This window comes from Eulemur rufifrons, chromosome 8, assembly GCF_041146395.1.
Source record: "Eulemur rufifrons isolate Redbay chromosome 8, OSU_ERuf_1, whole genome shotgun sequence".
Classification (NCBI taxonomy): Eukaryota; Metazoa; Chordata; class Mammalia; order Primates; family Lemuridae; genus Eulemur; species Eulemur rufifrons.
In genome coordinates, this window is record NC_090990.1 from 8,760,744 (window position 1) to 9,266,901 (window position 506,158).

The 506,158-nt window shown below is 51.3% G+C and overlaps 3 protein-coding genes and 1 long non-coding RNA gene across 9 annotated transcripts; 3 read left to right on the top strand and 1 right to left on the bottom strand.

The window, feature by feature from the left end:
* The first annotated feature begins 6,125 nt into the window (after positions 1-6,125).
* On the top strand, positions 6,126-372,782 carry KAZN (kazrin, periplakin interacting protein). 5 transcript variants are annotated; one of them, XM_069479370.1, is made up of 8 exons: positions 6,126-6,663; positions 303,940-304,131; positions 356,661-356,797; positions 359,373-359,543; positions 364,787-364,976; positions 365,703-365,833; positions 368,765-368,815; positions 370,236-372,782. In XM_069479370.1, exons 1-8 carry the CDS (start codon positions 6,438-6,440, stop codon positions 370,401-370,403), a joined length of 1,266 nt encoding a protein of 421 aa, XP_069335471.1. In that variant the 5' UTR covers positions 6,126-6,437; the 3' UTR covers positions 370,404-372,782. The 5 variants fall into 5 exon arrangements, with proteins under 5 accessions (XP_069335471.1, XP_069335475.1, XP_069335474.1 ...); XM_069479374.1 differs by having other exon boundaries at positions 6,126-6,503; positions 303,975-304,131; positions 365,703-365,828; XM_069479373.1 differs by lacking the exon at positions 6,126-6,663 and adding an exon at positions 271,320-271,911.
* On the bottom strand, positions 371,085-388,577 carry LOC138390462 (uncharacterized). Its single transcript, XR_011234543.1, has 3 exons — positions 388,502-388,577; positions 373,568-373,703; positions 371,085-371,143 (listed from the first exon to the last, which is right to left on the bottom strand). It is a non-coding gene; the product is annotated as an uncharacterized lncRNA (long non-coding RNA).
* A 9,962-nt stretch (positions 388,578-398,539) lies between these two features.
* On the top strand, positions 398,540-406,460 carry LOC138390461 (kazrin-like). Its single transcript, XM_069479375.1, has 5 exons — positions 398,540-398,605; positions 400,479-400,580; positions 400,746-400,912; positions 404,536-404,650; positions 406,296-406,460. The coding sequence occupies exons 1-5, from the start codon at positions 398,540-398,542 to the stop codon at positions 406,458-406,460; spliced, it is 615 nt and encodes a 204-aa protein (XP_069335476.1).
* A 78,401-nt stretch (positions 406,461-484,861) lies between these two features.
* On the top strand, positions 484,862-489,676 carry TMEM51 (transmembrane protein 51). Of its 2 annotated transcripts, XM_069477352.1 has the most exons (3): positions 484,862-485,356; positions 487,780-487,788; positions 488,619-488,725. In XM_069477352.1, exons 1-3 carry the CDS (start codon positions 485,010-485,012, stop codon positions 488,671-488,673), a joined length of 411 nt encoding a protein of 136 aa, XP_069333453.1. In that variant the 5' UTR covers positions 484,862-485,009; the 3' UTR covers positions 488,674-488,725. The 2 variants fall into 2 exon arrangements, with proteins under 2 accessions (XP_069333453.1, XP_069333452.1); XM_069477351.1 differs by lacking the exon at positions 487,780-487,788 and having other exon boundaries at positions 488,612-489,676.
* The last annotated feature ends 16,482 nt before the right edge of the window (positions 489,677-506,158 follow it).

Genomic DNA, 506,158 nt, shown 5'->3' on the forward strand with positions numbered 1-506,158 from the left:
AGTGCCACTGCCTGCCCGCTCTTCTCCATGGCTCTGTCCCCTTCTTAGCCCTTTCACCCACACCCCGAGCCCTGGCCACTCCTGTCTGGAGATGCACTGCCCTTTCCCCCAGAGCACATGTTCAAACCCACTTAGCCAAAGTCAACCGTGTAAATGGACAAGAGATAGATCTCCTAGATTGGCCAGGATTCACATGTGACAATTAGAACAAACAGAGCATCCATCTGCAGAGAGGGAGGGTAATTCCCCAAGGACTCTTGGGTGGAGGGGGGTGGGGCAGACACACGACAGAGCAAACAACATCCAGAAGTCATTCGTGAGGCTCCGAAGGCCCCGAACACTTCCATATTTCACACTGTGCTCAGTGCTTTCTCCACGAGCATCCGCCCTGGGTGCCTAGAGCGGTGAGTCTCAAACTTCACCATCCACCAGACTCTCCTGGGCAGCCTGGGCAAGTGCAGATATCAGGCACCAGCCCAGAGATTCTGCTGGTCAGGAGTGGGGCCTGGGCTTCTGCATTTTAACAAGCATCTTCTGGGGATTCCATATCAGGTGGTCTCCATCTTCGCTTTGAGAATCACTGGAACCAGCCTAAAGCCCAGAGGCATGCCTTGCATGCAGAGCCTGGGAGGGGACACTGTTTGTAGAAAGTGGCCTTTTAAGTTAGAGTGCAGGAGGCAAGACCGCATCCACAGGTGTCTCTCCAGCTCCTGCGGGCAGCCATGTGCTGACCCAAAGAAGCCTCAGGGTTTCTCAGGGTACTGACTCCTGGGCCAAGAAGTCCGTCACTTACTGGCTTCTCTTTCAGATTTCCCTTTTCCTACCCTGTTCCGTGTATGGATTCTGGAGGTTATTGGTTTATCACCAAACCTTGCAGGGAGGAGCGCATGAATGTTGCTTCCAGTTTCTGAGACAGACAGAAACTATGTCTGACTGAGTTGCAGAGAAAAGTGGGTAGCATGTGGGGGCATCTGAGTCCTGGCCCCCAGCTCATCCCTTCAACAAGTGTGTATTGAGCACTGGGGCATAAGAAGTGGAAGGATGTGCAGTCCGTTTCATGATCTTGGAATCTCAGTTCTCAATCTGCCAAATGCAGATTCCTGTACCCACTCTGCACAATGGAGTTGTTGCAAGAACAAAATAAGAAGAGAACTGTGAAAGTACTTTGCAAAATTAAGATGTGACTATAATACCTGGGGAAGACTGAGTATTAGAAGGGTTCTAATGAGAGAAGCAAGAATATCTGTGGCTATGAATTTGTGTGGGATGAGAAAGAAGGATTTGTTCAACGAACCACAAACTCTTTGGAGAAGCATGTATTAAGCGCTGGGCAGTGGAAGCAAACGGAAGAATGGAACCCAAACCCTGCCTCCCTGAGGCTCCCAGTCTGGCTCGTGGGTGCGTGCGGCAGGGGGGATGGATGGTGCCATTTGAGCCAGGGCATTTTGTTGCATGAAATAGAAATAATCAAATTCTCTCAAGAAAAGGGCATTTAATCTTGGGAATTCCATGGAATCCAGGACACAGCAGAATAAGCAGGATTGCTTTGGAAACCTCAGTATCAGGAGTTTACAGACCTTTGCCCCCGTGAGCCCACCTCATGGTGACTCATCTCTCAAATCCTTCAGTCTGTATTTCAAATTAGCAAATAAATTAACAAACAGAACAATGATCCATGGTGATATATGCTAAGAAATAAGTAAATGTTGAATGTTAAATCTAAGGGATGCAAAGGAATCAGATGCAGAGAGCCAGGGGATAATATTCCAGGCAGAGGCAAGAGAAAAGGCAAAGGCCCTGGGGTTGGGAAGAATTAAGCGGCAGGAGAGTAGTGACAAGGGGGCATGGTACAAGAAGTCAGTGGCCAGATGACACAAGGCTGTGGGCTCACCCTTCACTTATTATCTAGGAAGTGCCACATGATACACATCAGATGGGCTGTTTTCTAAAGACTCTGGTTTCATTCCTCCCAGCTCCTTTACCAACACGGCTGCAGGGTCCATTCCAGAACCTGGGTCTTTGTTTCTCCGGAGGCGAGGAGGGTGCTAGAGGAGTTGATCCTGTTTGCTGTCTAGGACCAAAAAGCATAATTCATTTTCGAGTAGGACAACCGTATACACTGGGTTTCCTGGGACAGTTTCAATTTATGCCACTTGTCCCTGTCCCGGCTCAATTATTCATAGCGCCCTCTTGCACTCTTAGAAGTGGCCCAGTTTGGACGTTAAGTTCTAAGGTCATTCTATTTATGAGAGAAGGGAGGTGCATATGGCTGTGCTGTCAGCAATGGGTTAGGCTTTTCGCCTTGATTCTTGTTAGAAATTTCCTTCCTCTGAGCTAGATGGAGGTTGGTTTTGTAGACTTTCCAAAATGCCCGAGCAAGCTTTGATGGGCACCAAATGCGCATGGCACAGTTTGCTCATCGTACTCAAGAAGATAGGACACTCGGCAAATACGGGCAGAAGCTGCTGACTGCCTGTGGGCCAATGCCTGAGCCTTAGATAGGGTTTGGCTGGGTGTGTGTGATTTGCTATCTATGAAATGGACTTACTGGTTTGGTTTTTGACACCAGCTTACTGGGGTGTAAGGTGGGGGTTACTTTGGGAACATGCAGAAGGGAGGACCCCCAAACAGAACCCACAGTGCTATCAAATTCTCATGGCTGTGGACCCCAGAGAGAGCGAGCTGTGGATGACAGATGGCTCTGGAATCCTTCCCGCAATGGTTTATATGTGTCTCCCAAGAAATGGGTGGTAAATGCATATCAGGCCCCCAGACAGGCAAGTAGGCTTGTGGTAGGATGTTAGGCAAGTGGGAAGGGACACGGACTCCGTGACTTGAGGTCACCTAGGGAGGAGCAGCAGCGGTGGCGGAGGTTGAGGGTAAGAAAGGTAGACTTTTTTGGTTTCAATCAAGTGGATCCTCAGAGGGTAATTGATCTCAGACTTTCTATCGAACATCCAGCTCTTTTGTGTGTGGGTGAACATAAGGAAACACAGCTGGGAAAAGCCCTCTTTTTCATGTTAAGAAAAAAAAATCTCAAAAAATAAAATACCTTAAAATCCTGGGAGGCAACCTAGGAGTTTCTAAAGAAAGTTTCTTGAAACCTCAGAGGGTGATGAGAAGAGAAGGGGCCCAAGGAATAATCTTCACTTTCTTTTCTCCTTGTTAGACTCTTTGTCTGTTTTGTTTTGTTTTGATTTTAAGATTCTGGTGTGCGGGAACGATCTCACAGAAGAGAAAATGAGTAACACTCCATCAGTTTGTTTACCGCACAGACAAGCTCACATGCATTCATTTATAGAGCGCTTACTACGGGCGAGGTGGCAAGGATGCAAAACTGAATAACTTAAACAACCTGACCATCTTCCTCCCACCCCGAAGTTCACAGTGAAGTGCGAGAGAGGCATGTAAACAGATATAAAGTACTGTTCCTCCTGAGGAGTGCTAGGCCAGAGGTTTGAGCACACATGCTCACACACACCCTGCTCTTTAAATAGAGCTGTTCTTGTTTATATAGAAGGTTTGTTCCCAAAACACCAGAACACCTCCAACCCCATTTTTTGCATTTGCATATAAAATGCCTTTTTTTTTTTTTTTGAGACAAGGTCTCCCTCTGCCACCTGGCGTAGAGTGCAGTGGCATCATCATAGCTCACTGCAACCCCAAACTCCTGGGTTCAGCCTCCTAAGTAGCTGGGACTACAGGCGTGCGCCACTACGCCCAGCTAATTTTTCTATTTTTAGTAGAGACAGGGTCTTGCTTTTACTCAGCTGGTCTCAAACTCCTGACCTCAAGCGATCCTCCCACCTCGGTCTCCCAGAGTGCTAGGATTACAGGCGTGAGCAACCTTGCCTGGCCTAAAATGACTTTTTTTTATTGAGGTTAAATTCACGTAACATAAACTTAACCACTTCAAAGTGAACAATTCAATAGCACTTAGTACATCCATGATGTTGTGCAACCACCACCTCTATCTAGTTCTAAAACATTTGCATCACCCCAAAATAAAACTCTGTACCTATTTATATTAAGCAGTTACTCCCCATTCTTCTCTCCCCCTAGCAAACACCAATCTGCTTTCTGTCTCTATGGATTTACCTAGTCTGGATATTTCGTATGAATGGAGTCATACAACCTATTACCTTTTGTGTCTGGCTTCTTTCACTTAACGTAGTGTTTTCAGGTTTCATCCATGCAGTAGCCTGTGCCAGTGCTTCATTCCTTTCTATGGCTGAGTAATATTCCATTGTGTGAACACACCGTAATTTGTTTATCCATCATCTGCTGATGGCCATTGGGCTTCTGTCAACCTTCTGACTGTTGTGAATAATGCTGCTGTGAACATTCGTGTGTAGATTTTTGTTTGGGCACCTGTTTTGGACAGACTCTTTAGGACATAGATGTAGGAGTGGATTTTGTGAGTCATATGGTAATACTATGTTTAGATTTTGAGGAATTGCTAAACGGGTTTCCACAGTGGCTACACCATGACTTCCCCTTTCTGAAGACCCACAGAGTTCTGTAGTTTTGATGCTCCTCCATGACTTAACTGACAAATTTCAGAAAACTGAATCCTGGTTTACAAATGCACCAAGCAGTTCTCAGTGCCTTGGTTGGTCCAGGTGGTCAGAACTTGTGCTGATGAAGCTGAGGTCAGGGTTTGATCCCCACACTGACCAATTAGCCAAGCCGAGTAGACAGAGCAAAGAACTGTGTCTGCTGCCACAGGCTCCACCATCGAATTCTGCCCTCTTGCAAAAGCTTGTTAGTTAGTCCCAGGGGAATGGGGCAACAGTGTTTTTATGGTTCCACATAAAGGGAGGCAAAAATCTATCATCCAAGGTCTATTGAAGGCACAGCAAGACCAGCCTGGATTCAGATGATTACTTACATCCAGTCCTGGTGTCATCTGATTTCCGTGGGACCCTTGGGTAAATTGCTTAATCCTGCCCAGAGCCTCAGTTTCCTCATCTCTGAAATGGGAATAATAATCCTTACTCCAAAGAGAGAACAACACACACACAAAAGCACTTCGCCTGCATTTTCTGGCTTGGCTGTTACAGGCTTCTAATAAATGCTGTTGGGGCTGAAGGGCAGGCAACCTCATCGCAGGCAGGAGCACCCCATTGGCTTCCGCAGCGTGCTCTGAGCTGCTCTCCCAAGGTTGACTGAGCTGGAACGGTGGCGTGCTGTTGTCCAGGGGGTTACATTGGCTGTTTTAAATTGTCCTATTTGCATGGAATGAAGCTTGCTATGGTAACAAGGTCTGGTGGCTGGAATCCAGGGCCCCATTTCACTGAGCAAAGCCAGTGCTCTGGCAGAGAAAGAGGAGCTGTAAGGGGCTTATCAACGTTAAGTTACCTCAGTTCTCCTGTGAAGAGGAATGGGTAAACTGAGGCAGGAGACAGGGAGGAAGCCCCATGGATGCCTTCAGTCTTCTCTCCTAATCTCATCTCCCACCCCGCCGAGATTCAGCCCAGCTAAGAAGCTTAGGACCCGGCTAAGGCTGCGTGCCTCTCCACCTGGGGTGCACACACCGGGGCTGCGTCTGTGGGAAGGCCGGGGCGCGAGCGGCCCACGCGGGGAGAGACAGTGCTCCCTCCGGGGGTGGCCCGCGCAGGTCGCGGCGGCGGGTGCGGGTGCAGAGAGAGAGGCTTTAGGGCAGCAGCTCGGCTCCCCGCTGGGCATTTCCTACGCGCGGTTTAAGGAACCGGGAAGCAAGAACTCCAATCCCGAGCTCGCGCCAACTGCCCCCTCCCCAGGAGCTCCACCCTTGCTCCGCTCCGGGGCCCCTCGGCCGAGCACCCCTCTCTCCCGAGCACCCAGCGCCTCCCCAACCCCAGCGCGGCGCGGGGCACTAGTCCGGCGGGCGGGGGCTGCCCCACCGCTCCAGCGAGGGGACAGAGGGCCCGCCTGGGCCCAGGCGTCCCCCACCCCTTGCCAGGGGCGCCACCTTGGCCCCCTCCCGGCCGCCGCCTGCCGCCCCCGCCCCCCGGGGGGGTGTGTCCCCGAAGTGGGGGGCGCTGGAGGCCGAGGGTGTCCCCCAGCCCCCGGCACGGGCCCCCTCCCGAGCGGGCGGCGAATGGTAGGCTCCATTTAAAGAGTGCCTGGCGGCGCGCGGTGTCCTTCTCCGAGCCGCTCTCGGCGCCCGCCCGCCGGGGTCTCGGCGATCGCTGCTCCTCCTCCTCCTCCTTCTCCTCCTCTTTCTCCTCCTCCTCCTCCCCCCGCCGCCTCGCCACCGCCGCGGCTCGGGCTGGAGGTGCCGCTGTCATTCCTGCGCCCGAGGAGCCGGCGCTGCCGGTGCCTGGGGGTCGGGGCGCGGGCGAGCCGGGCCGCGGGGGACCCAACAGGTAGAGCCGGGGGTGCCCGGCCGCGCGCCCCCCGCTCATCATGCAGCTCTTTGTCACCTCTCTCGCCCCCAGGCCAAAATCCTGAGCATGATGGAAGACAATAAGCAGCTCGCGCTCCGCATCGATGGGGCGGTCCAGTCGGCCAGCCAGGAGGTGACCAACCTGCGAGCCGAACTCACGGCCACCAACCGGAGGCTGGCGGAACTGAGCGGCGGCGGCGGCCCCGGCCCGGGCCCGGGAGCCGCGGCCAGCGCCTCGGCGGCGGCGGACTCGGCGGCGGCGAACATGGAGAACCACCAGCTCGGCGCGCAAGGTAGGGATCGCCCCGCGCCCAGGGCGGAGGGGAGGCGCCGGCACGCCCGGCCCCCACGCCCGGGAGGAATCGCTCCGCATCGTGGCTCGTAACCCTTTCCGCCCGCCGTGGCCACCGCCGCTCCCTGGCTGGGAGTTGCAGGCTGCTGTCATTAAGGAAAACCCGGGCGCAGTGTGCACGGGGTCACACGGTCACACTGGCCCCGGCCAGCGGGAGCCAGGCGCGGCCGGTGGGTCCCTTCCGGCAGCAGAAAGTGCCCTTTCGATGGCACGCAGCCCCCAGCTCCGTGGCAAACTTTTCATGCCCGGGCCTTTGCCCCCACCCCCGGCGGGGGTGAATGCCACAGTTCCCCCCAGTTCCCAAGGTTCTTTCCTTTAGAACGACTCTTTCCCAGAGAGAGCTCTGGGACGGTGGCCGGGGTAGAGATGGAACTGGTGCGCTTTCTCCCCAAGCCAAATCCCTCGCTCGGCTCGGTTGCATCTGGACTGTATTCTCTCCCCATTTGAGATCGCGCAGGCAGTGGAATACAGGGATGCAACAGTATGTGCTCTGTTCAGCAGGGAGTTTCAATTTCCAGCAAATATAAACACCAAGAACACTTTCCAGGGGAACATTGTGGACTTCAAAAGTGGAGCGGTGGGCTCCTGGCAAGAAGGCTGAGGTGGTGGATCGCAGGAAGCCCCTGTCTGAAGGGAGGCTTTGCAATTTAGAGGAGGAAGGAGAAAAAGACAGTGGTCTGTGCTGACATTGACAACGATTAGCTCTGAACCCCGCTGCGAGCACTTAAAGGTGGCTGAGGTATCCCCTAAAATGCACTGTTTTGGTTTCTGTGGATTAGAAAGTAAAAGGGCAAGCAGGCTTTTCTGGATTTTTTCCCCTTTTTGCCTAATTGCCCTTTAAGAAACACTGGTTATTAAAATCATTTGAATTGTAAACTAAACTGCTGAAATCCGGAACAGGATAGAAAAAAAATCTCCAGTCTATGAGGGCCACTTGTGTAAATATGTCACTTGATGAATACGAGGTACCAATTGCTCAGTGGCTCAAAATGATTTTCTGGTTTTTTGTCGTTTCAAGAGCCTGTCGTAAGTGTTGAGAGAGTCTGTTTTCACACGAATGCCTTCTCTCCAGCAGTCCCGCGTCTGCCCTGCCTGCCTCGGGAAGGTGTGCTTTCTTGATGTGAGAGGTGAAGCCTGAACATGAGCAGTTTTATGTCGAATTCCAAGTCAGATCATAACTTGGTACTTGAGGGGCCTGTCAGAAGTCCTAGGAATTGAGGGAGCACTTCGGTAAGGAGGTAGCCATGACGTAATGGTGGGAAGGTGTTGTGGTCCTCGCTCATGCTGCACAGTGCTCAAGCTTGACATCTGGTTATTCTTGTCATTTATCCCTTGCTATGTCACTGTGTGTGGAAAAAAACATTCTCCACTGGAACCTGGGGCGGGGGAGAAAAAAGGGAAAGGCAGGTTGCAAGGTAATGCTTTACTTTTTATAGGCAGAAACTCTTCTAACATTAAAGAAATAGCTAAGAACTGGCATTTTGCTAAGACTCGAAAGCCATAGTAAGGGACACTGAACAATGCCCATTTATTTGCCACCGTCTGCTCGTTTCTCAGCCAAAGAAAAGTTAAGTGGCTTTTTATCTGAGTTCTAGGTCTAGCTGCAGATCGGGCATGCTAAGGAAGCCAGTGCGGCGCTGATGTGCACACACTCAACTTGGAAATGGAGATACTAGTTGATGGTTAAATTGTTGTCGTGGAGCGGCGGGGAGCTGTTTCCTTTTTCTTTTTTCCAACAAAAATGCACGGGGCTGTGGAAATGGAAATGGCTTTTGGATCTCTGATATCCTTAAAAACACACGAAACCAGCAGCTCCCTCGTGCTCTTAGGAGCGTGCCTGTCCATCTCAGCGGCTGTCTGTGGGTGGTAGGATAAAGGATGCTCTTGATTTTTCCCCTTTGTACCATTGGTATTTCTCAAAACCTCTGCTAGGGGCACTTAGTGATTTTATAATCAGAAAGTAAAATGTTAAAGGTTTGAACTCCACTTGTTTATTGGCCGCATATCCATCAAAATTGATGAGATTTTAAACTGATGTGATGGTTGAAAGAAAACAAGCCCCCCATATAAAGCCAGTGGGGCATTGTTGACTTATCTATGGCAACAGTACCTCTTTCCTGGACTTTTAATGTACTTTTAATAATGTACTTTTTACATTATTTAGAGTCTGTGAGTTTTTTTTGTTTATTTGGGTTTTCTTTTTTCCCCTTTTTTGTGGCCGTGGCAGCATTTTGTCTTCTGCAGAGGTGGTGGTCTGGTAGTTTCTTTTGCTATTGCTTTCATTTTCCGAGAGGGAAACATTGAGTTCTCACAAGTTAATTTTAAAGTGTGGTTGGTTGGTTTCCTCTTGCTTCTTCATAACACACCTCCAGGGAAGTTCACAGAGGCTCTGCTCCTCGAAGTTTCTGACTGTTCTTCCGAACTAGTCCTGTGTTTTCATTCTGTCTGTGTTGGTGCGATTCCATGGGCCCAGACCCTCGGAGTATTTAGTGCGAGTGAGTTATCACTCCTCAGATCAAGCTTTTGAATGAATTGAGTATCTTACAAAATGTAACCTGCAGAAGTCATCTTTTAACTAAAGGGCATTATGCACATATTAAATGCGTGATAATATACCTTTAATAATATTGGCACAAGTGGTTGTGGGTAAGTGTCACCTTTTGCTCCCTCTGTCAAGAGTTTGTGAGCTCCACTTTCAAATGTTTTTGTTTAAATTTTTTTTTTAATTTAAGTAAGCAAACTCATCAATCCATCATTGGATCTTTCACTGCAGGAATGACAACTGGCAGTAGGTAGGTTGGTATCGACTTCTGATGAAGAACACTTGGGTTTTCCTAGAGTGTTAATGCAGTGTGTCATTTAAACAAAATATTAACTTGGTTAGTACCCTGTGAGCTGGCATGGTTGCTATGTAACAGAATCTAGAAAGTGAACTGAAAATCTGGGCTTTCGGCACTTCTCAGGATCTTCTTTCGGAATCTGTGTTGAAGGAACACTTGGCAGCGGGCCCATCTTGTCTCTCCCTGCTGCAGGCGAGTTGGATAATCCCTAATGAAGATGCTGGCATACAGTGCAGAGGGCAGCCGTGCAGGGCGGCACATTTCACAGCTCTGGAGGCTGCCTCTTGGGTTGCTGGGGTCACAACAGCCTTTGACAGGTGGACAGGAGGAGGCTTGGAAAGAACAGGGCCAAGGATTTGTTCCAATTCGTCTTGTTGTTGGTAGCCAGAGAAGGGATTTGTTTAAAGTAACATTTCTAAGCTGTTTTCCTCAGCGTAACATCTCTGGGAAAATGTGTTTAAAATGCTCACTGTTCTTTGAGGGGAAAATATAGCAGTTTGTTTCTCTGAAAATGTTTTATCTGATGAATGACTAATATTAGATTCAATTGCTTGCTTTGCTATGCATTAGAATAAAACAATTAAACATTATTGTACCCAATTCCAATAGGTATTAACTGTACATAACATAAAATACTTATGCCCAGTGGGATGTGTGCCTACTGCCTTTAGTTTGTTGTTGTGGTTTTAAAGGAAATAATTGTATTTCTACCCCATGCATGTGAAAGTGTTGATTAGCATCTTCCTTTGGTGTTGAGGGCTTCCTGCCCAATGTACTGGTTAGAATGGAGTGGAGGAAAGGGTCATCTTCCTACACCTTTGTAAATTTCCATAAAAACGTGCAAGTTGTATTTTTCCCCCCAGGTGTTAAAATAGGCTGTTACTTAAGGTCTGACAGCTCTTATCTACCATTCGACAACAGTGGAAACTCTTTGGTGAAGTATAAATTACCTTTGGAGTGAATTGAATGTGTTAGTAGTCTGCGAGACGCTAGACACTGTTGCTCTGCGAAATAAGTTCTGTCTTTTGGCATCCCCTTCCCAATTCATTCTGCCTCTGCTCTTGTTTTCCTAAGTAGACTTTTATCTTTTTTCAGAAAAAGAATTTTCAAATGGCAGACAGGGTGGAACAAAATGTAGTGTAATCCCTGGAGTCCTCTGTTAGTTTGCTGCTAGGTTACAGAACTCATCAAGTAGCTTGTGCCTTGGTTTTCCAGCCATATCAGTGGGCTGAAATAATGTGTCTTTTCCTAATCTGGTAGGCTGTCATGAGATGGGGCTTCAAAATCTTCCTGAAAATTATCATGCATGGTCACCAAGAGATTACGTACAGATCAGTACAGTGTGGTTGAAGTTACTTACTGATTGGCAATTATTTACTATCTTTCCATTGTCTTTGGAAAATGCCTTCAGAGGACCCCATGAGTCAAGCTTCTGGTTCTGGTTAATTTCATACTTCCAGTGTTTGTTGCATGATTTTTTGTGGTTTCCCGAAACTTCTTTGATGTACCCCAGAAGTCTTAGCCAATCTGATTTTTACAATAGGAGCCTCGTCATGTATCTTCCCAGGTAAGGCAAAGTAGGTAGGCTCTCCCCATTCCTTTACCCCTTACTCCCCAAGACTGTTGGCACTTTTTAGGAATCCTGTAGGGTTATAATTTGTGACTTCCTGGCTGCCAGTGAGTTTGTAGCAGATGGGCTTGGCAGGTGGCAAGAGCTCATTGGAACTCTGCCGGCTCACCATGCGAGTTGTATGGGGCCCAGGTCAAGCTTGGGGTTTTGACCACATTCATTGCATATTTTACTTCTGTATCTATGTACCCATATATTCATTCCTGGGTTTTATAGCTAAAGGGAGTGAAATCCACATGAATTCCTCTGTTCTTTTCAGACCTTTCCCAGGACTGGCATGCATGAACATTCCTCTTTGGCTTCTCACCCCCTGCCATACATCAGGCAAGAATGGAATTCATTCTGCCTGCTGAGCCCAGGGAATGGGTTTTTAAGTGATCTTGCAAATGGAAATTGGTTCTTACTGTTTGGGTAGGATATTAGGGGGAGTAACACATGAGATAACAGAGGTGTCACCACCAGCAGCCATCACAGTGTCTTGGTGCTCTGAAATGCAGGAAAGTGAGTTCAGGCAGAATCATTTAGGAAAAGACAACTTTCCTGAAGCCACCAGAGTGGCTGTCCACTGGGGCAGATCATACCTGACAATTCCGTGCAGCTAAGAGTCCCGCTGGCCCCTGCTACCATCTTCCAGCCCCCTGCCAGGCCCATCTCCACTGTGGAGGAGCTGGAAGAAGACCAGGGAAAGGAATGCGTTCTTCCACCCCATGTAGTTGGACGAGACCAGAACATCCTTGCTTGTTTGATGTAACCTCAGATCTAAGTCGGGGAGGCCAGGTTGTGCTCTGTGGGCATGCCTGCTTCCCCCTTGGAATCCTAAGCTGCTAGAAACATGAAAGAAACTGAGCATAGTTTTAATGAGTTTGGCAAGAACAACTGTTTAAGCAGGTGGCTTCTGTGTGCTGGGAAATCATTGGTTCTAAATTTATTCTGGTGTCTTTGTTGACTGGGCCGTGCAAGACCTTTGGGTCAGGCTTCTGAAAGGCTCCTGTCCCCTTCACCCTCTGATGACATGAGATCTTAGCATGGGCGCTCAGATGAAGCTCGCAATAGGCAGTTCTGCAAGCGAAGAAGCCCAAAGCCTCTGCTCTCTGCTGCAGTGTGCATTCAGGCTGGAGGAGGGAGAGAAATCGGGGAGCCCTGGTCTCCCCACCTCTCTCCTCTGCCAGCAGAGCACGAGCTGCAGCACCTTTGTGAGGATGCAGAGGCCTTCCGTTCCCAGCGTTGTCTCAGCTCTACCGATGGAACTCATATGAATCTGTAAGAGCAGAGCACCCTTTTAAAGGAGGTGGGTCCAGAGCTAGCAGTCTCCACCCTCCTTTGGGCACTACATCATGGTTCTCAGAGCTTACCTCTGGGGTGCGCCACAAGATGCCGGGTATTCTGGGACCATCTTGAAATGTGTAGTTTCTTCTTTTTGCTCAAGGTAAATAGCTTGATGCAGCAATAATGAGAACTAGTTTCAATGCTCTTGTCGAACTTTTTAATAAATTATAGTAAGCACTTAAAACATACGAAGTATTGTGGTGAGTGCCTAACATACATTCTTGAATCCTGAACCCAACTATTATGTCCTTTTTTCAGAAGAAGAAACTAATTCTCAGAGAGGCTGAGTGACTTGTCTGCAGTGACGTAGTAAGGACAGTGATAATAATAGCAAACTTTGACATAGTGTTTACTCCGAGCCAGGTACTGTTCTAAGTGCTTTTCTGTATTAGTACATTTCATCAATGCATTTAATCCTCATCATGACTTATTAGGCTGGTACCATTCTTGTGCCCATTTTACATATGAGAAAACAGAGGCACAGAGATGATACATTACTTGCCAAAAGGCACACAGCCATTAGTGACCAAGCTCTGGCTCCAGAGTCTGTGCTCTTACTCATTCCACTTCCGTGCCCAGAGTCACTCAACCACCACTGAGCCAGGAATTCAGACCCACCAGGCCCCTCTGCTGTTTAAACCTGTGCGTGCTTCCCTGTCTTCTAAGTCGAAGCACCTTTTGCTCTGTTCTATGGGAAGGTTGAGGGAGCTATAGGCTTGTCTCTAATCCTGATTAATGTTTTCCTGGACTGGTGATAGTTTCTAGGTCCTTCCTTAGGGTAAAATCTGAGGATTGGGAGTTGGGGGAGCAGCCATCCCTCTCACTTAGGCAAGGGCTCAGCTGACAAGGAGGGGACAGAATCCTGCTTGCAAGATTGGCAACCCACGGGCCACTTGTCACCAATGAAAAGGATTTTGATTGTAGACTTTGGCTTCTGATTTCTTGGACTTCATGTGCTTCCTCTCTCGAGGAGGATGGTTTCAGGCAAAGCTAGAATCTCACAGCCTCGTCTTCTCCATCCAGCCCATGTCCTCCCCATTCCCTGGGTTCTCTCTCTCTGTGGCCTCAGTAGCTCCAGTGGCCCAAGACCATGCCCAGAAAGGACGTGCTAACCTCATACAGAAACCTTATGAGGAGAGTTTCTCAGCCTCACTACTGTTGACATTTGGGGTAGGATAAATCTTTGTCCTGTGCTTTATAGAATGTTTAGCAGCATTCCTGGCCTCTACCCACTAAATGCCAGTAAAACCCTCCACACCAGAGTTGTGACAACGAAAAATGTCTCCAGAAGTTGCCAGATGTCCCCTTGAGGCCAAAATTGTCCCTAGTTGTGAACTGCTTTTTATGCCATGGCATTAAGGGAGACCTCAGTTGTGAGTCCTTCTTTCTAGAATGACAGCTCCATGAGGTCAAGCAGGTTTGTCTATTTCTGCTCACATCTGCAGCACCTAGAATAGTGCCTGGCACATAATAAGAGGTCAATAAATACTTGAAGGATGGATGGATACTAAATTACGGGCTGTGTGGAATTTGGTCTACTTATCAGATTATACATGGTGTCACAAGGATCATTGATTTAGTGATAGATGATTTTAATTGAGTGCTTAAGTACCATATATCAAGCACTGTTCTAAATCCTTTATCTTTAATACCTCAATTAATCCTTTAAACCACCTTATGAGGTAAGTACTGGGTTGGTCATTTTACAGATGAGGAAATTGAGGAACAGCAAGTTTACATGACTTGGCTACTCAGGGCCACCAAGCTAGTAAGTGGCAGAGCCAGGATACAAACACAGGCAAACGTGACTCCAGAGACTGCCTGCTGTCTTGACCAGCATGCTCTAGAGCTTGGCATTGCTTTTCCCATTACTGCCCAAGAAACCATTATTGTTCCGATGCTGCTGTTGTGGCCATTATAATTAGGATCTGCACGTCGGACACTAGGTCATTCATCATCAATCCTCAGAGCTCTGCTGTACAAAATATGCTCTGTCACTGCTGGTGGCTCTGTAGCCAGGAGGGACTTGTGTCTGGACACAGGAGAGAGGGCAACTTAGTGCTGAGCCATGTTCGCAGGTGGGAAGAGACTCTCCCTCTCTCTCTGCCTCGCTGCTGGGCTTCAGCTAAAGAACGTCGCAGAGAGACCTTCTTTCCTTTCCAGGAAAGGGAACTGTGGACCCCAGAGCTTCTTAGTGGGGGATTGACTCATTCTTAGAAAAGGAGATGTTCCAGGATCAGAACTGGGAAGCCGGAGAGACTTCTGGGGTCATCCAAGAGCCAGCATTGTAGGAGGCATTTTCTCAACTCATCTTTGTGTCGCGGAGAGTTAGGTACTGTTAGCACCTCCATTCTACAGATGAAGAAATTGAGACTTAGAAAGCTTAAGTTGCTTTTCCAAGCTCTAGAAAGTGGTCAGCTGGTGGACAGAAGAACAGGGGACTAGAACACAGGTTCGGCTGACCCTGGAGCCCACCCACTTCACTATGACAAGAATATCCAGATGTCACAGCCACGCAGCCCAAAGACATGCCCATAGGATGGTTTTGCTTTTTTCGCTTAAAATGCCTTCTCTTCCTCGTCTTTTCTTCCTTTCTTCTCTCTGTCTCCGTCTGTCTGGAGAGATTGGGCACATAGGTACGGGGACCACAGATTTAATAAGATATGAACTGAGTTATCTGGGAGCTCACAGCCCAGTAAGTGTGACAGACAATGAAACATAATTACATTTTCTAATAAGGGTCTAGACAGGTGGAAAGGAAAAATAGACAATGAAGCGACAAATACAGGAATCTGCGCAGATGTGCATGACAATGGTGGTATGTAATAAAAGCTTGCTGGAAAATACATTAATTTCACCACTAAAGGTTAAAACTGGCCATGGTAGCTTATTGAAAAGTACAACTTTTTGGATAGTTTGGGATTGGAAGACAGTAGAGAACAATTGCCAGCTGGGACCTTCTCCCCCAGAGACAGAGCATGTCTTAAGGAGAAGGAAGGTGTGGATACTGCAGGGTCTAGACCTTGAATCATAACTTTTCTCCCTCTGTCTTCAAAGAGTAAGAAAGGATGTGAATTTCAGGGCAGGCATACCTGCTTCTTTTAAAATAAGCTCACCCCTTGTATCATCTTCCTAGCCGAGTCCAGGGCTTCTTGTCAGCTGCAACGAATGAGTTCACTCATTTTCTTGGATTAAGTTGAACTTTTTTAAAACATTGAACACGGTATATTTGCTTTAATTCAGTAAGTGCAACTTGAAACACAGTGGGACTTATGCCATCTTTTTTGTCTCCTCCATTCCTGTCATTTGAAATTGGCAAGAATGTGCTGCTCACCGTTTCTTGATGGTGGCAAAGTTTGAGACTAAGAAGTTTGATACTGACTCTGGAGAGTGTGGCTGTGCACCCACAGACCATGATGAGTGAAGCCTGGGGAGAAATAACCTGGCATCATGTGTATATTGATTATTTTAATTAACGTGTTCACCTAGTGGCTTGCTTCTCCCGTTCCTACGAGGTTTACTTTGTGAAGCAAGAATGAGCATGACTGTTCAGCACATCTTTAGATTTGGGGGTTAACAGAAAGGCAAGGCCTGGCTGCCATTTCGTGAGGACTGTCGGTCAGCCTGTTAGCGGGAAGACGTGCTCAGATGTCCTGTTGGAAACTCAACATGGTACCAGGCAGCCCTGCAGGAGGAGGGAGGCATGTTTAAGTCTTAATGGAAGCCCTGTGGAGAAGGTTCCTGATTCTGTGGTCAGCTTCCACAGTGTGGGGCATTCTCATCAGCAACAACAACAACAACAACAACAACAAACCTCGGCTGGTCAACACATGGGTTGGTTCTACCATGGGTCAACTCAAAACCCACCCCCAACCCTTTCAGTGTTGTCATGTCGCCTCTAAGGCAAAGGCTTGCTGTAGCACGCTCAGTTCACAAGGCCTGTGCTTGGCACCCTTGGTCCAGGATTCTGCTGCGTTTATCCTCCCTTCTGTCCTTTGCACTCAGGAGGGCTCCAGGGAAGTGCTCTAGTCACTCCTCCAAGCCAGCTCTTTACGCTGTCCAAAGACTTTCACAGGCATCGGCCCTGTGGGCCGTGCCCTCAAATGCCAAGCCTCTGTGTCCAGCGACAGGCCCATGGTGAAGGTGGGGTCTGCGCTGACAGATTGAATCCCATTTTTCACACTAGATTCTTTCACCATTTCAGAGCGGTATACAATCATTTAGCTTCTCTTTCCATGACCTTTCTAATGCCTGAGCTTAGAGTTTCTCCTCTTCTAGCTTCGCTAGCAGGCAGTTGGGGATCTGTAAACAACGTCAGGGCTGCACTGAGAACTTCCTGTTTATGTCAGTGACCCTAGATCTGGGACTGACTCCCCTGTAGAGATTTTTTCACTGCATACCACCATAATTTAGGATTTCTGAATATGGGAAGCGAACCTGTGTGGAGACCTGTGGATATGTGTATTCTCTGGGTGTTGGGGGCAGGATTTGACTATCACAATAAATCTGCCTAATTTTTCTCTCTTTTCAGTATCCCTTCAGGGAGATCCCACTGGACCTTTAGAGGCTCCTTTATTAGGGTTTTTGGGTTAAATATGCACCCAAAATGTGTTGGTTTGAATTCTCCACCTAACTTGTTGATGGTTTAGATGTGTGTTCTCACTTCTGCTGTGGCTGTAACTGCCTGGACAGCAGGTGGATCTCCTGTGGCTCCAGATTTGTGCCCAGATCTTGGACTCAGGTCAATGGAATTTCACCCACAGATCAAAGGCCAAGAGTGTGGCAGGAAACTCAGGGAGATCAGAATGGGACATTTTGGTGTGCAACTTAGAGGAATGGAAGAGGGGTAGCAACCCAGTGGTCTCTGCAGTGCAGCAGGTGAGCAGCCGTGATCAACTGGCTCCAAAGCAGCTAACCCAATGTCTGGGAGTCTGATCTCTATTTTAGTTCCAGTGCAAGAAGGAACATTTGTTTCTGGGCTCTTTCAACCTCTGACAGCAAAATAGAAATAATAGACATTGGAACTTCATTTGGAGATCTATTTATGATGGGTTTTAGAAAAATAGAAAATATTTTTAAAGATCAAAATGTTTTAGTGCTTTTGAGTTTTAGATTTGTATTAACATCACATATTTAAGGCTTTCCCACTGCTAATGAATATCATAGTTACACGTGTAGATGAAAGTGCTTCTTGATTCAGTTTAGAGTTCACTCCAGTGCTTCCTCTTTGTGGCTTAAATGGTGGAGCAAGTGTGGGCATTGGCAAACTTTTTAAATAAAGGGCCAAATAATAAATATTTTAGGCTTTGGGGCCATAGGGTGTCTGTTGCAACTCCTCAGATCTGCAGTTGTAATGCAAAAGCAGCCATAGACAATAGGTAAATGAATGGCATGGTTGTGTTCCAATAAAACTTTATTTACAAAAACAGGTGGCCCTGTGGCTATCATTTGCCAACCCCTGAACCTTTAGTTTTCTTTCATTCACCTTTTGACCTAGTTTGGCATACAAGAGGTGCTTAATAAATGGTGATTGGATGAGTATGCTAGTGAATTAAATGTGAGCAATGAAACTACTAAACAAACGAGAAGTTAATTACTAGGGGTGCAGTGGCTAATGAACAAGAGAAAGAGACATTTGTTGGCAGCTCAGTGGTTTGGGATGAAGTCACTTGTGTTCAGTCTTCATCACTGACTTCCAAAGAACTGAGACAGGACAAAGAGTCATCAGTCCTGGTGAGATTCGGGGCGAGATGCTAAGCATCTGCTCTTCAGTTTCCTTGTTATGAATCGAGGAGGTCACTTCTATCTTCATGGTAATGTAGCGGATATATGTAGGTTCCAGGGAGTGAGAGAAACCCAATTCAGATCCTGGTGATACAACTTAGGCATTGTGAAGGTCTCAGTTTCCTCGTCCGTACCACAAGGCTAATGACACCTCCATCGCAGGGTGATTGGGGTGGTTTCATGCAGGGTTTTTCAACCTTCACGCTGTTGACAGTCTGGGACAGATAATTCTCTATTGTGGGAAGCTCTCCTGTGTGTCCGTAGGACACGTAGTGGCACCCATGGTCTCTACCCGCTAATGCCGGTGGCACCCCCATAATGTGACAACCAGAAGTCTTCAGATATTGCCAGATGTCCCCTTGGGGACAAAAGCACCCCTGATTAGGAACTACTGGTTTAATGGAATAACATGCAGTATGCCTGGCAAAATGTTTGGCAGACTTTGGAATTTGTTAGATAGAACCCTTAGTAGTGCATTACGTTGTTGAACTATGAATTTTCTTCCCTTTGAATGAAAACCACTTTATTTCCCCAGGCAATGTCTGTATCTCAAAGTCAAGAGTAGGCCTTTTTGTTCCAGAACCCAGGTCTTTCTCCTGACATTAGTGTTGCTTAGAGGCCTTGCTCCTAGGAGGAACTGAACTTCCTTCCCAAGGTGTCCAGTGGAGTGTGCGTCCCGGGCCTTATGACATACATGTACCCTAGATTTGTATTTGAGGTTTTGGTCAGAATCATAAATGGTTCATATAAGAAGTCATCCAGATGTCTTCAGCATGAACCAACAGGGAAGGTGAAGGGCTAAAAAGCTCAACTAAAGGCTGGCAGGCTGAAGCAGTAGGTTGTAGTCAGAGGAAACAGATGATGTTCTGCAAACTCCCACCAACAGAACGATCGCTTCCCTAGTGAGCGTGCACACACTTTCAACATTAGCCATTGGCCGGTTTTCAATGTTTTAAACTTCAACCAAGATGGCTATTCCATACCATCAGTTTATATCTGGATTTAATGTTTCTGCCGTCCATATTCCCACTGGAACAGTGATTCCCCGTTTTTAATGAAGGGGAGAGAGAGAATGAATTGTGGCTTCTACATATTAGTAGTGATATTTTCTCTGAGAAAATACATAAATGCAAAAGATTACAATGAATTCAGTAGCATTGTCAAATGGATGCTCTTTCTGCATATATTTGAAAAATAATGGTACATACATGTAAGAAAAATGATTCGTTCTGTCCATGGGCAGCATGTTGGAGATATGTGGATTTTGGACTTCTGACTACTCTCTCAGGCCACCCAGAGTCTCTGGCCCGCGGATGTGGAGCTGCTGCTCCTGCATGGGCACGTGCGCTCAGCCCTGTTCAGTGTGGTGCTCAGCAACACCAGGTGCAGTTAGGTGCTTGCTAAGTGCCCTGGAAAACTATGGCTACTGCCCTGGGACTATGAGTCTTCCGATTTTAAGCGATTCCCCTGTTCCTCATACTCAACTTTGCCTCTCTGTGCCACATCAGATTAATCAGTAACTTGGGTTACAGATGGCTTTAAGAAAACTCCGCAAAAAAATGTCTGCAGAGTGCCTTCCTGGCATGAAGACCAGAAAATACCAGTTATAGTTGGAATAACATAACTGGCCCCAAACTAGATTTCGGGCAGTATGATTCAGTTGGCCAACTGCCATCACTAACTAGTGTCGTCCTGCCCCGTCTCCAGCTATGTCCTAAAACCCCTCAAGCATGTGATCCATCATATCATTTTCTCATTTATGCCAGTGCTGGATAATGGCCTGATCTCTCCAGCAGCATTCAGATTTATTAGAGAAGATGGCATTTACAAAACCATTTCATGATTCCACTGCAAACATGCTAAGCTGTCTTATGATAAACCACTTTCTAATAATAAACCTTCCTTTTAACAATGGTTTATTACCTGCAATTAAAATCACCTGGAAGAGCCCAGAAAATGGTTTTTATTTCTCTTCTTTTGTGTTTGGCTGATCTTTGGCTGGAGGGCTACTCAGGACTTGGGAGTGAACATTAGAGAAAGGCAGGTTTCCACTCACAGGCAGCAAACCTTCCTAAGGTTGAGGGCTGTCCAGCAGGACGGGGTCAGCACGAGCTGGACCCAGCCTGGGCGACCATCTGCCAGGCATGTTGGCAAAGCACCTTCTGCACCGGGCTTAGATGTTTGGGAGAAAAACACATTCGTGGAACCAAATGTGATCTGGTTGAGAGGAATCGTGCCTTCATTGTGTTTTGCATTCAAGATTGGCCAGCAAAGAAAATGAAAAGTTGAGCAGCCACAGGATGTCATCATTTGGGTACAAACTGGAGAAATGTTGAGAGACAGTAATTGCCAGGAAAGGGCCTCACTGGCTTTTTCTCTAATGATTTGTTTGAACAAACTAAGATGCTGATACAGGGAAGTTCAACATTTATAGCACAGGACAAAAATTTCTGGAGTCCTCTGCTGGGAGCAGAGGACTTAACGCTTCTTAGCTGGGTGAGGTGGGCAAGTTGCTTTACTAAAACAGGCCTCAGTTTCCTCAATCCGGTGGTCCTTACCTCCTAGGGCTGTTGTAGGATTAATCTAGAGTGTGTGCGATGTGCAGAAAACAGTACCTGGCACTTGCCGAGTGCCCCATAAATGTTGTTAATAAATGTGCCTACGTGTCCAGCATCCTCGCAGGCACTGAGGAAGGAGACTGAGTTCGTTCTTTCGTTTATTTGTTCAGTCAACATTCATGAAGCAGATATGATTGACAGAGCACTGTGACAGGCACTGAGGATACCTGGACAGAGAAGGTGCTCGCTACCTGCTGGAAGCCAGAGGAGGAAAGAGCAGCAAGGGGAGCCCCCGTGTGGGGTCCAGGGACCTGGATTCTGGCCCTGACTCTACAACAGAGCGACTAAAAACAGAGCTTCCACAGTGGCTCGTGATGCCAACCAAATGCCCAAGGTATGGCACATGGCATTCCCCCCACCCCCATGGCTTTTGAGAAGCGTTGTGGCAGCGGCTTAGGAGCTGGGACACCAGGTCAGGCAAAATGAGCACATTGGGTAGGACCTCTCTGGAGTCCCTCCCATTTCTGACTATGCATGTTATCACCCAATCAGTTCCACCTTAAAGAATTTCTCAAAGTAGACAGGTATCTCCCTTTGGGGAGTATCGTCTTACCTGGCTGAGGCGGAGTTGGCGTAAGCCTGGGAACTCTGCCAGAAACATATGCAGGAGACGGACTCGGAAACTGAGGTGGAGGACAGATGGTCGCACCAGCGAAAGTGCTCGTGTGGGCTGTGGAATCACGCAGAGTCTGTACTAGACAGGAAGGGACCCTGAAGACGGTCTCATCCAGTCTTTACTTTGCAGTTGGAGAAACTAAGGTCAGAACACAAAAGCGAGCTGAACGAGGCTGCACAGCACTTTGTAGCAGAGCCTGGGGCTAGAACGGCGACCTCTGGCCTCCTGGTCCAATTCACACCTCCCGACACCTAAGCTTCCCCGTGCAGTGTCTTCAATAACGCACAGATCTGTGCAGAAACTTTATGTGTCCTAAACACATCCTTTCTGTGCCCTCAAGGAACTTGCGTTCCGAAACAGGCAAGCTGGAAACAGAGGAGCCCTCCGGTGTGGGGTTTATGGTTTGGTCTGGCATTCTAGGGAGCAAAGAAGAGGGCGATTTAGGAAAAAGAAAAAGAAAAAAAGCACAAGCCAGATGCCCAAATTAAAACACTAAATTTTCTTGGAGTTTATGTGCTCTGAGCAATGTAAATAAAGGTGAAGGCTGGGCCTCTCTGCCCATAAATCAGCCTCAGCAAAGGCTCACTCCCCGGCTTGTTTAGGCATCTCAGCCCATCACCCATACCGCGTGGCATTTCTGAGATACAAGAGGGAGGGTTCCATTTGTCATCCTGATTGTCCTCCCTGGGGTTTCTTGGAGCTGCGATCTCAGGGTTGCCTTTTGCATGAAATATGAAGCTCAGAGATGGAACCAGGGCATTTCAATGCAGGCAGGATACACTGGGGAAGGCTGGTTTTCTGCCCTCGTGGCCTCATTTGCATTTACTCTTCTCCCGATCATTTGTAATACAGTGGTGGGTGTCCATCAAATCGCTATTAACTCTTCAGCCAGCTCCTCAAGGGCTGTCTGTGCTGCTCTGTACAAGTCCAGGGCATAACACGGGCCACACCTTTGGTCATTCAGAGGGTGTCATGAGCCAATTCCCTCTTTGTTTCTATTTAGTCTCTCAAGGGTCCTGCAAGTTGACAACTTGGTTGTGTGACTCCACTGCAGGCTGGACTCAGATACCCGGGTTTAACCACCAACTTCACCACGTCCTTGCAGGCCATATTGTTGGGTACCGTAAGAGATGTCTTCTTATCTGTGTCATGAGGCTGTTATATAATACAGGGCATACCTTGGAGATGCCATGTGCTCTGTTCCAGACCATTGCAATAAAGCAAGTATCACAATAAAGTGAGTCACACAAAGTTTTGGTTCTCCAGTGCATGTAAAAGGCATGTTTATACTATAGTGTAGTCTGTTAAGTGTGCAGTAGCATCATGTCTTAAAAAAAAAGTACATACCTTAATTAAAAAATACTTTATTGGTAAACAATTGCTGACACAGAGACACAAAGTGAGCACATGGTACTGGGAAAATGGCAGCGATAGACTTGCTTGATGCAGGGTTCCCACAAACCTTCAATTTATAAGAAACTCAGTATCTGCAAAGTGCAATAAAATGTATGCCTGTAGCTCGTACCTTATCGGGTTTTTGTAAAGATTAATTGAGTTAATATACGTGAATCTCTGTGCTAAGTGCATGGCACATATATGCTAAGGATTCCATAAATACCAGCTGTGAGTGTTGAGCTGCCGCCCAAAGTGTCCCATGGAAGACCTCCAGTGCTGAAGAGTGACTTCTCTTGGGAGTGACAGCAGAACCATTTGAGAAGGAGCTAGTTAAAGTTGGAATCTTAGTTTTTCAAATAAAAACCCCAGAGTGTGTGAAGGCTTAATGTCCTCATTTATTTTGTGGTTTGATCTATGGGGTTTCCCATTTGGCAGTGGCAGAAGGGACTCCCTGAGTGCCCACTGCTATCTGCGCTCACCTTAAATATGCCCAACCAAAGTCTTATCTCCGACAGCTCATGCATCATCCTCCCTGGGGGAGAGAGCCCCACTGCCTTGCTGACAGACCCTCAGTTAATTTCTGGATTCTTTTTTTCTGGATTATTTATAGCTCTCCTGCTGATATTTCAAGCTCTCATTGTTAAGCAAGGAAAGGCCTTGAGTGCTGAGAGGTGGCAGCTGAGTCCAGCGCTTGCTTCACCCTTGCTGTTCAGTTTTGTTTGGGCAGCATCATCTGGTTTGTAAGGTGTGTCCCACGTCCCTGGAAACACACTGGGATATGGGCCTGATGTGTTCTAGGGGCAAGAGGGAAGATTCAACATGAGAAGGACAAAGCAAGCTCTAGACTGTCTTCTTCCTGGTTACACGACTTTGGACTACTCACTTTTCCTTTTGAGTCTCCGGCTTCTCATCAGTAAAGTGAGGAGGGTGGTGTAGATGGATCATAATTTCATTCCAGATATATTTTGTGGGCACCTCCTCTATGGCAGGCCCTGTGCTGGGCTCATGGAGCTCCTGAGGCAGAGGGAGAGTGATGGCAAAGAGGAGGGTAATAGAAGATGCTAACGTTTATGAAGTGCTTGGGAGAGACAAGCCACTGTTCTAAAAGGTGTATACGTATTTTCGTGTTTAATCTTCACATCAAGTTTTATTGCCCAATTTTGAAAGATGAGGCAACTGAGACACAAAGTGGTTAAGTCTTTTGTCCATGGCTACACAGTGGGTAGAGTTGACACTTGAACTCTGATCCACTGACCCCAAAGCCTGAAAGCTCTTACCTCTTACTCTCTTACCTGAAAGCATATAATTACACTATGCTGTAACAAGTACTATGGTACTGGCATGTGCAAAGTCTGTAAAAGTGTTGACAAGGGACACTTTGCTCAGGCTGAAGTGAAGGTGAGAGGCTTGGTGACAGACTCCAAAGGAGGCTTTGCTTGAACTGAAGTCTTAAAGGGCAAGTGGGTCTTCTCTAGGTGAAGAAGATGTAGGAGGGTCTTGGGCAGGACCTGCTGCAGGGATACGGACACAGCAGGGTGACACACAGCTTGTTGGGGGAGCAGCCGGTGTTTGGGCTTGGCTCAAGGTCCATGTTGATGGGAGAACGAGTGGGAGGTGGGGTGAGAGTGAGTGAGACTGACAGTGCAGGTGTGGAGGACAGATTTGGAAGGTTCTGTTGAACCAAGACAAGGAAACCGATTTTACCCCATGCACAGTGAAAGAGGCATTGAGTCATTCTTTTTGTTATTGTTATAAAATACACATAACACAAAATTTACGATTTACATCATTTTAAAATGTACAATTCAGTGGCATTAAATATTTTCACAGTGTTGTACAACCATCACCACCATCTAGTTCCAGAACTTTTTAATCACCTGCAATAGAAACCCATTAAGTGATCTCTCCCCATTCTCCTTTCCCCCAGCTCCTGGCAACCACTCATCTACCTTCTGTATCTATGGACTTGCCTTTACTAGACATTTTAGATAAATAGGATCACGCAATATGTGACCTTTTGTGACTGTCTTCTCTCACTTAGTGTGATGTTTTCAAGATTCATCTATGTTGTAGCATGTATCATTACTTCATTCCTTTTCATGGCTGGGTAATATTCCATTGTAGCCATTGGCAGACATGTGGGTTGCTCTACCTTTTGGCTATTGCAAATAAGGGCACTGAATCACTTTAAGTTCAGTGTTAGCCTCATCTCAGCTCCTCAGGTCAGTGCATATAAGCTTGACTCTGGTACGTGTCAGTTTACCCATCTGTACAATGGTAAGATCTATGTGTGTGTGTGTATATATATATATATATATATATGTCTGTTTATATGTGTATGTATACTTCCTGTAAGTATACCATCTACTTCTCCCTAAATTATAAGCACAAGAGAAAAATTAGGTAATTTTGAAATTGTGAAAATTCTATTTAAAATCACAGTGAAACTTTTCTCAGGTGTAAAGTGGGGCTGGTGAGAGCACTGACTTCTGAGACTCACTCAGGAGATTAAACGTGCTAATTCACGTAAGGCACGGTAGCAGTGCCCAGCAGATTGGAAGCACCCAATGAATGTCGGGTGTGATCATTCCTGTATTTCTCATCATCATTATTATTGGCACAATCTTCACTTCACCCCATGTTCTCTGGGCAGCAAGAAGCTGGAACAGGTTTCCACGATCCTGAGACTTGGCCAGTCCATTAGGGATTCCTGCTGGGTAGACTTTGGGCACATGTAACCAAGAGGAGATTTGTGGGCAGTGTAACTGCAGAAACTATCCTCTTCTTTCTGCCTGTTCTTTCTGAAAATTCCGAGCCCCTGCATTGGAAGGCGGGAAGTGATTAGACCTGGATCGTTCTTGGGGCATGTGTCATCTAGTACCTGTAGCAACAAAGCGGATATCCTGGAATTGAGTCTTCCCTCCACTGCTTGCTTACTGCATGCCCTGGGCAAGTTTTTTAACCTTTCTGGGCCTCAGTTATTCCATCCATAAAGTGGCACAGTACAGTAGAGTCTATCTCATGCTGAGGTCCAAATGTGATGGTGAATGCAAAGGTGTTTGGTACAGTACCTGGCCCCTAATAGTCTCTCACCTGACTTTTTTTTTTAAAGGTAGAAAGTTATGCATGCATAACTTACATAATTCAAGTTGGAAAGGGAATTTCTAAGAATAGTTTTAATGTCCTTTAGAAGTTCAAAGGTGAGAGACTATCTCTGGCTAAAATGGACTATAGCAATTTGATTTGGGATCTTGTGAAGAAATAACGATACCAGCTCTGATTTTTTTAGTGCTTACTATGTTCCAGGAATTGTGCCAAGCACCTTTCTTTCTTTCTTTCTCTCTCTCTCTCCTTTCTTTCTTTCTTTCTTTCTTCGTTTTTTTCCAATATTTGACTACAGATCAACGTAGAGGTGGCTTTGGTTAGGATGCAATATGTTTTTAAACCTTCTCAACAATCCTTTGAAGTACTAATGTGTATTATTCCTGGTGTTTAGATGGGAGCAAGGCCTTGCCCAATGTCACCCAGCATATATATAAGCGATGAAGAAGGGAACTGAACTCAGGTCCTTCTGTCCCCAGAGACCCTGCTAGAGGGTCCCTTGGAAATGGATCTCAATTCCAGGTGGATAATCCATGCTGACAGGACGATACTGTGGTGTAAGTCATCCACAGAGCAATCTCCTTCTGTGAGAATTAGAAATAAGTTTTTTTTTCTGCGAGTCCAAAGTGCCACAAGCTGTCCGAGAAGGGTGTAGGGTGACAGGAGCCAGCTGGAATCCCACAGTGGGCAAGAGGCTTTCAAATAATAGTCATGGGCTCAAGGCCCAGCCCTGCCACTTACTAGCTATGCGTGACCTTGAACAAAGTACCTGATCTTATGCAGCCTCTTTTTTATCATCTTTAAAATGGAAATAATAATAGTACCTACATTTTAGGGTGTTTGCAAGGATCCTAAGAGATGATGTGTATGGGAATCTCTCAGCAGAGCCTCTTGCACACGCCAGGTTTCAATGAAAGTATCCTCATCGTCATCATCAGTGTGCCTGTTCATTGGCATAGATGGCCTTCATCATCTCTGCTTGTCCTGGAAGCCGGAGCCATCACATCAGCCTCTCTGTGTTGGAACTTCCTTGCTGGCCACAGAGCAGATGGGCAGCTCCAAGGGGGACATTTTCCTGGCGCTTCAACCTCCCAGGGGAGCTGCCAAGTGAAAAGACAATTGTTGGAGATGGAGGCTGAATCCTTTATGTGCTTGTCCACTGGGACTGGACCAGGGCCACCCAAGTCATTTGTCATCTGCTAATGCGACTAATCAATGGCTGGAGGATGGAAAGAGGGGGGTTTACTGTCCCCAGCAACCAGAGCCATGCCAGGGTCTTCAGGATGTCTGTGTGCAAGTGTATTATTTTCTCAAAAATGGATGCTGCCTTTTTACAAGAAGATCTCTGTTGCTTCTGAATGCAGAAAGTATGTGTGTTTAATCCACATGCTTATATAAAAAGAGCTCTGACTCCACTAATTTCTGCTGTGCCTTTTAACCGCCTCTGTTCTGTAAGACAGTGGGCTCTAAGGAACCACAGGGGCTGGTCTCCAGAGCCCCTAGGCTACCTCTCAGGACCACAGTGACTCCCAGAGGGCTCTTTGCTTTGCTCTGATGCCCAGGGCCCAGGCTACAGTCTTTGCTTCTCTGTACCTGCCACTGTCCAGCTTGACCCTCAAGACTGGCTGCAGAATGGGACCATTTTCCCAGGCCTTCCTTCCTAAAACTCTTGAGGAAACACAGGCCTTTGCTCTGGGGTTGATTCTGTTTTGCTCTGGGGAACCAGACAGAAGACAAGAAAATAGCAAGCATGGGAAAATTGCAAACCCTAAGAAACATTACAAAGCCTACACTTCCTGCTTGGAGAGGGCGTAAAGTGTGGGAACCCAGGGACCAGCCTCTGCTAACTTGTCCATTGCAGACTGTCAGCTGCTGAGTCAACGTCTCCTGGTCCCAGCACTAGTCAAAGGGGCAATTTTAGAAGAAAAGTGCACAGATTTATTTCTTCTTTTACTTTATGAGCTTCTCTGAAGTCGGACATGGTTATGACTTTATTTAAAAGACAGTGGGCATGTAACAAATGCCAATGGATCGCAAGTCCATTGAGAACCCATCTTGGAAGGGGGAGACTGCATTGATAAATTTGATTGGAAATTGTGGGTTTACTTAATATTAGGGCTTCATGGGAGTTTGGAAAAACACACCAGACAGTGGTGAACAGTGGCATGTTTAGTAAAATAAGATTTTTTATGTTTTTGTAAAACAGTAATTAAAACCTGTCATGTCTCTGCTTCACCTTTAAGCCTTATGTCAAGTGAAACTCAGATCATGCATTTATCTCTTCATTCTCATTCATCTTATCACGGGGATGTCAGAAGCGTTGTCTTTGGAATCCAGTCAACCTGGTTCAGATCCTGACTCTGTTATTTAAAGACCTGTATGACCTTAGATAATTTGCTCAACTTCTTTGGGTGTCAGTTTTCTTATTTTTTTTTTTTCTTTTTTTCAATTTTGAGGATTCAACAAAATCTCCACAGACCATGCATGGCCCACAAAGTGTGCCTTTGACAGCTAAGGACTCAGTAAAGAGAGTTTATTCATATTCTCCACAAACATTTGTTGAGACCTTGTGTTGTGCCCAGTCATGGCTGAACACAACCAGGTTCCTCTCTGCAAAGAGTTTATACCCCGATGGTGGAGCTTATAGTTTTGCCATAATTAACACTGTCAAGTGCAGCCTTTTACGGTAATAGGATTATTTCAGGTGGGTTAGTGACGCAGGAGCAAAAGACCTTCTCATTCTTCTCCCATCTACCCCACCTGATCTCAGCAGACGTTACCGAAAACGTCACCTGAACAAACAGGAACAACATTTAGTTTTTGATGAGGTGATGTCTGATTTTTAAAGTCACAGGTAAATTGCTAGTCTTTGCCAGAAACCAAAATACAGACATCGCCACCATCTCGAAGAGAAGTGCACGAGTTCAGCCTGTGTCACCCGGAGGGTGCCCCCACCTCCAGGTAGTAATCCCGGAAGACGTTAGCCGCAGTACCCAGGGCATGACGGGCAGCGCTTTATTAGGCATTCTTTCCTTTCCCCTTGAGCGTGTTTTCTGCATGTGCTGAATTTCTTTTAAGCTTCTGCACACAGTTCAGAGGGTAATACCATTAATTAGACCAACAAGGTAATGTAATGAAAGGTAGGAGCCTCCATAGGATACTAGATTTATTCCTGATTAACAGGGTGGCCCCCCGCATTGCGAAGCCTCGCTCCACAGCATCCGAAGATAATGCTTCGATTGTAATTAAAACTGGGGGAAGAAATTTCACTCTTCTCCGCAAGTGGAAAATGAACAGTTTAAAAGCAGAGGACCAAACGAATCACTTAGAGAAGTCAAAGAATTATCCCAAAAAACCCCAAAGAGGCTTGACTTATAATTAGCAGCTGAAAGATTTCCAGTGATATTTCGTCAATCTCTGTTTAAGGGGAAAAAAAAACTTTAAGATTATTTTGACAAGATAAGAGTTTTGACTGAGGTTGGGGGAAGCTAAAAGCGTTACTTTAAAATGTAATTATGCGAAACTTCAATTATCATCTCACCTTTCAAAAGTCTCTCAATTCGGCAGGCAATTAGTAGACATGAAAGAGGGCAGGAGGTTTGCGCGTCGGGCGATGTGATTTCTTCCCAGGGACAGACACGCTTGGTGTATAATTTGCTGTTTCCAGTTTCCTTGGAAATGAGAGGATGTGGGGAGTGAGGACAGCAGTCATTTGTGCTGGCAAAGGGATCCAGACGTTCTCAGCCACTGTCTTTTCTGCCCGGTTGCACCCACGTTCATACCTGGATGTCTACTTGCTTGTCCCTTTTAGGGGACCTAGGGGAGTCTGAGGGATAGCTGATAGGTAGATTTAGATCAGATTCTCTTCTCTGAGCATAGACTTGAGCTGAAAGAGCTGGCATAGCACATGAGAATTCCCTTCTTCACCATCATACCTGTTGGAGCTGAGGAATTCTGGCCCCAGCCGAGTGGACTGAGCCCTGCTGAGAGTTTGCAGGCGCCATTAGAGGCCTTCCATGCTGCCCTGTTCTGCTCGTGCTGCCTGCACCGTTATACTGAATTAATGACTTCTGGCTGTCAATCAATGGTACCATTATTTAAATTCATGAATTTAAATTCTGACACATGCATTAAGTGCTAAGCAAGGATGGAAATGTAAAGCTTCAGCCATTAGCCCACATCACGAATCCTCCTGCCAGCTTGCTTTTGTGGAACACTTAACTTTGCACTCCAGCAGAAGCGACATTCTAGACACAAATTCTTACAACAGCCCATCATGCTGTTTAGCGTGCCTGTTTGGCAGATAAGAAAGTGGAGGTCCAGGTGTGTCCAGGCCAAGTGACTTGTCCAGGGACACTGGGGCTGCCATCCTGGCAGGGTCTCATGGTCTCTCAGCGGCCCCCTGCACCTCTCGTCTCATCCACTTTCTAAATGCAAGTCTCTCTGTGTGATTCGGCTTCTGAAAACCCCCACATGGCTCTACGTGGTTCGGGATCCAGCCTCGGCCCCTTGACGCGGCTCTTTCCCTGGTCTCATTTCTTGCTGTTGCCCCGTGCAGACTGCTGTCCAGCCGCAGCAAGATTCTCGAAGCCTTTCCCAGATTTCTCAAAGCCGTCCTTGCTGCTTGCAGCCCTGTTCCCTGCTCTTTGCACAGAAAACCCCACCTTCTCTGAAGTGCCACTTCCAGGAAGCCTTGCAGATGCTACCAGAGACTGTGTTCCTGATCTGTGCTCATGTAGCACCCCGTAGTCACTTACCATGATGCTCAGTAAACATTTATTGAGCACCTACTATGTCCCCGGCACCATTGGAGGCCCTGGGGATAAAGCCATGGACAGACAGACAAGTGGGGGGAAGATTCAGTAAACAAACATGTCTGTGGTAAGCCGGGGCAGGGGGTGGGTATGCAGAAGAGGGAGTGCCCTGGGGGAGGGTGAGAGTGGGCTGGGGGTTCATTGAGATTGGGGGTCAGGGAAGGCCTGTTGGTGATAGCAGGGAGGGAGCGAAGGAGCGAGTCACTGGGGCTGTTTGGGGCCAAGCATGCAAGCACCAAACAGAAGGGGCAGCACGTGCATGGCCCGTGAGGGATGTGGTTGACTCCGTGCGCTGGAGCTGAGCAGTTAGCAGAGGGTGGATGAGGGACAAGGGCAAGGGGTGACTGGGCCAGAGCACAGCCTGGGCGAGGACTGGCCGCTAGTGAGCCAGAGCCCAAGGGGGCGTTCCTGCCAGGGCCTGATACGATCTTGCTCAGGACTTGAAAGGCTCGGTCCTCACTGCCTTTGTATTGCTGTTGATTTAATCCGCTTTCTTCCGACTGCAGCGTAAGCTCCGTGAAGGCAGGGGCTGTGTCTGGCCTGTCTTCTGCGGGTACCTAATAAATACATGCTATGTTTCATGACTCGCAGCAGAGCTCGCTTCTGATCAGAATCCACAGCCACTGACAAAGAGGAGGGCAGGGTGCTCATGTTCTGTGTAGTGTGACCCCCACCCCCACCCCAAACGGCCAGCTAAAGGGAAGCGCCTCCCCTGGGCCCAACGTGCACTGTGCAAGGTGCACCAGGTGCATCGGGAAGGAGACTGTTTGGGGGCGGTACAGGCTTGTTCTCTGTCAGGGCCCTCCTCAGCATTTGGGTCTTGTGTGAATCACGGGTGTGTCTGACAGCTGGTGACAGTGCAGGCAAGGGGACTATGGAAGTCTCTCTCCCTCGTCTTTCTGAACTTCTCTCAGGACACGGGCAGCACCCATCCACTCCCGCACAAAATCGGTGTCTTCTCTGAGTTATTTTCTCCACTTGGGACGGGGCGTCTTGTCCCCACTGCTACCGAACGTGCACAAGTTGCACCTGGCCTGCTTCTGGGGGTACTGGATTCGGGGCCGTTCTGTGTGCCATGTGCGCGTATGGATTCCGCGGGTTTGTTTGAAAGGACGACCTTTTGTCGGCTGAGTAATTTTAGTTTTAGTTGGCACCCAAGACAAAGCAGCCTTTCAACACACCCGCAGCATATAGGCAGCCAGGACTTTTTCAATGAGATTGCAGGAAATTTGCCAAGTCGTTTGGGGCCTGTAAATTAGGCCTTGTTTAAAAATTTAGATAAAGCCCAATGTGAGAGAGAAATGCTTTCATAACATTAAACGTGAATTACACTGAAAACCCCTTTCAAGTTAAATGGAACCGTTCTCTGCAAGCGCAGAGACATGAAATGCTTCAAATGTCAAAAGAGTTTTCATTTATTGTCCCAAGTAAGACGAAGGCATTTTATGCGGTTTAATAGTTCAGATGCACATGTAAATGGAATTCATTTGGAGAATGCCGGGCCTGTTTCGGAATCTGTTTTCACAAACCTGACTGATTTCATTTCATCTCTGCAGTAACCTTACCAGGGGCGGGTGCCGCCGTCCCTGTTTCTGAGATGAATCTGTGCACAGAAAGCCCAGCTCGAGCCGCACAGAGACATTCGTGCCGGCTGCGGTCTTGCTGCCAACACGCCATGCTGCCATCGTTAGCCATCAGCAATGAAACGGGCGTATCGTCACGTCTTACACGTGGATTCTGAGAGACCAATTCTTGCACCATGGCGGGGGTGTCTCGTGGATAAACAGTGATCCCCAAGAAAGGTGTTGGGTTTGGCTTCTGTTTATTTGTTAGTGTCTGGTATTGTAAGAAGCACTTTTTTCTTTCTCTAAGAGCCTTTCTTGTTGTACATTGGTTTGCCTTACTTATCGCTGCTCTCCAAAGGCAGCTCTCTTCTCTGCCGGCGTCTCCCTCTGGTCTTCTACTGTGTCACTTAGGATGCGATTCTTTGCAAGGAACAGAAACGCAGGGTAAAGTGGCCGCAATGGTAAGGCACTCTTGTGACTGAACCTCAAGGGCCGTGTGCACTTACATCATGGCCTGAGGCAGTGGCTGGGCGAGGCGACCACACTCTCCCTCCTCTTTGCTCCCTGGTGTTGCTTCTCCGTCCACAGGGTCTGTTCCCTTCCTGTCCAGAGATGGCTGCCACTGGTTCCAGGGTGCCTTGCCTACATCCACTGGGTGGGAGCTCGCTCTGTCCAATCTTCAAAGAAAAACCTGGACTTCGGTGTGAATGGATCAGTTGGGTCCCGTGCCCAGCCCTGATGCAGTCACTGAAGCAGGGGTCGGGGAGGTGGGAGAGGCGCGTGCCCTGAGCTATGCTCTGTGCTCGGACCTAAGTAAGCCACACGTACACTCCGACCTAGGGCTGGGGTAAACACAGCAGCACGCTGGGAAATGTTAAACAGTTGGCTGTCTGAGAAACAAAAATCCATTCCCGCCCCACCCCCATCAAAGTGCACCAGTTCCCATGTTGTAATCCTGTGGTTGATTCTAAGCTACCAGTGCAGCGTCACTGGACACGGATTTGGGCACAGAAACACACAATGGGCTCTCAGACCAGCACACACCGTAGCACTGCCCCTAAGGCTTGTGGGCTTTGTAGAGGAAATGAGGGCTCCTCAAACAAAACTCAGAGATGGGGAAAAGGGACGAATGTGGGGACGCTAACATGCGCCATCATGGGTGCCCCAGGGGTGCCCCAGGCTCATTCCTGACGCCATGTTCACACGGGTCCTTCAGGGTCCAGCGTTAAGTCAGCTGCTAGTAGGTGTTCCCTGTCTCCTCTGTGACGTGTGGATGGTGCAGAGAATTTAACTTGGACCAAAAAGTCCGGGCTCATGCCAGGGCCCTCAGGCAAGTCCCTTAACCTTTCTCAAATACTCAACTGTGAAAGAGGGCAGTAATGACCTCTCCACCGAGGAGCCGTTGCGAAGACTAAATGAGACGCTGACGGTGGCCATGCTTTGCAAACCATAAAATGCTGTGTATGTACAAATGCAAGGCATGTCCATTATTCCTCTCTAACGTATCCTCCACCCCAAGTGAACCCCGATTCAACAGTGTAGTGCGGCAGACAGACCGTGAACTCTGAAGCCAGCTAGGCAGGTGTTTGCACTCCAGCTCTGCTGTTTCCGTGCTGTGTGATTGTGGGGAAGACTCTTAACCTCTCTGAAATTCCTCATCAATAAAATGGGGGATAAGAATACCTTATCTCAAAGGGTTGTTTCAAAGATGGAATAAGATAAAGTCTATAAGGGCACAATAAAAGTAAAAAATCATTATTTTTATAACATAATTTCATACTTAATATGCATTGATTACTCCATCACCCCAAATCTATTGCTTTTCTGGCAACAGTCCCCAGTTTGGGTTTGGAGATTCATTTTCCTCTGACTCTTAGGCTATGAGATTCATGGAACATCCCCAACCCTCCACCCCAACCCCCACCCCTGCCCCCACCCCATCCCATGCTCACAGTTTTTAGTTCAGAATGGGCCCATATCATCCGATTGGAGTAAATCCAAGAGCTTCTGTGGAAGCTGCTAGGAAGTGACTCCCTCTGTCTGTACTGGGACCTGGAAGACTAAAAGGGTGGAGCTGCTGCATCAATTTCAGCACCATGAGGTGAGAGCCAAGTCGAGGATGGACCAAGAGATGGTGAAGGCAGGTATAGTTTGAGCCTGGATCAAGCCCCTCATCCTTGGATGTTTCAGTTTATGCACCCATATAGTCTTTTGTTTTTAAGCTAGTTTGGGCTAGGAATTACCTACCATCAATCACAACCAAAATCCTATTTGATGTATTACACCTGGAGAAACTGATCCTCGGATAGGTCATGCAGGTGAGAAGAGGCGGAGCTGCTGGTAAGCAGTGGCACTGAGGCTCCGGCCAGGCCCTCTGCCTCCAGGTCCTGTTTCCTCCCACCCCACGGCGCTGCCGCTGCCTGGGGATCACTCTCAAGCTTCCAGCTGGCGCCCCCGTGTGCACGGCGGAGACACGTGACTCCAGGTTGCGCGCATCACACCTTCTCGCATCACACTGCGTGCTGCAGAGAGCGCCAGAGCACACAAGCCTGTGTCCTTACGCTGCTTGGATTTTCCTCCAGGGAATGAAGGGGCGAAAATCCCCAGGCTCCGCTCTGCTGGTGAGGAGGCTCGCGGATAAAATGAACCTTTGTGGGTTGTGGATCTGAAGCTCTTTGTTGTTTTTATACAGGAAGAAATAAAAAGTGGGGAGAGAGATCTGGGGTCAGCTCTCTTAATAGCACGCCACAAATCTGGCAAGCACCCCCCGTTTTTTTTATAACTGTTATTTTGATTAGATTTAGAAGTTTGGAGAAGACAAAGTGACACATTTTCACAGTTCCCTGTCAAACCAGAGTATGATTGCCAAACTGTTAAGTTTTAAAAAAGCAGGAACGGGAGCAGCTCGTGTGAAACGTCTCCATAGCAGTTCCACGTTTCTGGGGGGCTTTGCTGTAATTCCTATTCCCCCATTATCATTACGAGTGCACCTCACTTAGCGTGGCTGAGGATTATGGGGTGGGCGTGGAGTCTCAGGACAATGTTTAGAATACTTTCATCAGTCAAAATGTGTTTTGAGTGCATTGGGGGGTCCTTGTTTTTATTTTCATGCACACTTTTTATGAAGCATAATATCCCTTTTGTGACTGATTTTTTAAGGGAATTGGATGGGAATCCTTTTGTATACAGAAGAATCCTTCTACTGGGGAAAGACATACCTTGGTGTCAACATGTCAACATCAGAAAATGCTTCTATGGTAAAAGTTAGATTAGTGATGTATAAGTAATGAAGAATTATCAGTGTTGAGAAGAATAAGTGGACTGAAGATTTATGGAAGTTGCAAACTTTTCTGAGAAAGTTGAACAAGCACCCAGCAGGAGAATCTTTTTTTTTTTTTTTTTTGAGCCATGGTGTTTTGGGGGGTTTTGTTTTTGTTTTTGATTCACTCATCTCAATTCTGCTCATTTTCCTGCCCACCTTGAAGCTTCAGGTAGTGATCTCTTCCCTTCCAGATGAACTAGCATTGTTCTCAGGTAATACTAACAAATGAAGCCAAGACTCCAACTGGAACGTTGCAGTGGCCACTTGTTTGACTTCATCCCACAGGTACCATCCAAGTCTCCAACCTTGGTCACCTCTGTTGATGCTCTTCTTTCAAGCTGACCCAGGTGTGGATGGTGGCTGGACCAGAACACACTTACCATCAGTATGGGTATGGAAGAGAAACTTAAGACACTCACTTGCTTTTTATAATGGTGACCCCATTTGGGAGGGTGGATGAGGTGCACTTAATATTGTCAGATCTTCTGGTTAATAATGGGCACTGTGGTAGGCAGAATAATGGCCCCCAAGGATGTCCATGTCCTAATCCCAAAACCTTACATGGCAAGAGGGCCTTTGCAGATGCGATTATGTTAAGGACCTTGAGATGCAGACGTTATCCTGGATTTTCTGGGTGCCCCAGTGTAATCACAAGAGTCCTTATAAGGGAGGCAGGAGGCTCTGAATCAGAGAAGGATGCGTGATGACCAACGCAGAGGTCAGAGAGATGCCACTGCTGGAAGGGGACCATGAGCCAAGAAATGTGGGCATCCTTTGGAAGCCGGAAAAGGCAAGGAACTGGATTCTTCCCTAGAGCTTCCAGAAGGAATGCAACCCTGCCTGTACCTTGATTTCAACCCCCAAGACCCATTTTCCAACTTCTGACCTTCAAAACTGTAAGATAACAGATGTGTGTTTCTTGAAGCCACTAAGTTTGTGATAATTTGTTACAGCAACAATAGGAAACCCATGCATTCGCTGTTCGAGGCATTAGAATAACACACGGTCCCCAATGCTCAGACTCTCAGAACATAATTTATTCTTTCTTTGAGGATTCAGAAGATACTTTAGGTTCCTACAGTGCCCTGGGGACGTGATTATGAAAATAAGTTCCCATTATATTGGTTAAGAGAGAGCTTGGCTTGACAGGACATCAGCATTTACTATACTGTTTAAAAAAAAAAAAACTGACAATTTGGAATGGAAAGAAAAATGCCTTAATTGCTTATACTAGAAACTGACAAAATTGTGAGCTGTCCTATTCTGATACCTTTCTTGCTCTTTGAAGCTCTCTCCATAGCAGGGTCCAACAACTGTGGAGCCAGAGATCATGTTAAATATAGGGTTTGTAGAGAGAGACCCATTCTTTTCCCTCTCTTTGCATGCCTAGTTCCTATTAATGTCACGATGAGTTATGTGTGTGTATCTACAAGGCAATGGCTGCCATTTATTGTAATACAACTGGTGCACAAAATACCGCACTTACACGGTACCCACACTCGAACCATTCCTTCTGCGTGAACCTTGTCCCCAGGGGTATGTATCATATACCTCCCAACTCCATTTTTTTATCAAGCCTGGCCGCTAAAAGCTGAAAGATCAGTATGGATTTTTTTTTTCCCTTTTGTCTTAAAAAATTTTCATTTCATAAGCACACTTGGAGAATCCATGCTCAAAAATGGATTATACATTAGCAGGAGGTTGGATAAATATCCGATTATTGCTAGAAGCCTGCGGCATTGCAAATAAGGCTCATTATTGCCTCCAATTTCTGATCACTCAATAGGATGACAATACAGTGGCACGGAGGAGCTGGGCTCTCGTCACTAAGGGGAGCTCTCGCCTGCCTCTGGGGCGGTGGGTCTGGACAGCTCAGCTTCCTTCCCCCACCCATTCAGTTACATCCTGTTTATGTGGCCCCGGACAGGCTGGCTTTGTTACCTAAGTTGCCATTTATAAGGGATGGCAGGCAGAGCAGTCTGGAGCTTTCTGGGAGCTAATGGCAGGCTTTGGAAGGACTCCTACGGGTCAGAAGGTGCTGACAAGCAAAGAGGTTTCCCAGGGCTGGAATGCACAGAAAGCCGTGCGCATTGTTCTTTCCTGCTAACACCTCATCCTCTGCAGGAATTCACTCGGGGGTGGGTGGGCTTGAAAGTTTGCGTTTGCTTATTATGTGCATGTAAAAAAATGTTTAGGAGGTAAGTGGCTCAGAAATTGGGCTGTGGAGTCCAGCTGCTTAGGGCAGAGCTTAGCTTTGCCTCATAATAGCTCTATGAACCTGGACAAGTTCTTGAACCTGCAAATGTCACTTTCCCCACCTGTGAAGAGAAGGCTACCTAGGCCATAGGTGTCAGGGGGTGGGCATGAGGGCGCTAGATTGAACGCCAAGTTGTTCATACCTGTGCATGTGCGTGCTGAGTGTTCAGTGCATGTTGTTAATTGGGTGAGGTGATGTAATGGATTAGGGAAGCTCACAGTTCTGAAATTCAGACATCCCCTCTGCTGTGCCCTAGCACTGGGCTTTGGGCCAGTCCCTTAACTGCTCAGAGTGGGGTTCCCTCACACAACTCTGAGGGGTGAAGTCCCTGTCCGGCGCCTGGGCCAGTGTTGGGGGCCTCACTGGCTCTAAGTCGAGACTGGCTTCTGCTGTTCTCATACCTCTCTGTGAACACGATTCCTGCTACTACTACTACTGCTGGGGTTAGCAATGGGGATGTCTCTTAGGCCACCCTGAACAATCCTGTCCCTTTGCCATGTTCTTTTGGGACTGTAGGAGATGCAGTTCCACCTGGGCTTGAGGGGTTTATGTGCTTCAGGTACAGGTGTACATGTGTTGTAGCTGATGTGAAATAACTAGACCAGTGGTTTCTAACTGGGGCGATTTGGCACTGTCCGGAGACATTTTTGGATGTCACACCTAGGGGAAGGTGCTACTGGTATCTGGTGGGGGAAGGCCAGGGGTGCTTATAAACACCTACTACAATGCTCAGGACAGCCCCCTGCCCAAAATGTCAATAGTGCCAAGGTTGAGAAACCCTGAATTAGATGATATCACTAGTGATATATTGGTTCTCAACACGCTGACTTTTTTGCATTCAGGTCTGTCTGGAAAATCATGGTTGTTGAGTAGAGAGCGGGGTAAAAATATATACCCTACCCTCTTCTCCACTCTTCAACACGGGCCTCAACAAAAATACTCCAACAGGAAGGCAGGGAGTACTGTGGAAAGCACTTACGGGAGGGTGTCAGTGCAGCCCGGGCCTGGGCACCAGAACACCTGGATTTGGCCCCATCTCTAACACTTACAAGACGGGGTGGTTTGGGGAAAGTCATCCCACCTCTGCTGGGCTTCAGGTTTCTCATCTGTCAAATGAGGGGGTGGGGCTAGACGTCAGTTACTATTCTGCTCTAAAATTCCTAATTGTAACTTTCAAATCAAATTCGGCGGTCACCCTTTCTAGGTCCTGGTGGAGAATACCTTGGATTCTCTGAATTCCAGATGGAGCCAGTGTTGTCTGACCCCTGGCTCAGAGGGGGGTGAAATAAACGGAATGTCTTGAGCCCTTTGGATGGAGGGCTACTTGTGTTCTGGGGCAATTCTGGCTCTCCTATGTCTGTTACAACCATTGTAAGCGTGACAGTAACGGCAGCTGCTGACATTGAGCACTCACGGGGCCCCAGCACTGTTCTGGACACACCTCACCTGGGTGGCATCATTTGATCTATTTATCATCCCCTTGAGACAGGAACCAGCATTTCCCCCACCTTACAGATGGGGAAACAGAGGTAAGAGAAGCCATTTTTCACAGCCATTGATCACAGTTGAGTCAGCCGGACAGTCTGATGCCGGAGGCCGCTCCGTTGACTGCAGAGAAGTGAGAGACGCTCACTCCAGGTTGCAAGGAGTGAACCCTTTCCCCAGCACGCCCCACCCCCGCTTCACTGCTAATCTTGAACAAGGAGAATCTAATCAGCATAGTAATTTGATTTTCGGATGAAGCTAATTTGCGAGATGCCACCCTCCTTAGGTGGGGGAGAAGTAAGACCAGGGGGAATTTAAAGAGGAAAGAACAGAAGTTCCATCACCCTCCTATTCCAAATGCAAGCTGATGTGTTGGAGGGAAAATCTGCCCTGAAGTACAGGCATTTCACAGGAAGACAAAACCTTGAGAGCTATAATTTCCAAGGAGGCCTCCGGAGGGGCTGGATGTAGTTGCTGAGAAATCTGAGCTGAGACTCGTGCAGGCTGCCTGTCCAGGCTGCCTGCCCTGGGCCCCTTTCCTGACTTCCTCATTCCTTTGGTAGCGGGTTGCACTCTCGCTCTGTGTGTGTGTTAGGATCCAGTCCTTAGGCGTGTCCTGGGAGGTGTGCAGCGAAAATGCAGCTAGAACAACCTGTGCAGAAGCTCATCAGAAATTGTGAGAGGATGGAAATGAGGATAGACAGAGTTGCTGTTGACACTATGGTATTCAAAGGAATATAGTGATAGTCACTTTCCCCTCTGCCGAGTACCTGCTCTGTGCTAGGAGCCGCGCTAAGTGTTTGCTCACGTAGCTCACGTCACTGCATAACAGTCCCAATGGGCAGGTAGAATCATTATCCCTATTCCCCAGATGAGGAAAGCTGAGGCTCAGAAATGGCACATGACTTGCCCAGGGCACACGGTGGGCAAGGGTGGAGATGCAGGTGGCTTGACGGCAGAACCTCAGGTCACCCCTTTGCAGCATTGCTTCTCAAGGCTGGACCTCCGCAGAGTCCTCTAGGAGCTTTTGTAAAGGATTGCATCTGGGTTCCACCTTCCAAAGATTCTGGTTTAGTTTTGGATGGGGCCTGGGTTTGTGCTTTTTATTTTGTGCTTAGGTGATTGTATGGGAAGTTAGGGTTAAGAACCAATATCATGCACAAATATACGGGTGGATGTATTAATATATATGTATATACATGTGTGTGTATTTTATTAATTTCCAAAGGCTGGTGTAACAAGGTACTACAAACTGGGAGGCTTAAAACAATAGAAATCTGTTTGCTCACAGTTCAGGAGGCCAAAGGTCCAAAATCAAGGTGCCAGCAGCGTTGGTTCCTTCTGGAAGGTCTGAGGGAGAAACCAGCCCTTCTTGCCTCTCTCCCAGCTTCCGGTGGCTGCGAGCCATCCCTGGAGTTCCTTGGCTTGTGGACTCATCGCTCTGATCTCTGTCTCCATCTGTGCGTGGCACTCTCCCCTGCGTGTCTGTGTCTCCGTGTGTCCACGCCTCTTCTCGTCAGGACTCCAGCCATTAGGTTAGGGCCAACCCCAGTCTAGCATGACCTCAGCTTAACTAATTACATCTACAAAGACCCTATTTCCAAATAAGGGCACATTCTGAGGTTTTCAGTGGACATGAATTTTGGGGGGATCTATTCAACCCACTGTGTGTGCGTGCGTGTGTGTGTGTGTGTGTGTGTGTGTAAAGAAGTGGGCTGTGTTTAGACATGGCTATCAGGGCCCACAGTGGAAAATGACTGTGTGTGTTTGTGCAGTGGGAGGTTGGGGGGGATGAGGTTGAGGGGACCTGAGTCTTGTGTCCTTCCACTTCTCCTCCATCTCCGCTGCCCCCCGTCCAGGTCACCCTCCTCTGCCTTCGTCTGTCACCTGGATAAACAGCAGCACCTCCCCTCTTGTCCCCCTACCTCTTGCCTTCCATACTCTGCAGTCCCCCTCCCACCTAACTCCACCTGGCTCATCCTCTGAATGACCAGTCTGCACTGGTTACTTCTCAGCTTAACACCCTTCAGTGGGTCCCCGCTGTCCTCCCCAGCCTTCCTCAGTTTACCCCTCCAGCATCATCTAGCCTGACTTCTCTCCACGCACACTGGGCTGCAGCCATCCTGAAGTTGCTTCTGTCCCTGAGGTGCATCTCTTCTGCCCTTTCCTCCAGGCCTTCTTTGTGTGGCTCCGCCTCTTCCTGGAAGGCAGGACAGACACCACCCCAAATCCAAAGACCCCGGAGGCTGAGGTGCTCAGTCAGGGCTCTGATCCTCCCTCTCCTTCCAGCAGGCTTGAACCCTGCCGACCCCCAGGATGTGTAATACCTCGCAGGCAGAAGCCGGAGTGAGAGAAGGAGACCTCCCCTTTGGGCTTCTCCTTTAAACCCTGAGCAGGGCAAAGAAACCAGTAAATAAACCCACTGAGATTCCCCAGCCACTTTCCAAGCTGGAAATGAAATGACCAACTGTAAAACTGTGATGCATAATACAAACCAACTTAATGGTTTTCTGAAACATTAAAAATTAATATTGAACATCAACACTTTTAGTGGTCAAATGTCCCCTGTGGTGCTCAATGTCTAGAAATTGTCCCCAAGGGACATTGGGGACCATAGCCATAGGCCTGTTTGGGGTGGTATAAATGCCCTGTGGAGTACAGGCTATGTGGGGGGTGAGCTGGACTGAGATGGCCTCCTCCTCTTCTCAGTCCTCTGACCTTTGTTCTCACCAGCTGTTCGTGAGTTTCAGCAGCTTTTTACAACCTCTGCTGTGTCTCCCCTCCTAATTCCATAGGTGGAGAGGGGAGGCCTGTAGACGAACTGGACTCGGCCAATCCACATGGCCTCTGGACACTCAGACCCATCTCCTGTGATGTGTTTAGCTGCCCAGGGCGTGGAGTTGAGGCACACACCCCACGGCTGCCTGCAGGGCTCTCCATCTCTGTGGAGCAGCCTCGAACCCTGCTGAGCCCCAGAATTTGTAATCCCTTGCTCCCCACCTCCCCTTCCCCACGAGGTCGGAGAGAAGGGGGTGCACAGGCACAGCCGGTGACTTCTGTCTGTGACGTGGTGGTGGCTCAGCACCCCTAGGTCGCAGTGGAGAGGGAGGATCACAGGCACAGCTCGGAGCCTGGAAATCCACAAAAGGTTGTTTGAGAAATGCTCTGGGTTTGTTGGGCCTGAAACAGCACCATTTTTTAAAACCCAATCTGCTGCTCAACTAAGTTTAAAAACACCCCTTTATAATTCTGATAATAAAGCTCAAAATTATTCACTATATTAAATACTGCTTAATAAAATTATGGTCTAATGAGCTGCCTAATTTGTGTTTGCCAGGTTTCAGCCGTCTGGGACCTGCTGGGATACGCTCTGATACTGTCGATTCCATCGCAGGTGGAGTGGGCCTCTGTTCTGTTGCCATGGGAGAGACAAGTTGGATTTTTGTCACTCCATTAAAGGCCTCTTAAATGCGCATTCCTTTTCCTGCCTGCACGTGTGCTGGACACGGGGTCCGGAGCAGCCTGTGGTAGCAGGGCAGTGCATCAGAGCCACTAGCGGGGCACGGGCACTGCAGAGATTTGCTGTACCTGGTGTCCAGGCTGGGTTTCCAGTATCACCTCTCTCAGTAATTAGTAACTTCTTATCTTAGTTCTTTCTAGAAGTGTCTATCCAGTGCTTTGTAGTTTCCTTAGCAAGAACCCAGAGAGCTGCAATTGGTAGGGATCCCACCCTTTCCTTGCAAAGCTGAGCCCAAACAGGGAGTTTGCAACCTGTGCCCTGACTACTCCTACCTGGCAGTCAGTTTGCCTCTGGGCCTTTGCACATGATGTTTGCACTGCCTGGAGAACCCTTTACCTTCGCTCTCCATTCCCTCTCCTCCACCCCCTTTAGCATATCAACTCCTGTTCTTGTGACAGGTCTCAGATTCAACATCTCTCTGTTTGGAAAGGCTTACTGCCCTCCCTGGCCCTGCTCGGAGTCTCCTGTGTGTCCACCAGGACACTTCTGTCCATCTCTTGGTTCTGCTTGTCTTCGAGCTGGCGGTATTCTAGGCAGCCTCTCTCTTGATTGGCAAGATGGCTGTGGTAACTATGAACTCACATTCTCCAGGGGAACCACAGGGCCTCATTCCCAGTGGTTCCAGCAACGTCCTGGGCCATTTGCCCATCACTGAAGCCATTCTCCTGGGAACCTGATGGGTTAGGCTGCATCATGGATCTAAGAGACAGAGTTAGCCCCTCTCAAACCACACGATTTTATCCCATGGATTGAAACATCATTATGTACCCCCTGAATATGTGCAATTATTTTTCAGTTAAAATATTTTTTAAAATAAAAATGAAATAATTAAAAAAAGATAATGGCCAAAATTAAAAAGATGTACAATGTCAAGTACTAGTGAGGATGCAGAGAAGCTGAGTCTTTTATAGGAGCATAACATGGCGCAGCTGCTCTGGAAAATGGGTTGACCCTTTCTTGTGAAAGATTCAGGGGTGGGGAACCTGCGGCCCTGGGGCCACATGTGGCCTTCTGAATCCTTGGGTGCGGCCTTTTGACCTACGAATGTAAACTTCTGTAAAATTTGGATTTGCTCAAGGGGCCGCACTGTAACAGTGAACCATTACTCAGCGATAAAAAGGAATGGACTATGGGTACATGAAACGACACGGGTGAGTCTCAAAGGCTTTACGCTGATGGAAGGAAACAGTCCCAGGAGGTTACATAGTCTGTGATTTTATTTCCATGGCATTCTTAAGAAGACAAAACTCTAGTTGATGAGAACAGATTTAGGAACTGGGAGGGGGTGTGACTACAAAGGGACAGTCCAGGGAGTTTTTTGGGTGATAGACCTGGGCCATGTCCTCACTGTGGTGCCGGTTACATGAATCCAGACGTATGTTAAAATTCATGGATTTATACATCTCAGAAAAGTCAACTTGACCATAAAAAGTTCTCTTACTATGGCAGAAAAGAGGTGCTGCTCCGTTGAGGGGCCTCGGGGCAACCGACTGACCGACTGTGCCTCACTTTCCACCCCACCCCCTTTGTCGGGCCAGGGCAAGGGCTCTCAGCCCCGGCACTGCTGACACTCGGGACCGGATAGTTCTCTGTTGTGGGGCAGCCCTGTGCACTGGGGGAGGTTTACAACAACACTGGCCTCTGCCCACTGGCTGCCAGCAGTGTCCCCCACCCCCAGTTGTGACAACCAACAGTGTCTCCAGACATTGCCACATATCCACAGGGGACAAAATGCGGCTGGCTGAGAATCGCTGGCTGAGTCTGAGTGTGTTTTGGTTACTTACTTACAACTAAATAACCTCCCCTTAGTCGTTTCCTTTCTCAGAGGCCCCATGGCTTTCTCTCTGTCCCCACTACCAAAGAACTTGCAAGGTGCGAGTTGGAGATGTCTGGGGACAAGGTCCCCCAGGGCACGTGAGGCCGTTCACTGAGCTCCCACTCCTTGAAGCCTGGGGCAGACGTCCCAGGTCCCCACCTTCTCCATATCCTCTCTCCACACCCCTGTTACCCCATTTCATCCCCATATCCACAACTTGGCAGAGGAAGATGAGTCCCGGGCAGTTATTGGTTCCAAGAGGTAGGGTGCTAGGCCTGCGTTTTACTTACATCTGAAGCCCTAGGTATTTCCCTTGGCTCATTTTAAAGCTCTGAAAAGCTATTCCACTATTTAAATATGGAAGAGTAACATATTTTAATAATCATACCCCGGGGCATAGTTTTTCCCGTTGCATGAAAAAATAATGGTCAAAACAGCCCGCAGCCAACTGCAAAATTATGTAAAAGTAATGAAAAGAAATCAAAACCCACACGCCTTCCATCACGGTAGACCACCTTCGCTGTCATGCTAAATTTCCTACTTCTCACGCACCCCAGCCCAGGATGAAGATCGTGGAGTAGTCCAAGTCTTTATTTCAAAAGGGCTTTACCTGTTCCAAAGGTGGCTTAGGAGGTTGAGTTGTAAGGACAAGCCCATTTCTGTCTTTAACCTAAGAACTGGCAAGGGAGTTTATTGGCTAACCTTAAAATCAGGGGAAAGTCAGAAGTTACTTTAGGACAGGGGGCTGCAGACTCAAATGCCTGCAGACCCCAGACTGGTAAGTAAAGGATGGGAAGGGCTGGGTAGAAACCACAGTCAACTGGGTAGACAGCCCACGCCCGGTCTGAAGATGAAAGTGCCTTACACAGCTACATAATTGTTGCCATGTGGGATTCGGGGCTTGGTGTTGGCAAATCTTACGTGTTCTCAATAGCAGCTACAACCCTGAATCTTTATTTGACCCCTTCTGATTTGTAAATGCTGCAGTAAATTCAGACGGAAAAGAACAAACCTGCAGTCCAGGTATATCCCGGGGCGCACTGGTTTCTGACTTCTCCCCCACCCCAATTCCCCCAAAGGTCGACTCTGCAGGAACTTGCTGTTTGGACCCTGAGAGGGAATCCTGGTGGGAAGGGTGCTGTCGTCACTACCCCCACCATCAACCTCCATTCGCTTCCTGTCTCCTCGCCACCTGCGAGCGTTCTCCCAGCTGGCCTCTCAGTTCCCTCTGTCGCCCACCCTGTCCCAACCAAGGTCAGAGTCATTCCCTTCTCCCTGTTGCTGGACTAAATTAAGATGGCACCTTTCCACAGGAACCCTTTCAGTTTAACTCTCATCACAGCAGCACAGAAAACACGCTCAAGCCAAAAAGCCCAAGTGAAGAAAGCAGGGTATGAAGTTGTATGGACAGAATGATCACATTTATGTGAAGATCGGGACCAAGAAATTACATATAGAAAGAAGTCAAGAGCGAAGGAAACATAGCAAAATATTGACAGTGATTAGCTCTGGGCATGGGACTAGAAGTCGTTTTTCCCCACCAACATTCTTGTATTTTTCATGCTGGGAATGTGCTATTATGAATTTATAATGAAAAACATTTTTAAAGGAAATCTTACTTGGAAACTAAGTGAGAAGCATTAAAAAAAAAAGAGAACATTCAATAGTGATATTTAGTGAGCATCGATTCTTTGATAGATATATCCACATCTGATTCTAACTGATCTAAACAAAAAACAGACTTGCCCCTCCTGCCATCCCTTGGATGAGGTTGCTGCAAAGAAACTGGGCTGGATCTTCCCCTGGGAGTTGTGAGGAGGGGCTGGGACCGGGGTACTTTACCTAGAGAGGAGTTAACTTCCAAATCAACCATCAGACGCAAGGACGGAGCCCTTGCTTCACAGGGTTGTTCCTTCCTTGGATATTTAAGGGAGTTAGAGATTGGGAGACATTATTGTAAAAGCAGGAGAATAACAGAGCTTGCTAAAATAGTGTGCCTGCCTTGGGCCCTGACCTACTGGGAACTGGCTTCTCCCCAGGTGAGTTACAGAAGGCTATAGTGACTTGACGCATTCTGTCCACCCTGGGTTAGACAGCTCATTCATGTCTTCACTTTAAACACAGGCAGTTTGGTGCACCCAGCTCTTTTAAGTTGGCAGCAAAGGGATTTGTATTAACTCATCAGTTTTGTCCACATGTCGGGATTTTCCAGAAGGGGTTTCCAAACCACTTGGAACAACGAAGTATGCCCTGACATGTTTGCCACGGGATCCAAGCACAGGAAAGCAGAGATCGGTTACCCTGGTGCAGGCACCACGCTATTGCTCCGAAGGAGGCCAGGCCCTGCGTTCTCTAGCTCAGTAAAGGTTTGCCTTCTTCCCAAGGCTTGATGCATAAAGAGTGCCATAGTCTGATTCACACCCTTCGGAGGGCCTAATCCTCACATCACTGATAAGGAAATTACTTTATGCCAGGACCATTTGTTAACTCTTTTAAGGGTTAAGGAAGGCACTATCATTATTTGCACTTTCCTGATGGGGAACTGATGCGCAGAGAAGTTAAGTGACTTGCCCTGGGTCACACGGCAGGTAACTGATAAAGCTGGGATTGTAACCCAGGCAGTGTTCTCCAGAGTCCTTGATCTTGGGAAAATGGTTGATGGTTTACATTACAACCCGAAGCCTGATGGATCTGTCGCCATAAGCCAAGTTCATATTTGACCTATTACAGCGACAGAGGATGTTTATAAACATGCGCAGCCCAAGGAAGCTCTCAGGGTTCACCTGCCCGCACAACGCAGACACGCTGCTCTAATAAGTAGCCACTTTGAAACAGACCAAATCCAAAGGTGGCCGGAGAGGCTGGCAATTAAGAATGTCTCTCCGCGGGTGGTTTTTAGCTCAAGGTTAGGAAAAAAGAAGCAGCTGAACTATGATGAGCCAAGATGGAGAGAAAAGCCAGAAACCTCACTCCAACGTTATTTTATTTTAATAATCGTCATTATCCCATAAAATCCCAGAGTGTCCGGTGCCTAATCATCTTTTGCTTGTACGTTGTAATGCAGTGTGCATTGGCGGGGACATTAGAGGGAAGAAAGGTTGGGGAGGTACCATTTATAGAAAAGCCAGGCACAGGGCTTGGCGCCTAAATTCTATCTCACTTAATCTCCTCCACTCTCCCTTGAGCCTGTGGGTGCTGTTACCACTGCCCCTTTTTTTACTGATAAGAAACTGAAGGCCAGAAAGGTTTAGTAACTTTCTCAGCGTCACACAGAAGTAAGTGACAGAAATGACTGTGTGTGTTTGTAGACATGGGAGAGGGGGGAGTAGGCCACCCACAGTCACATTATATCAAATATATATATTATAAATTACATGTAACATTATAACAAACATACAACATTAACATATAACATTATACTAAATATATATATTAAAAATTACAAGGAAATGTTAAACCAAATACATATTACAGACACATAATGGGACCAAGAGTCAACAGAAGTGTCTTCTAATGTTGTACATGAGAACGTTTTTCCAACATCAAGATGCCTTCTATCCCGTAGGACATAGCTCTACTTTCACTATCTTTTGAGAAAAAGCACAACTAACACAGAGACTATGAATTCAGTAAAGTTTTAAATAAATTTATATTTTATTAATCAGCAGATTGTTGATAACAATTGAAAACCACATGCAGGTTTACGTAGACAGTATCTTAGCCCCGCCACAAGTCGCGCTTGGTGCACTTCCGAGTTTTTGGATCCTATAATTAACACCAGGGCCTCCTCTCCACTGGGGTCCGTGGCTCCCCAGGTTGGAAGCAAGTGGTTTAGGGAATCGAAGGGAGGGCAGATCAAACAGTGGCCCTTCCAAATGCTGCCCGTGTGCATATGGAGCAAGGAAGTGTGGTCAAGAGGGAGGAAAACCTTCCATCAGGGTGGTTTTCCTAAAACTCTGTGATCCGCAAGAATTCAGGGAAAGTCCCTAAAGCTCATTCAACACGTTTTCAATACAAGAGCATCGTTAAGATCAAATCGTTTTTTCTTTAAATGACCAAATTAGGCATCGCAATTAGAGCTCAAGCACTTCCTGGTAATTCCTCATCTCATTTTCGACTCTGCATGTTTGGTTTTGTGAGCCTGGAGAAAGAAGCTATTGTTGAAGATGGAATGTGATTTTCACCCCAGCTCCAGTGTTCAGGAGACATATTCAGACTGCGTTGGTGGCAGGAAGTCCTAGCCTTCTGGTATTCAGGTGTGTGTGTTGGGGGGGAAGTCTCTGTACAGGTGAGCTTCTTGTCAGTTTCCTGCTAACGACTGGGGAGTTTAACGTCCGCATCTGTCTTCCCTGGTAGTGAACAGGGATCAGAGGGACAGTGTATAATAAGTGAGACATCAGCCTGTCTCCTCCTGGCCTTTTTGACCAAACAGATTGGGGGGTGGGGGGATGAATCCTGGAGGGCAGAGTTTATCCCCATCCCTGACCCTGGAACTGTGTAGAACGCTCCTACAAAAGAGCTGGAATCACCCAGTGCAAAACCATTAAATTCCGTCTTGATGAGCTTTATTCTGTGGAAGCACCACTGAAAAGAACAACATTTGATTGGATTTATTTTCCAAAATTTTGATTGGGGCTTTTTTTCCAAGAGAATAATGGCAGGGTCTCAAATATGCTGTTTGAACTCCAGCATGAGAGGAAAAGACAAAATGTCACGTTGCTAATGAGGGTTGCTGGTCGGGGAATGTGCCTACCCTGATTAAATTGCCAGTGTGACTGAAGCTGGGAGCCCCCTACTCACCTTTTCAACATCTTCACGTAAAAAAGTAGTGGTTAGAATCACACCAGTGACCCCACACGATGATTGCAGGATGGGAATAGTCCCCACAAGAGGAAAATCATGCAACACTCTGTTGTTCCTCAAACTTTGCCTTCTTTTGCTTTAAATCAATTTCTGTAGAACAGGACATTTTGGTAACAAAATGAGGTCTGTGCAGGACAGATCACCAGGCCACACGTGAGGGCCAGCTTCGGGAATGAAAAATCAAAAATAAAACAAAGCTAAGTAGCAGAAGACAAATTCTGCCCAGGAAGCTGCATCTTTATGTTTGCAAGGACTTAGCCCAGCCATGTAATTTTGATCCTGTTAAAAATCTATGACAAGCGTTCTTCACTTTGAACAACCAGAGGCATCCCTGAAAAGTTGCATGGGATTTTAACCCAATTTGCTTTCGTTTAAAATTGCCATTTCAGAGTCATTATGTTATCTTCACTCTTCGTTATTTTTCAGTTGGCTGTGGCTTCGATTTTTCTGCCTTCTTTCTTCTCCTGCTCCCCAGTCTCCGCACCACATATTTATTTGTTGTTCATCGACATACCCACCCACTCATTTACCCCCCAACCCAAGCACCCACCCACCCATCCATCTACCCACCTACCAATCCATCCATCCATCCATCCATCCATCCGTTCATCCATCCATTCATCCTCCCACCCAGTGGTCCCCAACCTTTTTGGCACCAAGGACTGATTTCATGGAAGACAATTTTTCCACAGACCAGGGGGGAGAGAAGAATGATTTCTGGATGATTCAAGCACATTACATTTACTGTGCACTTTCTTTCTATTGCTATTACATTGTAATAAATGTATTATTACATTGAAATAATGATACAACTCACCATGATGCAGAATCCAATGCTACCACTGATCTGACAGGAGGCAGAGCTCAGGCAGTGATCAGAGTGATGGGGAGTGGCTATAAATACAGATGAAGCTTCGCTTGCCCACCGCTCACCTCCTGCTGTGTGGCCTGGTTCCTAACAAGTCACAGACACGTACTGGTCCACAGCGCAGGGGTTGAGGACCGCAGCTCCCACCCATCCATCCATCCATCCATCCAGAAAACATTTAATTCCTGTCTATGTGCCAGGCCATACACCAGTTTAGTGATTTTCAAGTTGGGGACATTTTTTCTCTGTAGGGCAATTGGAGACATTTTTGGTTGTCACAGCTGGGAGTGAAGGGGTGCTGCTGATGCCTAGTGGGTAGAAGGCAGGGAATGCTGCAGTGCACAGAACAGCCCCCCACAACAGAGAACCGTCTGGCTCAAATGCATAATCATATGCCAAGGTGGAGAAATTCTGCTGACTCAGAGATAAATAACCGGGTTCCTGGCCGTACGAAACTTACAGTCTTACAGGGGAAATGAACAGACACAACAGGAAATTATACTGATGCTACGGGTGAGGTCATAGGTGTTTGTGGCCATTTCTCCTTTGGAAGGTGGTTCAGAAATAAGTCCTTTCACAGAGCTATGAGAAGATTTGTTTCTGGAGAGGTTCAGCAGGAATTGGAAACTGGGGGAGAAGTTGGATGAACAAAAGGGTTGCAGGTATAGGTTTGGGACGTTGTGGGGGTGAAGTTTGGAACCTTGAATGAGGCAGAGGTAACAAGTTCAAACACCTGCAGGTGCCAGGTGCGGTGGCAAGGGCCCTAACAAGTGACAGCCGATCCAGCTCGCTGGGGCTTGTTGGGTCCGTGGCCGATGGAGGAGCAGCTGAAGAGGGCAGCAGCCACCCAGCCCCGGGCAGCGCGCTGCATCCAAGAATGCAGGCCTGGGGTGGCCAGATCCTTCTGACTTTTCCATAAAAGCGGGAAGCCCAGACTTTATAGGAAATCTCTTGAGTTTTAAATGTTAACAACTCATTCAAAATTTGTTTAAAAAGATAAAAAACAAAAAAACACCGCTCAGGCCAAACCAAACACACCCGTGGGCTGCATCCCACTGGGTTTTGACCTCTTATTCTTGGGATGAAACGAGTAAAGGCTTGTAATACCGACATGGTGCCTGGGAGACAGTAGGTGTTCAATAAGTATTGGTTAACAGTGAATAAAGGCTAAGTCAAAATCCAGCAGTAAACCCTGAAGAGCACCTGGGGGTTCTCTAAAACGAATACTTTACCTAAATCAGGCTCTGTCAACCACGGCGCTGTTGGCACGTGGGGCCGGGTACTTCCCTGCTGTGGGGGCCGCCCCGTGGACTGTAGGTGGACGGCAGCAGGCCCGGCCTCCGCCCACCAGGTGCCAGGAGCACCCCTCTCCCCCGCAACCAAAAATGTCTCCGGACGTGGCACAGTAAAGTACTCGCGCAGCAAGTTACAGTGTAACTCAGTGCCGTGAGGACTTGGCTGTGTTCCGTTGGTGGACAGTCAGCGCCAGGTAGAGAACCCAGAAAGAGGGTCCTAAATGCCCCCTGGGCGCCTGGGCTCCTGTGCTCTGCTTTGTCTGCCTTGGGAAGGAACCAGGTAGAGGAGGGGAGGGCCCCCATTTTGGAATCACTCATCTACATTCACCCGTCTTCTCCCCACCCCCTGCTTTTCCGGGTGGGCACGGTGAGCCCCCTCTGCAGTGGAGAGCAGGGGCACTTGCCCCAGGCCTGGCATCCGGGCCCCTCCTCCCTGCATGGAGGTCATCTGTGGCTCTCTGCTGCTTCAGAGGCCCCCGGAGTTTAGCTTTCCAGGCCCCGATTGCTTCTTTGGTTAATGTTTACAAAGGTGCTTTGGGAGACTGGGCATGCCGCTCACACCTGCATGCACCTGGCCTGCCCACCTGTTGGAAAAGGGCCAGAGGAATGGCTCCTCCTCTCCAGGGACACCGGCACTGCTCATGTGTCCACAGGTAGGCAGAGGACACCGTCGCACACAGGTCTTGGGTGGAATCAGTAATCGAGACAGCAGGGGAATTCCGGAGCAGCTGTCGGCTTTGTTGAACAAGAGTAAGCCCCTAGCTGGGAGGCCCACTGCTCTAGGCAGGTGGTTCTCAAACTTAGTGAGTCCTGGAACCATCTGGAGGCCCGTTGAGACAGCTGTTGGCCCCACCCCAGAGTTACTGACTCAGCAGGTCTGGGCTGGTGGTCGGAGAATCGCTCACATGTTCCCAGTGCTGCTGCTGGCCGGGGGGTTACACTTTGAGAACACTCATCTGGGCTCTAGTGAAGACCCCTTTCTACCTGCTGCCTCCCAAGGCAGAGAAAGCAGTGCACAGGTGGGTTTAGGGACCTCTTCCTGGGTTCTCTACCTGGGGCTGTCCACTAGCAGAACGCAGCAAAGTCCTCACGGCATCGAGTTAAATTGTAACTCACTGTGCAAGTATGGGGCTGGTTCAATAAAGTGAATTTACGCGCCTACCAGCTCCTTCGTTTTTTAATTATTTTTTCTTGTCTCTTTGATAATGTAGCGTATTTGGATGGGTCTCCCAGTCATTAGAGTGAATTAGTGAAATCCCTCTGTATGGGTTTTTGTTTGTTTGAGCTTAACAGAGTTGGTTTAAATCACCGGACGTCAGAAATGCCTTCTCCAGTGAGTGCTTGGATAATGCTTCATTATAAGCAGGCTTAGCTGCTGCGACAGATATAGATTAGGACAATTTGCTTCTCTGCTGATGGGGAAACTGTGACATGACATTTTGGTGGCTCTGGTACAGAGCTGTTTTCTAGAAAGGGAGAAACTCTCATATTTCTACATTTACCAATTTATTTAGCTTTGTATGCCTATATATCGCTAATTACCAAATAATTTAGCTTTGTATGCGTATGTATCACTCAGGGTCTGAGGACAGGGAGAGAGCTTCCTCAGAGTGGGGTGACCAACACATCCCTGTTTGCTTGGGACTTTCGGCGTTGGCAGTCAAAGTCCCCCATTTCGGATGCCTCAGTCCCAGGTAACCCAGATGGTTGGGCAGCCTCGCTCAGAGGAGGATGGTCGCCGGAAACTCCAGGCAGGCTGAGCTCAGAAATGTCAAGATACTAACAATTACCACCCAGTATTGAGTACTTACATGCCACGTACTTAATCCATATGTCTCATTTCATCCCCCAAACCATGCGAAGTGGTGCTGTTATCACCATTTTACAGGTGAGGAAACTGAGCCTGGTAGAGACTCCTGTAGCTGGCAGAACGATCCCAGCCGGGAAAGAACAGAACCAGGTCACCCACCCAGGCCCATCTTCTCCAAAGCCCATGGTCCCAGGCAGCATTTCTCACCCTTGGTGGGCACCAGCACTGCCTGGGGGGCTTGTTAAAGTGCAGATTGCTGGACCCCACTCCTAAAGCTTTGATTCAGTAGGTCTGGGGTGGGGCCTGAGAATTTGCATTTCTCACCAGTGCTCAGGTGATACTGGTACAGCTGGTTGGGGACACCCCTGGGGAACACGTAAGTACTGCCCGCTCTGCCAGTCCAGAGAGGCACGAGTTGCTGCCTTCGCTGCTCTGCAGACCTGCAGTCTGAGAAGCACCTCCCCGCCACCAGCGCTCCTGAAGGCTGCGGTTTGTCCCGTCGTGAAAGGGCCCCAACAAACTGGGGGCTCACGGGCTGTGTCTTGGCTCAGGGCTGGACCTGACTTAACCTCCTTGAGACAGGGACAAAAGTCTCTCTCTTAGTCCCTGTGGAAACTCCTCCATCACCCCAGAGCACAGCTTGGCACCCAGTGGGCCCTCAGTAGAAATCTGCTGAATGAATGAGCATCTCTCTGTCTCCTACCCCTTGTTTTTGAAATTAACTGAAGACAAGGCTGGATGATTGTCCAGGTGTGATGTGAAGTGGTCCGTCTTTGAAACTGAGGGATGGAGTCCGCAGGCACATGGCAGTGAGGGCACCTGGCGTTGGTGTCCTCAGACCCTGGTGGAGTCTGTTCCATCCTATGTCGTGGCAACTGGAGGCCAGAGAATCAAGTGAGAATTGCCGTTCAGTGCCGGGACGTGCTTTCCCGCTATCTGCCCCTATGGTGAGGACAAGAAAAGTGGGAGTCCTTGGGCAAAATGGTCTGGAGGACTGGTGAGACCTGCATGCAGCTGGGTGCGGGGAGCCTTGTGGGGAGCTGGAAGGAGGAATTTTGGAAGCAGTTGTCAGAAGTGGAGTCTCAGCGTACGTAAAAACCTGATGGGGCTGGATGGAGTATGGCCTTCCACTTCTTCAATTCCCCGAGCCTGGGTAGAGAGCCTGGGTACCTAGATAGTCCTCGATAAATGTTGGCTGTCCTCAGTACTTACAACCTTTCCGTTAATAGGTCAAAGTCTTCTGGGAATCTGATAAAAACTGTAGATTTGGGGAAAAAATACTTTTATAACAACATATTGCACATGAGGCAGGACATTTGGTACTCTGAGCCATCTCTTAAATCAAGTTTAGATCTCTGCAGGAGAGAGATACTCACAAAATAAGTCATGTAGGCCACTGTCCACTGAGTTCTCTGCGTGCCCTCTCTCCACCCCATATTCCCTTATATCTGAAGCCCTCAGCACCCTCACTACCAGGTGTCTCCACTGCATGCTGTTTCAGGGCACTCCAGGCAGGATAAAAGTTATTATATTATAATTCACATAGGAATGTTTAAGAGGCTGGCAGGAGCTTCTGCTTTTACCTGGTTTAATGTTATGTTTTAGAAGAGGCTGCCAGGAAAAGGCAGAATGTAGCCAAAGAAATGTATTACTAATGGTGGAATTAGAGAGAGTTCTGTAGAACACCAAGGAGAGGAGAAGCCTTTTAGCCTTGACGAAATCTAGGACACTTTGGGTTTTATGGGGGTAACATGAGGGAAAGCATCGGGAGGATGAAGGAATAAAAACCATCAGGTACCCAGCCTTTCTGCTTACCTTTGAGTCCAATGAATTCCTCTTCCCTTCCCATCTCCACAGGTAGCACTTTATGTTGGATCCTTTATAATCAGAGGAAACTAATGGCACAGTAAACTTCTAGAAAGTCAACCACCACCTTGGTTCTGCCTGGGAAAGTAAAATTTTATGTTTTCCATAAACACAAGGTGAAGACAGCATTCAAAGCCTGTCCCTGAATTGGATATATCATTTTAAAGTGAGTTTGCTGCATTTGGAAACCATGATCCCTGTTGGCCCTACAACAAGGCAATTTTCAAATAAGGCAGGTCCTGGCATCTGGGGAGACTGGCTGTTTCCTTTGTTGCCAGGGAAATCATTTCAAAATGGAAAAACTCCTGAATACCAGCCCCCAACAATCTTCAAAACAATATACATTCTTTAAAAATAAGAAACAAAATCCAACCACAAAACAATAGCCAACACAAAACCCAATACATTACATTAGGAAGCGTTTTCTTTTTCTCTCCCAACTGAAGGGATGAAAGGGCATCATAATTTTGTTTTCAAATGTATTTAAGACCTGTTATTAAAACGGAATTAAACCCAAGTCCCAGGGCAGCAGCTCTGCCACTACGGGGAGATAATCTTGATAATGCGATTAGGGCCTGCTTGAATGCAGCCGGGAGGAGAGAGAAGGCTCCATGCCGAAACGGGAGCTCTACTGAGTCACCGCCGACCGCCTGTGTCTGAGCACAGAGGCCTCGTTCTCTCAATTGTGCAACAAACCCCTGCCATCGGGAGATATTAGGACCCTTAAACAAGGAGTAACAACGTATATTGGCCCCACCCTATGTGCTCCGCTAAACATTCACATGTATTTTATCATTTCTACCCTGCAAAGCAGATACTATTATAGACCCATCCACACCCACACCCATTTTCAGATGAGTGCAGTAACGTCCCTGAAGTCGCATAGCTGATCGGCAGCAGAATTGGGATTCAAACCCAGACCTGCTCTTTACTGCCTCAGTCAATCTACAGGATTGGGTGGTTGGGTACTTAAATGGACAAGACTTAAATCTGTTGTAAAACTTAAAAAAAACTTTTTTTTAGAGACAATGTCTCACTCTGTTGCCAGGCTGGAGTGCAGTGGCATGATCATAGCTCACTGCAGCCTCGAACTCCTGGGCTCAAGCAATCCCCCCACCTCAGCCTCCTGAGTAGCTGGGACTACAGGTGCACACCACCACACCCAGCTAATTTTGGTTTTTGTAGAGAAGGGGTCTTGCTGTGTTGCCCAGGCTGACCTTGAACTCCCAGGCTCAAGCAGTCCTCCCACCTTGGCCTCCCAAAGTGCTGGGATTACAGGCATGAGCTACCACACCCGGCTGGAAAACTTCTATTTAATAGCTTTCCTTACTCTCACCCTGCAGCCAAATAGCCAGGCAGCAATAATCACTGCTGAAACCATGGCCAGTGAGGGACAGGAAGTGGCCGTGCAAGTAAGAGTCTCCTCGTTTACGCTGCGTGTTGCCCTTTGCTTTGTTATTTATCCAGGAAGCAGTGCCATCTCCATACCTCTACATAACGGGCCTGGCGACCAGCAGGCTGGTGGCAGCCGCACAGGACTGCACTTTTGCCAGGAACATGGGAAGTCTCAGGATGATGTGGTTGGTTAAGAGGCCCACGGAAAAAAGGAAATAAGTGTTCACTGAGCGCTGACTCTGTGCCCGGCTCTATACTGAGCCTTTTACTTAGTAGAGCTCATTTAAAGGTCACAAAAATTCTACAGGGGCAGGATTCTATTCTCCCCATTTGCAGATAGGGAAACTGAGGCGCTGAGAAGCCGAGCAATTCTTGAGCCAATGGAAAGAGATGATGCTCACTGCTGGAGGTCAGAGGCGTTGACTGAAGGCTGTGAGGACAGGCCTGTTCTCCGATGTTCTGCCTGAACCGGCTCTAGCCCTCCCTGCCTGGTTCCGCCACCTGCGTCATCAGAGGTCGCTCCTGAGGCCCCTGCACCTTCCACCAATTGCACGTTGCTCTCATCAAGAGCAGAGCTTGGCAAACTTTTTCTGTAAAGGGCCAGATAGGAAATATTTTAGGCTTAGTTGGCCATATGGTCTCTGTTGCACTATTCACTCTGCCATTGTAGCAGGAAAGCAGCTGTGGACGATATGTAAATGAGTGGATTTGGCCATGTTTCAATAAAACTTTATTTACAAAAACAGGTGGTAGACTGTGGTTTGCCAACCCTGGTCAAGAGCATGGTTTCTGAGGTCAGATGGGCCTGGGGTAGCATTACGGCTTGACAGCCTACGAGCCATGTGATTCTAAGGAATGTTCCTTCCCTCCGCGAGCCTCAGTTTCTCCATCTATAAAGTGGGTTTGTAATCATACCTACCTCGTATGAAGTAAGTGGGGGGGGCATTATATGTATGTGCATGTGTATATGCACATGTATATGTGCCTGTGTATATGCACATATGTGCATGTGTTCGTGTGTATATGTGTGTGTGCATGCATATAGCTATGTGTGTATATGTATGTGTGTGCATGTGTTCATGTGTGTATGTGTGTATATATATGTATAAGTGTGTGTGTTGGGGAAGGGAGGTAGGAAATTCACAAGAAACTCTTCTGTCTTAAACTCTTCATTTCCCTAAGAATGATGCTAGCATTGAGTACCTACTACGTGCCAGGTGCTAAGCAGGGTGCTTTTCATCCCTTATTGCCAATATTTATATATTTTTTGAAATACTGCATGTGAGGCATCCTTACTCCTACTTGCACATGATGAAACTGAGCATCAGGCAGGATGGGAACTGGGTTATTGAGGCCACACAGGCAGGGGAAGGGGCAGTCGGGAGCCAAGATCAGACCCACTCAGCACAGAAGCACTTTTTTCCTTCTTGGTCACCAGCCTGACCCTCCCCCTTTAGCCCATCCTCTGCTGAGTCTGTGTCTAGAGGTGTCTTTCCAATATGCATTTCTGAGTAGAGTTTGATATTCCCCATCAAGTTAAAAGGATGCCAACATACTTTATTATGGTAAAAGAAAATGAGCTATACCCATTGGATGGCTACTATCAAAACAACCGGAAAATAATTGGTACCCCTGTGCACTGTTGGTGGGAGTGTAAAATGATGTAGTCACTATCAAAGACGTGGTGGTGGTTCCTCACAAAATTAAAAATAAAATTATCATAGGATCCAGCAAGTCCACTTCTGGGTATATACCCAAAAGAATTGAAAGCAGGACCTTGAAGAGACACTTGTCCACCAATGTTCATGCCAGCATTATTCTCTCTGGAATCCTCTGGTAAGCTTGTTAAAAATTGTTTACTATGACAAGCACAAGATTCCTGACCATACTCCAGATTTCCACAAGCAGTGGGGCCCAGGAATCCATAATTTCATTGGGCTCCCCGTGATCTCGGTGCAACCAGCCCAATGTTTGAGAACTAGCAGCACAAACAGTCCTTCTGTCCAGGCACAGGAGTGGTTGTGTATGTTTAGAGAAGCATTTGGGGCTGCCCACATGCCTCTCTTTTTGTCCCCTGCCCCAGCAAAGGTGGTCCTATCCACATAGATGCTGTACCTGAGCCCATGACTAGCTCTGTACTGCCTTGCACCACCAGCGTCCAGCTGGCTCCTGTGGACAACAGGGTGTTCAAACTAACAGGAGATCCGTGTGGACGGAGCGGACCTCTTAGTCCTCTTCTAGCAATCTTTAAATATGTCCAGTGGCTGCCTTTTCTCATTATTGTTACTGCATTGAAAATGTGTTATCCCTGTTTGCTGTGCAACCTTTTCATCCCATGGAAGTTTGGCATTAAAGGAATGACATTTATCCACTCTGCTGATAGAGTGATTGATGAATAAGTTATGCAATGGCTTCGTTTCCCATCAAAATAAATTATTTAAGGGCCATACATTTATATTTGCTGTCAAGAAGCCTAATGTCGCAAGAGTCAACCCTCAGGTGCTTGTTAGGATGGGGGTGGGGGTGGGGACGCAGGATGGTGGCTTGGTTGAAGGCACAGTTTATGCAGGCAGACTCCTGTCCGGCAATCAAAGCCAGACTGAACCTCTCCTCTCCTTGTATGAAAAGTGGATGCTGACCATCATTACCTTCTAAGGGTTCAACTAGAAAAAGCCCATAGCATGTTGGGCATGGCACGTAGCCCACGGCCAAGCCCTTACTGTCACAGCTCTTCCTATCCTAGTTGTTTTGTTCAAGCACAGGGCCACCTCATTTGGGTAAAAGTCAGCTCCTCACTGCCAAAGGCTGAAGTCCACCACTGAGATCCAAAGGTTTCATTTTCCTTTGGCAATTTGGGGGCACCACGAAGCAAAAGATTTGCAGAGAAATAAACCTGGAGATTGGGAATATGGGGAGTGGCACATAATTAAGATATTATATTAGTTTCCTGGAACTGCCAGAACAAATGACCGCAAATTGAGTGGCTGAAAATTACAGAAATATATGCTCTCTCAGTTCTGGAGGCTGGAAGCACAAAAGCCAGGTTTTGGCAGGGACGCTCTCCCTCCGAAGGCTCCAGGGGAGAACCCTTCCTGGCGTCTTCCAGTTGCCGGGGCTCCGGGAGCTCGTTCCTTGACTTGAACTCATCACTTCCGTCTCTGCTGCTGTCTTCACACGGCCTTCTCTGTGCCTCTCTGGGTTCTCTCCTCTTCTTATAAGGATACCAGCCATTGGATTTAAGGCACACTTTAAATCCAGGAAGGTTTCATCTCCAGATTCTAAGCAAATTTCATCTGCAAAGATCCTTTTTCCAAATAAAGTTCCCATTCTGAGATTCCAGGTGGACATGAATTTGGGGCTGCTATTCGACCCGCTCTGGTTACATGTGCCCGCCGCGCTGCCCACGTGACGGAGGAGGGCAGTGAGGCGTGAGGGGCCCTTGCTGTCTCTGGAACTGGAACAGAGTCCGTCGGCATCCTCAGGGCACGTGGGCTCCAGCGCCCCTCGAAGGCCTGGCCCTTCCGAAGAGTTTGAATCACCTCGATGAGGAGCCCAGACGGTGAACACGCGTGGGGGGCCCCTTCAGCAAGAATTGGTTTGCCCCCCAACTTCCTGAGCACACAAAGTTGAGAAGAAGTGTCGTTTTAGCAAAAACGCCGCGAGACTGTGCCCTTCTCTCAACCACATCCCTCTGATTACGCACTGGAGGGTATGAATTACTCCACGACACAGGGACACTCAATAAATTGTGCTTTTCCAGTCCGGCTGCCTGTGTTTTATCTGAACCAAACATCTGACTTGAACCCCAGGCAGATTTCTCTTCAGGTTGTAATTATTCTGGAACAAACAGAAAATGGGAGGGGTCGTCCCTGTGGGAACGAAGACGCCTCCCGCACGGAAGGATTCCCACTGGAAATCGTCACGACAGTGTCCTTAAACTGACCCAGAGAGCTGCTGGCTGCCGTCCAGCCTCCCCTGTTATATGTAGATGAGCTCTGGGGAAAAAAAAGGAAAATGAATGAAAACAGATTTCATTTTCAGATTAGATACCATTGTACACACCTCTTGGTGATCACGTTGTTCCTTGAAGCCAAACCAGAACAAAACCCAGACTCTCACACTTAACACCTTAAATCCATCTTCTTCATCTTCTCTTTGAAAATGAAAATCCTTTAAGCTGCAGTCGCAGGAGTGAAGGTTGGTGCGACCGAAGCTCAGATAGGAAGATTACTAAGGGGAGAAAACACCCATTCTGATGTCATCTTAAAATGCTGTGATTTTATGGCTCCAGAGAGACTCTTCTACACCTCTAAATAAATTCTTCAGTGGACACAGAGGGAAATGGGAGAGAAATCAAAGTCTCCAAGAAACTTGGGAACTTTACATGTAATTTCCTTTCTTGCGAGTAGAAGGGTCTTGAATAAAAATGTTCACAAGTGCCCCGTTCATTCTGGCCCCGTCTGTGGGAACCCAACGTTCTGCTGAGGAAGCTTCATGAACGTCCCTGGGTGGGTCCGTCAGCTGCTTGGTGGCTCCGTCCTAGCTGTCCAGTCCTATGTGAAGTGGCAGGAGAAGGAACTGGGGTCCCCGTATCTCAGATAAGGAAGCTGGGGTCTAAGGTTGCAAAGTGACCTCCGAAGTTCTCGTTGCCCGAGTGCCAGGCTCTTAGGAGGAGCTGGTGGGCCTGAGACAGGGTGGGCCATTGCCCCTGCCACAGAGCCCGCCTGGGCAACAAGCCAGATCCCCTCTTCCCCACCCGTCTCTCCTCGTTTCCTCTCTCACCTTCTCTGCAAAGCAAGAGGTGTGTGTTGCCTCCTTCTCTCCCTCCCAGGATGCTGATGCTTCTTTAAAAATCCGTCGGCAGCTGCTACCCAGGCCTCCATAAGGGGATAGTGTGTCATGGGAATTCAGACTGTAAACGTCACCTCCCCTTCTGCAACATGCACCTGAGAGCTATTTTTGAAGAAATAAAAGAATAGCATAGGTGCATGCTAATGGCGTGAAGCCGCTGCAGCTCACTCAGCTTGACGTCAGTTTGGGACTGTAATCTGTTATATATTTAAAAGGAGTTTGCATTTGGAATTCTCTTCTCCCAGAACAGTACACACAATAGAAGCCCCAGAGACCCCGGAGACCTTCACAGACAGAGAACATTTATCATGGACTTGGACAAAGGGGGAGTCTCCAAGATTTATGTTATTTGTAAACAGCTTTTAACCCGCTGTTATCAAGGAGTGTCTTCTGTAAGAATGAAGGGAAATTGTAAAGACAGAGTGGGAAGCCTTATTCAAGGCTAGGGCCCTGCCTGAGGTGGGTCCACCATCCACTTCCACCCCGTCTTGGGAAGCCCTCGCCCTCCTCTCTGAGAGGATGGATTTTGTTAGCAACTTCAGTCTGCTAATGAGGTACGACTCCTCTAAGGGGGTGGTCTGAACTCTGGAGCTCCATTTGGGCTAGCCAAGCTTTGGGGTGCTATTATCCTCCCGTGGGTAGAGGTCAGGGGGTGCAGCTAAGTGTCCCACAACAGGCAAGACAGTCTCCCCACAGCAAAGAACTGTCTGACCCCAAATGTCCATGGTCCCAAGGTTGGCAAACCCTGCTCTGATCCGATCGTTGTGATTTTCAAATAGTAGAACCAAGGCCCCAGTCTTCAGTATTCCAATCTCTCCTAGCTGATACCATTCTCTACATGTCTGTTTGTTTTGACGTAATTCAGTGCAATGAGAATTAATGAACAAACAACCAACATTTCCTGGGCGCCACCAATCTATTAGAGGCTACCAGGAGGTACAGATCTGTCCTCAGGGAGATTACTGTTGACCAGAGGAGTAAGGTGTTTTTAAAAAGAGAACAGCCATGTAAGATGTCGTCTCTTGTAGGGTGGCAGACTGGTGACCCCTAGCTGACCTGTTATACACAGGTGTTTTATTTAGCCAGTGAATTCCCTCTTTCTCGTTCTCTCTCCCCCTCTTCTCTCTGTCTCCCTCCTTCCTTCTTTCCTTCCTTCCTTCTCTCTCTTTCTTCAAATGCCTTTAGGCAAGAACTTAGACTCTCTGGTATACTACAAGCCCCCCAGGATAGTTCCTCTTACCAGGTGCACATGCCTAACTCCTGAAGGCATCCGCGTCATTGCCCTCCTAGTCAAAGGCAGTGGTTCTCAAACTTCACTGAGCCTTTGAAGCACCTGGAAGCCTTGTTCAAACAGATTTCTGGGTCCCACTTTAGAGTTTCTGTTTCTGTTGGTCTGAAGTGGGGCCTGCTAATGTGCATTTCTGACAGGTGCCCAGGCGATGCTGGCATTGCTGGTCCAGGAGCTTTACTCTGCGAACTGCTGGTCTAGAGCAATGATTCTTCATCATTAGTAAGCGTCAGAGTCCCCTGGGAAGCGGGCTAAGGCCCCAGGTGCCGTGACCTCATCCTCTGGGACTCTGATTCAGTCCATCTGGGAGGGGCGTGAGCAGTCCTACTTTTAAGGAGCCCTCCAGGTGACTCTGATGCATAAGAGGGATTGGAGACTCGTTGCTCTAAGAGTCAAATGAGTGGTGTGGACCTTCTCAAATATTGCGTGTGCATTTGAATCACTCAAGGATCTTATTAAAATACAGACGCTGATTTAGTAGGTGTGGGGGCAGGGCCTGAGTTCTACATTTCTAGTAAGTTTCCCAGGTGACACCCATGCTGTTGGTGCAGGAACCACATTTTGAATAGCAAAGGATAGTCCAGTGGTTCTCAACCAGAGGTGATTTTGCCCCTCCTGGGAACATTTGCAATGTCTGAAGACGTTTTCAGTTGTCACAGCTGGAAGGTAGGGGGGATTCCGCTGGCATCGAGTGGGTAGAGGCCAGAGATGATGCCAAGCACCCCGCAGTGCACAGGAAAAACGAAAAATTCTCTATCCCAAAATTGCACTAGTGCTGAAGTTGAGAAGTCCTGGGGTAGATAAAGGCATTAGAAGTTGGCTAATCACTGGCAATGAGACAAGGATGGTCGGTGGAGGCTTCCTGGAGAAGGAGGCACTTAATATAGACCTATCGTCCAATATTAGCTTTCATCCAGGGCAACAGGGCTGACGTTTGACGTTGAGCTGATTATGAGGTCTCAGCTGTTCCCCCCCAACCCTGTATTTCCTGTTCCTCTTCCCTATTTTATTCTTTCTCTATAGCACATGCTGATATATAACAAAGACTTGACTTATGTGTCTTATGTATAATGCTTCCCCTACTAGAATGTCAATTCCAGAAGGGCTGGAACTTCTGTTAGGTTGGTTCATTTCAGTATCTGCAGCACCTGGAATAGTGCCTGGCACATAGTAGGTGCTGAATAAATCATAAATGAATGCATGGATGTCAGAGTCTTTGGAGAAACAGAAAGGAGGCTAGTGCTGGGCTGCATGTGGTCATTCTTTCACTGCCCCATTCATAAAACATGGATGAAAGACTTGCTTTGCACTGGCTCCTTAGGCACAAACCCCTGATCTGTTCATGGTCAAGTCTATCAGATATGCCGCCATCTATTTTTTTTTCTTTTCAGACATTCAGAGAAGGGCAGTAGAATTTTCCCGCATGGGCAAAGAGCTCATCCTTTAAAAAAAAAAAAAAAAAAAAATCCTAATTTCATGTTGCTAGGGAAGGAACAGAGAAAAGTAAAACTGAAAATAAATATCTATATGTCTTTTTAATTCACTGCTTTTCTTTTTTAGCCTCATTTCCATCCAGAAATTTCTTGCCCTGTATTTTTTGAAAATTGGAAAATCAGACCCTTAATTTGTGTCTACAATTGCCAGAGTGAGCCAAGGAGCGGATTCAAAAGAGCTCTTTTCAGAACATTCCATTTTCCCATTAGCGCTAGTCTCTGAGCACCTTTGTGTTACTCTCTTCAGAGAGAAGAATATTACAAAAACACTTTCTAATTATTGTTGGCCTCTCATTACTTTAGAGCTTCTGCACAGCCTAGAAATGAACATCCTTGCCTGAGAATTTTGTCTTTTTTTTTTTCCTTTTGGGAGACATGTCATCCCCACGGGGGTATTTATGAAGCCCAGGCTGGCGGAATTTGTCTAATGTGTGTGACGTGGAAGAGGTCACGACCACAATGAGACTCGTGACTCTGAGTTCATTTGCATTCCCTCGGTTGGTCGGGGAACAAAAGCCCACCCCGTGCTACAGCCTGCACTTCATGGTTCACTTATTTTGATTCGTTTCCTCCAAATTGAGTGGTAGATTAAAAAGAAAAAGGAAAAAAAGGGGGGGCAGGTTTTCTCTCCAGTGTCCTCTGCGCAGTGTTCTCGGCAGGGTTATAGTGCGGACAGGTCTCTGTTGCATCAGGAGAAGGCAGAGCCTTTGAACGTGGTGTGGTCCCAGCCCTCCCTTTCCGTAGGTCAATTCCATAACTGTCTGGCTCTTTCTTGAAGAGCTCCCAGGCCGAGGATCTTTGAAAGCTCCGTTGTTTTAGATCCCACCCAAAGAATCAGCTCTCCTCTCTCTGGCTGTATCCAGTGCATCACCTGTCTGTATCCAGACACTTAGGTGTGGGGACAGAATTGCTCTCTGGCAAGTTTAAGCAAAGAATTTATCCAAGGCTGTCAGGGGCTCACAGAATCTCCAGGAGGTCCGAGAACAGGCTCCGGGCAGCTACACAGCAGGAACAATGCCCAGAGCCCACTGCAGAATTGCTTTGTGGAGACGCCACTGCTGCCACCGCTGGGCACAGACACTACCAAGTGCAGCCCTGATGCCAGGCACCAAGTGCCACCTGTAACCTGCCATCACTGCTGTCACTGGGGACAGGATGGGGCAGCCACACCCTTGCCCAAGATCTGCCTGCTGTCCATCTCTCCCGGCAATGAGCTTCTGCCTCGGAGTCAGGCTTGGGCATAGTCTGGTTGTTGCATCCCAGGAAGCTGAGAAAGTTTCCGGCATCTAATTTGGAAAGAGGTGGACATATAACGTGAGGAGCTCTGGAAACATAGAAGAGGTGTTCAAAGTTCAGAGTGGCCCAAAAGAATGACAGAATCGCAATAGCCTAGCAAGGCCTTACCTTGATACTTTATATCACAGTAAGCTGGAAATTTTAGGGCAGCAAGAGACGGAGACCCATCAAAGGGCTGTCACTGTCCCGGTATCCCATCATAGGTTCAGGTGCACTTCCAGCTCCTCTTCCAGTTCTTGCCCTAAGTGAATTCTGCAAGGGGCTGAGCAGGGCTGGCTCCACATAGACACATAACTATGCCTGTAATGCACAGCAAAGCTCTTGGACACCCCAGGTGATGGTTCCAAAGTGGCCAGCTGCTCTGAGTCATTTCCTTCCTGGAAGCAATGATCACAGGCTTGTGATGATGTGATTATTCTGAAATAGGAACCGATGCTGGACTGAAGAACGGCATGCACATTGTGAAAGCAGTTTGCTGCAAGGATACCTGAAATCCAGAATGTTGGGGAGGAAGGGTCCTTGGAGTTCATCGGGGCAGCCCCTGCCTTGCACTGTCATAGCAGCTGGAGAAGGGAGGGGTGTCGACTGCTGTTGGTTGGATTCGTTGTGATGCCTCAAGGCTGCAGGCTGTAGACATGGGGGTGAGGAGACGCTGGGGCATCTTTGATAAAAACTTCCCAGGAATTGGCAGAGTTCAACATCTTCATTGTGCAAAATCCTCCCTGAATGCTTAGTACCAGTCAGCCCTTTCCCATCCCCTCCCTGAGCTTTTTGTTCCCCGGCTAAGGAGTCTCAACACCTTTAACGTTCAGAATCTTAAAGAAGGTCCCACAGGTCATCGAGTCCAGGGTTTGTCAAAGTGTGGTCCTCAGTCCTCTGTATCAGATTCACAGAGGCAAATTTAGAAGCAAATTTCCTGGCCCCACCCCCAGACCTACTGAATCAGACGCTCTGGGGTGACACAAGCCAGGGACCTGAGTTTTAACAAGCTTCCCGAGTAATTCCTGTGCTCGTTGAAGAGAACCATAGGGCTAACCCAACTTCCTCATCCCACACGTGGGGAAATGGAGACTTGAAAGAGAAGGGCAGAGACTTGCTCAGAGGTGAATAGGTGGCCACTAGCACAGCTGGGGTGCCTAGAATTTTCTGATTCACATCCCCAACCCTGACCTTCTGATTCTCCTGCAGAATTTTTTGTGTCTAAATTAGGAGGCATTGAAGGTGAATAGCAGAACTGAAAGCAAACCCTGTTTTATGTCAAGGAGATCTTTCCTGCAAAGTTGTAAAATGTGTCCATTCTTAAACATAGCTGTGGTCACCAAAAGGACCATGAGCTGGCTGTGTTACGGATTTGATAAGTTTAGTGGACTCATTGCTGAAAGCGAAGCTCTCCCTGGACTTCTGCAAGGAAGGTGCACTTTCTACGTACCAGGCAGGTGCTTCATGGCTCACACACCCCTCCCCTCCTATAATACTCTCCGCCACCTTGCGGGGTATATCCCCCCAGTAGATTTTATTCTTGCAGCCCTGGGCCTTGCCACTCAGCAGAATGAGTTGGGCACTTGCAAGCCTGAGCAGAGGACTGAGGCCAGGTTGCCGCTGCTGAAGTTTCCATGGCAGCATCAGTAGCTGGAAGTAGACAGAAGTTCAGTTGAAAGACATAATCAGTGGGAAATTGCTTTATCTCCAGATGTGTGCAGTGTGATTTTATCTTCAAGGCTCCCACATTCCCTCACTCCAGGGTGCCCTGTGCTGGCGTCAAGGTCAGTCTCACGGTGTTAGTTATTTGGACAGAGTGACTTGACTGTGCTATTTTGTGTGGCCCATTGGGACAGCTGGCTTATTTTTCCTGCCAGGGATGTCCTGGCTGCCTGGAGCAAGAGCCACAGGCTGTCACCGGGCTGCACTGCTTTATACCAGTTGCTCGGCAAGAGCTGTCACAGCCTGAGCTGACACTAGAGGGGCAGCTGGCAAGAGCCCTGGAGGTCACGTCCTCAGAGTAAGTTTCAACTGCTCAGAAGCAGAAGAGGCCCACGGGGCGACCCCCAGACATCTGGTAAAAGATGGGCTATGGGGCCCTGGGGAGTATTTTCTTTGTAAGGCCAGACTTGCCCTCCTGCTTTGGCTGTTCTGTTTTTGCAATGTTGGTCCTTCCACTTGGAAGATGCTCCTGGGTCTCTCATGCCTGTGTTTTCACCGCCCAGGCCAGTGTGTGGCACCTGCGCAAGGAGGGAAGGCTGACACCCCCGCCCACCATCTCCTGTCTTTCCTTTGTTGTTTCCTTCCCCGTCCCCCCCCCCCCCCCCGCTTTGTTTGCATACCATCATTAGGATTTACATTTCAGAGTAGGGCTCTGCTTGTCTTCTGCCTTCATCTTTTGGTACTTCCATGCCTGACACACAGTAGGTGCACAGCAAGTACCTGGAGGAATGGATGTTGAGTCAAAGTATGCACTCAATAACTGTTTGTTCATTGCATGAGAAACGGGGACTTTCTCCCAGTAGCCAAGGTTATTCTCAGAGAACCTTCTGGCCCTATCTTTGACAGAACAGAGATTCCCCTCTTGCCACATGAGTCATCTTCAGCTTCTTTGGCTCTGGGTGGTGGCAGCTTTCCTGTTGGCTTTGCTGTGCACCACCAGCGTGGTTGGCCCCCTCCAAGTCCAAGCTCAAGAGAACTCACAGGGGCAAAAATGTGGAGGAGGCGAAGGAGTCTCTGACTTGCCACGCTGGGTTGCAGGCAGGAGGGTGACCAGCACCTGCAACTCGAGAGCCCCAGGCAAAGCCCCAGGGATGAGATGTGATTGTTCTGAGTTTTCTAGTTAGTGAGAATGAGCTGTTCTCCCTCCTCAGATGCTGGCACTGATCCACTTAGAATCAGCTGTTGACTCCCTGCTGGGGTTACGAAGCAAGATGATCTTTAATTATATTCCTTCCTCTGCCCGCAAGGCCAAGCTGAAATGATCTGTAATATTCTGTCGGATTCCCTCTATGAATGAAAAATGCCAGGTCCTTGTCTCGCCCCGAGATGTTGACGGAGCTTGAGATTAGGAGGATTGACCTTGATCCCCAGGGTGCGTCTGGCCAGCTAAGGGACCTTACTGAAGGAGGTCACTAAGGGACCTTGCTTAGGGAAGTCACTTCACTTCCCTGAGCCTCGGTTCCCATCTCTATGGTGGGAAAGATAGTTCCTGCCCTGTCCTACAGGGAAGGTTGAGAGGATTGAATAAAATAACGGATGAGAGCCAAAAAGTGGAGAAAACCCACAGGTCCGTCAGCTGATGGATGAGTGAACAAAATGTGGTGGCTCCATACAGTGGAATATTATCCGGCAATAAAAAGAAGTGAAGCACTGATAGGAGCTACAGCGTGGATGAACCCTGAAAACATCGCGCGAAGGGGAAGAAGCCAGGCACAAAAGAGCACATGCTTTGCGAGTCCATTTATGTGAAATGTCCGGAACAGCCACGTCCACAGAGACAGAGGCAGATTTGCGGTCGCCAGGAGTTGGGGGAGGGGAGAACGGGCAGTGACTGCTAATAGGAGTAGGGCTTCTTTTGGGGCTGATGAAAATGTTCTGGAAGTATATAGTGGTGATGGTTGTACCACTTTGTGAATATACTAAAAACCACCGAATTATATACTCTAAAAGGGTGGGTTTTATGGTACGAGAGTTATGTGTCAGTAATGGAATAAACACACACGCGCAGCGTCTCGGGCGGGCTGAGCCAGCTGTGAGGATGCACACGGTTGGAGCACTGCCAGCTCGGCATTTACGTGGTGCCTGCTCTGTGCCCGGCACTGTGACAAGAGCATTGCCTGCCTTACTTTGCATCTTCTTTGTTTTGTAAAGAAGACTTGGAATCAGGGAACTTAAGGAATAAGACCAAGGTCACAGGTCACAGGGCTCCTGAGAAGCCAGAATGGAACCCAAGCTCAGATCTATCTGACCCCAAAGCCTGGGCTCTTGTCTTTATCCCATGCTGCTGTCTCTGTTGAAAGGCTTCTGAATTATAATGAAATGACCTATTTTTTGGAGATCTGGCTGTTACTGAACTTAAAATGGTTCTTGGGACGTAAATGGCGATATCCAAGACTCCCCTTGGAAAGGCAGAAGTATCTCCGTGGTCACTCTAAGTGAGCCTTCCAAGCTGTGGGAATTGACTGACTCATGGATGAGTCACCCAGGAGACCAGTCGCTGGCCTGTGGGGTAAGAGTGGAATCCAAGAATTCCAGGAGTCAATGACAAACTCTCAGATACTCCTGGGGCCCATTCTCAGACCTTGGTGATGACAGGCACCCACCCCGAAGCTTAGGGAAGCTGCTCCACGGTTCCCTCTGGGAAGGGTGGAAAATCCCTTTGCAATTGCATCACAGGGAGAGGAGGACACTCCAGGCCCCAGGAATCATGGACGGGATCCTCAAGCCTGCTCCCATCTGCGAAGGGAGACTGAGGATGTGGCCTGCCAAGTCCAAAACAGTTTCAAGGTCTGCACCAGTATGTCAAAAAGCTGCTGAGTGGTGACAGAAAATGCTCTAACGACTGGAAACAGAAAGTCAGGGGAGTGAGCAAAGCACAGCGGCCCAGCCGGGAGAGGGCCTGGAGCTTCCCCGCGTCCAGGCAGCTGATGCGTGTGCCTTACAGAGAAAGTACAAATAGCGTGTGCATGCCGGGACTGTTTGGGGGCTCTGAGCTGCTCTCCACAGCGTAGGAGGTCTGACCCCAGACTTGGGGGGTCACTGCTTGCTATGGCAGAAGGGGCTCTGAGAGTCAAGGGGCCTTGACACCTTAGCTGCAGCTCACATGGGCTGTGTGACGCAGGGCGAGTCCCTTCCCCTCTCTGGCTCAGGTTTCATCATCTACCAAAGCAGGGGCCTACCTGCAAAACCAGTGGGTCCTCCTTCATGCACCAAGCCTTTGCTAAGGCCCTACCCCCGGCTCACAGCAAGGTGCTGGGGATAGAATAGTGAACACAAAATAGTCACCAGCCTTACCTTCTTGGAGCTTAGAGGTTAGTGAGGGAAACAGAGATTAGCCAAATAACCCCCAAAATGTATAATTACAGATTGTGCTATGTGCTGTGAAAACGCAGCACAGATACTGTTAATGCACAAACTTTATCTTGTGTGAGCCGACCACGTGCCAGACACCCTCCTCATGCTTTATGAAAAGAGGATACCCTGGTGCAATTCATACCCCTATCAAGATGTGGAATATTCCCATCACACTAGAAAATTCCTCAGTGCCCCTTCCCAGTCAATTTCCACACTGACCTCCCCCTGTGCTACCATGGTCCTGAGTTCTATCAGTATAGATTTGTTTTGCTTAATCTATTACGGTGTTTGTCCTTTTGTGACTGTCTTATTTCACTTAGCATAATACCATCAATGTTCATCCATGTGTCCGAATTCCCTTTTTTAAGGCTGAATAATATTCCATTGTATGTAGAGACCACATTTTGCTGTTACATTTTTTAATGGAGAAAAATTTCATTCTATTAAAAAAACGAGTTTAAAAAAGAACATACAATTATCCAGCCCTGAAACTCTGTAAACTCTTCCCTTAGTCACTCAGGACGTGTTTGGCTGTGTTCATGCTCATGCTGTTCTATACCCAGGAGATCTCAAAAGCAGACAAGTCCGCACAATGTAGATTTCACGATGGTTTTTATTATCAGTGATGGGACGCGGAGCGTCTATTCTCTCCTATTTGAACGGGTTTCCCAGGAAGTCGGTTAACATCCTCTCTCCATCTATTTCTCCAGAACTGTTCATACCAGAGTCTGAAAAGTAGATCTCTTTGTTTATATTTCCCTTGGCCATTCTAAAGCCCTATTTGTCATATCTGACACAGTGCGAGTTTCCCATCAGATATGGGAGGCAGCGCCTGCTGAAAGCTGATGGGAATGGCAAATGAGAGCTGAAAGCCGTTTAGATTCTGACCCTCCGGACCTTCCCGGGAACTGGAAGCTGCCAGGTGTCTCCGTGGTAGGGACCAGCCTGATAAAAACAGGCGGAGTTAATTGCCTGGGTGCCGAGTTGCTCCGGAAGTGCAAGGAAACAATGAAGGCTGTAATTAAAACTCGGTTGCTCGTATTTGACAGTCGTAGCCCGTCTCAAAGAAGATGCGTGGGTCGTATGCACAGTTTATATTGATGGGATGTGCATGCAGAGACGGGGTGCAAAGGTGTCCCACCAATTCTGTCCCCCGGGTTGCAACTCAGCCTTCAGCCCTCAACTCAGGTTGCTGCTGGGCTTTCTGGGACCCTCCGCTGACGGTCCTTCCAGCCTCCACTGTGTCCCCGACATTTTCTCAACTCTAGCACCTGTGACAGGGTGCTGACACATAGAATGCACTCGGTAAATATTTGTAGAATAAATGGAGGAAGAGTGCAGGCCACCTAGTCACGACCTGTTTATTAACCTTACTAGACTATTGGCTCCCTTGTGGCAGGGACTGTCTCACCTTCTCCGCAGCTCCCAGCCCCCCCGTCTGGTACCGAGTTGGTCCTCAGGCAAGTTCCCCAGCTGAGAAAGATATTAACAGCGCGCATCCCGCTGCATCCCGGCTATTGCAGTGCGCATGCGCACTCCTGCTTGCCCCGTGTCCTCAGCACGGCCGAGGCGGTTATCACTGCGTGCCCAGCACACAGGCACTCAATAAAATACATACTCATTATTGAATAGCATTTGAGCAGCAATTTCGTTTTTCTCACCCATTGGAGTATTTGTGATTCTCCTGAAATACGCTGAGAGTTGTACTCCGGTGCCTTGTCTGTCCTGCTTCATTCTGGAATAGAATTGTGAAAACTATCTTGGGCTTATCTAAGCAGGTTTTATTACTCATGCACCATCTCAAGCTCCTATGAGTTTGTTTTATCATCTTTACAAGGGTTGATGTGTTTATATTTTTGTTGAGCCTTTTAATGGACATGGGAGACCCCAGGAAAACCAACCTCAGGGGTGTGGCTTTGCAGGTTTGCCTCTTGGAATCAGCACTGGGGCCGTGGGTGGAGGAGACTTGATTGGATTTGGGATGGACAGACTGGGTTTGGTCCCAGTTGCGTTGCTCCTCCGCTCTTCGACCTTACTGCCAGCTATTCTACCCTCAATGCCAGTTCTCCCGTCTGCAAAATGGGGATAAATTGTATCCACTACAAAGTGAAGCAAGGATTGGCTGTTGTATTAGTTTCCTAAGGCTGCTACAGCAAATAACCACAAACTAAGTGGCTTAAAACAACACAAACTTATTACCTTACAGTTCTGGAGGCCAGAAGTGTGAGATGGGTCTTATGAGGCTGGAATCAAGGTGCTAGCAGACCTGGTTCTTTCTAGAGGCTCTAGGGGAGAACGTATTTCTTCACTGTTGCTGGCTTCTAGAGGCTGCCTGTTTTCCTTGGCTTGTGGCCCTTTCCTCTCTATCTTAAGCCAGTGGTCTAGCATCTTCTCTCTTTGCCTCTGCTTCTGTTGTCACTCTGCTTTCTTCTCACTCTGGCTTCTTCTCTGTCCCACTTATGGGGACCCATGAGGATCTCCCTCCTCAAGATCTGTAACCCAATCACACCTGCAGAGTCCCTTTTACTATGCAGGTAACATATTCATAGGCTCTGGGGGTTCAGGTGAGGACATCTTTGGGGACTGCTATTCAGCCTGCCATGGATGGGATTGTGTACCTGGTGACCCTCATGTAACTGAACTGCTGTATTGTCCTCCATTCTCCATTCCCAGAGTAAAACTTACGTCTGAGGCTCTCTCAGTTTGGCTTCCCCCAGAAGCAAACTCTGAGTCAGGGATTCAAGAGCAAATAGTTTATCTGAGGGACACCAGGACAGCGGCAGGGCTGCAGGAAGGTGTGGCACGAAAGGGAAGACGGCCACTCAAGGGCGAGTTTCCAAGCTGGTGCCCACAGTGGGAGCCAGGACAGAGCATGCCTCAGAGTCACCCAACCTTAGGGACGAGGGAGCTGGGCTATTTATACTTCAGTTCCCATCAGTCATGGGTGTGAGAACGTCCCCTAGTTCTGTAGCACATAGTCCTGGCCTGCTATGCAGGTGGCAGCTGCAGCAGAAGAGGAGGCCTTCAGGTGAGGAAGTGCAGGCAGTGGCAGTTGGAAGTCAGGCCAGTGTGCAGCCACGTGCTGAGGGCAAGGGGACCTGGGCACAGGACGGTGGTGTCTTCTAGAGAGGCCCAGGGCCACCAGTTGGTTCTCCACCTGCCTGAGCACCTCCGCCCCAGCAGTCAAATCCTTTGCTTACTCAGAGTCACTTGCGGTTAGTCCCAAACCTGCTTATGCCAGTTGCACACTGATTTAATGAAACTAAGTTGAATGCGCAGTTATTTAATGAAACTAAGGTGAAAACTTGCTAGGAGCAAATTGCTTTGGAGAAATGCTGTTCAGTTAGAGATGATCAAGACAACTATAAAAGATGCTGGCGGAGGAGGAAGAACCGCAACATTCTAGAAGGAGTAGTTGATTCTCACTTACTTTAAAGAGACTCACACCAGAAATCACAGATGATAAATTATGGGTGTGGTGTCTGTGTGTGTGTGTGTGTGTGTGTGTATTCCCTTCCCATAACTCCATGGGGGTGGGTATTACTCTCATTTTATTGATTATTGGCAAAGAAACCGAGGCCCAAAGAGGTTTAGTAAATTCCCCCAGGTCCTGCTGTGAGCAGATGGCAGAACTTGAATGAGAACGTCTCCTCTCTGCCCTGCACTACCTCCATCAGCCCCAGTCTGCCCCTCTTGGGAGTCAGACTGGGATTTCTGGAGCTGACACCATCCCACATTACTGGTAGGGACTCAAGGCAGATGTATATGATCTCTTCTGCTTCCCAACTTGGGAGAATTCCTTCATGGAAAAAGGGAAATGATCTCTTTATTCTACTTTTTCTTAACTTCTTTTGGCATTAATGAGCTTCTACTGCTTCTTAATAGACCCTGGGAACAACCAAGAATTGTAGCAAAATCAGTACCATGCTGTTTTGGTTACTATAGCCTTGTAGTAAAGCTTGAAGTCTGGTAGACTGATGCCTCCCAATTGTTCTTTTTGCTTAAGATTGCTTTGGCTATACGAGGTCTTCTCTGGTTCCATATGAAGCATAGAATTATTTTTTCCATCTCTCATCTCTCACAAAAATCAACTCATGATGGATAACAGACTTAAACCTAAGGTGTGAAACCTTAAGAATTCTAGAAGCAAATTTTGGGAAAACTCTTATAGACATTGGCCTAGGCAAAGAATTTATGAAGCAGACGCTCAAAGCAATCACAGCAGCAACAAAAATAAATGAATGGGACCTGATCAAATTAAAAAGCTTCTGCACAGCCAAGGAAACTATCATTAGAGTGAATAGACAACCCATGGAATGGGAGAAATATTTCCATGCTACACATCCAATAAAGGGCTGATAACAAGAATCTATATAGAATTTAAGAAAATTAACAAGAAAAAAATCAAACAACCCCATGAGAAAGTGGGCAAAAGACATGAACTGAAACTTTTCAAAAGAAGACAGAATAATGGCCAGCAAACATAAAAAAGTGCTCAACATCTCTAATCATCAGGGAAATGCAAATCAAAACCACAATGAGATAACCCCTAACTCCAGTGAGTATGGCCTTTATCAAAAAGTCCCAAAATAACAAATGCTGTTGTGGATGTGAAGAGGTAGAAGCACTCCTACATTGCTGGTGGGAATGCAAATTAGTACAATCCCTGTGGAAAGTAATTTGGAGATATCTCAAAGAACTAAAAATAGAAATACCATTTGATCCAATAATCCCACTACTAGGCATCTACCCAAAGGAAAAAAAGACATTCTGTAATAAAGACATCTGCACGCGAATGTTTATGGCAGCACGATTTGCAATTGCAAAGATGTGGAAACAACCCAAGTGCCCATCAATACATAAAATGTGGTATATGTATACCATGGAATACGACTCAACTACAAAAAACAATGGTGATCTAGCACCTCTTGTATTATCCTGGATAGAGATTGAGCCCATCCTTCGAAGCGAGGTATCACAGGATGGAAAAACAAGCTCCACATCTACTCTCCATCAAATTGGTACTAACTGATCAGCACTAAGGTGCTCACATGGAAGTAATATATTCACCGGGTGCCGGTCAGGTGGGAGGGGATGGTGGGGGTGGGTAAACTCACAACTAACGGATGCAGGGCACACTGTATGGGGGAAGGGCAAGCTTGTAGCCTGGTTTGGGTGAGGCAAAGGCATTATATGTAACCCAAATGTTTGAACCCCCATAATAGTCTGGAAAAGAAAAGAATTGTAGCAAAATCAGCCCTACCCTTCACTTCTAGTACAGACGCCCAGCAGAAATACTGGGCGCCCTCCCTCCACTTTGCCAGTATCAGGGCGTAGGGGGAGGTGTGGAGGAGAATGCCCTGGCACTGGCCTTGACTTTACAGAGACCTCCAGGTTTGGGACTCTGGCAGCAACAGGAATCGGAGACCTACGCAGACCCTCTTTCTGGCGGCTGCAGGGCCCAAGGCTTCCACGGTAGTCCTGAGTGCCTGGGCCCAGGCTCCTTCTGGAATTCTGTTGCTGGGAAAGAGGGAAAAGCCTTCCCTGAACAGAGCTTATTAACCAAGTTATTAACACCCTGGGGCCGGCTGGTTTTCTTCTTCCATATTCCACGGAGCTCCCCGCAGAGGCGGCTGGGGAACAGACCTCTCCCCAAGAGAACTGGTTCAATAAGAGGTGCCAGGAGACTGATGCGGGAATGGCTGGGGTGCTGTTCTCATAAGGCAGTTCTTGCTCCCTTCTGAATGGGAAATTGATTAACTTACACTGTGGTTACAGCATTCAAAGTAGCCTTGCTTATTTTCACTGAGGTTTTTAAAGGAAACATCACTTGGCAGGTTGGCTGGTTGGCTGGTTGGCTGGTATGGTAATCCCTTTAGTGTCAAGATGGCACCTTTGGTACGGCTGGCTCGGGGAGGGCACGGACCCTGCTCATTTGACACGTGCTGTGTGCCGGCCTTGGCTGGGCCCCGGGCTGGGCACTGTGGACACAGAACTAACATAACCCTGTGCTGGACAGAGAGCGCACAGGCGCGTGGTTGGTGCCAGGAGGGAAGTAAACAGAGAACTGTAGGAGGATGGCTTCTCCAGCTCCGTGTGGGGTTGAGGTGTAGGAAAGAAGGATACCCATAGGAGGTGACGAGTGAGCTGGGTTGGGAAGGATGGTTCTGGATTAGCCATGTGGAGAAGGTAAAACGGGGAGCTTGCTCCAGGCAGCCTGGGCTGAAACAAAATGGTGCATTAGAAGAACTTCAAGGGCATCGCTGTGCGCAGAGTGTAGGATTCAAGCAAGAAAAGATCAGTCTGGAGATGTAGACAAATTCCAGTTGGTGGGGCCTTTTGATCTTGTCAAGAAACCGGAAGGTGACCTGGAAGTAGTCCCTTAGCGGTACCTGCTTATTGCAGCATGAAATTCAGCTGCACGTGGGAAGCAAGGGACTGGGGTGATTTATCTGCGTAATAATGAGTCATATTTTAAGAGTTTTCTATGCATTTTCACGGGGCTTAAGTTGATAGGCAAATTCTGTTCTTCAGTTTCAATTATGCAAAGCCAAGAGGCAAGAATTATTCTTCGTTTCCAACGTGGAGACCAAAGTATGTGCGCTGGCCCTGCGCCAACAGCTCATGCTGGGGTGCTGTAGTGCCAGCCACATCGGGTGGTTGGGGACTTGGTGTCCTACCACGTGGCCTGCAAGAGGTCACAGGTTCCCAGCATGCACTTCTGATGTGGGAACATGCCACCCTGGTGTGGCTCTACCCCCAGCCACACCCTGGACATCTCTTCTCCCAGAATCTTCTGCTGCTTTCGTGTCCCGCCGTGTGCTTTTATTGGTCTTTGTGTCCGGCCTCTGGACACAGAAGAGCTGGGCCTCAGACAGGCTGCCATTTGCCAAGTTGTGTTCCAGCTAGCCAGGCCTGAGGGCAGGAGCCCTAGACCGGGTCTGTTTCCAGCTGTGCGACAGTCGGCCCCTTTCCTCACTGGGCCTAGTAAGTGAGCTAGATGGACTCTCAAGTTCTTTCAGACTCGGCTGTCCTGTTCACCGCTGTGTCCCCCGGTGCGAGGCCCAGAGCAGGCGCTGGATACAGAACTGCAGAATGAACCCATGAACACCCATCCCGTGCCAGGCAGCATCTGCCCCAGGGCAGACACTAAGAAGAATAAAACGAGACCCCTGTCCTCAAGCGTCTGGTGTTAGAAATTGGTATGTAAATGAATAATTCGAATATGGTATGAGCAGGTGTAAAACACAAGCAAATAGGAAATACCAGGCAGCACAATGGAGAGGTTGTTCTGTGAATTCTTCCATTCTGTTCTCGGTGGAGGGATCTTAGCAAAAGAAGGAAGCTCAACAAGATCGCCCACCGTCGCCAGCACACACGCACAGAACCTTGCCAAGGTTACAGAACGTTCGAGTGTCTGTTGTCTTTGAACCTGGGGATGCGGTTTCTTGTTACTGTGTATGCAGAGAACACAGATAATATATGCATTCCCTTTTCACGACTGAGATGACAAATTTGGACGAGATAATTGTTTTTTCTTTTAAAAAAGATTGCCAATGAGAGTTGGTTGGTAAAACTGTGCTGGGCCTACTGTAGACTATTTTGTGAAACTTACAGAGAGCTGCTCAGGACCTGCCCTAGTCTGGCAAGTGACTCCCTCCCACCCAGGTGACAACCACCGAGGGGTGGGAGAGCCTTTCTCTCCACCCACTCCTGACTGTAGAAGGGGCCTCTTCCATGCCCCGCACCGAGCTGCCTCCAGCCCGGCAAATGTTTGCCACCGGAGCACCTGCTGCCAGGAGGCTGGGATTTTATTAGGTGGTGTCGAGAAGAAATGTAAGAGGACAGGTCTGCTTGGATTACTCCTCGGCAGGACCCATTGACACTGCTGTTAGATCCAGGAGTGATTTTTCCAGTGAAAAGCCAAAGTGACCAAGAGGAAAAAGGAACAGGTGCAGGATCCTCCTAGCAGCCTGGAGCCTGGAGTGTCGTCCAAGCCCCTCCCCTCCAGATGGCGAGGGGCTCACAGCTAGAGAAGGCCGCTCCTCAGGGCCTTAGACACCGGCAGGGAGGTGCTAAAGCTTCTGTTCACAGTGTCCACCTTGTCCCACGGCAGAAGGTGTGGCGAGACCCTCAGAAGCCAGGGAGCCATCAAGACCGATGAGGGTGAAACAAATTCTCCATGTAAAGCTAGGTGCCTGTGTCACTGAGCAGAGGAACACTGTTTCACAAGGATATTCTCCTTCCACAGAATGAAAGGGGCACCCAGGTGCCTGCAGGTCTCCCAGCTTCTCTCTGGGAATCAGATTCCCTGGATGGCAGAGGCTGCCCCCTCCAAGCGGGCTGGGATCCCCAGCCCTGCTCTCTGGCTGCAGACATCTCCCTCTGTGGGCAAAGCAACCTGCTGCATCAGCACCATCGCCTCCCACAGTCAGGTAGATGGCTGCCCTCTGTGAACAAACGAAGGCGGGCCACACCCTGCACATCCAGCGGGCTTGGCACACTCGGCAGGTTCACCCTCATCATGAATTATGCATCTGTGAACCCGCTAGCTTTTCCTTGTCTTCTGTTTCTCAAGTGCTTGTAATATACAAGACCCTATAAAAACATATACTTGGTGCAATCCCACATAACAGTGAACCTGAGACAGCCCATCTGAGGTTTTTGCTTGGGAGCCCCAGATTTAAGGAGACCACCAAGCTGAAGTAGACTTCGGGGAGAGGAGGGGGTTACCGTGTTTATGGATTCACGCTGAAGACTGACCTGGGAATTCTGCGTGGCCAGTCTGAAATGACAGTCTCCTTCCTTGTCACCAAAATAATTAGTGGTTCAAATGACTGACTTGGGGTGGCAGCAGCCCCTGCAGATGGAAGAGAGTTTTTCTTTTGTGCTCCTTCTCCTTTTCCAGTTCTTTTGTTTATTTCTTTATTTAGAGATAGGCTCTTGCTCTGTCACTCAGGCTGGGGTGCAGTGACACAATCATATTAATAGCTCACTGCAGCCTCAAACTTCTGGGCTCAAGCTATCCTCCTGCCTCAGCCTCCCGAGTAGCAGGGACTACAAGTGCACACCCACATGCCCAGGTAATTTTTTGTAGTGATGGGGTCTTGCTATGTTGTCCAGGATGATCTCGAACTCCTTGCCTCAAGTGATCCTCCTGCCTTGGCCTCCCAAAGTGCTGGGATTACAGGCATGAGCCACCACGACCAACCCTTTTCCAGTTCCTTTCAGTTAAAGACAGGAAGATCACACTCTGCTTTTGGGCAAAGTCATTGGCCAAAAAGGAACACTTCTTCGAAAACAAACCGAAAACTTTTTCTTAGCAGGACAGGATGCTTTTATGCAGACCACCATTGTATGCCAGCCATAAAACCTCCTTAATAACTTTGCCTTAGATAGAATTCTAATATCCATAATTCATTCAAGAAGGCTGACTCTAGAGACCTCACTGTGGTTTATCTTATTTTTGTATAATTACACCACCCCCTCCTCCCCGCACAGGGCGTGTGTGCGCCATGATTTACAGAGATGTTAGGATACCTGGTTATTATTCCTCACTCCTGATCCATTATTATGCTTCCTAATTTTGCATAGTCATTTGCTGGATAAGGCCACTTAAAAAACAAATGCATGTTTTAATAGCTAATATTGAATTTACATTTTTATCTCAGGTGTATAGGGATAATGATGTGGCAATTAAAGGCAAATATATAATTTCTAGTCATGACTTGGGATTACTCTGCTGACAGAACAAGTGCTGACTTAGATATTTAAACGAATGTTAAATTTTTTAAAACTTTGGGGATTTTTGACGATTGATGGACGGCTCAGTACTTTCCAATTTCAGGTGGGAAAAAAAATCTCCTGATTTTGCACCTTATGTCTAGGTGTCTCAGTACTGTGTGGTCAGTTCATTAACTGCACTCACAGTATATGGATAAGATTGAAGCAATATGGACACTATGATCCTGTATACGTGTGTGTACAAACATCACACAAACTTGGCCAGGCGCGGTGGCTCACTCCTGTGGTCCTAGCACTCTGGGGGGCTGAGGTGGGAGGATGGCTTGAGCCCAGGAGTTTGAGGTTGCTGTGAGCTACGATGATGCCACTGCACTCTAGCACATAAACTATACAAATATATTTATACACATATATACATATATTCATTTTTCTGACCATCCTTCAATGCATATGTGAAAGAATAGATAGCGATATTGATGGAGATGAACTCTGGGTTTATGGGGTTTGCTCTCTCCAGCTTTAAACATAGTTGCCTCCCTGTCACCTCCTTCCTGGTGCTCCTAATAAAACCCCTTCCGAGTGAGGGAGGCAGGTGTTTCTCCTGGCGATGGGATGCCAGGGGAAGGCTAGCAGGATTCATCATTTCTTCCCACCGGGAAGCAAGCACCACATTGCCTTCATTCTAAAAGTTTGCGCTCCAAACTGCCATTCAGTGGTCCCCACGGAGCACCAGCATCTCTGGGTCCCATCTGCGTGTTGAAAACCAACACCTGGAAGAGGAGTATCCTAAGTCGAGAGAGGGAAACTCTTCAATCGATTTGTGCTGGACTTGTTGTCTTACGTCATTTCACCCTGAGCCTGGACGGTAGGGCAGATTCCTGGGGGTGCTTGCCTGCACCCGGGGCCGACCGCCGCTGGTGTGGGTGCTTAGATACTCTTGGTTGAAACAACCTGCCCCATCACCTTGTCTTTGATCTTCTCCCTTCCCCCATACATCTGTCTCTGTGTGCTGTGCGTGATTCAGCTTCTGCCATACTTGTCACCTGGCACTCAGCAGTGCCTATAACTGTCACTTTATTTTCAGAGGCGCCCTGTTTCTCTTAGGTGTTTGGTGGCAAGTCCAGAAGTTTGTTCCAGGGAAGGGACCAGATATTTATTTCTGGGTTCAGCGTGTGGAGTTGTGCTCACTCAGCTCCATCCCCATTGAAAAGGCCGAACTGGAGAGTGGTACTAATGTGCAGAGGGGCCCCAGGCCTGCCCCGCGCTGTGACGGCGGTGGTCTGTTACTGGAGAAGGTTTAAAATGTAGCGTGAGGCTAAGCGTGATTTTAACTCGAGGCGGTGGCGTGGTTTTAGCACCAGGCCAGGAGGAGATGGGCTATTAATCCTTCTGACGTTCCCTTTGAATAGCTTCATATTTCAATCCTGTTAAGCTGTGGGGCCATTGTTTATCGGTCTCCCTCCAAAAGCAGGACCTCTGCCGTGCTGAAGCTGCAAAACGCCGCCTGGCTCTGGGCTTTTAAGTCGACAGTTGGCTTCAGCCTGCTCCGCTGACCCTGCCGCCCCACCAGCTCTGAGATACACTCAGGCCGCTCCCAGCTGCCTCGGCTCGCCCCATCTGTCACTGCCCAAGCATGGGGTCAGCAGGCCTGGCGCCTTTCAGTTGGAATGTTGAGAAAAGGAAGAAGAAAATAACGCATCTGGAAAATTAGAAAGAGAGGAGGGGAAGGTGGTCAGGCATGCTGAAGAATCCAGAGTTCCAGCTGTGACTGTCACCATGCCTTCAGCCCTCCTGTTCTAATCTCCCCAGCTGAAACATTCATTCATCCGTGTATTCATTCATCAAACATTGATTGATGTTTGCAATGATGCAATATTGATACTATAAAAGGGAGGTCCCAAGTGTGCCATGCGAGGTGCCCCAGACACAAGGATGAACACAGCAGACGAACCTGTCAACTGACCATCTAGGAGTGGGGTGACATTGGCCAGGGGAAAGCTGTCAAGTGTCAGAGGGCAAGATCTGGAAATAGATCGTCTGTGCTTTGAAGCCTGACTCTGCCACTTACAGGCTGTATGGCATGAAGGAAAGTCACTTTACCTGCTTGGGCCTCAGTTTTGTCATCTGTAAAATGGGGCTAATCATGGTACTGTTCTTACAGGGTTGTTCAAAGGACTTAATGAGTCATTGCAAATAACACACCTACGCATTCAGTAATTGTTGTGTTAGTTGTTACATAATTTCTATTGTAATCTATTAATATATTATAAAAGGGCAAGCATAGGGTTTTAGGGAAACATACTACAGGGGAAATCTGCCTTATACAGGAGGTCATGGAAGGCATCCCCGAAGATGGCACAGGTAAGCTGAGAGTGGGAGCCCCGCCCCTACTCTCTTGTCCCTGAAGGTCGACCCGTCACATGAGTGTTCACAGTCTGCCAAGAGTGAGATTAATTGGGTCCCTGTCTTCTCTTTGGCTTAGATGGGGAGGCTTTTGGGCAAGATATGTACCTTGAGCATCATTCTAGAACTTTCTATTGCAGTGATCATATCCTATTGCTTTGTCCTTCATTGAACAACCAAATAAGTGAGTGACTGATTGGTACCTCAGGCAAACGTTGGAAGAAGATTTGAAGATTTGAGTCTGCTACACTGTGGCCCTGGGGATAGCTCCAGCTGGCCTTGCAGATCTACAAGGTTCTCCTGATTGTGCTGCCTTAAAATTGACCAGTGAGTTACCAGTTGTCTGAGCACAGCACTCTTGGACTGTCAGCAGGAAGGACACCCCCCTACAAGCTGCCCCTGCCCAGGAGCTGTGGGAGAGGAATGCAGGAAGCAAGGGGTCCAGGTGGCTTTGGAATGCCACCTCTTCCCCGACCTCCACCCCGTCTTCTGCACCACTCTCCCTCACCAGCCTTAGCTTTTAGGGGTGCTCTAACTCCCACTGTAGCCAGCATATGTGTACCTTGCTTTATACAAAACGTGTGATCCTGAAAATCTGTTTATAAATCTTGCTTGTTTTGGTGAATACTGTAAAAAAAACCTTCCAAGAGACATGTTAATTCACAACATGTTGTACATAATTCAGTATATGCAGCAACCAAATTAATTTTGCATGCACGGTATTTTTAGCTTGCCACCCATGCTGAGCTAGTTCTTGCCATGTGAACCTGAGACCGTGGAGGACCATCCACGCCTCTCCTTCCCTCTAGTGTCAGGGTCCGCGCCCTTTATTCATTCTAGAAGTATTGGTGAGCACCCCTGTGTGCCAAGCCCTGTGCACGTGAAAGCAGGGAGCTCATGCACAAAACAGCATTTACCTCCGGAGCTCGTAGGCCCAGACGGAGAATTATTATTCCATGTACTGACAGAGTGGTGTAGGCAATTTGTGGGAATACCAGCTTGGGGCAGCAGGGACAGGATGCAGGCGTTTTAGGCAGAAGAGACAGTCTGATCCTGGTGAGAAGGCGACGAACCGGGTATTTTAAGTGGCTAATGCTGCTGAACGGAAAGATTAAACAGGGAGTGGGCTGTGGAGCCAGGTCACAGAGGATCTTTGTATATCATGCTAAGGAGTTGGGCAGGTGAGGAGTTCAGGCAATATAGCATGTTTCCTGCCCACTGAACCTCGTGGGGATGGTTTGACCATTTACAGAAGGAGCATCCGCATAAGTCAGTGGTTCTCCAACGCAGCGGGCTTCAGAATTGTCTGGAGGGTTGGGTAAGATCCAGATGTCTGAGTCTCACCGCTGGAGTTCCTGATGCAGCAGGTCTAGGATGGGGCTGAGAATTTGCATCTCTAACAAGCTCCCAGATGTAAGTGCTCCTGCTGGTCCAGGGATCACACCGTGAGAACCACTGCTCAGGCCTTCATGAGCTCAACCAGGAGAAGGAGAGCCTGCAGGAGAGGAAGGGGAAGGCTGAGAAATCATGGACAGGAGCCAAGTAAATGCAGCTGCCGACAGCGGGGGAGGGGTCCTGGGGTTCACATTCTTGGTCCCAGATGGTGTTTCTGGGAGTCAACACCCCTTTCCATATGACAAAGAAAAGGAAGGGTTAAAGCAAGCGTCAGCTAATACGGTGATGTTAAGGAAATAATGCCCTCCTTTTTATAACCGTACACAACTTTGCTGTATCTGGAAACATAACCCATTTCCCTTTTTTATTTTTAATCATCTCTGTTCTCTTGGAGAGTAAATACCGTACGTTGAAGGCTTTATTTTGGAATCCCATTTTCTCATTGATTTACGTTCTCCTCTCTTGTGGCTTTATGACCACTTAGGATGCATCATCAGTGGGCAGCGGCTTCCCGAGTCCCCCTCCCCCTCCCCGCTCCTTCCTCCCACCCCATAATTTAACGATCCATAAAACACTTCAGTCCATTGAAAGAATATTGGTTTAAAGGGGCCCAGAGACAAAGCTCTTTGTTGATCAAGGGAAGCTCTGCTCTGAAGCTTGGAGATTTCAGTTTTCTTGTGTTGAGACTGTGGTCTTGGAGGCTCAGCCCCGCTGCCCTGTGACCGTGGCCTCTGGCCTGGTTCCCTGGCTGCCACCTGCCTTTCCTTCCACCTCCATCTCCTTCCAATGTGGTTCTTGCCAAAGGACCCAGCAGAGAAGCTGCTTCCCAGCACACAGAGCCTTTGGAAGGAGCAGAAATGAGAGTCATTGAGGTAGAGTTGCCAGAAAATCCCAGTCCCCCATCTCTGGACTAAGAGGCAAGGTCGGCTAAGCCTTGACCAAGTTCCTGAGGCTTGTCTGTGTCTTTCCTGCTCTAGTATTTTACCCAAAGGCTGTTCAGAGTCTCCTGATACCTGTGGAACGAGTATGAATGCCCATCCGCGAAATTAGTGACATTTCTTGTCCACATTTTACAGATTTCCCTATGGCACATCCAGCTTTGATTTCAGCGTCCAGCCCCCATATTTAGCTAGAGTGGTGGAAATGTGCCCCCAGCCAGTTCCAGTGGGGGCGGGGAGGTGTTCAAAGTGCCCAGAGGTTGTGGGGTGGGAGCATTTGCTCCTTGATGTCATCTGTGCACCCAGACATCTGCTGAGACCTCCGCCATCCCATCTGGACGGCCGCTGTCGAGTTGCCCTTCGGGTCAGCTGGCCGCTGTCTGGGGGCCTCCCATGGCATGTGGAAATAATTCTGGGGCTTCAGCAAGCGCGGCTCTCAGGGCCCAGCTCAAATGCTGTCTTCCCAAAGCCATCCACTGCTTCCCCTTTGGAATTATTCTTTGGTACTTGGGAGACCCTCATTAGTGATAGTGCTCAGTGTGAGCTGTCCCATGGTGGCAGAATCCTTCATGCCCATCTACTTCTGCCACTAAAACATCAGCCCCTCAGGGGCTGGCAGCAGCCTGTTTTATATCCCTGTTCCCAGAACTTGGCGTGGGGCAAAAGAATGGGTGGACAAAGTTTTCTGAATTAAAATGCAGAGAATGTCCAAACACCTGGAGTTGGCAGACCCTGATCCTGACAGCACATAGCAAATGAGCACAATTTGTGTCCCCATTGGTTCTCCCCACCAAAGAAAGAAAATGCACAAGAACATTTGGATTGACCGGGGACAAGGACACAAGGGCTTCACAGGTGAAACAAGGAGTTGTAGAAGATGAGCCCTATTTATCTCCACTCTTCCATCCTCTGGTTGTAGCACATACCTGGAGAGGAAGCCCCAGAAAATGACCCTAGGGTGCCCTTCAACAGGGACAGAAGTGAAACCCAAACCCCTGAGAAGTCTCTGACCCGAGGTCCGGGATCATGACATCCTCGATGGACAGTGATGAGACGAGAGTGTGGCCGGGAGGGCTGTCCTCGTTGGCACACTGAAAAGGCAGTGCTGATGCCATGGCTCTCAGGTGGGACCCAGGGAGGACCCGGAATGCTCCTGGACTCCATGCCGGGAAGGCCCAGTTTTTCTGTGGAGGTGTGTTTGCTCCTTCCAAGCCCTGGGCTCAAAAGAAAGAGCTTATTGGCGCTCCATGTTCATTTCTACGATACACACTGAGTGTTGTGCTGGGCCCTGGGAATACAGTGGTGAGGAACAGCTGGCTGGTGGCTGCTCTCCCACAGGCTACCGCGGGGAAGGGACATGGCTTCCAAATACTTGGCAACAAATAAATATTAGAGTTTTCAAAGCTACAACAAGAAAAATAGGCACTGTGAGAGAGTGATGATGGGCAGAAGCCTATTTACATTGGGGAGTAGCAAAGGCTTCTTGGAAGAAGTGTTGAGCTGAACCTTGAACGATGACAAGGAACCAGTGAGTGGTGTGCTAATCAATGTTTAACAACCATCTCTTAAAAATCCCTGATTTATAGCATCTTCCAATTTCTGTGCTATAAACACTCCTACTGTGGCTGATTTCAAGCTGTCCCCCTGATGTCATAGGAAGAGATGTGCACTGTAAGCTCTCGGGAGCTGGCGTGAGTCAGTCCAGCACTTACTAGAGTGAGCCACACAAAGGTCTAGAAAATGAGCCATCCGGCAGAGGAAATAGCCAGTGCAAAGGCCTTGAGGCAGGAACAAGTGTGGTGTGTTCAAAGAATACTGCAGCCTGATCCTAACAAGCAAGGGGGTAGAGAGGGTTATGCTGGAAAGAGGCCAGATTGCATAGGGCCCTGTGGGCTGTAGGAAGGAGTCGTGGTCATGAAAGTCTTTGAAAACCCTCAGTGGTAATGCCAGGGTTCCTGGGTGACGCGGCTGACAGCATCACGGGAAGGAGGATGACTTGCCCACGTTGTTTCTGAAAATTTGCTCTAACCCGATGGATGGAACAGTCAGAGACTGTGCCGGCTGCCCCGGTTTGTTTACCATTCTCCCAATGTCTGACAGTGGCATTTGTTTACTACTCAAAAGAATCAAATGTTTCAACTGGGAAAAAAATATTGTAGTGACAAATGTGTCCACACACCCACCCTCTGCTTGAAAATGTCACTGGGACAGAAGTTGAGCGTGTGCGCCTGGCTCATATGCGAAAAAGCAACGGTGTGGCTGGCCTGAGGTGGCGAGGACACGGAAAAGCCTTCCAGGCGGGGTGGCTTTCTCACACCTGCTCACCCCATTTTCACAGCCCTGTTCACGCAGCCAGGGGGGAGCCAGCAAGAAGGGAACTCGAGCAGCCCGTCTTAGCGTGGAATAAGCCCCTCTAGGAACTGGGTAGAGGGGATCCAGGTCAATTCTGGACAATTCCTGTCCCTGTCCTTGCTGTCCATGAGAAAGTGCAACGTGGTCAGAGGGGCCGGACCAACACGAGCGATGTCAAAGGGAAGTCTTGTTTGAATGAAGATGCCAGAGCAGATTTCAGTTCCACCTGCTATGTATTTATTGGACTTTTCAAAAGATGTGCCTGTCCGTGCGCTTTGGCGTGAGTATATAACTTAAAACGTGGATCCTTTGTATAATTTTTAAAAGCCAGAGCAGTACCCTGCAGACACTCTCCACCAGGAGTCCATGCCCAAGCAAGTGCCACAGGCAGAAGGGCACTTGTCCCCTTGGCCATCTTGTGGCACCTCTGCCTTCTTGCACACTTTCCCTCCGCCTCACCCACCTGTGTGGTGCACACCCTACCTCCCCTCCTGCCTTGGCGTCTCTGCCTCCCGGATTGTCCGCTCACTGGAGTAGAGGACCCTTCCCTGCTCTCTGACACACAGAGGCCCCTTCCCTGCTCTCTGACATGCTACAGGACGTCCTGGTCGATTTCCCCATGTTAACAGATGGGTCTGCTGTGGGTTTATTCACCACCAGTGCTCAGAGGACAAGACTGAGGAGGAGGAGCGGTGAGGGGAAGGAGGGGCTGTGTTCCTTGTCTGCTTCTCATTTCTCTTTGGGTCCTAAATTTTTCAAAGACCCCGAGGTCTGGGCAGCTCAGGAAGTTGGGGAAGCAAACCTCCTTACAGGCATTCTTAACCTAGAAAACTTGGCTGGGCTCAAGGGTTTCTGGAACATATTGAAATTGTTTGCAAAATTGTGTGTGTGTGTGTGTGTGTCTTAACTTCTCTGTGAAGAGGGTTTGCAGCTTTCATCAGATCGTCAGAGGGTTTTGTGGGTTTAATGACTCCCAAAAAGGTTAAGAACAAAGTGCCAGGAGGTATAGGTGGTCCCCTTCACCACCAAACACGGTGAAAACACACAACAGTTTGCACACAATCTTGGGGCTTCATAGACTCTCCGTGAAGCCCCATTCACAATCCCTGTTTCTGCCAGAGCCGGAGGTGGGAAACTGGTGTTTATCATGGGTGAGGGGCGCTGTGGCTGGTGGGTGAGGGCTCAGCTCTTAATCCCTACTCTTTGGTTTTCTGTCTGGTCTCTGCTTTCTGAGAGCCTGGCAACAGATCATTTTAATTAAAATGTGAAATGGCCTTTTTGATGTGCTCTGTTAAAGTGTTTAACGGATGCCTTTGGTCTGTAACCACCTTCCAGCATCACCCTCATTTCTTTCATTCCTTACTGTTTTTTCTTTCTTTTTTTCCCTGAGAATTAAGGAAACAGGAATTTATACCTGAAATCTGTCCTTCACCCACTACCCTACCTACCTCCACCATCGTTTTAATTTGGGGGAGGGGAATTTTTTGCTTACTATGTTCCGGACATCAACTGTGCTAAGCATATAAGATTAATAATAATCCTATCAGGAAAGGACTATTGTCTATTCCCATTTTACAGATAAGGAAACTGAGGCTTTGAGAGGATAAGACATTTTCCTAAGGGCATACAGTGTGTAAATAGTAGGGCAAGAATTTGAACTCAGTTATATGCTGGGGTCTTTGAGGTTACACCCTACAAACCACCTTATATAGCACACTACATGGAGATTGGTCTAGAGCAGGCTGACCAGTTTTCCAGAGAAGAGGACGCAGAGGGTCTGGGACAATGTGGCTTGTATGTGAGAGATAAGTGGGCTTCCCCATCCTGGGTGCCAGGACTAGGCAGGCTCATTCCCCAGTGTCAGATCTTAGAGGAGCAAGAAGGCAGCCCACCCTCAAAAGAGAACAGAGAGAAAGGAGTGGTGGGCTATGCATTTCTCCTTCCAATTTCTCCTTCTAAACCTGCCCATCAAATAAGTCTCTCTTGTTCCCCCCGGGTAGAGTAGAACAAGTGAGGAGAGGGGCCTGGAAGATTGTATCCACTGAGGACCCTCCTGTGGAAGGAAATACCAAGACTAGGGAAAAAGGTGCCCCTCATCCAAGGGGATTTTGTTACCCAGCTACCGTGAGGATCCTCTTAGACAGAGGTTTCATAGCTCAGGTCCCAGTGGACAACGTTCTAGACGTTCCATGATGCCATCAAGTCAAACAGAGCATCTTTGGAAGGGACAAATTGAGCCAGGTCAATTTGGAATGCCACTGATGTCACTAAAATCTAGGATATTGCAAGATCCACTTGTGTGCATTTGGAAAATGTAGTTATTCCTCTGCAGAACCAATAGGTGTGTGTGTGGAGCACAGTGGAGTGAACTGGCACACGCCCTGCGGGACGCTGCTGTGGACCTCGGCTCTGGGATTGAGCCTGGGGGTGTCACCAGGTCACGATCAGTGTGTAAAATGGAGTTTTGGTACAACTGAGGGCGCAAACTGTGATGGGGAGGTCTGTTGGGTTGAATTGTGAGCACAAGGCACCGCTCCCCGAGGGTGGGAGGGGACAGTACGATTTCACTGAACTGGGGGAGGACGTTGCGTTTGCAGGTAGTAAGTACATAAGAGGATAAAGGTGGTAACGGCTGCACCCCCCACAGCATCTGGTGAAGGGCCAGAAAGTGGATGTGACAATAAACACGGATGCGATGTAATGCCTTCTCCAGTGTGGAACCACCGCCCGTACTGAGAACTAGTCCAGGCCGGGAGTTCTCCTGGCCATCGGCCTCCTTGTCGTAGCAGGTCTCTTTTCCAGAATTCTCCAAAGTCATTTGACGGTGGAGTGGCTCTTCCTTTGAAATCCTTATTTCCTTTCATTTCCCAACCTGATTCTCCAGCTCACCCTATCCTGCCGCTGAGGAGCCTGAGAATTTCTGTAGCATTCTGGAGCCATCGGCCACCATTTTGGATGCTTTGCATACTCTGAGACTTTGCTCCAAGGCCCGCTGCTCTCCTCCGTTTGTCTGTCTGTCTTGTCAATGATCAGGAAACCTAGACCATATGTTTCCGACTTGTTTACGCTGAAATCATAAAACAGAGTTTTGAGTGGTTGTTTGAAGTCCATAAAGGTTTTACATCCCTACGTTTCATTCCTCAGCACTCTTCTTTAATTAAACACAGTTCATGCAACATTTACAAATGCTCCATGCCGAGCACCGCACTCGGCTCTGGAGGTGCAGGGAGGAATAAAACAGGCCTTTCCTTCATGGAGCTTGCAGCATGAGTCACCCTGCCAAGCATTAATGAATAAACTGCGTGGTAAAGTGTTCACTTTGAAACTCCAGGCTTGTGAGTTTGAGCAGCTTCCAGATCTGGCCAGGGTGCCATTTGCTTTTTCCCACTGGCTCAGGGTTTTGGATTTTCTCCTTCCCAGTGGTGGACGCATTAGCAATGCATCCGTGAAGTCTCCATTCAGTCTGTCTGAAGCCTTTTTTGCCCTGCCGGGCCGGGCTGCGCCTTTCCACAGATGAGAAAATCCGTGGCTCACCCAGAGCACCCACGTCCGCGCAGATGCCCCCAGTGTGGCTGAAATTAGGACTTTTGACTCTGAAGTTCCAGAGAGGAGAACTCAGAGGTAATTAGAGGGAACAAGTGACATTCTGCTCTGTTGACTCTATTTCACAGCCTCAGAATGTGATCCCCACTGAGGAGCCAATTTAAATCCTACCCTCCTCGGTAGCTGTTAATTTCATCAAAGCACAAAAATCTACTTTACAGGGGCAGTATTAGGATTTTGTTTTCCTAAGTAATCCCCATGGACTTGTCTTGTCTTCTCAAATGTGCCAAGTGTTAAGAATTGTGTGAGGCTGACGTCAGAGGGCTTTCACACAGTGTCTCTGGGCAGAGCCACATAAAGGTATTTTTCAAGCCCCAGTCAGTGCCGTACAGAGGACACCCCTCTGCGGAAGGCGGCCTGCGGCTCTGCTCGCACGCGGTGGCACAGATGGCTACAGCTCCACATTCATGAGTAGCAAGATCCAATCAATAGCAACTCATCCTCACCCCTTGGCATCTTCTTCTGCCTGAGTGTTCAGCTGGTGGCAGCCAATGATGATCATTTAGAGGAGATCTTGTTTTGGTCCTGCAGTGTTGGGTCATCGATAGACTGTCACATCATTTTTTTTTTTTTTTTTTTTTTTTAGACAGAATCTTGCTCTGTTGCCCAGGCTAGAGTGCCATGATGTCAGCCTCGCTCACAGCAACCTCAAACTCCTGGGCTCAAGCGATCCTCCTGCCTCAGCCTCCCGAGTAGCTGGGACTACAGGCATGCGCCACCATGCCCGGCTAATTTTTCCTATATGTTTCTGGTTGTTCAGCTAATTTCTTTCTATTTTTAGTAGAGACGGGGTCTTGCTCTTTATCGTTTTGTTCACCCTCACCAGGTACTTGAGTTTAGAGATACTTTTTGAGCTTTCAAATGAGCAAGTCCACGAGTGAGTGTCTCAGTGGCCAGGACCAAGTCTTATTTCCCTCTGTCTCTGGAGTCCCTGGCTTGGCTCCTAAGGCATGTGGTGCCTGCAGGATGTGATTGTGATGATGACGATGACGAGGGTGGATACTGTGTTCTGTGGGCTTGGCGTCTGCCAGGCACTGTGCCAGGGGACGTACCTGCCTCTGCTCATTGGATCTTCGCAACCACCGCAGGAGGGGAGGTTCTGTCGTCATCCTGATGGCACAAATGAGAAATCAAAGGTGCAGAGCCTCTGTGATTTTCCCAAAGGCACGTGCCAGGGAACCAGGAGCTGAGATTCAAGCCCACGTGAGTCTCACTCCAGAGTCCAAATTCTTGGCTTGAATTCTGGAATGAAGGACCAGATTAATAAAGTGCAAAATATTTGTCTTTCCAGTTCTGCATCTTCCACGTCTAAAGGCATTTATGGGGAAGGGCACAATGGAACCCACTTTTGTGAGTTAATGAAGCTACCACTGGGGTTGAACTGCTGAGTCGGGGTCAGGAAACAGTTAAGACTAAAAATTCCAAAGAGACAGCTCTGACGAGATGGTTCCCAGCCTGCCAGTGGCCCCAAAGAGCCTCTGGGAAGGACCAAGTGCTCCGTAGGGAAGCAAAAGCTGCACCCAACACACGAAAAGCCACGCAGTCGGCTCAGCAGGGAGAAAGGGGGGCTGATCTTTCCTTCGGGAAGTTGGTCGTCATCACGCCAGCCGGCCTGCGGGGGCCGCTGCTTCCAGGACACCACATGGAGAGTGAGCAGAGTTGAGGGACGGCCTGACCCTGCTTCCCCAGGCCTTCCCATCCGAGAGGAGACAAATCACTCCTAAGGTCAGAGGAAAACGAGCTCACGTGTATGCATGTCCCATGCATCGTCTTATCAGCATTTCTTACTAGCTGAGATAAGGTTTTCTGCTCTGCAATTCACAGATGAGGAAAATAAGGCCCAGAGGTTAAGACTCTTGCCCGAAGCAAAACAAGGAGTAAGAGGTGGGAGTGAAAACTCCGGCCAAGGGAAGTTTCCAGAGCTCACTCACAGCATCCCCACTGTATCAGAGATCACGCGTTGCGCACTGTAACATGATTCCCCTCCATTAATTTGTTATACGTCATGCCCCAGGCTCCCAGGCTTCAGAGGCAGAGAAGATGCCAGACACAGCCTCCTCCCTGGGGGAATTAACATTCAAGCGGAGAAACAGGTAGTAAACGATGACATGCTGCATGAGGAGCTACTCACTTACAATTGCACTAAGTGCCACCAAACAGAAGGGCTGGTCTTTGGGTAAATCCTCAGAATTTACCCACTTCTCTTTGTCTCCATTGCTACCTCCCTGTCCCAGCCACCACTCCCTCTCCTGGATTTACCAAGCTGCCTCTGCACTGGTCTCCCTGCTTCTGCTCTGGCCAGCCAGAGGGATCTTTTGAGCTATAAATCAGATCACATCACCGATCTGCTCAAAACCTGCCAGAGGCTCCCTGTCACTCAGAGAAGAGGCCAAAGTCCTCCCATGGCCCACGAGGCTCTGAGGGCCCTCGGCCTTCTCTCTAACCTCACCTTCTCCTCCTCCTCCCTCCCTCTTGCTGCTGTGTTAGAACTTGGCCGTGCTACCTCCTGTTTACTATTTCTGCCTACACCGACCTGGTCTCTGCCTCAGGGCCTTTGCACTGGCTGTTCCAACTGCCAAGGGCACTGCCCCTGGGTACTGACATGGATTGATCCTTACTGCCTTCAGGGCTCTGAAGAGGAGGGACCTTTCTGGTTGCTCCAGTCCCCCTGTCCCTTGCCTCATCTGCTCCAGAGCAGTGATCACCAGTGGACATTCCTTATGTTTATTTGTGCGTCGTCTGTCTTCCCCCAGTGGAATAAAACTTCCATGAGGGCAAGGTCTTGGTCTGTTGTGTGTCCTGCTCTATGCCCAGGGGTGGGAACAGTGCCTGGCACATGGTAGACCCTCAATAAATAATTATTGAGGGAAGAAATGTATAAGTGAGGGCCACGTTTTGGTTTGGGGATGAGTTGATTTCTTTGGGGCAAGGGAGATGTGGCAGGAAGCTTCTAAAATAGTTCCTCATCCCCCTCCACTGTCACCTTTGTGTGATCTCCTCCACTTGAGTGGGATGGGACCTGTGACTTGCTCTAATAGAAAACCACAATGGTGATGGGATGTCACTTCTGAGATTAGGTCACAAAGCACTGTGACTGCCTTCTTTCTGGGGCACTCTCTCCCTCTCTGTCACTTGCTCACGTGATGAAGCAGCCTGCCGGGCTGTGAGCTGAGAGGCCACAGAGCAAGGAACTAGGGTGGCCCCACAGCCTTCAAAGCACCGAGTTCTGCCAGCAATCAAGAGTGTGAGCTGGGAAGCAGATCCAATGCCTATGGAGCCTTGAGATGACAGCAGCCACAGCTGACACCTTCCAGCCTGCGAAAGACCCTGAGCCAGAGGACTCAGGGGACCCAAAAGTCTGCACCCAGACTTCTGGTGCGCAGAAACCATGAGACACTCGGTTTTGCTTTAAGCCACTAAGTCTGGAAGGACTTGTTACGCAGCAGTAGATAGCTAAGATGGGGAGCCACATTCTAAGTCTAGGAGGAACATGGTGCAGGTAATTCAAAAGGCAAAGAAGCCCGGAAGCCCATGAACAAGGGCAAGATGAGGACAGAGAGGTGAGAAAGTGCACAGGGGCCAGGCACTGGGCTTGGGCCTTAACCTAAAAGCTAACGGAAGCCATTAAAGGGTTGAAGCTGGAGGGGAGGGGGTTGAGTGAAGATATGATCAACATTATCTAATTTGCATTTTGCATTTAAAAGATCACCTAGGACACCGTACAGAGATTAGAAGAGCAGGAGTAGGTGTGGGGAGAGCAGTTGGGAGGCTGTGAGAGTCACCTGTGCCGGAGATGTTGGTGGCTTGGCCCACGGTGCTGGCAGTGGTAGCCAGAGAAAGGGAGATATCAGGAAGCCAATCTACAGGTTTCAACCGTCCTTGTCTCTGTTTTTGGTGTAAACTCTAGGCCACTGAGATGCTTTGTGGGTTCAAGTTGGTGCCAACCATGCTGAAACTACATCATTGTCATTATAGAAGTTTTTGATGCTTTCTAAAAAGCAGGAGTTCTATTCTGCCTGACTAGAGGGAAAAGCAGGCCCTGGGAAATGGAGCATTTGCAATCATTTGGGACCTCTGCGACCTGCCAGAAAACCATGCCCTGGAAGCCGCACACTTCATTTCATGAAAGGTCACTCCAGGCTCTCACTGGCCCCAGTACCTGACAGTTGCTAAATCATCTGTTATTACCCAGAGAACCAAAGCTGAGATTCCATGAGGAAAGAAACAATGAAAGTCAGAAATTGGGGGCAGAAACCACTCAGACATGAGCAGGCTGGAACATTCCCCTAGTGCAATCCATAGCGAAAAATCAACCTGTAGCAGCTACAGAATTAATCCTGCCTTCCCAGCCACCACCCCTTTCCCATGCTCTCTCACACACCAGTCAAGATCAACCAGGTATTCCCAGCCCTGGTGTTGTTAACTATGCTGCAACATGACACGTTCCCCATAGGTGCTCATGTATCAGTTGGTTTTTTATGCAGTGGTGCTGTGTAACAAACACCCACAAGCCCTCAGTGGCACAAGTAAGTCCGTATTGCTCACATGTCTGGGGTGGTCAGTGGGGGCTCTCTGATCTTGACTGAGCCTGCTCAGTGTCTATGGGTCATCTGGCTGTCTGCTGGGGTGGCTGGGGCCGCTGGGCTGTGTTCCGTGTGTCTCTCGTCCTTCTTTAGGCCAGTCTGGGCTTGTTCTCATGGCAGTAGCTGAGGTGCAAGAGAGGACAAGCTCAATTGCACACGTGCTTTGCACGCCTCTGCTTGTTCCGTGTTTGTTAGCATCCCATGGGCCAAAGCAAATCACATGGCCAAGCCCAGGGAGAAGAACTGGGGTTGTTTTGCAACCCTTCCTGGTAGACACATGCACCTGTGTCTCAGATCTTCAGTAGCACTGTCATTTTAGTGTTGACCACGCTCATCTATTGAGCCCTGGCACCGTGCCTGGTTATTTTACATTAATTCAGTGGCTCCCAACTGGGGGTGATTTTGTCCCCCAGGGGACATCTGGCAAGGTCTGGAGACATTTTTGATTGTCATAACCAAGGCAGGGGGGAGGCTACTGGCATCTGGTGGGTAGAGGAGTTGTAAACATCTTACAATACACGGAAGGGCCCCCATAGCAAAGACTTATCTGACCCCAAATGCCAGCATTGCCCAGGTTGGGAACCCTGCATTGACTTGATAAATCCTGACTCTCACCCTATGCTATAAGCTTCATTAGACCCATTTTTAGTAATTTTTTCCTTTCTTGTCCATGTAACCCAGGCTTGCCGTCTGGGCTTGACTGATGGACGCTGCCCACGGTTTGGGTCCAGGTCTGTGCAGGCTGGTCACCCTCACACCAGTTCCATTCTGTTCTCACCACCTAGTCCAGCTCCCAAGTCAGTGCTGACGCTGCCCTCTGCCCGGAGCCTTGATGGCCAAATCCCTCCGCAAGGGGCATTGGCGCTACCTTCTTCAGAGCAGGCGGCGAGTATTGAAGTAGCCTTGTGCTCAATTAGCTGGGTAATTGGCTCTGTGCAGAATTTCGCACCGGCTGTGTTGGAGGTACATTATGAAAAATATTCAAAGCAAAGAAAAAAAATTCCTAAATAGCCAGTATGTTAGCACAGTCTCCTGGTCTTGTGTGCGGCATAGTTAAGGTGCGTGGCTATTCGAGGCCGGGGGGGTGGGAATGTTTATGGTGACCGCAGACACCTGCTCCGCTAATGCTTGATTTCCCCCCCAACAACTTCGGGCAAAGTATGTCCCCATCCCCTTGTGGGCTTCTGGTGAAGGTCTCGAAGGTCCTTGAGGAGGGTGCTGTATGTAAGAACAGCTGCTGATCCTGGGCTCAGGCGTCTTGCCCGCTCTGTGCTCTTGCCGGGAGGAAGAGAGCGATGTGGATAGGTCTTGGTTTTCTCATTCTTGGGATAAGAACAGGGTATTGAAGCCGCCCGCTGGGCCCTCCAGTGTATGCAGAAGCAGCCTCAGGTGGTGAAGCTCGGCTACCTTGAGTGAGAATGAGAATGCTGTGTGCTGCCCCCTGGAGGCTCCTTGAGGAATAGCGACGAGAGCAGCCAGCATCAGGGCTCAGCCCTGTGTTCATGAGCACTTTGCACGTGTCATATCGTTTATTCCTGACAATAATCATCTGACGAGAGTTGTTGTATTACCCCCATCGCACGGATGCAGAAACTGAGGCATAGGAAAGCCGCTGTGTGCAGGTTGCACAGCTAGGAGAGCTGGGAGTCTGAGCCCTGCAGTCCAGCTGCAAAGCCTGGTTCCTCAGCAGGACTCACTGTAGCTTCTCCCGAGGAGTCTTGTGCCCAACAGCCCTGGCCCCCAGGTGCTTGGCCTGGAGCCGTTGCTCTGTGAGTGTTTGCTGGATGAACGGAAATGGCACATCGTGGAAGCCAGCGTGGGGGTGGAGGGAACCGCGGCAGGTTAAGGGCCTGCTGGGTGCTTCAACTCCATCATCCCATTTGTCAATGGAGCAATTACTATGTGGCATCCAGGACAGTTGGGAACCTGGTACCAAGCCTTCTCTGGTCCTCAGTTTCCCCATCTGTAAGAATGGGTTGGATAGGGTGATTCTTTGGTCCCTCCCAGCTCTGACATTTAATGATGCTCTAGGTTGAGGACAGGCTCGGGTGAGGAAACACACATTATCCTCTTGATCCCTTTTTGCTACGATAACCACGTACGAGACATCCAACTCGAGACCATCTGCTTCTCAAACCGAGATTCTGAGTTTATAGGAGTGTCGAGGAAGACAGAAAGTTCAGCAATGAGGGTTTTTTTAATTCATTGGCTATGTCAGCTGGCCATTTTCATCTTTCTTGGTTCTTTTCAGTTTGTAAATCTTAAAATATCCATTCAGTGCCCACCATGTACCAAGGGCTGTCCCCACTGGAAGTCTCTTATCTTAGAGCAGCCCCCACGTGTGGCCCATTGGGCAGACCACACCCACACATCCTCAGGCTGTGACCCCGGGGCTCAACCACAAACCGTCTTCTCCTCTGACTTCTGCCCATGGTCACCTCTGCCTCCCCCGCTTTACCCACGCCCTCTCCCCTGCTGTCTGCCGTTCCTCCCATCCTCCTGCCCTTCCCACAACTAACAAGGGCACAGTGCTTTACAATTTGCAAAGTGTCTGCAGGGACCTTCTCCCACCTGAGCCTCCCAGCCCGAGAGGCAGGCAGGGCTGGCAGATCATCGTCTCCACTTTGCAGATGAGGAAACTGAGGTTCACTGAGGTTTCTGGACTTGCCCGTGACCAGATGACGTGGCTGACCATTGAACCCGGGCCACTCTTTCTCCTTTTAACACACTGCTGCTGCACCCGTCACCTGCTCCCACCGGGCTGCCTTCCTCCCCACCATGAATTAGCCAGCATAGCTAACACATAGAACTCCTGGCACACAGTGGACACTGCATAGGTCATTTATGCAAATTAGCTCTTCTGACCCTCCCGGCAACCCTATGAGATAAGTACCCTTATTATCCCAGTTTTACAGATAAGGAAACCAAGGCCTAGAAAAGTCAAGCAACTTGCCCAAGGTCACACAGCCAGTAAGTGACAGAGCCAGGTCATCTAAGTCCAGAATCCATGCCCCTAACCCCTTCCCTGAATTGCCTTTCTAAAATTTTCCCATTCATTCATTCATTCATTCAACTACGTGCCAGTTGCCAGGACCACCAGCTCAAATCAGACAGGGCTGCTACCTTCAATGACGAGGGTTTGGATCTCAGAGGGTGTGTTAGTTTTCTACCGCTGCATCACAAATGACCACAACTTGCCACCAGTCCCGTTTATCATCTCACAGTTCCTGGTGGTCAGGAGTCCAAGCACGACTGAACTGGGTTCTTTGCTGAGGCCTCACATGGCTAAAATCATGATGCCGGCCGGGCTGTGTCTTCCTGGACAGGGGGAGCCCCACAGAGCCCCAGCTTTTCCTCTGTGTGCAGCTGGCTCACGTGTGTGCAGAGCACGGCACGGGTCACTCCTGCATGTTGAGGCACACGACAACACAAATTCTGCCAAAAAAACGACTGCCCTTTCTTTAGCGAGTGGGGAACAGACATAGCTTGTGTTTGTGATGGTTTATCACGAAATGAGGTTTAAGGGCGTTTGTGTTTGGTGTGTTTACTGAATTACTGCTCTGCGGAAGCGAGGTGTGTGTGCTTTGGCCTTGAAGACACAGGTTTCCGTTTCAGAGCCAGCAAGCTGTCTGGCGACGACACGTGCTGCCCAGGCATGAGGCGCTGGAGACTGGGAAGGGATTCAGGACACAAATGTGAGAAAACTCTTACCTGTCCTTCCTGGCACCTCTTGGCTCAGATGGATTAACTTCATTAATTCATGTTCCCTGGCGGCTGTACTTATGCAGCTCCTCGCAAATGCTGGTGACACTGACAACCAGGAATTTGGAGATAAATAGAGTGTGAGTAATATTGAGAATCACGACAGATATTTGTGAAGTGCCTGTAACGTGCCAGGCACTGTGGCAGATCCTGTGTGTGCTTCATCCCGTTACTCCTCATGAGAACTCTCTGAAGAAGTATTGATACTATTGGGTTTTTCCTCCTCATCACCATTTCCCCTCTGAAGAAATACTCTTGGGTCTTTCCCCCCACTTTACAGATGAGAAAACTGAAGCTGAAAGAGGTTAAGTAACATAGCTGGAAAGTTCCCAAGATGGGTTTTTTAGCCCAAGCCAGGTTTTGAGCCCAAGCCCGCGCCTTTAACCATCCCAGCAGTGAGAGCAGCCTGGTGGCACCTGCCTGCACCTGCCTCCTCCCTGGTGAACACTCTGGCCTGCGACAGCACAGGTGCCCATTTTCATGGTCCCCGGAAGTCCTTGGTGCTCTTACCTCTCAGGCCGACAAGTGGCTAAGATGCTGTGTCCTGGCAGGCACGTAAGCTACCACTTTGCCAGGTTCTAACTGTGCGGCACCAGAATAGTTGTTGGGAAAGGCCAAAGGTTTAGGGGAAGTTGCTCTTGGACTACACCCTCTGTCTGTCTCAAGGGACCCCTGTCCCAGCCTTCTCAGAGCTCCCAGGCTGATGGGAGAGACTGTGTTTGCCTCTAGCACTGTATTCCCGAGGGACATTGGCCAAGTTTACAAGAGGAAGTAACACTTGGAGTCGAAGAGTGGCACCATCTGACAATGAAGCTGTACCCTCCACCCATGGCAGAGCTGTGAAATGCAAGCAGTGCACGCACGGTCCCCAGAAGGGGACTTGTCCGAAGCCACAGCACTCGAAAGCTGCGGCTGGCTGGCAACTGAATCGGTAATGGACGTTTCCCATCCTAAGAGCACATTTTCTCCAAGGACCGTATCACCTCCTAGGGCCTAATGCAGGTTGATATTTTTCCTTTACCGGGAAAGGCTCCGCAGCAAATGTGTAGTCAGAACCATTTTTCTGATTGAACTAAAAGTATCGCAGCTTCATTTTCTTTTCCCTTTGGGTTAAGTCACTATTTAAAGGGCCTTTCTGAAGAATGAAGCTTTCTCTAATTTAGAAAGCTCCAAATCTCCATCACAGAGACCCCAGGCCGCGGTGGTGGACAAGGTCCCGGATTCTTGTTCCTAAACATTTTAAGCCATCTCCACACTTTAGGTGGACGCTGGAGTGTTTCTAAGGACCGGGATGAAAGTGGCATGACCGAAGATCTTTAATCAAGCTGTGGTCAGCAGATGAACGGAAGTGACATTTCCCTTGAAACGGTGAAAGGCTGGGATTTCTTCATCAGGAGAGTTTCTCCGGCCATTTCTCGTTCGGTGCAGCATTCTCTCCACAATCCCCACGGCCTAAGTGCAAATTTTTCAAGTCATCTTCAACTCCTTCCTCTCCCTCACTCAAGGACATGCAATCAGTCAAGCAGAGTTTTTTTTTTCCCGCTTTCCAATCTTTTTTCACATCTCTCTGCTGCTTTCCATTCCCAACTGCCACCTGGCAATCAGGCCCCGATAATCCTTCCCTTGGACTGTTGCAATAACCTCCTTGTCTGCAGCCTCATCCTCTAATCCATCCTGGACTCGGCTGCTGGGTGGAGTCTCTGGCAGCACCTCCCTGAGCAGGTCGCTCTTGTAATCAAAGCCTGCTGCTCTGGACCGGTCAGAGTGCCCCAAGGCTGGCGTTGCAGCAGTTGGCCCGAGCCTTCCTCTCCCACCTTCCCTGCTACCCCCAGTTCACCCAAATCCTCCTCCTAGCCAAACTGTACTCTGTGACCCACCTCCAACCCAAAACATGGCTCTAGCCACTGCAGTTCCCGACCCACTTGTTTTGTTAAATCCATTATATGAGTCAAAGTTTCCGTGTCAATTTTCATCACAGAAGAGGTTCTGCCACTGGTGAGGGGGTGGGTGGGAAATGCTCTCACTGCAGTTTCTTTGGAACATCTTGTGCTTTCTGGCCCCTGTGATTTTACTCATGTGGCCCCTCCCTCTAGAATGCCTTCTCCTCCAGTCCCATCCTTCAGGACCCAGCTGGGGGGGCCCACTTGCCCATGGAGGGAGAGGTCGCTTCCTTCGTCACCTGGCCAGATGTGAGCCCTCTGTCCCGGAAGCATCTCTGATTTCTCTCTGTCGTCCTCTGGCGTGCACACCCTGCTTTCAGCATCATCGTCTCATCACTGCCCACTCCCCCTCCACTCACTGGAGGTGGACTTTCTGGGCACAAGGATTAGTTTATCCATCTCATTCATTCATTCAGCAAACATTTACCCGTGGCACGAGCACTTCCCTGTACGAGGTGCTGGGATTGTGTCTATGAACAAGAAGGATACGGCTCTGCCCTCGTTGATCATGCGTTCTAGTGGGAAAGACTGTGTGGGGGCCAAAAGCCCAAAATCAAGGTATTGGGAGGGCCACGCTTCCTCTAAAACCTGACCTTTCCCAGCTTCTGGTGGCTCCGGCCTTCCTTGGCTCGTGGCAGCATCACTCCAACTGATCTCCACGCCGGCCTCATGTGGCGCTTTCCCTGTGTATCTTTGTGTCCTTCCTCGCTGGTCTCTCAGAAGGAGACTCTCACTAGATTTAGGGCCCACCCTGACCCAGCACGATCTCTTCTTGACTCTCACCTTATACATCTGCAAAGACCCTTAACCCAGATAAGGTGCTGAGGTTCTAGGTGGCCATGAATTTGGAGGAGACACCATTCAACCAACCACAACGGCCCTGACGACATCCCCATGGAGTTGACATGGAAGTGGAAACTGAGGCCCAAGGAGGGAGTTTGTCCCAGACTCACAGCTGGGCTTGGCCAAGCAAAGACCAAACCAAGCCTTGATCCCAGAGTGGATGGATGCCCTTCCCCAGCAGACCCCCACCATGCTAGGAAGGCGTGTCTGGCCGCAGCAGTCTCACCTGCTGTTCTCGGCCTTCTCTCTTTGGCTCGGAGTACAAGGAGAACAAAACTGGGCCTCCCAGCCCATTGAGTCCGAGGCCAGGACTGTAGCCACTGAGATGGGGGGTTCCTCCGCAGGGTCTGGCTTCCGTCACCAGCGGTAACTCCAGGAGCACCGCCAAAGACCGATGGCACTAGCTACTGGCCACCACCAAGAAGCAAATATCCCCAGGGAGTCTGATTCGTGCCCAGTTGCATTTTTGATATGTTTTATGCGCTATCTTCCAGCTAGTCACAACCCTGCTCCTGATGGTTGATTCTGTTTCTCAGTAAAGAAAATGTAGCTCATTTCCCTTAAGTGCCCATCTCCTCCAGTCTCAGCTGCCACCAAATTTGTTGTCCCACTTGACATGTGTTCAAACCGCGGTAGCCAGTGCGCCCTCTCAACTCCACTCAGCATTTTGTATGGCCCTTCAATCACCTGCCTTTCAAAGAGTACAGACTGGATTTCACCCCAAGCTGGCGTGCTGATGTCCTTGCAGGGACTTTTCTGTTTCAGAGGTTTTTGGTATAACATAATGTCCTTTTTATAATACAAAGAAGAGAATTGCTGACAATTTTCAAAAATTTGGGCTCTTGCAAGAATAATTTTCTCTGAATTATATGATCCTCCTCCCTTTTATGTGTCCCTAACATTTATTTTGCTTTTGGTGCTGCTGCTAAGCTGACTGTTAAATGTTTGGTCTCTTCTGCCACTTGGTCTTCAAGCTGTGGGTGTTTACACAAGCAGGCAATGCTGGGGGACCTTACTGGGAGAATGTCATCGTCCTTCCAGATCCCCACACACCGGACGCAATGGGGGAGGGGACAGAATAGGGGTTTAATTTAGCACCTAACTTTCTGAATCTCCACCCTTTCCTTTATGCTTTTATCTTAGGGCCAAGCAGAGGGCTGGATCTTTGGCGGGGGGAGAGGTGTAGTGGAAGCAAGATCCCCCTAGATGTGCCTTTCAGGGTGGGGTGGTTGACAGGATGTAGAAAGGGAAGGTAGAGTGTTTGAAGTCAACGTTGTTCAACTCTACAGACTGATTTTAAGTCTAGACCTAGGATTGTCTGAGTCCCCAAGAGTGCAGCCTTGGTTTCCAAGAATAGCAGGAACCTGGGTCCCAATGATCTGCCCACAATCGCCACGTGACCACCCATGCTCCGCTTTGCACACTCTCTTCCACGTCTGTCTGCTTGCTGGTCTTTCCCACTGACTCAACTTCTGCAAGGCAGGAGTGACACCCAGCATATAACACAGTAGGCAATGGATAAATCTTGGCCAAATTAATGCAATAATTTCTATCACTATGATGACTATAATTATTAATTTATAGATCCATGACCGTGGTCAACAGATTTATGTTGAGTGCATACCGTGTGTCAGGCACCTGTGTTAGATGTTGGGGACATGGCAGGAAACAAAGCAGGCACAAGTCCTTGCCCTCCTGGGGCCTAGATTCTAGATGGGAATTCAGGCAGTAAAATACAAAAGTAGATTATATGCAAAGGTCTGATAGAAGGCGATAGGCCCTGTGGAGGAGGAGCATGGAAGAAGATGGAGGGATGCAATTTTAAGCAGAGGGGTCAGGGTGGAACTCTCTCAGAGGGTGATATGTGACCAAAGATGAGAAAGAGGGGAAAGAGTCACACGGGTGCTGGGAAGGGCATTCCAGGCAGAGGGAACAGCCAGTGCAAAAGCCTTGGGCCATGTTTGAGAAACGACAAGGGAGTTAGAGGATCTGGAGTGGAGTGAACAACAAGGAATGCCGGAGAGAGGAGATCATTGAGCCACCCTCTCTGCCCTGGGTAGATGAGACAACCTAAGCTCATGGAATTTAAGGGACATGTCTCAAGCCACCAGCTACTAAGTGGGAGAGTAGAACCCAGGGCTTGTATTCAGGATCTTGTGCCACCTCTCAACATCACAAGAGGGTTCACGGAACATGGTACTTCTTGTGACGTGCCACCCTCAGCACCTACTTGCTGCAGCTGTAACTTGGCGAGAAGAATGATTGCATTTCCCTTTCTTGCTCCTGGGAAGTCTTCAGTCATGGCGCAAGTCTGGGCAGCCCCGTGAATGGAGTCTGAGCTGTCCGCAGAATTCCCAGCGAGATCCCAGATGCCTCCAAGTCCCTAATGTGTATTTCTTGGTTGTCGAATGCCGCGGTGACTCTGATTCCTTTCTGTGCTTTTCTTTCTTGCCCCGAAACATTCTTGTCTCATTCTGGAACCTGCCTCATCATGGAGGCCAGGAGTAAATTTAATTTAGGGCCTCTGCCTGTGCAGCCGGTAAATTACTTTTGCTAGTTCGCTCTGACAAACCATCCTCCGTCGCTGACCTTTCCTGCCTTGTGTTCTTGCAGCATTTTTCTTTGCTAACTTTCTGTGCAATCTCCTTTTCCATTTCTCATCTTTGCTTCTCTTATTGTTTTGACTGACGGCCTTCGCTCACTTCGGCAGTCTCTCCCATTTCCTCCTGCTGCCTCGCCGTCCCCTCTGAAGCCATTTTTCTACTGCTTCCTCGGCAAGTGACTCTGGAGACCTCCAGCCTGTGTGCCATCACATGACCTTTACAGTTCTGCGCTGGCCTCTGGCTTTATTTGTACAACTTATACAAAGTCAGGTGCTTCTTTCTGCACAGAGCAATAGTCAGGGTGCTCCTGGCCTCAGGAGGACTGGGCGGTGGTTTCGATGGCGGCTGTGGTGGAGAATTGCAAAGCTCTGTGCACCTGTGAGCTGGCCAGACAGCTGGGTGCACCTGGAATGCAGCCTTGTCTATGTCCGAGGTCTGGTTATGTGGAGTATATTTACCTCAAGGATGACATTTCAGTGCTGACAGCAGGGGTACAAATCAGTACGGTCTTTTTGAAAGATGTCTTCATCATGTCTGTTCTTCAGATTTTCAGCACCTTTCTGGGTCTTCAGATATACTAAGCAGGTTTCACAAAGATTTATATACAAGCCCGCCAACTGCAGCATTGTTTATTATAAGGCTAAATTGAAATCCCGATTGTCTATCAGCCCTCGGCGGCTTGAACTGGATAAATAAATAGTAATATACATACTATGGAATTACTGTGAGGCTGACAAAAAAGGTGGGAATTGACCCACATGAGCACAGAGAGATGACCAGGAAATAAAGTTTAAAATAAGCAGATTGCCATGTGCCCTAATATATGTGATGATCTGCATTTGTAAAATAAAATTATGTATCCATTACAGGGCAAATGTGATATCGTTATTAAAAGAAATTAGGTGCTTCACAAATCTTAAACATTGTAGCATTCTCAGGTCATTAAGTTGTTACAATATTCTATCTAAATCACATAAAGAGTTAAATTCAAAACCCAGTCAAGGTCTGTTTGGTTGGATGAGAAGAAATATGCATTTGTTGTAACCTCATTTTGTTTTCAATAAACATAGAAAGGTGTTACCTTGCAAAAATCATATAGCCAGATAGATATTTGTACACTCACAGAAAAAGGATGTTTCGTAGCAGTCTCTAGAACAGTGGCTGCCCGGGGATGGGGAAGAGCGCGCATGTGCAGGGTGAGGCTGTACCTGATGACTTGTCACAGCCTACACTCAGATTGCTGAAGTTCTTTTCCCAGTGAGCACACCTTGCTTAAATAAACTGCCTTTTACTTGGTGCCTGTCTCCTTCACTTTCAACTGTGGAGAATTTCAAACACGTGGAGGAGCCAATGGCCCAGGAGTGGGAACGCCCGTGTGCCCATCACCAATCCCAGCACCCGTCACCCCCAGCCGGTCCTGCCCCATACAAACCTGCATCCCCTTCCTCAGCCCCTGCTCCTGTGTGAGTCTGAAGCGAATCCCAGGCATCATTTAAACATCTCCACTTTCTCCTCCAGCTGTGGTCGAGGGTTGCATCCTCTGATGCTGAGCTATTGCAAGGAGATCCAATCCTGACTTCAGTCCTCCTACCTGCTGTTTGTCCCTATTCTGTCCCCAGAGGGACCCTGAGCCCTACCTTCAGTGCAGCCATCAGAGCCTCCCAACTGTGACAGACAACCGTGCAGGGGTGGCAGGGGCACCAAGATAGCAAAGTCCTCAGTCCCTGGGGCAGCCACAGGTAGGACCTGGGGTGGCCAGAGCTCCCTGACCATGGCCTGTGGCCTCATCGATTTAACGCGAGTGAGCTGTACAGATATTATCGTATGCATCTAAGCCATGATCTGGAGAGAGTGAGAAGCACTGGAACATTCCAGCTCTACTGCCTGATACAAAGGGTCCTTCGTGGTCAGCCTCGGTCTGCCTTGCTCAATCTCTGTCCTCTCTCTCCCCTGCCCCGTCTCTGCCTTTCCCACTCAAGCACCCCCAGGGGCAAACATCAGTGGGGTGGAGTAGGGGGTGCGGAGTCCGACACCTGATCCTGTAATACGGTTTCCCTACAACACTGCTTTGACTGGTCCTGACCGCCCATTCAGCTGGTCTTTTAGCAGATATTTTATTGAGCACCTCGGATTGGCCAGACACCGTTGCAGGCACCAGGAGTCCCGAGGTGGTGGAAAGAGACGAAACCCCTGCCCTCGTGAGGCGTCCACGCACGTACAAGCATGGAAAGATGCCTGCAAGGAATAACATCCACCGAAAATGGGAGAACTAGAGATCATCTTTGCCCTGTCTGCTTTGTAATTTTCTGTATTTATTGATTTCTTTAAAACGAACATGCTTCATTTTCACCAAAAAAAAAAAAAAAAGAAAGAAAGAAAAAGAAAAAATGACTTTTCTTAAAACAAAAACCACAAACAAAGAAAGCGCAGGGCAGGATGCTAACAGTGATTAATTCACCATGGTTTGCATATGCACGATTATTTGCTTATTTGCTCTTATACACACTGTGCTTTTGAAATCCCCTAACCAATTTTTGAATTAAAAGAAAAAAAAAAGCCAGGACAGGGGAAACACTGAATTCTTTGGAACTGGCAGTGAATCAGCCACAAAGTAAGGGATGACAGAAAGGTTTTTTTCCCTTCTACCCCGCACAGTAGCTGCAGTATCGATGCCTCACTCCAGGGCACAGATGTGTCTGTGGGAAAGCTGGGATTAGCGTCCCCTCGCTCTGTGGGGCTTTCTCTAAACCACCTTTTTGTGGCCTTAATTCCATGAATACAAACAATAATTACCAACCTAAGTAGATTACTTAGCCTGGCTTAGACGCCTCTGGGTCCCTGAGTGAGTCACATTATTGACTGCTCACAATTAATCTAAAAAATTAAACCAATTGCTCTTCCGCTTTCTCCTTCCCCATTTTGTGCCCGGATGACGTTTCCACCAATTTATTGCCCGAGCTGTTATTTCCACTTGCTGTTCCCATTTTTCTCCAGGACGGAAATGTTCCATTAAAACTAATTTGTTTCCAACCCAGGTCTTCTGGATTTTTCTCCTCATCCCTTCCGCGTGTTGTCCCTCTGGCTTCACTGGGCTGAGGCAGAATCGAGCCTTCTATTTATAATTCTTCCATGGTCTGTCTGGTTTTTCAATTACTCCACCAACTCCCTTCTGTCCTTCCTCACTCGGCTTCATCAATTTTCACTTCCCCTGTCAAGTGGGGAAGGAGTGAGTGCTCTTGCCTCAACCTCCCGCTTCCCGAGTGCTGGTTACTGGTGAGAAGATGGCCAAAGAGCCTGAGGATACGAAAACCTAATTCGGAAATATTTATTGAGTGCCTATTAGTACAAGGCACGTAGGAGATGGTTGCAAAAAAAATAAGCACCAACAGTGCATCTTCCTCCACTGAGTTATAATTTACCGGAGGAGAGAAGATAACCACACACCTAATTTTAAGGGCAGTCTCAATCTGGGGCAGTTTTGGGGTGATTTGTTACACAGCTGCAGATAACTGATACATATTCACTCTCCCTCGCTGGGCACCCGCAGTGTGCAGGTGCTTCCCTTTCAGATATATTCACTAGTCTGGAACATTCTTCTTTCTCCTCACCTTTGCCTACTCTTCCTGTGCCAGTGCAGACATCACGTCATCAGGGGAGCCCACCCTGGACCCCCTCCCCAGGCCCCTGTTGGCATTGTGTACCTCTCCTTTGTGGCATTTATGGCAGTTGCCATCTTACATATGTTTGTGTAATTCTTCAGTTCGTACTTCCTCTAACTCACCCCCAGTTCTGTGAGAGTAGGGGCCGTCTTTTCTGCCCTCCCTGTTGTCTCTCCAATGGTTTACATAGCAGGCACTCGGATATGTGTTATAGGAACACATATAAGCCTCCTAACAGCTGCGCCATCATTGTTCTCCAGTTACAGATGTGGAAACAGAGGCCTGAGGGGGGTGCCCACATTTATTACCCAGTTACCGAGTGGAAGAGTCAAGATTCAAAGATTCAGACTCAGAACCATGCAGTCCCAACTTTTCGTGGCTGCCTTCCCCAAGACTGTCAACCTAGGTATCACTTAGCTCAGCTCTTAACCTGCAGTAGCCATACAAACCACCTGGGGATCTCGTGACATTGCAGATTCTGGTTCCGTAGGTCTGGGGCCGTGGAGACACTGCGTTCCTAACAGGCTCCAGGGATGCCAGCGTTGCTGGTCCCTGCACCACTCTTGGAGTAGCAGGAGGGAAGCCCTGCTTGTGAACAGAGGGAAGTGGGCAGGTTCAAAGCCGATGGATAGAGTCCTCCGGAGCATCCAATCATTGGCCTCTCTTGCCTTCAGTTCTGTTCCCAAAACTGTGAATGTCTGTGTGTGCAGTGATAGTTTAAACATTTGAACAGGTCGGGGCGTGGGGGTGAGTTTGGAATGCCACCCTCCCCTCACCTCATCTGTCTCTGGCTCTGTGAATGATGGTTTGGTTCCCCGGGTGAGGCCACCAGCATGGGTTGCAGGAAGGCCCCGTGACAAGCCCTTGTTGTGAAGGTACCCGGTCCCTCACCAAGGAAGCAGCTCCCAGCTGGGCACAGACAGCTGGTGCTTGGGAGAAGCAGATGTACACCCCACAAAACGACCGGGAAAACCGCAGTGGACATGGGGCCCATGCAAGCTGATGGAGGCTCTGGTCAGCAGGGGTGACTAATCGTCCCTGTTCCCTGCCAGGAGGAAGTGTCCCCTGGGAGATGTGTTCCCACCCTCTCAGCAAGTGGGGAGCAGCTTTCAGGTTTGTGCTGGGTCCTCTGCACCTCCCTCAGTCTCTGTTTTCTTTCTGGAGCCACCACACAGACGGTACTGTCCAAAGTCACCCTTCCACAAGCATCTGTGGGCTGGGCTGTACGGAGACCCGCAGAAGCTGCAAGCCCTGCAAAGATGATGGTGTCCCCACACAGAACTACAACAAAAACGACAAACACTCAGGTAGCGAGTAATTGCCATCCCCAGGGCTCAGACACTGTTTCAACTATTTACCTGTATTTGTAGTTCTCAGAGTGGGTCCCCACCCTGGCAGCATCTGCGTCCCCTGGGGACTGGTGGGAAATGCAGATTCTCAGGCCCGACCCCAGACCTGCTGGATCAGAAACGGCGGGAATCTGTATTGCAACACTCCCTCCGGCTGCCTCTGAGGCACACTCTGCTTTGGGAGCCACCAACCTGTGTTAACTCATTTAATCCTGAAGACAGCCCTATTGGGTACAAAGAGGTGACGTTACCTGTCCAAGGTGAAGTTCTGTGGCGATGCCAACTTTCAGACGTGGGCACCTGGCTCCAGAGGCCACGCTCTGAGCTACTGTTGCACATTGACAAGTGCTGGGTGAAAACCATAAAACCTGCATGCAGACGTCCAACAAAATGACATTTTCCCCCTATGATATCTCTTTTGATGTTTTTTTTAAACATATATAAAACATTGGGTTTTCCCCAAAAATGCTCTTTTCTCTTTTTCATGCTCAGCCTGCCTGTCAGACAACCCAGCACTGGGCAGTGGAACACAGATGAGGAGGAGAAAAAGACTGGCCTTGGACTTGAACCCAGGGCTTCCTGAATCAGGTGCTTCCTAGTACTCGAGGCCCCTCCTGAGGAATTAATTAATTGGATGAATTAATGATGAACTAAGTCAATTCCTCATTAGAGGACCAGCAATTCTCAGCATCACCTGGGGAGCTTGCTAAAATGCAGATTTCTGGGATCTACCCTGTAGATGCTCACTCAGGTCACCTAGGGTGGGGCCCAGGAACCTGCATTTTAGCAGATTGTGCCCAGAGGAATTGAATGCAGCCCATTCTCGTAACCACTATATTGCGAGGTGCTTGGTGGTCGGAAGCCTTTTTCCTTGCGTTGCTTTTGCACTGGTCTTGGATGCCCCCGTGAGGACAGCACTGATGCTCAAGGGCACTTAATCCTGCGTCTGGCATCTCACAGACTTTATGACGCTGAACAAATTCTGGAAGCCCTCTAGACCTCAGTGTCCTCACCTGTAAAATGGGAACGGCAGTAGTCCTCGTCTCATAAAGTTCGTGGTGAGGATTAAATGAGTGAACATGTGTATTTGGCCCACATTTAAGCGCTCCATAAAGTTTCCTTTTAGATTAACAATAGGCAATTTTAGAACCTTCCAAAGGTTACTTGTTAAGAAATCTTTAGGTAACAAGTGGGAAGCTGCCATTTCTTAAGAGCCTCCTAGGTGACACATGGAGAGTGGCCCCTGGCATGAACCTTGACACTGTCCATGAGGCTTTCCTGCCCATCTTCTGCCCCATGCGTGCTCTGCCGCACATGGGTGAGGGTGGGAAAGGGGGCATTGTCACTGGGAACCTCAGACTCCTGCCCACATCCAGAGCCTTTGAGGACAATATGGGGCAGCAAAGAAATGGGGAAAGACCAGGCTGTCTTCAGCCCCACAATGACCCAAAGAGACTCAGTGGCACTCCCTGTCTGGTCACGTTCCTTCTGGTCCAATTGAGTATCTGTAAGGAAAGCAAGGACTTAACCAAGACCTGCACCACCGGGGCAAACGGCTTTGCAGAGCCCCGCGCTGTTCCCCCAGACAGCATGCTTTCTCCCCTCCCACGCTAATTGGTTCCACTAAATGCTTTTATAGGAGATCCTAATGGGCTTTGTGAGATGTTGTATTAAGTATGTGGTCTATGGAGTAAGCTCTTCAACACTATCAAGGAATGCAAAGGAAGAACAGAGAATTCCAGAATCGGAAGTTGCATGAATTTAAACCCTGATGGTGCTCAGGATCCCGGGTGAAGGGTTTACTCTTGGAATCCTGGCCTGGTCCGAAGGTTCTTGTCCTCAAGTATTTTCCTTTGCGGGAGTCACTGGCTCTAAGTGGAAAACAAGAGAAAAAGGAACGTGTTTCGGACCAGAGAGTTAACTGACTAAATATTCATAATGACACCAAGACCCTGAAGCAGTGGTCAGCAAATTACCCACAGCCTGTTTGTGGACAGCCTGTGAGCTAAGGAGGTTGTTAGGTTTTTAAATGGCCAGGAAAAACTGAAAGAGGCATGGTTTGAGTATTTTGCAACATGGGAAAATTATATGAAATTCAAATTTCAGCGACTACAAATAAAGCTTTATTGGACCAGCCCCGCTCGTTCCTTCCTGTATTGTCTGTGGCTGCTTTTGTGCTGCAGTGACAGAGACGGTACGTGGCCCACAAAGCCCAGATTTGTACCATCTGGCCCTTTACAGAAAAGTTGGCCCACCCCTCTCATAAAGAATCCAACTATCAGGGGATTTCTAGTTTTGTACTAAAAATCAGTTGGACGAACTAAGTCCAAAACGTGACATTGGAGCAGCAATTTTGTCTTATTTCTACTGTTTGTATATCTGAGTGCTGCTACATCAGATGATCTTCAGCCCTGACGTTTTCAGCTAAACGTGGTTTCCTAGAAGAATAAACTGTTATCTGTTTTCAAAATTAATTTTTATTAGTGAAATGGAAATATTGGTTTTCCTCGTGAGTGAACGTTCGTAATTTGTGAGTGCTGAGTTTATAATTCAGGTTTGAGCAAGGCGGGAGTAACGGAAGAACAAAACTTGCTGGCTACGTAGGGAAACGCTGTGGAAGGGAACTGTGCTTATACTTCTGGGAGGCACAAATGGAATCATTTCTTCTGCTAAGCACTAATCAGTACAGGACAACTCCTGGTTCCGTGCTGCATTTTATGTGCAACTCATAGGCTTGAATATTTTAATGTCTGTGCATTAATATTTTCAGTTCGTTTAACCGCTTTGCTGCTAAGATTTTGCCATCTCATTCCCATTTTTTCCTTTACCTTTTTAACCAAGTTTCTTCATTAAAAACTATGGTGATGGAAAAAAAAAAAAAAAAAAAGAATGCCTCTATCCTGACAGCTTGCATTTATTCACTGTTGCATTCTAACTACATGCCCCTCACGTGTTTTCACCCCTGTAATCCTCACAGCAACCCCAGGACATGTACTCCTGTTATGCCCATTTTGCTGGCAGGGAAGCGAATGCAGAGTTTCACATACCCTGCCTTTGGTGATGTGGCCAGAAAAGGGCAGAACTAGGATGCAAACCCAGGTAGTCTGCAGCCAGGGTACATGCTCCTGCCCACCACAGCATGGTGCTTCTCATGGCCAGGTTCTGCAACACCTTGTAGAAAGCATCCTTGCAGAAATCCCTCACAGAAAGCTTCCAGAAGGTGAGCTCCCTAGACTTTCCCATGCAAGTGCCCAAATCTCTCTCTGAGAATTAGGGCCCAGGAGAATGATGCTTTCTCAGAGCCTGGGAACACTCCCTCCTGATTTGCCAGTAAGTGGTGGAGCTGGGCGTGCGACCCAGGTGGCTCCAATCTCATCTTCATCCTCTTCCCCCTCCAAGATGGAGGCCTCTTGTGCAGGGGACTCTCAGATGCCCACTCTTGGGCACAGCAGGGAACCTAGATGCTCGGGCCTCTTGGATCCCAAGGCCCCAGCAAGTGACATCCCCATTAGCCAGGGAGAAGGCCCTGGCTATTGTTCTGTTTGCTTTCCTTTGTGATGTATTGTTGCAAAGGAAATTTATTTCTTAACAATTTCACTTACAGCCCTTTAGACAAAATGGGGCTCTGGAGAACTGCATCATTAGCATTGATAAACACTTTACAATACCATCATGAGCAAATGGAAATGTCTAATGAAAAGAAAAGAAGCACTGCCGAGTAATTAAAGAGGCTGGTGGGTTTTTATTATTATTTTTGAGCAATCATGACTAAAAGCCTTTATCATGCTACACCCATTTTCCCATCCATTTTGAACTCAATTATTAAAAACATCATCATCGTCGTCAGTTCCAGGACAATTGTCAAGATGCCCAAGCCAGTGTGGCTAAGCAGTGGGCTGAGGGTGCCCGTCCCAAGGCCCTGCGACTTACCCCTGGTCCTAGAAGTCTTGCTCCAGGGCCTGCCCTTGGGACTTGTCTTTTTCTCCCATCCTCCCTTTCCCTTTCCAGAAGGTTTTGCTTTTGGGTTAGCACTGAGCCTTCTCCATATATCTTCGATCACTTGTCATTAAGGTCATCCATTTGCAAAAGAGCCAACTGAGGTTCAAAAACAGCAAATGTGTCTCAAGGACCAGAGAGGTTGAGAAACTTGCAAAAGGACACACAGCTAGTGAGTAGCAGAGCTCTGACTTGAACCCAGGTCCTTGGACTGTGCTTGGAGGACAAAGATCATGGGCTGTGCTCCACAGCACCTGAATGTGAGTCTCGGGTCTGCCTGGTGATCTCCAACAAATGTCTTAGCTTTCCTGAGCATCAGTTTCCTTGTCTGTATCTCATGGGGTGGCTGTGAGCATTAGTGACATCGCCTACAGAAAGCACATGGTAGGTGCTCATTGAGTAACACACTCGGTGGCGGTGGTTCCCAAACTGTGTGGTTGAGGCACCCTGGGGCACTGCAGGGAAGCCGCAGGAGAGCTGGGGGAGGTTTTGAAGTTTCAAGGAAGGCGCAGCGCCACCTATCGGCCCACGAGTGAACTGCTAGCTCAAGGCAGGCAGTTTCAACATTCCATTCTGGTACATTCCTTTTGATGAGAACATTTTTGTGAAGCTGGGGGCTGGGCAGTTGTTGTGATTTAAAAAGCAAGTACCACCAAAACCAGTGTGGAAGGGGAAATGAGTGTGATGGAGTTCAATCTGAGTTCATGGTGAAGGAGTTGTGCAGTGCCCAACAGGCACACCCATTCCATTTGTGATTACTTAAGAACCAAATGAAACTATTGTTTTTTGCTTTGAACATATGTGTATTATTTTTTCAACTGGCTATTGTTAGAACATAAATACTTATTAAGTTGTTTGGCTCTAACTACTTAATAAACAAAATGTTTAGGGATTTCTTTTGGCCCAAGGGTGCCATGAGAAAAATTACTGAGACTCTAAGATTGGTGTCATGAACTGAGACGATACGAGAATTTCTGCCCTATGGCACACCGAGTGAATTCCCAGTGTCCTCTGCAAACTAGTTTAACTGATAAATGCGTTCTGAATGAGCGTGGACACAGAAGCACACCTGTCCTGCCCCGTGTTTCGGAGCAGGTAGAAGACTGTACTGCAAGAGATTTGGGAATACACATGGAGCCCTCTCTTCAAAAATGTAGCTCCAAACAGCTCCCGGGCGGTTCAGACGTGAGAAACCGCTCTCTGAGAAGACACGTAGCTGAGTGTTTCTAGGCACCCATGGCTGCCAACCCCGTCAGCTCTGATTCCGGCCCCAGACTCTGACAGAGGGACTTTCCGCGCTGCCGCCCCAGGCGTGGGCAGTGAAGCAATTTGAGTGACTGCAGAATGGCCTTTGCACGCTCCTGGCAGCCTGCGCTCGGAGTTTCGATGGAGGCAAGCCGGGACAGGTCCCAGAGAAACTTAGCTGATGAAGAGGAAATGGTGTTTACTTCAAATACACAGCCCAGAGTTTGCAGTTGATGAAATGGAGAAAGAGAGGTTCCTTCCCGTCACTCTACCCCCATGCCATATTGATTTTCGAATCTTCCAGCAGCCACTGCCGCTGCTGCCGCAGCCGCTTAGCAGTAGCTGCATTAAGGACTGTGGAAGGACAGCCACATGCCGTAGGATGGGGCCCAGGAGCCTTCAGAGTCAAGCAGAGATGCTCACTGGGAGATGTCCAGGAATGTGGGGGTGTTCTGGAAGGTTCCACACAAGGAGCACTTCTCCAAGTGTTGGGGGCCCCATGTTCTCCTGGGGCTCCTTTGATGTTCAGGGCAGGGACTCAGGGAAAATAGCAGCTTCCTGAACATGCCTGAGCCATGGGAGCTTGGTTCAGTGACATCTTTGGGGATCTGGCCCCTGCCGGCCTCTCCAGTGAGACCCACTTTCCGCCCAAGCCTCAGCCAGTGCAGACCACTCGCAGTTCCCCACACACGTAGGGCTGTGTGCAGCTCCTGCCTGGCACGGGCTGTTCCCTCTGCCCTAATGCTCTTCATCAGAACACCGGCCCTTTGAAGGCTCAACTCCGGGGTTCTCTCTCCCAGGGTGATCAGTGCGGAATCCCGGTCAAGAGACTTGGGTTTCATAAGCATCTGAGTTCAAGTGCTTGCTGAGTGCTCAGACCTCCCTGAGCTTCCTCAGCCACAGAACGAGAATGAAACAGCACCTAACTCAGGGCTTCTCCAACTGTAAGGTGCACCTGAGGAGCTCAGGGGTCTGATTAAACTACAAGGTGGGACGCAGCAGGTCTGGGCGGGGCCTGAGATGTCGCACCTCTAACACACCTCCAGGCGACACCGAGGCTGCTGTCCAGAGACCACACTTTGAGTAGCAAAGGCCTATCTCATCGTATGCAAAGTGCCCAGGGCACGCCTGGTTAGTGGCAAACCGCTCTCTTGTCTTCCTGTGTGTGACGTGAGTCTTCCAGGGCACACGCCCTCCCGCAGGTTCCGCTGTGTCCCGAGCGTCTCCCTGTCTGTGCTTAGATGACCACCTCTCGCTCCTTCTCCCTTTTCTGTCCACGACTCCCTGCGGGCCCCCGGGGTTTCCCAATCTCCATGTTTCCTGAGGCAAAAAAAAAAATCCAAAAGGCAGGTGTGCCTTGTGCGAGGGTGGGCATCTTAGGTTTTACAATAACCTGTCGCACTCTTGTTTTTGGAGAGGCATTTTTTTTTTTTAAGGGAACACAGAAGAGGAATAGGATGTCCTTCCTCCCGCCAGCATAACCCTGGTTTTCTCCCACTTTGGGTATTCGGGCTGGACCCTGAAGCCACCCCCTGCCCACAAGGCCCAGGTGTTGGAGCATCACCGGCAGCCAGGCTCAGAGACAACCCGCCAAAGCCCAGCACAACTAAAGACCCGTTTTCGCATGGCAGCCCCAGATGGATGTCCAAATACCCAAACATCAGCAGCGGCTGCGGTGAGAAGCAGCAGGACACGCACACTATCTATCAGGCGTTTTCCATCATCCCGCCACCTGTCCTGGACTCCAGAGTCCCGGGGCGTAGCCACTCTTGCGCCGCGAAGGAGAAACAGCCATGGTTTACGAGCCAGCGCCTTCTCTCGCCCCGGGTTTGATAAGTTATAAGAGGAGCTTGCTGTGAAACAAGCACTTACTGTCTCAGAGACTTTGTGATTTGTAAGCTTCAAGCTTGAGCTGGTGACAGTCTCAACCTGTGGCCTTAGAAGAATAAAAGCCTTTGGGGAAAGCCACAGACAAAGAGCTGTGGGACATCCGGCAGAAATGCACCCTGGAGCTGTGACGGGCCCTCTGTTCACCGCAGCTGGCCGTGGTTGGTGTCATCTGGTGAACGAGGCTGGGTTCAAAACAGAAACTCTCCACAGGCTCAGGAGAGAAGGAATGGAGGGTGTGTGTTTCCTCTGAATCTGTATTCTCAAAATTCCATGTGCCTAAAAGTGAGGCAGGGGAGGCACCTGTTGAAAATATGTAATAGATTCCTGGGCCCCTGGCCTGGGGGCGCTTCGGTGGGACTCAATGGTGTGTGATGTAACAATCTCTGCAGATGGTTTGGGTGCAGTTTGTCCCCTGACCATGCTGTGGGAGACACTGGCTAAGGTGTTTCTGTAAAAATAAAGAGGAGGGCTGGGTGCAGTGGCTCATGCCTGTAATCCCAGCGCTTTGGGAGGCTGAGGTGGGAGAATCGCTTGAGCCCGGGAGTTTGAGCCCAGCCTGGGCAACATAGTGAGCCCCCATCTCTACAAAAAAAAAAAAATTTAACTGAGTGTGGTGGCATGCGTCTGTAGTCCCAGCCACTTTTGAGGCTGGGGTGGGAGGATCGCTTGAATGCAGGAGCTCGAGGCTGCAGTGAGCTATGATCAGGCCACTGCACTCCAGCCTGGGTGACAGAGCAAGACCATGTCTCAAAAAAATAAATAAATAAAGAGGAAACAATTGTTCAGTTCAGCATGGTCAGGGAGAAGGCACAGTATATTCACTCAAATGGTCTGAAATGCATTTTGCAGAGCAGATTCAGGCTATAGAATTTGAGGAGACGTCGCCGTAGCCCCAATTTCATTCATTCATTCAACAAGTATTTCTCAAGCACCAGCTGTGTGTCAGGTGCTGTTCTAAGGGCTGAGGACGTAGGGAACAAAACAGACCAAAATCCTTCACTTGAAAGAGCTCAGTGATAAAGATCAGTAAGGACATGAGTGCATTATGCACCTTGAAGAGCAGGCAAGGAGGTGGCAAGAGGGGACACTGTAGATAGCGAGGATGGTGGGAGCAAGTGTGGCAACTTTCAATCAGGAGGTTGGGACCAGCTTCCCCGAGGAGGTGACATTTGAGCAGAGACTTGAAGGAAGTGAGTAGAGCTGTGTGCATCTCTGGGGACAAGAAGGATGGAGACCCTGAAGCCTCCGGGTGCCCCAACATGCAAGGAGGCAAGTGGTGACCAGGTGGGACCCGTGGTCAGAGGAGAGCTGAGAACAAGCCTTGGCACCCTTTAGAAAGGGTGAACCCATTTAGGCATCGTTCACAGTGTGTGCAGAGAGTAAAGAGATCCAGCCTACAGGAAAAGAGCGCATATCAGATACACAGGGAGAAGCAGGGACAGAAACCACAAGGCTCTAAGGGGAGAGGGTTGGGAGAACGGCAGTGCACCTGCCCTGTGTATCTGTTATCAACCGCCGCATAACAAATGGCCACACACTGAGCAGCTCAAGATGACAGGCATTCGTTACCTCGCCGCTTCTGTAGGCCGGAAGTCAGGCCACGGCTGAACTGGGTTCTCTGCTCAGGGCCTCACAAGGTGGAAATCAGGTGTTGGCCAGGCTGCATCCTTTCTGGAGCTCCATGTCCAGTTTGCCTGGAGAATGGACAGAGGCTGCCATTCTCTTGATGGCTGTTTGCCACGGGCCACTCTCAGCTCCTAGAGGCTGCCTACGGTTCCTCCCCTCCACCGGCTCTCTCTGGCTTCCAATCTCTTAGGAAGGGCCCGGGTCCCTATAAGGATAAGGGTTCACCTGATTAGGTCAGGCCCACCTGGATACTCTTTATAATGCACTCAAAGCCAACTGATTGTAACCTACGCACAAGAGTGAAATCCGGTCACATTCACAGATTCTGCCTGCACTCAAGGGGAAGGATTATATAAGGTGTGAACCCCAGGGGTGGGAATCTTGGGGGCCACCCTAGGAGTCTACCTACCACCCTTGGGTCCGGCACAGTTCCTGTTTCCTGGCACTGGAGAGGCAGGGCCCCACACCGGGCACCAGCTCGGCGTGATGGATGGCCGCTGGCTCTAGGGGATGTCTGTTAGAGATCTCTGGCCAAGACCAGGATGGGATGCGGGTCCCAAAGACACCACCTCAATTTCAGCAAGACTTGCCCGTGGTGCGCAGAAATCTACTCTCCCAGGCACGGAGAGAAGGAAGCAATCACACCGAAACGCTTTCAAAGCTACCTGCGCCCCACGGCGCGGATGACAGTGCTGCGCTGAACCCTGGCTGCCGCCCCAGCACACTCAGTCTTAATGTATTGACATTGGCAGCCCTTGTATATCTTGTCATGCCAATAAGGTAATTGAAATGGAATTGTCTCCAAGCGTCCAATTAATCAGCAAATAAATCATAAACCTGTGGCCATTCGTTTAGGGAGGCAAAGTGCCTTCTCCTGGCTTCTTGGCCACTGGAGTTAATTGAGCTTAGACTTTATGCTCCTCTGAAGAGCTTTAGGAGAAGACAGGTGAGGCTGGGCGGGTAACTTTCAGAGTGCTACTGAGGTCCCAGGAACTGTGTGCAAGGTCCTTTGTAGATAAGATCTCATTCTTCCCCCAGAGAGCTTTGCATATGCAATTTCATTCGTAATAAAAACATCCCTGTCTGCCGGGCGCGGTGGCTTATGCCTGTAATCCTAGCACTCTGGGAGGCCGAGGCGGGTGGATCTCTCGAGGTCAGGAGTTCGAGGCCAGCCTGAGCAAGATCGAGACCCCGTCTCTACTAAAAATAGAAAGAAATGATTTGGACAGCTAAAAATATATGTAGAAAAAAATTAGCTGGGCATGGTGGCACATGCCTGTAGTCTCAGCTACTCAGAAGGCTGAGGCAGGAGGATTGCTTGAGCCCAGGAGTTTGAGGTTGCTGTGAGCTAGGCTGACGTCATGGCACTCTAGCCAGGGCAACAGAGCAAGACTCTGTCTAAAAAAAAAAAAAAAAAACAAAACACCATCCCTGTGAAATAGGGATGATGATCCACATTTTACAGGGGAGGAAACTGAGCCCCAGAGAGGTTAGGCAAATTGCTAAAGGTCACACAGCAAATAGAGAGCAAGCAGAGTCTGGGTTCAAAACTATGCCTGTATGGCTTGAAAAGCCAAGTTCTTTTTACTCTATGCTGTGCCAGAAATGCAGATCTAAGTAAGAAATACTTTCAATCGTCGAGCCAGATTTTAAATCCGGGATTGTGAAAGTGAGAAAGTGTTTGAGTGGACGTCCTCTGGCCACTACTCCTGCACCCTCGCTTCATCGGGTGCTGGCATTGGAAGTGTGAGCAAGAGAGAGGGGACGCTCTCTGGGGGATGTTCATGCCCATGGAAGAAAATTCTCATGCTCCTGTGATTAACTCACACCTCTGAAAGGCCCTTTAGCTCCCAGGACTCTTTCCTAAGCCCGAGGTTTCCTCCCTTTGGACCGGTGGGGAAACGCTAAGGACCTGTTCTCAGAGTTGGCTGATGAAGTTGGGGATGTCCTTTTCTCACTTTAGGATGCTTTGAAGACCTTTCAGATGTTGGAAAGTCTTCACACCTCCCACTTCCCCTTCCTTTGCTATTGTTTGAAGTTCAAATCAGGGAGGTAACTGGGTTCAAGGGCCAAATCAGCCCAGTCAAAGGCATGGGGGATTCAAAAAGAAAGAAAAAAAATGGAGTTTCCCCACTTAGTCTCAGAATCACAAAATGTCGACCTGTCTACCTGCCCACGTGCAGACATGGGCACACTTAAGGAAGGTTTGCACCTGCTTTGGGGTTTCTAAAAGCAGACAGGAGGTTTGTTTTCATGATTTGGAGTGAGCTTTTCCAGTTCTGCTATGGGAAGCGTCACCCTGAATCCTTTGGGCACTGGTTTATCGGGCTGTTTGCTGTGCGGCTGAGAATAGCCCTTTCCTGAATGAGGCACCTGGATACATCTGCAGTCAGCAGGAGACACCTGCCTTGCAAAGCCGGGTTTTTGTCACTTAGACCCAAGCTGGGTGTGCTGAGCTGTGGCAAATACACAGCAACACCCAGGATGCACCTCAGCCCCTCCCCAGGCAGCCATGGCTTCAGAACGCCCAGCAGTTCGGAGAACCAGCCATGGGGTGATGTGCAAGAGCTTCAGAGACGCTGTGCTGTGCAGGGAGCTGCAGTCCCGGGTGCACAGGCCGTATTCCAGGGCAGGAAGCCTCTAACTCTGATGCATGGAGGTTTGGGGGTAGAAGGAGTGGACTCTGAAGTGTCCCCTGACATCCAGTCTTGTGCAAAGTCCTTCACCTATTTCCTGCCAGCTCCTCTGTCCTTGCCTCTCTCCACAACTACAGGCGCCCACTTCTCTGCTCTGCACTGTTAAAACTGCCGACTGTCTCCTTGCTAAATGTCTTGCCCACCGCATTCTGTCCTGCCCTCTGCCCCCTAAAACATGAGTCATATCACGTTCTCCTTCCTTAAATTCCTCCATAGCTCCAGGCTCATAGGCTTGGCCGGAGCCCCACAGACCTTTCCCGATCTGGTTGCCAGCCGCACCCCGAGCTGTTCTTGCTGTTCTTTGTTCATTCTCCTTCCTTTGCCTGGAATTCCTGCCAGCGCCCCAGACATGAAAGATTCCACCTTTCCTGGACTTTGGGGGCTCCAATTCCTAAGCCTGGGAATAGCAGAGTATTTGGAAATTCAGTCCTATCATTTCCTAGGAAAGGAGGCGGCTTCGCTCTGTGGTGCCCCTGGGGGGTCCTGCTCTCTGTTCTCCGTCCTGGGGAGGAGTGGGAGGGAGCTCTGCGCCCTGCTTACCTGAGGCTGCCTGCCCCCGAGCAGCTGGGTGGAGTCACGCCCTCACTGTCTTCCTTACGCTCCCGTGCAGGTGCTGGGTGCTGGGTGCTAGGTGCTGGCTGAGCACCTGTCCCGAGACGCCGGAACAAGTAGTCTATTTGATCCCACTGCGTCCAAGGCCCGCATATAACTGGTGCTTGATTTTTAAGTGAATAGATGACTAAATGGATTTTTGCCTTTCTCCCCCTGTGAGCGTCTCCAGGATGGGGATCCTGTCTGGACCATCTTTCCTCCCCAGCACCCAGCACGATGCCTGAAGCACGTCACTGTTCAGTGTCACATAGGAGGATGCTGGGGGAGGGGTTGGTTGCTGCAGTTAGGCAAATCCTCTGGACACTTGGAGACCCACAGTATTTTCTTGGGTTTGCTGACTTTTAGGGTTCTAACAATTCCAGCCCCTTCTCCTGAGTCTTCTGGAAGGGAATGTCTAGCACAGTTGCCCATCAGGCCCAGAGGATTGAGAGCATAACTATTCACGTATTAGAAAGGGCAGGATAGTGTGGTTAGGATTTTACTATTTCTGAACCTGCGTTTTTGTGTTTTCCCTAAATGAGGCCGGGCTACTTGCTGAACTGAAAAGGGGAGGTGGGGAGAAGGGGCGCTTCTCTCCGGGGTTTCAGGGCCTGTTCGGCTTCCTGGCCACGAGGCTCCCATCGTCGCTCAAGTGTCAGCTTTCCAGAATGGCCCTTTGAGACAAAAACTCTTTCGAGGCATACTGGACAAAAGCAAACTTTGATAAAATTCCAGTTCGGTGGCTTGTTTTATGAGAAACTGATGAGGGCCATGAAATACATTTAGGCCTTGCTGTGTGGGCCAGAATCCACATATTGCCTCTCTGTGAACTGGCTCCGTGTTGCCTGTCTCCTGCGGTTGGTTTGGGGCTGGGGGCTGTTTTGGGTTTTGTTTAGGATTTTCCTTGCAGGAGGGCACATACTCCTTCTTCATACTGTGAGCCGGCTATGTAGAAAATAGAACCATCCCCAAGCAAAAATCCCTCACACTCGGAAAGAGCCCGATGCAGGCAGCGATTCCTTTCAGGTTTGGATGAACAGAGCAAACAGAAGGATGAACCCATGACAAGGGTCCTTTCCGTCCCCTATAATGTCAGCTCCAAGAAGCAGGGACCTCATCTGCCCAGCTCACGCCTGGTCCCCAGTACCTAGAACAGGGCCTGGTACATGGTAGGTGCTGAATACATGAATACATTTGTGAACAAGCTGCTAGGTTACAAGTTCTGTGGTGGCAAGGACCATGCCCATGTGTGTGTTATTTGTGAATGTGTCCCTGCCACCTAGCACCACGGCAGGTACAAAATAGAAGCTCACTCATTTCTTGAGCATCTACTATGTGCCAGGGATTACTCAGGGCACTGGACAAAGTATTTGTTGGATTAACTAAGTGCATTTGTGCGTGCTTGGCTGAACATATGAAGGAACAGTGCCTAAACGAAAAAACCCGATGAGGCAATCCCTGCCCCAGCGGTAACCACTCTCGTCTCCCTGTGCTCCAGCCCCGGGACAATAAGCCTTGCAATTTCTCTCCCTGGGCTTTTCTCACTTGCTGTGCTTTCCCGACAAACCTTTTCCATCTCTACCTACTGAAGCCTCCATTAAGTGCCAGCTCCAGTGACATTTCTTTGAATCACCCCATCTAGCGAGATGCGAACTCTCTTGCTTCTGAATTGCCTTGTCACTTTTTATCTTAACCATTGTGCACAGTCCAAAACCCATTTGCTGAGACCGTCCTGTGGGCAGCCACGGTGACAGGGGCCAGAGATGCGGCGAGGACCCTGGGAGTCGCTGGAGTTCAGCGAGCGTCTTGCCTGCCTGCCTGCCTGGATTGTGCAAGCGCCCACGGCTCAGAGCCAGAGGCCTCCTCCTCCCTGCAACCGCCCTGGGCAGCCAGTACCGAGTCTGGCGGACAGATGCTCCTGCACCTGCACCATGAGTGGACCCGAGAGACCTGTGCGACCTCCGCTTTGGTGGGGTTGAGATGTGGGAGGACGAGGGGCAGGCCGACCTGTGCGTGGGCCAGCGTGGTGGGTCTTAGGCGGGACCCAGAGGAGGCCAGGAGCAGGGGAGGAGCATGGAGGTCAGGGTGAGACAGACCTAAATGACCCATGTGACCTTCAGCCATAGGTACAATAACAGGTCATAATGGGTCCTTGCTGTGGTGAGACGGAGGACTTCTTTGAGAGCAGCCCAAATGCTTTCTTAGCTGCTTTAAGCAAAATAAAACAAAACGAACCCCTAATTGGTGCCCAGACCTGAGAGTTGTAAGTCATCGCTGGCATTGGGGAAGCCTGACGATGTGGCCAAAATCTGTCCCTGTCCTCAGCTCTCAGATCTGCTGTCCTCCAGGGCAGCTCTGGTCTCGGGCAGGCTGTCTCTGGGGTCCCTCCACCCTGGCTACTCTTGGTTTTCTTGTGCCGTTTTGGCCTCGGCAGTGGCGAAGGAGCCGCTTTCCCAGTAGCACCAACAGGAGGCCTAGGGTTGATCCCAGGTCGCTTATGGCCCAGAGGTTGGGATGTGCTGCTTGTCATGGTGGGGGCAGGGCCTGGCGTGGAACTAATAGGGGGTCGATCTTACCCCAGCTGCAAGGACAATGAGTGGGGATCGAAGTGCTGGTGCCCGGGGAGAAGGATGCAAGCTGGACAGACAGAAGCCCCCCTTGGCTATGTCCAGGGTGGTCGGGAGAATCGAAGGAGAGAACCTTAGTGCCTCCCCCAGGGCCTGGGTCCCCCACAGCGATGTTGCTATTGGAGTGGCTCCTGGGAGACTGCTCGGAACAGAGAGGTTGTCCCGCGGTTTATGGGGCAAATATTAATACTCCCGGTCCAGCTGTGTGACCTCAGGCAAGGCGCTTCTGCTCTCTGGGCCTCGGTTTCTCATCTATAAAACCTTGGATTGGGGGAAGTCACCCGATATGGCTTCTCCACACCTGAGAGTTGACGACTCCCCTTTTCTGCAGTTGTAAAACTACATTATGGCCATCACGTGGCGCTAAATGGTCCTCATGTCCAGGCAGCATGAACCTGGCCGTTTTCACACACTAATAATAACAATGGCAGTATTAATAATGGCTCCCACCGTGCTGCAGGTGTGTTCCATGAGCTGCCTAAGTGCCTTACCCGGCATTACCTTATTTAGTCTTCACCACAACCCTGTGGGGTAGGAATCATTGGCTCCATTTTACAGAGAAGGAAACCAAGGCCCGGAGAGGTCAGTGGCCTGTCCAGAATCACATGGCCAATCGCTGATGGGGCCAGATATTTTTTTTTATTTAAGTGAAACGTACATCCAACAAAGTCCACAATTCCTTCATAAGTGAACAGCTAGAAGGATCTTCACAGTGGCCAAACCCTTGCAAGTGGCCCTGAGGTCAAACAGTAGAACATCACCAGCACCCAGAGGCACCCTGACCCCTCCCACTCACTGCCTGTCCCCAAGGTAGCCACAGTCCTGACTTCCTGCACCAGTGGAGCTGCAGCTGCCCCAGAACGGTCTGAGCCCAGAGTCGTGTTCCTGGCCTGGGGGGGCAATGGTGTGTTACTACATAGTGACCATCAAGTTCAAGTCGCAGGAGATGATGCAGATGAAAGAGGCCTTGGTGAGACAATAGAATCGTGTTATGACTTAACCAAAAGCTTTGGCCAAAACCCAGACAGCGCCTGTCCCAGCCAGTGCCTGTCCCAGCCAGTGCCTGTCCCAGCCAGTGCCCTACAGACAGGCACACAGTCCCCATCGTGGCACCCTGGACAAGCCTGGCTGTGTGAACCGAGCTTTCACCATAAATGAGAAAAATCACATTTTTCCTTTAACAAAAGGGCTTCTGCACAACTGTTTTTAAATGATAAACAGCTCAAAATACATAGGAATGATAGTACAAGAAGGTAAATAAAGGATCCCCCGGAACAATAGTGGGTTTTTTTCTCTGCTGGCTGCAAAGCCGAGAGTAATTAGCACCCTGAGGATGGGGGGGGGGTGGTGATTGCTGCTCCTACAACACTCTAATTAACAGTTACTAATAGTCATAATAAAACTGAAAGGAGGCTTTTTTAATCTCACCGTTGAGTGACTGCTTGGGATGGCAGAATGCTCGGCACCGGCTATCCACGGCTCGTCAGGGCTGTAAAGTTGGCATGGCTGCATTTGTCTAATGTTGTTAGGTTGGTTGGGGAAAACAGTGGTTAAATATGGTGGAAGAGTGGAGAGGAGATCTTAATTGTTGCTAGAATTATAACCATTAATTGCAAGATCAACAACTCATCCATCTGGGGCTCCGTTTAGACAAATGCCATCTGAGACACTATTTCCTTTAACCCTCAGGATAAAAATTTGGTTGATGCCACCGTTGCCCTCATTTGGCACCGCTCTGCTTTCTGTCGGGGGCAGTTTTCCTTTGTCACAAGTTGGTCCTTCAAAAGCCTGCTCTGTGCAGACCTTCCTGCCGAGCCCTGGGCGTAGGAGGGAGATCCCCGGGGGGGGAAGCCGGTGGTCTCAGCTCTCGTGGAATTCATGATCCAGCAGAAATAAAATATGGCAGAAGTTGGCTTTGAAGGAAGAATCATATTAGCTGGGCGCTGATTCATCATGAGCTTTAACGGATTTGGTTTTAAAATGCCGTTTGCGTCCACCCCAAACTAAGTTATCAAAGTTCGAAGTCACCCACGGAGCCCGTGATGGGCGTGTGTCCCAGTGCGAGCGCAGGCGCTTTGTGGCTCATTGGTGGTGCATAATCTCCAATTTTAAGGTCAGGGAGGACAGGCCATGTTCTCTTGGTTCCCGTACCAAGGCCATGATCTTTCTCCAAAGACGTAGGCGGAGCTTCTGGAGTAGCGGGGACCACAGAGTCGTGCATTTACTTACGTCACATGTTACTGAGAGGTGGGGAAGAGGCAGCCCCCTGGCAAATGTTTTGGGGGGATTAAAAATGTAAACGACTCAACTTCTGCTGCTGGTTTCTTGAGGAAGATGCCACTTGCGACAAATAACTGCAAATACCAAGAAACAGACCCCGTGGGGAGCGCAGAGGCCAGGCTTAGCCTTGCCTGTAGGCCAGATGGTCCTGGACGCCTTCTCAGAGGAGGTGACACCGGAAGCATCAGGAAGCCATTGACAGGGGGAGGCGGGAGTGGGGGAGGCTCCCGGGGAGGGACGGCGGGACTGAGACACCAAGAGGGAAGCAGCTCGGGCAGGTCCTCGAGAGTCAAAGTATGGAGTGTGGGTTTTATTCAGTAGGAAGTGGGACACCGTCAGGGGTTTCTCAGTACCAGGGGGACAGGGTCAAAGCAGTCCTTCAGAGACGTCACTGCTGCAGATGGTTTCCTTGTAGGGTTTTGTGTTTGTTTGCTTGGGTGGGAAAATATATATAACATACAGTTTGCCCTTTTAACCATTTTTAAGTGTATAATTCAGTGGCTTTAAGTATATTCACAATGTTATGCAACAATTACCGCCATCTATGTCCAGAACTTTCTCATCTTCCCAAACAGAAACTGTACCCGTGAAACAATAACTCGCTGTCTCTACTTCCCCAGCCTCTGGTAACGTCGGTTCTCCTTTCTGGCTCTATAACTTGCCTATTTTAGGTACCTCCTATAAGTGGAATCACACAACATGTGTCCTTTTGTGTCTGGCTTATTTTACTAAACATAATGTCCTCAAGGTCCATCCATGTTGTACATGTGTACTAATTTCCTTCCTTTTTAAGGCTGAATAATATTCCATTGCATGTATACGTGTGTGTTCCTGGACGGACATTTGGGTGGTTTCCACCTTTCAGCTATTGCAAATAGTGCTGCTGTGAGCACTGGTGTACAAAGATGTTTGAGTCCCTGTTTTCAATTCTTTTGGATGTAATGTAAAAGTGGAATTGCTGCATCAAATGGTAATTCGGGATTTAACTTTTTGAGACAGCACCGAAGTCTTCTCGGCAGTTCACAAGGGTGGAATTTCTCTACACCCTCACCAACACCGGGAGCCTCCCCGACAGACACGACGTGGTACTAGGCCTCTGTTGGCTCCAGCAGCAACTGCTTTGTTGCGAGAACTGCCCGCTAGCTTTTCACTTGATTGTTTTCCTGGTTTTCAAAGATTTCAACTTTTATTCTTTTCCTCTCTTGAACAATATGGTGGCAAGATGACCAGGGAGGTGCCTTTGAGAAGATAAGCCCTCCGGTCATCAGCTTGGAAAACTGGCCCATCCATTGATGCCTCTTTCCTGTGACATGTTCAGCAGTTTTTCAAATTCTGCCTGGTTCTTTTCAGCCAGAAAGGCAGATTTCTTCAGAGTCCACTAGGTTTTCTTCCAGAAAATCATCTTCTAAAAAATAAATCTAAGTGAGCCCTCAAGGACATGTGGGCAAAAAGCCCACTTCTCTTATCCTGACTGTCTTCAGCTCACAGGAATGTGAGGAATTTAGCTCTGGAATGAGCTTTCTGTGAAGAGCAGGAAATAAGAGTAAACTCAGACAGCTGGGAGTCCAAGACCTGGGTTCAACCACTTACTGGTTTTGTGACTTTGGGCCGGTTGACCTCTTTGGCAAGAAGAAGGGAGTTGTATGCTTCTTTTTTCTTTTGTCTCTTTGTGCCTCAGTCACCACATCTGTAAAATGGGGGTAATGATTGATCCTCCTCACATGGTAGTTGGGAGGATTTAACGGGGTGATGCAGGTCAGTTTCCTGTGACAGTGGCTGGCAAACTGTAAATGTTCCAGATCTGTTCACTTACATGAGTTTCGTTAAGGTTGGTGTCTCTCAGCCTCAATCTCTTTTCTTAAAAATGGGCCTAATAATAGTTTGTATTTCAAAAGTCATTGCGTAGACTAAATGGGCCAATGCATGTCAAGCTGTTGGCACAGACCTGGGACATATAATTTGTTCCATAGGCATCAATCATGTTGTCACTCCCAAGATTATTGATGCCAAACTCCAGTGCCCCTGGGCAGGCAAGTATTTGGCCTCTTAGCTCAAAGGACTGTGATTATATCCAAACGCAGTTGATTGAGCCATGACTTCTGAGAAGAAAGCTTTGCAAACATCAGAGTGGTCTCCTGAACTCTGTAGGAAAAAGGCCACTAATTAATCAAAAGGTACACGTTCTGTTCTCTGCTCTGTCTCCAGTTTGCTGTTTGACCACAGGCAGGTCACCCTAATCTCTGGGCCCCAGTCTCCTGCTGTTAAAGGACTCCATCGAGGGGAGTAGATAAACATGGCCCCTGCACTGTCACTTCCCACGGCAGACATTACCAATTGATCTCAGAACTCCTACCCACGGAGACCTGTCAGCCTCAGAATCCTTCTCAGCACAGTGCTATGGGTAGCAACTAGCAACCAACTGCAACTGGCTAGTGAGTTGAAACCGATTTAATGTTCTAGGTGGAAATCTTGATTCCTTTGTAAACTCTTCTCCCATACCACCATAAACACAGGCAGACATGCTAAGATTTCTTTTAAGAATGACTCATCACGTATAGCTACTGAATGTTTCCACTAGGCCAGGTGCCGAGAACACCCTCGAAGGAGCAAGAAGCACTCTTAAGCCACCGTTGAGCATCCTCCCAGAGAGGGCTTCAGCCTGACACATGGAAGCAAACGCGAATCGAGGCATTAGGCATGAGGGGAGGCCACAGATTGCTCAGAAGAGGCAGCCCAGGTGCAACCTGCTAAAGGAGAAGGGCAGGCTGCAGGGCAGGGCAGGCATTTCCCATTAGTCTCATTTTCTGCACGGGGGCCCTTCTGTCTCGGTGCTCAGGGCTGTGTATTTTCACACAAGGCTCCAGGCCTCCTGCTCAGGTTGGGAGCTAACAGGCTTTCTCTGGCTTCTCCATTTCCAGCCTGTACTGGGAGCCACTGTCCTTGGCCAGTCCTAAGAGACCTTGGAGTCATGTTGTCTTTCTGGGCCTCAGTTTCCTCTTTTGTCAAGCAGTGAGAGCAATAATATCCTCCTTCCTTGCTGCTACCTTCCTCACAGGCCATTGTAAGAGTCAAAGTGAGGTCTGTCTCATTTATGGTGGTGATTATACAAATCCATACATGTGATAAAATGACATAGAACAAAGACCTGCCCCACCACCAAAAAAAAAAAAAAAAAAACCAGAATGCCTGCAAAAACTGGTGAAATCTGAGACATCATGCCAACGTAATTGGTTTTGATGCTATGGTAATGTGAGATGCTGCTGTTAGGACAAGCTGGATGGTTGAAACAGGGGACTTCTCTGTACTATTTTTGCAACTTCTCGTGAATATTTCATAATTTCATAATGAAAGGTTTAATTTTTTTTTAAATGTTATCCTTGAAAAAGCAACGAACAATTTCATGGCAGTACTCGTGGGATGTAGCCACAGACACGGACTTCTGCGCCTCGTTCCCAAGAGTTCAGGGCAGTGTTAAAAGGAAGCAGCCAGGGCCCGTATTCCCACAGCACCGTGGGCTGCACCCGCCCGCCGTGCAGGCCAGTTGTTTACCTGAGTTCACAAGAGAAACAAAGTTCTAAGGGCTCCATATTCCAGATACGAACATTGAGGCCCCAGTCAGAGCAACCTGATGTGCCCAGAACCGCTCATAAACGTGGCATCTTTTCCTTTTCAAACTCATAATCTCAGATGCTCAGTAGCTTTCTGTTTCAGAAACAATTGCTTCTTAAATTTCTGTACATGACAAGATTTCTTTTCTTGAACAAAAAAAATCTTTTAACACCCATTTGTCTTCCATTTTCTCTGCACAGCCTGAGAAGCCCAGGACCTGAAGAATTGATTAATTCCAAGACTTGCTAATTACTCTTGTATAGAGGGACCTCTAAACCCTACTCTAATCTCCCAAAGACGCTTACACTGAGCCCGGAGCCGCTGGCCAGGCCGTGGGCAGGAGTGTCTGCACTTTAGAACACAAGTGATTTTAGAGATCGTGTTGGGAGGTTCTCACATCACCAGAAATAAGCAACAGATTCTTCTGGGTGAGAGTCAGTGGCCAGGCCCAGTTAAGCCCTGACTACCATTTTTGTCCCCAGCTAAAAGTGGGCAGGGCCTGATCACAGTAGGGTCCACCGCTGGGGGAGGGGAACTGTCTGCCTGTCACGTGGGGATGTCATTTATAACACCACCCAGCCTCTGGCCTCTTTCCTTCAGAGAGAAGATCTGAGTCTTTGAGTGATTTCTTGTTTGTTTCCATTTTTAAAAATAGCTGTATTACCTAGGAGGAAACAAAACATGCTCATTTTGTGTTCACCCTAAATTGTACCACCTCGGAATAATCACCATTAACGTTTTGGTGAGCGTTCCCCTAGATCTTTCCAGGCCTCTGGTTACCTATGGATATTACGTAGCCATGTGGATTTAATGTGTACTTGCACGCTGTCCTATAAAATTCTTTTTCCATGCACGTTGTTAGAGATACGACAGCTCTTATCTTCCTTATCACTGAATTCTACCCGTCTGATTTCATCCCCATCTAACTTGCGGCTGACACATATGTAGCACTTACTCAGTGCGAGGCTTTGCTCACAGAACTTCTCGTAGATTACCTCATTTAATCCTCGTAACGCCCCGGTAAGGCAGGTGCTATGACTGTCCCCATTTTATCGCAGAGAATGCTAATTTAATACTGAATGCAGGGATCTCTGACCTTACTGGGCTCTGGGACGGTGAATGCTTATCACATGGAACACCATTCCACCTTCTTGTTTCCAAGGCCTTGTCACTAATTGATCACAGCACCTTTTTCCAAGGGTCCCAGACTGGCGTAGGAGGCTTCCTGATACACCGTCACAGGCAGTCCTGCCGCGCCATGGGGATGGGTCTGCGAGATGGTGCAGATGTGCCTTCCCTGATGCGTCTAATGCCGCGCTCTCCTTTTGTGCATAAGGAAACAGGCCCCGAGAGGGGATTGACTTGTCTAAGTCAGGGGCAGAGCGGTCTTAGCCCATTTGTGCTGCTATTAAAAAATTCCTGAATCTGGGTAACTTATCAATAATATAAATTTATTTCTCACGGTTCTGGAGGCTGGGAAGTCCAGCAGATTCAGATTCAGTAGGACCGCTCTCTGCTTCCGAGATGGTGCCGTCTTGCTGTGCCCTCACCGGGTGGAAGGGCAGGAAGAGCCCAGTTCATTCCCTGGAGCCCTTTGCTAAGGGTGCTAATGCCATTCACAAAGGCAGAGCCCTCAAGATTAATCACTTCCTAGGGACCCCACCTCTTAACACTAGCACATTGGCAATTTCGTTTCAACACATGAATTTGAGGGAAACATTCAGACCAGAGCAAGAGCCGAAACTGGCACTTGATTCTCTTAACCACCAGGTTCACTCTTTCCAGCCACGCTGCCGCCTCCCCAGATCTAACACAACAAACACCGGCTACCACTGGGGACACGTTCTCAGCAGTTTCCGTGCAGCCTAACTGTGCATTTGGACAACTCAGAGTTAACCAGGGAGACTGGCACTGAGGATGGGCCACAAAGGATCGCTTTATCACAACGCACTTTATAGAAGATGTTGCCAAATGCTGTGGAGTGCATTAGTGATATCGATGCTTTTAATTTAGGCAGTGGCCACAGCTCAGGGGGCAGCACACCCTGGTTGAGGTCACCTGCCAAGAGTTTACTGAGAGGGTCCATAATTGGAGGGCAATGAGGGAGACCAGGAGGCATGCCTTCAGGTAGTCTTTTCATTCACACAATAAGCCTTTATTGAGCGCCTCCTGTTTATGTGGAGAGACTAGGTTTACATACATGACAGACTCACAAATACTGTCAGACGGCATCAGTGGGCTTTTATCTGGGGAGGACTCTTGTCATTCCGTTCCCAGTTTGGTTTCAACTGAGAATTAAAAACATGGGAGAAAGGTAAATGGAGATCACAATCATCACCAAGAGAGCTGAGTAGAAACAAAACTTGGATCTGGGCCAATTCTTTACCCCAGGGGCAGGCAGGGCTGAAGGGCGGCAGGCTCCCAGCCCTCTACCCACAGGGGCCAAGTCTTCCCCGGTACTCACCTCCAGGAAGAGAACAGACCAGAAGGCGTATGCCCAGTGGGCAGGCAGGTCCGTTTCCTTCTCCCAAACTTACCATCCAGGCAGGAGTGAGTGAAGGGGCGAGGGTGTCCCCGAGTGTCAGTGCCTGGAGTCCACTCCACAGGGACACTTGCTAGGATTTAGAGATTCTCCCCTAAGCAGCCTGTGACAAACTGGCACAGTCCTCAGAAATTCAGAGAGGGAGATCAGTGGGCTCCAGACACCGGGAAGTTCTTGGCAGGGGGCCTCTGATCTGGGTGCAGAGAGTTGGGTGGGTTTGGGTGGGCAGCTTGCAGGGCCCATCCCAGGCGTTCTGCCCGGGGTGCTGCAGGGAAAGGACAATGATTTATGCGGGGTACAGTGTGGAGGCCAGTGGGGGAGTTGTGTTGGGCATAATCAGATATAGAACGTAGCCTCGTAGACTTTGTGAATTGAGCAGGGATGCAGAATTCAAATGCGTGGATCCAGATTTCTATATGATAAGTTTACATCAACAGATGAAGTCCGTGGCTGAAGTTTGTGTTTCCTGTGTTCTCCTGCAAGCGGAGGGAAGGGAAGTGTGCCGAGGGGGAAGAGAATGGGGATTGGAGCCTGGTAGATGCTCCCGGCAATCTCAGCTCCACTGGGCCACCTGTGTGACCTTGATCAGGTGACTTGACCTTGCTGAACGTCTGCCCCTCCCCCGTTTATAAAATGAGAACAATTCCATGGATTTCCCAGGCTGAAAAAATTAAGGCTTGCAAAGTACCATTGCTGTGCCTGCCCCTAAATCCCCCTTCACCTCCCTCCCTGCTCCTGGCTGCCCCTGCCACACCCCACCCCAAAGCATTTTTCTGTCAGATACAACCCTATCTCTGAGTAAGAAAATTCGTTGACAGCTTTACTGCAAAATATATATATATATAAATTTTAGAAGTCAGCTTGTGTGTTGTGTGGTTGTAGATTTTTTAAAAGGAAGGAGAACATCGGTGCTGGGAAGTTAGGATCTCCAGAGGTAACTCGCATTCATTGAGAGGGAGGTCTCAGAGCGGATTCCCACCGGCTGCAGAGAAGAAAATGAGATGCGGGCTCTGGATTTGCATAATCGCTGACTGTTTCCTGCTCATTTGCCACTTTGCAGGGGCCCCGTGTGGAGGGCAGCCCCTTCCCGGCCCGGACACCCTCTGTGCCCAGGGCTCCACGGGGTCCCTCTTGGAAGGGGGCTTTAATGATCACTCAGATGGCATTTAGCCTCCAATTAAGAGTGAGAAGGAAAGCGCCAGCCAAGTGGGGTGAGTGTTCTGGGGAATTCACCCGCTCAGGAGAAACCTAGAGAATTAGCAGGCACACAAAGCCACCCCTTGACTGGAGCAGACGCCCTGAAGGCTCCCAGACACCCCACTGGCTGGGGAGGAAGTTGGCCACAGAGCTGACTGGTGTCTCGAATTGTACCAAGGACTCCCCCTGAACTTGAGAAGCCACATCCGCTGCAGGGGAGGAGAGGAGGCATGTGGGAGAGCCTGCCGCTGCCAGGCACCGTGCTTCCTGCCTGCTGGTCACCGCGTCTGCGTCCTCATAACAAGCCCATCGCAAACCCTCACAAAGCTCATGGTGCATCTCAGCAACGGAAATCAGCTGCCCCAGCACCTCCTGCCTCAGAGGCGTGGTCCTCAGCATCTGAGTGGACATCTGCTCTCAGAAGGGCCACCAGAGGCTCTTCCTGGCCAGTTAGGCACCTCGACATTCTCCCTCTTTGACTTACCCTCAGGCTCCTGCTGCCGGGTGGATTCCTTATTCTAAGGCAAGCAAGGCCCCTCAAGAGGTCTGGAAAGCCAGCTCCAGTCTTCCAAAAATGGCATTTGCCTGACGCTGGGAAGTCCCCATAAATATGGTTGTTAATCCAGCATACTTTGGAGGGTGGAAGGATGCTAGAAATGGCCCTTGCTGGTGTCACTGACAAAGTATCAGGCCAGGGTCTCTCCCCAGGAATGCCTTCCTTATCAATTTATTTCTCATTAAAATAGCCTGCAGTGAAATTTAGCAGTGAGCTCCCAGTGGGAATAGAGCCCATTTCTTCGGGCGCAGAGCTCTGTCTGTAGAAGGCAGCCTCGGACTCCAGCAGGGTCTGAAACGAAACCAGAGCAGCCTAGCTTTGTCTCTGTAACCTCCCCAAGTCTGGGCTGTGTGAATATAAAGAAAGGAACTTGTGGGTTTTGAATGTCTTCTTACTAAGGAGTTTGCTGAAAGAAGAACAATTAATCTCTTTATCATAACTGGCTTGGCCACATTTCAATACTGGAAAGAAAGAAAAAAAAAAAAAAAGCAATAGAACAAAACCTTTTGTATTTCTGCCAGCAGAGGATAAGGGATAGGCTTGTCATGTTGGGGACTTTGCTTGGTTAAGTGTCCTTTTACCTTTTAATTTGTGCATTGAAGGTTCAGATACTCTCTTGCAAGAGGGAGAAATTGTCGCACCTCGTTTGTCTGCCAAGAGGTTGTGAAACCCCCTTCAGAATCTCTGCTGCAGGAGCTCAGAAGTTTACATAGAAAGGATTTCGAGGCCAACGACACTGCTCTGGATGACTTACAACTTAAACATCACCTAGCCTTGTTCCTCTGCTCCCGAGTGCCCACAGGAAATTAATAGTTACAATATATGGGTTTCTTTTTTCCATGTTCACAAACCATACTCTGGCGCTATATGGGACGCACAATTATGCATCACCACAGCCCGTAGGTAACCCCACACCTGGCTGTTCCTGCTCTCTCTGCAGTGCTCCATTTCTGAGAGGTGGCTGAAGAGAGATGGGGCTGGCTCCTGAAACCAGAAGGAAGGGTTAGAACGTGCTGGAAAGAACAAAGGGATTGTAATCCCAGATCTGGGTTCAAGTCTCAGTTCTTCCTCCTTGTAGCTCTTGGGCAAATTATCCAAGCTCTCTGAGCTTCAGTTTCCTCATCAACGAAATAGCAACAGTAGCCACCACCTCCTAGAGTTTTATGGGGAAAAACAGATATAATTGGTCAAAAGCATGTAATGAAGTGTTACGCAAATATTAGAGAGTGTTTGTAGTTTTATTACATGAGGAGCATCCGGGAAGCGAACTGTTGCTTTTTAGGGAACCTATGTGGCTCAGAAGAAATGTCGTAATAGTCCCAGGCCACTCCGATATCACGTGCAGGGAATCAAGTTTCCCCCTGTGGGCTCCGGGGTCTCTTCTGGTGTCATCTCTTGGCAGCACCCTCTACATGTTGAATATGGATTAAGAATTCATCTTCCAGATTGTCCAGTCTCATTGTTTATATAATCTCTTATCACCATGATTGCCTTTCTGCCTAAGAAGAATTAAGGGAGGAAGAGAGGGAGGGAGGAACACATTTGGTCAACAGTGAGGGACCCCATTACGTTGCCCGGAACGTGTAGCAAGCTGAATTCCAAGTCCGCCCTCCCCAGGGTGGCCTTTTACATCCACACTGTTGCCATGGCCACGTGGTGGATGGAGTGGTCTTTGCTGTCTGTTAACTTTAGACTTGTGACGGCTTTGACCAACAGGATGCCAGCTGATAAGACGCCCGGAGAAGCTCAGAACTCGCTCAGGCTGTTGAAGTTGCTTTCTGACGGAGGCAATACTCACGCCTCCGTTCTTGGCACGGGGTGGGATTAAAACCTCTGGAGCGATTGCGATTCTGAGGTCTGTTTTGCCTTTCAGACGATGAAAAGGTCTGGCCTTGCATGGGTTTCTCTTGTGGGTCTGAAAAGCAATATTTCTCAAGCTGGGTCGTTTGAATCCAGAAAGGAATGAAAGAGAAATGAAAGTGACAATGACAGCGCTAGAGGAAGAGAGAGAAATGCAGATCCTCACAGGCTTTATTGGACCAGCTCACCTGGGCCAGGAATTAGTCCTGGGGCTAAGCTGAACAACTGCAGGGGATTTTAAGAAGAGCGGGAGGGTGGATTCTCATGGAGATTAACTCTGGGCCTTGGCCTAGTTGAGTCTTGTTAGACTTTAAATAAAAAGCCGCGGGGGAGGGGGCACATGTCCAGCAGCCACGGTGCTGGCGAGAGTGCCTATCGCAGCATCGCCGGGCCAAGGCCTGACATTTCTTATTTTGATAATTGATGTGGCCAAGTTGAGGCTTGTCACTGGGAGAGCATCGCACCGTGGCTTGGGTAGTGCTGTGGCCATGTGAAGAGTGAGAAAAATCAATTTCCACTGTCGACGGAGGGTTGGTTGATTTATTGCTGCTGGAAGAAGAAATTCTTTATCTCCCACCCCCTCTTGGAGAAGGACTGTTTTACAGTCTGCTGTTAGAGACTCTATAAAAGCAGCTATATTTGTCCAAACTTTGGTATTTTGATAACCTTCCTTGACTATTCGGAGGACATTGAACACTCCCAATTTTTACGATCCTCATTTGTTTTTGATTAAGCAATTACAGGCACTAAAAGATGATATGCCAGAGAGTGTGGCCAGCGTACCTGCAGGATGATTTCATGCCGTTGGGAAGCATCACAGGGCTTTAATTTTTCATGACCACTGGCGAGAGGAAGGAGGGGTTTGCTAGGAAAGAGAGCAGAGGAGTCAGACTGGGATTGGAATCCTGACTGCTGTTGGAGAGCAAGTCAATGTCCCTGAGCCTCAGTTTCCCCTGTTGAACAACTGGTCTGTGCTGCAGACAATACCATCCAGGTCCCCTTAGATCCCCTCAAGCCTTTTCTTGTGCCCCACCCTGCCTGCTTCCATGCGTTGTTGCTTCCAGCACCCTACCCTTTTGACTGACAGACTGGGGGGTTCCCTTGCCTCATCTCAGGACATGCCCTGAAGCCTAACTTACTCTCAAGGTTGGTTCAAGCTGAGGTTCTCCCAGGCACAACTTTGCCTGAAACCAACCTCCCTTGGCTTCCCTTCCTTCCCTGGCCCACTCCCCCCAGCCACTGTAAGACTTCCTTAATACATCATTTGGGCTTGAATCCTTGTCTCAGGCTCTGCTTCTGAAGGATCCCACCTAAAATAGCAGACTGGGCTCATACTTGTAATCCCAGCACTTTGGAAGGCCAAAGCAGAAGGATAGCTTGAGGCCAGAAGTTCAAGACCAGCCTCAACAACATAGCGAGACCCTGTCTCTACCAAAAAAAAAAAACAACCAGGTGTGATGGCTTATGCCTGTAGTCCCAGCAGCTTGGGAGGCTGAGGCAGGAGGATCCTTTGAGCCCAGCATTTTGAGGTTACAGTGAGCTATGTTGACACCACTGCACTCTAGCTCTCCAGCTCAGGCAATACAGTGAGACCCTGTCTCAAAAAAAAAAAAAAAGTGCAAACTGCAGACTGATGCTCCTTGCCAATTTTTTACAAACTATTTTATTAACTGTTCTTTAGCACTTCAGTGTGCCAGGCATGGAATTAAGTGTTTGAAATTATCTCTTTTAAGGCTGTGATGATAAAATAAGGTCTAGGGAAGCACTTTTCACAATGACTAACACACAGCAGCAACTCAGCACACACTGCCCCAGTCTGAGCATGACTGAGCTGCAACTCAGTGAGAGGAGTTGGGCAGTACGGCAGCCTCCTCACTGCTCCCCCTGTGCCCTCCTGCCTCTTCCAAATTTTCCTCCACGCAACAGCCAGAGTGGTCTTTTAAAACATATCAATCAAATGTGTGAGACCCTCCAGTGGCTACTCAGTGACACATAGATATGAAATCTCAGCTTCTTACCATGACCTCCAGTGGGCTCAGCCAACTTTCTCTATAAAGGGCCAGATAGTAAATGTTTTAGACACTGTATGCTATATAATCTCTGTTACAACTACTCAACTCTGCCATTGTAGCACCAAGACAGCCATAGATAATATGCAAACAAATGGGCATGGCCATTTTCCAATAAAACTTTATTCATAAAGACAGGCCGTGGGCCAGATTTGTCCCATAGTCTGTGGTTGGCCAATCTCTGGTCTACAAGACAGCTGAAGGGTGTGGACCCCTCCTCCCTCACCAGCCACCAGCCTCATCCTGACCTACTCTCCTCTCCATTCATTCTCTCCTGCACACTGGCCTCCTAGGGAATCCTGGCACATTCCTGCATCAGGTGTTTGTGCCAACTGGTTCCTCTGTCTGGGTCTGGGATGCTCCTCTGGAAGCCTCCTGCATGCCTGGCTTCTGCTCATTATTCAAGTGTCAGCTCAAATGCCACCTCCTCAAAGAGATACTCATGAGCCTACAGATGTACTAGGTCTCCTAGCTCCAGCCCCTCTGTTCTCTGTCACCTCAGTAATTAATGTATTCCCCTAGTCACTTGTTTGGGGTCTGTCCACCCCTCTGGAAGACAAGCTTCAGCAATGTCTGATTCCACATTGTCCTGCAATATTCTCAGCCCATAGCACAGGGCCCGGGACCTAGTAGGTGTAATGTCTGTTGATTAGATGGTCTCTGGGGAGTCCCTCGCCCACCCTCCCCTGTAGGAAGAGTTTTTAAAGGATAGAAAACACCAGAATTTCAAGTGGTTATCTTGGTTTTAAGACAGACCTAGAAAACCCCAAATAATCTCCCTCTCTTCTCCTTCCCTGTGAGTTATCCCGTTAAATGGAACATCTCGAAGGAGGATTTGCCTGAACAAACCCTCACTCACTTTTCTTTTCTCAGTCCCAAGTCTAGGACTGCAGACCTCTAATTTCAAGGCTAAAAACACCAAGAGGAAGGTGTTCTCTGAACATGGCCTTGAGATTACCCAGTTAATTAAAGAGGGATTTAGGAGTTACTTAACATCTGGGCGTCAGGTTTTTTTCCTACTCAGCTTCGGAAAAGGAAGCTGAAATTATAATATGTCGACTCTTGCTCCATCCGCACGACTCCATCCTGTAGCAGGCAAACCTGCTCTTGCCTGGGTTCCCTGGCTCCGAGGCGTCTGATGCTTTTCCTGGGGAAACCGATGACTCCTCAGCAAAGCTAGCTGTGCATCCGCAGGATGACCGTGACCCCAAGAGGAGTAGCTGCTCCTTTTATCATGGCATACTGGAGGGCAGTGGTTCGACAACAGTCAGCATTGCTAGAGGCCCAAGGAGGCTTTGAGAGGCCGTCAGAGATATGGCAGGCGGGCGTTCGACGGGGGAGGGCTTGAATGCAAGGAGTGTGAGCTTTATCCTGGCCAGGAAGTACTGGAGAGTTTGACACTGGGGATGATGTTTGTTGGCAGCTATGAGGGAGGAAGACGTGGCCAGGTTCCCAGGTAGGAAGTTGCTCTAGGGCTTCAGGTGGGAGGTGTTGGGACCTGCCAGGCCTGGTGGCAGCAAGAAAGGAGAAGAGGAGGTGCGTTCAGGCAGGGCTTCTCCACCCCCCGGGCCATAGGCCAGACAGAGGCAGGCCTCGGCCTTAGCACTGGGAACTTGGATTTTATTCAGTGCTAATGGTAGTAATAATAACACGTACCTCTCTGGGTTATTGAGAAGATTAAGATAGTAAGTGTCTTTATGTAACCTATTTGTAACAAGTCTTTTATGAACATTTAAATACCAATCAGATGCCATTTCTGCAATGGTTCATTTAAACAGAACAACCAGAACTTGGCAGGCTGTGAGCTTTCAGTGGACTTTCTCCCGTCCTGGTGTGACGCTGAGTCTTAGGGTGCCGCTTCAGGAGCTCTAGTAAAGTGATAGTTATTGCATGGCCAAGACAGCAGTCACACCAGGAAACCACGGCATGCAAGAAATGCCATTAGGAATGGGGGTGGGGTGTTCTGGGTGCCGCAGGCAGGGCTCCCATGAATGACAGCGGGCACACCACACAGCACCCGGGCAAGCCCGAGCCCAGACGCCTGTGAGGACTTCCTCTGACTGTGTCTATGACCTTGGCTGCAAGCGTCCCGCTTTGTCTGATGGTCAGAACATCCTCAAGGATCCCACTTGCCCGCGTTCTTGACCGGCCAGGGCCCCTGCACATAAAGCATCTATATCAATGCCCCAGCTAGCATCGGTACTGGCCGGACTGCGTAAGACGACGGGATTAGAGTGTTGCATCGTAGCCCCTCTCCCTGCGTTCTGTGCGTGGACTTTGCTTTTCTGGGGCCTGATTTCAGTTGTAATGAGCACCAAGTGATGTTTTAGTCCTCTGTAATTACTCAAGGCAGGAACCAGCCAAATGAACAAGTACAAAAGGACAACTGGCCTGTTCCTCTGGCATAGTGTGACCTGATATGACCCTTTGCCTAAGGAGGTGGGACGGGCTGTGACTGTCAATGCTTGTTTTAAATTAATGTACTTGCTTGCCCTGCTGTGGGTGCAAATACATGCCAAGAAGTCACCAAGGAGTGATTTACAGTGTGGCAGGTGGGCTCCTTGGAAGCCCTGTGGGGGGGTCGGGATCCACGTTCCCAGTGCAGCGCGGCCTGAAGGCCTTGGCCTTGCGTGGGCTGCCCCTTCTGCCCGCACACCCTTCCTGCAGGTGCCTCAGAGCTCAATCCTTCCTCCCTCAGGTCTTGGCTCAAATGCCCCCTTCTCAGTGAAACCTCCCCCGATCACCCCTTTAAAATTATAAAACACACACACATACACACACACACACCCATATACACGATCCTGGGATCCCTTCCCTGTCTTTTTTTCTCCAGCCTTCTAGCGTAGTACACGATTTATTTATTTATTAATCACATTCCGTGTTATCTGCTTCCCCCTGTAGAATGTCGGCTCCATGGGGGCAGAGAGGTTGCCTGTTTTGTTGACTGCTGTATCCCAAATGCCCGGAGCTTGTAACAGGCACCTTGGTTAAATAAATGGATAATGAGGAGATAGAGGGAGGAAACTGAACGGGTGCAGGGCAGGTTGGTAGACAGGGTGCTGGGCTGTAAGAAAGGTGTCACTGTCCTTTGAGGACAGTCACCCTGAGAGACCAGGTCTGGACATGCTTCCCGCCCCAGGCTGGGTGGAGAAATGGGCCGAGGCTGGAGGAAGGATTCCTGTTTCCCGAGTGCCTGCTCTGTGTCAGTGAGACCCTGGGTGCTGTCTCCGTGTTACCGTCTTTAATCTCCATCACGATCCTGTGTCCTGGGTACTATTATCCTATTTCCCAGGGAGGGAAACGAGACTCAGAAAAGTCAGACACTGCCCAGGGCTGTAGTGAGTAGCATAACTGAGTTTGGAGCCCAGTTTTCTAAACTGGTCCATTTGTTCTTCGGATACAAGTCTGACCTCCTGCTCCAGGCTCTAAGCCTGTGCATCTCCCCTCCACACTATGCCAGGGCTCACCGGCCTGAGCACTGTCGACATTTGGGACCGAGTCCTCACCTATAGAATGGGGTGTTGCGAGGACTTCCCTGTGCATTGTAGGATGTTCAGCGACTCCCCTGGTCTCCACCCACTAGATGCCCGTACCATTCGCCCAAAGTGTGACAACCAAAAATGTCTCCAGACATTGCCAGGTGTCTCCCTAGGGACAAAGTCACTGCCAGCCGCAAACCACTGTGGTAGATGAAATAGAAGCAGCTCTCACTGGCCCTGAGATTCTTTAGAGAAGGAAGAAAGAGTTGTTGTCAGGGAGACCAGCTGGCCCTCCAGGCAGGGCCTCCTGGGTTGCCTTACTCTGGGAAAGGTCTGCCCCCGGTCTGGAATACGGCCTTGTCCCCCAGGCCTAGAGTGGACTGGCCCCTCAGATGTGGGGGCGTGTGTCCCTTCTGGGAAGGGCTAAGGTGGAGTTCGATGTGCAAGAGATTTACTGGGGGAAGGAGGGGCGGCAGGAGGAGGCAGGGAGAGCTTCCTACTGGGCTGCGGGTCTGACACCTGAGAAAGGAGCGGGGGAAGGAAGCAACGTTAGGTAGAAAGAGCCTCAGAGCCCAGCACCACTCTTAGGAAGTCTCAGCCAGGCTGATGGGGCGTCACTGGTTGCAGGAATGGGCTGCGCCAGTCATTGCTGACAGGAACCACCCGGAGGACTGTGGTCTTGGGGGGAGCACGGTAGTGGCTGCAGAGGTGGCAGCTGAGCCGCCTGCCTGTTGTGCTCCCACAGCAGGGGACCTGAGCGGCACGCGCCCACACACACCAGGAGCCCGAGTGTGCTGGAGGAAACCAACCCCACGGCCGCCAGCCGTTGGCATCTGCCGAAGGTGCTTGTGTGTTCTCGGCCAGGTGGCCGCAGAGGCAGACCTTGAGGGCACGTACATTTCTGGGGGGCTGAAGCCCACGGAGCGCCAGTAGGTGAACAGGATCATGAGCCCCGAGAGGAAAGGAAGCAGGGGGGCACGCAGCCAGACGCCACTGGGGCAGCCGCGTCCGGTCCTGCGAGCTCTGGAAACGGTGAAGGGCGGGTGCCTCGAGGTTCCCGAGTTGAGGGGTGAGGGAACTGGGGCCTTTGTTCCCAAACTCCTTCAGTCCCTGCCCAGGGCTGCCTGAGAGGACACCCTCAGGCACAGGGACACAGACACTGGTGGCTCGAAGCCACCCCCAGTTGTACTATAATGATGCGGCCACTTGGGCTCCCGTTCGCCCTGGTCACTGACCGAGCCTCAGGCAGAGCTGCCGTATCTGCAAAGAGCAGCCCCAGCGCCTGGAGCCAGGAAGAAGTGAGCGCTGGGGCACTTGCAGGGCCACCCTGCTGTGCAGTGGCCACAGGAGCTACTGTACTTGCTTTAGCCCTTGAGTCCTCCACGCCACCCTGCAAGGTTCATAGTCTTGGTATCCCCACTTTACAGATGAGGAAACTAAGGCTCAGTGTGGTTAAAACATATCCTGTGCCTTTATTTATCTTCTGAAGATTATGCCCGAGCCCATTCAACAGGCATTTGGGGACGTCCCCAACCCCTCAAGCCACACATTTGTAGAAAGTTGTGTGGCTCATTGACTTCCAGACAAGTAATCGGATCGATCCATCATGTGCAGATCTTCCTAGTTTATCCCCCAGGGCTGTGGAAGAAGAGGCTCACGGGTGCCCTTGTGGGCTGACCAGCATCATGATAATAGGACCCACCCTTGGTTGGCACTTACCACGTGCCTGGAACCAAGTGGAGCACTTGACAGTGAGCATCTCATTGAACTCACCCAACAAGGCTGTGAGGTGGGCATTGCCATTGTCCCCATTCTACAGATGGAGAAATTGGGGAAGAGGTTAACGCTGGTAAGAAAAAATGACTAGATCAAAATCTCTTCAAATCCAGGCCTAACTCCAAAGTCCTTTCTCCTCATCCCCATACCTTCCTGTTGCCAGTGTGCAGAGCCGTCTCGACTCGCTGAAGTTGGGGAAACATATTGTGATTTAGCAAATAGTCTGTTTAGTTAACAAAAAGGTTTCAGAACTAGGAGTCCATTGGAGAAAAATGACAAGAGGGTGCTTGGGGTGAGAAGGTGGAAACTGCTCGATGTGCCTTTGATCCGTTTGTCACCAGCAGTGCCACATAATGGCTGTAGGGGAAGCTGGAGGCTTGTAATATGATGGTATAATTTCCTGTAAAAAATAAAAGTCATAAGCCACAGGCAGGAAAAGCAACAGCATATTCTCAAGGGTCCAGGACTGGGGACTTTCGCCAGCCTGCTCTGTGTTGAAGCCGTGCAGACGCTCGCTGGGGTCCTCCTGCTTGTTGGCGGCTGACTTTCCTTCCCATCCAACGCCCAAAGCCAGCCCGCAGCACCAGGGGAAGCCACACAGTGGTGACGAGCTAGGGCTCTGGAGGCAGAAGACCTCGGCTCAAAGCCCAAGTCCACTGCTCTCTGATTGTGGGGCTTTCAATGAGCTTTTAAAAAATCCCCTGGGCCTCAGTTAACTCATCTGTAAAATGAGGGTAATAGCAGTACTTACTTCGTAGCGTTGTGGCAAAGATGAAATGAGTTTATACGTTTGTGTGCGTGTGCTACTTCAAGCAGCACTTGGCGTTGAGGAAGACTGCAGTGATGCTGGGCCGTGGACATTTCCACACTTCGGCACAGTCCAGGCTCTGACTTGCAAGCTGGATCAATCGAATGGCAAACATACCTTGAAAGCTAAAGATTGTTAATTGCTCTAGAGGGATCGAAAGATTTATTTGCCCCAGAGATATCTGCTTACGTTCCAAAGACAATAAAAGGGACCTTCCCTTTCTCTCCCAGGAAGAATGTGTTTACATTAGAGAGTAAAGGTTTCCCTCTTAATCTCTCCAGAGGGGCGGCAGGGCAGGTATGCTGGCCACCCTATAGAAGCTCCAGGTCTCATAATTGTGGGGTTCCTCTTTAATGGCACAACTATGACACATGCATGTGACATCTGGTCTGCGTGTGGTCACCCGTGGGAATAGGGACATGGAGAACGGGTGCTGCTAAGATGCTCTGTGAGTAATGAACGGTCTGTTCTCTGATCCAGAGACTTAGTGTTTCATAGACAGCGAAACTTCAGAGATTATTCTTCTCTCTCCTGGGAGTGGGAGCAGAATGAGTTTGGGATGAGCCTTTGGCCTCCCAGACACATTAACCCCCACCCCAGAACTGACAGTCAGTGACTTCCTGAAAGAAAGTCCTCTCACCCCATCCCATGTTCAGCACTGTAGATACAGATCCCTGTCTTCCCATGAGAAACGTGACATTATTGGCTACGGCTGGTGAACGGAGCTCAGTTCTGCTCAAGTCATAGAGTGTGTGCTCAGTAAATACCTGTTGCATGAGAGTAAAGGTCCAATTAAAGCAGATAGAAGTTGTTTTAAAAGAGCATCATGTCGGTGCAATAATATTGTCATTACTTTTGTTTGTTTTAAGGAATCCTTGCCTTTTAGAGACATGGACTGAAATATTAGGAGAAAGTAAAAGTACATCTGGGATTTGCATGTAAGTAATAGCAGGTGAGAGGACAGACACAGACTGGCCACAATTCGATAATTTTTGAAGCTGAATGATGGGCCCATGGGGGTTCATTATACTATTCTGCCTACTTTTTGTCTATATTCAAAATTTTCCCATAATAAAAATAAGTAAATAAATAAATACAATTTTTTTTAAAAAAAGAATATCATGGTGACCTTGGATCACACATTTGGATTCATACTTTCAAACCACAGTTCCCCGGGCTGCCAGCTCTGTGAGTCAGGACCTTGTCTGGCTGGCTCACGACTGTGTCTCCAGCACATGAAACAGTGCTTGGCATTTGGCATGACAAATATATCTTGAATAAATGAATTAATAAGGTATTCCCCAGCCTTCAGACATGTCCACCCTTGCCCCATCCTCCTCCCAGGTCTTCGGAGGCTCCCAAGGTCATTTTGACGTGCTGGCTACCTGACAGATGAGGGTCTTCTTGGGCTGAGGCGCCTTCTCTGCCACTTTCCATTTCTGCACTTCTGTGACCACAGTGGTTGCTCTCCAAACCCGGTCCTGGCTGAGTGAGCTCTCCCAGCCCTGCCTCCTGGGGGCGTCCAGCACTGACATAAACACGGCAGGATTTCAAGGAGCTAGAGTGGAGCTCTCAGGGAAGACAAGAGTGTATCCCCATTTATTTAGTGTCTATTCCCCATTCCCTGTATTCAGGGCCTCTGCCCTATCTAACACTAGGGAGCGCCATTAACAAGACCAATGTAACGTGAATGGAATTCCCAGGAGTTGTGCAACATGGCGGCCCTGCCTGCACCTGTGGCAGGTGCTATTTTATAGGGGCCTCCAACTCCCTGAGCAATCTAAGGAATCTCCAGAAAGCTACTACCTGGGAGATGAAATGTAGCCATCCCCGCCTGCCCCGAGTGACAAGCCCCCAAAATAAAAGATGAAGACAGAAGAAGGGCTTTGAGAAGCTCACAGTCTCAGGGAAATAGAGACAAAAATAAAAATGAAAGGAAGGAAAAGAGGGAGGAAGGGAGAGAGGGAGGGGAAAAGAAAGACATATGCAGTCATCCTAGCATATTACAGCACCTGTAATAAAAGCATCCTGCCTGGTGCCCTGAATTGCAGAGAGGCCCTTGGGGAGCAGGAGGATGTCTTCTTAGCACTGCATCGTTGACTGGTCCATTCCAGCACGTTTACTGAGCATCTGGCGTCCACCAGGCCGTATGTGGAAGACAAAGATGCTGAGGGCTCTCCCTGTTGGAGCTCACAGTCCAGCGGCATCAGCAAGTGCAAGCACTTAACCCCACAACGGGAGATATTATAGTGCAGTGGGTGGTGCACTGTTGCTGCGAGCCACTCTGACCCTCTCTGAACCTCAGTCTCTTCGTTGTAAACTGGAGATACGTATGGTTCCTCTTAGAACCATTGTGAGTCTAGATGAGATGATATCTGTAAGTGCTTCTCCCACCACGTGTTCACATACAGTAAACACTCGGTAAACCCCAGCTATTTGCTGCTGCTATAATGGAGACATAATCAAGGTCTAGGGGCAAAAATAACGGCTACAAGGACTAAATTAATGAAAGAGAGGGGTGGTGGATGTCAGAGAAGGCTTCGCTGAAGATTGGCCTTGGTGTTGAATCCCAGATAAGAAGGAATCATAGGTCCCGACCAGCGGGAAATGGGTGCACTTTCTGTGTTTTCTTTTCCTTTGGATTTTGCAGACAGTGGTGACTGAGGTTGGTTAATAGTTAAATACCGTGTGAGCATTCCTATTGGGCTAGTTACCGTGGGGAAGGTTAGGATTAAGGGGGATGATTAGTGATTTGCCTAACAATAGCAGTTTTCTTATCTCCCCACAGTGGGAAATTCCCACGTTGATTGGAGTCTGCTGTGTTTTCTACCTGAGCTGACGACTGGGAGTGGGAGGGCTGCCTGTGCAAACCCACAGCTGCAGAACAATAGGCCCACGACAGCTCTATCTGTAAGGCTGAAACTGAGGGAACCGGAGCCGCCCAAGAGAGATAACCGAACCCCACAGGGCAAGAGGGCGCCAAGCCTTTATTTCTCAGGGGATTTCGTTCAGTGACAGTCAAAACTCTGGGAACTGGGTGCTCACCCCATTACAAGGACACAAGTTTTTACTTAGTATTTTAACTCAGTGCAAAGCCAACATACCATACCCGGGTCAAAGACCTGGACCCGGAAGCCTGTCTGGCTGGGAAGCCAGCTTGGAAGAGTGTGAGTAGCCGCACACTAGGAAAATGCCTTTGTGGATGGACCTGCTCCGGGGGGCGGGGGGGGCCTTTCCTAGCTTGTTCCCTGTGGCCTGGAGGGTGGGGGGCTCGGTGCACACCAAGGGGTAGGAGCAGGCACCACTCAGCTGACACTGAAAAAGGCTCAACAACTAATGTCTGAGGGTGACCACCTGAAACAGGACCTTGAGGTGCCAGGGTGTGGAACACAGTCTGGAGTGATGGCCCAGGGGGAAATAAATGTCACTTTCCTTCCAGAAAATATTACTGAGGTGCCTGCAAAATTCGATTTTCTTTTGCAAGCCTTTTATTCAACCTAAGGGCCAGGTTCAGGCACAGAAGGTTAAGCTATGTGTCTCAGCCTTGGTTCAGTCTTAATGCTTGTATATGTCCCAGTTGATATTTAAACATTTCATAATGATCAGAGAGCAACAAACAACTAGAAAGTCCAAGAATCAGCTCTCAACTACAGTATGAATGTTCTCTGAGCATTTTTGTAAGGAGCATGGATTCCTGTTATAATCAGAAAAAAATAATAAAGATTAAAAAAAAGATCTGGGAATGAGGGTTCTCTTTATAGTACTATTTTGAGACATAATTGTTTGTTATAAAGGCATTTGTGAAAATGGTAATAAGATTAATAGTATTTGTGGAGCACTTCTTGTGCGCCAGGCATCTCATGGGCAGGATCAATATAGTTTTTGCAACAACTGTGTGATGTTGTCTATGGAGGTAGAATCGCCCCCATTTGACGCATGTGGAAACAGCAGCTTAGAGAGTTTAAGTAGCGAGGCCTTGTGGTTCAGTCAATGCTGTCAGTGTATCTAGGTGTTGCCTAAGACTGGGTCTCTGCAATAAAACGCAAGACATACAAGATTTAAACATAGGATTTCGAGTGGGCTCCACTCTCCAAGGTCTCCTGGGCCTCTCTCTGTTTCTTGTGACCCATCTGGAGTGAGGGCACAGTTTGAGTGTGCCCTGTGAGATCCTCAAGGGTAACAACCATGTCTTATTGACTTGTCGACACCCCCAGAGTGGCATGGAACACCAACTCCAGTGCCAGTGGGAACCCGGCAGGTAAAGTAGGCCAGTGAAGCTGCTTGGGGGGTAATGACTAAAAAGAAGGAGCTTGCCCGTCCAAAGGAAGCAGCTTCCACTCAATTCCAGCCAGTAGCAGTCCTGTGGGACGGCAGGCTCAGCGTGGCCAAATGGTTTGCTTTCCAGGAGAAGCTGGAGATTTGGGATATGTGAAATCTCCCAAGTTTTCAGTCATCATCAATGCCAATGCACAACTGTGTTTTTAAAAAGTACCACCCAATTGGGTTGAATTTGGCCAATGTGGAGCTACTTCTTCCCTAGGGCCTTGCAGAATTCTTCGCAGTTAGTTGACTTTCCATAAAGGCTTTTGAGTTAGTGAATGAATGAATTACTAGGCACAGAGCCCATGACAAGGCTCAGCCCTTTAGACCTGCCTTTGCTGCCCATGAGCAGTGGCGTGAGCCCATCTGACATTGCAGAACCAGGTTACCGACTTGAGGTTTAGAAAGTTCCCTGAGTGTGGGAACTGGATCTTGGTCAGGTTTTACCCTTCCAGGTCCCCAGTATAATGTCTTGCCAAAAGTGGGTTCTTAATTAGTGTTGAAGTGGATGCGTGAAGCTAATGCTGGTCCTTTCTTTGTTCATTCTTTCCATGAGTCCATACTGCCCATCTGTGCGCTGGCAGTGGGATTCCAGGGGTAACTTACGGACTCGGTCACGGCTGACACTATGGTGGGATAGGGGATGTTGAAGAAGTAACTGAGTATGCTGGGTTTGGGACTGGGCTACAGGACCATAAGTGCAGGGTGTAACTCAGCTCAGAGGTCAAGGACAGCCCCTCTGAGGAGGTGATATATGAACCGAGCCCTGGAGGTTGAGCAGGGATCAGCCGAGTGAACTGTGGTAGAGGACGGCAGAGGGAACTGGGTGTCCAAAGGTCCTGATGTAGAGTGAGCCAGGCCCACAAGGAAAAGTCCAGGTGGCTGGGGCCGGGAGACCATGGCAAAGAGCAGGGTGGGTAGAGCTAGAGATGGCCAGGCCAGGTCACCCTGAGAGTTTGGCCTTCAGCCTAAGGGGAAGGGAAGGCAATGGAGGGTTTAAACAGGAATGAGGCCTGATAATTTGCATCCTAAAAGATCTCTCCAGCTAAAGTGTGGAGAACTTTTTGGACAAAGTCAAGGGTGGATGGGAGGTCTAGTTTCAAAGCTAATGTGTGTCTCCAGGCAAGAGGTAGGGTGGTGACTTAGACTAGGATGGGGTGTTAGAGACAGAGTTAATGACAGGGACATATAAATACTATAAGGAGCTGTTGCCATTTGCTAAAACAGGGACCACACTGGTGGTTCTGTGGGTGTACAGTTCTCGAAGGTGCCATCACTTAGACTACAGTGTGAATGTCTTCCCTGGAGCCATATAACACAGCAGCCCTGCGAGGAAGAGTCTGGGGGAAGGGACAGATTTAGTTTGGAGTTTAACAAAGAAACTAGTTAAACATCTCCAAAGTCCCGATTATAATTCTCCATCATCATCAGACAAAAAGTGGTCAAAGGTAGGAAACTGAACTTTCAAAGTAGTTGGGCCTTAGAAAGCACTAGGCCCCTGATGTTGCTGAGAGAGAAACACACATTTTCAATGTTTCAGAAATCGCTAAACGGAAACAGTTCTCTTCTCCTCCCCCAAACAGGAGGAGGAGTTAACCTTGAGGCTAGAAAACATGGAGGGGCTGGGCGAGTAAGGAGCCCAGCGAGACACCGTGAGCCACATGCCAGCTCCCTGTCCTGGCAGGTGTCGTCCACGTGCAGAGGAGCCCAGAAGTGACTGGATCTTCCCAAATCCTTGGCGCCCACCCACATGACCGTACCCTTCCTGCCGCCCCCGTCCCCGCTGTGGGAAGAGGGTGCGGGTGAGCCAGAATCTTGCGCGGAATGACTCACCGTGATCATTGCCATGTGAGCAGCTACACGCTGTGACAGAGAAGGAAGGCCCCAAGGAAGGATTTTCTTAAATGCCTAATAAAGAGGTAGAAGCACTTGCCCCGAACTCCTTTAAAAGAATATTCCGAGGAGAATTGAGATCAAGGATTTAAAATCATTCTAGTCTTGAGAACAAAGATGCCAAGAAAGCAGACAGCATGTCTGGGATGCAGGGCATTTAGGGAGTGGGGGAAGGAGGGAAGAGTTGCTCTTTCTGAGGCGACAAAAATGTTGAATCTGGTGGAAGATGGAAAAGCATGATCTGGGCCTCGTGGCCTAATCAGACTTTCTCTGGGTCTTTGAATATTCGCTTCTCCTCCTGCATTCGGCATGTTCTCAATGAGGGTGTCCCTTTCAGTTGGGGAACGAGAGTCTAGGATGGTAACTTATTAGAGCCCAAAGTCCCCCCAGGTTCAGGAAAAGGTGTGCAAGGTGCACAGAGCGGAGCAGCTCCTGCCCTCAGGGTTAAAAGGGATCCCCACCACTATGAGGTCCCACTCCACACCCACAAGGATGGCTAGAGTCCAAAAGACAGACCCTCACCGGTGTTGGTGAGGGTGGGGAGAAATCGGCACCCTCCTACGCTGCTGGAGGGAATGGAACACGGGCAGCTGTTGGAGAAAACAGTCTGGCAGCTCCAAATAAGGTCACAGGTACAGGCACCAGGGGTCAGAACTTCAACATAACTTTGGGGGGAGACACAATTCAACCCCCAACACAGGGAGAGGCAAATGATGAACGTGCCACCAAGTAAGCTAACAAGGTCATTTTGTACTTGCTGGGGGAGGTCTGCGAGGGGAATGTGGCAGGGGAATGCACAGGAGGGAGAGGGAGGTCTATGGGGTCCCCTGCCGGGAGATGGCATTGGAGCTGAGGCCCTAGGGACAAGAAGGAGCTACCCCTGCACAGAGCTGGGCAGCAGGTGCAAAGATTCTCAGGTGGGAAGAGGCAAAGCGTGTGCAAAGAACGGCAGTGGGGGAGGGTAGAGAGACAACAGGGGGGGGGGGGTGTCAGAGCCTGCAGCTTTGGGTCTAGTTCCAAATGCACTGAGAAGCTGCTAGAAGGTATGAAGGAGAGGAGTGACATGATCCCATTGCATTTTGGAAAAGACTTCTCTGGGACATTTCTCTTTATGAAAACATTTACATAATACATTTAAAATCATAAAAAAGAAGACCCCTCTTGGAAGCTAAGCGGAGAAGCAAGCTTGTGAGAAATGTGTGTTGACTGGGCTGTGACAGAGGATGCCACGGAGCACTCGGCCTGGCCGGCCACTGGGTCTCCTTGCAGGGGCTTGGGTGGCTCCGGTTCAGAGGGTATGTGAAGTCCGGAAGCCTTTGCTGCATTTCCACTGAAGTCAAGGGTGGGCTTGAGACCCCTTCCTGGAGGGCCCTGGAGGATTCTAAGCCTGGATTGACCCTGAGAGCACCCGGGCCTAGCTCTGAAGGCCGTGTCCCTCAGCACAGAGCCCTTCTCTACTGAGAGAGAGAGAGCTGGGAATTCTGCCCCAGAATTGCCATTTGGGGTGCACCATGTTGGCTTTCTGCACGCTCTGGTTTTCCACGCTGTGCAGTTGAGCTGCCTGCCTCAGCCAGGAGGACAGAGTCCCCACAGGCAGCCTCTTTGTCTACACTGCCTAGAAATGCACCTCTGGGTGGTCCTGGCCCTGGACACAGGCAGCGTCCGGTAGGAGGGATGAGGCTGTCCTTTCCTGCCTGTGGAAGAAGCTTGGAGAGATTAGAGGCACCCCCCACCACTCCTGCTTTAGAATCACGTGCTGGCCTTTAACAGTCCTCTGAGGACGAAGGTGGCCCTACTGCGTCTGGAAGACAGCTGATGCTGAGACCCCGCTGGCTGTGGGCTGGGCTACCACGGAAATTATGGGGCTTGGCGGCGGCCTGGGGCACGAGAGGAACCCCCTTCTGACAGCATTGCACCTCCCCTACCCACAATACCATTGCTTCAAACGTCTTTCAACAAAGTCCTCTGTTTCACAGGTCCCACTTCTACTAAGACGTAAAACATAAACACCCCCAGGGAAGAAGCCCCACACCGGCTCAGTCCTTGGGAGGCCTGGCCTGGCCTCCCTGAGCCTCAGTTTCCCCATCTGGGACAGTCGGAAATGAGGTCAGGTACCTGCCACACAGTTCTCCTTCCTCCTCTTCTCCCTAAAACTCTGCAGTCCCCGTAGCTGGTGCGTCTGTGTAGCCAGTTTCCCTTGGCTGTGGGCCTCCGTGGCCACTGTCTCTGCGGAGGGCCACCTGCCCCTCAAGCTGCGGCCAGCCCCACTTCAAGCCCCGGCCAGCCCCACTTCAAGCCCCGCCTGGCCTCCTCAGCTCCAAAGAAAACACTTTCTTCCAGGACTGATGTCACCGAGGGAAGCTTGAAAGAAACAGGAAGGGAAGAGCTGTCAACACTAATTAGGAGAAAGTGCTTCTCACCTCCAAAAGCCCTCCGGCCTGTCACTCCTGCCAGCCAGGGCTCCCTTGGTTTTAGAGTCTGGCAGGAAATAGAGCCCCAGCTCAGTGGGCCCAGCTTTGTGACTCACCAGCCGTGTGAACTTGGCCTCTGTGTGCCTCACTTCTCTTCTCTGTAAAATGGGATCATAATGCCAACTCCATAGGCTCGTTAGGAGGACTAGAAAGGACATATTTAAAGCCCCCTGCCCAGGACCCTGAACAGACAGGAGCCCAGCAAATGCTGCTAAGCCTTTTCTGTTCCCTGTCACCTTCTCACACACACACTCCCCCTCGGAATGCATAGTTTGGCTGTTTCTTGGTGCTTAAAGAGATTTTTTATCTTATCGCCTGTGATCTGCAAGTCATGACTGGCTGCCTCAGAGCCCTGGGTACATCACGTACCTCTGGAAAGTTACCTGATGCTCCCAATCCTCCCTCTCTCCCTCCCTTCACGCTGCAGTGTCTATTGAGAGCCCACGGCTGGCGCTTGGTTGATCAAATGCAGGCGTGGCCCCGCCCTCTGGAGCTTCCAGGCCAGTGGGGGCGGGGGGAGGCAGACCCTGGAGAGAGCAGCTGTGTCCCGCCATGCCAGGCCCACCCACACTCTGCTTTACAGACACCCCAGCGCACCTACGAAGCTCAGGGTTCCTACAATAGACCGGCCTCGCTGCGTATGTCGCCTTGTTTGACCCTCAATAACTTCTGACATTGGCAAACAGGTGTGATCTCATTTTACAGATTTGGAGAGTGAGGACCAAAGAGCTGTTTTCTTCTGCCATGTTCTATTGTCCCCAATGTCGGAGTCCTCAGTAATGTGTATCTCTGTTTCCAAAGCCGTATGACAGCAATGGCTTTAACAACAGCTCCTGTTGATGGCTCCCGCCCAGGTGGCCACTCTGCTAAGGGTCCTATGGACATTCCTGTTTCAGCTTCACGCTTCCCTCAGAGGAAATAAGTGCTGTCCCCCTGCTGGGTGGATGAAGTCACTGAGGAAAGTTAATTAACATGCCCGTGGCTACCCAGCTAGTGAGTGCGGCCATGGTGACAATCTGGGTCAGCCCGGCCTTGGCATCCACATTGGGCAATGTGGACGCAAGAGAATATAGAACATGAGAACCTGTGCTCAGAACACACGAGAACATGAGAACCTGTGCTTAGAACACAAGCTCATACAACAGGCAAAGAGAGGCTGGAGAAGAAGGTGGCCCCAAGAGGGAGACGAGAACATAAAACACGCACCATGGAGTTCTCTACGCTCACTAGTGGGCTACTTCTCTGTAGATGGCACAGACCAGGGTGTCCACCGACAGCGCGTGACCCAGACCCTTCTGGGGATCTGCTCTCACTGCGCCGACTCAACCCAACTTGGCGCTCTTCTTTAGGGCCAGAGACCAGCTCTCCTTCCAATACCTTTCCTTCTTACATGGTTCAACTTACCGGTTGCGGCCCAAGAGGTCTAACTGCCGCCATTTATTGTGTACCTGCTGTGTGTCAGGCATTCTGCTAAGCACATCACGGGTATCTCATTTAACCTTCATAGGAACTCTCGAGTAGGCATTTCTTTATTCCTTTGATCTGATGAAGAAACTGAGGCTCCGAGAGGTGCCCCAGGCCATATAGCTGATAAGAGAGGGCACCAAGATTTGAACCCAGGTCTCGCTGGCTCAGGGGCTTGGGTATAGCCACCGTGAGGCAATGCTCCCCCTCCAGCGGCTTCCTGTGCTGCCAGAGTCAATGCCAAGCCCAGTTCCACAGTCCATGTGCCTCCCGCAGGATCCCGCCCCTCCTCCCTTCTCCCGCCTGCCCCCACCTCCACTCACTCTCCCTCTACTTCCTGCTTGCCTTCTAGGGCTTTCTTTCTGTCCCTCAAACCAGCCAGGCGTGTTCAAGGACTTTGCAATTGCTCTTCCTTCTTCCCCCAGACCTTCTTGTCACCCTGCCTCCTCACTGTCACTCGCGTCTGTGTTCCAACATCCCAGAAGGGCCTTCGCTTCCCCCTTTCCAAAGTAGCCCCTTCCAGGCACTGCTGGGACGTGGCCCCTTTTATCTTTTTCAGAACACTTCCAGAGCTGAAGTGATCCAGCCTGTTTATTTATCTAGCACGTGTTTATTCCTTTCTCTTCCTGCTCCCCACCCCATGGAATGCGAGCTCCTTAAGGGCAGGATGTCCCTGCCAAGTCAGCCTGCAGGGAACTGCCCTGGAGAAACACTGCGGACACACCTACTGCTCCTCTCGGTTCTGCACCAGAACTTCCCAGTTTGGTCAGAAACCTTTGGGTGTAGACCCTTGTGGATGACGATGTGCTTTCACCCAGCCACACACTGCTCAGGTAACTTCCAGGCCACCCTGAGCCCAGGGGAACGTGCAAGGAGAAAGTCTCCAGTGTATTTCTGGAGGCAGAACTCAGTACCAATGCCACCTCCCCTTTTGGTCACAACCCCGCATGCCCACCAGGTCCTCAGGAAGCCCCAAGGCCACACACATCATAGATACTGGTTGTCTGATGTTCCAGCTCTCGTTTGTTGCATAACAAACAACCCCAAAACTTAGTGGCTTAAAACAACCACCGTTTGCTCGCAGGTCTGTAGGTCAGGGACTGGGGCGGAGCTGGGCCCACAGGTCTGTAGGTCAGGGACTGGGGCGGAGCTGGGCCCACAGGTCTGTAGGTCAGGGACTGGGGCGGAGCTGGGCCCACAGGTCTGTAGGTCAGGGACTGGGGCGGAGCTGGGCCCACAGGTCTGTAGGTCAGGGACTGGGGCGGAGCTGGGCCCACAGGTCTGTAGGTCAGGGACTGGGGCGGAGCTGGGTCCACAGGTCTGTAGGTCAGGGACTGGGGCGGAGCTGGGTCCACAGGTCTGTAGGTCAGGGACTGGGGCGGAGCTGGGCCGGCGTCTCTGCTCCCCACGGAGGCGGCAGGGTCCTCTCACCAGGCTGCATTCGCATGGCAGCTGGGTGGCTGCACTCACAGGCCTGGCACCTGGATGGGACGCCTGGGGGGCTGAGACCTCCCTCTTTCTCTTTGCATGTGGCTCTTGTCATGTGACAAGCTCAGGCTCTTTTTCTTGGCGGTGAATCCACAGAGTGGGTGTCCCAGCGGCAAAAGTGAAGCTGCGGATCCCTAAGGCTCAGCCTCAGAAGTTACCCAGTGTCACCTGCCCTGTGTCCCACAGACCAGGACAGAAGACAGGGGCCACCCAAATCCATGGGGGGGGGGGGCGGGACAAATCGTTTCCACCTCCCCATAGGCCCTTTCCCAAAAGACCACGTGGATGGGAAATACCGTCGCAATTATCTTTGGCAACATCACCTACCACATCGAATTTCCTGATTGGTTTGGCATACGAGAGTCCTGGCCTTTTTCAAGACCACAGAAGTTATGACTCTTTGTGTTTTCTGCCACTAAAAGACAGTGTGAGCTCCCCTGGGGCTTTCCTGGTGACTCCAGGCTCCCAGCCCTTGACATTGGAGGGAGAACCGGAAACTTCTGAGGGCACCTGCAGACCCTCCCGGACCTTTGCACGTGCTGGTGTTCTGGATGACAAACAGGGCTTACCCCTTGCTGTGGGCAGCTCATGAATATATATACCTCTGAATTCAAGAACCATAATGGATTGGCATTGGCCCCTGACCTCGCGGAAATACTAAACAAACGCGATGTAGGTCTACAGGGCGATTGCTTTCTTTCTGATTTCCTGGGCTGATTACTATTGATTATATGCTGTGCACTTTGTTAATTTCCTTTTGACAGGCTCTCTTCTCTGAACGGTTCCTGGAAAGGGTTTGGTTTTGTTATTTTTTCCTGGGATTAAGGCGCTATGTATTCTAAACAGCCCAATCATTCTACAGAGAATTCGTTCAACTCTCTCTTTTTTTGGCAGCTGATTTACCAGTGACCTCTCCCAAAGCGAAGTGACAGGCAAACATCACGCACGAAGTTTACTGCTCCAGAGCTATTGCAATGCTGGTGATGGGTATAGGTGATCTCCTTCATTGCTGATGCTAATTGCAGTGTACCCGGGGTTAATGACGATGTTGCAGTAACAGGCAGCATTTCGTTTGTGTCAGGCTCACTGCTAAGTGGTTGACAAGCTTTATCTCATTAATTCTTCCCAACAAACCCATGAGATAGGTCTTGATATTATACCAGGTGTTGTAGAAGTCCCAAGGGAGAGCTTTAGAATACAGAAAGGCTTTAGGGCATCAGAACTAATTCTGAGCCAAACATGTTTCTTCTTTAGGGCTTCTGACTTGATATTGCCTCTGCCTCAAAGCCTTGACCCGATCTTTGCTCTTTGCACAGCCCCTCCGCATTGTCCTTTGGGTCTCCGCTGAGATGTCACATCTTCAGAGAGACCCTACCTGGCCAGCCTGTCCCTTCCCAGCCTCCCCTTTCTCCTGCTCTGTTTCAGTCCTGGCAGGCATCTCCAGCATGCATGACCTCCTCTATTTGTAGGTTGACAGTGCCTCCTGCATTCTGGAATATGTAATATGTGGAAGAGCTTGTCTGTGCGTTCATTTATTCCTTTGTTAGCCTGAAAACTATCTGTTGAGTGAATGGATGAACCTGTGTCCTCCCACACACTGCCTGCAGGGCCTTGGCGAGTTCCAGAACTTGTCGGAGCCTCCGGTTTCTCATCTGTCAAATGGAGATAGTAATTAGAACCTGCCCACAGGGTTGGTGTGAAAATTAAGCAAGAGACTATAAATAAACTTCTTAGCTCTTTCATGGGACCTAGGCATTTAACAATTAAGACAGAGTACTGGTCTAGAGACTAAGGATGCATAAGCAGAATGAAATTTAAAAACAATACATAGTGCTTAGCAGGGCGCCTGACACACTGTGGGTACTCAGAGTTGTGAATCGTGGATGATTTTCCTTTGGACGTCGTAGGGACAATGACGAATGATCACCAGCCAGGAGTGGGTTGAGTCCTGAACTTGCTATCGACTGAAGTGCAAACTGAGAAAACTTTAAAGTTCAAAAGTATTTTTTATCTTGACTTGAAAATGGAGGAGAGAAGCTCGGAGTATCTGGTGTTCTGGAAAAGCAAAATATCTGCTGTTGAGTGCAGCGGGGAGGGCGCTGTGGGAGCCGCAGAGTAAATAACGTACTACATTGAAAGGCATAAACCTCAGTTGCAAGTGCTAAGAAATCATATCCCCATTTTAAAAAATTCTTTTCGGGTGCCAGATTTTAAAGTGAATTACTGTGTTTTCTTAAGCACAGGGTCAACTTCAGAAGGGGATGTTTACAACCATAAACATGTGTGCTCGAGCAGCCTTTATGAATGCAGGATCTGAATGCAAATTGAACAGCTGTGACTTGGCCTAATTTATAATAGCACGTGGGGATGTTGAAAGCTGAGGGATGCAGACAGGAGGGGTCTTCTCAGTCCTCAGACAAATTCAAGTTGGATGTTACTGACTTAGAGGCTATTCGGCTCCTCCCATAGTAATTCGTACCTTTAAAACCCATCAACAGAGGAAGGAACAATCTCTTTGAGCCTCAGTTTCCTCATCTGTAGAGCAGGAGTAATAACTGCCCCCCCATCAGTGTGTTCTAAGAATTAATGAGAAAATGATGCGTAAAACACTTACCATCATCCCCGGCACGTAAGCATGCTCAATAAAGGTATGCTATTATTATTTTTAAATTAATGTTAATTCAGCCCCTAGGAATAACAAATCTCCAATCATTGGTAGTTTGCATGTGGTCTGAATTCCCTGTTCTATGTTCTGTGTGTCCCAGTTGTGACTCCACCACTGCTAGTTCTGTGCCTTTGGGCAAGTCCCGTCACCTCCCCGAGCCTCAGTGCCCACGTCTGCAAAACAGACAGAATGGAACCTGCCTTACAGACCTTTCGTAAAGGGTTTACAACCGTGATTGGCACACAAAAAGAATGCTCTAGATGTGTTTGCTATTATTCTCATCAAAATTGTAATCAGTGGAAACTAGTGGTTGTTTATAATGGACCTCATCATCCTCTTTCACCCCATAAGTGAGCGGCCGCTTACAGATACCCTTAGCTCCTCGTGGAGATGCATCTCTCCGCAAACTTGGACCACGGTAAAAGTGTTTCCCTCATTTGGGTAATTGAAGAGGCTTATAAAAGCATTAATAAATGTACCTAGGTTTTTTCTATGGAAACAGTTATCTAATTAGGTTTTCCCTTTAATCAGAGGAATCCAAATTTAGGAACTCTTAGTATGATCCCTGATTAAGGCCGTTTGCGGTTTCCCTAAGTTGCTGGAGGAGTCCCAGAGTAGAGGCATCCCCCCAGCCTCGTTGCAAATGTTTTCATTACAGATTATGGCAGCAGGCCTGGCAGCATCTGCAGAGGGCTAATTTTCCCTGACAGGCCTGCTAAGCTTTGTTTGCAGATAACCCTCTTCTCTGCGGTAGTCCCAGCTGACAGAGACAACGCCAAGGACTCAGGTCTCATTTCCCTTGACAGTAACTTCCCAAAAGATTCAGGAGCAATGTCCACCAGGGCCAGTGTGGGAAACGGAGACAATCGCTGCCCTTGGGGTGCCCAGCCCTGAGTGCTCAGCGTAGCCGCTGCTTAGATTGGCTGGAACATGTCAGAATGTGATGAGGCTGATATTTGGAGTTTGCTACTCAACATAGGCCCAGCAAAATGCCATTTCCACTACCTAATACCTGTCTGGGGAGAGATCAGAACATTTAGTTTTAATCTTAAAGGTCATGTAGGAATTCGTCCTAAAAATGGAGCCCAAAGCCAGGCAGGGAGGCCAGGGAAATCTCACCAGCAGGGGCTCCTTTTGCAGACTGAGCCACTGCAAAGAGGAAGAGCCCATGTGTGGAGCACTGATAAATGCCAACTGTCCTTCAAGGTGACCCTGAGAGGCCAGGTTCTGCTCCAGAACATCCCTCCTGCAAAACCAGGACCTAGGCGTGGGTGGCTGCCTTTATGCATTTATTGAACAAAAATTTATCTATGTGCCCTGTCCCGAGCTAGGCCATAGAGATAAGAGATGAAAAGACATGCTCTCTGTCCTCGAAGCGAGGACAGCTAAGCCAAGGAAACAGAAAAATGCTAAGAAATGATTGTGCTGCTGTTGATCTGAACCATCGGAGTGTAGCGGGAAGAATGCCATGGCCTGCCTGAAGAAGTCATGGTCGGCTCCACGCAGGAGGTGGGGCTGAGCTGAGTCCTGGCTGCGGGGAGGCATTTTCTGGTGGGCAGGCATGGCACGGCACGGGGCCCCTGGCACAGACAAAGGCCTGGAAGCATGAGAGACCTGGCCTGGTGGGGACTATGATGACGGGGGTGAGGGGGGTGGGGGGACGTGAGGCTGAGTTGGAGACAGAGAGAGTGATGAGTCAGGTCACAAGAACCAAGCTAGAGAGGTGGGCAGAGACCATGCCAAAGGGCGGGGTCCTCACCTGTGAGCAGCAGGAGCCCCTAAGGAGGATGTGACAGTCAGCGTTCAACCAGAGAAACAGAGCCAGTAGGAGATATCTATTAAGAGATTGGTTGCAAGGAATTGGCTCAGGTGATGGTGTGGGCCGGTGAGGCAGGTCTGAGATCCGTAGGGCAGGCTGTCAGGAGGGGCAGGCTGTGAGGAGGGGCAGGCTGGAGCTCTCCAGCAGGTAGTGGGGGGATGAAGCTGCTGCCACAGGTGGAGTTTCTCCTTCATCAGGGAGGCCTCAGCTCTGCTCTTAAGTCCTTTCAACTGAGTGGACCAAGCCCATCTCGATTATCTGGGACAGTCGTCTTTACTTAAAGTTAACTGATTGTGGGCTTTAATCATATCTATAAAACACGTTCCCAGAAACACCTAGATGAGTGTTTGATTGAATAACTGGAGACTGTGGCTCAGCCAAGCTGACATCACAGAGGAGACTGGGGAGGCCTGCATTCTCTGCACGACCTCCTCCTCTCTCCCTGGGTTAAAGGTGAGGCACCATGGCAGCATCCCAAGTCACTCAAAGACCACTCCTGACCAGAGAAACCTGCAAATGAAAGAAGGGCAATTCTGGGACTGCAGGAAGAAATGCCAGTGCTGTGCTGGAGTGATGTCACCCTGACTGAGGACAGTTTTTCCAGGCAGCCAAGTATTGGATACAGGGAGTTCTAGAAGTCAAATACATCTTGATTTCAATCTCAGCTTGACTGCTTACATTTTTCTTTCGTCTGTAAAATGAGATGGTATCTTGGAGGTATATTGAGAGATTAACATGTCAACATGGTAGTGCATAATGTCAAGCTTCTAGAAGGTGCTTAACAAGTGGCAGTGGTTATTAACTAAGATTCATTTGGCTGCAAGGGGACCAAAGTGAGCTAAATTAAGGCGAAAGGGGAATTTATTGGAGGAATATTGGCGTGTCTCATGGACTCCAAAAATCGTTGACAACAGAACCTCAGGAAGATTGGGAAGCAGGGCAGCCCCATGAACCTCCACTGGAGAACCTTCTCGACCTTCCCTGGGGAACTTTACCACTGACCAGGTGCCAGGCTCTGTGTCTCTCAGTTCAGGTTTTTGAGAGAAGGAATCTTATTGGACAGCTTGGGTCAGATGTTCACTTAGGAACCAACCAGCTATGGCCTAAGAGTGGAGTCATAGAGAACAGATATGGCTGCCAGGTCTAGCCCCGTGGCCAGAATGGACACCTCGGGGGAGGTCCGTTCTTCCGGCATTGTAGGACGTTGCCACACCTCAGTGGGAGCTTCGCATTGCTCCCTTGCCCCAGTGACTGTCCTGCTCTGACCCACTGCAGACCTTACAGTGACATCCCTGTCATTATGGCCCAGGACAAGTTATTCCCCTCTCAAAGCCTCTCTCTCCTCCTCTCTAAAATGGAGATGAAACTCATACCTTTCTTAGAGAACTGTTGTGAACATAAAATAATATACATTCGGCTTTTAGTTCTTACAATTGCTGTAATTGCTTTCATTGTTACTGTTATTTAATTGTTACTCTAGAAGTAGTGGCAATGTTGCTCACCGCCTAGCTGGGCTTAGTACTGAAAAAATAATAATAATGGCATATGGCGCTGTAATGGGGTGGAAGGCATGGGCGAGGGCCACCTGTCTCTGGATTGAAACCTCACCCCTGGCACTTCTCGTCTATCAGACAAGTTAATTCAACATCTCGGAACTTGTTTCCTCACTTGTAAAATGGGAGTGGTAGTAATGATCTTGCAGAATCATTGTTAGGATCAAATGACATCCTTGTGTGTAGTGTGCTTAGCAAAATGCCTAGCGTGTGTAGGTGCTCAACAAAAGGGAATTTTTATCATCATCATAATTATTAATATAATTCTTATTATTAAACCACTTATTTAATCAAATAAGCTCCTGCATGGCATAACTCCATAATTCCCCAGCTCCGTCTTACAATAGTCTAAATCTGATGTACTTTCTTGTCATTTGCATGTCGGGCACCTGCAGTACGGGCTACTAGTTATTAATAATTTACGGCTCATATGCCTCCTCCCACTGGTAACTCTATAGTTAATATTTTCCGAGCCGGGCAGTGCTGTCATTGGCTTCAAGGTCAGCGGTAGTTTGGGGAGCAGCAGCGTGATTTTTGCATATGGCATTGGAGCCATCCGTTCTTCGCGGAGATCGGAGGTAATTTGGAGCAAACACTTCCTCAATCATACGTCCTTTGTGAGCACATAGAGCTGAAATCTCACACTGGGCCTAACTGGGCATGGTGATTTGGCACCTTGAATGAATTGCAAGAAAATCAAGCTCAAATAAGGAGCCACTGTAAGTGCATTTCATTTTCATCTGCCATTTACCTAGAAAGGCCACAGCTCTGGATCTACATAACCTGATGCCTGTCTTTAAAAAGCACTTACTCACTCCGTTTCCCACTCACTAAATCAGGGTAGAGAAAAAAAATACCTTTGTATACAGTGGTGCCTGAACAATTTGCACACCCTGTAATTCTCACATAACCCTGGCACTCTCCCCTGGGCTCCTGCAAGACGTTTAATAGAAGGATGTTGTGCTGACATCTCATATTGTAGCAATATTGTTACTATACGGGAAGATGCCAGGGTGAATTTTGTAGTAAACGGTGAAGTGCCGTTAGAAGTGCAGTGAAATTACCCATTGCTGAGCTAACGAACAGCATACATTTAGGGATAAGAATTAACATCTTGAATCATGTTCTTCTGCTTATTAATTTCCAACTCTTGACACCAAACATCTTTAGACTTAGACTGAATTAGGCACGCTTTGCTGATGGCTTTCATGGTGGTATTTCTTGGTCCCCTTCCTGGAAGACAGTATGGGCCAGTGGTTAATCTCACAGACTTGCAGCTCTAGTTCTCTTGAGTTCAAGTCTGATTTGGGCCACTTTGCACCTATGTGACCTTGGATGTGTTAATAATGGCCAATGCATGTGTTAACAGGTATATTGCATTTAGCATGTGCTGAGGAGTGTTTTAAATACTTTACCTATATTGGCTCTTTTAATCTTTAGTTTACAATACTATGAGGCAAGTATTTTTCTTTCCTTTTTTTTTTTTTTTCTTTTTTTTGAGACAGGGTCTCACTGTGTCACCTGGGCTAGAGTGCAGTGGCATCATCATAGCCCACTGCAACCGCAAACCTCAAACTCCTAGGCCCAAGCAATCCTCCTGCCTCAGCCTCCCAAGAAGCTGGGACTACAGGCGCACACCACCATGCCCTGCTAATATTATATCTTTTGTAGAGAGGAGGTCTTGCTCTTGCTCAGGCTGGTCTTGAACTCCTGGCCTCAAGCGATCCTCCTGCCTCGGCCTCCCAGAGTGCTAGGATTACAGACGTGAGCCACCGTGCCCAGCCAGTATTTTTCTTGTTATTCCCATATTACAGGTAGGAAACCAAGGCACAGTGATGTTGAATAACTTGCTCAAAGCCAAGACCCGATCAGTGATTAAGCTAGCATTTGAACCTGGGATCTTGACTCTGGAATACAGCTGTCAGCTAGTATACTCAGCTTAATCTCTTTAAGCATCACCTTTCCCATGCCTAAGGTGACCACAGTACTACTGTCTGCTTCTGGGATAGTTGCAAGGATTAAATGTTTGAGCAAATGCATACAAAGTGCTTAATGTATTACCTGGAATATAACATGAGCTTATTTAATGTTGGCTGTTCCTGTGATTAACAACGACTTTGTAGAGCCTCTGCCTTGTACAACTCCAGAGGCATCTGTGTTCATGTAGAATACAGTGTGGCACCCCGGGGACCTTTCATGGTGTGTCCTAGATGATTGGCCCTCACCCCCGCAGTTGTGCGGCCCCGCGGCCCCGTGGGCCTGCATTACTCTGGAGGGAGGCACAGCTGTCAGGAGTCTGCAGTAGCCCAGGGAAGCGATGGTGAGGCCTGAACCAGGACAGAGGCTATAAGGAGAAAGCAAGAAGGACCAATTCAACAAAGGCTTCGTTATCAATGATTCTATGTTTTTGAAAGATCAGCCAGACTTAGGGCCATGTCAGTGGCCCCAAAAGAAAACCAAGCCAATCAGCAGTAAGAGCCAGGCCTCTGTGCAGGACCAGCTACATAATTTTGGGGGCCTAGAGCGAAAAGGAAAACATGGGACCCCTTAGTCAAAAATTAAGACTTTCAAGACGGCCAACAGCACAGTGTGAAACCAAGTGCAGGGCACTTCTGAGCCTGCAGACCTGTGCACCTGCCCAGGTCTCATGCCCAGGTGGCCAACCCTGCCTCTGTGCTACTGTCCCCCCGCCGATCCCCAACCCCACTTGCTAGGGAAGGGCAAGTGCTGGCTCTGGGGCCTCCAGCCTTGCAGGCTCATCCACCCCTCAGATTTGTCCCTCCAGGAGCACGGCCAAAAGACAAATATCTGGCAGATGGAAAAAGATGGTTTGGACTCCAGCAAGAGTGGGGCAGGGAAGATAAATCTCTAGCTCAGACGAATTGTGATTAACCACACATACCGAGGGGCGCTTCAGGGAAGCCGGAGTGGGTAGACTGAATTCATGGGGAGGCTGCTCGCAAAACCTTCAAGAACAGGCTCTGTCCAAGAAGATCGATGCAGCTCAGACATGTGTGAGGTTTTCTTTCCCCGACATCAGGCTGTTAGAGTGATGGGCTGTGAGCTCCTGGCTCCTGTCTGCATGAATAAAAGATGCACCGAGACCCGGTAGACCCTAGAGCACCAGGCACCAAAGGGCCCCCGTCAAAGCTCACGACCCAGAGGCCTGGCTGTGGTGACTCTGCTGATCCCGACACTCGCCTGCCAAGCCAGAGATGGCTTTTCTTCTGCACTTGCATCACCTTTAAGATACTCAGGCGCGTGGCAGTTCACCTAAGAAGGGAGGTTGTGTGATCTGGGGCCTCTGGACAGATACCTCTGATGTCTGCGACATCCTGAGACACTACCACCAGAATCTCTTTACAAACGCAGTCCTCTTGCCTGGGAGGGTCCCTGTCAACTTCCCGTACCACCTTCACAGAAACGCGTGACGAGACTGTCTGGCTCTTCCCTAGCAGAGTCCTGAACGACTGGGACGCCGACTTGGGGGTGAAGGTCTTACGTGTCAGGCACACTCGTTCATTCCCTGCTCTGATGTTCACGGAGAGTCTCCCAGGGGGTGAGCCCACCGAGGCCGAGGGCCTTGGGGACGGAAGGGGGCCAGGAATCTGGGCGCTGGGACTGTGAGGTGGGCTTCTAGAAGCAAACCTTGTCTGCTTCACCGTGTCCAACTGGAGCCACCCGGAGGCGGGGAAGGACACGTCTGATTAAGTGGCTCTCCCTCAGGGTCTGTTTCAACAGACCAAACCACCCGTTCCCTCAGCCGGCCCGCGGGCCTCTGCGCACAGCCCCAGACCGGCTTCCCACACGCCCTCCTGTGCAGGCTGAGCGCCCACCCCCCTGTGCCTTCCACCCGGACCACCGTCTGGAAGCCCCTCCACCCCGCAGGAGCTCAGCAGCCGCCCGGCTCCACCTCGGAGTCTGCATTCTCTTGTCCTGTTCCCGGGCCCTGAGACCAGATGGGACTTTGCCCTCCTTTGAGTGTCCTTAGAACTAACCCTCCAGTGCTCCTGCGATGGCACATTCTGCCTCGTGCCCAAGTTACCTGTCTCCTTGTCGTACTCCCCCTTCTTACTCTGAGGGCAAAGTCTCTGATCTCCTCATTTTATTATTTTTTTTTAATCCTGGGAGCCTAGACAGCACGTGGCTCACCGTAAATGTGTTTGTTTAACTGAAGTTTACGCCCTGGCTACAGATTGCTCCAGGCACCCCCTAGATGACACCTCCTCACCGCCCTGTTGCAAAGGATTCTTTTATCAGTTTCCGTTCTTTGCAGAATATGATCTCCCGTAACCGACTCACCATATTATCTTGGTTCCTTGAATTTCCTGTCCCGAGTTGGGATATGGATGGAATATGAGGGACTTTTCCCACTTTTTTTATATTGTAATGGAAGACATTATATAGCAAAAAATTCACCATTTTAAAGTGTACAATTCAGTGATTTTTAGTATATTTACAAAGTTGTGCAACCACATCACTATCTAACCCCAGAATGTTCACAGCACCCTAAAACGTGAAGGGGCTTTTTGTTAACCTTAACCATGTGGCTGCTCTTTTGTGTGGACGTCGTCCACATGCCTCCAGCCAGGGACGCGGCCTTCCCCACATCCAGAACTGGAGGGCGGGAGGGAGGATAGGCCTGGATGTCATCCGTGTGGCTTCCTCTCCTTCCGAGTCTCGCCCTGTCCCACCCCCGTTTCCTTCCTTGCTCACCTTGCACTTAACAGAGAGCCCAGTGCTCACAACGGCCTTGAGATGCCGCCAAACCATCGAACGCCGGCCCTCTTTGAACTCTGCCCCGTCACCGTTAATCTGCAGGGACAGCCTTTCTCCTGGCGCGTTCTCGAGATTTCAGCAGCCAGGAAGCAGAGCTGGCCATGGGGGCTCTTCCTGCGGGCCTGGGAGCCCGGGTCAGTGACTGAACCATTGACACTTCCTTATTGGAAACTGCTCTGCTTGTTCCTTCTTCTGTCCCCAAATAGCACTCAGGGACTCATCCTGACACGACCCTTTCCAAACCTGCCTGTTGGCTGGCGTGTACCCCCATCCCTAACGCCCCCCTCAGCTCTGCTGGGCCCAGGAACCAACACTCTGTACTTATTAGACTCCACGTGATTTCACAACCCCACTCTCAGGAGCCGGTGGAGAAATGTCACCCTGGTCACTGGACCTGCCTCTGGTCTTCCTGTCCTGTCTCCCACTTGCCCACAGGGCACCTGATGATACTGCAGGGAAAATGCTCAGAGGTCCACTGTGGCCCCAGGAGAGGGCAGAAGGCGAGGTGGTGACATTGCTGGGCAAGCTTCCGGAATGTCCTGTTGTGGAGAGCGGCTTCTGGCCTCCGAGGCACGCTTGCCTGAGGTGCCGGGGCAGGAGGCACGAGCCACCGGCCTTTGATCTCCAAGCACACACAGCTTCGCTCTGCCCGGTGCGTGTGATCCCGGCAGCAGGGGCAGTGGGATCACTGTCATTGCTGTGTGATCCGCCGGCCGTGGGGGTGGGACTCTTCCTGCCGGAGGAGCAGCGTATTACCAGTGTGACCTGGTCAGTGCTTTGGGGACTTCAGTTGGCACGACTGTGACTGTATTTCCAGACCCCCGCTCCGGCCCCTTTCATGTGCCTCCTGCTTCCCGTGCCCTTCCCCACCCCCACCCACCCAGCACAGGGCTGCCTGTGGCTGTCACATCGGGGACCTGGATCAGAATTGCCACCAGGGTGGAAAGGTAGATCATCCAAAGGTGGCCCTCCACTCATTCATTCAGTTGGTGGTTATGTATTGAGCACCTACTGTGTGCCGGGTACTGTGCTGGATGGTAAGGAAACAAAAACACGCAAGACAGCAACGCTGCCCACGGGAGTCCCACAGTCATTTGTTTGCACGCAGGCAGACGAGAGTATCAGTGACCACACGAGGTCGGAAGAACTTCGTGGCCGTCTCCTGGGTGCGGTGGAAGCCCAGAGGGTCCCTGACCTCAACCTGGAGGTCAGGTGACTTCCACAAGTAAAGAAACCTTAGCTGGCATCATGAGGAACCAGTGAATGCAGGAAGCAGGGGAGGGTGTGCCAAGCATGAGGAACAGCATGTGCAAAGGCTCAGAGGCAGGGAGAGCGCCATGCATTCGTCATCTGGGTTGTGCTTGGTGCAACTACATTGGGAAAGCGGCCGGGGGAGGTGAGGGTCAGGCCAGGCAGGTCTGTGTGTGCTGTGTCAAGGCGATGGAGGCTCTTGAGGGCTTTCAGCAGGACAGGGATGGCCCCCCACCCCCCACAGTGATGGGGAGGAGGCAAAGCTGGCTGCAGGGACCTGCTAGGAGACCAGAGATGGTGGCTGAGCAAATTGGGTCTTGGTGATGGCATCTCTGGGGGAAGCCTGGCTTTGTCAAACAGAAGAAGGAGAGGTTTGAGGGGAGCCCCAGGGACCCACAGCATTTCCCCAGGCTCTTTTTTTTTTTTTTTTGAGGCAAGGTTTCACTCTGTCACCCAAGCTAGAATGCAGTGGCATCATGATAGTTCACAGCAACCTCAAACTCCTGGGCTCAAGCAACCCTCCTGCCTCAGCCTCCCGAGTAACTGGGACTAAGGTGTGCATCACCACGCCTGGCTTATTTTTGTATTTTTTGTCCAGACGGGGTCTCACTATGTTGCTCAGGCTGTTCTTGAACTCCTGGCCTGAAGCTATCCTCCCACCTCAGCCTCCTGAAGTGGTAGGATTACAGGCATGAGCCACCACTCCCGGCCTCCGCAGGCTCCTTTGAGGAGACGTTTGACACATTCAGAGCATGTCCTTATGCTTCGTGGCTGACTTCAGCATCCCTCCACCCCATGCAGCTTAGCAGTTAGGGGCTGCGGACCTGGAGCCAGACTAGCTGGGCTCAAACCCCAGCTCAACCTCCTATTGGCTATGTGACCTCAAACCGATCACCTCACTTCCCTGTGTGTCTGCTCACCTGGCTGCACCGTGGGAATGAGGGTGCTGAGAGCACCTGGTCGTGGGACCAGTGTGGGGATGAAATGAGTGCATCTCTGCTTAGAATGGTTCTGGCATACAGTAAGTGTTCAACAAATGTTTGCTTATATTCTTCCTGCTCACAGCCTTCCTTACCCTCTGTGGCTCAAAACGGATCAAAACGGGTCCAGCTTATATTTGAAGCTGGTAAGACGTGGGGTGTAGGGACTCCTGGGCAGCCCCAAGAGTGCCCTCTGTGTGGCTCGTTTTCTGGCAAACAGGCCTCCCTGCCCCAGGCTGCACCCCGTATGAACCCACACAGCCTGCAGCCTCCACCTGGGGAAATTAAAAACTAGATTGTTTTTTTCAGTGGAGTCAAAAGTAATACGACAGGCCTGACCTTTTGTTCACGAGTAGTTATGTAAGTGGCATTTGCTGAAGTCTCACCTTGAGCTTCTGCTCTCCTGTCCCGGGCTCCTGAGGACGCAGCCTGGTTTGGAGGTGGCTTTCCAGGCCCAACCCCCCAAGGTTGTTGTAGGAGCCTCTTGTAAGAGTTGCCGTCAAGGGTCAGCAAGAGGGCCACCCACTTCATGGAACGCCCAACGGGGATTTCTGACTTTAATCTAACCCAGACAGTTAGGAACCGACAAAGATGTGGAAATCCCTAAAAATTCCCATGGCATCCAAAATGAAACCTCAGCAGCCATCCCTGGAGTGTCTACTACCAGAATCGCTGACCGTCATACACAGACTGGCAAAAGGCAACAAATCCCTGGACCTGGAGTGCTGCCACCCCCAGGCTGTGGACCTTTACCTCCCTGAGCCTCAGTTGCCTCCTCTGCCAAATGGGTATAGCCATGGTGTGCTGGCAAGTGTTTAGCAAACAGTTCTCTCAGGGCCGAGGGCGGGTGAGGGTGGTGTTTGCCAATTCCCATGGTGTAAACACTTAAGCTACTCACGGGGTGCCCCTGATGGCAAAGTTGGGGAAAGATGCACACAGTAGGTTCTCAGGAGCCAGTGAAGCCAGCTCCTGCACACCACAGGGTATCAGCATCTGTCACAAGCCGTACAGATGCAATGAGAAGCAGTCCATGAACACAGGTGTTACACTGTCGCACTGTGAGGCGTGTGTAGATGAACTGCCTGACCGTGCAAACACAGTCGTACAGGCAACCCAGCTGAGGCTGGCAATGAGCACAAGCCTAGCCCAGTCTCCTCCTTCTGTGCAACGCACACGGTGGGTGTTTGTAGGCACACCTGGTACTTGGAGAGGGATTTAAAAGCCTTTTTATCTTGATTAAGTCACAGATGTGCTCCCCTCCCTGAAGCTCAGTTTACTTTCAGATTCAGGCTTCATGGCATCCTCAAAGTTCATGCTCTCTGCCATTCATTAGAACCTCCAGAATGTCCCCTAAATCTGCCCAACCTCACCCCCCAACGGCCCTGTGGGATCTGGTTCTCACCCACTCTCTATCCTTGTCTCCTGCCACCTGCATGTGTGCTCACCCACACCAGCGTCTCTGGCCTTGCTCTGCCTGTGGCTTGTCCAGCACTCCCTCCCTCAGGGCCTTTGCACATGCTGCTCCTTTGGCCTGGGGTGTCTTCCCCCTGTGCCCCCATCAGTCAGGTCTCTGCACAGGTGTCACCTTTCAGAAAGCCTTGTCTAACACAGGAACCCCTCGCCAGCACCCCGCTCTTCGTCCCCACGGCCTGCTCTGTGTTTCCTTCCACCTCATACAGTATACTGTTGCCTGCTGTGTCTTGCCTGTCCTCACACTGACACTAGTGTGGGCTCCTTGTGGGAAGAACTGTCCCCTTCCCGCTTGGCCCCCTCCTCTCTTCCCATCTGTACTTGGTCCCTCCAATTAGACACGCCAGTTTCCAGCCTCCATTCAGGGTCTGGCCTCTTCTCCACCTCAGAGGTCTGTAATCTACAGACGGGCCTCTGGGTCACGTTCCTGCAAATAGGCACCATATGCCTCAGTGTAGGGCAGGCCTGACTGTGCACGGTCCTCTCGAGTACCCTCCCCCACCTAAGCCAGAGGTCAGTCCTCCTCTGCTCTCCAAACTCAAGGCCCACCTCTTAGCGAGGCCTCATGTCGTGTCCCTGTCCTGCACTCAGACCAGCCCATGACAACCCTATCTCCCCCTTCCCACCTGGATGTAAGCTCTAGGGGTGCCCAGCTCTGATTCCCAGGCCCTGGAACAGAGCCCGGCACATAGCAGGTGTGCACTACAGACTGGGGGAGCTGATGATTCTTTGGATGGCCTGGAATTCACTGGAAAGCCCTGGGGTAACTTGCTGTGCAAAAAGGGCACAAAAGGCCAAGCACAGTGGCTCTCACCTGTAATCCTAGAACTTTGGGAGGCAAGGCAGGAGGATTGCTTGATACCAGCCTGAGCAAGAGCGAGACTCCCTTTCTACAAAAAAAAAATAAAAAAATTAGCCAGGCGTTGTGGTGCATGCCTGTAGTCTCAGCTACTCAGAAAGCTGAGGCAGGAGGATCCCTTGAGCCCAGGAGTTTGAGGTTGCTGTGAGCTAAGCTGATGACATTGCACTCTAGCCTGGGTGACAGAGTGAGACTCTGTCACACACACACACACGCAAAAACTGGCACAGAAGAGCTGGGTTCAGCACGGCTCTAAGTGTTGCCATATTTTGGAAGATAACTGTGTCACCATTTGCAAGCATGGCACCATGGAAGTCTCTCACTGGATGCTTCCTCAAAGTACTGCCTTTGGCATAGCATTAATAGACCTCACCCTCGTCACCTGAAGGAGAGAGAAAGGAAGGAGGTGAGTTTAAGAAAGACACAAACTTTACTGAAGGAAGAAAAAGGCTCGAGCAGATGATGTGACCTGCCCCGTTCTCGGCAGCATGACTGTAGCAAGGAGAGCAAGACCTGGGTCAGCCCAGGGCTGAGAGCAGCTCCAAGTCCTCTGTACAGGACAGTGGTGAGGGTGGAGACAGCACTGTGGGCATAGCAGCAATGAAGCTGCTCCATGGACGTGTCGTTTGGCCGCCACTTGGGTGGCACACACAGAGGTAGAAAGGGAGAGGGTGGAGCTGTTTTTGGTTTAACTATGTTTGTCCAGGATGTGCTAACAGAGGAAGGGTGCAGTGGAATCCCAGAAGCCGTTCCAGGAGATGGGAGCCCACGCAGAGGGTCGAGGCGAGGGGATCAGAGAGCTTGTTGGAACCCTATCTGCGTGAAGATAGGGTATGGTGTTTACAACACTTCGAATCAAGAAAAATGAGCACAACCTCACTCATTTGTATTACTTATCTCACAAGTCTTTTTATTCTTTTTATTCTATTCTGCAAATAGAAGTTCTATAGCTTCAAAGCAAAGAGGCCCTAGAGTTGGGAAGAGCCGAGTTCAGATTTTGGCTTCACCTCCGACTAGTTATCAGACCCCAGGCAAGTTACCTCTGCAAGGCCCAGTTCCTCATCTGCAAAATGGTGGTCCTCTTAGTTCATCCACTGCATTGGTGAGGATGCAATGAAATAATGCTTGGGGAGTGCCTATTTTGGTTCTTAAATCAACATTCAAAAGATGCTAGCTCTCAGTATTTATTTATCAAAAACTGATACGGTGCCTTCAACATGCTAAGGGACCCTTCTAGGTGCTTCTAGGCACTAATTTGGTTTCTTTTCATCATACACCAGGAAGGACAGACTAATATTTCCCCCACTTTACAGATGAAGAAACTGAGGCACAGGGAGGCTAAGAAAACTGTGTGAGTCACACAGCTTGGGAGTGCCAGGGCAGGATTCAGGCCCGTGTGTGCAGCCTCTGTCTGTGTTCCACTCCGCCGCCTCTTGCACAATGTGGGGTCCCCTGCTCTGTGCTCGGCCTGGTGGCAAGGCAACAGAGCCAGTGGGAAAGCGGTCAAAATCGCGTTCCTGTCTTCGCGTTGCTTGCCCTCTGGTGGAGAACCCGCCGTCCCATGAAGCCCTTTCCTTATAAAGTAGAAATAATTAAGTAGTGCAGCATCCAAGCACCTTTACAGAGTCAGTCAGCAAGCATCCTCCTCTCCGCACAGAAATTAGCATTCCTCAGAGGTGAGCTTTACTTTATTTTTGAGAGTGAGATAAACAGAGACTCGGGAAGAAATAAGTTTGTTATCTTAAACCACTGACATTCGTGGGCTTGTTTGTTACTGCAGTATAACTTATCCCATCCTGTCTAATACACCCTCTCAATACTGCTTTCTACCTCATTCGTGCAGTGCGTATTCCGAGTCCATGTGCAATGAATACTTGTTGAGTGGAGGTGAACTTCCAACTGAATAGCTTGAGGGCTGCAGACACTGAAACGGGCATTTTCATCTCTTCTGCCCAGAGATGCTTCGTCTGGGACACCTGTAGGAATGACTGTTTCGCTTTCATGTTAGCCAGTTTTTAAAGCTTTCATTAGCTATGATAAATTATTCAGAAAGGAGTAACACTCGAAACCTCTTTAGAATGTTGACGTGGTCCGGCAATAAATGAATGGAAAAGTACCTCCAGGTCTGAGGCTAACTTCCATTTAATTTTTAGAGGGCCCAGTCGAGTTGTTAAAATGATCAGAAATGGGCCTGGCCAGAGCCAGCTCTGCAAAGAGGGGATGTCATTACCTCCTAGACTATTAACTTAATCAGATCAAGTCGATGTCACGAAAACAAAATTGCTCACGTGATGGTGGGCTCGGGATATAATTAACAAGCAGATTTGACTTTTATCTGGAAGCCCCTTAAGAACATTTTTCGAAAAGTAGGCTTAAACGAAATAAAAAATTTAATGTACAATTTAGTTTCATTTCTGAAATCTTACACAATATTTTACAGGAAGCCTTGGAGACCCCAATCAGAATTCCTTTCCCTGAGTTCATTTTTATATCTTCATGTTCTTCTAATGAAACAGCATTAGATAATAGATGTCCCCAAAGGCCATATCAAAGTTATAAATATCTGACATATTTCTTCCACTGAATTTTGGAGATGCTGTCAGAATATCTGTATACCCAGAGAAGCACTAGCGTCGTGGGGACTCAAGACTTGGATGTATTGGGAATGGGGTGGCGGTCCCTTGGGGAGCCAGGTGGGAAGATGGCAGGGATTTAGGGTAGCCCAGAATCCCAACCCGGAAGTACCCCAAGACTGACCTAGTGTGGCAGATTCCAAGGTTTTTATGATCTCAAAAGCAAGACCCACATATGACTCAGCAATTCCATTCCTAGGCGTATCTCCACGAGAACTGAAAACATACATCCTCACAAATACTTGCACGTGAATGTCCACGGTAGCGCTATGCACAACAGCCAAGACGCACAGACAACCCAAATATCATCAGCGGATGAGTGGACAAGCAAGACGTGGTCTGTCCATACAGCGGAATATGTTTTAGCTGTAAAAGAATGAAGTACTACTGATACATGCTACAACATGGCTGTCCCTTGAAAAACTATGCAGAGTGAAAGAAGCCAGTCACAAATGACCACGTGTTGTGTGATTCCAGTCACAGGGAATGTGCGGGACAGGGAAATCTGTGGAGAGAGAAAGTAGATGAGTCGTTGCCGCAGGCTGGTGGGAGGGGAAACGGGAATGACTGCTAATGGGTAGGGGTTTCTTTTAGGGGTGATGAAAGTTCTGGAATTAGATCGTGGTGGCGGTTGCACAATCTTGTGAATATTCTAAAAACCACTTAAAAGGGTAAATTTTATGATTTATGAACTTTATCTCAAAGAAAAAAGAGTGTGGGAGAGAAAGAACCACAAGCAAGGACTGCGATGTTAAGACGAACCGTTCCAACCACGCTGGCAAGCGAGGCAGGCAGTGAGTCCAGGACTTCCCAACAGCGGCCCCCGAAGGCCAGGCAGAGCCCTCTCGGGGCGTTTCAACTCCATGAGGTTCTCTCTCTGCAGCATCTCAGCAAGGTCCTTGGGGAAATGCTTCCCGTTTCCGAGTCCAGGGAGTTAAGAGCAGGAGGAAGTCCATGTGATTACCTGTCGGTGTTGCAGGGAGGTGTGGCGCGCACAGGTGTGAGCAGGTGGAAGGGGAAGGCATCTCTGGCTCGGGGGCAGCTGAGCTCCTTCCCTTAGGCCTTTCTGGGCTCTCCCAGGACCGAGAGGGGAGGCTTGGTGATTTGGGATGGGCCATCCTCCACGAACTTCCATTTCCCAGGGAGGAGCAGGGGCCTCCCGGGATGGTGGTCATTTATCAGGAAGGCTGTGATGGACGCTGGTGAATTTGCGGACGGGGGGCTTGCTGTAGGGTCTCTCTTACACCCCTTCTCTGCACGGAAGAGGGCTGCCCTCAGGACCCTTCCAGAACCACCCTCTGCACATCCTGCTTTTTAAAATAATCTCTTCCAGGAGGGTTTCCTCGACTGTCTCCATGCAGTGATTCTCAGCCAGGCGCAATTTTGTCCCTCAGGGGACACTGGGCAACATCTGGAGACATGATTGCTTATCACAGCTGGTTTGGGGTTTGGGGGTGCTACTGGCATCTGGCAAGTAGAGACCCAGGAAGCTGCTAAACCTCCTACGATGCACAGAGCAGCCCTGCAACAAGGAAGTATCTGGCCCCAAAGGCAACCGAGCTGAGGCTGAGAAACCTGCTTCCGTGCAGACGGGCTCACTGGGTGTTTGCCTGCACCGCCGCTCACGTCACGGTTCCAGCGCCGCGGGCCTACGCTGGGACTTCTTTATAGGCACTGACCCTGCTTGGCCAGCGGCTTCTTTCAAGGGTTAAAGTTGATCGTTAAAGGAACAGGGAGACTGACACAGGAGCCTTGGTAATGGAGCTTGTTGTTCTTGTCACCGTTCTCGTGGGTGGGCACTTGGTGGAATGAGACGTGAATGGGGAGTGGACAGCACTCACAAGTCCTGGGCCTGTCCCCAACCCACGCGGCAGCTCAGGAAAGCCCCCTGACCTCTCCAGGCTTGATCCCTCATCACTAACGGGGAAACGTTGCTCTCTGGCAAAGACAGATTATGCATGTGAATGTGATTTTTTAAAAAGGGGAGATATTATTATTGTGCCTAATACTACATCATGGCTCCCATTTATTGAGGGTTAATTATAAGGCAAATACTACACTAAAGGCCTCCCTTCACCTGTACAATGTCCTGATGAGGAAAGTATCAGTGTCCCCATTTTACAGATGAGAAAACTGAGGCCTGGAGAAGTGAAGCAAGTCATCCTCCGTCGCCAGGTGGGGCTTAGCAGAGGGAGGATTCAGACCCAGATGTAGCTGACTGGCTTCTTCACCACTGTCTCCTGCTGAGAGCCAGGCCCATCTGTCCCTCTTGTCCCCAGGGTACTAGTCGGCCCTGATACTCAGGATTCAGAAGGGCCATCTGTTAGGGGTCCCTGGAACAGGACCAGGGATCAGGGAGCGAGGCGCTGAAGCTGCGTCCTCCTTCTGGCCCTAATGGTGTGGGGCTGGCCAAGCTGGGGAGGCCCCCGAGCCAGCGCTGCCTCCCACCTGGAGCAAGAGCCCAGCCCCGAGTGCCTGAGGCTCGGGCTGTCCTCCTGAGTGATGCCCCAGCTCGGCCTCTGCATCTGAAATGAGGCAGACCCATGAGTGGGCCCCATAAATCCAGCGTCCTCGAGGGAGTCACTGCAGTGCTTTATGACTGTGCTTCCCGGGCGCTGCTCTCATGGCCTGGACAGGGACACCGAGGCCTCACCTCACTGCCCTCTTCCCCAGGGTGGGCTGGGCTCCACCCTGGTGCTTTGGAGCCATTGGACGCAGCCAGCCAGTGAGAGCCAAGGGGCCTTCCTTCCCTGGCCTGGTCCATGTGCCAGGACTTGAGCTGGAGCCCCAAGGCAGATCCTCACCCCCCATGAATGTGGAGCATTTTATCTGGACCCACCCACACCCCAGAACCGGGGAGGTAAACACCACCTCCCGGCCCCAGCCTTTCCCCTCCCTCCAGCCTCACCCCTGGTCTCCTGTCCCATCCCCTGCCCACAGCTCCAGCCTGGCCACGTTGGCCTCTGAGGGCAGCTCCAGGGCTACAGATGCCATGTTTAGACACGGTCTGTGCTGTCCCCCTCCACCCTTGGCCCCCAGCAGCTCTACAGGACAGGGGTCTGTGCTATAAGGAAAAGAGACCAGCCCTGGGAAGAACAGTAAGCAGAGAAGGAATTCATCCAGAGGACGTGCCAGAGCTCTCCCAGTCAGAGGGAAGGCTAATGAGCAAGGCCCGGAAGGGTCAGGACTCGGGGCAGCCAGGAGGCCGGGGAGCAAGGACCCCTGGACGGTCTTGTCGGAGTTCTGCCACTGGGTTGAATGACATCTGGGCTCTTAGGATTTTGTGTCTCTCTACCCCAAACTCCAGTGCCAAGAACAAGACGGTCCAGTGGGGTCAGCCAGCCTGAACCACATGAACTGGGCGTGCAGGGAAGACCTCCCACACAAAATCTGGGGGCTGTTATCAGAACGGTGGGGACAGAGGCCAAAATAACAGACGTCAACACATCACCCCTATTTACCAAGCCCTGACCCCTGAAGCCCCTCACCCTCAGCTTTACAACAGAAAAAGAGGCCTTCCTGCTTCCTTCCCCTGTAGGGGGACACATCGGGCTCTTGGTTCCAACTTTTTAAGACCCAACACCACAGAGACTCTGACGGGAAATACGAGCTCTGAGAAGCAGATAAGAGCATGAGCTTTGGTCGTAGCCAGATTCAAATCACGTCCCAGCTCTGCCACTTCCTGCTGCTGTGACATGGAGCAAGCCGCTTGACCTCTCTGAACCTCAGAGTCTTCCTCTGTAAAATGAGGAGAAAACTGTACCTGTCTTGCAAGGTGATTGTGAAGATTGAAGATGTATTAGTCAGTGTACGGGAGCTAAGGTGCTGTAACAAAAGTCCCAGAAGGTAGTAAACAAGCTACAAGTGTGTTTTTCTCTTCTCTAAGACTCCAGCGGAGGGTGGCCCAGGGTAGCTCTGCCCCTCAAGGTTGTCCAGAGACTCAGAGTCCTTCTATCTTGTTGCTGTGCCACACACTGGGGTGTTCCCCATGACTGAAGCTGACTCTTCCTGCCCTTAACAGCCCACAGTAGGGGGAGATGGGAAATGGAGGCAGATTTTTTAAACGGATGTGATCTGTGAGTCCACACGGCTCTGCCACTCACCTTCCATTGGCCAGAACGTGCCACGTGGCTGAACTTAGTCACAAAGGAAGTGGAGTAATGGAATCTCTGGGCTACCACGTGCCTGGCTAGGTGGGTGGGAGCTGGGGTCCAGGAGCGGGGATTGGAGGGAATAGTCCACAGCTGCACGTGAAGGGGGAACAGACACTGGGAGACAATTGCAGTCTTTGCCAACTGCACGATAATGCAATTAAAGAACAGTTAACACAGCCTCACGCATAATAAGGATTCAGTGAATGGTAGCTGTCATTTTCTAGGAGGAACAAGCAAATCATCTCTCATCTCAGTGTTCTGGAGGCCAGACCAGAATATAAATTGAGAGCACGGCCCCTGATATTTTCTCTTCCGAGGCCATTTTTCTCGCAGGCCCCAGGACCCCCAGAGGCCCTCTGGCCTTCAGGGAAAAGCTCTCAACTCCTCAAGGCATGGCCACACCTCTCCCAGGTGCTCAGAAACCTCTGCTCCCTTCATCCAAGCACCTGACCAGCTCCCTGTGGTTCCGTCATCCCACGGGGAAGCTAGGCTTCATTGGCAGGGGTCTCGGCGACCAGCGTGGCATGTCAGCCCGTGGCCTGCCATGCTCCTTTGGTGTTGACATCTAATTATATTTCTTTTTCATCAGTTGTCGAGCCAGCTTCCAGACAGGATACTGAGTTACGCTTGAAGCTCGTCATGCCCAATGGACACCTTCTCATTTGAGCCTCTGCAGCCAGATGGTTCTCAGAGAACAAAGACTCAGGTCCGATGGCCAGGAGAGACCCTGGGGGTCAGAGGGGTACACAGACAGGCACCTTCTTCCACTTCTTCATTGTCATGGGCCCTCATTCAAAAACACACCGGGCCTCTTGACCATGCTGTTATTAAGGAATTTGGGTATATTTAATTTTTTGTTGCTTTATACAGAATCTGATACACGCTCCCATCCTAACCATTACCGTGCCTGTCTAATCTTGAGCTACTACTGGGGAGTAGCTTGGGAGGGGCCTACTGGTACCTTCATCTCTGCTCCAAGGTTTGAAGCCACTGGGCTAGGATGTGGCAGAACTGGGTTTGAACCCAGATTGTCTGGTTTAGCATTTGTACCCATAACCACTCTGCAGGTGTGTGTGGAGAATATGAACTCAACCTTCCCAGCCTCCTTCCCGTGTGCCTACCTGTCCTGCAGAGGCCAGAAAGCTGGGAGCTTTGTGTCAGGACTCCCTTGCAACTAGGTTTGCATGGGATTCGGGTTTGGCCAAGCAGGTGAATTCACATGAGATGAGAAGGTTGGCATGAGGCAGAGGACACTTCTGCTGACTGGCATGTTTCCGAGCACATGGTTCCAGGGGAAGCAGCAGGAGGGGGCTGTGTCCTGATTGTGGCAGAGGATGTAAGGTTCTGGGACTGCCAGCATGTGATTCCTGGAAGGGGCAGCAGCCACCTTGGGGGCCCAGTCCTGCCATGTGGCTTTGTGGTCATTCCTGAAAGCTCTGGTTCTTCAGCTCTTCCTATGATTCCATAACCCATTTAATATCCCATAATAAATGCTTTCTTGCTTGAAGTAGTCAGAATACAGTCTGTTCTCTGAACTAACTCTGGTCAACATGATGCTAGACCAAAATATCCTCGTCATTACTGATGAAGCTAATATTGGAGAATGTGTCCTGTATCTGTGGGCAAATGGACCCCCTAAGTAGACCTATTTCCCACCCAGGGGCAGAGTCTGCCCTTCAACTCCACAGGTGTGTGGAGGAGCAGACCAGAATGGAAACCCTCCATGGGCAGCCCACTCCCAAGAGGAAGGTGTGAGGATGGGCTGCTCCACGCGCCCAGTTCTTCATCCTGTGCTCACAGGGCAAAGCAGCTGGTCCCACCTGGGCGGGGCGGAGCTGGTGGGCAATGAATGAGGAGCCTGTGCAGAGAACTGGCTCGAACTTTCCAACGCCGAGATTCTGTGAGTCTGTGACCAGAGATGGCGAGCACTGGGCTGCTGGTGGAAGCACAGGTAGCAGGTATATAGGTCAGGCGACCCTGGGTGCAATGAGATAGAGTAAAAGCTCCCCTTGGGGGACTCTCAGGGGTAGGAGACATTGTTCCAGATTAAAGAGGTTTCTAAACAACTGATGCTTTGTTTCTTTGAGAGATGATACTTTTCAAATTCTTGAACTCTGGGGATAGACATCTTTCTGAGATGTATTATTACAAAAGGAAACCATGTTATTTAAGATACTTTGGGACACAGATGACAGAATACCCAACAGAAGCTTAAGCAGTGAATATATTTTTCTTAAAGAACAAAAGGCTCTTAAGTGTTCAGACTTGGTTTAGGGCTCGGCGACGTCATTGAGGACTGAGATTCTCTCTGTGCTTCTTCCCTTTCGTTCTCAGTGTGCTGGAGATGCTTTCCTCACGGCCATAAAGCGGCTGCCACAGCTTCAGGCATCACATCCTCCCTCATAAGCCCATTTCCCAAACAGGAAAGAAGGGCTGGTGGTAAAACAACAGGAGCAACAAAAAGACTTTGTAGTCCCTTGACTCTCTGATTTATCAGAGAGGAGAACCTTTCCCAGAAACTCCCGAGCCAACTTGTCCTTGTTACTGATACACCAGGACAGGGTCACATGCCCATTCTCACACCAGTCACTAGCAAAGAGGAATGGGATGGCCAGGGCCAATTTTGGCCCGTCTTGGGACTGAACCCATTATCTCCCCAACAGAATCAGAAGCTGGTAGCTTGGAATAAAGGGAGTGGGGAGTGGGGCAGGAGGCCGCCAGCAGCGCAGTGTAACGCAGAGGGGTCCGGAGACCCTGGTGAGGTGAGGTGTGGGTGAGGCGTGGTTTGCCAGAAACTAACGCCTTCAGACTGCTGTGCTGTCCGCGTGCTTCTTTCTCCGTCTCTGTGACTTTGCTCTTCCTCCTTCACTGTCCGGCTGCCAGGTGTCACTACCTGCTCACACCTGTGTGCCTGCTGGGAGCAGCATCGCTCCAGGCCTCCAATCTATTCCTTTCACTGCATGAAAATCTAGCAACTTGCGGGGAAGGGGGTGCACTTATTGGACCCCAACAATGTCTGTTATTGAATCGCAGGTGCCCTGTTCTAGAAGCATTTCTGAATCCATTTTCCCTAAAATTGGCTGGAGCCAGACCCAGGTTCCTATTTTGTTTGATTTTTTTTAAATTTTCTAGTTAGCGGAGTAAGCTTTCCTGGGGTAACCTAGGCGACAACTTCACCTGGCGTGAAGCCCGGCTGTGCAGTGCCCGCCACGCGGGTGGCCATCACTGCCGCCCGCAGACCACGGTCAGGGCAGTGGCCGGGTGGCTTGCCCTCTGATGTCACCCTGTTACAGGCACCATGAGGGTGGGTCTGTTAGCCAGGTCCCTTCCACAGAGGGGTCTCCAGAGTCATCAGCTCTGTCACGTGTCATGGATTCCTTGACCTCAGCACTGTTGACATTTAGGGCTGGATACTTCTTTGCTTTCGGGGACTGTCCTGGGCACTGTAGGTGTAGGGTGTTCAGCAACTCCCTGGTCTCTACCTCCTAGATGCCAGGAGCCACCACCTCCCTCTCCTGGGATTAATAATGTCTCTAGACATTAATTATTAATGTCCCCTGGGATGCAAAATCACCCCCAGTTGAGAACCTTTGGGCTGGAGGATCACGGATGGGGGAGCTGAGGTGTCTTAGAGAGCAGGACCCCCCCGACCGCCCTCCTAAGGTAGCCCCGCAGCCCCCTTCCCCAGCCTCTCTCCGTCCCCCGTCTCCGAGTCTTGCCTCATTGTCTTCACAGCCCTTCTCACCCACCGGGTTTATCTTACTTTGTTCATTTGTCTATTTGTTCATTATCTGCTCTTGGCCCTGGACTGTGAGTCCTGTGGGGGCCTCTGCCCACCAGACCTGTCTTCCTCATTGCGGGATCCCCAACACCCGGACGGTGCCTGGCACATTGTGGGAGATTTAGCAAATACTGGCTGAATGAGTGAATCCGACAGTGCCGTCGGGGGTTCCTAACGGGAATACTTTGATGAATGTCCCTTCTGTTCCAGACACTCTGATGGACGCTTCCCCTACGTTTGCTCCTACATTGCAGAAAAGTCCAGTAACAAACTGCTGGCGAAAGGTGGAGGCAGGATGTGAACTCAGGTGTGGCTTGTTTAGGGGGACACCAGCCTGCCTCCGCCAGGGCATGAGGATGGGTTGGGGGGGCTGCCCCCGGGCTAGGATTTGAGGCACGGAGCAGGAAGGCTGAGGACTGAGGAAACCAGCCTTCCGGGTTGGACGGGTCAGTTCCGGCCCCAGCCTGCCAGCCCAGATGGCCCCAGAGGTCAGAGTTTGCGTCCTGGCGCTGGAGGGAGCGCCAAGGCCGGCTTGTCCTTCTGAGGGCGTAGGACCTCTACGGCCCCAGAGAACCTCGGTTTTTTTCAAATTTAGAGATTTATGGATCAACGGCTCTTTGGTGGCCTCCAAAATATTTCTTTTTCTTTCCAGAGGGAAACCGCTGTCCAAACCTCTCCACCATTTCCCCGTCAAAGCCACATGAGAAATGTGGCCCCGAGGAATTCCTGCCCCTCCCCCAGCCCACAGCATAGTTGTAAGAAGACTCAGGGTTTGAACAGGGTTTTGTGGTGTTTTTCCTCCCCCCCCCCCACAGTAATTAGCGCGTCAGCTTTCTCGGTGGTATTTATGTGTTTACACAACACAGTTCATTGTTCCCAAATGTTAGTCAACTCTAAATCAAGCCCCAAATCTTGAATCTCATTCAAACGCACAAGTTGATTCTACTCAAATAAATCATAAGAGGGTGGGAATGTTATTATAAAAGTAGAAAAACAACTCATGCTCGTGCGTTGTAAATGCAGCTTGTGGAACTACTTAGTGAGTACATTAAAACAATTACATGCCTTGTGCAGCATCTCAGAGTATAATATATTAGTATTTTAAATGAAGTCATTTGAAAGTTTATTTGGCTAAGAATAATTAATATTTTTAGTGCTATTTTGCACAGCCTTTTTTTTACACATTGTTTAATCTCTTACAACATGCTTTTTAAGTAGGGAAGCAAGCTATTTTACTAAATTCCATCAATTCTAAGGCATACTTTGTTCCCCTTTTTATCTCTGAAATAAGGATACATCTTAAAATTAAAGGCATGGCAGTTTAATTGGCAGCTTTATTTTCTCAGTGATACCTTATTTTATGTATGATAATGTCTGAGATTTAATGAAATACATATTATGATGATCCTTGTTTCATAGGAGAAGTGACAAACCCTGAGATGTTACAGACTTGGCCCAGTGGGAGAATGAGAACTCGAAACTAGGAGGGGCGGGACTTTAAAGGGCATATAAGTACCCCAGGGATATGTGGCCACGGAGCTTCCCACTACAGAAGCTGGTCCTAATAACTGAAGAACTTTTGTTTTTCTGAAGAGAGTATGCAAGTTTGGAACCAGAGCAGACCTGCTGAATATGTTAGAAGGGACACTGAGAGTTGTCACATCTTCCTTCTCTACCTTTCCCCTGAAATGATCAGCCTCTCCTCAAGATATTTAGATAGCTTTGTTTTGAAAGTTGTCCCACTATTAGTCTCTTCTGGCAGACCAGCCCCCTTTGGCTATCTTGAGCAAATTTGGAAATGATACTCTGACTCCAAATGGACTCAGTCCCACACCGTGACACAGGGCTTGGAGAGAGGAGCTCAGACTAGGTTTCAACCACTTTGACCTGTCGGCTGGTCTTCTTATATAGTGCACATCCTGAGCAACTGTATACAGCATCCCTATGTACAGGGCACCTATATGTCTCCAATCTGTCTTGGTGGAGGGGTGGTAGAACAAGAATACTTGACAGAGAGAAGGAAGATGGGGACAAATTTAGGAATTATCTTTCTATCCCAGGTCACATTCGTTGTTTAAGCCTGATTTTTGTTCTGATAATGTCTTACCCTGTGAAAACTTTGACCAAGTTTGGCTCTCAGAAAAGAAATGGAATGCTTGGGAAAACTCAAATAGTCTTAAGAAATTCAAATACAGTCTTATTTTTAATGGTCTTTCTGGGCCTATTTGTGAAGACATGCCTATTAGCTAAGCCAACCCACCATTAGCATTCGCTTGCTGGTTTGAGGTACTACTTGGCAGGGTAGAAAGAGCTTGTGCTTGGAGCTTATTCAGAGCTGAGTTCAGATTTGGATCTCTGCGGCTTTCCAGCTGCTCACTCTGGGAAAGTGCTGAATGTCTCTGAAACCAGTCTCTTCATCTGTAAAGTGGGTGTGGTGCATGAAAGATGACGAACCGTTCTTTGCTGCTCCTCCCCTTGACAGGTAGCATCTAATTCCCCTCCCCTTGAATCTGGATTCACCTTAATGATTTGATTGACTAATAGAACGTGGCAGAAGTGCATTTGGGGACCTCTGAGCCTTGAGGTTTCCACCTGGACTTCTTGGAACTCAGCCGCCATGTTGTGAGGCAACCCAAGCAGCCCCGTGGAGAGGTCCACAGAGAAAGGAACCAGGCTTGAGGCTGACAGCCCCAGCTGAGCTCCAGCTGACAGCCAGTGTGAACTCACCAGCCATGTGAGCGAGCCATCTTGGAAGCAGATCTTCTGGCCCCCATTTGAGCCACTCACTTCAGTTGGTGCCATGTAGAGCAGAGATAAGCTGTCCCCACCCACCCCTACCCAAATGGCAGACATGAGAGCAAAATAAAAAACGATTGTTATTTTAGGTCCGTACGTTCTGGGATGGTTTGTCATACAACAATGGATAAACGGAACACTGGAGACAAAAATAAGACCCCGCTCAGGGGTCATGTTGGGAGTTAAATGGGATTAGAGATATAAAGGAGTGAGGTGCTGGCCAGTGCACAGTAGGTGCTCAGGGAAGCCGGGTTCTCTTTCCTTCCCTGTGTCGGTAAACAGTGGTTGATCCACTAAGTAATTAATTCTTTTCTCCTGCTGGAACTAGCCTGCTCATTCCCTGGGAAGTGTGGGCCGGGCCTCACCGTGACTTAGAGTGATTAGACCCGCACACTGCTGTCTGTACCTGGGTAAAGCTGCTGTCATCCGCCCTTGTGGGGTATGTTTGCTCGTGGGTGAAAGTCATCATTAGACCATCCACCCTGATGTCCCCAGGGGCAGTTTCCTTGGATTTGAAGCTGACAACTTCCCACGATCACAAAAGAGGGTGAATGTGACACATGGTTGAAGGCTGCATCTTCTCTTGGTCTCTGCTGACCACAGGCAAACAGGAGACTGGCCTCCCAGTCAAAGAAGAAGCTTCCCTGAAAGCCCAGCAAGGGCTACCTGGCCCTGTTCCAGAGCAGGGACCGTATGCGGCAATGTCAGCTCGCTGGCCCCAAGCCCGTGGGGCACACCAGGGCTTCCTTGAGTGCTTATGATTTCCGAAATGACCCCAGGCCGGGCTCCCGCCTAGCAGGGAGCGCTGGAAGATATTAGGGGTGAGGTGGGAAGAGTTGAGTGGACTTCTACCCAGTAGCAGGCCTGGTCGGGGTTCTGGTTGGGGCCCAGGCTCTCAGCCTCCTGTCTCACACTTTTACGATGGGCCAGGGGCTGACAAGGGTGGCCTGGCTCAGACACCTCCCTGTGTAGCAACAAGATCACAAAGGCAGGGTCTACGTAGGTCCTTGGGAAAGGGACCGCATGGTAGGTAGGGGTAAGTGCCACCATCAAGCGTGATGGAGCCCCCAGCCCTCCGCGTGAGGTCAGCGGAGGGAAGTCGGGAAGTTTGCCCCTCTGGGTGCTGGACCCTCCCTGAAGCACTTTATCAGGTGTCATTGCCAGTCGCCTGACCCCTCTAAGGGTGTTGAGGGCGTTAAATGAGACACTAGATTTAAGCACTTGGCCCAGCTCCTGGAGCAGTGTCACCTGTTCACAGCATTCTTGATAATAATGTTAGTAATAATCTTCTAATAACCCTCAGAAATCAGTCTTGTTTTCTCCATTGGGTCAGAGAATTGGAAACCCGGAAAGTTCAGTATTGAGCGTGACAGATTGGGGCAGGGTATCGTCACACGTGGGAGGAAGCAAGTGAGTCCTTTTCTGAATATCCGAGAAATTGGAGCCATTTTAGAAGTGGTGCTGGAATTCCGTCAGGGGAGTCTGGACGCAAACCAGTCTCCCCTCCCGGTGCCCACAAAGCTGGGCACTTGCAGACGTCTTCCAAGCAGACACTAAAGGCTGCGCTGTCACCCAGGGCCACCGCATCGCCTGGTAGAGGCTGAGGAGCACTGCCCAGCTCCACATCCCGCTGTATCAGGCGGTGAGGAAGATGCAAACAGCCTGTCATTGTTGGCGTCATCCTCCCCGGGTCTGAGCAGAGACCCGTCATTTCTCCAGCTTCTCTTCTCAGCTCCGGGCAGCGCTTGCCAGCACTGAGGCGAGTGAACCCCGAGGACACACACCTGGAGCATCTGCCCTTCTAGGAAGTGCCCTTGGGCGATGTGTCACCTTCCAAACGCAGGCACTTTAGTTAGCAGGGCTGACATGCAAAAGGCCAGATGGGGGAGGAAGGCCTAACGGCCGTCTTCCTCTGCTCCCCTGCACCTCCACTGTCAGAACCCACCGCGTGCAGGCACCACCCCGGCGGTCTATCAGTTACCCGTCGCTATGAAACAAGTTACCACAGCCTGGGTAGACGCACACACATTTATTATTTCACAGTGTCTGTGGGTCAGGAGCCCAGGCACGGCTTAGCTGGGTCCTCGGCTCAGAGTGCGAGGTGTCGCCAGGCTGTGTTCTCACTTGGAGGCTCAAACGGGGAACAGCCCACGTCTGTGCTCTTCCGGGCTGCTGTCACAATTCATTTCCTTGTGCAATAGGTGCAAGGGCTCTGGCCCTTTGTGGATTGTCACGTGAAGGCCACCCTCAGTTTCTAGGGGCTGCCCACAGTTGCCACATGGGCTTCGTCAGTGTGGCTGCTGACTTCGCGGTGCCAGCAAGGAGAACCCTCTAGGGTGTTCAGGCAAGGTGGAGTCATAGGCAGGAAGCTCCACAGGTACGCAGACAGACACAGAGATGGAGATATACCTAGACGTATTTACATATGTAGATAGAGATGAGAGATAAATAGGTTACATAAATAGTAGGTTGACTGATAGACACATAATACAAACACATATCTAGGTAGGTAAACATAGGTAGATGATAGATAGTTAGAGGGTCCTACCCACACTCAGGGGGAGGAAATTCTATAGGGTGTAACACCAGGGGGCAGAGGTCAAGAGAATCTTGCCTGTTGCCAGTACCTTGAGAGTTAAACGGCATCATTTCCATTTGCTAGATGGGAAAACTCGCCCAAACTCCTACAGCAAGTCAATGGCCAGGCTGGAGTTCTGACCACGCCCTCCCACTTCCCAGGGGTGCCGCTTCTGCATCATGATGCCAGCACTTCCTTCAGTGCCCTGACTGAGTAACGCTAGTTACCTTCCCACTGATTTTACCACTGGGCCCAAACTTCCAGTTCTTTCTCGTCGGTAACATTCATTGTTCGGATGTTGTACTTGGGCAGCATGTATCTGGGTGCACCTGCCCTGCCCCGCCCCCACAACTCTGAGCTCCAAGAAGACAAGAGCTGCATCCGTCTTGTCCGTGGCCACATCCCAGCCCCCAGACAGGTTCCTGGCCCATGGCGTGCACTCTGTAAATAGTCACTCAGTCATTCAACAAACGCTTGTTGAGCTGGGCTGCATACTGCAGATACAAAAACAATCAAGACATAGTTCTGTCCACATGAGCCCCTCACTATCTAGCAGACAGAGTCATAAAATAAATAAACTAAAAGACAGCATGAGGTGGCCACCTTCTCGGGTTTGCTTACCCTTATGTCTCCAGAGCCTAAAAGAGTAGCTGGCAGACAGTAGGTGCTCAATAATGCTCGCACACTTGAATGCCTTGCTCTCTTATCTCCGCATATGGTAGAACATAAAAAATCATAAAAGGTTAATTGGTCAGGAGAATTTAGAGACAGTTAAAAATTAATAATAATAATAGCTTCCCAGCCTGGCTTCAAACGTCTCCGACCCATCCTGTAATCCTGGAGCCTCCCTTTTTGAGCAGAGCTTTGCATTTTGAAATAGCAAAAAAAAAAAAAAAAGAAAAAAGCTGTAATTATTAAAATTGTGTATATAGGAGAATTTAGCCTTTCATTTGAGGTGTCCTAATGACACTTCAACAACTGCTAGGGAAGATAATAGGGTTTAGAGCAATTACACAGCCCGTCAAATACCGAACATGAGTGATTCAGATTCATGCTCGGAGCTGGAACAATTCTCAGCAGTTTTGCTCATACACAGCTGTTTCATTTAAAATATTTTGGCAGAAAATTGCAAAGTGGGCCATGCTGGTCATCCCTGCTTCGGAAGCTTAACTCCTTCCATACCTCACATTGTCCTTCTCTTCTTTCTCTTCTTGTCCCCCTGCCTCCACCCCCTTGTTTGCTGCCTGGTAAAGTGTTTGAGCGACATATTTGGGACTTAAAACTTGGCCCTGGAGCTGCAAATGCTGAGGGCTTTGCTGCTCCTTAGTCCACTGGAAGATTTGGGGTCCTCTCTCCTTTGACTCAGTCGATTAGGGGTCATTCACCACTAGGTCCTATGTGTATCACAAGAGCGTATCCATCAGGGTCCTGATCAAAAACAGATGGCCCACTCAAACTGGGCCATTTGAGAAGAGTTCAGTGGGAGAGCTGTGTACAAGGGCTCCGCCTTAATTTAGAGAAGCCCTCAGGGTTAGTGCATTAGCCCAGGGATGCCACCTCGAAGTTTCCCGGGGCAAGGGACAGGGAGCACCTAGCAGAATCGGAGAGTGCTCTTGTATGGAGTTGGGGCCACCAGCAGGAGCTGCAGCTTGGCAACCCCCAGCAACAGAAGGGGGACCCCCTCTTCTCCCACCCTCCAGGCTCCTCCTGATGCCTCTCATTGGCCAAACCCAACTAGAGGCCAAAGGTCATGGGGAGGGAGCAGACCACTGATGCCCTCCTTGCAGGTCAGCCTCCCAGAATTTCGACAAGGTTGGGGGAGGACATTGAGGGTGGAATTGAAGATATTCAGCACCAAGAAACTCCACATGTTCTCTGCCCTCAAGAAATGAACCTTGCAAGCAACTAGCGATGGGCTCATTTGGTGCCAGTATTGAAGAACTCATTCAATTTACTTTAACTCATGGAGAGTTCATTGTCAGGGGGCCGGACAGGAACCCAGAAAAAGCCAAATCCTCAAGCCCAGGCAGAGCTGGAGCTGACCCTCCGCGGCAGTTCAATTCATGTGTCAGCTCTGCGGGCCTGTGGGGCTCAGTTGTCCCATCAAACACCAGTCCAGATGTTGCTCTGAAAGTATTTTATTGATGGGATTAACATCAAAAATCCGTTGGCTTCAAGTCAAGGAGACCACCCTTGATCGTGTGGGTGGGCCTCATCCAACCCGTTGATGGGTTGAGAACAAAAACTGCCTCGAGACTGTAACACAGGAATCCCACCCGAGTTTCCAGCCTGCCCCACCAGTTTCAGACCTGCCAGCCCACAAGCGTGTGAGCCGATGCCTTACAGATACGTATATGCATGTATATGTTCTCTAACCTCTTTGCCTAATCCAGTGGTTCTCCAACTTTCACGTGCTCTGAAATCACCTGGGGAACTTTGAAAACAGTTTCCTGGGCCTCCTTCCCAGATATTCAGATTCGCAGGAGTGGTGGGGCCCATGCACTTGCATTCTGTCAAGTTCACATAGGACGCTGATGCTGCCGGTCCCAGAACCACAGCTGGAGTCATGCTCGGTGGCCTCTTCAGCCTGCTCCCCCTAACCATCTCCCCTCAGAGGCCTCAGGGCTTTGGAGGGTTACTTAGCTAAGTCGTTGCCTCTGCTCTCAGCACCGCTGCCAACACCAAGTGCCGCATCATCTGGGCATCAAGAGAGCCCGTGTGTGTCCGCCAGCCTGGACGCAGCCATGGCGAATGGGATGTGTTCCACTGGCCCCCGTGAGCGCCACAACGGGGTTTGTTGTCGCAGCTGCACACCCAGGTCCGAGGCCGCACAGCTGCCTGGAGGAAGCTGGAACGTGCAAGAGGACCCGTGTAGAATAGCAAGTGGGTTTTTCCACTCTCGCCTGCAGTGAGTCGGCAATGCCTGCCCAGGTGGGCTCTGTGGTCTTTGAACTGGATCTTGGAGGACAGAATTTCAAAAGGAAGAGGAGGGCCCCAGGAAAGAAGGCGTTCTGGGCTTGAGCAACGGACCGGGCTAAGAAGGTGCGGTTAAGTCTGGGGAAGAGTGATAGTTCTAAAGGTTCCAGGGGAGGAGCAGCGGGGCCCAGAGTGGGGAGGCCTGTGAGGGACAGCAAAGAGGCCTGGAAGTCTGGTGTGGGGCGGGCACATGCTCCAGACGGCCGGCTGGGAGGAGCAAGAGGCAAGGTAAGCGCAGGATGCATATGGGCTCAGACGACAGGATGCCGTCGGGGATGCTGAGCGCCAGGTGCTGCAGGACCGCAGTCTCTGCCGCGGTGGATCGTTGGGAGGAAGGAGGCGCACATGAGGAATAAGAAGGCAGCAATGCGATTCTGATTCTGAGTATTGATGCCTGGAAAATGGAAGCCCCAGAGGCCAAAACAGTAGAGGCAGGAAGAAAAACTGATGGAGGAGGTGAGCTTGAAAGAATCCTTAGAAGTCACTGTGATGGGCTCAGTTGTGTCCCCCCCCCCCCAAATTCATATGATGAAGCTCTGACCCCCTGACCCCAGAATGTGACTGAATGTGGAGATAGCGTCTCTCAAGAGGTGATTGTGGTAACACGAGGTCATGAGGGCGGCCCTAATCCAACGTGACTGGTGTCTTCATAAGAAGAGGAGATTAGGACAGAGACACGCACAGAGGGACAACCAGGGAGGACACAGGGGAAAAGACGACCATGTACAAGGCACACAGAGAGGCCTCAGGAGAAACTAAACCTGCTGACACGTTGATTTTGGACTTCGAACCTGCATAATTGTGATAAGATATATTTCTGTTGCTTAAGTCCCAAAGTCTGTGATACTTGGTTAGCACAGCCCTAGAAAACTAGGTTCCCATTTTACAGATGGAAATACTGAGACCTGTCGAGGGACGGGACTCACTGCAGGTGGCAGAGTCCGGTCTGCAACATACAGACAGGGCTCTGGACTCCAGACAAGCAGCTGTTTCCAGCAGACCACCCTGCCTCTCGCACCGTGGAATATTGACTGTCTCCCTGGCTGTAGTTTCTTTTGTTCAAACAATGTGCTGCTACTAATGCAACCCTCTCTTTGTTTTTTCAAATAATGAGTTTTCTCCTGGAGTTTTCTAGCTCCTCACTCCCACGGCAGCCAGCCTTCTTGCCTCCCTCAATTCCTGGTCCTGAGGCCAAGCCCAGGAGAACACAGCTTTCATCCCAGCCCGGTGACTTGTTGGGGTGCTTCGCCTGTGACCCTTGGAGCTGGAGGTGCCAGTGGAACATTCAGGCAGAGAATTCCAGAGGCAACTGGGAGAGCAGAACCAGAGTCGGGAAAGACATTGGGCTAGAGATACCGATTTAGGTGATGTGCATTGAAGGACGCTGGGAGGATGTGAAACAGGAAGACAGGAGCACGAGAGAGAAACAAGAGAGATGTCCTCACCAAGACTCTGGATTTTTGGGTTTCAAGCAAGGGAACCCGCCTCTGAATTGCTTCAGTGATGAGGGAGGATGTATTGGGAAGACACTGGACTTCCACAGAATTCAAAGGGAAAGTGGGAGGTCAGGGCTCGGGGAGGGAACCAGAGTCTGGGGAGTCCCCTCCCTCCATCCCTCCCTCCTGGGCTGCGTGTCCTCTTGTCCTTGTGCAATAGTCAGTTGTCTTTGCACATAACAGAAAACTCCAACCCACCTTGCCAACCCAATGGAAAATGTATTTTCCCACGTGACCGCAAGTCCTGAAGCAGGACGGCCCCCCTGGTTTCATCTGGAGACCCCACAGTGGGTTCAGGCATCTAGTTTTTCCCGTCCTCCCACCCAACTAACCTCAGTGGCTGGCTCTGTATGAGTGCCCTCCCTGCGTTTGCCTCGAATGGCCGTCACGTGGAGGCAGGGCAGAGTCCAACCCTAGAAGGGGACTGTTTCCCAGGTGTCACTTTCGTATTAGCGCCCAGCCTTCTCCCGTGCCTCACTGGTCATGCTGGGTCACGTGCAGAGTCAGCGACTGGTGAGATGAATGGCATTTGCCCACAGTCACGTGGAGAAGGTGGCTTCCCAAGTAAAACAGGGGTTCTATTAGAACGCAGGAAGGGGTGGCTGGGAGTGTTTGCTTCTCTCTGCACACCGGCCCGTTCTCCCGCTGGAGAGCAGCCTCCTCCGTATGTGGCACCACGCCTCTGCAGCCCACACAGCACCCCGGCCACACATGGGCAGGTCCGAATCCCAATTCCTAGTTCCTAGGAGAGCATCTGCTGCAACCAGCTTCAGTTTGGTGACAACCTCTGGCCAATCAGCTGAGGTGTCCGGGGAAGTCATGCAGCACAGATACTGCTTAGGAAGGAAGGTACTGGGGGGCTGTGAAGACACCCCTTGGTGCCTCCCGCACAGCCCTGGGGAATACGGAGATGGAAGAGAACAGACACAGAGGTTGTCAACCAGGGCTGGGATCTCCCCCTCCCCCACACAGTAGGAAGAGTTTGGAAATACGGGGGTCGCTTTGGTTGTCACCGGCTTGGGGGCAGCTATCAGCATTTAGATAGTAGTGGCCAAGGATGCTAAATGTCCTGACAGGCAGGGGACAGTCCCACACAATGAAGAATTGTCCCGCCAAAGTGTCAGTGGTGCCATGTGGGGAAATGGAAAGGGAGCAGGAAGAGTTAATAAAGCTGGGGGTGGGGTGCAGATAACAGTGTGTGTGGAAGCCAGCGTCAGGGAGGTCACTTGGATCAGGGTGGGGTGTCATTCTCGCTGCTCCAGGAGACCCAGGAAGCTAAGAGCTGAGCGTGGGCAAACTGAGGCTGGGGGACGGGTGGAAGGTGGATTGTGGGACATCCGAGAGCAGAGGTGGGGGTGGAAACTGACGTTTAGACTCCAGTTCAGGCAGGGGTGCGGTGGTGGGGGGGCCGTTTCCATCCTGTTAGTGCTCTTCCTAGGAAGCCGAGAATGACATGGGCGGGGGCGGAGGGTGGGGGGGACTGGGGAAAGGAGTGAGGGGGAGAACGAAGGAGGGGGCAGGGGACCCAGGGGTGGGACTTGCATGAGCTTGCTCTGCAGACACATCAGTAAAAGCGTGTGGACGGTCGATCCCGGGAGGTGTCCCTGAGCAATGACGACTGGTTGTGAGGGCTCCGGCCTGCCCGCAAAGGAATGGAGAATCCATAGACCCACCCGGCGCCCAGCAGCTACCGTGAGAGCAGCACCTCGAGGCAGGGAGGAAGTCACACCTTTCAGAGTCAAGGGCCCCAGACTTGCGTCTTGACTGTCCCCACTGCTCCGAAGGTTGTTCCGAGGACTAAGTAAGAGAAGGCATCCAGCACAGCTCCCAGAACATGACAGCTGTCCCGGAAAGGGTGGCAGAATGTTATTTATATTGCTGTGATCATCGTCACCATTGTCATCTTCGTCACAGTCGTTGCCCTCACCACCTCCTCAATCCCCGGTGTTGCTGCTCTCAGATCTGGGGCGGTTCCCTCCGGCGTTCGCCTTCATCCTGCAGCCTTTTATGTCTGCATCCGCGTGTTGGCTTCATGACGTTTGGTGGCAGTGAATTCCGTGGCCTGGCTCTGTGAACCACAAGATGTTTTTATTTTTAAGTGTCTTTTTTAGGGTCTACCTTTAGTGGCTGCTGGGGCGAGGACTGTTCTGCGAGGGCACGGGGGTGGGCTCCGGCTGTCCGGCTGTCGGTAGGTGGCTCCTTTGGCTTTGGCCCCCTCTCTGCTGTGAGCCCCAAATACTGCTCCACGTTGGGTGTACTCAGAGCAGGTCCTTCCTTCCTTCCTTCCCAAAGCCAGGGGGTCTGCCCACAGCCTCCCCCAAGCCTTCCCCAGGGCCCCAGGCAGAAACAGGGAGTTTGCGAGTCTCTGGCAGAAGCCTTTTGAGCCATGCTGAGTCCAAGGCTGGGACCATCCCCGTCAGGCTGCAAAGGTGCAGAGAGGACAGAACAGCTTCCAGGACGCGGGGGCTGCAACCCTGAGGTCCCCCAGGGTGTGGGGCTGCTCTCCCTCCCTCACCTGGCCTCCCCAGGAAGCTGCCTCCTCAGGCTGAAATTTCTGCTGAGCCCTCCTAGAAAATGCCATCTCTGTCGCTGTTCCTTTCTTGTTGTTTTCCCTTTTTTGCTCTTTTTTCAGTCATCCCACACTATCTCTAGACTTTATTTAAACGAGTGTGCACTGATGCTTGCCGTGGGCCCGAGCAGTGCTGTGAGGATGACGTGTGTGAGAACCTTCTCCGCATCCAGGCATGAGTGCTCCTCGTGTGCCGTTCACACCCTCCTCACAAAACCCCAAGGAGCCAGCGACTTCACCACCACCCCCCTTTTCCCGAGGAGCAAACTCAGGCACAGAGAGGCTAAGCCACTTGCCTGAGGGTGCACAGCGAGGAAGGGACAGAGCTGGGATCGGAACCCAGGTCGTCCATCTGTAAAGCCTGTGCACTTGATCGCCAAGCTGTGTAAGTCCCCTCGTCACATGATCAAGCCCCACGTGTCTGTCCTTGGCCTTTCCTGTCCACTCCGAGGCCTCTGAGACCACAGCCCTCCCCCCTCCCGGGCGGGCACGCTAGTGTCTCCAGTACTTAACCCCAGGCCCAGCACACAGTAGGCGCTCAGGGACATGGTCTGAATTAGCGGACGGCTGGCTGATGGCGACAGACTCCGAGGCTAAGCAGCTCGCCCGCAGCCACACAGCGCAGGCGGGGCTGGGCCTGGGCTTTGTCCCAAGTCCTCGAAAAGCAGGTCCGTGCCGGCCACCGAGCGCCCCTGCCTACGGACATCCTCGAGGACGCTCTGCTGCCGAAGCCCCCGCGCCCCCACCCAGGCTGCCTCCCTCGGCCGTTCCTCCTGGATTGCGAAAGCGGGAGTAGAAGAAAAGAAGGAGAAATTTCCAGCATCGGACCGCGGGGGTGGACTGATTGTCTGCGGGTGCCGTAATGGGCAGGAACTGTCTCAGTGTCAGGCGCTCCGAGGCTGGCCATATGGATTTATTTTAGTGGGTTTTTGTATCGTAAAAAAAAGAGTTTCTGTTAAACACAGGGTGAGTCATTGCCGTCTGCTTCTGCAATTGCACCCAAGCCTGAGCCTCCCTCCCCAGCACTCTGAGACCTCCACAGGGCCAGGGTACAATTTCCGGAAAATTCCACAGAGCTCCCTTACTGCTCCCTGGGAGTGGCTGATGGCCCGTTTCCCCTCCTGTGTGCCACCTCGGCCCCAGTACCCACCCGGCCGCTCCCCTCCCGTGTCGGTGGTCCTGTTGGTTTTTCCCTGTTTCCCCACCAGGACTGTAAGTCCCTCTGGGGCAGCGCCTGGGGTGTTCTTCACTCAGTCTCTACAGATCGTGGCACCCCACGTCCCCAGCAGGCACCTGTGGGGGATGAACCAGATTTCGTTTGTTTCCCCTTGGTGAGCCTGGCTGGGGACCTGGGCTGAAAAGAATTCTCACCCAGGCGGATTTTCACGGACGACAGTTTGGTGCAGTGAAAAGAATAAAGACCTGGGGTCAGACTTAACGGGGTTCAAATCCCGGCTTGGCTGCTGTGTGACGTGGGGTGAGCCGAGCTCTCCACGTCCCGATGTCTCCATTTCTACTGTGGGAATCAGCTCCTCGCGGAGCCGCCGTGAGGGCTAAATAAAATGATGCCCCGAGACTGTGCACGCACCGGGTGCTCTGTGGGTGCCGGCTGCCTTCCCCCTCTCCCTTCACCTGGGAACCAGATAAAGGATTGTGGGCCAGTCCTGGGGCATCTGTTGGCAAAAGTAACCAGCCAGGTGCAACCTCAGGGACCCAGCCTAGCTGGTGCCCGGCTTTAGAGAAGTCAAGACTGATTCGGAGCGTCCTGGGGGCAGGGGTGTTGTTTGCCGCTCCCTCCCTTCATGCCAGGCCTGGCAGAGAGCAAAGTGCTCTGCCAAAGGCTGGATTCGAGGGGAGGGTTCTTGGAGAAGAGGAAGGGGGTTCCGGAAAGGGGCCCTTTAGAAACAAACCCCAGAGGCTGGTGAGGAGCCCCCAGCCACACCCTTCACGGGTGTTCGCAAGTGTCTTCCTGCCAGCGAGCCTTGGTTTTCTGGATCAAGCAACTGTCCGACCTTGGACGTTTGGGAGCCAGTGATGAATGGAAATGCTTATGGGATTTATAGACCCCAGTCCCTATCTTAGGTTTATCATATTGTCATGGGAAACACTACAAATAGGTTGGGGTTCCTTTTATTCCTCCCCCATTTGCATAAAAGTTGGCTCTGCCTCCTTTTTGGCTGTTTGGCCAGAGGATTAAGGTTAAAAGACATAGCTGGAAGCAGAAGTTCAATGCTTGAGCCAGAATGACAAATACTAGCATGTGTGCCATAACACAGCCCACCCCACCCCAGCCCCCGCCCGTGGCAGACATTCACAATCAATCGCCAAACGCTCTGGGCCGTCCCTGGCAGGCTAGTCACAGTTCAGGGAACTTTCAGAATTGTGATCATTGTGGTCATTTATATTAATAAATACCTTCTCTTTTAGAAAAGGAAAAAAGCAACATGAATATTACAGCTGAAACATGTATCACTGCACCATGTAAATATTCAGGACCCTGGAGATTCCATCTCAATAGTCTTATTATCAGCCGATTTTATTTGAGTATAAACAATAAATACGTTGCAAATTATTAATGGAAAGCCATGTTTAGAAATTACAGCTATTACTGATCAATTGGATGGAATAATTACTACAATCACTGGATAATTAGATCCTTCCTGGCCTGAGAGGGGAGTCCATGAGCTCTGGGATTGATTCCTCTGCTCAGCAGAAACCTGGAACCAAGAAGAGAGCATTCTAGACTCTGGGGCAGCCAAGTCGTCAATTACAAGTAGGGGTAGCAGTCCCTAGTCCCCCCAGAAAGGCAGATACCACATCCATTATGAATGCTTCCAGCTGAGGGTTACAGAAGCCCTGAATTAAAGCAGCTTAAACTGTGTTTTTTCCCCACCAAATAAGAAATGCGTTAATGGGTAGAACTGGACTGGTGCATTAGCTCAACAGCACCATCAGGAACCTCTAACCATCTTTCCAAGTTGCCATCCAGAGGATGGGAGTTTGTTACTTCATGATCACAAGATGGCTGTGGATGCTCCAGGCATCACATTCACATTTAAGGAAGGAAGAAGGCAGACGAGACAGTGGCCTGTTTCAGTCTGGAGCACCCTCTGGAGAATGGTACTTATGTCTCACTGGCCAGAACAGGGTCACATGGCCACCTCTGCTGCAAGGGAAGCTGGGAAAGTGAGGAACAAAATATCCTGGTTGGCTTAAGTCAATCATGATCCTCCTTTGCCTGGAGCTGAATATATCATTACTCAGAGCCTGAAAACTGAGGAGACAGCTACAAGAAGACCATGTCCCAGGTCCCTTTGAACCGTGACAGGTGTGAATAATAGAGCTATGGATGACTTTGTTGTCCCTTGTTCATTCATTTATTCAACACATATTTAAGCAGTGCCTGGTAGATATCAGGAATTGTGGTAGGATAAGAGGTACAGAATTATTTAGAGACATGTAACAGGGATAGAAGACAACACAGGAACTTTCCAGGGAAAGTGACATCTAAGCCAAGAATAAGAAATGAGCAACAATTTGCCAGCTTGCCCCATGTGTGTGTGTGTGTGTGTGTGTGTGTGTGTGTGTGCTGGACTGGGGAGGTGGATCTGTGAGAGGAGCAGACAGGAGGGGAGATCAGTGCTGCAGGCAGAGGGAGCTGCATGCGCGAAGGTCTTGATGGACGAAAAGACACGGTAAGTTTTCGGCGATTGGAGGAAACCAGTGTAGACAGAGGCAGAAGGTAAACCTGGAAATACAGGCAGACACCAGGAACCTAAGGGCTGTATGAGCCAACCTGAGTTTAGACTTTGTCCTGGCCCAGCACGGTGGCTCACACCTGGAATCTTAGCACTTTGGGAGGCCAAGGCAGGAGGATTGCTTGAGTTCAGGAGTTCAAGACCAGCCTGGGCAACATGAGAAGACCCTTCTCTTAAAAAAAAAAAATGGAAAAAAAAAATATTAGCCAGGCATGGTGGTGCACACCTGTAGTCCCAGCTACTCAGGAGACTGAGATGGAAGGATCATCTGAGCCCAGGAGTTTGAGGTTGCGGCAAACTATGATGGTGCCACTGTATTCCAGCCAGGGCAGCAGAGCAAAGACCTCCCTCCCTAAAACAACAGCAACAATAATAGAAGACGGTCCAAGGGTCATGTCTGCCCCAGCCCTGTGCAGGGACTAGCCCCTACCCCCCGCTAGCAAGTGGCCAGCACATGAGCCTTCTTCCTGGCTATGTTAGTCAAGATTCTTTTGGCTGGGGAGGGGAAAATGGTTTAATAACAATGGGTGGGGAAGTAGTTATTGCTATGTGTTATTAAAAAGTCCAAGAGTTTGCTGGCCTCAGGGACAGCCGGATCCAGAGGCTCAAATCATGTCAGTATGAATGTGTCTCTTTCTAGACTTTTCTTTCTTCATGACACAGCTTCATTCACAGACAGGCTCTCCCTGCGTCATAGCTAGTGGCCATCAGAAACTCCAGACTTACGTTCTATAAACCTCGGGCTGAGGAAAGAGCAGCAGTCCCAGCTGGGGTGCGAGGGAGAGATCTCTCTGGTGCAGCTTGGGCGACGTGCTCATCCCTGAGCAGACCAGACAGGCCAAGGGATGCTGCGCTTTAACAGGCAGCCCCGAGTCAGGCGCCAGCCCCGGCAGCCTACAGAGTGAGCAGCAGGGAAGGAGGAGATTGGGGTGCTGCTACGCCCAGGTAGATTGAGAGCCAGGCAGCCCCTCCGGCCTCATTCTTACCCCACCCTTCAATGCCTTTGTCCCCGGCTATGGCCCTCCCGGGTCCCTTCCTACTGTCCATCAGACCCGACAACTTGAGAGCTCCCTCACAGTGACCCTCTGTCCTCCTTCACCCAGACTGGAACTGCTGCTGACCACTTGGGAGAATCCCCAGTCCCAGTCCCCTCTGCTGCTGTGGCCACTACTGTCCCCTGAAGAAAGTGGGACCCCCTCCCTCCCTTTGCTCTCCCCTCACCCACCTGGCAGAGCCCAGCCACCGTCATGGGTCAGTTCCGCCTTTAATAAAGAAAACTGCCAACGTCTCCCTGTGTGCGTCACGTGAGGGCGTGGGTGCCGTGTGCTGCTCTCTGCCCGGCAGCCCCGGCAGCCTGGCCACGCACTGCCGTGAGGGCATTGATTTACTCTGCCCAACACGCAGCGCTGCTTGTTAGCGCTCTCGGTCTGACAAGAAATATTGAGCCTGCCACCAAGGTTTTACAAAAATATGAATAGATCGCCGTCTGGACTCTGAGCTAACAGAGCGCTTTGCCCATGAATGGGAAGCTGAGACAGGGAAGTGACAAGTGACCTGGCTGAGGCGTGGGTGGCCCTGCTTGTCCTTCAAGGCTCCCCCTGGTTTCTCTTCTCGGGAAGCCTCCCCTGCGATACTGTGTTGTTCAGGACTCTTTGGGTTGCAAGTGACAGAAACCCGACTCAAGCGGGTTTGAGCAAAAACTACTGAATTGCTTAGCTCTTGGAATTGAAAATCCCAGAGTGTCTGGGTCCGCCCCTCCCCACCTCCCTGCATCTCTGGGATCTGCTGCTCTGCGTGTGGGCTTCGTGCTCAAGCGGGGTCTCTCCATATCAGCCCCTGGAATTTCCCAGACACATCCTCAGTGCTCAGCATCTTCAACAGGGAGAGGCTGCCTCTTTCCCACAATTTCCAGGCGACATCCTGGGACGAATAATCGTTCTCTTTGATTGGCTCGACTTTGGTCATGGACCTAGGGTCTAGGCCTGTCCCACCACCTGTTTTTGCCTGACCCACAAACTAAGAATGCTTGCTGTACATTTAAGTGGTTGGAAAGAAAATCCAAAGAAGAACAATACGTCCTGGCCTGCGAAAGTTGTATGAAATTCAGATTTCAGCGCCCATAAGTGTTTAGGGGGCCCAGCCGCTCTCATTCACGTAGATCCCGTCGAAGGCTGCTCTGTGCCGCGGTGGCAGAGTTGAGCAGCTGAGGCACAGACGCTGTAGCCCACAGAGCTGAAAATATTTATTAAATAATAAATCATTTCCAAAATCATTGATAATGAATAATTTATTTAATAATAAATAAATGATCCAGTAAATTTATTTACCTGCTTACCTTGATAGTAAAATTTTGCATCAGCTTGGATGAGACTGGTCTCACTCAGCTTTCCCCCGAGGGTTGAGGCCGTGCCCCTTTCTGACCCCACTCGGGGCTCTTTCCCCCGCTGAGCATCCCTGAGGTGTGAAGAGTCAGGTCAGGTGAAACCTCAGGCTCCTCCTGCACCTCCTGCTGCCCCCACCTCCACCTAAGCAGATGGGGGGTCTCAGCATGGATCCCCCAGGAGTTACCTCTTTTAAAATGTTTCATTATATTATATCTAACGCATTTGAGAGACCCCACTCATGAATTTGAAAGTTTTTTTAAAGTGTAATTTTAAAAAATGACACCCTCTGACCCACCACCTGGCCTAAGTACTAGCAAGTCACCAGCCCTGCTGCCCCTCCCCCAGCCCCAGGTAACCACTGTCCTGAATTTTGTCCTTCTCAAAAGATAGCATGATCTAATCCCACGCAGGTTCTGGCCTGGATTTTGTCTTTCTTGTTTCTTTCCTTTTTTTTTTTTTTTAAGTTGTACTGCATGTTTATAGATCTCCAAGTAATTATTTTTTAATTTTTCAAAATTTTACGAAAGTATCATATTCTATGAAGGCTCTTGCAGCTTGCTTTCTTCACTTGCTATTATGTTGCTGAAATGCATCCCTGTTGTCTTATGTTAGTGTAGTTCATTCCTTCTCACTGCTGTGTAATACTCTTTGATGTGAGTATGTGACGGTTTATTTAGCCATCCTACCCGTCATGGACCATTGAGCTATATTGGGGTGAGGAGGGAAGAGTAATTATAAACAATGCTACTCTCTTAGTCCATTCGTACTACTATAACAAAATACCTGAGACTGGTGGTTTATAAAGAACAGAAATTTATTTCTCGCGGTCCTGTGAAGTCCAAGGTCAAGGCACCGGCAGGTTTAGATGTCTGGTGAGGGCTGCTGCCTGCTTCTGAGATGGCAGCATTTGTAAGTAATATATTAATAACAACCGAAGTAAACTCTCAACCAAAGCAAGTCCTTAATAATTGTGAGCTATTCATATGATTATTATCATTACCAGGAAAGCTCCTATTCATCCTTCAAGACCCAGCCCAGGATATCCTTCCCTGCCTCCCTACTCTGACAGCATTTAGTGCAGAACTTATAATCCCATCTATCAGGCTGTGGTTTCATTTACCTGTTTGTGTAGTTGTTGCTGTCATCATTGTTGTTGCTCTTTCTTTCCCCAACTGGATTATGAAACCTTCCAGCCCAGGGACTTGTTTTCTCTTATTCGCCCCCATGTCCTTAAGGCCAGCACAGAGTAGGTGCTCAGTCTGTGAAATGAAAGACACGGGGGCGTGTCTTAGGGGCACGTCAGGCTGCTTCTCTCTCGCAAGGCTGCAGGGCAAGCCACGGAAACCTGGCCGCGTTCCCTCGTTTCGGCTGGGCTGCGGTAATTCTGGGGGAGGAAGGGCCAAATGGTCTTTGTCCTGCCTCCCGCCCCGGCCAGTGCCTCGTCTGTCCCTCCAGGAGCCCCAGCCAGATGCTAAGCTAGGTGCCAACCCCCACCCCTTTATTTTTTCTGACCCTCCCCACCACCTGGCACCGCAGAAAACGGACTTCCCTTCACACGGTGTTGCGCTCACAGGCTGCTTCGCGCCGAGAATCCCTCCCGGTTCCTAACCGAGGCGGGGAGAGGACTGCGCGGTGATTGCCCACTGGAGTGCGCGGCCGTGGAGGTCAACGGTCTCCTTCATTTCAATAACAGCCACTGAAATGATTAGTTTGCTGGGCCCTGGCAAGTCCGGGCTGGGGGATCTAATCACACGCAGAGTAGCTGGCAAATCATCTCACTTAGGCCTTTTCTCCCTCATCACCAGCTACTCCTCCCCTTTGGAGCATTTGGGTCCCGTGGTCCACCTCTCCAGGACCCGCGTGTGCAGGGACACAGGTGCGAGGGAGGAGAGGCGTTTAGCAGGCGCATTAAACTTCTCTCGGACGTGAACCGGGGTGAAGGCCCTCGTGGGCGCAGAAGAGAGGCCACTGCACCCTGCCTGCTGGACTCGCTCTCGCCTTCCGTGCCGGCCACAGAGGGGCTCTGGGGGGGGATTCTCTGAACTGGACTAAGTAGGGGCTGCCGTCTGGCCATAGGCTGCCCTCAGAAGTCAGAAAGAGCATCCCTCATCCAGGCAGAAAGAGCCACCCCCGCCTGGTCCCCGGGCCTGGGTACTTCCCAGGGCAAACTCGCCTGTTGGTAGGGATGCACCTTTGTGGTCCTCCACAGCTAGGCAGGTGGAGAGATGGTTTGATTCAGATCGTGATAAGGGCTGTGAGGAAAACTAAAAAGGCTAACACCGAGAGAGCGATGGGGGGTGGGGGAGACCAGCAGTCACTATCCAGTAAAGACGGCCAGGGAAAGACACTGAGGGAGGGACGTTCGAGCTGACACCTGAAACAGAAGGAAAGAGCCAGTCCTGCGAAGATCTGGGGAAGATCATTCTAAGCATCAAGATCAAGTGTAAAGGCCTGAGGTGCAGAGGTGGCACGTGCATGGCACCGCGTGGACTTTTGCAGGTAATTCACTTAGAAACAGGGCCATGAATAGTTGAGTCCAATGTACAAGGCTCGAATTATGGAAGAGGATGTACCTTGTCCAACACACTTAAGTGACAGCCCCCGGGGGCAGGGACAGGGGGCTTTTTAAAAAAATCACTGGAGCATTAGAGGGTAGAGGGCCAAGCACGGGCAGTGGGGTGCCGGATGCTGGCGCCGGAGGTGCACACCCCTTCCCAGCCCTGCACCCAGGCACCTCACATTGACTTACAGCTGCAGTGGGAATATCACAACACAGAAATCAGCAAATGCTACAAATCAAGGCTTTTCTCTTCTTTTAAGGGTCAGTTTTTTATGCATTTATCAGCATACCACTGACGTCAGGGCCACCCTGGGCATGAATGCACCGGGCAGTGGATTGGGCCTGCCCGGTTACTCTCTCGTCTCATCTCCTGTAGCTCCCACCTTCACCCTGTCCTCGCCACTCAGGCCTCCTGGCCAGTCCTCAGACAGGCCAGCTGTGCTCCTGCCTCCAGACTTGTGTGCTCGCTGTTCCTCTCTCCCCAGACCGGGGCAGGCCCGGCTCTCTGACCTCCCTCAGGGCTGGGCTGTGCTGGGCCCTTCTCAGTGAGCCCCTCCCTGGCCCCACCGTCCCACCTCAGCACTTCCCGTCTTCCTCCCTGTTCTATCTTCCTCTCACACTATCTTTTACTATTTTATCTTTTTACTCTCTGCCTCATCCCCCTCCCCTGCTGGAATGTAATCGCAAAGAGGAAGTGGGGATTTGCACCTGTCTTGTTCACTGTTTTATATCCAGCACTTTAAACCCTGCCTGGCACATACTAGGTGTTTGTTCATCTTTCGCTGAGTGAGTGAATGAATGGCCTTTTCTCCATTTTCTCTAGTGGATCCATCTGTCTGGTGTTGTTTCTTGTTTCTGCAACAATGATAGACACGCAGGGTCAAGCAGGCCTTGCTACCCATGGGGAAACTGAGGCAGCACAAGGAGGGGAGTGAGAGTCTTGCCTGGCGCCAGCAGGGAGGCCGTGGGCAGGGCCACTCTGCCCTGTCGTGTCTGCTAGCAGCCCTGCGAAGCCCTCATTGTCCTACATCATTAAGTGAAATATTCCCAGCAGAATTTTAATATTTAAAAGCCATTATTGTGCTGAGTGGAAGTGACATCTGTTTACATTACGCGGCCATTACTCATTTCCACGTGAGACGCTCGCCCTGGTGCTGTGCCGTCGTTTGAGGACACGTTACAAGGAAGGATCAGAGGAACAGTACAATTGGCAGTGGGATTTTTTTCCTTTATGCCTTTTCTTATTTTTTTTAATTTGTACTTTTATTAAAGTAATACATGCACATAATTTAAAAAATCAAAGAGTACTAAAAGGCTTATAATGGGAAACGACAGGCCATGCCCACCCCTCCCCTCCGCCGGCTCCAGCTCCGCAGAGCCGATGGCTTCCCACACTTTTCGCTGTTCCTTTCGCTCCTTGTCGCCATCGTTTGAACTAATTGGGATATTGCTGCTTTCCTGGCTTACCCGTTTTAGACATCATCTCTTGACGTTCTGCGATGGGAGATGACAATCGAGCTCTCTTTGGCCCCTCCACTGACCCCGCCCTCCCCAGTCCTCCCATGTAGTCGGGTTGTATTTCTTGGTTTCAGTCACTGGTGAGTGCTGACATTTATTAAAACCACGTCCACTGCAGAGCCAGGAGTGCAGTAAGAATCTCGCGGGTTGGCTGTCCTGCTCACCTCTCTTCCTACTGGGGACTTAGGCGCTGTGCGAGGCTCAAGGCCGCGGGTGAGGGTGAGGGTGAGGGAACTCAGGAAGGAAACAAGGGATTGAGAGAAAGAATGACAAAGAACCCGTGTGGATGGGTGGTGAGAAAAGGTGTCTCTGGGGAGGTGACATTTGAGCTGATCCCTAAAGGATGACAAGGAGAGAGTCTGCCAGGGGAAGAAGCCGAGAGAGGTGGCTTTCTAGGCTTGGAGAGGAGCAGGGAGGCCCCCCGATGTCAGAGCTTTGGTTCTCGTGGTTGCTGCAGGCGGATCGCAGGCCCGTCGGAGGACACGGCCTTTCAGCAGGGCCGTGGAGATGAGCGAGGCTTTGGCAGACAAGGCTGGGGTGGAAGAGCGTTCGGGGTACAGAAACCAGCGTAGCAAAGACCCGGAGGTGGGAAAGATGTCAGCACAGCTGCCTCCCTGTCACTGGACCTCAATGTCATCATAAAAAGAACCCTATGACAGTCCCGCCATCCCACTGCCCTGACAAGGCTCTGTGCATCCTCCACGCTCCCCTCCAGTCCCTCGTCTCATCACGGACACTCTCCCGTGGTCATCGTTTTTGCTGGTCTTGAGTTTGTCAGCCCCACCAATCTGCCCCCAGGGATTAGGGGGTCTCCAGCGTGAATCTGCCCCTTGATGTGTCTTCACCGCTGCAGCCCCTCACCCAGCCGGACAGAGACACTCTGAATCTTACACTGCCGGTGCTTGGACTGGTTTTCTCCTGCAGAGGAGAGCATAGTTTTAATAGGTGTGAAGAATACATTTGGAGTTTTACCCCTCACCCTCAGCCTCAGCCTCCCAGATGTGGAGACCAGAGGCCTCCAGTGAGATCCAGTTTCCTTTCCCAAAGTATATGCTCCAGGTTATCCTTAGGAAGCCTCTGCCATCAGCTCAGACTGAGCTTGTTTCTACCCACAGCCCCTGCCCCTGCCCCAGGGCCTGCCTTGGGTGTGTAGGGGCCCGGCCTCAGGACAGTCCCTGCCCCACCCCACGCCCTCGCTGGTCTTTTCCCAGACTCACCTTCTAAGCAGACTGCTTTGCTTCTCTGAGCCTCAGTCTCCTCATCCATAAAAATGGGGTAGTAACTACAGCTTCTCCTCTAAAGGTCGCTGCGGGTGTCAAACAAGATGCTACAAGTTAAGGGTCTGGAACTGAGTAGGTGCCTGACATTTCCTTTCTTTCCTCACCCTCCCCATTATTAACAGTGACTCCCTGGAACACCCTTCAGATTTTCTCAGCTCCACTTTACAAAATAGCATCCTTCCTGGGCTGTCAGCCCGGCTGAACATGTGCTGGGAAAAGTGTGTCTTGCAGGCATCCCTTTGGGCACTGAGCCAAGATTTAAATGAGATTGTTCTCAATGAAGAAAATGTGAGCAGCTGTAGGATATATTTTTGTCCCATCTGAATGGGAATCAACTCAAATGATAGAGTCCCTTTCCAACAAGGAGGAAATGGAGCTGCTTCCACGGTCTCTTCTTGGCTTCCACCGAATTGGCAGGGAACCCTGAGGAGCTGGTGGCTCCACAGTCGGGAACTTTAACGGGTTGTCCAACATCCCATCGTAGTGCCTGGTTGGTTTGTGGGTTGAGTGGGTGGATGGGTATATGCTTGGATGGGTGAATGGATGGATGAGTAGGTGGGTGGATGGATGGGTGGGTGGATGGGTGGGTGAGTAGATGGATAGGTGGATGGATGGATGGATTGGTGGATGGATGGATGGATTTTTGGATGGGTGGATGGGTGGATGGATGGTTGGATGGATATGTGAGTAAATGGATGGGTGGGTGAGTAGATGGATAGGTGGATGGATGGATGGATGGATGGATTGGTGGATGGATGGATGGTTGGATGGATATGTAAGTAAATGGATGGGTGGGTGAGTAGATGGATAGGTGGATGTATGGATGGATGGGTGGATGGATGGATTTGTGGGTGCATGGATGGGTGGGTGGATGGTTGGATGGATGCGTGGGTAGATGGATGGATGTGTGAGTAGATGGATAGGCAGATGGATGGATGGGTGAACAGGTGGATGGGTGGATGGGTGGATGGAGTGAGCAACTCCTTTCAGTCTTGAATGTCCTTTATAGCCTGGATTGTTGTTTCCTAAGTAGCCCCTATCATGCTCCTGTGTCCCTTGTGATATTAATAGGTGCTCTTTAAGAGGTGTGTTAGTCCAGGTCCTCCAACAAAGAAGCACCACAATGGGATTAAACATGCAAGGACTTTATTAGGGGAAATGCATGTGTGAGGGAAATGGGGAAGGAGCCAGAGAAGGCTGGAGAGCTGATGGACCCGGAGTGATGGAAAGAGAAGGAAGGCTGGTGGAAGCATCCTGGACTGAGTGCCACCTGACAAAGGTTTGGCAAAGCTGTCCAGGAGTCCTCGCACCAAAGTTGGCCATCAGAGGAGTCGCATGTCTCCCATGAGTGGCCTGACTTCACATCCGTGTCATACTCTGTCACTGGCGGGGAGCAGCTTAGGCAGCATGGCCTCTGCAAAGGCAGCCGCTGGGACCTCGATCAGTTATGCTCCCTGTGCGCGATACATTCTCACGGCCAATACAGGGAGGAAAGTCCTATTGATGTATATTTTAGAACTGTTGCATTCTAGAGTTCTTGGAGACCCTGGGAGCACGTTTGCAAAGTTGCTGAGAAGTCCTGCAATAAAGAAGCCTGTTGAATCTGGCATTTCCCAAACTTATTTGACTGTGGAGCCTTTTCTCTTAGAATGGTTCCAAGGAATAGAGTTTGAGATCCAGTGATCTAAATGTAGCCCAAGAGTTCCCAGGCCAAGAGAGAGAACAAAAAAAAGTGGGGGGGAAGGAGCAATGAGAGAGAGAGAGAAAAAAAAAATGGCTGCGCACAGAAGCAGAACCAACGCAAAAACACAAATCAAGGAGAAATGGAATGTCACTGGTTGCTTTCAACAGACCGTAAGACACACACACACAGACAAAAACCACCGAGATATGGAATCTAGGTATTGTCCAAGGCTGACACAGGAACACACATTCATTTCAGTCAACTTAATAATAATCAGGCCCCCTGTGTGCACAGCACACGGCAGTTTCCAAAGCTCTTTCCGTCTGCCGGCTCCCACGAGTATCACCACGACCTTGTGAGTCAGTGCCGGGGAGTTATTGTCCTCATTTTGTGGCTAACAGTAACACTGACCGCAGTGATAATAACTGTAGAATTTACTGAGCACCTTCTGCGTGCCAGGCACTAACCTCAGCAATTCCACCCTTATTATCTTTATTCTTTCCTGCACAGAAAGGTAACTGCGGCTCAGAGAGCTTAAGTGACTGATTCGAGGCCACACAGCTAGGAAGCGGCAGACCCACATCTGAACCCAGGTCTGTCCGACTCCACAGCCTCTGTCAGAGAGTGAGTGGGGCGGCCCCTCGGGCCCCTCCTTGCCTGGACGTGCAGCCCCCTCTAAGTGGACCTTTTATGATCTGTTCTAAGTCACGGCGAGAAGCAGGCTCAGGGAATGTAAAATGGGTAGTGATTTTTTTCTCCCTTTTTCTTTTACTGCCTTTGTTTATTGAGGGACAAATCATTGCTGTTTTCGTTTGTGTTTCTAGCACAATAAAAATAAAAGATATGCTGGCAATCTGTTTAAAAGCTTATGCAATTCCCGAATTTGAGCTGTCGGATTTATGCCGCACACTGATCTCACAGACATCATGGTGCCAGCTGCCCGGGCCCGCCAAGGGCTTCTGAAGTTGTCGTTATCAATCAACGCAGGGTGGCCACGAGCTCAGGGGCGGCAGTGGCCAAGCTCCACTGGCTCCAGGCGAGGCCCGCAGAGGACAGACACTGGCTGTGTTTTCCTTGCTCTGCCCGGAGCCTCAGGTCTATCGACAGCCGTCTTTGTTTTATCTTTGGAGTTGAATTTGGCTTTTAGCAGAAAAGGGATCTCCTCTGGGAGAGGCCTGCTCTCTTGACTCCCACCTCCAGACGCCAACCCGAGCCTTGGGTTGGCCACTGGCTTGGCACGCCTGCACCTGGGCAGCGCTGGGGTGAGAGGCGCCGTAGGAGCTCACCGCTTCTGTGTGTGTTTGCCCGTCAGCCTCCCCGACCAGAATGCCCATCCCGCGAGGCCAGTGGCATTATCTGCTCTGTTCAGTGCCTGAAACTGTACCCGGTACATAGTGATGCTCAGCGTATATTGGCTGGGTGAATAAATGGATGTCACATGTCCAGGAGAGGAGACGTGTATGAATTCAAGGAATGAGCGAGGGGGCAGCCATCCACCTGCAGTGTGTGGCTCCCTCTCACCCCCGCCCGAGCCTTTCCTCTGCCTGCCAAGCTCTGTCATTTCTCTCTTTTTTGTGCCTCTTTCTGGCCTTCTCCCCAGATAATATCACCCAGTTCAGAACTTGGGACAACCCAGGAAGGAAAAGCTGCCAGCGCGAGGGGACTCCACCCCTCTAGTTCTGCCTCTGACTGGCTCTGAGCCTGGATTCCAGCTCTCCGAGCTTTGGTTTCCTCGTCTGTAGCATGGGGACAGTGGACCCACCACCATGCCTCCTATAGAGGTGCTTCGAGGACGGGCTGGACGGGAGCTGGCAAGCGGAGAGGGAGTCAGGAATGTCGGGAACAACGACAATTGCTAACCAAAGCAGTGGCTCTCTCCGGCAATAGCACACGTATGTTGGGGTGCAAGGAGCCTTTGTTTTGGAGTCCAGAGGAAGGTACCCAAGGGGGGAGCAGGAACATCCACTCTTAAAGTCTGAAGCTACAGATGTCGACTGTCAGTGAGACCGACAGTTCCATTAGGCAGCTGCCCGCTCTCCCTGTGAGTGATTAAAACGTCGCCATCCATCGCGAGCACTATACATCATCTTGCCGCGCTGGCACTTGATCAAGGGCTGTGTGAACGTGGCGCATTCGCGTCATCTTCCTCGGGCTGTGCCGGGAGGAGTTGGCGGGAGACATCTGTGCAGCGTGTCCGGGGAGCGCCTTGGCAACAAAAGCTGGGGGAGGCCGGAAAGGAAGGGAGAGGCCCGAGGGCACCGAGTGGGACTGGCTGGGAGGGGCCTGAGGCTGCAGCTCCAGGAAGCAGGGCCCGGGCCGGGCTGTCACTGGGAATCGAGGCTGGGGCCTTGGGGTTGTCTAGTCACTGCCCTCGTCTCACCGACCAGCAAACTGAGGCTAGGGCAGCTGAGCGTGCCTTGTTAGGCCACTCTCGGGGGAGGTGGGATTTGGGGGCTGATATCTGCCTCCCCCAAGGGCCAGGGCTCATTTTGCTCAAGTTGCCAGGGTCTCACACGGCGCCTGGTGTACGGGGACATCCTGAAGTGTTGACTGGTTCCAAGAAGTGGTAACTGGAGTCACAGGGTGGCCGCACTGAAGTCGGCGCTGAGCTCTCCTGACCCTCATGTGAGCACGTTATGGCCACCATGTCACGCATTCAAGTCCTCATCCTCACCAGCAGTGCCAGCAGCAACAACCGCAGCTGACATTCTGCGTGCTCACCAGGTACCGGGCTCCGTGCTAAGCACCTTACAGACGCTAACAGGGATTTCTACCCTAATGCCATATGTGTGTTCCCAGAAACCCCACATTCTATAAAATCAGGCACCAAAAATAGCGGGGTTTATGGGAAGAGGGTTGGGGGAAGAACATTCCAAAACCTTGGGAGTTTTGTAACCGGAGCACACTCAGAAACAATAAAACTTCCCATAAGAACACGAGCGCAGTTGAGTTTGTACTCAGCCGCCCTGTCGGTATCTCTGAGCAGCCCGAAAGGACACACTTAAGAGCTCCTGCTTTCTCTTTGGAGACGTTGATCCCAGAGGGCATTCGTTTCTGATAGAGACAGACCATTTTCATCAAAATTAAAAATTGGATCCAGCCTGTCGCCTTTACCATTCATCCGTTGTCTCTATTCCATCCCGGGAGAAGCCTGGGAAGCTCTTTCATCTCTCAGCTCCCCCACGTAGCTTAACGGAATGGGACATGCGGCAGTTCTGGAAGCCACTAAATCAGCTCCTGCTTGCAAGAAAAAGGCACTTGGGTAGATTTTCTACTTTCTTGTTGTTGTTAAGATTTTCATATGCTGCTAAGGCTTCCTCAAATTTTGAAAAAATGCGCTGATTGCTTCAAAGCACGAATGTGTCGGGAAGATCACCCGTGAACCAACATGACCTTGTCATTCTACTGACCCCAATCCATCCGTGACCTGTTTATGACAAACAGACTGTATCTCGTCAAATCCTCATACCAGCCCAAGGTGGCACCTGCTATTATACTAAAACCGTCCCCATAAAACCCAGGCTTAGAGAGGTTAAGTAACTTGCCCACAATTACTCAGCCGGTAAGTAGAGCAGGAATTTGAACCCAAGCAGCCTTCCTGCTGCCTGTCACCCTAACCAGCCTCCACCGCCCTGCTGCGGTAGACACACGTGTTTGCGTTAGCCGTCGCAAACTCTTTGAGGACAGGGCTGTGTCCTTTTTGTGGCTCCAACACTCAGCATGATGCATGGCACAGACCAGGAAAGCACAGAGTGTTTGAATGGGTGGCTCTCTTCCGCCTGGGAGAGGCTGCCACCTGCCTGGGGAAGGTGGCCCTGCCACCCTGACCACCAGATCACTCTCCTGGGCAGTGTGTACCTCCCTGAGTCCTGAGCACTGCAAGTCGTATATTGGTTTCCTAGTCCAGCTCTCAGGAGGAAAGCCATGTCCCCGCTTGGGGTGTGGCGCTGAGGGCCTGCCCACAGCAGCTGACAGGCAGCACCCCAGTCTTTCTGCACTCGGTGTCCCCAGGGCCCTGCGTCACAGCAGGCCTCGGGGACATTCTCTGGGCGGACTTACTGTGCCTTTGTCGGGTCAGCCCTTCCTCTGCGGGATGTGTCATCCTTGATGTTATCCCTTCTGGTCCCCGACCCCTCTCTCCCCTCCTAGACGTCTCTGCAGGCGCGTCGGAGAGCTGTTCCGCTTCTAAGTGCACCATGATGGAACAGCCTTCTGGACGGGTCCCTGCAGTGTCACCTCCTATCACATGGGGCCTGGGCCTGCCCAGGGGACCGCTGCCTGGGACACCAGCTGATGGGATAATATCCTCAAAGCCAGAACTCACCAGGCCCTTCGTGCATGTCCCACAGCCAGGGGCTCCCTTCTGTGGTGGTGGGGGGGGTGGCACTTGCTCACACCCTCCTGCCAACTTTCAGCGGCCCCACCGCTGGGACAGCCCCTGGAGCAGTATCTCAAACACCGCAGACCCTGTCCCAGGGACCAACCCTGGGTCCTGAAGGAGGGACACTGTGTCGGGGACGGGGCCACCCCTCCCCAGAGGCTCGTTTGGGGGTCCAGTTGGAGGCCTGCTGAGGGCCTTAAGCCCTGGTCGGAGCTAGGAGTGAGGCCTTTGGGGTCACCTTGCTGGGGCTCGAATCCTGGCTCTTCCCGCCTCCACCTGGGCATTGACTTACCCTCTCTGGGCTTCGGTCTCCTCAGCCGGACAGTGGGACGGCAGCCCCGCCTGAGTGAGTTGAGGCGTTTGAGGCAGGAGAACCACGCCGGAAACATGTGCACACTCCAGAAATGTCTGCTCTCCCCACGCGGCCAGATCTGGGGGGGTCTCCCTGGCTCTGCTTCCCCCTCTCCCCGACCCCTATCTCCCCACTCCCGTCTCCCTCTGCCTTGAGGCTGGCCAACTGGCCCAGCATCTGGAGAGCCCCGGGCATGTGCATTTGAGGGTTTGGCTTTCCTGGGCCTCCGGGTGAAAGGTGGGATCCAGCCGGCCCTGAGAGCTGGGCTGAGGCCTGGCGGGTGTGGACACAGCAGGCTTTCCCTGCCTGCATCCAGCTTATCTTGACTGGTGAGTCCTGCAGTCTGCCTGGTGATCAGAGGGTGCCAGGCCAGCGAATGGAGCAAGAATCAGAGCCAAGATCCTTGCTGGGAGGCAGCAGCTCCGTGATGTTCCCCAACCCAAAGGCCCAGCCCCCTCCCCACTGCAGGCCCCACCTATCCTCTCCCCGCTTCTCCCCATATCTTGGCTTGGTCAGCATTCCTGGCCTCTGCCGGGGCCGGGACTGGCAGTGCTGGGCACACTTCCAAGGGCCAGATGGTCTCACAGGGTACATTTGCCAAGAGTTCATGCCATTGGCAGGAGATGACAAATGCGAGCCTCAGAGAAGTGGCTTTGAAATGGGGCAGGGGGCTCTGGGGTACGGACTGCAACCTCTGTGATCAGAAATGCTACTTTTTCTGCCCTTGTAATAAGATTGTAAGAGCTACCTTTTGTTGCGTGTCCCTGTGTGCCAGACCCCGACATCTTTGCGACTCAGGGTGTGGTCCCCGGACAGCAGCACCGGTCTGGCCGGCAGCTTGTTCGCAATGCAGGTTCTCGGGCCCCTCCCAGACCTGCCCAACCTGAATCTGTATTTCACCGAGACCCTCAGGTGGTTCCTCCGCTCTTGAAGTCTGAGCAACCCTGAGCGAGACTGCATTTGTTTTCCTGGTGAGGAAACTGAGAATCAGGAAGGAGAAATGAGTTGCCCGGAAAGCACAGATCTAACAGGTGGAGCTGAGCTGTGAATTCCTCTGGCTTGTCCAGGCACATTCCTCTTTCCTTTAACAATCTCTCTGCAGGACCTTCGTGCACAGTCCCTGAGGTTGGAGAGGTCACTACACAGCGTGACAATCTCTGTGATGGGAGGATACATGGGGCAAAGGGGCTCAGAGGAGCGGCCACGGTGGCTGAAGGGGCGTCCAGCGGGAGAGGACAGAGGAGACCTGGAGAACAAGCATGAACCTGGCAGAGAGCACCTCCTGGATTCTGAGAGTCGTTCTAAGCGGTGTCCTCACCGCACTGGATGAGATAGGCATGGTCTTTAGCCCTGTTTCTCAGATGGGACGTCTGAGGCTCAGCTTGTCTGCACAAAGCCACAGAGCTGATGCAGGTGGTGGGGGTGGGATTTGAACCCACCAGTCTGGCTCTTGTCCCCACACAGTCCTGCCTCTCAATGGGGGAAGAACATTCTGGGGAGATGAAACAGCATGAGCAGAGTGAGGCAGTGTCCTAAGCTGGTGAACAGCCCACTGCAACTTGGGGACAGCCTGGGGCTCCAGCTGTGTCTCCTGGCTCCTCTCCCATCCACCCTCACCAGTGACACCGAATCAGGCTGCTCGAGGAAGCCCGCGGGGCCTGACCTGTGGCCACTTTGCCCATATTGGTGCCAGTACGGAAGGTCTCTGCCCACTTCAAGAGCTCCCACTGGGGCTGGGACCACTGGCCTGTGTACCACCCTTGGCCACAAAGCAAAGATCAGAAGAGGAGGGAGGGCAGCCTGATGTTGGGGACAGAGATGTGCTTCTGGGTCAGGCTGGCCTGGATTTGCATCCCAGAGAAGCTGCAAAGTCTCAGGCAGGGACAACATACTTGGTCTCTTGCAGACCCAGACACCTCCCACCAGGCCTCGCAGCACCGCCACACTGGTGATCAAATTCCCACGTGAGTTTTGGTGGGGACAAGCCACGTCCAAACCGTAGCATGTCTCCTAGTTCCTAATGTGGAAGTAGCTCTTTCATAAAATCCGAGGCCCAGTTCAGGGTGACAGAGGTGTTAGTTCCCAGTCACTTGGGCATTTCTGAGCTTGTTACCGTCCAGCCAGTGTTCGCAGGAAGTTGGCTTTCAGAAATAGCAACACGAAATGGTTTTGTGGGCTGGAAGTCACCTGGCTGCGGAGGCCGGCCGCAGGAACACCCAAGTGCAATTATTCTGGGAACACAGCGGACCTGAAGTGCCTTGGAGGTGGGTGGAAGGAGGGGACTGTTGTTTTTAATCCAGCCCTGCGATGATGGGAGTCTAGAAAGCTTGGCTGGAGAATTTGCCAGGGCTGTTAGAGCCTGTTTCCAACCCGCTAAACTGATTATGACTTTAAGAATAGAATGTGTCCGCTCCATCGTTGCTGCCTGCATATCTGTCTCCCTGAGACACCGAAGTTATTTTTATCTGTTGCATATTGTTCTGGGTGGAATTACCCTGCTGATAAAGAGAGTTTCTAAATGAATTTGTACCTCACATGAAGGTTAAATCGCTGCCTTTTGTCATTTTTGCCAACACCATCCCCAGCCCTGCCCAACGCCCACCCCCAACACACGTACAACTCCACCCTTAGAAGTCTGTGCATCGCAGCTCCTGGTTCATTCCCACTCAGCTGGACGGAGCACAGGTGACCAAGTGTAGTCTTGCACAGAGACAGGTCGCTGGCATGATCGTGTGGCATTCTGCTCAACCAGGCCAGTGCCCGTGCCCTGGGAGCAATGTCCTGCGGTCTTCCCTGGCCTTGGCACCAGCCTGGAAGACAGAGCTGGTGGCCGTGCTGCACAGGGACGGGAACTAGCTCACACTGAGCAGCTGCTGTGTGCTGGGCACTTTGTGTGACCCAGTGAAGAAGGGATGATCCCATGTGGGATCCTGAGGCCCAGACAGAACTTGCCCAAGCGCACATGGGGAATGGCAGGGTTAGAATTCGAAACCACCTCTGAGGTCTTGCGACTGCACTGAGCCATCCGCTTGCCTATGTCATTGGAACAGAAGTTTCCAGGAGAAAGAGAAGAGTATGCCTATTTCCCCTTGAAAAAGAGGGAGAGGCTGCTTACACTGCTACTGTCAAAGCAGTTCTGTTGAGGGATTGATTTTTCAATAAGCCACCAAAATGATGGTACATTTACTACGTATGTTACTGACAAGGAGCACATTAGTAATGGGAACGTGACGTCGGGTTATGGCAGGCAGGTAATAATGTGATTTACATCCTTGGGGGCTTGAGTTTAAGTTACATGATAGTTATTGCAAGGGCCTGTGCTGTAAAATCAGACTCTAATAAACACCACTGAGAGGGCCAGAGAGGCTGTGGCTCTGGGGAGGGTAATGGATGCAGAAATTGGGGAGGGGGCGCAACGAGGGCAAGAGGGGGCCAGAAGTGACTTTCCCCACTTGCATTATTAAGTAAATGTGAAGAATACATATTCCCTGCTTATATAGGTCCCTGTCTCCGAGGAACTTGTACTTTTCATGCAGTTCCTAAATCTTAGATTATTCTCACGAGGACAATAGCCATGTGCCCATTCTTCCAGGATAAACATGATCATGTATTTGTTCCTGGGCTGTGGCAGGCTCAGCCAGAGGTTTTATGATTCAGGAGGAACTCAGAGAAATTTTCCTCTCTTTCCACCATTCCATGCTTCTCTTTGGGAGGTGAGTGAATCGGAGTTGCTTAATGAAGCCGAAAAAGCTAAGAGACGTTTTGGAAACTGTCTTCAGCCACATCCAGGTTTTTCTGGAAGGGACACTTATTTGCATGCAGAACAGGAGAAAATGGCTCAAACACAGCAGGAGAGGTTCGGGTTAGCTGCCAGGGGACGAGGGAGCCAACCACGCAGGAAGGTAGGGAGCACAGGTGCGACAACCTGTTGGACTTGGGGTCAAGTTACCAGCCGTGTGACCTCCACAAGTCACATTGCTTCTCTGAAACACATTTTTCTCCTTTGTAACAATACTCCCTTCAGAGGGTGTGAGGGGGATGAAAGGAAATCACGGATGTCAAGCCCTCGGCGCCGCGTCTGACCTACAGCTCGCTAGTCTGCGTGTGACCGCCAGGTAATGTCAAACGGGTGACCATGGCGGGTCCGTATGAGACATCCTCAAAAAGGAAACCAGCCAGAGAAGCTGCTTCTGGCATCCCCCAGTCTGCGGACAGAGCTACCGCCACCCGACTCTGGGCTTATGGGACTCCAAAAACTGGGGCTGACAGTGATTTGGAAGGGGCCTCCTTAGAAGCTCAAGGGCCAGCTCTTTCTGCAGTGTGGAGGTTGCCTGCCGGCTCATTAGAATTTCAGCGACTTTCTCCCCAGGAAGTGTGTTGTCACTTTATTTCCCCTTGGGCTATTTTGCTCTTCATCTGGGTGAAACCACCCCAGCTATTTTAATTCAGAGTCAAGGCAACTGCGCACCCTCCCTTAAGCCTGGCTGACTGCAAGAATGACCCACTTTTGTTTTTCTTTATGTAATGGCTTTCTTGAGTTATAGTTCACGTAGCATACAAGTCCCCATTTAAAGTGTACAATTCAATGGTTTTTAGCATATTCACAGAGTTGTGCGACCATCACCACAATCAATTTTAGGGCATTTTCGTCACCCCCAAAAGAAACTCCATGGCCATGAATAGTGATTGCCCAGCCCCTGGGAGGCAACCACAATCTACTTTCCATCTCCATAGAATTTCACATAAATGGAATCATACAATATTGGTCTTTGTGACTGGCGTCTTTCACTTAGCGTGATGTTTTCAGGGTTTACCCATGTTGTAGCATGTATCAGTGCTTCATTCCTTTTCTTATGACTGAATGATATTGCATTGTATGGATATATACCACGTTCTGTTTATCCTTTCATTCGCTGATGGGTATTTGGGTCATTTCCCCTTTTTGGCTCTTGCGAATAACGCTACTGCGAACATTCATGGACAAGTATCCGATTCAATTCTGCTTCTCCCTTTTATAGATCTCCCTGAAAACAACTAAGTATTGACAACATTAACTAGAACTGAAGACAACATACTTAAAAAGGATACAAATTTGGAGAAGGGTTGAAACACACCCAAATACCTGCATTTGTGTTCTTGCTCCCCTGGCTTGTGCTGAGAGGCCCTAACGGAACAGCCCCTGGAACTCCCCAGTGAATTCACAGGAGAGACATCCCTGTAGACGTTGTCCTCTGTCTCTCATCGTGGGCATCCTCTGAAGATCCCTGAGATAACATTTCTCAAGTCTTCCATGTAATAAGAACTGTAACACTAAGTAATTGATTTATTTTTAGCTTACGGATGCTGAACGTTAGAGCTCCCTCTTTGCTGTGGTCGCTAGGATGTCCGGAAGCAAATTTCCAGGCCAGCTCTAATAACGTCTTAGTGCAGGTTCTAAACCACGCACATTCCATGCATTGGCTCATTTTGTCCTCCAGCAGCCTAAGAGGTTAGGAGCTATGATGACCGCCATTTTACAGGCAGGAAATCAGAGGCAGATGACTTCCCCACGTTCACGCAGAAGGAGGTGGCAGAGCTGGAATTTAAATCTAATCCTTTTGGATCCTAAATTCCTGGCTCTTCACCACTATCTACATGCATTTTTGAAAATCCAGCTCAAATCCTTTCTGAGAAGTAGAGATGAATAAGATATAGATTTTCCTAATCTTTAACTGCTTTCATTTGCTGCTTAATTTAACCCTGATCTGATCTCCAATCTGATCGTCACTCACCTCCTCTGAATCTAATTAGAATGTCCTGCTGGTATTTTAAGGCCATCAGGTGAGCGTGATATCAAAAGCCCCTGTCTGTCACTGTCTTTTCTCTGTCACCGCCATGATCAGCCGTCGCTTGTGCTAATACAGAGGGCAGGATTATTTGTCCTTCCAGGCTCTTCTGAGTGTCTAAAACACTATAACTATTTCTCTTCTGTTACCACTATTTCTCCTTAGCTCTCTCATATCAACCCTCAAGTCTCAATAAGAGAAGGGATTAGGATTTGGCAGTGGGGCCGTTCTGCCACGAAGCCTCACCGGAATAGTTCTCCCCAATCATCCTCCTCCCCGGCACAGGATCCTGTGCCAAGTTAGGTGAAGGAAAACATCGTGGCATTCTCAGCTGCCACCTCAAACAAGAGCAGGACCTCTGCTCCCTGGGCTGAGAGACCATGCAAAGGCCCCATCCCAAGGTACCAGGATATGCCTTTTTAAAACATTTCCTCTTATCTGGCATTGTGGTCAGAGAGGGAGGCCTATGGACTTTCTTCTGGTATGTATTGAGATCTTCTCTGTGGTCCAGTATATAGTCAAATTTTCTAAATATTTCATGGACATTTGAAAGAAAATAGGTGTTTAACAAGCAGTTTAGACACACACACATACACACTGTACACGTATGCATACGTATATTTTGTACTCAACACACACATATGCTGAGTTGAGTTTAATTGTGTTTTCAGAATAGATCTAGGCAAAACAAAGTTTATCAACTGAAAATATAAAATCTTTTCTCAACGGACCTAAAATAAGTTATTGAAGCATCTGTCTGCATGTTGCTCCGGGTTGGTCATGAAAACAATTACTTCTTATCAGATTCAAGTTGCCAAGAGGGTTGTTTCGCCTTCACTCAGCTCTCCTGTCCTTAGTGCAAGCGACTTGCAAAGCCCTCCCTGTGAGAAGGAAGGGAAAGAGAAACCGAAGGCAGAATCCGTGCTCAGAGAATAATAGAAAGAGCAGAGGCAGGAGCAACAGTGGGATGATGTCATGGAGACGTAAGGGATGCTCCTGCAGGATCCTGTTTCCTGCCCTAACGTGTGTTTCCTTGTTCACTGAGTGCTTAAGGAGACCTTTGCTGTGTCTGTCCACTCACCGTCCATCACTCCGATTTCCTTCCAGGGAACCACCCCTCCCCACTCTGTTTAGTCCAGGCGGGCTTCACTCCAGGTCTGGGTGTGGGCTTCTGTCGCAAGCATTATAGCCCGCAGGCCACCCTGATTGTTCAAGGTGAGCACTTGATCCAGGCAGAGCTAGAGATACAATGAGACTTTTCCCGTGACCCTTGGGCAGGAGATGCATGCTTACTCCTTGAACCTGATCAAGGGAGAATGTGAGGCTGGAGCTGCTGGCAGCCACTTTGCCACCAGGAGGAGAGAGTCCATCTGAGCAGGGAACCAATACAGAGCAAGGGGTGCCAAGTAACGCTGAGAGGGAGAAACGGGGGGCTGGTGGTATCATTTGAGATCCTTGCCCAAGCTCTGTCTGAATGTAGAACTGCCCCTGGACTTCCTAGTTATGTGAGCCAATGATGTTATTTAAACGAGTTTGGGTTGTGCTGTTGGTCATTGGTGATTGAAAATCTTGAGTGACACTGCTGCCTATAGTGTGTGCTGGACACGTGAAGGAAGAAGGTATAAATATAAATAAGAGACCATCCCTCCTCTCAAGGATCTAACAATAGAGTGAGCTTTGCCCAGCTCTGAAATCATAATTAAAACACAACTTGACAATTGCTATAATAAATGTATGAATCAAGTGCCGGGGGACCCAGGAGAGGAAGTAAGGAACCAGCCTTGCAGTCGTCTATCTGCAGAAGGCTTTCCGCAAGGAGGAGTCTAGGGGTGTCATGTGTTGGAGTGTCGAGCCTGAGAAGAGGAGCCTGGCTGTCTTGGGGTGCTGCGGAGCCGAGGCCGGCAAGGGTTTCCCATCCCAATGCACATGCAATCAATCGAGCTCCCGTTCCAATCAGACCTGGTAGAGATTTAATTGCTTTGGATTGATTTTTGCCAGTGGTGCCTTTCAACCCCCAGCCTGGGGACAGAGAGAGATTAGTCACATCGGGGGGGAGGCTCCCCACTGACAGCAGCGAAAATCAGTAGGGAGTGAAGGCGATTTAAACCAGTCTTTGAAACCAGCATCCCAGAGTCCGCCTAGGATGTGAGCAGCCAGTCTGACAAATGGTGACCTGGGAGCTTCAGGTCGGTAAGAGCCCAGCAATGACAATCACAGGATCTGTCATTTGTCATGTGCTCCTCATACACCGACACTGAGCTCTCCATATATATTCCGGGTACGCTCGGCTTTGCAAACCAAGACACAGGGCCAACTTAACCAGTTATTTATCACTGGCACAATGCGTGGAGTTTATTGATTATTAGTGATTTTCATTATTGCCCTTTCATACAGTGTCTCGTTTAATGCTCATGACAGCACCGAGACACAAGTACCCTGTCGTACGCATTTTACAGATGAGGGAAGAGAAGTTATCTGCAAAGCCGAGAAAAGACAGAGCTGAGATTTGGTCTTAGGGAAGTCCTGTCCGTCCTGTGCTTCCGTTCACGCCAAAATGAGACGTTTTCCTGGCTGGGTCTTTGTGTCCCTCTCTCTCTTTGCACTATAGAGTGCGAGTGCTTGCGTTGAGGATTAGGTCTGTCCCGGAACCGTGTTAGGAAACACCTGGAGTGCCGTGTTTTTCCCCCACGTCTGCCATGCGAGGTGGGATCCAATGACGAGCCACAGGCATCGCCCCGTGAATGCATAGAGGGGCGTCTTGGGCACCAGTGAGTGATCCAAAAAGGAAGAGATGTGTCCTTCGGCGTGGCCAGTAGACCCCACCTGGGCAGCAGACATCCTGTTCCTTGAGGGGATATTGTGTCTCTGCTGTGTTAGAGGATGAGATGTGAATGAAGACACCTCTGCCCTCACTTGGAATGTTCCAGAAAACAAGTGTCTCTGTGTCTCAAGGACAGCTTTGAGCAGAAATGTAGAGCCGGGCACAGCAGACCTTCCCTACCTTCTACTCAGCCAGGAAGCAAAGCTCGGATTTTCTGTTTAGTTTTCCAAGACTATTGAACCACTCAGTTTGGGGGATCAGAGAGGTATTCAGTTCCTAACCTTGGGCGTTGTACTTGTGCAGGACAGACAGATGTGTCAATAACCATCATAGCATCCAAATTCAATGATGGCATTTGCTGCGTACGTGCAGAGTGTCTTGAGAACCCACAAGAAGGAATAATCAACTCAGCTGAGGAGTTCATTTCAGAGGAAATTTAAGGAGAATGGTGGGGGGGGGTGTAATTTGAACTGGTACTTGAAGGATGAATAGGAGTTTGTGGGTGGGAGCAGCGGCACAGGCATTTCAGGCTGATGGGACTGAGCAGGGAAAGGTCCCGAGATCCCGAGTGCCTGCAGGGTGTCTGGAAGCAGGAAATGGTCCCACAGAGCTAGACCGTGAAGGGGGAGGCGGAGCAGCTGACAGGTAGCCAGGTTCATCTATTCTTTCCTTCACTCATGGTTTCACTCTTTCATCCAGCCTGGAGGCCGTTACTGAGGCCGTTATGAGCCAGACACGGGTCAAGACAAGAAAAATCAGCTAGACTCAGTGAGGGCGGAATCTTCCCTTCCCAGGGAGCTCAGCGAGGGGGCATTCTACCCCCTCACCAAGCCCCGGGCTTAAAGGAAGTGTTAGGACAGCTGACCTCTTCCTTTATGGGGTGGATGTTAAACTTCAAGAGTGAGAAGTGAGAAAAGCTGAAAATACAATGTCAAGGGACTGTTTGGACAGTGGTTCCTGATTGGGACTTGCCAAGGGAGTATAAAGTGTGTGTGTGGCGGGTGCGGGGGGGGGGGGGGGCGGTTATAGCCCCTTGAAAATGGAAACGATGGCAGAATCCAGGCAGCAGGTGAACTTGGTTTTGTTTTCTTGTTGTTGTTTTTTTTATTTTTTGGAGACAGAGCCTTGCTCTGTTGCCCAGGCTAGAGTGCCGTGGCGTCAGCCTAACTCACAGCAACCTCAAACTCCTGGGCTCAAGCAATGCTACTGCCTCAGCCTCCCAAGTAGCTGGGACTACAGGCATGCGCCACCATGCCTGGCTAATTTTTTCTATATATTTTTAGCTGTCCAGATTATTTATTTCTACTTTTAGTAGAGACGGGGTCTCACTCTTGCTCAGGCTGGTCTCGAACTCCTGACCTTGAGCGATCCTCCCGCCTCGGCCTCCCAGAGTGCTAGGATTACAGGCTTGAGCCACCGTGCTCGGCCGAACTTGGTTTTTTATAAACTCCTCACAGCATCTGGCAACATGTGGCAGGCTGCACAGTGTTGCATCCAGAGGACAGCCTCTGAATTCAGACTGCCAAGGGCAATGGATCAGCCACACCACTCTCTGGCTGTCCTCTCTCTGAACCTCAGTCTTCCCATGTGTGAAATGGGATAATAATAATGCCCAACCCGAAAGGTAGTTGTGATGAGGTGAGATACAAATGAGTTACTGCATGGAAAAGACTCAAATCAAGTCACACCACGTGAATGTTCTGTGTAAACTGCTGTTAATGTGACCCGACATCATGCTAGGCACACATATTGCTTGACGGACTGAATAGCAAACCCCTGGTGCTGTTTCTTCAATGAGATCATTTCCCCTCCAAAATGTATTGACATATGCACCAGGAAGCTAGCTAGTCAACGTCAAATGCAAGATTCAGGCAAGGGTGGAATGGGAACCTTCTACCTCTGCCCCTGCCCAAGGTCAGGGACGTCTTTCTCAACACCAAACACCACGTCTGGAAGTGCCAAGAGGAACAGACATTTCCAGAGAAATGTGGATGCGGCGCTTCCCAGTATGAAAATAGATCGCCCTGGGACTGGAGTAGCTAATGAAGATGATAATTAGAATTGCTTATTAGGACCTGTCTTCTAAAGTTCATTTGTGCTTTTAATAGAATCTACAACACATCTGCTTAGCAGGCATGACAGATCTTCTTGATTTGGTATATTTTAAAAGAAGATCTTTGCGCCCTGGCTCCTCCTGGTCTCCCTCCTCCCCCGTCTCTGCCATCTGCTGCTGCGGTGGCCTTCCCCCTTTGCGGGAGCCTGGAAGTTGCAACCAACAAAGACCCTTCTTGCCAGGGCACCCCGCCAGAGCCAGAGAGATGTCTAGTCTCCTCTATCTGAATAGTAATCCTTCCAGAGCCACCTTCCCCCTTGCTCTGGAGCCATCCTGCCTGTCCTGGGTTGAACTGTGTCCCCCATCAAATTCATGTCCATTCGGAACCACAGAACATGACCTTATTTGGAAATAAGATGTTGGCAGATATAACTAGTCAAGTTAAGATGGCAGGATCAGGGTGGGCCCTCATCAAAGGTCTCATGTCCTTATAAGAAGGCCACGTGAAGACACACACAGCCATAGATTGGAGTGATGCAGCCACCAGCCAAGGAATGCCAAGGATTGCTGCCTACTCCCAGAGGCTGGAAGAGGCCAGGAAGGATTCTCCCTTGGGCCCTTCAGAGGGAGCATGGCGCTGCCCACACCTTGATTTCAGACTTGGAGGCTCCAGAGCTGTGAGAGGATAACGTTCTGTGGCTCTGAGCCACCTACTTTGCGATACTTTGTTACGGCAGCCATGGGAAATGTTTTCCAGTTTCTCAAACTTGCCCAGCTCTCTCCCATCTCCCTGCCCTTGCATGTGCTGTTCCCTCTCCCTGGGACTCCCTTCCAGCTTCCCCTCCCCCATCAGCTCTTCTCCTGTCCCGTCCCCATGTCACCACCTGTCCAGCCCCCCTTCGCACAGAGGGAATGACTACCTTGTTGAAAGCAGGTGACCTGGACAGAAAGCAAACATCCTGATTTCCCCAGAGTTTGGTTAGAGCCCCTGCTCAGTCCCATAAGCTCCTCATCAAGGTCTATGCCCATCTAATTGTCCCTGTGTCCCTGGAGCCTGGCGCGGAGTTGGCATACAAAACTTTACTGAAGGACAATAAAATATACTTGGTATTAAAATTACTAAACCCAGAGGCATCCAAAGGTCCTTCCAGCCCTTCCAAGACCTTGGGCACCATGAGCATCCGGACACCTAAGCTGAGGTTCTAGGCCTGGGATTCTTGCTGGCCTGGGCTGCGGGGAGATCCTGGTCTGTGGACACTGCATGGCACAAACTCGGATTGGGAAAGTTAGAAGGGAAGCAGGAAGCTGAGTGAGACTGGCCACTCCCCTCCCGCCACGGTGGACTCCTGACCTTGCAATGCCCTTCTCTTGAATCCCAAATGCAGGCTCATTTTTTCCAGGCCTCCTCGGCTACAAGACTTGGCCGAGGTCCAGCCAGGGCCCTCCACGTGCAGGGGAGCCAGCCGGGTTCAGGGCCTCAACCGGTGGGGCGTGGAAACCTGTCTCGGAATCCTTTGCTTCCCTTGTTGTTTTGTGAGCTCTGCAAGAGCAGGGAGATTTATTCTGCACCGAGGCTATGAGTGGGCTGAGAGGGAAACAGGGGACAAAAGCTGCGCGAGACTTAGCCCAAGCGACCAAAATAGAAAGCCCGAGACCCTTTGATTCCCCGGGGACCCGACCCCAGTCTTGGTGCTGACAGCGAAGTTAGCACCGGGTCTGGGGGTGAGGGGTGTCCCGCTCTAGGGCTTCAGGCGGGGCGGGTGGTTTGGCTTCTCTGTGCCCGTTTCCTGCTCTGTGAAGTAGGAAAACTACCAGCTTCCATCCCACAAGGACACTGAGAGGATGAAAAGACACAGCACGTGGCTGTCCCTCTACCAGTGTCAGGAGCTGTTGTTTGTGTTATTCACGACAGCAGCAGTCACCCGACCCACTGCCTTCACTAGGACTGTGACTTCTGCGCCAGCTTCACTCGGGGGCCTTGAAGACCCCCATCCCGTAGGGCATGGAGGCATGAGGTGGGCAGTGGGCAAATCAGTTGTCCCAGGCCCTCATCCAGGGTTTGCTCCTGGCTCTGTGCCCTCAGCTGTCCTGTGCTGGACCAGTGACGTTTATGAGGTTCTGAACTGCGCTGGGACAGGTGGAGGGGAGATGGAGACACGGTTCCACCTCTGGGAGGACAGGAGCAAGCAGGGGTGACGTCACAAGAGCACAGCCAGGGCCGTGTCCCGGGCCATTGGAGGGGAGCCGTCTTTTGTTTTTGTCTTTGTATTTACCATCAGCGTTTAGTTGAATGGATTTAAGCAACCACAGTTGTGATGCCGGGAACTGTTCTCAGCCAGTGGCCGGCTTTACACTAACTGCTGCACCGATTGGGCCCTCATGGGGTGCCAGTCTGTGCGCTGCCTGACACTTCCCTATGATGGGAGTCATTTTATCCAGGGGGAGACCGAGGCTCAGGTAGTGGAAGCAACTCATCTCCAAGGCCACATATAACAGAGCTGGGATTTGAACCCAGGATTAACTCCGGAGGCTGAAATCTTAACCGCTGGCCAGTGGGCGCCTGCCGAAGTGAATGCCTAACCTTCGCCCTTGGGAGGACTGGAGCCGTGTAGACCCAGAACGTCCGGGCAGACTTTCAGTTGGGGGGGTCCAGTGGACTCCTCTGCTGCTGTCCTCGTCTCTGCCCGTCCCTCCAGAAATGGGGTCAAGATATGAGAACAGAATCGGGGGGCATCTGGTCTCCCTGGGTTTTTTGCCCTTGTCCCCTCCCCGTCTTGAGGGCCCCAGGGGTACTGTTGTGAAATGCTGGACAGGAAGCCAGAGTCCCCGTCCCCAGTCCCCGGTAGCATCTTGGGACGTTCGTGGTGGGAACGCCAGTCTTGCCAAAGCGCGGCAGCTGCATCCTGCCCCGGCCGCCGCCTGGGATCAAAGCCTCGTTCTCTCAGTGCCCCGGCTTCCACGACCGCCTCCCGTAAATGCCCGATTCCTGCTGTCTCCACTCCTCCAATTTGTGTCTTTAAATCTCCACTTCCCTTTTGTACGGCCCAAGCTCTTCCAGGCTCTGAGGTTTTCTTCTCACCTCTGGGGGGGGGGGGGGGGGGCAGGGAGCTCGCGACCTTTCGTGGCCTTCCCTGTGTGAGCACAATTCGGGGGGCAGCTCTGGACTCTTTATGGAGCCTCAGCGCAGGGCCGAGTGTGTACGCTCAGCGCAGCGCAGCTCTAATTACAGGCTGCATGCCGGAGACCAGTCATTTCGTGAGTCATTAGGACGTGTGGCTGGGGCTTTATAATATCTTTTGACGAGTTCTGTAATTTTTATATCTTCACCTCTGATAGCGTTTTCAGTGAAGCAGAACAGGACAGCGGGGCGGGCGGATGTCACAGCCCCTAGATGCTTCCAGTTCGGTATGGAAAGGGTTTTCTCCTCTGCATTCCAAGGAGAGAAATATCGATTCTGATTGGGTTCTAGGGTTTGAAAGCTGGCGTGTGTCTCCTCTCTTGCTAATCAATATTCCAAAGCGGTGGTTGTGGGTAATGTTTGAGTACTTGCTTCTGTTCTCCTTGGTGTTGGCAAATTACAGGCTTTCAGGTGAGGCTTCCTTCGCGTTGCAGTGACTGAGGCGCGGGTTTAATTAGCGTAAGACCTGCTGGAAAAATCCTGCGTTATTAAGAGCCCGGTTCCCTGTGACAGCTGCTGGTTTGTGCGTCTCCTGCCCTGGGCCCCTTCCTCCCTGCAGCCGCCTGACACCCACCCCCGGGTTACTTTGCCATTAATCCCAGGGTATCCAGGGAAGAGTGAGAGAGGTAAGAAAAAGCACATGGAAGACAGAAAGTCCGGATTTTTTCCCCCCAGTGATAGGAAGCCTCAGGATCTCATCTTTGTGGAAAATTCCAGTGTCTCTCCAGCACTGGGCCTGGCTGTAACTCTAATCCTGAGGGCATTGCTGGGCAGATTTGTTGAGAGTGGGGTCCAAGCGCTCGACCCTGGCAAAATGTAGGCCTTTCTACTCAAAAGCAAAAGACCACAGGCTTTGGAGTGAAGACAGACTGAAGACTGAGTCCCAGCACTGCTGCTTACTTGCTGTGTGACTTTGATCAGATGCTTAACTTCTCTGGTCCTCAGTTTCTTCCTCTGTTAAATGGGGCTAATGACAGTGACTCCCTCATGAGTTGCTATGATGCTTAATGAGATAAAGTCCGTAGAGAGCTTCATGTCTGGCACAATGATGGGCCCATAGTCAGCTCTCAATTGAGGGTGTTTGCTGTGAAGGTTGTACGGTGATGGTTGTCACCATGGCCACGTTGTTTGCATTATTACATATATGAATCTTACCACCCAGTGTGCAAGAAATCTCACCTGGCCCAACCCCACCACGGTGGTAAGAAGTCAAGACTCCTCCTGTAGCTGGGCGCCTCCACACCTGCCTGGAGTCACACCATCACCCAGGAGGCTTACCTGATATCTGGACAACGGGAAAGGGGCTCTTTGTCCAGCCCACCTGATACCCCGGAGGTGGACAGCACTCTTGCCTGAGCCTGGGTGTGACTTTGGTGAAGTCAGGAGCCCCCGTGTCCTCACGTGGCCATTTCCACGTCCCTCTTCAGTTCTGCGCTGCCTCGAAATGCAGGAAGAGCCGGGGTACTGGGCCCCCACGGTCACTAGTCCTGCAGACCTCTCCTTCCCAGCCTTGGGCAGTTGTCCAATCAGCTCTCTTCTGGAATGTTCCACCGCCTCTTCCCCTCCCCTTCCCCAGTTCCCTCCATGAGACTCCTGTTTGAGGAACAAAGGTCCTCTCACGTAAAGCTCTGCTTTTCCTCTGCACACAAGCCACCTGAGGCGAGGGGGCCAGAGGACTGGTTTTCTCTTAGAACAGGGCAGGAAGACTGGGGAGAGGTGTACAAATAGCTCTGGTCTGGTGTTGTGCGGCAGTGAAATCAAGCACAAATTATGACCTCAATAGGACGCGCCACACCGTTATTCTCAGCACATCTGCAACAGGGGAATCAGGGAGAAGCTTTCTGGGCATCTTCCCTCCTGTCCCCACAGTCTGAACTAGAACTATCACCTGCAGTGAACCTGAGCAGCAGCGTCTGTGTGTGTGTGTGTGTGTGTGTGTGTGTGCATCTGTGTGTCCTGTTGCTGTGCAGTATTATTGATTCTGCGACTTCATCCATCCACCCAGGCCTGGAGATATGGGTCTGGTTGACCAGACCGGAGTCACAGGCTCACATGCTCGGCCCTGGAGTCAGAGTGGGGTCAGCCCCACCTGAGGCTCACGGACTGAGAGTAGGGGGGAGAGAGGTGGCCAGGGGAAATGGGGGTGCTGTTACCAGAAGAGGGGGGCATGAGTACTGCACAGACAACTTGGCAAGAGGCCATCACTGGCAGATTATCACCTAAATTCCTGAGCTCCTGTATCGAAGCTGAATTAAGGTGCAAGCTTTCAGGGACCAGGCCCTTAAATTGCCCTGCTTTGGCAGAAACAAGGGACTTTGAGTCGGAGAAGTGCCGACCTCAAGGCAAACCTCTGCCTCGTGCTAATTAAGGGACTTCCCTGGGTTTGTTGCCCTGTCTACAAAACGGGATATAATAAACTATTTCATGGGGTGGTTATGAAGCAGCGCTATCCAATAGAACTTTCTGTCCAGTGTGGTAGCCACTAACCACATGTGGCTATTGAGCATTTAAAATATGGCTAGTGGGACTAAGGAACTGAAATTTTAATTTTATTTAATTTTAATAAATTTAAATTTAAACAGCTTCATGTGGCTAGTGGCAACCATATTGTACAGCACAGTTATGGAGCACTCAGTAGGATCATGAATGTGAAATTGCTTTGTAAGCTGTGAAGTATAATAAGGGAATATTCATTGTGTGCCTTAGTTAAAAGCTCCATTGGTGACGCCAGGTACTGTGCGAGTAAGTCTGGCTCATGTTCGTAATTATTGTAACTGCTAATCTAAGGGAGGCCTAAGACCCCCAAATGTGCTTATTTCTAGACATCTCCCTTCACACCTGAAGGGTTAATGCAATGGACCTCCCATGGACCTGTACAGACTCCCAATAAGAAATCATTGCATAGATGGACAGTTGGATAGACAGAGGGACAGATGGATGGACAGATGGATGGATAGAAGGATGGATGGATGGATGGATAGATGGACATATAGATAAATGGATGGATGGACACACAGATGAATGGATGGTTGGATGATGGATGGATGGATGGACAGGTAGATGAATGGTTGGGTGGCCTCCTCCATTCATTCCTTCTGTCACCTACTGAGTACTAGATATTATTTTAGTAGTTAGGGATAGAATAATAAGACAAAGTTCCTGCCTTCATGAAGATGGTATTCTAAAGGGGGGAGTCAGATATTAAACAAGAAAACAGACAGCTAAAACAATATCAGGTAGCAGTAAGTGCTATGAAGAAAAATAAAGTAGAGAAGACGGATGCAGAGTCATGGAGGCTGCTATTTCACATGGGGTGATTGGGGAAGGACTTTTTGGTAAAGTGACATTTGAGGAAGCTTTGCGGGAAGTGAGGAAGTGAACCATACAGAGACCTGAGGGAAGAGCAGCAAGAACAGAAAAAGACTAGCATGGCTGGACCAATGTGGGCAGGAGGAACGTGAGAGGAGATGAGGCCAGGGCCTTGCAGGCTTCTGGAAGGCTTTGGTTTTCTCTCAGTGAAGCAGGAAGCTAATGGTGGGTTTTGAGAAGAGAAGGGGTGGGACCTGACACATGTGTATGTTGTGTTGGAAACAGACTCCCGGGAGGGAAGGAGATGAATAAGGAAGCTATTGCAATAATCCAGGCAAGAGATGATGCTGGCTAAGACAAGTGGAGCAATGTGGTGGGATTCAGGATCTAGTTTAAAGGCAGAGCCAGCAGAACCGACTGGTGGGTTGGATGTGAGGTAGGACAAGAAGGAGAAGTCAAGCGTGACCCCAGGGACATAAGCCTGAGGAGCTGGAAGGAAAACACTGCTGTTTGTTGAGACAGAGAAGATGGGGACAGGATGGAGTGTAGAGGGGGTGTGCCGGGAGGGAAGCAGGAGTTTAGTTTGGAGCATGTTAAGTTTGAGGTGTCTACTAATCATCCAAGAGTTTGGACTCAAGGGAAGGTCAGGGCTCGTCATATAAATTTGAGAATTATCAGCCAGAGATGGTGTTTAAAGCCGTGATACCAGGCACATGAGTGCTGATAGAGAATAGGCCTAGAGAGTGAGCTCTGGGGCCCTCCAGCACTTGGAGTTCAGAAGGAAGAGCAGGACCCAACAAAAGCCACTGGAAAAGGACAGCTGATGAGGTAGGAAGAAAGCAGTAGAGAGTGGCATGTGTCCAGGAAGACAGTGATCAACTGGTAGGTGCTGCTGAGAGATTAAATAAGATAGGGCTAGAAATTGACCACTGGACTTAATAATGTCATTGGTGACCTTGAAATGTTTCAGAGGAATGGTAGCATGCATCGCTGGATGCATGGAAGGATGGATGGAAGGATGGATGAATGGAAGGATGGATGGATGGATGGATGGATGGAAGGATGGATGAATGGAAGGATGGAAGGATGGATGGAAGGATGGATGAATGGAAGGATGGATGGATGGATGGATGGATGGAAGGATGGATGAATGGAAGGAAGGATGGATGAATGGAAGGATGGATGGATGGATGGATGGAAGGATGGATGAATGGAAGGATGGATGGATGGAAGGCTAACTGTACTGCAGCCAATTGCAGCATCTCTCCACCTATGACAGCAATTAAGTAAATGTTACCTGACACTCTGTGTGCCGGAACCAAAAGCTGTCAACACCAATCTCTTTGTCCATTCTTCCGACTTTTGGGATCCAGCCCATAGGTGCTGGTGTGACCCAGGCCTGCTCTAAGATTAGAATCATGACATCCTCTGATTTGATTCTTCTTTTTTGATTACCCACAATGCTCTTGGTTTAATGTTTCTTCTTTGGGGGGTTGAGAAGGGAACGAGAAGGAAGAAAATGAGAGAAAGAAGCTGGATCTGGGATTCTGGATTGATTTGGTTTTGTGTCTCCATTTCGCCATTTGCCAAACTGCTACTGTGCCAAATCTCCCTTCCTTTCAGGGAGAGCAGTTCTGCAGAGCCGCTGACCCCTGCAAGCGGGTGTCTCTGGTGATTCTACTCCATGTTAAAGCCAAGTGGCGAAAGGTCTCAGATATACTTATAAATTTGTAAGACAGTTTATGTAAAGTGTTATTTACCTTTTTTATGGGTTTATTTGGTGGTTGTTATCATTCGTTGGGTGACCATGGAAGCTGAAAGTCTTGTCTTGCCTATCTTGCATTATCCTTAATTAAAAAAAAAAAAAAAAAAAACAAACACAGCCTATTTTCAATGAAGCCCCTTCTCCTAATAGTGAAAATCAGTGGATTTTTTCGGAGGTCTGAGGCACAGCCCAGGCTCCCTGCCCAGGGTGTGCTGGACTCAGCTCCTCTAGGCTCCTGAGAGCCGACGGTTAAGTTTTCAGGAATGTTATGAGCCTCCTCACATTGATAGCTTGAAATTGATGATGATGGCAGTATTTACACCACGGAAACTGGCAACGATTACACATCGGGGCTACTTTCCCACCCTCCAGAGTTGGCTGGCAAACACTTGCCAGCACTCCACTGCCGGTTGAGGTCTACCCGGATTGTAACCTCAGGAATTTCCTGCTTTCCTGGAAGGGAGATTTTCAGCCCACAAGTGACTGCCACATAAGCAGAGATGCTCAGGAAAATGTGTTGCCTCACAAACTTTCACACTTGACACCCCCTGCTCCAGCTCTGTGTGGTGACAGGGTAGTGAGAGAGAGCTGCTCCTCCTCTGAACGGGGAGATGAAAAGCAGTTGCTTGGGTGAGAAGAGGAGAAAGACGAAAGCCCAGGCAAGCAGAGTGGGACTGCGAGCCTAACAGATGTTAGGATCTTCCCTCATTAGGGCACCTCGGAGGCCGGCTGCAGAGGCAAGGAACAATAGACGAGGAGACGGCTTTATGCAATTGTCACTGTTATCAGTTCCCTGTTCCCATCTGATCTGCACAATCACCGCCTCTGTTGTCACCTGTCCCATTTCCAATCTTGTGGTAGCTGCCGTTTATTACATGCACAAATGCAGCCAGCAGCCAGAATGACATTAGTGATAGTGGCTGCTGTGGGCTCATTATAATGCAAGCGGGGAAGGGAGCTCTAGGCAGGTGATTAAACATGCCTTTGGCAACAGGGCAAAGAACAGATGCTCAGGAGGACACACCTTGAAATTTGCAGGTAGGAACCTAGGTTTAGGACCACCACTCCTGGGCAGGTCTTGGCGGGAGGAGAAGACACAGTGCTGGGTTGGAGTTAAATGGGGGGAGGGGAGTCCGCAGCCAGACTGCCTGGGTTCAAGCCTTGCTCTGCCACTTACTAGCTCTGTGATCTTGAGCATGTTTCCTGCTTCCTCTGTATATTTTAGTTGCCCGTCTCTAACATGGGATAATGATGACGACAATACTACCAAAAGATAGTGTGTTCTTGTGAGGATTGATAAGCAATCTATATAAAATACTTAAAAGGATGCCCCTCACCTAGCACTAACAGATGATCGCTGTTATCATTCTCCTCCAGACTTTTCTACAGATAGGCATGTCTAGATTTGAAAGAGCGTTGTCTTACCACTTAGCATACTGCAAAGTCATCTACTCTCAAAGGAACTAGTAAGCCTTTTGGCAAGTTGAAACAATTTGTATTAGTCAGACACCTTTGAGTTTCAGGTGAGAGAAACTCAATCCAAACTGTCTTAAGCCAAACATATATATTAATAGATGCAATGGCTACTGGTTCACGTGATTAAAAATACCAGTTGATCCTCCAGGCATGGCTGGATCCAGGGGCTTGAAAATCCCAGGGTGAATATTTCAGGTGTGGCTGGATCCAGGAGCGCAAACAGTCGTATCACCTGCACTCTCTTGCACTCTCCTTCCCTTCCTTCCCTTTGTGTGTAGACCCCATCCTCTTTTGCTGAGGACACCTTCCTCCATGTGGCTGGGGAAGACGGCCTCAAACATTGTCCTTGTATCCAAGGATCTCCAGGGAACGGAAACTGTACTTTCTAGGAGCTCCAGCAAAAGTCCCAGGGAAGACTCTGACGGGTTCACCTTTGGTTACATGCCCATCCCTGATCCGATCACGGTGGCCAGAGGGATGGCATGCACAACAGACCCGAGTCATGGGCCAGTCCCTGAGCTGTAGGGTGAGCAAATGGGAAGACAGGGAAGGGAAGGGTCACCACAAGTCTGTGGGGAAGGCTCTGAAAGCCTATGACAGCTCAGTTCAAATCCTGGCTCCTCCCTCATTGGTTTGGTCACCTAGGAGGAGGTTATGTCTCCTCTCTGTGCTTCCATTTTCTCATCCACAGGTGCATAGTTATAGCACCTACTACATTGGAATGGTGAGGGAAATGAGTTAGTGCATATAATCTGTTTAGAACAGTCCAGTCCTTGGTAGTTAAGAAATAAATGATCAACAAAGGCTGTTGCTGATATCTGGTCTTCATAGTTATTAGGAACATTTTACAAATACTTTCATTAATTCAACAAATATTTTAGTGTCTCCTTAATGCCAGGCCCTGTGCCAGGCACCAGGTGTCTCGATGGGCCCACATTGGGAGAGATGGACAAACAGATGAAGACTCACTAGTTATGGGGGCAGGGATAGATTTCTTGTACAGAGTGGCAGAGTAGAAAGACAAGAAGGCTGCTGTTAAAGCCAGACCTACAACCTACAGACGTGGTTTCCAATTCCAGCACTGGGACATATTGGCTGTGTGACCGAGGACAAATCATTTCCTCTCTCTCAGTCTCAGCTTTCTACCCTCTAAAATTGAATGACGATTCCTGGTGGATTCTGACTCCAACTGCTTAAAGCCTGAAGGCCGTTTATCACCCCACAGACCCGGGCTCATAGGACCAGACGAGAGCTTCTCAACTTCGGCACTGTTAACATTTGAAGCCAGATCAGTCTTTGCTGTGGGGGGCTGTCCTGTGCATTACAGGATGTTTAGCGGCATCCCTGGCCTCTGCATACACGATACTCTTGGTTGTGACCACCAAAAATATCTCTTGATATTGCCAAATGTCCCCTGGAAGCAAAATCCCCACCTATCCACTCAACCCAACTTGAGAACCACTGCCCTAGAGGAATTCCTCTAGTGTTTGTGCTGGGACCCACTTCCCTAGGCCTCAGTTTCCCCACCTGTCAGATGAATGGCTTGGCCCAGAAGATGGATAGTCTTTGGCCTCCCCAAAGTAGCATTTTCCCCAAGTCCAGATTCTGTGGTGAAAACCAGCCAAGCTCTACCAAGTAGGCTTGGACAAGGAGGAGAAAGGACACTCGGGCCCTCAGCTGGAGGGAGTCAGAGTCCTTCAGACACCCACTGCGAGTCTGCCTTCTGCGGCACCTTGTCTTGCCCTGGGCCTTCTCCCTTGCTGGTTTCCCGTTTTCCCAGTTGCTCTTGGGACACCTTTCCTTCCCACATCCACTGGGAATAAGAGATTTGATTGAATATTAATGAACTTATAATTGAATTTGTGGTTGATATTGATCTGGTTTCTGGGGCCTGAACTGGCCTCGTCTTCCCCAAGTGGCCTCTTATCCCTGGCTTCGTGTTTCTCAGGAACCTTGTCCTGGTTTTCTTGAAAGGTGATCCTGTGGCTCAACTTTGCTAAAAAAAGGAAAAGCTTTTTCTTATCCCTTTAAATCCCCGTATGTATCTGCCAAGAGCAGGAAGAATCCCTGTCAGAGGCTTGGGATCACATTTGGCGCTTGAGCTCCGGGGTCAAGACGGTCTCTGTTCAAATCCCAGCTGGGTCAGCACTGGCTGGTGAGCTCAGGCGGGGCCCTGGTCCTCAGAGCCTTAGTTAGTAACAACTAATGGAGTAACAAGGAATACCTGATTCTCATGGGGTCATTAGCCTTAAATGAATTAATATATGTAAAGCACTTAGCATATTCCCAACAAATACTCAATATGTAATAGATCTTCTAGTTTTATCAGTGATTGTATATATTGTGATTGAGAAGTCAAATGAGATTATTATAACCAGTGGTTTGTAAACTGTCCAGTGCTACATACATGAGTAAATAATTCTAAGGTGTTATCAACATTATTAATATCACCTATGCCAGCCGTCCAGAGCAAAACAGCCCCAGTATGAGCTGTTGGCATCACAGTCCAGCAGCAGCAGATGTTGTTTACTGTGATTTCAGCACCAGAAACAGCCTCGATTGCTAAGTCGAGCAGTCCTTCAGGAAGTGGACTGGCTGGCTCAAATTGAGTTCAAGGCCATGCTGAAAAATCCACACCACAGAACTGGGCCCAAAGAATCACCTGAGTGGAGACCAACCGGGCTTCAGAATGAATGATTAGAACTCAATTTGATGTGTGTGACTATACATAAATGTAGACCCTCCCCTAGGGAGTGGACATGTCTAAGACACGATTAGGTTTAATCATGTCATCATGGAGGTGGTGGCCACAGTCAGATGGTCCCCAAGTGTGAGCCATCATATTAGGTGCATTGCACACATTCTCTCACCAATCCTCACAACCACTTCACTGACTCCTTGCTATGAATGAGGAGAGGGAGGCTCAGAAGGATTCGGTCACACGCCAAGTATCTCCAGGCAGGTAACAGTAGAGCTAGACCTTGCAGACACCACCCGCTGCAGGCAACTGCACAGCAGATGAGCATCTGCACTGGCTTTAGGATGAGGTTCTGTCATACGCTTGGGGAGTGGGGGGAGGAGAATCATGTGTGAAAAGTGGCGTGCCCCACAAAATTCTGAGCTGATGACCGTGACAACTGCTCTAGCAACCATGCTAGACCCTGTGCTGAACTCTTCATATTCACTTCGTGCTTGCAACAACCCTCTGAGACAGAGTCTTTGTGGGTACCCATTTTGTAGATGAGAAAGCTGAGGTCTGCAGGGCCTCAGGGTCTTGCCCTAGGAAACATTTGTAGTAATGGGTGGAGCCAGGATTTGAACCTAGGCAGTCTGGCTCCAGAGTTGTTCTAGTTACCGTGGAAGTATTACAAACTACCCTAAACTTAGTGGTATAAAACACTAATAATTTTAACATCGTCATGAATTTTGTGGGTCAGGGAATTAGACAGGGCTGGGTTAGCTTGTTTCTGTTCCATGATATCTGGGGCCTCAGCTGGGAGGACTCAAATGGCTGGGGGTGACTCAAATGGCTGCAAGCTGGGCCTGCAGGGCTGGAGGGTCCACTTCCAAGATGGCAACTTTACTTTTCTAAAGAAGTGGGCTGGTTGACTCAAAGGCTGGCCTCAGCTGGGACTGACAATCAGAGCACCTGCTCATAGTTTCTCCGTGTGACCTGGACTTCTTAGAGTATGGAAGCTGTGTTCCAAGAGGGAGTTTTTCAAGAGAATCAACCAGAAACTGCAGACCTCCTTTTATGACCTAACCTTGGAAGTCACATGGCCTCACTTCTGCCATCCTCTACTGGTCAGAGTAGTCACACGCCCACCCGGATTCAAGGGGTTGGGATATCATGTATACAGGCTCTAGGCCAGGGCTAGTGCTAGGGATCGAGACAACAGTAAGACAAACCCTTGCCCCAGAGTAGCTCCCTGTTAATGTGGGGAAAACAATGATGTAAAAAAACAATTACAAGACAGCATGCTTTGTGCTCCCCAGGCCTCTGTGGAGGGCTGTGGGCATGGGATTCATTGTTGGACCATGTGGTCGCTACACTCACAGCCCAACTGCTCTTTCCCAATAGCCAGCAAAGCTGTATTCTTGGAGTTACTCATGCCCAACTCTCCACAGATTGTGCTCAGTCAGGTTAAGCTGAACATTCCCAAGAATAAATTCTCCTGTGATAAGCAGGGTGTTTCCTTCCAGTTGTACCAGAAAAGCCAGCAGGGTGACTGGCCAGATAACATCCCAGCAAACCACTTCCCAACCCTTGTCAAAACTGGTTGGTGCAGGAACAGACAGCAGCAAATACCATTGGCATGTGAAACGCCAGCCCCGGGGGGGGGGGGGGGGGGGGGGGGGGGCGGGGAAGAACCTCTTTTCAAGGGCATGGAAATCATTTGAGGCCTTTAAGGCACAAGGAGGACTAGAGGGCAGGAAACCAGCTTTTTTGCAACCGATACCATGGGACTATCTGCCATCTTGCCTGGCTGTTCCATTTGCGCCTTTATTTCTTCATCCTGCAAGTGTTTATGCAGTGCTGGCTGTGTGCTAGGCATTGTCCTAAGCCCCGGACATACAGCAGTGAACAAAGCAGAGCTGATCTCTGCCCTTAGGAGCTGATAGTCTCGTGGCCTGTAGTTATTTCAGGGCGCTGCTTGGTGCGTTCAGGTACAGCCTCTGGAGTCAGATCACCTGGAATCAAGTTCTTCCTCAACCACCTGCTAGCCAGACGACCTCACATGAGTCACTTTACCTCTTACTTGCTCCCTCTGAACTTGTTTCTGAATCATTACACTGGGGATAATAATAGTATTTCGCATGTATGGTTGTTTAAATGAGATTTGGATTTGCAAATGTAGCTGCTGGTGGTAATGGTGATGGCAGCTTCCTCTTCCATTCTAGACTCGCTGTAAGCTCCCCCAGGGAAAGGGAGAGCTTTTCTCTGCTCCCTTGTGTGTCTCTCAGGTCTACTTTGAGCTGCCCATGGAGCTGGCACTCTATAAATACCTGCTGAGTAGTTAGGGCTGAACCTTGAATTTCACTGCCACTCTGAAGGTCATGTAGGATAGTTGTGGCTAGAGCATATCTAGCAAAACTTCAAATTCTCCTAGAAAAAGAAAATCCATTTGAAATCTCTGAAGTGTGGCTTGGTGCACACTGATCTTAGGCTCAAACAGTCCTGAATTTGCATTAAAATTCCTCTTCCATGTGTTAGCATCTCACCTGGGGCAAGTTGTTTAATCTCTCTTGGCCTGGTTTCCTTGTCTGCAGTAGGGGGACCGGTTCATTTGGGGGCTGATAGGATATGAAATGGTGTGTGGAAAGCACGTTACTCGGGGCCGGGCAGACGGTTGGTTTTAATAAAGGAAGGCAAGTGATACAGACCTAACATTTCCATCAGTGCAGAGCTCCAGCTATCGGGGCGAAGGAGTCTGTGCGAAGTGAGGCTCCGACTCTGACAGAGCACAGTAATGAGAAAGCACTGCTTAGAATCAGCTCCCCGGGCCTCCCTTCCTCTTCCGCACTCGGAGGGCTACACGGAATAGCTGCAAAAATAGAAGCAACTACAGAACATTTTCTAGAGTTAATTGGCATTTACTGAGCACCTACGAACTTTCAGATGCCATTCTAAGAACTTTCCGTGGATTAGTTCGTTGAAGTCTCCTGACATCCCTGCAAAGTAGAGACTGCTGTCAACCCGCTCACACCGATGGGGAAACTGAGGTACGGAGAGATGAAGAGATTTGTCAAAGTTAATTTGAGGAATCAGTAGGGAGCTGGACAAACTCAGACTTTTGTCTCCAGAGCATCTCCTTAACCACTTTACTTATTGGGGACTCAAATAATGGTTCTTGAGCTCGTTTGTTGTGAGGCACGAGCCTCCTTAGGACGAGATGGAAGTGATGGCCCCACCCCCCAGGAAAGTGTCTGGAACATTCTCCAAAGCTGAACCCTGTCCAAAGGTGAGACCCTGAGTCTCAGCCAAAGGGACATCACCTTTATATGTCCCTCCCCTCCCCCTGACCCCCACCCCAGAGAATGAAGCATAACATCTTAGAACATACACACATACAATGTTGGACACCATTTCAAGAGATTCAGGGACCCCCCCTCCCATGGAAGCCAGCCTGTCCCCCTCACACACACACAGACAAGAATCTTCCAGGCAAGAACCAGGAAATAGTTTCCCAATAGTGACCTCGAGGAAGCCTGCTTTTAACTCTGAGCTATAATTCTGAAATTAACATGCCACTTCCTTGAACACAGCCTACTTGGACGTTGCTTGCTTTCTTTGAGTCATCAGTTAAACATCCCCCTGACGTTACAATTTGGGGTTAGGAAGCCTCTGGGTCCCCCAGTCCCAATCTGTTTTACAGAGGAGGGAGGCAGGCAAGAAGGAGAGGGGCACGGGGCACTCTGCATCCGTATGTGCCTTCTCGGATGCCCACAGAAACCTGGTGAGGGAGACAGTATTTACCCCCTTTCACAGATGAAGAAACTGAGGCTGAAAGGGACGACATCGCTCGCCCAGGCTCTCACAGCCTATAGATAAGCTCAAAGAACACTGACACCACAAAACACATCACTTTCTACTATGCCACTGAATAAAGGAATAAAATTAGCATTTAAGAGCATGTGTTACAGAAGTATGGGCTGTATAGCTTTAGATTGAATATGTGTACTGCCAAGTTCTCCAAATTGAGGACATTCGTCGCTGGAGTCACAGAAGCGCAGAGCTGGGTGCATTTTTGAAGGTCATTTAGAACAGAGCTGCTCAGACCTTCTGTGCATGGCAATCACCTGAAGATCTTGCTGAGATGCAAGTTCTGATTCTGGAGGTCTGGAGTGGGACCTGGGATTCTGCATTTCTAGCAAGTCCCAGGTGAGACCCGTGCTGCCACACTGTGAGTAGCCAGAGGCTGGCCCATCCTCTTGCCTTGCCCTAAACAGCTTTTCCACAACTGAGCAGGAAGTGCAGTTATCTGAGCGCCATCAGAGGAGAAATATGTTTCTCAGCCGGAGCGATGGTGGGGGATGGGGCCACCCACAGAGCAGGGCCACGTGGACCCGAGCCACCAGCAGAGATGAAGCATCATTTGACATGTGACATCAAAGCTGTGCTCATGGAGGGAGCCGGCCAGGGAAAGGAGGACATTATTGTCCACGGGAAGATACCTGGGAGAGAGCTGTTATCCACCGATATCAAGTCGTTAGGGGAGTCTTCTCTGAAAAACATTTTCACAAGAAATCAAGAATCAACAAAAATAATATTAATCAACAAAAATAACATTACCTCCAAGTTCTCCTTCATTAACCTGGAAATGGGGATATAATCACCGCTTTCTTGCTCGCAGGAGCCCAGCCTGGGAAAGGGCGGCCAGCCCCCATCCTTCTCCCGTCGCCCACCTCCCCCAGCCGCGCCGGCTGCCTTCCGCTCTCCAGAGCTCCAAGCTCCTTCTGCCCATGGCCCCTGCACCTGCTGGGCTGCCGAGAACATCCTGCTCCTCGCCACCGGCCAGCTCCTCCCATCATTCAAGGTCTCCTCAATGGTCCCCACTTCCCCAGGGAGGTATTCTCTGATTCCTCCAATTGAAGTCAGGCCCCCTTATAGACTCTGCCACTGCGCCCTTTGTTTTCCTTCATAGAATCAATTCCGTGGTAACCATATATTTATGTACTTGATCATTGGCTTCATGCTTGTGTCCTGCACTAGCACGTTGTTGGAATTATGTCTCTTTTCTTCACTGCTATATCCCCAGGGCCCAGCATTTTGCCCTAGTAGGTGCTCGAGGATACTCTTGCAAAGCTCAGCCCCTCAGCCATTCTCCTTAACACTCATCACTATCTGAAATGGCTACATGGATGTATTATATACGGATAGATGACTACAGGATTCTCAACTTCAGAACCATGACATTTGGGGCCCGATAGGTCTTTGTCACAGGAGGCCATCCTGTACATAGTAGGATGTTTAGTAGTATCTCTGGCCTCTACACCCCAGGTGCCAGTAGCACCCTCCCCACAAATAAGACAATCAGTAAAGTCGACAGACATTGCCAAATGTCCTCTAGGGGACAAAATCGCCCACAGTTGAGATCCACTGAAAAAACATTTATATATGTACATACACACACATAAACATGCATATGCTTAAGTGTACACGTGTGCATGTACACTTAAACATACATGTGTATCGTGAATGTGTATTTATCTGTTCATTATGAGCTCCACGGAGACAGGGACTGTGCCTATTTTGTTCTCTGCTAGATTTCCAACACTTAGAACAATGCCTAGTTCCCAGTAGGTGCTCATGAATACTTGCTAAATGAATAAGTAAGCCACCGCCATCCTCTGAGTGTGGTTGTGAGGATTAAACGAGATTATTTATTTATTTATTGCACTTAGCATAGCCCTTGGTATCAGTAGATGATCAATAAATGCTAATTCCCTTTTTCTCCTCTCTTTCCCTATGTCCTCACCCCTCCCCCTTCACCACCAAAGATCTCTTTTATTATTTTACCTCCCCAGGAGCCCCAGGGTTTCAAAAGATGTTTTTCCTGAACTGATTAAATAATCATTTATTCTTTTCGCCCTGCGCGATGAAGCAAAGACACGGTTAGCTGTGCAGGGGCAGCAACATCCCCATGAAGAACCACGCTCCCAGATGCGCCCGGGCTACCACTGCAATCCTAGAAATTCTTACGATATCGACAACCCGTTAAACCTCTGATTGTTATAAGCAAGCTGGCATTACCACTGAGCTTACGGAATTCCAGCCCCAAACAAAGAAACTTGACATTTCTAGTTTGTCTGCCTAGGCATTATTTAGGAATAAAATAGTGATTTCGATTAAGCATTTTTTTAAATTCTGGGGGGAAAAAACTCATAGCCCTCCCTGTGATTTTTCACCACCCCAACTACCATGAGGAACCCCAGTCTGGGAACCGTCAGCCCCGCCGTGGTGGTGTGCTGTCCTGCTCCGGGGGAACACGGAGGAGGCATTTTTCAAGATGCAGCCACTTGATCACTTTCCTTCCCTGCTCTCGGTAATGAGCTTTTGGGCCTAATTAGAATGAAATGTGTTGTTTCCATTCCTTCCTTCTCTGTCTCCGTAATGATCTTTATCGTTAGGATGGATTAATTTCTCATGCCCCTCTCTCTTATTATGGTTTCATCGTGGTGTGTGTGTGTGTGTGTGTGTGTGTGTCTGAGGCTGTTTGCTGTGCGGATGGGGATCGTTAAGGGAACCTCGATGGCACTGGGAATAAATAAAAAAGAAAAGGAAAGAAGTGACAGTGAATGAAAATGGCACCAAATGAGCCTCCCTTTGACAGCCTCTCTCGGTGATAACTGAGGACAGGGAAGCACATGGCGGCTCCATTTGTCCTTCCTCATTGCTGTTGCTTTAATGAGAAGGGAAATTAAGGGGTCGGGGCCATTTCTGTCATCCTCCGTCCGGGACAGCACTCTTGTGAAGTCCACAGTGACCTCGCCTCGCCTGAGCAGTGCTTTCAAAGGCTCCTGGGGACAAAGGCCTCTGCCAGACTGGCTTCTTCCCTCCCTCTTGGTCTCCTGGCTTCAGCACATTCTCCCCTCGCCTGCCGACACTTTTCATCCAGTGTGTCATTTCCAGCACTGGAATCCCCAGGCTGGCGTTTCCCCACTCCCTCCTGGACCCTCTGTGCATGGGAGTAACTTTAAAGGCCTTTGGGAAGGAGAGAGGAGCTGAGAGAGCCCAGATGCCCGGTAGGAGGTGCCAGTGAGTCCTCCAAAGCCTTATTGTCTTCAAAGCACTTTCTCATTGCTAAAGAATGAATCACTCTCAATACACACTGGAAGGGCTGGAAGGGGGTGATTTTCACCCAGTTTAACCTATCAAGTATGACTTTCTGCATTAACGATTAATCCAGCCTCCCAGGAACATGGCCACTCCCTCTGACCCTTGCACTGGAAATCCCTGTGTCGGGGCAGAAAGAGCATGATGTATCAGTTAGCATAGGATCGGTTATGCTGCAGTAACAAACGACCCCCCAAATCTCAGTAGCTTTCAACAGTAAGGATTTATTTCTCCCTCACACTACATATCCAGTGCAGCTCAGAGGTGGCTTTGCTCTATGTCATCGTCTCCCCAGGACCCAGGCTGATGCAGCAGCCTCTATCTAGGACCTTGCTAGGAGAAAGGGGACAAAACGAATCAGGTGCTGGCTCTAAAAGCTTCTGCTCAGTGGTGACACACATCAATTGTGTTCTCATTTCATTGATCAGAGAAAGTCATGAGGCCAAACCTGCCATCAGTGGGAAGAAAGTATAATCCTCCCCCGGGTAGGGGCAGCAAAATTTTTGCAAAATAATGGTCTACCACAGTGGGCTTATAGTTTATAATTACAAAGACAAATGAAGAAGGGAACAAAAAGATTTAGAAATTATAAATATATTATAAAATATTCACTCAGTGGAACAGTATAAAGCAGTGACATGGGTGCACTATAGCTAATCATGGATGAATCTTAGAAATGGAACACTGAGTGAAACTCCGTGCACTAAAATCCTTGTCTCAGGCTCTGCTTTGCAGGGGGAGGCCAAACTGAGACAGCCTCTGGGCCTGGTGCTTGCCAGGAGCGTACTTGACACTCGTAGTCTCCAAGGACAGAATTCTCCCTTGGGGGACAGCTCTAATTCTGGAAAAGTCTGTTCCCCCTCCCCCCCCAACCCCTTCCTTCCTTCCTTAATTCGGTCCAGCTTTCTTTTACACCAGGGGTTGGTGAAGTACAGCCCATAGGCCAAATCCAGCCACCACCTGTTTTCATAGAGCCCACCAAGCAATGTTTAAATGGTTGGAAGAAATCAGAAGAATATTTCACGATGTGAAATTTATACAAAATTCAAACTGCAGTGCCCATAAATAAAGTTTTGCTGGATCACAGCCACACCCATTCATCTATGAGCGGTTGGGACAGAGACCATATGGCTGGCAATGCTCAAAATATTTACTGTCTGGCCCTTTGCAGAAAAAGTCTGCCTCACATCACAAAATGTGGCTACTGTCACACTATCTCGGGAGTAACATCAGGGAAAAGAAGTACCTTGTAAGCTAAAGCCAAATGCCAGCCTCTTGAAGAGTTACAACAGACGTTTTACATCAACTCCCTGCAAACGACAGGGCAGAGTTAGGTAGAAGCCCAAACCCGAGTCAGAATGCAGTTTGAGGTGCTTCCGGAAGCTTCCCAAAGGGCTTCTCAGAACTTGCCTAACCATCACCTTTCCTTTTCCTGCTCTGCAAGTTTGGGTTTTGGGTAAGCACGTCAAGCCTGGTCAGCTGGAATGCTCTGGAAACAGGCTGATCTGGACAATTGAAATTTCTCTTTAATGGAAGATTGAGCAAAAAGCCCTTTCTGTATCTCCCCTGGGGAAAGATACTCAGTTGTGTGCAAAGCCCATTGTCCTGAGCGAATCCATCTTGGAAATGTCCTTAAGTCTCTCCATGGCCTGAGGATGGCACATAGGCCCAGAAACTCCTTCTGGGCACCAGTCCCCCTGGTGGGACATTGCCCTGCTGCACAAAGTGTGGGACAAACCCATGACAGCCCCTAAAAGCTGAAATTGTAAAAATTCCTGAAAATTTAAATTTTTTCCCCCTCTGCCTGCCTCCTAAAAGATACAGAGAAGGATGTTTTTAAAGGCATCTGTAGGTCAGGATTCTAAATGAGGAGTGTCAGGAAATAGACTTTCAGGCCCCACAGCGGACCCACAGATGCATCCCAGGAACCTGTATTTTAACAAGCCTCCTAGTGCTTCTTGTGCATGTGCCGGGTTAAAAACCACAGATTTAAAATTGTATGTATTTACATGGGAAAATGTCCATGAAATATTGTTGAATTTTTTTTTTAAGACAAGACAGCCTGTGTAATGTTATTCGATTTCTGGAAAATTCTATGTTGTTATGTTTCTGTAGGAGGGAAAAATGCCAAAAAAGTATTAGCAAGGGTAGTGGAATTTTATAGGTGACTTATACTTTTTTCTTTTTACTTCTCCGACTTGTTTGAATTTTATGCAATGAGCAGATATTTCTTTTAAAAGGAGGAAACCATCTCTAAAGTTACTCCCGTGGTTGGGGATGGGATGTGGTGGTAAGAAGCGTCCTGGAACCTCGGTCGTTGGAGGCCGATTAGGTGAGGTTTCCTGTGCCTGGTGCTCTTGGATCTGACCCTGCCTGTTGGCATGACCTGGGAGCTACCAGCAGGTGTCAGGAGAGTTTGACATTCCCCCTCCCCACCTCCTGCCTCTGGCCTCTGGCGCTGTGCAGACACCCAGAAGTAACTGCCCCCTCCAGGTGGGGGGGGGGGGCAGAGCCCAGATGGGGAGGGAGGCCCTGCTGTCATCTGCGCTCCCATTTCCAGCTGAAGTAGAGTCTCAGGGTCTCTGGGGAGCCCAGCCCAGCACCTGCCACAAGCACTAAATTCTCTTCGAACTCGGGGAAGAAAACACTCCTGGCGGAGTAGAGTTCAGTCCCTGCCCTGGGGCTTCCCTCCGGGCTGTCTCAGATGACCCCGGTCCCAGGGCACCCTCCCTGCGCCCTCATTATGGAAAGAGAGGCATCTGTCTTCCAGAGGCCTGTCTCTCTTTCTCTCTGTTTCTCACTCTCCCTCTGTGTTCTACGATCTACAATCCTGGAGCATCTGAGGTCTGTAACCTCAGGCTAGTGTCCCCTGGACACCCCCACGGAGTCTCCCCTGCCCCTGACAGCCCTCAAGAGCCCGCCCAGTAGCTTTTCCTACAGGGTCCACAAGGGACAGAGCGGAAGGAAGGCACCAGAGGGTTGCAGGGACACCCGAGAAGGTGTCTCCAGAGCAGGTTTTTTAATGACTTACCTCCCCGTCACTCCCCACCACCCATGCCCATAGCTCGGGGTTAGTAGGATTTGTTCACGTCCTCAGACCTGGGCAGATGAGCCCAGGAGGCTTTTGCTGTGGGGCTGTGGGGGCTCTGAAGGCCTGGGCCCAGGCCAAAGTATCTGGCTCATCTAATATCTCAAGCACGTACACAAAAAAAGTTTCTAGAAGAAAGGAAGGGAGGAAGGAAGGCTTGATCTCTCCGCATTCCTGCATCTCTCCACAAATACTTACGAGCACCTACTGTGTGCCAGGCACAATTCTAGGTGCTAGGATATAATGAACAAAACGAAGCCTCAGGAGGCCGGCAGTCTACCGGAGCAAGCCACAATAAGCAAATAATCATTGTTTTAAAAAGGAAAGAAAGAAGTGGCCCCGTGACAAGAGCTGCACAGGAGAGGTAGAAGGCCTTTGACCTGGGGAAGCAGGGCCCTCGCTGACGGCTGAGGGATGGGTGGGAAGAAGAGTGCTCCCACCTTAACTGACTGCCCCCCTGTCCCCTCCTGAGCTCTTTGGGGTGGGCAGTGGGCTGGGAAAGTACAGAACTGGAAAAACTCTGGCCCTGAGGTCAGAGAGCCAGAAAAGGTCAGAGGTCAAAGTGGGCAGAATCGATCTGTCCCCCCTTAAGCCTGTGTTTACCGTGCGAGAGTTGTTTGAAAAGGCACCCTCTGAATCTAAAACTCGCGCCCCAGCTTAGGACCAGACGGCCTTGCTTACTGAGATGTCTCAAAAGTTGTGCAAATGACAAGTTCATTTTTAGCTGAAAAGAAGACACAACTGAAATATTGATGTGGCAGCCAGAGCCCAGCTCCAGACCCAGCTACAGAGGGAGGTGCTAAATAGTTGATGAAGAGTATAATTAATCAGCAGTTATGGCTCCCTGGCTGCGGGATTCAAGCTGACTGTTCCCCGAGCACACGCCTCTGGCCCGCCAGAGCCCAGGGTGCTGCCACTCAAAGCCCGGGCGGGCAGTGCGTGCATCAGACTGCAGACTTCCTGTTCCCGTCTCCCCCTCCCCAGCCGACAGCCTTTGCCGACAGAGCACTCCTGCCGCGCCCTCCTTCCGTGCCCTTCCATGTGCTGTTCCTTCTCCTCAGAAACATCTCTCCTCCTTCGGCACCTGGCTCGCTCACTTCTGCTGCCTGCCTCACCCCTACGCTGCTGTGCAGTGCCAGAAAAATTTCTTACTAGCTTTGTGCCTCAGTTTCTCCATCTGTAAAATGGGGAAATGGTAATAGTCCCCAGTGTGTAGGGTCACTGGGAAGACTGAATGTGTTGGGACGTCAAGGGCATAGAGTGTTGCATGGCACGGAAGATTTGCCCCGTTGTCATTAGCCATGGAGGTTACTCATCCTTCCTAAGTCACCTCAAGTGTCACCTCTTGGAGCCCTCTTGGCCTCCTAGGCTGAGTTAGGGGTCCCACTGCAGCCTGAGCTTATATAATGGCACTGTCACTTGATTGCTGGTTTGTGGTCCTTGCTAGACTCTAAGCTCCTTGAAGACAGGAATGGTATCCTTCATCTCTGTATTCCCAGTGCCTGGAACTGAGTACGCAGTAGGTGCTGAATGAGTGGACGAATCTCCATGCAGATTTCTCCGGGGTCTGAGATCTGGTGCTATCACATCAACTAAGAGCACTGCATCTGTGACTCGGGCTGAAGAGTGCAGCTCCCTTCCCACTGCCGGGAAGGTAGGTTTGCCTGCTCGGCCAGCCCGACGACTCGGCTGCCCCTGAGGCTGCCCCAGGGCTGACTTAGCCATTTGGCACAGTAGGCACAGAGTCTGGGGCCACAATGTCGTGATGCAGCCTGCCCAGCATCACTCAAGGCTGAGTTCTGGAAAGCGAGCGTCATGTCCATCTCTCACCTTCTGGAGCAGGGGGGTGTCTGTAGCCGGCCCCTCCCTGGCTTTGCCATTTTCCTTTGTCCTCGCCCTACCTCACAGGCGGCCATTCTCATCATTCCTGCCTCTCTCTCCCCGTATGGGGCAATGGGCAGCCCCAGAGTCTAGGCCACAGCCATGGGGCTGTCTTTGGCTCTTTCCAGCCTTGTCCCCCTGCCCTCAGGCCCTCCCCTGCCAGGCCTTGCATGCTGGGCACACACTCCAGGATCTGGGCAGCTCTGCCAGCCAGGAAACGCAGACTGCCCCTGATTAGCATAAGCAACGTGCTTTCCTTGGCTGAGTCTGGAACTGTCGCAGCCTAATTAGCAAAGCTGCCAGCTCAGCAGGCCCTCTCATTAACGCCGGCCCAATCCCACCCATGTCTCAGCTGCTGCTGAAGCCCCCACAGTCCATCCCTCCGGAGCCTTCCCCTGGGATCATAGCAGGGCTTTGAGTGGGGCTGACAGCCAAGAAAGGCCATCCCATGACCTTGCCATCAGCCAATGTACTACCCAGCAAGGGCTCATCTTCCTGGCGCGCAAGGCTGGGGCTGGGGCCTCTGGACGTTCACTGTGGGCCTGGTATCCCAAGTCTTCTCAGCCTATTCATCGTAGAGTTGTGCAAAAGATGCTGATGCAGCGGTTCAAGCCACCATGTTCTCTGGCCTGGGCCACAGCCCCCTCACTGGTCTGCCCAAGGGGTGTAGTTGGGTCAGCTCAGGGTACCAGAGGCCAGAGAATAAAAGCAAGCAAAGGAAGGAGGAAAGGAAGCAGCATTGGTTTAGGCAATCAGGAGGGCTTCTCAGAGGAGGTGACATTGTAGCTGAGACTTGAATGGCAAGGAAAAAGTTGGCCAGGCAACAGTCTGGAGGAAAGATATTCCAGGACAGGGGACAGCAAGTGCAAATGAGAAAGAAGATGTCTTTTTTAAAGAAGATGAAGGAGGCCAGTGTGTGAGGAACTTGGTAGGAGGTTGGGGTGGGGATGGAAGAAATGAGATAAGAATGAAGAAATAGGCGAATGAATGAATGAGTGAGTGGATGCTGTCAGAATTGAAAGAACTCAGAGAAACCTAGAAACTGGGGTAGTCAGGGAAGCTTCCTAGAAGACACAAGGCTTCTCTTCCTTTCCATCAAGTTGAAAATGCCAGCTACTTGTTTTCCCAGCCTCCTTTGCAGCTGGAGAATGGACATGTGACCTAGTTTCCACCAATCAGATGCACCTGTCTCACCCTTAGAACTAGCAGCCAGTGACCCAAAGAAGCGCAAGTTTGAATTCAGTTTCCAAAGACTGTGGTGGCAACAGGCAAAATAGAGTGTCTGTGCCCAGCAGTATGGACTGATCATAGGACTCATTCAGGGGCCTGATTTGGCACATGGGTTCTGGTTTCACACCCTCCAAGCCTGGCTCTTTCAACTTCCAGGAGATGTGTGAACTGGCTGGAAAAACTAGCCTTTTTTACTTAAATTAGCTGGAATTGGTTTCCATTGATTGCAGCTGAGAGCTCTGACTGGGACCCGGCCGTAGGTCTCATTGGTCCGTAGAGAATGGAACTGTGATGGCAGGAAACAAGCTTGGACTGTGTCAAGCAGACCCAGGGACAGCCTCAAAACTTCCAGCAGTAGACAGGGTAGACAGGGACGCTGTCTTTTCTGGGGCCAAGAGAGGAACTTTGGGAGACACTCCTGAGTATGAGAGGGCTCCACGCCCTGCTGCCCCACCCGACATTTCTGTGTGATCTGTGGTGATCTGGACAGAGAAAGGCAAGAACTTAACGTTGTTGGAAGCTACGTAATATGGTGGGAAAAGGGAGGTTTGGGGTGCAGAGAGACCTGTGGTTTAGATTCTGGCTTTTCCACTTCCCAGCACTCAAACTCTAAGGTCCTCCATTTCCTTGTCTGTACGATGGGAGAAGATGAGGGGTGGCAATTTGTTTTCATCTATAAGTACTAAACACCCAGTTCCAGCTGGCATTAAAAAAAGATGTTTATGAGTCATGAAGCTGCACTTGAAGGTGTAGGTTGACCTAATCCGTGGCTCTTTCTCCTTTCTCGGTGATTCTCCTGGCTCTGCCCTGCTCTGCATGAAGCTCCAGCCTTAGGCTGGACATCATGTCTGGTCACGGTAATATCAGAGAAAGAGAAGGAGCTGTTCCTGTAAAGCAAGCCACTCCACCCATTGGTCCAAACTGGGTCACATGCCCACGCCCCAGCCAATAGCTATCGCCAAGGGAATGCCACATGCTCATTGGCCTAGGCCTGAACTCCTGAGCCAATCACCAGCAAAGATTGTGGAATTATCACAATTGGCTTAAACCAGCAGTTCTCAGACTTTTGTTCTCAGGAACCCAATAAGTTTTTGTTTATGTGGACTATATTTATCAATATTTACCATTTTAGAAATTAAAACTGAAAAGATTAAATATCCATCTTTAAAATAACGAGAATAAAACCCATTACACATATTAGTAGAGATAAGATATTTTATGAATAAACATAATACTTTCCAAAGCAAAAGGGAAAAAAGTTAGTGAAAAGAGTGGCATGATTTTACACTTTTGCAAATCCCTTTAAACTCTGGCTTCGCAGAAGACAGCAGGATTCTCAGACCTGCCTCTGCCCTCGGGCTGTTGTGATATGTTGCTTTGGTTGCAGCCCATGAAGAAAACCCAGCCCTATGCAAATGTGCGGTTGGGAAAAGCCAGACCTCACAGACCTCTTGGAAGGGTCCCAGGGCCCCCAGCAGTCCTCAGATCACACTCTGAGAGCCACTGGCTGAAACTAACCAGGGCTCACCATGGGAGCTGGCTGGGGTCAAACCCTGTCAACTGTCAACTGCGTGGCGACTACACCTTGGGAAGGGGTGTACAGTTCTGGAGGAAATACCCACGATATCCACTGCACGGGGACAATAATCAATCCTACTTCATAGGTTGGTTGAGAGAGAACTGAGATTATGTAAGTAAGCACTTAACACAGGGCTAAATTAATGGTACCTGGGGGTGAGGCTGGACGTCAGGTGAGCACAGGTGTAAGCAATAATCCATTACCCAGAAGAACTGACTTCTCAGTTCCTTTCCCCAGGGTTCCTTCCACCCACACACATCCCATTGTGCCATTCTTGCTACATTTTCTCACTGAGTGTTCATCTCTGGAAGCAAAGACATACCATAATAAGTGCCACAGAAAGGAAAACGGGGTATTGTTCAACAGAGGGGAAGATAAAGCTGACGAACTTGAGCATTGAGTTTCCTTGATCAGGAAGAGATTGGCACTAGCCGGGGATCAAGGCGTGCCTCAGATTTGCCGATGGTCCCTCACCAGGGCGGCAACGAGGGCCCCTTCTCAGGAGTAGCCGCAGCTAGAGCCAGATACAGTCCTGGGTCCAGAAGGTCAAACCAAAGTGCAGTGTCCCATCTGGCCAGTAGGTTGGGGTTGGGGACAGGAGGCTGAAAACCAGAAGGCATCAAGAAGTCAGAGCAGGGAAGAGAAAGCAGAGGCGGCTGTGGGGATTTGGGAGAAGGAGCAAGAGGTTGCAGAACAATGTCAGCACCTCCAGCTTACAGGGAACATCTGGAGCACGTGCTTGTGTACACACACACACACACACACACACAGTAGGGTGTGCGTCAATAAGTCCTGGAACAGAGGGGAAGCAACGGTGTGACAGGCAGGCCGCACGGCTTCTAGGGTAGTCCCAATGCCAAAAGACTCTGAGAGGGCAGGGACTTGTAGCCCCAGCACCTAGCCCAGTGCGTGGCACGTAGTGCTACTCTATAGCTATTGGTTGAATGAATGACCCTGCATCCTTGTCCCTATGAACCATCAAAATGTCCCAGAGTGGCCAATGCATCAGCATCCTGACTACCTCTTCCAGACTGCCCCCTGCTCCCAGGAGTGGCACAAAAAGCCTTCCATTGACAAAGGTTTTGGATTTGGGGCTCAAACAGTGGGAGGAGCTCTGTTTTGGAGATCAGGAGCCGCTGGTTCTAGCCCCAGCTCTGCACTAGGTCACAGTGTCACTCAGGGCTTGTCACGTTTCCTCTTGGAGACTCAAGTCTCCCATCCGTGAGTGGGAGGAGTCATCAGAGGGGACCCTGAGCAGGCGTGTGCCATGGTCAGGAACACGGAATGTTCCATGAGGTCAAATTCACAGGTGCAACCAGGGAGGCAGGTTGCCCGCTGAGGGTCAGGGAACCTGGAAACTTTGGGCTATGGCCACACCCGGTGACGTGTCCCCTCTGGGCCCTCATAACCCTTTTGTAGACCACCCTCACCCTTCTTGAGCCTCTGACCTGGGTTTTAATACAGATGCTGCCAGTAGCTGAGACCCATGAACTGGGTCTGGGCTGTGAGCAATGATTTGAAGGAAAAAAGGCCATTTTAGGTCCCGGGCTCAAGCTCTTTTTTCCAAATATGAAATTTGGGAGGCAAACAGGAAGGGAATGAATGATTACCGAGCACCTATAATATGCCAAGCCTGTGTTAGACATTTTACCTACACACCTGACTATGAGATAGGGTAGCCACATGATTAGTATCAACGTCCCAAGAAAATTAAAAGAGAAGTGCAATATTTTAGCCAAGATCACGGGGCCAGGATTTGAATATACCTCTCCTATCCACTCCCCTCCCCAGCTCTCCCTTCACCCCCCACCCCTTCTCTCCCTCTGAGTCCCTGTAAGGTACCCCAGACGTCACAGCCACCTCTGCTGCCTCTGGGAATGGGAGCAGCCCTCTTAGGAAGCCTGTCCTCCTTTCACTCTTCCTTTGTCACTCTGCCTCTCTGCCCCGGACACTGAGAGTGGCAGCTTCCTATCGCCCTCTCCCCTCTGCCAGTAAAAGCCAGCACATAATCCTGCTTCCTGCCCGCCCCCTCCATCCTCCAAAGTAATGTCTTTCTTCCCGCATTCTTCCTCCCCTGCTCCGGCCCTGTGGCTGCTTTCAAACCAGGTCCACAGGACTCAGGCCAAGTTCACCAGGAAGGCCTGGGATGGCCAAGGAGGCAGAGCCTGGTGACCAATGTGGCCCAGGGCTCACTGTTGTCTGCTCACCCCGGTGGCTGCAACTTTGATCCCTCACCCCACGCCCCCACATGGGGTTTATGAGGATGTGGCTGCCAAGGGGACAGAGCAGCCTCAAAGACTCCAGGGCCAGTGTCCTGCCTCCACTCAGAACTGCTTGTTAGGGAGCCATCCTCACCTCCCCTGCAGCCCTGGAGCCCTGCCTTGAGCTGCCCTGGGAGGTGATGGCCTGTACTTTTCAGACACTTGTCAGGAGAGGTGGGAGAGCTCTGAAGCCAGTCAATGCCTCCATGTCACCATCTGTGAAATGGACCCACGAGTAGTGGCTACCCCATAGCATTGTCAGGAGGAAGGCGTGCCTGTAAAGAGGTTAGTCGCTGGGTCTGGGCCACAGAAAGGGCCTAGCACGTGGGTGCAGCTACCACCGTGATGAAGTCTATCTGGCTTCTTCTGTTGACTGAAACAGAAAGTCACCGAAAGGAGAAGGACGCTGGCAGGGTCAGTCCAGGTAAGAAAGTCTGCTCTTCCGGGCCACCATGATTCCAAGGCTGGATACAATGCCCACTCGTGTATGTTGCACAAACTGCCCACAAATTTATTCATTCAATATATTGGCCGGGCGCGATGGCTCACGCCTGTAATCCTAGCACTCTGGGAGGCCGAGGCGAGTGGGTCGTTTGAGCTCAGGAGTTCGAGACCAGCCTGAGCAAGAGCGAGACCCCGTCTCTGCTAAAAATAGAAAGAAATTAGCTGAACAACTAAAAATATATAGAAAAAATTAGCCGGGCATGGTGGCACATGCCTGTAGTTCCAGCTACTCGGGAGGCTGAGGCAGGAGGATTGCTTGAGCCCAGGAGTTTGAGGTTGCTGTGAGCTAGGCTGATGCCACGGCACTCTAGCCTGGGCAACAGAGTGAGACTCTATCTCAAAAAAAAAAAAAAAAAAACAACAAATATTGAGCATTTACTCTGTGCTAAGCACCATCCCAATACAGTAATGACAAGACAGAGATGGTCCCTGTCTCCAAGGAGCTCAGTGTCTGGTAGAGAAAGACAATCCAAGAGCATTTAGCAAACGATCTCAGAGAAGCATGAAGCTCTGACGAAAAGAGAACAAGGTAATAGACCAGCCACCTGGAGGGAGGGGCTGCTCCAGAGCAGGTGGGAAGGCCCCCTAGAGAGCTGGCACCCCACAGAGACCTGAATGTGAGAAGGCCCCGGGCACAGGCCTGACAGGGAAAGAGATCTCCAGGTAGCAGGTGCAGCATGTGACAAGGCCCTGGGGTGGGAAAGCAGCTTGGCTTTGCTATAGAATAATGAGAAGCCCAGTGGAGATTAGTGAATGAAGTTGAAAGTGGGAAAAGATGGATTTGGGGGTGGCAGGGGACAGACGATGCTGTCGATGCCATGTTCCGGAGTTCAGAGTTTCTCCACAAAGCACTAGGAAGCCACCGGAGGGTTCCAGCCAGGGGAGCCTGGTGGTCTGATTGGTGACACGTCTGGCTGTTGTTGGGTGGAGAATGGGTAGGAGAATGGAGGCGAGGAGGCCAGCAGAGGTCACTGCGATTGTCCAGGGGAGAGACAACGGTGGCTCAGACCGCGGTAGCAGCAGCTCGGGGCAGTGAGATGCTGTTGGATTCCAGATCCATTTTGGAGGTGAAACCAACAGGACCTGCTGGTGGGTGGGTCCATCCAGGTCACATTCCAAAAACAGCCATCGTGGGAGAAGCTCCCTGACAGCCCAGTATCCAAGGTCAAGGTTCAAATGGCCCTTGTTAAACCTGCCCCCACAGCTGCCTCTCTTAGGGGTGGCAAGAGTTCCACCTCTGTCTTCCACAAGCCGAGAGTCAGAGGCTGAGTGACATCTTTGAGGAAATCAGAGTGACCCGCCGAGCTATTGGGAGGTGCCCCTGAAGCCCGTGAGTCCCCTCTCTTCAGAGTGCTGAGAGGGTCTCCAACCATGGCAGGCAGACACCCTCCCCCTCTAATAAAACTGATAAAGGCAACGTACGCAGATGTGTATGCACACACAGAGGTGGCCAATCCGCCGGCACGTTAGGGACACAGGGACCCAGCCAGGTGTGAAGCATCCGAAAGCCTGTGCTAACACAGTTCCGTGCGTGCGCTTGAAAACGCTACTTATGCCAGGGTGCCGGGAGCAGACAAGGACTTAAGACATGCTTTGATGGACATAAGTCTTTATAGGCTAGAAAATCCGAAGTTCTGAGAACTGCAATTTTTTAATCTTCCATGTTATTTCCGAGGGGAGACTAATATGCAGCTAGAGCCAGGAAAATACAGGTCGTTTTTACAAGCTTCACAGACATTTTGGAAAATGGCATCATTAAGCCCATGTGAGTGGAGCAAAACTTCTTGCACAAAGCTCAGAGGGAGGAGTGGGAGCTGCCAGGCCACCTGCCTGGATGGAAGGGTGTGGACAGGTGGACAGGCAGGTGTGGACAGGTGGACAGGCAGGCCTTCTGAGCAGCCAATGTCCTATTTGGGGGGGGCGGGGGGGGCAGTTAGGATTTAGAAATTTGAGGCAGTTGTCCTCATAGCCACATAAGTTCTAAATGATCCTCTGCTCCTCCTCCCTCTTCTCTTTTTTCTACTGTGGTCTCTCTGATTACCCACTTAGGGTACCAGGTATAGGAAAAGCAAGAAAAAGGGGAAAAAAGGGTGATAGCATCTCCATGCTTGTTAACTCCAACACAGCATCCGAAGTCTTTTTTAAGGAAAGAGGTCGTGAAGTGGCAAGTTTTGAGAAGTGGCCTTGGGGCCAGTTGACCATCAGCCACCAGCCCTGCAGGTGGCACTCGGGGCCTGGTGGCGGGCAGGCCCTCTGCTCCTGCTGTTCAGGCCGCTGCTCTCTGCCTGGGGTCGTCCTCCTTGGGCTGGGGGTTGGGGGTGGGCAGGCTGTGCCATGGGGTACTCAGAGAACAGGGGGACAAGGCTGGACTCCTCTTCCTCAGAGCATTTGCCAGATGGGCAGAGAGAGATGAGCATGGGAGGCTGGGATCTGCTTTGTCATTCCTTGGTCGCTGAAGTTCGGGATGCTCAGGGATGACACAGGAAGCTATCTGCTGTGCTGAAAGACAAGCTCACCACATTCTCCACCATCCCTGCGCACAGGCTTCGTAAATAGTTGCTTCGCTTTGAAATCAATTTTAAAACACTATAATGGAAACCCAATTTAATTTTAAAAATTGCAATCCCGTTCATCTAACCTTAATAGGTAGCATTTATTGAACATGGACTCTGGGCAGGTGCTATTCTAAGTGCTTTACACGTACTTATTCTCTTAATCCAATAAGGGAGGCAGCACTATTGTTCCATTTTATAGATGAGGCAAGGAAAACCCTGGGATGTTAAGCAGTCTGCTAAAGGCTGCACAGCTAGGACAGGCTTCTTACTGTCTTATCTCCCCTTGCTCCCAGTGCCTGGCACCAGTAGGCGGCCAGGGAATGAGTAGTGGGAGGTTGGCTTCTCAGCTGGTTGGTTAGTTGGGTGATTAGCGAGTTGGGCTAGTTAAGCCGCCTAACAAAATTGTTAGAGGCCTAGTCTTGAGTTAGCAGATGCAGGTTCCAGCCACAGCTCAGCCACTTCCTAGTTACGTGAGCTATTGTAGAAATTACTTTTACCACGTGCCTCAAGGTTCCTTACTTGTGAAATGGACTTAAGAATTGCCTCACATTACAGGGTTCGGGTTGTGAATCGGAGATGAACGCACATAAAATCTGGCACGTGGTAGGTGCTTAACGAATGGCAGCTACAATGCTGAGTTCTAGCTGTCAGTACAGATTCGCTACCCGGTTACAACAAGAGACGTGCTCAGTGCCACGCGATGTCAGCTTGCAAGATACAGGACGTCCCTCTGCGTATGTCACCGCAGACGTCTGCACGCACTCTAGGCAACAACATAGGTGGGCCTGTGTGCTGCATGTCAGATTCCCGGCTGGAGAAGCCACTGCCTAGGTTTCTCCACTAGGTAAAAATTGAGTCATTTCCCACCCATCTGCCATAAGGGCATCTTCTTCACCTGCCACTGTCCCCAAAGCCAGCTGTACTCCGTGGGGCCGGGAAAGCACCTCCAGTAGAAAAACTCCTGCTGCCTTGTCTTGTTGCCACCTGCAAATGGAACCAAGTCACAGTGGCCTGCAATGGAAAAGGCCCCCCAGGCCTGCATTTGGCATGTGCTCCCAGGGGGCCCCTAACCAGGCACTAATGATAAGGGTGAGTCAACTCCTTCGTGCAGACATTTCGGTAAAAATAGTGCAGCACATGGATACAGCTTGCTTTTCACTGCCCGGTGGAACTTGGATGTGGACAGTGGACAATTATTAATAAATAGTTAATGTGATTGTCCTCCAAGTGTACTGGGCTTTTTGTCTTTGTCACGCTCTCTTTTCTGAATAGGGTGACCTTTCTAAAGTCACTTGGAGTTGCTTAAGTGGATGTTCAAACCTGTTTTCATTCCATGACCTGGTTGGTGGCTGTGGGACAGAGCTCGCGGGCAGGGAGGGAAAGTGAGCCTCGGACTCCAGTCAGGCGCCCGTGGCCGGTGACATGGGGGAAGCAGCCTCGGAGTTAAGAGTCCAGAGTTCATTGTAAAGTCCTTCGTTTTACTTTCTGTCCCATAAAATGAAAATGTGTAAAAAGGGCATATTTATATTTTTTTCAAGACCACAAAACATACAATACAAACTGAATTTTTTAGAAAAGCACAAATGATCAGTTGAAATATGCAAGTTAGTTTTAAGGTTAAAATTGTTTTCACCATCTTATCTGTGATCTCATATTTCTCTAGAGAGCCAGCGAGCTGGCCACCCTAGATGCTTATCTCTGAGGGTAGGTGATAAAAAATAAGGCCAGGCTGCAGAAAAGATGTGGGTCAAATTAAAGTACTCAGTTTGGCTGTCCCCCTCCTGAACTCTGCTGGGTCAACGCTGTCCCCTCCCCCTGCTCCCCGGTGCTGGCGTTTACAAATGCTGAGATGAGTGCAGAAGCTCCTGCCCCAGAGAGGTATTTGGTCATATTTGGTCGGTGGGGGACGAATGACCCCCAGGAAGTGTCCTGTGACCTTGCTACTCAGAGCGTGGCACTTACCCGAGAAGGACCTAGACCAGCAGCATCCGCATGTCCTGGGCTTTTTAAAAACGCAGAATCCCAGCCCCCACCCCAGACATCGGGCGTCGGAATCTTCATCTTAACGAGATGTGCGGGAGAGGCTTGTGCATGGTGAGAGGTGAGCAGCTCTGTGAGAAGACACCCAAATGCCCTAAGAGGGCCAACTGGGTTTGAAACACGCTCTCGGTACAAAGACAAGGGCATGATGACTCTGCCCGGGCATGTCCTGAGCTGCTTCCGGAAAGAAGTGCCCTCTGAGCTGGGTTGGAAGGGAAAGAAGGAAGGGTTTCCTGCAGATGGAAAGCAGAACATTCCAGGCAGGGTGGGCAGAGTGAGCAAAGTTGTGGAGATGTTAAGGAACATGAGGGAGGATGGAGAATGGGGACCCAGGAAAGGCAGTGGGAGGGGGACCCCTGCTCAGCTGTCTGTCCTGAGTGGAGGGGCACCGCTCTCCAGCCCGTCTCTCCCCAGAGCCGATGTGCTCCCAGAGGAAGATCCCCAGCTCCCTGCTTCATCAGCGCCATGCGTTGGACTTTGCTGTGCCAACCTGGGCTGGGACCCTACGAGATACACTGTAGCGTCTGAGCACTATGTCTGTGCCAGAATCACGTGGGCAGGTCCCCTGCTTCAGTTCACTTATCCTTAATGGACGGGCTGGTCCTAGAGAGGTGGGGAGCAGAGCCGTCAAGGGCATGGAGACGGCAGCCAGACCACCCAGTCTAGACCCCATTGTCATCACGCTCCAGCGGTATCCTTATGAAAGTTCATGTGAATTTGCCTACCCGTATCTTGGAGTTTCTTCCTCCATAACGTGGACGTAGTGGCCGTATGTACTTCCATAGGGCTGCTGTGCATGGCTGGGTGCCGTGACACATAGCAAGCTCTGTACGCAACAGTTGTTACTACTCTTACTATTGCCATTGAACAGATGGAGAAAGTGAGGCCCTGAGAATTCCAAAGTCGCACAGTTGATTGTACCCCACTACCCTGGCAAGGATCCCCCATGGACTGTGCCCTCTCTCCCCCACTTAGCTTGACTTGGAGACCCCTTGCGGTGTGCTGCAGTCTTCTCCAGTCAAGCCATCTGCTTCCCACCAGTTTCCTCCCACCTACCATCTTGAACACGTGCCTCCGAGTCTGTTGCTGCCTCCAGCGTGAGGCTGTTTCCTCTGCCCAGAGTGCCTACCTCTCTCCCCATCTCTGCCTGCCTAGGCTGCACCTTGCCAAGCTGGAGCCAAATGACACCCTGCCCTGGAGACTCTGCAATGCAGCTGGCCGAGTGATCCCCCTCTGCATTCCCGGGGTGCCCCCTCCTTAACTGCCTACCTCCAGAGCACAGAGAGGGCCAGGGCTGCATTGTGCACATCATGGCTTTCTCCCATCTTTTGAACCACAAAGGTATGCAAGCAGTTGGTACTTAATAAATGCATGATGAATGAATGCCTGGCCCTGGCCTCATTCCAACCAATTAGCTCCTGGCTCCAGGACAGCTCTGGGAGGTCTGTGGCCTGTGCATCTCCTGCTCTAACCCCTTCCGACATTCATTACTGACCTTTAATCATGAGTGGCTGTCGTGATATCTGCTTTCCCAGTAGTGCCATCGAGGGAGCGCTCCACGTCCTTCACAATTACAGAAAAGCACTTGATCTCCAGGGCTGGCTTGAGCCTTCCTCGATGGGGTGCCCTCGGGCCTCTTGCTCCCTCCTCTCAAGGTCCTGGTCCTGGCCTGGGGTTCTTGGTGTCTCTGGAATCAGCCCCGGGTTTCTGAACCTCAGTACTGCTGACATTTCATGCCAGAGAATTCTTTGGGCGGGGGTGCATTCTGCACATCCACTAAGTGCTAGCAGCACTCCCCCACTGCCCAGTGGTGACAACCAAAATGTCTCCAGACACTGCCAAATGTCCCCTGGTGGGGGCCAAAATTGCCCCCTGGTTGAGAACCAGCGATAACTGGAATTTCTCCCAGGATGACCAGGGTGAGAGAGGCCGTGGCTTCAGCGCAGGGAGGCTGCAGAGGAAGGTTCAAAATCCCCAAACCTGCATGCGAGGGGTCCCGTAAACAGATGAAGATGGCCATGCATGGTGAAGGAGAGGCGTGACACTTAGCTCCTGCCAGACGTTGCCTGGCAGAAATCAGGGGCCAGCTTTTGTCAGCTTCTAAGACTTTCAGGAGAAGCTGGAAGTCCTGCGTTTTATGTGAAATCTCCCGATTCTTAAATGTTGGCAACTAATGTGAATTGTTAAAAAACACTGTGGGAAAAACAAAAATACGTCTGTGAGCCAAACGTGGGCTGCTGGCTGCCAGTTTTGCAACCTTTCCGGCAGATGGAGCGTCCATCCTGGAAGCCTGGGCGGCTCACACCAGGCCTGGGCCCGCACGCCCAGCGGTGTGTGTCTCAAGCACCGAGAACGAGCTCCATGCTAGGCCTCTGAGCCAGACAAACCGTCCCTTCCCACATGGGCCACTCAGCCCCCTTCTGAGACCCAGTGCCAAGAAGTTAAAGGGTTCTAAATTCCCAAGGGAGAGAGAGTGTAGGAAGTACCCCGGGGCGGAGGTCAAGAAGCCTGAGCTCTCGCCCAGCTCTGTGACTGATTTACTGTGTGACCTTGGGCAGTCACCTCCCCGCCCTGGGCTTCAGTTTCCCCCTCTGTTGAACGTTCGTAGGATGAAGAAAGAGAAGGGACGTTGAATTCATGTTCTCTGTGTCTCTGGGACTTGAATGAGCACTTCCGCCTGGCAGCACAGAGACCCACTGGCTTGCCCAGTGCCCAGCTGGTATCCTTGACCCTAGACTGACCTGGGCAGGGACAAGCTGGCTCCACCTCCCAGCCCAGGTATCTTGCATTTCCGAGGGGAGAGTCTGGGTCTTTCCGAATCTTCCTCTGTGCAATCAGATCATTAGGTGCCAGAAGTGCTCCAGCTTTGGAACCCACAGCCCTGTCACCCCTGGACCCTGCTGGTGCTGATGGCACAGCTCTGGGCCAGGGAGACAGTCCCGCTGATACGAGGGGCTCGTGGCCACAGGGTAGCTCAGGTGGGCGAGCCCACACCTGGCCTGTTTGGAATCCCTAAGAGTTTCCCAGTGGGCCCTGCAGCTTCGAGGAGCCTTGGCGGGGCTGATAGGAGTGGAGGGAGTCTGGGAAATCTTATCTGATACCCTAATTGTATAGATGGGGAAACTGAGGCCCAGGGAGGGAACAGGGTCTGCCGAAGGTCACTCAGCCAACAGAACAAACATCCACATCTCCCGACTCCCCGTGCAATGGTCCCTCTAATCTGCCACATTGGGATCCCCTAGGAGTGGGCACTGCTGAGATGTACCAGGCGGACGGATGGACAAGCACCGACTCTGCCTGTCGTCATGCCTGGAGCAGCCAGGCGGGTCACATGCGTGAGTGACGTAGCCGGAGGCAAGACAACAGGAAGCAGGGAGGACTGACCAGGGTGGAGACAGGGACATGCACCGTTGCTGTGTGTGTGGGACAGAACGGGGGTCGATACTACCATACCTCATTTTTCAAAAAAAGGTGAGGGGAAGCTAAAAATATGAATTTTTTGGTATAAGTTATCCTAATTTTAAAATGTTGGCAACCAGTTTTTTAAATTTTTTTTTTTTTTTACTAGAGTACTAGGAAAAGAAAACATATTTACAGCCAGATCTGGCCCTAAGGGCCACCAGTTTGCAACTTCTGCTTCACTCTTTTACCCTCAGTTTACTTGGCTTTAAAATGGGTATAAAGCCAGGCACCGTGGCCCACACCTGTCATCCCAGCAACTCTGGAGGCCGAGGTGGGAGAATCACTTGAGCCCAGGAGTTCGAGACCATCCTGGGCAACAGAGCAAGACCCTGTCTCTACAAAAAATTTAAAAATTAACCAGGCATGGTGGCACACGCCTCTAGTCCTAGCTACTCGGGAGGCTGAGGAAGGAGGATCGTTTGAGCCCAGGAGTTTGAGGCTGCAGTGAGCTAAGATTATGCCACTGCACTCCAGCCTGGGCAACAGAGAAAGACCCCATTTCTAAATAAGTAAATAAAGTAAAATGGGTATAAGAACAGTAGCCCCTCCAACCCCCCGCCATAGGGCAGGTGAGGGATTAAACAAGATGATGTCACGAGGGAGAGCATCATACTGACCAGCCCACGGTAAATGGTAGCCATTGTTCTGTTGTTTTTTTGAGGGTTTTTTGTTGTTGTTGTTGTTGTTGTTGTTGTTTCAAGAGACAGTCACACCTGTTGCCCAGGCTGGAGTGTAGAGTGCAGTGGCATCATTCATATATTATAGCTCACTGCAGCCTCAAACTCCTGGGCTCAAGAGATCCTCCCGCCTCGGCCTCTCAAAGTGCTGGGACTACAAGAGTGAGCCACCATGCCTGGCCAATAGTGTTCTTTATTAAGATGTGAGACACTTTTCTTAGGCAAAATGGGGATGGGCCAGAGCAATGGAAGGGGCTTGTCAAGGTTGGCACGGGCATTGGGGAGGCCCCGAGCTAGAACTGAGAATCTTTAGGAGTGTGTGCTTGCCGTATGCCTGGCACTGTGGGCATAGGTGAAGTTCAAGGCCCTGCCCCTGCCGTGCATTTGCAGCGGGAGTTGGGACTAGGCCCCCTCAGCAGCTTTTGAGGTTGTCCTTCACCCCAGGAGTCCCTGAGTGCCCCTGTGCTAGGCCCCTGACCTGGGAGAAACATTCCACTTTCAAAGGTCGAGTCTTTAAAAACACAAAGAATGCGTCTTTCTCATTTAGCAAAACACATTTTTGCTTGTTTGTTTTAATGAGAAACTTAGGGGGAAGTTGCCAGTCCTTCCTACGTATCTCTTCAACAAATCTGCCTCCTGAAACCAGTTCCAAAGATATTTAAAGGACAACTCTGGGAAAAGAAGAATTTAGAACAAATTCTAATTAGTCCCATCGGGACTAGGGGCCACTGCAGACTTCTGCCCTGAGAACTCCGAGGCCAGGGCCTGAGGTCACCGTCTGATGTGCAGAGCGCAGAACGCTCTGTCTCGCTGTCTGGGCTTGGCCCACGCGGGGGCCACCGAGGGCAAAGTGAGGATCACTCCCAACCTTGCTGGGGGCCCTGCAGCCACCAAAGGCCCGAATCTCCTTGTGCTTGGTGATGGGGCCGTGCACACTCCGCCTTCAGAGCTGGAGGAGCCGGAGTCGCTCTGGCTGACGCGCCTGAGTTCCGGTGGGCGGGCGGCGGCCAGCAAGCCCATAATTATGGGGAAAGCAGCCTCAGGCGTGTGCGGACAGGCCTCCTGGACCCCGGGCAGGTGGCCTCCTGACAAGGAGGGCCCCTGCATTTGGACTCTGGGTGCAGAAAGCCATCAGGGTGGAGGAGGCGGCATTATGTAACTATGACGCTACAGCCACTGAAAATGCGACCTTGCCACGCTCCTCTGCCTCCTCCCCCCATCACCACTCATGAAGACCTGCAGCTCTTCCTCTGGACAGGGCAGTGGCCCTCAGCTGTGTCAGCATCAGGGTCACCTGAGGGCTGTTAAAACATTGGTAGGCCCCGCCCTGATTCAGGAGGTCTGGGTGGGGCCGGGAATTTGCATTTCTCATGCTCGGGAGAGATGCTGCTGCAGCCACTCAGGGGCCAGGCTTTGAGAACAACTGTCCCAGGGCTTACCGAAGGAACCCCCTCACCCCATTTGCTGTAAGCCCCTGGGCAAGTGTCTGCCACTCTAGACTTCCAACAGGAGAAAAGCCAGTTTTGTCTTTAAATAACTAATCACTCCCCCCCACCCCCAGGTGTTGGGATGTCGATTACTATTTGCAGAGAGCTCAGAGATCTCCCATGAAAGGCCCAGGCACGACTGCACAGGGTTCTTACTCTATTGTTCCAACTTACTTGTAGCCTCTGTGGGAGCTGAGTCTCTCCAGGAGAGATGGGCACTTTAAGCCTTAAAGGGACAGAACAAGCCAGCCTCTCTGGACCTCATCACCGACTGGACAAGAATCTAGAAGCAGTGCACTGGCCTGGTCTTTGGGATCACTTTGTGTCCTTGGGGAATGGGTGGCAGAGTGTCATCACAGCCCCTGATAATGGCATAATACTTAGGAGAACTGGGCTCTGGAGCCAGAACTGCCTGTGTTTCAATCCTGACTCCACCTTATACCTGCTGTGTGACCCCGGGCAACCTGCTTAACCCCTCTGTACCCTGGTTTCCTCACTGATAACAGGAGGATGATAATAATGGTATTTACATAGTTGTTCTGGGGATTAAAGTGAGTTAATATGTGTGAAGTGCTTTATCTACTGCTATTAATAACCCTTAACAATAATGACTATCTCTGTGCATTGATTAATTAAATGGTAGCTTTTAAGTAAGAAGTACCTAGCAGAGTGCCCCGAGCAGAGGTAGAAGTGCTCAGTGAACGGTAACTTATTCTTTTCTTGGGCCTTCGCTGGCCCATGGCCCTCTGTGTCTCTCGAATCACACACAGGAAGTGGAGACACAGGGTCTGAAAATCGTGGTGCTTAACGGAGTCGTTCCCTTCCCAAAACCCAAAAATAAACCAAGTTGAAGGACCCCAGTTGGGGAAGGTGAAGTTTCGCTAGTGGCCACTGGGGGCAGCAGAGGGCCCCCCCGCCCCCCCGCACAGCTGAGGGTTCTCTCTGAGCCCCCTCTTTAGGAGGAAGAGGTGACTGTTCCACCCCTGCTCACAGGCGCGCAATCTCCACAACCCTGATGTGGGAGGCAGTTCCCCAGAGAACACCCCTCACTTCTCAGAGTTAGACTCCCAGCCCTGCATTTACCAGCCACATCTTCTTGGAAAAGTTCTTTTCTCTCCTTCAACCTCAGTTTTCTCATCTGGAACATGGGGATAGAGTTTTGAGGGTTTAATGAGCTAGAAAGCACAGTCCTTGGGGCAACGTGAGTGCTCAATAAATGACACTTGTCACCAAGGTAGCATCATGGCTACGAGTATGGTGGCAGGGTGCATAGGCTTTAGTCCTGCCTCCATCACTCAACTAGCTTTGTGACTTTGGGCAAGTGACTTGACCTCTCTGTGTCTGTTTCCTCACCTGTAAAATGGGGATGATAATAGTAGTACACTTACCTCTCGGGATTTGGGGGAGGATTAAACGAGTAGGTGAAGTTCTTGGAACAGTGCCTGGCACATAGTAAGTGCTATGTAAATGTTTGCCGATGTTATTATTGCAAGTGGTAGTATTTTTGCTGTTATTGTTTTTATTCTGAATAAGCTGCCACGTTTTAACTCCCTGCAGAAACCTTCCTGCTTGAAGTGAACTCCCCAAAAAGGGGCTTAAAGAAGGGTAAGATGTGGCCCCCAGAAAAGGAAGGACTTTATCATTTTGTTGCTGTTAAAAATCTAACTTGGGGCCCAAGGCAGTCTGACAGGCAGGACACAGAGACCAGCTGTGCTCTGTGAAAGTGCTTTAATGCCCCATTCTGCCCGAGGCCTGGGCTAAGCTTCTGCCTCTGGGACAGGCCCTTTGGAACCCCCTAGAGGGGATCAGGATCTCTGCCAGGTCACTTAGGGCCCTGGGAAGACCGTCAAAGGGTACCGGTGAGCCCGTGACAGGCCCACAAAAGTCTCCAGGCTCGCCAGGACAGATGGCAGGATGGACCTCAGTAAAATCCTCACCCCCCAAGGGCAAAGGTCTAAATGGGTTTGGAGGAAAATCCCACTCTAATCCTCCTTGCTGCACCTGTGCCCCAGAGTCCTAGTGGGATGGCTGAGGGAAGAAGACATCAGCACTGTCCCTGCTGGTGACCTCAGCCACAAAGGCAACCCAGGGCCTGCCAAAGGGCTTCAAAGTCACTTTGGAGTCCCCAGGAGTTGACGGAAGATGACAGATCTCCATGGAGATGGCAGGGAGTGTTTGTCTGGCTCAGAAGCCATGGCTGTATCACTCTGGCCCCCTCTGGGAATGTCCCTCTGGCCCAGTTTTGGAGGGTTCACCCTATGCCAGGCACAGTGCAGACCTTGACATGTGCCTCATCTCATTGAAACCTCCCGCCACAACCCCACAAGTAGTTACCATGATCATTTCCATTTTACAGATGGGGAACCTCAGCCTTCCAGGGGTGAAACTGTTTATGTGCCCAAGATCATACCCTGGTGAGTGCCAGAGCCAGGATTTGAGTCCTGGTCTCTCTGCCTCCAACGGTGTCCCCAACCTCCTGAGATGGGCAGCCTCCAAGATGGCCCCAATGATCCTGCCTCCTGGTGTCCACACCTTGTTTCATCTGCTTCCCTGTGGGCAAGACCTAGTGACGCACTTCCAATGAATAGAACAGGGAGCAGATGATGGGATGTCACTTCTAAGTTTAGGGTGCAAAGAGAACGTGGCTTCCATCTTGTGCACACCCTCTCTTGCTGTTTCTTGGAGCCCTCTGTGGGAAGTGAGCTGCCATTTTGTGAGGAGGTCCAACAGCCAACGAGGAACTGAGGTTCTCAGTTCAATGCCCCAGGAGGAACTGAATCTTGCCAACACCCATGTAGGTGAGTTTGAGAGTAGATTCTCCCCAAGTTGAGCTTAAGTTAACAGCAGCCCCACCTGACACCTTGATCGCAGGCTGTGAGAGACCCTGAGCCAGGGGCACCCAGCTAAGCCACATCTGGATTCCCGACCTGTAGAAACTATGAGATAATAAGCACTTGTTGTTTTAAGTCACTAAATCTTGGGGTGATTTGTTATGCAGCAATAGGTAATGAATATACTTCCTGTCACTATTAGCAACACACACAAAAAAACAAAGCCACACAACAACCATGTGAAAGGATAAAAAATGCCACCTCAGCCATGGTTGGCAGAGCTAGAAAAGCGCTTCTCACACCCACTAAACCAGCCCTTCATTTTGCTTTGGCCAGAGAGGACACTTAGATACAAAGACAGAAAGGCACTTTTCCACGGTCACACACAGCTGTGGGGTGGGGACTGACATTGCAGCTGAGGTCTCCACACTCCCTGGGAAGTCTTGCCAGGAGTTCACAAGGGCATATGAAACAGTGCATCTTCCTAGGAGTCAAGAATTGCTGCTTTGTCTTAGCTAAAGGTATCTGGAGATAGTACAGTAATATGTTGGCTGGAAGATTTCAGTAAAACATCTAAAAATACAGTCATGCTACATAACAACGATTCGGTCAACAATGGACCACACATACGATAATGGTCCCATAAGATTATAATACCATATTTTTACTGTACTTTTCTATGTTTAGATACACAAACACCATTATGTTTCAACTGCCTACAGTCTTCAGAACAGTAATGTGCTGTCCAGGTTTGTAGCCTAGGAGCAGTAGGCTATGCCATATAGCCTAGGCTCTACCATCTAGGTGTGTAAGTGCAACCTGTGATGTTTGCACAAGGATGAAATCGCCTAACGACGTCTTTCTCAAAACATATCACTATCATTAAGTGATATATTAATATGACTGTATTAAAAACACAGGCAAGAAAAAAAATAACTGAAAAATTCCAGTGGGCTCAAATATTCAACTTCAAGCAGATGCCAAATATTATATAATGAGATTTCTTAATACAGTATTTCTGGGTTTTGTTTCTTATGCCAAATATGTCTTGTAGTTTTCTCCAGTGATCTAAAGCAATGGTCCCCAACCTTTTGGGTACCAAGGGACTGGTTTCATGGCAGATAATTTTTCCACGGATTGGTCGGGTGGGGGATGGTTCTGAGATGATTCAAGCACATTACATTTATTGTGCAGAAAAACCTCTCTGCTAATGATAATCTGTATTTGCAGCTGCTCCCCAGCGCTAGCATCACCGCCTCAGCTCCACCTCAGATCATCAGCCAACAGGTTCTCATAAGGAGCCGTAACTTAGACCCCGCATGTGGAGTTTACAGTAGGGTTCGGGCTCCTACGAGAATCTAATGCCGCCGCTGAGCTGACAGGAGGCGGAGTCAGCGATGTGATTCCAGCGATAGAGACAGCTGCAAATACAGATGAAGCTTCACTTGCCCACTGCTCACCTGTTGTGCGGCCTGGTTCCTAACAGGCCACTGACCAGTACTGGTCCACCGCCTAGGGGTTGGGGACTACAGAGCTAAATGAAGTTCCCCTGGAATGGGAACTGCACTGACCCCTTATGTCCTCAGCCTCCTTTGTGTCTTCTTGGGTGGCACCGTGTCAGCCTGAGGTCAGGGTCATAGGGATACTGTCTGGCCTCAGAGCTCAGAATCAGAGCAGCCTACCCACCCCCTGGCTGGACTGCCCATTTCCCCTCTGAATTCCCCCTGTGCCTCTGCTCTTTACCATGAGTTGCTAGGAGGACTGGATGGGGATGGTTCCTGCTGCCTTTCCTGAGCCCCCAAATCCTCCCTTCCTGCTGCCCTGCAGAGATCGAACACAACATGCCCTGGACAAGGACAGAGGGAGCCAAATCCCAGGCCCAGTTGTCTTCAACACCCATCCCCAGCATCCTCCTGGGGAGGGGGGTCTTATGTGAGTACAGTCTATGATGTTTGCATGAGGATGAAATCACCTAACAACCCGTTTCTCAGAACGTATCCCTATCGTTAAGCCATACATGACTGTATAAAAACACAGGCTGTGTGCCCACAAGCTGGTGCTGCACTAGAGTCTCCACCGAAACCCACCCTCGAGTTATACTTTGTGCAGGACCTGCCCAACCTGCTCAGGGCAGAAAATGGGTTGTCAGTTCTTGGCTCCCGGATCTCCTGTTGCAGAACTGAGCAGAAACGTCTCCTGGGCCCAGGGTTGCCTCATCACCAGAAACACACCTCAAGGAAGAAATACCTCCGCCCCCCAAGGCGGATGGTTTTCTGATAGACTGCTGACTGCCGCTGCTGCCGGAGACTTGCGCGCTAGCAGAGTTGGCAGCAGGGACAGCGAGGGGTGCAGCTGAGTTGGGGAGGCCTGGGCAGCCTGGAAACCCCCAGAAAGCTGGGGAAGGTGGACCCAACCGCCATCTGAAGTCCCGGTCCTGAGTATGGACAACACACACACAGGCACATGCACACACTCACACACAGAGCCATGGCCAAACTTGGCTGAGTTGGAACAGCAGAGGAAATTCCCCAGGGCCGTGGGCTTGACGACCAGCCTGGGTGACTGGAATGTAACTAGGAAGTGTGTGCAGACTTCTGAGAGGTTGCAGAGGGCACCAGTGAAGGCAGCAGTGAAATGAGCACTGGGGGCCCGTGGGGTGGATAGAAGCTTGTAGACCTGTTTACCTTGTTGTTCTTCCTCTTTCTCCTCTTCCTCCTTTTCCTTCTTAAGTTTTAAAGAGTTGCCAACATTTCAAACTTAGATTTCACATAAAAATCCATATTCCCAGTAGCTCTCAAAAAATAAAGTAGAACATCTGGTAACACTAGGTCCACATTCCTACATGACAACAATCTATGGCCTCCTCCACAGGGGCTGGTGGTCTGTGGTTGGCTGCAGTCCCCACTACCCCACGATGTCTCCCCAACATCGAATCCAAGTGACGAGTGCTACGTACTCATGCTCGTGATGCTTTTTCTTGTCACTGAGTTAAGAGGAAAGTGTATGTCTCCATCAAAAGTGTAGTTCATGTACTTTAAGAAATATGGGAAAGAGTACGTGGAAGTGAAAAATCTTCTTAAGTATTTAATATGCAAAGCTTGTCTAAGTTATAAGAATACACCCAAAATGCCCTTAAGAAACAAACCACAGCAGTCCACTTCACTCATTCATGTCCCCAGGTGGGGGGTCCCTGCAGGTAACTCTTCCTCCAAAGTGGTGTGGGTGTTTAACTCCATGGGTAGTTTTCTTCCAGCTGGGGGCTCCCCCAGGACTTGGCATGACACTCTGCCCACAACGGGTAGTCAGGGGTTCCAGTCAGACAGGGTCAGGGGGTCTGAGGCAGCCCTGTGGACCTCCACAGCGGGGCAGTTTCCAGTCATTGGGATGGTGAGGGGGATGTGGGATGTGGGTGGAAGTGGGAAGGCCATCATGGTCGGTGGGCAGGCCAGTGTGGCTGCTGAGAGGCGGGGCTTCTTGCCCACAGGTGGAACACTGTCCCAGAAGCTTTTATAGACTTAGGGGAAAGTAATTTGGTTCCCATAGCTTGTCAGAGAGCTATATGCCAGTGTCCTAGAAATTCCCGAAGCTCTGGCCTGGGCCGGTGGGAGCCACAGGTTACAGAGCAGGGCCTGGGCAGGGCCGGGTGCCTGCTGCCTGGGAGGGGCGGCTGGGGCTCCACGGAGCGTGTGTGACTCGTCACCTGGCTGTGCAGCCTCGGCTCCCCGCATGTCTACAACGGGGGGGACCTGGACCTGCCCCCTGGGGCTGTGAGGAGATAATTAGTCCTTCTAAAGACCATTGTAATCCCCAGATCAAAGGGGGCTCAGAGTAGCAAACTCACTTTACAGGAGCCCCGCCAGCCCATGAGCACCCACTCCAGCGAGTGGGTTCAGATTTGCCGGCCCTCCAAGGTGCCGGCTCCTACAGGGCTTGGCCGGCTTAGTAACTGCCCTCCCCACCCATTCCCAGGGGCCAGGCCCTGGGCTCTCTGGGGAGTCCCCTCACCTGCCACATGGCTGCCACAGTGGGGAGTTCAAGAGCGGCACTGATGACAGACACGGTGGGAACTTCTGATGCCCCGTTTCACAGGTGGGAAACTGAGGCTCGGGGAAGGCAGGGACGTCCCACGGTTTCCCCACCGCACAGCATGCGCACTCTGTGTTAACTCCACTCCGAGTAGGGCTGGACACACAGTCAAGACCAGTGAAGGAAACGTCCCAGGGCGGCTACCTTGTCCCTGCCCACTCTTTCTGCCTTCTCCCAGCCCGTTATGGGGACCTCAGCTCTCTGGCGAGGCTGTCACAGAGCGTCAGAAGAGCAGAAAGACAAGACGTAGGCGAACTGGGGTGCCAGGCAGGAGCCAAGGGCTCCCCCCGCACACACTCACTTGGGGCTTTCGGAGACCTGGGCTCCAGTCCCCACTGCCTGGGAGTGCCCATGTCGGGGACGCGCCTGTGGCGGGAGGGCCGGGCGCGCAGCGGGGCGACAGGGCGCTCCCCAGCACTGGGGCGAGTCCGGGCGGCGCGGAGGGCTGGGGCGGGGCCGGGGCGGGGCGAGCAGCCGGCCCTCGCCAGCCCGGAAGGTGCGGGAGGAGGAGCCGCGGGGCCGGGAGCCGTTCCCACGTGAGAGGCTCCGCGGCCGAGTTCCTCGCGTGCGGCGGCTGCGGAGAGCCCAGCGTCCGGCCGGACGGAGAGTCCTGGTCCGGCGCGCGCCGGCGGCCGGGCGGGCGGCGGGGGCGGCGCTCGGCTGCGCCCCAATGCGGCGGCGGCCCCCGGGGCTGTGAGCCCGGTGCCCCCCGTCGGAGCCCCCCGCGCCGCCGGGGACAGCGCCCCCCGGGCACGCGGCATGCGGGCGGCCGACTCCGGCACCTGGGAGCGCGTCCGCCAGCTCTCGGCGCAGGGCGAGCTGGCGCCTTCCTGCGGGGCGGGGGCCGGGCCCGCGCGCCCCCCGGAGCCGGCAGCCTGCGAGCTGTGCGTGGACGCGGCGGGGCCCAGCGATCGGCCCCGCGCCGGGGCGCCCTCCGTCCGGGCCGATGGCGACTGCAGCCAGCCGGGTAGGTACGCGCGGGGCGGGGAGGGCGGCGCGGCCACAGGCCCGGGAGCCGCCAGGGCGGGCGCGCGGGGGCGCTCCCAGCCGGGACCGGGAAGCCGCTGGTGGCAAAGTTCTCGCGGCGCGCGGAGCCCCGTGCGCGGGGCGGGTGCAGCCGGGAGACGCGTGGGACCTGGAGTTAGTCGTTCAGCGTGGGGGCGGGGGGCTCGGGGCTCCCCGGCTCTCCGGCCTGAGTCCTCCCAGGGACTGCAGGGGGAGGCCAAGGCCGCGCCAGCTGGAGTCGTGCGATCCCGCGGCGCCTGGAGACCCGGCTCCGGGTTGGACCCTGCGCCTGTTTTGAGAAGCGTGGGAAAGGGTCACCCCGGAGCGAAGTTGGAGCGGCCCCCCGTGACCGCACCTGTAAGCCATCTGGCCACCCCACAAAGTGCTAAGAGAGCGCCCCTTCACCGCTGCCCCTGGGAGGGGAAATTGATGACTCGCATTTGCTGGGAGCGGAGAGATTGCTGCGTTTCTCATGCACTTGAACTCCGAGTAATGCAGAAAGAGAAATTGCAGCGGTGGCGACACAAATGCAGTGATCTAATTGTGTATCGTTAGCTAATCCGCCCCAAGTGGAGAACAGCCTTTTAGTGTTAAAATGTTCCCAGTGGGTGTGCCTATTCCGTCCGGTTCCGGTCTCAGCTGTCTCCCCGCCCTCCAGGTTAGGTCATGGAGGGGGGACCCCTGGATTCGCTTGAGTCAGGAGTAGGAAGGAATTTAGATAGCAGATGAAGGGCTTTTCTGAGAAGGATCTGTCATCATCAGTTTGAAGTTCTGAATACTTTTTCCAGGAAAAATGGGGGTAGGGGGCACAGGATGATTGTTCATTATTTCTCAAACACCTAATGTGTTCTAGTAATTTACATGCAGTGTCTCCTTAAAACCCTGCCACAGCCCAGGGAGGGAGGCTGTGTTATCTCCATACAGGTGAGAGCGGAAAACCCCAGAGGTTAAGCCAGTAGCTCAAGCTCCCACAGTCCTAAGCCGTGGAGTTAGATTTTGTCTGTGGCAATCTAAAGCCTTGGAACCCCTCCCCAGGTAGCTGGGGAACACAGGAGTTTATTGACATAATATTTATTTCTTTCCTATGAGAAAAAGCCAGCAGCAAGGCCCCCTAATTCCTGCTTTGCCCATGTTGGTCTCCCCAGAAGATGGAATGCCCCCACCCGTGCCAGCGCAAAGTAGTTCTCTGTCCTGCGTGGGAGTTTCACTTTGTCCCACCTCCCCAGTTGCACGTGGCAGTGAGAGTCCAAGACAGGTTGAGGTAAAAACAGCACAGGTGCCAAGAGTAAGCAGGTGGGAGAGCTTGGGCAAGCCGCTTCATCTTTTTGAGACTTAGTTTACCCATCTGTGCCATAGAAATAGTAATAGTAATAATAGTATCAAGTAACGACTTGTCATTCAAAAGGTGGTGGCTATAAAGTCCCTTGCCTAGTTCATCATAAATGCTTAATGAATGTTAGTCCTCAGCTGCTTCTGTCGTTACACGCTTGCTCGATTACCTCCCCATGCCCCCTGACTCAGTTTCCCATTAGGTTGTGATGCTGTCTGCTGCTCCATCTCCACCCTCATGAACTCTGTCCAGATGATTTTTGTCCTGTTTGTAAAATACTTAAGTGATCTAAAGCTGAGTGTTGTGTCGGTGGAATTTGTTATTATGTAAACATGTACAGAAGATGGCTGGGTGAAGATACAGTTGTTTACTTTGTATCTATATAGACTCCATTTGTGCGTTCATAATGACAATATCCTAATGACATGGTGTAGCTGATGCCTGTCTCTTAGGTCTAGGGTGGTGGTTATTCCTACAGCCCTCACAGGGAGTCACTTTTACGGGAGAGACCATTGGAGATCTCCTTTCCTGATTTACAGATGTCATTGCTGGTGTGAAATGAGACCAAAGCAGCAGCTAAACAAGGAAGTTCTGTGTTTTCTCTACCCCACTACCCTTCACCCTTTTCTGGTGTCTGGTTCTTAAAGACCAAATGGAGTTTTTGAGAACGTCCATGATGGCCAGGCATCGAGGACCACCCATCAGGGAAATGGTTTCTGAATCCATTGGCTGTTAAGAGGGGTTTTCCTCTGGGAGGGAAATGGGAACTCTTTGCTCAGAACTGCAAGCTGAAATTGTTGCTGAAATAGACATTTCAGCCAGGCTGTGAGGTAACTCGGCCTAGAATGTCAACATTTTGGTCCCAAGTTGAACGAGATACTCAGTTTAAGGAGCAGAAAGAGGTGCCCTGTTAGACCAGAGAGTCTGGGAATTGGCGCTTTCAGAGGTATGGGGAAGGGGAATGGGAGAGGGGACGCTGGCTTGGTGGGATGGAGGCCTGGACACCTTTACATTGCTCAGAGAGGGTGTCCTGAGACCAGTGGGGTGATGGGCCCTGTGATGGTGACAGCTCTGGACTCCAGGGTGAGTTGACCACTGACTGGAGCAGGAGGTGCAGACACTGGATGCTTGCACAGTCCACACCTGCTTCTGCCTTGATTCTGTTTGACCTTGAGATGCTCTGCAACTCATTTTCCCTGTTGGCGTGATGGGAATAACGCCATCTGAGGGGTGGATCATTCCAGAGCACCCACAGAGTGAACCAGGTGCTTACTGGGGGTTCTTAAGCTGTGAACATGAATCGAGACCTTCAATCTTTTCTTGTCTTTTCATTCGGTCGCATTTCTTGGGGATCTACTCCAGGCCAGGCACTGTCGTGGCTGCCAGGGATATGGCAGCAAAGGAGACAACTGCAGCCCTTGTTTCCATGGAGCTTATATTCTGTGGGAGGAGATTTCCAGTAGGCAAATATGCACAGGATATGTCCGGGGAGGGTTTAAGTGCTATGCAGAAAAAGCAAGCCAGAGAAGGAGTTAGCATGATGGGAGTGGGTGCTGTTTAGCGTTTAGGTAGGGTGGTCAGAGAGAAAGAGCACGCTTGAGAATGAAATGAGGTGTGCGAGTGCTGAGTTTCTAAGGCAAGAGGGTATTTCTGATCAGCTAAAGGAACCAAGTTGTTTTTTTAAAGATGGTGGGAAATGATCATCTTTGTAGACTAGGCGCTTTTATGGATCCACTTCTGAACCAGCTGAACCCTAACTTGTCGGCCCCATTAGGCTCTTGTGCCCCCAGCTCAAAAAGCCACAAAGCCTTCTCCTGCCTCTTCACGCCATCTACCTTTTATTTATTTATTATCATCGTTTGTGTTCTTTCACTTCCTGTCCCTCCCCTCCCCCCACCTAAAACCCAGGGATGAGGAAGGAGACCAGGCACTTGTGTATCTTTGTGTACTGGCTCCCAGCGCTGCGCTGCTGCGGGCCAGGGCCAGTCTCGGTGCTAACTAGACACAAAGCTTTGTCTGCCTGGGTCCTCCCAGCAACCAGGGTGGGGCAGTTGTTAATCCCATCCACAGACGGGGAAGCCGGTCCTTAGAAAAGTTGAGTAACTGCCCAAGGTCACAGCCAGTGTGTATCACAGCCAGGAATTTATCCCAGATTGTAGACCTTAAAGTTGGAAAGACCTTGTGTTGATCTTAAGAAAGCAGACACACATTGTTTCAGGTCCCTTTTTCCTTTAAACTTTTATCAAAAAAAAAAAAAATAGAGTCTGTCCTCTCCTTGACATTCCTTGTTTTAAGCAACTCAAGCATTTGCTTATCTTTGTGCCTTTAGCAAGTTTCAGCATGAGGTCAGCTTTCTGTTATCCTTTCGGAAAAGGTCTTCAGCTGGGATTGAATGAGATTAAATCTCCACTCCTTGAAATTGGGGATGATTTTAGGAAGCTGCCCACTGGAATGCAGTGGTGGGTTTAGTGTGAGCATCCTTCGGCCAGCAGAGCAGGCTGGAGACAACTGGGGGCTTGGCTGTCCTGGATATCAGGAGTGAAGGCCACTGCTCAGATTGGTTTCCCTTGGGAGGTCTCACCCTGTGGCCTGGCACCCTCCATACTTTGGGTGGCATACTCCGTACTTGGTGGTTCAGAGAGATGGACTGAATTTCATCCTTCTGCCAGGGCCTGCGGCACACTCTAGTGGGTATGGGGCCCCAGCTCTGGAATCAAACACAGGCTGGCTTGAATTCATCAGCTCTGCTCCTTACAAGCTGTGTGCCTGCAAGCAAGTTCAAGCAGGGATCAGGTTACCTACTTCAGAGTTACTGGAGGTTGGACAGGAATTCGAATGATTAGGGTCCTTCATACCTATGGAGCCTAATGCTTTCCGTGCCGTAAGAATCAAGGGGGGTTTCCTGTTTATCCAGAGTCCAAAGAACTGGAATTGTGTGTATATGGGTGTAAAATATATATGATATATATATTTTTTTTTATTTTTGAAGTTTGTAATATTTGGGATTTGTTCAAACAGATGACTGGAAGAAAACTGCTTGTTGGCCTTCTGAGTCCTCAGGAAGTCTCCGCAGTGGTCCTGAAGCGCTCTTTGTGTTCTTTGTAATACTCCAGTTGAGTTCACTGGACGATTTGCCGGGCACCTATGGCCATTCTAGAGGAAGGAGACTGTGTTCTCCTTTTATTCATCTTTAGGGGAAAATAGCACCCACGCTCTGGACTTGGCCTCTCTCAGCCATAACACGGCAAGTAGACAAAAATGGAAAATCAGGTGCGTTTGCGTGTAAACAGATTTTAGCCCCAGCAGATAAGCACATCCCACATATCATTAACGCTGGCTGAAGCCATCGCCGTGGGGATCCCGTGTTTGCTGTGAGTCACTAAGGGCTATAAACACTCCAGAGAGGCAGGCATGGTTCTAAGGTGTGTGCGTGTGTGTAGCTATTTTACCGGAGTTACTCTCTGTCGATGCACTTTATGTTGTGGGCGACAGATGAGTGCGTGTCAGGGAGCCGGAAGGCAGGGTTGCCTGCTGTTCACAAGGAGCAGCCCCTCTGCACCCCTTGTGGCAGCCTCCGTGAAAACGGGGACCTCAGGCTTTCTCTCATCTGCTGTTTGGATGCCTTCAAGAGAGGCCAGTTGGAGGATGCTGGCTGTGGCAATTCCTCGGAGCCCTCGCCAAATGGCATTAGCTCATCAGGGGCTATGGCAGCCCCAGATCTGGAGGAAGTTCACAGTCAGAAGAGTGTGACAGGTAGGTGAGTCTCACCTGGTGTCCTGGCCCTGAACTGGGTGACTCTAGTTCTGGGTTGGGGCGAGGGGGAGCTGGTGGGCTTAGTGTGGTGGCGGTCCTTCTTTGGCCTACGTGCTGGACTTTGGGGACCATGTTGGGAAACACCCACCACCTGGCACCTGGCGGCTGATCCGCAGGTGCCAACGGCCTCATGTTTTGTTGCCGCCCGGATTTGGAGGCTGGCTCAGGCTCCCAACCCCTTTGGGCTGTAACTTTATCACAGCCATTGAGTGTGTTCAGTACCTTTTAATTGTACAGAAGCTTCAGAAAGCTCTCCCTGGGGGCTGGAGAGAAGTAAAAACAACAGCTGCTGTTTCCTGGATGGCCTTATTCCCTCAGCTCACAGCCCAGCCCTGCCAGGGTGCCCCCAACTTTGAAGTTCGCTGTGCCTGGGCAGGAGAGAACACGGATTTTAGTTTGGTCAGGTCCTGTTAATGCTGAAGAATCATTCAGTGAGGGCCGCCCAGGAGCCGAGCGCTTGGTTACACACGTTGCCGTTGAGCCCCCATTCCTGTAGGACAGCTGCGGTCCTCCCCATCGCACAGGTGAGACCGCTGAGGCCGAAAGCGGTTGTGCAGGTTGCCGTAAGTGGCTGCTCCAGGCCTGCGTGCTGCCTTCCCCGGGACTGTTCTTCCTGCGGTTCCCTAGTCAGCTGACGATTCCCCGGGCTCCCAGGGCAAGAGCAGAGGCTGAGACGTGGAGACTCATGGGATTTTCTCCCTGGCATCTCAGGCACACTGGCCCCAACCAGCCAGAGTGGCTGGGAATGAGGGACTCTGGGCCCAGAGCTGCTCCTGCTCTCTGTCTCCAGGAGACTGTGCCCCTGCCCCAGCCACAGTCAAAAGAGGCAGGCTGGCCCCCGATGGGAGGTCCCCCCCCGCCCCCGGCCATTTGGGAACCTAGAATGCAGAGCTCTGAGAAGGAAACCTCAGCAGGAATGGTCAACCTGCTCCCTCTACTAAGTGGGGAAACTGAGGCCTGAGGCAGGGAAGGGACCATACTCAAAGATGTCACCTGGGGTGGTTTCCAGGGTCAAATCTGAAAACTTCTAAAAGACACAGGAGTGACTTCACTCTTTACCCTCTTCCCTCGCCCCCTCTGACCCACTCAAGGGGGTTCTCAGACTTGGGACTGCAGGAGTCTGGGATGCGTGCTAATATGCAGATTCTCGGGCTCCCCTACCCAGGAATCTGTATTTTTATCAAGTGCCCTGGGTGATTTTGATAAATGGATACTGCGGAGCAGACTTGGAGAACCTCTGCCCTTTGCCTTTCTGAGACTGGGCTAATTTTAGAGTGAGAAGCTGGAGGCCACTCACGCTGGTTCCCCCGCGCCCTGGTATAAGCATTAGCTGCCTCTTTGCCATGCTCACGGGATCCCAAAGTGACAGTAAGGTAGATGGATGTCGTAGTTAAATCCTGCTTTTTTCTTTTTTGTGCCAACCCCAACCTGGGCACACATGTCCCCAGAGTCTAGCAGAAGCACGTGCATTTCTCAGGCTTGTGAGCTCACAACACTGTCCTGTGCTCAGAGAGCAGCCAGGGTGAGGCTTGGGTATCGGTTGCTCGGATGCCCTGCTCTGTGCCCCCGGCGGTCACCAACAGTCCTGTGTCTTGCCTCCAGCCAGAATGCCTGTCTGCTTCAGCCCCACGGAGGAGCCAGGCACTGGGCCGGGTGCTAAGGAGACAGAGGAGACCAAACTCCTGTCCTGTCATTCACCCAGATTGTTAAGGCTTCATCCCCAAAGACACTGGTGGGGCCTGTTCTCCCAGGCTCCCTGGCCCACCCCCCTCTCCCCGCTTGGGCCGCTTTTATTGTTGGCCCTAATGCTTTTCACATGACAGACCCATTCTGCTGAGCACTTACCTGTGCTTCCTCTTGGCATCTCACCTGTGCCAGGTGTGTCAGTGCCATGTGGGGGGATTTCTGTTTCCTTCGTATGCTTCGGGGCGGGAAGCCAAGGGGCCTGGGGAGCGGGCGAAGACTGTCTGTGCCGCCCCCCGCCCCCCCCCCCCCGCACGGGCAGCCAATAGGGAGCTGTGCCCTGGCATCAAGGGGCTCAAATGCAGATTCCGGGCCCAACTCAGCCATTGATTCGGTAGATCCAGAGTGGAGGTCCCTTCCGGACCCTGCACTTCTTTTTGGTGTGTTTTTTTATGGTAGTAAAATATACATAACGTAAAATTCACCATTTTAACCATTTTTAGATGTCCAATTCAGTGGCATTAAGTACATTCACAGTGTTGGACAACTGTTACCACTGTCCATTTCCAGAACTTTTTCATCACCTTGAACACAAACTGTGCCCACATTTAGTCCGTCTCCATCCTCCTCCCCAGCCCCTGGCAGCCACCATCCTACTGTCTGTCTCTCTGCATTAGCTGTGCAGCTTCCGCTTCCGATTGCAATCACACAGTGGTTGCAGGACCCTGCACTTTTAATGTACGGCCCGTCCCCACCGCCACCTGCATGGTCCCGGAACCACACCTGGAGATACCCTGTCCTGGATGCTTAATCCCAGTGTTTCTTACACTTCCTCCAAACAGGCCACCTCTCACAGGTGTGCTGGGAAGGTTTGGGGAAGAAATAAACTTAGGTGTCTTTTTCCAGTGATTAAAACCAGCACATTGTTATGTCTGTGGTGCTATCGTGGATCATTTTTTGTGGAGGAGGGGGCGGGGTCACGCTGTGTTGCCCAGGCAGGAGCACAGTGGCTATTCACAGGCACGATCATAGTTCACCACAGCCTCCAACTCCTGGCCTCAGGCGATCCTCCTGCCTCCGCCTCCCAAATAGCTGGGACTACAGGTGTTTACCACCACACCCGGCTATGATGATGAATCATTTTTTCTGTTTGTTTGTGTTTGATATAGCTCTTTCTTTAAAAGGGAGTGATTTGGGCTTTTATAAGTCTGTTTTTCATATGATATTTGTGACTGCTAAGCTTAAGGACCACACCTTGCCCCAGGGATCTGCCTGGGAAGGTTTGAGGAGTAAATAAATTTAGATATCTTTTTCCAGTGATTAAAACCAGCACATTGTTTTGTCTGTGGTGCTATCATGTGTCATTTTTTTGTGGAGGAGGGGGCAGGGTCTTGCTGTGTTGCCCAGGCTGGAGTGCACCTGGGCAACCCTGCTTAGAAGTTGCAGGGAGACCACCTTTCCTTCACTGTGGGAGAGATTTTCTGTCCGGCAGTGGGATGGGCTGCCCCGGGAGGCAGTGCATCCTCCAGCACTGGAGGCGTCAAGCAGGGACTGGGTGTGCCTGGCCAGGGTATCAGAGAAGTTTCCTGCAGCGTGGGGTTGTGACGGGGGCTGACGCCGGCATCCCAGCTAAGTGCTCAGCTTCATGGCCTCCCCATCCCGGCCTCAGACACCACCTCGGTCTCTCCTCTCAGATGAAGGCTGGGAGGTGGGGCCAGTCAGGTCTGTGGCTCTGCAGCCGCCTGTGTACTGTGAGTGTTCCCTGCGGTCTGTCGGCTTCAGACATCTAACCCAGGCTGAGGCCATTGCTGACCTGGGGCGGGCCTTCCTCCAGCCCCGCCGGCCTCTGCGGCATTCCCTCAAACCTCCCCCAGCCCAGGTGGGCTTGCGGGGCTTGCACTTCCGCAGTGCCAGCCCTCAGCCTCCCTGTGCTCCTTCCAGGCCCTTCTGGATGCACTAGCGCCTCTCAAGAGGCAAGTTTGCGTCCCTGATGTCCCCTCTGCAGGGATAGAGGCCCCCCTCAGTTCCAGGGCAGACTCGGGGTGCCTCCCCTGCTGAGCCGGGCTCCTTCCCCGCCAGATACGGTAGGGTAGAGATGCCTGCCCTGGCCGTGTCTTTCTTCTCTCTGGCACCCTGGGAATGACCAGAGCAGACTCTTTTTATGGACGGGGAGCGGAGGCAGACAACAGTGCGATCTTCCCAGCCCACTGCTGTCTGGGAGAACTTTCTGCAGAGAGGGAAATGTTCTGGATCTGCATGTCTAGGATGGTAGCCCCTGGACTTAAATGTAGCTAGTACGACTGAAGAACTGAGTTTTAAACTTTATGTAATTGTCAAAGGCCACATGTGGCTAGTGTCGGAGCGGGCTCTGAGTCAGGGCATGGTGCTGACGTGTGTTTCTGTGGCCCGTCACGGCTCGGGAAGCCTGGGATGTTTGTTCCTCTACCGTCTTCCCCAAGGGCCACGTGCCTTTCTGTGTGGCCCCTGCACTGCCTGTGTCAGAATCACTTGGGAGCTTCTTGTCCTTGTTTTTCAGTGTCATTTCCTGGACCCCGTACCAGGCCTGGACAATCAAGAATGTCTGGGAGTGGGCCCAGCGATCTGCATTTTAAATGTTATCTCCACCCCGCCCCCCCCCCCCCCCGTGATGCTGCCCACCCTGTGTGGGAGGACCAAGGCCTCCAGCGCCTGCCGCCTTCACTTCCGTGGGTCTTCCTGCCTCCAGTGGCCCACTGTGCCCTTTGTGCCTTTGCCCCCACCCCCATAAGCACACGAGCTGGGCCGGCCATTCTCGAGCTGTGCGGCAGGACCCTCTGCGTCGGCAGCACCTGGGGGCTTGCTGGAAATGCGCTTCTCTGTCACCCCAGACCTGCAGAATCAGAAACTGGGGTGGGCCCAGCAGTCCCCCAAGGTGACACTGATGCAGCTATAGTTTGAAACCCATCACTGAGCAAGTCTGCTCCTTCTGCTTACAATTTTCCCCTTTTCCTCCCTCTCCCCCTCCCCTTCCCTTAATCCCTCTCCTTCCCCCTCTCCCTTCCCCCTCCCCCTGTACCCTGGCCTGTTCCCTCCCCAGCTGCCAAGAGCAGGTTGACCCTTCCACGCCTAGAGGCTGCTGGGGGTGTCACTAGATGGTCTGTCTGCCTCTCACAAGGGCCTTTGGAGATCGTGACCTTACCCAAGGGACAGCCGTGGTGGTGGTGCTGGGGAGGCAGGCGGAACAGTGGCCAGTAGCGCCCTGCCCATCCTCTCCCCCAGCATCCCAAGTGGTGGCCGCCTGCTCCCCCAGTGCCAGAACCTCAGAAGAGCAGAGGGCCAGATGGGCCCATTTCCCTGGAGCCTCCAAGCCCGCTCTTGGGGACAGAGCCTCTGCTGCTTCCCTGTGCGTCCCTCAGGCCCGGAGGACGTCAGCCCAGCCCACAGCTGTGCTCAGCAGACAGCGCGTTTCTATTTCATGCCTTCCCACTACACGTGGAGCAGCTGGGGAGGTGGCAGCGGAACATCAGCCTGGCTTTGCTGCTGACCTGCTGCGGGACCTTGTGCAGGTCACTCCCCCTCTGCACCTGTGAAATGAGATCACAGTGCCAGCCCAGCTCGGCTCACAGATTTGTGGTTGCTTTACAAGCTCAGCTGTGGAAGCGCTTTGTATACTCTGAGGCACCTTAGAAATGCGGTTGGTACCATCGGTGATCTTACTCCGGTTAGGAGGCTGGTGAGGGCAGATCTGTACGTAGGGTGACCAACTCGTCCTGTTTTGCCTGGGACTTTCCTGGTTTTAGCACTGAAAGTCCCACATCATGGGCTACCCCTCGGTCCTCGGCAAACTGGGACAGTGGGTGACCAGTGCCCTGCTCTGCTGTGCCAACCACACTCGGCTGCTTTTGCTGTATAGAAAGTGATCCCTCCGCCCTCCCAGCAGCTAGGACGTCACCTGCCTGCCCCTCCCCGCTTCCAGCTTCACTGATCCCATTGATCCTTCCCGCCCTGCAAGCACTGAGGTGCTGACCGGCACAGCTCAGATTCCAGCTGACCACCTCTTCATTCTGCTACTGTGCCCATGGCGCACTTCATCAGTCATTCCAGAAATACTTTCCAGGCCCCAACGGGGTGCCCGGCACTGATGGCCGAGCGGGATGCACCCTGCTCTCGTGGCACATTCTGCAAGAGGAGCTTTTCTGTCTAGAACCCTAAACTTCAACTGGAAAGATACCCTCCCTCACCTTCTCCCCAGATCGATAAGGCTCCTCGTTCATCTAGTTGGTGGGCACGAGCGCCTGCTCTGTACTCGGTTTGGTGCCAGGAACTGTGAATGCGGGACAGCCCCCTTCCGCCTCCTGTGGAGGAGCTCACCATCGCTGTCCCACCCTCCACCTTTCTAGCTCGTACCTCTCTTATCTCCCTGCCCCGTACTAAGTCCACATTCCTCCCGTCCTGGGCCTCTAACCTTTCCGCATAGCCGTCCTGGCTCATTCCAGGCTCTCTGCGGAGTCCTTGCATTGCCGTCCGCATGTGTCATTGGAGCACAGTGCACCGCAGAGCGGTCCTGCAGAATGTGGGGGGAGTCCTTCAGCACATGTGCATTTGTGCCCCTTAGCAGGTGCTGTGGGATCATTGGAAAGCCTTGTACACACTGTTGGTTAATTACTGTGCAGATTTTCTTGGAGCACCTACTGTGGGTCCAGTCCTGTTAGTAGGAGCAAGAAGCTCGGTTTTCTCTGCTATTAATTGTCCATTCTTTCTCCTCTTTCCCTTCCTCCTTGGTCCTCAAGGACTAGCTAAACAGTTGCCACTCTTCGGTTCCTTCCCTAGTCTCCTAGTCATAAAAAACCCCTGTCCTCTCCACCTCTCTCCCTCCCATCCTTCTTGGAGCACACATGTCCCGCAGGCTGTGGGAGGCCCCCTGGATCTCTCAGCTTCCTGAAGATGGGGCCTGGGTTGGGTTGACTGAACACCCCCCACCCCCATGTCCCTGCTCCCTCGTGGGCCTGTGTAAGTGCTGTGATGTCCCCATCGCCAGCCTCCAGGCACATCCCTGATAGAGCTGCGCTCACTGAGGTCTGTGGCAGCAGCTGGTGTTTTGGGGACTCCAGACGGCATCTGGCTCCTCTCAGCCTTCCCAGCGGGAGTCCGGTTTTCCAGCCTGCGTCTGAAGCTTGGCCGTCTCTCTGGAAAACACTGATTGATCCCCTTTAGAGGAGACTTGAATCCATACCTGGCAGACAGGCAGATGCCACCTTCTCACAGCAGAGCAGGGAGTGGGCAGCCCAGGAAGGTAGGACTTTAACAGACACAGTTGGCTTGCCTCTGTGCTTGGTGCTGTTTAGGGCTGTGGTCCCCAACCTGGTCCCAAAACCAGGGGCCACAGACTGGAACCAGTCCGTGACCTGTTAGAAACCAGGCCCCATGGCAGGCAGTGAGCAACAGGTGAGCAAGCAAAGCTTCATCTGTGTTTACAGCCACTCCCCATCACTCACATCACTGCATAAGCTCCTCCTCCTGTCATATCAGCAGCAGCGTGAGATTCTCACAGGAGCGTGAACCCTACTATAAACTGCACATGCAAGAGATCTAGGTTGCAGCTTATTATGAGAATCTAATGCCTGATCTGAGGTGGAGCTGAGGTGGTGATGCTAGCACTGGGGAGCGGCTACAAATACAGATTATTGTTAGCACAGAGGTTCGACTGCACAGTAAATGTGATATGTTTGAATCATCCTGAAACTATCCCCCCTTCCCCCGTCTGTGGAAAAATTGTCTTCCATGAAACCGGTCCCTGGTGCCAAAAAGGTTGGAGACCACTGGTTTAGGATATGTCAGCCCCATGTAGGAGATCGAGCGCCCCCTCACTAAGCTAAGACAAGTACACAGACCCAGGGTACTGAGTGTGGGTATATTGGAGACCCTGTACCAAGTGCTTAGGGCCATAGGGCCAGACTGGGTCCAAATCCTTTCAACAGTGGAGACCCACTGAGCCTGTGTTCTCATCTGTAAATTGGAGATTCTAGCCCTATTTAGTAGGGATTTGTGAAAATTAAATGAAAAGATCATACGTGCTTGGTGCCTGGCGCACACACTAGGTGCTTGATAAGCACCATTTGCATCACACTTCTATACCAAAATGGGTGCTGAATGCTACAGGAATCCCAGAGAGATGCCCAAGCTGGACAAGTCCAGAGTCAATGATCGGTAGAAGATAAAGCACATGGGGCAGGCTGAGGACTTGTTGGGGAGAAGCCTTTGGAGTTAGCATCTGCCAGGGCTTTGCTCTCCCGCTGAGAGTGGACATCTGGCAGCAGTTTGTCAGAATCTTGAGCACTATGAGAAGCCCACACGGGAGACTCTGGAGCAAGCTGCTTAATCTCCTTTGAGCCTCAGTTTCCTAATCTAGTAAAATAGGAGTGATGGTACCTGTCTTGCAGGGCCTGTACACAGTAGGTACTTACTAAGTGGAGCTGCCCCTTTATTGGTAAACCATCTTAAATACCGTAGGGAATACAACGGATCACAGATAATGAAATGCTTATGGAGCCTACGGTTGGCACTGTATGGCAGGGCCGTTCCATGCGGTGGGGTGTGTGTACGTGAGGGCGTGTGCCCTGGGTACTCTTCTGCCTGTTGGGACAAGAGCCTTGACAGTGACTGTGCTTTTAGCTTTGTTCTCTGTGGCTCAGGGTCCGGTCCCAGCACTGTGCTGAGCGGTGGTAACAGGAGGTCGGTGCGGGGGAGCACAGGCTGCGTGACCCCACAGTCAGCGGGAGCCTGAGCTGACCCCGGGGAAGTCCTAGGGCTTGACACCCTCCGCAGCCTCAGGAGTGTCCTCCACCCAGCCAGCCTTCCCTCGGAGCATTTAACTGAAGCTCTTAAATGCTAGAGATTCTGTTAGGACCTTTGATTTCTAACAAAAAAAGAAAGAAAAGAAAAGAAAAGAAAAGGAAAAGAAAGAAGAAAAGAAGAGAAGAGAAGAGAAGAGAAGAGAAAAAGGAAAAGAAAAGAAAAGAAAGAAGAAAAGAGAAGAGAAGAGAGAAAAGAGAAGAGAGGGAAGGGAAGGGAAGGGAAGGAAAAGAAAAGAAAAACATGCTTGGGAGACAGAATCTGATTGGTTCCTGGCTAACCAATGGTTTGGCAGACAGTGGATCAGGTGACCCTCCTGGCCCAATCAGCTGCCTCCATAAGAGTGGGCAGGGTACTTGGTATACAGAGCTGCTTCCTTCCGGGGGCTGTGGGGACATAGTTGGGGAATTATTCAGGGCAAGGAGGCAGGTTTACTTAGAACGTCCAGTGCAGGTGTTCCTCCTGAGCTTGAATGCCTTCAGGGACTAGAAACTCACTTCCTCTCCAGGCAGCCCCTACAGTTTTTGATTCGTTTTAAGCATTCACTCACCTTTATATTGAGCCGCAGATCGGCCTCACGGTAGCATCCACCCTGTGGCCTGTGTCCTACCATTTGAGGATCTTACACACTAATCTGTTTACCCGGCATGATAACCCCTCTGTCGTAAGAAAGCAGCCACTGTGGCATGTGGACCAGGTTCATTTCTCCAGGCGTCTTTCCTCCCAGCCAGGGCAGAGTAGATGTTGCAGGGTGGGTGGGAACACAGGACGTCTGGCCCTGATCTGCCCAGCTTGGCCACACTTCGATCTCTTGTCCCCCACTGGGAGCCCTTTGTGAGGGTGGAGGAAGGGCTGCTGGAGCCACAGTCTTCTCGTGAAGAATGTTCCCCATACAAGCTGTGTTTTCCAGGCCATCTCGGAGGTCCTTGTTTAGCAGGACTCGGCAGGAGCCTGAAGACATCAGACAGCCCCTCTGGGAGCAGGCAAGGAGGGGCAGTAGAAATGACCGTGGGATGCTATCAGGGCGGGTGGGGCATGTGGAATGTGATGTCATTCCCCTTTTCTGCAGGCCACCCTGCACCCCTACCCCCATGCTGACAGCTTTTAAGTTCACATACTGCTTTGAGGGTCTGTGAGTAGTGTCCATGGCCAAATAAACAGTACCTGCCTCTTAAACATTGCATGTAGCCAAGAGATTACAAAAAGAGGAAGATGCTCAGTCTCTACTAGGACCCAGGGAAAAAAAGAGGAGGGTGAAGGTGGAGAGAAGACAAGACATTAAATGTGGACCATTGAAAAAGGAGATTGCATTTCTCTGCCTGGGAGTGTTTAACTTGAATCAGCAGCCTACCTTCCAGGCAAGCCTGGGTTGGGGAGTCTGTTTTTTTCCCCGACTTTGCCCAGAGTTAGCTGTTTGTAGGTCTGCATATGGAGAAAAGGGCAATTTAGAGGGAGATTTATAGTTTTCTCCAGAGATCAGGAGCAGGGAGGATTTCCTGGGCACCAGAGTTATCCTGAGTTAATTGCCGTGACAGCTGAAAGGATCTTAGCAGAAAACTCTTTGGTCCTGCTGAAATTCATGCTGTCCGTTCACCGGAGAAGGACCAGAGAGCTGCTGTCCTGTCTTCTTGTTCCCTGGCCTCCTGGGTCTGGGCTCCATTGTCACGGGCATCAGGACTAGAGAGTAACCAGAGCTTGCATCAGTTTTTCTCTGGATTCCTGGGATGTCTGCAGCTCTGGGCCGTCCCCCGCTGGAGGCGGGGTGACCTCGCTGGCCGGGTTGGTGATCAGCCTGCAATTCCAGAGAGACATGGCAACAAGCCCACACATGGCTTTTTCTTGTCCCAAGTCGAGTTACAATGCAAACACCTGCTCCTGATTAGGACACTAACTTCTTCAATTGGCTTATTTTCTGCTGCCTGTGCCCAAGCGTGGAAGCAGTTTTTAAGGATCACAAGTTGTGGTGTTTATGTGTCTTGCTTTGCCTTGTATCCCCACCCCGCCAGTCCTGTACGCCCAGGGTACATATGACCCAGGGTACACATGACCCAGGGTACAACCTCTGTCCTCCTTCCCCCTCAAGCACTCACGAGTGATGCATAGTATTGCAGATGTGTCAGGAAAGAGGTCCCCAGCCTAGGGCCCAGATGTTGCAGGGATGTCTATGGTTTGAGGTTTGTGGAGTGGGGAGGAAAAGAGGAAAGATCCAGAAGTTCAGCTCAATTGAGAAGGGCAGGAGAAGCCCAGCTTACGAGAATAAAACACAGACGAAAGAAAAGCTTTCTACCTGCTCCCAGCTGTTGGCATCCAGTCCTTCTGTGCTCGCTGCCATGTGTTCCTGTGTTCAGGCTGGACTCTGACTCTGCAGCAGCCTGGAACCTGCTCTTCCCTAGTTGGTGTCATTCTCTCTTGGGAGATGCAGGGGTAGGGGCAGCTTCAAGGAAAATCATGTTTGGTCATGAAAGCACCTCTGGCCCGGAGAGTGCAGTCCTAGGAGGGCTTTGGCCTCATCTAATCCTTAAATCCGGGCTTGTGCCCTGAGCTGGCTGTAGTTCAACAGGCACTTCTTGGGCTTCAAGCGTGGGTCAGGGCTGGGCTAGGTGCTCCAGCCCACGATACCTGGCTCCTGCAGGGAGGAAGGACCTGGAAGAATGATGTGTTCTTTGCAAGAGATTTCCTTGTCTGGGTTTGCAGGGTCATTATGTAATCCTCCAAGAAAGGCAGGCTGGGAGCTGGTCACCAGTGGTGAAAATTCTACATTCCTTTTTTGTCTTCCTGCTTGTTTTTAAGACCATAGTGCTGGGACGTTGTCTTGTGTTCCGAAAAGCTCTGTGTGTGTGTGTGTGTGTGTGTGTGTGTGTGTTTTGTGGGGGTGGAGAGCCATGTTTTGTTTTGTTTTTTTCCAATTTAAATTTTTGGAATAGTTTTCTCCTCTGCTCTCCCTAAAGGCGGCATGCAGAGTGGAAACAGCGTTTGACTTGTTGAGTTGTTGGTGGAGCTGGCCAGACAAGGGAACCATTTGGTGGGACATCAGCGACTGCTCAGAGCAGGAATTAAAGCCACATCTCTACCTTTTTCAGTCCATAAACTGGAGGAAGCCAGGGGGACAGCAGCACAATGATGCCCGAGCCTCCAGATGAGGATCCCATGGGCCACGTCCCAGCAGTCAGCCCCCAGCTGCTGTAAGCCCCACTCTGGAGACGTCTCAGCAAAGAATGTTCTACCTGGGGGTTTGGGTCGGGAGATTCCAGAAGTCCCTGGAGAGCCAGGGACACTGCTGCCAGGCAGGGGCTGGTCTCACAACCAGAAGGCAGTGGCTCTCAAGGGAGAAGCAGGAAGGAAAATGACAAAATGTATACAGCACTTGCCATGTGCCCGGCACTGTTCTTTATGTATAGCCCATCGTTTAATCCTCCCAGCCCTGTGAAATAGGCACTGTTACCCCATTTTACAGATGAGGAAGCCGAGGCACAGAGAAGTAAGGTGACTTCTTCAAGGTCCCTTGGTTAGCAAGTGGCTGGGACTCAGACTCAGACCAGCTTGCCCAGAGATGTGTTTCCAGCCACGCAGAGTACGCCGCCCCCCAGGCACGGTGCTCAGTGAGCGTCAAAACTAGAAGTCGGTGTGCGGCTCGTGCCTGGGTGAAGTGTTCCTGTGGGGGAAGAAGTTCTGTCCTCAGATGTAACGGTGACTCAGGGACTTGAGTTTTCCTCCTCATCTCACATGCTCCCCCCACAAAAAAACTCACATTTTTCTGTGTCTTGATTATACGTTTGGTTCATAGACCACATTGCTGTGACTCCCCGAGTGAAATGCGGGTGTGTTGTTAACCAGCTTGGTTCCTTTCTAGTCTTGAAGGTTGTGACCTGGTGGGAAGGGACACAGTTGTGGGGGGCCCTGTTGGTCTCCTACTTGGTTGCAGAAGCCATGACCACGGAGCCTCCTGGAGAGGGCATAGACCACTCTGGAATTGTGGGCCCCCGGCCCTGTGAATAGACAGGGGTCCTAGGAGGGCAGGAATGGGCAGAAGATCCCAGAGAGGTGTCTCCAGCCTGGCCTGCAGGGCGTCTGCGCAGTGGGGAGGGATGGGCCGGGGGCAGAGGCAGGTGGGGGGCTGAGCTCAGGCCTCCGTGCACCCCAGACTCCCTGTGTGACCTGGCTGGGCCTTGGGCCTTGGGGTTGGCTGCCCTTAATGAGGACAATAAAACGCACCCTTGTAATCCTCTCAGGGAGCTGGGACTTAAACGTAATAGAAGTGAGCACTTTGAAGAAAAAGTTAAAAGCACTGTATTCCTCTTAGCAATATCAGCCCGTAGCGAAGCCTCTGTGCATGGAGGCACCGTCTTGTTCTAGGCAGGGCAGGAGGCCTCTCGCCGGCCTTGCCAGCTGGTCTGCACCCTGGGCTTTCTTCCAGGTTACGTTTGTTAGGATGTGAGATTGGGGTGGCCCTGGGGTGACCCTATGGCCCAGTGCAGAACAGCATCCTAGGAAGAAGCTGCCCAGGTGAGCTTGGCCCGAGACTCCCTAGCGGCCTGGCCTTGCGAGCGTGTCACAAGAAGTTCATAAAAAGCTTCTTACAAGAAACCTTGCAGGCCTCTTACTCTTTGTGCCTTGGTTTCCCCATCTGTTAAGCAGGAATAATACCACCCCCAAGGTTGCTGGGATTTTGCACGGGACGTGTGCCTGGCACAGAGAGCTCCTCCAGGCCTTGCAGCTGCAGGCTGTGGGAGTCCAGTCGTGCTGGAACCCGAGTGGGGTTTCCTGTGAGCCAGCCCCGCATGGCCCGGGCCTGCTCTTTCTCAGCCCAAGGTAATTTTTCAATTAACTCGATTGGCTGGAAACCCGGGCATCCCAGAGTGTGGGAAAACGGCCCAGTCCGGAAGGGCCCTCCCGTCTGCCCCTGCCTGCTCGGGGCTTGGCTTTCAGAGGGAGGATCCGATTTCAGGTCAGGACACCAGGATGTGATCCCTGTGCCCCTCTGAAAAATCCCAGATGGCGCCTTCTGGAAGTCCCAGCGGCCTCCACGCTGGCGGCCAGCCTGCCCTCCCTCACCGCCCCTGCCCGGCCTGGGCTCCGGTGGGGAGCACCTCTAACGGTGCTCGTTAGTGACTTTATTGCTAAACAATTTAGATAGGCGGCCCTGCCAGTTTTCATAAGTGAAACATTTAAAGTATGCAAAGCATATTTTATTTCTTCCTGGAGCAGCTGCTCAGCTGGGCCAGAGAGTCATCGGAGTCAGTTCTGTGGATTTGTGAGCTGCCCTGCAGCGCTTGCAAGCTCCCCACCAAGGGACGGCGTCCGCTCCGGCCTGGCATGCCCTCCTTTCCCGCCCTGTGCGTGGGGTCAGGCATGCTCTGCGCTGGCATCAGCAGCTGCTGCCAGCGCCTGTGGGGGGCCTACAGGTGCCAGCCCTTCCTGTGCACTGGCACAGCCGCCCTGGGAGATGGATGCTGTTCTTGTCTCCATTCTCCAACAAGGACAGGGCAGGGACCTGCCGGGGTCAAACAGCTACTACAGGACAGAACTGGGATTTGAACCAGGCCATCCAGTTCCAAAACCACTGCACATAACAGTCACTGTCATTTTACAGGTAGGGCAGTGGAGGGACGTGGAGGTCATGCGAGTGCAGGAAACACTCCCTAACTGTCTTCGTTCACCTTCAGAAGCTGCGTTTGAGACTGTGAGCTTGCGGGTCTGCCATTGGCTTACGCGACAGTCTGGACTTGGTTTAAATTCTTCTGAGAGCCCGGATCTGTTTGCCACAGGGGTCTGCAGATGCAGGAATTTCAGGCTCACCACGCTTCATCTAGGAGAGCCTCAGCCCGGCTCTGGTCACCCACTTCTCTTCTTGGCATCATTGTTCACATCTACGGGGCCCTTGGTGCGCTGAGCACATTTCAGTGCATTTAACCCCTGAGTTGGGGTCTGAGACGGGCTTGGAATGTTCAGGCCAGAGCATTGTTTCCAATCCAGCTTCCAGCTCGTAGTAGCCAGTGGCCTAGAGGTGGAAGTTGTGGATTCCAGACACCTTCCTCTGGGCCTCAGTTTGGCTGTCTGTAAAATGGGGATAGAAATGCCTGTTCTTTCCCTTTCCTGAGAAGAAGGTCGCTCTTCTACCCAGAGCTAGACATGGGAGAACCTGCTCTTTGACAAGCGGGACAGGCAGTTTCCACATGGATTCTGTGGATTCTGGTAATGGGTGGAGAAGGAAACTGAGACGCAGGGTGTTGTGCTGCTGACTCAGACTCTGGGTGGGAAAGGCAGCGGGGCTGGACTCCCCGCAGGTGCAAGGCCTTGGTCAAGGTGGTTCCCTCCGTTTGCAATGAGCTCTGTGCTCCCTGCCTTGATCGTGTCACCAGGCAGTTGGTGGCCATGCTGGGCCTTCTTTATTTTAATTCTTTGTGTTTTGGTAATTTTTTCCCCTTACGGGTGGAGAGGAGGGAGCAGGCATGAGAGATCAAAGTCCTGCATGGTGGGATGAAGAGGGAGACAAGCAATGCCACCTGCTGCTTGCTGTCCCTCCCCTGGATATGGCCCTTCAGGAGCCTGGCCTGGGGAAGGGAGAAGACCGTTGCAACAGCCACGACTGGGGGACTTGGCCATTTTGTTCATCAGAAGCTCAAAGACCCCACGTTCAAAGAAGGGCCCAGTTTCAACTCTGTGTCTACTTGTCAGACCACTTGGCCTGGCATTTAGCTTGGGAAATAGGCACAGCGTGGTATGTTGGACCAGGAGCCTGGTCCAGTGAGAACATGAGTTTTGGAATCTGTCAGGCCTGCGCTAGGATCTGGCTGTGCCACCTGGACTAGCTCTATGGCCTTGAACAAGCCAGTCCATCTGTCCTGGCCTCCCTCGCCGCATCTGCAAAACGGAGAGGACGCTAGCGCTTCGCCCGTGAGTCGAATTGGAGAGAACTTGGTGGGCCGAGGCTCAGTGCCAGGCACATAGTGTACACCCAGACGGGGGCCGGAATCCTCAGGTGAACCGCCAGGGGCTGTGGGGTTGGTGTGAGGACTCTTCCGGATGGGGGCAGAGGAGAAAGGCTGATTTGGGCAGGAAGTCTGGCAATGGCCCTGAGGCAGAAGTTGAAAGGTTTGCACCATCCAGGGTTTCAAGCCAGGGGGACTGGTCCCTGCGGTCAAAGAAGAGCTAGAATCGAAGTCCAGATGGCGGTAGGTGCTCGCTGCTTTTGTGAGAAGAAGTAAATTCTGTTGTCCATTTCTGCTCATCCAGTTTCCAAAGAGAGAGTGACAGCTCGTAGCCTGCAAGTTTGGGGAGCGCTGGGTACCCAGAAAACTGTCCCTGGCAGAAGCAGTTTATCACAATTCTTTTTCATTTATAAGGGACAGAAAACACAACTCAAGCTGGCTTAAACACAAAAGGGAATATGTTGGCTTATGTAACTGAAAAGTCCAGGGGTAGATTCTGGCTTGAAGTGTGGTGTGACCCAGGACTCAGCTATGCAGGTATCATCTGAACCCTGTCCTCGTCTTACTGGCTGCTCTCCTCATGGTGACAAGATAGCTGCCAGCAGCTTCAGCCTCCGTCCTCACAGCCTGAGCCCATCAGTAAGGAGAGCACCTGGATCCTGGCCCAGAGGTGACCTCTGATTGGAGTGGCTTAGGTCCTGCGCCCTCTCCTGAACCAGTCACAGTGGTCAGGGCAGTTCAGTTCTCTGACTGGCCAGACTGGGTCACGGAAATTTCCATTCCTAAACCACAGGTGTCCACAGTGGGGGCTCCCCAAAGGGAAACGGAGGTGTTACGTTGAAAAGAAGTGAGCATAGATGTCAGCTGGACAGAAACATCTGCTGCCCAATCTGGATGAGGGGCGGGTAATGAGGAAATTTGGAAAGAAAAGGCTGAATGCATAGCATCTGCAGAGGAAGCGGAGCCTTAGAGGCTCAGCTTGACAAGTGTGCTGGGATTCCTCCTTGTACCGAGAGGGTGGCCCGGGACGGCCCCCAGCAGCCCACCAGATTTGCGACGAGCTGGCCACAGCCCCCTGCTTCTAATCCCCGGTGAGAAATGTGCTCACTGAGGGCTGGAGGAGGCAGCTGGCCAGGCCCTGAGGACAGGCCAGCCCTTCCCCATCCCTCCTGCTCAAGAAAGCAGATAGGGGCAGGCTCCTTGTAGCCACCAAGGAGGCAGCCTGGCACAGGCTTTGGGACTGAGCAGTCGTTGTCACAGCCCATCAGGGACTCGGCTGCCCAGGCAGCAGGCAAGTGCCTGCTTCTCCCGCCCCCAGCCAGATGGTGGATCTGGAGGCTCACATGCCTCCTGGTGCTGGAAGTACCTGCCGAGTGATTTTTGCAGCCTCAGCCATGAAGGTGGTGCCCAAGCCTCCGGCAGACCCCAGAGAACCACACTCTACAGCACCGATCCTCAGGTTAAGATCTACCTGAACTGCGTGCTGGATGTTTGCAATTCCTCAACTTCCCTAGGGCATCTCTGCTTTTGACCCTGTGGCAGTCACCCTTCCAGGGCAGGGACCTTGTCTTGGCACTGGTGCCTGGCACACGGTTGTATCGATAGCTCAGTCTGTGCTTGGTGAGGGGTGAATGAAGCGGATACAGCAGCCCCCGTCCCAGGAGAGCATCGGATTTCTGGGGCATGAGCTGGATGGGCACAGCTCCCCCAGGGAACGGTGGCCCCTGGGCAGGAAGGTGGTGGCAAAGGATTAGCTTGGCGCTCAGGGCCCCCAGGAGGGTCTGGCTTTAGCTATGTTTATAGGCCAGCGGCTGCACCCGAAGAGCCTCTGCAGGGACGGCACATTAAACAACGCCTGAGGAAAAAACAATTACTGTGAAATTTGAGAAAAGGACAAAGGCTGTATTACCTGGGTCCCTGCAACCCCCACCCCCACCCGTAGTAAGAATTACCTGGGAGCGGCCTTGGGAGCAGCGCTGTGGGGGGTGGGTGGGTGTTATCTGAGAGCCTCCTCCGATTTGGGGAGTTACCCCCATGCCGTGAGTGTCGGGATCCTATGACAGAGGCCCAGAGAACATGGAAATCTCCAGCAAGCCATAGTCCCAGCTCTTGCCTGCCTGTCTCCAGGGGCAGGGGGCCTGCCGGAGGGACAGGAGGGTCAGCTTGGTGAATGGGGACAGTGGTAGTTTAAGAAGGTGGAGCTGTTTCCAGCCCCTGACTTAGGGACTGGGCGGGAGTGGGGAGCCTGGGCTGGGCCTCAGAGGTCGGCCGTGGGGAGGGAAGTGGTGCCAGGGCCAGACTCGCCCTGCCCCGGAGTCCCAGGGTGGCCAACAGAAGCGCCCCTGAGGCCGGCTTTCTCCAGGCTGCGCCTCCCAGACGTCCCTCTCCACAGGCAAAGCCTTAAGTTCAGGACGACCCTGCCGAGTCTCCCTGTGGCAGCTCTGGGCAGTTAGAGAGCTCGGAGGGTCCCTCGGAGTAGGGTCTGCATCGTGAGCCTGGTGCTGCTGCTGCTGCTGCCGCCCCTGGCCAGCCAAACCCAGGAGTCCCCGCCCCACTCAGAAGTCGGGTCAGCTCAGCGAAGGGACTGAGGTTCTGTGACCTCAGGCCTCCCAGGCTGGGGAAAGGATGAAAATGGTGGTAACTCTCCAGGGAGGGTTTGAGGGCTCTGCCTCCCTGCCGGCCCTGAGAGGGAGGGTGCACAAGGCTTCGCCTGCCTTGGGCGGCACCTTGCAGCCTGGCAGCCGTACCTGCAGGGGACGGGTGTAACTCAGTGGGTACAAGCAGCAGCTCTGCCCCCGGACCACCTGTATTTGACTCTCTGTGCCTCGGTTCCTTTTGTAAAATGGGGGCATCCCTTAGGGTTCTTAAGAGGATTGGGAATTAGTGCATGTGAAGACTTAGAACAATCGAGCATGCTCAAGGAGCTCAGAAAGTGTTAGCTGTGAACACCTGGGTGAAGGTGATGAACGAATTCCATAGCAGGGGGAATATGTGGATGCAGCCGAGTCTGAGCACCCTGCAGACGTGCAGGGGAGCAGAGGAGGTGCCTGGTCCGTTGGCACAGGCCCCCAGCGCCTGTGCCCCGGCGGTCGGCTCTCCCAGCGACCCCCTGTCTGATTCCCCCTTTGCAGGACTCCCCTCCTCCACCGAGTGCTGGCCTCGGCGGACACATTAATACATTCATCCTGTGACTGTTCAGCCTTAGGGGCCTGCGAGCCCCTGTCTCGTAAGGCGACTTTGCCCATAAGAGTCACTGTGTTTCATTGTTAAAGCTTTGACCCTCCAAGGGCAATCTTCCTCCTCATTTTTAGAACAAGCATCATCCCAGTGTACTAAGACCACACTTAGACCAGATATGGCCCCAACCCTGCAACAAGAATGGCAGCCAGGGGAGCAGTAGCATCTTTGAGCGCTCACCACCTACCAGGCGCTGGACCAGTCTGTGGCCGGGCAGCTTCAGAGCCCCGCAGGCCTGGGCGTGATCCCATACCCCACCAGCGTCTCAAGCCCCCGGTGGGGATCCCCCCAGCCCTGCACGGGTCGGTGTGAGGATTCGGTGAGATGACACCCGGAGCCCAGCACAGGGCATCAGGTGCCCGGGAGTCACCACGGCTGTGGTCTCTGCAAGACTGGACAGGGACAGTGTCAGGTCAGTGCAGGGCACTTGTCATCTGGAAGTGACCTCCATTTGGCGGTGGCAGGTGTGGGACTGTTCTCCGTGCATTTGATTTCTTCCCCATGCTGTGTGTGTAGCTCCTGCAAACACCCTGGCGTTTCCTGGGCACGCAGGCCCCCCGCCGTGCACAAAGCCACCAACATCAGCGGGGTTTAGACCGAGGTAGGCCTTCCACTGGGGCCTGCTGGAGGACGTGGGGCTGGGTAGGGCTCTGCACCTGGAGTTTTGTGGGGGGGGGGGGGGGGCGGAGGGCTATAAAAATGAGTTTTAAATGGAAAATCTGAACTATGTCATTGCCGTATTTGGATGTTTTTTCTCAAGGTATAATTTGCATACAGTAAAATGTATGGCTCTTATGTGTACAGTTTGCATTCAGCGAGTTTTGATAGGTGAGTGCTTGGCTGCCTGTCAGGTGTCCACCCAGGATGGGCAGCCGAGGACAGTCCCTTCCAGCCTGGACTTGCCGACCTCGCCTCAGCCTGGCCTCCACCCCGCGCTCCCCAAGCTCTCGCGTCCCTCTTTGTTCTCTGGACCGGTGGGTGACTCAGCCTTCAACCCTTTGACAGCCTTCGCTGCTGTGTGATCGCCCCTGCTGGGTCGGAGCGGGGCGCAGGGTCAGGGTTCTGCAGTTATGGAGGCCAAGGCCTTCCCTCGCCCTTTTCCGTAATAATGACCATGATGAGCCCCATTTGACCTCCATTGAGAATCTTCCGGAGTGCTTCCACTCAGCTGATTGCTTTGTTTAATGTCTACCACAGGCCTGAGAGACTGGTCTTGGGTCCATTTGTAGATTAGAGGTTAGAGGTGAGAGGTCACTTGTGCACAGGTCAAACAGCTGGGAAGTGGAGGAGCCAAGACTGAGCCCTGCTGGGCAACCCCAGACCCACATGCCCACCTGTGTCTCAGGGCTGCACCTGGCACCGCTGCCACGTGCCTGCAGGGCCCTGCACGGAGCAGGGCAGAGTCTGCCCTCGTGGAATGCACGGTCTTCTCCATGGCCACAGGCTTCTGCAGGGGCTGCGTGGGGACTGCTGGGGGGCCGGCACCACCGTGCATGGAGTGGCTGACTCGCTGTCACCCAGCTCTACCACGGGAAACAAGAGTGAGCTCGCACCCTGCTGAGGGGCACCCTCCCTCCACTGTCAGCCCCTCTCCTCCAGGAAGGCAGTGTGAGAGTGAAGACCGTGGGTGCTGGCACCAGACCACCCAGGTTCAAACCCCAGCTCTGCTCTCTACTCTGTGACCTTGGCCAACCCATTAACTTCCTCTGTGCCTCAACCTCCCCATTGGTAAAATGTGGATGGTAATAATGGGACCTACTTCCTAGGGTTATGTGAGGATTGAACTAGTTAGGGCACATAAACTACAACAGAGTCCAGAACATACAGTATGTGCTCAAGAAGTATTAGCAAAGGCATAACAGTTATTATAATACACAAGAATTATAACATTATTGTTATTTTAGATCTTTGGCTCGGGGAGACAAGGTCTGCAAACATACAGCTCACCAAGGGGCCTAGGATGTTGCTTCCTTTTTGAAAGGTGGCTGCTGCAGCTCCAGCCATTAAGTCCACTTTCCAGGCAAGAAGGTGGGGAAGGGAGAAAGCATTTTCTTAAGAGGCAGTCCTCCCAGGGAGTTTTTTACACCTCATTGGCCAGAACTGGGTCACACAGGCAACCGTAGCTGCAAGGAAAGCTGGGGAATGACATTTTTAAAAAGCGAGACGTATTTCTCTGGCAAACTAAGGGAGCATGGGCTGCAGAAGGGCAGGGTCTGCCCCAGCTCCCTTTGCCGCCCAGTCTGGACCCTTCTCTGTGTGTGTCCCCCCCACCACCACGTTTCTAGGGAAGAGGCAGCTGGGGACCTCCGCTGCCTGGCCCGCCTGCCAGTAAAGCTGCCCCCAAGGGCAGCACCGTTGGAACTGGCATCTCCCCTGGGGCAGGAGAGCCGCTGTCTCCCAGACAACGCGTCCTTCCCGCTTCCAGGGCCAGGTGAGCTCTGCTGAGTCTGTGGCTTTTGTCCCCCCTGCCCCCAAGGTCCAACTGTGGTTGCCCAGCGTCAACAGAAAGGTACACAGTTGATCTTTGCTTTTGTTGTCCTTGGGCCAGAGCCAGGACAGTTTTCTCCAGAAATGATGTCTCCTTTCTAAACTGCTCTCCTGCCTTTGGCAAAAGGCTTCTTCCTGTCAGGGGGTCGCGGGGCCTGAGCTGTACCAGGTGCTTAATAAATGCCATCTCCTGCCCTCCAGCCCAGCACCTACCAGGAGAACTTTGTGGTGCAGTGATGGCGGCTGTCTGTATCTGCACTGGCTGTTACCCCAGCCACTGGCCACGCGGGTGCACTGAAATGTGGCCAGCACAACTGAGTTGGCCATTTTATTTCATTTTAATTAATTCACCCTTAGCCACCCGTGCCTAGTGGCTGCTGTTCTGAGCAGTGCAGCTGTAGACTGCCCAAGGCCTCTGTGTCCCCCATGGGGAGATATGCATGAACAGTAGCAATTGTCTAGTTTCATAAGAGTGGGTCCCTCGAAGGGCACTGATATTATGAAGGCCCAGAGAGGGATAGTGACTTGCCCAAGGTCACACAGCAAGCTAGTAGTCCCTCTGAGGGAGAAACTCAAGGCTTCCCACTGCAGCTTCTCCGTTGTTTCTGAAGAGTGTGGTCACTCCTCTCTGTGCGGACACACTTGAGTGCTTTCCACGGCTCCTGTCTATTCTCGTCACCCCCACTCTGCAGGTGAGGCAACTGAGTCCCAGGGAGGGGGAGTGCTTAGGCTTTCTGCGATTCCAGTCCTAGGGTTGTACCTGTTTCTGGAAGAGTCTGAGCCGAGTGAGATCTGGGCCTCTACACCCAGCTGGGGCAGGTGCAGTTGCTAAATTCCGATAAGCCTCTCTCCTTCCATGGAGTTGTTTTTCCAGCCTGGTCTCCTAAGACTTGGCTCCTCTGGGGGCCACACCTGGTGTCCCACCCTCGTGGCTCCCATCAGCTTGTCCAAAGCCTGACAGAGGGGTGGGGCCTAGGTGTCAGGCACACCTGTCAGGAAGGTGAACGTAGGAAAAATCTGCCTTTGCCACTGTTAGCCAAGGAGGGAGCACGTGGCACCCAGCCCCATCTGGCTCCCTGCTCTCATCTAGGTGCGGGGTGCAGAGGAGACCGTGCCAGACTCCGTTCTGTGCCTCACCGCCTCTGTCCTGCGAGGCGCTCTCGAGATTGCCCCGTTTCATTACGTCAGAATCGCCGTGGGAGGGGAGTGGGGACAGGGGTCCTGGCAGGATGGGCAACTGGGGAGTACTGGTGGGAGTACCAGTTGGATGAGAGTAGGGTTGCTGGAATAAAACACAAGATGCCAGTTAAATTGGAATTTCAGATAAACCATGAATAAATTTTGTTTTCAGAGACAGGGTCTCGCTCTGTCATCCAGGCTGGAGGGCAGTGGAGAGATCATAGCTCACTGTAACCTCGAACTCCTGGACTCGAGCGATCCTGCCGTGTAGTTGGGACTACAGGCACGTACCACCACACCCAACTAATTTAAAAAAATTTTTTGTGGTAAAGATGGACTGTTGCTACGTTGCTCAGGCTGGTCTCAAACTCCTGCGTTACGGTGATCCTCCCAGCTTGGCGATGAATAAATTTTTAATATGAGTATGCTCCATGCAATATTTGAGACATTTTTACTAAAAAGTTATTTGTTATCTATCTGAAATTCACATTGAACTGTGCATCTGGGGGGGGGGTTGTTTGGTTTTTTGATTTTCCTTTACTTTGTTTTGTTTTGCTAAATCTGGCAGCATACGTGACAACTGAGACCCAGAGAAGTGACACTAGGCTTGTGCAGGGTTATGACAAAGGCACTGACCAGGCCTGGATCTGAAGCCAAGTCTCTTGGAATCCACTGCCTTCTTTGCAGACAACAGGAAACAACCTCGGTGGCTTCCTCAGGGCAGTTTGAGGAGGCCCAGAAGTCACACCCCTAAAAGAAAATCAAACACACACAAGCAACAAACCTGCCTTCTACCTGAGTGGTAATGGAAATATAAGTGGACGTACCTTAGCAGTCACTCACACCTTATTGTGAAATAGACTCTTGGTGACAGCTCAGTGGGAACAGGGACCCTGGCAGGATGGGCGACTGGGGAGTATTGATGAAAGAGAGAAAATTCTGGAGTCTTGGATACTGGTAGAGACGGTGTGCTAGAGCGAGGGCACAGAGGGGTGTTTGGGGTTAAGACATTTTATAATCTGACCTCTCCAGCCTTCCTCCTCCTCTTCCTCACCTCGTACCCATTTATTGGACACTCAGTGCCCTCTGGCTTCCCAGCCTCCTTGCCTTTGCTCATGCTGGCTGGACCCCGCCCCCCGGTCCCCAGTCTTCCGAGGCCCATCTGAAACGCCACCGCCTTCCTAAGGATGTCCTGGTGCTCCAGGCAGATGCGGCCCCTCCCTGTGCCGTGCGTACTTGTGTGCCCTTCTGTTCACTGGAGGCTTCTGAGGCCAGGGGTCTTCCCTTCTCCCTTCTGGACGCCCTGCGCCTGGCGTGTAGGCGGCACAGATGTTTGCCTGCCATGAGGGCAGGGAAGGGGCCCCAGAAGCAAACCTCCTACTCAGCAGTTTCGCTAAGAGACATGGACCTTCCTGGCTGCCTCCCTGGGGTGCAGGGGTTGGGGGTCCTCGGGCCTGTGTTCATGGTGGGGTCAGGGAGCACCACCCTGAGGGTGGGTCGGTCTGGGGCACCCACCCCAGGTGCCGCCTGCCTGGAGCAGCGTCTGGCGTGGGCAGGTGCCCGTAATGCTTGTTGGGTGGATGGAGCCACTTGACAGACATTACTGAGCACCTGTGAAGTGTCGTGCGTACACTGTCCCTGCACTCGAGACCCTGCAGTGAGGGACGTGCAGGACACCGGACCGGGCCCTGCTCTCGGGAAGCCTCGACCACTGACGGGAAACGAGTGAGCCTGCACGTCAGGATGGGCTTTGTTGAGTTATCTGACGTGCTGTCAACACCAGACAGGATGGGGCCGTTTTAGGCCGCTTGAGGCAGTGACAGTGACGCTGAGACTGACAGGAAGGGACCTGCGAAGGAGGGAGAGCAGCTCCCCTGGCCGTAACAGCTCTGAGAGGCCTGAGGTGGGGCTGGTCCAGCGCCTCCTGGCACTGAGGGGGACCACAGATGGGGTGGCTGATATTCCAAACAGGGTGGCGGCCAGGGAGGGCTGTCCACGGAAGTGAGATGACAGTTGTCCATTGGAGCGAGGTGACGTGCTTCGCCTTCTGAAGGGGCCCTCACTCAGGCTTCTGTGGGGAGAGTAGTCTCGGGTTAGGAGGTGCTCTGGGAGGAGGCTTCCCCTCCTACTGGGGCCAGGGTGGCCTTAGGGGAGGTCATGATGTGACATGGACAGGGGAACAGGGGCCAGAGTCGGCACCACCTTTCTCCAAGGCCATCAGGGTGGGGGTCGTCCAATCCTGCTCCCCTTGGTCTGCCCTCAAGCCCTGGGCCTCGTTCTGCCTCCTCAGCCTTGAGGCCAGAGGATCCCAAGGGAGCCGGGAGGTTCTAACAACCTTAGAGAATGCCAGTGGGCACGATGGTGGGGGCAAGGTGCCTAGGAAAGGACACTGCCTCGCCATACTGTGTGCTTTGTGTGTGAGGAGCACTTCCTGTGTACCTGGAGCACCTCCTGTGTACCTGGAGCACCTCCTGCATACCTGGAGCACCTCCTGTGTACATGGAGCATCTCCTTTGTACATGGAGCACCTCCTGTGCACCTGGAGCACCTCCTGAGTACCTGGAGCATCTCCTGCATACCTGGAGCATCTCCTGTGTGCATGGAGCACTTCCTGTGTACATAGAGCACCTCCTGTGTGAGGAGGGCCACGTCCTGTGCCTGGAGGAATCTCGCAGCCCGATGACCCATTTTATAGATGGGGTGTCTGAGGCTGGCAGGGAAAAGGCTTGCTCGCCACCACATGCCTGGGGCACGGACCTGGTGACTCCAGAGCTATGCGCCAGCCATGCCCCTTCCGTGACTCTCACAGGCGAGGACTGTGCCCTGGACTCCCACAGGGTACGTGTCCCCTCTCGGCAGGGGGGATGCTCGTTGCTCTCAGCTGCATGGTCTGGTCCAGCCAGGGCTGCCTTGTATCCTCCCCAGCTCCCTCTTTGAGGTGAAATTGGGGTAGGGTGGGAGAGGCAGTGGGGGGGCAGCAGACTGTGCTGAGGATGAGGCGGCCGGCGGCCGGCAAGTCTGGTCAGCTGTGGCTCTTTCATCTGCTCATTCAACAGATGCTTCTCGGGGGCAGCCGGGTGCCAGGTGCTGTTCTGGGCACAGGGACAGAACCGTGAACAAAACAGACCCAGGTCCCTGCCCTCCTGGGCCTTACATACAGCCAGGAAATAAACACATGCACGTGGCGTGGCTGGCCAGAGCTGACGAGTGCTATGGAGAAAGAGCAAGGAGGACGGAGGCTAGAACTTGGGCCGGGGCAGAGTGCGCTGAGCTTCTGCCAGCCGTGGGGACACAGACACACCCACCCCTGGAGCCTGCCTTTAGCTTGGGAAAGTCACGCGTAAGTAGAGTTGAGGAGGCAGCGTCAGGCACAGTGGTAGGGGGAGGCCCCCTGAGAAGGAGATGGGAACTGAAGGCTGTGTCACCATGACGACGTGGCCACAGGAGGAACCAGGAAAGGGTGTTCCGGGTGGAGGGCACCCCAGGGCTATGGCCCTGAAGCTGGGCAGAGCTGGGCGTGTTGCAGGGAGAGGGACCAGTACTGCTGGAGGGTGGGAAGAGGAGACAGTGACGTGTGAGTTAAGGATGTAGGCACAGGCCAGCCCCTCGGGCCTGCATCTGTGAGTATTTCAGAATGTCCTTCAGCCGTGTCCTAAGTTTGTTCACTCTCTCGATGTGCTCTCCCAGGAGTTGCGCGGAGGCATCACAGCCCGCTCCCTGAGCACGGCCGAGCAGCTGCTCTGCCCACCGCCCCTAGCCCTCCAGCAGCTGTGTCCGTTGTCGCTCAGGTGAGCTGACCTGGGCGTGGGTGTGTCTGTGGGCAGGACTGAGATGCCGGCAACACCTCAGTGAGCACCCTTCTCACCATGGGACGAGGGTGCACCCTCTCGGTACCTTCCTGAGGCACCCCAAGGTCTAAGGGGGCACCATGCTCTCCTTGGCCCCATCCCTGGGGACTCACTGTATTAGGATTGGATTGAAGTCCCGCAGGAACCTCTGCCCATCGTGTCTCCTTGTCTCTGCTCATTACACCCGGTTTTCCTGTGGGCCAGTCAGGTGTGAGTGCTGAGGTTCTGTTTCCACACAGCACTGAGCTCCTGGAGGTTACGGGCTTTGTGAGATGTTCTGAGTGTGCTGTTTTAGGGCTGTTTCCTGAGTGAGACTGGAAGCTCGGGCTCTGGAGTCAGCCAGGCTTTGGTTCAATCCCAGCTCTCTGCTTCGTACTGACTTTGTGATCTTCTGGATTTACTTCATCTCTCTGAGCCTCAACATTCTGATCTGTAAAATGGGGGTTATGATGGTCTCAGGCTCCGAAGGTTTGAGTGATTTAAATGCGATCGTACACATAAAGCTTGACTCGGCATGCTGCTGGCTGTAACGCTAACTCCTAACACTGTCGTCTGCTGGAATGGACACTCTGGGTGCCGTGACAGCAGCAGTGGGACCCTCGGGGGGCGCGGGGGGCTCACCAGGTGTGCTCTGCAGACTGTGGGTGGGGTCCAGGACAGGGGCTGGGGCCAGTGGCCTCAGGGATTTTCTTCCCTGCACTCATGTAGGGGAGGCCCTGAACACAAAACAAACAGAAAAGGCCACAGCATCTGCAAACTGTCCCCAGAAAACCTTGTGGGCAGCAGCCAGAGTCCCGTGTGCTAACCGTGTGCTCTTCTCCCCCAGTGCTCCTGCGGGAGGAAGTGTCCCGGCTCCAGGAGGAAGTTCACCTTCTCCGGCAGATGAAGGAATTGTTGGCGAAGGACCTGGAGGAGTCACAGGGTGGCAAGTCCTCTGAGGTCCTCTCGGCCACCGAGCTCCGGGTCCAGCTGGCCCAGAAGGAGCAGGAGCTAGCCAGAGCCAAAGAAGCCTTGCAGGGTGAGTGATGTCAGCGCAGGTCTCTCCCCAGGGATGCGGGCGCAGGCCCCGGCGGCCCCGGAGTCCTAGGGTCCCCCCTCTGCAGGGGGAGCGGCGTGGATGGACACAGGGCTCTCTCAGCGCCCTCCCCCAGCCAAGGCTGCCCTGACCGTTCTTTGGGTGGAATTCTGCATCTTGCATGGGTGGGTGCAGATCTCACTGCCCCTCCAGTGTGACCACCACGCATCGTCCGTCATGGTCAGATGTGGGGTGCCGCCGTCTGAGACGTGAGTGGCAGGTGGCATCTTCGCTGGACCAGGCTGTTGACCCAGCAGCCCGGTCTCTCCTTTCCAGCACTGTCAGGGTCCGTTGGTGCCTCCCCTCATGGGACAGTGTGCACGTGCCGCCTTCTCTCCTGGAGGACACGTCTGTGTCCCATGCTTCACTCTTGCTCATCGGGGTGGGCACTCCTCAGCCCGAGGGGGAAGAGTTGGAGGACAACATGGTGTAGGTGTCCAGGTGGTCTCTTGACCAAAGGGACCGTGGACCCGTAACCACCATGTGGCCAGCGTATCCTCAGCTAGAAGGGGCTGGAGGAAGAGTCTCAACAGGTTATTTGAGAAAGGTTGGAAGCCATCTCCTGGCCTGTCAGCTGGCTCCTCAGTGCTTGCAGAACTCAGGTGTGAAACATTTGGGGAGAAAATAGCCTTTGGGGTCTGCGTGGATTCTCTTGAGCCCCCTTAATGTCTTTGCTTTTCCTGGGGAAAAAAAAAAAAGGTGATAAAACTTTGCAACCTGCTTCCCACTCATCATTTACCAGAACAATGAATACCCTAAAAATGTCATTTCCGAAGCCCGAGCAGGTTTGTCAGTTAGGTTCATGCCATGCTGCTGTAACAAAGAGACCCCAGAAAAGAGTGGCTTAATGAATCTGGTTCTCCTGTAACCATCCCCATGTGAGCGTTTGAGGCTGGTGGGGGTGTGTGTTCCCCTCAGGGAAAGAGCCAACATCAAGGGCCAGAGATTTCCCTTGGCGAGAGCTTGGTCAAGTGGCCTTGCCCAGCTGCAGGGGTGCTGGGAAGTGTAGTCTCTAGCTGGGTGGCCATGTCCCAGCTCGGACTCCAACGGGGTGCAGGGCAGAATGGATTTTGCTGGACAGCTAGTGAACTCAGTTAGAGCAGCTTCCCTGCCCAACGGTGTGATAGAAGCAGCGGGCTGAGCAGGCTGCCTGTCCAGGGCCCAGCTGGCTATCCCCTAGTAAGCCTGGGAAATTGTTGCTGAGGGGGAGCCCATACCCAGAGTGTCACAGCACTCTCTGTACAAGTTCTTTTCAGCAATACATGCTGCTCTCAAAGGCAGATGGACAATCGTCTTCTACTGGGGTTTTGTTTCTGGTGGGGCCACTGGGACAGTGTTCTGGGTGATCTTTTCAAGCTGCCATGGACATTGGTGTGCATCGTGGCCCAGCTGACATTGCATACTTGGGAAGTCACTTTACCAAGCATGAATACTTTGCTCCACACAGCCGTCCCCAGGCGTGCCGTCTAGGCAGGTCCGCGTGAGCCACCCTCCACGCCCAGCTCCCCAGGGGCCTCAGAACACCTCTTCCCCTTCTCAGGGTGGAGACCCAGGTCTCAGGAATCTCCCACGAGAAAGTTCTGCTGGGCCCAGGCTGTGCGAGCCAATGTCCTTTGGTCTTGCTAAGCTTTATGATCCCTGGAGAGTCAGGACTGGCTCAGGAAGCAGCCACGTGCTGTCTCAGCCACCTTTGCCCGTGTGTATTCCAGGGACAGAGAAACTACCTTCCACGGCCTTGGCCAGGGACAGAATTCTCACCGCCATTTGCTCTTCCAGATCTGTGAGGAAGAAAAACCCTCCCTCAGCTGTTCCTTGTCCTAGAGGGATGGGAAGGGGAGTAAGCAGAGGCTTGTTAACCCCACCACACCCCAGCTCCTTGGGCATACAACCTAGGCTCTCTGAGCCTCAGTTTCCTGATCTGAGTAATGGGAGAATAATGGAAGCTTTACAGGAGATTATGAAAATTAAATGAGGTCATGTGTAGAAAGGGGATAGTTCCTGCTGTCATCATAATACGCGTCTTTCCCTGTAGCCTGCAAGGTTCAGAGCTGTACCGGCCGTTCTTCCTAACTCTGTACTGGCCAGCCTCGCCCAGGGACCCAAAGCCCTGCCTGCTAGGGCAGCTCCTTTGTAGGAATAATAATGTTAGCAGCAGAACTTGTCGGTGTTCATTAAAGGGAAGTTTTATCGAGCATCTGCTGTGTGCCAGCGCTGATCTAAGACTCTATCTACCTTTCACCTCAATCCTGCCAGGAACTGTTCACCTCCTTTCTCAGATGGAGACACCAGAATGAGGTTCTGGGAGGTTAAGTGACTTGGCCAAGGTTACAGAGCTAATTAGCAGCAGAGACAGAAACTTTTTCCACTGCATTGACCCCCCCCCCCCACCCTCGTCTTCCCTCTGAATGTGGTCACTGGGAATGAAGTTGGCTGGATGGGAGAGACGGGAGGCTGTCTTAGCTCAGTGATAGGGACGGCAGGTCTGGGCTTGAATCCCAGCTCTACCATTTACTAGCTGTGTGACCTTAGATAAATTCCTTAACCTCTCTGAACCATAGTTCCGTAGTGGAGGGTAGTGATAACAATATGTATTTTTCTTAAAATTGGGGCTGATAATAGTAGCTAGTTCATACAGTTGTTGCAATGATGAAATGAGGTATAAAGTCCTTGGCTCAGTGCTTAGTACCATTAGTGCAAATCCTGAGTGATTATCAGATGCGAAGGGGCTTAGCAGACCTCCCGGGATCTGCTTGGAGATGTCCGTTACCTGATTTCTATGAGGGGCAGCCCAGACCTGAGACCCCTGTCCCCACCCCCCAAGCCCATCCAAGCTCAAGGCAGCTGCGTTCCTGAAAGGCAGTGAGGTAGTCACCCTCAGCCACCCCGAGCATCCTGCCTGGAATTCTACAAAGTCATAAATAAGACGCTTCCTCTCACCAGCCACAGCACGTGGTGAGTAAATTGCAGACAGATGTGGGCAGAAGGAGTCTGGGGCATGAAAAGGGATTTATATGCCCATAATGAGGAGAGTGAGAATAAATGCACAAGCAAAGCCAGCAGCAGATGTTGGGCGACACTTGTTAACAACCAGTGTCCCTATGGTGGGGAAAAGGCAAAGCCCCAGAGGCCTCCACCCTGGCAGATCCCCCCTGCCCCCAACTCAGTCTTTGGGTTTGGATGAGACCTGAATTTTCCAGCACGTGAGAGGATTAGGAACTCGGGCAAACACACCCGAAACGTCAGTCCATGGTTTCAACATCAAAGCAAAGCAAAGAATCAAGTTCGGGGGAAATGGGGGTTTAGAAGATTCCTTTGTTTGGGAATGAGCGTGGGAATGTTCGCTTTAGGATTTCAGTCTCATCATGAGTTTAAAGGCAGAGCCCTGAATGTTTAAGAAGGAACGATGTCATCGTATGTTTAGACTGCACGGCCCCCGCCCTGCACATATGGTGGCCTGTGGGACCCCTCGGAGGTGCCTGTTAATTTCCTCACTGCTCCCCAGCCTCACGGTTTCTCCAGGAATCAAGGCAGCCCAGAGAAAATGATAATGAAAATTGCTTCTTTCCTTTATAAATCTCTGAACAGCACGTTAAGAGTGTTGAGCATGTTCCCACAACAATAAATACTCTTTGAAAACATAATTTTTAATGACTACATAATGTTCTACCAAATGGAGATACCATAATTTATTTAGCCATTTCCCTATTATTGGACACTTAAGTTGTTTCCACTTTTTTCCTTTTTTTGTTTTCCTTTTTTGCCATTATATAACACTGCAGTAAAGATCCATGTGTGCAAATCTGTTTACTTCCTTAGGACAGCATTTCCCAACCTTTTTGGTCTCAGGACCACTTGACACTTTTACAAAACTGAGAACCCCAAAGAGCTTTTGTTTGTATGGTGTGGATCTATTGTTATTTACCATTTCAGCAATTAACACTAGAAAAAATATTTAACTCTTTCATAATATATTTTAAAATAATAAACCCATGATATGTTAACATAAATAAAATTATTTTTTAATGGAATGTAACTATATTTTCCCAAACAAAAATATTTGAGTGACAAGAGCAGCATTGTAGCATTTTTCTTTTAAACATTTTTGCAAAACTTGTTGATGTCTGCCTTCATAGCAAACTGCTGAATTCTCATTTCTGCTCCTTTGGTCTGTTGCGATTTGTTGTTTTGGTTGAAAATGGCAACACACAGATATGTAGTTGGGAAAGGAAGGAGTATGTTAATTGCCTTATTAGATAATTATGGATATTCTTCTTTGATACCATGCTAAGACTCACTTGGTGGTAGTTTCTTGGCATCTGAAACCTTATCCAGTAACGTCTTTGTGCTCTGCTACATTAAAATCCACTGGTCTAATTTGCACTTTGAAATGGGTATTTTACCCACATATGATTTTTTTTAACATCTTACATTGATCATTTGGAAAATGTTGGTTCACTGAGCTGCCCAGATCTTCCAAATGTTGACATATCTCAGCCGAAATAAAAAGTCACATGTGTTAACATCACCACCAATCTCATCAGAAAAGTCTTTAAGTACTGAGAAGCTGTTAAAGTCATGGTGACAGATCAGGTTTGCCAAAATTCAAAAGTCCAAGTTTTGTCATTGGCAACAAATACTGTCAGGTGTTTTCCTAGAGGTAATGGGCTCCCTTTAGTTCATTTCTAAACTTAGTTCATTAGTTTGCCAGATAGCAGTTTCCATGTCAGTCATTCTTACAAGCACAAGTGACGTTCTATGAAAAAGTGGCTAGTTTAGCTTGCAACTCAGGCAGACACACAGATGTTTTTTCTTGAGACAGCCACTGTACTTTGGTATGCAGCAAACGAGCTTTAAATGTACTTCTCATTTTGTTAAAAGACGTGTACTCAGGAGACTAAATAAAATTAGTAATTTTTACTACTTCGTCAAGGACATTGCTAAGTAAAACTGTCCTTTTTTTAAACTGTGAATACGTTGTATGAAGAACATAATGATTACTAACGCAGTTTGATGCAAATACTAACACAGGAAAAAAGACAGACAACATCAAAGTATTCTTATGAAAATAGTTTTCCTCCTAGACTCCTGCAGTGATGCTGGTGGTGGTGGTGGTGACAGCTAACATTTTTGAGCATTTTTTAATATGCTACACATTGCAGAACTTTAAACTCATTTTATCCTCACAACAACCCTGTGAGGTGAGTGCTATTATTTTCCCATTTTATGGAAGAGGGACAAGTACCAAGAGGTTGTAAATGTGTCTGGGTTACACAGCAGTACCTGGTTAGAGCTGGGTTTGTAATCCAGCAGTGTGGCTCTGGAGCCCTTGGGTGATGCCAGCAGGGACAGAGAGGGTATTGCTGCGGGGAAACAGCTGGAACAAAGGCAAAAAGACAGGTCTGTGTATGGGGGTGGGACAGGACCCCTGATGTTGAGGCTTTGCTGCAGGGGATGGCGGGAGAGGATCATGGTGACCCTCAGCGGTCACACCCAGAAGCTTGGGGACCCTGGAGGTTTTGAGTAGGCATCATCACTATGAGAAGTGGGGTGTCTTTGGATGTCCCCTATCCTCTCCATGCCTTTGCAGCCTGGTTCCTGTCCTTCTTACACGTGGATATACCTGTGTTTCCATCCATGTGGCTCCTAGATGTGCCTATAGTTTCATCTCCCTCTGTCCCCTCGGGGTCTTTGCACTTGTGCTTCATTCTCCCCCAGCCTCCTAATGGGCATTTGTCCTCTGAGACCCAGTTCAAGTTCCACGTCCTCTAGGAAACTTTCTGGACCAACTCCTCTGCCCAGTGGACTCAGGGCCTGTGGTTGGCAGAATGATGTCCCCCTCCCCCAAAAGATATGCACTTCCTAATTCCTGGAACCTGTGAATGAGTTAGGCTGCACAGCAAAGGGGAATTAAAGTTGCTAATCAGATGTCCTTGTGATGACATCAGCCTGGATTGTCCTGTGGGCCCCATGCAATCACAGGGGTTCTTAGAAGTGGGAGGGAAGGTAGAAGAGTCAGAGTCAGAGAAGATGTGACCGCAGAGGCAGAGGCCAGAGTGAGTCAGTGGGGGACTCAACCTGCCATTGCTGGCTTTGAAGATGGAGGAAGGGGCCACAAGCCAAGAGTGCAGGTGCCTCCAGAAGCTGCAAAAGGCAAGGAACCCGGTTCTCCCCTGGAGCCTCCAGAAGAAAGGTGGCCCTACCACACCCTGGGTTTGGCCCAGTGAGACCCATTTTGGACTTCTGACCTCTGGAACTACAAGATAGTAAGTTTGTCTTATGTTTAGCCACTACATTGTGGTAATTTGTTACAGCAAAAGCAAGACACTAATACAGGGCCTATCCTTCCCTGGACATGGCAGCCCTAGCTGTTGACCTTGACCGGGACTTAGCACATGTGTGGGTGTCCTGTTTTCTTAACAGACCCCTGCAGGGCGCAGCACCCAGCACCGGGCTGGCTTCCTTAGCAGAACAAAGCAGACACTCACTGGGTGTGGAGAAGAAAAGATACCCAAGTTTTCTCTCTTTGGTGGAGGGAGTACGGCCTGGTGGGGCCTTTTCCACTGCCTCAGACTTGGTCACCTGCCCCACACTGAGCTCTTGGAAGGAATCAAACATTATTATTTACCTTGCTCGTTTACTAAACATTCCCTGAAAACTCCCCTGTGCTAGACCCTGCGTCCGAGCCTGTGGTTCAGAGAATCCAGGCCCTGCCAGAGTCCAGCGGCATGCCTGCCACCTGCAGCACATCCAACGCAAGTTGGTTGAGTCATATTTTTTCAAATGGCCAACCAGGCTTCTCAATGAGAATCTGCAGCATAGACATTCCTGCTTCCAAGGGTTCTAGGCTGCAGAGGATCTCGTCAGCCCAGTGGTGCTGGCGGGCTGGGGAACCATTGTCCTTAAAGTTCCCAGCAGGTGCGGCCCTGCCCCTGTTGCCTTTGCATCTGTAACCAAACTTGCAAACAGTGGGGAAGTAGGTGGCCCAAGTGGCTGTTGAATGGAATGATGTGTCACCCTTGCTGGGGCGGCTGTGCACACTTGCTTTCTTGTACACACATCGTTGTCACCGCAGTGCCGTGTGGGTTTGAAAAGCTACTTGATGTTTCCTGTTTCCCTCCCCACACCCGCACTCCATTCTTCGTCTTGTTCCTTCTGTCAAAGACCTGTTCATCTTCTGGGCAGTCTGTCACCCCAGGTTGACTTTGTATGTTCTTCTTTAGTAATTCACATGCACAAAGCTACCGCTGTTTCTCAGGCTTCCAGATCTAGCCTGGTGGTCCTTGGGGCTGCTGCAGGGGGTCCCTGCTGAGCCAGCCCCTCCATCCCACAGCCCCAGTGTGGAAGACTCTGAGCTGGTAAATCTCAGAACTCGCTGGAAGCTTCCAGAAAGTTTAACTCTACAGACAGAAAGTCTTCCTAATATACTACTGACTGCTTTTAGATACTGTTAACAGAGCCCCCATCAAGGCTTCTTAGACTCCAAATTTGATCCATTAACAATAATTTATGATCAGACGGAAGAAGCACCTGAATCTTCGGTGTTCTCTCACAGCTGCTGGCTGAGCCTGTGTCTCCAGCAGCCTGACCCTGGCTGCTTCCAATGGGGCCTAGAGGCCCAAAAAGGTCACGTGCCTTAATGCACAAGTACTTTTTTAAAACAACGTAATAATAAACATTTAGTTTTAGAGTAGTTTAAGATTTACAGAACCCTGTTAAGGTCCTTAATGTCTTAGATTACCTGGCACAGGTGCTTTGAAGCCATCTCTTGCAGCATGTTTGCTGACGTCTCATTGGCTGAAGCAAGTCGCCTAACCGAGCCCAGCATCACATGGGCGGGCTCCCCGAGGCTGGGTTCCTTGGCGGCCATCATTACCAGAGTCCACCACAAAAGGTCCTTTTAAATGGAAACGTTTCCAGAATCTGCCCTGGAGTCTGGAGCTCTGGTGACTGACAGTCTGCACGTTGCAGCAAACTTTGTCCCCTTGGCCTTTGGTGCGATAGGTTTTTTGTGCCTGAGGGACTAATGTCCTCACCCTCGTCTGGGATTTTTGGCACCGAGTCCTTGACCTTCTGTGAGTCGGACGGGCAGCCAGTATCGTCCCCCCTCCCCAGGCGTCCCCGTCCCCCGCACAGCCTCCCTAACGCGTGCCTTCCAGCGTCTGCTTCAACACTCAGAGCAGATTTTTAGTAGATTCCATTATGTATCGAGGTTCTAATTATGGAAATCTTCCATTTGTCCTGAGAAACACTGAAAGTCTGGTTTGTTTGAAAATACACAGACACCCCTAGGACTCACCCACACATGTCTGATACTTGTTTTGGAAACATTTACCAGAGCTCAGCCGTTCTTCCCTGTTGGTGGGGGTGGGGGGCAGCAGGGAAGTACGTGCCCATTCTGTAGCTGGGATGACTGAGGTGTGGATGCATAACCGCATTGCTTCTGAGTAGTCATTGTTTCAGTTGACATTTATTTAGTGCCACCATTTATTTGGTGCTTGGAACGTGCCAGGCACTGTCTTAATTGCTTTGCCTGGATGAGTCAGATCCCCCCCCGACAACCCTGCTTAGATGGGTAGTGTTCGTTAGCCCTGGTTACCCCAAAACAGGGATGACAGAGGTTAAGGAATTCTCCTAAGGTCTCTTGGCTAGCAGGCTTGGGAGCCAAGGCTTGGTCCCCAGCAAGTATGATTTCCAGATCTACATTCTCTGGAGATATTTAGCAAATACTTAGATTCTGCGGGTCTTAGGGGAGGTGGGCATAGCAGTAAAGAGGAAGGGAGTGAACTGAGGGAGAGAGGAGGAAGAGGAGCAGATCTGGATTTGGGTGTCATTCAGAGGCCCCTGAGGCCTCAGTATGTGTTGGTGCACTCCCAGTCTTTGCTCTGGAAATTGTCCCAGGGAATAAATGCTGCAAGGTTGGTCTCTTGGACACGGGAGACAAGTCTTTCCTCCCACCTCCTGCCCAGCCCGCCTCTGCCCCATGCAGTTCACTGAGCACACTCCAGCCCCAGGAAAGGCCAGTGGTCTCGGCCACAGCAGAGGCTGTATTTAAGGTATGACCAAGGGCTACAGACCCTGGGCCTCGACTTTTAACCCCAGGCAGGGTCAGAGATTGATGCATCTGAACAGAAGGGAGCAGGACTCAGCGTCAGAAAAGCCAGACTCTCGAGCTGCCTTTCAAAAGGCCTTGCCTCTGACCCTGTTAAATCCTCTTTGGCACGTGCCCGCCTTGCCGTGACAGGGTCAGGATATGGCCCTGAAACCGTGGCAGGAAGACGAAAGCCACGTCGGCCTCCATCCTGGGAGAGAGCTTTGGCGTGAGCCTGGGAAGGCAGCATCTTCAGAGCTGGCCTCGGGGGTGGTGCGGGACATGCTCGCTCTGCAGCGGCCGGCCTTGGCTCAGTGGAGCACTGGCCCGAGGGGGCCGTGGACACAGGGCCAAGCCTGGCAGGGTCCTCCCTCTGATTCTCTGCAGCCCTGGTTGGCTCTCCAGGGACCGCTGTCCTGGCCTCACACAGAGACCTGGGGGTGAGTTTTTTCTGGAGAGCTGCCCCCGCTAATGGGCATTCTGCAGAGGAGGAAGCAGGGCTGTGTGGGTGTTGAGTGAAACACAGGAGGGGATGCAGGGGAACAGGGACCACCATTTCACTCAGATTTAGCAAACCTTACTGAGCACCTCCTGAGGGCCAGCCCGGGCTGAGCACTCCATACACCTTCTCTTCACGTTACCCCTAGAACAACCCCATGACATTGATGGGGTTACCCTGACTTTACAGTTGAGGGAATTGAGGCACAAAGAGGCTCAAACAGCGTGTAAGTCTCAGCATTGGGATTTGAATCTCGATGTCTGACATAGATCCCTGCACCAGTGTTAGTTTTCCATCAGTAGAAATCTTTTTAGTGTTAATAAAATCTTACGAGAATCTCACTCATTCATTTAACAAATACTTGCTGAAGTCCCCCTACTTGCCAGGCATTGTTCTGAACACTTGGGGTATATCTGTGAGCAGAACAGACAAAGATCCATTTCTCGTGGACCTTACATTCTAGAAGGGTGCACCAGTTACTATTGCTGTGTGACACACTGCTTCCAAATACTAGGGCATAGAAAACCACCATTTCTCTTGATCTTGTGAGTCAGGGGTTTGGCAGGGCTCGGCTGGGCGACTCTTAGGTTCCATGTGGTGTCAGCAGGGGTCTCTCAGTGATATTCCGCTGAATGGTCCAAGATGGCTTCACTCACGTATCTGGGGCCTTGGTGGGATGGCTGGGTTCAGCTGGGGGCAGCAACCACATGCCCATGTGAAGCCGCTCCAGCATGGTGGTCAGACTGTCCACATGGAGGCTCAGGACTCCCACAGAGATGGTTCCAAGAAACCAAGTGCAAGCTGCCAGCCTCTTATGACCTAGTCTCAGGAGTCACTTAGCATCACTTCCGCCACATTGTTTTGGTGACAGGCCAGCCAGACTCCACACTATAAAAAGCATGTGTCATGGGAGATACTGTTGTGTCCATCTTTGCAAAAGTACCATCTGCCACAGAGGGGAGAGAGAAGCCAGGCAATAAACAACAAAGCAAAGAACAAATCATACGGTGTATTGGAGGATTGTAGCTACTATAGGGAAATGGGAGTTTTAACATGGGGTAAGATTATGACCCAGCTCCTCCACTCCTGGGTGTTTACTCGCCTAGGAAATATATATCCACACCAAGACCTGTACATAAATGGTCTTACTAGCTTATTTGTAGTAGCCAAAAACTGGAAGCCGTCCAGATGTCCACCAGCAGATGGATAAACAAACTGGTAACTTCCTACAGTGGCATCTTACTCAGTAATAAAACTAGGAACTATGGACACATGTAACAACACAGGTAGATCTCAAAGTAATTATATTGAGTGACAGAGTCCGGGGGTGGGCGGGGGGAGTCACGTACTATATGATTCCATTTATAGGAGACTAGAAAATGCAAACTAATCTGCAGAGACAGATCCTGCAACAGTGCGGCTTTGTTATAAAGGGTGGGAAGGAATGGGGAGGGTTAATGAATAAGTTCACTCTCTTGATTGTGGTGATGGTTTTATGGGTGTGTACGTGTGTCAGATCATGTTAAATGGTACATGTTTATTGCATGTCATTTATAATTAATACAGCTGTTTTGAAAAAGAGGACGAGGTGGATTTGGAGTCCTGGGGATGGGGTGTTTGGGGGCGTGAGCATTTCAGTACTCCACAAATCACATCACTGGGTGGCTTCCAGCTTTGCCTTCTTCCCCTAGTGCTGAGCTCAGTGGGTCACACGGTACCCAGCCCCAGATGGGCAGAGTCCTCAGGGGCGGGCTGACCATGCCAGCCAGCTCCCGGGGTTAAGGAGAGAGCAGAGGGCCCGCAGAGTCCTGTCCTGTTGAGAGGGCCCCAGCACCCAGGGCTCCTGGGCTGGTATTCCAGGACTAGGCAGGGATCAGTCAGGCCTCAAGCTGCATGTGCTGTGGCTTGGGCTCCGGCCCAGTTTTTAAATAGCTCCGAGCACCTGGGCTGGCCAGCGACTGAGACAGAAGCTGCTGACAACCAGGCAAGCTGGACACGGGGCTTTGTGCCCAGAACCTGATGTGGGGGCAGGAGGACAGGCATTTTTTTGGGCATTGAACTAAAAACTCAGACCCACTTAGAAAGGAGCGTTCTCATTCAGCTGCTCGGTGCTACATTTGGGAAAAGACCAAGGTTGAAATCCAACGGTTCCATGAACATATATTTTTTTAAATGATATTTAATGTATATATAATTGATATAGTGTATGTATTTATGAATTATTTTTATGGGCCAGGCATGCATGAAATATAAACCCTATAAATTATCTCAGATGATCCTCCCAGCAGCCCTGTGAGTTGTTTTCCCCGTTTTGCACAGGGGAGGACTGCGGCCCAGACAGCTGACCCACTGGCAGGTGGAATTTAAACCAGGGGAGGTGTGCCTGGTTCCCAGGCTGCGTGGTTAGCCAGCGCTCTGTGCAGCCCCCAGAGAGCCTGCGCTGCTGGTTTGTGGACGTGGTTAATGGCTGTTTTAGTGATGGATCATGTATGATGTGGACCTGGGGCTGGACTGGCCCGTGAATCGGGTGGGGGCAGGGCAGAGCGGGCAGTCAGGAGTCCAGAGTCCATGGCCCTCGGCCCGTGTTCCCTCAACCTCTGCAGGCCTCATCCAGAAAATGGGAGGGTTGGACGGAGTTCTTAGCAGCCCTTGATGCCGTCCCTGCCTGGCCGTTCCTGCAGGGCTGGGAGCAGCAGACCCAGAGTGCTAGGGACAACATCCCTGCGTGGGGAGGACAACCCACCCGACCTCTGAGAAAGCCAGACAGTGGCCCACTGCCACCAGCTGACTGCAGAAGTGGTAAAGGAACAGCACATTGCTGGGCCCAGCGTATGCGAGGACAGCCAGACACAAGAGAGACCTCAAGACTTAGATCCGAGGGCCCTACCCGGCAGCCCCTGGTCCAGAGAAGTTGCTCACCCATGAGCCCTGGCCCGTGAAGACCCGGAGGAATTGTTCTGACTCAGCCCATCCAACAGAGCACGTGGCCCAAGGAAAGAGAGGTCTTCACCAAGAGCCCATGGGCTCAGGCAGAAGTGTGTGAGCTGGGCGCCCGGACCCCACCAAGCCCCAGGAGAAGGCTGGGAGGCACTTCTCCTGGTCGGTTTGACGTCTCAGCCGCCCTGGAGACGAGGCCCAGCCCAGTGCGTGTTGGCCCTCCTCGCGCTGTCAAGCCTTCTCTCACCCACTCGGTGCCCGGCACTGGGCGGCCCACATGGCAGGGTGCTCAGAAACTGGGCTCTGGTGAAGGCCTGAGAGCGAAAACAACGTGGGGTCTTTGGGACTGTCACTCCCCTGGGAGGGGCTGCTGACTCCACACTTCAGAGGCTGGGAGAGCCTGAAGTCAGGCTCTGAAGAGTGTTTGTGTCATTTGGCCATCGTGTTGCTCCCCGTCCTGCTCCTAAGGAGTAAGCAAGGCTGGAGGAGGAGGGATGTGACAAAAGAGACCCAGGACTGTCACCAGGGCCTGCTGGGGAAGTGGGTGGGGAGCAGAGTGAGGGCTCACACCCACAGGGACGTGCCCACGGTGCTGTCCCAGATTCTGAAAGGTCCTTGTGCTCGGGCATTCCTCGGCCCTGGCTTTTCTGGTTATGTAACCTGTGGGCACTGTCCTGAGCACTGACCTTTGTCTGCCCATTGTGTGGCCACCAGAGCCACCGTGGAATGCACTGCCCCAGTGAGCATCTCTCTCCCCTGCCTCTGAGTCATCTGGGAGTTTGCGCGCCTGCCGAGGCGGGCGGGCGTTGGGTGGCGTCAGTGGGGAGAAGGGACGGGCGCACCCCTCTCTCTTCCCCACAGTGCAGGTGACTGCAGAACGGGCTGGGATGGCCCTGCTGGCACGCAGGGGAGCTCAGCCAGGTGGCTCTGGCCAGGCCCACCACGCTGGGCGTTTTTCTGGTGGGACCCTCCTAGGGGAGTGTTCTTTAGAGAACTGACTTAGAGGCTCAAAGCTCGCAGGCTTAGGACTATTCCAGGACGGCTTCTGCCTTGCCCTGCCGGGGCCGGGCCTCCCGCCCACTCGCCTGGGCAGGGCGGACTGTTGGCCGGTGTCCGCTAGACTCACACCTGCTGTGGGGTGCAGTCAGCATCTGGAGGGCACAGTTTCGGTTCCAGGCAAGGCCTTCCTCGCCCCCTCCCATTCCCAGCTGTGGCCGATTCTTCCTGAAAACCTCTTTCTTCCCTTGGGCACACGCCCTGCTGGCAGGGCCTGAATCAGAATGATTCTTCCAGATCTTCACAGCCCAGAGCTTGTGGGTGAGCAACTCCTCCAGCCCAGCCTTTGCGCACTGCCAGAGTGGATGGGTGTGCTTTGGGAGTGACACTCTTAGGGGACCTGTTAGAGTCCTGGGTCCACATGGAGAGCAGAAAGAATCAGGTTGGTGACGTACTACAGGGTGTCTAGAGTCTCAAAAGCATCTGGCAGCTTGAGTGATGTGATCGTGGGCAGGATGGTCACGGTGTGTGATCACGTAGGTGGGACTTTTGTGTCCCTTCTTCAGATGAGAAGTTGGTCAACACTTCCCCCACATTTCACCCCTTGGGGATCTTCCATCCCACCAGCAAAGCCCCTTGAGGCGGTTGTCTTCTTTTGTTGGATTTCTCTTCACCTGGTAGGTTTCTTCTTCCTTCGCTTCTGGAAATTCAGGTCTTCCCAGACTTAGGGGACAGTTTCACATTGGTGACTGATGGGCGCTGAGCGTGCTGAAGGCTCTGGGTGCCCCAGAGGGTTGGGTGCGTGGGCGTGGCATTGCACTCCGGGCAGAGAGAGGGCTTTCCAGGCAGAGGCGGGCTTTCCAAGCTGCTCCCAGGACGGGGATCAGATGCCAAGGCCTGGTGGCCTCTGTCGCTGTTCAGCATTTGTTAGGAGTAAATGGGGAAGATCGTGAATAATTGGGGGATAGGAGGTCTAGGAAGAAGCAGTGGCCCCAAATGAGGGAGGTTTGTCTCTGCCATGTTACACTCCACTTGGGGGCCAGGGAGAGACCTTTCCCCAGCAGAGATTTCCCTATTTAAACTAAGCAATTGGGAGACACTTACTGGAGGAAGGGAAGGCGCCTTCTGTGCTTCTTGGTTCAGCCCAGGTTTTCGGGAAAGAAATGGGAAATGGAAGGGGCCGCCCTCTGCTGAACACCTGCCGTGCACCGTCAGCCAGGAGAGCAGCAGCAGCAGCTTACATAATCCTCCCCGCCATCCTGTGACATCGTTTCTAGTCTCCCTCTCCACATGGGGAGAAAAGGAGCTCAGACGGGTCATGTGACTTGCCCAAGGCCATGTGGTCAGCAGGTGGTACAGTCAGGACCAGGCTCTGGGGCCCCCATGTCTGGTCTCTTCTGTCCCCCAGCAAGTCTCCCGAAAGAGAAGACAAATAGGAGGTGAGCCCAGCAGGGCTGGACCCTGCAGTCAACGGAGCCTAGGCATTTCAGGGCTCTTGCTGTGCCCTGCGTCTGTGGGTCCGTCTCTCCCCCATGCATGTGGACTTGGCTTTCAGAAGTTCAATCTGGATGAACAGGTGGCTCCCAAGATCACCATATACAAGGCCCATCCTGAGGTGACAAAGGCTACCAAGGATGGGGAGGCCCATGTGGGTGAGATCAGGGGAGGGTCCCTAAGGATTTGTGGGAGGCAGTAATGATGTGCTGGACACTGGAATTAGAGTCCCTGGGTTCAAATCCTGCCTCCACTTGAAAATATCAGCTGCTAGTATTTCATTATGATTCTTTTACTAAGCTTAGAATGACCATATGATTTATTGTTCAAATCAGGGGAGCTTTGCAAGAGAAGAGGAGTCTGTTAAAAGTTGTGTTGGGACAAAAGGTGTCCACTGGGACTTTTCCTGGCAAACAGGGTCTGTAGCCCTTGATCAGTAATCGGGATCTGAGTGGCAGACAGGTTCCAGGCAGGCGTCCCGGGTCGAGGGATGGCATGAGCACAGGTGTGGAGGCCAGATGGTCATGGTAGGCACAGGTGACCGCAAGGGAGCCGTGGGGCCCACCTGGCCCACTGGGCACGAGCAGTAACATCTCACCATCCACACCCCAACCCCTTCGCCCAGAAGTGTATCCCTCGCCTGGCTCCAGACTCATCTGCATGCTCCAAGGGCGCCTGCCCGTTCAGCATCGTGATTTACGAGGGCACAACAAGCCACTCCATTCTTTATGGACCTGAAGAAGACGTGATCTTTACCATGACAGAGAGGCACGGGGCGTCTCGGAACTGTTCCGATGCCGTGATAGACAGGAGGGAGCGAGGTAGGGAAGGAAGCTGTTAAATCACAGAGCACATCCTCACTTGACACCAGGGGAACAAAGCTTGCGAATGGCGGCTCCAGGAGGAAAAATGATGGAGGCAAGAGACAGAGGTGGGGTGGCTGGAGGAGGTGCGTGTCTCCTAGCCTGCGTGTCTTCCATGTGAACCTCAGCAAGAGCATGTGACCCTCGGCAAGGCGGTGTATCCAGGCAACTGTCATTACTCATCCCCACGGCCACGTGGTCTTCCAGTGGAGCACCGTGTGCCAGGTCCTGGAAGGGGCAGGGCAGCCTCCCCTGCGGAACAGTGGGGTCTGAGATGCAGAGGAAGACCTTTCCCCAAGGAGGAAGGGGAAAGCTGCCAGAGCTGGAGGCCCGGGCTTCTGGGGACAGTGACATGCCGAGCTAAGCTAGGAGCTGGGGTGAACTAACCCTGAGTGCTCAGTGGGGTTCCTTGATTTTTACTGTCTCTGTTCCTAAAACAGTTCTTTTGTAATGGAACCTTGACCCAGTAGCACAGTTCTGTACCTAAAAGACCTTAGCTCCTAAAGTAGACCAACACCAATCTGCATTTTGTAAATGCATATTTTTAGGTATTAACAGAACTCCCACTAGCTTATAGGGAGTCTTTGCACAAATTAGAGAAAAGATACCCCCTCTGTGTAGACAGGTAAGGAAAAAGTACTCTCCTCTCACTGAACACAGTCCTATGGGCCCCTATAGCCTGATGATCAGGCAGTGGTACCTGCGTGTGGCCCTGTCTCTGAGGGTCACAGCCCTGGGTCAGGGCTTGGCGAGGGAGCAGAGAGATGCTTCCTCCTCTTCCAAGGGCTACAGCCCTGCACTAACCTGCACAACACCGGCTGCATGTCAGCTCCCACCCAACTCACTTACCAGGCACTTTGGGGCAGTGCACAGGCTTTGCAACTGTCCATAACAGGCCTGGATGTGAGTCACGGCCATCTTTGCTGGTTGTGGTTGACATATAGAGCAATCTCCTTTTGTTTCGTCTTAAGAATTTTAGGATGAAAACATGCAGCGATGCCTTTTTACCGAGTTCTATACCATACCGTGTTTGCTCAGACTAAAGACCCATCCACGCCCCAGCTATGGCATGCCATCCGGGGTACCTTTCCCACTTGGAGAAAGTGAGAAGTGATGCACTAAAAGGGGCTTAGCCTGCTCAGCTAGCCGTGATCTGCATGGGCCTGTCCCCTGTATGGAGTTAACACTTACTGGACACCTGCTGTATGCCAGGCTCTGCAGACGCGGCCCCGTTTGATCCTCACCGCAGGCCTGTGAGGTAGGTCCTGTTGTCATCCCAGCCCAGGTGACTGAGGCTCGGGGTGGAAGGAGCATGCACCAGACACAGCTGGCAAGTGGAGGCGGCCAGGGCCAGCACTCTGGCCATTCCAACCCACGACTCAGCAATCAAGACCAAACACCTGTCTGAAGTTTCTCTGAACCCTTAAAATGTGGCCTTTGGGTGGAGATGGGCAGGCTTGGGCCCGGGAGGGATTGAATGGGGCCTCCCTACTTGTCCCCCCTGAGCTGGGGTTACTGTTCTCAGGGCCTTAAAGATCTTGAAGGGGCTCCAGGCCCGGGGTCAGCCAGGAGGCGATCGGGTAATGCCAGGGAAGGCTGGAGGCAACGCTGGATCTTCCACTGCCGGAATTTCTGCAGACACCATGCTGTGGCCCAAGAGCCTGACATGGAAAGGGCAGGTGCTGGCCAAGGAAATAGAAGTCCCCATTAGTAAAGGCAGCCCACACAGGTGCCCTCTGGCCCCGCTCGGAGTACTGTGCAGGAAGCTCCCTGCACCGGCAGGAGCCCTGCGGGTTGTCCCTGATAATCAGAGCAAAAGGCTAGAAAATTGATTTTGCCTGTTGAAGGCAGCAGGGAGCCTTTTTATTCCAGAAATGAGAAGGGCATGATTCTGAGGTTTCTCCAGACACCCAGAGCACCCCTTCCCCTGTGCCAGGTGCCAAAGTTTCATTTCGAGCATTGTCTGCCAGCACCGTTCAAGCCTGGGTGGGTGGGCAGGGTCAGGCTGTATACCCACCCCTCACCCCACCCCGGCTGGGGGCTCAGCTTAGCACGTTCAGGACAAGGCCTGGACTTGACCTCTGGGCTGGAGCCTTGGTCCTGGGACTGGAAGTGGGCACAGCAGTTGCAAGTGATTATTGAAAATGCAAATTAGAACAACCTTGAGATACCCTTGCTCACCTCTCAGATTGACAAAGACCCGAAAGTACACTGGCACGCTCAGTTGGCAGTCCTGTAGCTGTCACACATGGCTGGTGGAAGGGCAAAATGACATGCCCGCTGTGGGGGCAAATCCAGTTATATCTAGCAAAATCGCCTGGGCATTTACCCTTCGTCTCAACAGCCCTACTGCTAGGGGTGTACCCTGAGGATAAAACTCCACAAATATGAGACAAGTCCCCGTGCACTCTTTGTAGGGTAAGTCTAAGGCCTAAAAGAACAGGAAGCAAATCTTGGAAGTTTATATAGATTTGTTGGCAGTTCTTTGGAGTAATAATTCTGGAATTACTTTGTTATTATGGAATAGAGCAGCAAACTGTAAATACATACCATTAGGTATCAGCGTTCTCTCTGCGGGAACAGGGACTTACAAAATGGAATGGGGGAAGGTGCGGGGTTGGAGTTGGAGCATCAGTATGCTCTTTGGGTGATATAAATATATGATTTACAAGTAAAACCGTAGAAAAGGCCAAGAAGCAGTGACACCCCCTCAGAGAACGCGTATACCTCGCCCACATCTCTGTTTCTCGACGCCATTTCCCATGAGAAGGAACCAGAGCTCCTTGGACACGTGGGGGATCCGGGCGTGGGGCCATCGAAAGTAAAATGTGGCTGGAGCCTCTTGTCCTCCAGAAAGCAAAGATGCAGGCGAGGACAGGTGGGTCTGAAAGGCCCAGGCACTGGCCCGAAGGGGCCCCTGCTGGCAAAGGTGGGACAATCGCAGGTGCAGAGGAATAATGACAGAAACGGGTGAAAGGGGGAAGGGAGGGAGAAAGATGAACGCTGATTAACAAATGGGGAAGGAACGAAAGAACCAGAGAATCTCTAGTGATGGACAGACCGACATCATGGACCCCCAATGTGATGGCTTCTGAAGGACACGACGTCACCTGTGGGTTAGCCTAGTTGAGGCAGGCACCTGGCCCGGACTCTTTAGAAACTTCCATGCATGAAAGCCCTACGTGAGGCAAAGGGAACCTTCTGGATTAAAGGAGGATCAGGAGCCGGGACAGTTCACTTTGCAACACGTGATCTCATTTGGGATCCTGGACTGGGGGGATTGGGGGATGGGAAGGCCATGAAGCCATTATGAAGACAAACGGGGACACGTGCATATGGTCTGTGTGTTAGATGATGTTATTACACCGGTGGTACCGCGGTCGTAAAATACATCAGTGGCAGCTTTGAGAACCTGGAGTTCTGGGGACGGCCCCTGGCTTGAGCCCTGGCCTTTTGGCTGCAGCAGCAGAACGGCCTCGCTTTTGCAAAAACACCGCTTCCCCACTCCGTGCCCTGCGCTGGCCAAGCATTAGGAACAGATGTTAATCCTCACTTGCAGATAGGAAACTCGTGTACAGTGATATTACCCCTCCTTATGAATATTTTAATATTAAAGCAGCAAATCCCAGAAAGTGCTGACCTGCAGCTTTGCTCGGTGGCGCGTTCCAGGCAGTTCCGTCGGCCCGCTTGGTGCCAGCCTGGTGAGGGCTGCCGAGGGAGCGTGTGGCCCACTGCGTGTGTCTGACGTGGGTCACTAGCACGGTGCCCCTGCTCCTCCTTGAATGGGACTCAGAGGACCTCGAGGGGATATAACCTGTCACCTACTTTGGGGATCATTTCAGGAAAGTGGGGCTCAACTCAGAATCTAAGAAAAGGGTCAGTTGTTTGGGGGACAGGGCCGGGGAGGACTCTGGGGCCCTGGCTGGCTGCCTTCCCAGAGGCTGGGTCCAAGTGCTCACCCAGTGAATTAATTAGTAGGTCTTCGGTAAGCAGTGAGTGGCTGCTGCTGTTTTTCTCCATTCAGTTTAATCAAACTCACAGGAGCAGGCACTCCGCCAGGTATCAGGAACAGATAGTCACTCACTCCAGAAATACCAGCTGACCCTGTGGCATGCCAGGCCGGGGCTGCCACAGGGTGTGGGACTCTCATGAGCAGAGCAGCCCAGGCAGGGTACAGGGGAAGCAAGTAGTACGTTGGTGGACAGACCGGAAGAGGCTGAGATGATATAATAGCAAGTGCCATGAAGGATTCAAATGGGGAGGTGTGGAGGCTCCTTTGCACATGGTGGCCAAGGAAGATCGCTCTGGAACGGGGACCTTTAACCGAGGACTGATGGGTAGGAAGCAGCCCTGTGCCCAGGGAAGGAGCCTACCCGGCAGGGCAAAGGCCTGGACAGGAAGGACAGGGAAGCCAGTGTAGCAGGAGGGGGAATGACGGGAGAGGGAGTGGGAGAGAAGGTGAGAGGTGGTTTCACGGGGGAATCTGCAGTCCTGGGTGAGGGGTTTGGATTTCACGATACACGTGGTAGGATGCAGGGAGGCCACTTGATCTGATTTGCCTTTTGAAGCAGCCCCTCTGGCTGATGCATTGAGAATAGGTTGTGGGCACAGTGGGTATAGGCCCAGGGGAGGCTACTGCAAGTCCTCCAGCAGGACATGGTGGCACTCGGGCCAGGCTGGAGAATCCACAGGACATGCTGGCAGATTAGATGGAAGAAGAAGAGGGGACACCAGCAGGTGTTGAGCTTGAGCCCCTGATGCAGGTGGGGCTGGCTCTAGCCTAAGGGCACTAGGGAGCCATTGTGGGCTTTAGATGCGGAGTATTGGGATCAGATTGGGGCTTTAGGAAGACAGCCTCTGCCAAGGCAGGCAGGGGAGGACCACATAAGTGAGATTCTACTTAAGGGAAGAAGCTGCAGGCAGGGCTTCCTCACACGTGGCCCCAGGCCCCCAACCCGGCTGGATCTGCACCATCACCCCCATGTCTTCCTCCTCCCCTGGCTTCCTCCACTGAATCCTCCCCTCCCCTCCCCTGCAGGCGGCTGGCCGGGGTTAGAGAGCAGGGCCGGTTCCCAGGCAGAGGCGGGGTCCCCACAGGCATCTGTGTTTTCCTTCCCCACCCTGCTGGCTCAGCCGGAGCAGGTCTAGGGCGCACTTAGGGAATGAGGCTGCCCGCTGGAGGGAATTGTGATTAAAAATGGGCGGCTGCACCTAGGGTAATGACACGCTGCTCTCGGAATTGCTTTCCTAGGCCCTGGTTTTCTCAATGCCAGAAAATCCAGTAACCCCAGGTTACGTTCAGTAGTCAGGACACGGTGCCGATGGGCTTGTAAAGTCCGTCCGGCCAGCTGCACCTATGATCGTCTCTGTTCTTAATAGTGTCTATGTGGGTTGGGGCTCTCACTCCGCTGACGGCCACCTAGTTCACAAGGGCCGCCCTTGGCCGGGGTGGCGGTCAGATGGTCAGACGCCCAGCTCAGCAGTGGGGTCCGCTGAATTGGGCCGGGCCATGGGGAGAAGGGAGGTACTGAGGAAATACTGGCCACAGGCCACAGCCCTGGGGGGCTTCTCGGCCCTGGTAACCCTGGGCACACGTGTACCACTGCATGCAAGACCACCTGCCTTCACCTGGGCTCCTGGGGGAGGTCCCCGCATGTGACCTTTGCTAGTAGTTGCGGTTTGCCCTCTGTCTGCCTCACTTTGTGGCAGCCATCTACTGAGGCCCAGGTCTAGGTGCTGGTGGGATCGTGGTTCCATTCTGCCATCTGGTCCAGGACAGCAGGCTTTCCTGGAGCCTCGTGTACCCGCCTTCCCAGACAGGCTCAGAGGAGCACAGCTGGGCATTTGTCAGTGAATCAGGGTCACCCTGGGAATAGTCATCTTTGTACTTTAGAAAATGGACTGTCACTTGTCTGCATCATCATTAGACCTCTCAGCATTGATGGAGGCAGTACCCTGTAGGGGTTGAGACCATGGGCTCCAGGTTCAAATCCTGGCCCTGATGCGTAGCATCTGCGGGACCTTGGACCAGCCACTCAGCACCCCAAGACTCGGCATGTTTATCTGCAGTGCGGGAGCGAGCCTGGAACCTGCCAGGTACGGGCGTTGTGGGGATTGACTTAGATGGTGCTTGTGAAGTGCTTGGCACAGCGCAGGGGCTCCGGAAGTGCTAGGTGGGCGTTGACCATCCTCCTCCATTTCTACCAAGTCTGCAGCCGTGGCCTCTGCGGGTTAGAAAACCACATGGCTGCGCGTTGTCAGAATCAAGCATCACGTGTTAGATGAGAGCAAACGGTGCCGGCTGCAGAAGGTGCTTCGTGTTGGAGCCGGAGGAGACAGGAATTAATGTTTAACCAGCAGCTACTGCAGGGCTGGAGTTTTGCGCACACTCTCTCGTTTGATAAGCAACTCCGTGAGATAGGTGTTATCACACTGCTGTACAGGTGGAAACCCGGGGCTGGGAGAGATTCAGCAACCTGCTCAAAGCCGCACAGCTTGGAGTCCAGAGGCAGGCCCGCCTCATTCCAAAGTCCAAGGTTGTCCTTAAGGGCAGGGGTCGGCCAACTACAGCCTGGCCTGCCTACAGGCCAAATCCAGCTCACCGTCTGTTTTTGTAAATAAAGGTTGATGGGAACACAGCCAAGCCCATTTGCTTCCGTATTTTCTAAGACTGCTTCGAGCCACAGCAGCAGAGTTGGGTGGGTGCAACAAAGACAGTGTAGCCTGGAAATATTGACTGTCTGGGTTTTCACAGCAAACGTGTGCCACTCCTGCTCTTCCTCGGAGTTCTGTGCTTAATTTTGTCCCCTAAAAATTCCTATGTTGAAGTCCTAAGCCCCAGGACTTCAGAGTGTGACCTTATTTGGAGGTAGTGCCATTGCAGATGTAATTAAAGATGAGCTCATAGTGGAGTCAGGTGGGCCCTGATCCAGTCTGTCCGATGTCCTTACAAAAGGGGGACACTTGGACACACCTGCACCCAGGGAGAGCCCTAGATGAAGGTGAAGGCGGATATCAGGGTGGTGCCTCCGCAAGCCGAGGAACACGGATTGCCAAGAGACAGGCCTGGAGCAGGTTCTTCCTGCAGCCCTCAGAAGGCTCCAGCCCTGCAGACACCCTGACCTGCCATTCTGGGCCCCTAGAGCCGTGAACCGCTCGGCTTGTGGGGCTTTGTTGCGGTGGCCCCGGCAGACGGACGTGCTCTGCTGTTGGCCTTTTCCACTTCCTTCTTTGAAGCCACAGGAATGTGGGTACAGGAAGTCTCACCCTAGGTGACCGGGATGGCCTCACCCACAGAGCATTCTAGCTTATTTTTGATGACCTCTAGGTCCTGTGTCTGCCCATTTGGGAAACCATGTACATGGCTGCACGTTCCCGGGTCCACCCGAGCACAGGACTGGAGAGGCTGGGCTGGGTCCCAGGGGTGTCGCAGTGAAAGGGGTGCTACTCCGGTGAGCCCCCCTGGGCCAGCCCCAAACAATCAGAGCCTGGCCCCAGTGTCTTGGCCTCAGTGTCCCCAGGGTCCATTGGTGCTCTGAGCCCCCGACTTCCTGGGGAGGTGGGACACCCCAGGGACTGCCCTCCAAATTAAACACAGCAGCTTCCTCTTGCCCAGATGTCCCTCAGCACTTTCTTTGAAGGACTGCGGGGTGGTTTGTCACCATTTCTGTGGCCTCCAGCATGCATTTCTTTTTGCCTGATGCCTTTGGCTTTTAACTTCAGTCTGTTGTTCCTGGGCAAGGAGGGGCTCTGCCCAGCGCAACAGCAAGTACCACGTGGGCAGGCACCGTGCCTGGCTTGTCTGCTAGTGGGTCCCTAGCAAAGTGCCCAGCATCTAGTAGGTTCTTTTCTCCAGAACCACACACATCCCTGCCAGTGAGTGTTTGAGGAGCATCTGCCCTTGTGTCCTCCTGGGGGAGAAGGGAGGGAGGAGGTTTGAGAGGAAGGGGACAGGACCCATGTCCTCCAGGAACCGGGTTCCCCGATAGAAGTACAGGGACACACCTGATGTTCAGAGAGCATCCACAGTCAAGTCCCTCACGCCGCACAAACACCGTGCCTGCCTGTGCCGAGAGCTTGGAGGAATGATGCCAGGACAAACAAGGACCATTCCCTGCCGTCGCCCAGTGAGAAGCTGGGTCCAGGTTTAAAGAGCCGCCTTCAGAGACCCGACACCCAGCAGCACCTCGGCCGGTGCTGTCGGCCGTTGCTTGTGGGCTGATGCCTTTGGACTTGCAAACAACTGGTCCTAGGAACAGCCCTTTGGCACCTGAGAGTAGACGCCCAGGCACCTTTCCTGGAGCCTTTGGATACCCAGCGAAGGTTTCAAAGTGATAAGCGATATTTTAAAAGTCAGTTCACATGGCAGCTGCCCCTGGTGGCAGGAGTTCTGACAGGGGTCTGGGGACCTGAGCCCAGCCCTGCCGCTCATTAGCGGTCCCCTCCGCCTGTGCTCCGTCCCTCCCTGTGCCGCCTCTGCTCTCATCGGTGAGGTGGGGGCTCGTGCTGACCCTGCAGGCTCGCTCCGAGGGTGAAGGAAAATAATTGGCCAATTCCCAGCCCGGTGCTTGGCCACATCCTGGGTGTGCGGGACGTGTTTGTTGAGTGTGATGTGAGATGGCTCACAAGGCCACGTGTAAGTAATTATCTCCCAAGTTCAAGGTGGGAGAGAGAACTTTGAGCCATAATGACCCGGACGTGTGTGGCATTGGAGCTGGGCTTGAAGGACAAGGAGGGTTTATTTGGGTGGGCAGGGAATGGGGGCAGGTGCTCCATCCGGGCTGGTGGCAGGGGGAGTTTCAGTACCTGGGTGTCCCTGCAGTTTGAGGCATCCTCCGGGTATGGAACAGAGCTCCTAGGCATGGCTGCCTCACCTGCCGGGGCTCACAGTGTGCATCCCGCACTCCTCTGCTCTGATCCCTCGGCGCCCAGGCCACGGAAGCAGGCCCCGTCTGCAAGAAGTTGGCAGATGAGCCCCCGGCAGCAGGGGCTGTTGAATTGGGCCGGGCCATGGAGAGAAGGGGAGGGCTGAGGAAATACTGGCTGCAGGTCACGGCCCTGGGAGGCTTCTCACCCCTGGCAACACGTGTACCACTGCATGCAAGACCACCTGCCTTCACCCAGGCTCTTGGGGGAGGTCCCTGCACGTGGCCTTTGCTGGCAGTTGCGGTTTGCCCTCTGTCTGCCACGCTTTGCACCACCCCCTTCAGCAGGCATCTGCCGAGGCCCAGGTCTAGGTGTTGGTGGGGTCGCGGTTCCCTTTCACCATCCAGGGCAGCAGGACTTCTTGGAGCCTCGTGCGCCCGCCTTCCCAGTCAGAGGAGCACAGTTTAGCATTCCTCAGTGACTCAGGGTCACCCTGGGAATATTTATCTTTGTACTTTGGGCAAGACAGTTGCACAATCTTTTTGGTTTTGCTTGTTTCTCTTTCCCTTCCTCTCGGGCTGTGGACCGTCACTTGTGTGTTGTCCTTGAGCCTTCTCTCGGCATCGCTGGAAGCAGTACCACGTCGGGAGTGAGGACCGTGGGCTCTGGGTTCAAATCCTGGCTCTGATGTACAGGATCTGCAGGACCTCAGATCGGCCGCTCAGCCTTTCCAAGACTCAGTTTGTTCATCCGCAAAGTGGGGATGATAATAGAACCTGCCTGGTAAAGGGGTGGTGAGGATTGACTAATGTCACTTCAGCCCGCTGCCCTGGGCACAGCAGCCCCCAGGACTGAAGTGACACCCTCACCATGTCATGCTTCAGACCCAGCAAGGAAGAGGCCACAGGCCACCAGGGCCATCGCTGCAGCAGCAGAGCTTAGCAGCAGGGCAGTCCTCCGTGACTGCAAGAGTAGGCTGAGTCATTACGGAGAGTCACTGAGGATATATATTTGACGCTAGGCAGGTGGCAAGCCTGCCGGAAGGGCAGCTGCCCCAGCTGGAAGGGAGGGAGCGTGTGTCTTCAAAGTGAGGCCGGAGCTCCAGGCAGGGCCTTCAGGTGCGCTCCGCTGTGATGCAGTGCCGGCCCGGCTGTCCTGTTCTGCCCCTAAACTCCTGTGACGTGTCGCTGGGTTCCCTGCAGAACCTGGCCTGGCATCAGCCGCTCTGGATCCAGTTCTCTTAGACCAGGAACTCTGGGGACAGTCTCCCTGGGCCGAGCTGCTGTCCCCTTTCCTTTGCTATCAGAAGAGACTAGAGACAGCACCTGGATCCCCGTCCGTTGCACAGGGAATAAAGCAGGGGCCGAGTCTGGCATCTGCAGGCCGGTGGGGGCCCTTGTCCCGGCAGCGGTTCTGCTCCGCTCACCCCTCTCTGACTGCCCCAAACACCCCCTTCAGGGAGCCCCCTCCCGCCCTGCCCAGTGCCTGTGGGCATCTTCCCTGATTTATATTTATCTCCATTTGTTCTAGACTCTACAACTGGTGACCCACAGACAGGTTTTCTTGAGCCTACGCAGGGCTTTTTTAATTTTCGAATTTGTTGCCACTATTTAAAAGTCGGAAACTTTCACGGTGTGGATTTCCAGCTTGTCCTGGGAAACGAGCCAATCCGGCCACCCGGGCTCGTGCTGCCCGTAGACAGCTGGTGCCGTCCTCAGTCTGCCAGGCTCCTGCGGAGGCTGGTGTTTGTCCTGCCTCATGCCCCGTGTGGCATGCTCGAGTGTGCATGTCGGTTTCCAGCTCTTTCTGGGAGCAGAACCCACTCGGCCTCCCCCCACACCCACCCGCAGTGTCCAGCGCCTGCAGCAGGGGTTCGCCGGGTGGGCCTTTCCCTCATTCCCACGCGTCCCCCTCCGCCCAGCCTGGCTCACGCCCTCCTCTTTGCTCCTGTGGCTTAGTCATCACCGCATCAGTCATCAGGCCCAGCACAGGGCCGGGCCTAGCGCGGTGCCCGAGGAATGCAGGGCGACACGCTGAGAAAGCCAGCAGCTCCCCACCCCGGCTCGGAGACAGGCCCAGGGCCCCGACCTCGCCCATCTCAGCGTGGGGAGAAGTCCTGTGGCCATGAGTTTCTGTAGCCTGTGCCCTCCCGGCATGACCAGGGCTGGGTCTGCGGGGAGCCCTCCATCCTCTCTGCGTGACACGGGCCAGCCTTCCCTCATGGCCAGCCTCTCCCAGCGCTGGGAGGAAGGGCTGGTCTTCCAAAGAGCCTGGCTGTGGAAGCCTCAGCGCCCCAGGGCCCCTCCCTGTCTGACCTCATCTCCCAGGTGCTTGGCCACACTGTCCTTTCTGTTTCCCAAACGCCCCGAGGCCATGCGTTCCCCGCTGCCTTGTACTTTGCTGATCCCTGGGCCTGGAATGTTCTGTTCCGGCATCCCCTGCCCCCTAGAAATCCTGGCTTCTCCTCTTCCTACACAGCCTCAGCTTAAATGTCACCTGCTCAGAGAGGTCCTTCCGGAAGGTTCCTTCCCAAGGGGATCTGCCCTGTGTCCCCTGCCCCGCCAGTTATTGTCGGTTCCATAATGACCTCACAGTTTCTCCTTTCTAAATTTGAGTTGCTCGTTGGCTGTCAGCTCTGGGGGACAGCCAGCCTGTGCCTGACGTGTCCCCAGCATCCAGCACACACGCAGGACACTGTGGCTTCTCAGTGAAGCTGGAAGAATGAAGGGTGAATGGACCACCCATGAGGCTGTGCCCCTGAGGATGCAGGGCCCAGAGCCTCCTGGCTGATCAGGACATGGGCTCCCGGGTCCAGCAGGGCCTCTCAGAGCAAAGGCATCGGGACCTGATCAAATCCCAGCGCCACTGCTGAGTTGCCGTGTGGCTTTGGGCAAGTTGCTTAACCTCTCTCGGCTGCAGCTTCCTCGTCTGTAAAATCGGTGTGGCACTTTCCACCCGCTTCGTTATCCATGAGATGATGCATGTGAGGTGCTGGGAAGGTAGCACCTGGACAGGCTTAGCGCTCAGTGAGTTGTCACCCAATAGCGTTAAGTCTGCTCGGTTTGGAACGAGGCAGACAGGAAGTAGAAATGCGAGTCGGTGCCCAGGAGCGAGGGCCTGGGACACTCTCCGGCTCTTCATCCTGTCCTGCTGGCTCCCGGGCGGGGGCAGGCAGGGTGGGAGGTGGGCACCCCCCAGCTGCTAGTTGATGGATTCACTGATGGTTTTCATGGTTTTGTGGCTGAAAGATGCTCCAAAGGTTAGCCTGCGTGGGTTTAGGAATTATCTTCGGTTTGGGGGCCTAGGCCTTCTCTGCTCTGTCTGCGTCAGCCCGAGGCAGGTAGAGGTGTTGCCGACTTCTGCTCGGGAGACGGCCAGGGAAAGCCCACCCAGCAGACTGGCAGGGGCTGTGAGTGGGGCTGGGGACGTTGGGGGTTTTCTCTTTGGGGGTATGGCACTGTTCCAGCCCAGACACTCGACCCAAATTCACTCCTTAAATCCTCACTGCACCCCAGGCACCCAAGCAAGGGGCGTGCTTTTACTGACTCCACTTTAGATGGGGAAACTGAGGCTCAGAGATATGCAGATTCCCACCCCGCCTCCCCAGCTTGGTAGAGCCTTGATTCAGACCCAGGCTGTTGGGCTGAAGGACATACAGGGCCGGCCACTTTGCCTTCTGGCTGGGAACAACAGTCAGCAAGTCTTTGTCACATTCATGTGTTGAACCTCGGCAGTTTAGGTGGTGAAGCAGAAAGGACACTGGTCTTGGAATCAGGTGGCCCTGGTCAGAATTCTAGGTCTTACTGCTGTGTGACTCTGGGCAAGTTGCTTCACCTCTCTGAGCCTTTGTTTTACCTGGGACGATGGCCATCACAGTGACTGCTTTGCAGGGTTGTTTGGAAGAAAAGATGGGGGTAGCACATGAAGGCGCCTCCCCCGAAGCTGTTTGTTTACTGGCTTTCTCTGTTGTTTCCTCCTACCCGGTGCCTTCAGCCCCAGGCACTGGACTGCTCTGGCCCCAGGCACTGGACTGCTCTGGCCCGCATCCAGAGCCTGACCTTGGCCTTGAGCTCCACGAGGACTTCGGAAATGGCTTTGGCTGCTGCGGCGGAGGGAGCTGCCTCAATGCGCTTGCAGATCAGAATCTCAGGGTGCCCCTTGCCAGGCCTTTCATGTTGTTGCTTCATTTCACAAGAGCCCCGGTGTTTGTTTAGCAACAGGGTGGTATTTTTAGAACTTAAAAGTAATTCTGCTCTTCGAGGAACGAGTCTGTCCATGGAGCCCCAGCTCGAGCCAGGCCTGGACCGGAGGCGTGTGGGCGCTCGGCCCTGGGTCTCCCCACCCCCACCGCCTGCTCCTGTTGGACGTGGGACACCATTAGTCTGCCCTGTCCCGCTTCACTTCTTCCTGCCAGTTGGCCCTGGGGGGCTGGTGAATAATGGCCCCCCAAAGACGTCCACATTGTAATCCCTGGAACCTCCTTACAAATATGTTACTTCACATGACAGAAGGGACTCTGCAGGTGTGAATATGGGTCTTGAGATGGGGAGAAGGGTCTTGAGAAGGGTCTTGAGATCATCTTGAGATGATCCTGAGTTATCCAGGGGGCCCGGTGTAATCACAGGGGTCCTTATGGAGGGAGGCAGGTCAGAGAGAGGGAGGCAGGTGTGGTGTTGGAAGCAGAGGTCAGAGTCAGAGTCTGGGAGGTCCTCGTGACTTCGAGGCTAGAGGGAGGGTCCACAAGCCAAGGGATGCAGGCGGCCTCTAAAGGCTGGAAAAGGCAAAAAAAACGGGGTCCCCCTGGAGCCTCCAGTAGGAGCGTGGCACTGCCAACACCCTGATTTTGGCCCGGTGAAACCTAATTCAGACTTCTGACCCCTAGAACTGTAAGATAATAAATTTGTATCATTTTAAGCCACAGAGTTTGTGGTCATTTGTTACGGCAGCAACAGGAACCTAATGCACAAGCCAGTGCCCCCTCCCTCCCTCTCAGGGCACCTCACCCCAAGGTGGGGCGGTGGGGAAAGGGGGTCGTGAGGACACCAGTCCAACCGGTGACCAAACCCTGCTCGGCCACTTTGCCCCTCTGGGACACCAGTAGCCATCTGCAAGACGCGGTTCATTCTTCCTAGAATCGCTGGGAGGAATTTTTGAGGCAGTAAAGCACCTAGCCCAGCACCTGGCACGTAGCAAGCACAAAAGTATTATTCAGCCGTGTACATTGTTTGCTTCTCTACAGAGAGAGGCTAGAAAGGCCTGGCACCGTGGTCATATGTGTGGATCAATGGTGGGAAACTGGATTCAAATTCCAGCCTCCCCAAACCCAGAGACGGCGGTGGTGCAGTTGTAGTAAAGTTCGGCAATATTGCCAGGGCCTCTGGGCCTCAGTTTCCTCATCTGTAAAAGGGGAGAGCAGTGGTCCCTGCCCCCTGGACTCTGTGCGAAGGCACATAGAGCACTTAGCGCAGAGCCTGGCACGCGCGGCCCTGCTGGGTGGATGGAGCCGCCACACTTGTTTTGTCATCTGGACCCATTTCTCTCCACCCTCGGCTCGGACACGTGCCTCTTCCAACAGCCGGAGGGCTCCCAGCCTCCAGGGTCGACCTCTGCGGAGGCCGCCTTTCCCACGATGCTAATCATCGTTCAGGAGGTCCGTGAGCATCACTCTCTGTTCCACAGCTGGGCCCTGTAGGGTGGGAAGTTGACTCTTCTGGCAGCGCCCCACTCGGTCCTGCAAAGCCAGAATCCTAATCGACGGCCGTGGGGCTGTTCTGTCTCCCAGCCAAGGCTGCCCCAGCCAAGATTCACTTGCAGTATTTGTGGAGGACACAGAATGTCAGAAGGGAACCAGGACGGCCGCAGTCGGTTGAGTTTGCGGAGAGAAATCCGTGTGCACAGCCTGCCGACACCACTGACGGGGTGATCAGGCCAGGAGCCGGTGGCTCTGCGGTCCCAGAGGCGAGGACACCTACCTCCGTCGGGCCTGCTGACACCACTGACTGGGTGATCGGGCCAGGAGCCGGTGGCTCTGCGGTCCCAGAGGCGAGGACACCTACCTCCGTCGGGCCTGCTGACACCACTGACGGAGTGATTGGGCCAGGAGCTGGTGGCTCTGCGGTCCCAGAGGCGAGGACACCTACCTCCGTCGGGCCTGCCGACACCACTGACGGGGTGATCGGGCCAGGAGCTGGTGGCTCTGCGGTCCCAGAGGCGAGGACACTTACCTCCGTCGGGCCTGCCGACACCACTGACAGGGTGATCGGGCCAGGAGCCGGTGGCTCTGCAGTCCCAGAGGCGAGGACACCTAGCTCCATCGGGCTCTGAGTTTTTTCTGCCCTAAGGAGGGCAGCTTCAGGGTTAGCAGCGCCGGCTTGGAATCAGACTGCCTGAGTTCTAAGCCTGGCTTGGCCGGTGACTCTCTGAATGACCTTGGGTGAGTCACTTAACTTCCCAGAACGTGTTTCCCCATTCATAGAATTGGTGACATCGTCACTGTCATCATCGTGCCAAGCACCGTCCTTAGTCCTCTAGATGGATATGAACTCTTGTAACACACGCACACCTTAAGAGGATGCTCTTATCCTCAGGAGACGCGGGCACAGAGGGGTGGAGGAAGATGCCCAAGGCCACGTGGCTGGGGAGGGGCAGAGCTGGGATTGGACTCGGCTCACGTGGTCCTTGCTGGTCACCGGTAACGCGGAGTGACGTGGGCGCTCCCCTCCGGAGCTTCCGAGGTAGGATGGTGCGTGTAGGATGCCAGCGCGGTGCCCGCGTCCTGCCGGCACGAGGTTAGCTGTTTTCGTCTCTGTCGCTCCGCTCGGCAGAGGCGCTGGTAACTGGTGTTCGGGGTGGGGGTCAAAATGTATTCACCGCTTTGAGGGGCCGTGAAGAGATTCATTATCTTGATTGTGGTGATGGTGTCAGGCCTGTGCGTATGTCAGAGCTTATCTAATTACACTCTTCAAATTACATGCAGGTTATTCTGTGTCGCTTGTACCTCGGTAAAGCTGTTTGTAAAAAATAAAGCAGAAGTGAGTCAATAAAACAAAAAATCCATTCGGCCCAATGCGTTTGGCCAGGCGTGGCCACGTCCCAAGGGATGGCAACCAAAAGACAGGCTTTTAGGCAGGGTCCTCTGCACTCAGGTTCTAGCTTAAAAGGGGGCTGTGGAAATTTGGGGGGGTTGTTGTCTGCAGGTCCTCGGTGTGCATCCTTTCCTGTCACTCAGCTCAGGATCGTGCAAAACCCCCACCTCATCCCCCTGCAGTTGGATAACATTCCCCAGGTGTGTTGTAAAGTGCCCCTGCCTGCTGCACTGTTCCCTCAGGTAGGAGCTGTGTTCACCGTCTGCCCCCAGGCGGCCCTCACGGCGCTCCCCTCCCGCACACGCGTGTGCAGCCGGTCTGTTCCCGCAGCTGCCTCTGTGTGCACCGACTGCAGGTGGCAGACATAGGTCCTGGCCCTGCTGGGGGAGCACAGCGCCAGTCCTCCTCCTGTTCTTCCTTCTCCCTCCTCTAAAGGACATTCTCTCTGAGTCTCCTGTGTTCTCCGCACTGTGGAAGGTGTGGGCGCACCTAGGTCAAAGGCGCAGCAGGGTGGACGGACCTGGGACCGAGTGTCCCAATCCCTGGCTTGGGTCGGACTGCACCTCTTATGAGCTGCGCCATCCTGAGCTGATCCCTCAGCCTGGCTAAGCCTCGGTTTCCTTATCTGCTCCATCGGGGTGAGGATGATGGTATCAGACCTCACAAGGCTGAGAACATTGGGTATTTCATCAGTTCCAAACGCACACTTTTTACGTTTTAGCCACGTTCCCCTGAGTGATGCACCAGAATTAATGGACAGTTCCTTCCTTGGTGGCCCTAAAATATTGTTCTTATACCGGCCAGCTTCCTGGATCCGAGGACATACGCTGTGTAGGGGGGCCTGGGCATTGTGCAGAAATCAACGTGTAGTGGAAAGAATACTCTAGAATCTGCAGACATGATTCTCATCTCAGCTCTGCCACCTTCTAGCTGTTAGGATATTGGGCAAGTGGCCTTACCTCTCAGAACTTGAGGTGCCTCACCTGTGACGTGGGGACAGTAAAGTTTACTTCAGGGTGTTCTGAGAATCAAATAAGGTGATGTGTGTGAATCCCCGGCACAGAGCCAGACCTGTGGCAGGGGTTTGTTAATTGTGTTTGCCGACTTCAAGGAGATGAGGTGGTGTCTCTTCGAAGTTAGTCTCTGGGGAAACTAAGTCTGGGGTCAAAGGTCCCTTCGTGAACCTTGCTCCATCCCTGACATTAGACTTTGGGGGTTCAAATCCTACCTCCAACGCTCATTGGCCTTGTGACCTTTAGCAAGTCACTTAGATCTCATGCCTCAGTTTCCTCATCTGTAAAATGGACGTAGTAATGGTACCTGCCACCTGGTGGTTGTGAGGATCAACTGAAACAAGGCAGAGCCCTAGTGCCTCAAGCGCACTCATTGCTGGGCATGAACCAGGTGCTGAGGAATCCAGTTTTCATTATGGCCATTATTAATGGTGATTATTCTTCTGAGCTGGGGGTTACAGGGGTGAATATGTCCAGGTCACGCCCAGCCTCGTGTAAGTTGTGGGGAGGAGAATCCACAAGCCAAGCCCTGCCTGGGGACATGGGGTACCATGACCAACCCTCATTGCAAAACACGTAGGTTCTCGGGCTTGGAGACTCACTGTGTATTTTACAGGTGCACCCTGATTGCGTAACATCATCACTGGTTTTATTTAGAAAAAAACATGTTTTTAGTCCGTGCCACAGATTTTGCCTTTGCAGGTTGCTGGGCATGGACCAGGCCCCTTGGAGTCCACCCTGACTCACTGTAGGCCAGTGTTTGCAGCCCAGTCCAGGGCAGGTGCCATCTGTCAGTGCCGGGTGCACCCCCTGGGCCACCCCTGAGACTGCCCCCAGCGACTCCACCCCACTTTCCCCGGGCTCTGGATTACCCGCAGCTGGGCCCACCCCTTCCTGTTTCTTTGTGAGTTTAAATCTTAACCTAAAGAGAGTCGGTGTTGGCACCCCGGCAACAAGAAAACCGACGCCCCGCTGTCTTGTCCCTCTGTGATGGGACGGACACCTCAGCGGGCCCTGGTGGCACTTAGAGTTTCATTTTCTCTGTGCTGCACTGCGCTGCTGGGCCCCAGGCAGATGTCCAGCAGCTCCTGGGGTGGCCGGAGTCTGGAAGGTCAGAACTCAGGAGGCGTCTGAGCCCTGGGACTGTGAGCCGTGTCAGAGACAGGCCCCACTGCCTGAGACTTGGGGTGCTGGGGTGCCCTGCCAGCCTCTCGCTGGCCAGCCTGGGAGCACTGATGATGTTTCATGGGTAAAAACCAAAGGCCAAACACTTCAGAGCTTACAAAACACTTCCGCATCCAATAGCTCGTTTAAACAAGGATGGTCCCCGTGGCTGGGGTGGGAGGATAGGTAGGTGGCCCAGGCCTTCCTGGCCATGGAGGTTTGAGCTAAGTCTTTGCTGGGCTGAGGGGAGGGAGAAGCCCTCTCCCGCCTGCAGGGTTTGGTGGTGACTTAGTAGGGACCTTGCATGCAGTAGCTGCCTGCTAAGCTTTGATTGGATTGCATGGGAACAAGAAAGACCCGGCCGGGCAGGTCCCAACAGGTGGGCCAAGCTGTGTGCAGTGTGACCCCTTGTGGAAGGGCAGGGTCTTTCTCCTACCTTCCCCCCTGATGTATTTCATCCCGTGCAAAGGGCTGACTACCCAGGTGTCAGAGCAGAAGCTGGTGGGCTGGGCAGTGATGGCCAATCACTCATTCATTCCACAGGTATTTACTGAGCACCTACTACGTTCTAGTGCTGTTTTAGGTACTGGGGATATAGCAGTTGACAAAACAGACAAGAGACAAGAGAAATAAGTAAAATATGTGAGCTGGTGGTTGGTGCTAAGTGCTAAGGAGGAAAATAAATCAGGAAAGAAGGATAGGATGCACCAGGGGTTGCAGTTCTAGAAACTTCCAGGGAAGGCATGATGGCACTAATAACAGTAATAGCTGTATTTACTCAGTCCCTTTTAGGGGCCAAGCCCTTGCTAGGAGCTCACCAGGCACTCATGTAGCCTTTGGTAACAGTCCTGAGTTAGCAGGCTGGGGGCTGAGCCAGCCTCCAGAGCCAGACCACCAGGGTGTCGGGATGGATGGAGTATTATTGGCATAATTATCCCCATTTGCTGTTGAGGAAACTGTCTCCAGTGAGCTGCAGAGGCAGGATTTGAACCCAGACCTGACATTCCAAATGCAGTGGGGTTTCTTTTCTGAGCTAGGAATTTAATCTTCCAGCAACCCTGTGAGGTGCAGACATTGAGTTCCCTACTTTACAGATAAGAAATTCAAGGCCCAAAGCGCTCAGCGGGAGGTGGAGAAGGTGCACTTTGAGCCCGGGGCCCTCACAGGCCTTGCTGCTGCCCAGGCCATCCACGTCTAGACTCAGAGAAGGAGGGAGGTCCCAGGAGGGGGGGCTCTGGTGGGACACAGGGTGGGCTTGTCTGGCCCACTGGGTAGCAGGAGGCCTCCCTTCCCAGTCTCCACTCTGACGGGCAGGTAGATCACCCGCTGCCTTCACAGCAGATGTTTCACAGGCCCTGCAAAGTGGATAATTCCAAAGCGCAGGAAATCGTTTGGGAACAGAGCACACTCCTCATTTCCCGCATACGGCTGCTTGCTAACACATCTGATTGCTGCCACCCATTTAACTTCTCGGCTTTGATTTGCATAAGAGGCTTTTTCCCTGATAGATTTATCGGTTTGTAGCATCTCCCCGTGCAGAAGGCTGGAGTTCCCCCTTAGCAGCATGAGAAGGGGGCCGCCCTGCCGCCCAGGCTCGGCACAGGGCTGGCCTTGTGAGCGGGACTGGTCGCTGAGGAGTCTCTCCTGCCGGGTTCTGGGGCAGAGAAGTCACCTCCTTCCTCTTTCCCTTTTTAATAAAATAACTAGTAACCCCGTGGGGCTTACTGAGGCTCCTGGAAGCTTTGTTTGCCGTAAGCTTGTGGCCTGTGGAAGCAGGTAGTTTCTCTCCCTGGAAGCTCAGTGCTAAACTCGTTGCTGTGAGCCCAGCACGTCGGCCAAACCTCACCCGTGCGGACTGCACCATTTTGGAGTCCGGGTGCCAGGATCCCAGCTCCCCGATGGGCTGTCAAAGTTCGGGGGGAAGGGGCTTTTCCCAGGTTGATGCGTAGGCTGGGGTTGCAGGGGTTACGACAGGTCCTGCTGGAATATGCAGGCCTCACACAAGCCTGAGAGCAGGAGACCTTGGCTGTCACTAGCCGTGTGACCAAAGGCAAGTCCTTTAACCTCTCTGGGCCTTACGTTGCTCAGAGGGGCGAAGGGGTTCCGTTCATGAAATGGGAACACTGGTACTCACTAGGTTGGGTGAGCATGAGCGATCTGTCTATGCCAAGGAGTGATAATGCCCCACCGTGTTTGCAGAACACTTCACTGTTTGCAGAGCACTTCACAGAGCCCTTCATGTGAGCCTTTAAAACACCGTGTGGAACGGGCAGGATCAAAGATCATAGATTATGTGACCTGCACAGGGTACCACAGGGCTTCTGGCCCTGGGATCTGGCTCAAAATCTAAGGCTCTTTCCGGCTTACCCCATCTGCCTTCCAAGTTCAAGGTCTGTGTGAGGTGCTGCTGTTATCCTTAGAGTCAGCCCAGGGGCCCTGAGTCACAGTGGTGGTGGTTGGGAACGTGAGGGGCAAGGCTGAGGTCCCACCCACCCCCAGCCACAGTCCCCAAGGCTGCTCCTTCGTCCTCATCACTTAGTGCTGTTTGTTTGGGCTGTAACTAGCTCAGTTCCTGTTATTCCCCCCTGGACAATCGGGCAGGAAATTCTTCACTTTGTTTCCTTAAGAGGTCAAATGCTTTTCTCCGTAGCAGAAGTAAATAAATCCTGCACGCTGAGTCGGCAGTTTTTCACGTGCGCCTGCAGGCCCCCTGGGGTAAGCCCGCGGCCCCCTTCCCTCCAGCCGGGAAACCGGTCAGCCTCCTGCCCGTGCGCGGACTACCCAGGTGACATCCTGGGCATGGTCTGCAAAGGCAGGAAGATCTTTAAACCAGACCCAGACCCAGGGCCAGAGCCCAGGGGGATGTGCTAAGAGACTGTGCCGGTTCCCATCAGCACCAGTTGCTTCTCCCTCCCGCACCCAGAATCCTGCTGGCAGTGAGGGAGGGTGGCTGTGACATAGCGCTTGTCCGGAACTCGGGCGCGAGGCATCTCGGCTCCCACACACACTGAGCACCAGGAAGGGCAGGAAGCCTGGGCCCAGGCAGGACTGGAGTCGTAGCACCAAGCGCCTTTGCACACGAGGCACCCCTTGCTCGGCCGGGACGACTGGTGCTTTGCACACACCTGCAGTGGGCGGAGTCCTCCTGCTAAGCCCACAGCAGCTCAGAGGAGACGTGTTGGGAGGGGCTCCCGTGAGTACCCATCAGGTGGCACTTGAAAAAAAAAAGAAAAGCCTACAGACCAGCCAACTTTAAAGCTCTGAAATCTGGACTATGGGACAGAGGCATAAACTGTCCTCTGCTAGCCTTGGTGGCATTTCCTTTAATTATGGAAAATTTCTGTCATATACGGAAGTCAATAGAATAATATAATGAATCTCGGGTACCCGTCACCTGGCACCAGTGACCGATTTTGCCCCTCCCTCCTCCTCCTGTTATTTTAAAGCAAATCCCACATGCATTGTGTCATCTATAAATATTGCTGTGTACACCTACACAAGATAAGGACTCTTTAGGAAACATAACCTCCAAACTATTATCCCACTTGAAAAAATGATCAGATATTCTGTTATTATTCAAATTTTCTATATTTTGTACTTTGTTGGAATCAGGATCCAGATATCCATACGGTGTGATGAGTTGAAATGCCTTTTTAAGACTTTTTTCATCTAGAAGCTCTTCTTCGTTTCTTTTTTATTATTCTTGCTAATTACTTGCTGAAGGAACCGTGGCGTTTGTCTGGTAGGTTTCCCTGGGTCTGGAGTTTGCTAATTGCATCCCTGTGGTGTCTTTTCACGGGTTCCTCAGTCCTTTGAATTTCCTGTAAATTGATGGTTTGTCTAGAGGCTTGATCAGATTCAGACTCATTTGTTTACTAATGTTTTGCGAGAGTCGTTCAAAGGAGATGTCAGTTCCTCCCCTCAGGAGGCACGTACTGCCTGGTCCTCTTGCTTTTGTGATGTTGGCGGCCCGGATGTGTGATGCCTGAATGCAGACGTCCAGCAGGAGCTGGAGCAACAGGATGGCCGTGTCCTCTCCTCTCTCGCAGGAGCTGGGACCCTGCTTCCCAGAGAGACTTCCCGCCGCCTTCTGTTGGGTTGCGCACTGCCACAGTCCCTATGAGAAAGCTGGATAAAGGCGTCACGTTTTCCCCGTTATTTATCAGTGAGGATAACAGGTTGTCTCCTCCACTTTCCCCACGGTGTTTTAAAAGCTTCCATCGTCAGGAAATGGGTCAAGCAATACATTTGCTAAGAGTTTGATGCTTAGAGGGCGCAACTTTTTAGAAGACTCAGATAACCAAAATGATGTGTTCACCAAGATAGCCAAGGGTATGAAGCTAACATAGATATTAACATGCTAACAAACAGAGTGCACCCGCTGGCTTGGTCTTTGGACATAGATAGGAAGTAGATTCCCATGTTGCTGATGAGAAGACTGAGCCCCCAAGATTGGGGCCTGCCCTGTTTATGTAGCCAGTTGGTGTCAGAGCCCAGGTGCTGGGCCCAAAAGCCCAGGGGTAGCGTGGTCGTGTGCTCATGTTATCTCTGGAATCCAGGGCTCCGGGCTGGGGGTTGCGTAGGCTCCCCGCTCTTTGGCTTATGAAATGCCCAAGGGTCTGGCAGGAGCCCAGCTCGGAGGGCGCGGGGTGCCAGCCACCAGAACATGCAGACTCAGGCTGTGGTTGGTTACACCTTTGCCCAATCGTCTGAAATTTGGCAGAGGCCCTCTTTCCAGAGGTCTTCCCAGAGATCCGACGAGCTCATCTCTGACTCCCACCCTCCCACCCCGAATACTCACATTCTCGTAGCCTTTGTTATCCACGCACTGCTTTGGGTTATTGGTAAAGACCTTAGGTAGCCTCGTTTCTGTGTCAACATGGTGTCGAGTCTCTGGGTTAAAGTAGGTAGTAAAGTTTGCCTGAATGAATGAATGAGCAAAAAACAATAGATGTGACTCATCCATTTGTATGAGGTCTTTCTGACCTGGTCTTTCTGGCCTGGCCGTAAATCCCTCAAGAGCCAGGATTCTGCCGTCCTCTGTGTGACCAACACTGGGCACACGGGGTTGGGGCAGGCACCACCTAGCGTCTTTAGGTCCAGGAGGAGAGAGGCGGGTGGTGGACACAGCCAGTCCGGACCCTGCAGCCCCTCCTCTGTGTGATCGAGTTTGCTGCTCCGGGCACCCCAGGGCTGCCGGAACTTGGCAGAGCCTTTCCGTCCACCTCCCAGCCTCGGGCTGCGTCTGTTCTCGGCACGGCTGGCGGTCACGGTGGCTAGCGCGAGCACTGGGGGTACTTGCGTGTGTTACCGCATTCGACTCTCTGGAGTAGCCTGTGAGGCGGGTGCCGATACCATCCCCCTTTTACACATGCTGAAACAGGGACACAAAGAAATGAAGAAACTCTCCCAAAGTCACCCAGCTAGTAAACAGAGGAGCTGGGCCGTCAAGTCCAGACACCTGCTCTTACCAACCGCTCCGGCCACCTGCTGGTGGAGAAAGGAGCCTCCCACAAAGGACTCCTGCGGCCTCCCGTGGGATCTGTGGGATGGACACGCACACTCCAGCCCTCAGCGTTAGAAAAGTCCTAAATAGACCCAGTCAAGCCCAAATCGCCCATCGCAAGCAGGGATGGGGGTGCAGCACGGTTGGTGCCTCGCCCCTGGGTTGGTGGGACGCTCGCTCGCGCTTGGAGACAGAAGTTGTCTCCTCTTGGGCTTTTGCCTTATGGCTAAGCAGCCACAGATCCTTCCAGGCCCCCAACGCAGGGCACAGCGTGGGAAGCTAGGAGGGGAAACACACAGAATGTAGTCGCCCTTGAAAACTCTGCCCACAATCCCAGGGAATAGGCAGGTTTGCTTCACCCCAGCCCAAAGCACCAGGCGAGGTCCCAGCATGCGGTGCCCAGAGCTCGCCGCCGGCCTCCCTGCTGGGGCAGCTCTTCCCACCTCTCCCCTGGGCTGAGCGTGGCTCCCTGGACACACCACGTTTCTGCAGGCACCGTCCCCTCTCCTGGGATGACCCCGGCCTCCACTCGCCAGGCCTGGCAGCTCAGGGCCTCCTTCCTGGCAGCCTCTCGTGCCTTCTGTCCCTCCCGCACCCTGCGCACACCTCTGCTGCGCCCACTGTGCGGTGCTCCCGCAAATATCGAGTGCCTTCTGTGTGCCTCGTCTCAGTGCTGTGGGGAAAGCAGGACACAAAATAGGCAGAATCCCCACTTTTGTGTCACTTACGTGCTAGTGGAGGCCGAGGGAGCCAGACAATAAACAAGTAAATGCAAAACCTAGGGGACGCCAGATAGGAAAAGAGCTGTAAGAAAAAAGTAGGTGTGGAAGGAAAATGGTCGGTGCTGGGGCCTCTGGCAGCATTGCAGTTTTAGAGATGGGGAGAACAGTAAGGTCCTCTCCAGGAAACCAACCGTGGGTCAAGACCTGAAGGAGGCAGGAGAGTGAGCCCTGTGCTTGGGATTGGGGGTGGGAGGAGTCATTTCAGGCCGCGTGAATGGTAAGTGCAAAGGCCCTGGGGCACATTAGAGAAATAATTACTCTTCAGCTCAGAAATTCTTTGCTTGCCTGTCTCTGCATTTACACAGGAAGGATGCTCCAGTGAGCCAATTGCTGAGAGCCTTAGGAGACTGGCGCTCGTTCCACGGGATGGTTTTGTCTGGGAGAAACCAGTGACCCAGACTCCTAGGCTGAGCAAGAACTGAGAACTGATTTGCTCTCTGGTCTGGGGAGAGGGATGAAATTCTGCTTTTGGTCCTTCTGGATGAGTCCTGAATCCTTCAGGCTCCCTCTGCCCAGAGCCGTCCACACCAGCGGGATTCAGGGAGTGGGCGAGTTTGTCTAAAGATTCAGAAACCTGCAATTTGAACCCCAAGTCCTGTCTGTCTCTGATTCATTTGTGAGCAAGTGACTTTGACTTTCTTTGCTCTTTTTTTTTTTTTTTTAGAGAGATGGGGTCTCACTCTGTTGCCCTGGCTGGAGTGCAGTTGCCCAGTCATAGTTCACTGCAGCCTTGATCTTCCTGCCTCAGCCTCCTGAGTACCTCGGACTACAGGCAGGCACCACCATGCCTGGCTATTTTTTTTTTAAGAGATGGAGGTCTCACTACGTTGCCCAGGCTGGTCTCGAAATCCTGGCCTCAAGCTATCCTCCCACTTTGGGCCTCCCAAAGTGCTGGGATTTCAGGCGTGAGCCACCAAGCCAAGCTTGACTTTGACCTTTTGAGCCTCAGATTCCACTGTGTAAAGTGCGACTGTAGATTCCCATCTTGCCAACCTCGAAGGGTGCTTCTAGGAAAGCTTGGGAAATGCTTAGGAAAACCCAGTGCTCCATGGCAGAGGTTGGGTATGGTTATTATTGCTGCTGCTGTTGTTTTTTGTATAATTCTGTCACTTTCTTCAATGTCAAACCCTCTCTAGGCCAAGTCCCCAGATTAACCAGTCGAGCTCTGCTGGATAAACTTTTCATGGCATGGCATTTCCAGCACGCTGGGGGAGAGCCCCAGAATTCAGCGCTGTGCTTCTTGTGTAGGAGGGCATTTGTCGGCCCCCCTAGAAGTCTGACATTTGTCACTATCCAGAAAGCCGCCCTCCTGAGAAACATCTTGGCACATGTCTCTTGCTTGGGGGGAAGGGAGGGCATTTGTCTGAGAGCTGCCAGCAATTCTGAAGGGATGGTCAGCGGTCAGTCTGTGGGGCTGAGGCCAGTTCCTCTGCCAGATTCCTGCCCTCGCCCTGCCTGGCTCTGGCTAAATTGTTTTGTTGGCTCATGAGAAATAAGCCTCTGAAGGCTGGTGCTTTTCTAAGGTAGCACCTTGGCTACATGATCTAACCTCTTTGTGCCTCAATTTTCTCATCTGTAAAATGGGAGTAAGAATAATTAATAATAGCACCTTCTTCATAGGGTTATAAGAATTAATAATATATATAAAGTCTTAGAACACTTCTGACACACAGTGAGCACTAAATAAAGACTACTTTTCTAAAAAGTTTATGTGAACTGGATGGGCTGTGATAGCTGGGGAGGGGGTGGCATTTTCTTGCTACAATTCCACATTCTACTCTCCAGCTCCAAAAAGTCAGACTTCTTATGACAGACTCACGTCAGTGAAACTCACAAGAGCCTGATGCCTAACCCACAGTGCCAGTTAATCACTTCTCAGGGAGAAATGTAGCTGCCTGATGTTCTGTGTGTCTAGAGCTCTCTCTGGCGTGGAGTACAGGGCCTGAAGTGGCCTCTGTGGCTGCTGGCATGCCTGAGCTGCGAGGATTTGGGGCTTCCGTCTGTCGTCCAGGGTGGTACCAACTAAAGACAAACTGTCACTGTGGGCAGGTCTGGGCCTTTGCTTGGTTTGCCTCACTGACTCCCCCCCCCCCATATTTTAGGGGTTTCCTGGTGACCACCTCCCTTCTGGTGGGCACAGTCCCCTCTCCAGTGTGTTTCAGCTGCATCTGCTCCATCCCGGCTGCTGCGGCTGCCCTGCTCTGATCACTGTCCTGCCTCCTGGGTGGTGGCAAAGCCCTGACCGGCCTCCCTTCCACTTGTGCCCAGCCCGGTCTCCCCGAGGCAGCCAGAGCGATCAGAAGGCAGGTCGCCCTCACTTAACCCCTTCCCTGCTGGAGCGGGTTGAATGGTGGCCCCTCGACAGATAACGTCCACCTAGAACCTGTGTCAGTGACCTCATTTAGAAAAAGGGTCTTGGCGGATGTAGTTAAGGTGAGGCTCTTGAGGTGAGATCATCCTGGACAAGTGTCCTTGGAAGAGAGGAGAGGGGAAGGACACAGTGAGGAAGGTGATGAGAAGACAGAGGCTGAGGTTGGAGTGGCACCATAAGCCAAGGCTCGCCAGGGATTGCCGGCGACACCAGAAGCTGGCAGAGACATTGCAGGGAACACGGCCCTGCCATGGCTCGATTTCATGCTCTGGGCCTCCAGCGCTGCGAGAGAGCGGATTTGCGCTAAGCCACCCAGACTGTGGCCACGTGCTGCTGCAGCCACAGGAGATGAGCACAAGTGCTCGCCTCTTCCCTGCGGAGAAAACCCGACTCCTCCGCACAGGCCCCTCCCAGACTTCATCTCGTGGCCCTCTGGCCACGCTGGCCTTCACTCCTAGAAAATACTGAGCTCTTTGCTGCCTCAGGGCCTTTGCATGTGCTGTTCCTCCTGCTGGAACAGTCCCTCCTCTCTTCGCCTGTCTGGCTCCGTCCCCATCCTTCCCAGACCGTGCCACCCGCTGCTTGGGATTCCCTGTTTATTTACTTCACAGCACTGACCTTACCATGTGTTTAAATAACTGCATTTAAATAATAATTAAAAATGTGTCATGTGTTTGTCTGTCTGCCTTGCTCCAGCGTCATCTCCACCAGAATAAAGACCGTGTCTGTGCTGTTTCCCCGCTCTCCCCAGCCCACTCAGGGCTCGGCACAGAGACGCCCACAGCAAGTTCCTACTGAATTAATAAATATTAGCCTTTGTGTTAATAAGGCCAGGGCCGAGTGCTGAGTCCTGCTCATCTTGTTCTTGACCTAGGACATGATTTGTTGTTTTAAAGCAACTTCTGCAGATACTGTGGTCTCACTAGTTGTGTATGATTGGATTTAAAGCCTTAAGAGTTCTGGGGGACACCCCCATGTCACCCCTATAGACCATTTGCGTAGCCTGCCTCTAGGATGTGATCATTACAGCTGAAACCAACTATTCTTAGGAGTAGTGAGTTCTCCCTCCACAGAGGTATACAAGTTTTCACATACACTAACTTACTTGGTCTTTGCAATTTCCAAGGACCCTGTGGGGTCTTCAGGGTCCTCCCCTCTGATCTCCTGCCTGCCCCCAGCCTGCAACTCTCTGCTGCCCCCTCCCTCTCCTGGACCATTCTTTGAGCATTTTTTGTTTTTGTTTTTTTTTAAAATAAGACTAGCTAAAGTCCATCTGAGGAGTCTAAGTATGTGCATCTGCTCACATATATAATTTTACGGTGCGATAGTTTATCAGTCCTGAATATATATTTAGTGACAGGCTTGGCTAATCTCTCATCTAATTATACTCATTAACATTTAAATGTATAATCATTAATGTATCTTGGCATGTCGGTCTAAATATTTTATAGAGGTCTTAATTACAATAGACTTCCAGTCTTGCTAGAAAACTCTTGCACCCCTCCAATTAGGGGATGGTGTCGGGCAGCTCCCGGGCCCCAGCCAGGGATTGGCAGCGGCCAAGGTCCCCCGTTTCCGGCTGCAACTGTCAGTTGGAGAAGATGAGAAAATTGTTGTCTGTGACTTCTCACTGCCACACCTCTGTTGGCCACAGTCACAGGGTCCCCTGGAAGAGGAGGAAATCAGACAGGATCACAAAAATTAAAAATAATAATTATTGCTGAGGATTTAGAGAGTTGATAAAAAAAAAAAAAAACACTCCTTTCTTCCTCTACCGAATTAGGAAGCAGTTGTGAGAATCTCACAGAAGTCAGACGGATCAAGATCAGCATATGATTTTTGTGACTGTGACAGGAAATTTGGTGGCTTGGATCCTGTTGACACTTAATGCCAGAAGTAGACAGACCTATCTGCCTGGGCTGGCTCTGGCGAGGGGTGGGCGGCAGCAGCCCCCTGGGCGTGGCCCCCCACCCATAGTCACAGCTGTCTTCACACTTTCGAAGTCTCTATGGGTTAGAAAGCTCGTCTTTAGACGTCATTTCAGCCTATAAGATTGCAGGGTTTTATTATAACCATTTCACAGATTTGAACACTGAGGCTCTGTCTAAGAGGTGGCTGGGCTTCCCGAAGGCCAGATGGCCAACGGTGGGCTGAACAGGACCCGAATCCTTAATGTCCTGCTGCAAGGTGCACCTGGACTGGGACTCATGTTATCCCAGCAGCCATCCTAGGTCATGGGGGGACCCAGCAGTCCACCTCACCCCCACTTCCAGGGAGAGCTGGGGCCTGGGGCCTGCCACCAGGCATTCCCTGCCCAAGGCCAGTGTCCACCTCAGCCATGTGGCACCAGGCACTGCCCACCCAGATAAGGTTAAGAGCACGGTTCTGAGCCCAACCCACTTGGCCTGAATCCTGCCTCTGCCTCATACCAGCCGGGTCAGCCTAACCTGCCTTTGCCTCAGTTTCCTCATTGGTAAATTGGAGGCAAGGACCGTAACTACCTTACGGGATTGCTGCGAGGAAACATTTTGTGAAAACGTACAAGGCTTAGAACAACCCTCACCATAGAAAACTCTCCATAAATCCAGCCGCGACTGTTACTGATAATGATAGTCATCGTCCTCATCGCTATTGGTGCTGGGGAAGCCACTGACCTTCCTTGTGCCGAGCACTGCCTGGCACCTAAGGAAGTTCTGTCCCTTAACCCTAACCACGGTCACACACGGATGTTGTCATAGCCCAGGCAGGACTTGAACCCAGGACCAAGCCCAGAGCTCATATTCCTTCCCCAGCCCCAGGTTCGTGGCGAGGACAGCCACTCACCTGGCCCCGCTTGGAGCTGTCCCACCTCACTGCCACCTCATGGGAGTGTCCCCTGATGTCACGGAGCCAGCAGCCACCCAGAGGACACGAGCTGGGAGCTACTGCACTCCCCGCACACGCTGGCACTGCTAAGGGTCATCGCACGTACAATATGCGATATGCACGCACATCCCGTGACAGGGGTGCCATTTGTAAAGCTTTTTATTAAAGTATCACGTAATACAGAAAAGTGCGAACCTGGTTTACATCTTGGTGAATTTTCCCAAACTGAACACCCCTGTGTGACCAGCACCCAGATCAAGCACTGGGACATCATTAGTGTCCCAGAAGCCCTGGGCCCCCTTCCTGCCACTCTCCCCCTCGTGATCTCTAGCCCCGGAGGTCAATGCCTGTTTCGCATGCTGTCTTTGTATCACTGCACGCACTTGGCCGTGTCTGTCTCCACTAGCGCGACATTCTGTCTGTGTCCTGTGTGGCTGTAACTTGCTCGTTCTCACTGGGCCGTGCGAAGGGACCACAACGGGTGCAGCCGTTCTCCTGGCGAAGGAGAAGTGTGTGTGGAGTTTCCAGTTTGGAGCTTTTACAGATGGTGCCGCGGTGAACTTTTTAGTGCAGGAGAACACTCCGGGTACGTGCTCGTCGGACGCGTGCCCAGGTAGGAACTCTTGTTATCCCTCTTTCACAGGTGGTCCAGAGACCGGCATGACGTGACTTGCTCAGGTCCCACATCTGGCGAGTGGCAGAGTGGATTTGCTCTCGCTCTGGACCTCTGCCCTGCACGGCCTCTCTCCTGTCTTCTCAGCGTGCCCGGGGAGAGACTGACCTGTTGCTACCAGGCTGGCGCCTGCGTCTGACCTTAAACAGCCCTGTGGAGTCTCTGTGGTTGAGGGGTGCCTGGGGGGGTAAGATCGTCCCCAAATCATGGGGTGCCCAGGGCACCTTTCTGCGGGACAGTCTTGAGTAGGACAGCAAAGCCCAGAGGAGGTGCGTGAATTCCCAAGGGCACATGTTAGTTGGCTCCTTGGAGTCCTGCCTGCCCGGCCACCAGCCATTGCCTGCCACAGCCACTGCCCCCGCCCCCTCCCCTCCCCCTCCCCTCCCTTCTCCCCCTCCCCCCCCTCCGCCGCCTCCTCCTCATCTCTTGGGATGGACAGGAGCCATCATCTTGCCTGAGAAAGGATCTCACACACCAACACAGACTTTAACAAACCGTCCTCCTTGTGTGGGGCCTGTGGCTGATGCTGCCCCTCCCCCCTCCACCTAGGGCATGTCGGTGTTCCGGCCCATTCCCTGCCGCTATTTTTAGTGGTGATTAGGAGGAAGGAGGACTTTTCCCGGACTCCCCTTCAGAGGCTGGAAAACAACCACCGGCCCCTCCCCGCCTGGCCCCTCCCATTTCCCTCGTGCGGGTTGAGCCACCCCCCTGCTCCCCGGGGGAGGAGTAGGAAGCCTGGCCTGGGCCCCCCGCCCCCCACCCTGCTGGCATCCAGGTGAGCTCTGAGGTTTCTGGGCAGTGTGCCCCACGCACAGTAGGCCCCGCGCCCTGCAGCCCTTCCTGTCACTCTGTCTGTAGCTTCTCGTCCCCTCCGGATCCTGGCCCAGCCCTTTCCAGCTTCCCCAGTGGGAGCCCTGGCCCCGGGCATCCAGGCCTGTGGCAGGGTCTCTCCAGGTGGCCAGGCGAGACCTCACAGCCCCTCCCTCCCGCCTCCCCCTGCCCAGGCTCCTGACAGCTTCCATGGAGGGGTCTTGCTCAGACTCCCCCCGACGGGTGCCGGTTCCTTCTCGGTGCTGCCCAGTCCTCTCTGAGACAGCGCTGACCGCTGGGCAGTCGCTTTGCGTGGGTAGCCGAGCCTTGGCAGTGAAGAGACGTGGGAAAGAAAGGCGGCCCTCTGGTGGCCGCGGCTGAGATTGCCATGTGTGCGCTGGTTCCGCTTGACCACCTGCGACCTCCCTCCCCACCTCTGAGCTCACATTGGTCAGGGGTCTCCCCAGACTGGAAATTCTTACAAGGACTCCCGGCCTTGGAACATCCAGGACGGGGCCCACAGGCTTCTGAGCTCAGACTCACGGGAAACCTGACTGTGCGTGGAGTGAGACGGTGTCTTGGGCTGGCTGAAGATCCCTCAGTCTCCAGTCGCCAGGAGCAGAGTCTGGAGTTTGGTTTTCATCAAGATGGGGTTAATGAAGGCGGCAAGTCAGAGCCTGGGGGGTTAATTTCCAACCAGAGGGCAGAGACGTGACCTTGCTGCCAAGGAGAGGGCAGAGGTGTGAGCCCCCCCCCCCCCCCGGAGCCGTGCCACCGGAGCCGTGCGACCTGCTTGGCAGCAGCTTCTCCCCACTGGGGCAGGAGGGCCATCAGAGGCTCCGGGGAAGCCACTGTGGTGACATTGCTTGGGGCAGCACCCACACCCCAACAAAGCAACTCCCCGAGCTCAGCAGCCCCCTGTGCTGTTCTCAAACCAGCCTGAGACCGAGGCAGGCACCGCTCAACCCCGGCCCTGCCACCGACAGGCTGTGTGGCCTCAGCGTCCTCCCCTGTAAGGTGGGATGATAGAAATACCCCCACACCCACCCACTTTTCCCGGAAGTGCAGCCAGAGTCCCGCGAGGGTGAGCAGATGGAAGTTCCCAATTCATCCGTGACCACTGGGCCATGCTCTTCGGTAAGGTCCCTTCTGACCGCGTTACATCTTTAGATGCGGGATTTTCTTAAAGTGAGGTTCACCAGTAATGTGGCCACACTGTGCTGGAGGTCAGGGCACAAAACTAGCCCAGCCGTGTGCCCCGCCTGCACTCAGTCCCCAGGCCCGCGGTGCGTTCCCCCTGCCTGGCAGGAAGGAAGCGGAAGAGTCCCCCCTCCATGGACTCTGCTGTCACTCCCCTTTAAGGTTCCGGCCCAGCAGGCCTGGAATTCCAGCCCTGGTGACCTGAGCCGCTGCTCTGCCAAGCTGACCAGGAAGGGGACGGACCCAGCTGTGGGAGCCAGGAAGCTCAAAGCTGGAATTTAAAGGGCCACCCGAGACCTGGGGTCCCACTGCATGGGTCTCCTCCCCCTGGCTCTGCGCACATGATGGCATGGCCCCGGCTGACCTGCCCCCCACCCTGGTCTACCCGGGGGAGGGGGCAAAGGACAGGAGGATGAAAGGGGGCCCCCAGGGCCCGAAGGACGTCAGCTTATGTTGGGCACCAGGCCAGAAGCTCGGCGTCCTCACACGGTGGCTGGTGTCCCCAGCTCTTTCGTAGGCACAGGCTGAGTTTGCAGGGTTGAACATCCAGGACAAGACAGCCATTGCCTGCCCACATTTCTGCCCCCAGTTAGCCAGGGGGCCGGGGTCTCCCGGTGTGGGGGCTTCACTGCGTAACGTGGAGTCAAGTGTGTAGGCTTTGGGGTCAGACATGGCTGTGTGACTTTAAGCAAATGACTGAACCACTCTGGGTCTTCTCAGACTAGAAGCTTCTAGACCCAAGGTTGCCCAAGATTACTCCCCCCACCCCCCACCACCTCCACAATTCCAGGCACAAGGAGCCCTCAGGGAGGGGTTAGAAACCCCTCCTCAACATTCTCTCCAGGAAGGGGATGGGGTTCTGGGGGCCTTTGGGAAAAGGTGTGGAGCCCCCCCTGCAGTCGGAGCATGCCCTGAGCCTGCACCTCTCACCAAAGACAGGGCTGGGGGGAGAAGTCACACTGCCTTGCAGGAGGCCACTCAGAGTGTGTGACACTATGTGTTTTGTTGTTTTTTTAACAACTTCATTGAGATACAATTCACATACCATACAATGCATACAATTTAAAGCATACAATTCAGCGGTTTTTACTATATTCACAGAGTATATCCACATCACTCATCACAACAACCAATGATAGAACATATTCATCATCTCGAAAAGAACCTCCATGCCCTTCAGCAACCCCCACCCCTCCAGCCCAGCCCCCCCACCCCAAGCCCTAGCTCTAGGTGGCCCGTTATCTCCTCTCTGTCCACAATAAGAAAATAGATTTGCCCATGTGGACATTTCACATGAGTGGAATCTACCATGCGGGGGCCTTCGTCACTGGCTTCTTTCACCCAGCATGTTTCCAAGGTCCCTCCACGTCGCTGCGGCCACCAGCACAGCTGAGCCTCCGTACCTGTGGGTTTCACGTCTGTGGATCCAACCAACTGTGGCTCAGAAATACTTGGGGGGGAAATGGGTGGTTGCGTCTGCACTGAACACAGACTGACTTTCCCTTGGTCTTCCTCCTCATCGTGTATCCCCCAGCAATACAGTGTAATAATGGTTTACGTAGCGTTTGCGTCGTGTCCGGTATGAGGAGTAATCTAGAGATGATTTGAAGTGTGCAGGAAGGTGTGCGCAGGTGACGTGCAAATACGACACCATTTCTATAAAGGACTTGAGCGTCTGGGGATTTTGGTGTCCACGGGGCATCCTGGAACCGATCCCCCATAGACACTGAGGGACAACATGCTTGTTTTTATTGTTAACTAATATTCCATTGTGTGGCTGTGTCTCATTTTGTTTATTCATTCATCCATTGATGGACTTTTGGGCGGTTTCTGCCTTTCTGGCTATCATAAATAGTGCATTTGTATCAAGTCTTTGTGTAGACAGATGTTTTCATTTCTCTTGGATGTACGCCTGGGAGGAGAACTGCTGGGTCAGGTGGTAACTCTGTTTAATCTTTCGAGAAACTGCCAGACTGTTTTCCAAAGCAGCTACACCATTTTATGCTCCCACCAGCCGTGCCTGAGGGTCCGATTCCTCTGCATCCTCACCAACACTTGTCGTTATCTTTTTTATTTTAGCCACTCTCGCGAGTGCGAAGTGATATCTCACTGTGGCTTTGATTTGTGTTTCCCTGATGGTGGAGGGTGTTGAGCACCTTTTCACATGCTTACTGCCATTTCTTGGAGAAATATCTAGTCACGTCCGTTGCCCGTTTTTTTTTTAGCATTTAAAAAATGTATTCACTAAGACACTTGGTTGATACATATTGAGGTAAAGCATCCAAAAAGAATACATTACTGAAAATTATTATTATATATGCCCGTTACTAGTTATGAGTGAAAATGGCCTGCTATAAAAGCTACTTAGTGAATAATAATAACTCAGTGATTATGAGTTTCAGCTCACAATTTGCATGAGCAAAAAATATAACTTATTTTCCTACAACTGAACTCAGTTTCTATTTTGAACCCTAATTCTGCCTTTATGGAGCATGACACAGTCTGGCTCTGTTCTTTTTTTTTCTTTTTTCTTTTTCTTTTTTTTTTTATGTCACCATATTATGGGGTTACAAATGTTTAGGTTATGTGTATTGCCCTTGCTCCACCCGAGTCAGAGCTTCAAGTGTGTCCATCCCCCAGACAGTGCGCACCGCACTCATTAGGTGTGTATATACCCATCCCTCCTCCCCCCATCTGCCCGACACCCGGTGAATGTTACTACTGTATGTGCAGTTAAGTGTTGATCAGTTAATACTGATTTGATGGTGAGTACATGTGGTGCTTCTCTTTCCATTCTTGTGATACTTCACTTAGTAGAATGGATTCCAGCTCTATCCAGGATAATACAAGAGGTGCTAGATCACCATTGTTTTTTGTGGCTGAGTAGTACTCCATGGTATACATATACCACATTTTATTAATCCACTCATGTATTGATGGGCACTGGGGTTGTTTCCACATCTTTGCAATTGTGAATTGTGCTGCTATAAACATTCTAGTGCAGATGTCTTTTTTTATAGAATGTCTTTTGTTCTTTTGGGTAGATGCCCAGTAATGGGATTGCTGGATCAAATGGTAGTTCTCCTTGTAGCTCTTTGAGGTATCTCCATAATGCTTTCCACAGCGGTTGCACTAGTTTGCAGTCCCACCAGCAGTGTATGAGTGTTCCTGTCTCTCCATATCCACACCAACATCTATTGTTGTGGGACTTTTTGATAAAGGCCATTCTCACTGGGGATAAGTGATATCTCATTGTGGTTGCCCATTTTTTAAATGAGTTCTTCTTGTTATTGAGCTGTAAGAGTTATTTGTACATTGTAGATTAAGTCCTTTCCTTGTCAGATACAGGATTTGCAGATATTTTCTCCCTAATTTCTCAGTGATATCCTTTGATGCACAAAAGTTTTTAATGTTGATGAAATCCAATTTATCTGTTTTTCCTTTTATCGCTCATACTTTTGGTGTCATATCTTGGTGCATATTTTTAATCTAACACTTCTCAGATAAGGGACTGTCAGGCTGGGCTGAGTGGTTCCGACAGGCTCAGCATGGCCCTCGGGGTTCATTTCGGCCAGGAATTGGGGCCCTCCAGCTTCCTGGGCCGTGGGTATCAGGAGCTCACCAGGCCTCAGCTCTTCCCTGAGCTGGCTGGAAAGGACACTTAAACAAGGACTCGCGGCCAGGCACGGTGGCTCACGCCTGTAATCCTAGCACTCTGGGAGGCCGAGGCGGGCAGATTGTTTGAGCTCAGGAGTTCGAGACCAGCCTGAGCAAGAGCAAGACCCCGTCTCTACTAAAAATAGAAAGAAATTATATGGACAGCTAAAAATATATATAGAAAAATTAGCCGGGCATGGTGGTGCATGCCTGTAGTCCCAGCTACTAGGGAGGTTGAGGCAGGAGGATCCCTTGAGTCCAGGAGTTTGAGGTTGCTGTGAGCTAGGCTGACGCCACGGCACTCTAGCCCAGGCAACAGAGCGAGACTCTGGCTCAAAAAAACAAGGACTTGCTCCCCTGGTTGAATCAATTAATCTGAGAAATCTGAGAGGTGAGGCTAGGGACTGTAGACACAGGTGGGCCTGGGTTTGAATCCAGGAAAAGCCACAGAGTGACGTGGGAGCTGGGGAGGGACGCTTCATCCTTCTGAGCCCTGTTTTCCCATCTGTTAAAGAGGTTGACAGTGGTAATGCCCCTTTCGGCATTCAGGCACCTGGAGGAAACAGCGAGGGTCTCAGGCGCTAACTCACTCTTCTGCCCCCAGCCATGAAAGCCGACCGGAAGCGCTTAAAGGGCGAGAAGACGGACCTGGTGAGCCAGATGCAGCAGCTGTACGCCACGCTGGAGAGCCGCGAGGAGCAGCTCCGAGACTTCATCCGCAACTACGAGCAGCACCGCAAGGTCAGCAGCTGCCTGCCCTCCCCCGCCCTCCCCTCTGCAGACCCGCCAGCTCCCTCATCTCCCCTGCTTGCCGGCCACCTTCCGGGCCCAGCACGGGGTCTGCCTCTCGAATCCCGAAACACAGGTGGGGAGGCCTCCGTGTGTCCTGGGCATACAGGTCTGGACAGGACAGCATGGCCGGGACAGTGTAGGCTCAGGAGTCCAGCTGGTTCAGATCCCGGCTCCCCACGTGTGCGCCCTTGGCCATCTCACTTAACCTGCAGAGCCTGAGTTTCCTCCTCTGCAAAATGCTGATTGTAAAGACCTTGCAAGGTCGCCCCGAGGATTCTATGAGATGACGAATGCCGAGCACCTGGCCTGGAGCCTGGCACGTAACGAGCACGCATTAGTGCAGTGCACAGCTGACGCCCACTAACACCGTAATAAAAGTGAAGAGGGAGCTGGGAAGCACGAGTGAGACGCAGGAAATTCTGCCTGTGGGAGGGAGTCTTGGAAAGCTTCACGGAGTAAGTGACCTGTGTTGGGCTTTGTGGGATGGGTAGGACTTTATGGGTCAGATGACTGAGGAATTTGGTTCAGCACGTATCTGTCTGGTATGTGTGGTGTAGACATGCCAAGAGGAGACCGAAACTTGAAGAAAGTCAGCTTCCCTGCCGAGCAGGCCTTGGTGAGCTGCTTCCTCTACAGGGAGAATTATCACCTTCAGGTATGCAGGGCAGAAAGATGGTTGAAAACCACTGTCCGAGTCCATGACACCATGTGACAAGGGCTATGACCAAGCCGTGTACACAGAGCAGAAACAGAGTCGGGAGGTTCGTTCAGCTCGAAGCTTCTCTGGTGATGGAGGGTTTGAGCGGTTCTTTGAACGGTCGGTGGCCGTGGGCCGGTGGGATGAGTCCACTCAGAGCTGTTGCCTCTGAGCCAAAGTTGAGAGGCCAGGGTGTCAGAGACTGAACTTGACTCTAGGTGCTTGTCCCTCATGCCACTCTGGTCTTCACCAGTGAGGCTTGTCACTTCTGGGCGTGCACATCACTGCCTCTCTGTGACTAGAACAGGAGCTCGGGGAGCCACCCCCATGGAGAGGGAGGCACAGGGACCCTGCTCTCCTCCGCGTCTGATGACGCGGGTGCACACCTGCGTGTACACTCGGGTGTGAACATGTGTGCTCACGGGCATGCTCTGTCGTAGTTGTAGTGTGTACTTTTAAGTGCTTACAGGCAGAGTTCTCAGAGCCTCGTGTGTGTTTATTCGTTGATACCGATACAGTTATCCCCCATTTCACAGATGAGCCGACAGACACAGGTGAGATCACTCATCCACGGTCATGCAGCCGGCCAGCAGGGCGGGGTTTACAGGGCCTGGGTCCCGTATGCCCTGCGCTATGCGCCTCTCCCCCAACCCTCGTCTTCTCCCCCAGGTGCCCAGCACAGCGTTTTACTGCAGCCTTGGGTCCCCGCCTCCCCCTCTCTGTCCACCTCTCTCCTTTCTCCTTCCCCAGCTGGAGGGTCTGGACGGGCCCCAGAGAGCCCAGTCTTTCTTCAGCAGTCGAGGCAGGGAGAGCCTTTGCCTTGCTGGCCTTGTGCCCATCAGCACGGAAGCCTGGTCACCCCGTGTTTGGCAGGGACAGGACACGGGGCAGGAGACAGGCTCCACGCTGACCTCGCATACCACTTTCCCCCAGGTCGTTAGGTTCCTTGGCCTGGGACCGGGGTGGCACGATGGTTAGGAGCAGACAGCTGGGTTAGAATCTCACCTCCGTGCTTGCTAGCTGGGGGATTCGTGCAGACAGCCGACTCTCCCTGGTCTCGGCCTTCTTGTCTGTAAAGCAGGATAATGATAGCAGCTAATCAGAGCCCAGTGTTGTCAGCAGTGAAGTTTCCGGTGCTCAGAAAGCAAGCTAGGGGGAAAAATGCTTGTTATCATTATTATTTATTAGCATCTTTTTTTTTTTTTTTTTTTTTAGACAGGGTCTCAACCTGTTGCCCAAGTAGAGTGCAGTGACGTCAGCCTAGCTCACTGCAGCCTCAAACTCCTGGGCTCAAACAATCCTCCTGCCTCAGTCTCCCAAGTAACTGGGACTACAGGTGCATGCCACAACGCCTGGCTAATTTTTTCTATTTTTGGTAGAGACAGGGTCTTGCTATGTTGCTTGGGCTGGTCTCAAACTACTGGCCTCAAGTGATCCTACCGTCTCGGCGTCCCTAAGTGCTGGGCTTAGACATGAGCCACCTCACCCAGCCTGTTACTGTTATTGCCTTTGGGGATTCAGAGTCAGCCATTTGATCACAAAGATTGCACAGTGGCCTCCAAAGCCCTTCCCACAGGCCCCTCCTCGCCACTGCCTGGTGTTAGTCTCGCTGGCAGGCAGAGAAGGAAACGGTGTGTGTGGCCATGGCTGCCCCACACAGAGCCCAGTCCTGGGAAGACGGTGGGGAGGGAAGAACTGTGGAGAAAGGAGGCCGTGGGGCCTCCCTACATCCTTCTCCCCCCAGGGGCCGAGCCTCTCCAGGTGTCCCCAGCCCAAGAGGAGCCCCGCCTGTAGCAACGCCCACCGTGCTCTGTCCCCCGCCCATAGGAGAGCGAGGACGCGGTCAAGGCCCTGGCCAAGGAGAAGGACCTGCTGGAGCGTGAGAAGTGGGAGCTGCGGCGCCAAGCCAAGGAGGCCACGGACCACGCCACGGCGCTGCGCTCCCAGCTGGACCTCAAGGACAACCGGATGAAGGAGCTGGAGGCCGAGCTGGCCATGGTGAGACCCCTTCCCACCCGGGGCAGGACGGGCGTCTGCTCGCAGCGTCCTGGGAGCCAGGACATCTGGCATCAGCTCCCCCCAGGGTCCCATAGCGGGGCGGGTGGCACAGAGCAGGACACGGGCAGGGGGCTGGGGGTTCTGTGATGCTCCATACACTTCCCTGCGAGACCACGGAGCCCACGCCACCCAGAGCTGGGCCAGCGTCTGTCCGCCTGCCTTGACTCTCTACACTTCCCAGGTTACTCTTAAAAATGAAAAAAAGATTTTTTGTTTAAAATACACATATTTGTTTACAAAAAGATATGGGAGGAAATATACCAAAGTATTAACATTAGTTATCTCAGGGTGGTAGGATTACAAGTGACGTTTGTTTATTTATTTATTTGGCCTATTTTCAGATGTGTCTGGAGCAAAAATGTCTCAGGTCATCAAGGAAAACAAGGTTATTTTTTTCCTAACCCAAAACAAACCCTCAAAACACTCTGTTTTCCGAGAAAGTGCATAGCCTATGCGTTGGGGGTGGGGTGGGCCGGGGCAGAGAGCCCAGGTCCACAGCCCTGGAGGTCGGTTCTGCCTGCTCCTGTGTGACCTTGTGCCACTTGCTGAACTGTTCTGGGTGTCGGTGCCTTGTATTTGTTACTGGGCTGGGAGTGGGGTCACAGTCCCACCCGCCTTCCCCACGAGGTGGCTGGGTAGGTGCAGAGAGCTCGTGGCTAGAGGGGCCTTTGAAAACCACCAAGGCCTCAGGGCGGTGGTGGTGGCCAGGAGGACACGCGGGGACTCCTGAGGGGTGCGGTGGGGCACACGGCTCTCAGGATTCGTCGTCCCAAGAGCACTGATGTTGACTAACGCTGTGGGAACAGCTGTGGGAGCTGGGTTCGAATCCAGCCCCCGTTGCTTCCTGGCTGTGTGGCTTAGGGCAGGAGCCTTCACCTCTCTGGCCCCTATTCTGTCCACTCTCAGGGATAAGTGCATGTACACGTGACCTTTGAACAACGCAGGGGTCGGAGCACTGACCCCTGCACAGTGAAAATCCATAGGTAACTTTTGACTCCCCCGAACTTAACTACTTACGGCCTACTATTGCCCGGAAGCTTTACCGGTAACAAACAGGCGATTAACACACATGGTGTACGTTACATGTATGACATGCTGGATTCTCATAGGAAAGGAGCGAGAGAAAAAATGTTGCTAAGAAAACTGTAAGGAAAAGGAAAGTTGTTTACTAAGTAGAAGTGGATCATCCCAAAGTCTCCATCCTCATCATCTTCACCCTGAGTAGGCCAAGGAGGAGGAGGAAGGGGAGGTCGCTCTTGCTGTCGCAGGGGTGGCAGAGGCAGGAGAAAAGCCGCAGGATAAGGGACGGGGCAGTGCTAACCTGTGGCGTTCAAGGGTCAGCTGCACTCCATGGGGCTCTTGTGAGGCTTTCAATGAAGTGATGCAAGAGAAGCGCTTAGCACGGTGCCTGTCCCTGGTACACGGTGATGTGGTGGTTTTCTAAGGTCACTTGCCTTAGGACCAGGCGGCCAGGACAGGGTCCAGGGGCCTCTCCTTGGTCTCCTTGTCCGATGCTGACCCCTAGTGGTGGGAGCTGCCTGGGCAGGGAAAAGCTGCGGCTGCCAGGACCCCGGGTGGGTGGGGGGACGGGGTCCCCACCCGTGGGGTCAGTGGTGCTGAGTCCCTGCTGCCTCCTGCAGCCCGGACAGCAACCTTGCGAGTTACAGGCCAGGAAAGGGGGGTGCAGGATGAGGCCCCTGTTGTCCCCGGCCTTCCTAGTTCCCGGTGGACGGACAGATGTGTCTTCCTCGCCTTGGAACGCTGGCCTCGTGGGGCCTCCGCGGGACTCCCGGGGCTTTCTGGACTGAGAGCCAGCTCGCCTCGGCTTCCACTCCCACTGCATCCGGACTCTCAACCTGCTTCCGTTCTGGCCAAAAAAACTCAGGTTCCGGCTCCTCCTCCTGGCAGACACTGGTGGTTCAGAGCTGCCATCGGCCCAAGCCCAAGGGTGGGTGAGGGCAGGACCCTGCACGGTGTCCCCTTCCCTCGTGGTCTCACCGCCCAGTCTTAGGGCGTAAGTCATCCTGCCATAGCCACCAAGGCTGCTGCTTGTTAAACGTGACGGGGGGCCGGACTGGATCCTTGGCCTGCGTGTGAGCTACTGCTCATCCAACCCCTGCTTGGGAAGTAGAAACCGTTTGGCAGTAACAGTCGCTGATACTTTCCAGTATTCTTACCGTGGGCCAAGCACTCTCCATGGCAGCCGTGGGAGGGAGGCGCAGTCTGTATCCCCATCAGACAGTGGCGGGCAGGAAGGCAGGAGAGGTGAGGAGCCCCCCTTAGGATCCCACAGCCCAGAGGTGGCAGGGCCAGGATCACAAAGAGGTGGCCTGATTTCAGAGCCCGACTGCAGAGCCCCGTGCTCGGCCTGGGTCACCTCGTCGCACAGCGCCAGGGGGCATTAGTTACATAAACATGTCCCCTCTTGGTTTCCTCGTCTTATGTAGTAGGACCCTGAGGCTCAGAATGGTGGAGTAACTTCCTCAAAGTTACACGGCAAGTTAAGCAGGAGAAGGGGAGTTTGAACCCAGTTCTGTCTGACTTTTGTCACATGGACACGTTTGTGCCAAGTTACCAATTCCCAGGAGCTTGACATTCCGGGCTCGGATGCTCAGGGCGGCGGAGGCTCAGAGCAGTGGGTGCAGAGCTCAGGGGCGTTCCCAGCGGTAAGTCGCGTGTAGCGGGAGAGGTTGGTCAGAGGCGCGTGAGTTGCCGTAGGGAGGTGACAGTGTGTGCCCCCGCGCGTGTGCTTTAGACCAGACACACCTTGTGTGCAGCTCCTTTCTGTTGTGTCTCTGTCTCAGTCTAAAGCCCTGAGTGGGCAGAGTGGGCGATTTGTGAGCGGTTCCTGTGCTTCAGAACCCACAGGTCCACCCCCCATTCTGAAGGACCAACCGTAGGGACCTCTGAATTGTCAGGTGGGAAGGATGTCAGGCTGCCATTCTCAGACCCAGACAAGGGGACCCCACCTGGGAGGAGAATGCCAGCGGAGGTGGGGGGGGTCAGGAGAGCGATCCCTCTCACACCTTCCTGTGCTGCTGCAAAGGGCTGCCTGTCCCAGGGGCCGCCTCGGGCGTTCATGTGCTTTCCTCGGACGTGGCCGGGAATGTCTGCAGGAGGGGAGCACTGAGGGTTCATTGCTGCATGGTGCAGACCACCCTGGGTGCCCATTTCTCTGGGTCCCACTTTGCAGGCAGCCCGGATGGATGCGGCAGAGGAAGCCAGGGAGGGGGACATCCCCCCAGACACAGCTGAGTGGTCGCAGCCCGGAGGGCTGTTGCTGCACCTGGAGGGGAAGCAGGTGTGGTGCACTGACTCACCTGAGTGAGGTGTGCTGGTGTAGGAAACGCGAGTCTGTACGGCGGTTCTGAGACACACCTAGCCTAGTTCCTCCTTAAACAGAGGTGATCGCCCCATTATTCTTGCAGGCGGCCACCAGAGCTGGTCCCCTGGGCCATCACTCGGGCATAGCAAAGGCTTTGTCAAGCAGAGGCTGCTTCCTTTTAGTCTGTGGATGCTTACTGGGTGCAGTTTTTCCTGGATGTGCCAAGCCCAGGCCAGGTGCTGGGGGTTCCGTGGTCAGTGAGCAGACGTGCCCACCTTCTCTGAAGTCCACGTCACTTGTGCTGCTTGTTTCCTGGCGCCACAGGAAGGCGCGGGGAGAAGGTGCCGCCCAGTCAGGCACTGAGGTTTGGGGGCCAAGTTGGATGTTGTGCCCGCTGTGCGCTCTTGGAGAAGTCACTCCACCTCTCTGAGCTTCTGGTTTCTTGTCTGTCAAGCACAATAATCTCATACTCCCTCGCAACTCCGTTGTGCTGGGCACATGAGGGTGTGGAGCACAAAGGGTTTCTAAGCCGCGGGGAGGTGATTAGCTGGTTTGGGGGCAAAGTTAATACCATCAGCTCAGCCTCTGCTGTATGGATTTATATTCCCGGGGGACGGGGCTGGCAGCGGAAGGGAAGTGATTTCACAGACTGCTAGAGTGTCTGAGATGGAGGGAGCTCTAAAGATCACTTGGTCCAGGCTTTTCCTTGTACAGATGGGGAAACTGAGGCTCCAAGGAGGCAGTGACTTGCCTAAAATAACACAGGTGGCCAATGCGATGTACGCGCATCAGGCTTTAGGCCAAAAACTGTCCATTTCTCAGCAGAACTCTCTCGAGAACCCCTGCTCTGCCGGAAGAACTCGGGGCCTGGGGCAAGGTATGGAAGGTTCTGGAGCTAGGAGAGATGAGATAGGTTTTTCATTTTATCTGTGTTCATATGAGGGGCAAAGCGGGTGCTCACAGTGGCTCTGCTCCTGTAGCTACCCCTGGGGTGTCCGTGTTCACCTGCGACCGTGGTGCGGTAGACCCCTGGGCTCCTCCCTGTGTCCCCTGTTCAGCCCCCTCTGCCCCAGCACGAGCCTGGGGAGCTAACTGGGAAGTAGAAATCGACTACCCTGAGAAAAGAATGTGCATTAGTACAATTCCAATATATGCCCTTTTTCTCCCTAAAAGAATTTGAGATCACTTCTGATAAAACCCCACATACCCTGGGGGATGACACAGCTAAAAGAGACCTCAGACGCTGGACAGAGAAGACCTGTGTGACCAGCCCAGGGGAGGGCCGCCTGCCACAGCTCAGCCCCACACTTGTCCCTGGGCTTCCTCGTGTCCCACATGTTCCTGTCGTGGGATCCCGGGAGCCGGGCTGCCTCCAAGGAGGAGCTGGTCACGCGGATTGGGCGTGGGGTGGCCCATCTCCCCGCTGGTTCTGCATAAAGGTGCACATGATTTTTCCCAGGTAGAAGCTTGTGAAGGGGAGATCAAAGGTTGTTAGGAGGAGTTAAGGTAATGGAAGCCGAAATACCATCTTCTTATAGTTGCATTCAAATTCCAGCTAGTCCTTGGAAAACTCACAAGAATGGGCCTGAGAATGTTCTGGAACCCCCTTTCTCTCTGTGTGGCTGGTCTCACTTTGCTCTTGGTGGGATCTGAGGGGCAACCCCCAGGGGAGCTCTCAGGGGACAATCTATAGCGCAGGCGCTTGACATTGCTGATCAACATGCGGTGCAGAGCTGGCGATACCCCGGCACAGGTGGGATTTGTGGCCTTCTCGCCGTGGTGGTGGGTGACGGCAACAGCAGGCCAAGAGTCCCCTTGGTCATTTCTTCTTCCCCGTGTCTCCTGGCTCGCTTTCCAGGCCAAGCAGTCCTTAGCTACGCTGACCAAGGACGTCCCCAAGCGGCATTCCCTTGCCATGCCGGGCGAGACGGTGCTCAACGGCAACCAGGAGTGGGTGGTGCAGGCGGACCTCCCGCTGACCGCAGCCATCCGGCAGAGCCAGCAGACTCTCTACCACTCTCACCCCCCCCACCCTGCAGACCGGCAAGGTGAGTCCTGCCCTGGCCCGGCCCAGCCACGGCTGCAAGGAGCTTCTTAGGAGCATCTGACCCAGTGGGAGAGGCGGCTTCTTTGTTCACATGACAGCAGTTTACAGGGTGTGGGGCAGAGACCTGGGGCTCATGTAATTGAAAAGTCCAAGAGATGGACTTCAGGCATGGCTGGATCCAGAGGTTCAAACAATGGCTCTGGCTGCAGAGCGAGCAGTGCAGACAGGGAACCCCCGGGAGGCCGTGTGACCGTCCAAGTGAGAGGCGGCAGTGGCGGTGGCAATGGGGCTGTGGATTTGGGGCTGTGTCCTGGAGGCGCCGCTGCTGCTTGGACATGGGGTGTGGGGGAAAGAGCGGAGTAGTGGAGGCCTCTAGGTTTCCCGTACGGGAAGCTGGTGTAGGGCAGAGTTTAGGATCGCAGGTCTAGGGAACAGCCAGGTGGTGGGAGCACGTGAGCAGTCATGGACGTCCCAGAAACCCCTGCGTCTCCTTCCCCCCAGCCTGGTGAGGAGGGGCTGATGGATCCAGCTGTGGGAGGTTCTCCCCAGCAGCTGCTCTGTGGGAACATGAGCGGCAGAGAACTGGGCAAGTCGTCTCTTCCCTTCTCTAGGCCTCAGTGAGTGTCCCCATCTGTATGATGGGGGCACTGGGTCCGATCAGCTGCAGGGCGGTCCAGGAGGGGGCATTCCCTCCATCCCTCACTCACCAACTGTCCCTGCTTTCCAGCGGTCCGGGTGAGCCCCTGCCACTCCCGGCAGCCCTCTGTCATCTCCGACGCATCTGCTGCTGAAGGCGACCGGTCGTCCACACCAAGTGACATCAACTCCCCTCGACACCGGACGCACTCCCTCTGCAACGTAAGGCCAGCAGCAGCAGGGCCGGGGCCCCTGGGCAGGGGCCGCGTGGCGGGTGAAGCCGGACTCGCTGTTTCCTCTCGTCTACCCAGGGAGCGCTCTGGCGAACGCATTTCCTGTTCTGTTCTGTCCTTTCGCAAGAAGCGATGGATGTGGGGAGAGAAAGAGATGAGGCCCGTTTGCTCCTTATGTCCGGGAGGGTGAGGAGGATCCAGAGGAAGCAGGCCTGGGTCGGCCGCGGGGTCCGTGCAGCTGGAAGTGGGGGGTGGGCCCTGTCTGGGACCGTGGGCTTCTCCTCCCAGACGTTACCCACTGGAGCGCAGGGGCTGGTCAGCACCACCTCGTGTCCCTTTAGGGCCAGCTCTCCGACCTTCACCCCATAGTCTGGGCACTTATTGCCTCTGGAGAGGCCTGCGGATTCATTCTAAGTTTGTTTACTTTGCTTATTTCATCATTTTTGATTCTCTGCTGGGCACCAGCTACCAAGAGGCACAAGTCGCAGCCACCTAGCTCCTGGTGACTGGTGGGGCAGACAGACGGGCCTGAAGCAGTGAGGGAGGCGGGTCCGGTGTCTGAGGACAGTTGGAAGCCTCCTTGAGGCTCATGGAACACTGGGGTCAGGGTGCGGGGACCCCTCTGAGTTTTCGCTCCATCACACAGGTGTTGGTTCAGAGGCCTCCCCTGCTGTGTCCCAGAGACAGAGACTCCATAGGGCTGGGTCTTCAGTGGGCAGGGAGGCTTTTGCAAAAACTCAGTTATTGTTGCTTTATTAACTAGCAAAGTAGATAATAAAAAAAGAAATGAGGTGAACACATCGGCAAAACCATTCCTTGCCGTTGGTATGATTGTCTACCTGGAGAACTCCAGAGGATAGCCTAGAAAGCTATTAGCACTAGCAGGAAGCAAGTACATTGCCATCCTGGTTGAATATCAATTTATAAAAATCAATAGCTTTCCTATATGTGAGTAATAACGATCGAACCATTTTTTTTCCCCAAACCACAATAACAATGAAAAGTGCTTATAAAAATAGCTAAGACTAAGCAACAGAAGCCGCCTCGGTGTGGCGGCGTGGGCGGCAGGCGTTGCTGGCCCTGGGGTCTCCCACAGCCCACTCAGGACGGGAAGAAGGTCGGCCCTGCTCAGAGCTGGGCCCCCACTTTTTTTTTTTAGTGGAGCTTTAGGGAAGCAGTGTGTTCTTGTCCCCAGAGCAGAATCCTAGTGACAGGGCCTGTCTTGATGACAGAGCCAAGACAAGGAAGGTGGGCCACGAGAGGGGCCTCTGACGTCCACTGCCTGCTCCGTAGGCCCCCCGTTGGGGTCACGCCCGGAGCCAGCGGTGCCTCGGGCAGACACCCGACAGTGGCCACGCACATCCCAAATGAGAAAACCTCCCCAAGGACCGTACTTTGTCTTCTCCTGGTGGCCCGAGGGGGCCCTGACAGCACAAATGCTTCTGGAAAAGCTATTCTGCAGAAGGGGTTCTCTGGGGGCCTCGCGACTTGCATTCGACAGAGGCCTCGCCTTTGCCCGGCCCAGCCTTGGCACATACCTGCCGCTGCAGTTCCAGCACTTTTGTTTCCAGGCTCACCTTACGCAGGGCCCTGCCGCTAGGAAATGAGTGCTCTGGTGAGCCAGCGGTCTGCATGTGGGCATCTCAGTGGGCACCGGCCCCATTCTCTCACCCAATGGTCCTACCCAGAGTAGAACTGTCCTAGCGGCCTGCAGAACGGGTTCCGTTTGCGACCCTTGAGATGGGACCAAAGATTAAACTACCATTGGTGACATCCCTCCCTTCCTCAACCCCCTTTATCCGCTATCTCAACAGGTGTGCACACAGGTAAGCCAGGAAGAGCCAGAAAATAGCTGCAGGTGACCCTCTGTCCTCAGGCATCTGAGCTGGCACCGGCGAGAACAGTGTACCTGAACTAGGGATCACCTCATCCTCTCACACTCTGGCCACTAATTGAGAGCAGAGGTGGGGACTTAGCACAGAGAGGTTGGAGAAGTTGAGGGACATTGTTGCTTCTTGGGCACTGTGCCTGCAATTCCAGAAACAACCACTAGAAGCTCCCCAGCAACGACTGCTGTGCTCCAAACCATCTTTTGCCTCCAGGTGGGCAGACGGTTCTGGGAGGCAGTGAAGACTTCTGCACACCCGCAGGCTACTGAGGTTCCCTCCCCACCCACGTAGGGCAGGGCTGGCGACACAGTGGAAATGTCTCGGCTGCCTGGGCCAGTGCAGGGCTCCCTGGGAAGGAGGGAAGGCGCTCAGACCCTGTGGGTAGGGCTCCCCAGGCCGCCCAAAGCTCGGGACTGACTGTGCCCTGAAGCCCCTGCCTAGAAGGAGCACTGTGCCAGGAGCAATCAGACAGTCCCAGATTTGAGTTGCAGCTCACTGTTTAGTTAGCTGCACGGTGTTGGACTGTCTGGAGCTTGTCCTCGTGTCTGTGAATAGGTCTGATGAGCCCTGTCTGCGCCGCCGCAAAATAAGAGATTCCGTGTGTTGCTTGTTGGGGAAGCTAGAAGCTACTTAGTCTCCCAAGTCTGTTTCTGTCTGGAAATCCCTTATTTTATTTTTATTTATTTTTTATGAAAAGCACTGAGTATAACCAAGCCCTAGTTCTAACGCCATTCCTGCTTGACCTATCAGGAGAGGAATTTAGGAGCCTCTGAGCAACTGATTTGTGGGTCAGAGGCTGTTGGGGGTCAAGAGGCCAGAGCAGGCAGGAGGCCTCTGTCCAGAACCCCTTGTCCAGGCAGCATGTTAGTGCACCCCACGCTGCATCAACAAGCCACCCGGGAGTGTCTGCTTCGGGAAGTGGGGTGTGGGTGGGTCCCCACTACAGGGCAGCGTGGCCCCTGAGGGATGGCTGCCTTCACGTGTGTCATGTGTCTCTGCTGTTTCATCTTCCTCTTCTCCTTTGGCTACAGGGCGACAGTCCCGGCCCGGTCCAGAAGAACCTGCACAACCCTATTGTACAGGTAGGTGTGCCCTCCCTGGCCGCAGGGCCCTCTCTCCACCCCGACTTGACCGTGACCTCATCCCTTGCTCCCCCAGGCCGTCATTCCCATTGGCTTCCACACTCGGGCACCCAAGGCGGAGAGGAGTTAAGCCACGCCTGAGTCACACATGGGCTGGTGCCTGAGCCAGGCTCAGCACCTGGGGCTGCCTCTTCTGTCCTGTGCCGGACTGTCGAGCTACCGCATGCTCACATGTCCTCCATCCTGCTGCCCTGGCCGGTGTCGTCCCCTGGCAGCCAGTTTTATAAAATGACCGTTACTGTTTAGAGCCTGTTAACCCAGCTGATGGGCTCTTTGGGCCCCTTGCTGCCAGACACGCTCTGACCATTTTTAGCATTTCACTATTGTCATGAGAGTGGGGAGGGGCTGCAGGGAGGACAGGACGACAGACGACAGGGATGTGAGGGTCAGCAGGGTCTCTGAGATCATCTCCCCAGTCCCAGGGCCCCACATGCTGGTCTGTGTACCACCGCTCTGTGTCGGGGCCCACCAGGAAAGTGGCTCAAATGCAGATTCCTGGGCCCTTCAACCTGGGGGTTCTGATCCACCTGGTGTAGGGCCTGGAATTCAGGGAATTCTGAAGTGTTTTGGGAACTGTAAGTGTAGTCTAAACCGCACCTGTTTTATGGATGACACCACCACGTGTCTGCATAAAGTACTTGGCGTCTGCAGCCTCCACCCCCAGTCCCCGTAGCACCCCCAACAGGAGAGCAGAGCAGACCACCACTGTCCCCACGTCACAGACAGGAGAACATCTCGGGGGAGCCGGTGGGCTCTCCAGGGCTCCACAGGTGGTGACACAGTCAGGGCTAGAACCCAGCCCCAGCCGCTCCCACCGGCTGCGCTGTCTAGTGTCCCAGGCTTTCAGGGCAGGGCCCTTGGCCTTGGCTGACTCCAGCGCCGGCTTCCTCCTCATTTTCCGGCCTCTCCCACCCCCGCTTGTCCCCATCGCTCACTGCGTGCTTAGTGCCCTGGCACCGCAGACGGGGCCTCCTCGCATCACGGACAAAACCACAGCGGTGGCCAATTGCGTGGCTGTCCCCCTGCAAGCCCTGGACAAGCACCCGAGGGGTGCAGGCAAATGGAACTTAGGTAGTAATAACAGGACACACGACGACAGCAGCTCTTGTTTGTTGACTGCCTGTTAACACACGGGGCACTGTTTGCAGGTCTGTAGTGACATCCTCGTGACAGGTCCTCTTCTTGCCCCTGGGGGCTTCCAGGACTGGCCCAAGTTTGCTCAGTGAGTGGGGGGGGCTGTCCCTGTCCCTCTGGCTTCTAGCTCGGAGCGGCCTCCCGCCCCCGTCCTGCCCACCGCCCTCCACCCCGGCTAAGCCTGCTTTCTTCTCCCCTCCCTCTGCCGTGGCTCCCGCCGCCTCAGTCACTAGAGGATCTTGAAGACCAAAAACGGAAAAAGAAGAAAGAGAAGATGGGATTCGGCTCCATCTCCCGCGTCTTCGCCAGAGGGAAGCAGCGGAAGTCCCTCGACCCAGGCCTCTTTGATGGTACCGCCCCTGATTATTACATAGAGGAGGACGCGGACTGGTGATACGCGCCTCCCCGGCCCGTGCCCGGCGGGCGTGTGCGTGGAGCGTGCGTGGGGTGCGTGTGCGGCCGTGCGTGGGTGCGTGTGCACGTGTGTTCGCGCACGCGTGGGTGCTGGGGGTGGCCGAGTGCCCCGACAGGCGAAACCACGAGTGTGAACCCCTCCCTCTGCGTCGCCACCTCTGTAATTGATGTACATACTACGAACCGTGTGTGAACATGTCAACTCTCTGTCGTCTTTGGAGCGATACAGTTGTGTTGTTAATCTGGTTTATTATTTTTCTTCAATGTTGAGGTTTTTGTTTTTGTTTTTTTTTTAATTTCTTTTTGTTTGGTTCATTGGTTTGTTTTTTCCCTTTCTCCTTCCCTCCTCCTTTTTACGAAACTTGAAAACTTGAAGGACTGCTGTGTATTTGTAAATAACAAAACTATTGTGCACTCCGTGCTTGTAAATGTCCCTCGTCCAAACCGCTACTTCCCGGAGCCCGTCTCGCCGAGGATGTGGTCTGTTTCCGATGTCCCCCTCTCCCCGCAGTGTGAACGTGTGGGACCAGACCCTGCTCTCGGGGTGCGCCCAAGTCACTTTAACCACACAATGCCACCGTCATCAGGGTAAGGTCCGCTCTCCGCAAAGACTCGCAAGCCCGGCCGGGGGGCCTGGTCTTGGCTGGGTTTGGCAGAGGTCAAACGGGCTCTTTTTAAATGGCCTGCCAGTTTTTAAATTGCGTTGCCGTTTCTTTCTTTCTGGAAAAAAAAAAAGAAAAAATTGTTGCGTTTAATTTATTTGCACAATTGCAGAAAACTTATTCTATCTAAATTATTACATAAATATTGGAATGTCTATTTTTCCATGGGGTGGGCGGGAGGTGGGTGTTTCTGTTGACTTGTCTGTTCTAGTACCATGCTGCTGCCAAACTGTGCAAATAGAGGGTAGGGTGGCCGGGACCCAGGGACCGCTGGATTTCAAAGCTTGCTTTTTCTGTCCTCTCCCTCCGCCCCCGTCTCTTTCTCTCTCTTTTGTTCTCTTTCTCTCTCCCCCATTTTCCTGCCCCTGCATGAAAGTGCCCCCCCCTTCCCACCCAGAGCTCTCTCCAGGCCTTTCTATGTATATTTATTTATCTGACACACAGGACCTGACCTCAGTGAGCAGAGTGCTGACTGTCACGATCCCCAGCTTTGGGTCTGTCTTTTGAGGGAGGCGGAGTCCAGGGGAGACAGCCCCCGCCGCACATCCACAGGGTACGACCCAGGAGGGGACCCTGGGCCCGAGTCAGCTCCACCGGGGCCTCCAGCAGCGTAGGTTCCTCCCTGCAGCTGGGTCTTCCCGTCCTGGGCTTATTCTGCACGTGAGCCAGGCAAGCGTCACTGGGGGAGGCGCCCACCTCAAGCAGGGAGCTGTTGAGGACACGGTGTCCGGCACCTGAGCCCTCTGCCCTCCCCATTCTGGTTGGTTCCCTCAGCCACACTTAGAATCTCTCGGGGTCCCTCAGGCTCTGTCCCCCAGCTTGTCACAGCAGCCTGCGCCCCCCCACCCCAGGCGAGGAGGGCTGGCAGGAACATCTGCCTGTTCGGGGAGCAGATTGGCCCCGAGGAGGCTCCACCAGCAGAGGGACCGTGGGCTTGGTAGCGCTGGGGGAGGGGAGGAGACACGAGCTGCTCAGCCAGGTCCGCTCAAGGCCTAAAACTCCATTTCCCCTTCCTGTCGCCCTGCGAGTCCCCTTCTGCGCATCCTTGCAGCTAACAGCCCAGTCCACACCTCTAGACAACAGTAGTCGCGCTTTCTGCTAACAGTAACATTTTCAGCTCTTAAAAAGAAGCAAGGAGAATTTCAAATGTCAGACCATCTGTATCAGAATGGATAGGTTATTTCTCCCCAAAGTATCTAAAACAAACAGAAAAGCCCCAGCCGGCCGCTCCCTTTCCTCTTGACCTGGTCCTGGGGACAGGAAGGAGCAAGCAGGGTACCCATGAGGACCTTTCTGTCCTCCCTTGGCCAGGCCGTGTCACCGAGCCCAGGGTCGAGGGAGAGCAGCCAGGGCTGGCCTCTTTCTCTACAGAGAGAGAGTTCAGAAAATACTTTTCTCCCCCGTGCATTTCTTTTTCAGTTGATTTTTATTGTTTTTCCCTTTACTTACAAGAAAATAAGATTGCAACCACTCCTGGTAATGATTTAGTAGTTCCTTTTCATTTCAGTTTTTGTAAATTAGGAGATAATTCTAAGAGTTACTAAGGATGATTTATTTAAGAGAACTACGTCAAATAGCGAATGAGTTATGGGTAACATTAGATGAAAATAACCTTTCCCGTGGGAAAGGTTTCTTGAAGGCATGGATGCAAATATAAAATATTAAAAAAAATCTAAATAAAGCTTATTTTAAAATATTATCGAATTCTACGTTATTTGATTGCTTCTATTTTGCTCCGGGTGGGAGGCTAAGCCCCTCTGGGAGGCACAGGCCGCACGACCTGGTCCTTGGACTTTCAGGGCTGGGTCCTGGGGGGGTGACGGGAGGGGCCGAGGAAAGCTGGCTGCATTCTGGGCCCATGGAGGGGCCGAGCCAGGGTAGCCTTCCAGAAACATCTCACCTCTGGACCCTGACCATAATTTGGAGGAGCTGCCAGCCCAGGGCTGCTCTGTGGTCCTAACGCACCAGCCCCCGGGCCGGGCACCCTGCGTTCTGGAGCTCGGCGGCCGCAGTCAGCTTTCATCTGCTTCCTCCTCCCCTGTTGCTCCTTCCAGAGGCCCAGAGGTGGAGCCTGTGCCTTTGGGGCATGTTACTTCCCGCAGACCTCAGAAGGCCTCTGCATCACCCCAGGTTCCCAGCCTCCCTGGGGGACTCGGCATAGCTTAAGAGAGACAGAGGGGGAGCCACAGGGCTTCCTTGATTGAAGCCCCAGCAAGCCAGGCTTTTCCAAGCCCCGTGAGATCTTCCCCCAACAAGACTCCACTGTGTGTCCCGAGAAGAGGCCACTCAGGTGACCCCAAACGCTGACACAGTCAGTGCTCTCAACCTCCATCTCCCAAGTGAGAACAATTTCTCCCCGGAAATGAGGCTGGTAGAAGATGGGCCTTGTAACTCCCCTCCCGTCTCTGCTGGAAGAAGGCATAAGGCTACGTAATATATAGACCATGCCGACAAGGTCACCGAAAGCCACAGTACACAGTACCTCCTTTGTTAAAAGAACGGAGGATCCCCGCTCAGTGAGGACGCAGGTGAATTCGCAGGATCAGGAAGGTCAGGAAAGCTCAGGACTGCAAGGAACTCAGGGTCATCTACCCCAGCACTTCTCAACCTGGCCGCACCTTAGGAAAAGAAAATACCGATGTCAGGCCATACTGCTGGCATTGGAGTGTATTTAAACCTCCTCTGGCAATTCTAAAGAACCATAAGGCTAATCTGAGGAAGGCAAGTGTGGCCACATACATGCCCATGCTACCCTTTCCTTGGCCCCATGCAGACATCACTAATCAATTGAAGAGCTCTTGCTTTTTATCCCAAAGTGGCATCTGATTTCTCACTTTATGTAGCCTCAGACGGCCACTGCCAGTCAATCAGACTTGGTGCACAAGGAGAAAGCCTATTTGTCATCCCAAAACTAGCTCATCCCCTCACGCTGGACACATGGGGAAAACTGGCCCAGAAAGGAGTGACTTGGCCAAGGTCATGGCTATTGGGACTACGATTGTGCCTTGAGAAGGTAGTAAGGGCTGGGCCACATTTTATTCAAATCATAGAGGCTCCACTCAAAAGTCACAGTTCCTCCTTTGTTAAAAGAATCTTCTCTGAGACCTTGCTCTAACTGGTCCATCTTCAAGTGGCACCTATTAGTCAGAAATTGAAGTAGGGCTGCCCTGGGCATCTAGGGCCACTGTACCAGCTGCACAGGTTGTGCACTGCATTACTCCAGAGGTGCCATTCTCCAATGTCAGTGGTGCCCTAGTTCCCTGGGTTCAGTGCACAACCTGCATAGCTGTATTCAGTGGCCCTTCTGTGTGCTTTCCCACCCATGCTGGCAGGCTCTAACGGTGTAACCAATAATAACAACAACAATAATAATATCTAACATTTATGAGGCATTTATCATCGGTCCGTGCTCTGCTCTTTACACATTAACTCAGTTAACCCTCCCGACAACCTGTGTTATCAATAAGAAGACAGGTTAAGTAAATCGTCTAGGCTCATGAAGCCAGGAAACAGCAGAACTGGGCTCCAGGCCCGGGGAGTCTGGCTGCAGAGCTCCTGCCCTAGCAGCGGTGGGGAACCTGCGGCCTTGGGGCCACATGTGGCCTTCCGGATCCTTGAGTGCAGCCTGTTGACTGAATCCAAATTTTATAGTACAAATTCTTGTAACAAAGGGATTTGTTCTGTGAAGTTTGCATTGGGTCAGGGGCCGCACTCGGGGATCAGGAGGGACACAGGTGGCCCTGAGGCCACGGGTTCCCCACCTAACTGCAGCTAAGCCCGGCACCTGCCCCTGGGGGACATCTTTGGTGCTTCAGCAGGGCCCAGTTTGACGGTCCCCTGCCCCCCAGTAGCCTCTGACACAGCCTGGCACTGCGTCACTTTTGAGACTGAGTCTATTTCCATCAGCCTTTCCTCCCAGCCCAGAAAGCCACCCCCACCCCGCACCCCGAGAGGAACTGGTGGGAGATCAGAGCCAAAACTGGCTGCCGTCCAGCACGGGCTCCCCAGCCCTCCTCCTGGTCAGCTCAGCGGCAGCACTGCCTCCCTTTCCCCTGCAGCCAACCCCTGACGGCGCCAGAGCTGCGGATCCTGAGGTTAGCGCCACCCTAACGTCTGGGGAGGTATATGGCGCCCCTCCTGGCCACAGCATCAACCTGTGGCCCAGGCTAGCGCTGCTCCACACCTGTGGCCAGATGGCACCTGGGGAATCCAGGTGGAGTGGGCTGAACCGTGGGGGGCAGCAGCCCTTGGACAATATGATTTTTAAAATCCCTCAGGCCTTCTCCCCCAAAACTTGCATTTTCACAAAATGGACCTCACAGACTCCCCAGCCCCAGCCCATCTGCTCTGAACAAATGGCTCGTAAGCTTTTTCAACTGGGACCCCACCGGGTGGGGCAGAATGTGTCCTTGTCCCCTACCTCCCACGTGTTCCCATTGCCCAGCAGAAGAAGAACCCGGTAACAGTAAAGGATCAATAGGGAACACACTGGCTTATTCCTTACCTTATAGAAAGGGAGGTTCATAACTCTACATTATAAAATAATGCCCTGTAAACTTAAAAATAACTTAGAAGTTTGTACATGAAAAGTTATTTAAATATCAGTCATAACACATCACCAATACAGTGTCACCGTGCAGGCAAATTGAGGGTATAAGTCTGGGATAGGAGCTGGGGTATGGCTGAACCTGGTTCGTACCTGAACCATGAATGCATGATGGCGTAAGGCTCGGTCGCTGGAAAGTACGCGAATATGCAAATACGCAGCACCGCACTCCACGGGACAACAAACTAAATCCGTGAGAAAAGGGTCCCAGGAGGATGAGAATAGCAGCCACTGAGAATCTTGACCCAGTCTTCCCACAAATGGCGGGACCTCCGATTCCCCAGCACATGCCCGAGAGAGCCTGGTGACACGGCCAGGCTGTGTGCCAAAGCCACACTCCTGAACCAGGGTCCCCAGAAAACACTGGCCGGTAGCTCATTTGCACTTCTAAGTTTCAGGATTTGGAAATCCCTGATTGCTTTGTTAATGGGTTATCAGTAAGTAGCAGTGAATTGTACCAATACCAGAAAATCTATAACATTACATGCCATGCTCCCAGAATCCTCAAAGGAAAGATTTGCCTTTGGGAAGTCATGTGTGCCCTGTCCAGAGAGCCCTTGCAGCCCTCCAGTGGGTTCCAGGCCATACCTGGATAATCACTCCCAGCTCTGGCCCTGCATCCAATTTCAAGCAAGTTGTTTAACCTGAGCATCAGTGTTCTCATCTGTAAAATGGGTATAATAACCTTCCCCTCCTTGTAGGCTCAGAAATGAGAGCTGAATGTGTTTAGGGCTGGCCCCATGATTTGTGTTCCCTGTGATTTGTGACACGTGGATTTAAGTTCAATGGGAGGCAGCAAAAAAAGTGTGGAAGCAGTTTAATATGTCTTGAGCCCAATGGTGACTCAATCAAAACTTGTCCCTCGGGATAAAATCAAGGCATTGGGCCATGTGAACCCCAAGTTCCCCCAGCTACCGGGGTCTGTGAGCACCAGTCCTCAGTGTAGATTCAGTTCCGGTGTCGCTAGAGAAGAGAATCCGGACTGCTTTGCCTTGGAACAGGGAGGGCTTGAAGCATGTGGCCCTAGGAGCCACCAGCCCTGACAGCATCCTGTCTTCCTGGAGTCTAAGTGGAACCACACTGTCTGCCATGGCTACCATGGGGAGATTTGGACCATGCAAGTGGGCTGCCTAGGGCTGGGTTCTTGAGGCAGAAGTGGTACATTATTTATGCAAAGTGTTTCAGAGCCCAGGGCCAGCCTGGGCGGGCAGTAAGTCCTGCCTCTCTCCTGGAGCATTTGCTTTGTGCCACACACTATTCTAAGCTCCTTCCAGATATTTGCTCATATAATCCTTCCAACAGCTCTTCAAGATAAATATCATCTCCCTTTTACAGATGGACAAACCAAGGCACAGAGAGGTGAAGTTCTCACCCCAGGTCGCACAGCTAGGAAGAGGCAGAACCGGGATTCAGCCCCAGCAGTCTGGCTCCAGCGTCTGGGTTTTGGTAACTTTGCTACACATCTCAGGCCAACCACTGGCCCCCAGTTCCTTCCTTATCAGGGTCAGCTGATGAACGGAAAGCTTCTGAGACCTCCAGAATGAAAGCCTCATTAGTAGGAGGCGGCCAAACCCTGATTAGGCCAGCTCTTTAGGGCTCAGCTTCTCAATCCAAAAGAGGAGGAGAGGGGAATAGATAGGGGGTTTGCAAACTGTGTTCCATGGAACCCTACGGGGTTCCTCAGTTCCCTCAAGAAATTGCCACAGCTGGTGAAGGAACCAGCAGGCAGGGCTCCGGCCCGCCTTCAGCCTCGAGCTCTGTGCTTACTGTTTTATACTCTGGACGTCCACGTAAGGGTCCATGTGGAGGGTCCAGTGATAGAGTGAGCAAGAAAGCAAGGAGAGCGCGGAGGTCTGAGCACCACACCAGTACCTATCAAACCTGACCGAGCCTTGGGTTTTACAGACACAGATTCCCGGGCCCCGTCCCCTGACTACTGAGCCAGGTCTGAGGCTGGGGCCCTGGGGTCTGTGTACTTGCAGAACAAGCTCCCAGCGTGGGCTCCTTCGCGGGAGGTTCCATGGGGCAGTGGCAGCTTCGTGGCCGTGGGGGACAGTGCAGACTTGCCAGGGACGTCCTCAGGTAGGTGGACGCCACCTTCCTGGGCAGCCCCAGGGTCCCCCCGTGAGGGAGGAACCACACGCAGGCCAGACCCAGGTTGCCGCTCGGGCCTTGCTGGCCCCGCGGAGCCGAGCGCAGAGGGCCTGGCACCGTCGAGTTTCTGCCGCCTCAAGCCGGCCTCAGCAGCCTGCCGCCGTACCCCCCGCTGGCGTCACAGAGAGGTTCCCCGACTTTCCTAGAGGCGCACAGCCAGGGAAAGGCGGAGGAGGCAGGAGTCAAACCTGGGTGAGGTCCAAGTTCTGAGCAGGACGTCCATCCCACGCCCCCTGACCTGTGGTGACCGAGGCTTCTGCAAGCATCAGGTGGCCCTGCCAGCCTCAGTCTGGGACCAGTGATGCTCCATGGACACCAAGGACAAACCCTGAGCCAGGAGCGAGCCAGCCCAGGCTGCACTCGGGGACGCAGTCTCTGTGGAGCCACTACAGGGGCCCCTGGCCTCTGCCCACCCTGTCCTCGGGCTCCTGAGGAGCCCCGGCCTTCTCCACCGGAAGCCCCACGGCCCCCAGCCCAGCACCCTCAGGCCCCGCGAACCTGGCGCTGGACTCCCGGTGTTCAGCTTGGTCAGGGACTCGCTGTGTGACACAGGCAAGTCAGTCCCCCTCTCTGGGTCTCTCTAAAAAGACCAGGGCCGTGGTTGTCCACCTGTGGCCTATGGAGTCTTAGGATCAGGAGATCTAAGGCGGTAGGCAAGCTGTGTCACAGGCCACCTCCCCGACCTGCCCTTTAGCCCGAGCTCCGGTTTGTTCAGCTTGTGGCTACGGTTTCATTTGAGCAAAGGGTGAGCAGCATCAGTCGCAGCAGCACGGAAGGAAACCAGGGCCAGGTCCTCTCTGAGCTCCCTCCACGGCCTCCGAGCTGCTTCCAGGAGGGCAGGAGGCCATCAGCCTCTGGAGGAGTCACTCCCCCGGGCTCCCCCACTTCCCTGCTCACCCATCGGCGAGAGACAGTACGAGCCCCACCTTAACCCTGGGAGAACAGGAAAATGTGGCCCCCAGCCTCTGAAAGTCTGGAAGATGAGGCCAGAGACTCCCTAGAAGGCCATGCACGTCCCCGCATGAAGCACAGAGAGACTGTGTTGAGCACTGCCCCTCCCAGGTCACCGCGCTCTACAGTTTACAGCACTCTACAGTTTACAGCAGATGCAGGGAGAATGGCAAGCGGAGAGAAGAGTATAGATTCGAGCAAACTCCCTGGGGTCCAACCTCAGTCCTGACCTTGCTACCTGGTGACCTTAGGCAGGTCACCTAACCTCTGTGCCTTAGTTTCCTCACAGGTGCAATAGCGACAATAAGATACTAGGTCTGAGGGTGGCTGCGGGATGGAATGAGCCAGTATATATAAAAGGCTTAGCATAGGGAGCCATAAATGTTAGTGACAGTGATGACGATGGCAGTGATCTCATTTAGCCTCTCGCCAGCTCCGTGGGGCAGGCAGGCCAGGCCCCTTTGTACAGGTGGGAAGACTGAGGCCCAGGTAAGTTCAGCAGCTCGCCCCAGCTGCCAGAGCCAGCCCAGGTATGAGACCAGAGGAAGCAAGAGTTTAGGAGCTGAGAGGGCTCCCAGGGGCCTGTCACCCACTCCCCTCTTGCTGCAGATGGGAAGGGCTTGCCCACAGCCCCGCAGGGCATCAGCATCTGAGCCAGTTCTAGAACCCAGGGCTCCTAACTGGTGCCAGTTTGGCCAGTGCCTTGAGCTGTTTCAGACCGTAAGATTCAGCTGGTGGGGGCGGAAAGATCCCCCAGCTAATAAGTTTTAGAAATGTTGCATCGTGTCTCTATCCCTTAGAGATCAACATGATGCATTAGTTTATCAAGGCTCTGACAAGTTCTGCAATGAAGAAACATATTTCACATTTTCCTATCTAGTGTTTCCCAAACTTATGTGACCACAGAACCATGCATTTTCATCTTGTTCGGTGGCTCACCGTCTGGGAAATATTGAGACAGATGACTTCTTCGGGCCCCTTTAGTTCCAATATTCTGTACTGGTACTGAGTCAGTTGTTCTTTGGAGATTTCGAAGCATGCCACCAACCTGACATTGTTTAGCCACAGGAAGTCCCTGTGGCTTGTGTGAGATCCCTGTGTCTCCAGCAGTGAGGTGAGCCACTCACAAGGCCAGGTGTGGTTGCTGCTTGTCTATCTCGGCATCCCCTTTGTTCAGAAAGCAACTGAGGCAGGGACAGCACCTGCCAAAGGCAGATAAGCGCCCATGGATGGGCTGAGAAATGCCAGTCCCGGGGTGTTCTTTGGCTGCTGTCCTAGGTCCCAGGTAAAGACAGAGGGGCTGAGTCCACTGGCACAGGGCCCCGGGGGGGATGGCACGCCCACGCTGCCAGGGCATCTGGCCCCACCTGCCCTCCAAGGTGCCTTGTCACTCGTTGGTGGCTCTGAGCTGCCTAATTGCTTTCTCTGGGACAGGCCGGACATGTCAGAGTCACATCCAAATTGGCTCCATGCCTGCACAGAGCCAGCTTCCTTCCTTGTTAGGCGGCTGGTGTCCCTGGGGACAGCGTGGAGCCCGTGGGCCAGGGCATGTGGGCCAGGAGGGGAGGAGGCAGCCTCTGACAGCTGTCACTGCAGGGGCCAGAGCTGTGGTGACAGGGAGGAGGCTCGAGACAATCCAGAGGGACCTTGAGGGCCTGTGCACGAGCGGAGGGTCAGAGATAACAGGCCCAGGTCACCGACGGCAGCTCGGGTGCGTGAATCCATTCCAAATGTCCTCCCTCCCTTTGTGTGTGTGCAAGAAACACACACTCATTTTAGCGACAGCCTGAGCCCAGCTAAACTGATTTAAAAAAAAAAAAAAAAAACACCAGCCTCCCGTAGGGCAGGGCACGAGGAAAGGCCCAGACTTTGGAGCCAGATCCTCGGGTTCAGTCCCTGAGTCAGTCCATGCTGGCGATGTGACCCTCAGCCAGCCACTGGGTCCCTTTGAGCCTCAGTTTTCCCCTCCTTAAAATGACGATAAAACATCTCGGCTGTTGCAAAAATGAAATAAAAAATGCAGAGATGTGTCAGTGCCGCAGGAGGCGCACACGAGGGGACGCATGGGCCAGAGAGGACACCGGCTCTGAGTCTGGGCTGTGCCCTCTGCGCACAACTGACTGGCTTTTCTGAGCTCCACTTTCCTCATCTGTAAAATGGGCCTCAGCGAACCTTGAGTCCCCGTCCCAGGGTGCAGTGGGTTCACGCCACCAACTGTAAAGCTACAGACAGGCATTAGCCATCTTGGCTGTGCGGCCTCACGGTGCAGCCAGAGCTACTTTTACCATCTGCTGTTTTAGGTCAGCACCCTACTGCGAACAGTGGCAAGGACCCCCCTCTGCAAACCCGCCCGTACGCCAGCACTGAGCTGGGCGCTTACATGCCTCATTTCAACTATGCTCCAAACTCAGACGCCTGCAGGGTCCCAGCAGATGGGTGAGTCAGTAAAGTGGTCACAATGGGGGCAGCACATTCTCCGCTGAAAGGCAGCAGCTGGCCAGGAGTGGTGGCTCACACCTGTAATCCCAGCACTTTGGGAGGCCAAGGCGGGAAGATTTCTTGAGGCCAGTAGCAAGAGACCAGCCGGGCAACATAGAAAGATCCCATCTCTACAAAAAAAAAATTTTTAATTTAAAAATATTAGCCAGGTGTGGTGGCACACACCTGTAGTCCCAGCTACTCGGGAGGCTGAGGCAGGAGGATCACTTGAGCCCAGGAGTTCAAGGTTCCAGTAAGCTATGATGACGCCACTGCACTCCAGCCTGGGTGACAGAGCAAGACCCTGTCTCTAAAAAGAAGAAAGGCAGCAGCCGTGCTCAGCGCCAGTGAAGCCGCCTAGGGGAGATGCCAGCTTAGCGCTTCCAGATCTCCTGATTTTTTAAGAGAGGCCCAAAATGTCACATGATACACTCCAATTCTTTAACATTGACAACTCATGTTTTAAAATGTAGTGTCCATTGGAAGAAAAAATTCCATGGCCCCAATTTGTCTCCAGGCCAACGGCTCTGCCACCTGGGTCCTGGCTTCTCTTCCTCTGTGGGCACATCCAGCCCCGGTGGTCCTGGCCTCCCCCTGTTTGCAGAGCCAGGGCCTGCCCGGCAACAGGTGCTCGTCCCAACTTGGCACACGCCCTCCTTCCCCACAGGGCCCTCCTGCCCTTCCCTCCCTGACCGCCAGGCAGCAGGCTCCGGGCCCTTCTCTGTTCCCAGGGCTTGGGCTGTCAGGGGAGAGGCGGGGAAGAGGGGAAGGGTCTTCACTCAGGGCTGCCCTCCGAGGCCTGCAGTCCTGGCAGGAGTCCTGAGCCCCTGCCCCCGCAGCCCATTCTGAGCAGGGCTGCACAGCCTCCTGCGGCCGGTGCCTCAGTCATTTTCACGGACTCTACCAGAGTCTCGGGACTCACAGATGGAGGGTGGGGCTTCACCTTCAGGTGAAGGTGCCCATGGGCCTGACAAAACGGTCATGCCATAGTCTCCCAGAAGTCCCAGGAGGCCGCACTGGCCATCAGTGTGGAGAGCAGCTGCAACCCGGAGGCCCAGGGATGCAGAGAGGGTGTCAGAAGGAGGGCTGAGGAAAAAGACTGGGTTCGTGGCAGGGGCAGAGGGAGGATCAGGGGCTGTGATGAAAGCTGGCAGAGGACAGTCTGAAACGACTTGCTGACATTTACTGAGTGCCCACTGTGCTAGGCATGTGGTAGACACTTTACATACACTCATTAAGTCATTCAACAAACACTGGCTGAACACTTCCCATACGCCAGGTTTAGGGCTAAGGGCTAAGAATGCAAATGTAAATGATGACATCACATAAATCATCCTAACATTGTCCTCACCAAAGTCTCATGAAGTGTGTATTCTTGTCTCAGCTTTACAGACGAGGAAACTGAGGTTCAGAGAGGTGCCATAAACAGCCCAAGGAGACGGGAGAGATGGAGCAAAGCAAGAATTGGGGTCCAACAGACTATTGCATTACACTTTCAGACAGATAGGACTACAGCTGATAAAACTACAAGCTGTTAGAATGAGGCTTTGTTCTCTGGTTTCCAGAATTCTGGCACTAGCGGGGGACAGATGAGGGGCGGGGTCACCATTAAAGCAGAGCGGATGTAGTCACAGAGTGGGGAAAACTCCCGAGGGCTTTCGCCCCGTGCTGTGGGTCTGTTGAACATATTCATGGATTCTAGAAGGTCGTTGACCCCTGGTGATCACACCCTGGCTGTCAGCTGGCGACAGGGCCACCAGGTATGTGTTTCAGGACACTTGACCGTAAAAGCCAAAACCGCCCCGATCTTGCCCTCTAGGCATCCAGGGGGTGAGAACACCCCCGCCACAGGCCTCCCCAAGGCCGTCTTCATTTTGAAGGAAATTAGAGACACGTTTGCTGTTCCTCGGTTGGCCCCTGTGCAATAAATACTTAAAGTCGCCCACCGATGGCTTAGGAACTTTCCAGGAGACAGTTGCGAAGCCTTTGGAGGGAGGTCAGAGGTCGGGCAGTTTGCATTTATCATTTAAGATGATCCCATGGAAGGCAAAACGCCTCCCAGCACCTCACCCGGGGCCGCAGGCTCAGCGTGTGACTTGGCGGAGGTTCCCACGTCCCAGGGAGCGCACGGACAGGGCTTGCCAAGGGAACAGCGGTGCAGCCCGCAGACGGGGCAGTCAGAGCACCGCTGGCGGTAATGCGGGAAGCCCAGGGTGCAAGGCCAGGGGTCGGAGGCTGAGGGTGAGGCTGGCAGGACTGGGTCAAGCAGAGCCTGTGGGTCACGGTAAGGAACTTGGACTTTCCCAGGGAGCCATTGAAGAATGTTGAGCAGAAGAGGTCCCTGGGAAGATACAGTTTTTAAAAATAAGTCCCTCTGGGCCTGAAGAGGACAGAGAGGAAGGGTGTCAGGGTGTGAGAGGTGGCTGAGGGCTCCAGGTGGGAGATGGCGCAGCCGAGCGAGACAGGGACAGGCAACGGAGACTCCGGAGGGATGGAATTCGGCAGGGGACCCCTGAGCCTTTGCCCGACCTCACTAAGCCCCCTGCCTCAACTCCGCCCTGATGGCAGCTGGGGCCCGAGTGCTCAGCCTGCTGTTTGTCTGAGCCCCTGTGAGATAGCAACAGACCCAGCCAGGTACAGCGACGCACCTGGCCTCCTCCCCCTCAGGGACACAGAGCATCGCCGGTGACTAATGCTGCCCGCCAGGCTCCCGTGAGCTCTGCATCTAGTCACACGTTAACCCCAGGAAGTAGGTGGCAGGGAGGTGCCAAAGTCTGTGATGCTGTGAGCATTCGAAGGAGCCCCTTAAGTCCCGGGCCTGAGTCACCCAGGCCACCAGCTGGGTATAGCTCAAAATTTTAAATGGTGAAAAAAGTTGTTATTAAAATGCTCTAAGTCCTTCCCACAAGGAGCCTAGGGTCTTTCCGAGCTCTAAGTCCTGCTGCCAAGGGTGTCTGCCAAGGGCAAGCAGAGGTCAGGGGTGAGTGGGGCAGGGTGGAGAACGCCACCTCCCTGAGGCCGGGGGCGAGGAGCGAGGGCTGCCCGCTCTCTGGGCAGGTTGGGGAGCAGAGAATTTGCCAGCTGAGTTCTTTACCTCTAAGCCTCTGCGTGTTTAACCAGCTCCCTAAAGCTGATGTCCTGGTCCAAAGACCACGCTGAGAACGAATAGGCTGGGCTCCCCCCTCTACGTGAAGGTCCTACCCCAAGGCAAAGGGACGGAGAGATGACCTTAAAGCCACCTTCTAGTCCTAGGGTTCTGAACCTGCCTGGTCACCCCAGATCACCCCACTGACAACACCATTTGAGCATCACGCTGCATCCGCCATCCAGCCAGGGCTCACCTCCGCCAAAGTCCACCATCCTTCCATCGTGCCCTTCCAAGCCACCTGTCCTACCATTGCTTAGTGGGCATTAGGCATCAGTGTCCCTGATTGCATAACCAGTGTCCAGGCACCTTGGTGTTTGCTAGATCATCCCCTAAACCAGGCCCCAATTTAAGGGTGGACACCCATGTCCCCATAGGCCTCTTTCCCCATCGCAGGACTTTGGATCCCGTGGAGTCTGTGTCTCTCTGTCTCTCTCTGTGTCTGTTTCTCACTCTGACTCGTGGTGAGGCTCCCAGATCCCCAGCTTGGCAGGCAGGGCCAGGAGCCACTTCCCAGCCCCAGAGGGCAGGTTCCCACACCTCCCTCGCCACCCCACCTCTCGCCAGTTTTAGCAATCCTTGCCCATGTTCTCCTACAGCCACGCATGAGCATCCGAGAACAGGGAGCGGGCTGCTTACGTGGGTTCTTCTACGCTGGGAGGTAGGGAACTTGGGGTCGAGGCCCAGCTCCCACATTAACTTGCTGGAAACCTCAACTGACCTCTCTGAGCCTCACTTCCCACCTGAAACGCGCCCTTTGCCCTTTTATCCCTACGGGAGAGCAAGAGAAACTGAGGCTCCCATGGGAATACCCAAGTGCATAAGGATCTCATCTTCACTGGGCATAAAAATGATTAGAACAAGGAAGGGCTGAGCTGGGGAGAGAGGGGAAGAAAGGTGCCTCCCATAACCTGGGCTTTTGCCAGCACTAATGACATCAAACATCGCTACGTACCAGGCCTGAGCAATGATAATATGAACAGACTTGGCTGGCCTCAGGGACTTAGTGTCTGGCAGGGCAGATGGACAGACCCACGCGCCGGCAGTGCCAGCAGGACGTGCAGAGTGCTGGGTGACAGTGCACACAGCAAGGGGATGGATGTCCCCTCAGGGAAGTTAGGAGGAAGACCTATTCTGCAAGGCCTACCTCTATAAAACCAATAGATCTGGAATAAAACATACTTTTTAATGCATCACCAGCCTCACAAAAAGCAAGCGAAATCCTCGAGACAGACAAAAACAAAACAGCTGTGCACTGACACCAGAACGGGGCGGCGAGTGATCACCAAACGCAGACAGTGAGGCTGTCCCGGCTGCAGATGCTGACAACAGGACTGTGAGCAGGGAGGAAGTCTCGGGACGCGGCAAAGTGGGAGCACAGAGCCCGAGACTCTCAGTCAACCAGGGTCTCTTGAAGGGGAATGAAGTGGCCCCAGGTCTCACCCCCTCTCCCTGTCTGTCTGCTCTCGACCCCGGTAGGAGCAAATGTAAATCCTCTGTGGAGAAAAGCGTCTGCTATTTAGGCCCTAAAGATTCTCATAATTAAATCAAATATGAGTTCAGCATGAGCAAGAATCAGCAGAAACAAACAGCAAATTTAGACCCTCCAAGGTCTTTTCAGATATGGTAATTGTCAATACCAAATACAAAAATTATGCACAAAATACTTAAATAAATTTAGAATAAAATCATAGACATGAGCAAACAGCAAGAAACTATCTGAAAAGACCAGGAAAATTTGAAAAAAAAAAAATCAAATAGCACTTTATAGAAATAAAAATATAGTCGCTAACATGAAAATTAAATAATAAAAGGATAGGTTAAACGGCGGACTAAATATTCATAGCTAAAAGGAGAATTTTAAAAATGGAAAATAGATCTAAGGAAATTACCAATAATTCAATGCAGAGAAATAAGGACATGAAAACCAGGAAGGAGAAATTAGAGCTGTCGAGTCTAATGCAATAGCCACTGGCCACATGTTGCTATTTAGATTTATACTTGAATTAATTAAGATTAAGTAAGATTAAAACTCAATTCTTCAGCAGTACTAGCTACATTTTAAATGCTCATAGTCACATGTGGCTAACAGCCACCATATTGAACAGTGAAGATTATATCACTTTCCCATCACCATGGAAAATTCTGTTGGACAGCACTGCGTTATAAGATAGGAAAAACAGAATTAGAAATTTCAACTTATGTCTAATTGGAATCCCAGGAGAGACCCAGAGAGTATGGAGAAGAGGTAATATTTTAAGAGATAACGGTTGAGAATAATCCAAAAATGAGCCCATAGATACAGGAAGCATAATTTATAACAACCAGAATACATAAAAAGAAATCTGTATCTAGCCACATCATAATGAAACTGCAGAACTCTAAAGACAAAGAGAAAATCATAAAACTAGCTAACAAAACAACAGCAATTAGACTTACAGCTGGCTTCTCTTTGGCAAAGACGAAGACCTGTGATAATGGAGCAATGTCTTCAAGGCGCTAAGAGAAAATACTGGCAACCTAAAACCATGTGCCCAACAAAACTCTTGGAAGGACAAGGGTACAATGTAGACTTTTTTCAGATAACCAAAAGTTGCAAGAGCTTACTACCAAAATGCTTTTAATCAAAGAAACTTTTAAATCCTGTTCTTCTAGAATAAGGATATTATTCCAGAAGGAAAGTCTGAGATTTAAGAAAAAATGATAAACAAAAAATTGCTAAACATGTAGGTAAATTATTTTAAGCAAACATTACCAATGTCAAATAATCACGATGACAATGTCTAAATTATGGAGTTTTGAAAAAGGATAGAATTAAAATACTGGACGTGGTAGCACGTTAAGTCGAGGGAGTGATCAGAATTAAAATGTTTTAAATAATTCTTACTATTTGGGACAGGGCATTAAGACACTGATCACCTCTAGGTTTTGTTAAGTTAAATATGTGTGTAGTGCGTTTTCAAGGGTAACCACAGGCAGTGTGGATTTAGAGCTTCAGCATGCAACACACTCACCTGGAGGACTTGTTAAAGCAGATTGCTGGGCCCACCCCCAGATTTCTGTTCCAGAATATCTGGGGTGGGCTTCTGGAATTTTCATTTCTAACAAGTTCCCAGGTGTGGCTCATGTGACTAGTGTGAAAACTACCACACTCAAAACAGAGCAATAGAGGGTTTAACTTCCAAACCAATGGGGTTGGCGGGGCAAGATATGAAATGAGAAAACAAACAAAAATCTTCCATCCAGACCAGCTGTGTCCAGTAGAAATAGAATGCAAGCCACATGTGGAATTTTAGTTCTGTCAGCCACATTACAAGTATAAAGAAACCAGTGAAATGAATTTTAATAAGATAGTTTATTTAAACCAATATACCCAAAATATTATTTTATGATCAATATAAGAACAGTTAATGGGATAATTTACATTTTTGTCTTTTTTGTACTAAGTCCTCAAAATTCAATGCCTTTATATTTAAGGCACTTCTCAGCGTGAACTAGCCACATTACAAATTCTCAGCAGGCACAAGTGGCCTGTAGCTACCATACTGGACAGGACGGGTCTAGACTGTCAGTGACGTGAGTCCACAAGAGGACAGACGCCCCCCGTCATTGAGGGTCCACTCTATGCCAGACACTGGGCTGAACACTTTGCACACATCATCTCATTTAGTCCTCACCTCGTCCTGTGAGATTAGGCATTACTATCATCCCCATCTTGCAGACGGGAAAACTGAGGTTGAGGAAATTTAAAACACTTTGCTGTGATCTGGTAAGCAGCAGAGCTGGGATTCAAACCCAGGTGTCTCGTATTCTGGCGCCAACATCTGAACCTCTAGGCCAGGAGTCTCTCCAAAGGGTTTTTGTAAGGGGCCAGATAGTCATTATTTTAGACTTTGTAAAGCAGCTTCCCTCAGGGGCTGAGGCCTGCTCCCTGCAGAGTAACCCTGCACACGCTCACAAACACACACTGGCTGGCGCACACACTCCAGAAGTTTGCTTTTTCTCTTTGTCCACTTATCTGTCATTCCCTCCGCGCCCCCTCTGTCTCCCTCTGCCTCCCCCTGTCCCTCCTTCCACTTTACCTTTCCGTCTTTGTTGTTCCTGGGGCCCTTTTTCTTACCAAGGCCTGCTCTTGGGGTCTCCTTTCTCTCTAGCACACTCTGCTACTCCCACCTTCCTCCTCCCGCTTCGCTTCCGCTTCCGGTACCCCTTTGGTGCCCTCACCTGGGGGAACCATAGCCAAGCGCTGCAGACAGCCCCACCCCCCAGCTGGGCGCAGAATGGTCAGATCCGCCCCTCAGCTCACTGAGAGTTCCGCCCCTCCCCCCCCCCGCCCCGCCCCGCCCCGCCCCAGACCCGCCAGTGAATTTCTGCCCAGCCGGGCTTGACAACCACAGGAAGACCAGTCCCCTCCCTAGTGCCTGAGCTGAACTCAGGGTGCATTTTGCCCCAGGCTCGCAGCGGGACTGAGACCACGGCAGCGAATTCTAGGTGTGGCCAAACAGTGCCCAAGGCCCAGGGGAGGGGCCCCTTGTTACCAATAATAGCCACCCTGACTAAGTGCCTGTGCCATGGGCCTAAAAAAAGACATCAGAGAAAAACATCTCCTAATATGACGAGTTTATGGGGGACCAAAGCAGAAGGGATTATGATCTGGAAGCGCGGCCACGCAGGCCACGCGCGCGTCCGAGGAGGGGCGCATGAGCAGAACCTGCTGTTGGCAGAAGGGAGAAGTTGGCATCAGCTGCTGGGAAACGGAGTTCGAAGGTTCTGGAGGGGACACAGCGCGTTGGTGATGCCGTTGCCGGGCAGCTTTCTTTCGAGAGCGTCTTATCTGACTTGCTGCAGTCCTAAAGGAGGAATTTCTTGTGGGGTTATTCTAGAAGGTCCTTGAGACAGTCTTCATCTTAGACACGCGAGCAAGGAGCTCTCCTTCTTCGTGCTTTCCCGGCTCTAATTTGTTTGGATCTGACAAAAGTGATTTCGTCCTGGTAACCGCCACTTTCCCTCTGCTGTGGCTGCACGTTCAGAGTTGGTAAACGTTCGTCTCAACCTAGAAGACAGATATCATGGTACCCATTTTATAGACGGATAAACTGAGGTCTCAAGAAATTTGCCCAAAGTCAAGGTCTATTCCACTCCAAAGCCTGGTCCAAATGGACAATGTGAACTGCGCCTTGGAAATTGGGTAACCAGATTCGGCCACGCATTACCGAGTCTCCTCTTCCCAGGAGCATGTAAGAGAGGTAGAACTCAGATACAGGAACAAGACAGAGCGAAGCCAGTCAGGCTGAAGCCCTCCCAGCAGGCTCCCAGCTCTCTCCAACCCAGGGAGGATGCCCTGTTTAGGAACCTGCAGCCAATCCCCGCAGAACTTGGAGTTCTGGACCTGCTCAGAAAGAATTCCCTGCAAGCCAGGCCGCCTCTGGGAGCCAGCACCCCCACTGGGCTCAGGTCTGTGCCCGCTGGCCGGGCAGCCCTCTCACTGGGCAGCCCCCTCCCAGCAGGGCTGCGGAGGCTGTTTCCGCATTCCCCGGCACCGTGGCAACACGGGTGCTCAGACTGGTGCCCCGCACAGAGCTCTGTGCCCCTCTGCCATTTCCCCGGGGAAAAAACAGGTCTTGGACCCACCAAGAGGGGAAATACTGTAATGTTGACAGTGACTTCTCAACCTCTACCCATCCTGACATACACGGCCTTGTCACACTCACTGCCACCAGGTCCTCACATCAGCCCGCAGAGGAGGCAGGCAATGGAGAGCAGCACTGTGCCAGCTTTACAGAGGGGGAAACTGAGGCATGAGGCATTTGGGAGAAAGGCTTTGGCAGACATGGGGATGATGGACGAGTGTGTGGCCACCAAGTGGATGCAGGCATTCTCAAAGAGTCCCTTACGGAGTTTAAAACAGAGGGAAGGATTTGGAAGAAGGGGCTTAGTGCCTTGAAAAAGTGACATTTCTAGACTATATTTTCTCAATTTCAAACATAATATAGTCAATTCAGAAAACCTGAGAAACAGAAAAGCATGCATACACAAATACCCTCACATACGCACACACACACCATCACGCAATCATCCATCACCCCTTTCCAGAAATACTCAACACTTACCCACCTAGCATTTTATGCGTATATACATGTGTATATATATAATTATACATTATATACATAATTTCTAAACTACATCTGGGATTACATTGTGCCTGCTGTTTTTTCCTTTTTCACTTGGCAATAGATTGTGGACATTTTCCCATGTCAAAAACGTTCTGTGCCAGGCGTTCCTGTTCATTGCACGCACTCCAACATGTGGACGGAGCGTCATCATTCAAATACACTCCCATCGATAACCATTTATACTGCTTCCTAGTTTTTAGTTTTTCCAAATTGTTTCATTATAAAACTATACATGTTTATTACGGAACTCTGACAACACGCAGAGGTATAGCAAGAAGAAAATAACCTTATTCTCCCCAGTATACAAATTCCGTAACTACGAGCACTTGTGTGTACTTATTACCTGTTGGAACTATATGCCCTATTTGTACTGATGGATAAGAGTCTTTTTACACCATTGTAATGATTTATAATATACAATTTCCACCGGATCATTTCTCATCGGGCTTATTGTTTAATACTTGTCGTTTTTCAGGGTATTGAGTTTGTCTGTTTTGGAGAGATTCTTTTCCCCACTCAGCTGGGTCTGTGGAACCTGAACTTTGCGTGTTTAGCAGGTGTCGATGCAGCCGACCACAGCTGGAAGAATGGGGCTGGAAAGTGTTAGTGGATAGACTATTTTTTTACTGTGAGGGCCACTCCAGAGACGGGCTTCCCTGTGCTAAGAAACAGAGCTGGGCTCTATTTATCCTACGAAAATAAATCACCCGGTTGCCCAGAGATGACTGCAGTGTGTTGTCTGCAATAGTGAAAAATTGGAAACAATCCCCCTGCCCATCAGTAGGAGGCAGGCGACATAGATTACGGAGCATCCTTTCAATGAATCCTGTGCAGTCAAAAGCTATTGCAGCTCTCTACTGAGACGGCAAACGCCCTCCACAGCGGAAGGGAAAACAGCGTATTACAGACAACTGCAGCGTGTGAGCGTGTGGGCCTGTGCGTGTTTGTAAGCGTGGGCATCTGTGTAGCCCAAGGAGTATTTCACCAAATACCAGCAGCTGCTGTCTCTGGGCGGTGTGGGGGTGATTTTCATTTTCTGTTTTATTTTTATTTTCTTCTGGAATACGTTTGTCTTCTTTTCTTTTGAGGGGGCATAGATTACTTTTATAATGGGAGTTGGGCAGAAAAATAAAACAAACAAAAGCCCTTTTGGTTTTGAAGAGAAGAAATTTGTGCAGAAGACGTCCCTGCCCTCCTCCTCCTCCGCCCCCAGCACGGCCGCCTGTGCTTGTGTGTTGCAGACTCGGACAGCCAGTGCAGCCCCACGCGCCAGAGCCTCAGCCTGTCGGAGGGCGAGGAGCAGATGGACCGGCTGCAGCAGGTGGAGCTGGTCAGGACCACCCCCATGTCCCACTGGAAGGCGGGCACCGTGCAGGCCTGGCTGGAGGTGGTCATGGCCATGCCCATGTACGTCAAGGCCTGTGCCGAGAACGTGAAGAGCGGGAAGGTAGGCAGCTCCCGGCCCCCCGGGGGACACGCCCCACCCAGACACTGGCCTCCCCGACTCCCACCCTGGGGTCAGGAGGAGCCGGCCGACCTGTGTCCCAGCTCTGGTGTCCGTGCTAAATCACTGTGCCTCCCTAGCAAGGTACAACACCCTTCTGAGCCTCAGCGACCTCACGTTCAGAATGGGACCAAGCTCCCTTACCCGGGTTAAGGGAGGCAGGACGCAAGAGAGGGCTCTTTGGGGCTGGAAGATGATTCCCCCACCCCACGCCCATGGGGCAGGGGCCCCAAGGCAGGATGCAGAGGTGTTCCAGGTGCTCTGCCCTGACTGTGTGGCAAGGTGGGCGGGGAGATGGGGGAGGAGCCCCACAGACCCTCCTCTGGGCCTGGCCAGCAGCTGTCCGGGGCACCCCGGGTGCAGTGACAGCCCCGACTCCCACCCACCCTCCCGGGGACAGGTGCTGCTGAGCCTGAGCGACGAGGACCTGCAGCTGGGCCTGGGCGTGTGCAGCTCCCTGCACCGGCGCAAGCTGCGTCTGGCCATAGAGGACTACCGCGACGCCGAGGCGGGCAGGAGGTGAGCCGCTCCTGGGCACCCCACCCGCGCAGGCTCCCGGGCAGGAGGGAGAAGGGTCCACCCTGGGGAAGCAGGTGCTGTGGGCTAGGCCAGGTGTGGGAATGTTGGGGTGTGACCAAGATGGTTCAGGATGTCCCTGGCCAGCGGTCCCAGGCACACCCAGTCCCCCCGGGCCAGCCCTCCTGGTAGAGAGATAGACACACAGGAAAGGCATGAGGCCATAAATGCCCTGTGACACCCCCACCCCAGCACGGAAGCCTCATGTGCCCCCCAGAACTCCCCGCCTCCAGGGTCCAGCCCAAGCAGGTCTGCTGCACCTGCTTCAGCGTCTTACCATTCCAGGGTGAGGAAAGGCAGCACAGCAGGGAAAAATCTCCCACAGAGGACAGGGCCCCTCTCAGCAAGCACACCCGGGCATGCCGGAGCACCTTCCCCACCGTGCGTCCCCGGCAAGGCCTCCCTGCCCATTCCTCACACCACCCTCCGCCCCAGCCCTGCCTCCTGCCTGCCTCTCCCTGACTGTCTGCGAGCAGAACCTGTCGAGAGCCCCTCGTCCACCAGGCAGCTCCAGGGAACAGGGAAGGAGCCCTGCCCCCACCCGTCCTGAGAGCGCGGAGCGGGGAGGAACTCGCTTTGTAAATCTGACACTTTCTGTTTTGCATAATTATGTCCTTCACTGGTTTCCCCATCATTTTTGTGCAGTTAATTAATCAAACCTGGTGGTGTGTGCTGTAATTTGCAGAAGCAGCTTAGTGGATTAAAAAAGACGGGGTTGGGGGTAGAGAAACAGCCTGGTTTGGAAGTAGGAAAACGGAATCCACGTGTGTCCAGGAAAAGGTGTGATTCCAAGGTGACAGGAAAGACAGAGGTGAGCCTGGGTCAGAAACTTGGGGAGCAACTCAAAGCAAGCGAACAAGAAGGGGCCTGGCCTTGTTAGCAAGTCGGGACGCCGGCCCATTCTAGCACAGCAACTGCCCTGTGAGTTGTATTTAACTCACGCTAGTTTTGAGCTGGGAGCCCCATGAAGCACATGTAACTCACACATCTCTTCACATTGGGAGCCATGAGAACTATTTTTCAAGTTGCATATAACTCATGCACAGAAAATAATAACAAATAACAGATTTTTCATTAAATTAGAAAGGATCTTTTTGATTTTGAAGTTTTTACTCTATTTTCGTAATAAAATGCATGGCCCCAAGGAAAACATTTCTTTTTCTAGTGCGGCCGTCAATGTGCTAGGCAGGGCTGGGGCTACCCCCTGCTGGGCTTCTCCTTCTGAGGGTCCCAGGAGCACCTGGCTCTCACCGCCCACCTCCTAACCAGCTCCGTCCCTGAATCTCTTCACCACCCTCAGTCACCCAAGCTGGAAACTCTCCTGCCCCCTTGCCCCGCCCCCAATAGGGGCTGTACAGCTGCCTGTGTTCACTGAACAGGGTGGGGCTGCCTGCTTCGCCTCTTACAAATTTGGGGAGTCCAGGCCACTGCCCAAGCTGCCCTCAAATGTGGCTTAGTCTGCTTGGGCTGCCATAACGAAATACCACCAACGGGGTGGCGTAGACAACAGAAACTCATTTGTCACAGTTCTGGGGGCTGGAAGTCAAGATCAGGCACTGGCATAGCTGCGTTCTGTTGAGGGCTCTCTCCCTGGCTCACAGAAGGCCGCCTTCTTGCTGTTTCCGCACAAGGCAGAAAGAGAAATAGAGACCTAGCTCCAAAAACCACCACATTGGGGGTTAGGATTTTAGCACATGAACTGGGGGGGTGGGGGGGGGTGCAAATACTTAGTCCACGACAGTGGCTGACCCTGAAAACCTCCAGGAACCAAGAGTCTACAGTGCCCAGAAAGGGGTGGATTCAAATGTGCAGCCAGATGTGAACGGGTTTTGAAAAATTCCGAGAGCCGTAAGCAGAATCGTTCCAGGGATCATGGAGCCCCAACATTAAACACCTCCTAGGGCTTCCTGGAGAAGGCAGAGACCTTGTTTTGAGTTTCCTATTCCCTGCGGAAATCTGGCCTGCCTCTAACTTGCCATGCGACATCGCCCTCTCTGGGACTCAGTTTTCCCACCTGTGAAGTGGGAGCAAACTAGGACAGCGATTTTTAAACTTTTGGGGATCATAGCCCCTTTCAGAATCTAATAAAAGCTTTTGATACTTTCCCCAAAAGAAATATATAAAACTTTACAACTTAGCATTGTGGGACCCTCGGACCCACCCACTTTCAGCAATCCACGGACTCTAGGGTGAGAACCTCAAGTGAGTTCATCTTTAAGAACATTTTCAAATGCAACATGCTGTGTGACCATGGGCATGACAGCGCCCTCTCTGAGCCTGGTTCCCTTTATCTACAAAGTACTGACAGCAAACTCACCAACCCCTTGCCAACTCACCGTCACTGCGTGGACACGATTTTATTTAATCCTCACGACACCGATGCCGGATGGACATCCTTTCTCTCATTTTAAAGATGGAGAAAGTGAGGTGCAGGTAAATAATGTGCCTGAAGCCACGTGTCAAAACATCTGACTTCAAAGTCAATCGCCTTTTCCACTCTCCCGTGTCACTTTGTATCAAAAAACAAGAACAGAAACGGCTCCTGCTACTGTTCTTTCTGGAACACCCAGTGTATCCCACACCCTGTGCTAACGGTTTTACCTTCTCGTCTCTTCCAGTCCTTGCAACTCCACGAGGCAAGCATGGTTACTCCCACTTTACAGATGAGAAAAGTGGGGCCCAGGGGCTCCAGGTTGCAGGGCTAAGTGTGACAGAGCCAGCACAGCCTCCCATTTTCTGGGTTGTATATGACACAGGTGATTGCTAAATGCTACGCCTGTTCTCAGACTTCAGGGTCTAATCTGGCCTCAGTTTGGGGAGGGGTGGTGAGAAATTTTATAAGACGTCTGAATGGCTTTTACAGCCCTGCCGTTTTATTCAGCTTGAGCCCTTACAATCAATAGCTCAGACCAGCAGCTGGGAAAGTCAGAGGCCCCATGGGGACGACTTTAATGAAAAGAGAACGACGTTGAAGGGCAGGAGCATATTAGCTGTCAGCGGGCGGACGGGTAGTGCTGACTGTGAACGAGCCTCTCTGGGGCAGGTTGAACCCTCCACCCCACATCTTGGTGCATCCTCGATTTGCTGAACAAAATCCCGGGCTTTGGTCAGGAGAGGAGCCCATTCTGTTTCCCATCACTGCCAGCCCTGGCCCAACAGCACCTGATTCGGAGGGCTGTGAGCTCCAGCTCGCACCCGAGAGAGAAATCAGCGAGGGCTGGCACCTCGGAAGGGTCCCTCTGTGACGAGGGTGGGGCTGGCCTTCGAAGGGCTGGGACGGGGTCTACCCCAGGACCTTTGCATCCTAGAAGGGAGCTTGTCTTGGGCCAGAAGCTTCCAGTTCAGGAGCTCCCCTGAGCCCTGCTCTGTCATCACGCATTCAACTGTGGAACACACGCTGTAGAACATTAACTCTGAGCCTGGGCGTGGGCAGCCTGGGCTTTACAGATTAGCCACACCCAGCCCTGCCCTCCAGGAGCTGACGGTCCAGGGAGGCAGCTGGCCACAGGAGCAGCAATGACCCACAGAGTGACTGGGGCTGGGATGGGGACTCCAGGGGGCTTTGGGCACAGAGAAGATCCCCTGACCCAGTACAAAGTCCTAGAAGGCTTCTGGGAGACCAGACGTCTCCGCAGAGTCTGCAGGAGTTAGGCGGGTGAAGAGGGTGGCGTGGGGTGGGGTGGAGAACAGGCCTGGAGCCCAGAGACTGGGAGGCCGAGGGGCAGGGGAAGGAAGATGAGGCCAAGAGGGAACCCAGCCTTCTCTTAGCTGTTCTTCCAGCAGGTATTCAGTCAGTGCCCACTGTGTGCAGCCCTGTGCTGACGATTCAGCAGTGAGCGCAGTCCATGTCCTGACAGAGCGTATACAGTAGGGCAGGGAAGAGAGAAAATAATCTAGTGGACAAATCAATGAATGCTAAAATTCAACATGTGACAGGTGCATTGAAGGAAATTACTAGAAACAGAGCGGCTGGGGGAGTGACTCGACAGCACATCAGAGACAGGGGAGAGCGGACACAGGGACCAGAGGGCTGAGGCTGGGGCCAGGGAGGGGCGGAGGCTCAGTGTCCCCTGGAAATGCCCCCAGGAGCCTGGTGTGTGGGAGGTAGGTCAGGGCCAGTGTGGGTGGCTCTTGTAGGCCACTCCAGGGACTTTGGACTTTATTCCTGCAAAAGGAAGCCAGGGAGGGTGTCCAGCATGTTTAAGGACCTTCTGGCGGCCGCAGGGAGTGTGGACTGGAAGGGGCGAGTGTGGGGACTGGGGGGCCATCAGAGGCAGCCACAAGAACCCAGGCCAGGGGTGGTCGAAGTTCCAGGAAAGGAGAGAAGGGGACAGAGGACACATTGACCAGAAGAACCAGGCAGGGCGGTGGGGCAGGTGAGGACGGGCTGCTGGCTTGGGAGCTGGGTGACAGTGACAGTGCAGGAGGGGAACAGCTGGGGCAGGGGCTGGGCCTTGAATGAGAGATCCCGTGGCAGTCAGGAGGCTGGAGAGGAAAGGTCAGAAGAGAAGAGAGGTGAATTTGGGAGAGGTCACTTAGGGATGCTGCCCGGAGCCCTGGAGACGGGAGAGCTGGGGCTGGAGAAGGAGGGGAGGGGTTGGGAGGGAAGATGCACCCATCATCTGGCAGCAGCTGCCAGGGGACGCTCCACAGGGATCCTGCCAGCAAGGAAGGACGGTGAAGGGCCATCTAGGCGTCAGCAGGAAGCCGGGGTGATCAGCTACCTCTGGCTGCCACTGGGGGCGGAGGGCAGTGCTGCTTCGCAAGCCCACCACTTTCCCTTTCACTTAATGATCCCTTGGTGGCCCCCCCGCAGCTCCCACTTAGCTGGCTCCTCGCTGCGGAGTCCCTCTGTGGGTGGCACGCGCACCTCCTGCCTTCTGCGAGGCTGCCACCGCGTGGCCAGCAGAGGAGTGACAGTGCCAGGCCCACGCTGGCCAGCTCAGCCACACTTGACCCCTTTGAAAAGCATGCGTGGTGCACCTGCTGTGTGCGTGGCTCTGGGCTCTCTCCCATGTGGGACTAGGGAAGTCCGAGACGCGCGGTGCGGTGGTGAGAGAGAGGACTTGGAATGTGCCAAGTGGGCTTTAATTCCGACTCCAAAACGTGCCACTCTGTGGCTCTGGGCAAAGTCAGAGCTTCCCCTTTGTAGAGGGAGGACGGCAGTGCCTTCTTCACACAGTGCTCCCGAGGGTTAGGACATGCGTGGCACACCGTGAGTGGACACCGTGACGGTGACCACCGTCACTTTTCGTAATATTCTCCAAACAGGAAAACGCACCAGAGAGCACTACTGGGGAGGACGTGCTGATCGGGCGGGCCGGGCCCAGGCCTTGTGGGTCCCAGGATGCTGTCGAGGCCCTTGTGGAATTGAGGGGGGCTTAGGCAGGCAGGGTGGGGTCCCCAGAGTTGCTGTCTCCTGTGTGGCCCTTCTGCTCTGTCCCTGTGCATGCTCACTCTCTGAATGTGGTCTCTTCCCTTTTCCTGTTCCCTCTGTCTGACTTTCTGTGGATCCTGTCTGTTCTTTGGGCCTTTCTCTGTCCCTCCCCACCCATCCACCTCTCGCCATCTCTGCTCTGCTTTTCTGTCTGCCTTCCTCTCTCTCTCTCCGCTCCACCCTATCCCTGTCCCTGTCTCTGTGGTTTTCTTGGTCCTCCCCGAGCCCGTTGTTTCCCCATCTCTGCTGCCATTCCTGCCTGTCCCTGTTTCTGACACTTCCCCCCACCCCCTCTCTGGCCTCGTCTCTCCTTACCAGCCTGTCCAAAGCTGCCGACCTGGACCATCACTGGGTGGCGAAGGCCTGGCTGAACGACATTGGCCTGTCCCAGTACTCCCAGGCCTTCCAAAATCACCTGGTTGACGGGCGGATGCTGAACTCCCTGATGAAGCGGGACCTGGAGAAGCACCTGAATGTGTCCAAGAAGTTCCACCAGGTCAGCATCCTCCTGGGGATTGAGCTGCTGCACCAAGTGAACTTCAGCAGGGAGGTGAGGACCGGGGCCCTTCCACAGCCCTCCTTTCCCCCCTGGCATCTGCTGCCTGTCCATCTAACCGTCCACCCATCTGTTCATCTGTCCATCCATCCAGTCACCCATCCACCCATCTGCTTGTTCATCTATCCATCTATCTGTCCATGACCCATCCATCCATCCATCCATCCATCTGTATGTCCATCCATCTGCCATCCATCCATCCACTTGTTCATCCATCTATCCATCTGTGCATCTGCACGTCCATCCATCTATCCATCCATCTGCTTGTTCATCCATCTGTCCATCCATCACCCATCCATCCATCCATCCATCCATCTGCCATCTATCCATCTGCTTGTTCATCCATCTATCCATCTGTCCATCCATTACCAATACATCCATCTGCTGATCCATCTGTCTGTCATCCATCCATCTTCTTGTTCACCCATCTACCCATCTGTCCATTGTTTACCCACTTATCCATCCATCCATCTGCACATCCACCCATCTGCACGTCCATCCATCCATGCATCCACTTGTTCATCCATCTATCCATCTGTTCACCCATTACCTACCCATCCATCTGCTGATCCATCCGTCTGTCTGTCATCCATCCATCTGCTTATTCATCCATCTACCCATCTGTCCATCCTTTACCCACTCATCCATCCATCCATCTTCACATCCATCCATCCATCTTCACATCCATCCATCTGTCTGTCATCCGTCCATCCACTTGTTCATCCATCTGTCCAACTGTCTGTGCAACCATCATCCATCCCTCCCTCCCTCCTTCTAACAGCCACATACCGGGCATGGGCCAGGCCCTGTGCCCAGTTCTGGGGAAATGGGTGCCCTTATCCTCTGAGAGCTCACTGCTTCTCAGGAAGAATCACAAAGAAGTTGGTGGTGACAATACTGTGGGAAACTGTCCCAACGAGGTAAGCCCAGGGTTTTATGAAAATACAGAAAAGAAGCCTCCAGGGATCAGGGGCGACCCCCAGGGATAGTGACGGCCAAACTGAGACCTGAAGGAGGAATCGCAGGGATCAGTGGAAAATAAGAGGGGAAAGCAGCCCAGCAGAGGGGTCAGCATGGCAAAGGCCCAGAGGACGGATCTGTGGCAGCAGAGGAACTGAGAGTCCTGATGGGTAGGGTGGCAGGTGGTGGGGGGGGGGGGCAGTGAAAGGAAGTGCTGGAGAGGTCACCAGGGGCCTGTGGTCATGTTTGCAAGTTTGGGCTCTGAGTGCCCCTTGATTCTGCACCCTGTCAGGCCAGAGAGTGCAGGGCACTTGCTTCAGTCCCCAGGGCCTCCCCACATTCCCAGGGAGGGGCCCTGAGCCGCTGGGCCTCATGGGGCTGAGTCCACCCAGTTGACCTTTCTTAGGGCGACTTCAAAGCACAAGCAATTCATGGTCGGGAGCAGAGGGACAGAACAGGGGCCGCCAGCCCTTTCTCCCCCTCCTCAAACACCCACTGAAAAGCATTCGTGGTGCAGCTACTGTGTGCATGGCACTGGGCTCAGTCCTGTGTGTGACGTGGGGATGTCTGAGACACGGCGGTGCAGTGGTATGAGAGAGGACTTGGAACTCGTCACATGTGGGTTTTCATTCTGACTCTAGGACATGCTGCTATGTGGCTCTGGGCAGTCAGAACTGCCTGTTGATACAGTGAGGATGGCAACGCTGTCCTCACTCAGCACTGGGAACAGGAGGGGGACAAGGACACAGCCTCAGTCTGACAAAAGAGGCAGTAACGTTCAGGAAGGCCCCCCACTCCATCTGGGACTTCCAGGTGCCCCTGGTCCCCCAGTGGACCCACTGTCTCCCCACAGGCGCTGCAGGAGCGCCGGGCCCGATGTGAGACCCAGAACATTGACCCCGTGGTCTGGACCAACCAGCGGGTGCTCAAGTGGGTGCGAGACATCGACCTGAAGGTGAGTATGATGGCAGCGTGGGGGTGCCTCTGGGGCGTGTGCAAACCCTATGCAAATTTGTATGTAAATCAATAACCCCTTCTGTGTGAACTAAGGTGTCTTTGCCCAGGCCTGGCAGGCATTGCAGCCCCCTCAGGCCAACTAGCCTTGTGCCTTTGTCCCCAGGAATACGCAGACAACCTGACCAACAGCGGCGTCCATGGCGCCGTGCTGGTGCTGGAACCCACGTTCAATGCCGAGGCCATGGCCACCGCCCTGGGCATTCCCAGTGGGAAGCACATCCTCCGGAGACACCTGGCGGAGGAGATGAGTGCCATCTTCCACCCAGCCACGTGAGTGTGGGCCTGGCCCCAGGCGGCGTGGACTGCTGGGTACGGCCCATCCCGACATGTCACTTGCTGGACCCTCCTTGTTTCTTGCACCATGGAGGTCTCTTTGTGCAGACCAGGAAACTGAGGCTCAGAGAAGCAAAGTGCTTTAGCCTGAAGGTCATAGACTAGAAAGAGGTAGGGGAGCGGTCAGGTCTTGAATGAAGTTGTGTGTTAAATCCAAAGCCACCTGGGCGGTCAGGAGCATCCAGTGAATGTGTAGGGACAGGCTGTTTGAGGATGGTTTGAGTCGGGAGGATCTGCACTGGCCTAACAGGTTGAGAAGGCCAGTCCAGGCAGGACAACTGTGGGGACCAAGTTTGGAAGCAGGAAGTAGGCATATTAATGGTGCTGATGGTCCATGTCAGCCCACCTACCCCGTATCCTCAACTGAAAAGTGAGTGGACACCTGGACAGATAAACCAGGCCCCCTCCCAGCGGCCTTTCTCCTTGAAATAACGCACTTGGGGTTAGACAACCATTTATTGAGCTTTTGCTACCTGCACTATCTAATTCCATCCTCCTGACAATGTCAAGAGATCAGTATCACCACCCCTCCTTTACAGACGGAGAAACGTGTTCACAGAGACCAACCTATGTGCCCAAGCTATACAGCCAGTAAGTAGCAGAGCCCAGATTCATCTTTCATTCTATTAATAGGGCGTATTACATTGACTGATTTTCATATGTCAAGCCAACCTTGCATTCCTGGGATAAATCCCACTTGGTCATGGTGTATAATTCTTTTTATATGTTACTGGATTAGGTCTGCTGGTATTTTGTTGAAAATTTCTGCAGCTCTATTTATAAGGAGGATATTGGTCTATAATTTTCTTTTCTTATGATGTTTTTGTCTGGCTTTGGTATCAGGGTAATACTGGCCTCATAGAATGAGTTGGGAAGTGTTCCCACCTCTTTTGTTTTTTAGAAGAATTTGCAAAGGATTGGTGTTCATTATTCTTGAAACATCTGGTAGCATGCACCAGTGAAGCCATCTGGTCTAGGCTTTTCTTTGTGGGAAGCTTTTTGATTACTAATTCAATCTCTTTCCTTGTTAGAGGTCTATTCAAATTTTCTGTTTCTTCTTGAGTCAGTTTCAGTAGTTTATAACTGTCTAGGAATTTGTCTATTTCATCTAGGTTAGCTAATTTGGTGGCATACAGCTCATCATCTAATTATTCTCTTATAATCACTCTCATTTCTGTAAAGTTGGTAGTAATAACCCCTCTCTCATTCCTGGTTGCAGTAATTTGAATTTGCGTTCTTGCTCTTCCTTTTTTTTTAATCAGTCTAGATAAAGGTTTGCTGATTTTGTTGACAGAGCCCAGATTTGAGTTTGGGGCTCCCTGGCTCAGGCCTGAGCACTGAACCCCCAAACCACACAGGGCCCTGGGGAGCAAGAGACTCAACCCTCGGGCCGGCCCAGCTGGCAAAGGTTGATCCCCACCCTCCACCTTCCTTCCTGCACCTCAGAGCTTCTTCCATGCCTGAAATGCCGTTTTTGACTCAGAAGGTTCCAGTGAGATACCTCGTTCTCCAGAACTTTCCCTCATCAAAACTTATCCTTTCAATGTTCCATTTCCTCAAGGTCCAAGCAACTAGAAATAAGTAGTAAGCCAATTCAAGCTTTCAAAGACCTTAGTGTTATGCTCAGCCTGTTTCCTGGAGCTTTTGTGTTTTCCTGGGGTTTAATCCAAAGGAGTAACCGAGGCGGGGATTTAAGCCACTGTGCAAATTACAAGAAGGGAAGATATTTTGGCATAGTGGTGGCCGGGGCCATCCCTGCTCCTTTGTCTACGCCATGAAGGCAACCACTTTCCATTCAGGGGATAGTTTGTTAAGACCAGAGCTGCTTACTGGGCTCCATCATAGCTATATGGGGAAACTGAGGCCCAGCAAGGTGATCAGCTCACACAAGAACTCATTGAGGGAAGAGTTGAGCAGGGACTCAAGCCAGGTTTGTGCCCTCAAAGGCTTTGTTGGTCACAGTAAGATATTTAATACAATCATAGCAATTACTCTTGCTACATAGCCACTTCTCAGCATCTTATAAGTATCTTCTCATTTAATCCTCGCAATGACATCAGGAGAGAAGCTCTGTTCAATCAACCGCACTCTGCCGGGCACACAGCCCAGGTGATACAGTCGCCAAGGGGCTGGGCCAGGCCACTGATGTGGAGCCCACACTTGCAACCACGGCCCTACCCTAAATTCCCAGGTTGGAAGACCTTGGTCTAGATCTTGGTCCTAGAAGCCCAAGTTCAATTTCCATGCCTGCTACTAGGTGTCTTATATATCCTTGGACAAGACACTCATCCTCTTTGGACTTCCATCTCTTTTTCAGCGGAAATAAGAGAAGGGACCCTGTGGTCTCCGAAGTTCATTTGACTGCTAATGTTCCATAAGTCAGGGAGATCAATGCCCTTGCAAGACAGCAAGCAGAGCTGGCTGCCTGAGATTGTGTGGCTTCTGCAATTAGAGCTGCTTCCCCACTGGACCTGGGAATTTCGTCTCGGTGGGGGAGTGAGGGTAGTCACTCATGAAGACCTTATTTCCTGACCCGGCACAGGGCACCGCCTCCCTGCGACGTGGAAGCCCCTGGCACCCATGGGCTTGAGAACTTAGGTCGAGTTGCCATTCATTCAGTCAGTGCTGTCTCCTGCACACCACCCTCCCCTCCTTTGAACCTTCTTAGCAAAGTTTGCCCCAGAAGAAGCAGAACATCTCTGAGGCCGCTTAAAAGATGTTAGAAGGTTCCTTCTCTTAAAGAGTACACCTCCGTGGCGACTCCCGGCTCTTATCCCAACTTTGTACCCTACAAGGAGCCTCAGTTTCTTTATCCACGCACTGATGTGCTCGCACTGGGCTTGGCAAACTTTTTCTGTAAAATGCTAGATAGTGAATATGTTGAGATTTGGGAGCCGTAGGATCTCTGTTGAAAGTATACAACTCTGTCCTTATAGCAAGAAAGCAGCCATAGACAACAAGTAACCGAAGGGGCGTGGCTGAGTTCCAATAAAACTTTATTTACAAAATCAGGCAGCCGGCTGGATTTGGCCCACAGGCTGTAGTTTGCCAAATTCTATTCTAGCAGAAGCCTTCCATGCTTTTGCACAAAGAAGGGTGTCACGGGGGTAACTTCAGGCAGCAAGGCAGGCAGGGGACACAGGTTTCAAATGCAGAGCAAGGCAGACTCTCCTGATGCTTCCCAAATCACATCTAAATAGGTAGGATCTGGGGACTCTCCATCAAGCCTTCCCTCTCGTAGTAAGGTTGGCAGCACCCTGAGGAGTTAAGAGCGGGACTTTGGAGTCTCAAAGACCCGGGTGCAGATCTTGGCTGTGACACTTACAGCTGTGTGATCTTGGGCAAATTGCTTAATGTCTCTGTGCCTCCCTTTCCTCATCTGTAACACAGGGCTGGCAGTTTCCACCCCGAGACGTGTGGTGAGGATGACATTTATAAAGTGCTGAGCACAGTGATGGCGCATAGGAGGTGCCCAGTCAGTCACTGCCACCAGTGTGAGTGTGTGCATGTGTGTAGTTGACTAAGCCTCCCCTGCTGACTCCAAACGGGTATCTCCGCAGCTCCACAGGCATCCGGGAGGCTGAGCGCTTCGGAACGCCCCCTGGGAGGGCCTCCAGCGTCACCCGGGCGGGGAAGGAGGAGAACAGCAGTGGTCTCAAGTATAAGGCCGGCCGGGTAAGTCGCTCCATGCACTCACCTGTGCATCCTGCACACCTGGGAAAGACCTCGTTGTCCTCTGGGCTGGGTGGCCCCTCCCTGCTGCGTGTCTGTGGCGCCTGCATTGACCTGTGGGAAGGTAGAGTCAGGCCGGGTCACAGGTGCGTCCAGGAACAATGCCCTTAAGAGACCTACGTGATGCTTCAGTCCTGGTGACAAAAGCTCCCACAAGGCTCAGTGTAGTGCACCGCATCTTGAAGCGCGGGTCTCACGTGCCTGTGTCAGAACCACCTGACACTATTGCTTGATGTCCAAATTCTGGGACCCACTCTGGCCTCCAGAAACAGAAGGTCTCTGGGGCGCGGTGGAACCTGCGGTCAGCAGCCTGCCCAGAGGGTTCCGGTGCAGCCTAGACTCTGAGAACCACCGACTTAGATTTAAAACACCAGCGACCCAAGCAACAGCAAAGATGAACCCCTGGTGACTCCGACAAAACAGGATGAAAACACGTGCAATGTGGGCCCGATCGCACAGACTCAAGTGACACAGGTTCCTAAATGGAGACGTGCAGACGCGGGTGGCAGAACTGGATGATCCCAAATCCTCCCATTTGAAGAAGGAGTGATCCCCATTCACTCATGAACATCAACAAACTGCCACCCTTACCCTTAAAATTCCCCATTCTAGAACATGCTTTGTCATTGGGAGTGATATCGCCCCCAAAGGAGTGAAAGTTTGGGGTGGGGGGAGGTGGCAAAAAAAAAAAAAACTCTTTTTATGTAAAAGCACAGATATACATAAACAGGTGCACAGTATATCTGTGGTATTAAAATTGCATGGTAGGGGTACAATTGTGAAAAAAACTGTCTAAAAAGTCTCCTTAGGAGGCAATAATAAAAAGAAAAGTTTGGGAAACACTCACCTAGAAAGAAAGGCAGTGAAGTAAATAGTTACAAAGCACTGTCATGACTGCTATAATATAGAAATACGCAATATAAGAGAGAAATGTTTGAGGGCCCAGTGTGTGTGAAAATAATAGTTGCTATTCACCAAGTACCTGTTCTGTGCCGGCACCCTGCTGTGTGCTTTACAGATGGGATTTCTACTCTGTACAATTCTGGGAGGTAGAGATTACTATTCCCATTTTGTAGCTGAGAAAACAGACTCAGAGAGGGGAGGTGACTTGTCCAAGATCACACAGCTGGGCAGTGGCAGAACAGGAATCTGAACCTGGGTCTGTAAGTCTTTCTGCCCCACTAGACAATGCTAGAATATTCCTTCTCGCCCTGGGTATACAGTCAGATCGCATGCTCCTGCTCAGACGTTCCCACAAATACTGTCCTGTACGCTCTTCCTCAACTCTCCTCCCCCCAAAGACGAAGGAAGGAGACTGAATAATCAGACGGACAGTCTTTGTCCTCACGCTTGGCAACCAATTGAATCTTTCCAGTTGGGAACACAAAACTCTCTCCAAATGGTAATTCACAATCTCTTCTCGTTCGCACTGACCAGTGACTATTATTACTACTAGGAGGAGCACAGAGAGATTAAGTGAATTACTCAGGGACACAGAGCAATTCGAATTGGAGACATTTCCCAGATCTGAAAACATTTAATTCTTGTTTCTTCTTCTTGTCCTTTGGTCATGTTCTTGTCTTCTCAGCTTCCCCTGGGGAAGATAGGAAGGGGCTTCAGCAGCAAAGACCCCGATTTCCATGATGACTACGGCTCTCTTCAAAACGAAGACTGCGGAGACGATGACCCCCAGGGCGGGCTCGAGCAGTGCCGTCTGGAAGGCTACAGCAGCCTGGAGGTCACCAACGTGTGAGGAACCCATGGCTCCACCAGACCCAAGGCGGAGAGACCCAGGCAGGAAGAGCAGCCAGATGGCCCAGGTGCCGTCCCCACTGTACATAGCGACCTCAGGCTGAGGGTTCCCCTGCTCCTGGGCAGAATCCCAGCAGACTGCTGCAGTGTCAGATGGGGAGTGCCCCGGACAGAGAAGACCCCAGCCTGCCTGTCTTGGGTGGGCCCTAGGCTTTCCCGCTCAACCCAAGGAGACTGGCCCGGAGGACATGTCACAGTGCCCAGCCCCTCCATAATCCAGGATGCACAGGCTCCACCTTGGAGTACCTGTCAGCTGTTGAGCAGTCCACGTAGTGCCCGCAGCCTTGACCTTGACCTTGACCTGTTTCCCCAAACACCCTCCCAGGAGGAGCAGGTGGGACTCAAACCCGACACCACGGAGCCCAGCGCGTTAGCAGTGCCAGCAGCAGGCAGCACAGGTGTGGGATGGCAGACAGAGGCGGTCTCGTCTGCAGCCCCCTTGGCTGAGAACTTGGGTCGCTGAATGTCTCTTGGGAGAATGCAAAACAGGGACTGGTCGTTCCTTCTACCTTAAGAGCTCTGTGTCACGTGGGGGTGGACGTGTTGAAGAACTGTGTGCCCATCGGCCCAGGAGTGGCTAGACCGAGTGGGGGGCCGCTGAGTGAGCCAGGCAGGGGTGGGGCTTAGTGGCAACATCCCCAGGAAATGCAGGTATCCTGTCACCAGCATGAAAGATATGTGACAACAAGATCCAGGGTGACTGAGTTCAGTCAGTGACAACCGTATGGAGGGTGGCAATGGATTTGGGATCTGGGGCAGGGGAATGCTTGTCATCATTAACCCAACAAATCTTTGTGGTGATGTCCTTGTCACCTGAAACACAGGTGTGCTCACCAACATCCTGAGATGCAAACTCCACGGTGTTGGTGGAGAGAAGCCCTGTCCCTTTTCTTGACCCACCACTGTCTTGCTGTGTGGCTTCTCCCCAGTGGCCTCACCTCTCTGTGCCTCAATGTCTTCATCTATAATACTGGTTCCCTCCCAGGGACGTTGTGAGGACTAACACTTGCTAATGTCCGTAACACACTTTATAACCTCTCAGGAGACAATGGGAAGTTATGGGTGTCTACTTTCCCATTTACAACACAGAACTGACTTTGGACTAGTTCTCCCCAAGTCCATTTTGGCTGGAGCAATGTGCAAAAGGAAGATAGGGAGTGTTTAATGCTCAGACTCACCAAGAGCCCCCAACAGGGCTCAAAAAAAATCAACCCCATGAGCACAGCCTTGAAAACCAGTTTGACTCGAGCATTCAGGCCTGACTTCATGGACCCAATGACTTTGCTGAGTGATGATTAGGGAAGGACAGATGTGTTGGGATTCTACTTACACATCTGTTATCAAAGCCTGTCATTTGTTGGAACCATGATGCTTGACCGCCTTTGAGGCCATTTGCACCAGGAGTCACTGCGAGGTTTGAATCCAAGATCCGCAGCAGGTGTCAGCCTCTGAGAACCATCAGACCACGTGTTCTTCCACCCAGCAAATTGCTTCCTCTCGTGGGGAAAGCCGAATGCTGATGAACTTGGGAATTACTCCTCCCTGATGCCGAAGACTGGTTTTGTCTCTAACCTTAACGTAAGCACAGCCTTTCTTGCTACCTGACACCAAATGCCTCGCTAGTGGACAGATGGGTGTTTGGCCTCCTAAAGACACATTTCAGATTCCAGGCCTCAAGGTGTGACTCCCTGGGGCTTGGCTCTGTTGAGGTTCAAACCCCTGGATCTCGATGACACTCAGCCTCATTCACAAGCTGCAAAGCCCACGGCGCAGAGAGGAGAGGGGAGGCCTCCTCTAACCTGGTGCCACTGGTCACTCCCTAGCCACGTCCAGAGTGGGTGACCCGGGACCTGGAATCTGCCTCATGAGAGGCAATAAAGGCAGGTGCCCAGGCGGGCACTTATTCCCGTGGGGCGAGTGAGGATGGCAGAGGACGCCTGAATGCAGATCTGATGATTTGAAACCAGTGTCCACCCAAGCTGTCAGAAACGACACTTGCATTGTTCCCAGACTCAATCTTGTTGCGGACAATTGGGGCTCCCTGGCAGAGATGGCATTCGTGGCCCAAAACATTCATGGCCTGGGGCAACACGGGTAGCCTCGAGTGCACCTTTTGGTCCACACAACACTGTCAGAGCCCTGTCTCGTGCACAAGGCTCCCCACCTCTGGCAGCCCGGCGAGGACGTGGAGCTGTTTCCAATAGAGGATGGGGCGGTGGTTAAATGAACAACCTCCACGGAGGCAGATGGGCTGAGCTCCATCTGCAGGAAAAATCTGAAACGTCAACTCCGCGTCGAGGGTGGGCAGGAAGAGTGGAGGGCGGAGACTGGGCAGAGACTCTGGGAGCCGACTGACAAAGGCTGCCAAGGGGCCACCTCCGGGATGGCGACCTGCCACATCCTGCCCAGACAGCCTGAGCTGTGGTCTTGGTCCCCAAAGGGTGGCTTGGCATGTGGGCCTGGGGACAAGGATGTACTTCTCTGGACGTTGCTGTGGCCTGTGCCCGCAGCTGCTGGTCCTTTGAAAAGGGGAGGGGGGCTGTGGTCCCAGGGGCTGGGCAGCAGGGTAGGGAGAGACAGCCCATGTTCCTCCTGGAAGCCAGAGGCCAGAGCCAGCAGAAGGCACCTGCTCAGCTGACTGTCAGCTTTCTGCCCCCAGGTGCCTCTGCAAGGCCCCTTGTCCTTGGCTGAGCCCGGCTTTCCTCCTAGAAATCTGTCGGTGTCGCTGTTAGCAGAGCCAGGCTGCAGGAGGCAGGGAGAAGCCACACGACATGCTGGCCAGAGGAAGCAGAGGGCAGGGAGTCCCTACGCTGCCCGGCCTGCTGGGGGGCCTCGGAAGAGGGACCCAAAAGCTTGAGGTGACTGGACAGGGCTGGGTCTTGGCAGAGCGGGAAGATCTGGCAAGACACGGCTTCAGCGTGCACAGCGGGGACACCCAGGAGAGCCTCTCACCTGGGAGGAGGACGCCCGTGCTCAGGCCCAGCGTCCCCGTCCCGCTGAGGCCTACGTCTGTGCTGTCACATCTGCTCTGCCTTTTCTGGAAAAGAAGCCCTGTGGGCAATGGCAGCTCCCGAGTCTCGCGCTGTCACCGCTGCCTGGCTGGTGCGGAGCATCTCCTGGGCCCTGGTGCGCGAGGGGAGTGTGTGGCTACGAAGGAAAGGAGCTGTCTGTAAGCAAAGATGATGTTCCTGGCCGCAGCCTTGAATGTCTTCCCGAGAGCGAATTTTAACACTGTAACAATAAATACTACTGCACAGCGCTTTGTTGCGGTGACTTTTTTCTGTGTGTTTTCTCATTGAGTTTTCCCAGCAGCCTCTTTGAGAGGGGGGATTGTGAACCCATTTCACAGACTTGACAATGGAGAAATGAAGATTGCAAAGGCCGAGGGGCTTGCCCAGCTCCACAAAGCTAGGAAGTCACGGGGCGTAGGACTCACCGGGGCAACCACTCAAACCGCAGTTCAGGTGCATGCACTCTTTCCTGCCAGAAAAGTCCCCAACAGGGCAGTGCCTGCTGTCCCAGGAACCTGCAGACAGGAGGGGAACACGGGACAAGTCACCCCTCCCTTTGTGTCACTCCTCCCATCGCTAGAATAGATCTCGAGTGGTGGAACCACAGGTGTCCTAGCACGGTGCCCTCAGACTTTCACATGCACGTAAATCACCTGGTAGGGGAGGTGACCTTGGAATGCAGGAGCTGAACCGGGAAGTCTGGGGTCAGGCCCGAGATTAGCATCTGTAACAAGCTCTGAAGTGGTGTGGCTGGTCCAGGGACCACAGGTTGTCACAGCAGAGAGATGGGCCTTCCTAGCAAAGCCCTCATCACATGAGGTGGGGGCTGGCGTGTGGGCTCCACCCAGGTATCCGCACGGCCCTGATGGACTCTCACCTGCCCAAACCAGACTGTGAGCTTCTCCTGGGACGGGGACCCAGCCTGGCTCCCTGGCCCGTCACCGATGTCAGGCAGGGGCGAGCACTCTGGGAGGGTGCACTGAGCGAGGGAGAGACCAGAAGAGTCAGAAGACACTGAGAGTCAGGCCTGGGGACAGCCGGTTTCTAGAAGGCAGTCGCAAACACTGTGTGTCTTGAACCCTCCGGGTGCGAGGGCCTGTCCTCGGTGCTGGGACACGGCGGGAGAACTCAGTGTGGCAAAGGAGGCAAGAAACGCACCCATGACCAGGGCGATCGACTCCAGTGATAAGTGTGACAGTGACTTCAAGTGGGGGGTAGGGGATCCTTGGGGACTTTGGGACTGAGACCTAAATTCTGAGGAGCCAGCCCCTGCCAAGATCTGAGGGAAGATCATTCCGGGCAGTGAGTTCCTGAGCCAGAAGCTGAGGATATAATGGTAAAAACACCCTGCCCAGACACTGCCCCACAGAGCTCACAGTCTAGTGGGGAAGACAGGTGGGAATGAAATACTCCCCCGGCAATGTAGGGTGTCACTGTGACAAGTCTTGAGAGCAGAGGTAGCTGGTGGTCAGAGGGCTTATCACATGGACATTTAACACAGCCAAGAGGAGCTCAGGCCTAGGGGGAGGGGAGTTCAGCAGATGAAAAGGATTCTAGACAGCCAGCATGGCATGTGCAAAGGTCCTGTGGCAAGAGTAGCAGAGCCCCATGGCTGAAAAGAGCCCCACGTGGCTGGAGTGCAGGGGTGACGGGCTCATCTCCTGAGGGTATTGAAGGTACTTCAGGCAGCAGAACCTCTGCCAGGCCTCTGCCCACCCCCAGGACCCTCAACCTGGCTCCTGCCCCTCTGTGTCACCCCAATACAATTAGTACTACAACTGGACATGAAGTCTTGCCTTTACTCTGGCTCATGGCTAAATCAGATTTATCAGGCTACAGACTGATGTGATAGACCCACGAGGTGGCCCTGTGGGTTCCGGAGCTCAGCTGATCGGCAGCCAACTAAGGTGTGTGATAGAACAAGATGCCTGTTTGAAGCCACACTGCTTGTAAGATGTGCTGCTGGTTTCCAAGGGTGGGGAACAAACCGTTAGCAAACTCGTATGAAATGTCCAGCTCTTCCCGATTCGCTTGAACCAGGCAGGGTTTCTTTCTGTGGTTGGTTTCCTATAGCACAGGCAGCCCTGGCATTTCGGCGGGTCATGAAAGGAAGGCCCGGCCCCCATGGAAGGCTTGAGCCAAAATGCAGGGCCGAGGGGAGGGGCTGAGTCTCCCTGTGTCCTAGTCTGGAAGGCAGGGGGCTGAGCTCTCATCGTAATTAGCAGCTAAGATCTTGTTTGTGTGCTTGTTCTCACCACTTACTGTGTGCTAAGGGCTTTGCACAAATATCCCTTTAATCCTGAAGGGCATGTACTATTACTAACTCTCCGAGTAGAGCCAGAACTTGAACTCCATCTGCATGAACCCTCCAGCTGCCTCTCAGACGGGGACCCACGTCCCAGAAGGGCCCCTCAGCAGAGCACAGATAGATTCATGCATCTCTGTATTTGGCTAATTGCCCTCGAGTAGCTTTGTGAGATCCTGCTCCCCAACTCTCGGGGCCAGGGTGGATCTCCGCTGAATTCCAGAGCATGTAATCCGGGCCTCCTCTGAGACATCCCATTCCTCGATTTTGCATTACGGTTATTTGTGGGGGGCCCGCAGGGACTGCGACTGCTCCTGCACTGCATCCCCCGATACCATGTCCCACACACTCTTGTTTTATTAAGCAAAGAAGCAGATAAATAAATACATACGAATCTACAGAGCACTGGCTGCCTGTGCAGGACACTCTACAGCTGTGCTGGCCAATACAGTAGCCACAAGCCACATGTGGTTATTATTTAAATTATTAATTAAAATTAAATAAAACTTAAAATTCCCTTCCTCAGTTGCACTAGCCACATTTCAAGCACTTCATAGCTGCATGTGGCTAGTGGCTAGTGGCTACTGTACCGGACAGCACAGACACAGAACATTCTCACCACAGCAGTTCGATTGGACTGTGCTTCTGCATAGCAACCAGAGGGGACAGAGCTTACTATACAGCCCTACCCTCAAGAAGCTTCTAATTTAGCTAAGGAAAAAAGAAAAATCAAGGTTCCAGAAAAACAAAAAGACTCGGCTGGGCACGGTGGCTCACACCTGTAATCCTAGCACTCTGGGAGGCGGGGGTGGGAGGATAGCTTGAGCTCAGGAGTTCGAGACCAGCCTGAGCAAGAGTGAGACCCCTGTCTCTACTAAAAATAGAAAAATGAGCCAGGTGTGATGGTGCGCACCTGTAGTCCCAGGTACTCGGGAGGCTGAGACAGGAGGATCCTTTGAGCCCAAGAGTTTGAGGTTGCTGTGAGCTAGGCTGACGTCACCGCACTCTAGCCCGGGTGACAGAGTGAGACCCTGTCTCAAAAAAAAAAAGACTCTAGGGCAAGTAGAATTTCTATATTAGCCAGTGACCAGTGACAGAAACCCAACCCAAAGACTAGTTTGAACATAAAAGGAAATCGCTCGGCTTATGTAAAGAACAGTCCAGGGCTAAGGCCGGCTTTGGACACGGCTGGATCCCGAGCATCCCATGATGCCTTCAGGACACTCATCTTTCCTCCTCTCTGGATTTGCTTTTCTTTACAACAGTTCATTCATGGACAGTTTGTCCCCATTTGCTGGCAAAATGGCCCTGAGACAAACAGTGGCAGCCTGGCAACCCCTACACGAGAATCTCTCACCTGGTGGTTCTAGGAAGGTCTCAGGTGGGATCCCATTGGCTTGGGGAGGGTCGCAAGCCCACCAGGGCTGCGGGTGGCCCACCCAGGCGTCATGGCCCGAGGGAACGATGCAGGCAGAAATTGTATAGCTCTTAACAGCTGAGAGAACTGGAGTCCAAGAATGCCCTGTGGCTCCGATTGCCGGGAAGCCAGTGGACCCTGTAATGTGGCAGGAGGGGCTTCCTCTTCCCTAAGAGATGTCTCCCCCGCCCTCTAGGTGGGGCTGGGCAGCTGGGCTCCAGACATGAGGAACCCCCTCCCCCCTACTGAGAGGGAAAAAACTTAAGACCAAGCACCCAGCAGCCCACAGAGGTGCCAGAAACAGAAGTGAGAATTCAGGGACATCCGGCCCTGAACTCAGGACTCACAAGTGCCAATATTGATGGGACAGTCATGCTGTCATTACAGCAGGACTTCTCAGCCTCGGCTCTGGGCCACATTCTTTGCCTCTACTCACTAGACGCGAGTAACATCACCCTTCTACCCAGTCACGGCAACCCCAAATTTCTCCAGACATTGCCAAATGTCCCCAGTTGAGAGTCACGGCTGTATGTACTTTTGCCCATTTAGTCTCCGCAGCCACTTTCTCAGGTAGGCATGATTTTTCCCATTAGACAGATGGGGAAACTGAGGCACAGAGTGGTTCCATAGATTTCCCAGGGTCCCGCCCTAGGCAGTGGGAGCTGGGATCTCAGCCCGGGAACCAGCTGTCTGCGGAGTCTGGGCTTGTACCCACTAGGCCCCACCACGGGCCTGGGCCCAAGGCGGCTGGCCACACCCAGCTGTTTACAGTAAAAATTCCTGAAGCCAGATGTTCCCAGGGCCGGAGCGGCTTCCTCATTGTTAAGTGCGGCCTGGGTGGAAGCTGGATGCACTTCCTCCACCTGGAGAATGTTGCTCTGTAAATTATAGGTTTAAAGCATATAGACAACTCCAGCAGCCCAGTGAGCTTCTGGCTTAAAACACAACGTGATAATTTAGGGACTTAGAAAGGTCTGGTTCGGTGAGTACTTATGACAGCTAATCTCACACCACGCCTCCATCAGCCACATCTTATTTTTTTTTTTAATAGACAGTAGGGAACAAACAGGGCGTTTTGGACACTTATACAAGGCCTCACAGCCAATGAGCGGCCCTTCCCTTTCTGACTAGGCTGGGGGACCTGGTGGGGCCGACTGTCCCCCAGGCTGTGCCACACACACAGGGCTGTGTGATGTGGGGCCAACTCCTTACCCTGTCTGGGCCTCCGTGGCTTCAAATTAGATGTTCCCCGAGGTCTTTCCCTGGCTCTGAAGTGACAGTGAAGGAAACTGGAAGTATTTTTACCCCAAAATATGGCATTTTGACTTGCTGCACTGACTGAAGAAGCCTCAAGGTCTGACTTTCCCCCCACCCCTCCCCACCATCCACGCCCCCAAAATCGTTGAAGTGTCTTTAGCTGCCTGACCCGCCCAGGAGAACTATTGTTGTTCTCTTCCCTCCCAGTCTGGGGTTGTGACCACACCCATCTCTCAGACTCATCTAAATTCCCAAACTATTTACCAGATATTCTTCCTTCCCCACCCATCTCCCCGCCCAGGGGTCCTTTGCCACCCTCTGCAGAACTCCTCTTCCCCTGCAAGGCCACGTAAACTCCAAAACCCCAGGGGAAGTGGAGTCCTCACTTTCTGAGGCTTCCTGTGTATACACGCTGTTAGGTTTACTCCCGGTGGGAACCCGAAAAGCATGTATAGGACAGAATGTGGCAAATGCAAAACTGAGGCTTGTAAAACAATGGCCGCAGGAGTCTGGGGAGTCCCCGGACTTTGTAGATGGGACGGCTGCAGCCACCATTCCTTCCCCTCCCTCCCTGATGGAGACCAAGGCTACCCCTCCCTAGCTCTCCTGACAAGGACAACGCCAGAACAGGAGGATGGATGCCACTGGGGCAAAGGGGTCGTAGGTGATGCTTGTTTGAAGAATTTGCCACAAACAGCTGTTCTGCCCACCGTCCTCTGCTGAAGCAATTCGTCACCTGCCAGCTTGGCCCAGAAACAAAGAACTGAACAGGGCTGGTGGGAGGCAGTCGGCTTTCCCCGTTTATAAAAACCCTCACTAAACCCCCTTCTGTGCTGACTCTCTTTTTGGACTCAGCCCAGCCCACCTGCACCCTGGTGAATAAACCAGCCATGTTGCTCCCACATAGCCTGTGTGTGAAATGTGTCCTTTGGGTCATTCTTTCACCCTTTCACCAGATCCTATTCCAAAGCTAGTAATTGAGAGTTTTGAGACAGGCCTTGGGAAATCTACATTCTAAAGCTAAAATGCGTATTTCTAGGTCTCGGAGATCCTGATGCACCAGGTGTGTGGGGGGGGGGGGCGGTGTCTGGAGCATACGTATTTTTTTTAACCTCCTTTGGTGATTCTGTGGCACCACCAAGGGCTTGGGATCACGGCCCTGGATGACCTACTCCACATAGACAGTCCCTAGGCCACCACTGCTCGCAGTCCCACCACCCACCACTAGATGGCGCGACCCCTCTCCAGCCCAGCCCAGCCCAGCCCAGGAAGCGGCACAGCAGACCAGGCCACCCAGAGATCCAGGCCCACCAGAAGTTCACGTGGGCAGGGCCCTTGCCATCCCTGGCCCCTCTCTGCAACCCCGCAGTGTGGCTCTTGCTGGAGAAATGTCTTTTGTTTTTGTTTCTCTCACAGAGACCAAAAAACATATTTTAAGTCAGGCAGGCAAATTTGGAAGCTGTCCTCCGGCCAGTCAAAAAACCTGCTGACCGCCCCGCAGCTTCCCTTCCAGCCAGGAGGCCCAGATCCTGAGCCTGGCACACTGTGGGGGTGACAGGCCACCCAGCGAGAGGTGAGCTGAGAAATGGTCTGATGCCCGCCCACGAGGCCGTCCTCTGTCCATGCAACTCCAGCACGCGGCTGCAGCCGTTTCTCCTCCTCTGATGGGTTGGCGGGCAGGTGGCCTCCGGGAGCAGGGCCACAGGCCCGTGTGGGCAGCCTGGGGAGGCGGACACACACCTGGGGACCTTGAAGCAAGGCCATACTCTTCACCTTGTCCTGCCACCAGCCTCCTCTTCATGTTCCCACACGATAAATGAACCTTCCTCCTGGCCCTGGGCATGCCGGGGAGGGCCTCTCCCTCTGGGTGCCGGGACACCACCGTGACAATCAGGCAGCCAGGTATGGCGTGCGGGGAGGGGGCGACTCTTGGGGCATATTATACAGCTCACAGAAGGACTCTGTGTTTGGCAGAATGATGCCCCCCTCCCCCAGAGACGTCCTGAACCTGTGATCATGTTACCTTACATGGCAAAGGGGAACTCAGGCTGTAGAAGGTTGTCGAACTAAAAATGGGGCGTGTGTCTAGATTAGAGTATCTAATGGGCCCAGTGTAATCACAAGGGTCCTTAAAGTGGGCGAAGGAGGAGAAAGAGGTGAGCTGGAAGTAGGTGTGGCTCTGGAGGAAGGCCCGAGTGATGCGACGTGAGGACCACTCAACCTCCATTGCTGGCTCTGAAGATAGTGCCAACAGGTGCAGGTGGCCTCTAGAAGCCGGAAAGGACGAGGAAACGAATTCTCTCCAGCGCCTCCAGAAAGGGACACGGCCCTGCCAACACCTTGACTTTAGCCCACTGAGACCCATGTCACCTTTCCATTAGGTTATAAAAGACTGTGTGACCTACACTGGCTTGCGTGTATGGGGGTTGAGCTCTCTGTCTCTCACCCCTCCCCGCTCTCTCCTCATTTCCATGCGTTGACAAGGCCAATGCCCAGCTGTAAGCTGTCCTATGAAGAGACCCAAGGAACTAAGGTGGTCCCTGGCCACCGGCCCACAAAGCGCTGAGTCCTGCCTACAACCAGGTGGCTGAGCCCAGAAGCAGGTCCTCCCTCCGTCGAGCCTCGGGGTGACGCTGCCTCGGCTGGCACCTGGACCAGCCTGGGACAGACCTTGAACCAGAGGCACTCAGTTTCTATCCCGACTCAGAACCTGTGAGATAATAAATACTGTTTCTCATAGAACCACTAAGTTTTGGGGCAATTTGTTACACAAGAATAAATAACTAATATACCACGCAGGCAACAGTTTACACAAGCACAGCACTTCCCCCCCAAAGAGTGCAGCTGGCTCTTAAAAGTATGTTGAAAACTGGAGTAGGGGCCACCCCCACGGAACTGATTCAAGACTTCTATTAATAATTACTAAGTGACTAATGAATAACATTGATGATAATAAGAGCTCACCTTACATAGTGCTTACTAGGTGCCAGGCACTGCTCTAAGTTCTTTAAATATAATAAAATGTATTCCATCCTCACAGCAACCCCATAGGCAGGTATTACTATTTTCACTATTTTACAGATAAGGAAACTGAGGCACAGAAAAGTTAGGTTGTATCTATTGAAGCAAATGTGAGAGTTTTACTGAGCAGGATGCAAAAGTCGCACACAGTTGTTCAAGATAAAACGCAGGATCACAAGGCAAGCCTGTGCTTGTCGGGGTGTGGCCCCAGCTAACCACAACCCCACCCAAGGGTACCCGTCCTCTCTCTTGTCCCTGCTTTGGCCTTGGCAGGGCAGAGTTTGAAAAACAGCAGCAAGGTTGGCGGCCGGGATCTCTGGCCACGGCTGACAGGATGTCTGTGAGAAGCTGTTGCCCAGGGTGGCGGCCACCAGCAGCCCTCACAGCACAACCCGACACAAACACCCCAGGCCTCAGACACTGTGACCCTGAGGCAGCCTGGGGCCTTTGCCTCCGGAAGAGCAGCCACGACCCCGAGCTCCAGGCTGACACCTTAGCGCCCACCTGAGAAAAATCCACACATGACGTGTGATGCTTGAACATTGAACTGTCATTGTCCTCACTTCTGAGGGTCTGGTTGACAAACGTTTATCAAACGCTCCCCGCATGCCAGGCGATATGCATGGGGCATTCGTCATCAAACAAAAGTGGCCCTGGCCCCTGCCCTCATGGAACTGACAGCACAGGGGAACAGGAATCAAAGACTTAAGCAATATTTGTGATAAATGTCATGAGGGTATGACCCAGCGGAGCTGAGCTCCACCTTTCAAAAAAGGAGAAAATGTTTTTCATTCTTCTCTTGGTATCTGCCCCCGGGTTTTGCTCCCACCAACCACTTCCAAGCTGTGCCCAGGAGCCCCGTGCCATCCTGACTGGTCCCAAGGACATCTAGGGGACAGAAGGGGCCACGGAACCACATCCCTCCTAATTATTGCTTCCAGTCCAGTTGGAGGTGAGGTTCCGGTTGCAAGGAGGCCCCTCCGCAGAGCAGGATGTGGCGGTTAAGACATTGAGCTCTAGAGCTCTCTAGGCTCAGCGGGCCACCCTGCCTGCCTCTGACCAGCTGTGTGACCTGGGGCACGCACCCAACCTCTCTGGGTCTCAGTCTCCTCAGCTGTCAAATGGGCGACAGTAACCCTTGGTAGGGCTGTCACGAGGCTGAAACAGGAAGGTGGACGTAGCGTTTGGCACAGGGTCTCGCACGGGTGGTGGTTGTGATCTCTCAGTGATCCTTCTTACAGTCCTTACTCTCACCCTCGGTGCTGTCCTAGGGGGCCCTTGTCATTCTAGACAGACTGTGCCTCTGGGGGCAGGGGTCATCTCCAGGCCGATGGCAAGGGCTGGGGCGAGGCAGTAACAGCCTGTAGCGAAAGGCTGAGGCTGAGGAACCCAGAGGGACAGGATGTGGGACTTTCAGGCAGGAGCTGGACCAGAGAGGAGACCCCGGGGCGGCCCTGCCAACGCCCCTTCCTCTGGGGCCGTCTTCCCCACAGCGGTGCCCCCAGCCTCCTTCCCAGCTGCACCCTGAGCTGCTGATTGTCCCCAGCTGAGGAGCACCATATGCAAGAGCCGCTGCAGATGCAGAACCAGACACTCCTCAGGAATCTTCCAGAAGAGCCAAGACAGGAAGACTCTTCTAACCAGTGGAAGCAGCAGAGGGTACTGGGACCAGTGCTTTGCTTCCTGACGGGGCAGCTTGGGGACACAGAACTGGCTAGCGGGGCCTCTGTCTTCCTCACGGACAGCAGGATTGTCTAGTTGGCCAAGCCCATGTCACAGATGAGGACATCGGGGCCCAGAGAGGAGATGTGGCTTGTTGTGGTCAGAGCCAGGACTGGAGCTAGGACGGGGACCTCAGTCTCCTTAATCCTGGCAGAGAGAACAGCTCTACAATCATTGATTAAAGAATAAATCCCCACAGCAGTGGTGGTCAAACCGTGCTCTGTGGAACCCCAAAAGACGCTGAGGAACCCCCACAAGCAAACCTAGGAACACGAGAGCAGCCACAGCAACTCATCCCCGACCAGGAGGTACCTCTAGGCAGGCCACGGATGCTCACTTGTCATCTGCCAGCCCCGCCGAAAGAGACCTGCCTTCAGGGCTGGTGCCACCACCTACGCAGGTCACCTGCACGAGCCGGGCCTAGAGGATGACCCAATCTCAGTGGCCTCGTCTGGAGAGGAGGCCCAGGAACAATCGTACCTTTTTCTCCCCCGGGCTGCGGGGGGCTCGAAGGAAACCTGCGTGACGGAGCATCCGGGCAGCGAAGCTCTGCACATACCGCGCAGGCGCCTTCACGTGACTGCCGGGGCTGAGCTGGTCACGTGCCCACCCAGCGTATCTCACAATGGGAAAGGGTTCCCGTGGGCAGCGGGAAGGCGGAGGCGGGGAAATGGTGGGGGATTCTGTCTGGAATGGGAACACATCGTGCTGTGAAGTCCCTGTGCGCGTTCATCAGGTGCTTACTGCGCCCCTTCTCTGGCAGGGACCCTGAACTTGCCTGGGAGACAAAGCAACTAATGGGACGCGGCCCCTCCCTCAAGGAGCTTGCATGCTACTAGAGGAAGACATGTAAGGAAATAAATTCACCCGAGGGTCACGGAGCTGTCATGGGGTACCCAGGACACAGAAAAGGGACAAAAGAGGGTGTCCTGGCCTCCACGGTACCTCATTTGTGTGCTCGGAATGACAGAAATGCTGCCCTCTTGAGCCTGAGTTTGTAGGAGAGAGGAAGGGGGTGTCGGAGCAGAGGAGACAGGGCCCTGGACCAGCACTCAGAGGACGTGAGTTCAAGTCCAGCCCTGCCTCCGATGTACCGTGTGACCCTGGGCACGTGAGCCACAACCTTTGCTGGTCTCGGCTGCTCCCTCATCTAGAAAGGAGAGCCTCTGGACGGTCCAGTCCCCTCCGGCCCTAACACTGTGGATTCCAGAACAGATGGTGATGTCATGATTAGGACGCTAGGCCAAACAGACCCTAAACTTGGTGGCTCAGGGGGCCGGTGTTCCCCAGGGTAGCGTTGGCGGTGACGGGGGTCGGGGAGGGCCAGCCCTACCCCCCACCCTCAGCTCTGTGCCTGTGCCCCAGAGGTGTCCATTCTTCAGAGGCCCATCCCCAGTGTCCTGTGGCCCCAGAAATTGTTGTTTATGCCGTACAGCACTGGGGCCGCGGAGCTACTTAGCACAGCCTGCAGTGGCGGAATGGCCTGTGTCTGAGCACTGTCTCAGCCTGAGCCGAGGGAGTGGGCTCAGCTGGGCTGTAGATGACGGGCTTTATTATTCATGCCAACCATGAAGGATTGTCATTTTCGGGACTGTCACCATTCCCTGCCACCTGACAAATGTATTTGTCACCCATCATGCATTTGCTGTACTGATATTGCTCTGGTTTGGAAAATAAAATGGACTTGGAAGACAGAAAATGGGAAAAAAAAGTAAGATAAACATATTATATGCCCAACATTTGGATTAAGAGGAGAGGTAAATATTTTTCGAACAACACAAATTCTATTAACTCTGCAATCAGTTTTTATATTTTCCTATCTGAAATCTTAGATGAATTACATAAGTGAAAAGTTTTTCATGTTGTTACAATACTTTCTACAATTATTCATATGAGCTAAATAGACATGTGTGGGTTAGCTTGGCAAATCACCTTGGGTTTAATAACATTGTTGTTATAAGAAAATATATCTTAATTCCCAGGCACCCACCTATCAAGGAACTTTTGGAATGTACCCAGCTCATTGGGTGTGTATTGCTGATCCCATAAAACTTCTCTGAATATTACAATCAGGGCATTCAGCTTGCAGTTGTCACCGGTAATGTCACTGGGTAAATAAGGCGAGAATACCTTTTTCTCCTCTGGGCAGCCCTGCCGTTAAAGAAGCTCCATTTGTCTGTAGAACCCTGCACCTGGGAGGAGAGAAATCATTCTCAACATAAGAGGCAAGGTCTAATTTAAAACCTTCCAGGGAAGAAAGATGCTGGTAATTTCACAGGAAAAGAAGAACATCAAGTAATTAAACTGGGGTTTTCTAAAGGGGCTGGGGCAATTTTAAAGATTCTTAGCTCCTAAAAGAGACCCTGGATCACGTTTCCACCATAGAATGGTCACAAGGTGCCTGAGCTAGTCATCCTTTCAGTCCTCAGGTGACCAACAGGTGTACCCAGGCTGGTCACCTCAGGGAGCCAAGCAGAGCCCTTGTGCAGGGATCCTCAAGCTATAATGACCATGAGAATCACCTGGATGGTTGCTAAAGCCGCAGATGTCTCACCCTGGACACAATGAGCTAGCCAAGTGGCCCTTAGTCCTGGAGGCAAGGTGTGTTAGAAACACCTGGAGAGTTCTTTAAAACCCTCATGCTAGGGTCCCCCTCCCCTGAGATTCCTATACAATTGGTCTGAGGTGGGGCCCATGGTTATTCTTGAAAAGATGATCCCAACACTCAGACGAGATTGGACATCACTGATTTCTCAACTCAACCTCCCACCCAAGGTGAGAGTTTCCTAAGACACCTTAACAGGTGCATGTGGCCCAGCTGTCCTCCCTCCTCCCTGTTGCTGGGACCAAAGCAAGCACTATGTAAATGCTGGCTGCCATTGTTATTGTTGTTGTTATCATCATTATCACTATTAGTACTTGGGCATAGCTGCGAGTTCAGCTATTCCTTGTACGCCAGGTGCCAGGACTCTGTGGTTTGGGTGGAGCATGGGAGCCAGGCTCAGTCAATCAGAGTGGTGTTACACTCCCCTGCCTGCTCAGTGATTGGCTTAGCAATGAGTATGTGACCCAATCAGAGCCAATCAGATTCAACTCCAAGACATGCTGAAATTATTGGCCAAGAGAATTACCTTCTCTTTCCCGTGTAGCTGAGAGGATGATAGCCCAGAGTAGCCAGGGCCACTTTAATGACAAGGAGAGAGAGAGCGCGCGCGCGCACACTAAGAACAAGGCAGCATAGAAGCAGGTAAAGCCAAGAGATGGGGACAGATGTCAGCTAGATAACATCATTTGATGCTCTGGATCCGGCCATGCTTAAAGCTGGTTATAGTCCTGGACTTTACCTTCCCTTTTCTGCCTAAGTCCATTTGAGATTGGTTTTCTACAACTTGCAGATGACAATGACACCCTATCACATTACCTAAAGGCCCAGCTCACCTTGGACCTGTCCATGCTGATTACCAGCCTGGAAAGGGACTTCTGTCCTGGAGGCTCCTACTGGTGACTGGGGCGTTACTACCTGATTACAAGTTTCCTAAATGCCAAGTACCTGCCTGGCTATGTCTATTCCCCATTCCTGTGCTCTGCACACATGTCGGAACTTCTGGGCTTAGGGTGACCAACTGTCCTGTTTACCCAGCAGGGAAGGGGCTCCTGAGGCATGGGATTTTCAGTGCCGAAGCCGGAAAAGTCCCAGGCAGACCAGGGTGGATTGGTCGTCCTATTTGGACTGTGTCTGAATTGAAACCAGAAACTGCTGGAACCACTGGACACTGGGCTTTGAGTCCAATACTACTGGGGCTGCTCCCCAAAGGGTCTACCTACCCCAGTGGGAGGGGAAACAGTTCCGGCCCCTCTATCCTGCCACTTGCCCCGACCAGCCAATCCCCACCCAGGCCCGAGATGGTCTTCTCCAGGAAATCACAACACAAATGATACATGAATGCATCCTCCCCACTCAGGGAACCTCACTTACAAGAGAACATATTTCTTGGTTAGAAAATTTACGGTGTCAGAAATAACGAGATCATGTGTGTAAAGATTTCAGCATAGTGCCACTATGCTGTGAGCCTTAATTAAAGGTGGTAGCTGATGCCCTGCTCAGAATGATGCCTGATCATCTGTTCCCTCCATAAGCCACAATCTTATGGTGGTTCCTGTATGCCAGGCTGTATTCTATATACTTGAAAGACATTGACTCATTTAATTTTCAAAATAACGTCATGAGATAGTATTACCAGTACCCAATTTTACAGGAGAAAAAATCCCAAAACTTGCTTCAGGAGATTGAATCCGTCCTCCAATATTCTGGAGTCAGTTTCCCCTTCAGGACCGACTATTGTTTATTCATTCAACAAACGTGTGACTGGGCACCTGCTAGGTGCCCCACACTGTTCAGGCACCAGGGACACCGCACTGAGCAAGACCGTCCCAGTGCTCGTGGAGCCTGCTTTCTAGAGGGAAGGACAACAAGAGAAGGAACACAATGGCAGACACCAGCTGGTCGGGCTTTAGCAAAGGGGGATTCCCTGGAAGGAGTTCTCAGGGTGTCACCACATGGATGGAACCACTCAGAATCCAGATGCTTCTGATTGGCTGGGCGTGGGGCATGTGCCCGCCCCCTTGGCTGTGAGCGGCGGGGCTCCTGCCACCTTCCTCTCCTGCAGACGGGTCTGGAGGGGATGAGGTGACCAATTCCACAGGACATCAGGTGGGCGGGGAAGGGTGAGGGCAAGGAGACGTCGGGCAGCCAGAACACAACAAACGGCCATGACGCCAGCCCTCAAACATTTGAAGTCACGGCATTGTGTTTGGATTTATCTTCTCTCCTCTGAGCTGAAACCCTCTGTGCGCCCCCACCCCCTCACCCCCACTTCCCATCAACCCAATCTTAGAACCCTATGACTTTAGGGCTGAAAACTAAAGTATCTCAACTGTACAAGTGACCAAGCCCCTACCCAGTGCAGGAGAGGCAAGGGTGTATGGTTCAGGGAAATGGAACTGTAGCAGATACGTATTAGGACATTTATCCCAGGGAATTGGTGTGTGCGATGGTGTGGGCTGTAAGGCAGGTCTGAAATCCACAGGGCAGGCCTCGCAGGAGGGGCGGGCAGGGGTGAAGCTGCTGCCACGGGCGGAATTTCACCTTCATCAGGGAAGCCTCAGCTCCGCTCATAAGTCCTTTCAACTGATTGGACCAGGCCCACCCTGGTTATTTAGGACAATCTCCTTTGCTTAAAGCCAACTGATTGTGGGCTTTGAGCACATCTACAAAGCAGCTTTGCAGCAACACCTAGATGAGCGTTTGGGCTAGAGCCTGGCAAGTGGACGCATAAAAGTGACTCACTAAGTCTCTGAGAAGATATAGCATGTTTAGGGATGCCAGTTAAAGCAGAGGCTGCCCAGTTAAATTTGAATGTCAGATAAATAATAAATAATTTTGAGTATCCATATGAAAGGAAAGAAGGAAGGATCCTTTAAAAGCCCACCTGCTGTACATATGAAGACTTGGTCTCTGAAGCCCCTTCTGAGGGCATGTGGCACCTAAGGTCCCATGGCCCCTCTCATTCACTAATCAGCCATGCATTTTAAAAGTATTTATTGAGCACCTATTATGTGCTAAGTAACAAAACCTGCAGCTGACACTCACCTAGAGTTTCCCACAGGCCAGGCACCGTTTCAGCTGCTTTTTTACTTATTGGTTTATTTAACATTCACAACTCAACGGGGGAGGTATAATTCCTATTTTATAGATTAGGCAACCGAGGCTAAAAGGCTGAGAAATGGTCCGTGGTCCCAGAGCAGGTGGATGGTAGACCTGGGATTTGACCCCAGGTAGTCTGGCTGCAGAGGCCACACCTTTGATCACTTGTATGTCAATCGGAGTTGAGAGACACAGAACGAGTAGGAGATTTTACATATACACACATACACATAATCCAGGAAGGCACACTGTCATCTACACTATCACCACAGTCTGTTGGACATACAGGGCCAGCCCTGTTTGATGTGGGAGGGGACTGTACAAGGCAATGAGTACCAGGAAGAGGGGTCACTGGGCCACCTCGGAGGCTGCTGCCACACTTCTCTGCTGCCCTGTTCCTCTAGGTACTGTGCTTGGTACTTAGAAATTGTCAGTCAACAAGACCAGCTCATTCCCTGCTCTTCTAACACTTTACAGTGTGGGAGGAGATACCATCAATAAGTAAACAAATAAAGCTATTATTACAAATTGTGATAAGTGTCAAGAAGAAAGCAAACAGAGGCCAGGCACAGTGGCTCACGCCTGTAATCCCAACATATTGAGAGGATCACTTGAGCCCAGGAGTTCAAGACCAGCTTGAGCAAGAGTGAGACCCCATCTCTACAAAAAAATAGAAAAATTAGCCAGGAGTGGTGGCACTTGCCTATAGTCCCAGCTACTCGGGAGGCTGAGGCAAGAGGATTACTTGAGCCCAGGAGTTTGAGGTTGCTGTGAGCTACGATAACACCACTGCACTCTAGCCCGGGAGACCAAGACCCTGTCTCAAAAAAAAAAAAAAGAAAAGAAAAGAAAAGAAAGACAAAAGAAAGCAAACAGAGTCCCTGGGACTGGTTTCCACTGGGAAGGTCAGGGAAGACCTCTCTGAGGAGGCGGCGTTTGAGTCGAGACTCAAAGAGCAGGGCCGGGCGCCAAGTGCAAAGCCCCAGAGGTAGCAAAGGCTCGGCATGTTCGAGGACCTGAGGGAGGAAGGTCGGTGGGGCTGAGTGTGTTCCGGGACCTGGAGAGCAGCCTCCCACAGGTTTGGTTGTGCAGGTGATTGTATTTAGTCCCCTTGAGGAGGGACAGCTTTGTCAAAAATGCCTCATGGAACAGAGAGAAAGTGGAGGAGCAGGTAATGGGACAGGTGAGGAGGAATGAAGGGGACGTCCCCTGCCCTCCACACAGACACACAGACACACACGTGCACACACACACTCACTCGTCCAGTTCTGTGCTGCAGGGGAATCCCATGAGCCCTTTCCCTGGGCTGACTCGGGGAGAGGGAACTGCAAGGAGGGAGCTAGGAGAATGAGGTAGACCTTGGACCTGAAACTCAATGTTTTGCCTCTAAAGGGGTCTTATACTGGGATCAGCGTCAAACTACCAGGAAGCCCTGTTGGTGCTGCCCTCAAAACATCACCAGAACACGTCTCCCTCCACTGTCTCTGCTGGTCCAAGCCTGTCATCTGTCACTGCGTTATCGTCACAGCCTCTTAAATGGTCTCCCGCTTCCATCCCCTCCCCCATCTATTCTCCACGCAGCAGCCAAAGGAGACTTTAGAAATGTTAAGTCAGATCTTGTTACCCCTCTGATCGAACCCCCTGAAGGATCTACCTCTTATAAAAGCCAACTTCCTTGTAGTAATCTATGCAGAGGATCTCTGCAGACCCCCTCTGCCCCCTCACCTCCTGACCTCATCCCCCACCACGTTCCCACTCACCCACTCATGCCAAACGTCCTCCTCAGTGTTCCCCAACCCCACTCCCAGGCAGCCTCCTGCCTCAGGGCCTTTGCACTTGCTGTTCCTTCTGCCAGGAATGCCCTCCCCATCCTGCAGTCCCCATCCCAGCCTCCATTAGGGCTTCTACATGTCACCTTCTTGGCAAGACCTTCCCTGATCACCCTGTGCTAAAGTCCAAACCCCCCATCCCTAAGTCACCACCACTTCCCACCCTCCTTCCTGTATTATTTTGCTCTGTAGCACTTATCTTGATGCAAGTGACTATATTTTACTCATTTATGTGTTTATGGGTTCATCTCCCCCTGAGGGAATACAAGTGACATGAGGGCAGAGGTGTTCCTCTGTTCATCTGTTTTATTCCCTGCTGTCTGCCCAGAACCTACAACAGTCCCTGGCACGTAGTGAGTGTTCAAGAAGGTTTCTTGAATGTCAAATAGAATAAACCTAAAATCTGGCATCCAATAATCATGGAAGAATGGTTACTAGAAGACCCTGAACTCTTAGGACAATGGCTCCAGTTTAGCCCAATATCACTAGAGAAGATCAATGGATATAATTTCTTCCTCCCAACTCACAGACAAAACCACTAGGGGCCAAGACTTTGTGTTCCTGGCCCTGTCATTTACCAGCTGAGTGGCTTTAGGTGAGTCAGTTTCCCACTCTAGACATCAGTTTCCCCATCTGGAAAATGGGAGGATTAGACTAGATCATCTCTGAGGTCAACAGGCACCACGAGGAAGGGAAACTTCTCCCAGGGCTCAGAAATTTCCCACACACATTTCCAGCAAAGGGTCAGATGACTGGTTTAAAAGGGGAAGTGCCGTTGGCAAGAGGGGCTTTTACATCTTCTGGACGTGGCTACCGTGGAATGATGCCCTCTCTCCCCTTTCCGCTTCTCACCCCCACGCCTGCAGCCCAGAGCCTGGACTGGGTGGGTGTCGAGGGAAGGTGACGGAAACACACTAGTTCCCTTTTCCCTTATCGTGGAGCATTTTCAAACAGAATGTCTACGAAATCTGGAAACATGCTGGGGTGTATGCGTGACAGAAACGAGTGCTACTGGGTACCAAAAGACATGAGCAAAAGTGTTCACAGTGGCTTTATTCATGATAGTCCCAAACTAGAAACAACCCTAAAGCCCATCGATGGGAGAATGACAACATAAGTTGCGGAATATTCACACGGTGGAGCATTATATAACAATGAAGAATAAAGTATAGCCGCACGCAACACCCTGGAGGGATCTCCCAGACACAGTGTGAATGAAAGAAGTTAGACACAAGAGAATACACACTGTGTGATTCTGTTTATTTGAAGTTCAAAAATAGGCTAAACTAATTTATAGGGATGATGATTAGGGTTGAGGTTACTTTTGGGGGTTTTGACTGGGAGAGGGTACAAGAGAACTTTCTTGGGTTCTGAGAATATTCTAAATTTTGATCTGAGTGGTGACTACACGGGTATGTACATATATAAAAATTCATCAAGCTGTCCACTGAATATAAATTATGCCTCAATAAAAAGAAGAAATAAAAAATAAGTAAAAGGCCTAGAAGCAGAGGAGAGTTCTAATATGGGGGGGGGGGTCTCAGCCACCCATCCTCAGGGGATTTCCATGAGACTGGGTGGCAGTTCCCACCTCCCCTGGCAGCCCACAGATCATTGACTCAGCACATTTAGCCATTGCTTCCTCCTTCTGGGCAGCTGGGTCCCCAGAAGCCAGGAGGACACAGGGCAGAGCCGGTTTTAGCTCCAGGTTGTTTGGGCTCCCCCATCACCTCCTATCTCTTCCCACCTTCCAGCCCCTTTCCTGAGAGCCAAGGCCTCTAAGTGGTTCCTTCTCCCCTCCTTTGCCCACATCCCTCCACAGTTTTGCATAATCCCAGATGAGATGGAGAAAAAAATCCCAGCCTGGCACCCTCCTCCTGGACTTTGCACCTCCGTGGGTGAATCCCACAGAGCCCCGACGGTGGGTTCTCAAGTGTCTGCTGAGACAGTGGAGAGTAGGATTCAACTACCAGGACAGTGTCCTTGACGTTCAAATCATAGGTCTGCTGAGACCAGTGACCCTCTACTCAAGAGCAGCAAACCCAACCCCTCCCCGACCCAGAACAATTCCACATTGGGAGTTTTTCTCCAATAACAACAAGATAAACTTCTTTTTATAGAGCAACTTTTCACAAACCAGGCACTGCTTTCTGCATTTCACAGACATCTACTTGATCAGGACTTTTACTAACCCCATTTTACAGATGAGGAAGCTGAAGCCCCAAGAGGATAAATGACTCACTCATGGAACTGTGGTTAAAAAGCAGCAGAGGCAGCTCAGCTGTGGGACCATGTGCCTAAGCGCCACGCTAGACGGCCTCATATGCACAACTCTGTATGTCAACAACAGCCCCATCATGGTGCCCAGTATTAGCTAAAAGGCAAGATAAGGTCCAGGAAATGGTGAAGTTTCTAGCAGGATAATATCATAATCCCAATTAGTACAAATTTTAAAACTCTGAAGAACACTGAATTAAACAAACCAACCAACCAACCTACCTTCTGGCCAATGGGGCTGTCCAAACCAGGCCTAGATGTTGCAGGGCCCTAGGCCACCCCTAAGAAAACCCAAGTGTGTTGGGGAGGGTCTGCCTCTGCCTGGGGCTGCACTGCCCCAGTCACTGCCCCAGAGCAAAGTCCCCTGGCGGGCAGCGGGCTGGCTGGACAAATGGCTCATCAGGTGCTCCTGCCCACCAAGGGGAACAGGAACGCCTTCATGCCCATGTGCTGGGAGACAGCAGCTGTCAGGAAGCCCAGAAACCGACTGACACGCTCACGGATTGCTGGCAGGGCCCTTTGACATGAGACCACTGAAGGGCCGGCTGGGCACGGCCCTGCAGGGAGCAGAACAGAAAATCCAGGGCAGCCCTCAAGGCTCTCAATTATAATTGGATTTTCTGAGAAACAGCTTCGTGCAGCTTGCAGGGCGAGCTGCTGATTTACAAACTGACAGCAGCCAGCGTCTACCATTCCTGTAACTAGATTTGCCAACACTCTGATTCAACCTCTGGTCTCGTCCTTCCATTTATTAATACTTAACAGACCACTCGAGTCTGGGTATATGTCCAGCATATGTCCGGTGGCTTGTCTCTGATTAACAGACTTTCTTATCTTAACCTAAAACATTCCCAGCCTTTAGACAAATCTTCATTTCTTGAACCAATCACAAATCAAGGAATCTTTAAACCTTTAAAGGAGACTTTGGAAACAGTAAGTCAGATCTTGTTACTCCTCTGGTAGAACCTCCCGAAGGATCTACATCTTATAAAAGCCAACTTCCTTGTAGTGATCTATATAACCCGTAAGCCCCTGCTTCAAGATGCTCTGCCTTTTCAGGTCAAACCAACGTACACCTTCCCTGTATTGATTTATGACATTAGGTTTAATTCCTATCTCCCTGAAATGCATAAAACCAAACTGTAACCCAACCACAGCGAGACCACTTGCTCAAGGCCTCTTGGGCCATGGTTGCACATACTTGGCTCAGAATAAACCTCTTTAAATTATTTTCCAGTTTGGGTTCTTTTCCATGGACAGATCCCTGGCCGTATCTAGGGAGCAGATCTGCTCCAGGTAGCCCAGCTGGCATGCTGGGGTTTAGGAGGCTGTCAGAGGTCAGTGCATTTCTCTGTGTCAATACCCCGCACCCTGTCAGCCTCGGGGGCGGGCTTTAGGGAAACTCGACCAATAACCTTTCACTTTCACCCAGGTAAGGCTTCTGACTGATTCCTGCCCTGTGGACACACAGGGACCAGGGAGACCAGGAAGCAAGGAGGGTGGCAGGGGAAATGAAGCCACACCTTTGTGGGAACAAGTGGTGAAGAGGACAGGCTCAAGGTTCAAGTCCCAGCTCTGCCCCTCCCTAGCTGTCATCTTTGGGCCAACACTTAATCTCTCTGGGTCTCATGTCCTCCTCGAGGTTGCAATGACCCGGGGAGGCAGCAGGACCCTACGCTGAAGGGCCATTTGGTGTCCCTAGGCAGGCAGGTCTCAGATAATGCTGTGACATTCCTCTGCAGCCCAGCAAGGAGCAGCAAGAGGAAAATGATCCCAGGGACCAGGGTGGCACAGAAGTGGGGAAAGGGAGGGCTGCCACCTCCAGTGTCTGGGTGAATCCAGCCGAATGCAGCTGTTGGGAGTGGTGGGGACTGTGGCGGATCCATGAGGAGGCACACCCCGTCTAGAGGGGCAGCTACTACTCAGTTGGGTCCAGCAATTGCTGCCCGGCCGGGGTGTGTGCTCAGACCCACTAACCTAGATATCAAGATTTTTATGTGAAAAGGCCCCCTTTCAAATATTGGCAGGTAGTTATTTGAGACACTAGATGGGCCAAATAAAACATATCTGAGGACTGCATTTGACCTGGAGGATGCCAGGTAGTGGCTTGTCGTCCTGCCAGGTTCCCCTTGGGCACGACACTGGGCTTGGGGTGCAGGGCAGCTCAGCGCAGCCCTGCACCGACCCACAGCCCACAGCCAGCCTGGGAAATGGACGGGCATCCCCCGGGGGGCTTTGGCACTGTGTGAGGCCCTCGGAATTTAGATGCAATCTCAGCAAAAGGGGGAGGGGAAGGTTCCTGCCACCTGGCAGAACGGGGGCTGGTAGATTAGGCTGAGTCATGGAAAAATCGCTATTAATACATTTCCTGGTAGCTTGAGTTTGTGGTCTGAGTCTGGAACATCCTCTGGTGACTTGGGGAATTTAACTTTTTCTATGCTGTACATTCATTGATAATTCTTTTTCACCCATCTCTCTGTGTACTTATTATATGGATTAAAATTTTTATTTTAAATTAATTGTAGAGTCACACAAAATTGGAAAACATGATAGGGAGATCTTATGTGCCCCTTACCCAGCCTCCCCCGGGGGTAACATCTTGCATGGCCTCAGTACAATGTCACAGCCAGGAAACTGACAGAGCTTATACCGTCTCATGTTTCACATACGTGTACATGTGAGTCTATGCAGTTTTATCACGTGTGTAGATTTGCATAACCGGCACCACGGTCAAGGAACAGAACTGTCCCATCACCACACGCTCCCTCAGGCCACCTCACTGGGGCCACCATCGTCCTCAGTCCCTGGCAGTGTTCTTCATCTCGATGATTTGGTTATTTCAAGCATATTATATAAATGGAATCCTAGAGTATATAAGATTGATGTTTTTTATTCAGCATGAGTCCTTTCAAATTCATCTAGGTGTTGCATATACCCATAATTTATTTCTGTTCTTTGCTGCATAATATTCCATGGAAGGGAGGTACCACAGTTTAACCATCTATCATTAAAAGACGTTTAGGTTGTTTCCAGTTTTGGGCTATTATAAATCCTTACATATTTATAAAATTAATTTAGAAAATGTCAGCCAGTGGCACCTGTGTTCTGAGTTTGGATGGGGTGCAGTATTTTCTGTGGCCCCTCAAATTTTTTCATTTGAACCCTGCTGAAACCCTGGGAGGGAGGTCAGATTGATTTATTCAGGCAGCATATTTTTATTGAGCATTTACTATGTGCCATGCACTATTCTGGGTATTGGGGATACAGAAGCGAACAAAACAAACTAAAATCCCCATCCTCATTTATTTTCCCCAAGACGCATATGGGGAAACTCTGGCTCTGAAAGCTATATGACTTGCTCAATGTCACACTGGTAGGAAGTGATAGAACTGGAACTTAAGCCCACATATTCTGACCTGCAGGCCACTGAGTTTCTGACTATATTTTGCTGTCTATCCTTCTTGGCCTCAACTTCAGAGCAAAAACACACATTGGGGCTCCTGTCTTCAATGGTTAAAGCAGAGGGTGAGCCTCTCCTTCCGGGGGAGACATTTAGCAATGTCTGGAGACATTTTGATTGTCACAGCTAGGGAAGGGGGTGCTACTGGCATCTAGTAGGTAGAGACCAGAGAAGCTGTTAAACATCCTGCAGTGATAGTCCCCCACAACAGGGTTATCCAGCCCAAATGTCACTAGTGCCAAAGTTGCAAAACTCTGATCTAAAGAGCTCCAAGTGTCACAGACAAAGACAACTGCCGCCCGGGCAACATAGTATGACATGGAACTTCCACCCAAGTGGGCACAATTATTTGCATGAAAGGTTTGGTTACTGCTGAGACATTTTTGGTTGGGGGCTGATGGAGGGACATTATGAAGTATGTATAAAGAACCAGCCACTCTGCTGTGTCACTACGGGGAGGCTTCTCTGCAGATGAGGGAACCAGGACAGTTTGGCTAGTGGGAAAGAGAGACTAGTGGGCTGCCACAAACGGATGCAGAAAGGGCAGGAGGAGAAGCCAACCTCTGCTCCACAACCTGCTTCTCCTTCAGAGCCCTGGTCGCCTCCTTCCTTCATGTGGAAATGAGCAGGAAAGCGAGCAGAACACACAAAGCCCTTCAAGGAATGGCAGGAAATGGAGTAGGACATTCAGTCCACACCCTGAAGAGTGCAAGAAAAATGACTTCCGTTCTCAAAACTAGATTTAATTTCTATTGCGAGTGCCCGTTCTACTAGGTAGAAGACACCTACTCGTAATTAATCAGGGCCTCCCTGCCTCTCGCCCTAGGTTGTGTCTGTATTTGTTGTTGAGGCAGGAGAGGCTCCCAAGGTGCCAAGGCCTGGGCAGCGGGCAGCATCTGGTCTTCCCTGGCACCTGCTGCGACGGCCTCATTTCTGTCTTCCAGATGGCAGATACGCCTGCCTAGGCCTCCCGGAAGTCTTCTCTGTGCCCGCTTCTCTCTCCTCTCAGCTTCCTCCTCTCTCTTGGGCACATGGGAGATGCTGGCAGGGCCTGGCAGACCTCTGCAGAGCTGCTCACCCCTCTGCCAATCACTCCGTGTGGCCGTCCCTCCCCACTGCTCCTGTGCCTTGCTGGGGGAGGGGCAGGCTTTCTCCTGAGATTGCCACCACCCCTCCCTCACTTATGAAGCCAGCGTGGGCCACTGCTTGGGCACTGCTTCCCCTCTGGGCACCCACATCGTCATAACTTCATCCATTCTCCTCTGCCTGGACCCTGGCCCAGGACACCTGACTTCATCTCAGTCATGGGGAAACGGCTTTGGATCGTGGTCAATCTTCCAGACCTTTTGTTCCTGACATAAACTTTATTCCCGGAGGCCTCCAGGGATTCCACTTTTAAAACTCAAAGCCCAGGCTCTTGCAACCCCAAAGTCTTGGTTCTTGAAACACAAAAGTGTTGTCTCTGCTTTTCTGCTGCACCAGGCTGCCCTGAAGTAAGAAGAGCCGCTGTCTGGGAAGAGCCAAGCGGGGCGGGGGGTGGATTTTCATTAATACTGTGAAGTATTATCCCACACCAGCAGCATGTGCAGATGTGCAGAGTGAATGGGCAACCAGAGCCTTGGCAGGTGCGGGAGATACTGTCATGCTCCTCCTTTGGGGCCACTCTTGGTCTCTCCGATCCTCTGAACCTGGATCAAGGAGTCCCCTCTTAAAGGTATCACAAGCACCAGTTCCACGAGAGCCAGGGTAGAGGAGCCGTGAGAGCAGACTCCAGGCAGCCTGGCTCCATATCCACACCCCAGCCTTGCCAGCCGAGCATTCTTGGCCAAGCCACTAACCCCTCTGTGTCTCAGTTTCCTCATCTGTGAAATGGGGGAAATACAGTTCCTTCTTCATGATTCAATGTGTCAGTACTTGTAAAGTGTGTAGAGGAGTGGGTGGCACGCAGAGTCAGCACCGTATGAATACTGGCTGCTGTCACTGTTGTCACTGACTCATCCAAGAGCTGAGTGGGTCTCCCTGCAATCCAAGGCACGCAGGGCCCTCCTGCAGTGTCTCCTCTTCACTGAGAGGGTCAGGACACCCATACCTGGCCTCTGGCGCTACTTCTCAGCTGCTTATCAAAGCTTCAAAGGGACTCTCTTACGGTCCTTTTGTTCTAAGAAACAGAAACTCATCAGACCAGTTTAAGCAAACAAGGAAACAGCACGGGAAAACCAGGAATAGTACTCAGTACTAAGAACTGGAAGCTCAGCAGTCACCTGAGTGGCTTCTCTCCCCTTCTCTCTGCAGCCGGCTTTCCTGCTTTGGTGCTTGCCGGCCCAGCGTGGTGGCCTCCCAGTGCTTGAGGGTACCCGCTGGGGGCTACCAGACAGCTGTTGGCATTCTTCCTGTTGGCAGAGCCTCCATTGGGTTCTGGCATCTGCGCCAACCCCAAGTGACTCCAGGTGACTCCTGAGAGTCTACACCAGTCTTGTGGGTCCTTGTCAGTAACAGGCATATGACCCAGTTCCAGCAAAGGCGATATCGAGGAAGTGTACTGGGAGCTTCTGGGAAAGGTTTCATCGCTGATGCAAGAGAGACCCACAGGAAGAGTGATCGAGCCTGGAGCCCGCGGGAAGGATGAGTAACGAAGCTGAGCACGTCGGAAGGGCTCACCCGGTGATGCAGTCCTATGTGTCCTTGTCAAGGAGGCTGGACTCGATGCGGGGGACAAGGGGGAACCATAGCTCAGATCCGCATTTCACACTGCTGGCTTTGCAACGCGGAGAACGGATTAAAGGGGAGAGCCTGGGAACAGGACGCCAGCTAGGAAGTGGCTGGAGGAATTGCAGTGATGGCGATGAGCTCGGAAGGAAGTTTCCAAGGCTGAGGTTCGAAGGAAGATGCATGATAAGGAGGCAGACTTGCTGGTTCTCGTGCTCAAGGGGCTCAAAGACCTGCAGCCTAACACTACTATGTCTTCAGTAGCTCCATTCTAGGCTGTCTGATGTGTCTACACAGGCCCAGTTACACTGGCAACTCAGGTAGAAACATATTTCTGGAATTAAAACTTTTCAGGGAATGGGAAGAAAACCGTTTCATTTAAATTAATGGCCCAGCTATCCAGTTTTGCTTTGCACTGTGTGAGCACAATTTCTCTGCCATGCAGACCTGACTCAGCCTTCAGAGAGGCTGGGCCAATATGTCACCAGTGAAACCTGCACGCAAGACACATCCCGTCCCAGTGACTAACGTGAGCCATGGCAGACGAAGGCCAGGCTGCAGGTGCACATGTGATTTACTGCTGACTTTGGCAGGAGTCACACAGCGGAGACATTGCTCAGCTCCTCAGAGGTTTAGAAATGAGCCCAGAGTAAGAGTAAGTGGGAAGAGGGGGTGACCTGCTCAGAACTGAGCAAGGGAAAAGAGCGACAGATGGCAGAGACCAAAGCAACCAAGGGATGACACAGGGACAGACAATAGGAGGGCCTGCTCCTGGCAGACAATACAGGTAGTTCCCAGCCAACTTAAGAAAAAAATATTATTAACTTACATTCTTACTGAAAAAAATAATCATGATCCCCCACCACCACACACACGCGCGCGCACACACACACACACACACACAAACACCCTCAATTTCTAAGGGTAACTCCTGTTTGGTTTGATTCTTCCTATACGCTTTCTATGCATAATCAAATATATGTGTCTAAATCTTTTTTTAAAGTCATTTATGTAGCATCATAATGTTTAGTCCCTTGCTTTTCTCGGTTAATGATGCACCTTGGGCATTTTTCCACGCCAGACAGCTCTACCTCCTTCTTTTTCATGACTGCATAGTGTTCCAGCATGAGCCTGCACCATAATTTATTTAGCATATCTCCTAGTGGTAGGCATACAGGTTGGTAACCATTTTTCACCACTACAAATAATCAGCAGTGACAATCCTTGAGCACATGTGTGAGTTGTTCTGCATGATGATATATTCCTTAATATTTTTTTTTTTTTTTTTTGAGACAGAGTCTCACTCTGTTGCCCTGAGTAGAGTGCCGTGGTGTCTGTCATAGCTCACAGCAACCTCAAACTCCTGGGCTCAAGCGAACCTCCTGTCTCAACCTCTCAAGTAGCTGGGACTACAGGCATACGCCACCACACCTGGCTAATTTTTCTATTTTTGCTAGAGATGGAGTCTCACTCTTGCTCAGGCTGGTCTCGAACTTCTGAGGTCAAGTGTTCCTTCCACCTCGGCCTCCCAGAGTGCTAGGATTACAGCCATGAGCCACCGTGCCTGGCCAGATATATTCCTACAAGTAGATTTTTCAGCCTCACTTTCATTGGTATGCCTGGAAATGACAGACTAGGGGGTCTAGCACTGACCAGGGACAGTCTACTATTTTGAAATATTGTAGGTACTTGCCCACTCAGCTAGAGTGAATAGAAATGCATGCTGGGAGAATACTCAGAACAGCATAATCTTCTCTTAAATTCAGGCTTTCAAAACTGGACAGGCTAATGCCCCAAAGGACTCATGTTCAGACAACACTGGGCCATTTACAAGGCACTTTGTCACATACTGGTTCACCCGACCCTTGTATTAGTCCTGCAAAGTAGGTATTATTAGCATCACTGTTTTTACAGATGAGGAAACCGAGGCTCCAAGATGAAAAGACATCTGCCCAAGGTCACACAACTGACAAACGGCAGAGGATTCAGAAACCAAAGAGAGACCTGATGGAATCCTGCCTTCTTTCTAAATCCGTGATACAGGCCAGCTCATGGTGCCTCTTAAGAGAAGAGCTTTATAGTGGACTGTCAGCCCGTAAGGCAGCTGAAATAGATATCTGCCTACATGCCGCCTGAGTTTGCAGGATATATTAGTTTCCTATTGCTGCTGTAACAAATTATCATAAGCTTCATAGTTTAGAAAAACACAACTTACTATCTTTCAGTTCTGGAGGCCAGATGTCCAAAATGGGTCTTATTAGGCTAAAATTAAGGTGTCAGCAGAGCTGAGCTCCTTCGGGATGCTCTAGTCAAGAATCCATGCCTTCCCTTCCCAGCTCCTAGAGGCTGCCCACGTGCCTTGGCTAATGGCCCCTTTCCAGCAACTGTATCATTCTGATCTCTACTTCCGTCATCAAATCCTCTCTGGCTCTGACCCACCTGCCTCCGTCTTATAAGAACTCTTGTGACTACATGGGACCCACCAGGATACTTCAGGATAACCTCCCATCTCAAAATCCTTAACTTGATCACATCTGCAAAGTCCCTTTTGCCATGTAAGGCAACAGGTTCTGGGGATTAGGATACGAACATCTTTAGGCAGCCATTATTCTGCCTACCACACGGGGGTTTCCAGCGTAGTGATTTTGAGCAAGGGCCCTGCAAAGACCCTCGGTGTAGGTCCTGGCTCTAGCACTTGCTAGCAGATCCAGATACAAAACGTCTCTGAGTCTTAGTAGCCTCACCTGAAAAACTGGAACAGGGTCTTCCTTCCAGGGCTGTTGTAGCACAATGTATGCAGTACACCTCAGACATGGGGCTCAGTAAATGGTAACTGTCATCTTCCCCACTGCCCATTATGATAACAGGTAATAGAAACTCCACCATTTGAGATTCATTTCTTTGGATCTTTTCCCCAAGGACACATATCAGGCCCTTTTCAGTTGCCCCTGGGACAAGTTGGCAGTTAACTTGCATCAGGTTCTTCAATGGGACGTGGAGAACCTGGGAAGGTTCAGAGAAACTCAGCATGCAGAGGAAGAGGGCTCTGGAGGGAGGATATAAAGAGAAACATGCTTCCTCTGTGTTTCTTCAGCTCTGCCTGTGGCTTAGCGCTGGTTGAGAATTTCTCCAGCCTCTCCCCAGATTAGCCAGGGTGAGCCTGCTTAAAAGGAACACTCTGAAGATGATTTTCAAAGATAGACGGGGCCTGCCCAGTTGGGTCTGCAGCAGAGTGGGGCAAGTCTGGGACTACGCTGGCATGGAAAAGTACTGAAGCTCCTTGCCTCCAGGTTAGGAGCTAGGGCAGCCGTTCTGACATCGTTATCCCCAGTCCAGGCCTCTCCAAGGTCGGTCTTGCAGAATGAAATGAAAACCAGATTCCTGGTCTTATCTGAGAACTACGTGACTGTTTCCTGTCACTCCTTTGGAGCCTGGGAAAGTTCCCAAATGCATTGCCTAAACTCTGGGATGAATATACGCAGCTCTCAAACAGGAGCATGCCATTCCAGGTACCTGTGTACAAAAAGAGGTCTCCCCATTTGCTAAAATAGTGTTATTATTTGGGGTTTTCATTCATTCATCCAACAAATATTTATTAAGCATTTGCAGGGGGCCACGCAAAGGGGGGAGGGTAACTTCTCTCAGGGCAGAGAGCATGTGCAGACTGATGAGGAATTATTCTACAGCAGGTAGAGCCAGAACTCTGAAGTTGATCAGCTTAGGTCTAGACCCTGATACTGTCCAGCTGTGTGACACTGGGCACATGACCTTGCCTCCTTAAGCCTCAACTTTCTCTTCTGTAAAGTGGGCATAACCGGTAACTGCCTCGGGGGTTGTTACGAGCATTAAATGAGTTGGTGCAGGGGAGGTGGCTGGCACCCCCTGCCTGGTTCAAGGAGGTGAGAACTAACAGTTCCTGTTATAGTCATGGTTATAACTGTTTCCTCAAATGTCTTCCCACCCCCAAATTTGCCTTTTGTGGACACCAGGGTCCTGTTGAACTGTCCCTGTGCAAGTTTTTTTTTTTTAAAAAGCCCCAATGGTAAAGAATAGCCGCGTGTTACAACTCTGCAGGTCCGCACGGTGGACACAGCCTGCCCATGAATTCGCAGTTTGGAAGCGATCTCGATCGCAGCCGGCCTATTTTTGTCCCGGAGGCCGCGGATTCCCGGCAGGAGGCGCCTTCCGCCCTCGGCTCATTGCCCTGACACCAGCCAGCTGCGTGCGGGCTTCCCAGGGTTTTAACTTCAAAGGGCTGGACACTCACCCAAGAAGGAGACCCCGGCCTGACCTCTCTTGGAATTCAAAACTCTAAGGTCGCGAGGGGACGCGGGCGGGCTCTTCCCTCTGTGTTCAGAGTCCAGCGCACCCTAGGTGGAGCGCGGAGCCCCGCGGCTCCAGGGCAAACCCCCAGGTAGGGCGGAGGCAGAGCCGCAGGTAAGAGGCGGCGGCGCCGAGCGCGGGTTCGCCCTCCCGGAGCCAGGACTTGGCAGCGGCCGGCCACCCGCGGGGCGGGAACACGTCAGCCAGCGGCGCTTCGCTGGGAAAGTTCTCCGCAAAGCTGGGCATGAGCCCTCAGCAGGGCAGGCCCCCGGCCAGGACGCCCCGCTCCGCTCCAGAGCGCAGGAACCGGAATGGGCTCCACCCGGGCCGGACTCAGGCGCGCGATCCCGAGAGCGCCCAGGGGACCCAGGAGGGGGTGGGGAGCCGCGCCGACGGCACGAACTGACTCAGTTTTTAAAAACTCGTTTCCTCCTTCCCTACCTCCGTCCATCACTCACCTCGCAGGGCACCAGTCCTGGGCGGCACGGGCGGGCCCCGGCGCCCCGAACCTGCCCAAGGGCGGAGAGGGAAGCGCGGCCTCCCCAGGAAGGAGGAGAGGTGAGCGTCGGGCCAGGTGAAGGCGCGGCGGCCGGCTCTGCACCCGCGCCGGGGCAGGGAGGGAGGGGCGTCCCCCAGCCCTACTCAACCCCCAAGTACCCGGGACTCGTGGCCTGAGAACCGCTCCTCCCCAACACTCACCCGATTCTCCGGCCCCTGGGGAGGGGGCCCGGGCTCTGTTCCCTTCCCCCCACCCCCGCCCCTCCAACCGGGTAAGGCGAGGGTCTGGGGAGGACGTAGGCCCAGCCCCCAGCCCCCAGCCCACTCCTGCGGCTGGCGCTGGGAGTGGGTACCCGCCCCCCGCAGCGTCGGTCCGTGCCGGGGCCCGGGGGTGGCGCAGAGGGCGGGGAGGGAGGGTCGACTGGTGGGCGGTGCCTCCCCGGGCTGGAGGCTCTCCCGGCCGGCGCCGCCCTCCGCCTCCCGCGGTCCCTCCCTCCCGCACGCTGGCGCTCCCAGGCCGCGCTTCCTGCGTCCCCATCCCAGTCCCGGAGCGGGCAGCTCGCCCTCTCCGCCACCGCGCTCCTCTCTGAGACTCCTCCGAATCGCGGCGCCCCAGAGGAGGCAGCCCGGGGGCAGCGGGGGTCGCGGAGCCCCCAGCCCCGGGCCGCCCGCCGGAGACGGAGCGGGACCTGCCGCCTCCCGGGTGAGTCTGAGCCGCCGCGCCTTCCGCCCGCCGCGCCCCGCGCAGTCCTGTGGGTTCCCCCAGGGCCGGGCAGGGGAGCCGAGGGCTGTCTGGGTCGTCCGTCCGTGCGCCTGGGCGCTTCCTGTCCAGGGGCTGCCACCCGGAGGACTCAGTGCCCCGCACCCTCTACAGCCGCGCCCCGCCGGTGCGGGACGCTGCACACCGCGCGGGGCCAGCGGGCCTGGGCCGGGGTAGGCAGCCGGCCTTGGGGGCCCCCTGTTGGCGGGGACAGGTGCCACCCGCCCTTGGCCTCGATAGGGGCACCTTCCTCCGATGCGTGTGAGCGGATTTGCCAGTCCACCACCCTGGGGCTGTCCTCCGCGTCCCTGACTCCTTTCTGGAAATCGAGGCTTTTTAGGGATTTAGGTAAGGGAGTGTGTGCGTGTTGTACGTACCAGAAACCAACGCATGGGTGAGGAATCGGGCGTGAGGTGAAACTTGAGTTCTTCCTTCCTGAGCCTCGGTTTCTTCATCTGTAAAATGGGAGTGCTAGCGCCCTAGGGCGCAGTGGGGCTCCTCTCGGTGGTAAGTTAGGTTACTCGGCTTCGGGGAGAGAAGACTCCAAATCCGATCTCAAGTCGGCGCATGGACGCGAGGAGAGTGGCCCGGGTGCGCCAGGTCCGGATTACAAGATGGTCACTTTCAGAAAGAAATCCTACCCCACCAGGGGTGGGGGCAGGACCCCTGGGCCGCTTTGGCTCCACCGGTGCAGCGCTCTGCGTGACTATGACGGCGTGTGTGGCTCCGGGTCCCTCCTGGCAGCGCGGGTGGTCGGCGCTGGGGCCCCGGGCCCTGCGGGAGCGCGGTGGGCGGGGCGGTCAGTGGGGGTGGGGGCAGCAGAAGGAGCGATTGAGACTGCGGGGCCGGCTTCTGGCTTTCGCTTTGAATGGGTTACTTGGAGGATCTCTCTCTAGGGAGAGATGGGCCCTGGGACCTGTGAAGGACTTTCACACTTTGGAGGCTTGTCACACAAGGAGCCTGACTTAAGTTGACGGGGCCAAATGGAATTGGGAGGGGGGCCGTTTTCCTCCAAATATCTCTCTACCCCAGGACTGGGAGAAAAGACCCAAGAAGGAGAAAGGGATCGGGCTGGCGGCGAATCTCTTCCTCATGGTGTCCTGAGCTGATAGTGGTTCCCTGATCGGAGTGACTGGGGCATTGCCCAGGGCCAGACCTGCCCCAGGTATCCAGGGCACAGGGGTCTCCGAGGGCTCCCAGCCTAGTGAGGGAGTCAGAGACAGTAGTAACAAGTGTCACAGGGAGTTGTTGATACAGTCAGGCCACACCACTTGCTGGCTGGGTGACCCAACCTCTCTGAGCCTCAGTTTCGTCATCTGTATAATGGGCTGATAACCTCCTAGGGCAAGATAGCATATGTATGCCTAGCACATAGCAAATACTCTGTAGTAAGTTGTGTCACAGGACTTCGCAGAAGAAAGAAAGTAACTCAGGAGGTCCTGCTAAGGAGAGAATACTGGAATACTGAACGGGGAATTGGAGTCTGTCCCGTAGACAGGGGAGGAAGGGTATCTGGGCAGATGGAACAGCCAAGCAAAAGCACAGAGATATGAATGTGATGGTGTGCAGGGCTGGGGAGGTGCTCAGGCAGTGGAGGGTCGGTTTGTGGGGGGGGGGGTGCAAGTACAGGGATTGGAGGGTCCTTCTGTGGGCCAGGCACTGTCCTAGGTGCTCAGTATAGATGAACAAGAAAGATAGAGAGAGATGCACATTTCATTCATGTTCTTTAAGCAGGGGAGTCATCCAATCGATACTTTAAGAAGGTAATTCTGGCTACCTGGAAGCTGGGTCTTCCAGAAGACTGCTGGGGGAGAGGAGGCTGGCTGGCGGGCTGGTGGAGGCGGTGGGGAGGGCAGCTGGATGGGTGGCCAATCGGGAGGCAGAAATTAACACGTGGCCTTCACATGTGACCACTGGTCAAGGGTGAGATTTGGAGATTCAGTGTGAGGCCCCCAGGGCCAGCCCTCTCCTCTCCCAGAGCAGAGAGGTAGTGAATGTCTGGGCTGTTGGTAGGACCCAAGCCCCTCCAGGTGTGGCCTTCCAGCTCTTTGGCTCCAGGTGTCAGAAGGCCTGGGGGTTTCTCTGTCTATGTGAGGAATAGCCAAGCTGGACACAGAGGGCAGCTGGACGCTTTGGGGGCCCCTGTTGTGCTAGGTCACGGTTCCTCCCTGCAGGGCTGCCTGTAGACCCCTCAGACCTCTTGGGCTGGAGGAGGCCAGAGCGCAGGGAGCTTTAGCTTTTGGCTTCTCTTCTTCCACCTCATTCAAGGGAATGAGGAGCGTTGTCTCCCTGGGTGTCAGGAAAGTTCCAGAAGCACGGATGCTTTCTGATTGGAGATGCGGTCAAGGGTCTGCTTCTGGCCGCTGACTTTTGCTTTCACTTTTGTTGTCTCTGCTCTGAAGCTTGCAGGACTCTTTGCAATTGAAAGCCACGTGAGTGTCCTTCTCCCTCCATGTTATAAGTCTCTCTTGACTTGGAGGTGACAGGAGGAATGTCTCAGGTGGAAGGGATCTTTGAGTCATCAGAGCCGCCATCCTCATTTGACAAATGAAACTCAGAGAGGGGAAGGGACTTGCCCAAGGACACACAGCAGGTCAGCAGCAGAGCTGGGACTGGAACCCAGCCCTCCTGATTCCCCTCTGGGGTCCTTTGCATTATCCCAAGAAGCCTGGCCACATTCAGGTCAAAGGCTTTTTTGGGGCCCAGGTTTGGTGGTTTCTCAACATCTCAGTCTTTCTAGCAGCTTCACAGAGTCTTGCTCCTCCCCAGCCTGGACAGCCCAGCCTAGCATGGCAATGTTTTTTTCTCCCTTCTCCTGGGTTGAGCACTTGGTGCCACGGCCATCCCTCCTGGGACCTCTTGCTCCCCGAAGAAACAGGCCATTTGTTTGGAAGAAACAGGCCACTTGTTTGGTTTTCTCTGCTTCAGACTGTCCTGCCCGTCGGAGACAGCTGCAGGACACTGCCCAGAGACAGCCTCTTCGGATCTCTGCTGACCCTCCCCTGGGCTCCCAGCTGCTGGTGGGCCCTCACCTTCTGTCCGTGTTGTTTACTTGGGCCAAGCAACCTGGAGTCGCCTCAGTCTCTCTTGCCCTAGATCTGTCAGACTCAGCAGCCCTTGAACCTGAATGCTGGCTGCTTTAGATCTTAGACTACCGGGGCCAGAAGGGACCTTCACCATCAGAAAGTCCAGTCTGCTTATTTGACAAATGGGGAGACCGAGGCCCAGGGAAGGGAAGAGACTTGCCTGAGATCAGAGCCAGGACTAGACCCCAAGTTCCTGATTCTGTCTTGAATGATTTTGAGGATGATTCTTGGAAAACAAAAACAGAGCATTCTCCCTCTCCAAGATCCTCCTCCTCTCTGCACTCCACACTGCCAGGTATTTGGGGGCACCCACAGTGACAGTATCGTGTCCAGGAGTAAAGGCTGAGGCCCCGGGAGACAAGGGGTGCACGTCAAGGAGTGTGTCTTGACATTTTCAGGTCCTGTCTGTTCAGACTGGCGTGAACGTCGGTGGGCTAGCGACCGCATTTACTTGGCACTCCCTTAGCCAGACTTTATAATGTGCCTCTGGATGGACAGGCTTTTAAAGTTGTTTTCTTCCCCAGACGATAAAAGAAGTAGTCGTTCATTGTAAAAACTTCAGCGGATGACATCACAAATGCTGGCAACCACTGCGAATATTGTGAAGTTTTATTCAGGTTTTTTGTTTGCTCGTTTGCTCTGCTGTTTCACATCTTGGTTTTTCTTCATCATCACCACGTGCATTATCCTCATGTGACAGTGTTTTCTTGTGGGTTCTAACCTGCCGGTCTCACGTGCTGCTACCACCTGATGGTGGCTAGCAGGTACTTAGGCCAGCCTTTAGGGTTGGCTCAGCCCGGCACTCCCTCGGCCAACATCTCGTAATGCTATGCGAAGCGCCTAAGAAGTTTCTTACGCACGATTGTGGGACTTCAGGGGGTCATTTTTCTGCATCACTGTGGGTGTTTGGGTAAGGACTGTATTTACAAAATGTAAAGCAAAAACTAATTCTCATCCAACTCTTAGAAATGGAAGCGATCTGATATCTGGGTAGGATGGGTGTGACTCAGAGTCCACACAGAGGGAGGGAGAGAGCTTTGTTTCTTCCAATTTTTTGCTGTGCTTGTTTTGACCCAGCCTAGTGCCCCCACCCCACCGTCACCACCCCTTGCTCCAAATCTCCCTGGGATTAGGCACTGGGTGTTGGGCTTGCTCATCTCCAAGCCCTGCCTCTTGGGGAACAGGTGTTTCAATGGCAAAGATTTGCTGAGAATGTGTTTCCTAGTTAGGTGATTCAGGTCGGTCACCCCACCCTGGGGACAGGATCTCCTGGGGTGTGGTGTCATCCTCTAACGGGATCACAGCTTTGTGAATGCCATACATTGTCAGTACTGGAAGTACGAGTAGCGATCTTGGAGATTTGCTAAGTTAATGTTTATAGACTGTGGACAGCAACTTCTTAGTCGGATTTTTAATCACTTGAGTGGTTTTCCACTGGCTTTGTAAAAGTGAACTAGAAGAAAGTAGACTAGAAAATAAAGTGTGTTTTCTGTCATGAAAAGTATTCTTTAGTAGAACTTTTAGTTACCTGTTTGTGGGTATGTCTTGAGTCACCAGATAAAATGTATTCCTAATTGCATGGTACCAACCTTGGGCAACGTGGCTCTGGTCCACTGGTTTTTATACCGTGATCCTGGGAACGTTGGGATTCCTGGGACGGGTTCCAGAAGCAACTCAGGGCCTTGCTGGGACAGAGCTGGGTGGTGGGAGGCAGGGCCAGCCAGAAAGAAGCTTTGCTTATACACATTCCAGATGTAACGGGTGCGAAAGACCCTTTTAAAAAAAATTCTATGACTTTAAAAATGAAACAGAAAGTTGGAAGCCCTTGTTAATCTAGCCGTCTCCATTCTGAGAAGAAACTTAGGCCATAAAACATGAAGGCCCTTGCTGGGGGAAGGTGGCACTCAGGCCTCACACTGACGAGGGTCTCCAAATATAGATCTTTGACACCTCTCCAGATGAGGCACTAAAGCCAGTGTCAGAGCAACTGGCCCCAAACCCACAATCACCATGCAGCCTGTTTGTCCCATGGGCTACACTGCTGTGTGCGCTAGGGATGAACGTTTGTCATAAAGCCTGTCGCTATGGTGCCGGCAACCTGATCTATATTGGTGAGGTGCACAAGACGTTAATTTGTTTGACGCCTGCATTTCAAACACATCCCATTGGTGCTAACCCTGTTTTGACATTTCTCCTTCTTTTTGTAATGTCCCAGAGCTTTACCAGTGGAAGCTTCCCGGGCCTGTCTCCTGGCCTGAGAGGCCCAAGACAAAGGGCCCAAGGTCACCCAACATGCCCTGGCGGAACAGGATGAGAACTCACCGTGGTGGGCAAGTTCCTTTTTCTAAGCTCATGATCTCACATGATGTACAGTTCTGGATGTCTCCAGAAGGTTCTGCTATTTCCTCTATTCAAGATGTAGAACCAGGTAGCTCTGAATCTTGGTGAATTTTATGACTTTGCCATGTTTTTTTCTTCACATCCAGTCTGGAGAGAGAGAGAGAGAGAGAGAGAGAAAAGTTACTTGCCTTCCGTGTATCCTACATGTTCCCTGGATGCCCGGGCCAGCTTGTGTTGGGGAGAGTGTGGGTGTGGTTTGTTGACATTAGGTAGAGGGGACGTGATAAAAAAAGAAAAACAAAAAACCAACAGTAAAACTTTCCTGTCTTATGTTACCCTAAGAAACTTCACATATTATAGCTTCATTAACTGCAGTTTGCAGGGTAGCAATTATACACTGGCAGTGCCTCTGGGTAATTGTTGTTTTCAAACAGTGACAGATGCAGATTCTCCTGTTTCAAGGGAAGTCTTCTGTGGCTCAACAGGGACAGATGCTGTCACTTTAAACAAATGTTCTGATACACACTGTGCCAGTCACTGGGGATGAACAAGCGCCCCTGTGGGGGGAGCCAGCAGTGCATGTGCCATAAAGGACCCCCAATAAGGGATGAGGGAGCCCAGGGCTGTGAAGGAGGGGGTTTAACCCAAACTTGGGAGTTGGGAAGAAATTTCAGAAAGTGAAGTCTGAGATGAAATCTGAAAGGCGAGTGGAAGTTAAGCAGCAGTAGGTGTTCCTGGCCAAGGCAAGAGCCTGTGCAAAGGCCCTGAGGTATAAGAGAGCTTAATTCACAAGCGCTGATACCAGATGTGTAGGGCAAGGGTGGGAGAAATCTTTTATATAATTTCTTCTTAAAAGTCATTTTGGGTATGGCAGTTCCTCAAAAAATTAAAATAGAATTACCATAGAATCCAGCAAGTCTACTTCCGGGTATATACTCAGAAGAATTGAAGAGCTGTTTGTACACCCATGTTCACAGCAGCATTATTCACAATGGCTAAAATGTGGAAGTAACTGAAATGTCCGCTGATGGATGAGCAGATAAACAAACTGTGGTACATCCATGCAACGGAATATTATTCAGCCTGAGAAAGGAAAGAAATTCTGACGAATGCTGCAATGTGGAGGAACCTTGAGGTCATTATGCTAAGTGAAATGCACCAGCCACAAAAAGACAAATACTGTACGATTCCACTTATATGAGAAAACCAGAATAGTCAAAATCATAGAGACAGAAAGTAGAACGGTGGTTGCCGGGGGCTTGGGGCGGGGGCAAGGGGAGTCGGTGTTTGATGGATACAGAGTTTCAGTTCTGTAAGATGAAAGGAGTTCTGTGATAAATGGTGGTGATGGTGGCACAATATGAATGAACTTAATGCCACTGAAGTGTACACTTAGAAATGGTTAAGGACAAATTTTATGTCATGTGTATTTTATCACAATAAAAAACTTGGGGAAAAAAGTCATTTTGGAAACAAGCCTCGGATATTCATTCAACAATATTCATTGAATTCTCTACACAGGCCAGGCATTCTTCTAGGCTTTGGGGGGAAACAGTGTGGGGTGCAAGAGAGATGTGATCCCTGCCCTCATGGAGCTTATACTTTTACAGGGCAGCAGGAAACTAGGAAACAAGTAAGATAACAAATCGATAACTGTGTCCTGCACTGAACTAAAATCTTTGCTGCTTCCCCACTGCCTGCAGGATCAAGTCTAAGCTAAGCTCCCCTGGTGTCAAAGCTCCAAAGACTGGAGTCCTTAGAGCCTGCCTCAGTTAACCTTTCCACGACTGTTACTGCTGCCTCGCCCCTCCCCCACCTGCTACATCCACCCCTCCCCCACTGCATCAGTCACCTGGAACCACCTTCCACCTCCACCATCCTCATGTAACCCCCCCTCCCCTCCCCAGCCAGGGACTTTGATGGCTTTTTTCCTTTTTGTTCTTTCTGCTTTTTTTCCTAGACTGCCCAAAAGCTTTAAAAAATATAATAATTTCAATTCCAGGATTTTATACTGAAGAAACAATGTAAGGAGTTAGTTTCGATACTTTTTTTTTTTAAATAATAGTAGCAAAATTAGAAACCAGTGATGTGTCCAGCAGCAGTTCTAGCCAAGACATTTTTTTAAAACAAAACCTTTTATTTGGGAATAATGTAAGTGGCAAAGATAGTTCGGAAAGTTTCCAGACACCATTCACCCAATCTCCCCTCGTGCTGGCATCTCGCATGACCATTGTGTACTTGCCGAAGCTAAGACGTTAACATTACTGCTAACGAAACTACAGACTCTGTTTGGATCTCATCAGTTCTCCCACTGATGTTTTCCTTCTCCCAGATCCAATCCAAGATACCACCTCGCATTTAGTCATCCTGTCTCCTTGTCTCTCCCGGTCTGTGATAGTTTGTCAGTATTTCCTTGACTTTCATGACCTTGAGAGCTTTGAAGGGTACTGGTCAGTATTTTGTAGAATGTCCCTGAATTTGGGTTTGTCTGATGCCTTCTCATGATTAGACGGAGCCTTGGGCTTGGGAAAGAGTCCCACAGAGGTGGGGTGTCTTCCTCGTTGCGTCATGGCAGGAGCTAACACTATCAGCAGGACTCTCGGTCGGCGTGTCAGCCTTGACGGCTGCGTGAAGGTGGTGCCCGCCACGTTTCTCTGCTGCGAAGTTCCTGCAGCCCCTTTCAGAAAGGTGCTCTTTCAGCATGACGGTAAAAGGTAAAATTATAAAAGAAATTATTGAAAATGATAGATTAGGCTCCTAACACTTAAAAACTTCGATACAGTCAGGTGATACGTGGAGGCCGTATTGGCAGCACACGGCAGACAAGGGGCGGTTTTCTGAACACGCCGGGAGCTTCTCAAGTCAGGAAGGGAAAGCTGAACGTCGGGGCTGAGAAGTGGGGACAAAGGAGTGCTGCCGGCCAGAAAGCACAGGGGAAAAGAAACAATATCCACCCTCCCCTCCCATTTGGAACTTTAGCGACCTGTGTTGAAGACCCATAGACATAATTCCTAATCTCTCCTGGACGGATGTTTTGACATATGCTGGCTGATGTGGGTTCCCCCCTGCGGGGTAGCCAGGCATGAAAGTGACAATGGGTCGTGTGTAGTTCTTTACTGAAATAACTTTTAATTGGCTATTTGTTTAATTAGGAAAGGAATGCATGCACGTGGTAAAAAAATAAATAAATAAAACTGCAGAAGGATATCCAATGAAAAAGTATGAATCTTCCTCTCATTCCAGCCCTCCGGTCCCTTATACCAGAGGCAGCCTCCATTCACAATTTCTTGTATTTACTATATACTTCTAGAAATAGTCTCTGCATATAGTGATGCTTCTAAATGCTGCTTTTAGATGTTCTCCTGGTAATCAAAGCAATAAGTGTCAGGATCATTATGAAATTATAGAGTAATTTTAAACCTGTCATAACTCATATCAGGGTCCTCGGTCACCTTTAAGGACCCACTAACCACCTGACATTGTATGTGGAACATTCCATCTCTGCATTTTTCTGTGGCAGGTCAGTAGCTGTCATCAGATTCTCAAAGGGGTTTGTGTACCAAAAAACAAACAAACAAAAAAGCAAGAACCATAGCTAGTAGTTATGAGGAGTAATCTTTTATAGATAATTGCTAGATACATGTGTAATTAGCTGTCATTCAGAATGTGTTAAGTTCCCAATTTATGTATCGTTGGTCCTTAGTTTTATGGTTGGACGCTGGCGGAGCCATTGATGTCACAGTTTTGTCGTGGGCTGAGAGGAACTGTGCCTGGCTGAGCCAATAGAAATGAAGTTCACGGGGTTCTTCACCCCGACTGTGTGCTTGTACTGACTCATTGTGTGTGAGGAAGTACGTTGGCAGCTTCAGAACACGTGTACTCTCTTGCCCTGGATGAGTGAGTTACTGTAACCTCTTACAGAGAGGAGTGCACAAGCGTGTTTCCTATAAGCGGGTTTCAGGATGAAAAATGTTCAAGAGTTTAGGGAAATTCCTGGGAAGCAGAGCCATATCCGGTTGGTGATAAAAGCCATAAGTGTGATCCTTCATGGTCAGTGGGGGAACAACCAAGCTTTCCCATCACCCTTGTAAGTCATTTGATGTTCAGAACAGTTCTGTGACAGATGGGGAAACTGAGGCAGGAGTACACTAGCTACTGTGCAAACTATCCCACACCTCAGGGGCTTAAGACACTCTGGTCACAGTTTCGTGTGTTGAGTGAAGAAGGCAGGGTCTTAACTCCACGCAGTCACACGGGGACACAGGTTTTTTTTCCCATCTTCAGCACTTCCTCTCCAAGGGTTTGGTGAGCTGATTGACAGGGCCCACAGCTGGTCAGTGGTGGAGCTGGGATTCGAACCCAGCCAGTCTGGTTCCAGAGTCTGTGTTCTCAGCCACCACACTATCATGAGAACATTTGCTCTTTGTTGCCAAGGAATCAAGCTCTTCCTTCTAAGGAGTGAGATGGGTAAATCTGAGACACATTTTTGCTTTGTCTTTAGATGAGAATTTTCAGGTGGGTTCAGCACATACAGTTGAGAGCCTGCCCCCTGCCCCAATAAATCAGCTATGTTGTTGCCTGGCGCTGGGGTCTTTGCTAGCAAATGTCAACCCTCCAGAGCTAATTGCCCCTGTTGCTGCTCACTGCAGGGAAGAGGTTTTGATAAATGTTTTTTTCCCAGTGGAAATGCCTTCTTGTGTTAACAACGCAAATATCCAGTGTTAAGGTCTAGAATATCAGCTGTGGGACATTCATACAGGGGAACACCACATGGCCGTTCAAAGTGGCAGTGATGGAGAAGACTTTGAAAGACATAGAAAGATGATTCTAATCTGCTGGTGTAAAAAGACAGATTACAAAACTGGTCCATTTTTCGTTTCAAAAAATATATAAAGAATAAACATTTGAAGAATATTTACTTAATGTTTCCAATGATTATTGCCAATGGATTACAAAAGATTTTTATTCTTTCTCTTTTTTAACCTGTACTTTCTAAATTCCCTACAGAGAAACATGTATTACTTTGTATTTAAGTAACAAATTTAAGTTCAAATCCTGGCCCTAATGACCTCAGTGACCTCGAGCCATTGCTTAATTTCTCCAGATGGGGAGAGGATAGTTTTAGGATTCTGTGAGGATTAAACTATAAAAAGTACTTAGCACATAGCAAATGCTCAAAACATTTTTAGGTGTTGTTACCATCATAATTATCTTTGAAAATCTTTCCATTAAGATAAGTTCACTCCAAATCCAAACCAACTACATCTGGTAGCCAGGGGGCTTTATCTCAGAATGCCTGGGATTACTGATCCATGAGCAAGCCGGTCTTCCCCTGCCACTCCCCCCACCTGCCCTCCCCCTGCTCTCTGAATCAGGGCAGGGTGAAGCCAAGTGACTGGGAGACTTTTAAGTGTCAGTCAGGGCTGCTCCGGCTCATACCTGGTTTCTGTCTTCCGCACAAAGAAATAACTCGGTGTTCTGGGCACAATGGAATACTGGTTAAAAGCCGGCCCCTGGTTCTAGAGTCAGACTGCCTGGGCTCCACATCTATTAAATGGGAAGAATAATAATGCCACCCTCCCGGGGTTGGGGTGAGGCTGAAATGACACTGTGTTTGTGAAGCCTCAGCGTGGCGCCTCAATACATGCTAAGTCTCATAGATACAATGTCAAGCCTCAGAAATTCACAACTGAACAGTGCAGTGTCATTTAGTACATTCACAGTGTTGTGCAACCATCACCTCTATCTAGTTCCAAAACATTTTAGTACCCCAAAAAGAAAGCCTGTACCCACTAAGCAGTGACCCCCATGTTCCCTCCCCCAGCCCCTCCAGCTACTGGTAACCACCGATCTGCTTTCTTCTCTCTGCATGTTTCATGTAAATGGAATCCTATAATATGTGACCTTCTGTATGTGGCTTCTTTTTTTTTTTTTTTTACTGTTTTAACCATTTTTAAGTGTCCGATTCAGTGGCATCAAGCATGTTCACAGAGTTACGTAACCATCACTCTGTCTTTTCCCAGAACTGTGGTTCGCAGACTTCAGCAGCTTGTGTTAGCATCCTCGGGGTTGGGGGGCAGGTTATTAAAACACAGATTGCTGCCTGCCCCCCAGTTTCTGATTCAGTAGGTCTGGGGTGGGGCCCAAGGATTTGCATTTCTAACCTGCTCCTGGGCTATGCCGATGCTGTTGGTCGGGGACCAGTCCTGGACCTACTGCAGGACAGAGTGGACCATGGCATCATTCAGGCTCCGTCAGGGAAGCTGAGCCACTGTGACCTGTGGGACAGGGCTTTATTGTAGGAACCAGGAATTGGATCTTCTGGATGGGAGGACAGGCTCAAACCTGCTGGAACCCACGGGCCCGTCTGCCACCATGTTGGGCCATGGTGACCTCAAGAGTGTGACGGCTGCTGCTGCCCTTTCACCTCCTAAATTTCCACAGATTCCTCTTCTGGCCAGTTCTAACCTAGAACAGCCAGGGAAGGGGATTCTGGGAGAAGCAGTTCCAGCTCACCCAAGTTGACACAGCGTGAACTACCTACCACAAGACATGAATCAGTCCTTGCCGCCACAGAACCACTGCCCTGAGCCCATGTGGTTTCTGGGGCTCTGCTGGGGGTTCCCCCGTTCTCCCAGCAGGACGTTCTGGCAGGCTCAGATGTGGCCCATCCCAGAAACCCCCTGCTCAGCTCACCAGCTGGATCAGAACCCCCTAGGGAACTTAATACATACAGATTCCCAGGCCCAGCCCAGGCCTGCCGAGTCAGACTCCGTCCAGCAGTGGGACCCGGGAGTCTGGATTTTTAACAAGCTCTCTTGTTGATTCAGCTCTCCAGCCAAGTCGGAAACTACTGATACGTGGAGAAGAAAGTGGGCTCTGCGGCCACACGGATGCGGGTTAGAATTCTGGTTCCATTACTAATTAGCTTTGTGATCTCGGGCAAGTGACTTACCCTTTCTGATCTGAATGATTTACAGGAATTTCCACCTCACCCCTTATCTGCCATTTTGCTTCCTGTGGTTTCAGTATACCCATGGTCAACTTTGATCTGAAAAGTTTTAATGGAAAATTCTAGAAATAAACAAATTATAAGTTTTAAATTGTATGCCACTCTGAGAAGTGTGATGAAATCTCACACTGTCCTGCTGTATCCTGCCTGGGATGTGAATCCGCCCTTTGTCCAGCAGACCCACAGCGTAGATGCTACCTGCCCCTTAGTCACTTAGGAGCCATCTGAGTCATCAGATCAAAAAACCATAGTATATACAGGATTCAGTACTATCTGTGGTTTTGGGCATCCACTGGGGGTCTCAGAACGTATCCCCTGTGAATAAGGGGGGAGGACTGTACTTATCTGTAAAATGGGCGTAATGCCTCCCTTCCCCGTGGAGGGTGGCAGGGACTGAATGACATGGAGTGTGTACCAGACTTCTGGCATGTGAAGTGTTACTGTGCTTAATCCAGTTAATAACTGTGCCTAGACACGTCTAGGGAGTAGGTGAGATGGGCCCACAGTCAGTCTCCTTAGTAACCTGGGCCTTACTCGGATTGCGATCTTAGGTTGTTTTCCTGACATCATGAAAACTAGACTTGCTTTTCTGCATTTCAATTCACATTCCAGGCATTGTTTTATGTAAATATCATTGGCTTATTTTTTCTTTAGGCAAATTTCACAAACTCCATCTTAAAAAAAAAAAATCTTCTGTCTAGACCTTTCCAACTTTCAGCCCTGCTTTATCTAAAAACACCCTTTCTTAAATCTGGAATCTTTGAAGTTTTCAACACATGCCGAACATGTCCACAATTGTCTTTCTTTTTGGGTCTGTCATCTTGACATTCAGTGACATGGTTGTGATCTGCATTGCTGGAACAACTACTTTTCCAAGAAAGCAAGTTGAAAAGTTTCATAGTACCTATTCCTCAGGGGATCAAAACAGTGCCTCCAGGGCCAGGCCATGTGATAAAAGAGAGGGTTAACTTTTTGAGAGAGGCTTTTGCTCTGTCAGCTGGGCTAAAGTGTAGTGGCATCATCATAGCTCACTGCAGCCTCAAACTCCTGTGCTCAAGAAGTCCTCTTGCCTCAGCCTCCCGAGTAGCTGGGACTACAGGCACACACCACCAGGCCTGGCTAATTTTTTTATTTTTATTTTTATTTTTATTTTTAGAGATGGGGTCTCACTATGTTGTCCAGGCTGGTTTCAAACTCCTGGGCTCAAGCGATCTTCCTGCCTTGGCCTCCCAAAGTGCTGGGATTATAGACATGAGCCACCATGCCCAGCCTAGAGCATTAACTTTGAAGTATGCTTTTAAAGAAGCTGTGACTTCCAAAGCAAGCAAAAACAGGAGTGTCCTCTCTGGGACCCTCTCTGTGCTTCTGTTAAGCATTTTGTGTTTGAAAAAATTTTTTTTCTTAAGATTGCCTGATTTGCACCCTGATAGGAGGCAACTGGTGTTAGAGCCTTAGAAAATGTTGTAGAGTATTTCCCAGATTAGCAGTAGTCACCACCTCCCCCACTAACCCACAGAGGAAGCAGGATAAAGTCCCAGCGCTGTAGCAGTAATGACCATGTATCGCCTGATGTTGTGTTAAATGCTCTACCCACTCAAGCTCCTGATTTCTTCTGGCAACTCCATTAGAGAGACACTACTTCTTATTAAACTCTTTTTAGGGCCCAGCTGAAATAACACACTCAGGTTCATCCAACCAGGAAGGAAGTAATGGTAACGCAGCTGGGAGTCAAACCTAGGACCTCCTAACTCTAGGACCAGAACTTTCAGCCCTGGCTCAATAACGCCTGCCTTGCAAAGGTATTAGAACTTTGCTGAGTTGACCCACCAGGCCACATGAGGTCCGCGTGTCTGGAGTCCTGTGTGGCCAGGGGGGAGCCTTGCTAGACGAGTGGGGGTGGGGGAGGGAATTCCTGGGCCAGAGCTGGAAGGCAGTTTCAGTGGAGGAATAAAGCAGTTCCTGGCCAGGAGCAGTGGCTCACACCTGTAATCCTAGCACTCTGGGAGGCCGAGGCGGGAGGATTGCTTGAGGCCGGGAGGATTGCTTGAGGCCGGGAGTTCTCGCGTGAGCAAGAGCACGATTCCCTGTCTCTACTAAAAATAGAAAACTAGCTGGCGTGGTGGTGCGCACCTGTAGTCCCAGCTACTCGGGAGTCTGAGGCAGGAGGATCCTTTGAGCTCAGGAGTTTAAGGTTGTAGTGAGCTATGGTGACACCACTGCACTGCAGCCCGGGTGACAGACTGAGACCCTGTCTCAAAAAAAAAAAAAAAGTGGTTCCTTTAACTTGCCCCTGGTCCTCCCTGGCCCACTTGTCCACTGTGACTTTTCCAAGACTTAACTCCCCTGTGGGTCCTCCCACCCACCCGTCTCTGCACCCCCACACTCAGCCGACCCTCCGGACTCCTGGGTCCACACTCCAGGCTGAGGGTTCTGAAGCTGTAGTGAGCATCAGGATTATTCTCCTGGTTGAAAGCAGATCCTGGGTCCACCCCAGATTCTGATTCTGTAAGTCCCTAGTAGGGCCCAAGAATCTGCATATTTAGGGAACCCCGCCCTACCTCCGTAAGGTAGAGGTCCTCAGATAACAGCAGGGTCTCACGTTACTGTTCCCTTTGTATCCCCACCCCCATCTGCTGCTCAGCCTACCATTGCCACCTCCTTTTATACACCTCACACGCTCCCATATCACAAGGTGGTATGCCCATTTTACAGATGAGGAAATTGAGGCTCAGAAAGGTAAAGGAACTTGCCTAAGGCCACCCAGACAGATCTGAATTCTTATCACCGCTGACTCTAACCACCTTGCTCTCTGCCTCTGCTAAATTGGCACTGTCTCCCTGGAGGTCCCCGATGGGGTTTAGAGGAAGGACTGTGAGTGATATAATTTATTGGTGCATTCAGTCTGTAGACTGCAGGGGAAGGAAGCGTGGAACCTGGTTGCCATCTTGGCAGCCAAAACTCTGCTTGTGTTAACTCCATGGGCTTTTAACCCTGGTATGAACAGCAGACATTAGTCAGAACAAACCACCCAGAGTCGGTTCAGCTCTCAAAGCTAAGTGTGAATCAAAATGTGGAATGACTCAGGGACCATTCATCAGGAAAACGGATCCCTCTGTGACCCAGAGCAGGTCTTGTAACCTCCAGGGGCTCCTCACCTGGACAGACGGCTTAGAAGGGAGCACAATGGGGAATCCCACCCAGGTGGGCAGCTGTGGCACCTGAAGAGATGGTTAAATACTTCCACCTGGGACCCCGCACGCCCTCCTGGGCATTTATTGGGAGAAGGGGAACAGCTGCCATGCAGACTGGCACACGGATGTTCACAGCAGCTCTACATGTAACAGCCCCAAGGGGGAAACCGCCCAGGTGCCCGTCGGCAGGTGCACAGATCAAGCGTGCCATGTCCACACACAGCCTGCTGCTCTGCAGGACCAGGGGAGGAAAGGAACTGTGCACACGGGCGACACCGTGGACAAGCAAAGGCAGGCAGACAGCAGAGCACACACTGTGCGATTCCGTTTATAGTAACTCCTAATACGGGCAAAACGAACCCATAGTGACAGAAAGCAGAATGAGGGACCGAAGAAAGGCACGTGCACGTGTGGACTTTCTGGGGTCATGGAAATGTCTTATGTCTTGATCTGGGCAGTAGTTACGTGGATGTATAAGATTGTCAAAAGTCATCCAGCCGTACGCTAAGCTCTGTGCCTTTTGCTGTATATATATGTAAACTCTATCTTAAGTCAAAGAGCAGATGTCCAACCCCAGGCCTGGAACTCTGAGCCGGCAGGTCTCGGGTATGGCCCATGGGCATTCTCAACAAACACCACAGACAGCGCTGGGGCCCGGCCTGGGGTGGGCGCTGCCAGACGCTAATTGCTAAACTCTCTTCTGGCCAGGACGGTTGAGTCTTTGCAGATGTCGAGCATTTACTGTTAGTCTGTTTTTAAGCATAAACTTAATTGGGGTCAAAGTCTGGCCCCAGGGCTGTCTCCTGATCGTTTGCAAGAACAGCTCTAAGCCATGGACAAAGCGCCTTCAGTCACCGGGCAGATCCTGGCCGTGTGCCGGGCATCACAGGGCCCGCCGTGCTGGGAACAGAGGGCAGGACTCGCTCACAGGGCTGCAGACGTCCACCAGGCGCTGGGCCTCAGGCAGAACCGGACAGGCCCTCTCTGGGTTCTGTCTCCCTGGCTGCTCTCCAGGTAGTAATGATTTGGGCTGCGTGTTGAGGGGCTCTTGTGCCGTAGACACTGGTTGTTGTATGTATATGTTTAATTCTATGAGAGGCTGCGCTGTGTTCTGAGTGCCCGGCGTCTCCCTCATTAGCTGTGTATCTTTGTGCAAGTGACTGAACCTCTCTGAGGCTCAGCTCCTCCTCTGTGACATGAGGAAGATGGCAATGCTTCTTCCCTCACAGCGCCTGTAGCATAGAGAGCATTTAGTAAATGCTGGCTGTTACTATAATCTAATTTAATCTGTACAGTAACCCTATGGGCAAGGTGCTATTTGTATCCCCAGAGCGAAAACTGAGGCTCAGAGATGTCAAGTCCCTCACCCAAGGTCACACAGCTAGAAAATGGAGGAGCTGGAATTGAAACTTGGGCCTGCCTACTCCCGCCTCTGCTCACTGCACCACACTGCTGTCAGCTTTGTGGGGCAGGGATCAGCACAGAAGACCCCTGTGGAGCGGAGTGACAGTGAGACCCGTCCTTCTTCAGGAAGGCTGTGTGTGCTGGTTCCAAAAGTGATTTCAAATCCCTCTTCTACCAGCTGTGGGACCTTAGACAAGTTACTTAACTGCCTTGTGCCTCAGTTTCCTCAGTTTTAAAATGGGAGTGCTAATACTGACCTTGGAAGTCTGCTGTGAGGATGCAGTGAGCCACCAGTGTAAGGCACACAGCACGGCACGCCGTGAGCCTGTCATCCTCGTCAGCTGGTGCTTGCTGTCATCTGTGAGAACGCTCTCGGTTCGTGACTGAGCTGGGCGGGGCTCCGGGTGCAGCAGGATGAGAAGTTGTCCTTCATGCCTCTGAGGAAGTGACAGGGCAGTCTCCAGGTGGCCTGTGGCAACAGGTATAGCAAAAAGCCTTTTTGAACCACATCCAGGGAATCGTAACGTCTAAAATTAAACCGTCTCCTGGCTTCTCTCATTTTAAAAACCCAAAGCCACGTTCTCAGGCCTCGGTTCCTGACCATCTGGTTTTCCTCCGTTGGAAGAGACTCGGCTGACGGTTACTGTCACGTCCAAGTGAGCGGTGGGCTGCCCACGCGCTGACCCGGCTCTGGACGGGAGGCTGCGGAGGTGGCAGGTGCTCAACCGGACGGGGCTCAAGGTGAACAAACAACCCTTCCGTGTGTTTATTTTGTGTGCTCGTTTTATTTATTTTGGGCCTGCGTCTTGGGAACCACAGTATGGGTTCTCAAGCTGCTCTGTTTCCTTTGGGTTGAAAACAAAAATAAAAGGCGAACCAGCAAACTGTGATGTCCAGCCGCCTGCGTGAAACCCCACGAGGACTGGTTTATAAATTAAAAACGTGTGACTGCTCTAGGCTGAGACAGAACGGCAGCACATCACAGAGTCACCCTTCTGGAGTCAAATCCCTGCTCTCTCCTTGGCTGCGTGACCTTGATACTGTGTCACTCCTCCTCTCTGAATCTCAGTTTCCTTGTCTGCAAACTGAGCCCAACTACAGCTCCCACCTTATGGGACTGTTGTGCAATCAGGCGGTCAAGGTCTTAGCACAGTGTCTGGCACCAGGACACACTCGGTAAGCATTAGCTCACGTGACTGTCAGCATTGCCAGGACCAGTCTGAGTGGAATTGTTCAAGCTCTGGGTCTCAGGCCAGGTGGCTGTGTGACCTTGGGCAAATTACTTCACCTCTCTGAGCTTCAAGGTCTTCATTTGCAAAATCTAGGCCCCATGTTCCCTATATAAAGGATTATCGTGAGGATCAAATTCAGAGAGGTAAAGCAGCTTGGAGGGAGGGAGAAGACAGGTAGGAAGGGCTGTCGAAGGAAAGTACTAGATCCTCAGAGGTGAAGGATTATGTACTGGTGGCCATGAGGAGGGAAAGCCAGCCTGACAGAGGACACAGAAATATCGACTGTTTCTTTACTTGAGTAGCCCCCGCATCTTCCCTGTGGACTTGTTTTCTGTCTGGAGGTAAAATGGTTTATAGCAACAGTCTTGGGGAGCATGTGGGTATACAGACCTTGTTTAAACAGACTCTGAATACAAGATGTAATTTACCAAAAAAGCACATGAAGGGATAATTATTCCCCAACAGCAGAATTCTTTACTTTGTAGAAGCGTTCACTAGGAAATTCTTTTCAATGCCTAGCATCCCTCTTGTGCGTAATATGCTCCTTGATTTAATTGTGCGTGGCAAAGGGTGTAGTCACAGGAGCAAGATCACTCTCCTGCCCGGGCCCAGGCTATGAAACCTTATGTCACTGTGCCCCTGTCTCCTCATCTATGAAGTGGAGATTGTCATACATGGCACCTGTCTCACCTCGTGGGTGCATGAGTGATAAACAAGATAGTGCTTGTAAAGAAGCTGACTGCCACATGGCAAGGTGCAGTATATGTGGCTAGCATTCGTTTCAGTAATATTTGCTGAGTGCCTTCTATGCGTCCAGCGCTACCTGCCCTCACAGGGCTTACACCTGGCGTGTGGGATGTCGGAGAGAGATGGGCAACAAACAGCATAAACAAACAAGATGATCATGAGCTGTGATCAGAGCTATATCCCAAACCAGTAGGGTGTTAAGATAGGGAATTACGTGGGCACCTCCTTGCAAATGTCTGGCTTGGAAAGCCTCACTGTGGAGGTCACATTTAAGTGACAGATGTGAAGGAGCCAATGGTGACGGGCAGCGGGACTTGAAGGTGCACATGCCTCAGCTCTGAAGTGCAGGCTCCGATCTAGCGGGCCCGGGGTGGTCCTGAGCGCCTGCCTTTCTCGCCAGCTCTCAGGCCTGCTGAGGCTGCTGGTCCGCGGACTGCACTGTGCGTGGCCAGGGACCAGAAGGCAAGTCGGGAGTTAGGGTTTATCCTCAGGGTAGCAGGAAGCCAGGCAGAGAGCGCCACAACTGAAAGATGCTTCTAGAAGCTCATTTTGGCTGCTGTGTGGGGAAGACTTATGGGGCAAGGGTGGCAGTAGGGAGCAGTTTCCAGGTGACCATGGCTTGAACAAAGGTGGCAGCGATGGAAGAAGCAGGCCGTAGGTGGATTTGCTATCTCTGGGCAGGTAAAATTGACCGCACTTGCTGAGGTCTTAAATATAGATATCCTTCATAATCTCAATATAAATTAGTATATGTGCTTCCTTTGATTTTTTTAAGCCAATAATATAGAGTAGTAGTTCTCGACTAGGGGTGCTTTTGCCCTCTTGGATGACATCTGGCAATGTCTGGAGATGTTTGTCTGCTCCAGCTGGGGAGATGCTACTGGTATCTAGTAGGTGGAGACCAGAGATGCTGTTGAACACCTGTGATGCAAAAGACAGCGCCCCACAACGAAGAATTATCTGGTCCAACATGTCAGTGGTGCCAAGGTGGAGAAACCCTGGTGCAGAAATACAGGAAGTCAGAAATACAGCCTGCCCCTCCCCCCAAAAATAACCACCGTTACCAGTTGGCATGACCGTGCAGACTTTGTTCGGTGAGTATACACCAACTTTCCGTAAACCGTCTCACCCGGGAAGTAGCGCTTGGGAAATGCTCAGCACTTAGGAGCACTGCGGCTGGCATGGAAGAAGGAATCTGTTTGTTTTGCCAAATCTGTTCTGTTCCCACCCCATGCTGAAGGTTACTGCCAAGTGACCTAAAACCTTATTCCTCTGTCCTTTGTGATATTCTTTCTTTTCTTCAAAGAACTCTCTAAAAACTGCTATCGTTGTGAGCCAGGAGGACTCTCGAACTGGGATGAACTCATGAAATCTGAGAATTTCAGTGCTGGAAGAACCTTTAGGATAATGTGGTCCTGCCCAGCTTCTCACTTTACAGGTGGGGAAACTGAGGCCCAAGACTTTTTGTTTGTTTGTTTCTATTTTTTTTTCTTTTTTTTTTTTTTTTGAGACAGAGTCTCACTCTGTTGCCCAGGCTAGAGTGCCGTGGCGTCAGCCTAGCTCACAGCAACCTCAAACTCCTAGGCTCAAGCAATCCTTCTGCCTCAGCCTCCTGAGTAGCTGGGACTACAGGCATGCGCCACCATGCCCAGCTAGTTTTTTTCTATATATTTTTAGTTGTCCAGGTAATTTCTTTCTATTTTTTAGTAGAGACGGGGTTTCGCTCTTGGTCAGGCTGGTCTCGAACACCCAACCTCGAGTGATCCTTCCGCCTCAGCCTCCCAGAGTACTAGGATTACAGGAGTGAGCCACCGCGCCCGGCCCCAAGACTTTTTGTAATTGGGAATCCTCTTCTCATAAATAGTCCCTTCTTCATTTATTGGGATTTTAATTTCAGGTTTTTGATGTAATGCACAGTTACAGCTTAGGTTTCTGATTTTGTTTTCTTGGACCTATCTGTATTCGAGTTGGTTACAATGGCTGGCAAACAGGACATACTTTAGCCACACAGTGCCTACATGCTGTGACAGTCAGTCTCCAAAGGGATGTTACTGGTCTGTGAACTTGAACTCCAAAGTCTGGGATGACGGTTTGATCTCTTTTCACTGGCTGAACTGAGGGCAGGGCCCGAGCATCATCTTTACGCATCCATCCGTGGGTACCACAGCTGTACGAAGGTCAGCTTTGAGCTCCGCCTCACATATGGAGCACTGCAGCCTGTGGCCATCCTCTCATTGTCCCTGCTCTTGTCCTAAGGCCCCACAGAGCCCCCCAAGTGGAAAAAAAATGATCTAGGAACTCAAGTGAGGACTCCACAAGTCAGAAAGTCGGCTTCATGGCAGCCATGAGCATCCCAGTAGCAGGAATCCAGCCCTGCCCCTCCCCCAGGGAGGGATGCTGCCCCCACCCCCACTCAGCCAATGGAGAGAGATGAGAATCTCTTTTGAGGCGGGTTACATCAGGAAGGCTCCCTGGGAAGCCTCCCCACTTGATTTCCCAGACCCCTCTGCTGGAGGGTGAAGGGCCTGAACATCAAGCTAAGGAGCCTGCTCTTTGATTTGTTGGCACTGGGGAGCCACAGGGGATTCCTGAGCAGGGGAGTGACAGGATAAAAAAGGCTGTTTCAGAAGGATCCAAATGGCAGCAGTGCACTGGGTGAATTGGATGGAAAGGAAAGACCAGGCAGGAAGCCCAGCAGGTAAAATGAGGTATGAGGATCTCTCCCAGCATGGTGGCAGTTAAAATAGAAAAGGAGGAAGAGGAGGGCATTTGTGACTCGGCCCTGAATGAGGGAGAGCCAGAAGTCATGGAGGACCACTGTCTTGAGCCCCAACGACTCTGCTGATGTGGGAAACTGGCAAAGGTTACTTACCCTCTCCCAGCCTCAGTTAAGTCGCCTGTAGAATGGGGTTATGTATCGGGTGGTGGGGAGGATTATAGGAGATTGTGCGTGGACACTAGCCCTGACTTGAGAGGAGCGGCAGGCAAGCACTAGGACCGTGAAGAACCTCATGAGCAGGGCTTTATCCTTGGGGCCATAGGGAGCCATGGAGGGATCTTGACCAAGGGTGGTATGGTCACCTCTGCCTTTTGGAAGGGCCCCTCTGGGAGTAGTTAGAGAGGGAAGCCAGGAGGCAGGGAGACCGTGGGGAGGCCTGTGTGGTCTGTATCCAGGTGAGGCGTGAGCTTGGTCGGGACCAAGCAGGAAGTGCTGGGCCGTCCTGCAGCAAGGCCTCTCGCCAGGGCCCGGCTTGCCTGTTTGCCTCTGTGCCTGGGAAACCACCGAGAGGAGTGCGTGGTGGCAGACATGTGCCCTGCAACCCATGAAGGGCTCTCCGTGACTGCTGGCCTGTCTCTGCACACAAACCGTACACTGGGCTGGCCCCTCCGGCAGCTGCCGGGACAACCAAGGCCTGGCTGTTCGACCAGAGGGGCAGCAGCTGCCCAGTGAGAGCATGAGGCCTCGACGTCCCTTCCAGCACCTCACTCCCTGTCCCCGAGCCCCCATCCATCCCCTGGCCCCAGCCATCTCCCCAGCCACTCCCTTGCCTCCTCAGGGGCGGATCTTAATGTGTCCTGTTCCTGCCACTCTGCTCTCATCCGTCCTCTCTGTGCTTTCACGTGTCCACTCCACTCTGGCTCCTTTTCTCTCCTTCATGTCTCTTTGTTCCTTCCTAGCCTTGGTCCCCCTGTGTGTTCTCACTGTGGTTTCCTCTCTCTGTGCAGCTTTTGGGCATGCAGGGGGCTGAGGGCAGAGGCCAGGGAGGCCTCTTTTGGTCCCAGCACAGCACCTGGCCCATGGGGAGGAGATGGAGCCCCCGGCCTGCCTGCCTGCCCCAACACGCCCTTCGAATCCTGCTCCGTCTTCCTTTTCTCCTGTGTGTAACTGTTTGCTAGATGTGTATCACATCCTTGACGATAACATTCTCAAGGGCAGTTCTGGTTCTTCCGCCCTCTGTTTCCTGCTCACAGCCCAGAGGCATTCCCAGTCCAGTGATTTACTACCGTGTCCATGGGTGGCCTGTTCCAGGGCAGTGGCGTGGGAGAGACTTGCGGACTTGCAGCCCTGGGACCATGTCCTTCCATAGTCGCTGCCAGGGCCACAGGTTTCTCTTAGTGAGTGACCTTAACAGTCATCCCCAGAACATCCTGGCCAAGGAACGAGGTCAAGTAACCCCGGAACTCAGGCCTTGGCTCTTGCCCTCGTCCCCGAACTCCCACCTCCGCGGCGCCTGCAGCCTGGCCCAGCGAGCTGAGGGGACACGAGGGGAAGGTGGCGTCTGCCGCTGGCTGGGTCGGTGTCAAGCTCACCTCAGAAAAGGGAGGGTTGGGGCACCTGGCCTGTTTTGTTTTGGTTTTGTTGTTTTAGTCATCATTTATTTCATTTTAAAAAAATTCTTATTAGGTGAAAACGGGTATGCATTGGTTCATACCATGGAAATACTGGCAGGTCCAGCTGTCCTGAGAGTCAAGTGGTGTCCTCTGGAGTCTCTCTCACTCTCCACCTCGGCTTTGTTTCCTCCACGTTGATCCCCTCCCCAGGCAGCCCCTCTCCCCTTGCAGTGATGACAAGACGGCCACCAGCAGCTCCTGGCTGCACCCTGTCCTTCCTGTATACCCAGCAGGGGCGGGGCTTCTCCCGACCCGCGAATCCTCTGCAGCAAAGGAGCGAGTCTGCCCAGCCTAGGGCCCCGCCCTCCTGGAAATGGGAAGAACTGATTGGCCGAGCCTGGTCACGCCCACCCTCATGCAGGTGTGCAGCGTGGCCGTCGCCCCGCCCACCGCCCATCAAGCTCTCGCTGGGCAGCCTGACTCCCCCTGGACAGCAGCACAGAGGCCTCCAGAGACCCTTCTTGGGAGGAACTGGTGCAACAGGCTTGGCTGGCTTCTCAATCTAGAAAGACAGCGGCACCCTATTGAAGGGTCTCTGCAGTGACTACTGGGATAACGAGGCATCCCTTGGTTTACCTGTTTGGGGCTTTCCCATGGCTATTGAATTGTTGTAGACAGAGGGTATACTGCGGGCGACCTGGCACTGGGTCATTTCTGTGAGATGTTTGTTGCCACGTCCCCCAGCACCCGGACTGCTGCTGGCATGTTGGCGTTTGTCGAAGGAAAATCTAGAGGGAAGCAGCAGCCAGAGCCCTGCAGCTTTGCCCCTGCCCTTACCCAGGCCCACCCCCACCAGGCGGCACCACCCGTGCGCAGCGCGCAGGGGCACTCGGAAACAGCAGCGGATGGGTAACGTTATTGTGGTGGTGGAGGTTGTCCAGGCCCAGGGGGCTGTCTGGACCCTTGCCGACTCTCACCCTCCTGGCTGCCTCTGCTTCAGTAACTCCATTCTGTGCCAAAATATTTCCAGTAACAACTAATTCCTCTGCTCATCTTTGCATCTAAACACCACCCCAAAGTGTGGACATGATGCTGGTGTAGCTCTGGCCCGAGGGGACCAGGACATAACAGGAGCACCCACCATGCACCGGAGACCGTGACACCCACGGTGGGGCTTTCAGGAGGCTGATCTGAGTCTAAATCTCTTCAGCATTGGTTACAAGCCTGTGGCCTCATCCCTTCCCCTCCTCTGACAGCAGGGACGATATAGCTGCCAGGGAGCGTTTGGATGATTCAATTTATGAAGATAACGTGCAAAATGTCTGGCTGGGACCATGGTGCCCAGGCAGGGCTCTGAGCTTGCGGGTTGAATCTCAACCCCTGACACCATGCAGCTCAGAGAGGGCAGAGTTCTTGGACATAAGACAAGGCTTCAGGCAGCCCTCTGAGCCCTAGGTTGTAGGGGTAGAGCCAGCATGGCAGAGAAGCCCTTTTTCAGCTTTGACCCTTGGTTTCTAAAGCAGGTTACTTAAGACATTGGCGTTTGTCTTTGCCACTGACGGTCCAGGACAACTCCTCATCCCCTTTCATCTCTGTGTCACCAGCAAGCCTCTGCTTCCAACGTTAGACAGAGGAGGCCTTGTCCATGGCAGTGGTGTGTAGAAGGTTAAAAACGCCTTCTTTTAGAGCAGGACCCGGGGGATTTTAGAGGGATTGAGAGGACGGACTCTGGACTCACACTATCTGGTTCACAGCCCTGCTCTGCTACTTATTAACATGAGACTTTGGGCAAATTAAGGAACTTCTCTGGGCCTCATTGTCTGGGTCTGTAGTGTGGGATAATGGTGGTGGCTTCTCCATGATGAAACGAGATCATCTGGGCTTGGAGTAAGCATTAGATGCACGTTAGCTGTTCTTACCGTGATTTGAAGGTGCCAGCTTTTGAAAACAAGAGGCCTTCTTGTAAAATGTGTAATTCCTCCAATTAGTAATCTGACACACGTTGTCTATATCCAGTTATACGTGAAGCTCGAGGAGCCCTGCTGTTAGACACCAGAGTAGGGCATGTCATCCTAGGAGACAGTCCCTGGAAAGCCAGTCATCTCCCTTTGCAGTATACAGGCTTGTGCCCGTGGCCCTTGCGGTAGGCTTACAAATGCCCCTTCCCCCCTCAAAGTGTCCATATCCTAATCCCAGAACCTGTGACTATTTATATCACATGGGAAAAGGGACTTTGCTTACGGTGAGTAGGTTAAGGGTCCTGAGATGAGGTGATTATCCCCGTTCTCCAGGTGGGCCTGATGTAGTCTCAAGAGTCCTTGTAAGAGGGAGGCAGCCTGGCCAGAGTCAGAGAAGGTGTGACGACGGAAGCAGAGGCCCAGGGGGTGCGCTTTGAAGAGGGAAGATGGGGCCAGGAGCCAAGGAGTGCGGGCGGCCGCTAGCAGCTGGAAGAGGCCAGGAAATGGATTTCTCCCCTGAAGCCTCCAGAGGGAATATGGCCCTGCCAACACATTTTTTAAAAAAAGAGACAGGGTTTCACTCTTGCCCAAGCTGGAGTGCAGCGGTGTGACCACAGCTCCCTATAAACTCGAACTCCTGGGCCCAGGCAATCCTCCTGCCTCAGCCTCTCGAGGAGCTGAGACTACGGTATGTGCCACTATGCCTGGCTTTTTTAAAAATGTTTTGTAGAGATGGCATCTCCCTATGTTGTCCAGGCTGGTCTCCAACTCCTAGGCTCAAACAATCCTCCCACCTTGGCCTCCCAAAGCGCTGGGATTATAGGCATGAGCCACCATGCCTGGCCCCTGCTGACACCTTGGCTGTAGACTTCTGACCTCCAGAATGGTAAGCAAATAAATTTGTGTTGCTCTAAGCCACTAGGTTGGTGGTCAGTTGTTCTAGCAGCAACGGGAAACTTAACACAGCCCTTCGCAGGGGAAGGTCCGTAGCTGTTTATCTGATTTTCACCTGTATTGACAGTCAAGTGATGAACAGTTGCCGGTCCAGAGCATCCCACCTGGCCCCTGGCGCCCCCTGCCAGGTGTCACTACAGCCATCTTCCTTTCCTCCTCCTCGGGCCCCCTGTTCCTATGTAGTGCATCTGAAATGCAGATACATTTGTCAGCAAGTATTTCTCCTCTGGAAAGGAATCTGAGAAGCCCCACAGAACAGCCTGCCCTGCCGCTCTGGGGATTCCTGTATAATTAGGGCCATACAGGTGCCCGTGGAGGTATAGCCGCTGTCCTCAGTCACACTGGATGCCACCCGGCTCAAAGCCTCCCTCTCCAAGCTGCTCCTGCCTGTCTTAGTGGCTATAGTTCTGGCCAGTTTCCCCACCGAGACAGGATTGAAATAGGCCCTTCTGTTTGGGGATAATAAACCTCTCAGTAGCTGCTCAAGGTCACAGGCTGGCGCTCACCTTGGGGTCATCAGTCATACACCAGAATAGCGACAGCCCCTTGGCGGAGTCCACTGGCTTCCCCGCCTCCCCTGGTTTCCCATAGCAAATGGTGACAGCAGCTCATGGTGCCTGTCCTGTGCCTGTCCTGGGCCCTCAGAAGTAGCCTGGGAAGTGGGCAGCATTTTCCTTTTGCAGAGGAGGTGAAGTGCATTGCCAGGGGCATATAGAATTAAACCCGTGTCCCGTAGACTCCAAAATCCATGCATTTTCCACTCTACCACTGTATCGACTATTCATTCACTCAACAAATTCCACTATATGTCATGTTATTCATTCATTCAACAAACATTTATTAAGTGCTTCCTGCATGTGCCAGGCTTGTTCTAGGACTAGAGAGAGCAGTGAACAAAAATTCACACCCTAGGCCGGGCGTGGTGGCTCACGCCTGTAATCCTAGCACTCTGGGAGGCCGAGGTGGGCGGATCGTTTGAGCTCAGGAGTTCGAGACCAGCCTGAGCAAGAGCGAGACCCCATCTCTACTAAAAATAGAAAGAAATTATATGGACAGCTAAAAATATATATAGAAAAAATTAGCTGGGCATGGTGGTGCATGCCTGTAGTCCCAGCTACTCGGGAGGCTGAGGCAGTAGGATCGCTTGAGCCCAGGAGTTTGAGGTTGCTGTGAGCTAGGCTAACGCCACGGCACTCACTCTAGCCTGGGCAACAGAGTGAGACTCTGTCTCAAAAAAAAAAAAAAAAAATCACACCCTTGAGAGCTCACAACGGCAGCACTTTCCAACAGAATAGAATTTGAGCCCCGTGTATAATTTTAAATTTCCCCATAACCATATTAAAAAAAAAAAGACAATTAAATAGGCAAAGTTAATTTTATTAATATATATATATTTTTTAACTCAGTATATCCAAAATATGTCATTTCAACATGTAATTAATATAAAAATGTTAGTGAGATATTCTTCTTGTCCTACTAAATCTTGGAGATCTGGTGTGTGTTTTACACTTTTACGTCACATCCCAATGCAGACTTGGCACATTTCAAGTGCTCAAGAGCCACCGTGGCTGGTGGCTGCCAGCCTGGACAGCACAGCTCTCGTGTAAGGCAGATTCCTTCCCACGCGCCATCCGACAGCAATCTGGGCGTGATTGTTGTCGGGTCACGCAGTGGCGCTCAGCAGCCCCACGACCTGTACCCCAGTCCGTTCCTGCCACGTCCCCCTTGAGGTTACAGTGGCCACAGTGGGGGGTCTGAGGCTGCTCTGGCTGGGTTGGTGTGGAACAGGGGACCAGCATTTCCTCGTGGGGCTGGGGAAGTGCCGGAACCCAGCTCGGAGGGTTGAGTTGATCCAGCTCTCAGTTTGTGCCGTGTCACCGTCAGTGGCTTGTGCAGGGCCACTCTCTTGTATTATTGTCATTATGATTTTATTCCCTTTTCGTTTCCTCTCCAGGGGCACCCACCCTGCTATGTTCAGCGTGTGTCTTGTTTGCTGTGGTTTTTGTGCATCTTTCTAATGTCCACGGAGAGTATTGTGTTCTGTCTCGTCCTGACTTCTCATTCTTTTCCTTCCTTTTCTTCACCCAACTCGTTTATTTTTCTGAACCTATGTTTATTGGGACTCTCTTGTCCCCAAAATTTGTTCCCACGAGTGCCCACCTGCTTCATCTTCTTTAGGATACCTCAAAGGAACCGGTTTTGCCCTCGTTATCTAGAATGTTCTAGCCCCTTCTCTGACTCATCAGCTCTTCCTTGGGTTCTGTGCTTACCCCACGTTGGCGCTTGACACGTCACACGTCAGTTGGTCTTCACGTCCGTCGCCGTTCTGAGACCCAGGGAAGAGCTTGCCCAGGGTCGCACAGCTACTAGGTACAGAGCCGGATTCCAAACGCTGGGAGCCTGAGTGCACAGCCCTGGTCTGAGGCCCCACGGACCAGCCTCGGCATCGCCCCAGGGGACTCCCAGGAGATGCGGCTTGCAGGAAGAAAGGCTAAGCAGTCCTGGCCGAACTTCTTTTTCTGAGATGTATTGAGAGTATCAGTTACATGTAGATCCTCAGAGACCTGAATCGTGGTGGCTTACTCAAGACGAAAGCTTCCCTCCTCTCTTAAAAGATGAAGGCAGTCCTCAGCCCTGAGTTTTTCATCCCTCGCACACTGCTGTGTGTGGATCTCATTTGCAGCATCTGACGCATGCGTGGCGCTCCCTGGTGCACGTCCACCTCATCCCCCCAGCCCCCCACCCCCACAGACACCTGACTGCCCCCAGCCCCCGCCACACAGGCGTGCTGCAGAGGATAGCCGCACACACGCCCCCGCTCGGGATGTGAACTCGGGTAGAATCGCAGTGCTGCGTCAGAGCTCGCTCGTACCATTTTGCAACAGCCAGCTGTGCACATCTCCTCCCAACTCTGCGTTCAGTGACGTCATGTTGGTAGCTTGATGGTGCTGTGATGGGAGCGTTTACACCAGAAATTGCCAGCGGCAGTCACTACAAATCAGGACTGTGTGCGTGCGTGTGTGTGTGTGTGTGTGTGTGTGTCTGTCTGTGTGAGACAGAGAGGGGGAGAGAGAGCCAGTTTCCAGCACACCGCTGTGAAGGGCCATGGGAAGACTTAATTTGATTAAATTAAGTGTTTCCAGGCCGGCAACCAGAATGGCCATCCACTCCTACATACCATTTCAAAAAATGTTTTTACCCTATTTCCTCTTTCAAAGGGATGTGTGAGATGTATGAACAAGTACGTGCATTAAAAAACAATGACAAAAACAATGACAGCATAATTTTAAATCACTTCTTAATTCATCCAATTGGCCTCTGGAATGTTGTGCGGATTTCTAAAGATGTGTTTTGACTAGAATTCAGTTTCCTGTCCTGGCATTCTAGGACTCTTACAATTGCAGGGGACAGAAAACCCAACGTGAAGAATAAGATCTTATCACTGAACTTCCCAGGGCAAAGAATGAGATCTTATCACTGAACTTCCCAGGGGTCCGTCTTCAGGCATAGCAGGATCCAGGTTCGCAAACAGCATCACCAGGACTCGCCACCCTCTGCCTTTGGGCTCTGCCTTTTGCTGTGCTCATTCGTTCCCAGGCAAGCCTTTCTCCACCCGCCACTTCCCAGCTGCTAGTACAAAGGCGAGTCTCCTTCTCAGCAGTCCCAGGGAAAGTGTTGAAATGTGACCCAGCGTGGGTCACATGGCCATCCTTGAATCCTCACTGTGCCCAGGATGGTGGGATGCCCTGATTGGCCAGGCCTGGGGCACACACCCACCCCTGGGGCCAGAGTCAGGGTCAACCACACGGACTGAGAATCGGAAGGGCCCTGGCCAAGGAGAGTGAGATGCTGTTCCTGGCAGGGTGGGTGGTTGTTGGAAGGTAAAATAAGCATCCTCTGAGCTTCTCAGAGGTGCTCGAGGCTGACCAGCACCCCTCTTGTTTGATTACTGTTACCTCCGGACCCTGCGCTGTCTGGGCTCCGCGGCTTCTATCCCCAGGCCGTCCTCTTCCTCCCACTTCTGGTTCAGGCTGTCTCCAAAAGCCCCGTCCTGAATCTCTCACCACTCAGTCCCGCAAAGATTGCGTCTTGACGAGTGCTCCACATACGGGCACTTTCTCTGTGTATTCTCACGTCAGGGTGGAATCATTGTTGCCATTTTACAAATGAGGAAACTGAGGCTCCAAGAGGGATAAGGTGCAGCTAGCTGAGCAGAGAAGCCTAAGTACACACCAGAGTCCTTGCTTTTAACTCCCATAGGCTCCCCCTTCCCTGATCTCCGTGTGCCTCTGTCACCAGGGCCCTCTGGCTTTGACATTATGTGCCTTTCCCTGTGGTATCTTCACACAGCCAGCCGCCTGCCTTTGCTCCCACAGCCCTGAGCCTCAGCTCGACTCGCAGACCTCCCCACTCAGTCCTTGCCCCGGGTTCTCTGTTGGTGTCCCTAAACCGCCCATCGCCTACAGAGAGCAAGCTCTTACCTTCTTCATAAGGTTCCCTCTGTATCTACTGCAGCGTAACCAGTTACCACAGACTTAGCAGCTTCACCTGACTCACATTGATTATTTCACAGTTTGGGGGGTCAGGAGTCCAGGCCTGGCTTAGCCGAGTCGTCTGCAAGGTGCAGTCAGAGTGGATGTGGGCCCAGGTTGGGTTTGCATCTGAAGGCTGGGTCCACCGCCAAGCTCATGTGGCTGTTGGCAGAATTCATTTCCTTGCAGTTCCTGACAGTTGTCTCACTGGCTGTCAGTGGGGGCTGCCTCAGTGGATAGCTCCCCAAATGGCCACTTGCTTTATCAACGTCAGCCAGCAGTAGATTGTCTCTTATGTGACACAGCCTCACACGCATCATCACCTTCGCCCCATCACCGTTTGCTGCCTCTTATTGGCCAGAGGCAAGCCACAGGTCCTGCCCACACTGAAGTAGGAGACCACTCAGGGGCATAGACACTAGGGGGCAGGGGTCAAGGGCCCACCTCAAGAGTCTGCCCACCACACCCTCTGCTGGTTATCTTTTCTTAGTGGCAAGATGGGTGGCTTCAGAGAGACCTGTGTGGCTTTGGGCAAGACCTCATTTTCCTCATCTGTGAAATATGACACTACTATCTGGCTCTTGGGGTTCTTGTAATGATTAAATAAACTCACATAGGTAGAGTTCTTAGCACTATCCTTGGAATAGCTGTTAGTCTCATAAATAATGACAGTCTCATGTTGCTATTTGCCAGGCTTGGGCAGGCTTAGCTACAGATGACAAGAAAAAAAAAGTAAATTCAATAAGATAAACCTTCATTTGTCTCTCATGTAAGCAGAGCTCCGCAGTCCAGGGCTGGAAGGGCAGCTCTGATCATCAGGGACCCAGGTCCCTTCTATCTTGTTGCTCTGCCAGCCTCTACCTCATGCTCCAGCATGGCTGCTTGAGCTCCAGCCGTCACATCTGCACTACAACCAATAGGAAGAAAGAACGGGGGAGAAATGTGTCCCTTCCACTTAAGAACCCTTCCTAAATGTGCCCCTGCCATACACTTCTGTTTATATCCCGTTGGTCAGAACTGAGTCCTGTGGAAGAGCCAGCTAGCTGCCTAAGAGGCTGGGTAACGCTGACTTTATTCAGGGAAAACGTGGAAAGCTAAGCATCCGTTTGTTTGCTGTGGCGGAAGGGGAAAGTGGGTATTGGGAACCACGAACAGGCGCAATAAAACCACCCACTGAGCAAATGGGAGCGCCGGGCTAGTGGGCCAGCACCACCCTCTTTCTTCCTCTCTTTCCCTGACAGGTAGCAGGAGAGAAAGTCGGCAGATTCACCATGCTGGCAGGTGAGCCGTGCCCTCGGGTGACATCTCACCTCAGCCAGGTGTCTCTGGTGCATCCCCGAGGAGGTCAGCACCGTTTCTGGCACTTAGCTGGGACGTGACGGGTTTCCAGGTCAGAGTGACAGAGAGGAACGGCAGCCAGGCCGCCCCGGGAGCCCGTGTAGAGTCGTTCCCAGCTCAGGAGCTTCACCAGGGCTTACCGACAGGCAGTGAGGCCGCTTCGGTGTGACACGCTGGCTGCAAGGAAGCCCACATGGGCCTTTTTTAGTTCCCAGACACTCTAAAACCTGGGGGCGTGGGTGGTCGTGAGGGTGGGCCAGCCCTGGGCTGGGGGAGTCTAACAGCTGTCTACATCCTGGCAGCACCCTACACGTCACACGGACGACACATTCACTCCTCGGCCCCATGAGGTCGATGTTAGATTTTAATTGCTGCCGGTCAGAGGTGGAATGTAGTTCCAACCTGTGCGCTGAGGAGCCTGGACGCTGCTGGGGGCCGCAGGGGGTGTGCACAGCATTGGCGACACCTTGCCAGGTGTAAGCTCTCAGTCAAGGGCGGTTCTTTTTTTATTGCCCAGTGTGACAGAGCAGAGCAAGCCTGGGCTGCATTTGGGGCTCGGTGTGTCCCCCTAAAATTCGTATGTTGAAGTCCTACCCCTAGTACCTCAGCAAGGGACCCTGCATTTGGAGATATGGCCTTTAAATAGGTGATGAGGGTGAAATAAAGTCCTGTGGGTGGCCCTCATCCAACATGACTGGTGTCCTTATAAGAAGAGAGATTAGGACACAGACACACGCAGAGGGACGACCACGTGAGGACACAGGGATTAGGACAAGGGGAAACCAGCCCTGCCAACGCCTTGATCTTGGACTTCCAGCTTACAGCATTAGGAAGAAATAAATTTCTGCAGTTTAAGCCACCCCGGCAGCCCCAGCAAACTAATACAACTCTTCGTCTCGCCCTCCCTCTCCTGCAGGCTGCCCCACTTTAAACCGAATTCCAGTTTTATGATTAAACATCCCAGCATCAGTTACTTAAAACACATCCAGATGAGTATCAGGGTTGCAGGGGAATGAGTGACTCACACGGGGGAAGCTGGTTTTTAATAAGGGAAAATGACACTAAGGAAGGAAAACAAGGAATTTTACCTCCTGGCCACAGAGAATGAAATTGACCCAGGAAGAGTTTCTGGCAGCCAGGGCACGGGGCAGGGGCTCTTCATGCCCAGTGCCATGACTGGGAGGCCCTGGGCGGCGGGGTGTGCTGACTCTGGAGTCAGACATGTCTGTTTCAATCTTTGCTGTGCCGTTCACTGTGTGACTCTGAGCAAGTTGCTTAACTTCTCTGAACTTAAAGCTCCTCATCTGTGAAACGGGGATTATTTTAGAAACTTTGTCATAGAGTTCTTGGGACATTTAAACATGGTAATAAATCATAACTAATAAATTAGAATATGATTATATTAAAGACATAATAAATTAAATAAAATCAAATATATAATGAATGAGTATAAATTTTTTATTAATAAAAACTAAAATGAAATAGAATAAATAAAATTAATAGTAATAATAAGAAATAATAATAAATGCATATAAAGCACCCAGCACAGTGTCTGGCACTTGATAAACACTTAGGAGAATGTTCACTGTTGTTGCTACGATTCCAAAGTGTAACCGTGGGAAAAAGAATCAAGTGTGACAAGTGACTTCCTAAGAATTAGAGGCAGGAAGGAGAGCAGGGGCTCTGGCTAAAACGCTTCAAGTGTAAAACTCAGGTCCAAAGTGAAGCAGAGAGTGAGGAGAGAAGAGGGGGCTGGGCAGCCAGCTCGGTACCCAAAAGAGCTCTTGGCAGGTTTGAGAACCACATCTATGGAGACAGCGTTTCTGTGGCTAAAAAAGAAAATGCCCAGATATGGGCAGGACAAACTTTGTCAAACCGTGTCCTAATCTCCAGCATCAGGCCGGTCTAATAAAAGTCTGGGAGCAGAGAGGGCTTGCTTCTGTGGGGCTGTCTGCCTCCCCCGTGTACCTCTACTTTTGGTTAAAACGCCCTCGTAAATAAACTTCAGCCTGTTCTGCCATCAGGACTTTGGAACTGTAGTCCTGAGCCCCCAGGAAGGTGCAGAGCCTGCTGATTCAAGCACGAGAATGTCTTGATCACAGTTGTTTTGTCCCAGCAAAGTTAGAACAAGCGCAGACTTGGCTCATTTGCAGAATCCTGGGTTAAAATGCAAACCCGGTGGAGGAAGGCCAGGTTGCCAAGCCTCCCTCCAGCCTGACCACAAGAGGAACGGGTGCAAAATCACCAAGAGATTGGTTTGATCAGGATTCGGGAGCCAGGCGCAATCACACCGACTCCTGGGTACGCAGTCTGTGTACTGGCAGGTGCCGTGTCCAGGTGTGAACAGGAGTGTTGCCCGCGTGAGTTTCCCGGGCCTGCTGTAACAAATGCCCAAACTTGGTGGCTGAAAACAACACAGATTTGTTCTCTCACAGTTCTGGAGGTCAGAAGTCCAAAATCAGTTATATGGGCTGACGTCAAGGTGTCGGCAGGGCTGGTCCCTCCTGGTGTCTCTGGCTTCGGGGGGCCACTTGCATCGCTTGGCTGTGACCACTTCTCACATCCCCCCAACCTCTTCCACGAGTACCGCTCGTACTCCCTCCTGTGACCTCTTACTAAGGACACTTGTAATTAAATTGGACCCACCTGGATAATCGGGGGTGCTCTCCGCATCTCAAGATCCTTAACTTAATCACATCAGAAAAGGCACTTTTGCCATATAAGGTAACAGTCACCAGGTCCAGGGATTAGGACCTGGAGATCTTTGAGGACCGTGACTCAGCCTACCTCACCGTGTTCCCAAACCCCAGAAACACAGGGCAGCGCGTGGCGAGGTGCCCTGAGCCGGACCCCGGGTTCCCTCTGCAGCTAACTTGAACGGCCTTGAGCTAGTCCTGGGCCCTCCTGGGCCTCTGCAAAGACGGATGGGTGCTCACCGGCCTCCGCAGTCCTGATTCAGGCGATTGGCACGCTCTGCCAGGCACGGGGCAAGGCCCTCGGTGTATTAACTCTGATCTTTCAGCTTTGTGGGCCCTGGAAACTGCCAAGCAGGCTCCTACCTCGGGGCCTTTGTCCTGCAGTTCCTTCTGCCTAGAATGTTCTTCCCCAGCATCCATACGACTCCCTCCCTCACGTCCTTCAAATCTTTGCTCAAATATCACTTTCTTGGTGACTGTGTTCCCTACCACCATGTTCAAGGGCACTGCCCCCAGCTTCACTGTTTCCTTCTAGCTCATGTCTCTTTCTGCCCTTCCACAGAATTTACTCTGACAGGTGGATTGGCTGTGAGTTCTGTGTCTCTGTCTGTTTCAATGGTTTCTCCATCCCCAGCACGTAGAGCAGCACTTGGCCCTTGGTAGATGCTCAGTTAATACTTCATTGAATAAATGAGTAAATATCCTTAACTCAAAACCCTGAGCTCATAACTTACAACACCCAATGAGGCAGATCCCAGCCTAACTCCCTTTTTACAGATGAGAGAACTGAGCCTGGGAGAGGTGAGAATTATCTAGTCTGGATAATTATTAAGTAACAGAGCTCAGATACAGACCCGGCCCCTGGTGGGGAGCTCACGCTCGCAGTCCCACTGCGTGGGCGGGTGTGGCGACCTCTCAGTCCCTGATTTGATAAGTTCTCATCCCTGCCCCTCTCTCTTTCTTGCCACAGTATGCCCCTTGGGGAGGGGAAACCAAATGAATCCAGCTGGTGTCCAAAACTGCCTGCCGCACAAGGACAAATGCTATGTCCAGATGGCGGCTGGGTTCCCAGGAGCCTGGCGAGCAGCCAGGGACACTGACCAGAAGCAGCGATCCGGGCAGGCGCAGCCTCTCCCCTCTCCTCCCACCTCCCAGACCCCAGGGCTGAGCCTCAGAAGTCATCTGCCCAGCTCGTAGTGACAGGAATTCTGCCCTGCTTGGGTTTAGTTACTCCAGGTTGGCTGGAAGGCTGGCTTTCTGCTGCCCTGTGGGTGGGGACAGCCTAAACAAGGAGGCTTTGTGGACAGGGCCGCCACTTTCTAAGCGGAGACTTGGGGCAAGCTTCTCAACCTCTCTGTGCCCCAGTGTATCCTTGATAAAATCTACAAAGGTAGGGATAACAGTACCTCCCTTATATGATTGTTGGGTGGAATAAATGAGCTAAATTGTGTGAAGCACCTAGTGTGTGCCCTGACTGTGTGCTGGGGGCCCGGGGCCAGTGGGTGGTCAGCGCCTGTGCTCAGCCTTGTTTGCCAGGGGTGGGGGTTCATCCCCAGAGACACAATGGCCAGGGCCTGGAGAAGGTTCAGGTGTCTGACTCACGTTGGGCTGACGGTGACAGGAATCTGGCTGCTGCTCTGTGTCCCCGAGCGCTGTCCTGGCAGAGGAAGGCACAAAGATGTCACATTTCCCAAGAAATAGCAGATGTGACTGGGTCCCCGGTGCCAACCTTCTAAATAAGGCCGCACGCCAGCCACCTGCTTAGAGGAAGACACTATGTCTCGAGCTCCTCGAGAAAAGATGTGTGGTTTGTTAACTTGCTCCTTCTGTTTACGGCCCCTGGAGTCTTCCCAATCAACTTGTCTTCCTTAATTGCACCAGCACTTAAATGGATTAGCAAGGAGCCTCGTGGTGTCGGGTCTCACAAAACTCACCAACATCTTGCATGTGGAGCAGGGCAGGGAAGCTGCCTCTTTTCTCTGCAAGCCGCGGTATGTTCTGGAAGATGCCCACTTTCCCATCTCTGTGGGATTCCTCAGGCTGAACCCACCCCCTGGAACACCCTAATCTCCTCCTACCCCCAGACTTCACCTGTAGGCAATTTACATACACCTCAAGGCCCTGCAGAACTACACGCGTGTCTTCCCTCTCCCCACACTCCTCAGACTGAATTTGTCACTGTTTTTGTAGGTTCTTGGTACCTGCCCCATTTTAGCAGTACTGCTTGATGTTTAAAGGCATGGCTTTTAGAGTCAGACACACCTTACCCCTGCCTTGTACTAGCTGTGTGACCTTGGATAAGTCAATTTACCTCTTTGAACCTCTTTATAGATAAGTGTCGTCATCTATAAAATAGAACTGATAACTACTAAAGGGTGAGGCATGGAAAGAGCTGCATAGAGTCCACACGTAAAACACATTTGCTCTTTCTCTGATGTTGGCTTCCCTGCCATTAGGAAGAACCACCCGTCTTCCGCCTGGGTTGTGTAATAAAAGTCTGCCTCACACGTCTGTGTGTCCCCAAAACCCCTGGCACCCAGTAGGAGCCCAGGAAGTGTTTGAATCAAAATCTTCAAAAAAGCCTTTTTAAAGGAAACGTTCTCCTGTCACCGCTCGTGCTTTTGTGATGAAACATTTCTGCAGAACCTGTAGGCCTCGCCCAGGGAGTGGCCCCCAGGGACTCAGCCTTGTGGGAGCCAGCGTGGTGCGAGGCACAGAGGGTGGACTTCAGAGTCGGCTGGATTCGACTGTGGTCCCTGCCGGCCACTTAACCAGCTGTGAGTCCTGGGGCCACATCACTTACCCTGTCTGCGACTCGGAGATGGTGCAGCTGGTCACTGCTCGAAGGGTGACCGTGAGCATCCGGTGAGCTTAGAAAGGTGCCTGATTCGAGCTGAGCATCAGCTGCCGCCGCTGGGACTGCTGTTACCCTTACGGGTACTGTGATGGCCCCGCCTCGCAGATCACTTAACGTCCTTTCTTCTTTTTCCCATCAGCCCTCCTTCCCCTCCTCTCTCTCATGTCTCATTTGCACACTGCTTTTTGTTTTTCCTGAGTGCACACTCTGAAAGATCCCTGGCGCTTGGTTGAAACAGGAACCTGACACCCTTTGACCTTGGTCCGTGGGGAGGTGGCCTGAAACTCCCTCCCAGGCGGGACGGGGGCAGCGGTAGCAGTGGCTCAGAGCCTTTCTTCCCACCCCCACTGCATGGGACTGGAACTTGGTGACAAAAGTGACTGTGGGCTGAAACTTGGCCCAGAGAGCCCCACTGAATTCTTCCTTTGTGGTGTGAATGTCGCACAGCCTGTTTCCTTGCAAACGGAGCAGAGCATCCCTTTCCCAATTATGTGGCTTGACTGGACGAGGTCGGTGCAGGGAGAATGGTCAAGGAGCCTCTTTGTCGTGGGGGCCGGTGGCACTGCCAGACGCCTCCGACTGGCAAGACCTCCTTCCACTGAAGCCGACTGGGCCGGGCACTTCTGGAACCGCACTTCCAGGGCTGCAGCACAGAGCCCAGTGGCCACAGGGGGTCTAGCTGAGAGGCCCCGTCTCTAAACTGTTCCGCAGAGTTTCTGTGATTCAGCAGGAAGGGGCGAGGGAAGCCCCGGCCATCAGTGCTTGGGCCCTTTGCCCCGTTTCAGCCAGAGCAGCTCTGCTTTCAATCGTTCGATTTTACTTCAGTCACGTCTTTACATTCAAGTTCATGGAGACTCAATACAAGTGGGGACGAGCAGTGATGACCCCACTCGGGTCTCAGCCAGGTGGAACGTTCTAAGGTCCGGAGCTGGGACTATGCCCCGCCGGGGACAGCCCCTCCCTGCTGGCTCTGGTGGGGCTGGGATGTGCCACGGGTGAAGACAGCCCCTGCCCAGGCTGGCGGCGTGAGGCTCAGGGCTCTCCTGCTCACTTCTACCTGGGAAGGCCAAGGAACCACTGAAACCTCAAACCCACCAGGGCATATTGATACACCCACCTTCTGGGTCACAGCGGAAATCACATTTATTCTGGGCGCCTTTCCCATGTTGCCAGCAAATCATTTGCATACGGATACAAGATTTGGGTACCTGGGTATTCCTGACAGTTAGCTCTGACTAATCCTCCCTTCGGTGCCAACCTCGGACTCGGAATTTCCCCTCGTTGATATGAGACATAGGTTAAACTTTTAAGCTTGCCAGATATTCATTTGTTCATTGTGTAAATATTTATTAAGTACCTGTTAAGCTCCTGGCACACTGTGCTGGGGGCGGGGCATACAGAAGTGAGCAAGACAGACAAGAACCTTCTTTCAGAGAGTTGACGCTTCAGTGGGGCAGTCGGGGAGCCGACAAGAAAACAAAAATGAGATTATTGTAGACTGTGACGTAGGGAACTTAAGCAGGGGGCTCGAGAGAAACCGTGTGAGGAAGGGGGCATTTTACATAGGGTGGCCAGAGAACTCCTCACTCGGGAGGTGGCATTTGAGCGGAGAGACAGAGGTAGTAAAGAAGTAGCCAAACAAAAGAGACAGGTGGAAGAGTGTTTTCAAGGAAGAGGAACAGCAAGTGCAAAGGTCCTGTGGCAGGAAGTGCTCGGCACAAGCCACTGAGGGCGGGTGAGCCCAGAGATAAGCTCCGAGAGAGAGAGAGAGAGAGAGAGAGAGAGAGAAGAGAAGAGAGAGAGACAAGAGCCCAATCCAGTCTGGCAGGGTTTGAAGGCCGTGGCAAAGGAGTTTGGATTTCATGCTAAGAGTAATAAAAAGATATTCATGGGCCTTTGGAAATTCTAATTACAAAATATTTCAGCCAATCAAAAGAGTCTATATAAGATATATGTGAATTTTAAGGAATAATATAAGTAAACACCCATGCACCCCTTAGTGTTCCCCTCTCCAATACCATTCCTCATTCCTCTCGGACACAGCTATTTTCCTGAATTTTAGTGTATAATCTTTGCATTTCTCCCTAATATTACAAAAATAGAGCAACATATTGTTTGGTTTTGCCTGGTTTTGGACTTCATTTCAATGGAACCATGCTGTGCGTGTTCTCCTGCTGTTTGCTTTTCTGTTCAACATTATGTTTGTCAGAATCGTCCTCGCTGGTGCGTGGAGCGGCAGTTTCCTCATTGGCACTGCTGTGTAGTATTCCACTGGGTGACACTGCTCTGGTTCATCCTTTCTTCTGGGACATGACACTGTTTGACTTTCTAATGTTGAAGCAACCCTGCATTCTTGGGATAGTGTCACCTTGACTGTGATGTAGTATCTTTTTTAAAAACATAGTTGGATTCCATGTGCTGATATTTTGTTTAGGATGTTTGCTTCTGGGCTAGTGGGTCAGACTGGCCTGTCCTTATTCTTTCTTGCCTTGTCCTTTTGTGGTTTTGGCATCAAGGTTATACATTCCCCGTTAAATGAGCTGGGAGTGCTTCCTCTTGTATTGTCGGGAGCACTTGTCTGAGACGGATAAAACCACAGAAGAGTTGGATAGATGTTAGCTGCCATATTGTCATCCTTCTGCAAGCCACATTTTTTTGTACAGAATTTGGGCTTCTTTTGGGACCATTTGTCTTGCACATATACGTACCCCAACTCCCACCCTTTCCCCCCAAAATGCAAAGAAAACACGTGCCTCCCCTATGTGTATCTCAAATTGAAATGCTCACAGCTTGCTTAGAAAGATGCATCTCTGTGGTTTTTCCTAGGTAGATCCTTAAGTCAAGATCTTAGCATGAAAAGTTGCTTTCAGGCCTCCCCTGGGTCTCTCCAGATAACAACAAGTAGGTGCCTGTGTAACCAGTTAACAGTTTTTCCTAAAAAAAAAAAAAAAAAAAAAAACAAACAGATATAGGGATCACTCACTTTTCCCTTAGGGCCTCCTCGAACATGGGCAGTGCTGGGTCCAACTCTGGGGTCTAGAGGTGAGTTTGGCCAAGCTGGGCCCCAGGCTGCCCACCGAGGCTGCTCCGTTTTAGGGACATGTTGGAAGCTATGTGGTCCAAATCCTCTAAGCACAAAATTAGCTTCTTTCCATATTTTTGAAAGGGAAAGAACACCGTACTAAATATAACGTGGGTGCCGTCCAGGGTCAACAAGCCAGAAACGGGCTGCACAGCCGGCCAGCTGCACTGCGGGGAGCTGGGTTTCCACAGACCCCCTGAGCCCACCAAGATCACAGTCTCCAAACAGGGTCTGACGAACGAATTCCAGCTACCATCGGACACACAACCCTGCCATGAACCCAGAAAACAAAAATCTTTATTTTATGAAAGCAGCACACGGACATTTCTGTTTTCTCATTCTTATTCTCCCACTAAGAAAAAGAAAATCAAAATCACCATTCATCCCGCCGCACAGAGAAAATAACTGTAAGCACCATGGTATATATAATTTGAGTGATGTGAAACTTAATGTGATACATTAAATAGTGTTTCTCACCCTTTTCCCGCATCTCACCCCCGCAAGGAGTCATTACAGACATTCTTTTTGAAGTACACCTGCCTCCATGAAATTGTCATGCCAAGGCTACATTGTGTCCCTGTTTATGTTCTGTGGCTCCGTGCAGGGCCACAGACCATTGTAATATCTAAGATTTTTTTTTCATCCCATCCCCAAGAATCACTGTTTGCCCCACTGTGGGTGATTTTATCCCACTGAGAATACGGGCTTTAAGTAATGTTAAATAACAAACTTTTCAGTCGAAGAATTCACTGTGTGCTGCTCATATACTGTTCTAGGAGAATTTTTAAAAAATTAGAATCTACACTGAACATACTGTTGTTTTAACCTTGTTTGACTTTAAAATGTATCATTAGCTGGTCAGAGACCATAATTTAGTAAGTGGATGCACCATAGTTTATTTTACCAGGTCTGGATTATTGGCTATTGAAGTAGTTTCTAGCTTCTCACTGTTAAAAAGCCGTGATGAATATCTTTATACATAATTCTTAGAAGTTGGAATTACAGAGCCGAAGGGTATAAACATTTTTGAAACTTTTGATCCATAAATGCCAAAATTTGCCATCTAAAACAATTGTACGAAATTGCCTGTCCCAACACCCGTAATCCACACCAGGTATCATCTCCTGTTTTTAATCATTATCAGGCCAAAAAATGTATTCATCCTGATGTTTTTATCTCTGCCCGTGACGCTCATCTGGGGCCTGCCTTTCCCACGTGCAGTGTACGGCAAAGCTGGAACTGAGACGAATGAGAGCAGGCAGGGAGGGGGTTCAAGTGCCCAGATCACTGGTCTGATAAACACACCCTCAGGGTCGCAGGTGCAAGGCCTGCCTGTCCAAACAGATGCCAGGAAGTGGTGTTTTCATCACTCCTGCTTCCAGCACAAGCCTCTGTCTGTGCACCTCTCTCCCCTCCAAGTCTGACCTTGTCTCACATCCATTTGGGGGAACCGATGCATTCCTAAGTCTGCCAGAACCCCCATCCTTCCCTTGGCTGGCCATGAGTGACAGGTGGGGCACAAATACCCTGTGTATGGTGCTGTTCCCAGCTGGTCCTACCATAGCTATCTGCAGTGGGATCCCTATTCCATGCCCTGCGTACCACGTGTATGCACATGTGTGAGTTGTTTACTCACATGTGAACGCACGTGTGAGTGCACTGCGTGCCCCGTCCCCCTGCGTGCATACGCACATGCGTGCTCACACAGGCACATGCAGTGCTGTGCGTTTCAGGGTGCAAGCCCAGTTATGCCGGTGCACTTGTCTCTCGCAGAGGCTTTCGTATGCCCTGCAGCCCCAAGTTAGGACACCCCGCTGTCTAATCCTGCAACTCCTGTGACTCTTCCCACTTTCTCATTACTCCTTATAGATTGTTATCCTGCTGTCCTGGAAGGCCCACTAATCTTTAACTTGCTCACCGGTGTCTCCCCAGAGCTTGGCAGGCTGCTTAGCAGGTAGTTAGATGCACAAGAAATATTTGTTGAGTGGGAAAAAAAGAAGGAACAGACTTCAAACTGATAAAGGATGTTGTCCCAAATATTTTTAGAGTATCTTTTAACAAAGTGGCCAGTTTCAGATTAAGCCCAAGGTTTGACAAGAAAATATCTTTGCAGCATCAGATTTCAAGCAGCCCTGTTAGCCGTCCTTTCAGAAGGATCGGAAAGAATGCAGAATTGAAAACAGGACCTTGCCCATCTAAACATCTATAAAGTCTTACTGTTTTGCAAAAGTTCCTGTCACAGGAATAACTTATTGGGCAGTGGTTTAGCAAGGGGCGTGGCTTATTCCTCCTCCTTGGTCCCTGGAAATTGCTAACCTAAACCCTTCAGGTGACTTTCTTCTCTGGCCCACTCTCAACCAAGTGGTCATGGACTCCCAGGAGCTCCTTCCCCGGGAAGAGGGTTTTGATCCAGCTGAGCACAGGAGCTAGGATGAAAAATGTGCAGGCTCCGCCCCCTTCAAGAAAAGCAAAACTCGATGTGGCTGCAGAGCAGCTTGTCTTGCTGAGTGTCTTTGTGTGGCCTCTGTTCATGTCCTTCAGCACTGAGTCCTTGCTATGTGCCAGGCTCAGAGATGCAGAATATGTGGTCACAGAAGAGAGACACTTGCCACCGTAGTTGTTGGGGCCCTTTGGGAGCACCTGGAAGGGGCGCCGGAGCTGGGGTGGTCCGAGAACTGCAGAAGTTCTGCAGGGGTGTGTGGAAGAAGGGCGGGGGGAGATGGAGTGAGAGAGGCAGGGTCCGGGGGAAGGCAGGCTGGGCATCAGTCTAAGGGCTGGGCTTTCTCCTGCAGGAAATGGGGAGCCGTGGAGGGTGGTGACCAGACCACGGTGGGCTGTTTGGACTGGGTGGGACATACCACTGGCCGATGCCCTGTCCCCAGGCAGGTCTGTCACCACTGTCCATTGTGGTTCTTTCACCCGTCACTCACTCTCCTTGCCATCTCCGGTGAGAGCTGAGATGTGACTGCACTTCATTAAATTCCACAAAATGTTTTAACGACCTGAGCTCTGACCCCTCTGGCCTCCTGCAGGGAAAGGTCTGGCTTTTCCTTTTCGGGGGAAGGGGGTGGGCGGGTCGGGCTCACACAAGGAGCCGCACGCAAGACATCTGGAATGCATCAAAGGCGAGGCCGGGCCAGAGCCCGGCTGCTGCTGCTGCTTAACTCCTGTAAGAGCTAAGAGCGGGCCACTGCGCTCCCCAGAGCATCTGAAATCTGAACTGATTTTTCCTTCTGCTCTTTCTGCTTTCAGACCTCCCCGCTGCCGCCGTCCACCCAGGATGCCTCACGCTTGCTCGGGACCCTCCCTCGAGAGTCCGGCCGACGTGTTCTTAGTGTGGCGCTAGAGATTTTGGCGAGTGCGTTGAAGGGGTTTCTGCTGCTGCTTTTATTTATTTATTTTCCTTCTCTGGACTGGGCCTCGCCCGCCTCCCGCTGACATGATGGCCCAATCGAAGGCCAACGGCTCGCACTACGCGCTGACCGCCATCGGCCTGGGGATGCTGGTCCTGGGCGTCATCATGGCCATGTGGAACCTGGTACCCGGGTTCAGCGCGGCGGAAAAGCCGACGGCTCAGGGCAACAACAAGACCGAGGTCGGCAGCGGCATTCTGAAGAGCAAGACCTTCTCGGTGGCCTACGTGCTGGTGGGGGCCGGAGTGATGCTGCTGCTGCTGTCCATCTGCCTGAGCATCAGGGACAAGAGGAAGCAGCGGAGAGGCGAGGAGATGGCGCACGGCCAGCAGCCGGCGACGGGAGCCGGGCCGCACACCCAGGAGGAGGACAGGTGAGGACCGACGGCCCCCTCCCCGCCCCGACACACACTCACACCCTTCGACAGGGAAAAGGTTTTAGTCCACAAAGCTTTACCTTCCCATTTGTTTTCCATTAAGCCTCCCATAAACAGTTTATCATTTTACAGATAACTTTATACTTCTCTACTAGAGTTTCCCAGATAATGTGGTAGGAAAGGATCCCAGGTGTACCAAGACTTTGACACCCCCAAAGAAACTGCACAGAGCCTGGGGTGGCCAGAGCCTCCATGCTGGATGCTTGGCCGTTCACCCCAGTGTGCTCTGTGTGTACGCTTTGACTGGAAAAGGTTGAAAAGCAGTATTCTGGTTGACCAGAAATGCCTCCAACAACTTTAAAAGATAAGTGATAAATTGGGGAACATATGATAAAGGTCGATATCCTTATTATAAAAAGGGCCTTTCCAAATGAATATGAAAGATGAAGGCCGGGCGTGGTGGCTCACACCTGTAATCCTAGCCCTTTGGGAGGCCAAGGCAGGAGGATCGCTTGAGACTGGGCGTTCAAGACCAGCTTGAGCAACATAGCCTGAGACCCCCATCTCTACAAAAATTAGCTGGGTCTGGTGGCTCATGCCTATAGTCCCAGCTACTCAGGAGGCTGAGGAAAGAGGATCACTTGAGCCCAGGAGTTTGACGTTGCTGTGAGTTATGATGACGCCACTGCACTCTAGCCTGGGCAACAGAGCGAGACCCTTCAAAAAAAAATAGATGAACAGACACACCAGTAGGAAAATGGACAAAGGTTAGGAATGAGCAGTTCATAGCTGTTCAGCCAATAGATGTTCAACCTCATTAGTCATGAAATGCAAACAAAAATTTTTTTTGGCCTACCCTATTCACCAAGATAGCTCGTGATATTGAAGAGTTGTAGGGAAGATGGGTTGCTGATGAAGTGTGACTGATGTAACCTTTCTGAAGAGTTTCACAATAAGGAGTAGAATTGAAGATGTGTGCATTGAGTCTATTCCTAAGAGTCTGTCCTAGGGAGACAGTCACACAAGTGCAAAGGAGTTTGTACCAGTATGTTTATCAGATCATTTTAGAATAGGAAAAACTTAGAAATAACCTAAATATCCATTCATCAAATTAAATTATGACATGTCCATCCCATGGAGTCCTATGCAGCCATTGTTGAAATATACTTGTCAATATGGGACCATATCCACAATGTTGACAAAAGGAGGCTATAACATAGCATCTTCGATAAGGTTCTAATCACGTCAGATGTTGCGGCTGCAGGATTAGAGAGGGATTGGAAAGGTATACACCAGAATGCCAACAGTGGTAATCCCGGGTGGAAGGATTTGGGATGTTTTTGTTTTCTTCATTAGATTTTTCTGTGTTGTTTGAATTTTCTATAAGCATTTCTTATCTTTATAGCGGGAGGAGAGTTGTTTTTATTTTGGAAAAATTAAACTCATTTTCTGATAATAAAAGATAATACATGCTCTGTTAGGGTTTTCCAGAGAAACAGAACCAGTGGGATAATATATTTAAAAGGAGATTTATCATGAGGAATTGGCTCATAGGATTATAGAAACCGAAGAGCCCCGTGATCTGCCGTCTGCAAGCTGGAGGCCCAGGGAAGTGAGGGGTGTGATTCGGTGCGAGTCCAAGGGCCCGACTGAGAACCAGGGCGGGCGATGGTATAAATCCCCGTCTCAGGGCAGGAGAAGACGAGATGTCCCAGCTCAAGCAGTGAGGCAGGAAAAAGGGTCAAGTTCCTCCTTCCTCCGGCTTTTGGTCTATTCAGCCTTCCACTGATTGGAGATGCTCCCCCCCAACATGGGGAGGGCGAACTGCTTTACTGAGTCCACCAAGTCAAATGCTAAACTCTTCTGGAAACATCCTCACAGACACATCCAGAAACAATGTTCAACCTGGGCAACCCCGTGGTCAGTCAAGTTGACACATAAAATTAGCCGTTACACATGCTTACTCTAGAGAACTTGGGAAATATGGAACAAAGAAGGAAAATCAGTCACCCATAATTACCCAGCCTAGCCATGGGCACACACGAGTTCACCCCTACAGGAAGGTGAGAGGAACAGTGAGGTTCTGATGTTGGCCGTGGCCACCCACGAGTAGTATGCTGGAAAATGACTCCCTATAAATGTGTAAAAACTATCCTTTTTGGTTTTATCTTTCAATAGTTAAAATAAGGCTAAGGACCTGATCTTTTCAAGGTTTAGGATGAACTTGAAAGATAAAATTACAGAATAATTTGAGATACATGGAAATGTTATAGTTCAGATATACTTTCTCTACCTGGGGACGACCATTTTGCTTCAAGTTGGCAGCTATTTTGTACATTTTTATGTTGTCTTTGGACAAAGGACCCAGCTGGGCATTGAAATAGCCCATGTGGCATGTTGTTAAGTGGGGAAGGCTTAAGGCAAAGGAAGTTTAACACCCAGATAATACAGCGTAGTGGTTCAGAGTGTGCTGCTCACTTCCTGCCCTCCCATTTCCTCAGCGTCTGACCACGTCACCTAACCTTGATATATCAGTTTCCCCATCCATAAAATGGGTGTAATAATAGTACTTAGCTCATAGTGTTATTAGGAATATGAAATTGGTTCATATGTGTTAAAGCAGTGGTCCCCAACCTTTTTGGCACGAGGAACCGGTTTCATAGAAGACAATTTTCCACGGATCCCAAGGGAGAAGGAGAAGGATGGTCTGGGGATGATTCAAGCACATTACGTTATTACATTTGCAGCCGCTGCCCAGCGCTAGCATCACCAACTCAGCTGCACCTCAGATCATCGTGCATTAGATTCTCATAAGGAGCCACAACCTAGATCCGTCGCGTGCACAGTTTACAGTAGGGCTCGTATGAGAATCTAATGTCGCTGCTGATCTGACAGGAGGCGGAGCTCAGGCAGTGATGCAAGCGATGGGGAGCAGCTGTAAATACAGACGAAGCTTTGCCTGCTCACCTCCTGCTGTGTGGCCCACTTCCTAACAGGCCACGCACGGACTGGTACTGACCAGTCTGTGACCCAGGGGTTGGGGGCCACACTGTTAAAGTACTCAGAAGGGTACCTGGCTTGTAGCAAACAGTGGAAGTGTTGTTAGCTTTTACTATGTCTGGGACCCATTGTTGTTTACAAGGCGGTGTATGTGGGCCCAGTGCCAACATGGGATTTGGAGTCCACCTTTTAGTGATTGCAGATGACTCGCGTGCATGCTAACACTCTCCATCGCTGTTTGTCATCTTGCAGCCAGGAGGAGGAGGAGGAGGAGGCCGCCTCAAGGTACTATGTCCCCAGCTACGAGGAAGTGATGAACACAAACTACCCAGAAGCGAGGGTGGTGGACCAGAACCCGAGGTTGAGCATCTCTCTCCCCTCCTACGAGTCATTGACGGGGCTGGACGAGATGGCCCCCACCAGGGCTGACCTGGAGGCCAGCCCGGGGAATCCACCCGACAGGCAGAACTCTAAGTTGGCCAAACGCCTGAAACCGCTGAAAGTTCGAAGGATTAAATCCGAAAAGCTTCACCTCAAAGACTTTAGGATCAACCTCCCAGACAAAAACATCCCCCCTCCTTCCATTGAGCCTTTGACACCTCCGCCACAGTACGATGACGTCCAGAAGGCCCCCGACACCCGGCCACCTGACTGAATGGCCCCTCTCGAGCCGTGTTCCCTCCTGTCTCTCTCGCCCGCCGCACCAACAGACAGTCACAAAGCCCTTCAGCCACAGCCGAGCGGAGGGGCCAGCCATGCACTTAGCGGTTTGGATGGGGGTGGGATTCTCTGTGTCAGGAGTGACTGATATTCCACAGAGCCTCATGTGGCAGGTGCATCCAAAAGAGATGCGGCCTTGGAACCCGTGAGCCTGAGGACCACGTCAAGGGCGCAGCACAGGCATCTTCCTCATCTTCCTCATCTTCCTTCCTCAACTCTGAATCGTGGACGACACACTCCTCTTTCCAGCTAGGAAAGGACACCTAGCGACTGGCTTAGACTGTGGTTGTTTCGTTTTGCTTCCACTAGGACTGTTTTGTTTCAAAAAGAAAACAAGTCTTGCGTTTGCTTCCTTCACTGGAGTCCTAAACTGTGGGCAGGAAATAGGACTGAGCTTTGTAGAAAAGACCGAAGCTGTTTCGTGTATCGAGTGGTGAGGCCCAGGTGGTGGCTCGCTCCGGGGCCCCTGATGCCAGCGGTTCTTTGAGGGCCTAAGGCCTGATGAGCTTCAGCATGTGATGTGTAAGATGACAGTCTTCGTTGGTCACCTGTACTAGTCTCTTGTGTGTAACAGCAAAAAAAAAAAAATGTAGGCAATGTTCTGTTCCTTCTGAAATGCCCAGCGACAGAGTTTTTATAATAAAATATTTTATATGTAATACATTTGGGTACTGAATTACCTTATCAGCTTTTCCAATACTGGCTTTCTTAGGGGTAAATATCAGTATTAGTAGCTAACGTGTCCTGAACACTTAATACACGCCAAGTGCTGTGCTAAGCCTTTCACACATGTTCTCCCATTTAGCCTGGACTCAGTTCTGTAGGCTGGTTCACAGAGGCTTTGGGTTAAAGAAAGCACCCATGTCACACCGCTAGTAAGTGACAGAGCTGGGATTTGAGCCCATGGCATCTGGCTCCAAGGCCTGAGTTCTTAAACACTCTACTGTGCAGCTCAGTATAAAGGGCTTTCCTAGACTTGGAATGAGGACTTACACTCCCGAGACTGGAGGCTGTCCCCATCAACCCATGTGCCCAGTAGAAAGTTCTGGTTGTTTAAACAGCAGCCTTCTAGGCATCCTTCCCACATCCCTCTCCTGAGAATTGACCAGGAGGGAGCTCAGCACAGCCTGTCATCTGCCCCCGGAACTGACTGTGAGCATGTGGGGTGGGTGAGCACGTCCTCCTAAAGGGGGAAGTGACTCCCCGTGCAGCCCAGGAAAGCAGTGCAACAGTGAGACGTGCCCAGGCCATCACAGACTGCTGAGGACGGACAAAGGAGGGGAATGGAGACTTCTGGGGTCAAGGTCTTGATTGTGGAGTAGGTGGCTGGGAAGACAGACCCAAGTCCAGAGGAAGCCTTCCTGGTGTTGGTGAGCATGGAGTGGGCCTGCCGGGAGTCTGTGGGGCCTGGAGCCTGGTTGGAAGAGTAATTCTCAGGTTCTGATGCTTCCTAACAAGCTCCTATGGAGAGGGAAGGGATGGCAATTGGGAAGGGGAATCACATTTTCTCAGGATTGCCAGTGGTGCCCAAAGTTCCAAAGTTTCACTTGCCTCGTGCAAATGCATTACAAAAAGGCTTTGTGGCATGGAACACCCAGAGGCCTGGTCTGTTTCCCAGCCCACTTCTGAGCCGACCCGTGCCTCTCCATGTCTCTCCTCACCTCATGTCTCTGGCCTGGGCCTACTTTTCTGTTACCCTCTATGCCTCTTCCCATCTAGATGATAAACGGGAGGAAAAATAAACGAGCAGGACAGCAAGATCCCAGGTGCATTGAGAAATGACTTTCTAGAAAGGCTCTCAATCTGGCTTCTAGTAGACACCTTTTCGGGTATTTGCCTCGTCTAGACCCTCTTTGGGGGAGAAAGGTTTGGAGCTTGTGGCGTGCTGAATGGTGGCCCCCAAAGATATCAGACCCTAGTCCCTGGAACCAGTGAATATAACCTTATATGGTAAAATTTTTGCAGATGTGATTAAATTAAGTTTCGAGATGAAGAGGTTATCCTGGATTACTGCCAACCACAATAAGTGAGAGGGGAGATTATATACACAGAAGAGCAGGAGGCAATGTGATCACAGAGACGGAGATCGGAGGCTGCATCTACAAGTCAGAGAACGCTGGCAGCCACCAGAAGCTGGAAGAGGCAAGGAATGGAGTCTTCCCTGGAGTCTGAAGGGTTCATGGCCCTGCTGACACCTTGATTTTGGCCCTATTGTTACTGATTTTGGACTTCTGGCCTCCAGAAGGGAGAGAAAACAAATTTCTGTTGTTGTAAGTCACCAAGATTGTGGTAACTTGTTACAGGTGTCAGAGCAAACCCATCCAGGGCTCAATCTTCAGCTCACTAGAGACCAGCCCCCTGTTCGACCTGAATACTTTGTGGCTCTTCCTACAGGCAGGACTGCCATGGAAACAGCGTTTGGGACCCCTGCTTGTGTCATGAGCCTTGCAAAATGACCCCCTTCCTAAGTTATTATATTTTTTTCTTCCCTCAGACTTTACCAGTCAAGCCTAACATAACCAGACTTAACTAGCCTGGTCACAGGACTCACCATCTGTCACCACAGCTGATTCTTGAATCAGACCACGTGAAGACCCTGTGACTTCAAACCCCATGCAGCCTGACCTGCATTTCCACAGCCCACTAGAAAAGCCCTTGCCCGTAGTTGGGGGAGCGAGGGTGCAGATTTGAGGCTATTTCTCCCAACAGACATCTTTTATGTTAAAATTCTCGTTTTCTCAATGATCAGCTCTTTGTGCAGTGAGTGACGGGACTTAGGCTGGACCCCTTTTGGGGTTTGGTAACACTTGTATGTATGGAAATGATCAAGTAGAAAATTATTTATATTACTGAGGATATATAATGGACGTCTGGTATATATTAATACAATATAGAGCATATGTTCCCCTCTTTCTAAAACGAAGGCAGAGAGAATGTTAGCTGGCAACGTTAACCACAGGTTGGAGTCCTAAATAGTATATAGAGAGGGAGGAAGTTCTCTGCAATGTTAAGTTAAAACCGCCTGGAAAAGCAGGGGCCCACCTTCTCTCACCATTCCCCAGCGCACACTCGTCCTGTTTGCTTATTGATTCAGCCCTATCATCACCATTCTCAGGGGTCTGTTTTTGGACTACAATTCGGATTATTTCTTAAATGAAAGGAAGGAAAGCGAAGAAAAGGGGAAGAAGGGGAGGAGGGGCTAAAAAGGAAAAAACCAGAAGACTCTAGGCCTTTTCTCTCCTCATCACATTTTTGTTCTTAAGGTAAATATAAGAGGCAGAGATGTGTAAGAAAATGCAAGAAGCCATCCACGTGTTCTTGGGCCAGAAATGGGCCCAGTTCTAAGAAAGAGCAGTCAGCAGAAATCTGAATGAATTAAGGTTTTCTTAAAGTCACACCCTGCACTCCCACCCCACTGAAAAGGAGGAATCTCTGCAGCCATGTTGGTATCATGTGACCTCTACGCTTTCAGGTCACAGCTGATTGGACCTGGGGCCCATGCACGTGACCCAGGGAGAACCAATCAGAAGCTAAGTTAGGCACGTCTGTCCCAGGAATCTGGTGCTGGGATCAAGAGGTCAGTTGGGCGATGTGGTCTCAGGGATTAAGTGACCGTTTCAGGGTTGTCAGGATGGGCCACAGGTGAGTGAAGCAAGAGAAGCTGCTCTTCCAAGAGAGAATGAAGCTAACTGCCCAAAGAAAACAATCCTTAGAGACAGCGGCCTCCTGGTGACTTTTGGGTCCACGGTCCATGGGAAGCCCTTCGGTTCCGTTAAAGATACTGTGTCCTCCCAATACATCCCCCTTGTTAGCTTTGATCCTGAATTTAATTGAAATCCCGGAAGACGGGGACTGTCTTTGCAGTGCTGGGCCCCTCGTTGATACTCCACACTGCACCTGTCCTCGATTCTGGTTTCTGCTTTCCTGGGACTGCTTACAGCTCTGGCGAAGGGGAGCCACCGGCAGGTGATTGAGGCAAAAGACGGCACTGAACATGACTGTGACTGCAGGGTGGAGCGTTGCCTGGTGTGTGTGGCTGAGTCAGCTGGATCCACCCATTCCACAAATGCTATTGAGCTCCTACTATATGCCAGGCACTGGTTTAGGCTCTGTGATACAGCAGTGAAGCTAAAGCCCTGCTCTCCACGGGAAGGGTTTTTGCTTGGACACTTTCCCAAAGCAGGTCCTGTGACTTCGGGTGACAGTCACTCTTGGGTGATCATTCTGGACTGACTACTTGAACGGGGTGCAATAAATTTGAAAGCTGCAGGGGTAGCCGTGTGTGCAAAGAAAGCTGGTCTGCCAGAGGAGATGAATGAGGCACAAGGTCACAAACAGTCCTGCACAGAAAGACAGAGATTAGCTGCTTTGCGGTTCCTGGCTCAGGACCCTGGCCACACACCGTGCCCTTTGGGGTCTATGCAGCGCCCCTGTATGCTTTCAGTAAATCCTATCTTTGCTTAAGCAAGTTGGAGTGGGTTTCTGTTACTTGATGCCACATGTCCTGAGCCGACTCAGTCCTGGATGGATAAGCATGAGATGATAAAGCCAAAATAAATCCGCATGTGAGCTGCGATACTGAAAATGGGACGCAGCTGTGTCGCTGGAAATGGACGGATCGATTGAACCACAGGCTCTAAAGGGCAGTACAGGAAAAGCCCTGCTGAGGATTAATGGGCTCATTTCTTGCCTTAAAGGGCCTGACAAGGACCATTTAGCTCCCAGGATGAACCGTGCTGAGTGTTCCAGTGCGGAGTGATGAAAGGACAGCCCCGATTCTACCTGCGAGCGTGGGGTGGGAGAGAAGCGCTTTCCACCTAAGTCCTGGTCTCTTCACCAGCAAGATGGAGGTTACAAATTTTGCAGTGAGTACCTGAGACAACACGGGTAAAGTGCCTGCGTGGTCCCTGGCACAGAGAAAGCGAGAGGCACGTGGCAGCTGTGACTGAAGCACAGTCTGATGGAGAACTGGCCTGAGATCCAAGCACCTTTCCAGGCATGAGCTTCACACCCATTTCTAAAAGCATGTTCTAAGAAAATTCACCAGCCACCACGAGTTTGTGAGGAATCTTCACAGAAAGCCGGCTTCAGGAGCACAGCGGCAGGGCTTCGTAATTCAGGCCAGCTGGGGCAGCCCTGGGGTTGGGGTGACCCTGGCCTGGACTTGGTTCCTCAATTCACGTGAGGGGGACTCCGTCTGGAGAGTGGACAAGTCCGTCGGTTTTGTTTGGTTTTCTGTCTAATGCCACGTTGTCAGTACACTCAGAACTGAGCAGCTCACGCTAAGAAAGGGAATCTTAGGAGGCCACAGCTATCGGGACTTTAGTGTTCTCTGCTGATTCCGCAAGCACGTTCCCCTGGATGTTAATGGGTGGGTATGGAAAGGTCCCTGATTAGATACATTTGGGAATCCCCACGTTAAACAAAGTCTACTCGTTCAACACATTTTTATTGTGTACCTACTGTGTGCCACATGCGCAACATAAAGCTGCCAACAATGGATCACATCCCTGCTGACATGGAGGTTACACTCTTGGTGGAGGCGGGTACAGATAATTAAAAATAAAGGATTATATGATATAATGTCAGAAAACAAGAAGAAAATAAAGCAGGGTAAAGGACAGGGGTGCTAGGATCACCTTTGTGGGTGATCAAGAAAAGCCCCTGGGGAGGTGACACTGGAAGTAAGTGGAGAGTGACCCACAAGGATGTGTGGGCACAGAGAATTCCGGAAAGTCTCTCCTATGCTTATGCATACTCTGAATCTCGAAGCAGGCGCTGTGAGACATCGAATTTCCCAAGTCAATTTGGGCGTAGGACTTTTCTTCCGCCGCAAAGCATCTTCCATGGCCAGCTTTCATAGAACACGCTACAGGGAATGGTGATTGAGCCCAACCCGATCATTCTACAGTGGAGAGAAACAGGCCCCAGAGAAGACAAAACACTTGTCCAACGTCCTACAGCTGGTGGACAAAGTTGTCCATTAGCTGCAGATCACCAGCTAAGGCAAGACACTAAGATCACCCCAGGACCTGACAACCTGGGGGAGAACCACGGCCATGGACCCAGCGTGAGGCAGACACAGGTGCCTGGGGCCTCCCAGATCTCAGGCCCACTGCAGACGTCCCTGTGTCCACTCCCTGATAGGGGGCTGCTGCCTGTGAGGGAAGCCTGCGCCCCTCAGGACAGCCCTCCACCACGAAGAGGAGCTGCTGCTTTGCAGAGTTCTTGCCACCCATGTGGATGGCGTTCGCCCTCGGGGGTGGTTTGCAAGATACCTCCAGCTCATTCACATCGTACATTCACATCGAGCTAACGGGAGAAAGCCATGTCCCTGTCTCTTTGTAGCAAAGCAGCTGACCTAGGAAATGGTGTCTGAGACTGCTGAAGCTGAGAGGGTGACAGCGAGCTACAGCACGTCCATTCTCCCATAACGGAGAGTGGCGGCTGGGAAACCAGCGATTCTCTGACACTGTGCAGCACGCTGGCCAAGGGTGAGAGGAAAAGACACCGAAGTATGAGTAAGCAATATGTGGATGCAGATTTGTCCAGAAGAGCCACTGGAGAGGACATGTGTCCATGCACACCAAGGGCCTTGAAAATATAGCCCGTGCAATAAGAGTTTCCTCAGGGCCAGCCAGGCTGCCCGCCACGTGTGTCTCTTCGACACCAACACCCAGGGGACAAGCAGACCCTGGAACTTTGCACATTCCAGGATGGAAAACAAGTTGGTAACAACCCAGCAACCCCCAGATGCCAGGAATGTGACAAAACATGCTCAGCTCCCAGCGAAGCTGTTAAACATTTGCACCAACGCCAGAACTGGACATTTCACCTTAGGTCAGTGATTCTCGACCAGGATTGATTTTGCTCCCCAAGCAACACTTGGCAATATTACGAGGGGGTGGCGGGGTACTGGCATCTAGTACCCAGGGATGCTGCTAAACCTCCTACAATCCCTAGGACCGTCCCCACAACAAAGAACTATCCTGCCCCAAATGTCAGGAGTGCCAAGGTTGAGAAACCCTGTCCTAGACAAAGGGACCTCCATTCTCTTGGGCAATGGGGACCCCAGTGTAGAGCCTGGCCACCCATCGTCAACTCCTTCAAAAAAAAAAAAAGCAGGAAACAATCATCCTTGGAGATCAATCTGAGTGTGTTACTTACCATTAAAAAAAAAAAAAAATTATCACTTTTACAAAGACTGTTTTCCTAGCCTTCCTGTTCCAGGACTGCAAATCTAATTGTCCACATCATGACATAAACAGATTTCTCTTCCCTTTCTCCCTTACTCCATCTGTTCCCAGCCCTGCTTCTGTGCATGAAAACCTGGAATTTATTAACTGTAATATAAAGGATGAGGAAAAGATAATGGTACTTACAGACTCTTAAGAAATTTTAGATTATTTAAAAGCATACTTAGAGCCAATGAAGGGCATATAATAAAAGAACTGGAATATAAGTTCGGAAGCAAAAATTATGGTGTGACTTTTCCTGGGTTATAAATCTTCTCAGAAAAAAAACAGTGTCGGATAATACAGCATGCTTCTCAGAGATAAGCTGGGCTTAGTACTGTATAAAATTTAGGAGTTGTGCAGGAACTTTAAAACCAAGAAAGTGCTCTTAGTATTTATCCTCAAGGTGTCATTTCAGAATGTATCCTGAGTGATTGTGTCTAGTCGAGAAAAGTCATTAGCATCTATTTTAACAAAGCAAAAAGGAGAGAAAAGTAATGTAATAATGTGATAGCAAGCTTTTTCTTTTAATTTTTGGATAAAATGTGACAAGTCGTGAGTATATGTGTTTGAAAGAGAAATTGTATGAATACTTGAGTAAATGCACCTGTCTTATCTAATTGCTGCATCTTTCAACATTGAACTGAAAGAGAGAAAGAGAGAGAGGCCAGGCACAATGGCTCACACCTGTAATCCTAGCACTTTGGGAGGCTGAAGCAGGAGAATTGCTTGAGGAGTTTGAGACCAGCCTGGGCAACACAGCAAGATCCTCCCCCCAATCACTACAAAAACTTAAAAAAAGAGAGAGAGATGCATTTTTTGTTTCTGACAAAGTAGTTGTCTGTTTTAAAAATCAGATTTAAAATACTGGTCCACAAATTGACTTTTTGAATCAGAAGGGACATGCCATTCTAGAAGTTGCCAATGGTAAATTCATTTTACACAAACTGAATTTTTTTAGCGCAGATGCAGCAGAAAAAAGGATATAGGAATATGTGTCTTACAGGAGAAGCTGTGGGCAGAAGAGGGCAATAATTTTAATGACTTTAAAAGGTAATGCTAAGTTTATTGAAAATATCCATTTACTCAGTCAAATGGCAAAGAGCAATCAGAACAAAAAAAATCTAACCGCTATTTGGGATAAAACTTGATTTTGATGTTTATTTTCCAAGATCTAAAAAAATATTTTAATCCTGAAATTTTTTCCATTGGCCAAAAGCAGTAAAAGTTGTCTATTACTCTTCCCTTAGGCCAATAATAGAAAGGTCACAGGGCAAAATGGAGCCAGGAACAAGACCAAAGGGAAAGGGTAGAGGAGGAACATCCAATGGCTAAGTTCTGTGCACATGTGGAAACAGACTATCCCATGGTCCTACTTCACATATAGTTGAACTCTTAGATATACAGTGTCACACATCCTTTCAATAAGCAGTGGAGTGAGTGGAATATGATCTTATCACTATGGATTGCTTCAAGTCAGGGTTTCTCAACCTGGGCACTATTCACATTTTTGGCTGCATAACCCTGACATTGGGAAAGGGCGGGGAGGTGAGAGGCAGCTCAGTTCTTTATAGGGTATTTAGCAGCAGCCCAGCCTCTACCCACCTGATGCCAGGAGCACCTCCCAGGTGTGACAGTCAAAAATGTCTTCAGAACATTATCAAAAGTCTTCTGGAAGGCAAAATGCCCACAGCTGAAAACCACAGCTTTAGGTCTACTGGGGACAAAATGCAGTACAGAGAAGAGAAGAGACTGTCATCTGAGTGGCAATTCTCCTGTCTGTAAAATGAAATATTGGTAACTGAGTTGGGTTACAAGACTGGGAGAATGAAATGAGCAAATTATATGTGAAAATGCTATAAATTTTGAGGAATTTTGAGGAGGAATGGTTCTAGAGCTCATCTTGCTCAACTTCCTTGTACAGGGAAGGAAAACTGAAGTTAAAAGATGTTTGCCTAAAGACCACACTAATGCTACATAAACATAGATGGTTATACTGAAATATTGAGTGGTTGCCATCTGGAAAAACAAAGGACACAGGAGCCAACCCCAATGGGCCCCTGAGATGGCACCATGTGGGTTGAGCATCCAACCAAACAGTGGCTTCAATGGACTGAAACACAGCTACTTTTTTTTTTTTTTCTTTTTGAGACAGAGTCTTGCTCTGTTGCCCGGGCTAGAGTGACAGCTACCTATTTTTAAATCAAATATTCTTAGTGACATTTTAAAAAACTCATTGGTCACTTTTGGCAGTGACTTCCGACCCTGAATATTGATACACAAAGGGAAAGAATCGATCATTTATTCTGCCTTTTCTGAACATGATAAACGAAGAGTTGATGAAGGAAACTCTTTATAGAATTTTAGCTAATAATTACCAAAGCGTAACAGAAAGATCACTATTCTGAACTCCCAAGGGAAGAATGGATCTAGGGTATGATCCCCAAAGAATGCTAAAATTAGGTAAAAAGTTGATGAGCCCAAGTGTCCATTGATGGACAAATGGATCAACAAAATGTGGTCTACACATGCAATGGGGAATATTATTCAGCCTTAAAATGGGTGGGAATTATGACACATGCCCCAACATGATGAACCTTGAGGACATTACGCTGCGTGAGATAAGCCCTCACAAAAAGTCACATACTGTCTGATTCCACTTATATGAGGAATCTCTCGAATAGTCGAAGTCATAGAAACAGAAAGTAGAATGGTATTTGTCAGGGCCTGGGAGGAAGCAGAAATGAGGAGTTAGCGTTTAATGGGTATAAAGTTTCACTTCTGCAAGATGAAAAAGTTCTGGAGATTGGTTGCACAACAATGGGAATACACTTAACACTACTGAACTGTATACTAAAAACGGCTAAGATGGTAAATTTTATGTGTATTTTACAAAAAAATAAAATTTAAAAGTTATTGGAGAAAAAAAGTTGATGGGGACTTTATAATGGATGGATCAGTGTGTTAGCACCGGTCCTACTGATCAATCAATCTTGACATCATTCAGAACGGGCCAGCCAGCTGTGGTGTGCTCATGGCGTGAGGCAGAGGGAGTCACACAGCCTGCCTGGGAATCATCTTGACAGCAGAAAGACTGAATCTAACCAGGCTCCAGACTTAACTCTTCATTTGTAGGAAACATGGGGAGAGAAGAACAAGTTAATTGAAGCCATGAAGAAGCAATCAGCCAAATCCAAGATGTACATATTCTGTAGGACAAAGCACCCAGTTTCTACAACAAATCAGTGGTACGATAAAAGGGGGGACTGCTATTATAGAATAAAAGAGATTTCAAAGACATAATAACCAAACACAGCATGTGGATCATATCTAGATCCTGATGCTAACAAATCAACACTACAAGGACATCTCTGAGAGAATCAAGGAAATGTGAGCACAGACAGGTGTTAGGTGATACTCAGGAATTGTCCTTAGTATTGTTAGTGTGATAATGTTATAAGGGGCAATGTAAAGGAGGAGAAAGCTCCTTTCACTTAGGAAGTATTTATGGGTTGAAACGACACCATTTGCCTTAAATTAATCCAGGAAATACAAAATCAAAAAAGGAAGAAAAAAAGAGAACAAACAAGATTGGAGAAATGTTGAAGCTGGATGCTAGGGCCTTGAGGTTAATTATATTCTTTACTTTTGTGTACATTTCAAAAATTCCATAAAGAAATCCAATTTTTTAAAGTAAGTAGTCCTAAAGGAACACACACACAACACAGGCAGCATGAGCTATAAACAAAGTGTAAGCAAATGAGGAAGCCAGGGATTCCTGAAGATAAATATCTCTACCAATTTGGAGAGTTAACTGGCGCAGGAAATGGGAGGTTACGCCTTTGCAAAGTGAGCTAGTCAACTCTAAGATGCTTGTATTAAGCCAGAACCTTCAAAGGTGCTGTATACCTGGGAAGGGGAGGGCTTTAAGTACATTTTTCTGGACTGCCAGAAAGGGAGCCTATGGGCTCTCCAGGGGTTCAGGGTGGGGGAAGTTAATAATGGCCACAATAATAATGAAGATGATTGTCAACCCTGAGGATCTGTAACCACATGGGGCTAGGGTTCAAGTTTACACTCCATGCATTCAACGGGGAAACTCCAAGCTAAGAAAGTGAATATAAGTGATCACAGGTTGGTATTCTCTGACATCCAGCTGAAACAAACAAAAATCCTTCCTAGAAGAAAGCAGCCAGGAATCAGACCCCTCAGGATTCCCACAGATTAATTTCAATCAAAAATGAAATCACGATCAAGTTACTAAACATCTGAGAAACAAGTTAGTATGAGCAAGAGTAAGTAGAAAGAACAAATAGTAGAGGGAGACACTTCCCCATCCCCAAGGACTTCAGATGTTGAAATTATCACATACAGATTCTGAAATAACTATGTATTAAATATTTTTAAAAGAAGGATTTTCAAATGAGCAAGGGATGAGACTATCAAAAATGCCCAGGCATTTGACCTCAGAAGTTTGTGGGACCTCAGGGAGAGCTACTTGATCCCTATGCTTTGGGCACTTCCATTCAGATGGAAGAAACAGATTTATTTACATAATCAACATACACCAGAGGTAAAATCTCAAGTGCTTACCTAAGCCAGAGAAGCAATGTGAGTGAGTGCAGCAGGCAGGGAGAACACAGGCTGTATCTAAAGAGGGCAGCCTCTCCTCAGCCCTAGCAGATTGTTGCAGATTATATGCAGGAACAGAGCCCAAGTATTGCCAGATTTCCAATTTCTAGTTTCCAAAAAAAAGACACAAATCCAGATTGTAAAGTAAATTAAAATGATGCGTACATGTCGGCCACCGTGGTGGACATCTGAAGCTTCTGACACCCAGTATGGATTCACCTATTTTCTAAAATATTATGGTGTTATGATTCCCCTTTGGGGACCACCCCCTTTCCCAGCCTCAGCTCAGTCTCTCGTTCTCTTCCTAGTAGAGTATTGACTTCATCTCTGGCTGCAGGGATGGGCATGTGACTCAAGCTTGGCCAATCAAATCATAGCAGTCCCCTGGGCTGTAGTAATTGCCTTAGAATGGGCCTGTGAGCCAATCAGAAAACATGAGAAGCAGTGAGGCTTTTGGGGAAATCTTAAGAAAAAGACACTCACTCTTCCCCTTGAGACTCAAAGCGGAAAAGATATAAGGGCTGGAGCTGTGGCAGCCTTTTTGTGACCATTATACAGAGATCCTGCCTGAGGTTGGATCCACATGGTCAAAAGCTTTGCTGAGAGCTGGAGAGAGACCAAAGCCTAATGACACCACTTGGGCTCTGTAGACTTTTCATTTATGGTAACCAGTGAATTTGCTTTCATGCCAAAGCCAGTTTGAATTGGGTTCTCCATCACTCCACAGAAAGAGGCTCTATCCCTCCAGCAACTAATTAAAAGTCTTTTAACACACTGTGAAAACAAAGCAAACATGAGGGCTGACCATGGGCCTTCAGTCTGCAGTCTAAGCACCTGGCCCCTCCCTCTGTACCACCGTGCGCAGCCTGTCTTACCCATCATCTAGCTCCTGCACCCACTGCCTCTGCCACCGGGTTCTTCTCTCCCCTCTCAACCTCTTGAGATCCTACCCCTCGTTCAAGACTAAAGTCAAACGCTTCCTTTTCCTTAGAGCCTTTCCTGGCCCTCCCAAACCCCACCCCAGGCAGAAGAATGTCCCTCTGTCTCCAACCTCAGGCCCCTCTGGGCCCCCAGGGAGCCCTCGGCCCTTCTGCTGAGGATCCTAAGCACCCAGGGACGTTCCTGCCTCCCTTGCTTCCTGACAGTGATCCAAATTCAGACCCAGATTAGGAGGGATGATCTTTGAGACTTAAGTTTCAAAAAACAATCAGTTCTCAGGAGCGGTCAGAAAACATGGTGAAAGACGAGGATTTGGGTGAGGGATTAGAAAGAAAAGGACAGTTGTTCTCGAGAAAAGAGAAAGTCTATGTTGAGTGCAGTGAGGAAGGAGGAAAAACTGGACATATTTAGACCAAACGAAATGATTCAGAGGAAACCCAAGAAGAAATGTCTAGAGAGGCAGGCAACTGATCTGCTCGGGAGGGAAGATAAAAAGCTTGTGACGGGAATGGCCTGAAATAACAATGAAATGCTCCAAACAGGAGCACTGTTGAAATGAGAAAAGAATGCAAATGGCAGTGAGATGCTGCAAAGCCTCCAGAAAACAAGGAGGTGACAAAGGATGAGGTCATTGCAAACAAGACAAACGGGGAGATTTGCTGTTGAATGAAAGCAGCTTTATCAAAAGGTAGGGATCACATCTGCTCGCCACTGACAGAAACTCAGGGCCACCAAGGCCTTCTGGAATTTGCTGTTCGACACACAGACACAGGGCACAGGGGAGCGCCCCAGGAGGCCAGGCAGTTGCTGGATGTGCAGAAAGAGCCACGGTGAGTCCAAGGCCAAGGTGAGCAAGGCTGTCAGTTTATGAGCCGCCCCAGGCAAACGCTCTCTTCTCACTTCCTAAACCCTGCCAACCATCTCGGCCTCGTGCACAGCTGCCGTGCCTCCTCCCCCACGACCAGCTGTTTCTTTATATGATAAAACAACTAAGCCAGACCACCTCCAGTCACAGAGGGTCTTAACTTTGTTGGGGAGAAATCTGGTTGTGGCTCTGGGCCCTCTTCCCAGAAAACTACACATGGGATCAGACACATCAAATTTTCTTCCCAGATTCAGTGGTCCCCACCCTCCCTGAGGCCCATCTCCAGGTCTCCTTGGACAACAGTTCCTAAACTCATTCATTTAATAAAAAAAATTTTTAGACAGGCCTGATGGCGCATTCCTGCAGTCCCAGGGCCTGGGGAGGCTAAGGCGGGAGGATCGCTTGAGCCCAGGAGTTAAAAGCCCGCCTGGGTAACGTAGCAAGACGCCCATCTCTAAAATAAATAAATTTCTACTGAGTGCTGAGTACATGTCAGGTACTGCTCTGAGCACCAGTGATGCTTGGATGGACGAGAAAAGGACCTTCACCACGCGGAACATGGTTTCCTGTTTATATTCCAGCCCTGCAGCAATCAGGAAGTCTGGAGGTGTGGCCAAGGGATTTGGAGATTCTGACATGGGGCCAGGTTTAGGACCCTACTGTCCCAAGGAACCTCAGGTCAAAACTCCCTCTGTAAGGAGAGAGGGGATAATGGTATTTAAAAGCATGTGCTCTGACTGGAGTGGTCATACGCTGCTGAGAGGTACAGACTGGTACCAGCACTTTGGAAAAATGTTTGGCAGAATCTTCTAAAGCTGGACATACGCATACTCTGCGACCCAGCAGTTGTACTCCTGGGTATATGCCCAACAGAACTGTGTGTATGTGCACCAAAGACATATGCAACGGCCCCCACTCAGCCCTGGTGTTCACACCTCTGTGCAGTCCTCTCCCCTGGAGTGGGGGCTGGAACCTGTAACTTACTTCTAACCAACAGACCACAGCAAAGGTAATGGGATGTAATTTCTGTGATCATGTTACAGAAGATTATAACGTCCGTCCCTCTATTGAGAGTCTGTTGACTCTCACAGGCTTTTCCTTCCCGAGAGGCCCCCATGGCAGGAAACCGAGGGTGGCCTCAGCTAGTCGCCAGCAAGGAGCTGGGGCCTTCCTTCTAGTGTCCCTCAAGGAACTGAATCTTGCCAGTAATGATGTGGGCTTGGAAGGGGACCCTTCTGCTGCTGAGCCTCAGATGAGCCCCCAGCCCTGGCCGACCCCTTGACTGCAGCCTGTGAGACCCTGAAGCAGAGACCCCTGCTGAGCCACACCCAGATTCCTGACCCACAGAAACTGGGAGATGATACCTGTGGGTTGTTCTGGGCTGCTACATTTGCGGAAACTTGTCGGGCAGGAATAGATAACCAATATAGCACTGCAGTGAGAATGAACGGACCACAGCCACCTGAGACGACAGGGTTGAATCTCACAAGCACAATGTCAAGCGAAAGAAACCAGCTAGAACATGGAATTAGCATGATTCTATTTACATGGAGTTCAAAAACAAACAGAACTAATCTCTGATACCAGAAGTCAGGATAGAGGTTGTCCCTGGGGGTGAGTAATGACAAGAAGGGGAGACTTCTGGGGGTTCTGGTGACGTTTTGCTTCTTGACCTGGGTTTTGGTTAGGCAGCTGCACACACTCAGTAAAAACTCATCCAGTGCACACCTGGGATCTGCGCACTTTTCAATACACATGTTACCTGCAATAAAAAGTTTACCAAAAACACAGCACTATGCACTCAACTGGAAACCACCACTTAGAGATTTATAACTGGATAAGTTACTTGACTGTTCTCTGCCTCAGTTCTTCCTTCTATGAAATGGATCGGGCTAAGAATTAAATAAAACTGAGCACGACATGGCAGTTGGTACCTAGTTAGCCTTAATAAATATTAGCTGGTTTTGTTAACCACATTCATAAAGGTTCATTGTCACTGATAAAAAAAAATAGTGGAGGTTTGCCCAGATGCCTGGACGTAGAATTTATGAAGTTGTCCAGCAGGTGCCACCCCACAGAGACTGCTATTAATAGTTCCCAGGTCCCCAGTGCAGGGGGTTCGTCCTGTCTCTGATAGCCACATCCAGAAAGGTCCCAGGACAGCCAGCCAGATGACATGGGACTGTTCAGAGATCAGGTTTGCTCTGCAGTGGGACCGAGCCTTGATGTAAATCAAAACTTCTCCAGGGTGTTTGTGACCCGGGTGGAGGTCGGGGCTGTCCTCTCAGAGCATCGGAGAGAAAACAACTCACAGTAATGATTGCGAACACGCCCAGAGCAATTTGGTTGTGCGTGGGCCGATCTGCTGTTTCATACATACTGACCCATTTCGTCCTTTCGGTCAGGGCTGTTATCCCCACTTTATAGGTGAGGGAATCGAGTCTCGGACAAAATAAAACGAACCCAGGCCCACCCCAGGCGGGACGGGCACACTTGGCATTTTGCGAACAGAATGTACAGGCTCCCCCACGGCAAAGCGCAAGGATCCCTGGAAAACCGCCTTTGAAGACTGATCTGCAAGCAAACGAATGCCTCGAACCAGCAAGAAAGAGCCCATGTGAGACCAAGCGCTTGTTTCTCATTTTCTGCAGGGGAAGGGGCGAGGATCGCTGCAGAAGGCCTCGGTCACCCGTTGCTCTCTCCATGGTTTGAAATTAGTTTTATGAGTCTGTGTGCGTGTGTCTGTATATAAAAAAAATCTGTACTTCCTCAGCTTATATGGTCAGGTTTTTAATGGGCTGGGGAGTCTCTAGTGGGCCCTCTGCTCTCTGTCATCCGTCACCCTGCGCAACGACTTGGCTATTTCCTGCTCCTGGGCTGCCTCTCTCCCTCTGCCTCTCTCTCACTCGGAGGCCAGGGAGACTCCCCGCCTCTCCCAGCTGGGCCCTAAGCCAGCATCCATTTCGTGTTGGAATGCAAGGGCAACGGGAAGGAGGAAGGGGTAGGCGCTCCCCAGTCCAGGACAGCCCAGGGAAGGTGGCAGAGGAGGATGAGATTTTATGGGGGCAGAAGCTCTGCAGGAAGGAAGCCCAGCACCCAGAGTCAGCAGGAGGGTGGTGACAGGCCTGAGCTGCCCCACTTAGCTCACACTCCTTTCCCTCCATGTCCTGGGCACTGCCTGGGCCTTTGGGACAGACAGGAGCTCAGCCTGCTGAGAAGTGAAGGAAGCAGGTGGTGAGTAGGTGTCATCTTGTGGTTGTGACAACTGTCACCCAAAGTCCCCCAGGGCAAATATTATACCTTCCCTGTCACACTCATCTAGATTCAAATCCTGCCAGATTTTCTAGCTGGGTGACCTTGGGCACATTCCTCCATGTCTCTGAGCCTATTTCCCACAATACCGGCTTG

What these genes read in the sequence shown, in the direction of transcription:
- TMEM51 (XM_069477351.1), top strand. Translation starts at nt 485,010, where the DNA reads ATGATGGCCCAATCGAAGGCCAACGGCTCGCACTACGCGCTGACCGCC. An exon ending in CACACCCAGGAGGAGGACAG is followed by an intron (nt 485,357 to 488,611) that starts GTGAGGACCGAC and finishes GTCATCTTGCAG; the next exon opens with CCAGGAGGAGGAGGAGGAGG.
- LOC138390461 (XM_069479375.1), top strand. Translation starts at nt 398,540, where the DNA reads ATGCTGAACTCCCTGATGAAGCGGGACCTGGAGAAGCACCTGAATGTG. An exon ending in TGCGAGACATCGACCTGAAG is followed by an intron (nt 400,581 to 400,745) that starts GTGAGTATGATG and finishes CTTTGTCCCCAG; the next exon opens with GAATACGCAGACAACCTGAC. An exon ending in GCCATCTTCCACCCAGCCAC is followed by an intron (nt 400,913 to 404,535) that starts GTGAGTGTGGGC and finishes GTATCTCCGCAG; the next exon opens with CTCCACAGGCATCCGGGAGG.
- KAZN (XM_069479369.1), top strand. Translation starts at nt 276,574, where the DNA reads ATGCACTTTATGTTGTGGGCGACAGATGAGTGCGTGTCAGGGAGCCGG. An exon ending in AGCCAAAGAAGCCTTGCAGG is followed by an intron (nt 304,132 to 356,660) that starts GTGAGTGATGTC and finishes TTCTGCCCCCAG; the next exon opens with CCATGAAAGCCGACCGGAAG. An exon ending in ACTACGAGCAGCACCGCAAG is followed by an intron (nt 356,798 to 359,372) that starts GTCAGCAGCTGC and finishes CCCCGCCCATAG; the next exon opens with GAGAGCGAGGACGCGGTCAA.